Source organism: Sarcophilus harrisii, chromosome 1 (assembly GCF_902635505.1).
Source record: "Sarcophilus harrisii chromosome 1, mSarHar1.11, whole genome shotgun sequence".
Lineage (NCBI taxonomy): Eukaryota > Metazoa > Chordata > Mammalia > Dasyuromorphia > Dasyuridae > Sarcophilus > Sarcophilus harrisii.
In genome coordinates this window covers 71,259,661-71,737,890 of record NC_045426.1, presented here as the reverse complement: position 1 = coordinate 71,737,890, position 478,230 = coordinate 71,259,661, and the positions used below count along the sequence as shown (strand labels likewise).

Below are 478,230 nucleotides of genomic sequence, written 5' to 3'. Positions count from 1 at the left end.
CAAATTTTTTTTAACTATATTGGGACTTAGAAAACCAAATAAGACTTACTTAAAAGGCAACTTTTTGTCCCAATGATATTTCAGCTTCTACTCAGTACTCATCTAGAATGCCTTCTTTGAAGTTATTTTCAAATCCTCCAAGAATCTAGTATTAGAAAGCAACTTAGAGATATAATTCAAGTTTTAATCATTTTACATATGAGAAAACTAGAAGCCATGTAAAATGAAATTACTTGACAAACATAATACAGACATTAAAAAAAAAAAAACAGGATCAGCAGGTTCTCTACCTCCAAATCCAGTGTTCTTTCCACCCTAGCCCATCTTCTATTGCATTCTTCCATATCAGAGGTTGTAATAAAGTTTCAGGAAGGAGTGAGAAAGATCCATGAATGGGGGAAGTATTAACAACTTTGAAAACTGTAGTCTAGCCTAACTGGTTTCCATTGTATTCCTCTGTGTTTTATTTTATGCATACAGAAACATTATTCTGAGAAAAGTTTCACCACACTACCAAAGAGGTCATGATAAAAAAATAAAATTCCAAGAGAGAAATGAAAAACCCTTACTATAAATTGACTTAAGTGATAGTGAATGTTCATTCTTTGAGGATAATTTCGTAATTGCCCATATTCAAAAGCCATTTGGATTCAAATTTAGGAAATAGTACTAGTGGTTCATCAAACTGATTAATACCTTCCACATGGCTAAAAAATAATGAGAATGATATTGGGACAAGCTGAAGGCTTGACTTCTTTGAAGGACAATAGTCATTTGTCTGACCTCTGGCATGCTTTAAAAAATTAATCTAATTACTTATAATCCCACCTTGAATTTTCGTTTGTCCAATACTAACTTTTTTGTTATGCTTTAAGGTACACAAAGTAGTTTATGGTTATGATCTCATTTGATCATTAAGATACTTATATGGCAAGTACTATAATATTATCCTCTCCAACAAGAAAACTGAGAGTCAGAAAGATTAAGTGACTTGGCTGTAGGAACATAATAGTAATTGTCAGAAGTGGGATTTGAATATATCTCTTCCTGATCCCAGTTCAGCGTTCTTTCCAGATTAGCTACATACACAGAAGTATGATTTAGATATCAACTCCAGAAGTCCAATGTAAGATCCTCAATTCTTGATAGATGAGATTACTGAATGTAGATGTCTTTAGTAGAAAAGATTAGTTGTTTTCCACAAAACATTTAATGTGCTTTTATAATTTCACATCATACCTACAACTCATCACAAAGATTACCATGAAGAGAGTAATGTTGGGGGTTGAAGGAAAAAAGAGGAAAGCAAAAATTATGATATATTCAGTGGACTTGTGGAAATGTACCCTGCCTAAAGCATTCCCTTTCCTCCAGGTCAATACGTGGAACAGAGGCCCTTAACACAGAGATGGAACAACTCAAATTAGGAAGGAAGGAACTCTTCTTGGAGGAAGCAAGATTAAGATAAGAACCTGAGGCCCTTTTAGAATTTGGTTAGATAGAAAAGAGAAGGGAGAGGATTCCAGTTACCATATCCCAAAAAAAGTAGGTAAAAGCATGGGTGATACTTCAGGTAAGAGATCTGATCTGATAGAGCTAGAGTTACTCTAAAAGAGTTACTCTATCACCATGGAACTCTAGAGGAAGATAAATACATAGACTGATAAACCAACAAAAATTATCTGCCTCCTATAGGCTAGGCACTGGTGCTACAGAGACAGAAATGAAATAAATCCTGTCCTTTAGGAGCTTACATTCTGGCAGAAGAGATGCTAATATATACATATGGCTATATACAAAATTAATTATGGAAGCAAAAATCATAAGCACAAATTGAAGAAATTGTAAAAGTCTTCATTAATAAGGTGATATTTTAGTTGAGTTTTGAAGAACCTGAGGAAATTGTAAGAGGTAGAGGTGAGGAGAGAGGGCCTAAGGGATAGCCTTTAGAAAGGAGATAAAAACAAATAGAGTGCTAATGTATGAAGAACAGTAAGAAGGCCAGTATGACTGCATCTTGGAGACATGAAAGAAGGTCATATGTAATAAAATAGAAAATGTTAATTTGGGGTCTGGTTTTGGAAAGCATCAAATGTCAAAAAAAAGTGTTTATATTTGATCTTAGAAGCAATATGGCACCAAACTTGACATAAGGGAAATTTAGACATTTAAGAGTTAGAAGAAACATCAATGATCCTTTGGCCCAAATCAGACTTGTTCAGGAATCCTCAACAACATTATATAGAGCATTAGACCTGGACTCAGGTTCAAATGTGGCCTCAGACACTTAGTAATTATGCCATCCTAGGCAAGTAACTTAAATTTATCTACCTCAGTTTCCTCATCAATAAAATGGGGGTAATAGCATAGTAAGATGAAGTGAATAATATCTGTAAAGCATTTAGTAAATCTGAAAAGGTTATATTAATGCTTCCTATAATTATTGTTACTACAACATGACATCCCTTTCAAGTGGACATGTAGTTTTCACATGAAGACTTAAGAGAAAAATAACTTATTACCTAAGATTAGCCAATGTACTAAAGGGAAAATTAGACCTGGCAGGAGTAATCAAGGTAGTGCGCTAAAGTATACAACAAGCAGAAACAGGTGCTTAAACAGGTTGCAACATAACATGACATAAGAAGAAAAAAGACATGGAGAGCCCACCATACCTCATCCCAATACTGAATAGTCGTCAGTATGTGTTTTTTCTCAACCAGTGTACTCTAAGTTCATATTCATTCTTTTTATTAACATTATGAGTATTTGTGAGATAGTGCATCCTAGGTTTATGGAGGGAATGTTACACTATGCTATCTAAAGCATGTATTTTGTATTGTATTGTATTTGTATTTTCTAAAGCATTTTGTATTGAGTAAATTGTACCAACTGGCTAACTAATAAAAAAAAGTAAGAAAACAGAGAGGGAAAAAAGATATAAGGTTAGATTTTCTCCTGTAGACACAAGAAAATAAGTCTCTTCTCTTGGTCTCCAGGTAGAGATAGGAAAAGAATGACCAAAAGTATTTTAGCTGATCCTTCCTTTTGAGCTATTTAGACAAACCAATAGTTTCATTTTCAAGAACTACAAGATGCTCTCAACTTTCCTTCAGAAATTTGAGTAGACAATTACATTTCTCATAGTCAAGTACTAATAGTAGTTGATATTTATACAGCATGTTGAGATTCACAAAGGGCTTTACATCCATTAGCTCTGTGGGGAACAGCAAATCTCTCCAGATGTAGGAAAAAACTAAGCAATAGCAAAACTGAATGCCCACCCAAATGTTCTGACTCCAAATACAACATCCTTTTTGACATACCCTGTTGTCTCCCTTCATATGCTTCAGTAAATAAATGTTTCTCAAAAAAAATCTAATGTGTACTTTCAAATACTATCTTATGGGTTTTAGGAAAAATCTGGGACCAATGGTGAAGGGTCTGGTGGCCTGAAATTGAAAAATCTCTCACCCCGCATTTTATAGAATATCCAAAACCCAACTAGAATCCTCAACTAATTTACTAAGCAATGAGGTCCATCTAGTTGTATTACTTCAAAATTAAGTCAAAAATTATAACAAACAGAAAGAAGGCAATACAGAATGATTATTAATATATTATACATAATTATATATAATATTATAGTATATATAATTATTATATTAATCATAGGCTGTCAGGGTTTGAGGGGACCTCAGAGGCCATCTAATTCAATCTATTTGAAGATCTTGTAATCCGATCTACCTCTGAGAATCCCTCAAGGGCTATGTAATATATAATCCATCTGACCGTCCCCATCAGATGTCATTTGGATTCTACTAAAAGATCTTCAGTGAAGGGGACCCCATTGCCTCTAGAGACAACCTATTGCATTTGAGGCCAGGTCTAAGGTTTAGAAATTATTTCTCTACATAAAACTTTTGCCTTTCTTCCCTTTTTCTCCATTAATAACTTAGTTTTGCCCTGTGAAAAACAATTCTAAGTCTTTTCCATGACAGTTCTTCAAAGACTTGAAATAAGAGAAAGCATCTCTTGAGGTTCCTTAGAACTTCACTATCTCAATCATTGTCCTCAGTTCCACCTTTTCTTTTTTATTATAAAATGTAGCCACAGAACTAAACAAACATTCCAAATGTTATTTGTATAAGGTACAGTACAATAGTACTGTCACTTCCAATTCATTTAGGATCAATTTGTCTTTTTGGACTGCTATGTATGACACATTGTTGACTCATATTGAGGTCTATTTTTCTCTTGTAGTCCTGCATCCCCAATCTGATGTTTGTGAAATAGATGTTTTGAACCCAAATGTAGAACTTTACACTTAAATCTGAATGCTAACGCTATATTCCAACAGAGAGGTATCCCTGCCATATTTATGTTAGTCACAATTTGATAAGCAGGTTGGATACAATATAATCTGGTGATATTGGCCTTGTTATTCCATACACAGGACATTGAGGATGCCACCTGTAACAAATTCTTTGTAAAATAAAAGTTCTTTTGTTAAGGGGGAAAAATCAATTTTTTAATTTATTTTTTTTTAATTTTTAAATAGATTTTTTTATCTACAAAGTTTCCATAAACTGAATGGACAAAGGGAAGAAGAAGGAAAAGGAAGAGAGAATGTAAACATAAATACTGCAGTGTTTGTGGTCAAAGTATATTTAACTTTCACGGTCCCACTCTGGTAGTGATCAAGAGTATTAAATTGATATGTTTTAATCATCAACACCAATAATTTGCACTAAAAACTTGCATGGTTATGATAATGGCAAATTCTTGAGTTGCCAAGTTACTCTGAAGGAAAAAATGTCATTGGATCATTTAATGACCTAGAAATACATAAATGTAGAGAGAGAAAATATGTGTGTGTATATATATATATATATATATATATATATATATACGTGTATATATATATATATATATTTGTTCCCTGCCTATACAATTGAGATTTAATTTTAAAAAATAAAAAAAACTGGAGCAAATGATTTATACATACCGTATTTAAATTACTGGAAAGATATTAGGATTACAAATAGAAACTTTCCCTCCTCTGAAGAGTTTCCTCAGAAGAATGACCATTTCCTGGGATTTGTTCTGTTTCATGGAGACCATTTTCAAATGACTAAAATGGATGAAGGAATTAAGTGGACAAAAGGGTTAAAAAATTTTTAAATTATAAAGGGAAATCCAAAGAATTAATAGTCACATATAGGTTGTGATACCTAAAGAGATGAGAAACATCCAGAAATGTTCATTATAGAGCAGAAAGAGAGAAATTAAAGAGAAACAAGGAAACATATTGTCAGTGACAATTATTCAATTTGTCAGATTTTTAATAAGCACCTAGGTGGTACAATGCTCAAACACTTTTTTGTACTGTGTGACCAACAGCCAGTCATTTCGTCTTAGTCTGCCTCAAAATCCTCAATTTTAAAATGGGGATCATTTAGCACCTTACTCACAGAATTGTTAATAAGGAGCAACTTGAGATAATATCTGTATATCACTTAGCACAATGCCTAAGACGGAGAAGGCACTTAATAAAAGTTTATTCCCTTCCCCTTAAATGTCTACTTGTTCAAGATGCTGTTATTAACAAAAACATTGAGGATCTATCAATCCAGAGCAAGAGTTCTTCACCTGAGATTTATTTATAAACCTCAGGTGATTTATAAATAAGTTTCAGTAGATCTATGAAGTTGGATGGGGAAGAAAATGTGTTTATTTTCACTAAACTTGACTGAAATTATGAATTTATTTTATTAAATAATAACTATAAGATTATAAAATTAAAATTTTAATTTAAAAAATCTATCCTGAGAAACACTCCAAAGGCTTCATCAGATCACCCAAGAGATCTATGACACAAAAAAAGTTTAAGACCTTCTGGTCTAGAAAAATTTCCACTGACGCAGCCAATTTGTCTTTTTCCCAGTCTACTATATTAAACTTAACAGGTAGTTTGGGGTTTAATCCATGGTTAAAATTAAAGAAGTATATAGGCACCTATCAGGGAAAGTGATATAGTCACTCTTTAATACTGTGAATATGACTTTGACTTCACTCTTAAAGAAATAGAAGATACTCTTTTCTGGATTTGTTTCTAAAGTAAACCAGCATGGAAATCAGCATGGCACAGTGGAGGGAGAGCTGAACTTGTCTCTGATCCATAGCAGTTGTTTAACACTGGGCAAGTCACTTCTCTTAATACCCAGGTTGCTCGCTAAGATTTAAAATTCCCTAGAAGGTACTGTCTCGAATTGGGAGTTTCCTTAAGGACATCTTTTCACCAACAAAGTTATAAACTCAGTCCTATCTCCACAAGATATTTGTTTCTGCAAAATTCTAATTTAAAAATGCATGTTATGCATAAAAAAAAAAAATCCTTGCAAATCCAGAAACTCAGCAATTACAACCTGTGATATTATTAATATGGAAACTCCAGTGTGGAAATTCCCTCCTTTTACTTCATCAGTCATTTATAGTTTTACATAATTGCAAAAGGTTAAAATGACTTGTCCTGAGACATACACATCCTAAATCTTCTGAACTCCCCAGATGATGGAACCTGGAGCTGCCCCAAACATGCTCCCTCTCCAGACATTTTTTGTTTTATTTTGGTGGGCATCATTTGTTTTATTCATTTGTTGTTGTTCTTAATAAAAAAAAAGTTTAAAGGCAGGGCACAGAATATGCATTAGCTTCCAGTTTAATCTGTCACAATCTCTAAGAGAACAAGGGTAAGAATTACTGCCTCCTAGGTACAAGTTATAAGGTCTAGTGTCTTCCTGATTATCAGGAGAGTCAGGATCCTGGTTCATAAAGAGTTAAAAAAAGTTAAAGGTACACCTTGTATTAGCCTGCAGCAAGCTGACCCTGTGCTGGTGCCGGGAGGAAGTTAATCAGCTCTGCACAGGCTGTTCGGGATGAGACCAAGCAGATGGTTTCTCTGTGAATCGGCAGAACGGGAAGCAGATGTACCCACCACTGCTCCCCATGCATAACTGGGAACCAGCCACTTGGTAAGGAAATTTGCATAATAAGGATAATTTGGTATCAAAACTGTCCCCTACAAGTGAACTGCATGGATCTCAGTAGAGTTAGAGAAATTTCACTTCTTGTTTCCCATGTTCTATGAGGCCCACCAAATTTGATTCTGAGAATGTGAATTATCCACGACTTTTTGTTCTTCTTTGCTGGGTCTCTGACCTATATTATTCCTCCCTCTCTTTTCCCAGAGTCCAGAAGATTGCTAACAATACAAGGTGCCTCTGTTACTTCTCCACGTTCAATGAAACAGCTCCTCCTTCCTTTTCATTAAGGCTATATTTGTAAGTCTACATAAAGTCTTTTTTATGTTCTGGAACCCCTGAAAATTCCAACTTCTTCACTTCTTAACAAGGAGAGAGATATTCGTTTCATCTTCAGATACCTTTTTGGCTTGAATTTCTCCAAAACAACCTTCTGGTGTATCTCCATCATCAACTCCTATTTGGGTTTCTTCACTTTCATTGTCCTTGCTTTGTGAGGATACAGAGCATCAGGAAATAGTTATATCTTCCCAAATCTTTTTGGTATTCTTTTCCCCTTTCAGCCCTCCTTTCTCATGCCTCAGCCACAGATCAAATCCCCTGGATTCCTGAAGTTCTTCCACTGTAGAACATCCCCAGAATAGAGACCGAAAAATTTTTAGGTTCCATCACAATGTCAGAACTTCTTAATCCAGTGTCTCATTTTTTTCAGAGTCCAACTGTTTGATGAACTGATTTTATGTTAAGGCTTTATTAGCTGAGAAGCAAGGTGATGTGCTGGCAAGAGTTCACTCTTTAAGTGAGAGTTCACTTTCTTCATCTGAATAAAGGAATCAATCAACAAGCATTTATGAAGTGTCTAGCACTGTTTTAGAAAGTAGGACTATAAAAGATAAAAATAAAATTGTTGCTGACTTCAAGGATTTTATATTCTCTAGGGAGAGAAATGTACTAATATGTACAGTATATACATATATAAATGTCTGTGGGGAAACAAGCATAAACAAAATAGATTCAGAGGTACTAGGTAATTGGAAGAGAGGGGTTCACCAGCAAAGAGTAGATTATGACCAATAGATCTGGAGAGCTTGGACTCTATGAATTAATGTGCTACCTTCTCCCAGGCAAGGGTAATCAATTCAGTGTCTTACCTTAAGAAAATGAGTAATGTGGGAATTTCAGGCAGGGATAATTATTGAAGGGCAGCAGAAAGGGGATTTTTCCCAGGACTTTCCCAAGATGCCTACAAAGAGAGGCTGCCCTGTATGGGTGGGGTTTTCCAAGGCTAGGGTAATTGTCTGCTTCAAGCCCACCTCTGAAAATTGGCTTGAAAGGAAGGCTACTGATGGCACTATGGTCTCCATTTCTGGCTAACTTCCTTTAAGTCCCAACTAAAAACCTAGCTTCTTCATTCTTCTGTCTTTCCTTTGTTAATTATTTCCTATTTATCCTGCATGTAGATTGTTTTGATGGCATATTGTCTCCCTGATTGGACTGTAAGCAACTTGAGGACAAGAAGTACCTTTTGCCTTTTTTTCATATCTCCATAGCTTAGCAGTTTCTGACATATAATAAGTTCTTTGTTGTTCAACATGTTTGACTCTTTGTGATCCCATTTGGGGTTTTCATATCAAAGAAAATATTGGAATCATTTGCCATGTTCTTCTCAGCTCATTTTATAGATGAGGAAACTGTCACTTAATGATATGTTTATCAATTATAAAAAGTGCTTAATGAATGTTTATTGGTTATTGTTTGCTCGCTTGATCGAGCCTGGAAGACAAGGGGGCTACTTTTCTCATAAAAATAGCTGATATTATTAGGGAACCCTTTATAGATTAAATCATTTTTCTTATAATAACCGTGCCACATCAGTATGGCAAATATTATTATGCCCATATTAAAGATGAGAAAATTCAGATACAGAGAAATTGTTTCTTGGTCTTAAGTCATCAAGCAAAGAAATTTCAAAACCGGGACTTGAGCATAGAATTTGTGGAAGTAGAAATAAATGCAAGCATTTCCTGCCAAGCTATTATCCTTGTAGGCAAAGCTTTTAGTTCATACACTTGTGCCCTATTGCCACCCATCCAGAGGCCCCATCAGGCTGTGAGCCTTTGTGCTCATAAGTGACTATAATGATACTAACTCAGTGCATGATCCTGCAAATGTCAGTTTCTAGGGACATCTTTCTAAAAGAACAGTAATTTATTTTTTAAATATTCATCATGACCAAGTTTATGAGTTTTTATGGTAAGGCAATTAAGGTTATGTGATTTGTCTAGGGTCACACAGCTAGTAAGTACTAAATGTCTGAAACTATATTTGAACTCAGGTCCTTCTGATTTCAAGGCCAGTGATCTATCCACTGTGCCATCTAGCTGCTCCAAGAACAGTAATTTTGTGTTTGTAGGGAAATGGTATCCACTGACCCCAAATAGATTTTTTAATAATATCACTCATATCATTTCCCCTTAGGTACAAATGTAGTGCTGCTCCATGGCCCCAGACAATACGGGTATAGGTACAAATAAGAACACAAGAATCACAGGGTCCAATATTTGCCTTTAGTGGCAGTAGGCCATACCACTTTGGCTCAGCTCTAAACCTTAAGAAGTTTTTCCTTACAATCAGTCAAAAATCTGCCTTTCTGTAACTTCCACCCACTTCTAGTTTCTGTCTAATGGAGCTGAGCAGAACAATCTAATTTCACTCCTAGATCCCAGTCCTGAAAATGTGTACTTGAAAAACTGCCCTCATACCCATACCCCTACCTCCACCCAAGACTTCTCTTTTCAGTTACTTCTAAAGGGCATCATGATAGGGTAGAAGAAGAGTTGGATTTGAAGCCATAGGACCTGGGTTCAAATCCTGACTCTATTACTTTAGGATAATTATTTAATCTTTCTGGGCTCCATTGTCCTCATCTGTAAAATGAAGGGATCTGGTCTAGATAAACTAATTATCTGATCCTTAATAAATACTTTCCAAGATCCTTTCCAACTACAAATCTGTAACTCTGATAGAGGCAGGAAAGTGGTCCAATGGTTAGAGTAAGTGGTCCAGGAGTCAGGAAGACCTGACTTTAAATTCTCAACCACTTAGTGTGTAATCCTGGGCAAGTCACTGTCTGACTGTTTCCTCAAATGTAAAATAATAAATAGTATCTATCCTCCCAGTATTGTTGTAACTGTTGAATTGGATGGTATTTGTAAAGTACTTGGCACAATGACTGGCACTTAATAAATGCTTGTTTCCTTCCTTCCCTGAGGATTCATTTTTCTATGGCATGATCCTCTGTCTCCATCCTTCTCAGGATCTGTGCTCCATTAATACCATTCTCAAAGGGAGGAACACCAATGGAGCACACAAGTATATGTGCATACAGAAGGAGAATACTAAAGGAACCTAACTGATAGACCTAAAAGACTTAGTGCTTTCCTCTCTTGCTCTTTCTTTGAAGACAATCTCTCTGTGAACCCACATAACACTAACAGTCATTTTTGTCCCATACATACCAGGAGTATTGTTTCCCTTAAATTCCTTGGTTGTAGCAACCCCAGGAGGAAGTACTGATGCAATCAGATGACCTCACCCTAACTACTTTCAGTAATCTTGATCTTAGTGGAAGCTTCCTGGGGAAATTTCCAGCACACACCCATAATTCCCCTTCTACTCTCCCATCAATACCTATGATTCAGGGCATAAAATATGTTTTCTTTTCTCATACAGTATTCTGAATCTATTTATATTATACTTAATAGTACTTTAGATGAAGACACAAACTCTTGAAATAATAAATAACAAATCCCAAAACTTTTCTTTATTCCTCAAAGTCAATATGAAATGTGAGGGAAATTGTTTAAGTAGAGGAGATATACTACAATCACAAATTACATTTTGCAGAAAATATGAAAATGTTTGTTACATATCTTAGCTCTTGATGATTACTCACTACTGTAAATATTAAAGGAAGATGAATTATGTTGGAAATAATAGGGAGGTCAGAAGAAAAATTGAAAGTAATAGAAATTTGATTGGAAAAAAATGGATATATTGGACTCAGCATCATTGAACTCATTGCACTTGACCATGAAGGAAATATTGGCCAAAAGTTTATGGGTCAAAATGTGTTCTGCAAAAGTTGTTGCAATGTTGCTATAACTATTGGCCTAAACAAATTTTAGGATATTCCCCAACATCTTAGAATACATCACTTAATTTAAAAGATCACACTTCTACTTATTCATGAAGATTTTAAGCACTTAAACATACATGGATAAAGGTATCCAGGAAGTTCAGCCAAGTACTCTATGCGATGTTTGCTTAAAACTAATAATATTTGTCAATTCTGGAATTTCATAAATCAAAATATAAAGTTAAAGGGGAAGAAATCCCCATTCAATTAGTAATTCTGGGAAAACTAGAAAGAGGCTTGACAGAAAATTATTCTAGGATGGCATCTAATACAGTATGCTACAATAAATTCCAAATGGACCACCATATTAAAAATAAAGTTATATCATTAGAAAAAAATAGAAAGTAAAAAGATATATTTTGTACACAGATATGGCTGGGGAAAATTCTTAAACAAGGAAGAGAAAATGATCAAAAGACAAAATAGACAATTTTGATCACATAAAATTTAAAAGCATTTGCATAAGTACAAAATTAATACAGCCAGAATGAGGAAAGATACCACTGAATAGGAAGAAAACCTTGCATCAAATAATACTATCAGAGATATTTTCTGCAAAGATTTCCATATATGTCTATGTAGATATTTCCATATATATCTATATTTATAGATATATATGAAATTTATACAGATATATAAGAAAAGATCCATTTCCCAATAAATAAGTGATCAAATAATAGGAATAATTTTCAGAAGAAGAAATGCAAACCATAAACAATCATTTAAAATTTTATAAATTGCTGATAATAAGAAAAAATGTCTCTAAGATTTTTATCATATACCAATCAAATTGGCAAAGATATTAGAAAGCAGAAATATGTAGAATTGAGTAGATTGTGTGAATGCAGGTAAATTAGTTCCACTGTTGGTAGAACAATGGATTGTTCCAACCATTTGACCATTCTGGAAAAGTTCAAAATGTCACTCTCATCTTTTGACATAGCAATTCCACTATTAAGCATATATTCAATTATGGAATATTAGTGTTCTGTAAGAAATGACCAGCAGGATGATTTCAGAAAGGCCTAGAGAGACTTACATGAACTGATGCTGAGTGAAATGAACAGGACCAGAAAATCATTATATACTTCAACAATACTGTATGATGATCAATTCTGATGGACGTGGCCCTCTTCAACAATGAGATGAACCAAATCAGTTCCAATAGAGCAGTAATGAATTGAACCAGCTACACCCAGAGAAAGAACTCTGGGAGATGACTATGAACCATTACATAGAATTCCCAATCCCTCTATTTTTGTCCACCTGCATTTTTTTATTTCCTTCACAGGCTAATTGTATGCTATTTCAAAGTCCAACTCTTTTTATACAGCAAATTAACTGTTTGGACATGTATACATATATTGCATTTAACTTATACTTTAACATCTTTAACATGTATTGGTCAACCTGACATCTGGGGGAAGGGGCGGGAAGAAGGAGGGAAAAAGTTGGAACAAAAGGATTTGCAACTGTCAATGCTGAAAAATTACCTATGCATATATCTTGTAAAAAAAAAAGCTATAATAAAAAAATAAGAAAGCATCTGTCCATACATTATTATGATTTCTATTAACAAAAAGTAGCTTTAAAAGAAACAAAGTACATTTCTATTGATTGAGGAATGGTTGAACTATCTATGGTATCTTCATGTAATGGAATATTTATTGCATCATTAGAACAATTGATATGAGGAATTTAAAGATACATGGAAAGATCTGTATGAATTGATGTTTAATTAAAAAAAAACAGGACTAGTAGAACTTTGCACACAATGATTAAAATAATGACAATAAAATCACACTAAAATGTAGCCAAATTTAGATTTCTTATAACAACACATTTTGATCTCAGAGAACAGAAGGTGATGAAATTCATTTCCCTCCTCAAAGATGGAAGAGGCTCTTGGTACAGAATCATGCATGTCTTCTTAAATTCATTTTCTTTATCAACTGGTTTTGCTTAAATATTTTCTTTGTTAAAATGAGAAAAGGGTTTATGTCAAGAAATGACAGTGGTGAGAAAAAACAAAAATAAATCACCAATAAAACTTCATTTAAAAAATAAAATAAGAGACTCCCTTCAAAGGTCAGTATCTAAATTCCCACTTGCTTTATGCTCTATATTTAATACTTGATCTCTTTTGAGAATTAAAGTAGATTAAAGCTTCCACTTTGGCCATTATTTCTCTTCTTCTGAAAGTGACAGATGAGATCTCTTGTAAATAGTCACAGTAAAAGAGAAAAAAGAAGAAGAAGAAGAAGAAGAAGAAACAATCATGAACTGAGATGCATTAATGCATTACTAGGATTTGAGGGAGCAAATTGTTCTTGCTTTTGGATGACTATATTCATCTCACAGAACACAGAATCTCAGAGTTTGAAGAAACTCCAGAGGTTATAAAGTTCAGTCAATACGCATAAAAGCTTTCTCTCAGCAATATAACCAACAAATAGTCATCCAACTTCTGTTTGAAGACCTCCAAAATAAAGAAACCCATAATCCCCTTGGAGGAATCCATTCAACTTTTGGACAATTGTAATTTCTAGGAAGTTTTATTTTTTTTTTCTGACAGACAGCCTTCATTTTCCTCCCTTTTCTAATTTCCATCCCATACTCTTGGAGTCTGTCTTCTGGAACCAAATGATGTCCCTCTTCCACATGACATCAAATACTTCAATGCTCAAATGCATCTTTCATGTTCCCCCTGAGTCTTTTCTTCTTCATGTTCCCCATGAATTCTCTGGGTCACTTAATATCATTCTTACCTTATACTGCCCAGAACAATCCCCCAGATGAGGTCTGAGCAGGGCAGAACATCATTAGATGTCCAACACCTTGTTCCTGGAAGCTGTTCCCTTCTAAACGAATCCTAAAATCCCACTTGCTTTCTAAAGCTCCTTCCTCACACTGTTAGCTCATTTTGAAATTTGGAATCCACTAAAACATCCTTTTCAAACAAACTTCTGTTTAGTCAGACATCTCTCATATTTTAACTCTTTATTACAGTTTTTTAGGTACCTTTACCAGTTTTGTATCATTGGCAAATTTGATAAGCTTTTCTTTTAGGTTTCTCTTGAATTCTATAATGAAGATGTTAGCTTAAAAGAAGGGGGAAAAATAGTCCTGAAGTATGGATTTTTTAAAATTACAGAATCTTGGGATTATAAGCGACCTTAAAAATCCCTCAGCTCAACCCTTTATTGAGGAATGAGGAAACTGAGATTGAGAACTTGTCTAAGGGTTACATAAAAGTTTCATTGACCACAAGTTTGAGCCAAAACCAGGACTTACAGTTTCTAGTTAAGGGCTCTTTCCCAGACATCTGTGGAATAAAGAAATCATCCATTTATTGTGTAAATAAAAATAGTGTTTCTCATAATTGACTATTGCATTAGGAATAATGAGGAATGAACATTAATCTTGAGTTCTGGTTTTGGTTCTGCCACTAACTAGTTAATGTGATGTTAGGACATCACCTCTTTTGGTTCTCAATTTCCTCTCCTGTAAATAAAGGGGTTGGAACATGTGATTTCTAAAGTTCCTTCCAGCTCTGTGATTCTATAATTCTCATTTTCTCCAACTCCATAATCACTACTTAACTCTACCCTACTGATGGGAAAAAATGAGGCCCCCCTTTTTGTAAGTACAAAAAACTGGCTTCTCTCTAACCTCAAGACATCTATCCAGGTCAAAGAGCAACGTACAAAATGGAAACTTAGATAAGTTTCAGGAGGGCGGGCTTTCCAACAAATAGGGAAGGACTTGTAATGTCCTGTTCTTCAATTTTTGCAGGATCACCCTGGTCTTGGGAGAAAAAGAGGAAAAAAAGGCAAATAACTTTCCTTTTGTTTCTGCTTCTCCTAAATAAAGTGCTTGCCTAATTTCCTTTGCAGTTAGAGCAATGTTCCTTGTGAAAACCATGATTTCCACATGTTGCACAAGGCTTAGAGCTCCTAACTGGCTTTGGAAGACATTTTTGGAGCATCAATATTTCAATCTTAGGATCACAGGGGGGTGGAAGACATATTAAAGATCATATATTCTAACCTCATTTTACAAATAAAGATATGAACCTAGTAAGAGAGGAAGTGACCTGCTCAAGATGATACATGCTGCTTTATTTATGGTTAAACCAAGAATATAATCTCTTTAATGAGCTTTCTCTTCCCGTCAGAAATAGAGCTTTGTCATTTATGTTCCATCCTGTCCAGGGAAGAAGAGATAGAGAGAGTTAAGCTCCTAGAACTGTCCATAAAATAACCCTGATCAATTCTGATGATATTTTAGATAAAGTCAAGGGTCCCAGGAAGAGCAAAGCTTGCAAAATTGTGAATTTAAATAAATTTTGTAAAAAAAAATGATCAAGATCTAATATGTTCTAGACACAAAAATTATATAATCCTTGACCTCAAAGATTTTATATTCACTTCCACAGTATATAACCAACAAGAAGGAAAACTAGACACTATTTTCTATCTTCAGGACCTCTCAAACCTCTCTAAAACTGGATTTGAGGGCAACAAATCAAACCTTTTAATAATTCTATATAATGGGGAAGCTAGAAGGTACAGTGGATAGAACACCAGCCCTGAAGTCCCTGAGTTCAAATTTGATCTCAGACACTTAACATATCCTAGCTGTGTGACCTAGGTAAGTCACTTAACCCCAATTGCCTCAGCAAAAAAAAAAAAAAAAATTCCATGTAATGATTCCAGGAACCCCATTGTGGTAAGCATTTACATCTACTGAGTGTGAAGTTTGCATTCAGCATCTCCCCCCTTCCTTTTTAGGTTCTTCTCTTCTCCTTTGATTTTCCAATTCATTTTCCCAGATGTTACATTTTACTTTATTTCCTCCTACCAAGGAAGAAAATGATTTTATAAACCCTATTCTAAATAAAACGTTTGTGATTTAGTATGTTGTCTCAAAAAATTATTTGTACTTATTATTTTAAACAGTTTTTAATGTGAAGTAATTCCTTGTAAAGAATTTTCTAGTATAAACTTTAAAATGAATCCCTCATAGAAGAATAGCAGGGAGTTATTTTTTAAGCAAAGGAACTTCTGGGTGCAGTTCAATCTTTGTTTTCTCATTTTTGAAAAAACCTTTGAAATAAATCAGACTAGCAAGAACAATAATAATAGTATGGCTCCTGAAGAATTCTAAAGACTTTTCTAAATGTTTATTTATTTGTTTTGCCTTTCCAAGTGTTAATATATAAAACAAGCTGAATTGTGGGATAGTGGAATATGTTAACAATTCACATTTTGGCTTTGGCTATGGCTTTATGGGAAAGGAAGAGTTTCAGAATTGAGGGTTCTCACAACTTCTTGTCCAATTTGGAATAGCTTTATAATCCTGAGTGCTCATTCATACCAGAATAACCTCTTGAAGGAAGAAGTCACTCTAAAGGCTCAGGGCTTTTCTGTGTCAAGTGAGGATTCATCAGAAGTCAAGGAAGACAAGTTATATCAGCACTATCACTATATCAGCACTATCACTTTGTCATAAAAACAAAAGGAGGTGAGACATTGAGCTTATTCATAGAGATGAGGGAAGGTGAAATATCTTTAAGACCAGAAGCTAAAGACTATGATAATGTCTAAACAAATGACTATGCATGAATGTCATGGAATGTTGGTATGCCATAAGAAAAAAAATTAAGAATTCAGAAAACCATGGGAAGACTCATAAACTGATACAGAATGGAGCAAGTAGGACCAAGAACAAGATGCATAATGACTACATAAACTATATAAAAGAAATCAACTTTATGCAACTTATCAATATCAATTATTATTATTAAAACTAAAGTATATATCATTTTTTTCTTTCCAATTTGGGGTAGCAATACTCTGGTTTTACCTACCTCACTCCCACACATATTATCAGATTGGGTTGCTAAAATCCATCTGGCTAGAACTTCTCCTTAGAGCTTTAGAAGAAACTCTGAATGTTTAAGGATAATTTTCTCTAATGCTAGGCTCCCCTATTCTCATGTGCTCTATCCAATGTTAACTACCAATTATTAGCAATCACTCTCCCATCTATCGCTTCATCCCTGCAAAAAGCAAACTCACACTGAAAGCCTTTACCCCACTAAGTTCACTTCCAAATGCAGGATAACCTTATGGATGGATGAGTCCATGTTTCTATCATGCTGGGCTCTGAATGGATAGAATGCAGGGGATAGAATGCCAGCTCTGAAATCAGGAAGATTTATCTTCATGAGTTCAAGCATGGTCTCAGACACTTCCTAGCCCTATAATTCTGGGCAAGACATTATTTGCCCCACTTTCCTCTTCTGTAAACCTGGAGAAGGAAATGGAAGTCCATCCCAGTATCTTTGTCAAGAAAACCCCAAATGGAGCCATGAAGAGTCAGACCCGATTAAGATAATTGAACAATAACAACAGTGTGCTAGGCGCTCTACTCAGGATACAGAGAGAAAAATAAAACAGGATCATCTTCAAGAGTTTATAGAAAAAATAAAGTGAAAGGTTGTCTATACTATCAATCATAATCATATTTAATGATATTTTGCTTATGTAATGGCAGAGATTGAATATTGCATAAAGTTTGATTGTGATTTTGTGTGATATGTCAAAAAAAAGTTTTGCCTAGGCAAAAAAAAAAAGTCAAGGAGCTGAAATGTCAGGTTAAAGAGTTCCCCAAAGTGACATCAGTTCATAATGGTTGTATAAAGCAAAAAAAGTCAAACAATGAAGTCAAAAAAAGAGAAATATCAGATCCATCATATCAACTGAATATGACTCTCCCAGAATCTTCCAGAACACACTGATAGTTTTTATCTTAATCTTAATCTTACCTGAGGCAATAGAGTCTTCATAACCCCTACTCAGACAGAGTACATTGTCTCACTGGAGAGCAGAAATACAGAAATACTCCATTCACCAGGGTGAATGAAGAGTGTTCCATGTCTCCCACACACAATTTCTTAAGACAAATTTGGCTGAAAAATTCATAATGACACTTGTCTGCCTCAGCCTTACATGAAGGGAATACCACTCAGTACAATGAATATAGCACATATATACAATAAATCCTTCCATTGTTCCTATGGGTTAATGCAGCAGATAGATCCAGGGGATGCCATGACATGCCCAATGCTCTAAATACCATACTGAAATGAAATGATTCCAATGCAAAATTCTACTCTATGGTACCTCCCACTATGTCCATTGATTTAATAAGAGATATTAACAAACATTATCAATATGCTAACATATTTGTATCAACTTGTTTTCATTCAGCAATTATTTTTTTAACTCAAGGCAAGAAGTTAAAAACTTTGATTCAAATTCATTAGACAAATTCATTAGAGAAGAGACAGAACCCATAATATAAGGCCCCAAATACAGAAACCAGAGGACACTGACCCCCATGTTAGATAAGGTCACTGCTGGGTAAGAATCTGAAATAGAATAGGGAAGGCCAGGGAGGAGCTCCCCTGAAATCCCTTTTTATTCAAAAAACAAAGAAACAAACAAAAAAAATTGATAGCTTCCTATTTCAACTAACCATTTTTGCTAAAGAAGTGCTAAGATCAATTCTTTCTAAGCTGCTAGCACAAATGCTATGGATTCCTCTAAATTCTGGTGCCCATGAACAGTTTTTTCCTATTTATTCCCTACTTTGGTATTACTTCCCTACTGATTATGTTCCTCCTGGCTTTTGTCCAAAGCTGTGTGTTCCTAAAAAAAAAAAAAAAACAAGCAAAACCATAATTTGGATGTGATAATTGCCAGAAAATACCACATAGATGCATGTATGTTTGTTTCGTGCGTGTGTGTATTACTCACACATACCTATATGCACACATAGGATCCCTTGAATCAACTCTAGCTACCTTACTCCAAAACTGTCACCAGCTAACTTCTTTCAAGATATTCATTCAACAAACATTTTTGAATTGCCTATTATCTCAGTCTATTAATTAATAAACACTAATCATATGCCTACCTTGTCCCAGGCATTATGTGAAGTGATAATTACATAAAAACAAAAATGAAAAGAGCCTTGCCCTTAAGAAGCTTACATTCTAAGGAGAAAGATAATATACATATATGTGTACATACTGAATATATACAAAATAAATAAATAGATAGATACATAAATGAATGAACAAAAGGATAGATAGATAGATAGATGACAGATACAAGGTAGTTTTGAGAGGGAAAAGACTGGCAGCTAAAAAGTTCAAAGCTTTGTATTAGGCATTAGAGATGTAAAAGTAGATGAGATGCATTTGGGAACCTCAAAGGGCTTACATTCTGTTGAAAAAGGTATTATGAAACATCTGAGGATTGTTAAATTAACAATCAGCTCTAACAAATTCAAAACCTCCATAGGGAGAACAATTAAGAGTCAGTGATAAGAAACTGTGTGACTTTTACCCTTGACCTTTGTGTTATATCAACACAAGCAGTTGGCACCAAGATATCAATCTTAGGGCTGTTGACAGTCATTAATTGTGACACCATCATTTGATTGTATCTTGTTAACAGAAGAAAGTTCTTTTAGCTTAGAAGCAATTTAAGATCTTTCTGGACCATGAAGAGGGAAGTAAAAGCTGCACAATACCGTTGAAATTCTCTGTGTAATGAATTTAGGCTAAAAGTATTTTAAAATTACAAGTGGAGTGAATTGAATATTAAAGTTTGAATGGTGTAATATAAGTACATTGAAATGGACAAAGGAGAGGAAATCCCAACTTTGAGGTTCTGAGCAGCATTAATTCAGCCAATATTTTTCCAACATTCAAACTATAAATGCATCTCTCATATAGATATTCTTCATCATGGTATTAATATTCAACATATCTTTCTACTTTGGGGATAGATAGAAAAGGTGAGAAAGAATTATTTTAATCATATTTACTTTGAGACCTCTTGGAATTTCTTTGAGAAAAGATCTCCATCTAGTGGTGAAGGGAAGTATAGAACAAGAATAATTATCCATAAAAGTAGTACTCCTTGTTGCAGAGATTAGTTTATCATAATTTTTTTATTTCAATATGTTGTTTTTTACTGCTAAATTACCACAAACCACCTTAATCTGCAACCCCCAAAAACCTGAATTATTTCCAGGAACTTACTAGATGCAAAAAAAAAAAAAAAATACAACTCCATAATCTAGTTCCTAACTGCCTTTTCAGTCTTATTTCACATTATTCTCTTTCACAATTCTTGGTTCCTGGCAAACTGACCTGCTAGTTGTTCCCCATAGGCAGTGGTATATAGGCAAATATTTAACAACTGGTTTGGGGGAGGATAAGGACACACTTTTAAATTTAATCCGCATCAACATTTTCTCCATCATTTTCTTAAACTCTAGACAGTCAACAAAACAATAAATCAAGCCCTTTTGCTGCAGTTTGCTGAAACTCACATTGAAAAGTTAATAATCTGTTCTCATGTTGAAGATGATAGTTATAGGACGTAGTGGAATAAGATCCCTTTCACAAATTCCTCCAAACAGATCTAGAAAATGCATTAGATTGAATTCTGATGAAAAAATCAAGCCACAATGAGTCATTTGTTCAGCCTAGCTTCACATAAGGAGACATACAGGGATATCTGCAGACACTGGAGGGTCAAGTCAGGTACTCCAGCACCTAGCAAGAGGCTGTGTACCAAAGCACGATAAGGTCTCAGACTAATAAGCAGTGCCCCCAGCTCTATAGTGGGTACTGAAATGTAGATGAATAAGCAGAAAAATAGGCTCTGAATACTGTATGGAGAGAGGAAAAAGTTCAGAAGCCAGCGGTAGCAGTGGGGTGGCTCAGACCTCAGGGGAGAGTTTCTAGTATACAAAAGAGAACCCACTCTCATTCTAGCTGCAGAACCTGAATAGTTTATCTTCCAATTTGAAGAGGAATAACCAAGACCAGAATCCCAGACCAAAGGGACCTTACACTTATTCCCTTTGAACCAACAAAGCTCAATAGCTGATTAATAGGAGTAGTTTTTCTCTTGTCCAGACTTAAAACACAGATCAGGAACTTGTAGAATTCAGACCTGGGCAGAGTAGTAATCAATCTTTGTCTCATATTGAAAATACTGAGGTTGTTCCCCAGAGTTCCCTCTTCTCTTCTCTTCCTTGTCTCACATTACTCTATCTTCCCTTATTATTTCCTCCATTCCAGTTCCAGATGAAGACATGGCTAAAAATCACTTCTTCTATATGATCCCTTGCATCAACTCTAGCTACCTTCTTCCATTTTCACTCTCTTATCTTCAATCTCTCCTTTTCAATCCTTCTGATTCCTTCCCTACTGCCTTCAAACATACTTATATCTCCCTCATACTTAAAAATACCCTCACTGAATCCTATGATCCTTTGATCATTCTGTACCACTTCTCCTGGAGAAAACTGTCTATCCTAGATGCCTCAACTTCTTGTTTTCATCTAAACCCTCTCTGATCTGGCTTCCAACCTCTTTGCTAAGCTAAAACTGTCCTCCCTAAAATGAACATTATCTTATTTGCCAAGTTAAATCATCTTTTCTCAAACTTCATCACTCTTGACCTCTCTGAAGGTTTAGTACTATTGAGCATCTTTCTCCTCCTGGATACGATCTGCTCTCTAGATTTGCTTGTCTTTCCCTTCTGTTGGTTCTCTTCATTCTGATTCTTCATTTAGGACTCACTCACAAATCATCAGTGTCTCCAAAAGCTCTCTCTTGGGCTCTTTTATCTTGTTCTATCAAATTCCATGGATTTGAGTATCATTTCTATGTAAATGATTCCCAAATGTATATATCCAGTGTCAGTCTCTTTCCTAAACCACTGTCTACTACCATGAACCATTTAGATCTCAAATTTAAAGTTTTTATATGTCACCTCATTTGATCCCCACAACCTTGCAAAGTTGATGATATTGTTCCTGTTTTACAAATGAGGAGAGAAACAGACACAGAAAGAGAGAGAGAGAGAGAGAGAGAGAGAGAGAGAGAGAGAGAGAGAGAGAGAGAGAGAGAGAGAGAGAGAGAGAAGAATACATGTGTATGTATGTGGTTCATTCTCATAAAAAATTTATTGAGAAAGGGAAAAATATTCATATTCCTTCATTCATCTGTTGTGTTTTGTTTTGCTTTTCTGACAATGGCTGGTTCACAGGTCAGGAGTCAGGAAGATTCCTCTTCCCAAATTTAAATCTGGCCTCACTTACTGTGTGATTCTCTGTGACTTGGGCTTAAATCACTTACCCCTGTGACCCTAAGTCTCCTCATCTGTAACATGGCAAACCACTCCAAGAAAAACTACCACCTAGACATAAAGCATGATATTATAAACAAATTAGAAGAATATAGGATAGTTTACCTCTCAGATCTGTGGAGGAGGAAGGAATTTGTGACCAAAGAAGAACTGGAGATCATTATCGATCACAAAATAGATAATTTTGATTATATTAAGTTAAAAAGTTTTGTACAAATAAAACTAATGCAGACAAAATTAGAAGGGAAGCAATAAACTGAGAAAACATTTTTTACATCCAAAGGATCTGATAAAGGCCTCATTTCTAAAATACATAGAGAAATGACTCAAATTTATAATAGTTCAAGCCATTCTCCAGTTGATAAATGGTCAAAGGCCATGAACAGACAATTTTCAAATGAAGAAATTGAAACTATTTGTAGTCACATGAAAAGGTGCTCCAAATCACTATTGATCAAAGAAATGCAAATTAAGATAGTGATATGGTATCTGAGATACCACTACACACCTCTCAGATTTGCTAAGATGATAGGAAAAGATAATGATGAATGTTGGAGCGGATGTGGGAAAACTGGGACACTGATACATTGTTGGCGGAAATGTGAACGGATCCAACCATTCTGGAGAGCGATTTGGAACTATGCCCAAAGAGTTATCAAACTATGCATACCCTTTGATACAGCAATGTTTCTACTTGGCCTATATCCCAAAGAGATATTAAAGGAGAAAAGGGATCCACATGTGAAAAAAATGTTTGTGGCAGCCCTTTTTGTAGTGACAAGAAACTGGAATCTGAGTAAATGCTCATCAGTGGAGGAATGGCTGAATAAATTATGGTATATGAATACTATGGAATATTATTCTTTAAGAATATGACTATAAGAAATGACTAGCAGGATGATTTCAGAGAGGGTTGGAGAGACCTACATGAACTGATGCTGAGTAAAATGAGCAGAACCAGGAGATCATATACACAACAACAAGACTATAAGGCGATCAATTTTGATGACGTGATTCTCTTCAACAATGAGATGATTCAAATCAGTTCCACTTGTTCAGTGACGAAGAGAACCAGCTACACCCAGAGAGAGAACCATGGGAACTGAGTGTAGAACACAACATAGCATTTTCACTCTTTCTGTTATTATTTGCTTGCATTTTGTCTTCTTTCTCAGTTTTTCTTTTTCTTCCTTCTTGATCTGCAAGCAGATCTTGTGCAGCAAGATAACTGTATAAATATGTATATATATATATATATTGGGTTTGACATGTATTTCAACATATTTAACATATATTGGACTACCTGCCAGTAGGGGGAAGGAGGGAAAAAATTTGGAACAAAAGGTTTTGCAAGGGTCAATATTGGAAAAATTACTCATGCATATACTTTGTAAATAAAAAGTTTTAATTAAAAAAAAAGAAAAAAGAAAAAAAGATAAACTACTGAATGACTGAATGACTGAAAAACAACTAAATGACAACAAAAAGTATTAGATAGAAATTCCATATCTAGAGTTTGTTTTGGCAGATTAATTCTTTGATGAGTTTTTTTTTTTATTTCTTCCTTAGAAATTGGTCTATTTGAATAATTTTTGTACAAATTCTGGCAATAGATTTTTAGAGATTATCTTCTATTTTCTTAAAGTACTATACTATTATTATTATTATCTGCCTTTGAGGCAGAAAAAGTTGGGGAAAGAACTGATTGTGATACCAAATTTGCCCAGTCTTTTCTTTCCAAAAAGAATTGTGGAAAAAGAAGGCAGGAAAGAGTCAAGCAAGTAGGAAGAGAATGGAGAGATGGAAATAATCAGCACACCAAGAGATAAGCCATGATAACTTATCAGAAGATATTGATTAATGCAGAGGTACAACACAGTATGAGTCGCCAGCCCAATCTTTGCCGAAGTAATAGAAAGCCCAGGGGGTAGGACAGATTGGGAATGTCTTCTACTTCCTAGCAAAGCCATTCCCCTCCTTCCAGTGTGCTAGTATGTCTAATCTTTATCTCTTGCTTTCAATGTATAGTTTACTTACCTATTATAAAATCTTGTTGGCCAGCAGAAATGTTAAACTGTGCATATGCTATTTCAGGTTACAGATAGAGTTTAAGGGAGATAACATGAGCATCATTTATTGTATAGAGATGAAAGCACAGATTTGTTCAATGGTAACTGATATAGGAGTGGGAATGGCTAGGATAAAGTGGGGCAATGGTATTAGACAATACATAGACTGTACACACCTCACATATGAATTTGGGACTCTGCTACTCTTAGAAACAAATCACAAGCTGTTGAGAGAGCATGCTGTACTTATCAAAGCACATGGAGGTATACATTTAGTTTTGAACCAATGGTAGCTATTTTTAGTAGAATGGATTAGAAAGAAAAGGTGATCCCTCGAGGCAGAGGGGAGCTGAAAGCATAATTTGTCTTGCTCATTAGCACCACCTGCTGTCAATGATGACAGCTGTGCAAAATATTCCCTAATAGCATTCGGAGGTTGTTGAGGTTTTTTGTTTGTTTGTTTGAGATCTTTCCTTTTTCTTGCTGATTTCCTTTTTCTTACTTCTTTGAAAAAAAATTAATTGTTAATATTTTATCCATTTTATTGATCTCTTCTCCGAATCATCTCCTAATTTTTAATATTTAAATTGTTCTTTCATTTTCTGTTCTACTTATTTCTGCTCTTAATTCTATAGTCTCTGCCTTTTTAAATAGATTTCTTTGAAATGCTTGGTCCTTTCTGGAGTGTCTTTATATACCAGCTTGATTTTTTCCCCCAAAATTTTCTCCTTTTTTCTCTTATTAATATTTACTCAATATATGTTATTTAGGACATAAATTTGACTCTAAGCTTTGGCAGCATCTCATGTATTTCAATAGATATCAGCATTGTTTTTATTCTCTTTTCAAAAGTTTGTTATAATTTTTCTGGCTTTCCAGTAGAGGTGAAACCAGTCAATAAAGAAGCATTTATTAAGCACTTACTATGTGCCAAGCTTCATGACAGAGCTGAGGAATACACAAACCTGCAACAAATAAACAGTACCTGTCCTCAAGGATCTTATATTCTATTAGAGGAAAAGCATATAAACAGATAGGAAAATAAAAAATACATTAAAAAGCAAATAAGCATATAAAATTATACCTTTTATAAAATTCTGTAGACTATATTTTATATCTACAAATGTTTGATTTTTATTTCATGTTTATAAACATGTTTGCTATTATATTGCTATATATATGATTTTATTTCACATTTATAAACATGTTTGATATATATTATTGCTATTATATGTTATATGTATTATATTACTGCTATTATAATATAAATGTACATTGTTTCTAGATAAGTATGTAAATAAAATATAAACATAAAATTGTAAAATTTAATTTTATAAAGTATTTATACTTATAAAACATTTTATAATTATAAATTATTTTTGTAAAAACATATAAATAATGAATATAAAAGAGGCAGCTATATGGCACAATGCTTCAGAACCAAGAAGGCTCAAGTTCAAATTCTACCTCTGACATTTATTATCTGTATGGCATTAAGCCAAGTTAAATTACTTCTTTCAGCCTCATTTTTCACGTCTGTTAAATGGACATCACACTAGCAACATCTCCCCTCCCCCTTCACCTCCATTCACCATGGCTGGCTGGAGACTGCAAGGAAATTAAGTAAGGGAAGGACTAAGTAGCCTATGACCCTTCAATCCAAAAAAGCAGAGAAATGGGAGATCATAGACAGCTTCAATGAGAGGGCTGAAGAGGAGGTTGCACTTGTGACTAGAAAGGTCAGGATGAGCAAATTCCCAAGATTCCAGAGAAACAGTATTTCAGCAGCTACTGTACTACTACACACTACTCATTTGTCCTCTTCTACAGGTAATTTTTTTTAATAATTCTTTCCCATATTTTTCCTTTTATTTATGCTTTGAAAAGGTGATCAGACAATATTTCTAAATTGCTGAAGGGGATGGGGTAGAATTGTCTGCCTTGACTTCCTATAGGTCTGCCATCCTGTCACAGTTTTTCCCTTAGATTTTTGTAATCCTTCTATTTCATGTGTGCATAGATGTGATAAATTAACAAAGGCAATTCCACACAGCAGGGAAAAATAAATGTACATACATCGTGCCTTTGGAGCTAGAAGGGACTTTAGTAATTAGTAAATCTAACTATATTGGAAAAAAACAGGAACTCAGAAGTTAGAGGATCCAGGCTCCAAATCTGTTATGTTGTTAAATTGGACCAGTTATTTAATCTGAATTTAACCAGTTTCCTGATCTATAAAATCAGTTAGACTGTTGTTAGACTAGATGACCTCTGTGGTACCTTCTAGACCTATAATCCCATCATTTTATAGTTTTGAAGGGGGCAGAGGGGTAGGGAACCAATCTAGTCATTACCCTGTTTCCCAAGAATCTCCTCCCTTTCTAGGAGAGGAGAAAGTATCTAAAAAGATACAGGATTATAAAAACATAGAATTATAGAATCTTTGAGTGAAAAGGGATTTGAGATACCCTGGATCAATCACCTGAGACAACAACATGGTATCCAGGGTATTGAACGTGGAATCAAGAAGGATTGAATTTAAAACTCACCTCAGTCAACTTGCTTGCTAAGTTGCTTAACCTCCTTATGCCTTGATTTCCTCATTTGTAAACTAAAGGAGTTGGAGTAGATGATTTTTGAGGACCCTTGTAACTCTAAATCTAAGATTCTGTGATAATTCCTTCAAATATGAGGATACCCAAAGCATATTAGCTAGATAGATCTTTGATCTCCTGCAGTGCTACTTTCTGGGAGAACTGGTAATCTCTCAGGTCTTCACTGGGAGGCAATGTAGTACAGTAAAAGTGGTATTTGATTTCACATCAGAAATTCTGGGTTCAGCTTCTGAACCTTAGAGATTCTGAGGCTTACTATCTATATGACCTTAGAAAAGACAATCTCTCTGGACATCAGAGAAAAGAACATCAATGAAAAACATTTAAAGAATACATAGAAGACCTGAATAAGAAGAAATTCAGAAGGGAACAAAGACAAGAAAGACAGTGTTTGTACTGTTATTAGGTTTCAAGAAAACAAAACAGCATGATAGATCCAAGATAATGTTACAGATTCAAGGTGTCATATGCAATCCTTTTTCCATCCTTTACATATGGAAATGTTCTGTTTTTTGTTAGCTGTTAATTTCATAATTTTTTAAACTATAAAACAGATCCTGCTATTTATTACTTATTTATTATTAGAAAATCATTTGATATGATAGGAAAAATGCAGCATTAAAGTCTCATCTCAAAAAAGGTGTCTCTGCTACATATGACAATTATGCAAGATTTAATAAAAGCAATCACAAACATAATTCAGTTCAATGATCCTCAGATTCTTGGCAAAGCATTAAACAGTGACATGTATGGATTCTAATGTCATGGAGAATGTAATGTGTAGAGTTCAAATGGAAAAGCAGCATAAGTTTATAATTTAGGAAAGAGAACTTGGAGTTCACTTCATTCAACCCCTCTGTTATGCAGATGAAGAAATTCAGTCATAGAGAAAGTCACTCCCCCAAATTAAACTTCCCATAGACAGTGAAGTTCTCCAGAAATTTAAGTTTAATGAATGTATCAAGCCCCAGCATTCTAAAAGAACTACTCAATGGGATCCACAAACTCAAAAGATTAAACTAATGATCCATATAGGTAAAACTAACTGCGTGAAAAAATGCTAATTCTCCAACCTATTGTCATATAGTTGGAAACCAAGCATATTGAGTTAGTATATGACTTCATATATCTGGGATAGGTGCCATATCTGAATCTGAAAAGGAGGTGGACCAGAGCCGTGCTAATAAATCAACAAAGCAACCAAAGTGTTTTGCATTTGTACCCATGGACTGTTTTAAAAAAATGAGAGAAAGTTCCTGGCATACCAAGTAGAACCAGGACCATAATAATCCAAGAGGAAAAAAGATAAATAAATTGTGGTCTGCAATAATAGAGGAACATACATATCAAAAAGATCATTGATCCACTGAAGAGTTAGCATTGAAGTAAACATTTTGTAAGAGATAAATTCAATCTCTTTTTGCTATGCATTTTCTTTTACTGAATATATAGGAGAAAGAAGGGTGAAGGGAACGAGTATTTATGCACTTGTGTCTGGCATGGGGCAAATAATATTGCATTTGTTCTTCACAACAATCCAGAGTTAGGTGCTATAATGCCCATTTTACAGTTAAGGAAGCTGAAATTAAGTAACTTGCCTAAAATCACATAACTATTAAGTGGCTAAAGTCAAATTTGAATTCAGATCTTCCTGATTGCAGGCCTAATGCTTTATCTACTATGCTATTTTGCTGCCTTTTTTATTGAATAATTAATTCCAAGACAATCATCTTGTGAGCTTCCATTTATCAAGCACTAATCTATTATATTTCTCTGGCTATCACTTTGGATTATCTAGGCAAACAGATGTTAACAAACTAACTTGGATCTAAGACAAGAAGTCATGCTCTTTATCTGTATATAGGCCATATTAATTATTAATTATCATTATTATATGCACATAAATTCCCTTTCAGGAATCTATGAATTTGTCAATGTGGGTCATCTCTCTAACAATGGAGATTACAACCCTTTTACCACCTCAGAGAGTGGTCTTCATGAGAAGCTTCTTTTTCATTGTTCTGTGAATGACAGCACCCATTTCATTGTTCTATGCCATGATGGCATCAGAACTAAATTAGAAATTTTCCAGCTTGATGTAAAATCTTCCAGATATTTGTTAGTATATAAATTCATAAGTTTAAAAAAGACCATTTTAAAGAAAACAATATAGAATAGACCCAAACAAGAGGTAAAGTCATATTAATTTCAATAAATTTCAAGCCAATCAAACCTGGTTCAAGCAAAACATGACAAAACTCTGTTACTGTTTTGGATTCTTTTACTTTTTTCTTAACTTTCTTGCCCTTTTCTATCAGCAATCCTAAAGAACAGTATTAAATCTGAAACATCTTCTAGATGATAACAACTTTTTTTCTTCTCCCTTTTTTCATCCTCCCCAATTTTATAACACAGTTTAGTAAAAAGAGTGGAAGGATTTCTAGTCAAGAAATGCAGCTTCAAATTTTAAGTCTGCCATTTATTTGTGTGCCTTTGGGAAAATTATTTAATGTCTCTAGGCCTCAGTTTCCTCATCTATAAAATAAGGGCAATAGATTTCTAATGGTCCTTCTAGCTCCACAAATGTAGCCCATGAATTTCTGTTTTCAGACTAATACTGAGTATTCAGATCATGATATCATTTGTTACTACTCAAACAAAATTTTATTCAAAGAACCAGTGCATTCATTCATTTATTCATTCATTCAAATGGAAACTATAAAATAAAACAAATAATCTCCTTTCTCTATAAAAAGTGCATTGTCGTCCCCAGATCTTTCTTTACTGAGGACATTTCTAATAATGTTGCCATATATCAATTTCCTTTTTAAAATGTAGGCAGCCTCAGAACACAAGCACAAAACAGTTCATAATGGGAAATAATCTTTTTCTATGGGGAAATAGCATTAAGTGGACTAAGATTTTGAAGCTTTCAGTGACATGACAGAGTTTACCACAGAAGAGAGGAGAGAAGAGAAGGGACAGAGGAAGAGAGGGGAGGGGAGGTAAGAGAAGGGGAATAGAGAAGAACAACCTGGAAGGGGAAGAGAGGGAAGGATTAAGTACACTGTTTATATGAATCTAAATAATATAAAATGTTACTGTTCCAAAATGAGGTTTTTTTTCATTTTTTCAAATGACACTTTCAGATAGGAATTAGAGTGACTATCAGCTAAATTATAGAATCTCTCATTCTATGCATGTCTTTAGAAAGGCACCATAGATTATTTAGATTTGCTAAATGTAAAATGATGTGGAAACATTTCTTCTGAGGCTAAGCAGGCTTACACATAAAATATAGAATTAATCTATCTCACAAGTAAGAACAGCAAAACTCTGAAGAATATTAACATTGCAGAGCAAAACTTTTTCAAACAATTTAAGAAATCAATTGTGGAAAAAGAGAGGGATAATGAATTTCCCTAAAGCCTTCAAATGAGCTCTTTCTATGTGAGAGATATATGGTGTTTATTTTTCTGATTTAGTAAATTCAATCCCATGAGCATTGATTAAGTATTTACTATGCACAGGGATCAATGGTAGATAGGTAGGTAGGGACTTATAACAAAAACCCAAAACAAAAACAAATCTCTTCCCTCAAGGAGCTTATATTTTATTAGAGGAGAGATAACACATAAATAGACCACTAAGCCTTACCATCCAACCTGGGGCTGAACCCTCTTCTGATTCTATTCCCCCAATTTAAAATGAAAATTACAGAGGGCGGGGATTATTTCACTTTTTATTTCTACCTCCATGGCTTAGAGCTTTCTGACACATAATAATCACCTAAAAAGTGTTTTGTCAAGAATTAATAGTACTTTGAGGAATTAATGAGTATAATCAACTTGGGGGACCAGGAGAACTTACTTTAGAAACCTATAGGAACTAAGCCATGAAGGAAGCTATATATTCCAAGAATTATCTTTGGAAAGATCTGTCTCTCCCGGTGAGAGTAGAGTGTAATCCAGCATAGGCTGGATTCAGCAGCAAACTTTGGTGCACCTTCTTGCTATGTAAAAATCCTTTTAATTGTCTACTTAACTGGTCCTAACTATAACATTCTTAGGAGATACACATGTATTATCTTCCCAAATAGAAAGGTAAATAGTTTAAGTGTATAAAGTCTCACGATTTTTTCTTTCATGTTTATCTTTTCATGCTTGAATCTTGCATTTCAAAGTACAAATTTCCATTCCACTAGTTATATTCTATGGGGAAGTGATTATGAGATATTCTATACTGTAGAGAGTTTGTGAGTGAGAACAAATTAAGAGGAAGTTTGCAGGAGTTGCTGGACAATCAATGGAGAACTTCTAGTTCTACCTGTGCACATTTGTGTAATTCCCTGACTACCTTTTTTGGAGGGTTAACTCCTCAAGGGAGTTGTGGTATCTACTTTTCTGGAGGTATCCAGTTCTTTTTTACTCCCCAATCTGTCCACTGCCCAAAAGCTTATATGATTTTTTTTTTCTGGGGAAGGAGTTATAATGAAAGTGTTTGAAAACACCTTTTCTAAGTCAAAGCTTCTTAAACTGTGGATCATGCCCCCCTGGGGTCATGTAACTGAATTATGATTTCTTATCAGTTAATGTTTGATTTGTATATCTATCTTATAGGCTATCTGCCTACAATTACCTAAAAATTTCTCAAGACAAAATGGGTCACAAATGAAAAAAGTTTAAGAACCCTACTCTAAGTCATTCCTCTGAGTTGAAGAGATGTCATTGGTAGTGATCATGAGTTAGACATCACAAGGGCAGAAGTACACAACGTTAAGAAAGCTCAGAAAAGGAGATCACTTTTACTCAGATGTGGATGGGAATAGGGATGAAATAGAACAATAGAGAAATTGAATATAACACTGTGTAGAATATTAGATTGTAAATCAGTGATACCTGGAAGTTCAGGAGAACTAAGTTCAAATTTCAATACTATTTTGAATGAGAGCATTTAACCTAAACAGGTCTCAATTGTTTAATTTACAAAAGGAATAAGTTTGAATAAATGAAATAATGTATCTTTAAATTCTGACCTCCTATGGTTGACATTTGACAATAAATGGGTTCAGTATTGAACAAGGGCATAATGTAAAAATAAATGATAAACTTTGGGTTGAGACATTTGTTCAGACATTTTCTGACATATTATCTATGTGGCCCTGAGCAAGTCATATAACCTTTTCTAATCTGTAAAAATGAAAATAATCTATATTACGTCCTCCACAAAGTCCTATGCTGATTCCTCATCTTTTTGTAGAGATGATCCTGGATTTTCAAATGTTTTGCCAGTGGAGTTCTAGTTCTTCCAGATTCTATCACAATGGAAGTAATTAGGGGATGGTCCAATAACACAATGTGTCTCTCTTCTTAGGACTAACTTAGCTAACGTGCAAAGAAGTTTCATTTCCAGGAGTCTTTATCCATAGCAGTGAATGAAACAAAAATAAAAATACAAAATGTTCTTGTTTGGTCCCTTTCTGCTTTTGAAATTGGTGGCAAAGTGAGGGTAAAGGAGGTAGAGAGTGTAAAGAAGCACCTTTTTTTTTTTTTTTAAACATAATCTTTAGACTATGCCCAATGATTTAAAAGTAAACATACTTCAGGAAAAACTGAATATTATCAAATGACAGTTTTACTATAAAGAAAACTAGAAAAGAAGGGATTTGCATCTAAATGGAAAGATGGTTCACAAGTTCTAATTAGAGAGAGAGATACAAATAAAGGCTGTAGCAGATTTAGCCCTATCAAAAGCCCAAAGGCAAAAAGAAACATTTCGTGGGATATTTGATCATCTCATAATTGTAGTGTTCATAAGTATTAGCAAGAAGAAAAGTGAAAAATAAATGTTTATTTTCCCATAATCAGTTGCAAAAGATGAAGAGAAAGAAAAATTATATGGATTTGATAAGATGCTCTAAATTAAATTAATGTCAACTTCGACAAGCAGTTTTTTTCAATACAAATGGGAAAGAAAAGCATATATATATATATATATATATATATATATATATATATATATATAGGAAAATATGGATTAGAAATAAAAGAAAAAGAGTAGCCAAAAACTTGTAGACCACACAGAAGCCTCACACCTATACGTCATGAATATTTTCTTCCAGAAAAGAAACAGAAACACTAGACATGTCAGGCATAGAATCAATAACATCATACAAAGTGAAATTGAATACATTTTAACAAATAAAAAATAGTTCATTTATGATTGTGACATTCCTAAATCAACTGTCTGTGCTAAGTCAAACTCCCAACTTGTTAGAGCAAAGTTAAAATGAATAGTTAGAATTAAAATAATAATAAGATGTGATATACAATTAAGCCAACTCCAACTTCCCCTATTAGGATTGGATGAAAAAATAGGAATAGATACCCAACCTAACAGTTTTGTATAGGAATGTAACAAATATAAATCAAATGGTTTAAGAAAAAAAACCAAAAGGGCCTAAAAATTATCTGATTGATTAGCACCTGACTTAAAGTGCAAAACCAGAAGGACGTGGTAGTCAAGGAAAACATAACTTTAGACTATTGTATGTGTGTGTGTATATCTTGTGCATATTTTTTCTAAACTAAGCAATCATTTTGTAACTAGAAGAAAGAGCACTGACTTAGAATTAGGAGGCTCAAATTCAAACCTTGCCTTTCTAACTTATTTAACCCATGATCCTGAACAAATTATATTAATTCTGTCTGTCAAATGAGGAGATTAAAACAAATAATTTCTAAAATGCCTTTCAGTGCTAAATCCTATGATCATACCAAGAAATATATCTCTGTGAACTAAGTCTTTCTTATTAATCATACTCTAAGAGGTGTTTTTAACTTGGTGTCCATGAAATTGGAACTTTTAATATTCTGATGGCATTTCAATATTCCTTTTATTTTATCTATTTCAAAAAATTATTCTGAGGAATCTGGATACTTCAAAGGAGTCCATAAAACATCCAAAAGTTAATATTCTCTTCTTGATAAATTTTTTTAAAATGTTTAAAATTTGAAAAAGTTTCTCAAGAAATTTCATTTCTAACTTGATTCTCTTAGTCATTTCTGTGGACTATGGACCAAAAGAGAAAGCATTTTCTACTAAATTAAGTTGTTCAAAGCCTACAGATAGTTTACATTACAGGTGATAGGATTTCAGAGGTCTCTAAAAAAAGGAAAAATCACTTTAATTGACTTGAGACTACTTATAATCTTTTCAAAAGTACTGGGGTTAGTCAGATTCAGTTTGCTTTCTTTTCTGACATTCACTAAGAGAGTTATATCAAGCAGATCTTGGGTAATTCACTTTCTCTTTTCTATATCTGTTTCCTGAGTTGTAATATGAGATTTGATTAGTTGATCCCTAAAATCCATCCTAGCTTATCTATGATCTTTTTTTTCTGGCGCTTCTAGTTATCCTAGTTATTCCTCAACTAGTTATGTTTTAATGAAATCACTATCTATAATGTCTTAGAACTAATTTGACTAGGATGTAGGAAACAATTAAACAAAAGGAAAAGAGAAACACCCTCCTGAATTATCTTAATTATTAAGTAGTATTACATCTTTATAAACTACCAAAATGGTTTCAGAGGGGGAAAAAAGGAATTTTTCAATTTTATGTGCATGACCAGAGACTAGACGTCCTGTGGGTTATCCCCCTGATAAGTTCAGCCAGCCAAAAGGAATAAATAATGGAGTACTTTTTTTTTTCTTGCATCTACTAAGCCAAACCATTAAAAGAGATTTATCTGCTCCATTTCCCTTAAATTGCAATCATGCCCTCGTTTGTAGCAATTTTCTGTATTTTGTGAAATTATGTTTCCAGAAGCTTGTCTTCCATTTTGGAAGTTGCATCATCACATTAACTCATGAAACACACACATTGGTACTGCATTTTTTTTTCCCCACATGTGAAGAAAAGTTCAGCTTTATGTTCAACTCAACCAAATCCTGAATAACAGAATTTATCCAATTCTTCAATAACTCAGGGAATGCTGGCAGATTCCTTTGTAAAATGAAATTCAGGAAATTCTGGTTCTTATAAAGAATTTCAATCCTAAATTCACTTTTTAGTTACTTTAAGGCAATTATGATGATCAAGCTCATGTTATAATTGGATGAATGACTATCCTGGACAGTGATTTCTATGATGGTTGCTTTTAAATAGAGCCTAAATCCTTTATAAAAGCCATCAAAGATAGGACAAGTTTTTCACTATATTGACAATTTTTTTTGTCAGTGGGTTTCTAACATCATTTTCATAGGCACAAGGATGCCTACTTTTCTTCCAAAATGTTTATTGCTGCACTATTGATTCATATCACATACTGTAGCTAATAGATAAGAGACTGCAATTCACAACTACCTCCTTTCTCTTTCTGCCTTGCTCTCTTTTTAACAAACTCAACTTATCCTATCCAGGGAAAATCCATTCATTCAATTATTTTAAATAAAAGGGTAAAGAATGAATGTCTTGATAGATATGGAGGATAATTAATAAATATTTCTATCATTCCAGATTTGGAAAGTAATGTGGAATTCAATTTCCAAGAGGTAATAGGCAAGGTAAATTATTTTATTCTGTGACTTTCTTATCTAAAAAAAAAAGGGAATTTTTTTGGGGGGGAAGGCAAATTTCATTCTGTGGATATTCTAGCATGTCTGGTGTGAGGCTTTGATGAGCTCTTTACAGGGCTGTTCATCTGTCACCTAACTCTCACTTGTGACTTCAAGAAGCTATAGTATGTGTAGCAGTCACATCCCATTAAAATCTCAACAAACAGACTACACCAGGTTGAGGATAACTAACTCAATCCTCAAACCTCTTGATGAATTAGAGGGATGTCATTTCGAGACATGTGAAGACTTCTCTCGGTGGAATGGGAAGATGAAACTGGACATGAATATGGCCAGTGCTTAGAGTGGTCAAACATCAAAGATACCCAGATAATTCTCTGCATCCCGGGCCATTCCTAATCATCCTGACTTTTGGCTTGCCATTGAACTTTAATGACTTGGAAAGAGAGAGATTGATGACTTTGCACAACTCTGCCTCACTTAAATCCAATTCAAGAACAAGACCCATAAGGTCATTGGTCCTCTTCAAAATGAACTTTGAGGGTAAGGGTTGTGTCTTACACGTTTGTATTTTCCCTCTTAAGAACCTGGAAGAATGTCTCACACATTGCAGATTTTTCAATAAATGTTTCAACTGAATTTCATTTATAATAATGTATTATGTTATTGATATTATGATGTTATGTCAATAACATAATATTGACCTTTTTTAACCTGATAGTCACACTATTCTCCATATCACTTCCTTAAGAAAACCTTCCTTAAGCAAACAGAAATACCAAAGAAGGGAAAAATGGATTTAACAAAAATGACATAAGTACTAACACAATTTTAAAATGCTGTAGAATAACTAATCAGTTATAATAGAAGCAATGTTAATGGGGGGAGGGAGGGAGGGAAGGGATGCAGTTTACCAAGAGACATTTTCATCCCCCAAGGAAGTGCAAAAATTAGTGTTCTAAGGCAAACCACAAGGCTAAAGGTTGAAGTAAAACTATCCATGAGAAAATTAACTTACACAATTTATAATGTTAATGTATAACATCTATGTGTAATATACATAACTTTTTAATGTGATCACATAGAAGAGGATTCTCCCAGTGATGCATATCACAACCTATTCTATTATCTACCAATCCCATGCATTCTTGTCTCTCCTAGTAAAACCTCCACAAGTTCTCAATAGAATACTTTATTCATCAGTGATCTCTTGCTCCTATTTGACCCAATTTTTTTTCTGATTGTACACGTTTATATTCTTTATGTCACTGTTATCCAATTCTTACTTTGTAATCTGTTGCAGCCAAAAGCCTCTCCATTTTGTGGTGTCTCACAATTTGAATTTCCCTGGACATTTTATATTCCATGACTTAGTAATACAGAATAAGATTTTTTTATAAACCAAAACTGTAATTTCATCAGTGTGGGGAGTTCCCAGTGAGAAAATTTTCTCTACCAATGAAGATGCTAATGCCCCACTACTTAAAATATGGCTGGAATTGCTGGAATATTAAAAAAGATGTGTGTTTCAGTTCCCAAAGATAATCCTACTAGGAGAGGAAAAGGAGAAAGACCACATATATTGGCTAGGTGATCCTATATAAATCGCATAACCTTTTTGCTCTAGGCAACTAAGACTGCAATTTAGATATCTTTGTTGTTCAGTTGTGTCCAATTCTTCATTAACCCCATTTAGGTTTCCTTGGCAAAAATATCGGAGTGGCTTGTCACTTCCTCAAATTCCTTTGATGTATGAGGAAACAGGCAAATCGGTTTAAATGACTTGTTTAAATGATAGTCGCACAGCTAATGTCTGAGTCCTCTGAAGCCAGATTTGAAGTGCTAGAATAAGTGCTTTAGGCACTGTGCCACCTAGCTGCCCTGGAGAGAAGGTACCAACCAGCACTGGTAAGACCTCATCCAGTAGTTTCTTATCAATGAAATTACAAGTAGTTTTCAGAACACTACAATAAGTTGTTGACACAACAGATCATGGATTAACCAGTAGGTATTTTTTTATCCACTTGTTTTCCTCACTGATGTCACCTGTAGGCAAACAAGCCTAAGAGAACCTAGGAAGAGCACAGATCCCTATGCTTTTCATTTTACCTTCTCCTCCCCCATCCTTCACTCTGCCGTCATTCAGAAAAATCACCCTTTATAAATAAAATTCAGCAACCACTCTAAGGATGTTGCAGACCCTACTTCTGCCTCAAGGAGCCACAACTACTTATCAAGACCCAGAAAATTCTCACCAACAGTCTTTGGCACCATCATTATCCTAAACAGTCTAAGGAATAAATATGGCTTTATCAATGAGAAACAAAAAGAAGCTGGATAGCATGTCAGTTTGTGGAAATTGTTCAATTTGGGAAGATAATAAACATTTATATGGTACTATATGCTAGGCACTAAATATTTAGTTATCTCATTTGAACCTCACAACAGTCTGGGAAGTTAATGTTATTATCCTCACTTAACCAATGAGGAAACTGAGGTAAAAAGATGTTAGCTTACCTAGGGTCACACAATTAATATCTGTGACTAGATCTGAATTCAGGTATTCTGGACTCCAGACCCATCACTCTATCCATGGCACCACCTAGTGGCCCCCAAACACAGTAATATGCCTATCAAAAGGCTAAACTTAGTCATGAGTGTAAAATATCACTTTCATAACAAATATCAAAAATCCTGACAAGCATAGGACTTACATGAATCAATATAGTACACAGAAATAAGAGAACAGGAGGCAATTAAAATAATGGAAATGATGGAAAAAACACACAAAATTCAATGCTAAACTGACCCTCAAATGAAAAAGAATGCATTTACCTACCTTCTCTGGATGTAGGATTCTAAGAGTATAGAACACTGCATACACAATTCATAAAGCTCATTAGTTTTATTGTACCTTGGTCTAAGACAAGGTAAAAGACCGAAAGTCAGAGCTCTGAGACTTAGGGTATGGGATGCCGAGATCTAGGAGAACCAAGTCGAACATCAGCAGCATGCCATTGAGATAGCCAGGTAATAGACAATCTTCAACATACTCTAAAATCCTCTTTGACAAAGAGACCTAATTCAGTTTCAATTGATCAATGATGGACAGAAGCAGTTACACCCAAAGAAAGAACACTGGGAAATGAATGTAAACTGTTTGCATTTTTGTTTTTCTTCCCAGGTTATCTTTACCTTCTGAATCCAATTCTCCCTATGCAACAAGAGAACTGTTTGGTTCTGCATACATATATATTGTATCTAGGATATATTGCAACATATTCAACATATATAGAACTGCTTGCCATCTAGGGGAGTGGAGGGAGAGAGGGGAAAAATCAGAACAGAAGTGAGTGCAAGGGACAATGTTGTAAAAAATTATCCTGGCATGGGTTCTGTCAATAAAAAGTTATTATAAAAAAAAAAATACTCTAAAATCCTAAAACCAGTAAAATCTAAAAACCTAAATGGAAATCAAAACTTTTCAGTTTCATTCCATGCAAACTGGCAAAAATGCAAAAAGTAAGTCAATTTCAGAATGAAGGGGTAGCTATTGGAGGAGTTGTGAAGTGGTACATTGTCACAGATTTTGATTGAAAGTATGCAAAACAAGTATCTACTACATATAAGTCAAAGATAAAGTACCATATATACCAAAATAGTCAATGTAATACTTCCTGTGGTTGTGAGAAACTGGAAACCGGTCCATCATCTGGAGAATGGCTTAAAAATCTATGACACATGTACATCATGATTACTGATTAGTAAAAAAAAAAGACAAATATGAAGAATTAAAAGAAAAATGGGAAATTGATGCAAAGCAAAATTTGAACCAAGAAGAACACACACAATCCAATGAAAGACCACAAAAAGGAAGTTAAACTTGGAGTAATGGAAAAAGAACGAAGAGAACACATCACATACCTTGTGGCAGAAGTGGCTATTATAACATGATATTGGATACCCTGTTAAATAGTTTCAGTATCAAATATTTTTGCTTATTGTTTTTTGTTTTGTTTTGTTTTCTTCACAAGGGAGGGTTTAATCCAGATGGAGGAAGGCGAGAGAAGGAAATGACTCCATTAAGCACAAAGATAGCAATAAAAACATTTTTCCATTCGGAATGTCAAGTATTCTATGTTGATTCCAGTTTGGTTCATAATTTATTTCTTTTTTTCCATACAAAAAAATCTAATTTTTTAACTTGGTTACTTATCAACAACTATAAAGTTTCGATGTCACCTAAAAATACTTGCTAATACAAAAAACCAAATAACTTAGCAGCAACAAAAAAAGGGCAGAAGATATTTTTTAAACCTAGAATGTAATATTTCCAGATTCAATTTTTTTGTTCTATCTTATCCCCAAATTCATATAATAGAAATATAGAAAAAACTGGTTTTTAATCCATCATTACAAAAGATATATAAAATATTTAGTTCTGAAAGAAAATACTATTACAAGGTGTAGTGTCAAAAAGATTAATTTCCTACAAATATTTTTACAAGTACTGACCACTTTCAATGTATTTTTATCACGTCACACAAAAAAATAGTTCTAATTCCACATCATTCCTTGCCATCAATTACATATTTTTACTATAGAAAAATTTTATTTCTTTTCCAACACGTAGCAATTACAGCAAAAATAAAATTCCACATGACCCTAAAAATAATACTAAGTAATCTGATCTTTTTAAGTCCTTCATGCTGAGAGAAGAAAACAGAAATATATGTTGGGTTATAAACTGCAGGGGCCAAAACATATGGCTGGTTCTGATTTAGGTGAGTAAGGTTTTTTGTGATTTTGACTTTTTCAGCTTTTTTATATCTATCTAAATTTTACCACTCCATTAAGAAATTAAATAAGACCTTCCAATTCCTACACACGAGATAGATATGACTGCAGGAAAGCTTCATACACAAATACAATCTCTGGATTTTCAAAAATCATTTTAAATATAATTATTTCCTTTATGGTTGTCCCTTCAAAACAAAATTAAAACCTCAAAACCAGATAAATCTAATTCTCATTTTGGGCAAGTAAACTTCAATTATCATTTAACATTTATATCAAAATCAGCACAGGATATTCCATCATGGAAAATGTTGGATATTAGGAACAAGCATTCTACTTTCCTCAAGATACCAAGAACTCCAAATTTATTAAAAATAACTATTTTTGGTTCCCAAGTTTTAAAATTATGAATTACATAGCTGCCTTGAGTTTTATTTCATTCATTTATTTTCCACAACCAAAAGTTTTATTCCAGTTTTCATATAGTTCCAAATCTTTTAGAGACACACTTGGGCGCACAGTTCGGAAAGCATTTTCAAAATCAACAAAAGCTATCGGTCGAACTTGGTCTGGTGTGACTGTGGTAATGTCAATTGTCTGTAAACTTCGGATAGGACCTAAAGAAGCTTCTCGGCAAAGCTGTGTCATATCTGCCCCAGAGAATCCATCAGACTGCTTAACAATAAGGGATATTTCTTCTTCACTAAGACGAAAATGTTCCTTGGCCATCAGATTTTTTACTATTTGCTTTCTTGCTGAAGGTTCTGGGAGTGGAATATATAATCTCTTTACCAATCTTCTCCGAGCAGCCTCATCAATTTCTTGTGGCCGATTAGTTGCTCCCACCACTAAAATACGTTCTTCAGAAGATGTGGTTGCTCCATCTAACTGAACTAAAAATTCAGTTTTTATCCTTCTGGAAGATTCATGCTCACCATCTCCACGCTGTGACAACAAGGAATCAATTTCGTCAATAAATATGACAGCTGGCTGCTGACATCTTGCAACAGCAAACAGGGCACGAACCATTTTTTCCCCTTCACCCACCCATTTAGAAGTCAAGGAAGAAGCACTGATACTAAAGAATGTTGCCCCAGATTGGCTTGCAATGCACTTGCCAATTAGAGTTTTACCTGTTCCAGGAGGACCAAAAAGTAAGATCCCTTTGGGAGGTCCTCGTAATCCAGTAAAGATGTCTGGCCTCAACATAGGCCACACAACTATCTCCTTTATTGTGGTTTTAGCAAATTCAACTCCTGCTATGTCTTCCCAGTTTACTGGTGGGCCATGATCCATGATCTCATTCATAATAAGTTCAATCATCCTTGGCTCTAAATTCTTCAAACGTTCATCAACTGGATGAGCTGGTTCTGTAGGCACAGCCCTCTGAGGTTTACACTGCATTCCTCCTTTCTCATCTCTACTATCCTGTTTGGCTAGGGGAGGAACAAACTTGCCAAATATGCCCCGGGATCTGCCAGCTCCCAGAGATTTTTTTACTCCACCATATGAAAGGCTTGGTGCACGCTGGGATTGATGGTTTTTCTTTTGCTGATCTATCCATAGTTGCTCTTTTGCAGTTTTAAAACTAGACAGGCTATTCTCATCCCTGTGGCCACTGGCTTCAGCATTATCAAGAGTCTTGTTCAGTGTGGGATCAGAAAGCGCTTCAGTGCCATTACTGCCAGAATCATAAAAAGCCTTCTTTTTTCTTGGATTTCCATGTCCAGAATGAAAAAATGATTGATTGGATGACACATTTAATGCCACTGTATTGGCTTTGGTAGTATCCCCTGTCATTTTGACATTTCCAAATAATGGAGCAACATGGAACTTTGCACTGGGCAGCTCATCTAAAGGCACAGAGGATGTAGGAAAATCACCCGTAGTTTTGGTCATGATCGACAACTGACTGTTCTGAGGCTGGATCAAGGACATCGGTTTCTCTGGAATGCTGATTGTCTGTTCTGTACAATTAGATTTGGGTTTAGAAAAACCAAAGGTATCAACTCCTTTATGGATTTCTAAAGATGCATCTGCTGGAGCCAAGAGAGAATCTTTGAACTTTCTGCCAGCCTGCATCATCTCTTGCACACTATTTAATTTGAAAACATTATTTATTGTTAATCCAGATTGCCATTGGCTACTGTCAGTTTGCTGGCATTTTGCCATGGTCAAAATGTTTTCTGCATAGTTATTCAAGCCAGTCTCTACATTGTCAGAGTCAATAATTGCAGAGTATTTGTCTGCATATTTTCTAAAAAGTTTGGTAGCACAATCCTGGGAGACTTCAGAATTTGCCCATGCATACTGAATGCGTAAAATCTGTGCACGGTAGGCATCTGCCTTCTGGCTTGGAGTACAGGTGCCAGAGGTGATATCAAAGTAATTCTTCTGCCATTCACTCAAATGCAGAGATCTAGTGCTTGGAGTCTGCATTTTGGAGGTTCTATTAAAAAGATAAGAAAAAGGAAAAAGCATCAGTATTAATCACAAACATTTACAAGAGGAACACCATTACCAAATGCATTATACACATTATCTCACTGATCCTCATGATAAGCCCTCTAAAAGGTTAAAAAAAAGTTACTATCAAATGATTTTTTATAAAGAATCTTAAACACATTTTAAAAACTAAAATCCTTTACTATCTAAATCTGTATTTTGAGAGGCAAAATAGTATAATGGATAGAGCCAGCTCTGAAGTCTGGATTCTAGACTTGCCTCTGACACATGCCTGTGATCACAAAAACTAGTAAAATCATTTAATGAACCTTAATGCACTAGATACTTTTCTGAAACTATAATAGAAAATGTCAGTCTGTAATTGGGAGTTTCCATACTAACAAAATCACAGACCTAAAGCAAGAAAAACTAACCAAACAACAACAAAAAGCCAGCAGATAAATGGCACTCTTCACATAGTGAACATTAATTAAAATTCTTATATGGAGAAATGCCTAACATCAGATTTCAGTTTAAACAAAATACAAATAAGTTATTTGGCTATATTCTAGTTCTCCCAAATTAGAGTTAGGTTGGAATATAAGACGTATAATCATAAAAAAATAAAGATAACAGATAATCTATAATGAGAAATATTAAAAATTAATTTAACATGGAATAGCATTTCCCATCTTTTTTTGTTGTTCTTTGTGTAGGCAACTATTTTGGGATACCACGGAGACAATCAAGAGTTCTGTAGTAGTGGACTGCATCATACTATACCTACCTCCCCATGCTTATTGTCATGTTCAACTAAATATTTATTAGATATGTATTACATATAAGATACTATACTATGGAAACCTACCACAAAATCAACTTAAGTTCATTCTTATCATCTATTACTTTGTTTCCATTTGCCTAATTACTGCCTAAACTTTAACTAAAGCATGGTAGAAGTCTAAGTTATGTCATATATTTAATTTATACTCAAAATCACTCTCAGGTCATCTCACATAGGATTATAATTATTAAAAAGAAATGGGAATTAATTATTAATATTTCAGGAAATCATGGTGCTAGATTAATAATTTATGAATGAGAGCTGAACTCGGGACAACTTGGGTTCAAATCCTGTCTCTCTCTATTGGAAGTTGTTTAGCTCTAAATAAAACCTCTCAGTGACCCACATAAGTAAGTTCTGTGGACAAGTATAGGTCTCCACCTTGAAAATTTTGGAAATAACTGAAACACATGAAAGAAAGACAAGAGGTGCTGGTCACTGTCAAGAACAAAGGATAACAAAGTGACCAGGGCTCCGATGCTTTCATCCCAATGAATTAAGAGGAAGGCTTATAGAATGTTGAATAGACTTACTTTATCATAATTATGAGATTTGAAAGAGAAAAAAATCAAAAGGGGCAAGTATGAATGAAAGATCATTCATGTTGATGAGATCACAGATCCTTCATTTGCATATACTTACTTAAAACATACAGTTAGCGGGCCCAACAAACAGTATTAATTTTGCTTTCAGAAAGACCTGTATTCAAATCTTATCTTAACCTTTTTACTAAATAGGTGACCCTGGATACTTAGGAATTTCCAGCATATAGCAAGGACCAAATAACAAAACATTATGTATACAGCTTAAAGTGTTCAGTAACAGGTAGCTATTATTATTAAAAATCAAGTCTAAAAACTTTTAACTTAGTCATAAAGATACTTAAAACCAGAATAATTGTCTATATTTTTAAAAAAGACCCATCCCCTCAAGTTACTCCATTAGCTATCTTTCTCCACCTCCCAAACAAGCCAAATACCAAGAAAAAGCTATCTTGGATTGTAAAATTACTTCTTAATCCTTAGAGTGAAATTTTAGTCTTCTTTCTTTTAAACTTTTGTCCAAGTTACCAACTTAAATGCCTCTCTTGATTGTAAAATCCAATGGACTTTCCTCAATTCCTTTCCTATAATACCATTCACTAAACTCACAAAGATCACCTCCCTTGGTTCAAAGCACTCATCATCAGTCCCCTGATAAATATATTTCAATAGCCTGATAATTGGTCTCCCAGCCAGAGACCAAAGCATCCTTGAAATATTAGCTAAAATTGGGGTGGGGAACTCCAGCACAGGCTGTGTAAGATTCAATAAATCATTTGCTAAAGCAACTGCAGGATATGATGAGCTGAAAGCTAGGTACAACAACCTCCCACTGCTTGAGTTCTGTAAATTGATAATTTTGTTCAGCCTGCCAAATGGCAATTAGTAGAAAAATGGTTCCTCACCCCTGGACTAAAATTTTTTCCTAAATCTCAGATCTGATCATGCCATTTCCCAGTTTAGGGGTTAGTAAAGATCATCCAAAGGGTCCACAATAAGAAAATTCTTTTACAATGTGCTTTAAACAGTAAACAACTGCCCGGTTATATTACAAATATATTTCCATAATGACAAGTACATGTAGGTTTCAAGAGTTGAATTTATGAAGTGAGTTTTGAGAGGTCAAAGTTACAAACGAAGTGACCGCAAACACTTCATGCATTAAATTACTCTAGAAGTTTATACTACTTGGGGGGCAAAGGGGATTTGAAAGGAATTCATGGAACAAAAACATGGGGAATCATGCCTTAAATCAAAAAGCTCCATTGATGCCCAAAGTCAAGAGGAGCTTAAAACATGAGTCAGTAGCCTTCGCATCCAAATTACAAATCCAATATGATTTCCATTACATCACTCAATACTTTATAGTCCAAAGTCCCCTTCCTCTCAATTTTCCATAGTGACCTTTTTTTTTTTTTTTTTGCATAAAGCCCCTATATAGTACAGGATAACTCATACCTGATGCTCCTTCAAGTTCCACAAAACAAGTACCTCCTTATACACAGTCAGGTCCCTAGATAGGTCTGGGAGACTGCAAATTAGAAGAGGCCTCACCGATAAATATTTAATGATTTAACCTATTTTATACAAAGACAAATCTAAAATCCGAGCAGGTGGAGCGATTTGCACCGGGTCACAAGAAGCCCAGGGAAGCTCGTAACCCAGTAGATGCTAAGCTCCATGAGGGCAGCCATTAGTTCCAAACCAGTACCGTGCCTAGCGCACGGCAAGTCCTTGATACTAGTTGAATTCTATTCAACAAAAAGGGGAGCGAGGATTCAAAAGGAGATCGCGGGCTAGAAGCTAATTACTATCACGTTACAAGAGAGGAAATTAAAGCACAACCCTGTTAGGCGACTTCTCCAAGCCCATTCGGCTAGTCTAAGTGCATGAAGTAAGGAGGATTTGAAGCCAAGAGCTTAATTCCCCTCTCGGACTCCCTTCTCTCCTAGGCTTCCGTTAGAACTAAAACGCACTGAGGGCGGGGGCAGGGGCGAGGGCAAGGGCAGGGGCGAGGGCAAGGGCAGGGGCGAGGGCAAGGGCAGGGGCGAGGGCAAGGGCAGGGGTGAGGGCAAGGGCAGGGGTGAGGGCAAGGGCAGGGGTGAGGGCAAGGGCAAGGGCTGGGTTGCTTGTTTGCTCACCACACCCAGGACGCGGCACTCAGGTCAGCGCTTTAGCTCCCTCACGGATGCAGTAGACTGGATAAGCGGCTGTTCCCGCTGCCCTTGGGGTCCGTGTCGCCCCCTACCCAGCTAGCTCCGCGGGGGTTTGGGGAGCGCCCTGCTAGTGCTGCGCGCGCATAACCGGCCCCTCAGGGCGAGCGCTTCCCCCGCGGGCCCAAGCCCGGGGCGCGCCCGCGAGGCGGCAGGCGTCCCTGCCCGCCGCAGCTCCGTGCCTCCGTTTCCCCGGGAAGAACACAGCAGCGGCGGAACGGAGTTTGCCATCTTGCACGGCAGACCTACCTCCCTCCCTTTCGGGGGAACCCGTGGAGCGGGAAAGAGTCGCGGGCCCCTTGAATCCACCGCGCCTCAGTTTGGAATCCGGAGCGAGGGCGCCCCTCTAACCAGGCCCGCAACCGCCCATCCCACCTCCACGCGCGGGAGTTTCGCCGGGGACGGTCACCCCGAGAGCGGGAGGGGGCGGGACGGCCGGCGCCACAGTGCGCACGCGCGCGCGGAGCGACGTAGACGTCCGGCGTCCCAACGCACGCAGCGTCCCCGCCGCCGCCGGATTCCCGCTCGGCGGCTGCTGCTGAGGCTTCGGAGCTGCCGAGGTGCAAGGTTGGCTTGGGCGTACGCGGGTCCAGTTAATCAAAAAGCATTTATTAAGCCCGTATTGTGTGAGAGAGTTAGTGTGCAAATAATTACATGCAGATAAAATGCACGGATAAATTGTAGCACCAGCAGGAAAGGGCATTACTGTGGAAGGCGGGATCTGAGCGTAGGCTTCCAGGAAGCCGAGGTGTGAAGAAAGCACCTTCCAGTCATGAAAGCCAGCGCAAACACACACAGCGGTGTCCCATCATAAACAAGTTATGGAAAGGAGCAGTGAAAAAAATTACCCTTCAGATCTATGGACAGGGAAAGAGTTCATGACCAAAACGTGGTATAAAGACTTAAGTAGACTAGGGTGACTACATAAAATTAAAAAGGTTTTTTACACACAAAATTAATGCAGATAAGATAGGATAGAAATAGGTAATTAGGAGAGAAATCTTTCCAGAAGTTTCTATGATCAATATCTCATCTTCAATATAGGTTAAGAAATTGATTCAAATTTATAGTATTTTCTTTCCCAGTTTCCCAACAGATCAATTGTCAAAGAATTTGAACCGGCAGTTTTCTTTTTTTTTTTTTTTTTTTAAGTTATAGTTTTATTTTATTTTATTTTATTATTTAATAGCCTTTTATTTACAGGATATATGCATGGGTAACTTTACAGCATTAACAATTGCCAAACTTCTTGTTCCAATTTTTTACCTCTTACCCCCCACCCTCTTCCCCAGATGGCAGGATGACCAGTAGATGTTAAATATATTAAAATATAACTTAGATACACAATAAGTATACATGACCAAAACGTTATTTTGCTGTACAAAAAGAGTCAGACTCTGAAATATTGTACAATTAGCTTGTGAAGGAAATAAAAAATGCAGGTGGGCATAAATATAGTGATTGGGAATTCAATGTAATGGTTTTTAGTCATCACCCAGAGTTCTTTCTCTGGGCGTAGCTGGTTCAGTTCATTACTGCTCCTTTGGAAATGATTTGGTTGATCTCCTTGCTGAGGATGGCCTGGTCCATCAGAACTGGTCATCATATAGTATTGTTGTTGAAGTATATAATGATCTCCTGGTCCTGCTCATTTCACTCAGCATCAGTTCGTGTAAGTCTCTCCAGGCCTTTCTGAAATTATCCTGTTGGTCATTTCTTACAGAACAGTAATATTCCATAATATTCATATACCACAGTTTATTCAGCCATTCTCCAACTGATGGGCATCCATTCATTTTCCAGTTTCTAACCACTACAAACAGAGCTGCCACAAACATTCGTGCACATACAGGTCCCTTTCCCTTCTTTATGATCTCTTTGGGATATAAGCCCAGTAGTAACAGTGCTGGATCAAAGGGTATGCACAGTTTGACAACTTTTTGAGCATATGAACTGGCAGTTTTCAAAGGAAAAAACAAACTATATGAAAAAATTGCCTCAAATTACTATTAGAGAAGTACAAATTAAAGCAATTCTGAGGTCCCATCTCACACCCATTAGATAAAGATAACAACAACAAAAAAAGATAACAAAAGAGGAAAATGACAAATGTTAGAGAGACTATGGGAAAACACATTAATACCCTGTCAATGGAGCTATGTATTGATATAGCTATTCTAAAAAGCAATTTGAATTATGCCCTTAAAGTTACTAACCTGTACATACCCTTTGACCCACCAAAGCCCTTACTACATTTATACTCCTAAAGAGATCCAATAAAAAAATAAAAGGACATTCATACAAATGTATTTATGACAGCTCTTTTTGTGGTTATCAGTGCTATGACCTTCCATGATTCCAGAACACCCCTGATGAAGCATATATCCCTGAGAGAGAAGTGATAGATTAAGACACAAAATGAGACTTAAGTTTTTGGACATGTCCAATGTGAGAACTTTTTTATTTATTTAATACAAGGGTTTTATCAATGAAATAGGACAAGGAAGAAACATTTTTATGTATTTAAAAATAATTTAAAATATGTATATTAATAAGGATGCTTTCAGAGGCCGGTATGAACAGAATTATGCAAAACCAAGAGAGCAAGTTAAATAAAAACAGCATAAAAATGAACAATGTTTAAAAAATATTAAGAACTCTACAGTGACTAACCAGGATCACAGAGTACTAATTATTGATCTACTGTTGGAGAGACAATGGACATTTTTCAGAATGAGACATATTTTTAGATAGTATGAGAATTTGTTTTGCTTAATTTTGAACATTGGTTACAAAGTGGATTTTTTTTTCTCTCGGAGGGGGACAAAAGAGATTTGGAGGAAGAGAAAATAATTGAATTTGAACTTAACTGTACATTAAAAATGAAATTTAATTAAAATACTTGTTATAATTTACATATAAAAATTAAATATGTAAATATTAGTTCTTAAATGTAAGAGCTACATATGAATATCTTATGATGCCTCTGAGAAATAGAATGGCTATATGACTCGGCTCAGTCATTAAAATGAATATTTTTCCTTTAATTCATAAGAATCTTATAATTGTGGGCAAATTACCTCATCTTTCAAAGACTCAACTCTTTTTTTAAAAAATAATATTTTATTTTTTCCAAATACATGTAAAGATAGTTTTCAACATTCATTTTTCTAAGACTTTGTTCCAATTTTTTCTTCCTCCCTTCTTTATTTCTCTCTTCCCCAAGATAGCAAGCACTCCAATATTGGTTAAATTTGTGCAATCCCTTTTAAACATATTTCCATATTTGTCATGTTATACAAGAAAAAAACAGACTAACAGAGAGGGAAAAACACAAGAAACAAATAAAAAGTTGAAAATATTATGCTTAAATTCATATTCAGTCTCCATAGTTCTCTATGTGACTGGCATTTTCCATCCCATATCTATTGGAATTGCCTTGAATCACTGCATTGTGGAGAAGAGCCAAGTTCATCACAGTTTATCATCATATAATCTAGTTGTTACTATGTGCAATGTTCTCCTGGTTCTACTCACTTCACTTAGCTTCAATAACTTTTCTGAATCAGACTACTCTTCATTTCTTATTGCATTCTTATTACATTCATAATCATAATTTATTCAGCCATTTATCAACTGCTGGGCATCCATTCAATTTTCAGTTCCTTGCCACTACAAAGAGCTGCTCCAAACATTTTGCACAATTGAGGCCTTTCTCCTTTTTTATGATATTTTTGGAATACAATTTGATAGCCCTTTGGACATAGTTCCAAATTGCTCTCCAGAATGATTGGATCATTTCACAACTCCACAAACAATGTATTAGTGTCTCAGTTTTCCCACATCTCCTCCAACAGTCATCATTATCTTTTCCCTGTCTTCTAAGCCAATCTAGTAAGTGTGAGGAAGTACCTCAGAGTTGTCTCAATTTGTATTTTTCTAATCAATAGTGATTTAGAGCATTTTTTCATATGACTAGATCCTTTGACCATTTTTCAATTGAGAAATGACTTGTATTCTTAAAAATTTGAATTTGTTCTCTGTAACTTTTTTTTTTTAGAAATTTTAGAAATGAGATCTTTATCAGAAATGCTATATGTAAAATTTTTTTCCCCAAGAACCTATGTGTGCAAAATTGTAGCAGCCCTTTTGGAAATGGCAAAAAATTGGAAACTGAGCAGATGCCCACCGGTTGATGAATGGCTGAATGAGTTATGGTATATGAATGTTATGGAATATTATTGTTCTATAAGCAATGATCATCAGGATAATTTCAGAGAGGCCTGGAGAGACATGCTAAGTGAAGTGAGTAGAACTAAGAGAGCATTGTACATAACAGCAGCAAGAGAATATGATGATCAATTCTAATGTTCTTGGCTCTTTTCAACAGTGAGGTGATTCAGGCCAGTTCCAATGGTCTTGTGATGAAGAGAGAGAATTGTGGGCACTGAGAATGGATCACAACATAGTATTTTCATCTTTTTTATTGTTATTTGCTTTAATTTTGTTTTTTTCTCATTTTTTTTCCTTTTTGATCTGATTTCTCTTATGTAGCATGATAATTGTGGAAATATGTATAGAAGAATTACATATGTTTAATACATTGTAATACTTGCCATCAAGGGGAAGAGGTGGAAAGAAGGAAAGGAAAAAAAAAATTTGGAACACAAGATTTTGCAAAGGTGAATGTTGACAATTATGCATATGTTTTGAAAATAAAAAAACTTTCATCAAAAAAATTTTTCCTCAGCTTTCTTCTTCCTTTCTACCGTTGGCTGCATTGATTTTTGTTTATACAAAAACTTTTTAATTTAATTTAATTTAATGTAATCAAAATTATCCTCTTTTCATTTCAAAAGATTCTCTAGCTCTTCTTTGGTTATAAATTCCTCCTTTCTCCACAGATCTGACAAGTAGACTGTCCTTTGTTCAAGTAACTCTTAAGACTATGAACATCTTTCACATTTCTCAATGGAAGTAGTTTCTATTCAGAGATTTCTATACATTGTTGAAGACACTTATCTAGGCCAAAAAAATAAAAATAGCTTATCATGAGATACATTGATATCATACTTTTGAGTTCACAAAATTACACTTCTTGAAGTAGACTTTCAAAGCAGTAATGCAAAAGTAATTGTGTCCTTATTAAAGAAGAAGAAACAGACCCAGAGAGAACTTGTCTTCTTGGACAAACAGAAGGTTTTATGGGCAGGATTCAAACTTTGGATTCCCTTTATAAAACTCTTTATGGACTAATACCTGTCATTATGTACATTTTCTAAGAAGGTTAAGAAAAGAAAGTACTTTAAAGAAGTCTCTGTGAGACAAATATCCACTATCCATTATTTTTGTTGGGGAAAAATGTGATCACTATCTATATATGCTAATGAAGTTATTTTGTCCTTCAAACACCAAAATTTACTTCTAGTTTATACTTACAGTGGGGTTATCTAACAGTAATAATAATGATAATAGTAACTAACATATAGTGTTTTAAGATTGGAAATTAATTTATATATCATGTATATAAATTGATCCTTATGAGGTAGGTACTATTCAAACAAAAATTCAATTTCAACTCTTTCTGATTACTGTTCCAATTTTCAATCCACTATGGCACCTCATTGCCTCAAACCCACTCTGGTTAATACCCTTTTTATCTGTCCTCCAAATTATTTTAATCGCATCCTTACTTTTCCTCCTATTTTTGTTTTCTCCCTAGCTGCCAAAATAATCTGAAAACATGAGCCTAACAATTTGCTTCTTCTGTTCAAAAACCTTCAATGACTTCCTATTAGGCAATAATCCGATTCATAAACGGAAATGCAAATATCTTAAACTGACATTTAAGGTCATCCACAATTCAGTTTCAAAGTATATTTTCACCCATATTCACAGAATTTCCTTAATAATGATACTAATAGCACTTATTTAGTATTTTAAGGTTTGCATAGTATTTTACATATCTTACTTTTAACACTGCAGAGCTACACTTCAACTTTGTGCTATTTTGCTGCTTCCATATGTTCACATTTTAAAGAATATGAGTAGAGACTAAAAAAATATGCTAGCACTAGATTACAGAGGCTTTTGATATTGTATTTGACTCAAATCTAGCCTCTATTAGCACACTAATATACTATTTACCTACTCTAGCATCATGAATAAATAAAAAAGAACATTTATTAAATATTTATTATATGCTAGTGTTGAGTATTCAAAAAAGTCAATCAAAAAACATTTTTAAGGGACTTCTTCAGGAATGGTGCCAAGATGGCAGAATAAAGCCAGGAAGCTACTTAATTTCTCCCAGTTTCCTTCAAAAACCACATGAAACCAAATCTCTCAGAGTCTAGAATAACAGAGCCTATGAAGAGATGAAATGATACAATTTTCCAGCTTAAAATAGGTTGGAAAGACTTCAAGATAAGTCAGTCTCACTAGAGTGAAAGGGGTGTCCATCTCAGCTTAGATGGTGCCTGGAAAAAGCCAGTGGGATAGTCTTAACACAGTGGATCAACAACTGAAATTCTCAGTTCTGACTCAATAAAATAGCATCAAAGCAGACAAGTGGGGCAGCCTTCAGTCCCAGGGCAAAATGTAAATTGCTAGCTCAGGAAACCAGGCAATAACAGGCAGGACTAGATTAGGCTACTACCCTGAGATTAGGCTCACTGTTGTGAGCAAGTCACCAAATACCAGAGGCACCCATGCTCAAAGCCAAAGTTCAGAGTGGCACAAGAAGGTTGGGACAATACCCCTTGGGCCAAAGGAGTAGAGCTGGACTTAAATGTCACAAAATGGAGGGGGAGAAAGAAAGAAAGAAAATGACAAAGGAACAAAAAGGAACCTTGACCATAGAAAGCTACTATGGTGAGAAAGAAGACCACCAACTCAGAAAAGAACAAAATTACCACATGTAAAACCTCAAAGAAGGAAATGGTCTCAAGCCCAAAGGGCCTTTTTGGAAGAACTCATAAAGGATTTAAAAAGTCAAATAGGAGAGGTAGAAGAAAAATTGGGAAAATAAATGAAAGGTATATAAGAATCAGTCAACAATTTGGAAAAGAAAGAGCAAAAATTGGCTGAAGAAAATAATTCCTTAAAAACAATTAGTCAAATGTGGAAAAAAAATCTACTGAAGAAAACACCTTTAAAAGTAGAATTAAGCGAAAAAGGAGATTCAAAAGGTAATTGAAAAAAGGCATACATTAAATACTGGGTGAATGGCAGCTAATGATTCTATGAAACATCAAGAATCAGTCAAACTAAAAAGAAATGAAAAAATGAAAGAAAATGTAAAATATGTCATTGGAAAAACAACTGACCTGGAACATAGATCCAGGAGAGACAATTTTAAAATTATTTTAATACTACCTGAAAGCCATGAGTAAAAGGAAAGCCTCAACAACATTCAAGAAAATATCAAAGAAATATGCTGTGGTGTAGTAGGATTCAAGGACAATATAATCATTGAAAAAATCCATCAATCATCTCCTGAAAGAGATTCCACAAGGAAAACTCCAAGAAATATTATAAACTCCAGAACTATAAGGTTCTGCCAGGAAAAAAACAAAAATTCAAGTATCAAGGAGCCACAGTTAGGATTACCCAGGATTTCTACTATAAAGGATTAGAGGGTCTAAAATATCATATTCCAGAAGGTAAAAGATCTTGGATTACAACCAAGAACCAAGTATGTAGTAAGATTGAGCATCATTTTTCAGAGGAGAAAATGCATCTTCAATGAAGTAGGGGACTTTCAGTCATTTTTATTAATAAGACAGAAAATTTGATCTACAAATACAAGACTCAAGAGAAGCATAAAAAGATAAGCAAGAAAGAAAAAAAAACATTATTTAAAGGTTAAACTGTTTGCATCCCTACATGTGAAGGTGATACTTGTAACTTTTGAGAACTGTATCTTTTATTAAGATAGGAGTTATAGTTAGGAGGGGTATACATTGACAGAGAGTGTGGGTATAAATTGACTTTGATATGATGTGGTTTTTTTTTAACACATAAAGGAGTTGAAACAGGATTGTAGTGGGAGAAGAGGAAAGGTGAGGTAAAATGGGGTAAATTAGATCACATGAAGAGGTGCTAAAGACCTATTAGAGTAGAGGGAAGTAAGGGAAAGGGGTGATCATTGTCTAAACCCTAATCCCATTAGTTTCGGCTCAGAGAGGAATAACATACACATTCATTTGGGTATAGAAATGTATCTCACCCTATAGGGAAGTAGGAGGAGAAAGGGAAAAGAAAGAGGAGGGGCTGGATAGAAGGGAGGGCAAGTGAAAGGAGGAGTTTGTCAGAAACAAAATATTGGTAAGCAGGGACAGGGTGGAAAGAGAGAAAAAGTAGATATAGTAGGATAGAGGGGAATAAAAACCAGAAACCTACAATATGTTGTTTACAAGAAACACATTTTAAAGCATAGTGATACATACAAATTGAAAGTAAAGGGCTAGAGCAGAATATATTATGCTTTAGCTGAAGCAAAAAAAAAAAAAAAAAAAAAAAGCCGGGGTAGCAATTCTGATTTCAGACAAAGCAAAAGCAAAAATAGACCTAATTGAAAGATATAAGGAAACTACATTTTGTTAAAAAAGGAACCATAATAATGAAGTAATATCAGTGCTAAACTTATATACGCCAAGTAGTACAGCATTCAAATTCTTGGAGAAGTTAAGTCAGTTATACAAAGAAATAGACAGCAAAACTCTACTAGTGGAAGGACCTTACCCTCCCCCTCTCAGCATTAGATAAATCTAACCACAAAATAAACAAGAAACAAATTAGGAAAATTAATAGAATCTTAGAAAACTTACATATGATAGACCTCTGGAGAAAGATGAATAAGAATAGAAAGGAATAGGGGTACATGGCACCTACACAAAAAAATTGATCATGGATTAGGATATAAAAAATTCACAATCAATTGCAAAAAAAGCAGAAATAGTAAATGCATCCTTTTCAAATCACAATGTAATAAAAATTACATGCAATAAAGGGCCAAGGAAAGACAGACTAAAAACTAATTGAAAAAAAAATTTAAACACTGTACTAAGAAGGACCCTAATAGGAGAATAAAATATTCCTTGCTCTCAAAAAGTTAACGTTCTAATAAATACAACACATATAGAAGGATTCAGCTGTCAGTCAACAAGTGTTTTTTTTTTTTTTAACATGCTATTGATAAATAGTACTAAAAAAATAATTCCTTCCCTTGAGGAGCTTGCAATCTAATAGAACTACAAATCAAATTAAAAGTTCTTTGGTCTTTAAAACATAACATCAAAGCAGATGGTAATGCCTCTTAATATTATTTCTCTAGTAAAATCATATCATTTTCTGATGTTGAACCATTTGATGATAGTCATAACCCTTTGGATCACTCCTGTAACAAATCAGCAAGCATTTATCAAGTATAGGCACTGTGTTAAGCTTGGAAATGGAAAGAAAAAGAAACCCAAGTTTTGATTCTTCTGAAATTGTAATATTCCAAGAGTCATAACCTTAAGATACCAATAGAATAATTTTTGTTTTTAAAATATGTTCTTGAGAGTTGCTAAATGGTACAGTGAACAGAGCATCAGCCCTGTCAGAGTCAGGAAGATCTGAGTTCAAATCTGGCCTTAATCCTTACTAGCTATGTGACCCTGAGTAAGTCACTTAACCCCAATTGCCTCAAGAATAATAACACAGATGTTCTTTTCTGTTAGAAACTTGTTTTTGAAAACACAGTCCACTTTATTGATCTAGTTCAATTCTGGGCCCTATTCATATTCTATATATAGTATCTCTGTCAGATGGATTCTAATTCAACAAACTGACCAGTTTGTTGTCATGATCTCAGTAACAGAGTTTGGGTTTGGGTTTTTTTTTCATCCTTTTGTTGTTTTTTATTATATGGATTGTTAGAATGGTTGGCTTATTGCTAAGCAATCATGGATCTTAACTGAGGAGAAATCCTGACAAATTTTTACTGGAAAACTTAAAAAGAAAAAGCACATTTTTTAGCTAGGAGAAACTAAGAGCTGTTTATGGAGGAAATTTATAATAGGATTAATTGCCTAGGGTAAAAATTCTCAATAAAATTTAAATAGAAGTAAAGTCAGCAAGACCAGGGTTTAACATAAATAATTTCATTTAGGTTATATCTGAGAAAGAGTGATAGCATCCACAATAGGATGTGGGTCAGCTAAAAGGAAGTGCTAGATCTGTTCACTAGTTAAATAGTGTCTCCACCTAATGGCTAGATTTCTCTTCATATATTTTGATTAATAAAGTCTATGATATCATTTATAAGAAAAAAAGTTACTTCATGGCATGCAAATTCTCTTTTTTCATTTAACATATTTTTACATTTCATTATATATTTACTAATTATATTTACATTTTTTAACATTCATTTTCAAAAAATTTGAGTACCAAATTCTCCCCCTCTCTTCTACCTCTCTTTGATTCATAACATATTTCTATATTAGCTGTGTTGTAAAAGAACATACACATAATTTTTAAAAAGTAAAGAAAGTGAAAGAAAATATGATTCATCCTCTACTCAGAGGTCATTAGTTATCTCTCTGGAGGTGTATAACATTTTTTCTGTCAATGGTCCTTTGAAATTATCTTGGATAATTATATTGACCAGAGTAGCTGAGTCTTTCACAGTTGATCATTGTTACAATATTGCTGTTACTGTGTTCAGGGTTCTCTTCATCTTCTCAATTCACTTTGTAGAAGTTCATGTAAGTCTTTCCAGATTTTCCTGAAACCATCCTGTTCATCATTTCTTTTAACACAAAAGTATTACCTCATAATTATATAACACAATTTATTCAGCCATTCTCCAGTTGATGAATATCTTCTCAATTTCCACCTTGCCTCCACAAAGAGAGCATCTAAAAATATTTTTGTACAAATAAATCCTTTTCCCTTTTCTTTGATGTCTTTATAATACAAAACTAGTGGTATTGCTGGTTCAAGGGATATGAACAGTTTTATAATCCTTTGGGCATCGTTCCAAATTTATTTCCAAAACAGTTAGATGGAATTTCACAAATTCATCAACAGTGACTCAATTTTTCTATATCCCTTCCAGTAGTTGTCATTTTTCTTTTGTGTCTTATTAGTCAACCTCAGAGTTGTTTTATTTGGCTTGTCTTTCTAATCAACAGTGATTTATAGCATTTTTATGGGACTATTGATAGCTTTGATTTCTTATGAAAACTTCTCATTCATATTCTTTGATCACTTATCAATTGAGGAATAGCCCATTTTTAAAAATTGACTTATTTATTTTCTAATTAATTTTTAATTTATGCATTCATGGCCCTTTCTTTATGGTCTCAGAAGGGTGTATTTAAAAGAAATGAGGTCTTTATCAGGAAGAAAAGATCTTCTTATAAAAAATTTTCCTTAGTTTCCTGCTTTCCTTTTGATTTTGGTTACCTTTGTTTTATTTGTGCAAAAGCTTTTTAATTTTATGTAATCAAAATTATCCATTTTAATTCCTGTTGCTCTCTTTTATTATAAACTCATAGATATGACAAGTACGTTTTTCTATTTTCTCCTAATTTATTTATATCATCCTTTATATAAAAAATCATTTATCCACTTTGACTTTATCTTGGTGTAGGAATATAAGATGTTAGTATATGCATAACTTTTACAAACTGCTTTCCAGTTTTCCCAACAATTTTTGTGAGATGATTTCTTACCACAAAAATTTGAATCTTTGATTTTACTAGATTACTGTGATCATTTACCATTGTTTATTGTGTACTTAACTTATTGTATTGATCCACTACTCTATTTTTAAGCTAGTAACAGATTGTTTTCATGATTACCTTTTTGTAATATACTTTGAAATATGGTACCACTAGGCCACCTCCCTTTACATTTTTTCATTGTTTTGCTTGATATTCTAGGCCTTTTAGTATTTCTTATTGCCTGCATTTTCTCTTAGCATGACATTTCTCTATCTCTTCTTGCTGGGTTTTGTTGGTAGTATATAGAAATACTGATGATTTAGGTGGGTTTATTTGAAATCTTGCAACTTTGCTTGAGTTGTTCTTTCAATTAGTTTCTTAGTTCTCCAAGTTTATCATCATATCTACAAAGAATTACAGTTTTACTCCTTCATTGTCTATTTTTATTTCTTCACTTTCTTTTTCTTGTCTTATTGCTATAGCTAGCTTTTCGTTTCTTTCTTTGTTCCTTCATTTCTTCCTTCCCCCCTCCCTCTCTTCCTTCCTTCCTTCCTTCCTTCCTTCCTTCTTTCTCTCTTTCTTTTTCTTCAGGTCATCCTTATTCCAGGACCATTGGTTTATCTACCATGTCACCTAGCTGCCCCTTATAATTAGCATTTCTACTATAATATAATAGCCATGATCATGAACATCCTTGCTACACCCCTGATCTTATTAGAAAAGCTTCTAATTTATTGCCCTTAAAGATATTGCTTGATCTTGGTGTTAGAGAGATGGCATGCAAATTCTGTTGCAATAATATATGAATCTGTGATTGCAGAATCTGAGTTGAAAGGAACTCCAAAATGCATCTTATACAACTTGTGCCTGAACATGTCTCCTCTACAAGTAGAGACTTATGCATGCATATACATATATATATACATATTTATATATATATATATATCATATATATATATATTTTTTTTTACAAGTGATATAATTTGCAAATATCATGAGTTATAATGCCATGCCTTTGGGAAACTGCAGAACTCTTTAAATTATGCCAGATTTCTCTCTAAAACAAAAGCCTATTTTTTAATACCAGTATTTCTCTGGTTGTTTTGCATGACTTTAAATCCTAGAAAACTAATTTCATGCAAAGTCTCTATAATATCCAAAAAGCTTTGGAATGATACATTTGGGTAAGAGCAAAGAAAGAATATTAGCTTACATGGTGTATCTTTTCTGCTAGACAGTGGCCATCCTTGAAACTTCGATAAATGGAAGGATAATAATTATAGAGAAGAACCAGATAATGATGTCATCAAAGAAATGTATGACTGAAAAAAGAAGATTGTATGGTTCTATAGTGAGAGCTGGGATAATGTTATGGGCAACTCATATATATTTATTTGTATTCATAGCTCTTCTGTAAGCATGTAAGCTTCTTGAGAGTGAGAACTGTTTGTGTGTTTGTTTTTGCATAACAAGTGCCCTGCATAGTTACTGGCACATAGTAACTAATTAATAAACTGATACCTCATGATATCAAGAGAAAATGAGAGAGAAAATGTCCCACAACACTGGGGAGACCCCTTATGGCAAATTAATGGAAAAAGTCACAGAATTACAGAATTTGAGAATTGGAAGGGGCTTGAGTGATCCTCTAGTCCAAAGCTTCTTAAGGTGTGTTTGACAATGCCATTTGGGGTCACTGAATGCAGGAATAATAAAGTTATGATTCATTTCAATAAATGATTTGTAAACCTATTTTATATACCTATATACCTGAGGTATATATTCCTGAGGTGTGTGTGTGTGTGTGTGTGTGTGTGTGTGTGTATGTAAAAATTTCTCAGATGAAAAGTGGTTGTGAGTGGAAAAAGTTTAAGGAACCCTACTCTAAACATTTCATGAAAGAAATCTTCCTTATAACAAATGATCTCCCATGCTTTATTTGAAGACTTCCAAATAGGGGAAACTACCACCCCTTGAGGCAACCAATTCCACTTTTAGACAGTTCTGTTAGAATGTTTCTTCCAGATATCAGGATTAAATGTGCCTCTGCAACTTTTATGAACCAGATTCTGCCTCCATAAATCAAACAAAACAAATTCAATTCCTCCTCCAAGAGTAGTCCTTCAAATATTGGAAAAGAAAGAATTTATACACCACTCTGAGTTTTCTCTAACCTAAATATTAGCAATTCTTTCAACAGATCTTAATATAACTTCATCATCACCTTCCTGATTACCTTCTCTTGTTTATAATGTCTTTCTGTGCCCAGAATTTAACAAAATATTCAAAATGAAGCCTGATGAGAGCAGAGTAAAGGGGACTATCACTTAACTGATCCTGAAAACTATGCTCTTATTAATTCTGCCCATGCTGGCATTAGCTTTTTTGGCTACTGCATCACATTTATATTGAGCTTATGGTCCATGTTAAAGAAAAAAAAAAAGCAACAGATCTTTTTTAACCCTATCCTTGTGAAACTAACTTCTTTTTTGCTCCAATTCTGCCTTACATCACTTAATTCTTTTTTTAAATTTTTTTTTTATTATAGCTTTTTATTTACAAGATATATGCATGGGTAATTTTTCAGCATTGGCCCTTGCAAAACTTTCTGTTCCAACTTTTCCCCTTCTTCTCCCCACCCCCTCCCCTAGATGGCAGGTAGACCAATACATGTTAAATATGTTAAAGAATACACTAAAAACAATATATGTATACATATCTATACAGTTATTTTGCTGCACAAGAAAAATCAGACTTAGAAATAAGGTAAAAATAACCTGAGAAGGAAATCAAAAATGCAAGCGGACAAAAACAGGAGTGAAAATGTATGTTGTGGTTCACACTCATTTTCCATAGTTCTTTCACTGGATGTAGCTGGTTATTTTCATTTTTGAACAAATGGCACTGATTTGGTTCATCTTATTGTTGAAGAGAGCCACGTCCATCAGAATTGATCATCATATAGTATTGTTGTTGAAATATATCATTTCATTCTTATAGCAATTTTATAAACTGGATAGTGCTAACATTTCTGTTTTGAAGATGAAGAAACTAAGGCTTAAGGAGCTTAATTGAATTGCCCCAAATCATATAGCTGTTAAATGGAAAGGCCAGGACTTAAATCCAAGTTTTCTGTCTCCTAAGTCATATGGTCTTTCCATGGTAATGGAAAATGAAAAGATATGAATCAATAAATTAGAGAAAAATTTATATACTATCAATGATGTAGTAGAAATAAGTCTGCAGTTGGAAGATGTGAATTTGAATCCTGGACCTGCCATATACTATCAACAAATTGTTTTGTCTTTCTGGGCTTTGGTTTGTATCCCTCTAGAAGAGATAATGGAAGTAGATTATGTCTAAGAGCTATTCTAAGCCTACCTTATATGTTCCTACTATGTGAGCCAAACAAAATGCTAAAAGTACACGAACTGTGTTTTGTCTTATATACTAGGATGATTTTAAGAGATTATTTTATATTATAAATAGGTTAGTGTAACATTTTAAATATGTATGTAACCAACCAACAATCATTCCTTCCTCTGGGTCACATAACTTGTTTTATTTTAAGAGTATTTTGCTAGCAAAGAATACTGGTCAGCCTGGTGAAGAAACCTGCTTCCAGGCAACTGTAATTCTCCCCTCATTTCCATATTCATGAATTTTATAAGCACTGAATCAAGTAAATTTCAATGTACACTTGAGTGATCTCATTTGTTTTTGAGCCTAGGGATAAAATGGCCCCAGCCAGTATATACCCTTGCCTGCCAGGACAGTTCACCTATATAATAAGCCTTAAAAGGAAAAATATGAAATTAGAAGGGAAAGAGTAGGGAGAAAAACAGCCAAATTTTATTCAGTGGCTTTGAGGATCATATAGTTTCTGCCTACTCTGATTTATCTCCATCCTTTTCAAATGAAAAATAGCATATCTAAATGCAGGAGATAGTAAAGACAAAGTTAGGAAGAAGATTCAGGAGGCTGGAGCCTATTGAATAAAGAAAACATATTTGTAATCTACAGTGGGAGAAATACACGCTTTTAAAAATGTTTGTTAGAATAATTTGTCATTTGGAAGATTTCCATTGATTTTATTCATAAAGCTTCATTTATAGTAATGCCACATTTATGTATCGAGAGAGAACTTTCAGGTTTATGGAGCACTTTTCTCACAACATCCTGTATGCAAATATTAAAGTAACTCCAAGTCCAAAAGTCCATCAGTATGGGACTTTCTCTTCATTGCTGGAGATCACTGTGAAGGGTAATCTTATGCTTGTTTTAACTAAAAAGAAGGTACACCTTCCACTTTATCAGCTCTTCCAGTTCAGCACCTAATTATGCAATACTTCATCATGTGGTATATACTCCAGATATATTCCATACTGGAAGCAGGTCCTGAAAGCCACCACAAGATGATCCAGAAGCAAGAAGAAAATATCTGTACATGTTCTGTACAATCTACAGTATACTTAAAATGCTGCAAGTAAAATCTTTGAAAACATGTCTTCTTTTTTATTTAGTTCTTATAACATTTTCAGAGTACTTGTCCAATAATATAAAGAGACAAAGAGACATTGTGCATGGTGAATTTGAAAGAAAGAAACATTGAGACCCTAGTTCTGCTCTGACCATACTGATTATGTGACCCTAAAATGTCACCTAAACCCCTCAGCGCCCAAGTAATTCTCTTAAAACTATAAATAGCAAACAAAGTATCATCTCTACTGATAGAGTTCCTCTCAGGAAGCTAGCTTCATTGATAATTTCATAAAGGTCTGGGGGAAAAAAAAATAAATTCCTCATAATGGATTATTTACTCAAATTTCCTTTGCAGAGAGAGAAAGAGTGTGTGTGTGTGTGTGTGTGTGTGTGTGTGTATGTGCGTGTGTGTGTGTGTATGTGCGTGTGTGTGTGTGTGTGTGTGTGATAATAACCTTTACTACATACTACTGATGTGACTGATGTAGACAACATCATGTAGACAACTGATGTAGATGGTAGGCAACAATTCTTAGGGTTCGGTCATGTGAAGAATTCACAATGGTCATTCTCTTTAGTAAAAGACAGGCTTATTTAGGAAAGAAAGTTACAGAAAAAATAAAGGTATATAATGGTAAAAATGAAATAGAGTGGGAGAGCATATAATAGATAAGTCCCTTAGTGGAACTCACAATTACCCAGAAGAAAGGGAACACCCCATGAGATTGGGTCATGCCCTTAGTTGGTAGGCTAAATCCTAAAGAGGATTTAGCACCCTAAAAGAGTTAGCTATAAGGAGGAGAAGTAGGGTAAAGAGCCCATTGGAGTCAGGAGAGATACATGGCGTGAGGGAGGAGTGAGAGAAAGAAACAAAGAAGGGTAATGATCATGGGATGGGCTATTGGCAGATTTAATATGAAAATTTAGCGTGAGGGACTTGGCATAACCTGCAATTCTGACTAGAATACCTCCAGAGGGTGACCTCAATTATCAGAGCTTTCTTCCTACTTGCCCCAGGAAACATCAATTTTTCAGTTTATCTCTGCCAACCACACCCACCATTCAGGACCTCATCACTACTACACTGTTATCCAAAAAGATTCTACAAATTTGCAATTTCACAAGCATGTCTTTTTCTTTATAACATTCCAACATTGAATTTCACGATTTCTAATAATTTTTTTGCTGATTTGATAGTAGTAGGTTGCACTTTAAAATTTTAATTTGCATCTCTTTCATTATTAGTGAGTGGACATTTTCCAAAATTTGTTAACAATTTGTGGGTTTTGTTTTGAAAATTGTCCATTCAGTTTGATAAGTGTAAAGACAATATTCTGAGATAAAAATTCATTATTTGATAAAAATTGTTCAGAAAATTGAATAGCAGTATGGCAGAAATTGGTCATAGAGCAATATCTTATATTTTACCAATGTAGGATCAAATTGGGTACATGATCTAGATATAAATAAAGATATTACAAGAAAAATTTTAACACCCTAAAAGAATTAGTTTTAAGGAGGGAGTAATATATATATAGAATATATATATATATATATATATATGTATATATTGCTTATCAGATCTTTGCATAGGCAAACAACTTATGAATAAACAAGAGAGAGAAAAGTACTGTATAAAATGAATTTTGTATAAATAAAATAAACCTAACTAAGATCAGAAAGAAAGTAGGAAATTAAAAGGAAAAGACAGTTTCTCAGATAAAAGTCCCATATCTCAAATATGTAAAGATCCCTGAAAAAGCTAATAAGACTATTTCATTTCCTCAACTGTTAAAGGATCAAAGAATATGAACAGTTTTCAGATAAAGAAATCAAAACAATCTAGTCTTATGACAATGCCCTAAATTATTTGTGATTAGAAAAATGCAAATTAAAACAACCTGAGTAATCATTTTACACCTATCAGATGGATTAAAATCATTGTAAGGGAAAATGACAGATGTTGGAGGGGATGTGGAAAAATTGTGACACTAATTCATTGTTGGTGGAATTGAGAACTGATCCAACCATATTGGAGAGCAATCTAGAATTATACCTAAAGAGTTATTAAACTATCTATATATCCTTTGACTCAGCAATATCACTGCTAGTTTTATTTCCAAAGATAATTAAGGAGGGGGTAGAGAAGAACCTATATGTTCTAAAATATTTATAGCAACTCTCTTTACAGCAGCAAAGCAGTGCCTATCAATTGGGGAATGACTGAACAAGTAAGTTCTGTATGGGATTGTGATGGAACACTACTGTGCTATGAAAAATGTTGAACTTGATGATCTTAGGAAAACATGCAATAACTTGCACAAAATAATGAGAGTAAAATAAATTAAACAGCAATATTGTTTTAAATACTTTGAGCAACTAAGTCAATTTAACTATTATAAATACCCAAAATAGTTATAAAGAACAAGTAAAAGAAGCCAGAGTCTGCATCCAGAGAAAGAAGTGATAAAAAGAATTATGTATAGAAAGAAAGAAAAGTGTCCATTTAAATACTGTGATAATTTATTAATTGCAACTTATAGCTACCATTACAGGTTTTTTAATTATCCTTATCTATCATATCTGTCATAAGTATTTACCTAGTATATTGTTTTTCTCTTTTAATTATGTTTTTGTTGTATAAAAGGGTTTTGAAACTATAGTGTACTCAATCATATCTCTTATTTCCAATAATTGCTTCCATTTATTGAACAAAAAATAACATCTCTTTCATAAACGATAAGAATATTGTATTACGTTTTTATTCCTTTTTTCCTAGGACTTTGCTAGAAAAGCCTTTCATCCAATTGGAATTTACTGTCAATCCCTCCAAAAGCATTTTTAAGTGTCTACTAAGTGCCAGTACTCTTAGGTTAAAGAGAAAATACTGTTAGCAGTCAGAAAGAAAAAATTCAGGGATCAAGAAGTTACAATCAGGATTACACAGAATTTAGTAGCTTCTACCATTAAAGTATTGAAAGGAGATTGGATCACAACCAAGAATCAACTTTTGAGCATCATCTTTGAAGTAGGGGTGTGAAGTGTGGGATGTGGGGAATGTTCAATGAAATAGACTTTCAAACCTTCCTGATAAGAAGATGAGAGCTCCAGAAAAAGTTCAATTTTCAAATATAAGACAAAAAAGAAGCATAAAAAATAAAAAGAACAGGGGGGGGAAAGCACCTTTTTCAATAAGGTAAAACTGTTTATATCTCTACATGGAAAGATGATACTTGTAACTCTTAAGAATTGTCTCTTCATAAAAAAGAGAAAGAACCCATATGTGCAAAAATGTTTGTATCAGCCCTTTTTGTAGTGGCAAGGAATTGGAAACTGATTGGATGACCTTCAGTTGGGGAATGGGCAAATAAGTTATGGTATATAAATGTTATGCAATATTATTGTTCTATAAGAAATGATCTGCAGATGATTTCAGAAAGGCCTGGAGAGACTTACATGAAGTGATGCTAAGGAAAGTGAGTACAACCAAGAATACATTGTACAGAGCAACAACAAGATTACGTGATAATCAACTGTGATGATGGACTTGCCTCTTTTCAACAATGAGGTGATTTAGGCCAATTTCAGTAGGCCTGTAATGGAGAGAGCCAACTGCATCTAGAGAGAGGATTATGAAGACTGAATGTGCGTCACAACACCTTTTTGTTGTTGTTTCCTTGCTTTTTTTTTTCCTTTCTCATTTTTTCACTTTTTGGTCTCATTTTCCTTGTGTAGCATGATAAATGTGGAAATATATTTAGAAGAATTCCACATGTTTAACCTGTACTGGATTATTTGCTGTCTAGGGGAAGAAGGGAAAGGGGTTAGCAAGGGAGAAAAATTCAGAACACAAGATTTTGCAGGGGTGAATGTTGAAAACTATCTTTGCGTGTATTTTGAAAAATAAAAAGTTATTATTAACAAAAGAATTATATCTCTCAGGGTAGTTAGAAAGAGTATTTATTTAGACAGAAGAGAGCAAGTATAAGTTGACTTTGATGTGATGATATTTAAAACATTAAGGGGTGAAAAAAAGAATTGGTCTTTGTGAATAAGGAAGGGGAAGGCAAAATGGAGTAAATTATATCACATGAAAATATGTGAAAGACATTATAATAGAGGGAAGGAAGGGAGAGGGATGAACATTTTGAAGCTTGGTCTCATTGGATTTGGTTCAAAGAGGAAATACAATATAGTCCAAAAATGGGTAAAGACAGCTATCTTACCCTATATGGAAATAGCAGGTGAAGAGAAAAAAGAAAATAGTAGGGAATGGGTTGATAGAAAGGAGGACAAATTGAAGAAGGTGGTGATCAGAAGCAAAACACTGGTGAAGAGAGAGAGAATGAAAGGAGAGAGAGAAAAATATATAAACAGGAGTAAATAGGATAGAGGGAAATATACAATATTAATAACTGTGAATGTAATGATGATGAGCTCTCACACAAAACAAAAATGGATAACAGAGTAGATTTAAAAAACAGAATCCTACAATGTGTGGTTTATAAGAAATACATTTGAGGCAGAGAGACACACTCAGTAAAGGTAAAAGGACAGAACAGAATATATTATGCTTCAGAGGAAGTAAAAAAAAAAGTAGGTAGTAATCATGATATCAGACAAAATACATATAATTAAAAGAAACAAAAAAGGAAACTATATCTTACTAAAAAGTACCACAGACAAGTAATATGAATATGAATAACTAAACATATGCACCAAATGATATAGCTCCACATTTCTAAAGGAGAACTTAAATGAGTTACAGAAGGAAATTTAAAATAAAGACTTTGTTAATAAAGACTTTGTAGTCTTCCACTAGTAGTATAGTTTTATTTAAAATTTTAATTTGAAAGTGGCAAGGAAATTTAGAAAGGTTAGATATGATAGATATCTGGAGAACAATGAAAGGGCATAGAAAGGAATATACTTTTTTCTCAGGTACATTGCACTTTCACAAAAATTGACCTTGCATTAGGGCATAAAAGCCTCACAATTAAATACAGAAATATTTAATGCATACTTTTCAGATAATGATACAATAAAAAAAATTTCATTTAATAAAGGACAGTGGAAAGATAACTAAAAATTAATTAGAAACTAATTCTAAAGAATTAGATTCTTTAGATTAGAATCAAAATAAATATTAGAAGCAATAATTTCATCATAAAGAATGACAATAATGAAACAACACACAAAAATTTATAGGATGCAGCAAAAACAGTACTTAGGGCAAATCTTATATCTTTAAATGCTTATGTGAATAAAATAGAGACATAACAGATCAATACAATTAAAATACTAGAAAGAGAACAAATTAAAAATCCCCAATTAAGCACCAAATTAGAAATCCTGAAAATCAGAATATAATAATTTGAAAGTAAGAAAACTATTTAACAAAACTAAGAGTTGAGTTTATGTAAAAGCCCATAAAATAGATAAACCTTTGGTTACTTTGATTTAAAAGAAAATCAATTTATCAATATTAAAAATTAGTGAATTCATCACCAGTGAAGAAGAAATTAAAGCAATAATTCAGAGCTATTTTGCCCAATTACATGCCAATGAATGTGATCATCTAAGGGAAATGGCTAAATATTTACAAAAATATAAATTGTCCAGATTAATAGAAAAGGAAATAGAATACTTAAATATTAAATACTCCCTTAGAAAAGAAATCTCAAGGGGGAAATAGATTTACAAGTGAATTCTACCAAACATTTAAAGAACAATTGATTCCAACACAGTATAAATTATTTAGGGAAAGAAGAAAAGAAAGAGTCCTTCTTAATCCATTTTACAATACTAATATGGTGCTGATACCTAAACCAGGAAGAGCCAAAACAGAGAAAGAAAATTATAAGCCAATTTTCATAATGAATATTGATGAAGAAACTTCAAATAAACTATTAACAATTAGATTACATCAATTTATTATCAGGATGTTATAAATGGCTAGGTAGGTTTAAACCAGGAATGCAGGACTGGTTCATTATGAGGAAAACTATTAGCATAATTCACCATATTAATAATAAAACCAGCAAAATTCATATAATTATCTCAATAATGTAGAAAAAACTTTTGATAAAATACAGTATCCATTCCTATTAAAAACTCTAGAGACCATTGAAATAAATGGTTTTTTCCTTAAAATGAGAAGTAGTATCTAAAACCGTCAGCAAGCATTGTGTGTATTGGGGACAAACTTAAAGTCCTCCCAATAAAATTAAAAATGAAGCAGAATATTCATTATCACCACTATCATTCCATATTGTAATAGAAATATTCGTTTTATCAAGAAGAGAATAAAAAATAATTGAATGAATTGGCATAGGCAATGAAAAAACAAAACTAATGCTCTTTGCAGAAGATATGATGGTATAATTAGGCAATCCTAGAGAATCAACCAAAAAAAAAGAAATCCTCCAAAATTCATCTGAAAGAACAACAACAAAAAAAAATCTAAAGAATCATTTTTTTAATGTGAAGGAAGTGGCCCAGTAACAACAGATTTCAAATTATATTGCAAAATTATAGTCATCAAAATAATTTGTTGTAAAAAAATAAACAATTTCCTCCGATTTCCACCCTCACAAAAACCTTCAAGAATTTTTTTTTTTTTTTAAGTATGCTTCACTCTGTTTTCAGACACAATCAGGTCTGTCTCTGGATATGGATAGCATTTTTCATTCTAAATCTTTCAGAGTAGTCTTGGATCATTGTAATCCTGAGAATAGCAAGTCATTCATATCTGATCATCCCATAATATTGCTATTACTTTGTACAGAATACATTTCATGGAGGATTATCCATGAGCATCCTGCTCATCATTTCCCATAGAACACAATATTCATCCTAATCACATACCACAATTTATTCAGCTATTTTATAATTCATGGACATCCCTTTAGTTCAACTAATTTTTAGGCAAAGTTATTTCCATCCTATTACCTTTATTTGTCTTTATTTCACTGAGATTCCTCAGCTTTAAGGCCTAGAGCAAGAGTTCTTGACCTGGAGTTCAAGAACCATTTTTTGGTTAGTTTTGTTTTTTAAGATAATGGAGAACAAGAGTCATATTCACTATATTAATTTTTTATTTTATTTCAATATTGGTTGGTTTGTCAAAAAGGATCCATAAATTTTACCACAGAGATAAAAGGATCCATTAGACAAAAAAAATTTAAGAGCCCCTGCATCTAGAGACACTGGATAGTTATTATGTTTTGTTTTTGATGGATATGACTCAAGTATGCATGTGGCCCTATGCCTTAGGTCTTTTAGTGCTTCTGTCTGGGAATTATCAGCTATACAAAACCCAAATTACTAACTTGTCCTTTAATTCAGCCCTCTAATATATTTCTGCTTTCTTTCACTTTGTTTTTCTTCCCTGGATGTTCACTTAAGTCCTAATTTTGCCCATAAACTCAGTCAAATATCCTATAATTTCCATTTTGATCATAGGTTCTCATTCTGCCTTTGTCCTTCATTAAAAATATAAAAATTAAAAATTCAACAGTTGGGTAAAAAACAGTGGGGGTGGAAATTTTTAAAAATTGGGAAAAAATAAAGAAACCATTATCTCTATATTTAAAGAGTTTACAATCTAACCCTAGAAGAAAGATATGAGTATTAATAGTTAAATAATAATGCAATAATCAAAATGAATGCCATAGAAAATAAGCATTGGAGAGGTCAATGTGGGTCAGAAAAGTTAAAAAAAAAAAAAGACTTCTTGGAAATATGAAAATTTCAAAAGGGACTTAAAAGATGGATAATTTAAATTTAAATAAATTAAATTAAATGACCAGTCATTCTTTTCTTCTCAGCTGAACCATCCAAGACCAAGAAACCAGATTAAGTGATAGATATATTATTCTGCTTAAAACCTGGATGATTAGAACCAATGTCATTTCATTTCTAAGAACATCTGGATGAAAAATAAAAATAACTCTGAGAATGAGAAGTGAATATTGTAACAAATTTGACTCCTCAATTCCCTATAGTTAGTCTTTTGATTATATTTCTAAATCAGAATAAGTCATACCACAAATAGACAATCAATGTGTATTTTTAAAAACACCACTTCCAATTGGTCAATAAATACATTAAAATAAATATATTCACTGTAATAAAAATATTCACTGGAGTTGTTTTGATTTTCTCACATGTTCTTCCTATATTGTGTATTCTGTCAAACTGTCTTTTTTCCAATTTTAAGGAGGAATCAATTTCTTTTTTCTATATGTAATTCATACCTTGTTAGAACAATCTTGAGCCTATGAAAGTTTGGTAAAATAAATGGTTTCAATCTTAATATGTGGATTTTGTTTTACTTTTTTATAAAAGCTTTTATTGATACTTTTCATTTTCTGCATCATAATAGTCTAGTGACCCTCCCATTTCCATGAAGTTGGTAATATTTTCTCACTTGCTACTTTGTATTCTATGACTCCTTTTGAGCCATGCTTGTACTTTACAATTTTATAAGATCTACTTTTGATTTTTGTTTGTGCATGTAGCTGTTCTTTTCATTTACATTGTTGTAGTCATATATGTTGATTTCTTGAGTTTGTTTTGTTCACTCTACATCAATTCATATTAAGTTTTCCCATATTTCCCTCTGCCCCAGGAAGACTATCACCTCCACTGAGGTATCACTGAGCCCTTTTCAGGGCTGTTCCTCCACCTGCATCTTCATCCAACATTCACCTGTGGCTCCAAGAACCTGTAGCATGTACAGAGGCCATGCCTTCTCAGCAGACAGACTAAACCAAGTTGAGAGTAACTAACAAACCTCAGACCAATTGATGAGTTAAGGGGATTCTACTCCAAGCACGTTAAAACTTCCCTCACTGGAATGAGTGGATGAGAACAATTTGTTCCAGCACTCAAGAATATGGCTGAAGCAGGTGCCATAGAGCACTTAGAGCTTGGTCAGCCACCCAAGATGCCAAGGCCATACATTCTATTCCAGACCATTACCGGTTATGCTGACTTTTGTCTTAACCACTGGATTTTAATGATTTTAAGAGAGTGAGGATGACAACTCTGCCTCAGATAAATCCAAGTCATCACCCCCATGATGTCATTGATCCCTTTTGAAAATGAAGGATGACAACGATCTTGTGATGGAGAGAGCCATCTACACTCAGAGAGAGAACTGTGGGAATTGAGTGTGGATCACAACATAGCATTTCCACTCTTTCTGTTGTTATTTGCCTGCATTTTTTCTTTCTCATTTTTTTCTTTTTGATGTGATTATTTCTTGTGCAACAAGGTAAGTGTACAAATATTTATGCACATATGGGATTTAACATATATTTTAACATGTTTAGTATATATTGGATTATTTGCCATCTAGGGGAAGGGGTGGGAGAAGGGCAAGGGGCAGAATTTGGAACACATTGACCATTGTTATCTTCTGTCATCTTTACCAGTTTGCTTGATATGAAGCCTTCAGAGTACACATGGAATTTTTAGCACTTTACATAAAAATTCTGGAACTATTTACTTATTTGTATTAGGTAGACTTTTTAATTTACTTAGTAGAAAGAGTTTTCATTCTGTTTTGCAAGCAATATCTAGAGATTGTGTAATAGTAAATATAATTGAGCACTATTCTGTTGTCTTTCCTAATACAATATTCATTCATTCCAATGTCAGGCATAGTTCTTGTCCTACAGCAATTTAACATATGGGAAATTACATTTGTAATCATTAATTCTAGTTTTTTTTTTTTCTAATTATACCTAGGTTACTACTTACAATGCTTTTGGCAAGTCATACACAAATGAACATATGCTGACCAGTCATTTTTTAAGAAATTAATATGAATCTCAAATACAGCATAAAGGTCAACAATTTGAAAATTTAATGTCTGTGCTTGTTATAGAGAAATTTATTATGAGGAAAAGAAAGAAGCAAAATAAATATTCCTGCTTCAGTTTTTCAAAAAATCATTACATGGTGATAATAGGTGCTCTCTCTAACTCATATTACATGTCTAAATAAGGCCATCTCAGAAAATATGGCACCTGTATAATGGGAGTGCTTTTCTAGTCCCCTGAATGTCTACTGCTACATCTCTAAAGCCCTGGGACCTACTGTTGAAAATCTTGACATATTTCTGAATCTTTTTTCTATTGTGCATCCAAATGCATAGATAGCATTTTCCTTGGAGGACAATCATTTGGGGCAGTGGCTTTCAGTTGCCTTTTTCTTCTCTTAGAAGTGAAGAGATCACTTAAGTCCTTTCTGTCACCTACAGTTGTTCTCTACTCTAAGATAAGGGGAATCTACTCAAATCCTAGATTGGAAGTCAAAAGATTTTTTTTTTTTTTTGCTGTTAAAAAAATTCATTCACTGTCAACTAAATATGTATACATGCATTATCCTAATTTTTAGAAATTATTAATGACAATATTCAATATTCCACCTTAGTAAAAACACATCTTTACCACCACAGAGACTAAAACTCCCTGCACTTACTTTGTTTTTTCTTAAGGATATCTTTTTTTTTTTTGCTAATCAAATCTAAAAAGTTGGAAATCTGTAAGATTCCCTTGCTTAGAGCTGTTTTTACTTAGCAATTGTTAAAATAAATAAATAAATAACTTATCAATGAAATTTTTTGTACATTGCCTATATGTACACATAAATTATTACTTGTATAATTTTACTGAGAATATCTTTTGTGACCATTTACTACAGAAAATCATGTCTTTGGAGCATGTCCACAATGCCTAACATCTAGGCTTTATCCCTACTATGTGAAAGGGTGTAGCCTACATTGATTGACTACCTTTTTCTTTAAAACTGGCAAGACTGAGGCCATGACTCTTTTCTTACCATTCTTCCTTTTGTTTTTTTCCCTGTCCTTTTCCAGAAAGTGAAGATTTCAGTTCACCCACAGCATAGATGCCATGATGTGAACCAATGAGAGGGAAAGGACTTCCTTTACTTTCTCTCCCTCTTTTACTCTGGCCTTGTCAAATGGGCCTCAGTGTATTTGTTTTTTGGGGTTTTTTTCTGAGTTGTTGGGTCTTTTTAATCTCAGTTTCTAGGCCACTGATAATCCCTTTGGACCTAGGAGTTCCAGTCATGATGACCTTGGAGCCAGGACTGCAGGAAGGATGGTGCAGCCAGCCAACTGGGAATGGAAGTTCTGAGAATCCAAGGTACCAAGTTGGGTTTTGGGCTTGTAACTGGAACTATGCTGTATAGGAATTGAGTTAAGGTATCAACCTAAACCATTTCTCCTCCCCACACAAGTGATTATAAAAGGAGGAAAGGATTATGCCTCTTCTATGTTAGGGAAGTAAGTTTATATATTTTTGATTATACCCTTGGTAAATATTTTTGTGTAAAAATTGATATGACTGTTAACAGCTAATGGAACTGAAGAGAAAGGGCCCCCATTCCCCACTTTTGAAAAGATCACCATTAGTAGGAGCTGGAGAGCCTAGACACCTCCCTAATGCCTACGCTATAAAAGAACCCTGGAGGAGTGAAATGTAACATAATTGGCTTTCCTATAAAAGTGGTAAGGGTAGCCAATGTTATAAAAGAATTACTAATCATAAATTTTAAGTTTGCCTCCTAATCCCTAGAAGCTCATATGGTATAACTATTTGAAGTAGAAAAATGTGGAAAAAATGTTACTACCCACAAAAAGGAAATAAAATTCCTTCTTATTTATAAGTAAAGACCAATAACTACAACCTCACACTGCTGCCTCTCAGCTATTAGCACTGACATGAGTTGGATTAGCATCAGGCTAGCAAGGAGAATCCCCTGTAGACTTGGCAGAGCAAGACACTGCTGGAATCACTGTTTATATCAATTTTCTACCAGACACAAGCAACTATGCCCCCAAATTTTATTTCAATTAATTTAGATTTCTGGCGTTACATTTTGTGTATGTTTTGTCTTTCACTGTGTGTGTGTGTGTGTGTGTGTGTGTGTGTGTGTGTGTTTAAAAAGACTAATTTTGTAAAAGTCACACGTTTAGAGAGTATTTAAAGCTAAATGGTGGGGAAAAAAATTAATAAACTACCTAAGTCCCTAAATCAAGCGAAATACATAAAGTACTGAACAGGTTAACATGTTGTTTTTTAAACAACAGAGCATGCTTTTGTAATGCCAAAGTTCCCTTTTAATGGGGTGACCAGTTCCTCCAATTGTCCTATTTCGTAATTCTACCTTAGGTTATTTTTTTTAAATATTTAATAGCCTTTTATTTACATGATATATACATGAGTAATTTTACAGCATTAACAATTGCCAAACCTCTTGTTCCAATTTTTCACCTCTTACCCCACCCCCACCCCCTCCCCTAGATGGCAGGATGACCAGTAGATGTTAAATATATTAAAATATAAATTAGATACACAATAAGTATACCTGACCAAAACGTTATTTTGCTGTAGAAAAAGAATCAGACTCTGAAGTATTGTACAATTAGCTTGTGAAGGAAATCAAAAATGCAGGTGTGCATAAATATAGGGATTGGGAATTCAATGTAATGGTTTTTAGTCATCTCCCAGAGTTCTTTTTCTGGGCATAGCTAGTTCAGTTCATTACTGCTCCATTAGAAATGATTTGGTTGATCTCGTTGCTGAGGATGGCCTGATCCATCAGAACTGGTCATCATATAGTATTGTTGTTGAAGTATATAATGATCTCCCGGTCCTGCTCATTTCACTCAGCATCAGTTCATGTAAGTCTCTCCAGGCCTTTCTGAAATTATCCTGTTTCTACCTTAGGTTATGACAGTCCCCTCTTAATGGTTGAGATAAAGGTTTTATAGACATTCCTTAATGTCATTAGAATATCAGTAATGTCTTTGTTCTTGTTATTCCATAAAAGACTTGCTGCCCCAATACTGGGGGCTAGACTCTTTGAGATGATAGTGTCCTCTTCTCTCCATTTAATAAACTATTGAATTGGTCTCTAATCTCTGTCTTGCTCAGTTTCTTTGCCATTACACTTTAAAGTTTGAAGATTGTCCAGTTAAGAATATATGTAGACCACTTTTAGATTTAATAGCCCTTTGTTGTTATCTGAAACAAATGTAACTCTGAGAAAGTTTCCTAACCAAGTTTCTCCCCCCAAACAATAGGAGAAAAGATCAGGCTGGAAGGTGGGGGCTTCTGCATTTAAGCTATTTAAGCTGGTGTTTTGCTGTTTATTCTTTGTACTTCTTTGCTGACAAACACTTTGTCAGATAAAAGTGACTTTTCTAGCAAGATTGTAATAAACCTCTTTTTTCTTTTTCTTACTCTGAGAGTCTCTGATTGTTTTTGTGGACATGTCCTACACATAGATAATATTAATGTGTGTTTTTTAAAGTCAATATGCAACCCATGGGGATTCTTGTGTAACCATTTAGTGGCCCCATTTCTATTTAAGTTTGATGCCAGTGCCCTAATATATCCATCAGATAAATTAGGCTTAAGATAATTAAGTTTTGTAGGGGATTTCATTTTCACTGGTAGGACCACTGATTTACCACTAAAATTACTCATTTTGAAAATATTTGCTTCTAAATAGTAGTAAAAATAGAAAAAGATAAGTGGCAGAGTAAGTAGAGTGCTGGGCATGGAGTCAGTAGTATCTACGTTCAAATCCACCCTCAAACACTTGTTAGCCACGTGACCCCAAACAAGTCTTTTAATTTCTGATTCTTTCAGTTTCCTTCACTGCAAAATGAGGATAATAGGTTGGGAAAGAGGAACCCAAAAGTTTGGAGTCATAAACCGGTGTCCAAGGTGTCTCAAATGAATTTGGAGGTTTGAACCCATTTTCTGGTCAAGGGGCAAAGTTTTATTGTAATTATTTATTTTTTGTATATTTATTGTAATTATAATGCCATTACAAGTTAACTAAATTCCAAGAGAATTTAGCAAAGTCCTAAGAGAGAGGAGATGGCTTTATCTATCTTTCTACCATTGACATGCTAATTCTATGGCCCAGAAATAGGGCCAGGAAGTGGTCTCTGAATTTTGGTTCTCAATGACCAAAAGATAAGCTATTTGACAGTCTCCCAAAATTGGTTCTAACTGACCAGATTATCAGTTAATAATGACTTAAGTAGTGGTCTATTCAGAATCAGACAAATTGTTCTTAGATTGTTAGAACAGAAGTTAGAACAGAAGTCTCCCCTAAAATCAGGGGACCTCAAAATCATATTACATCATCTCCCTCCCTCAAGCAATCATCCCCCAAATTCATTTGGTACAAAAGGATGGAGATCTCATCTTCTGGAGCTGCTTTATGCTGATAAGGGGGGGTAGCGCTGTCTCTAATTAGTGGGGTTCTGACCAGGGAGGGGAAGTGTGTGACTTGAAGATGGCAGCAGCAGCCTTCAGAGGGGTGCTGGGTATCAGAATTAGTTAGCCAATAGTATTCAGGGTGAACAAATAGTTGGAACTTCATAGCTTGGAGTCTGAAGGGAACAAATCTCATAAGTAGGATAAAAATGCAGTAGCCAAATATGAGCAGAAAATAATAATAATAATTAAAAGTGGAGTTAGTATAGAAGTTAGTAGAGGCAATAGCCATGAACCCCACCCAGAAGAAGGCTGGGGGTGGGGAGTAGAATGAGGCTGTCATGAATTTCTCTCATCCAAACAGCTTTTCCTAGGATAAATACCAAAGAATGTTTCCCCCCAATCCCTGCTTTTGTCTCCTTGAAGTGATGGGGGCAGTGTCTCAAGCAGTGGCATAATGCACAGTAAAAGGAACACTCAGGTGAACCAGGATGCAAACACCATGGTTTTTTGTTTTTTTTTTTAATTTTCTTTTTTTTTAATAAAGCTTTTTATTTTCAAAACATATGCATGTATAATTTTTCATAGCCTTGTGTTTCAGATTTTCTCCTCCTCCCCACCCCCTCCCCTAAATGGCAAGCAAAATAATATATGTTAAGCATGTTAAGACATATGTTAAATCCAATATATATAAACATTTATACAATTGTCTTGCTGCACAAGAAAAATCAGATCAAAAAAAAAAAAGAAAGTCAATGAGTAAGAAAACAAAATGCAAGCAAGCACCAACTTTAAAAGGTGTTGAGCATCAAGTAGAGAGGAATACAGTTGAGGAGGGTTACAGTCAGAGGCATTCCTTTTAACAGGTCTCTGAGAAAATTGAAGTAGAATGGAAAACCCATTTTACAAATAAAGACACATCCCATAGGTGCATAGTTGGTACCTGAGGTTAAGTTTTATAGTAGCTTCCTAGTTAGTTGTCCCCAAGGATGATTATAATTACATGACACTATATCAGGCAGAATGTTAATTCTCAGGAGGTTATGAAGAAGCTTCAAGGAAGGACCTGGTATAGAAGCATTATGAGTAAGTTTGCCAGAATAATTTTGGAGTGGATATTCTGCACTTATTATGTGGATAAGAAATCCTTTCTGGCAAGGAAACAGGGGATAGTCAGGTTAAAATTATTCCCCTGAGGAGGTAGCTAGTACAAAAATGGGTGGAGGGTATCCAGGGTGGGATTAGTGACATTTGGGAATGAAGCCTTTGCAGGTGATGCATCAGATCGCATATGTGGGCTGCCTTGAAGATGCTGACGGCACACCCAACAATCCTGAATGCCCCTAACTGCCCGTGGAGTTCCCTAGCCTGACTAAAGACTAAGGAGTTATCTCCCCACTGTCAGGAGCCACAGAGTGACACTGAGAGAGCTGGAGAGAAAATATAAGAGTAAAGCTCTCATCCTTGGAGTGTTGTTAAAGGTACACCTGGGAAAAGTAGAAAGTAACAAGAAAGAAAGAAAGCTAATCTTAAATGTCTTAGCCACCTTTTGATTTATTTGAGAAGTGAAGGCTGGGCAATTGCCACTCTACAAAGAGCTGGGCAGGCCAAAAAGAAGTTCCCACTGGCTTGCCTGTGGGATTAGAAGTGGCCTGAGGGTGTTTAAAACCACCCAGAAGGAGAAAGGATGTGTCCCCTTTCTTCCACAAGAACCTATATGAATATGAAGGGGTGTTGTAAGAGTTAGGGAGCTGGGGAATTAAAGGTGCCCTGGTCAGGAGCAAATGGGCAGTAGCACAGGCAGCTGAATCTGCAAGCCCTTGGCCTGAAGTGAATGCCCCTTCTGGTATCTTTAAGTCCATAGATAGCTTGCAATAATTGTAGAATTTCTCTTGCATATTTAAGGGGAGAATTATTCATTTATTTTTGCTGTCAAAAGTCCCCTTTTCATATAACCCCATGAGCATTCAAAACATGAAAGGTATATTTGGAGTCAGTATAGATGTTCACTCTCATTCCTTTTCCCAATTCTAAAACTCTGTGAGTGCAAAAATGCTTTGAACATGGTGGGGGGTTAGAAACTCCAATGGTTGGCCTAGGGTTTTTCTGTTTTCTTAAATACTCAAATTCTTCTATTAATACTATCAATGCAAATAGATTACAATTTACACATTTAGTGGACTTTAATTAGAGTTCCTTTAAAACTCCTTTTACATTCATATTTCAAACAAATTCCCAAATTATTTTACACACACATAAAAATCATTTATCAGTTGGTCACATCTAAAAAAACCCATAAATTTACCAAATATGAAGCAATTTTAACTAATAAAGTAGTTAACATTCATGAAGCAGGTTTTATGCTAAGCACTTTTGCAATCGTGGTTTTACAACTATTATTTCTCTTTACAATTCAGAAAACTGGGCAGAAATAAAATAATTACTAATTATAATTACATATGTATTATTATTCATTATAATATATGCATAATTATAATTATACTTACATAGCTAATACATATCCATAATTGAAACAGAAAATGGTAGTCTTACCAAATGCAGAGGCTGTGTAATTTTCTCATCTCACACTGCTATACTGGATGGTTCCAGGGGTCCCCAAATTCATCCCAGACAGTTCCTGGACAGAACCTGTTGAAAGTTGAGATGACTGGTTCCAGGATATTCCTTTGATGGTAGTTTCAGGTGGCAGGACTCAGGGAATGCTGACCATCAAATCTAACCCTCACTGTATCCCCATTCTCCCAAACTGGGTTGGGGAGGTGTTTGAACAAGGTTGTGTGGGGTCCTCACAGCTGCTTCCTCTATTTCTATAAGTGAGGCAGAATTTGAGTTTTAATCTGATCTGAGATGATAGGGATTAGCAAAAAGAGGCATTTGGGTTATATTGATGTTATTAGTAATCCCTACAGTTGAGATATACTCAGGACCACTCCAGGGAGTGGAGTGGAGACAGACCCTTAATATTTTCTGGAGTACTTACCTAAAAAGAGCAGGATGGGGACTCCAGATAAGATAGGAGTCAAGGAAGAGTTAGTAAAACGTTACTATTTACCTATTTTTTTTTCATTTTTTTTCCTTCCAGAATGGGGTAAATTCCTGGAATTATCCCCAATGTTTCAGGAATTTTTCTTGCAATCTTAAAATGACTAATTGTCAAATGTCTTAATCGCAATAATTTGAGGATCTGCTAAAATGTTAGTTTAATTTTAATTAGCTAACTTTTTTGTGTAGCCCCCAGTTTGGTCAGAGCTGAAGTCCACAGGGGAAAAAAAAATAGGCTTTTAAAGAAATATTTCCTGCATTCTAACCACAGAACAGAGGTTTTTGTTTGTTTGTTTGTTTGTTTTTGCTGGTTGTATTTTAAATCTTTCCAGGCAACAAAATCTAGCTCACAGAACAAACATGATACATACATTCTACCTAGAGATGCAGACACAGACAAAATGACATGAAAGAGGACTGTCCAATCTTTGCAAAAACCATAAAATTTTGCCAAAAGCTATCCTATGGCATCCCAGAGAAGGTGAGAGAGTGGCAAGGTTAACTTTGCTGAAATTGCAAGAATTTCCCAGTCTGGGTGTGCCCGTTAAGGAAAACTTGCTAAGAGTGGAGCTCACGATGACTCAGACAAGCCTTCTTCCAGTGGCTTGGGGTGTCCTGCTATAGGATTGTGGGGAAAAAAATGGGGGGTTTACCCTGACAAGCAAGGAATCAAGCCAGGGGAGGCCAGACTCCCCATACGGGCCACCAAATGTTGAGGTTGGGAAAGGAGACCCCCAAAATTTTGGGTCATAGACCAGTAACATGAGGTATCTCAAAAGAATTTACAGGCCTGAACCCATTTCCTGGCTAAGGGGTAAAGTTTTATTGTAATTATAATACCATTACAAGCAGACTAAATTCCAAGAGAATTTAGTAAAGTCCTAAGAGAGAGAAGACAGCTCCAGCTTTCTATCATTGACATGCTAATTCTATGGCCCAGAGACAGGAGCAGGGAGTAGTCGCTGGATTTTTGTTCTCACTGACCAACAGATAAATTATGACAATCAGCAATGAATTGAGGAGTGACTCCAGAATTTGGTTCTTACTGACCAGATTATCAGCCGCAATGAATTGAAGGAGTAATCTACTCAGAGTCAGACAGATTGTTGTTCTTAGACTGGGAGTGTAGGAAATCCCTGAGGCAGACTCCAAAGTCAGAATATTTAGGATTACTGACTTATTCTTAAAACAGAAGTCTTCCCTAAAATGAGGGAACCTCAAAATCTTATTATATTAATAGTACCTACTTCACAGGATTGTTATAAGAATCAAATGAGATACAATATTTGCAAAGCACAAATGCCTGATATATAAGTGCTTAATGTTTATTTTTTCTCTTCCAGAATCATGACCTCCAGAAAACTTGATCACTTCTTCTTCAATAAGCCTTCTGAATCCATCTAATATAGTAGATCTAATATTCCCTAATTTTTCTATGGAGTTAACTGTTGAATTATACCAAAGTTCATCTTTTAAAATTCTGTGATTTTAGTTAAAGTATCATTATCTGGTACAACAAATACTCAGCAGAAATTACAATAGTAAAATATGATCAGTTAGCATTTAATTGACTGAAACTTTAAAAAGTTTTATACTGGTAAGAATAATTCTATCACTTAAATTCTATGAAAATATTTGACTGAATTTTATTGACTGAAACTATAAAGTTTTATATTGGTCAGAATACAGCTCTATCATTTAAATTCAATAAAGATTTTGTGATCATTTCTATAAAATGATGGGCATCAAACCTTTGTCAATAATGTAACCAAATATTCTAATATTGTTTCTATCAAAAAAATCAGATACCTATATCATTTATACTGATTGGATTGTTATTACCTGAGTAAAGACAGAGCACATGTTTTGTTTTGAATGGACTTTAAAATGATTGAAGGGGAAAGGCATAAACAAATAATTGTGATATAATCATATTAGAAGTATGAAGAAAAGACCCCTGTAATGTACTATGGAAAATTTAACTGGAAGGTATTTTCAACTAGGGGGAATCAGATCAGAGAAGGATCCTTGGAAAAGGAGCCATTTAAGTTGACCTTTGAAAGAAAAAAGGGACTTTAACAGGCAAATATAGAGGAATAGATGGGAAGAGAACCATCTGGAGTTGGGTTGACATCCAGGATCTATCAAAGGTTTTTCAAAAGAGGAATATCAAGATCACAATATTCCCAGCCTGGTTAAGGAGAGTGCAGTAGAACTGTCACCTCCTCTTAATGGAATATATCCCACTCAAAGGGTACACTTGTCGCTTTAAGAATGTTCTCATGTGGAGTAATTTAGTGATTTAAGAAGGCAGAAAAAGTGGGGTGGGGGGGTTTGTCAAGAAAAAGATTTATATTAACAGATTATGTGAGATATTGTTGCTATTACTCATACCTAAAAGAACTGTGCTTTAATATATGCAGCTAAAAATATGTATGAAAAAATAGCTTTCATATGAGATTAGGACAATTTGATACAAAAATATTTTTATGGCATGAATATGAAAGTTCAGATTTTCTTTTGCACAATATAGAATGATGCCTCGCTTGTGTAACAACAGTTGAATGTTATGAAGAGGCAGAGAATAATCTTTTATTTATTAAAAGCTAAAGTACTACAACAATAATCTTTTTCAGATGAAATCTGCCTAGTCATACCTCCCCTATCTTGTTCTTGTGAAGTTATAATTTTTTTAAAAAAGCAATTTCACAAGTACAAGATGATAGAGATATGGTTAGATAGGAGTTAATATGAAAAAGAACTGGTGGGTTAGGGGACTGTGAGCTCAAGGGAACAGTCTGACATGGCAGCCAGGAAAGTGAATAGGATCTTGGGTTGCTTTCTGAGAAGTATCATTTCTAGGAACAAGGAGGTAATCATTCTATTGTACTCTGCCCTAGTCAGACTGTATATATAGGCAATTGGGATTAAGTGACTTGCTCAGGGTTCCACAGCTAGGAAGTGTTAAGTGTCTGAGATCAAATTTGAACTCAGTTCTCCCTGATTTCAGGGCTGGTGCTCCACTGCACCACCTAGCTGCCCCTAAGTAAACTATATATTAAATGTTTCTTTGAATTCTGTAGACCATAGAGAATTTAAGTTTGTCAAATTTTAGGAAAGAGACTGACAAATGGGAGGATGGTGCTCAAGTGAGGAAAGCACTTCACCTGGTAAAGAGCCTCAAATTAATGCCAGATGAAGATTGATTGAACAAACTTGGGATATTTATTGAGGAGATGAGACCACTTGAGATGGATGGTAGTGGGAAGAGACATAGCTGTCTTCAACTATTTGAAGGATTGTCAACATGGAAAAGGTATTAAATTTTTTCTGTTTGGCTTTGGGGTTCAGAAGTACGAACAATATCAATGGACATTTCAAAGAGATAAAATGAGATTTGGTATAAGCAAGAAACTACTTAATAATTAAGATTATACAAAGGGAATAGTAGATTTCTCCTCAATAAAGTTCTTCCAGCAAAGGTTAGATTTCTTAGATTTGTTGTAGAAGGAATTCTTATCCAAGTATGGGTGGGGCTAAATGGCCAATGAGGGCCAACTCTAAAATTTTATGATTACATAATTAATATATTATTAACACAATATATGATGTTAGTAAAATTAATATAATGTGATAAATAATTATAATGTAATATATGGTAATATATTAATATGTTAAATAATATAAAATAATATAATTCACCCCCTTCCCATAAACACTTTGAGCAGTAAGAAATTTGGGAAGAAAATATAAATCATTTGATTGTATTTACATTTAAAGTGATTTTCTTTTTTTCACTCTTTCTAATACCATAAAATTGATTATTATCAATGTCAGTCACATAGGAAACCAAGGCTCAGAAAAGTTGAAGTGGTTTCTCTTCTAATAATGTAAACATAATTAAAGCCAAGAATCTCTTTCGTTCTCCCCTGCTTTGCCTGTGTGTGCATATAAGTGTGTATGTGTGTGTAGTAGATAGATCTTTGGTACACATCAACTTTTGTTAGCAATCTGACTTATTTTAGTTCACCAGATTGTCAAGTTACTTTGGAAATTAAATATTATAAGACAACAGACACAATATATGTCAGCACATCAAAGTTGTTTATTAAACATATAGGCACATCAAAAAAATAAAAACTCTGAAAGCCTATAGATACAACATCAAGCCACATAAACTCAATTTGCCCACAATGCCCTTTCATTAATTTTATTTAATGCACCATCACTAATAATTTCAGAAACTGTTCAAAACAATACAACTTCAGCTCACAAATGGTAGCTTAATTTTATGGATAGTTTATGATTATACTTAAGACATTTAGAAAATATTCATAGTTCAAGCACTTTGTAATAATCTAACTTTTACAAAACATCAGAATCAAACCAAAAATCTGATATGACAAAAGAAAAAAAGGACCCAGCAAACATTTTGATCGTTTGCTAAATGAATAATGCTCCCAAGTTGATGTTTCTGAGTAGCTTCAGAGAAAGTTGTGGACTTTCTTAAGTTACTATGCAGTCATGATGATTTTTACTTTTTAATTATATATGTCTTTCATTCCATCTCTTTGTCTCTGTGAAAAAAATAAAATGATAAATATAATCTAATTGGATACCTCTATTGTAAATGTAGACATATTAACTATGACTTACAATAATCATTTTACATAATTCTTTTCATTTTGAAAGCAAGGGAGGGAGCTATTTTTTTTTAATCACATAAATGTTACTATACAATGTAAAAGATTTTGAACTAAAAATAAGGACATTTTAAAACCCAACCATAGTTCTGACTTCTCTAATGATACCCCGAATCTGAGCCAGCCAATGCAAATTTCTTTATCTGGAAAATGGAGATAGTTCTTGCCCTTCATTGAGTTAACAAGAATATTGTTACCATAAAGCAGGTATTTTAAGCCCTTTTGTGTGTATCAGACCTGTTTGGCAGTCTGGCAAAACCTAGGAACTCTTCTCAGAATAATGTTTTTAAATAATTGAAGCAAGTATTCCCCTCTTCTCAACTTCCCTATCATTGTCAAGGGCACCATCCTCTCAATCACCAAGGCTCACAACCCAAGAATCATCTTTGACTCTATTTCTCACATTCCACATCCAATCAGTTGCCAAGGCCTATTGCCTTCATCTTTGTAAAGTCTTTCTCAAATATACTTCTTTCTTTCCTCTCATACAACCACCAACTTATTGCAGACCCTCTTATCCTCATACCTGAACTATTGCAATAGCCTGCTGATAAGTCAGCCTGCTACAAGTCTCCCCATTCCAATCTATCCTAAATTCAGACACCATGGTGATTTTTTTTTTCTAAAGCACAGATCCTTTCTCACCTTACTTACCCCTGACTCCATGCATTAAACTCCAATGAAAGTGAATCAAAGGTATCACCTTCAGGATCAAATATAAAATTCTCTGTTTGGCCTTAGAAGATTTTTGTAATTTAGATACCTATCTTCCTCTCTCCCACACACATTTCTAGTCTTTTTACATCTTATTTTGACTTCACCCCACTATCTACTATTCTATCCAGTGATAGCAGCCTGTTTGCAGTTCCTTGAATAAGACACTTCATCTCCCTCCCAAGATAGTTAAGATCCACTTAGAAGGCTTTATTTTTATTTTTAATATGTCCTGCATATGTGATTTGAGCACTTTGTTTTGTTTTGTTTTGACTTTTCCATAGTGGCAAAAGCTTCATCTTTCTCAAGCACTAAAAGGCTAAATATTATAAGTATCATCTTCCCCTAAATGTTCAATAATTTCATATTCCTTAAGGCTAAATCTATCTAGCACATTAAATTATCCATCCCCTGTTTGCATTGACTTGCATTTATCCAGACCTTATTATCTTAATGGTTTATTTAACTGTTTTATTATCTTTTTAAATAATAATAATAATAATAGAGGAAGATATTAGACATACATGATAGCTTGTCTTATAATTTTAATGTGATAATAATAGTATTTGTGTAATACTTCAAATTTTGCAAAGTCTACCCAATTCCAAGTTCAAAACTCTAATCACTGTACTACCTAGCTGCCTCTATGAAAATATAAAAATGGTCATAATGTTTTGATTTACCACCATTTCCCTTCTCTTGTTCTGATCCAATCAGTCATAAGATCAAAACTGAAAACACTTTCAAGTTCATCTGGTCAAACCCTTTCATATTTGAGGAAATTCAAGCTCAGAGAGTTTAAATGATATCTATTGTCATAAAGATAGTAAGTTGTAGAATTTGGATTTGTGTCCATATTTTCTGATTCTGCATTTGGAACTGTTTCTTCATCATGATCAGAATGTATAAATCAGAAAGTACTTGAGAGACCTTATATTTTGTGCCTTAGCTAGGGTTAGAACTGGAGTTGCCTACTACCCAGTTAGGCTTCTTGCCACAACACAAGCCATAGAATGAAACACACTCATGACATATTCACCTGCCATTACTGGCTCGTTTTCTTCTCTTTTTCCTTTTTCAGCAGCTCAGTCGCCAGCTCTGTAATGTGCTGCCAGGCCTCCTGGATATGGACAGACTCTACTGTGCGAGAGCAGATAGCAAAGCGCAGAACATACTTGTCTCTGAGGTGACATGGGACCAAGTGGATTTTTTTGGTCTTGTTTATTTTTTCAAGAAGTGCTTCGTTCAGTTCATTGGAACCCTGAAAGAATTTTTAAAAGTAAGTCATTTGTTGCTGCTTTAGTACTTCAAAATTTGCCAACTTAAGACTTTGCAGGGGAGGGGGGCAGGGCCTTGACTAATTATTACTTATTTCTCAGCCAACAAGCATTTATTAAGTACTTGCTAAAGCCTATCAGCATGTTAGGCAATCATTAGGCATATGTAAATACAAAGAAAAAATGAAATAATGCAAGGAGCTAATAGATAAAGTGCATGTATGTGGAAATGGAGTATAAACTTCTTAAAGACAAAGTGAACAGATTTAAGGCAGTTTGAGAAGGAGGGCAGTAGCAGTTGGACGATCAGGAAAGGCTTCATACAGAAGATTTTGCTTAAGGAGCATTTTAAAGGAAAAAAGGAACTTTCTAAGGTACAGATGAATAAGAAATGCCTTCCTTTTATGTGGGACATGCAGTGCAAAGACATGTAGACTGGAGATGGAATGCTCTGCATGAGGAATTGAGAAGCTGTATCATATAGTACAGTAGGGACCATAAGATATAATGAGGCTGTAAAGATAGGATAAAGCCACTTGTGAAAGGATTTCAAAACTAAATAGAAAAGTTTATATTTCATCTTAGAGGCAGTGACATAGTCTATGTAATACTTAAGGAAAATTACTTTGGCAGCAATGAGGAGGATAGATGAATGGGGAGAGACTGGAGCAGAGACACCGATTAAGAGGCTATTGCAAAAATCTAGGGGAAAGATGATGGGGCTTGAAATGAGGTGGTAACTGTATTCGTTGAGAAGAGTCAAATGAGAAAGATGTGGAGATTGAAATAGTTTATGGATGTTATGGAATATTGTTCTATAAGAAATAATCAGCAGGATGATTTCAGGAAGGTCTAGAGAGACTTATATGAACTAATGCTAAGGGAAGTGAGTAGGACCAAGAGAACACTGTACATAACAACAAAATTATGTGATCAATTCTGAGAGAAGTGGCTCTTTCCAGAAATGAGATGATTCATTGTGAGAGAGCCATCTGCATCCAGAAAGAGCACTGTCAGGACTGAATGTATATTACAACATTGTTTGTTTGTTTGTTTGTTTTTGACATGTTTGGCTGTTGTTTCCTTACTTTTTTCTCATTTTTTTCCTTTTTGATCTGGTTTTTTTCTTATGCAGCATGATGAATGTGGAAATATGATTAGAAGAATTGCCCATGTTTAATTTATATTGGATTACTTACTGTCTAGGGGAAAGGGTGAGGGGAGAGAGGGAGAAAATTTTAGAACACAGGTTTTTGCAAGAATGAATGTTGAAAATTATCTTTGCATATATTTTGAAAATAAAAAGCTATTTTTTAAAGTATATTGCAAACCTTAAAGAATTATTTAAGTCTCAGATATTGTTGTTTTTACCTAATCTTGTGAATTAGTCTATGTTTTGGTTTACCTCTGCACTCTTGAAAGTAGAAGATTCTAAGAACAATTCTAATTATAGTTTTTGATTAAATTATTCAGCTCAGTTTTGTGATGAGGGCTCAATGAGATCCAGATCAAGTATCCTAGGAGAATCTGAGTAGAGAAGGAGATCAGTTTCAAATGGGAGGATGATGTAAGGCCTTATGAAAAAAAAAAAAAAAAGATCTGAATTAAGTCTTTAAAGAAAAGATTCTAACAGTAAAATTAAAGAGGAACTACATTCTAGTCATACAAAAAGATCTACAAAAATGCAAGGAGTACCAAGAGTACAGGGTGAGATGAGGAATGACTAATAGGTTAGTTTTGCTAGAATATGAAGTAAATGAAGGGGGTTGTGGATTTTGGCTACAGAGGTGAGCTTTAGAGCTTAAAGATGCCTGATTAGATGCAAGGAAAGGAGAAGGGGAAGGATGATGAGGAAGAATAGTCTGTAGCTACGCTATCTCTAGTTCTGGAACGGATTCCATTTCCCCAAATCATTTGTTGAAAGTCTTCCCCCTTCCCTTTCCAATTCAGGTGCAGCCTCCTTCATGAATCATCCCCAACCAAAAGTAGTCTTTTCCTCTTCAAATCTCTTTTGTTTACAATGAACCTTTCTTATAAACCCATATTCTAATTCCTATTATAACTAGGTGTGTCTATCTTATCCATTCTATCCTACACATTCTCAGGGTGTGTTGGAGCCAGCTTGTGCCGGCTCATGAGAGCTATTGTTAAATTTTCAGTGTGAGCATTTACAACTTGGAAATCATCATAGGTTAGATATTAGAGTTGAATTTATTATTCTCTTGATTACCTAGATTTAAGAATGTGATAGAGAAAATTTTTAATAATTCAGATCAAATTGAAAAGTGTGTGCTGATTATGTCCCTACCCTTTGCCCTCAGAAAGATAGGTTTGTTAAACATTTACCAGCACACCTTGATTCTACCAGATTGCAAACCCCTTAAGGATATTTATGTCTCATTTCACCCCTGCATCCATAGCCATTGCATGGAGTGCATTTCACAAAGCAGACTTTTAAGATATTTTGTTGGATTAAATTAATCTCTAATATATATATGACAAAAAAGTTCACATTCAGGTAGAAGAGAAGAAAGGGTGAATTAGAGAGAAAGAAGAATAAAAAGTAATCTATCTGTTTACATATCTGTGTTTATTCTCTTTTAAACAATGTCAACATTCTTACTAACAAAATGTTAAAAGAATTATTAGCTGCAACCTTTTTTAACTGTTACTATTTAACCCCTCCTACCTCAGAAAAAATAAATTGTTTACTTCAGAAAAAAATTCTTTCTGCAAAATACAAACCTCCATAAGTTTCACATCTTGTTTCATCTATGCCACATAAATAAATAATAAAGGGACATAGGTTGAGTAGAGGGAGAATATTTTGACTCAAATAATGTTATACAGTTTGTACAAGTTTGCCTTATGTCAGATACCAGATTAAAGTGTTTAGTTACAATGGAAGATAATTTTATTCTCAACCACCAGACCACAGGCACATTGGAATTAAGTTTTTTGATAATTCTATTCCTGAAAAATCACTTGGAAAGACTTCAGAACTATCATCAACATAGTTATTAATTATTATTTTAGAAGACCAATCATGAATTATACTTTCTGCCTATTTGTCTGAAAATTGATGGCCTAGATATACAGAATCAGATATACATTTTCAAGAATTGCCACTAACTGTCCTTACACATTATAAGGTGAGTTGGTTCTAGGGAGAGCTGATATGATGGGTAAAAAAAAAGTATTAAGAGGTTCAAAATGACAGACAAAATTAATAAAAGATTTTAAAATTCACACAAGATAAAAAATTTAGCCGACTACACAAACTGGGGTAATTTTGTTACTATCTGATGAAATTTAATATATATTTTAATATTGTATGTAATAGAAGTTCCCAGCTTCACATATAATGTTTTATTTTGTTAATTATATATTGAAATTTTTTTCTTGAAAGCATAAGAAAAAAGAAAAAAATTTAAGTTAGAAAAAACAAAGTTACCCTTGAAATGAGATAAGATAACTTAAGTTAACTTAAATTGTTCATAAATCAGAAAAGAAAATAAGTTCATCAATTTCTATCACGAATATTCAACCATGCCTGTATTTCCCATAGCTAGTAGACTCCATTAGACCAAGCAATGAATGAATGCCCACCTGTTCTATAGAAGAGGATATGTTCTGAAAATAGTATTACTTGAGGGTCCTTTGGCCCTGTACCTCCCAATCTTTCAGCAGACTTGTCAAAGTTCCCATTGTCAGGGGCTGTGTGTTTAAACAAACGCAGCTCTGTTCAAAAGACCTTTTCCAAGAGTTCCATACACTTCAATATATGCTGCATCTGTTCCCACAGCAGGAGATCCTCTCTCTAATGAAAGAACCAACACAAAAGAAACTCCCTTCCTTCTTGGGCTCTGAGGAGGCTCTACTGTATATCTCATTATCAGACATGCAGTTTGACTCCTCAATAAACAATCAAAAGATAAATAAATAAGTGACCAAGTCACTTAGGCAACTGAAGAGCTCAGAAAGAAATGTCTGTTAACATTCACTATGTTACGGAAACAACTGGGAACTGTTTTAAAAGGCTTTAGAAAAGCTTCACTATAAAAGCTCTTTCTATGAGCCTTTTAGGAACTGTATCAGATAAACATAGTCTGGAAGGAACACCACAATGTCCTGGATCCATTTAAGGTAATTTTCTCCCTTCAGAGTGCACAAGTACTAGACATCAGTCTGCAAATTAATGGACATCTGGTTAACAGAACTGAATAGAATTGAATAAATCATCTATTGGAATATGAGCCATGGGCCATAGGAGTAATATACAAAAATCGAAGGAAATGGTTTAAATTCTGGCTCTGTTTTTGCTATCTATATGATCTTGGTAAAGATCACTTCATTATTCTAAGTCTCAGCTCCTAATCCATAAAATTATGTTATCTATTAAGTTCCTTCCAACATGATATCCTAAAAGCAGTAAATCTTCCTTGATATATCAATAGAACTGTGAGTTCATCAGTGTAGGTACCCCCGCCAATGATGGAGATTGTAACCAGTAATGTCTTCTCAGTTTCTGTGTGTTTTACCGGTTTTGCCCAAATTTCAGGAGCAATGTACTTATGGGGCTGGGGATAGATAGGGGAGAGAAGTATCTTCCTCTGGATCACTTCATATTATGTGGAGGGTATCAAGAGTTTACAGAGGCTCTCCACCAATTATCACTCACTTTGGTTAGTTAACTGGTCATATCTTATTGTGATGCCATTTTCTCCATTTCTTGTTCATAATTTTTTGTTGCTAATATGCTGAGCCAATTTATGTCCACCATGCATCTTTCCATTACCTTTGAATTGGCTAATTTTAATTTTTATTCATCAGAAACTGTAGTGGTCTATGATTCATAACCATTGAATATCACTAGAAGAATACTGATGGGCCTCTGATCCAGAGAAATGCTTAAATAAGGTCTTTAAGATAATCTAGACCTTATTCTTTCTTCAGTTCAGTTCTTGACACAAATCATGGTTCATCTTTGAAGCCTGTCCAAAACATATCCTCAAGAAATGAGAAATCCAAATGTATATTATAATCTGGACAATAATGCATTTTGGTTTTTTTCTGTATAAATAGTTGAAATATGAATATCCTGAAATATTTTGAGTGGTTATAGATACCTGTCATGTTATAGGGTTTAATGCAATTATCATGTATGTCATTTGCAAATAGGAGTATCTGGAGGACTTCTTCATCTACAGGAAATCCTTCTTCCATTTGGACTCTATGATGGTCATACTTCTATCCAAGTTGCCTTTAATGAGCATGCATCTAATTGTTTTATACATAACTTGATACAAATAATCACAGTATCTTTCAACTTGTATCTTCTGAGGAATTTTGTTTGATTTTAGCATATGTATAGGAAACATCTTATTGGACAGGAATCTCTATGGCCATATATTGTCCTATTGAGTTAATTGCCTACATATAATCAAATAGTAATCACACTGAGATCTGGTATTATATATTCTTTTTAACTAATTATATGAGTATAAACATTTAGTCAGCTGTAAAGTAATATTTATGAAAGCTTGCTTATCCCTTCTCATAAAAGGGATTCATTCATCAACATATATGTAGATAACTCTTACAAAAATATTTAAAGAAATGACAACATAGGCATTTGGGTGATTAAATTGTTATTTTCTGAATTTTTTTGCTCAATTTTTTCATGCCTTTGATATTACCTCTTTATCAAATATTTTGCTAATTGACCCCTCATTGCCATCAAAACTGTGTCACCCTCATCATGAAGCTCCTTGGTATTTACTTGCTCCAATCTACTTTTTCATTCCATCTTTGTTTTCTTTAGCACCGTTTCTATTTCCACAAGTAGTTTTTTTTTAAAAAAAATTATAGCTTTTTATTAATAGAACATATGCATAGGTAATTTTTACAACATTGTCCCTTGCACTCACTTCTGTTCCAACTTTTCCCTTCCCTCCCTCTACCCCCTCCCCTAGATGGTAGGCAGTCTTATACATGTTAAATACGCTATAGTATATCCTAGATACAATATATGTGTGCAGAACCAAACAGTTCTCTTGTTGCACAAGAAGAATTGAATTCAAACGGTAAAAATACCTGGGAAGAAAAACAAAAATGCAAACAATTTACACTCATTTCCCAGTGTTCCTTCTCTAGGTGTAGCTGCTTCTGTCCATCATCCACAAGTAGTTCCTTAGGAATTGTGATAATAGAGTCCAAATATGGTATCTTTACTTTTTGTGATGGTAAAAAGAGTTGCTTTAGAAATATTCACATATTTCCTCCAAATGTTTATTTATTAGCCCCCTTCCAGTTTTATACTTAAATGCTTTTAGTTCACTACTATATTTTAATATACTTGTTTTCTGTCATCCTTTGTATTTCATTTTTTGCTTTTAAGCATTCTATTCTGCAGAGGGGCCCAGAGACCTCACCACACTGCCAAAGGACTCCATGACACAGTCCTGTTTTAAGTTTTATCAGGATATCTTCTTTGTGGCCTTTGGTTTATATTGATTTAGCTACCTTGGTATCTATAATAGTCTGGGTCAATATTCTTTCATCATTTTCACTTTTAGAGGAATGGCATCATTTTGTTTAAGTATTTCCATTTTAAACTGTTTTAATTGAATCCTATATCTTCTCATTTTTATTCTTTCTTCTAAATTAATATTGATTTTGATCTTTACTTTAACAAGCAAAACTTCTGACTAGAGAAAAGCAATTGATTTAAAAATCTCTCCTACGTTGATAAAATCTTTTCTTGTCAAAAATATGGTTAATTTAATTTGATATGGTATTATTCAGGCCTTGATAGTAGTGTCCAGCACTCTCTTCTTAAAGAAAATATTCATAGAACACAAGCCTGAAGCTTCTTTATAATATTTAAGCCATTAGCCTCTTTAATTTCTTTGTCCTGGTCCATATTTCCCAGTGTATTTTTAGGTTCCTTCTCTCTTTTCACTTTTGCTTGAGCCATGAAAGTCATGGAATATCAAAGTATATGTTGGTTTAATTTAAAGGAACTAATGGAGCTCTTCATAGAAATTATCTACCCATTCCTTAGCAATAGTTTGAATTATATAAGGATGAAAATTTATTTGCACAAATTAATTGACATTTTTGATTGATGTGATTAGTTAAAACAAATTGAAGATTATATGGTGGTCTAAAAATTTACTAATATAATGGGTAATTGATATATTGTTTTCATTAAAGGTTGTTGTCAGGGTGATAAAGACAAAATGAATCACTGAAAATACGAAAATCACTGAAAATGAAAACAATTCTAACTAGGCAGGGTAACTGGAGATTTGTTCTAAAATGCTGAATTTAGAGGACACCCATTTTAGAGAATATTGGCAGGACTTACAGTCCTCCAAATAGCACATAAATTACAGCTCTTAGCATCTGGCTAGGAATAAAAATTAGTTAAAATGAAAAGATCCAAGATCATCAGTAAGGAGAGTTCTGCCCTTGCCCCATCATGCTTTATTCTCTTCTGTCCTCCATTAAGAAATCTGCTCAGAAGCAGCCTTATACTGATATAATGCTCTGAGGGTCTCAGTCTCCTCCCACAACTGAATCCTGAGCTGGAACTCCCCAAATTCTAAGTGAGGGCAAGCTTTGTGTCATTTGTCCCAAGAGAAGTTTGGGAGAACAAATCTGACAAGATATATAACATTTGTGAATTCTAGTTAAGAACTTTAAAATAGCCACAAATATATACTAAAGGCAGATTCTAATAGCAGTGTACAGTAGAATTCTAATATTTGAATTTAAATGGTTATCAAGAATTGTATATACCCTATCTGGATGTTGCATCTTAAATAAAAAGAATAAAAGGGAATACTGAGGATTGTAAAACTTGTAAATGTTATTCTGCTCGTTTAGGACTAGAATTGAGTCTTTTCTTATCTCAATATCCCCAGCATCTACATCATTTTAGTACTTAATGAATGTTTGTAGAATTGAACTGAGTTGCAAGAAGTCCACCCCATCTGACATTAAAATCCTGAATGATCATTGATAACATTTATTATGGGGCCTGCTTTGTAATGGGATCTTTCCTGGGCACTAGGAAAATAAAACACTAGAATACTAGATATGAGTTTCTAATTCATTTGGAAATTCAAAAAATATCAATACAAATCATCTGATGTAGTATTTCTCTGTTAATTGATGCTATCATGAGCTAGGAGCATGGGAAGAAATCCAAATGTTAAGCTTCCAATGAGTACTTTGCACTGAGTGCAAGATTTAACATTTTATTATTATTGTTGTTGTTGTTGTCATTACATTGTTTCAATCACAATCCATCCTCTGTGATCCCATTTGAGGTTTTCTTTGCAAAGATACTGGAGTGATTTTGTCATTTCCTTTTCCAACTCAATTTACAGATGAGGAAACTGAGGGAAATAGGATTAAATGACTTGTTCAGGGTCACATAATTAGTCAGTATCTAAGGCTGGATTTGAACTCAGAAAAAAAGAGTCTTCCAGATTACAGGCCTGGTGCTGTATCTACTGGGTCATATATACTTAATATATACACCACGTGATGAAGAGTTAAAGATTCATTAATTTGGGGTCTAAAGTCAACGTGTAGTGCTTAAAAAGCACCATAGCAAGAGTGTGGTGAAATCAGTTCAAACTGGTTGATGAGAGTCAATTATTAAATTGTCAGTATGAGCATTTACAACCAGGCAAAACATCAAATACAACAAATTAACATTTGATTTATTTTTTTCAAATTGCTTAGACTTGAGAACATGATGGAGAAAATGTTAATAACGTAGATTAAACTTAAAAGTGTTCTGTATGTACTTTGTTTTCTGGAGAGCTAGTTATTAAACATTTATCAACATGCCCTCATGCCATAGGTTTAGTCAAACCTCAGATGTCATAGAACAGATTATTTCCATCAACCTGATTGGTGGAGTAATCCCCAAAAGAGCACTACATTGATTTTATTTACTCTCTAAGACCCAACCCACTAAATTAGTCATCTAAAAAGATATTTTCCTTTACTTGTTCTTGTTTACTTGTCCTTTACTTGTTACTTACTTGTTTACTTGTTCTTGTGACTTATTCCTTCTATCATGTTAAAAGCTGAAAAGGAAGATTTTTTTTTTTAAATGCTTTAAATTTACCTTAATTCGGAAACACACCAGCCCCAACACGACTTCAGCACACACCTCAAATCGGGGATCTTTTTGCACCAAAGATTCAAATTCATGAGATAGTTTCACATGCTTGAAAGAGAAAAGAATAACTGGATTGAATTTTGAACCCCAATGTAACTTAGAAAAATTTATTACTTCTTAAGATCTAATACATTGCTGTGATTTTGCAATATTCTTTATTACAAATACTAGAATCACAGACTATGAGAGGTGCAAGAGACCTTGGGGGTCATATAGATCAACATATTACATGATTTGCATTCCCAACAAGTGAAATCATTCCAAACCATTACTCTTTTGTTAATGTGAAAATTGTTTTTCCACTTTTAAAGTCTCTAATAATTTCAGAATATACATAGCAATGAAACACATAAAACAATAAGGCATAAACCTAAAAAGTAACTTTCCCCAAAGCAATTCTGATGATTCCAGTGAAAAGCACGTACAATTATTTAAACATTTTATAAAACTCAAAGTCTTGTTAAATTTATTTATTGTTGATGAAAAATTTCTCTGGACTTTCCATATTACAATCATTTAAGTATAGCAATGCTCTAAGAACAAATTATACAATTTGATTGACAATTTTGAGCCATTCGACCTCTAAATCAGATGGTATAAATGTGCAATTTGGTTAGCAGGATGATAACTCTTTGCCTTAGTTCTCTCCTTTGTAAAATGTTGGGGTAGGACCTGATGATCTCTAGACCAAAGCTTCTTAAACTATGGGTTGAGATATGGGGTGTGTAACTGAATATGGGGATCACAAACAGTAAAAGGTATCAAACTTTAATTCTCATTATTATGCAAATTTGTTTTCATTTCTAATAAATGGTGAGATTAAATGTATACCAAAAAATTGTTTTATTGATTTTTTATCAGTAAATAATTTGTGTACCTATTTCACATATCAATATACCTGAAATTACGTAAAAATTTCTCAAGTGAAAAGGGGTACCAGTGGAAAAAGTTTAAGAAGCATTGCTCTAGACTTTTAAGGCCCCCTTGGATCTCTAATTTTATGGTTCTGTGACTCTTCAAAAAGTTCTGTATTTAACATCAAGCAATTGCCAGTCATGTCACTAGAGGGCACCAAATGATTTGCAACTGATACATTTGCTCATGGAGTATTTGCCATGTATGACACGATTTCATTTTGATATTTCTGCAGCTAACATTTTCCCTGTTGTGAATCAGGACGGACTAGAATACAGTATTTACATATAAAAATGAGTGTTTATACATGTATATATGGTATGATGATTCAATTATATATGTCATATTTATGTATTTATATATACATTTATTTATACATATATAATGATTCAGGATGAAAGAAGGTAGCAAGGTCCTTTATAAAGATACTGAATGACCGCTTTCCCTCCCTAGAATCAATTTCCTCCCTTTTTTATCTCTCCATATTCTCTTCAAACTCTTCTTCCATTTCTCCTATTCTTCCAAATCCTTTCTCATTCCTTTTGTTCTTTCTCTAAAGATTATCTAATTGGTCTATTTGTGTTGAATTTAAAGTACAGCACACAAAATTTAAAATGAGGCTATGACCTAAAGAATGTTTTGGAAAAAAAGAGCTCTTATAAGACAACTGATGACAAAAAAAAATAAATAAATAATCCACAATAATATATCAGCAAAGTCTGGATAACAAACTATGTTCTAGAGTTTGATCAATCTAATTTTTAAAAATTCAGATAATCATTTTTACTATTCCATTAAATAAGAATATCATAAAAAAATTACTCTGAGAAGAGAAGAAAATGTGGGGTTCGATTACAGCAGCTGAAACAAATATGGAATTGGAAGATGATCAAAATCAAGCCAATTTTGTCAGTGATTAGAGTGACTCACTATAGACTAGCCATCTTAATGAACTGAGACAATTCATAAGTAGTGTTTATTTAGAAAGTGGTAAATATGCATAATCCAATTTTTATTTTAATATTAAATAATTGTAATTTTAACAAATGTTATTCTTTTCTAAATTTGATGCACATGCCTCTTTTCAAATATGTTGGTTCAAATCAAATATAAACATTTATAAGGTCAAAGATCCCCACTATATATATTGTAAAATATTTTATTAAAATTATACTTTTAGAATCAAAAGAAATCTATGAGATCCTGTAGTCTATCACTAGTTTTTTGTTTTGTTTTGTTTTGTTTTTGCAAAGGGAGTAAGAACAAAGCTAGGATTCAAACATGGGTTCTCTAAGTAGAGCTTTCCTTCTGTTGCATTATGTTATGTTACTTCCTACCTGTACTTTGGTAAAATAGCATCTTAAAGAAAAAAACAATTAAGAATAGCATGTCAAAGGGTTTTCCTCCATACAGAGGGCTGCTTTTTATATGTGTGACACACATTATACACATTATATATAAACATATAGATGTGATTTATACATAAGTATATATTTATATACATATGTATATGTTTATATCAGATGCATCTGTATGTATATGCTAATTTAAAGATATGATTCATGAGTTAGTGGTACTAGACCTTTCTTATATGTTCTGAGTATTATCTCTTGAGAACACAGAATGACATACATGGGAATTAGAGATTGGAGATTGGAGATTGGAGGGCCCATCTCCACCTTCAGTATCCTTGAAAGAATAAACCCGAGATTTATCATTCATCCTCCAGGTACTCAGCCATTGTTTTGGTGACATACTTCAGTATTTGAGAAACAATATATTATGCAAGTGAAAAAAACATGGGGTCTGGGAGTCAGAAAGCCTAGGTTTGGATCCCTGCTCTACCATTTGCTAGTTTTGTGACCTTGGATAAATCCCTTAATATGAATCACAGTTAGTTCATTTGTCAAATAGGTTATAATAATACTTGTTCTTATTATAACTATGATGTTGTATTGTATATATTTTATTAGAATTATAAATGTAGTTATTTAGTCAGTCGATGAAGTGTTTGCTTGTTTTTAGGCACTATGCTAAGTGCAAGGGACACAAAAAAATAGGAAAAAAAGACTTTTACCTCAGGGAGCTCACAATTTAATGGAATATAGATATAATACTATTTGTACAGAGTGACAGCAGACTTCCAAGTCAGGGGGCCCTAGCTGTAACATAGCCTAGCTATACAATCCTAGGCAAGTCCTCTCTTTTCCAGGCAAGTATAAGTCTATAAATTGCAGAAAAGTTATTGATCAGAAGCAGCATGGGGTAGTGAGCAGAGCATTGAACTTATTCAGTAAGTCCTTGACTCAAATCTTACCTTAGATATTTACTACCCATGTAACTGGGCGAATCACTTCATTTTTCTTAGCTTTCCTATCTCTAGGATGATAGATTTGTATACCCTGACTTGGAAGCTTCCTTCTAACTCTAAATCTATCTGATGAGTCTATCATCTGCTTGGTAGAGGCAGTACTACCAGGAGTTCCTTATATCAATGACATTACATATTTGGTCCAATAAAATTAAGCGATTATAAATATAAATTGTTTTTAAGTGTATCAGGTGTGATTCTACTACGACTACTAATTTTATTAATTTATTAATATTGTGAGTTTCAGTTATAGTATTTTTAAATATTAAAATGTTTAAATGAAATTCGTAATTTCTCCTGGGACTAGCTTAACATAATTAAATAAAACCTCTTCTAATATAATTTTGCTCTTTACATATTGCTATCCTATAAAAATGCATTTCAGTGGTCTTTAGAAGATATGCATTTTGTAAAGGAAGAGAATATTAGTAAGTATCTACAATTCTCTAGAGTATGGATTCAAATTGAAAAAGCATCAATTGCTTAATAAGTTGTCCTGCCCCCTACCCTGTTTTCTGTTAATGTCTTAGAAACCTATTAAATGAGACAGGCTCTAGCTAAAATATGACTAATAACTTTGTAGACTGCTCTTATTGATATATGGATCTCCTCAAAGACCAGATTATGTAGGAAGAAAAACCTAAAGAGTCCTTTTTAATCAATATATCCTTTTAGAACTAATCATCTATTCCTTCCTTGGCAATATATTTGAAGGGACATTTGACAATGCAACAATCATGTTTTTAACAATTTCTTAATTAACAGCTTTCTGCTTCTGAATTACAGACAGTATAATTTAGGCTAATTGTTCAAAATGACTAATTAAAAACAAGGTTTTTAGTCACACTTTATAATCTATCTACTGTGCAAATCCATCAAAGGGATGCTGTATGCAATGTGTAAAGTAATAGTAAAAGAATATGAAAAAAACTGTGTCCTTAGAATGCTAGTTTTATACACACACACACACACACACACACACACACACACACACATATGAAGAGGAAGGGAATTTCAGAGTCTCAAGATTTTGATTCAAGCCTAATTTCCTGCCTCCCTCCTCCTTAATACAGTAGTAATCATCCACAGAAATCCGATTATTTTAGTCAGACAGCAATGGAGATTGGACTCAGGAGTTTGTGTTTATACATTTGGGTATTTGAAGACACAGAGAGGAGTTACTTTCTTAGTTCCTAAAATCTGCCCATACTACCTCTTTTCAAATTAAACCAAGAAATTAATAAATATAAAATTACCTTACGAATGTATTCTTGTAGTTTCTTTACACCATACATCCTAAATACAAACCACATTTTCAGAGAGCGAAACCTCCGGCCCAGTGGTATCTGCCAGTGCTGAAAATGGGAACAAAATACCTCATCAAAGAAAGACATGGTAAGAGTGATTTCTCAATGTATAGCTTACCAGTTCAGCAAAGCAATTTGTCAGCATGGTGTTCTTTCCTGCCAAATACAGTGGATCTTGTAGGATAAATTCAATGATTCCAAGAACAGTATAAATCAGATAAAATGGGCTTGTTATTCCTTTGAAGTATTAAACCAAGCCATAAAAAAAGTAAGAAACACATCAGGGAATATTATAGCCTTGGAAAGTTCAGAAATAGCTTATCTTTTGTCCTATACTTTAAATAAGGATGACAAAAAGATTTCTTTTCTCTTGTTGTATGAATGACTTTTGCTTACAGATATAACATTAAATCTTCTTCTCTTTTATTCCCATTCTTACTCTCTCAAGCCCATTTGGGAAAAGCAAGTAGTTTTTGTTTGTTTGTTTTGGGTTTTTTAGGAGTAATGCATAGTGGGTAGAATTAAGAGAGGGAAAACAGTGTGATGAACATTTGAAAAATAAAAGACAACTTTTTCTTTCCTTCAGACAGATTGTCCCTGCTTTAACATCCTAAGGATCCTAATAAGGATCTGCAAAGCAGAGTTGGGTTCCAAATAAGTAAATGTTGTAACAAATCAAAGAAGTGTTCAAATTACTCTACATCTGCAGAGTAAGGAAAGGAAACAAGAGTTATTTGAAAAATAGTTTTTTCTTTGGGTACAACTTTAAATTTAATGTCTGAGCTCAGAATAGTACACAATGTTTTTATTAAATATAAATGGCAATTCATATTTGTTACTAGTTTTTAAAACTATTTTTAAAAAAAAGACTAGGTCTTTCTCACCACTGTGACTGCTGACTAGCATGGAAGTTTTAACATTTTATTAATGCTCCATTTCCAATCTGGTCTGCTTTTCTCATTTCCAGGGACTCACTATAATAGACAAGTGGACAAGTAATGTTTAACTTAGCAGATATCCAGTTGGCTTACTTTATTATAGCTCAGAAGACTCAAGCTCAAAAGATCTTCTAGCCTCAGCCTCCCTAGTAGTTCTGATTACAGGTATGTCTATCTGTGTCTGACATCATAAATTTTTTTGCCTCTATCTGTCCCCACTCCTTGCCACTAGTGGGGACAGATAGAGGCAATTCAATTATGTGTTAAAAATTTTATATATATATATATATATATATATATATATATATATATATATATATATATATATATAAAATCTGGGGAATATCTAATAGTATGCATCATTGAAATTGTCCATAGTTTCATAATCTCTTCCCTTACTTGGAAGTATAATGGAAATAGTATCTGCTCCTCAGTAAGTTGTTTTTGGATTTCTTAATCTTCCTCTTCTGTTTCCTAGTATTCTTAAGTCATAATTATTTTAAGGAGCTATATATGACTAGGACCATGTACATTCACTACACTTAGAGAGATGGGACAGAGGAAGAGAGAAAATATTAACGTATATGTTAATATATAAACTTCTTTGGATAAAGAGTGGATAACTAGACATTTTGAAATCTCAGTTACATATTTGGAAATTATTGTTTAATGACTACATGAAAAAACAGAACTGTCTTTTAATAGTCTTTTAATAGAACTGGTTAGCTGAAACAGAAAAAGTTATCCACTAGATGATAGAGCATTACTTAATTTTTTTAAAGGAATAACTTAGAAATTCTAATTTTGTACTTTTATTGCTTTTGAGATTGATAATAGGTAACAGAAAACCGTACATGAACAATGTAAGAACAATAGATGCTCCTTTTTAGAGGAGACGCATGATTTAAAATGGAGAAAAAAATAAAACAAATAGGCAAATAGTTTACTTACCCGGTAGTCAGTGACAAGACCTGAAATATTTTTTTAAAAAGTCATAATGGTCATTGAATATGTCAATAAAGTTTAAAACCTAAACTTTCTAGCTTAATAATCAGGTCTCCCTTCATTCCCCTCTTTCTCTCTAGTTACAACATGGATTTTCAGCTTTATTTCATACCATTCCCCTCCACATACTCTAAAGCCAATGGAGACTATTTATCTTCTCTAAACATGTTTGGCCTTTTCTCATTTTAGAGCTTTTGTTCATGTCGTTCTCTATGACAATAATGCTCTCCCCATTTCTTCTCCTGTTTCCATATATAGAATCCCCCACTGTCATAAAATCACAGAGTCATATTATGCTAGGACTAGAGACAACTGCAGGCAAACATTCTTCATTTTATACTTGAGGAAACACCCTTCAAAGCCTAGTTCAAAGGCTACAAGGCTTTCCTAAATACCCTACAAGAAATTTTTTCTTTTCCCTCTAAATCCTTCCAAAATTTTATTCATATCTCTTTGGGGAGCTCATCATATTCTTTTTTTACACTTCAGTTATTTTGATAAGGTATCTTTTTTAATTGTGCTCCTGAAGAAGCTGTATATGCTATACAGCATATCTCCAACAGTAACTAAGACTGTACTTCTCATGGAGTTAGTCATTTTCAGTCAAATTTCAGTCAAAACCAGGGTTTTCTTGGCAATGACACTGGAGCAGTTTGATACCTACTTCTCCAAATCATTTTACAGATGAAAAAAACTGAAGAAAACGGGTAAGTGACAGCTAGTATGTGTCCAAAGTCTGATTTGAACTCAGGAAGATAGCTTTCTTGACTCCAGATGAGACTTCCTGGCACTTTATCTACAATTCCACTATTTTGCCATGTATACGTACTTAAATGTTTGTTAGACTATACTTCAAACTCTTAAATTCCATCTCTATGAACTGAATCCTTAACCAAACTAAATATTTTATTTTTGTCAATCTTCTCACCTAATAAACCAGAAACTCCTAAAGGCAGAGTTCATGTGTTATTAGTATCATCTGACAGTAGTGTTGCTTGTGGTTAACATTTTAATTAGAATCAAAAGAAATATATCTGAGACCAGAGTGCTCAAAATATTTCACAGAAATGTCTGCAACGTATAAATGACATACTGAATGCCTACAATGTGCACCAAACTTAGCCAGGTGCCAAAGAAGTTTATATAAAGCACAGTCACTGCCCCTTATGATTTTAGGGCAAAGTCATGTCATTTACAATTTATTTAACAAAACATACAGTATGCAGACATGAAACAGCTAAGTGACAGAATATCATAGAGGTAAATCATTTAACCTCTAAGAATCATAGTCACCAATTTTTCTTGTGCAGCATGATAAATATGGAAATATATTTAGAAGAAATGCACATGTTTAACCTATATTGGATTATTTGCTGTCTAAGAAAAGGAGGAAGGGAAGGTAGGAGAAAAATATGAAGCACAAGGTTTCACAAGGGTGAATGTTGAAAACTATCTTTGCATTTATTTGGAAAAATAAAGTTTATTGAAAAATCACAATCATCTCCCTAAACCTTATCTACTAAATTATAGATAGATTTAGACTTTCATTGATGAAGTGAATTGCCATGTAGAGTTTTTTAGGCAAAGATATTGGAGTGGTTTGCTATTTTCTTCTCTAACTCATTTTACAGAGAAGGAAACTAAGGCAGACAAGGTTAAGTGACCTGCTAAGATTGATACAACTACTATGTGTCTGAGGCTGCATTTGAACTAAGGAGGAAAAAAATAAAGTACAAACTGCCTGTCACCTTTTTCTTCTTGATGCTATATCTCTATTAAAAGCAGTCAAATTCCTGTTAATTTTTTTGGCTTCTGTGTTTAACTGCTGACTTCTGTGGACCCTTCAATAAATTAAAATCTGATTTTTTTTCTGTCTACAGACTTGTACTTATGTAGCTGAACTGAAGAACTTTAAAAACCTTCAAATTTATCTTCTTTTGTTAAATGTGCATTCTATGTACATGATTAAGAAAATTATGACTATATTTTTAAAAGATTTTTACTTTATCTACATTTGCTGTATAGACCTGAGGATACTTCTAGCAATGAGTTTCCATTCCATTTTTACCTCATATGCCCAAATCAAAGAATTACTCAAATAATAAATAGTACTAAAAGATAGCTGTGTATTGTTATCATCATCATTATTTTTGTAAAAATTCTTAGCAATGTGATGTGAATTATTAATATAACTAAGATTTATGTGACAACCTATAAAGAAAATTTCAAAACCTAATAATAATTAATAACTAGCATTTATATAGTGCTTTTTTATAAAAGTTTTTTATTTTTCAAAACATATGCATGGATAATACTTTGACATTAACTCTTGTAAAAGCTTGTGTTCCAATTTTCCCCTCCTTCCCCCTGCTTAGATGTCAAATAATCCCATATATGTTAAACATGGTAGAAATATATATTAAATCCAATATACAAATACATATTTATACAATTATCTTACTGCACAAGAAAAATCAAATCAATCTGGAAAAAAATATGAAAGAAAATCAAATGCAAGCAAACAACAACAAAAAGAATAAAAATGCTATGTTGTGAACTACACTCAGTTCCCACAGTGCTTTCTCTGGGTGTAGATGGTTCTCTTCACAAGACCATTGGAAGTGGTCTGAATCATCTCACTGTTGAAGAGAGCCATGTCCATCAGAATTGATCATTGTATTGTTGTTGCCATGTATAATGATCTCCTGGTTCTGCTCAATTCACTTAGCATCAATTTATGTGAGTCTCTCCAGATCTTTCTGAAATCATCCTGCTGATCATTTCTTACAGAACAATAGTATTCCATAACATTCATATACCATAACTTATTCAACTATTCTCCAATTGAGGGGCATCCATTCAGTTTCTAGTTTCTTACAACCTCAAACAGGACTGACACAAACATTTTTGCACATGTGGATCCCTTTCTCTCCTTTAAGATTTCTTTGGGATATAAGCCCAGTTGAAACACTGCTGGATCAAAGGGTATGCACAGTTTGATAGCCCTTTGGGCATAGTTCCAAATTGCTCTCCAGAATGGTTGGATCTGTTCACAACTCCACCAACAATGCATGTGTCCCAGTTTTCCCACATCCTCCAACATTCATCATTATCTTTTCCTATCATTTTAGCCAATCTGACAGGTATGTAATGGTATCTCAGAGTTGTCTTAATTTGCATTTCTCTGATCAATAATGATTTAGAGCACCTTTTCATAATACTGATTTCAGTATTCAGTGATTTCAATTTCTTCATCTGAAAATTGTCTGTCTATATCCTTTGACCATTTATCAATTGGAGAATGACTTGAATTCTTATAAATTTGAGTCAATTCTCTATGTATTTTAGAAATGAGACCTTTAACAGAATCCTTGAATGTAAAAATGTTTTCCCAGTTTATTGCTTCCCTTCTAATCTTGTCTGCATTAGTTTTCTTTGTACAAAACCTTGTAACTTAATATAATCAAAATGATCTATTTTGTGATCAGTAATGATCTCCAGTTCTTCTCTGGTCACAAATTCCTCCACAAATCTGAGAGATAAACTATTCTATGTTCTAATTTGTTTATAATATATATTTAAAGTTTTGAAGTTAGCAAATGTATTTAAAGTTTTGAAGTTGCAAAGTGCACATTTGATCTTCACAACAATTCTGTGAAATAGATACTATTAATATCCTCATCTTTCAGAGAAGGAAACTGAGGCTTTGACAAGTTCAGTGATTTGCTTATGGCTATGTGGCTAGTATCTCAGGCAAGATTCAAATTCAGGACTTTTAGACTCTAAGCCAAATATTCTCTATCCACTATACCAAAGTTTCTTAAACTGTGGGTCCAGATCCCATATGGGGTTGTGTAACTGACTGTGGGAGTTGCAAAAATAAGTGGTAAAATTATATTTATATATGCATACCAAAAATTGCCATAAAATTAATTTCTTTATGATTTATTATCAGTATTTATTTTAAGCATTATATTTAATTATTACCAGTAAATATTTAATTTGTATATATTTTATATATCTATATACCAAGGGTCATGTAAAATTTCTTGAGCAAAAAGGTATTGCAAGTAGAAAAAATTTTTAAATCCCTGCATTATACCCATAGATACCTGGTATCAGGTATTTATCTAATATTTGAAACAGCTCTAGGCAATAGGAAAAACAAGTAATATTATTCCAATTTTATAGATGGCTAATCTGAGGCTTAAAGATTAATTGACTTGCCCTGAATTACCTAGTTAATAAAACAGATCTTGAACTCAGATCTTCAGACTTAGATTGGGTGGGGGGGTAGGGCACCAATCTCTCTTTTCAGTCCATCCCCTCTCCTCCCATCTTCCCCAGTAGTTACAAAGTCTAAGAGGGTAGGGACCTCATGTTTTATCTAAGTATATTTCCCTCTGGGCCTGGTACACAAAAATCAGGAGCTTAGTAAATGTTCAGTTGACCTGAATTTTCATTCCTAAATCCTGACCTCTCTCCACTATACTTCATTGCCTCTCAACTAAACTAGACTAGGATTCATTACCTGCCCTATATAGTTCCTGTTCTCCAACTTTATGCAAAGGGAGACATTGGTTTTGAACTTCTGATTAATGCCAGATGAGAAATGTTTTTAAAGTCACAGGATTTCTTACTTTAGCCTCTGCTGAACACAAATAGTAAAGCACAAGGCAATTGGTGATGGTCATAAAATTTCCTGTTCCTGTAATGGACTAAGGTATTTAAATAACTCAAAGATAACAGGTAATTGGTGAAGCATAATGGGATCCACATTATTTCTTATCTGGACGATTATTAGCTATATGCCCATATCTATATTCAACCAGGGACTAAACAGGGCATGAATATCCTATTTACAAGGAGGAGCTAGAGCTTTAAAAGCCTGCTGAAAAGGTCTGACTGATATTCTTGGCTGCTGGCAGGGCCATAGAGTTGCTCAATTGTAAAGGCATTAAGGAGGCCTATGACAAATAATCACTATTATTTCTTTTGAAGAAAGAAGGCCTTTGAGTTGTTAAAAGTAAATGAGCAGAAATCATTTTATCTGATCAGTGAAGCCTTTTAAATTACTGAATAATGGGCCTAAGTTAGGAAGGAAATAGCTAATGAGAAAGAAAAGGAGCTCAAGATGAAAATTGTTGGCAACTTAAACTAAATCAGTGTACAAAGTGCCTATATAGCACTTGGCACACACTTGATAAATGTATGCTATAATTGCTATTAATTAGTAATTGTAATGATGACGGTAGTAAAAATAAAAATGTATTTCTACTAATTCTTATGTGTCAATTAGCATGGGGAACAACTTGTGTGCTCCTAAAATATAGCGCTCGTTGCTCTCTTACCTCAGAAAACATTTTTTTCACTTCTTAAAGAGAATTGTCAATAAAAGATATAGGGGTTCTGGCTTTTGATAACATTGCTGCCTCAATGCTAAAGGAGCCATTTGTCCCAACACTGTCAGCCTGCCAGATTTCAGTCGTAAATCTAACAATGGTTGATGGTAGCAGTTGTTTGGTCTTTACTCTGGTGTGGTCAGAGCAGGGGTGTACTGAAGCCCAGCTCAGATGAGCTCACAAAAACTGACTGTTAAATTTTCAGGGTGAGCTTTTACTCCTTGGAAAACTACAAATCAAGGCTTAATTTATTGTTTTGTGAATTTTCTAGACTTTAAAAAAGTGATGAAGAAAATGTTATAGTGCAGAGTAAACTTTTAAATGGATCATGGGCTCACTTTTTGTGGGGAGGAGAGCTGCATGTTGAAAATTCACCAACATACCCCTAGAGTAGAACTTCTTTTCCCCAACTTTTCCCTTCAAACTTGACCTCCATTCACTAATCTCATGGAGAGGGGAAGGTGGGAAGAGTAGTTTCCTTTGAAACTGTGGGAGAAGTTAATGGAGAGTGGAAGTTGCTCAGAGCCACTCTGTCTCAGCTATAGGTTTTCTCCTACTTCTAATAAGCAAGTTTCCTCCCACCAGTACACAGCCAAATCTTTTTATATCAAGAGAAATTCAGGAAAGTGAGGATTCATTTCATCCTTTCCTAATTTGGGGAGAGCTATATCTGGTCATTCCAGTAAATTAGAAAAATAGCTTCTCTTTCTGTGTCCTTCAGCAAATTATATAATCTTACTCATGCTGCTGTTACTTTTCCCTCTCCCCGAACTACTGAATCCAAGATATACATGCATTAAATGAAAATATTTTCAAGAAACCACTTTATTCTTAGGGCAGTAGAGAATACCAAGAATTTGAAGAAATGAAGAAAGAGATATAAGTTCAGCATATGAGAGCCAGAACAGTTAGAGAATAAGGAGGTAGGATTATCTCCCAGCCATCATGGTTATTATCAGCAAACATAAAACCTTTGCTATCTTGCTTTGGTTAAGGGTGCTCCTGTAGTATTCAGCCATAGTCTTTTTCCAGCATCTCACTCTGGTCACCATGTGATCCACTTGGCAATGGAAGCTGGGGTTGAGAGTTGAGTTTGCAGAACATATCAGCACATGGCATTAGGTGCTATGCACTGGATATACAGAGAACCAGTTCTCAAAGTACTTAAATATATCTGTTATCTACATATCTATATCTGCCTATCTACATACATATACATATAATATATACGGTAAATAGCTAAAGCTTTGTTTGTTGTGGGATTTTTTTGGTCAACCTGTGACTTTATTAGTATAAGGAGCTCATTGGGAGGAATTCCCTCTATCAAATTAAATAGGAGCCTGATCAGCTTGCCCAATGTCACAGGACCCATATGTGTCATAGGAAGGATTTGAATCTAGACAGCCCTAATTCTGGTCCCCACCCTTTCCATTATCTATTATTCCATGTAATCTTTCATCACTAGAAAAATAGAAATATGATAATTTGTGGAAGAGAGGACGAGTATTAACAACTAAAGGGATGAAGAAAAGCTTCCTATAGGAAATGACACATGGCTGATTTTGAAGAATATTAAGCTTCTATTAGGTGACATGGAAGATGGAATATAGACATGGTGGACAGCCTTGGCAAAGGCATAGTGATAGGAAATAATTTTCTGAGTTTGGGAAACCTATGTGACTGGAACAAAGGGGAGTAATACTCAGTAAACCTATAAAAGTAGATTGGAAATAGAATATAAAGACCCACAGGCAAGTAGCCAGTACAATGGGTAAAGCAGCAGAGTTGGAGTCAGGAAGATATGAGTTCAAATCCATTCTCAGATATTTACTATCTATACGACTTTGGGGAAATAATTTAATCCTCATTTACCTCAGTTTCCCCAAGGATTCTCCAATTCTCAGGATTGTTGTGAGGATCAAATAAGATGTTAGATACAGAATTTGTTATTTTATGCTACAGCTACTGAAGACTTATGAATAAGGGAGTAGCATGATAGAATGACACATTAGAAACATGGTCCAGATAGCTATGTGGAGGATAGATTAGGGAGGGAAGAAAGCACCAGGATTCCCAGTGAGAATCCATTATAGTCCAAGTGAAATGTAATAACGACATACAAAGGGGAAGAAGAGAATGTCTGTAAGAGATGCTTTGGAGGTACATTTGAAAAGATTTTGCCATTGAAAATAAGGGATGCAGAATGCGGGTTGTAAGCTTTGGTGGATGGAGTCCTCAAAGGAAGGAGAAAGGGAAGGGAAAGAAGGAAGGAAAGGAGAGACAGAGACTCAGAGAGAGAGAGAGAGACAGAGTCACACACTCAAACATACAAAGAGAAATAATAACATGCAAACCTCTTTTTAGTTAGGCTTTTAGTTAGGCTTTTTAGTTAGGTCATTGTGTTATGACCTGTGTTTTGGTAATATTTTCATGGTGCCCATTATCCAACTCATCCTAAAGTGCCAGAAGTTAAAAATTCCCAACAACTTGACTATGAGTCATAAGTTTCTCTAGTTATAAAGTCTGGGAAATCCAGTTTGTAGTGTGTACACATTAGTGATGGTCCAACAAAAAATGGGACACTTCAAATAAGTCTGTCATTAGTGTTACTTTTTAAGCAAAATCACATATTATTTCTTGATCTCATGTTCAATGTAGAAGATTAACAACTTCTTTATTTTTGACCCAGAAAATTTTCTCATAAACAGTCTTCATTAATATTATATTTTAATAATAACATACAAATCAAAAATTCATTGTTGGTTAGAAGAAACTGCCAACACCTCATGTTACAGCCTTATTTATTCTAGGTGGACAGGTTAAAAATAAGTTCTTCTCAATAATAATTCTCAATAATAAACTCATATATTTAGGTAATGGTTGCATGGCTTGACTGTACAATCCAAGTCCTAGATATAACCTATGTAGCCATCTTTCCAGATGAAAACCCAAATCATTTCAATTAATAAACAGGTATCCAGAGCTATAACTTGCACCAACTTCACACCTAGGCCAAGCTTCACAAAACATGCCTAAGATAAAAAAAATCTAAAAAAAAACCCCTTTCAAGTTAACTATATTTTTTAGACAAATTTAGTTACAGACACTATAACTCTCTGTAATTCTCTGTGGGCAAAGATCACAGAAAACTATTAATCTGCGCCTGAGGAAACCACTAGGAAAATGGAGCAGGACAAGATCTGGCTAAAGAGGAGCTCACCTGGAGGAAGATAACTTCTTATTTTAATGACATGCATCTGCGAAGTTAGTATGTCATGGTAACCTCACCCTAGTTATAGGTTTAGAAACACTGAGCTGAACTAAGTTTGGACTTTTTTTGCAGCATGAATACATGCTGCAATGACATAAGTTTGGGATGTAACTTTGGATTTTGAGTCAAGCTAACCTAAAAAAGCAACAGCAACAATAATATTGAAGAAAGTCTGCTTACCAGATTCTTGGTTATGATGCTGTAGGTAAACAGGATCCAGTTTAAAGGCACCTATCAAATCTGCTCTCTTTTTCACCCTGTTTTTGAACAAATCCATATAATATGATTTAATTAATCATACTACTGTCACATCAAAGAACTAGAAATGTCAGAAAATGGTTTGATTTTAGAATCATGTGATATATATGCAGGCTTCAGAAAATCCTTGCACATTAATTTGTTTTACATTAATTTCACTCATTTTTACTTTTTAAAAATAATTGTATCTATTTAAAGAACAAGGAGAAAGAACCATAAAAAGCTTTCCAAATTCTTTGTTATATAAGGGATGGATAGAACTATGGGAGAAATTTAGTTCATATAAAAGCAAAAAAATTCAATAAAATTTATTTTAAATAAAAGAAAAGAAAAAGAAAATGTCTTCCAAATGGAAACAGCCATGAGAGATATAAATAACATAAGCCTAATTGAATAAGGACTTCTTAATGGAGATCAACAGATGTCTTGAGTATAACATAGTCCTGAAACCCAGAATATCCTCCTGTATAATTTAAACCATAGGCACCTCTGCTTCTGAAGAAAAACAAAAACAACCCAAATCTTCCAAATGCTAGGCCATCAAAAGTATTCTGGACATGTGTCCTGGCCCAATACACAAACATATCTAGAACACTACCAGACACCAAGGGTGTAGGTATATGTAGGAGCTTGTGTTATCAATAATTCAAGGCAAAAATCTCTTTTAAAAAAAATTCTGAGTGGGAGAAATATAAGTACTTGAATTATGTAGTTCAATTCAATTTGTTTCAACAACAATAAATGCAATAGACTGGGTTAGACAGCTGGGGATAGAGATGAAAAACAATGATCTTGCTTTACAACATTTTACAATCAAATAGGAAAAGAATGCAAGTACACGCAAATCTGTACCACAAATTACAGTACCATCTGGGCTTGTGATTTCATTTGTATTAGGAAATCCTCAGGTGAGAAAACACTCTTTACCAAAGCAGATTGATATTTTGTCTACAACTTAAATCTTAGTGAGATGCCTGAAGCACTAACAGATTAGGGAATTTGTCCAGCAAGTGTGTACAATGTCTGTACATAAATTAGTATATGATAACTGCAAAACAAAGGTTTAAAAAATCATAAGAAATTTGAAAAATATCTCTACTTTGGTGGGTAGACATGGCCTAATAGCAATATTGTAGTGAAAATTTCCTAGGGACATACTGGAGACTATTTAGATTAGGGGATTTGCCTAGCAAGTGTGTATAATGTCCTTACACACATTAGCATATTATAACTACAAAACAAAGGTTTAAAAATCATAAGAAATTTGAAAATTGTCTCTACTTTGGTGGATAGACATGGCCTAACAGAGATACTGTGGTGAAAATTTCCTAGGGACATACTGGAGACTAAATTTCAATCTGACAGTGGCCTTGGCTTTGAAAACAAATGTAATATAATAGTCACTGAAAGATAAAGCTCAGTAAGCATGAAATAAAGCTTCAAGAATACTGACTACCAATGAAGAAATGAGAGAGAAAGGTAACTGGATTTTATTTTCAAAAAGCTAATACTTTTTTCTTCCTCTAAAAAGAAAAAAAAAAAAAAGAGACTGTGTCAATCAACAATAATAAACTTTCTGGATTATATTCTCTGCTTGAATTGTATGAGAAAATTCCATTAAAACTAATGGAAGATACACCCACACAATACCGCCCTTCATATATGAAAATGATACTCCTGACTGCCCCACTGTTTGCAGGGAAGGCATTTGGAGCTTTTTTCTCCAGTTGTGGTGACTGATTTCGGGTGATATACCAATGCTATCTCAGTCTCATATGTGAACAAGGGCAGACATTATAATAAGTTGACCCAGTTAGGAGTGCTTTTCTGTGATGATGTAAATGAGCAAAGTTACCTGAGACACAGAAATTTGTTCATTCAATTAACATTTAATAAAGGCTCACTACATGTGATTGCAATAGGTTTCAGGCACTACACAGATGATTAAGAATCCAAGAATGCTTTTGATTCATTATGAAATCAAGATTACAGAGTAGCAATCTCAAGAAAGGAATTCAGAACCATCTAGTCCAATTCCTTTACTTTATAGATTAGAAGGTCCAGAGGGAGATTGAATGGGAGGGATCATGATGAAATGATTAGAGTGCTGGACTTTGGGTCAAGGAAACCTAGAAGGATCTGATACGTTCTTACATTGTGTTCTTGGATAAATCACTTAAACTCAGCCTCAGTTCACTAATTTATTAAAAAAAAAAAAGGGATAATAACATGTATACTACTTACTTCAGGGGGTGTTGAAAGGCTCAAATTTTTGTTTTTAAGTCATTTTAGTTATATCGAACTCTTCATGAATCCATTTGGAATTTTCTTGGCAAAAATACTGGAATGGTTTGCCATTTCCTCCTCCAACTCATTTTACTGGTGAGGAAACTGAGGCAAACAGGTATGTGACTTGCCCAGGCTCACACACTAGTGTCTGAGTCATCCAAAAGCTGAAATGAGTAGCTATAACACTTTTACACTATATTGCTAAATATAGTTTCCATAATAATTCAATATTTGCAAGACATTTTACAAATATCATTTCATTATTTTTATTTTATAAATGAAGAAACTGAGGCAGGGAGAGAAAAAGTGATTTGCTTTAAGTCATTCTGCTAAATAAGTGTCTGAAGTGAAATTTGAATTTATATCTTCCTGACTCCAAATCCAAAGCTCTGACTCATTGCCACAAAGCGCCCTACTCAAGCCATAAAATATATAAAATGAATTATAAACCTTAAAGTATTATCTATTATTATTACAAGTGACTTCTCCAGACCACAGAGTGGATAAATGATAGCACTAGGATTGAATGCATGTTCTCTGAATCCTTTATAAGGATCTCATTTGAACCTTCCAGCACTCTAGGAGTGTGAAAATTGAGACAAGCAGAGGTTGGCTGCTCTAGGGTTAACAACTAGTAAATGTCTGAGGCAAGCTTTAAACTCAGGTTTTACTTATTCCCAATCTAGCACTCTTATCTTTGAACTGCCTCCAAATCTCACTTTTTTCAGCTACACTAGATTGTTCTTCTGGTGTTTTTTTTGTTTGTTTGTTTGTTTGTTTGCTGAGGCAAACTTGCCCAGGGTCACACAGTTAGGAAATGTTAAGTGTCTGAGATCATACTTGAACTCAGGTCCTCCTGACTTGGGGGTTGATGCTCTATCCACTGCCCCACCTAGCTGCCCCTAGATTGTTCTAATTAATTGAATTAATTAGACAGAATTATGCCCTACATGTACAAAGGAATGGAAAAGGAAGGTTAGTGGAATAAAGAATAAAGATAAAAAAAGAATACACTATAGGGTAGTTTAGACCCACTGATGTGTGAGGTGATCTATGACCAGAAAGATTTGGTGTAGTCCTTGGAGCCAGTGGGACCTCGATTCAGAGACTCTTGTTATTAGTTTTCTGATCCTAGGCAAGTTCATTAACCTTTCTCAGCATCAGTTACCTCTCCCCAAAATGGGAAAAGTAACAGCATCTCCTCCTACGGCTGCTGTGAGGACTAAAGAAGTTGATGAGTGTAAAGTAACATGCAAACCTTTAAAGTGCCACAGAAATGAGAACTGTCATTGTCCCTACCTTTTAGCACTCATCTCATTAAATTAGTTCAATGATTTTGTGTAATATCATTGCTGTTTAGGGCATTTTCTTGTTCTGTACTATTGAGATGCTGTTTTGTCGTTCTGTACTATTGAGATAAAATTTCTTCAAGGAATGAAATACCCCATATTAAGAGGAGCATTGACAAAGCAATGTGTGTCCTGAAAAGGCTGATTAGAAGAGGAAGGGACCTATAAACCAATTCATATGAAGAATGTTTAAAGGAACTAAATTTGGGAGCAGAGGTTAGGTTCAAGTGGTCCTGCCACTTATTAGTTGTATGACCTTGGGCAATTGATTTACCTACTCTGAGTGTCAGTTTTGTCCCTAATACCTTGAAGAGTTTGAGCTAAACTCCTCTGACCCCTCCAAGTTTGTGACTATGGACATGCTTAACTTAGAAAATAGAAACCCAGAGAGACTGTGTAGTAGAGTGGGTAGAGTGCCATATTTGGGATCAGAAAGATTCCAATCTCATTTCCAATACTCAATAGTTGAAAGACCATAGATAAATTACTTTCTGAACTTCGGTTCCTTATTTTCAAACATGAGAATGATAATTATAAAACCTATAATATCTTACTAGCAAGTTTCACATGAGGTGAGCTACATGAAGGACATTTAAACAACTAAATATATGTGACCTATTGATGATGATTATGATGATGATAGTGATACTGGAAATGTGTGACTTGATAAGTTACTTAACTGCTGAGGTTTTCATTTCCTCTTTTAACCGGACAAATGGGACTCAATTTCTCATAAATTCCTTTCATCTTAGGATCATAGATCACATTTGCAAAAGTCTCCTAAAAATGTTTAACACCAAACTGCATGAAACAAGAATATTAATGAACAAAAGAACTAAGAAATCCCAAAAGTAATCTCCAGAAGAATAGTCTGGACTACCTTTTATTTTTAAATCCGTTTCTATAACCACCATGAGGTTTTAAGAACATTAGAACTGCTATAACCTCTTGTAAGTGGTTGAAATCCTTAGGGAGTAATCACATTCTATATCAACGAAATAACTGGGGAGGGGATGAGCTATTGGGATTTTAAAGTGTACTTTTCTAAGTGAGCAAAAACAGAAATGCAATTGATATGCTGAGGAGTGTGGGACTTCTTTAAAAGCTAATCCCATAGTAATGGACCATTAAGAGCTAGCAAAAATGGTTTAAATTTGCATACAAAGGATTCTGAGCAACAAATGCACAGCAAAAGGTTTATGAGCAGAATAATGAAATCATTAGGGAAAGTATTGACTGTGGTTGTTCAAAGTCACTTTTTAGAAATTCCAATTATCTTGTCTATTTCAATATTTAATGAAAATAACCAAAATGTTTATTTTACATTATGGACTAACCATTGGTAAAATTTCATTATGAAATACAGAGATAGTTTTCATTTCAAGGACTGCACACACATGAAATGCTAGGGAGTTCAGTAAACAATTTTCTTTCCTTTAATTTCTCATTTGTAATAATAGCAAGTCTGAAATTTAAAAAAAAAAAAAAAACAAATGATTCATTTCTAGGTATGTGAGGTGGGGAGGGCAAGGACTGATTGGGAAATGGAGGTTTTTACATTTTTTAAATACAGGAGACAGCTAAGTGTCACAGGGGACAGATCATTAAGCCAGGAGTTCAAATCTGACCTTAAATATTTACTAGCTATGTGAACCTGAGCAAAAACCTTAACCTTTTTCTACTTCAATTTCTTCATTTGTAAACTGGATATATTAATATCATCACAGGGTTGTTTGTGTGGATCACATGGGATAATATTTGTAATAAGGCCTGGAATATAGTAGGCACTAATAAATGTTTATTTTTTTATGGAATTAGCACCTATGCATATATTCAAGGAATACAGCATGTGTTACTTTTATTTTTTTTTTAATTATAATGATTATGTCAAACTCCTCAACTTACAATGCAAAGTCAGGAAGATTTGTATTCAAATCCTGCTTGCCATTTGGTTCTAGTGATCCTCAAAGAAGTAATTAATCTTTATGTGCCTCATACAACTCCATAGCATTTATTCACAAGTTGTGACATATATTAATGACAGCTGGCTATTTGCCCATACCAGGAGTTTTCTAAAATGATTCTATCTTTCCCTTATTTGAATATGGTGGGTCAGTGGGCAAAAAGGCTGGATTTGTAGACAAAAAGCATTTGAATGCTTCCTCAGAACTAAGTTCAAATTTTTACTTGCTATGTGACCTTGACTAGAAAAGCCAACTAACCTCTTGAATCAGCCTGAGTTTCTTTATCTATAAAATGAGTACAGTAATAGTACCTACCTCACAGGGTAGTTGTAAGGATGAAATGAAACATTATGGAAAGTATTTGGCAAATCTTAAAATATTATATAAATGCTAGCAAATAACATTATGATACTCATCCATTTAGCAACTAAAAAACATAATTCTACCTGTTTCCCTGGCTGTCTGGAAAACACAGGGTTTTTTTCCTTTTTTAAAGCTATGAAGCATATAAATTTACAAGACAAATTAGAACCAACCCAAATGGAACCCTGGGGAAAACCCCAGGTTTTCACAAGAGACTTTTGTTGGGCTGAGAGCATACCAAAATTGCATGGCAGCGAGATCTTCACAAAGCTGGTATGTAGTTAGTGAAAAGGGATCAAGGGAATTAAGACAGGTTGAACAAATTTAATCTATTGTTGCTTCACTAAGCATTTGTTGAACTTGCAACTGTGGGAATATCACCACTTGTTAGTTGGGGTGATTCTGGAAAATTGGAGTAATAGCCACTTCTACTATCTTCCATAAAAGATTGAAATGAGGGTCAAATGAGAGACCGAAGGAGAAAGTATGTTGTGATAATGAAGTTGTAAACGTAAAAATGTAAACTACTCCTAATAGTTCTAGGCAATAAATATATTAAATCAGAAGGGATCAGCTACTCCAATTCCCTCATTCTATAGAGGTCTTACTGTGACTCAAGAGAAGTAAAAGGGATGGTCCAAATTCATAAACATCAGACCTTAGATTCAATCCCAAATCCTCGAACTTCAAATTTAATGTTCTTTATATTGTATCTCATTAAAAAAAAAAAAATGAGAGCAAAAGTATAATAGTAAACAAAGTTGCAGGAAGTTTACCAATTAGGCAGACCCTAGACATTTGATTGAATCTCTTTATTTTCCAGTTCAGGAAACTGAAGGCTAGAGATCCAGGGTTCCAATGATAATTATTGGGAGATCTGGGATTTAAAAACTAAGGCTTCTTGTCCCAAATCTCACATTCTTTTCCCTTCACCAACATCTCCCTCCCTGTGCACTTAAGTATTGAAGGGATTTCAGATAGTGGAATCATCAGACTATGGTTGAAATGAGACCACAGTAACAAACATATGGATATTTTTTGACAAATAGCAGGAGCTGAAGTAAACTAAAATAACATGCAGTAGCTAAAATTGGGTATAATCCTTAAATCTTGACAAAAGTATCTAAAGGGCAGAGTTTATAAGAACACACCACTGAATTCATGTGGGCTTTAAAGTCACACATTTAGTGGCAGCAGTGAGCCTCTGTTTAGTAGGGAAAAAATGAAATATAATGATTACGTATAAGCACATTCATTTTTTTTCTGGATCAAACACAAAAGACACATAATAGATATTTGTTCTCAATTGTTAAATTGAGTTTCCATTGAGGTCAACATCAATTTTATTGTTAATCACATAAATCCCTTTTTTACTTTGTCCCATATTCTTTCACCACATAGCAACTCTATAAAAATCTTGCTGCTATCCAATTTATGTATGCTTTCAGCCAAAATTATGTTGCAATAGATTAGATACATCAGTGACCAGGTATAGACATACCTTCTTACACTGTGTTTCATTTTGTTGCACTATCTTTGTCTGTTTCATGGCTCCCATTAGATTGTAAGCTTCATGAGGGAAATAATAGCATTTTTTAAAAAAACTAAATTTTTTTTCTCACATAGTGTCTGGAACAGTGTTTTGAACACGATAGACACATAATAGATCTTCGCTCTCAACTGTTAAATAATTGATGGCAAAATCTGTGTGTTATTAGAAATGCAGAGAGTGTGCCAAAGAAAGATTTCATGGGGACTTTAATTCATAAATGAACAAAGTGTGGATAGAGAAGGAAGGAAGATAGAAACACAGGTTTTAGTTACTTGGTAAATATTTACTAATTTGAATTGCCATTGCTTGCTTGTGTGGGCAAAATTAGAAGACTACATATTAACATTACCTATGTTCTCTGATATTTTTTATTTATTTTGCTATTTCTCAATTACATTTTAATCTGTTTCCCTCCACACACAGGAATTGCAGGAAGCAACTGGGTTCCTTCTGATCTAAAATTTCCCTTTTTCAAACATTTAGATAATACATGCTCTTTCTCTAGATGCAGTCTTTTTCTAGATGTATTGATGTTAACTATGAGGTTGCATTTACCTCCCTAAGTTAGAAGTAAAAGTTATCTTTTTCTGTGCTCTGAGACCATATACAGTAGAATTCAACTTCAAGACAGATGGAAAGGTGCTAAAGTGAGTAAATTACATGAATTCAGACCTCGGTGGTTCAAATTAGGGTACAAATTGGGATTCAAATTGAATCTATAACAAGGTTGCTAAAATAAGTCAGTTAAGCCAAAGTTATTTCCATTTTACAGAAATGGAAACCATTTTATAGAATGGCTAAGTACTTACATTAAAATACATGGAAATAGCAAGAACAGTTCAAATTCACTACTTTTAAAATTCAACTCTTTTAAAAAATGTTTCATGTAAAAATAAAGTAATCTTAGAAAATAGCAATAAAATCAGAGAAGCAGAAACATTTTGCATTTTGATATCAAAAGGGCCATTAATTTCATGAATGGAATTTCAAAGTAGGAAGTGATAAATTAATAAGAGAAGCTAACAGACTTGAATTTAATGTAAGAGATAATATACAGGAAGTGAGTGATGTTCAGGGGAAGAGACAGAGAGAAAACTCCGTGGAAAATAATCTGGAAATTGATAGGTAAAATGAAGTTTAGTAAAAATTCCCCTTGTCCACTTGAGGAAAGGTCATACATTAACATACTTTAGGAATCTGTCATTTTATCAGCTTTGCTACTCCTTCTACCTGTGCTGATTTCATTTCTTATGTGTCTTATTAGATGGTTTCCAACATTTGCTTTGAGGAAAAAAGTCATTTCCTTGCAACCAGCATGACAATAAACTTACCTAGATAATTTGGGAAAAGTCATTTTGGGAAAAATTGAATCTGGGTCTCAATTTCCTCATCTATAAAATGAGGAGCCAGGAAAGGGTGAACCAGCTGAATTCTAAGGTTCCTTCCAAATCAAAATCTATGATCCTATGAATTTAGTTAAATTGGTACTAAAATAATGGAAATATTATCATTCACCAGGTCTATGGCTGAAAGTTTTAAGTTTGGTAGGACCTGCTATTTTGTGCTCCATGGGCACAGTTTTTAAGAACTTGAGATTATTTGATCACAACAATGAGGCATCAAAGTTATATGTGAAGATAATCCTACCAATGTTCAAAAAATTCAAAGAAAATTTGAAATTTTGTATACCTATAAAACATATTTTACTAAATTTTCAAAAGAACCCAAGAAAAGTAGAAGGAATGCAGTTGAGACCAATTATTAGAGCTTTTCAATTAGGCAAAATTGGAGCCACTCTGATACATTGAAAGACAAACAAGTAAAGACAAATTAAATAACCTCAGAATTTCCTCCATATTCACCCTGATCCTCTCATTAAGATTCAGAATTAATACATGTAGCTCATATATGTAATATATCACATATAATCATGCAGATCAGAAAGATATTTAATGTAGAAGTAATTTATAAGTTAAAATTATTACTTATTTTGTATTCTTTTCATTGTAAATTGAGCTTGATGTTCAATGGGTTTTCTTCCTATGAAGCTAAAAAGGTTTTTCATCTTTTAAAAGAAAAACTGCAAAGAGATTGTCATTTAGGAATAAGCAGTATGATATAGTGGGAAGCACATTGATCTTGGAGTCAAATCAAGTGTTCTGGTCCTAGGGTGGATACTTAACTATCTTGTAACCATGGGCAAGTAAGTTTAAAAATCTCTTCTTAGAGATTCCATACCATGAAGATGTGGCTAACTCATAGGTGTGGCTATCTCTGTCTTATACTTCTCTTGTATACACCACAGCAATTACACAGGCCATGCTTTTAATACACTCTCAATAAAGAACACTGATTTTTTTATTATAAAGTTTGAATAAGATATTATAAGACTTACCACATGGCAGAGCAGTCAAAATTCACCAAAAGCCATTTATGAGGATTAAAGTTATATGAATCTGCAAACTAATGGAGAAAAGTAATTTTAAAATAAATTAGAAAATAAAGATTCTTTTCCAGTAGTCAATCCATTCATTTATCACTGAACAAAGCTCTAGCACTCTGTATAGCAATAGTTATATTGCTTCTAATAGTCTAAAAATTCTGTGACTCATTTAACCTCCTAATCACTATCCATTTAGAAGTATCCCTCTACCACTGTCATTGCAGAAATGGAAAGGAACTACCCAGCACTGAAGGTGAGTTTGTGTTTTTCTTTGTTTCATAGTTTGTTGTGGGCAAATAATTCCTCAACAATGGCCAGTTTTTACAAGGCCTATAGTAAGAACAGCAGATTCTCTCAGGATGGTTCATATCATCTATGGATAAGAACAATACAGGATGATAAGGTATGGATGGGTTATGATCTCTTTCAATGGAGGATAATGAATTCATAGATCCATTGAAATACTTTATTGAATGCATGGATTCTTTTGAAATCATCAATGAATTCATGGATTCATTAAAATACTGAACGTATAACTGAAAGATCAGTATTCCAAGTTAAGAACAAAATAACTTGAAAGAGGGAAAGAAAACTATTTTCTTTCTTCTTGTAAGAAAATTTCTGTACACTTCTGTTCATCTTAATTGGTTTTAGCTATAACATGAATATCTTCATATATATATATATAGATATATATATATATATAGATATAGATATAGATATTTTTTAGATCTCACAGGTTTATAGAATATATCAATTAAATGTCACAGTAGATAGAGGGCTGGCCTTAGAGGCCAGAAAACTTGAATTCAAATTATGATTAGAGATTTACTAGCTATATAACACTGGACAAATCAATTAATCAATTTTGTGCCTCAGTATCTTCAACTGTAAAATGAACTCAGTGGTCTCTAAGATCCAATTGTTGATTCTAATTTCAGATAACTCTCCTTCAACTTGTAAAGCAGGCTTTAACCTTTTGATTCTTGAATTTGACAGAGAACTACATATTCACTCTGTATGTCCTTTATGATTATATAAAGTGAACTCATATACCTTCCCAGCTTTTATCATTTCAGAATGAAGTGTCCTTATTGTTTGTGTTTGTTTTATCACAATAGGTACTACTTTTTATGGGTTCTTCTGTCTGCTATTCAGTGACTTTCAAAGAAATTTAATGATTTTGAAGGAATTTAGTGCACTATTAGAAAACATTCTCTACACCATATTGCTTCAGATAGCTGAATTTTTTACAGCAATTCTCAAAGACCATCTACAAAATTATGGAAGAAATGTTCTCAGTAATTGTGTGTATGGGGGGGTGTCCACTTTGAATAAGATTTGAAGAAATTACAGTTCCTTGAAGTATTCAATACTGAGAATACATAGATAATTCTTATTCCAGAATTATTGGGTTTCAAAAATTAGAAATGTAGTCACAACGTATTATAGCCTGAAATTAATTTACCTTTGATTTGGTGTTTATTTGTGGGTTTTTAAAATTATATCTATGATTTCATTAGTTTATGTAACTCCTAGTGAGGAAGCTATGTCAGTGCAGATCAGCTAGTTTCCTATTATTTAAGGTCTGAGTGCTTTGTTTAGGACATTGAGAGGCTTAGTTTCTCTATAGAATATTTTTCCCCTGAGGACAAGGATTATTTTTTGTTTTTGCCTCCTCACAACACAGCAGGTGTATAGTAAAATACTTGCTGAATGAATGACTGAAAGTAGTGTTCAGATACACAGAGCACAAAATTTGGAGTCAGGTCCCAGTTCTACCACTTACTATCTATGTGCTTATGGGCAAATCATTTAACTTCTCTAAGACTAGAATTTCCTCACTTGTAAACATATTAATAATATTTTCCCTACCTGTCTGACAGGGTTATTGTAAGGAAAATGCTTTGTAAACTATCAAGGCTACAGAAATGTGAGCTATTATGATGATCTATTTCCTCAGGGTTATAGACTGCTTCTCTTCAAGGAAAGAACACGAACTCTTAAGTTCTGAAATAATTACCCCAAAGCAGCACACACATCCAAGACTTGCATGCTCTGATTGTGACACTTCAAACATGCCTTCAAACAAATACTGCAGCTTCTGGCACATGCAAAAGGTATAAAGTTTTTCTTTACCTGACCAATGCATATAACCTGTATTTTGTTGGAGGACTGAGTATTCTACTCCCTCTCTTGTGTCCTCCTCCCTCATCTCTCTCTCTCTCTCTCTCTTTCTCTTTCTCTCTCTTTCTCTTTCTCTCTCTTTCTCTCTTTCTCTTTCTCTCTCTCTTTCTCTTTCTCTCTTACACACACACACACACACACACACACACACACAAATTCATTGAATTCATTCTGAGTGCTTCTAAATATTGAAAGCATTAGATACCCAAAGAAAATTCAGACCACTCATCTCAAGCCCCAATTCATGTTTAATCTTCTACTCTTCCCTCTTTGTTAATATTCTATGTCTTTATGAAACTTTCTCTTTTATTTATAAAAGGTATAAAAAGAGCAGGAGAAGCAGAGGAAGAGGGAAAAGTGTAAATATCAGAGGTGAGAAATCTTCAAGATAGTTGTGGCCTAACTCCTGTGCTGATAAAACCTGACCCCTTACTTAATTTCCTACCAGGTTCCAATAAAAGTAAAAAAAAAATATTTTTTAAGACAGGAAATTACAGTAAGTTTAGTTTGTTGATAAAAAGGAAACAAAAGGTTGAAAAAGGGCTTTGTTTGTTAGGAATTTTATTAGTTCTCTCCTATGTGGCTGTTTTGTTTAAACTTCTTTCATTACCTAACAGTGATATTTTCCTCTGGCTGACAGGAGAGAAAGGTCTTATCTTAGAACCTTGGGCTGCAGCAGGAAATTGCAGCCCCCTTATCTGACCCTCAGAGCAGCCAGTTCCTTAGTCAGACAGGGTAAAGAGCAGTTCACAATATTGCAGGCAAATTTCACATGACTCATTGCTGAGGATTAAACCCTGTCTGCCACTGATAGGATCTTGCTGTCATGTCTATCAAAGGGACTGCCATGATGCCTGTGCACCTTGCTCTCTGAAAGGTGAAACCTCAACTTGTTGAGGGCCCTTCAGAAACAAAATGGGAACCCATCAAGGAGTATGGATCCTAAGAATGCTAGAGCTGGAAAGGGACTGGAGAGACACCATCTGGTCCAAAAATCTTGCCTTTAGGTAAAAAGCTAAAACATTCAGGAGAATGAAATACTCAAATTACAAGATTTAGAAATACTCAAGGAGACCCACAGTTTGGTATAGTGAATAGAACAGTGGATAAAAGGCTGGCCCTGGAGACCCATATTGTCTTTGTGACTCTAAGTAAATCTCTTAATACCTCTATAAATTGAAAAATAATTGCTGATATGCATTAATAGAGAAAATTTACTAACAGTTCTCTATAGTTATGCAATCACAGGTCTATAAACATGTTCAAGATACTGGGGATGCAAAGAAATATTTAGTCTGCAAAGACTGTCTCTTCCCTCAAGGAGCTAATATTTTATACCATCCCCATGGACTTGTACCTGTGTCCTCAGAAGAATATGAACCCCTTGATGACAGGGGCTATTTTAGCTTTATCTTTGAATCTATAAACCCACACAGTACATAGTAGGCACTTATTGATAGTTTACTATTGAACTGAACTTGGTTGATCAAATTTTAAGAGCAACCAGTTAGATTGAATAGAGAATAGCCTTCAAAGCTAGAAAGACTTTGTTCAAGTGTTGTCCCTTAATTCATAATGGCTATGTAAACTCTTATCTTCTGCAAGGTCTAGATTATGTCACAGAAAAAAGTGCCATTTTATATTGGCAGAGGGAGTTTACTCACTTGACACTTATATATATTGATGAAATTGAAGGTTCAGTTCCTCTCCCTATCTCAATCTAGCTTGGCACAAAAATAAATCCTAATTAAAGGTAAAGGAACATCCATACTCACCTCAACTCCATTCAGAAGAGGCCGAAATTCAGGGCAGATGAAGGCACTTCCTGCATATGCTGCATCGATATGCATCCAGATATTCTCCTTATTACCTAAAATACAAAAATATTTGATGACAAACTTATAAAGCCTGATGACTTTATGATGACTTATAACTTTATGACTTTATCATTTTGAATGTTATAATCCTAAATTTCTGAGTCTCACAGAGCCTTGTATGTGATAAATTGTTCCTTACCTAATTCACTGACACTTACAATGGATGTTCATATGCATTATACCTCATTTGACTTTGATACTAACTCTATAAGATAAGCAGAGCACATATTATTACCATCATTAACAAAGGAGGAAATAAGTTTTGCAAAGTGCTTGCCAAAATGCGCATTATATAGGAGACTGAGAATTAAAAGCTAGATCTTCTGAGTAGCCACATGGCATAGTATACAAGATTTGGATTTAGAAAGCCCTGAATTCAAACTTGCTTTAGACACTAGCTGTGTGAGTTACTTAGCCTGTCTCAGCTTCAGTTTCCTCATCTATGAAATGGGTATCTATCTACCTTGCAGTATTATTGTGAGAATCAAATGGAGCACACATAAAGCACTTTGCAAACCTTCAAGCTCTATAGAAATGCTATGCACTGTTATCATTCTGACTCCAGGAATATCCTTTACTACTCCATAGAATAGACATGCAATAAATATTTGCTGATAAGAAGAATAACTGACTTTCTAAAGTATCTCTTTCATCATGTTATTCCTCTATTTAAAAGTCTGTAATGGCCTCTTGTTACTTATGATATCAAGCCCAAATTCTTCAATAAGAACAGTATTCAAGACTCATGATAATGTAGTTTCATCTTAACTCCCCGAGCTTGTTTCAGCAACATGATCTCTCTGTTCTGGTCATGATAGTTTCCCTCTCTATATGTCACATTCATTCTTGCCTACTATTTGCCAAAACAGGAAAGAAGTTCCTTGATGGCAAGAATTTTGTTTCTGTTTTGAGTGTCTCTATACTTTAGCATTGTGCTTGGCACATAATAAGTTACCACTTAATAAATGCTTGTTGGTGTTAAAAATGTAGAATGCCCTTTCACCCACTTGGAAAGTCTTTCCCTCCCTGAAATACCTTCACAAATACCCCCATTTAAATCCTATCTAATTTTCAAAGTCCAACTCAAGTCCCACTTTCTCCATTATCATTCCAGTCTATGTGGATTTCTATTCCCTGTATCCTAATGGCAGCTGTTGCTTCTACCACACAAGTCAGTGCTTAATTATACACCAACAAGCTACAATGTATCTTGAGTTCTATTGTGCCAGTAGGTCAATGTCCTTTCCCCAACAAAAAGGAAGAAGAACTTGCAGGTGGAAAAACAATCTTACTGACTTGAGACTGGTATATCTCAAGGCTCCTAGGGTCTGTTTCCCTGAGAATACTTTAGCCAGTGAATCCAGCTCTCTCTGTCTTCTTCAGTATAAAACCACAGACCCCCCCAGGCTACTCTGAATCAGTTTCTAGTCTGGATAGAGTCAATTTCCTAGTTGTGGTTATGTGCACAACTTCATTCAGAAATGGACCAAGACCGAGAACCAAGGGTGGTAGTGAAGTAGGAACACATGTCTCCTTCTTTCCTTTCTGTGTGTTTTCTGCTGGTGGTTTGTACGCTAATAATAAACTCTGTAGTTAGATTAGAGATAGAATGGATCATCTAATCATTGATTAGGCACGGGCTAAATAAGTTGTAGTAATTGAATATAATAGCTTATTACTACACTATAAGAAAGCAACAGACACTTATTTAGCATTGGGTTAAGTGATACATGTATAAAGAAAGGCAAAAACTGCTGTCCTTACCCTTCAGGAACTCATTCTAATGAGGAGACTACATATAAATAACTATGTATGCAAAGCTAATCTCAGAGGGAAAGCAATAGTGATGGTAGGGGAGAGTAAACAGATTGGAAAAGTCTTAAAAGAAGCCAGGAAAACTAAGAGCATAAGAATTCGGAGAAGTGTGGGAACACTCTACTACTGCTTGTCCTTGAGGATTAAAAGATATGCCAGTGGTGTGTAAAACCTGATACTGTGCACAAAAGTGTGCAAAATGTTTAGAAGTATATGCAGGTCTATTATTGGTTTTTATTGCTTGTGACTTTTGAATAGAATGGTACTAAGGGAAGTAAGCAGAAGCAGGGAAATAATGGACATAATAACTACATAATGTAAATAGAAAGAACAAGCAAAAATTGAAACTCAATTCTATAAAATGATAATGATCAAGCTTAGACCTAGAGAAGAACTGAGAAAGTGTGTTCTTTCATTGAATATTGTATTTTTGGTTAGTTTTACTGAAGTACTTTTCTTCTTTTTATTTGTAATGTCCAGACTAGCTCTCTGGAGGATCTCTGGACAAGCCTTGGTCTTAAGTGGAGAAATGATGAAGGTAGGAGAGCCAACAGGAGGATCTCTGTTTCTCTGTCTTTGTCTTCCATGTCTCCTCTGTGTCTGTGTCTTGAGTCTGAGTCTGAGTCTGAGATAGAGCTCAAGCTCTCATCTCCAGTCCTCTCAACCATTAAATACCTCAGTCTGATTACATCATTACAACACACTAAGTATATGCCAAATAAAGTGATTACATCATTATATCACACTAAGTATATGTGAACTAGAGAACCATTATCTCATCAATCATACTGAGTAAGTGCTTAACTATAAGCACTCTTGCTGTATCCTTGCTTCAAGTAGAACATAGGTGGTTATGCCCTCCCTGACTTCTCAGGCAGGGAGGTGAGAAATTCCAAAGGGAAAAATGGGGAGCTAAACCAGATATTTTTAGCAGGTTTTCTCTGGGTTGAAGGGTCTTATACCTCACTCAGAGTTCCCCCACTATCTGTGGCCCTCTACATCTCCTGCTTTCTTTTGTTTTACTTGAAACAGGTATACATAACTCCATCAGCATGGGAGGTACACAAGCACATAGTAATATAATACAGGCTAGTAGTGATGTAACAAACAACATGAATCTGTAGAGATATAAGCAAACCCTCTCCCCCAAGCAGTTAACCTATCTGGTCCCTTCCATTCACCACTTTCTGGATCTCTCCACATCACCTGGCCATTATCTAAAGATAGTGGAGCTGCTCGCACTGGACACTACCCTTCCAGTGGGTTATAAAACCTGTCTGCCAGAGCCAGTGCATCTTTGTCAAAAATCAAGAAGTATAAAGAGCAAAATTTAAAAGTTCTCTAGGGTTACCTGTGGCTCCCCCTCTCTTTTGTTTTTGGAGGAGTGTCTTAATGTCTCTGTTTTTCCTTTCTACTATTGCCTGGCCTTGAGGATTAAAAGATATGCCAGTGGTGTGAAAGGTGATGTGCAAAATGTTTAGAAGTATATGCAGGTCCATTATTGGTTTTTATTGCTTGTGACTTTTGAATAGAGGAATGACATGATGAAAGAGATACTTTAGAAACTTAGTTATTCTTCTTATCAGCAATTATGGCACACCCATAATGGCAAAAGTTTGTATAAGCAATTCAGTGACCACTTGGGCTGTCTCTTTTGCTGCTGGTATTGCAAAAGTGAATCCTGAAAAGGTGTCTACCACAACATGGATAAACGACAGGCAACCAAAGATTTATAATGGGTCACATCCATTTGCCAAATTTCACTGGGTCTCAAACTATGAGGGTTCTTCTCTGGAGGGAGTGTAGTAGGAGTGTGAAAAGGAAGGCAAGCTGTACAGGCTTTTACTAGCTCCTAGTAAAAGGAGGAAGCTTTTAGCTTCCTCTCTTGTTATTCCAAATTGTAAACGTAAAGTCTGAGCAGCCTGATGATATTTAGAATGAGATTCCTGGGCTTCTTGAAATAAAGGATTATTGGCCAACATGGTCAGAAGGCTATCTGCCTTTGAATTTCCATCAAAAATAGGACCTGGAAGTCCACTATGAGAGTGGACATGCAAGATATAAATCTTACCTGGATGCTTTCTCACTTGCTCTTGAAGATCCTTAAAGAGTTGATATATATATGAGGCTACAAATTTTATTTGGGCTGTGGCAATTCTTTGTACCACACCTACTGAATAGGCCAAATCAGATATTATTTTATATCTCCTGGATAATAAGTAAGAGCTAGCATGATTGCATACAATTCATTCTGTTGAGTGGACTGAAAAGGAGTTCTGACTGTTCTCATTATAGTTAAGTCACAAGAGTATACAGCACAAATGCATCTGTAAAGATAATTGGTCCTTTAAAAGGAATCTTAAAAACCTTTTCTCCAAAAATCTATCACCAATTATGTAATAGTCAGGTATCTTTAATGGAGACTCATGTGTAAACTCACTTTGGGATGGTTTCTCAGCATACATTAATTTGTGCATTGGTATAAAAGGCATATATCTTGTCAGGTCTTATTCCAGATAATTATACTGCTCGCTTAATGGCCTTTAATAAAATTCTAGCCACAAGCACTGGGTAAGGAGTAAGGTTTTGGTATGGTTGTGCTCTCTATCATACTGTCTCCTTAATGAAGGACTGCTCTTTTGTAGCAAAAATTGATATCTCCAAGGGTTTTTGAATAACTCTTTCAAACACATTGGATAAAGCCAGTTCAACTTCTCTCAGAACTTCTTGAGCTTCTTTTGTAAGCTGGCATGATGAGTTTAAAGCACTGTCTCCCCTTACAATGTCATATAATGGTTGTATTTGATAGGTAGTTAAGCCTAACACTGGATGCCTCCATTGGATAACTACTAAGAGAAGTAAGCAGAAGCAGGGAAATAATAGACATAATAATAATATCATGTAAATAAAAAGAACAAGCAAAAACATGAAACTCAATTCTATAAAACAATAACGACCAAGCTTAGACCTAGAGAAGAACTGAGAAAGTGTTATCTTTCATTGTAACATTGCATTGTTGGTTAGTTTTACTGAAATACTTTTCTTCTTTTTATTAATCTTTATTTCAAGGGATGGCTCACAGTGAAGGGGATAGAACAAAAATATAACTAGAAACATTTTTTTTTTCAAAAACAAAAGGCATCAACAAAAGATAAAACAAATGAAAGAAGGGTAGACTGCAGCATTTCCCATAGAGCTGGGTATGTACTCTTATCATTTACTAAAGGATAGAAGTAGTAAATCAACTCTCAGCTGGTCTCTCGGGACCTATGACAAGAGATAAATGAAAGATAATTATCTCTAGAACATCTGGTCAGTAAAGGCATAAACAGAAAAGCTCTATCCCTCTTTTGAGAGAGTAACTTTCAAACTTTACCTTTTCTATCCTAAACTTCCAGTAAGGATGGGACATTTTTTTTTTTTCTTCCCTTCACCACTATGACAATGTTGGTCCACAGAATAATACGACCAGGTGCTTGCCTCCATACCTGAGTCTCTTTTCCTTCTCTTTTCCTTTTGTGTTTTTAACCTTGAACATAGATTTTTGACCAGCAACCAATGATCCCAAGAGATGTATGTTCCCAGCATTAGGAACAAATTGGTAAATTTGAGAGTTTCTGGGTTTCTGATTCAGTAATGGCTGTTAGTGAGAAGGGAATTCTCACAATAGCATGATTCTCAAAGGAGAAGAGCAGCATTATCTAGTGGAAGCCATTTTTTGAAAGGACTAAGGAAGTCCAAGTCATAGTCTGGCTAACAAGGATATCTATCTGGAACTTGTGAGCTTCTTTAAACAACAGAGATCTGAAATGAGAGTAAAAAAATCTGTTATCAGCCCCACAAAATGTCTTTACCTTTCAGGGACATAATAATTATGAGGGGTTATTGATTTATATTTTAAGTATATATTAATATGTATTCATGAATTCTTCATCTACTTTTTGCTATAGAGGAAATAGTTATTGTATACCTGATATTTAATTTGTACATATTAGTTAGGTGATACAGTGGACACTTGACTGGAGAGTTCATATCTAGCTTCAAACACTTACTAGCTATGTGACCCTAGGTAAAGCACTTAATCTCTGTTTACCTCAGTTTCCTCACCTGTAAAATGGGTATGAGAGCAGCACCTATTTTCTAAGGTTGTTATGAAGATCAGATAACTTAGCATGGTGTCTGACACATAGTAAATTCTATAAAAATATTTTTTTTTATTACATTGAGTACTTTTTTCTTTTTAAAGCAGTGCCCCATGTTACTTCTTTCTTTGAAAATACTACACCTAAAGCATACCTAAAACTTTGCTTGAGAGATTTTCCCCAGAGTTCTATTTTGGGGTAATGTATGATGATCTCGACAGAGTTTAGTTTGAGGTAAGGTCATCCCAGGAATGATTTCAGACTTCATATGAATAAGCTATCTGTCCTCTGCTATATTCACAGGGTAGCTAGTGGTATAACAGATAAAATGTCAGATCTGGAGTTAGAAATACTTATCTTCCTAAGTTCAAATCTGGTCTCAGATTCTTACTAACCATATGACCTTGCAACTTGTCTCATTTTCCTTATATGTAAAATGAACTGGAGATGGAAATTTCAAACCACTCCAGTATCTTTGCCAAGAAGACCGTGAATGGGGTCATAAAGAGTTGGACATGGCTAAATATGACTGAATAATAACAAATATTCACAAAGTTGGGAGATATTTTCCACATTTGTGCTGGGAGTAGTTTAATTGGGAAAACCCATTTTTAAATTTGTTTTCTACTTATACTGAAGATCTTTTATTCTCTGAGGTATATGAAATTATTGTTTTAATATTTTTATTATTATTCAATATAATTGGTTTCCTTCATAATTTTCAATATTTTATTTTATTCCTTTAAAATATTATTCAGAGAAGAAGTTTATAGGCTTTGCTAGAATGCAAAAGGGGTCCATGTGATAGAAAAGATTGAGAATTTCTGTTAGAGAGAGAGGATATTGGGAAAGACTTGGAAGTGACTTAGCCTACTATGGATGTGAAGTCAATCTAGATTCTTGTTTGGGTTCTGAGTCCCCATAATGTAATATTCTTGCCCTCCTGTTCAGATTGCCTGTGAGAATTTCAGGCCAGTTATATCTTCTTCAATCTTTATAATCCACTTAATTCATTTTCCTTGAATAACAATGGTCTGCATCTCCTGCTAACTTGACCCTCATTACTCACTTATGTTCTAATTCCAGTTTTCCTATGTGGTTTCTATCCATGACCTGCCTCTGACTTTCAGGGACTACATTTATCCCTCATTGGACTGATTAAATGGTTCTGACCTTTGGAACAGCCTCAGCCACCAGTTTCTTTGTCCTTCCCCAGAAATGACCTGTTCTCTCCCTGCCCTCTTCCACATCCAGTTTTCTGCAATCTGCTGTCCTTATAGGATCAGCACTGACCTTCCCTTTTTTGAGCTATTCTCAAAATATGCCTCAAGTTTGATTTTAGTCATCCATTTTTTCTTATGTGTAATCTTTTTATGACTTGGAACTGCCAGGAAATTAACTTGTTTATGCAAACCAATTGGAAATGTCTCTGAAGAACATCAAATTTTAAATGAAATAATTTCTAAAATAGCAATTTTCAGAAAACTATGTTCAGATTTGTCCTCTGTATGTAAAAGTGAATCATCACTTTTAATCAGAGCAGCTTTTCACTGAGAGGAAGAGGTAGTGGGAGAAAAGCATGGGACTTGAAGTCAGATGATCTGGATTTGAAAAGTAGCTCTATCACTTATTCCCTATAAACCCTGAACAAGTCATGTTGATGAAAAACCTCACTTTGCACATCTGTAAAATGCTAATGCTTGGAATCATCTGCCTCAACAGGGTCTCTTCAAGAACTAAATGAGTCTGTGTACATTAAAATCTTTTGTCAGACATAGGGCCACATAAATATAAATTGTTTTTAGTCTGACACTGTGGGACATCAGCTCTGGACAATAAAAAAGTGACTGTTAACTTGGAAAATGCTAAGCAATGAGTGCTTATTCAATATTTTAGCCAAAACAACACTCACTTTAAAACTTTTTGCAACAGATAAGCAAAGTTTAGAATTGTCTGATGACAAATCATAGGATCAAAGGTTTGGAACTGGAGCTGAAGAATACCTCAGAGATTATTAACTCCTCTGCCCTCATTTTAAAAAAGAGAGAACTGAGACCAGATCAATAAAACCTTCTCAGATCATGGATTTAGAGCTGGGAGAGACTTTCTCATTTTTGGAAACAATATCCCTTCTTTTTTTCAGGGAAAGAGACTGGGGCCATGAAAGAGAGGTAAAATTACTTGTCCAAAATTAAGACTATGCACAGAGAGTAACAAGGGACAGGGCAGGGATTCAAACCCAGCTTCTCCAACTAAAAAAAGTTTTTTCCCAGTGTACCCTGCTACCTATCAGTATATCTCCACAATGGACATCCTTTTATGGTGCCAAAAAATTACACATCAATTTGTAGCCACACACAAGAAAGCATTTAAAAGTAATTAAATGCGACATCAAAGTGATGTCCTAGACTTGATCTGACCCCAGTGGTTCTTTCTGGCAGATGTCTCATGAAGTGAGACTGGAACACCTGTGCAGAGGTCACAAGAGGGGCCTGGTGGACTCAGTCCCACTGGAGCCCTCGGGCAATCTCTAAATATGATAGCTGCAGGGAGTTACATAAGCAGGCTGAAAGCCAGGACATTCAGTTCCTTTGGGAGACCAGCCCAGCATTTGACTGAAATGAAGAGCTTGGGTTGTTTACTGCACTTGATTTGAGCTCTCTGCTAATGAGGGCAAAGTTGTGCTTCGATCCCGGTTTGGGCCAGTTAGTCTCACTCCATTCTGTGACCAGGAACCCTCCGGCCCGGCCAGCTGTTCTCCCAAGTGAATGCTACCAGTCACACGGGGGTGGGGGGGGGGGGGGGGGGGGTGGAGTGAGGGTGAATGGAAATGGGTCACCTCAAACCTACCTTTGTTTCTGGGAAAAAACAACAACAACAACAACAACAACAGTAAGAACAACAATCCAAAACGTACAGAAGTGAGGGGGGAAGAGAGGACTGATTAAGGCCATCTTTGGATAGGAAGTTCCACAAGTGATCACCGCTGTTGATCCCCACCACCGGCTCCTTGCCCTAAAACTGTGTAAATGCACAGAATCAAATTCTCATGTGAGAGAACCCCAATCCTCTGGCTAGATAGTGTAGGAAGCATTGAGAAAGCCCTTTTGGGTGGTCTCATCTTAACAAGTAGCCAACCGTCGAGTATTTAACATTCTATCTACCCCAATAGACTGGCCAGATACAGGTTGTCTAGGAAAAGTTTCATGTCCCTTCCTTCCCTAGTGATAGCTCCTCAAAGTTAGTGCCAAATTGGGCTTTGTCCACACTGTGAAACACAGTTTCTTGGCCTTCACTGGAGGCCGGACTTGGCCCACTCTAGAAGAATGTTCTCTATCCATAAAGATATTTCCATGGTGTCTGGGCTTTCCAGCAACTCAGGTCCAAAATGAAATTTTAGAAGTACAGAGCCACCTGATTTTTCAATTGGATCTACTAAAGGAAAGGAAAGATATTTTGTCCACAGACTGAAAAATGTAAGAGATTCTGGAGTCTTTGAGAGGGAAGGTCAGTCTGAATAGGCAAAAAGTCTGAAGACTATCCTTAAAGAAATAAAGTTTTATTACCTTAAAATATATATTGTTATCTATACAGGAATAAGTAGCAGAGGTAGGTTTTGAAGCCAGGTCCTCTGACTTCAAAGCTGCCACTTTTTCCATCATACCCAGTGATTCAGGACTAGTATGAAATGGTTTAAAAAAAAAAAAAAAAAAGGCTTGTAATTTCTAAAAATTTACCTTTTTAAATCTATCATTTTACATACACACAAACACATGCACATACACATACAATTTGCATTTTTCTAAAGTTGTAGCTTTTTAATATCTAAATATCTCTATTTGTAGAAAGTAGAAAATCTGTTAGTGGAAGTAAGAGATACCTGAAATCTTACCCTAAAAGAAATGAAGAGACCCAGAAAAAGAAGGGGAAGAGGTAGCAGAAATATTCATTAGAAGGTACTTGTGGGCCAGCAGATCAGGGCTAAACAAGAAAAGGGACTTCAAGAAGTAGAGAGGTACTGAGTGTGACTCCCATAACTGGCTCAATGTCCTGAAGAATATCAATTTGTGAAAATGACATTTATTTTTAAACCCTAAGAAATGTTTTTTTCTCTTCAGCATAGTAAGCATTTTCTAGTAATCTTGGCACACTATTAAAGCAACAAATTCTTTCTTCATAAATAATACAAAGGTCAATGCTAGCCCAGCCAATTATCTTCAATGCTGAACTCTTTGACCTCCTGAACTATTCATTGTTCAACTGTTTATGTTGAAAAAACAAGAAAGCTACCAAAAGACCACATTAGAAAAAGATACAATGGAGGCAGCTACATATCTACATGTATGTATTTCTATATATACACGTGTGTATTTATATATCTGTACATAAATGCATACATACATGTATGCATATGTATACTTTTAAATTCTAAAACAATATTGAAATCAGTTGTAAAGCTTCCTAAGTCCTTGGAAGGAGGCAAAAAAATTGGAGCTGAAAATAGTAATGTTATTCTACCTAATAAATAAACATTCTCAGAAGCATGAGGAAGAATTAGGTAAATACTTACAAATAGGACCCAGTTCTAATAGATTGTCAAATGAACAGCAAGAAGTGGTTCCAAGTGTAGCAACCATCTAAGAAGTAAAAACAAAAAGCATAAAATTTAGAATCTCTTTTTCTCCCTTTCCTTAAGGAAATTTAAAAAAAAAGATTATGATTGTTTCCAATCTAATACAATTCAAAAACATTGAGCATCTAGTGTATAGCTGGAACTAAAGCTAGGTCAAGAAAACAAGATCAGACTCTGAAATGAAGGAATTTAAATGGGCTAAGGAGTGGAGAAGAGAAGCACATGAAAAATTGTTAAGCATAAAAATAGGGGGAGAGAACCATATCAATGCTAGTAGAAAAGGCCTAGTAGATCATTGGAATTGCTTCTTGTTGTAGTTTAATTGCATAGAAACTTCAGTGATTCTTTTTAGCCCACAAGAAACTCCATTTCACTCATTGTAGCTTGTGTTTGCTGTAAAACCTAAAAGGATAAAAAACATTTTGGGAGCATAGCAGCCTTCAAGTGCTCTATCTTTTGTATTAACAAGCCTGCCCCTCAGAGAGCTGACCACTGGCAATGCTGTCGCAAATGTTTACTGAATTATATTGGACATCCTGGACATTTCAGGAGTTTAGGACCATAGGTTATTCTTAGGTTATTCCTTTAATTTGCACTCCAAATACATGGTGGGATTTGAAAGGGAAATTACTTTTTTTGAGTTCTCTGGTACCCTTTGGAGTCTTTTGAGGGAAGAGCACTAGTGAAACAACTTCCCATCTGACTGTGTTCTTTCCATTTCATACTAGTCTCCATCCTTATTTCCAACCTTCTTTGGAAAAAGAATCAGCATCTTTCACTCACTGATGAACATTCTCATATACCCTTTACACGGCAGAGATTCTGAAAAGCCCACCTCTGTATTCAAGAATTCCAAAATCCCTTTATCTGATCATCATCTATTGGTTTTTCACTTTTCCAGCTACCTTCCCTTTCAAATCCATAATATTCATTTGCATAAATTCTGTCCCCATCATCTCCCCTCTTTTCCTCATCTCGACCCTTTGGAGAACCAATTCAACTCTACATTCTCCTCCTCTCTTGAATCCCTAAATCCTTTGCCATCTCACTGATTACACCTTGCTTTGCCTTAACTTTGGATCACTCCCATTACTACACATCACCTTTTCCCTTACAAATGTGCTGTTGAATGAGGGTGGGGAAAAAAAATGCAATCATTCTGATTGAGTCCATTTCAGATTTATGTTTCCCAACTTTAACAGGGCCTTCTTTGCTGCTAAGCAATTCTATTAAACTTTCAAATCTATTCACTCTCTACAAAAGGTCTTCCAAATCTTTTTATCCCCTCTCAAACCTATTCTAAACCTCTTATGATTCTCTACCACTCTTCCCCTCAGCTTAAAATTTTACAGAAAAAATGAGGTCATTCACCATGAACTCCTTCTTTTCTCCTCTTCCCAATCTCATATCACTCATATTCCTTCTGCCTCCTTTTCCTCTGTCTCATATGATAAGATGGCCTTATTTCTTATTAAGGACAATTAACCCCTCTACCTGCTCAAATGAACACATTCCCTTCCATCTCTTCCAATAGATTGCCTCTTTTATCCACCCCTATTACATCACTAATTTTCAATCTGTCTACTGGTTCATTCCCCATTGACTATAAATATGTCCATGTCTTCCCCATCCTGTAAAAAACAAAACCAGAACTATTTGATCCTTACATTCTAGCTAATTATTATTACTCTTTTCCTCTTTTGTGACTAAACTCCTTGAAAAGCCATCTACAATGGATACCTCCATTGTTTCTCCTTTCACCCTATTCTTACCTTCTTACAATATGGATTCAGACATTATCACTTCACTAAAAATGCTCTCTCCAAAGTTACTGATGATCTCTTAGATGCCAAAACCAATAGTTTTTTCTCAGTTCTCAATTTCTGTGTAGACTTTGATGCTGTTGGTCACTCTTTCCTCCATGATACTCTCAACTTTCTAGATTTTCAGGATACTATTTTTCCCTAATTCTCCCACCTATCTGACTGCTCCTTCTCTGTCTCCTCTGCGAGATTCAGATCATAGCCCCAACATTCAGATTCTTAAAACTGGTTCACATTCCCATATAGAATCTCATAACTGAATGTGGGGTTGTGAGATTATGATTTATTATCAGTAAATATTTGATTTATATACCCATTTTATATTCCTATATACCTAAGATAACATAAAAATTTCTCATACTAAAAGGTGTCACTAGTGGAAAAAGTTTAAGAAGCCTAGACTCTAACACAGTTTTTCTTTTTTTAATTATATTTTAATAACTATATTTTAAGGTAATTGACTTTGTAATCTTATGTATTTTATAAATTTAAAATATTCTGAGAACAACTATATTTCAAGATAATTGACTTTCTTTGCAATCCTATGTATTTTAAAAATTTAAAACATTATTCTGAGAAGAGATCCTCATGTTTCACCAGCCAGCCAGAGGGGCCCAGGATGCTCAAAGACTTTAAGAACCCTACAATCTCTCTCATAAAGATTAACTTTTAGCAAGAGCCAATTTAAAACTTCAACATTGCACCACAGTACCCCCTGGTGGTCATTTATCAACACCCCCAATTTCAGATTTTGCAGTCTGAGAGTGCAATTAACCAACCCAGATCCAAATTTCATCTAAGGAGCTGCCTATGTGACAAAATGGCTTTACTTTGCTTCAACACATTTTAAAATATCTTTTCTAGGAGAGTCTGAGCCACAAAGCCGCTTGTCCTAATTCCCAGAAACCACTTTAAAGCAACAGCACCTGCTCTCCTGGGGCTCTGATTACCCTGCCTCAGCACCACACAATGAATTTAACCTAATTTACAACCCATATTACAGAAGCATAATCACATTTGGGAAGGGGTGGGGAGGAGAGAGAAGTTGCATATCAGAAATGGATCTGACAGCTAAAAACAGCCCAAAGGCTTTCTTCTGAGAGAGAATGGATTTCCAGCCAACTTTACCCCCAGGCTGCTCTCTGGCTTAGCCTGAATGTCTCCTCCCCATCACTTCTCCATCTCTTGACTTCCAGGCCAGAGGAAAGAGAGCAATTTTGATAAGTAAAATGTTTTGCCGGGGTTGGATTTTTTCTTCCCTTTAAGTATTAGAGCACCTAACCTCTGTCCTTTGTCTCACTGTTGATAAGCCAGAAGGGTAACAAAAGAAAAATGGGGCAAATATCTCTGGGACACAGATCCCAGAGCCAGAGCTTTGGGTCAACTCCTATGCTAGGAAGTGAATCATGCTTTAAGGGGCTCTGGTGACTCAGCAAACCTTGGTTTGTGAGTTTAGAAACTACATTTTTATGAAACACAAATCTGTCACCTAGTTGTGACTGCGGTCCCCTTGTTGCTACCTTACACTGGTAAAACTTTCTAGTCTATTCTCCAGGGAAGAGATTTTTTTAAGTGGCTTCTTCAACTTCTTCCAAAAGAATTGAAAGTCTATTTTTATTCATCAATAATTAGAATACTACTTTTAATTCATCAACCAATCAAATATTTATTTAGCATTTATTAGCAATTAGCAATATTTAGCACTGTGCTAGATACCAAGAATAAGAAAGAAAGGAAGAAAGAAAAAAAGAAAGAGAGAGAGGAAGGAAGGAAGGAAAAAAGGAAGGAAGGAAGGAAGGAAGGAAGGAAGGAAGGAAGGAAGGAAGGAAGGAAGGAAAAAAGGAAGGAAGGAAGGAAGGAAGGAAGGAAGGAAGGAAGGAAGGAAGGAAGGAAGGAAGGAAGGAAGGAAAGAAGAGAAAAGAAAAAAATGAAAACAATCTATTGGAGTGGCAGTCTTTATGAGTGTCTCTGTGAAGGACACTGAATTCTGAATGCAGTTGTAGAAAAGTAGAAATGTGAGTCTTTTCAGCCCCCATATCCAAGATATGATGCACCTTTTATTTTAGAGACAAGTCATAAGAATCATTAGATCTAAAGCTTCCCTTTAGCTGACATATATAATGTATACAAACAAAAGATCTTAACCCTGAATTAGATCAAACTGAATAGGTGCTTCATTTCAAAGCTACAGAAACAAAAGGTATGAAAATAAAATGAAGGCCCTCTTTGTAACCCTGTCATCTAAAGCATCAGTTTGAACTTTCCTTTGTACAGCAAGAATTAGAAAGGTATTATTAAAATTTATACGCGATAAGGTCCAATGGTGTGGATATAAGGCCAGGCTTCAAGAGGAGTCTCTGACCCATGCTCTGAGACCATGGGCATATTATTTAACGTCTGGATGTCCCCTGGCAACCCTAGAGCTATATGCTATGGTGCAGAAAAGTTACTGATCTGCACCAACAGAAAGAGTTTTCACCAGCAAAATTGCATATGTTTCTAGTGTCTTCCAGTGTTCCTCCTCTGCTCCAGCCAGAACACTGCACCCAGATTAGTTTTCCTCAATGTGATTGGCCATATCACTACCTTAAAACCTTCAGTGGCTCACTAGTACTTATTGAATCCATATTTTTTACATTGTCAACCAGGGTCCTCCTTAATAGGGCATCAAACTATCTAACCTAGTCTTCCACTGCTGCAGCCCAACTAGTCTATTCCTTGTCTTCTGAACACATGCTGCTTATTCCCACTTGTCAGTTTTTGCTTATGTGTATTCCTGGAATCATCAACTCTGGTTATCTACGTCCTATCCTTCAGCATTAACTCAGGTTCTGTTTCTGCCTCTGAATCCCCTCAATGTTGTTCTGTCTTTCTCTATCTCTGTCTCTCTGTCTCTCTGTGTGTCTCTGTCTCTGTCTCTCTCCTTTCCCAGTCCCTTTCCCTGTCCTCCTCTAGTACTGACTCCTTGTCTTCATTCATAACAACAATGATGGACAGTTGTTGGTCCTTGGAGTCAGAACACAAACTGGCAGAATAACCACTGAGTGCCTCAGACAACCCTTTCTAGATTGTAATATTACAGACAAATTGGTGATGTGCCTTGATTGAAAAAAACTTTCACTCTGAGAGTTTCCCACACAGATGAAATTATAATCCAGACCAAGAAATTATAACAACCAACTTTATATACATAGCATCTTAAAGTTTACAAACTTTTGCTTTAAAGTTTTAAAATTTTGATTTCATTCTCTACGACAAATTAAGACATTCACAAAACAAAAAGATACTCTCAGAAGCTAAATTTGATACTTTAATACTTTTTAAAAATTACTTTAATTTAATACTTTATTTTAATATTTATTACCTCATATTATTTATTATCTCAGTCAAATCACTTAACTTCCCAGAGCCTCATTTTCCTCATTTATAAACTAAAAGGGTTGGACTAAATGTATCTCTGAGGTCTCTTTCTACAATTAAATCATAAGAATTTATTTCATTTTTGACTCATTTTGGCCTCTCATTGAGCTGAGCATTAAAACTCTCAAATATAACTGCTATTTAGTCATACTTTTTTCTCAAATTAACTGAATGAGCACAACTTGCAATGTCACAATTTACAATTCAATACTTTAAGAATCTCATGATGCTTCTCTTCACCAACATAGTCTGCAATTTCTAGTAGATTGTCTTTAAGACAAGTAAAAAAGGAAAACATAAAGAAAAGAAAGGAAGGAAGGAAGAAATAAAGGAAAAAGAAACAAAGAGAAAGAAGGGAGGAAGGAAGGAAGAAAATGGAAGGAAGGAAGGAAAAAAGGAAGGAAGGAAGAGAGGGAGGGAAGGAGGGAAGAGAGGGAAGGAAGGAAGGTAGGAAGGAAAGAAGGAAGGAAGGAAGATAGGAAGGAAGGAAGGAAGGAAGATAGGAAGGAAGGAAAGAAGGAAGAAGGAAGGAAGGAAGGAAGGAAGGAAGGAAGGAAGGAAGGAAGGAAGATAGGAAGGAAGGAAAGAAGGAAGAAGGAAGGAAGGAAGGAAGGAAGGAAGGAAGGAAGGAAGGAAGGAAGAAAGGAAGGAAGGAAAGAAGGAAGGAAGGAAGGAAGATAGGAAGGAAGGAAAGAAGGAAGGAAGGAAGGAAGGAAGGAAAGAAGGAAGGAAGGAAGGAAGATAGAAAGGAAGGAAGGAAAGAAGGAAGGAAGATAGGAAGGAAGGAAAGAAGGAAAGAAGGAAGGAAGATAGAAAGGAAGGAAGGAAAGAAGGAAGGAAGGAAGGAAGATAGGAAGAAAGGAAAGAAGGAAAGAAGGAAGGAAGGAAGGAAGGAAGGAAGGAAGGAAGGAAGGAAGGAAGGAAGGAAGGAAGGAAAGAAGGAAGGAAAGAAGGAAGGAAGGAAGGAAGGAAGGAAGGAAGGAAGGAAGGAAGGAAGGAAGGAAGGAAGGAAGGAAGGGAAAAATTACTCTTTGGCTAACCTAGCTCTAAGCTTCTTTGATCTTAGCTCAGCTATGCAATGTATAATTGAGCCCATGACTAAAACCCTTCCATCTTGGTGAGAGCTTCAAGGGCTTGGATTGCATATCCTTTGCTTGTGAATTGTCCTCAAACCACCATGAGTCATCTGGACTTTACTAGTAGGGACCAAGAAATTCATTATAATTCACAAAGACAATAAGATTCTATGCCAACAACTGACAAAGCACATATCTATATTATAACTTACAAAGAATGGGATGAGGCCGGTGGCTTTGTCTTCATCCAGCATCTTCTGTAGGGCTGATCCTCGTAGAGAAAATTTATCATCTGAAGGGATCAATTTTAACTTCACGCCACCAATTAATCCAGCCCTTTCCACTGATGAGTGAGACTAGAATGAAAATGTTAAATTCAATTTCGGATCATTGAGATCTCTTTTCAAATATGATTAAGGTACAGCTGACAACAGGATGTGTCTATCTCTAAATGCATGATTCTACCAAGTTCCCAACTGCAAAGAATACCATTCATTTTGAATATTAAAAGAGTTATTCCTTCCTGTACTCTGGGAACATCTCTATCTTCAATGATGTTTCAGCTGTACTGAGTTTTTCCATGTTATATATTACTTTCAATTCCTTATTCATTCAAGCATTTATTAAGTGTTTACTCTTCGCCAGACCTCAGATACTCACTAGCTACCTGGATAAGTTATTAATGCCTCAGTTTTCTCATCTGTAAAATGAGTTGGAGAAAGTTGCCAAAGATAACTCCAAATGGAATCATAAGGAGTTGGACATGACTGAACAACAAGAATCTGCAGGCATTATGCTAGCACAGAGGACACAAAGACAAAAACAAAATTGTACCTATCTTCAAGGAACTTATATTCTAGTCAGAGGGAAAACAAATACAAAATATTTGTAAAGTAAATTTTAAAAAGTAATAATGGGGATAGGAAATGTGTATCAGCAAAGGCTATAATTTTACCTAGCCCTCAGCACAGTGGCTGGCATATCGTAAGCAGATGCTTAATAAAAATTTATTGACTTGAATTAAATGAGAAAGATCCATGCAATGAGACAGAGATGGGAAACACATGTCACAACATTTATAGGATCATAGGTTTATAGCTAAAAGTAGTAGAAGAGTTTGTATCTAGTCCAACTCTTTCATTTCATAGATAAGAGATGGGAGGCCCAGAGAGTTCAGTGACATGCTCACTATCATACAAAAAGTAAGTGGTAAAGCTAAGATTCGAACCCTGGTTGTCCAATTTCACATTCAGAACTCTTTATACTCTACAACTCTAGACATCCTTTGAAATTGCCTTCAGAATCTTCAGTAAGATCTTTTGAATATCTTCCAAAATGACACATTTTATAGGGTTGAGATTTGAAGGATCAGCTTGCTGGAAGAGGCATTGGAGGCCATCTGTTCCAAATACTTCATTTTATAGATGTTCAGCTGGCTTGCCCAGCTTTTCGGTGGCAGAATCATAATTGGAACCTAGATCTTTTGATTCTAAATCAGGGATCTTCCCATTCTATTGTGATCCTCTTCAGAAGATGGATTTGGTTTTTGAAAGTAGAGTCAGAAGTCATTTAGATTTAAGTTTGTTGAATAAAGTAATTTTATATTTTATTTATATATATCATATATAAATACATTTATAAGCATATATATATTTATATAAAGATATTTTATTCTCCTAATTTGTACAATGAGGAGTTAGATTTCAAAAATCTTCAATATTTTATGCATCATTTACCCTTTGGCAATCTGGCAAAACCTATGGACTTTTCCTAGGAAAATGTTTTTAAATGCATAAAATTAAATATGTAGGCTCATGAAGGAAACCAATATTGAAATTATCAAAATATTTTATCAAAAAGAGATCATAGGTTTTCAACTAATAAATACCCCCTGAACTGATCCCTCCCAGCTCTCAGATCACTTTTGACTGACACTGCTTATTTATAAAAAATTCAAAATCAGATTCAGAATCAGAAGTCTTAGGTTCAAGGTTGAGCTTTGCCATTTACTACCTAAGCAAGATAGTTCCTAAGTTTCAGTTTCCTCATTTTGTAAATAGGAACTTTTATACCTGTAATCCCAACTTGTAGTATGGGAGGGCTGGGGCACTATAATCCCAAGTAGGTAGTACAGTTTGAAATAGGGAGCTCAAACCAAAGGAGTCAACGAGGTGCTTCCTGTGGTACCAACGGTGATTGGGTAAATAAGGCATAGTTTAGGGGTATAAGATGTAAGATGGTGCCATCTTTTTGGAGAGATTTTTGTTTGTAGGGTTGTTTTGACACAACCTCCAATTTCATTGGCATAGGGAAATTCCAATAAGCAAACTCTAGGCATATATGCAACAAAAATAATAAGAATATATAATGCTTGGATACTTGCAAAGAAATGTTAAATATTAAATTTAAAACATTTTTTATTTGATTCTCACAATAACTCTGGAAGGCACGTGCTACTATTGCCCTCATCTTATACATGAGGAAACTGAGGCAGGCAGAGATTAAGGGACTTGCCCTAGAATCATAAAGTATCTGAGACTGGATTTGAACTCAAAGCTAACTGATTCTAGTTAGTTGTACTACATCATCAAATTGCCTCTCATGTGCAACTTATAGACTGAGTGATTTGGGACATTGAAAGAGTGATTTTTCCTTGGGTCCCACAGACATTATATGTATTTGATCCTAGTTTGTCTTGATTCCAAAGCCAATTTTCTATATGCTCTGCCACCAGTTTTATGAAGGGTATAATCTTACCACATCCACTGTTATGAATAACTGTTATGAAACTTACCATATCTTATGCATAATCATATTCAACATGTAGAAAGTGCTACCTAAATGGGAGTTAGTTTTATATTATGTTTTTTAAAATAAATTTCATTATCCATGGCCATCCACGTGATATATATTATGTAAATATTATTCTGAATGTGCATCATTTTTTTATTGATCCCAGAATACATCACTTCCTTCCATGAACACAGATAAAAGAACCTCCTTTTTTCTGGTTCTTAGAAGACATCAATATTTATGTGATCTGATACCAACAAAAACCACTCAGTGACAAAAGTCTACTCCACTCCTAAATTTCTCCCACATCTTCTATTTATAGGTAAGATAAAATGAATTCAATAGGTCTTCTTTCTCACAACCACACTCAAACCAGCGCTTTGGTTCCCACTAAGTCACTGCCCTCTCACTTCCACATAAGCTTTTTGATTTATTGAGGATTATTAAACTGAGAGGTGTTGAGTATAAAGCAGAGAGAAAGGTAAGAGCTTTATGAATAGACTTTGAAAGGTCAATAACAGCTTAAGGCAAAGCTTTCTTGCAGAGGAAAATCCCCTGACCTTCATTAAACATCATGTGTTGTCATTCTCCATTTCTAATCAGGTAGCAAAGAGCAGGGAGGACCTTAATACAGAAACCAGAGACTCTCATCCAGAACTCTACATGGTTGTGGACCTGAATAAATTACTCTTTCTTCAAAAATATAATCTTTCTATCTTTTTGTTTTCTGTCCTAACCAGACAATTATATAAACTATATATATATATATATATATCTGGCAACTGTTATTTACTTTCTGGGGGAAAATATTAAATTCTTGAAATTGTCATTGGTACATGTCGCCTGTTTTAGCTACTTAACTAGGAACTTAGTGTTTTAACATTTTTGGTCTTGGGAAGATTATATGGTCGGGGAAAAGGGAAGGAAAGGAAGGAGGAAGGGAGGGAAGGAAGGAGGGAAGAAGGAAGAAAAAGAAGGAGAAAGGAAAGAAGGGAGGGAGCAGGCAGGGAGGAATGGAGAAGGAAAGGAGGGAGGGAGGAGGGAAGAAAGGAAGTGAGAAGGGAAGGAGAGAGAGAGGAAGGGAAGAAAGATGGAAGGACAGAAGGATAAAAAGAAGAAAGGAAGAAAAGAAGGATGAAAGAAAGGAAAGGAGGGAGGGAAGAAGGGCAAGCAAATTTGAACTAGGCACTTCATCTGGACCTCAGTTTTCTCATCTTCAAAATAGAGGAATTAGTGATGACTTTGAAAGACCTTTCCAATCTAGACTTGTGATCTTTTCAGTACATAAAGGTGATTTCTCCAGGTGAGAAGTCTTGTTTTTCCTTTTGTTTTACGTTGTTTTATTTCTCCCTCCAATCCAAGCATTAAAGCTTCAGGGTTTATTGGCAGGGGTGCAGCCTAGGTGCACTCACTTGATCGGATGCATAGGCCACCAGCTTGTCCATGATGGCTGCTTCGGTCAGTCCTGGAGACTTGGCCTGGAGTTGCCGAATCACTTTGGTTCTAGCAGCAAGTAAGGTAACCAAGGTAGCTTCACTGGCACTTCCCTGTATCAAAAAAAAAAAAAAAAAAAAAAAAAAAAAAGAGTAGTAAATGAAGAGACCAGAAATGGAAGGAGATAAAGCTAGAATATGACCAACAGAACACAGATTAAGAGCTAAAAGAAGCCTTAGAAGCCATCAAGTCCAACTTCTTCATTCTAAAGATGAGGAAATTTAGATATAGAGAGGATATGAACGTGGCTCTTTCCAACAATGAGATGATTCAGGCCAATTCCAATGATCTTGTGATGAAGAGAGCCATCTGCACCCAGAGAGAGGATTGTGGGGACTATGTAGATTACAACATAACATTCTCATTCTTTTTGTTGTTCGTTTGCATTGTTTTCTTACTCATTTACTTTCTTTTTTTGATCTGATTTCTCTTGTGCAGCAAGAGAATTGTATAAATATGTTTATACATATTGGATTTAACATATATTTTAATTTGTTTAAAATATATTGAATTGTTTGCCATTTAGGGGAGGGAGTGGGGGGAAGGAGAAGAAAATCTGAAATACAAGCCTATGCAAGGGTCAGTGTTGTCAAATTATCTATGCATAGGTTTTGAAAATAAAAAACTTTAGAAAAAAAAAAGAAAGGTTGCCTAAGGTCACACAGCTAGCAAGTGTCTGAGATAGTATTTAAACACAGATGTTTCTGGCTTTATGTTCAGGGGGTCAGTCATATTTACTTTTAAATAAAATCTTAGGTGTTTATGGAGGAAGGAATGAGAGAATTCCTGTATTCTCTATGCTTCTACAAATCATCTTGAGAACATAGATGAGGAAAATATTACTAAAATATCTACTAAATAAACAAGATAGTTTTCTTATGTTTTATAAGACCTTTTGTCCCTTTATTTCTGAGTAGGACACAATTAACATGGGAGACATGGAGCCTAACAGTAAAGTGGGTATAGAGCACTCTCAACCATTGGCCCCAAAGTCCAAGGAAAGGAGAGGCACCAAAGGAGGAACGAGATCAGTATAAAACAATTATTATAATTATATAAATGAAAATTTAAAAAAACCTACTGAAAGATTAAATGCAATACCAATCTTGGTTGGGGAGAGAGGGATTGAAACACACTAGTATTCTCAAAAGAAGAATGACTATAGAGGACGTAATGCTGGGTACATTTTGGGGGAAAAGGAGCAGGGAAATGAAACCAATAAACTTTTATCTTAAAATCAAATTTCAAAAAACAAAGGGCAAAAGGAAAAAGACTAAGAAAAAAATAAATGAAAGATTAGTTGCTGAAAGAACATTGAAGAATGAGTAAATGTTACTAAGTAGAGCATAAAAAGGATAGAGAAAAGACATAGGAATAATGGGGGGGGAAGAAGACCAAATTAACGTCCCTCAGTATCTAGATTACCAGAGAATCATTCTCATCTCCCATGTCACAGTGATCCTTTCACTGAAGATCACTGTTTTAAGTCTTTAAATTTTAAGTCTCCCAGTAAGTTTTCCCTTCTCTAGTTCCTTAGTGAACTCTTTTTTTTTTTTTCCCCTCAGTGAATTCTTAAGCAAAGTCTGATGGAGGGCTTTGAATTATTATAACAATTTAATATGGATTTTCCCTTTGAATTCTGTCAACTTCCTGAATGAAATTCTTTTTTTAAGTAAGAGAGATTACTTAAATTGCACAGATACACAAGCAACTAAGCAAATTTCCAATAGTGCAACAATACCAAAATATCAAAGGCTTATAATATGAACAATTTGTATGAACAAATTCAAATTGTGTGTGTGTGTGTGTGTGTGTGTGTGTGTGTGTGTAAAGAGAAGTTCCATTATTGAAAACCCTTCTCTGAGAGTTAGGAAGGAAGCTATTCTGTATGCTAAGAGATCAGTAATGATACGTTTGCCTTTATTACTGCCAAACAAGGGTTGCCATGGTGAGCAGGACTCAAGAGGCATAAGGAAATATTGGTGAGATCTGATGCTCACATCTGCTGATTCTCTGAACTCAAATTTTCTTTCATCTTCTGGTTTTTCAAGTGTCATCTCACACACAGCAGAAAATTGGCTTCACATCCGTATGCAGGCTTTTAAACACAATTAAGAGCCAATTTTCCCAGACCCCATTTGTCCAAAACCACAATTATTGTTTGATATTTGACTCAGGAATGGATGTTTGTTTTCTTCCCAGCCCCCATTCATAAGTCTTTACTCTGCTATGTGCTAGCTGTTATTGCCAATTTAATAGGAATCAATATCTCAAACTGTCACATCAGATACAGGAACACACCATCTCACTATCTGTCCCCAAACTTACACCTTCTTTTGGGTCTTGCAAATTGCAGACTATTAGCCCTGTCAGCTTAAAAGGGTGAGATTTCTTGCTGACAAATAGGCTAATTGCTTGATTTCCCTGGACAAAAATAGAGCTGCTCAGGCCCATGGTGAAAACCATTTTTAAGTGCAGGCTTAAAACCAACAGACTGACACAAAACCAACATCATTCCCAATAAGCACCTAATAATAACAGCTTTATATAGCACTCTCTCCACTATTCTATCCATACTGACTTCTTAGGCCAAGGAAGTGAAATATTAATTGGATCATAGATTTTAAGCTAAAAGGAATCTTACAGGTCATTTATTTAAACTCCTTAATTTTACAGATGAGGGAACAAGACCAGTAAAGTTAGTCCTTTGCTCAGGGTCATACAAGTAATAAGCCAGAAAGGTGAAATTTGTACCTAAGTCCTCAAACACTAAATCCATTATTCTTTTCAAGGCACCATGCTATCCCTCATTCAGATATAAATAATTTTACTCTATGAGTTCTAACCTTAGGGAATGATTAAAAAAAAAAAAACATGAGTTCTCTAGTGATATTCAGAGAAATTGGTGTTTCTATAGGATCAATGTCTTGTTTGTGGATAGAATTTGAATAATTGACTTTCTGGTTCCTTGGACATATGTATCCTATTAACTAGATAAATGATTTGACCAAGTGATCCTTCCTGAATTACCAGGTAAAAGTATCTCCCTGAATTAAAACATGTTTCTCAAAATTATGAGTTGATTTCTTTCTTGTCTATGTCAAAGAGAAGGATATTTTGCAGGGACCATCTTCATACCTGACAATAAAGTTTAGAATCACAAAGGATGATAGAATTGAAGATAAAAAGAAATTGTTGAAATTGCTCTCATCTAACTCCCTTATTTACATGAGGAAACTGAGATACAATCAATGGTTAATAAATATTGATTGTGATTACTATGTGAAAAGAACTTTACTAAGTACTATGGGGATACAAATAAGAAAAAGAAAAACAGTTACTACCCTCAAGTTGCTTACAATCTAATGGGGTAATAAAATTCATAAAAAGGAGTAAAAGGTTCCCCTAGAGTACCCAGTGAAGGGGTATGGTATTAATGGAACTGAAGCCAAACAGAGCAGCCAATGATAAATGAGGTTAGCTTAAAAAAAGTTTGATCCCTCTATAAAGAAGGCCTTAGTAAGCACTATGCTGGGCTCCTCATAATTATTATCTCATTTGATCTTCACAACAATTCTGTGAGGTAGGTGCCATCATTATCCTCATTTTGCAGATGAGTGACTTGTCCAGTTCACACAATTAGTTATTGTCTGAGACCAGATTTAAACTCAGATTTTCCTGATTCCAAGCCTGGCATCTATCCACTGTGTTTCCTAGCTGCTCACAAAGTTTTTATTGCTATATATCTTATTTTAATATTGATTCACTGCAAAAAGAGATCATTCAGTTGAGTCCAATGATTCCAGCACAACGCTTCTCACTACTGAAGAAACAACACAAAGGTATCTATCCTTATGGTAATCCAGATGCGCCAATCCTGTATATGAATGACAGGATCCTTAGGGATTATGGTTATACACCTTATTGACTCTTCTTGATTTTCTAGAAGAAAAAAGCGACAATGTCTCAGAAAACTAAAGCCTTTTTTCTCACCAATAAGCATGAGAGGTTTAGTATAGAATCATGTAATCCAGACAGTTAAAATATCCACTTTAACCATACCTGAATCACTCCTCCCCCTTCTCCATCTTTTCCAGCTAAAAATGCTTCTGGCAGATTGATCATCTTCCCCAGCCAATCCAACATCACTGTCTCTAACTCTGTGCAAGCAGGACTTGCAACCTATTATGATAAGGGGGAAAGCATTAACCAAATATCCAGTAAACCATTTGTAAATTTGTGATGAACAGTGCTCAATAATTTATATCCCTATTTATTCTCATTGAAGTGTTGTTTAAATAAAAGATAAAATAAAAATCCATTTTCTATCTTGCTTTTTCCTTTTTCTAATATTATCAGTCTATATCCCAGACTTGCAGATGAGACTATTTAACTGGAAAATAATCTGCTGTTCTACCCTTCACAGCTACAAAGACTTCACAGGAAGGGGAACGAAAGAATATATACATGCAGGAGGGATAAAAGAGAAGCTGGTCTGAGGAATCACTTGTTTGGTTTCTAAGTTACCAAAAGGATTTTCCAAATGAAACTATAAATCTCTGCTTAAGGAAAAGAACCACATCTAAATAAACTTTTATTTTCCATAAATCTTTCTTCCTACTGACAGCCAAAGGCTAAGAATGGAATCTTTTGTCTGGCATTCAAAATCTTTCAAGGGTTAGTATCACTCTTCAGTCTTATGTCAAATTGCTTTCCCCAATTACTTTGTGCTCAGCCATATTTAACTGTACTGTCTTCCTTAAATATGCTCTATATTTTCTTTCTTCCATACTTTTCCTCATCCTTTGCCTAAAATGTCCTCACTTATTCTCTTGGCCCAGTTGAACCACTACCCACCCTTTAAAACCCATATGAAATGTCACTTCTTCATAAAGTCTTTCTAGTGCATTCATGATTGCATAATTTTTTTCTGTACCTATCTAATGCCCTTTTCAAGCAGTATTTTGCAATAAAAATAGTAGTAAAATGTTCTCTGGAAAAAAAAAAAAACAACTTCATATAGCTATAGAATCCATTTTGCTCTTAGCTGACCAAGCCCATGAACCTCATTGAAGGACATTTACAGAAGCAGAAAAGGGACTTGGTCCTAAGACAGGGATCCTTAACCCTTTTTGTATTATGTTAGCCCTTTGGAAATCTGGTGAAACTTATGTAATGTTTTTAAATAACGTAAAATATGTAATTTCTTAAAGGAAACCAACTATATTGAGAAAAAGAATAATGCTTTTCTCATCCAAGTTCACAGGCTCTCTTCAATCTATCTACAAAAGAGGGGTCCACGTATCCCTCTTCCATATGATTTTACAATCCTATGACACAGAGTCTGAGCACAGTAAATTACATTTACTGAATGGTAAAATTCAAAGGTCTACTTAAATAAGGTAAAAATAGAATTTATCATTTTAAAAATGAACTGTTGGAGAAAAGCAGCTGGCACCCTCTCCCTTGGACTGAGAGTCACAGCCAACATAGCATAGACACATTGTTCAGTTATGTACTTACCCAGGAAAAGCCAATGCAGCCTATGGCCCCTGATAGCATGTCAGCCAGCATTGCCGGGTATGAACTGGCTGTGGGGAAATAAGCAAAGAAGTAGGGACTATGCCAGTGAGTTACCTGCAGAGGAGAAAAAAAAAAAAGCCATTTAAATTGTAATCAGTCCAAGCAAGAGCAACTTAAAACAAGATTTTCTATTTATCTGGGCCAGCCTAGTTGTGTAACTCTGGACAAATCCCTTAACTTCATTCAGCCTCAGTTGCCTCATGTATCTGGATAATAAGGAATCATTTTCCCATAGAATTCTTGTGAAGATAAAATGAGATAATATATGCAACATTAGGAGGCACAGTGGATAGAATGCTGGGCATAGAGGGAGTAAGAGAGGGCCACTAGAATTTATTGAATAGGAGGGTGACATGATCACAAATGAACTTCAGAAAATCACTTTGGCAGCTAACTGGAGAATCAATTGGAGGAGGAAATGACCTGACACTTGCATCCTTGATAAGAAAGAGAATCAGCACCTGGACAGAGCAAATAGGTGAAAGCTTGAAAGTTGTACTGGCTTTCAAAAGTGCATCATCAACAGTAACTTAAGCATAATGGTATTAACAAAGAAGCCAAATATACCAAAAATATTGGATTTGCTAAAAGTTCAGAGTCTGTTTTCAACTGACCAAATAAGACAAGGATTTATATCCAATTATATAACAAAGGAAAAGGCTTGCTCATTCTCCTTTCTTACATGACATTTAACCACACACTTTCCCTCAAATAGGTTTTGTTGCTAAGAAGCTTAGTCTATGTACATAAGCTCTTGGAGAAAACACTCAACACACTCATCCAAAAGCAAAAATGTCAAATGGAAATCTATTTGTAAAAAAAAGAATCTCAAAGAGTTCTCCCTCACCCTCACTCCAAAGCAGAGTGATATGATTTGCTCTCTACTATAATGAAAAAAGCACTGGTTTAAGAATTTGAATGTTTGGGTTCTAGTAGAAATATTTCCAGTGGAAAAAAATATGATGATGCATTACCCAAAATCCATAATAGTTTAGTGTTATGTCAGTGATATTAATTAAATCTTTCAAATTTAATTTCTTCAATTATAAAATGAGGAATTGGTTTGATCCTGATATGTATCGGATACAAAATGCTAGGCAAGTTGCCTAGTTTTTCTGATGTTTATTTGTTTGTCATCTGTAAAATGGAAAAAATAATAATTTTACTAAACATCTTACAGGGTTATTGTGAGAAAAGCAATCTGTGTTAAATTGCTTTCTTAACTGATGTTGATAATAAAGTTCCGAATTTAGCAATGGGGAAAGAAGTACTTTGAAAAGTGCTATATACACATGACTTGTTGGTCTTACAGAGCATTTATCCACACTCATAAATAGATGGGACTGTTTGATGTGGTTTGACTGATAAAGTCACAATCATGAAAATTTCACTCATTCTGTAAAGGACCTATAAAATCATCTCCTTGTCCCATAAATAAGGCAACTGAGCCCCATACTGTAAAGTGACTTGCTTCAAATCATAGCTAGTTTACATTACAGATAAGATTAGGACCTAGACTCTGAGTCCACTAAACCTTTCATTACAAAAAAAAAAAAAAAAAAAAAAAAAACAATTACAAAAATTTCAGAGTTGGAAGGGAGCAGGGCCATCCAGTCCAATCTATGCCTAATACAAATGCCTACTATAAAGAATTCACAGAATTTCAGAGAATTATATAACTATCAAATTAATCTATATGGAGAGACACAAACTATGCTAATTAACTTATATTCTTCAAATTATTTGACAGGTTTATATTGTTTTATGTACAATTCTAGATTTAAATATTAATGTACTGGGTTAGAAAGTGGATTTACTAAAGTTGCCTCCAGAAAACAAAGTCTGTTACTTCCCAGATTTCATGTTCCTATTCTGCAGATTTCCCCCTCCTTTTCTTCTTGCATCTCTTCCATGAACAAACAACTTTTATAATTCATCAATGATTAATTTTTTCAAAAAATCATCTGTCCTGAAGAAATATAGTTATAAAAAGTATATCCCTCACTTCTTAATCCAAAGTGGTATCAGATATAAGATTGGTTCCTTTAATACTTATTCCTCTTAACCATAAAGATAAAAACAGCTCTTATTATCTTTAACCAATTAAATTTCTCCAAAATCAGTCATTCCCAAGACTATAGAGCTGGGAGGAACTTTGAATATTATTATTATTGATTTAACTTATTATTTTTCAAGCCCTCATTTTACAAATGAAGAAGCTAAACCCAGAGATTTAAGAGTGTTACCAAGGTCATATATTTTACTGACAATAATTTTCCCTTCTTCCTTCTATTTTTTCATCCATTAAATAAATTGGCACATATGCCACATATAAATATATACAACTACTCAGTGTTGCATGCTGTATTGAACAGAGGACTAATTTTGGAGTTAAGAAAACTTGATTAGAGTCTTATCGTTGATGAACATTGGCTGTCTTTCCATAAGCAAGTCATATTAACTTTCACTGTCCTCGGGCAACTCTCTAAGATTACAAATTGTAGAGGAATTGCTGATTCAATTCTATTTTGTAAACATTTGTTAAGCAAAGAATATACTTAACTATGCTAACACCTATAAATAAGAACAAAAATCTCTGACTTTAGGAAACATATTCTCATTGAGAAAAAGCAATGTATTAAGTTAATAAAAAACATAAAATTTGTGTGTGTGTGTGTGTGTGTGTGTGTGTGTGTGTGTGTGTAGGGGGAAATCACAAAAATCTTTAGGGATTCAGAAAGATCTCTTATATAAAGTATCACCTGACCTGAGCTTCAAAGGAATTTTTAATTCTCAGAAATGAAGGAAGGACATTCCAGTATAGGAGAAAATATGTACAAAGAGATTTAACCTTCACAATATATTTTTATCTGTCCTCTTCCCTTCTTTGTACATAGGTCCTTATTACCACTCATCATATATGTGTGTATATACATATGCATGTACATATGTATAGTGTGAGACACTCAGTATTCTTTGTACCCAAGTCTCAAGCATCCTTAAGATTTCCATAAGGGTAATTCCGCTAAATGAAGGTAATATCAATGCACAATTGAACAATTTTTTTCTGGTGATGGGAACAGATCCATAATATTATTGGCATAGGGAATGCCTGGTCAGGAAATTCTCTCTATTAATATAGTGAGACAACTGTTCCACAAATTAATCTTGAAAAGTTGCCTTTAAGCTGAGGCATTAAGGGATTTACTCAAGATCACATAGTGTGTAAGAGAGGACTTGAATCCAGATTGACTACTTTATCTTCCATCTATCCATCAGGTCAAAACTGTCTCTCACCTAGTACCTAGTAAGTTTCTAAAATTGAATTAGGAACTAATTGAATTGGAAAAAAAAATCCACAGCGCTAACATGCTTCAGGACTTATATTTTGATGATTTTTTTTTTTAATATTGAGATCATTACCCCTGGCATAATTATCTTCTCAACATCCTTAATGATGTCTTCAAATGTCTCTGGTTCCTGGGGGGCAGAGTCAGGTATCAGTGGTCTCAGATAGCCTGGCTCCACATCTGGATAAACCTGACGTTTATGAATTCCCTCAATGTAGTCTGCCACATAATCCACCATTTCTTTCCCTCTCTTTCGAAATTCAGCTGTGTTCATGATGAATGTACTTCCAATATCAGTGTCGATCCTAAGCAGAAAGACAAAAATATATATACTTTAGTGTGTAGCAAATTTATATAACCCTTTGGGATCTAACAAAGCATTTTCTTTATAATCCTATGAAATGAACACTACAAATATCATTACACTAATTTTACAGATAAAGAATCTGGAGGTCAAAGAGGTACATGCAACTCAGAAGTGCCTGAGCCAGGATTCCAGGATCTGAGCCCAAGACCCATCATTCTTCATGCTGGCCTTCTTTACAAATTTTAAAAACAGTAGTACATTTCTGAAAAAAGAAAAATCTCAGAAAAAGTTGATAATAAAGACAAACCTGAGCTGAATAGTCAGTCCTACTGGGGCCACATAGGACTCTGAGCTTAGAACACAAAGAGCAAGATTAAATTGAAGATAATATCCATCTCACACAAAGATATACATATGTGTGTTATTTCCTGATCTAGAATTCTCCTGATTAGAATGATATTGGAGTAGGGTTTCTGAATTTTAAAAAGAAATTAAAACATCTACATCGAGTATTTATGTTGGTACATTTTAACTCCTCCCTTTCCCCTTTTGTCTTGTCTTTTCAGAGGCAAACTAAAAAGCAAGCAGATTTGCTGGAGCTAGCCTAAGTTCTATTAACTTGCTATGCAAATTGTAGTAAGTTACTTAATTTGGAGCTAAGAGGTCTTAGTTCTTTCTTCCTTTTAAATGGGCATAAAAATATTTCTTCAATATATTTCAGTTGGGACCACTCATTATGACTGACATGTGACAACAAGAAAACAAACATAACTAATTTCAATAATTCAGTTATCATTTATCAAGAATGATTTACTTCTTTATTGTCTATTTAATATAGTTTTTCATTGTACTGATCTGGGAAAGTTCTAAAATTTTTCAAAGTTGTTTTATCTTTATAATGGATTGTTATTGTATAAAGTATTCTCCAATTGCTGCTTATCTTGATCTGCATTATTTCAGAGGTATTTCTAGTTTTTGCTGAAACTATATATCGTATAATTTTTTGTAGAACAATAGTAATATGTTATATTAATATATAGCAAAAAATAGCTACATTCCAAAGGGAGGATACCCTCTTAGTTTCTAATTGAGGATAACTTGAAAAGAATTGATAGGAATATTTTTTGTATATATTTTGTATGTAATTTCCCTTTTTTATTTATTTAGGAGTATAGCCTGGTATTAGCATTTCTAAGTCAAAATTATGAATATTTTATTTTAAAAGGCAATATTTAAGACAGTGCTTGACAAATGTCAGGGGTTACATAAATAGTTATTCTGTTCTCTCCCATCCCCATCTTCATATCAGGCACTGTCCTAGGTGCTGGAGATAATGAGGAAAAAAATAAAATATTCTCAAGACTTCAAGGAGCTTATATTCTACTGAGGGACATAGTATGTAGAAAAATAAGCAAGCACAAAATGAATAAAAGGTAACAAGAAGTCATTTCTAGAGGGAGAAAGCACTAACAATGCTCCACTAATATAAAATGCTATTGAAACAAGTCAGCTGTCGCTACCAATTTGCTACAGAAAAGAAACACTACCAGTCAAGGTTTAAGAAGAGAGCGCATTTTTCTTTTCAAATTATCCTCTTTTCTTTAGATCACACCCCACTAAACCTTTATAAGGCTTGTAGTGTAAACATACAGCAGGTCTTGTATTCATTATGTAACTGTTTGATGCTTTGAGCCCCCAAGCTGGGCAAATATTGGCTAACAGATGTAAACCAAGATAAGTACTATTGGTTACATTGCCCAAGCTCTTTAGAGAGTGATTGCTTCACATAATTTGATCAGGGTTGTTAGAAATGGAAGTGTAATACTGCTGTTTAAATAAATGTTATGTGGGTTATTGGAGTGTGTTCTATATGCACTATCTTCTAGCTATGTTTAACTAGGATTTCTGGTTAAACTCAACCTCTGACCATTTTGTGTGTGTGTAATGGACCCTTTGGGCAATGTCTCCTGAAGTCTGTAGATTCTGTCTCTAAATATTGTTTTAAATGCATAAAATTAAATAGATAAGATTAAATAGAAAATCAATTATATTGAAATACCCATGCAACTTTTCCTGTCCAAGTTCACAAATCCCCTCTAATCTACCCATGGACCCTTTGAAGATCTGTGAACTTCAAGTTATGAAGCGCTGATTTAAGCTACATATGACAATCAGGCCTAAAATTTCAATGAGATCTATGTGCCTCTTTCCTTTTTACTTGAAAATTTCAAAAGTATCTCTTCAACACTGCTAATTTCATAGTGGAAGCTTCTATTCCTGGAATGGAGTCACCTGCCTCAGTAACAACTACTAGTTAAATGACTCTAATCTACTCACTTGCTTCTAAGAGCCTCCGTTTCCCCCTCTATAAAATGGGAATAATACTTGACATGCCTACCTCATAGGAACAAAAAAAGAGCATAAATATAACACATTCTGCAAATCTTAACCTATAAAGTATTTACTTACTGCCTACAATATACCAAATATGTTAGACAATGGGCACAGAAAAATTAAACTTAGTCCCTGCCTTCAAAGGCATTTTTGAGAAAAATATGTACAAATATATAAAAATAAATATAAAGTAAGGGAGGGTGGGGACACACATAGATGGGCCCATGAGAAAAGGATTCATGTGAGAATTAGCATTTGAGTTGAGCTCTAAATGATACTAAAAATTTGAAGAGTTCATAACAGAATACTGCCAAAAATCTGCATAAATTCATTGCAAAGACACAGTTCTCCTGTGAGCCCTAATGATCATTCTTATCTAATATTATAATCTGTTGCACATGTAGGAAGTTAGTATGATGGCTAAAAATGCATGTTGTGGGACCTTTATAGACATCTGGACATTAAGGAGCAGGAAAAGTGGTAGATAAGGAAAGATAAGAGAGAGATGAGTGAAAGTATCCTAGCATAACTTCTGAAATCAGTTGGGTCCTGAGCATTTAGAACTCCCTATTTCTATGACTGAACTGGATCAGGTGAAATAATGTTAAAACAGAATGCACTTTTGAAGTCTTCTTATGACTTTTGAATGGATTTGATAGAGAGACTACAAATGAAAGTTTAAGGACAACCTTATTTAAATTACTATCTTTTCCTGGAAAGATTTACATAAACTGATACTGAGTAAAGTGAGCAGAACCAGGAGAACATTGTACCCAGTAACAGAAAGATTATATGATTATTAACTATGATAGACTTAGCTTTTTTCAGGGATTTAGATATGAATCCCAGCCCCATTGCTTTTGACCTGAGAGACCACTGGAGAATCATTACATCTTTGGGCCTCAATTAATCAGATTTTAGAATTTACAGTTTATTGATGATACTTGTAAAATAATGGAGTTAGTCCTAAAATGGGGGCTCTTAAGTCCTGAAGTTTGTGAATTTAAAAAAAAAAATTTTGATAAGTATTTCAATATAATTGGCCTCCTTTGTAATCCAATGTATTTTGTTTTATGTACTTAAGAGCATTATTGTGACAAAAACCATTAAGTTTCACTAGATAGCCTAAGGGGTCTAGTATACATATAAACAGTTAAGAACTCCTGCTCTAAAATGTCACTCCTAATTGTAGATCACTATGAGTCATGGCTGATTGAGCAAGGTCAGGGATAGGAGAGGATGAATACAGATGGGGTCAAATCAGTAATATGCTATAGCTGACTCATAAGAGCTGATTGTCAAATTTTAGATGTGAGTATTTTTCTCTGAAAATCAACAAACTACCAAATGGAGTTTAATTTACTGTTTTGTTGAGTGTCTAGATTTTAAAAAGTAATGCAAAAATGTTAAGGATGCAGATTAAATTTAGAAGTGTGTCATGCATTCATCTCTCTCCCCTACCCTGAGAGTCAGTTATTTAACATGTACCAAAAGTTATTTAATATTTACCAACACACTGCTGGGTCAAGAGCTTAGGTGAAAGGATCAATTTTAGCAAATAATTGGTATTTTTTTCCATATGTGACCAAGGAAAAGGAAAAGAAAATGTATGATGATGCTAAGAATTTGTTAGATATGCTAGAATAGGAGCTAAGAAAACTCAAAAGATGGTCTTAATTTATCAGCAAAGGAAGAGACTAGAGGTACATTTTGGGTCTTAGGGAAAGGGAAAAATGTTTTGAAACATAATTCATGGAGAATGAGGTAGGGTTTAAACAAACTAACTGGTCCAATTGCTCAGAAAAATCAGAATGAAATGTGACTCAGTGGTTAGAGTGCTGGGCTTGGAGCCAGAAAGACAAGGTTTCAAATTCTGTCTCAAATCTTTACTATATGTATGATTCTGAGCAAGTATCTCAACTTCTCTGAGCCTCAATTTTCCCATCTATAAAATGGGGGAATTTGGACAAGATGATCCCTAAGACCCTTCCAAGTTTAAATCCAGAGTGGAAAGACCAAAAATGTTTCAACACTGGAAACTTCATCTGAAATGCAGAAATATAGCACAGTGCTACCCAATGTAACCACAACAGCAGCAACCTCCTAAATTAGGCAACATAAAATATAAAACATAATCATTGCTGAACTATGTTATGATACAAAAATAACAGCTCTTGCTACTTTCCTTATATTAATACTGAGGAGAGCATGTATGAAGTACAAAGCTACCTAATTAAGGCACAGTCAAAGTCCCATGGCTAGTGAACATAAGAATTGATATTTGGATTCAAATTGGGAAAGAATCAAATCTTCTGACTCCAAATCTAGTATTCATTCCCCCTTTATCAGACTGTCTCTCAATGGTACCATATCTAACTGCAACATTTGTCTTATTGAAGCCTCAGCAGATCAGACTGTTAGAGACTCTCACTGAAATTTGAACTTCTAGTCCACAATTAACTAGAGAAATGTTTACTCTCCATTTACTCTCAGCAGGAAAAAGTCTACTTGAGCACCCTTATTAAAAAGTATAAAATGGAAATTTTTCAGTTAGGATTCAAAGTGCTTGAATTTTAAATCTACAGAAATCATATATAATATTTTTTCAAAATCCTAAGAGGAAAACATATAGGAAATATCTCTGAGATGACATGTTTTAGTGCATAAAATATTGGGCGTAGAAGACCTGAGTTTGAGTTCCACCTCTGGAAATTACTAACTGAACAAATCACTTAATTTCTCAGACTCAATTGGCTCTTTTTTAAAATAAGAATGTTGTGTTTACACTATATTGTATTACTTGCTGACTAGGGGAGAGGGGTAAGGGGAAAGGAAAAGAGAAAATTTTGGAATACAAGATTTTGCAAGGGTGAATGTTGAAAACTGTTTTTGCATGTATTTTGAAAATAAAAAAAATTACAAAAATAAAAAAGGAAACATTATATTTTTAAAAATAAGGATGTTGAACTAAGGTCCTTTCATAGTTTTAAAAATTTTTTACTATAATTCCAGTTTTCTTCTAAAAGAAACATTTCATGATTAAGAATAGTCCATTTAACATTCCACAATATCCCAACTTATTTAAAGTTGAAACAGAGTTAAGATTAAACAAACAGATAGAGATGGATTTAAAAAGTTTCTGATTATTCTGATTTGACCAAGAAAAGTTATTTTTATAGAATTCATTCATCATTTCTTCCTCTTTGGTCATGAAAAACAATATATTCAAATTGAACCCTGTATTTATAATGGACAAGCTTTGGCTTGGAGAAGAGATGAGATAATGCATCTCTTTTTTTACATAGGTGGGAGACTATGGGTGTGGAATATTGCATATATTACAAGACTTTGTATGCTGGTCTTTCTCTTCTCTTTTATTCTTTGTTGCCTTGCTAAGTAAATGAAGAGGAGGGATAAATTTGGAAATCAAGGTGACATAAAATAATAAGAAAATAAAAGCAATACAAATAGAGAATATATCCATTTAAGTTTGCTCTTGATGATAATTTTTTAAAATAAAGGATTCCAACCAAGGAATGTTTAATCATATATCAACAAATTCTATTATCACTTTATATTCATCATTGATAGTATATCCATTAATAGATATAGACTGGGGACTGAGGGAGGTTAGAAGACCTAGGGTTTTCCTCTTGGCTCTGCTCCTAACTCATTCTATGATCTTAGCCAAGTCGTTTTAACTTTTCCAAACATCACTTACCTGGAAAATGGAGACTAAGTAATATTTAATTACCATGAATGCTATCATTCTATAGCTAAAGGATTTCACTTCTGTTTTATAATATTTCTTTTGTTTCAAGAGCAATTTCCCTTTGGTTTCCCCTTTCCCCAAAACTCTTGAATTAAAATACTTGTGAAGTTTAGTATAGTCCACCCTCCACTCTTTGTATAAATTCAAGATTATTTAGAGTAAATTCTATTTGTCTTCTCCCTTTGAGGAATTGAAACTTTCTGAATATATCAGAGGGACAGCATGGGGTAATACATGGAAAGATGCTTCAAAGTCAAGAAGACATATGTTGAAGATATATAGCTAACACATATTGATTAGATGATCCTCAAGAGGTCACAGAACCTTTCAGGGCCCCAGGCAACTCACTTGTACCATAGATTTCAAGCAGGTGTGAATTTTCATTGGTAAGAGGAACTTTTCTCATCTGGAGTTCTTCATAGTAATTAAATCATAGGTCTGGTCCAGCAACAAAAAGGGTATATCATAGGCGTCTTTATCTTTTACTAATCCACAGCACCTGCTGTTAATTTAATTTATAGATTTTGCTATACACATTTCTACTTCCATAAGTCTCATTTTTTCCATGAATGTACTAAATAGTAAATATTGACTCCTAAACTGATCATGAACTTTTCATTATTCCAGAGGATACTTCTATCACTGCCATGGACCAGCCCTGCCCACCTGCCTGGTAACCAGAGGGTTGCTAGGTAACCTCTATTTAAAATTTCCACATTTCAGAAATAAGGAACTCTTATCAGGCTCTCTGCAAGATTTGTATGCAAATTTTTCATTTGATTGCCATATGGTATTCTTCAACAAATACAAATAATACAGGGCAACACAGTTACCTGGATTCACTGCTAGCACTGGGAAGGACAGGCTCTGATTAAGATGACCATCCATGGCTTCCCAAGAAGTGCAAGAGAAGAATGTCAAATCACAATTTTTATTTTTTACTCTCATGCAACACTATACTTAGATATATAGAAGAAAGTATTAGCTGGCATTTAAATAGCAGCTTAAGACTTGCAAAAAGGCTTTCCTTCTACTATCTAATTTGATCTTCATAACATCAAAGTGAGGTAGGTGTTATTATTATCCCCATTTTACAAATAAGGAAACTGAGATAGAGAGAGGTTAACTGATTTGTTCAGGTCTGAACTGAATGTCAGAGAATCTCAATATGCTATTCCATGTGTTATATATATGTGTGTGTGCGTCTATCATATAACCAATAAATCAATTAATAATGTTTATTGAATGCTTATTTAAAGCTTTGGGCTAGGTGCTGGATAAATCTAATAGTTTCACCCCAAGATTTGTCCCAGTCCAGATGAGGGAGTCTGAAGTAAACAGGAGCATCTCCTCCTGTTTACTTCTGACTTGAACCCTTATTCCATCTGGTTTGTAGAATTTTCCCTTATCTACACAAGTCAAGATCAGTGTGAAATGTCAGTTCAAACCCTACTTAAAAGCAAATATTAGCTACTGACATTTGGCCACCAGGGTCAGCTAGCACTATGCACTACCCCGTAGAAGAGAAAGTCAGGAAAAATTTTACCTCTGGTTCCCCTGATCCTCTCTCTAGCCTGCTCTCATTTAAACAGGGACTCTGCCCTGTCCCCCTAATTCTTGTACCTACAATAGTGTCAACAATGGGGAGCCTCAAAGTAAAAGGCAACATGCTGTAATGAGGAGAGAATTGGGTTTGAAGTCAGAAGATCTGAACTGGAATTGTAGATCCATTTCATTACTACCTGCAAAATATTGAGTAAGTCAACTTCTATGTGTACCTCAGTTTCCACAACTATAAAATTAGGAGGTTAAAGGAGATATCTGAATTTCTTCCAGCTCTAAATCCTATCTGAAGCAGGGCAAGAAAAAACTATTATAGCTTCCCAAGTAATGCTCTTGGATTTTCTTGTTGCTTTCTATATAATTGATATTTATTTATTTTTATTCTGTTTTTCTTGCCTATACACACTATATATGTCTATGGTGCATAATTTTTCAGTGCCAGGGGACTAGAGCATGATTTTATTTATTTCTGCAGATTTCTTGAACAGTAACTGAGAATGAACTTGGGTATAAGGGAGAATATACATGGAAAGTATTGAAAAGATTATCATGTGAAAGAGGGTTAGTTATACATTTTCTACTTCTTCTCACTAGGAAAAATTTTAAGCAATTGGTACAGATTTCAGAGAAGCAGATTCTGGCTAGAAGTAAAGAAGAGCTTCCTAACAGTGAAAGTTTTCAAAAGCTAAATGGGCTGCCTTAGGTGACAATGGATTCCTCCTTACTTAAAATCTCTGAAAGAAAGTTGTATGATCATATAGGGCCACTGTAAAGAACTTATATGTATATCAATACCTATTCTATTTGTAGATTAAATTTTGGTGGTGAACTGATATTAACTGAGGAAAAAAGAGTAACATGCTTCTGTTTAATGTTTTGATTTAATCCATAAGAAATTCTGGCTTTCTTCTATTTGTTTAAAAAGAAAATATTTTTCACTTAAAGAATCAGGATTGTCAGCTGGATTAAAAGGGATCTTCATAGCCACAAACTTTAACCTCATTTTTTACAGAAACTGAAGTCAAGCAAGGTTAATTGACTCACTTAAGGTAACATTAGTCGTGACAAAGGCAGGACTTGAGCCTGGATCCATTGGCTTCTAATCCAACACCTTTTAAATTTAGGTAAAAGTATTTTACAAAAGAATTTAAAATCCTACATAAGTATGAATTATCTGAGGAAAACCTCAAGCTTTTGATTGGCAAATATCTACTAACATTTTATTTTCCCAGTTCTGCCCTCATTGAAAATAAAGAATGTCAAGAAGTCTAGTCAGACCAATTATTTAAATGTCATATAAGGAATAGGAAGGTCTTAATAGTAGCAACAACACACCCCAGTTATTTTATAGAGTTTGGTAGGCTTTTGTTTTGTTTTTACTACTTTTTAAATTTACTTTAGGTAAATACAAATAGAAACAATGATTGTTGACCCAGATGGAAAAAATAGATAATTCATTTTCTAAGATGATAAGGTCTGGATCAAAGACTTTGCTTACAGAAAGTACAAATGGAACTATAGCCAACAGGAATCCTCATCCCCTTAAAAGGAAGCCCAACAAGGCTGAATATGACCAAGTGTGTTTTCTATTGAGCCCAAACTATGTGAAGCAACTTTCCAAAATCACTTCATGCTCTCTCAATGGGGAACAGAGTCTAAAATTGATGGAGAAAAGCAGATATTTCTCTATTCTGCATGGGAGGCATACAAAGCATCAAATGAGGAAATGTGTCCATTCTCCCTGAAGTTTCTATTTTTGTGACAAATTAAAACTTACTGAGCAGCAAGATACATGGGAAATGTTAGCATCCCATGTTTTTCCAGTGAGGCTAAAAGAAATCTGATTAAGGGAATGACCCAGACTAACTGACTTAAATTTCACAGAAGACATTAAAGGCCAATATATCTGATTACTGTGATATGGTGATCACCCCTTCTCTACCAAAAATTTTTGTTCATTGCTTTATTTTCTTACCTTTTAGCCTATGGAATGTTTACCTGCTAATAAATAATCTTTGAAGGGCAAAATATTTTCATGCACTTGGTTTATTCTGGAAGATTGTAAATTCTTATTTTTTAAAAAATACAATTGAAAAAAATTTATTAAACACATGTAGTTGTCAAACTTCCATTTTTTAGGAATAAGACCTCAGAAATACTGAATTCTTAGAAAATGAGTACGCCTTCTCAAAACTACTTGGACAATTTCTATAATATACAGAGGCTAATGACTCAAATTGGAATTTATAAAGGATTCAAAGCTATGGCAATCACTATGTTTTCCTTTCTTGGTCCTGTAATACATAATGAACAATAGATTTGACAATTAAGAATCAATTAGCAAAGCTTGCTATCTAAGAATCAAACTAAGGCTTTAACCCAGGCAAGCATCTCTTGATTTTATCCACCCAAACTAATGGACAAAGAATGGTACTTACAGTCAGGCAGGCAAATTCTCCTTTCCTCTGTCCCTCTCTCTTTGCTCTTGGATGACAGTTAAGAAACACAGAGGATGCAGTTGCCAGTTCATGTAGACAAAGTATCCACCTCCTCAAAGCCAATCAGAATTACTTGCTCCTGGTTTATTAAGCAGCAGCTCTTTAACCCTCCCTGCTTCCCCTCAATCTTTAAACCTCCCTTCCATCAAGTCTTCCAGGGCATGTAAAAAACCAACCTGAAGCACACCGAGAATAAAATCGAATGACATGTTTGCTGATGGGGAACCTTTGGACATCATTCTAATGTACAGAATAAGGGAAAGGTGTGCGTGCGTGTGTGTGTGTGTGTGTGTGTGTGTGTGTGGTGATAGAATTTTCTTTATCAACTAGGTCTTAGAATTTTTATAACTAGGGCATATATGAAGCTAAAATATTATTTTCAGCCATACCAGACCTAAGGGCAACTGTTGGTGTGTTATTAATTTCCTTAGGCTCACTCCAAAGATATTTATCCACCAAATATTGGATATTTATCCAAAGATATTTAAGCTTATTTTAAATTGTGATCGTATGCCCTGCCTTTAATCGGAGAACAGCAAGTGAGGAACTATTATTTTTTTTTCAGGAAAGATTTTTTTTTTAATTTTTAATTTTTATTCTTTTTTATTAAAGCTTTTTTATTTACAAAATATACACATGGGTAATTTTTCAATATTGACCCTTGCAAAACTTTCTGTTCTAAATTTTTCCCTCCTTCCTCCCATCCCCTCCCCAGATGGCAGGTAGTCCAATATATGTTAAATATGTTAAAATATATGTTAAATCCACTATATGTATACATATTTATAGAGTTATCTTGCTGCACAAGAAAAATAGGATCTAGAAAAGAAAAAAAAAAAAAAACCTGAGAAGGAAAACAAAATACAAGCAAACATCAACAGAAAGTGTGGAAATGTTATGTTGTGGTCCACACTCAGTTCCCACAGGCCTCTCTCTGGGTGTATATGGCTCTCTTCATCACTGAACAGTTGGAACTGGTTTGAATCATCTCATTGTTAAAGAGAGCTAAGTCCATCAGAACTGATCATCATATAGTTTTGTTGTTGCTATGTATAGTGACCTTCTGGTTCTGCTCATTTCACTTAGCATCAGTTCATGTAAGTCTCTCCAGGCCTCTCTGAAATCCTCCTGTTGGTCATTTCTTATAGAACAATAATATTCCATAACATTCATATAGCAGAATTTATTCAGCCATTAATGGGTACTTCAATGATGGGCATCCACTCAGTTTCCAGTTTCTTGCCACTACAAAAAGGATTGCCACAAACATTTTTGCACATATGGGTACCTTTCTGTGAGAGACTATTATTTACTGGATATTTAACAAACTTCTCTGATTGTCAGCCTGGACTCTAATGAAGCATTTGCCAGAACTCTGGAGTCTTAAAGGAAGAAATTATTTGCAACTAGGACCATAGACAGGAACAGGTGACCTAATGTGAACTGGCTCCAAGATTTGTCTGTGGTTTAGCTGTGACAATGAGATTGGAACCAAAGAGGTCCATCAGGGAAGTAAGGGAAGGGAATAAAAGATCTCCCTTCAGAGAGATGGGAATCTCAGTATTAATCTGGGACCAAACCTACAGGAAGCAACTATGTTAATGTCAAATGGCTACAATTGGGCTAAGAAGTTTACTTCAGGATAACCAACAGAGAGGATGTGTTCAAGCCTGAGGAAAGAGAGCTTTCAGGGGCTAGAGACTTCTTCAAGAAGATAAAGTGGGTGGTGGCTAGGATTGGAACAGGAGGTCTGAGATCGAGAAGGAAATGGGAGGGGTTTTTTGAGTTTAGAAAGAGATAAAGAACATGCAGAGGACTTTCCTAAAATGTTAAACTTGGAGTCAGAAAGACTTGAATTAGAATTTTGTCTCAGACACACTTAACCTCTCAGCCTGAGTGTTCTTATTTGTTAATGGGGATAATAAAAACATTTTCTCACAAAGTTATTATGAGGGTCAAAAGTGATAATATATTTTGGATATATTAAAGCGCTATTTTTTCTATCTAGGTAAGTAGTAGGTAGTTGTAGTAGTAGCTCTGGCCCAAAGGAGCTATGAATAGCTGTTCCCCAAACTCTGTATCTCCTACCTCAGGACATGGTGAAGGCTGTAACCTAAGCCCAGAAAGAGCTTGCTTCACATTCCTACTTTTCAGATCCCCTTCTTTCATGCTCAAGTTTGATGACTCCTCCTCCATGATGCCTTCCTGAACTCCCCAAATGTAAGTCTTCTTTCTCTCCTCCAGTTTTCCTGGTCTGAGTCCTTCCTTTGAACATACATTCCTTATCCTTGGATTACCCTTATCCACATACATGTTATATATTTCTCACTATAAAGTAACCTCCTTGCGGGCAGGCACAAAGTATTTTTAACTTTTGTAACCCCAGGGGTTAGCAGAGTACCTAGCATCTTAGTAATCACTTTAAAATGTTTGAGGCATGAATGGAGATGTGCTGAGCAAAGAAAAATTCAAGACAGGAAAAGCTAATAAGGAGCATTCAGTCATTTTAAAATCATAGTGACTTCATTTGAAGTTTTCTTAGGAGAGATACTAGAGCAATTTGCCATTTCCTTCTTCAGCTCATTTTACAGATAAGAAAACTGAGGCAAACAGGGTTAAATGACCTGCCTTGAGTCACACAGCCAGTAAATGCCTAAGGCTGAATTTAAACTCAGGAGTAGGAATCTTCCTTACTCTAGGTCCAGCATTCTATTCACTGTCACCTAATTGCCTTTAATAGGGAAATACTGAGGGGAAAAACATTTATTTACTTTATCATGATGTCTTAATTAGGACTTGAGAAATTTCATAGAAAGAATATATTTAAAATGAGTTGTTAGCTAAATGTAAAAAAATATTATTTATTCATAATAGGCATTTTATAAAGCACCAATTATGTGATAGATCCCCTGCCAAGCCAAACACAAAGAAAAGAAATAATCCCTAATCCCTCCCAAAGAACCTATATTCTAACCAGTAGTAACAAAAGCATATCAGAATTACACAAAGAATAACTACAAATAGTATAGAAATAACACTAATAAAATGAGGAAAGACTAATAAAATCATAGATCTAGAACTGGAAGGGATTCATTTTACAGGTGGGGAAACTCAGTCCCAAAGGAGTTAAGTGACTTTGCCATAGTTGCAAGGATAGGTAGTAAATGTCAGAGGTGGTATTTGAACCCAGCCCCTCTGAGTCTAGAGTCAATTCCCTTTCCATTCTATCACCATAGTCCCTCATACAGAGCACTACTCTACCAAGTACTGAAAGAAATATCAAAGTGAGATGGTGAGATCTTTGCTCTTATAGAACTGATAGTTTAGAAAAGGTAGATATCATAAGCATAGACAAATACCACCCAATACTGTATCATGAGCACATTAGAAAGATGGAAAATTCTTTGCTATGACCTATGTAAGGACTGGAGGTGAGAAGCAGGAGAAAATAAATTTTGATATACTTTGTATATACAAAGATATACTTTGGCTAAAACATAGAATTTACAGTAGCACCTTGAGATAGAACAAAAAAAGTTAGGATGGCAGTGGACTGAGTAGGGTTCTGAATGCCAGAGAACTGATTGGCTAGCATGTGTCTTAAAAGAGAAAGAAAATATGAGAAAGAACAAATATTTAAAAGATGAAGATGAAGAATAACATAATCCCATAGAAATAGCATCAGGAGCACTGAAGTTCAGAATTCTTGGTCTGGGAAGCAATCCCGATCTTGACAGAATCAGTTTTTAAAGCTATTGTTGAGAGAAAAAATCTGAGAAGATGCTTCTGAGATTGGAGAGAACACTATTTTTTTTTTTTTAAGTTTACTTCTGTTTTTTTTTCCTACCAATGAAAGTTCAGATTTAAGGTTCTGCTTCTGATTCTTACTGACAGCCAGGTAAATCTGTATGAGTCACTATTAAACACTTATTAGTATTGGTAATTGTGTAACTAAATGTTGTACAGAAGATGCTGTCTAGCATATAGAGATTTTCTTTTCAGGAGATATTCCTACCAATAATTCACTGATACAATTCTAGTCTCAGTTCCAATTCCTTTATTAAGGAAATGTTCACTCTGGCAAGGGTAAAACAAAAATAATTAACAAAGGAGGATAAAATATTTTATGATGGACAATTAAGAGGCACAGTGAATAGAGTGACCAGGCCAAAAGTGAGGAAGACTCATCTTTCTGAGTTTAAATCCAGCCATGTGACCCTGAGCAGGCCACTTAATCCTGTTTTTTTTTTTTTTGTCTCCTCATCTTGGAGAAGAAATTGGCAAACCAATCCAGTATCTTGCCAAGAAAACCCCAAATGGGATCACAAGAGCCTGATATCACTTAAAAATGACTGAATAACAACAAAAGTATGAAGCAATGATAAAAGAGCATCTGGCTGCTCCCAGTAAGTTCTAGTTATCAGTCCACCAGTACTTGAAAACCTGTAAACTGGAGAGGCCACAGGCCTGAAGTTGAGCAAGTATTCTTCCAGTTTTTGAAAAAAGGTTCTGTCTTCAGTATAAAGCCCCATTATGTTCACTTTAATTCCTGGATAATTCTTGAGTACATAATTAAAGAGATAAAACTTTTGAGCATTTAGAAAAAGAGATAATGATCACTAAGAGATATTTGGTTTCATCAAGAACAAATCATGTCAGACTAACCTCATATCTTTTTCTGACTGGGTTGCTAAGCTGATAGGTCAGAATAATATTGTAGATATAAATTAGCAAGATTTTATAACAATATGAAGTCTCCTGTGTTTTCTCTTGTAGCAATAATAGATATAAATGGGTTAGAACGGTTATTCTCAAAGTGTGATATGGAACCTTCTGAGCCTCTCCAAGGCCTTTTCAAGGGATCCCACATAGTCAAAGACATATTTTATATTATGTATTATATATTTATATAGATATTATAATACTTTTTGATAATTTAATTTCTAATATAGTAGCCATCAATAGTATAACAGTATATCAATAGTACTTAGTCAACATCAATTATATAGTACACATAAATTAAACTCATTGAGGCAAAGTCCTCAATAATTTTGAACAGTTCAAAGGAGTCCTTAGGGAAAAAACCCAACTTTGTTGGGTTATGTATCACATGTAGACTTGAATCTGATTGTTTAGCCAAACCAGAATTTAGCTGGAGTTAGCTCAAAACCAATTTAGGAAAGCCAAAAGTTAAATTTTCAGTGTGAATATTTACATTCCAGAAATCAGCAAACACTACAACTAATGCTGGATTTATCATTTTGTTGATTACCTAGACTTTTAAAAGTTACGAAAAATATGTTATAACTCAAATTCAACTTAAAAATTAGTTTGCATACATCCCCTGCCTCTAGTTAAGCATTTACTAGGAAATTACTAGAACAAACCTCAAAAAGAGTCATTATTTTCCGCAAGGAGCAGAACCAGGAATACATTGTACACAATAACAGCAAGAATGTGTAATGATCAACTATAAAAGGCGTGGTTCTTCAAAGTAGTTTGGTGATCCAGACAATCCCAATAGACTTTGGACAGAAAATATCATTTGCATCCAGAAAAAAAAAAAAAAAAAACTAAGGAGATTAAATATAAATCAACACATGTTATGGTCATTTCTCTTTTCTGGTTTTTTTCTTTTTTTAATCTTTCCCGTGGTCTTTTCCTTTTGCTCTCATTTTTGTCTCCCAACATAATTATAAAACAATGTGTATTAAAAATAATCAAAAAAAAAATCAACCTTGAGGAAGAGCTCAGTTGAAATGACCCAGGATAAATTCTTAGTCTCGGGTTATTCACCATTTTAACAAATGTCTTGAATTGTTAGATATAAAGGACACAAAGCTGAGAGGAATAATTCATATGTTAAATAATACTAAGTAAGTATCTGAAAAGATCTCAGAAAGCTAGGATAATGGATCAAATCTAATAAGATAAAATATAGTAGGGATAAACACATAATGCTAACACTTTGGCTCAAGTACAGGTCAGAGGAAACAAGGCATAACAAAAGTTCCTATGGGAAGAAGAAAGGTTTAAAAAGGTTTTGGTGAAATGCAAGCTTAAATGAGTCAGAAGAATGACAGCAGACAAAAAAAATCTGGCTCAAATTCAAAATTGGTTTAGGAAGAGGAAGAGTGTCCAGGATGACAGATATGTACTTTGTCCTGGTCAAACTATATTCAAAGCATTGTGTTCAGTTCTTAGTGCCACATTGTAGGAAGGATTGTGACATACTGAAACATAGCAAGGAGAGAGGTCTATCAAGATTATAAAGAGATTTTAGTTGAAGAAATTGGTTTAGAGAAGAAGAGGGTCAGGATGTAAACGAGCTGTTTTTAGATTTTTGAAGGAGCTCCCAGAAAATATAATTGTGCCAAAATGCAATGAGTTTTTTGAATGGCAGTGAATTTCTCACCACTAAAAAGTTTCAGTTGGACACAAAAATATCTAGGGATGCAGCTGGATATGTTTATATTTAAGTAAAAATTAGAGTGGCTAACAGCATTGAAGGACTATTGTTTCATATGATAGAAAAGTGTATATCTAAACCCAAAAGCTAGCATTATTTACAATGGTAAAACACTAGACTCTTTCAAGATAAACAAATACAGTACAAAGAAAGTATGTTCCCTTTCCCCAGGGTTATTTGTCATGCGTCTAAAAATGCTGCTAATAGCAATAAGATAAGAAAAAACCATTAAAGGCAGAAATGTAAGCAAAAGAGAAATAGTTATCTCTACTTATTATTTCAATTAGAATACCTCTCCCCACCTCAGTTATACATGTCCACAAACAAATGTGGAAAAGCAGAAATATTAAATGCAGATCTTTTCAGATCATGCTGCAATAAAAATATAGACAATAAAGGACAATATTATAGCAATAAAGGAAACATATATTAAAATTAATTGGAAACTAAATCATATAATCCTAAAGAATGAATGGGTTAAAAACAAATTAAACACAAGGTTTTGCAAGGGTGAATGTGGAAAATGTTGCATATATTTTGAAAATTAAATGCTTTAAAGATTTTTAAGAAAATAAATTTTTTGATGCCAAAAAAAGAATCAACTAAAAACTAGTTGAAACTATCAACAGGGGCAGCTAGATGGAGCAATAGATAGAGCAGTGGCCTTGAATTCAGAAGGACCTGAGTTCAAATCTGTTCTCAGACACTTAACAATCTCTAGCTGGTCAAGTCACAACCCCATTTGCCTCAGGGAAAAAAAGAAAAAAGAAACTATCAACAACTTCAGCAAAGTTGCAGTTCCAAAACAAATCTACATAAATAATCAATATTTCAAAAAAAAGAGAGACAAAGAAAGTTCCATTTAAAATAACTGCAGACAATATAACATACTTGGAAGCCAAGACAAATCCAGGAACTATATGAAGACAATAACAAAATACTTTTCACACAAAAACAGACCTATACAAGTAGAGAAATAGTAATTATTCATGGATAGGTTAAGCCAATATAATAAAAAATCAAAATTCTACCTAAATTAATTTAGTAATTCAATATCATACCAAAGTAACACAAATTATTTTATAATGATAGGAAAAGAAAAAAATCATCGAAGAGAATAAAAGGTCAAGAATATCAAAGGAATCATTGGAGGAAAATGTGAAGGAAGGTGATATAGTAGCATCAGATTTCAAACTGTATTACAAAGCAATAATCATCAAAACAATCTGGGAGTGACTAAGAAAAAGTAATAGATCAATGGAATTAATTAGATACACAATACATAGTAGCAAATTGACACAATAATTTGGTTTTTGATAAACCAACAAATCCAAGTTTGGGGGACAAGAACTCATCATTTGACAAAACATTGCTAGGAAAACTAGAGAATAGTTTTGCAGAAGCTGGGTATAGGCAACCCCTTATGCCAAGATAAGGTCAAGATGAGTTCATAATTTGGATATAAAGGGTGATGTAATCAAATTAGTGGAGCACTAAATACTTTATCTGTCAGATCTATGGTAAGGGAAGAATTTATGACTAAACAAGAGATAAAAGTATTATGGAAGATAAAATGGATAATTTTGATTACATTAAATTAAAAAGGTTTTATGCAAAGTCAATGCAACCAATATTAAAAGGAAAGCAGGAAACTGGGAGAGGAGATGGAATTATAATAAGATTTTCTGATAAAGGTTTTATTTTTCAAACATGTAGAGAACTGGGCCAAATATAAGAATTCAAGTCATTCCCTAATTAAGAAATGATTAAAAGGTATGGATAGGCAGTTTTTAGAAGAAGAAATCAAAGTGACTTATAGCCATATGAAAAAATGTTGTAAATCATATGATTAGAAAAATACATCTTAAAACAATTTTGAGGTCTCACCTTACACCTCTCAGATTGGCTAGTATGACTGAAAAGGAAAATGATAAATGTTGGAGGAGGTGAGGCTGTGAACTAATCCAAAAATTCTAGAGAACAATTAGGAACTAAACCCAGCAATACCACTATTAGGTGGTATTTCTTTGCTACCTCAAAGATAGCAAAGAAAAAGGAAAAGGTCCTATGTGTGCAAAAATATTTATAGTAGCTCTTTTTGTAGTAGCAAAGAATTGGAGATTGACAGAATGTCCATCAACTAAGAAATGGCTGAAAAAAGCATACATATAATTATAATGGAATCTAAAAGCAGATCAAAGCATACATTTTTCACTTTTTTTCTTTATTTACTCTGTATTTTCTTTGTAACATGGTCAATATGTAAAAAATGTTTTTCATGACTTTTCATGCCTAATCTATATCAAATTGCTTGCATTCTCAAAGACAGGTCAAGAAAGGGAACAAGACAAAATTTGGAACTCAAAATTTAAAAAAGGCAAATGTTAATTTTTTTATATGTACTGAGAAATATTTAATGAAATAAATAAAAATATATTGGGGAAATAAATGAAACATCTTCCCATCCAAGTGATCAGAGAAGAAACTAATTAAAACAGTTAATAGTTTCTGTAGAATAAATACATAATACAAAATAAAGCCACAAAAATGAAGAACATTTCAATATGACAATAGTAAAACCCAAAGGGAAATAATAAAAGCAAAAGTCTCATTCAAAATAATTACAAAAGCATAAAATTTCTGGTAGTCAAACTACTAAAGCATATTTAGTATACACACATACATACATGCATATTTACAAAAATATATGTAAATACAAATTAAGAAATAATGAATAACAGCTAATGAAAAGATATTCTTTGCTCATGGTTGGGCTATCCCCAATATAATAAAAATAATTAATTTACAGATTTACTAATCAAGCTACCAAGGTGATATTTTCTAGAACTAGACAAAATAATAATAAAATTCATTCAGATTAGCAAGGTAATCAATCTCAAGGTAATTCATTTTTTAAAATTTCTAGATCAGAAGCAGTATTCATCAATAGTATTTGGCATTGATTGAAAAATTGAATGTATGTCAATGGAACATATTAGATAAGGAAAAATACTGGACATATTAGCAACTGGACATAATAATCTTGTGTTTGATACAGCCCAAGAACATGAACTGGGGAAGAACTAATTTCCTATTTGACAAGAATTGCTAGGAAAAGGAATAGGGATTTGACAGATACTAGATGTAGATCAACATGAATGAAGGTAAAAGAATTTGTTGAACTTTTCCTATGTGCCAAGCATTGTGTAAAAAATATAAAAAGCAAGAGACTCCTCAAGGAGTTTTAATCTTAATAGGGGATGATCACACACACACAAAAGATTGGTGGCAGAGAGGATTATTATGGACTGGGATTATCATAGTGGATGGAGTGGAGTCAGAGACAACTGATGAACAAAAAAATAATTAGTGCACATAATACTAGGTTATGTGCTTTTTTCATTTTTTTTACTTTCATCATCTTGATAGTATGATTTAACATCTCATAATGCTCATCTGATCTACAGTACCTCCATGGTTTTTTGATCCCATTTTTGTACTCCCTCCACATTCCTTAACCTCCTCCCTATGGTGCAAATGTCAACCCTCTCATCCCTTCCTATGCTGTGTTGTAATTTTCAATTTCTTCTCATATAACTACCACAGGAGGTCCACACAATATTCTGGGAGCCTTCTTCTAGAGTCCTTGAAGTTTCATGAATACCAAAACTTGGGTTACCCATTGCTTTCTTATATGATTGGCCTTTTCCCCCCATCTTTGTTTCTATATTTCTCTGAAAACATACTTTATTTTGCTTCTCCTGTACAAATTCCTTGTATACCTGTGTCCATGATTCCATTGCCTTTTGGGTGATCCTTAATTTCAATTCTTCAGAGACTGTGGCAATCTATTACACATAGCCATATAATATCACTGGAATAATTTTCATTAAAAACATATTCAGGAAGAAGAGAAAGTGAGAAAGCAATTTGATGTTTCATTAATGGAAGCACAATTTCCGCACAAGTAAGGTTTTCATTACAGTGTACTCTATACTGATCAAAAAATATTTAGAGTAGGTGCCTAAGTGCCACATTTTTATAATTTATAATTACATTGACAAAATGGAGAAGAGTGACCAGAATAATCAAGTAATTCAAAATCAAGGAATTGAAATGCTTACACTAAAGGAATTTTGAATGTTTACCCTGGGAAGAGAAACGTTAAGGAGGTGGGGCAAAGGGAGAAGAAATGGTAGCTGTTAAATATTTAAAGATTTGCTATATGTAAAAGGTATTATTCTCAATTTTGATTCATTTCAGCAAGCAGAAAGTGACCAAATGAATAGAATTTTCATTTCTATATATAAGTAAAAATGCCCTAGCACAAAAACTGCAAGTCTCCATGCAGATACCTCACTGCTATAGAAGATAACCAATACTCCATGAAAAATGTTTCTTTTTTCCATTGAACAAATGATGAAAACAAATAAACCAAAAACATTTAAATCAACTCTTCTATTTGCCTCTCTAAGGATAATCTTTGATGTACAATTTTCTTTTTAATTCTGGCTTCACTTATAATAAACATATCAAGAAGCATATGATTTACAATGTCTACTTATTGCTAGGGTGGAGCCAAGATGGTGGAGAATAGACAGGGCTTTGTCTGAGTTCTTCCTGGCTTCCCTCATATCAACACCAGATCAAGCCTCTGAAAGGATTTTGGAGCAACAGAAACTACAAATATTGGGAGTGTAAAAAATTTCCAGCAGAAAATATCCTGGAAGAACTTCAGGAAAGGTCTGTCTCAATTGGGCAGTGGAGGAAGGGGGTTGCAAGCCAGCCAAGTGCAGGACAACACAATGCAGTACAGGGAGACCCAAGGCTAAAAGGTTTTCATGCTGAGGGAATCCAGTGGGAAGCTTGTAGCCAAAATACAGCAGTGTTGGCTACTCTGTCCTGGGTCAAAAGCCAGTGGATCAGCAGACTAGCTGGAAGATCTCCAATACAGCTACAGAAGACCCCTGAACCCCAGTGTAACTAGGGACTCAGCCATGTCTACTCAGTGTGGGAAAGGAAGCCAACAACACTAGCCTCCAGGGAAGTGTGAAATCACTGAAGCATGTAGAAGAAGCATGAGTCAATTTATCCTTTGCCCTAAGAACAAACCTCAATCTTTAAAAATAAGCCAAAAAACAAAGAGCTCTAACCATAGATAGCTTTTATGTATAGAGGGAAGAACAAACTTCAAACCCTGAAGACACTAAAGGCAAATCAGCTCCAGATAAAGCCTCAAAAGGTTATGCAAGTTTATCTCCATATCACAAGATTCTCTTGGCAGAATTTTTAAGAAGACCTTAAAAGAGAGTTAGAAGGTAAATGGGAAAAGGAAATGAGAGATCTGGAAAGAAAACACAGAAATTACCTGAAGAAAACCATTTCTTAAAGAATAATTTTGGTAAAATAGAAAAAGAAAACAACTCCTTGAAAAACAGAATTTCTGAAATGGGGAAAAAAAAAAAGCCCAATGAACAAAACAACTCATTTAAAAGTTCAATTGGCCAAATTCAAAAGGAGATTTAAAAAAAGCTAACTAAGCTAACTGAAGAAAATAATTCACTAAAAATTAGAATTGAACAAATGGAAGCCAATGACTCAATGAGACATCAAGAATCAATCAAACAAACCCCCCCCAAAAAAAAATAGAAAAAATTGCAAAATACCTCATTGGAAAAGCAGTTGACCTAGAAAATGGAACCAGGAGAGCCAATTTAAAAATTATTGGATTACGTGAAACTCAGGATGAAAAAAAGAACCTAGACAACATCTTTCAAGAAATAAGAAAAACTGCCCTGAAGTCCTAGAACAAGAGGGTAAAATAGTCTTTGAAAGAATTCACCAATTGCCTCCTAAAAGGGACCCCAAAATGAAAATTCCAAGGAATATCGTAGCTCAATTTCAGAATTATCAGATCAAGGAGGAAATATTGCAAGCAGCCAGAAAGAAACAATTCAAATATTGCGGAGCCACAATCAGGATTACCCAGGACCCAGCAGTTTCCACTTTAAAGGATCGAAGGGCCTGGAATCTGATATTCCAAAAGGCAAAGGAATTGGATTGTAGCCAAGAATCAACTATCCAGCAAAAATTAAGCATTATCTTTCAGGGAAAAAGATGGACATTCAATGAAACAGGTGAATTTCACTTATTTCTGATGAAAAAAACCAGAGCTGAACATCATGATTTCAGAGAGACTTGGGAGAGACTTACATGAATTTATGCTAAGTGAAATGAGCAGAACCAGGAGATTATTATACAGGGCAACAACAAGACTACACAAAGATCAATTCTGATGAACATGGCTCTCTTCAACAATGAGATGATTCAAATCAGTTCCAATTGTTCAGTAATGAAGAGAGTCATCTACACCCAGAGAGAGAACTATAGGAAATGAGTGTGGACCACAACATAACATTTCCACTCTTTCTGTTATTGTTTGATTGCATTTTTGTTTTCCTTCTCAGGTTGTTTCCTTTCTCTCAAGGTCCAATATTTCTTGTGCAGCAAGGTAACTATAAATATGTAGACATGTATTGGATTTAACATATACTTTAACATTTTTAAGATGTATTGAACTACCTGCCATCTAGGGGAGGAGGTGGGGGGGGGGGAAGGAAGGGAAAATTGGAACAGAAGATTTTGCAAGGATCAATGTTGAAAAATTACCTATGCATATGTTTTGTAAATAAAAAGCTATAATAATAATAATAAAAAGCAATCCATCTGAGTGGGAAGACTTTGGACTTCTTTGAACCACAGCAACCTGATCTGTAAAATGGAAATTTTAAATTAATTGACATCTCTAAACAAAGAAAGAAAGAAAGAAAGAACAGACCAGAGCTAAACAGAAAACTTAATGTTCACATTTGGAATTCAAGAGACGCATAAAAAGATAAAAAGAAAATAAAAAATAACTTATTAGGGGAAGTTTTATATCTCTAGATGCTTACTTGCATAAAATAGAGAAAGAGAAGATCAATGAATTGGACATGCAACTAAAAAAGCTAGAAAAAAAAAAACAAATTAAACCCCCCCCCCAATTAAATACCAAATTTGAAATTCTGAAAACAAAAGGGGAGATTAATAAAACTGAAAGTAAGAAAACCATTGAACTAATAAACAAAACTATAAGTTGGTTTTGTGGGGAAAAAAACAACAAAATAGATCAACTTTTAGTTAATTTGATAGAAAAAAGGAAAGAAGAAAATTAAACTGTTTGTATAAAAAATGAAGAGTAAACTTTCCACCAATGAAGAAGAAATTAGAGCAATAATCAGGAACTATTTTGACCAATTGTATGCCAATAAATCTAATAATCCAAGTGAAATGGATGAAATTGGAAATATAGTTTGACCAAATTAACAAAGGAAGAAAAAATTACTTAAATAATCCCATTTTGGAAAAAGAAATTGAACAAACTATTAATCAACTTCTTAAGAAAAAATCTCTAGAGTCAGATGGATTTATATATGAATTCTATAAGCATTTAAAGAACAATTAATTCCAATGATATGCAAACTTTTGGAAAATAGGGAAAGGAGTCCTACCAAATTCCTTTTAGGACACAAATATGATGCTGACACCTAAACCAGGTAGGATCAAATCAGAGAAAGAAAACCATAAATCAATTTCTCTAATGAATATTGATGCAAAAAATCTTAAATAAAGTGTTAGCAAAGAAATTACAACAAGTTATCACCAGGATAGTATACCATAACTAAGAAGGTCATACCAGGAATGTAGAGCTAGTTCAATATTAGGAAAACTATTAAAATAATTAACTATATCAATAACCGAACTAACAGAAATCATATTATCTCAATAGATGCAGAAAAACCATTTGATAAAATCCAACATCCATTCCTATTTACAACACTCATGATTATAGGAACAAATGGAATTTTCCTTAAAATGATCAGTAGCATCTATTTAAAATTATCAGCAAGCATCATATGCTATAGGGATAAACTAGAACCATTCCCAATAAGATCAGGGGTGAAACAAGGTTGCCTACTATCATCATCACTATTCAATAGTGTCTTAGAAATGTTAGCTTTAACAATAAGAGAAGAGAAATTAAAAGAATTAGAATAAGTAATGAGAAAACCAAATTATCACTTTTTGCAGATGATATGATGGTATACTTAAAGAATCAATCAAAAAACTATTAAAAATAATTCACAACTTTAGCAAAGTTGCAAGATACAAAATAAATACACATAAATCATTAGTATTTCTAAATGATACCAACAAAATCCAGCAACAAGAGATACAAAGAGAAATTTTAATTAAAATTGTTGGAGATAATGTAAAATATTTAGGAGTCTACCTGCCAAGACAAAGTCAGGAACTATATGAGCACAATTACAAAACACTTTCCACACAAATAAAGTCAGATCTAATCAAATGGAAAAATTGTAAGTACTCATGGATATGCCAAGCTAAAATAATAAAAATGACAATTCTGTCTAATTTAATTTGCTTATTCAATGTCATACCAATCAAACTCCCAAGAAATTATTTTACAGAGTTAGAAAAAATTAGCAAAGTTCCCCTGGAAGAACAAATGATCAAGAATTTCAAGGGCATTAATGAAAAAAATTGCAAATGAGGATGGTCTAGTTGTACCAGACCTAAAACTATTTTATAAACCAGTGGTCATCAAAACCATTTGGCATTGGATAAGAAATAGAGCAGTTAAACAGTGAAATAGGTCAGGTTCATAAGACACAATAATCTAGTGTTTGATAAACACTATCCCAGTTTCTGGGATAAGAACTCAGTATTTGACAAAAATTGCTGAGGAAATTGGGAATTTGTATTGCAGAAAACAGGCATTGACCACACCTAACACCCTATACCAAAATAAGGTTGAAATGGGTTTATGATTTAGACATAAAAAGTGATACTAGGGGTAGCTAAGTGGTACAGTGCACCAGCTCTGAAGTCAGAAGGACCTAAGTTGCCTCAGCAAAAAAAAAAAAAAAGTGATACTATAAATAGATTAGAAGAGCAAAGGATAGTCTACTTCTCAGATCTGTGGAAAAGGAAGGAATCTTCAGCCAAAGAAGAACTAGAATACATTGTAAAATGCAAAATGGATAATTTTGATTATATTAAGTTAAAAAGCTTTTGTACAAACAAAACCAATGCAAACAAGATTAGAAGGGAAGTAAAAAAGTGGAAAAAAATTTTACACCCAAGGGTTATGATAAAGGCCTTATTTCTAAAATATATAGAGAATTTATAAGAATTCAAGCCATTCCCCAGTTGATAATCAAAGAAAATAAACAGACAATTTTCAGATGAAGAAATTAAAAACATTTCTAGTCACATGAAATGGTGCTCTAATTCACTATTGATCAGAGAAATGCAAATTAAAACAACTCTGAGGTACCACTTCATACCTCTCAGATTGGTTAAAATGACAGGAAAAGATAATGACAAATGTTGGAAGGGATGTGGGAAAACTGGGACATTGATACATTGTTGGTAGAGTTGTTAATTGATCCAACCATTCTGTAGAGCAGTTTGGAACTATGCCCAAAGGACTATCAAACTGTTCATACCCTTTGATCATCAGTGTTTCTACTGTGCCCACAGAGATATCCCAAATTGATATTAAAGGAAGGAAAGGGACCCACATGTGCAAAAATGTTTGTGGCAGCCCTTTTCCTAGTGGCAAGAAACTGGAAACTGAGTGGATTCCCATCAGTGGGGAATATCTGAATAAATTATGGTATGTGAATATAATGGAATATTATTGTACTATTAAAAAAAAACAAGCAGCAGAATGTTTTCAGAAAGATCTGGAGAGACTTAACATGGACTGATGCTGAGTGAGTGAAGTGAACAGAAACAGGAGATCATTGTACACAGCAACAAGAAGGACATGGCTCTTTCCAGCTGTGAGGTGATTCAGGCCAGTTTCAATAGTTTGTGATGGAGAAAGTCATGTGGGGACTGAGTGTGCTTCACAACATAGTATTAACACTTCTTATTGTTTGTTTACACTTTGTTTTCTTTCTCATTTTTTTTTCCTTTTTTGATCTGATTTTTCTTGTGCAGGATGATGATTATGGAAATATGTATAGAAGAATTGCACATGTTTAACTTACATTGGATTACTTGCTATCCAGAGGAAGGGTGGAGGAAAGGAGGGAGAAAAAAATCTACAAGGTTTTGTAAGGGTGAATGTTGAAAACTACCTATGCATACATTTTGAAAATAAAAGCTTTTTAAAAAGAGGAAAAGAATAATATAAAAGAAATACTGAGAAAAAATGTTTAAAAACAAATGGTACCAATAAAATTATTTTTTAAAAGAAATAATATTGCTGTTACTATATAAAATGTTCTATTGGTTCTACTCATTTCACTTGTCATTATTTCATGCAAATCTTTCCATGTTTTTCTGAAGTCATTGAGCACATCATTTCAAATAGTAGAATTTTAGTCCATTACAAACCTAAACTACAACTCATTTAGAGTCATTCGCCAATTGATTGGCATCCATGCAATTTCCAGTTCTTTGCCATGCCAAATAGAGTTGCTATAAACATTTTAGAACATATAAGTTCTTTTCTTTTTTTCCTAATCATCTTTGGAAATAAACCTTGTAGTGTTATTTCTGGGTCAAGGTATATAGGCATTTTAATAACTCCTTGGCTAAAATTCCAGATTGCTCTACAAAATGGTTGGATCAACTCACAGATCTACCAACAATGAATTAAGATCCCAATTTTGCCACATCCCCTCCAATATTTAAAATGTGGTGGCCTGGGGTTCAAGAATATTTTTATAAACAATAGAGAAAGACAGCAAGGTGGCACAGTGGATAGAGTATCGACTCTGAAGTCAGGAGGACCTGAGTTCAAATCTGGTATCACTAACACTCCCTAGCTGTGTAACCCTGGGCAAGTCACAATCCCAATTGCCTCAGCAAAACAAACAAATAAATAAACATAAGAGAAAATGATAAATAACCTAGATGCCCAACAATTGGAAAACTGCCAAATAAATTATGTTATATAAATGTTATAGAAACATAAAAATTATTTGCACATATGTAACAAAGGTAATTTGTTTTTGTTTATTTCATGATTTGATTTCAAATATGAAAATAAAAAGATTAATTTAAAATGACAAATCATTTATCATCCATTTAAAATAAAAACAAACAAATATAGGTTATATGACATAGGGAAATTGAATTGAAAGTTCCCTTAGTATTTACTTATAGAAGATTAACATAGTCGATAGAAATTTCCAGAAAATTGCAATAAGACCAATTCCAAGTCTAGCCCTTAGTTAATTATTACTAGAATCTTTTAAATTAATAGAATCTTTTAAAAAAAAACTATCATTCAGCAAAATCAAGATACCAGGCATAAAATACTCTCTTTCCCAGCAATAACACTTCTATATGAGAATGGATCATTCAGCTTTGAGAATGGATCTTTTGACTTACTTGTCCTGAACTTCAACTGTTTCTTATAGTGGTCAGAGCCTTCACAAAGCTTGTCAGACTTCTGGAAATGAGGAAAAAGGATATCAGTAACTATGGAACTTGGTACTTGGATTAGTACCCACTTTTCAGGCTAAAAACTCATATCTTGAGACCTTGACTTTTCACTCTCACATCATATTTAATCATTAACTTTGCATAGTGAGAAAGGTCATAACATCTTGAAAAACCTCTCCTCTAGTGAATATTTTTTAAGAGAGAAAAATAAGTCTGTAAAAAGAATATTGTTTCTAAAATATCAACCTTCAATTCAATGAACATAGTATATTTCCTTTTTTTCACACTTTCTTGGGGTTTTTTTTACAATTTTTTTTCATGGTTTACTTTCTACAAAGTACTAATCTAGAAAAGGATTAGTTGGGTGAACAATTTAATTTAATTTCATTCAGTTCAATTCTACTCAATACAATTCACTAAAATTTAATAAACATTTATTAAAACTTATAGGGTATAGAACACCTTGCTACACACATGTAGAGATGAAGAGTATAGATATGACAATTGCTACCTTCACAGAACTTGCAGTCCATTTAAAAATGACATATACCAAATATAACATAAAACAAACTTCAAGTGTGGAACATTTACATAAGACTTACACTTTCTGCTTGACTGCAGAAAGGGGTGGGGGGGGTGGGGAGTTGCTTTAGAGACACCGAGACATATGTCTTTTAAGAGACATATACATGAGGCTCCACAATCTCTTTGGGGGATGACCCATAGAAGGCAAGCATGCAAGGGAAATCTAGCTCCTTAATATGTTCCTGATTTCCAACTTGTCCCTCCAGAGACTTTGGAGCATTTTCTCTTTGGTGAGATAAAAAAATCTCTCTTTCTTGGACTGAAATAACCCATTCCTGGTAGGAGAACTCATTGACTCTATACTTTTGTGGACAAGCTGAAGTCAGGAAGATTCATTTTCTGAGTTCAAATCCAGCCTTCAATACTTACTAGCTGTGTGACCGTGGACAAGTCACTTAATCCTGTTTGCTTCAGTTTCCTCATCTATAAAATGAATTGGAAAAGGAAGTGGTAAACCACTCTGGTATCTTTGCCAAGAAAACCCAAATGGGGTCAGGAAAAATCTGAAATGACTGAACAACAACAACAAGTTTTGTGTGTATTTCAATCTGTATAACTTTTCTGATTTTGTTTACTGCTTGCTTGGATAAATAGTTTAGCTTGTTATTCTTTTCAGCTCTTTCTCTTGCTTTCTTCAGGCAGGAATCAAAGTCTTACTTGGAGAGGGCTGGGCAGGAATCCAAAGATATTTATTCCAGTTACTCCATGAATGGAATTTTGAAAATCACATGGATTTATGCATAACATACATGAAAAGCACATACCTTACACAAAAAATAATAAATAATATAGTTATAAAATAACACACAAAGGCCAGAGAGGGAAAGTTTGCTTCTGAATGAGGGTCAAGAAAAATTTTGTGGAGAAAATAGCATTTTAGTTATGCTTTAAAGAATGGTAATCAGGAAAAGGGACAGTTATAGACAGAGCATGAGTAAAGACATGAAAGTGGGAAAATCACCGTCAATACGTAAGATAGTGAATAGTCTAATGTATTTGGCAAGTAGAATAATATGAATTTTGTCCAGAAATGGCTAGTGGATTCAAAATTTTCGTTTATTTAGTACTCTAAGCTTTAAAATTTACTTTATATAGATTATCATTGAAGATAAAAAGAGAATCACCATGGCTAAGGGAATATCATTGGAGAACACTCACTCTCAAGGATTCAGAAAGAGTATGAGTAGCCTGTAAAGAAAATAGGACTAACTTGAGAACCAAGAGGTTTCTGCATCCTAAATTTTATAGTTGAGAGGGAGAGGTTAAAATGTCCAACTTCTACACTTTACAAATAGGAAAACTGAGGCACAAAGAAATTAAATACCTTACTCAGGATCACAGAACTAGTAAATATCTCTGATGTTAAGAGAGGATTAAAAATGGAATAAGAGTGACCAATTAGATATTGATGATGGGATAAGAAGGCAGATTGAAAGACATTAGAGAGAGAAGAGGCTGTGTGGGTGAACAAGATAAAGTAGCTAGTAAAAATTTTTAATTAAATTTTCTCAATCAAGGAAAATCTTTCTACCCCCTAACCCACTGAAAAAAAAAATAAAACCCCAGCTACAAACATGTACAGTCAGTCAGTCAAAACATAGTGTCTCATTGGTCACAGTGTTTCTGGTTTTGATTTTGTTTTTTAAGTCTCAATCTGCAATTGATATATAAAATCTTTCTACCAGAAACGTGTCTCATGATGAATATTCAAGAATCATAGATAGTCATTGTATTGATTAGAGTTTCTAAGTTTTCCAAAGTTATTTGTGTTTACAATATTTTTGTTATTGTATAAATTGTTCTTCTGGTTCTGTTTACTTCACTTAGCATCAATTCATACAAGTCTTTACAAGTTTCTCTGACACCATCTCCCTCTTAGTTTCTGTTTTGATTTTTAAGTTTTATTGATGTCGTTTGTTTCTATATTACAAATCTTTATAGATTACCCTTACTAGATGAGAAATCTCTTATAACAAAAGAAAGTTATTAAACAAAATTAACAATATGGTAACATGCCTTCACCCCCTTTAGAAATTGTCCCCAATTGTTTTGCAAAATAGCTGAACCAGTTCCCAAATCAACTAAACAGTATGTACTTATACTTGCTTTTGCACAGTTCTAGGATTTGTTATTTTCCCTTTTTCATCAACTATGCCAATCTGATGGATGTAAGGCAATTTGTATTTCTTTAACTATTCGTGATTTAGAACACATTTTCCTCTGCCAATTGATACCTTAGATTGCTTTTTCTGAAACTGTCTCTTCACATTTTTGACCATTTATTAAATTGAAACTGGCTCAAATTTTTATAAATTTGGATCTGTTTCCTATAAATCTAAACATAAAACCTTTATGAGAAATTACCTTCAAAGATTCTCATTTATTTTCTTATCTTTTAATTTTACCTGCATTGTTTTCTTTGTGCATTCACAGTTATGATCATTAATTATTTCCCTCTGTTATGATCTTTAATACTTTTTATTCTCTTTATTTCCCATCCCCCCTTTTTTGTAAAGAAGAAAGTGGTTAAAAAAAAAAGAAGTACACTCAGAACCAGAATTCTAGGTTTGGTGTAATCTGTTTATTCTCTTCTGTTCCTCTCATAAAGTGCTAAATCAGTCTTTTCTTTCCATTCTTTTTTTTTATAATAACTTTTTATTGACAGAACCCATGCCAGGGTAATTTTATTACAACATTATCCCTTGCACTCACTTCTGTTCCGATTTTTCCCTCCCACCCTCCACCCCCTCCCCTAGATGGCAAGCAGTCCTATATATGTTGAATATATCGTAGTATATCCTAAATACAATGTATGTGCGCAGAACCAAACAGTTTTCTTGTTGCACAGGGAGAATTGGATTCAGAAGATAAAAATAACCCAGGAAGAAAAACAAAAATGCAAACAGTTTACATTCATTTTCCAGTGTTTTTTTCTTTGGGTGTAGCTGTTTCTGTCCATCACTGATCAATTGAAACTGAATTAGGTCTCTTTGTCAAAGAAATCCACTTCCATCAGATTACATCTTCATACAGTATCGTTGTTGACATATATAATGATCTCTTGGTTCTGCTCATTTCACTTAGCACGTTCATGTAGTCCTCCAAGCTCTCTGTATTCATCCTGCTGGTCATTTCTTAGAACAATAATATTCCATAACATTCATATACCACAATTTACCCAACCATTCTCAAATGATGGGCATCCACTCAGTTTCAGCTTCTACATACAAACAGGGCTGCATAACATTTTGACATACTGGTCCCTTTCCTTCTTTAGTATCTCCTTGGGGTATAAGCCCAGTAGAAACACTGCTGGATCAAAGGGTATGACAGTTTGATAACTTTGGGGCATAATTCCAGATTGCTCTCAGAATGGTTGGATCTGCACAACTCCACCAACAATGTATCAGTGTCCCAGTTTTCCCACATCCCTCCAACAATCATCATTATTTTTTCCTGTCATCTTAACCAATCTGACAGGTGTGTAGTGGTATCTCAGAGTTGTCTTAATTTGCATTTCTCTGATTAATAATGATTTGGAACACTCTTTCATCTGAGTGGTAATAATTTCAATTTCATCATCTGAAAATTGTCTGTTCATATCTCTTTGACCATTTATCAATTGGAGAATGGCTGGTTTCTTATAAATTAGAGTCAGTTCTCTATATTTTGGAAATGAGGCCTTTATGAACACTTTAACTGTAGAAGATGTTTTCCCAGTTTGTTGCTTCCTTCTAATCTTGTCTACATTAGTTTTGTTTGTCAGAAGCTTTTAATTTGATGTAATCAAAATTTTCTATTTTGTGATCAATAATGGTCTCTAGTGTGTCTTTGGTCACAAATTTCTTCCTCCTCCACAAGTCTGAGAGATAAACTATCCTATGTTCCTCCAATTTATTTATAATCTCGTTCTTTATGTCTAAATCATGGACCCATTTGATCTTATCTTGGTATACAGTGTTAAGTGTGGGTCCATGCCTAATTTCTGCCATACTACCTGCATCCCAGCAGTTTTTGTCAAATAATGAATTCTTATCCCAAAGTTAGGATATTTGGGTTTGTCAAACACTAGATTGCTATAGTTGACTATTCTGTCTTGTGAAGCACTGATCAAGTAATCTATTTCTTAGCCAATAACAAATGGTTTTGGTGACTACTGCTGTATAATATAGTTTTAGATCAGGTACAGCTGGGCCACCTTCATTTGATTTTTTTTTTCATTAATTCTTTTGAGATTCTTGACCTTTTATTATTCCATATGAATTTTGTTGTTATTTTTCTAGATCATTAAAATATTTTCTTGGAAGTCTGATTGGTATAGCACTAAATAAATAGATTAGTTTAGGGATATTGTCATCTTATTATATTCGCTCAGCCTATCCAGGAGCACTTAACATTTTTCCAATTATTTAAGTCTGACTTTATTTGTGGGAGTTTTTGTAATTTGCTCATATATTCCTGACTTTCCTTTGGTAGATAGATTCCAAATATTTTATGCTGTCAAGTTATTCTGAATGGAATTTCTCTTGTATCTCTTGCTATTGATTTTGTTGGTGATGTATAAAATGCTGAGGATTTATGGGGATTTATTTATAACCTGCAACTTTGCTACAAGTTATGAATTATTTCTAATAGTTTTTAGTAGAATCTCTGGGTTCTCTAATATACCATCATGTCATCTGCAAAGACTGATAGTTTGGTTTCCTCATTGCTATTCTGATTCCTTTAATCTCTTTCTCAACTCTTATTGCCGGCTGTGTTTCTAATACAATATTGAATAATAATGGTGATAGTGGGCAACCTTGCTTCACTCCAGATCTTACTGGAAAGGTTCCAGTTTTTCCCCATTGCATATGATGCTTACTGATGGTTTTAAATATATGCTCCTGACTATTTTAAGAAAAGTCCATTTATCCTATACTCTCAAGTGTTTTTATTAGGAATGGATGTTGGATTTTATCAAATGCTTTTTCTGCATCTATTGAGATGCTCATATGGTCTTTGTTAATTTGCTTATTGATATAGCCAATTATGCTAATAGTTTTCCTAATATTGAACCAGCCCTGCATTCCTGATATAAATCCTACTTGGGAATAGTGTATTATCCTGGGAATGATTTTCCGTAATCTTTTTGCTAATATTTTATTTAAAATTTTAGCATCGATATTCATTAGGGAGATTGCTCTATAATTTTCTTTCTCTGTTTTCAGCCTACCTGGTTTAGGTATCAGTACCATGTCTGTGTTGTAAAAGGAGTTTGGTAGGACTCCTTCAATCCCTATTTTTTCAAATAGTTTATATAGCATTGAGTTAATTGTTCTTAAATGCTTGATAGATTCACATGTAAATCCATCTGGTCCGGGATTTTTTCTTAGGGAGTTGGTTATAGCTTGTTCTATTTCTTTTCTAAGATGGGACTGTTTAGGATATTTACTTCCTCTGTTAAGCTGGGGCTATATTTTGAAGGTATTCTTCCATTTCACTTAAGTTGTCGAATTTATTGCCATAAAGTTGGGCAAAGTAATTCCTAATTATTGCTCATTCTCCTTCATTAGTGTGAGTTTTCCTTTTCATTTTAAGATTAACAATTTGATTTTCCTCTTTCCTTTTTAATCAGATTTACTAAGGGTTTGTCTATTTGTTGGTTTTTCATAGAACCAACTCTTAGTTTGTTAATTAATTCAATAGTTTTTTTTACTTTCAATTTTATTGATCTCCTTTTATTTTAGAATTTCAAGTTTAGTGTTTGACTGGGGGTTCTTAATTTGTTCCTTTTCTAGCATTTTTAGTTTCAAGCCCAATTCGTTGAAGTTCTCTTTCTCTATTTTATGCAAGTAGGCCTCTAGAGATATGAAATTTCCCCTTATTATCGCTTTGGCTACATCCCACACATTTTGGTATGATGTCTCATTATTGTCATTTTCTTGGGTGAAGTTATTAATTATGTCTATGATTTGCTGTTTCACCCAATCATTCTTTAGTATGAGTTATTTAGTTTCCAATTATTTTTGGTCTACTTTCCCTGGCTTTTTGTTGAGTGTAATTTTTATTTGCATCATGGTCTGAAAAGCATGCATTTACTATTTCTGCCTTACCTGCATTTGAGTTTGAGGTTTTATGTCCCTAATATATGTCTATTTTTGATAGGTTCCATGAACTGCTGAAAAGAAAGTGTACTCTTCTGTTCCATTTCATTTCTCCAGAGGTCTATCATATCTGACTTTCTAGTGTTCTATTTACCCTTTGATCTTTTCTTGTTTATTTGTGGTTTGATTTATCTAATTTGGAGTGCAAGTTGAGATCTCCTACTATTATAGTTTTGCTGCTATTTCTTCCTCAGCTCTCTTAATTTTCTCTTTTATTTAGATGTTCACTCACTGGTGCATATATGTTTAATATTGATATTGCTTTATTATCTATGCTACCTTTAGCAAGATATAGTGCCCTTCTTTATCTCTTTAATTAGATCAATTTTTGTTTTGCTTGATCTGAGATCAGGATGGCTACCCTGCTTTTTGACTTCACCTGAAGCATAGTAGATTTTGCTCCAACCTTACCTTTATTCTGCATGTATCCCTGTTCAGGTGTGTTTTTGTAAAACATATTGTAGAATTTGCTTTAATCCATTCTGCTAACCACTTCCTCTTTTTGGGGAGTTACCCATTCACATTTATGGTTAAATTACCAATTTGTATTACTTGCCATCTTGTTAACCCCTGTTTATGCTTTTCTCCTTTTTCCTCCCTTCCCTTCCCAGTATTAAACTTCAGTGAGTCACTACTTGCTTCTCACAGCCCTCCTTTTAGTATCCCTCCCTCCACCTTAGAGTTCCTCCTATCTTACCTCTTTCCCTCACAGTTTCATTCCTCTGCTTAGCTTATTCCTTCCTTTTCACTTTTTCCTTCTACTTTCAATGAGATGGAGAAGTTTCACCATAAATTGAGTATGTTCAAAATTTTTCTCTTAAAGCCAATTCTGATGGCAGTAAACCACTATATTCATCCTCCATTCTTTCTCTCAGATATAATAGGTTCCTTGCCTCTTGTGAGATGTGTACTTTATCCTTTTTCTGGTACAATGCCCTTTCCACCCATCTAGAACAAGGTATACATGTATTTTTATACATCTTTACAACAGAAATATAGTTCCCAAGATTTCTTTTACCTTTTAGTTCTCTTGAGTTCTGATATTGTAGATCAAACTCTTGTTAAGTTCTGGTTTTTCATCAAAATAGGTGAAATTACTTTATTTCATTGAATGACCATCTTCTTCCTGGAAAGATGCTCATTCTGGCTGTGTTATTTTGGTTGCATACCGAAGTTCTAGCCTTCGAATATCAAATCAGGCCCTTCGATATTTTAATATGGATGCTGCTAGATCTTGGTGATCCATGCGCCCTCTATATTTGAATTGGTTTTCTAGCTTGAGTTTTTTCCTTCGCTTAGGTTCTGGCATTTGGCCACTATATTTTGGTGTTTTGATTTTAGGATCCCTTTCAGTAGGTATCGATGAATCCTTTCAATGTCTATTTTACCAATGTCTATGGGCAGTTCTCTTTGATAATTTCCTGGAAAATAGTGTCCAGGCTCTTTTTTTCATCATATTTTTTGGGAGTCCAATAATTCTCAGATTGACTCTCCTAGACCTATTTTCCAGGTCTGTTGTTTTCCCAAGAAGGTATTTCACATTTTTCTCCATTGTTTGATATTTTTGGTTTTGCTTGATGATTTTCTTGTTCCTCGAAGTCAATTCCATTGCTCGATTCTGATTTTCAATGAAGTGTTTTTCACTTTTTATATCTTTCTAATTGTCCAATTTGTTCATGGAATGTTTTTCCATTTCAATTTGTTTTTTAGAGAGCCACTTCTGTTTCCAGTTCACTAATCCTATTTTTCAAGGATTTGATTTCTTATCCATTCTGTCTTAAATGAGTGGGATGACTCTCCAGACTCTCTGCCAAGCCTCCCTCCTTCCTCATTTTTTCTAGCCTCTTGTGAGCCTTTTGATTTCTTTCTATGAGATTCATCTGTGCTGAGGAACAGATGATCTCCTCCTGGGATTCACTCAGACAGTCTGCTTTAGTCTCCTCAGGTTTAGAGTCTGCTCTCTGTCCTATAAAAGCTGTCAATTGTTGGTCCTTTTCAATTTTTTGCTCATTTTGTCGAGAAGAATCAGAGACAACTAGCAAAGAAAAAAAAAACCCAAATGGAATCTGCTTTTTTGAGGGCAGGGCTGGGTGATGTTACCGAGCTTCCTCTACAGACTGCAGGGGCAGCAGAGGCACTAGCAGGACTGGGCTGTGCCTGTGCTCCGAGACTCTGAGAGGGAACTGAGACACTGTGGGGGAAGGGTGGCCAGGTCCCAGGAAACACCAGCTGTTTGGGGTTGTATTCTTCACCCCCCCCCCTTCCCCCGGTGTTTTTAGCTTCTCTGCTGGGCTACTGAATTGCTGCCAGGGCAAAGTATCCAATCCTGTAGCGAAGCTCTCCCCGCAGAGACGGCTGAGATCACATGCCAATCCCCTCTGGTCTGCTCAGCTGTGAGCTGCCTGCCGAGCTCCCACTGCCGCTATCCTCAGCCTGCGCCCAATCTAAAACCGTCCTGCCCTCGAGCAAAAACAGACCTTTCCTGGCAAATCTCAAGGATGTCTTCTCTTGGTAACTATTTGTGGGGTTTTTTTCAGTCAGGCATTAATTCAGAGGCTTGTAATGAGGTGAATTCTGAGAGAAAATGCAAAGCTTACACAGCTGTGTGCCTCCTTGCTGCCATCTTGGCCAGAAGAAGACCTTTCCATTCTTTTAAATTTCTTTTTGAGACCCAACTTCCTTACAATTTGTTTTTTAGGATTAATATTTCTTTAATCTACCTTCCTTCCACAATTCCCTCCTTCTCTCTTCTTTCATTTCTGTTTCCCTACTGACTGAAATGTATTTCAGTACCTAATTGTAAGTTTTCCCCCCTTCCTTTGGTCAATTTAGATGAGAGAAAGTTCAAATGTTAATTGCTTCCTTTATCCCTTCCTCCTTGTTTATATAGATTTCTACAATTACATAAGATAATTTTCCCTGTCTTTCCTCTCCATTTTCCTCTCTAATGTATTCCTCTTTTCCCTTTTCATACTCTTTTAAGATCCTTAAAACATAATAAAAATAAGATATCAAAACTTTTTTTTGTCATGGCTTTTGGGTATTCTAGTGATCATCATTATTTTTTCTTTCCTTGAGCTATTTTCCAGGAGAGTTGTTTTTACTATTAGATTTCCTGAATTTTCTAATTTTTTAATAATTTGACTTTGTTTTTAATATTTCATGTTGTTTTGTGAAGTCATTAGTTTCTATCTGGTTTATTCTAATTTTCAGAAAGTTTGTATCTTGGGCAAAGTTTTATACCTCTTGTGCCTTAATTTCATTTCAATGCTTTTTCCTATAATTCATCCCCTCTTTTAGTGCTCTAATTTCATTTATAAAAACATTTTAGGTCTGTGTGGTTTTGTTTTTACTCTTGCTTCATCTCTTCTAGGAGTTCTGGTTGAATTTATGCCCAAGCTGTATTTTTCTTTGAAGCTTTGCTTATAGATGTTCTGGAGTCATTCTCTTCTTCTGAGATTGTATTTTTATTGTATTTGTTGCCATAATATCTTTATAAGGTGGATTCTTTTGTTGTTGTTGTTTGTTCATTCTTCTAGCCTATTTCCTGACATTGGACTTGTTAGGGTCAATTTCTGCAAATTTCTGGAGAGAATTATAGGCTAGTACTACCGTTTTCTTAAGGTACAGTATCTCAAGGACAACTTCTAATCCAAGGAAAATCTGATTGTTGCCCCACAGTCTGAGCACTGCAAGTTTCTGACCTGGACTTGGGTTTAAGCAATAAACCTCTAGGTTTGTCTCCTTAGAGTTACAGTACTGGACTCAGCCACTTTGCTAATTAGAGTGACCAAAGTGGTTCCTTTAGGTCCATGATTCTTGCCCTGGTTATTCTGCTACAAGTTTTAGCTTAGGATAAATGTTGAAACTGAGATCCTGCATTGTAATCTAAGCCACATAGCTTCTGCTTCTTGTTTAACATACATTCTGGGGCCTATAAAATACTCTTTTTCCCCGTGCTGATCTAGACTAGAAAAATGACTTAATTATGACTCTTTGATTTCCTAAGCGAATTCAGTCTGGTGTACTTTATAGTTCTGTTCTGAAGAGAGTTTTGTTTTGTTTTGCTTTGGGGGGTTTTCCTGTTGAGCTCTGCCATATTAGCTCTGCCCTTCTCACTGTTATTGTTGGGGTTTTTTTCCTTAAATTTACAGATCAGGACTCAATCTGGTGTATTTCTTTCTTTTTTTGCTTTGCAATTTTCATTTATTAATCTTAGAGCCAGAGTTTCCATAATCTTTTTTTTATTAAAGTTTTTTATTTACAAAGCATATGCATAGGTAATTTTTCCAACATTGACGCTTTGCATAACCTTTTGTTGCAAATTTTCCCCTCCTTTCCCCTACTTCCTCCCCTAGCTGGCAGGTAGTCCAATACATGTTAAATATGTTGAAATACATGTTAGATCCAATATATGTATACATATTTATATAGTTATCTTGTTTCACAAGAAAAATCAGATCAAGAAGAAAGAAAAAGAAAAACTGAGAAAGAAAACATAATGCAAGCAAATAGTAACAGAGAGAGTGAGAATGCTATGTTGTGTTCCATACTCTGTTCCCATGGTTCTCTCTCTGGGTGAAGATGGTTCTCTTCATTACCGCACAAATGGAACCAGTTTGAATCATCTCAATATTGAAGAGAACCACATCCATCAGAATTGATCATCGTATAGTCTTGTTGTTGTTGTGTATAATGATCTCCTGGTTCTGTTCATTTCACTTTGCATCAGTTCATGTAAGTCTCTCCAGGCCTCTCTGAAATCATCCTGCTGGTCATTTCTTACAGAACAATAATATTCCATAACATACATATACCATAATTTATTCAGCCATTCTCCAACTGATGGGCATCCATTCAATTTCTAGTTTTTAGTCACTACAAAGAGGGCTGCCACAAACATTTTTGCATATGTGGGTCCCTTTCCCTCCTTTAAGGGATCTTTGGGATATAAGCCCAGTAGAAACACTGCTGGATCAAAGAGTATGCAGTTTGATAACTTTTTGAGCATTGTTCCATATTGCTCTTCAGCATGGTTGGATTTGTTCACAGTTCCACCAACAATGTATCAGTATCCCAGTTTTCCCACAACCCCTCCAACATTCGTTATATTCTTTTCCAGTCATCTTAGACAATCTGAGAGGTGTGTAGTGGTATCTCAGAGTTGTCTTAATTTGCATTTGTCTGATCAATAGTGATTTGTAGCACTTTTTCATATAGCTATAAATAGTTTCAATTTTTTCATCTGAAAATTGTCTTCATATCCTAATTTAGAATGAGACTCTTAGGCTTCCTGAAATAAAGGAGTATTGGCCAACATGGTTAGAAGGCTATCTGCCTTTAAATTACCATCAAAAATAGGACCTGGAAGTCCACTATGAGAATGGACATGCAAGATATAAATCTTACCTGGATGCTTTCTCACTTGCTCTTGAAGTTCCTTAAAGAGTTGATATATATTAGAGGCTACAAATTTTATTTGGGCTGTGGCAATTCTTTGTACTATACCTCCTGAATAGGCTGAATCAGATATTATATTTACATCTCTTGGATAATAAGTAAGAGGTAGAATAGATTGCATACAATTCATTCTGCTGAATGGATTGAAAAGGAGTTCTGATTTCTCTATAGTTAAGTCACAAGAGTATACATCACAAATGTTATTTAGAAACCTTTTCTTCAAGAATCCATTGCCAATTATGTAATAGTCTGGTCATCTTTAATGGAGACCTATGTGTAAAATTTGGAGCTGTGGCCAACAAAATTTGCCACTCTGGGATGGTTTCACAGTATACATTAATTTGTGCATTGGTATAGAATGTGTATATCTTGTCAGGTCTTATCCCAAATAATTTGTACTGCTCACTTAATGGCCTTTAATAAATTTCTAGCTACAAATACTGGGTAAGGAGTAAGACTTTGTTTTGGTTGTGCTGGAAGGTTCACTCCTTCTATCACACTGTCTCCTTGATGAAGGACTTCTGTGGGTGCCTCTTTTGTAGCAAAAACTGATATTTCCAAAGGTTTTTGTGTAAGTCTTTCAACCACATTGGATAAAGCTAGTTCAACTTCTCTTAAAGCCTCTTGAACTTCTTTCGTAAGCTGTTGTGGTGAGTTTAAAGTACTGTCTCCCCTTAAAATGTCATATAATGGTTGTAACTGATAGGTAGTCAAGCCTAATACTGGATGCACCCATTGGATATCTCCTATCAATTTCTGAAAGTCATTTAAGGTGTTCAACTTCTCTGTTCTTAAAGAAAGTTTTTATACTGTAAGCATCTTAGGATATACTTCATATCCTAAATATTGAAAAGAAGCATGTCTTTGAATTTTTTCTAGAGCTATGCACAATTTGTAGTTCCTTAGTGTTTCCATGATCTTTTGTAGACATGCTTCTAATTTGCTCCTCAGGTGCACATCCCAATATATCATCCATGTAATGTAATAACATTACTTTTGGAAATGCTTTTCTTACTGGAGTAAGAGCAGCAGCAATATATATTTGACACAGAGTAGGGCTGTTTTTCATTCCCTGTGGCAAAACTGTCCATTCACATCTTTTATAAGGCTCAGCTAAGTTGATGCTGGGCACTGAAAAGGCAAATCTTTTCATATCCTCCTTACCTAGAGGGATAGAATAGAAACTGTAATGTTCTACTTGGTTTGGTTTCCTTGGAGGTCTCTGGGAGCAGCCTTCATTTCAGTTCAGTAATCGCCACAAGAGTAGCCAGGGATTAAAGTCCAAATCCTTTATTGTCTCCTTGCCTGGGGCCCAGGACAGCTTTCTTGAGGTCCTCCTGAATACGCCTTGTTTTCTGTGGGAGAGGCAGGAGGACCACCACCAGGGTCTCTTGTCTTCCAGTTCTGATTCTGGCTGAGTTTGTGAAAGCTTATATGCTCTTTTATCATAGGTGTGAATCTTGTAGAACTATATTAAGTACTAAGTACATGTACTAAACTGACTTAACACTTTAGAAGAATCCTTTGTTTCAAGTTCAGAGTTCTGGCCCATAACAAGAAACAATCCTTAATGTCTATAATCCAAAGAGGCCATTCTCTAGGCAACTGAGTAGGAGATGGAAGTCCAGGCTGAAGAGTTCCCATAGTTTCCATCTATTCATTTACTTTTCTTAAATCAATCAACATCCTCCATTTTCCAGATTTCTTTCTTACAACACTGGGAAATTCCAAGGACTTAGAGAAGGTTGTAAGTGTCCTTGGTCAAGTTGCTCTTGTACTATATCTAATAAGGCCTGAATTTTATTGCTACCTAAGGGCCACTGTTCTATCCACACTGGTGTATCAGTTTTCCATTGGATAGAAACAGGTGAAAGTGTTGGCAGGCCTTCAACAGCAACCCTGCCTAAAAAGCCAAAATACTCATTTGTAATCATAACTGTTGTAAGATGTCTCTTCCCCACAGATTGATGGGGATTTTTTCAACTATAAAAGGAGTAAAAACTCCTGTTTTGTCTTCAAAAGTCCATCTCAAAGGGGTAGCACTAATTTCAGCTGCTATTGATCCTCCTACACCACACATATAGGTGTCTGCCTTAATCTTTGGCCAGTGACTGGGCCAATTGGCACCTCTAATGACTGTATGATCTGCACCAGTGTCAACCAATCTTTCTAATTGTATGGCATTTATATAGATAGTGAGCATAGGTTGGTCAGCTGCTGTCCAGAATATTCCTGGATTCTGTTTCTTGCAGTCAGAATCTGGGCACCTATCATCAGATTGCTTATTAGGAGTCTGTATTAGTAAACCTGATACTACTACTTCTTCTGGTGGTAAGTCACACATAGCCTACCTATATTAGTGACTGGGATATTAGCTACACATTCTCCAGTTTCCCACATCAGTGTATGGATGGACACTGTTTTGTAAGTACTCTCAGGAGGTGAAATGGTCAAGCCTACTGTGCCTGGAGGCAAGGGATCCATAGGCTGGAGAGGAACAGATTTCATCTCTCCAGGGGTTATCTCAGTAGTCCTTGCTGCATACAACTCTATTTTTCCCTAATTATAATCCCTTTTCCCACTCTGATTGCTTTTTGGCTGATTGATCATGTCTTAACATTGAATTTCTAAAGACTCTCTGGGTATAACCTTGGCTGCCATCATGTCCCTCCTAGGGCCCTGGAGCTGGGCCCTGGCTCTCATTTTCCTGGGTCAATCTAAATTCTGAGGCTCAGTGGAAGCCCTTATTGCATTTTGAACATGGGGTTTTGAGTTTTGTTCTCTCACCCTGTTTTCTCACTCTGTCTCTATGCCAACATTGAGATTTTAGATGTCCTACTTTACCACATTGAAAGCACTGACAAGTCTCTCTGGGAGCCCCTTGCCATGGGGGACCCTGTCTTCCCATGCTCTGCATCATAGCCTGGGCATAAAAGGCATTTGTGCCCATTGTGGCACAGCATCTTATGATCTCCTTTAAAGGAGCATCCTTGTGTAGTCCCAGAAAAATTCTTCTACAAATCTAATTAGCATTTTCTCAAGCAAGTTGTTTGATTACTATTCCTGTAGCTGCGTTTTCTCCAATTGTTTGTATGACAGCTGTTTGCAGACATGCCACAAAATCAGCAAAAGGTTCATTTGGACCTTGCTCTATTTTTGTGAAGGTTTCTCCTTGATCTTTTCCTGGGAGGGAGCCCCATGCTTTGATAGCAGCAGCAACAATTTGTTCATATGTTATCAAAGTGTCTGCATACACTGCATTCACTATACTCCAAAAGCCACAACAAGTTTTGCCAGGTTCTAAACATGTCCTTGCTAAAGATTTCCAATCTCTAGGAGTTAAGATTTCATAAGCCAAATTCTCTAATACCATCTTAACATAAGACAAAGTAGCCCCATAAAGAATGAAACCCTTTGTCAAATCCTTGATAATTTCTAGATCAAAAGGAATGTATCTTTTCCTTTCTTGTCCTGAAAAGTCAAACTCTTCAATAACAGGGCATTTATTTTAAAATCAGATATATCTTGTCCTTCATTCTTTGCTTTAACTAGTGCTTTTTGTAATTGTGTCACAGGCTGCTTCATAGGTGGTGTTGATTGTGTTATTGTCCCTCCTCCTCCTCCCTCCAACCATGAAGGGTTAATTGAGGGGGATAGGTCAGGGGTTGGAGAATGCCCTGATGGCTCCTGCTGTGAAGCACCACACTCCTTAATTTCATCAGAATTGTACTTAACTCCATTCTTATCTAATTCTTCATCCTTTTCACTGAGTTCGTCAGTATCCTCCCCCTCCTGCACTTCTTATTTTTTATTCTAATACTTATATAATTCCTTAAAGCCAATTGTATTAAGTTATATGTATAAAGTGTTTCTTTAGTTGAATCAGGTCCATTATAATTGTAGTATTCACATAGTTGCTCTCCTACTAATTTCCACTCCTCTGGATCTAATTCTTTTTCTTTAGAGAAGCAAGTATGTATTGTAATGTTTCTAAAAGTAGACTGATCTGCTCCCAAGTTACAATCAAAGCTTGGATTTTTATTAGTCTAACCATGCTCTCTACACATTTTCCTTGCAGTGGAAAAGGCTCCTTTCTAAACATTTGTCCCATTTCAGCTGCCTTCAGTTTAGCCCTTTACAAAGTTTCCTGCTTGTCTATTTTTGTACTCATCCTTATTTCTGGGTCACAGTTGTAGGTCCTTAGTCCCACATTCGGACATCAAAATATAATGTTATTATTTGTTTTTCTGGAGGTCTTGGGGGCAGCCTTTGTTTCAGTACAGTAATCATCACAAGAATTGTGAAGATCGTGTATTTTTAAATCGACAGGAGTCAGGAATTCAGCTTAGGGGAAAATCGTCAGTCTTTATTCTCAGTGAAGAAGGATAGGAGGTGGAAGAGAATCGGCGATAGCAATGTGTGCAGCTGAGTCAAGAAGCTAGCTCGACCAGCAGCCACACAACCAGCAGCTCGGAGTCTCGAACCCAGCCCCAATCTCTATCAGCTTTGCCTCCTCTCTCCCTCTCTGCTTCCACCCACCAAAATCATCATTTCCTATACAACACATCAGGACTTGCACGGAGAGTGGGCAGGGACCATTCTTTATCCAATCATGTATATTAATAGAGTATAGCCCAATTACTATCTAGCCTCATGTACTTGGGACCGCAGTGCATCAGCTCAAACCTCAGCCCATTACAAAGAATAACCAGGTGTTAAAGTTCAAATCCTTTATTATCACCTTCACAATTTAATTTCCTTGCCTGGGGCCCAGGCTAGCTTTCTTAGAGGCCTGCATTCTGAGTCTTGGTTTCAGTGCAGAAGCTAAGTAGAACAGGCCAGCCAGTATAGTGGTAAGAGATGGAGTGAATGAATCTGACTGTCCTTGGCTCCGAGTCTGTGTCTGGCCTTTCTGAGTCTGTCTGTGGCTCTGACCTTGGTCTTAATGGAGGAAGTATAGGAGGCCAGGCCAGCCACAGTGGTGTGAGATGAAGTGAATGAATCTGGCTGAGTCTGAGTCCTAGCTTTTATGCTCTACACTGAGTATAAACCAATCATTATATCACTAGGAAACCATTATTTGTTAGAAGATTATATCTTATATTTGTATTTTTATTTATTTATTTATTTTTATAATTTATATTTATATGTTATCTTGTATAAGTTATAAGATAAATCAATCATATTGAAGTTAGAGAACTATTAATCACCATGCTAAAGTTTACTGGTTAAACCAGTAAATCATCAATTCCAGTGACTTAACACCTTAAATTCCCACATTGCTGAGAAGAGCTAAGTCTATCAAAGTTGATCATCAAAAATGTTTTTGTTGTGTTCAATGATTTCTTGGTTCTGTTCACTTCACTCAGCATCAGTTCATATAAATGTTTCCAGGCTTTTTTGATATTTGTCTGCTCATTATTTCTTGTAGAACAATAATACTCCATTACATTCACATATCACAATTTATTTAGTCATTTCCCATTTAATGGACATCCCTCAATTTCTAAGTCTTTGCCACCAGAGAGTCTTTGCCACTACAAACATTTTTGTGCATGTGGATCCTTTTCCATTTTTTAAAAAATGATTTCTTTGGGATATAGACCTAGTAGAGACACTGCTAAATAAAAGGGTATGGTCAGTTTGATGACCCTTTGGGTATACTTCCAAATTGCTCTCCAGAATGGCAAGAGCATGAACTCAGCTCTTCTTGACTGCAGGAACATTTTTTTTTCTATCGCTGTGTCATCTAATTGCACTATCTAGCTACAGCAGAACTATAATCCCTTTATTTGAAAAGGATGAAATGAATAATGCATCATTTAAGGTTACTTGTCTTCTTCCATCAAAAGCAAATTCAAATTAGGCAGAAAAGAGTTGTTAAGAATTTAGTATTAGATTTAACTTAAAGCTATTTTGGACATTGGAATACTTTTAGTCTAATGAATGTTCTAAGAAATTTGGAAATTGTACTGGAGACTTAAACTATACTTTTGAAAACCAAGGATTTTTTAAATTCCTGAAAGGCTTTTAATTTTAAGTTTGTGATATTTTTCTTTCCCTTAATAATTTCACAAATTTCAAGATCTTTGAAAATGGAATGGAATTGTTCTTAGGTCCTTTGCCTCCTTAAGAGGGTCACTGTATTCTCCAAACTGAGACTTAGGAAGCAACACATACATAACCCTTACATTCATTTCTTTGATCAATCTCATGCATTTATGATTTTATTTTGTTTTGTTTTGTTTTTTGAGATTTGGTCTTCCTATTTCACCCAGGCTAGAAGGGTAGTGAATACTCTTAGATCTGATCTCATTGCTGATTGTACCCCTGCTTTTTTTTTTTTTTTTTTTTTAAACTTTGGTCTCTGCTCTGGCTCCAACTGGGTCAGTTCATACATCTTTAGGCAGCCAATTGCTATCTTCCCCCCAACTTTAGAGACAGCCTCAGAGCCAAGATGATTTGAGTTCAAATCTTGCCACTGAAACATACTTGCTTTCATTTAAATTCTCAGGACTTAAGACAACTCTCTGAGATTACTCATTATAAAGAAGATGCTAGATTGTAAAAAGAATTGTAGAGAGAATTTATTTATCTGAGAGCTTCTTAAACCTATGAAATAACTAGTATAGTTCCTCTCTTTCTTCATATTAAGAGGATATAAAGGAGCCAACAATCTTATCTGCCCTGACTACAGCAATAAAATGTTAAATATAGGTAAATGCAAATTGACACAGTAGATTTAAATAAATTACCAGGACAAATCAGTATAGGCACACAAGTTGTTAAAGTATTTAACTCCAGGGTAGAAATGTGAAACTGATGTGGTAAAAAGCCATAACACAAGAGGTCTGTGTAATAGCATTGTAATTCTCAATCATTAACAAAAGTTCCACCTGGGACTCTGGGAACCAAAATCCAATGAGTCTCCTTTCTCTATAGCAAATTAAAGGAATTACAATAATGGATAGGTTAAATGAGCACATTAGCAAGTGTAATCCATTGAGAAGGAAAAGGATTCAGGATTTTAGTGGGGAGGCAAGAGAATGAAATCACACTTGATTAATCTATTAGAATTCTTTAAGGATCTCTATAACAAGGCTGCATGCAATTCTAGTGAGGGCAAAGAGGTATAATTAGATTGTAAAGGTTCAGAGAAGAGCCACTAAAAGTGGTCAAGACAAATGGAGAAGGGGAATACCTATATAAACTTTTAAAATAATACTCTTCAATCTGGAAAAACAACTGAGATGGATTGTAATTGAAATCTGTCAAATTATGAAGGGCTTGGACAGGGCAAATCTCAATTTCTTCAAATTCTAAAATATATCAACTTCAAATACTCCTGGATCAAAGGTATTTTCAGGATAATCCAGAGGAAGCACTACTTTTCAGAGTTAGCAGAAAATAAAATTATGAAAAGTATTTCTCTGTGTTGCAGTACAGACTGAGAATATGAATAGGTTGTTTAACCCATGATTCAATTCAATTTAAATTAATTTAGCAAGCATTGTTTGAAAGAATTTTTATTAATGGCTGACTTTGGATTAGTGTGAATAATGAATCCTATGAAGTAGTCTCATTATTTGAATTTCCATTGAATATTCCCATTGGGCTGGAACCAATCATTGTATTTTACATAATAACAACTTCCAATAGAATAAATTTGAATATATGTATAAATCCAATAATAACCCATCAACCAAAATAAGCAATCAAATAAACCTACAAAATAAATTGTCAATGAGCATTTATTAAATGATTTTCTGTGTACTAGATGATGAGATGTACTTTCTGCCCTCAAGGAGCTCACAGTCTGATGGTAGTGACAATATCCTAATAATCATGTTCAAACAAAATATATAAAGGTTCAATTGGAGGGTATCACAGAGGGAAGGCACTAGCATTAAAGACAACCAGGAAAAATTTCTTGTAGAAGGTGAGACTTTAGTTCAGACTTGAAGGAAGCCAAGAAGCAGAGATGAGGATGGAGAGATTCCAGGGATGAGAGACAACCAGTGAAAATGCATTGATTTGGGAGATGGGGAGGTCTTATGCAAGGAAAAACAAGAAGGTCAGTGTCATGGTGAGTATGACTGGAAAAATAGTAAGGGACACGTTAAGAAGGGGCTTTAAAAGTCAAATATAGAACTTTGTATTTGATCCTGGAAATGATAAGGAGCCACTGGGATTCATGATGCTCAGACCATGCTTTAGGAAGGTGACTTTGGCAGCTGAGTAAAATGAACTGGAATAGGGAGACAGTTGTGGCAAGGAAACCACCAGCGGGCAATTGCAATTGTCCAGATATGAGGTGATGAAACCTTGAACTATGGTGTTAGCAAAATAGTAATAATTAAAAAATCTTACTCAGAGCCCCTTAGTTTTTATCAAGGAAGAAGCAGACTCCCCTTGCGGGCTCTCCAAAATTCTGCAACTTTTGTCCTTTTCATCCTTTTCTTAATTCTCCCTTCTTTTAAAACTGCAATTGCATAACTACATTCTACTGGAATAGACACAGGAAAATTATTTCCAATGAAAACAGAGCAATTTCAAGAGGGAGAGAGAGGTAATAACTGGGAAGACTTAGTTAAGTCCTTGTATAAGAGATGGTACCTACATTATGCTTCAAAGTAAATTAGAAATTCTGTAGGACAGCAGGGAGAAGGGAATTCATTTTAGACAGGTGAGAGAAAAAGATTAAAGATAGAAAGATACTTTGATGGAGAAGAGTTAGTAGACCATTTACTGGAAAGGGGAATGAAGAAGATTGATATACTATAAGACTAGAAAGGTATGTAGGGAATAAATTATGAAAGGCTTCTAACTCCAGGTTAAGGAGTTCATTTTCCCTCAAGACAATAGGAAGCCATTGAATGTTGTTTGAGGAGGTGGCAACATAGTCAGATCTTGGTTTTAGGAATATAGGAGAGTATTATAATTAGCTAAATGAGAAGTGATGAGAGCCTGATCTAGAGTAAAAACTGAATGAATGGAGAGAAGAGAGTAGATAGGAAGATGTGGTAGTGGTAGTATTAACAGGACTTGGCAACTGACTGGCTAAGAGAATTGAGGGAAAGGGAAGAGCCAAAAATGAGTTCAATGTTGTGAACTTGGGTGACTGGGAGGATGGTGGTGGCCATCTATAAAAATAGGAAGTTTAATAGATGGATGATTTTGGTTTTGACTTGCATACTGCCAAGTTGTTCTCCAAAGTGTCTGCAGCCAACTAAAGTCCCACCAGCAATATATTCAAACACTTGTTTTCCCATCTGCCCAAACTAGACTTTTTCATATATATATATATGAATAATATCATCACATATACATTTAGCACATATATAACATAATATGCATATGTGTATATGTGATGTGTGTATACACATTCACATACACACACATATTTTCTCCCTATTCCAGTGAGGTGGTATACTAAGGTTGTTTTGATTTATGTTTCTCTGAATTCAAGTATTTTTAGTCAATAATTTGTACAATAAAATAAATATGTATTATAGTGTACAGATCACTGTTGTAGGCACATAGGAGACACAGAAATTCTGAACTTGTGGAATTTATAGTTTTCTATTTTTTTTCCTTTTTATGTAAAACCTTGAGTAGGGGAAGATCATAGGATTTTAGAGTTGGAAAATATCTTAGACATCATCTAATCTAATCCCCTCAATTTATAGACAGAGATACTGAGATTTAGAGAAATCAAGTGATTTGCCTATAGTCATCCAGGTTAATTACTACAATCGAACTTTGAACCTGTCCTAAAGTGAGACTCCTTTTTGAGGTTTAATTAAGTCACTCTAAAGTTGTTTGAAGAATATTCTTTATCTTTTCACTTTACCTCCAAATCAACTCACTGTATGGATTTCTCTCTCTCTTTACCAGTAGTTCTGAACCTTTTGAGATGTCTGGATCCCAGAACCTATTTTTTTAATTAGTGAATTCCTTACCCAGAACAAAATTTCATAAAAGGCCCAAACCATGTCCACTTACTTCCAAATCCAACTCAATTTCTAGACTTTCCCATCTCCTGATGAGGTGAACCTTGCCCCCTAATAGGGACCCTCCTATACCTCTCTCATTTCTAGCTGTTCTCTTTGTAAAATCTTTCCTTATAAGAAAGTAAACTCTTTCATGATACAGACTATCTTGTTTGCTTGTTTCCCCAAGACTTAGCACAAGTCAGTTCCCAGTACAATACTAAATACTTAATAAATAAATAAATGCCTATTTTTTTCTTTCTCAGTCTCTGTATGTCTGTGTGTGCTTGTGTACACAAGCATAGCTCCCTCTCTCTGAATAAGAAGCTATTTTAAAATTCTCCAACTAAAGGAGAGTGCCATTCTCCAGCCTATAGGTTTAATTATTTACCAAAACCCAGAGTTTCACTTTTGACTTTCTCCAGCTTTCTGTTCTTTGCCTTAGGATGTTTTTTAAACACCTGGAGTGCCCTCTGTTGACCAAAGCACACACTGCTTCAATTGAAGATAGAAACCAATAATGATGAAATCATAAAACACCAAAGTTAGTGTCAAAACTGGCTGTGGAAAGTCAAGAGGAGAAGAAGTTGAAAGCTTTATTTTATGGGGTGTAAGCATAAGTTCTGCCCACCAGAAAGAACATGCATTCATTTTTATTCTGCTAGTAATTTGTATGGGTTGGTTAGTTCAATTAGAAAGTAACAATAATAATGAGGATTTATATAATCTTTAAAAGTCTGCAAATCACTTTATACATATTATATTATTTGACCCTCTAAACAATTTCCATTTTACAGAAGAGCAAACCGAGGCTGAAAGATTAAATGATGTGCTCAGGAGCAGTTGGTATGGGTAGGAGTTGAAAGGATGGATGCAAAGGAGATTCATAGGATAACACAGTGAGAATTAGGAAACCATGGCCCAAGAAGAATGATTTGCCTAAGTTTGCACCCATCAGGAAGCAACAGAGGTTCTCTTATTTCAGAGCCACTGGGCTTTCTATTGTACCTCACTGAGATCAGGGATCTGAGTCCCAACAGGAGAAGGCTTTACAAAACTGGAGCCCTCCCTCTTGTCGGCTGTTTGGTAATAAGTATCTAGAGAAGTGTGAACGAAAATAATATTCATATTCCCAGTAATTTCCTCCTTGACTTGTCTGTATCCTTATTTTGTTATTTTATCACTGGCTGATTCCTGATTCTGTGAATAATGAATCCAATGAAAAAGTCTCATTATTTGAATTCCCATTGAATATTCCCACTGGGCTGGAACCATTATATATACATATTATATTTATATATATTTATAAATATAATATTTATATTATATATATATATAATATTTGACATAATTATTATTAACCAAAATAAACCTGTGAAATAAATTGTCTCATTCACTAGGCCAGATTAGGTGAATCATGGTTAGCTTGAAGCAGAATTGTTAAGAATGTATTCTAATTGTTAAGAATTGGTCTCTATACTTTTCTTGGGCAAGGAATAATCATAATAACAGCTATCATTTTTTGTGCTTTTAGGATTTGAACAGTGCTTTATATCCATTTAGTTAATTTAATGAGGGCTTGGGAGTACTGGAAATCTTTGAGTCTAGTTCTAATTCTTCCACTGATACACCCTTGGGCAAATCACTTAAATTCTCTGGGTCTCAATTTCTTCATCTGGAAAAAGAAGAGGTTGGATTAACTCTTTAAAGTTCATCTGCTAGCTCTAATACTATAGGATTCCTCACTGTTGTACCTCCCCATCCTGGTACTCTATCCCCCAGGGGATGAGTGAGACTAGATTATCTCCTAAAATTGGCTTAGCAGCCCCTTTGCCCAAGCATTTACACTTTAAGAAGACGAAATACTCTAAAGGTGTTAGATCCTTTAGCACCTTTTCAGAGAGGAGCATTTGGGGAATAAAGGAGCCTTTGTTGCAGTCTCTAAGTCATACTATCTCCCAAGGGTGAAGTCAAGGAATTTTTGTCTTTAGCTATGTGTTCTAAGCAAATATTTGCCTAAAATTAATCTCTCTGAGCCTTCTCAGTTGCCACATCTGTAAAGTGGGAATAATACCCATCTCTTATAACATTGCTACAACACTCCCATTAGGCACTGTAGGCTTTGCCCATTTTTAAGGATTATAAAGGAAATTATTACTGTTAGTGTTTTATGCTATTCCCAACCCTTGTCACTTCAATGTAAACTCCTTAAGGGAAAGAACTGTTTGCTTTTTTTGTCTCTGCATCTAGCACTGTGCCTTGCACCCAGCAGGTACTTTATAATTGTTTGTGGGACTAAATCAGCATTTATCCTACAATTGCTTGACTGTGTTAGTGATTTATTGGAAACTAGTTGTTTCTCTCAAGAATCTTACAATCAGTGGAAAGCAAAAATATGAATGAAGACACGTAACTCTCTAGCAAAGAAATATCCTCAGTGGAGGATTCAAAGCACATTTAGAATGTATTCTTAGTTGGTTTCTCTAATTTGGCATTTAAAGAGCTTTACAATCTGGCCATAACCCATCCTTTTAGCATAATAATGCATCATGGCCCAGGCAAACCACTTCTTTAAGACAATCACATCCAATACCCAATAGTCTTATCTACCAATGTGAAAGCCTTTGGTACTCTCTCTCATTTGTTCCTCAGATTCTCTAGTTTCTTTCAAAAAACAGTTCAAGTACTACTTTCTTTGAAGGTTTTAACATTCCTCATTCCCTCACCTTATCGCCTTTTGTCTGTTTTGTATATATCTAAATATGTACATGTCATCTCCTTTACTTGGAGCACCAGTTCCTCAAGGAAGATTATGAAATGCTCCCCCTTTGTCCCTGTGATCCCAATGCCTAATGATGGGTGCTTGATGACTGAATGATAGAAATGGGGATCAGTTCCCAAAAGAGAAGACACAGAATTGGACTCAAGTGGTAACCAACTTTTCTCATAAGTAAATATGCATTCATTTATTGATATTTTATAAAACAGTGGAAGAGGCCCTGTATTAATGGAAATGCGTAATCTGAAACATACTATAGCTGAGCCCCCCCATTACAGAGATGTTAAGTGTAATAGATTTTCTTGGAAAAACCATACCATAAATTTTTTATGAATTCACATTGATTAGAATCCTCTGTCTTCTATAAAAACCTGAGTAAGTCAAGCATTTGGAAAATTTAAAAAACAGAATTTTTGGTCATGACTGATCACTTAAAGTCATCATTCCACCCCATTATCTGGTACCAAACATTTTTGATAAAGGAAAGCTATCCATAATCGTGTTTATAAAATGAAGAGGGAGTAAATATGTCCAGTCACACTATAGTTCTAGAAATGTGGGCCAGTGATTGTGAATGCAGATACTCCTTTCAATTTCCTCTGATTCCTTCATTCATTCTCTAGTCCTGGGAGTAAATATTCCATTTTCAGGATTCTTGGAACTTGGAAACATCTGATCTAAGTGTCTTTTACTCAGGGTTGCACACCAGATAATAAATAATAGGATTCAAATCCAGATCCTGACTCCAAATTGAGTGCTCTTATAATTATACCATCTTGCCTTCCCTGGGAAAATGGATGGATTAATTAGCAAAAGGGATTTTTTTAAAAGTCATCTTTAAAAAAAAATAAAGTCAATTGATAGGTCTCTGTTCTACAACTGTAATAATTCTTTTTAAAAAATGAAATATTTTACACATCTTTGTGAACAATTATTATTAACATGTTATGTTGTTGTTCTGTAGTTTCAGTCATGTCCCAACTCTCCATGACACCATATAGGGTTTTCTTGACAAAGATACTGGAGTAGTTTGCCATTCCTTTTCCAGCTCATTTTATAGATGAGGAACCTGAAGGAAATAGGATTATGTGTCTTGCCTAGATCACACAAATCTGAGGTTACATTTGACTTCAGGAAGATGTCTTCTCGATTCCAAGTGCTCCATCCACTGCACCATCTGTTGGTGCTGGGTCTTAATCATCCTACTATCAATCAACAGAATTCAAGCAGTCTGAGGGGCAGGGGGGAAAGAGTTCTGCCTCAGAAGTCAGGGAGCCTTCATTTTTATTACTTCATTTTAACTAATCATGAGTAAGTAACATAACATTCTTGAGCCTCACTTTTACCTGTAATTTAGGGGAATAGAGAGGTTAGGTTGTTAGATAATTCTCTCTCATTGCTTTAAGATTTCTTCTTTCCAGGTCCCACTAACTTGAATTTTATCTGCCTTCAGGAGAGCCTCCCTCCCTGCAAGGTGACATGAGGGTTGGATTAAATTCAATGTTTAATTATTTCCCACCTGTATCACCAAAAGAAAACCCAAACTGGGCTAGCAGTGTTAAGGATTTGGGGGAATAATTGAACTTGTACTGAAATTTCATAAAACTCCAAAAAGGAAGGAGTCATGTTTACTATAAACAGATTCATCTAATTTTAACTGAAAAATAAAATAGGGCTCAAAACAAAATGACATCATTGAATCATTTCATCAATTAAGCGAACTTGGGTATGAGTTGAATGGTGTTATTCATAAATTATTTGCAAACTACAAGCAAACCAAGATTGGACTGTTCACCTATTGGTAATGGACACTCAGGAAAGTCATCTTGGTAAGAATGTTCAGGACAGAAGGGTTATAAAAAATTCCAGTATCACATTCCTACTCAATAGGTGGTTTACCCATGATTGAAATTTTGTTAAGTCAATGTTTAGAGGCTAAAAAAGTCAAACTTGAAATAGAGAAGGTCCAAAGATGGCTTATTTCCATCTTGGATATGCAAACTCTAAACCACTAATTCATATTCTGGAGTAATTAAGGTAGTGAATTCAGTCCTATAAGTAAAAATGTACTAGTAGGCTCTTTGGCTTTGACCTAAATGGAACCTGCAAAGATAAAAGAAGGCTGGTGATTTTTGCATTCAATTACCATTTACTTTCTTTTGGCTTGTGATTCATGCATTCAACTAAGTTTTGCTTTCTTTTCTGTTCAATGTCCCATCTTCATCTTTCCAAGTCCCCCTTCTGTCCATTATCTATGCTCGTCAAAGAAGAAAACAAATAGACATTGTCAGATGGAACTGTCATAAATCAAGAAACCTTTTCTATCTGTTTAGTTGTGGTCATTTAACATCTTTGTATCTCAACATCCTCCTCTATAAAATGGAATTGGACTCAATGACCTCAAATCCCATTATGCTCTAGAATTAGGATTCTGTGGTTGAGTAGTTGTCAACTTTTACAGCATCTTAATAAGTTTTATTAAATATGAAGTAATCTTTTAACATTTATTAAGTACCTACTATGTGCCAGACACTGCACTAAGCAACAGGTATACAAAAAAGAGGAAAAAGGCTGTCCCTATCCACAAGAAACGCAACAATCTAACAAGGAAAACAATAAGTAAACATATTTTTAAAATAAGCTATATTATATGATAAATAAGATATAATTAACAGAAAGAAGGTATTAGGAATTAACTCATATTTATAAAATAAGCTATATTACCAGATACATTAAGAAATAATTTAATTAACAGAGAAGGCATTAGGAATTAAGAGGGCTTGGGAAAGGCTTCTTGATTAGGAGTTAAAAGAAGCCAGGAAGAACAGGAATCAAAGAAAAGAAGGGAGAACATTTCTGGCATGGGGCACAGTCACCAAAAATGCCCAGAGTAGTAAGAGGTATCTTGTTCATGGAATAGCTGAAGAGCCAGTTACTAGTTCAAAAAGTACATGGTGGGGAAGTAAGGTGTAAGACTGGAAGGCTGAAGGGGGCTAGATTATGACAGACTTTGAATGCCATGAAGAGAATTTTCTACTTGATCCTGGAGGTGGTAGATAAAAGATCCACAGTAATTTGAGTAGGAAAAAAGTCACAACTGGATCTGGATTTTACGAAAATCACTTTGGTGGTTGAATGACAGATGGACTGAAGTATTGAGGCAGACAGACCCACTGACAGGCTATTGCAATAATCAAGATATGAACTTTGGGGTAATAGTATCAGAAACACAAAAGGGCCATATTGGAGAGATGTTGAAAAGGTGATGACGAAAGACCTTGGGAACAGTTTGGATATGGGAGAGGTGAGAGGGAGAGGGAGGAATCTGGAATGATTCCTAGGTGGTGAGCCTGAGGGGCTGGGAAAGTAGGTGAAGGGCAGAATTTAGGGAGAAAGACAATGAATGAGCCTTGTTTGGGACATGTTTAGTTTAAAATGACTATTGAACATTCAGATTCAGAGGTCTGAAAGGCAGCTGGACATGGAAAGATTGGAACTCAGAAGAGTTTGGAAGCAGTTCAGGTGGATTGGAGTTTTATCAGCACAGAGAGAGTAAATAGAGCTGGGAATGATGAGATCACCAAGTGAATAACACAGGAGGAGAAAAGTGGGCTCTGGACAAAATTCTCTATGGTTAATGAGACATCTACAGTTAGAGAGCATGATCAGGATGAGACTCAGAGGAGACTGAGAAAAAGCAATCAGAGAGGTAACAGATCCAGGACAAAGGAAAATCTGGAGAAAATAGAGTGATGGGCAGTGGCTTTGGCCATGAGAAAGTTCATTGGATCTGGCAACTAAGAGATCACCAGTAACTTTGGAAAGAGCAGCTTTGGTGAAATAAGGTTGGAAGCCAACTTGTAAAGGGTTACGAAGTGAGAGAAGAAAAAATGGAAGCTCCATTATAGACTGAACAAGGAGAGAAGAGATTTAGGAAAACGGATGATAAGGAGCAATGCAGTGATGAAGATGGAGGAAATGTGGGCACGTTTGCAGACAGTAGGAAATGAGTCTGAAGAATTGATTAAAAACACCAGAACCTGAGCTAAAATTTGGCATTTTCGCAGTAGCAAACTGTATCCTTAATGGTGAGATTGACGGAATAGAACTTTAAAAACAAGCTAAAGAACAAACAAGCAACAACACACGATCCTTAACTATTTCTTTTTATCCCAAATTTCTTACTGATATTTCCACTAAGTTTTAGATTTGAAGTGGCAGTGTTGAATAGGGGGACAGGATGCTGAAAGGAGAAGGTATTATCAGTTTCCTTTAACAAGAAATTACAAATTAGCTCCATTAACCTATAGAGTTTATAGCTAATAACTCTAGAAAATTTTTAATTAAATCTACTTTTGATACTAAATATCCCATTTTAGAAGCTGAAAATTATAAGTATCTTTTAGAAATATTTCAAGTGAATTAGGTTGTACCACATTACAAAGAAGAAATTACCCAGAACCTGAAGTAGTAAAAATTATGTTATCAAATAAATGTATAACCAGGAAAATAGAAAAGCTGGTCTCAAAGAGATAGGGAAGATGATTAGCCTTGGGGGCCCCTTTGGTACCCATACAAGAATAGGAAAGGCCTTGGCATACTGGATGGATCCTGTGGCAAATTTATGGGAGGTCATCCACCAGATTCACACAGAATGGGTAGATGTGCACTCTCTGTCATTAGAAGCAATGAGATCACGGGTCCATTATTGTACTAAAGTTTAATATCTTAAGAACCTTTCATTATTATGCCTGATTAATCAGCCCCCCAAAAAAGTTTTAAACATAGAAACCAGATATTAACAGCAGTATAAAATGAATAGCATTGTATTAATGTTTATTTCTAATTACAAGAAACAGAATATCAGTCCCTTATTTGTACAAAAATACCTGAAAGATTACAATTAGGTTCACAAGCCCAAAAGCTATTTACAGTATGAAGCAAAGCATACTGAATAAAGGTTTTGTCTTTTAAGTTAATACCTTTTGCATTCCCTGAAAACTTTTCAACTTTATTCCGTTTTACAGTTACTACAGATCTTGCATTGTGACAAATATAATTTACGATAAGCAAGTCTTGCCACTGGAAAGGTGCATTGATTGGTCAAACTGTCAGATATTTATTTAGTGCAGAAAAGACCAGACAAAACATCTAAACTGAGGCACGTGTTTCTTCAAGGTTTAACAAATAAAAGCTTTCTGTACTTTAACACCTAGTGTAACATAACTTAACTACTAACTTTATTACCAAAACCATTTGGCATTTTCCTTCTCGACATATTCAAGATTGCTACATGAAGTATTCATTTAGAAAATAAAAATCACAGGCAAAGACAAAAAAAAATTCAACAGGCTCCAAAACAACCCTGAGCGTCCCCTTTACATTCATGTCATTTAAATACAAAAATAAAAGTCAAATGTCCTTCAGTCCTTGGTTTGCTAAGCTGGAACCCAGCTGATTCTACTGATTCTACTGGATTTATTGGTTGGTTGGTTGGTTGGTTAGTTATAGGGTGGTACTCTCTCAGAGACCCAGCACAAAGGAAAGTGGAAAGTGAGCTGTGAGTTGGTAGAGTAAGCTTGTGGCTACTCTGAGACTGGTTACTTTCTCAAATAGTTCACTTAGGCTGGAAAAGTACAAAAGACTAAGTCAACCATCTACATACGTACAAAATTGTGATTCATAGTCAAACTTTTATTTTTCTCCATTTAAATAAATTGCAAGTTTATAAATACAAAACACTGCAAATACTAGCTGTCTACCAGTGGTGGGTGGGGTGGAAGGGGGGAAATGCATTATTGGAACTAATCTATGTAAACAGAAAAGAAATCTTATAGCCAAAAAAACTGAAAAAAGATTTATTTCAATCCACCAAATAGAAAAGTTTATAATAGCTGTGTCTTCCCCCCGAAGTGAGGCTGAATCAGGCATGCAAAGTGAAGTTGGAAATATGAACAGTTATTAGCCAAATTTCTGATTGTTTGAAAAGAGTGGCTAAAAAAGAAAAAAAAAAGTCAGGAAAATGCAGTTCAATATTGCAGTTGAAAAACACATTTTGCTAAAAAAAAAAAAAAAATCTCCATCTTCTAAGTAGACATTTCATGGAAAATACTAAAATGTGATCTGTAAACTAAAATACAGTGTTTCTATACCATCGACATAGTTATAGCTGATATGTATTACTTAAGCTTGTTACATTTTTGTCTTAAACTACCGTCAAAGCTATATATGATGACCAAAGAGCAGTATGAAATGGTTTTTTTTTTCCTTCAGCAGAGAGGATTTTTAAAGCAATCCAGTGGCTAACATCAATCAGGGAGCCGGTCCGCATTCTCACTGCTATTTTAAAAGAAAACTATTTTGTTCACCACAGTAGTCTGAACACCCTTTCAAGTAAGCACTTTCCAATCTGCAGAAAAAAAGGGAAAATGGCTATTTTCATGTCTGGTTTCTATGTTCAGAATAAGAGGCAAGGACTGAGAGATGTGGGATGGACGATCACAGCAAAGACTGTGGCTATGGTCTTTCCAGCTCATCAGAAAAAAAGGAAAACCCATATTGTGTTATGACTAAATATTCAATTTAAACATTTACAACAAAGCAATTCTGATCATAAGCCAGTAGTAAAGTAGATGCTGAATCGGCTTGCAGTCAGCTGGCTTACGTGTGTGTGTGTGTGTGTGTGTGTGTGTGTGTGGTGTGGTGTGTGTGTGTTCCTTTCAGCAGGATGGAGGTCACAAAATCAAAACCTCTTAAATATCAGGTTGAGTCTGTGTCCATTTGGTTGTTTGTGAATGTTTCTCACCATGGAGACACTCGGGACACTCACTGCAGTAAACAAAATAGGAGCCATTTTTTTTCTTTTAAACTCCTGGAACTATACCCGTGGTAGGGGCTGGGGCTGCATTCGGTAGCATTACTTAGCCTCTCAACGGGCTGATGATGGTGTTTCTGAAAGAAACTGAAGACCATGGAGGACACAGAACTAAAGGGAAAAAAAGCCAATCATTTGTTCTAAGGAGCAGATGAAAAGCACTGGTGATTTTTCATAGAAACCAGCCTTTTTTGAACCACGAGTATGGTCATTCTGTTGTGACTGTGTAATAGTGAATTTCCTAAATAAAAACTATTTGGGAGAAAAATATAACACAGTTGTTAATAACAAAACGTTCAATTATTTGTGCATAGAAATTGGACGACTAGACTGGAGAGTCTCATGACTGGATCCATTAATTATGCTACACGTACACCAGTCATTTCCCTAAAGATAAAAACCTCACAAATGATTTTTGAAGTTCACTGGGTGGTGGAGTTATAGTTTTAGAAGTGAATTCACACTGCTTTAATCAGCTGCAGGCAGAAACTGCCCTTGGAGAAATGCTGAGACCCAAAACTTTAGGTCTTCTAATTCTGACAGACGGAGACTTTTTAGCTCCTGCATGAATTGAAAAGCCACATCATGTCCTAATATAGGCTGTATACAATATCCAAAACAAAGTAGGAGTGCAAAAAAAAAAAAAAAAAAAGTGTGATCAATACAAAAAAAGTAAACACACCAGTTTTAATTGTCAAGATTATTCCAGGGCAAGAGTCCTTTTTCCAATGATTTCTCTTCAGAACCTGTTCCTGTTAAGTGGCCCAGTCAAGATGATCATTCCAGTTTAGTCTCAAATTTGCACACAATTCTACATTCCTTCCTTTATTTGGCAAGGGGAGGAAGGTGTGCTGGGATACTCAGCAGCAGATCATTCTTAGGTGTTGGACAAACCAGGAAGATCTTGGTCTGTTGGCACCCACTGAATCCATCCCTTTGAGTGTCTCGAGGTGCAGAACAGAATTTTTAAACCAATTTACAGACCTGCTTACTCATTCCAGTGTTAACTTTCTTTTAGTTATTCTTCTAGCAAATCCAGTCTTCAACCAAGAGCCAAATTCAAGGTCATAAGGCCACTCTGATACAGTGATGTTTGAGTTTGCAAGGCAAAACTCCTTTGTTTAGCTGGTAGAACTCAACAAGTTGGATCAGATCGGTGAATTTGGTATTTCCGTCATCAAGGCTGAAGAACATCTGTCCCTCGTCCTCACACTATGGGAACAGAAATATTTTCAATGTTAGTCTACTGTAATTTTTTTTTATAAAGGCCAGAATTACATAATAGGTTAATTAGTCTTTACTTAAGAAAATAGTACAAAATTAACTGTATGGTAAAATACTAGGGGATAATGCAGTAAGGTAGGAAATTAAACTAAAGCTCAATCAGTCTTAGCTTCTTAGCCTGGCTCTTGCTATTAACATGATGATGGAGTTTTATAGGATTTAAAAGTCCTCCCTCTCCTTTCTGTAAAGCAAACAAGTCATATTTAGGATTTCAAGGAACCAAGGAAGCACAAAGAAACAAATTCTATCCCTTCTTTAAGATCATACATTGACCCAGGGGTGGAATACGAACTTGAGTCTTGGGAGAATGTGCCGCTTATAAGGCTAAAATAATACTACTTTTGATTATGTGGCCAAGTGCCCACAAAAGCTTCCTCTTCTCAATAGTGCAATTTCCCCCTTAACTTAAAACTCTTGGTTTCAGCTTGCCTTTTCTTATTTTCTGAGAGTGTGTTATTGGTTCTTTGTACAGGGTGATTTACTTCTCATCTCCCCTTTATTCAAGGAAGCACAACTTAGTTATGCTACTTTTGAGTTTTTGCCAATCTAATAATACTATACAATAAGTCACAATTCTACAGTGGCTTTAAGGTTAACTAAGAGCTTTTCTAGGTGGAATAGGTAGTACTAATATTATTATACATAGGAGAAAATTGATAGGAAGTGACTTTTGCCAAGACCACATACTAGTAAGTCAAGGGAGTGATTCATTAGTTTGCTGATCACTCTTTCTGGATCTGGCAACATCATATCAAATATAATCATCTGGGTCTGCAGAATGGAAAATTTTTTATTATGTGGTATAAGAATTGCTTTTTTTGTCTTCTGACTCAATGTGGAAACAAATGTAGGGAAGTTAAGTCCTGTTTAAGTCAAGATTTCAGAAACTGGTATATATTTGGGTAAAATAAGTCTAATAATTTTCTTTATTTCTTCTTCATTTGTGGTGAATTTTCCTTTTTTCATTTTTGTTGCCTATAGTTTGTTTTTTTTCTTTCATTTTAAAAACCAAATCCATTATTTTATTTGTTTTTTTTTTTTAAAAAAAAAAAACAGCTTATTTTTCTTTGATTCATTTTTTTTTGCTTTCCATTTTGTTGATGTCTTCCAGATTTTCCTAAAAATAGTACTATGAGCACACGCCAAAAAGAGGCTCTATTTACTGTGCTATGTACTTAACTCTGAAAACAGCTTGATTTTCAGGTTGAAGGATAGAAGTTATTCAATAAAACTTGATCAAAGGGGAAGGACCTGGCCTGACCAACTAGCCTTTCCTTTTTAAGAAGCTTGTGCTGAAACTAAGATAGCCTTTCCAGATTTCAGCAAGTGCCTTTTGATATAATAGAGCCCTATGTACCAACTGTAGAACTATATTTATATTATTTTTGTCAAGTAATTAATTTGAGATTTAATCTTATTGCAAAAGTCACCCATTGTGGTTCAGTTTTACATCATGACAGTCCCTTAGGCACTGTCTTAGTGACACATACTGGTACTACAGAAAATTTTAGTTGTAACAAATGTATTTGGTATCTGCAAAAGGGCTACTACTAATGGTAACTGGACCACTGCTAATGACAAACACTATATTCCTCACTGACAAACTCCTGTCTCTACCCAATCCCTTCTATCACAAGCTGCACCCTTCACTGCCTGAATCATTCCTCAACCTTCCCCAGCAGAGAGGCTACCATTCTATCCCCCAAATTCAGAACCCCGATTCCAGCTCTAACACTAATATTGTGCTTGTGTATCATCTGCCTGGATAGATGATAACCTTTATGACTGATGAGTAAGAGGAAGGGGTAGGTGAGGAAGGGATTGAGGGAGTTCCATTAGACAGCCTCCCTCTCTCAGTAAAGGTCATCTGCTGAGTAAGATGGTAGAGGTAAAACATTAATACATGCCATGGTACTTAATATTTCTAGCTTTCGATTTTATAATTATATTGAAGATTAAAGATAAAAAAACCTGGTCACAATAAGTCACAGAAAGCAAAAGATTATAAAAATCATCAGGCAAAAATACTTACAGGTAAGATCTGGAAATTTTTGATTTTCTGGTGATGGCACAGTGTGAGTACAAATGCCTTTGGATTACTCTGGCTGTCACGGAGGAGGAAGAGCCTGAGGAAAGAACAAGACTGAGTTTACTGCTAAAATAAAAGCAGTGAAAATCATCAGTTCTAAATTATGATGAAATTCTGGATTTGGGGGTCAGAAAACCTTAGGTTTGAATTCTGTCTCTGTCCCTAATTAGCTATGTGACTCTTGAGTAATAATAGTACTAATAGCTATCATTTACAAAGTGATTTTAAGATTTACAAAGAACTTTATGCAAATATGATCCCATTTATAAGGTATATATATATACACCTTTATAAGAACCCTGGGAGATTGATATCATTATTATCCCTATTTTACAGGAAAGAAAACTGAGGCACAGTTGAAGTAGCTTGCTGAGGCAACACAGAGCTAGAAAACAATAGAGGTCATATGAGAACTCAAGTCTTGATGAATATTTGCTTATGTTTAAATTCAGCTTTCTACCACATAATTGACTCTAGCAGAGTAGATGTAGCCAAATCATTGGGGTGGATGGATGGTACAGAATAATCCATGACAATGAAATAAAATCAGAATGAGAGGGAATTCCTTTTCTAAAGACTAGATACCCATTACTGATCACAAAATAGAAAATTTCGACTATACCAAACTGAAAAGTTTTTGTACAAACAAAACTAATGCAGACAAGATTAGAAGGGAAGCAATAAACTGGGAAAATATTTTTACAGTCAAAGGTTCTGATAAAGGCCTCATTTCCAAAATATATAGAGAATTAACTCTAATTTATAAAAAATCAAGCCATTCTCCAATTGAAAAATGGTCAAAGGATATGAACAGACAATTCTCAGATGAAGAAATTGAAACTATTTCTAGTCATATGAAAAGATGCTCCAAGTCATTATTAATCAGAGAAATGCAAATTAAGACAACTCTAAGATACCACTACACACCTGTCAGATTGGCTAAGATGACAGGAAAAAATAATGATGATTGTTGGAGGGGATGCGGGAAAACTGGAACATTGATGCATTGTTGGTGGAGCTGTGAATGAACCCAACCATTCTGGAGAGTAGTTTGGAACTATGCTCAAAAAGTTATCAAACTGTGCATACCCTTTGATCCAGCAGTGTTACTACTGGGCTTATATCCCAAAGAGATTATAAAGAAGGGAAAGGGACCTGTATGTGCACGAATGTTTGTGGCAGCCCTTTTTGTAGTGGCTAGAAACTGGAAACTGAATGGATGTCCATCAGTTGGAGAATGGCTGAATAAATTGTGGTATATGAAAATTATGGAATATTACTGTTCTGTAAGAAATGACCAACAGGATGATTTCAGAAAGGCCTGGAGAGACTTACACGAACTGATGCTGAGTGAAATGAGCAGGACCAGGAGATCATTATATACTTCAACAACAATACTATATGATGACCAGTTCTGATGGACCAGGCCATCCTCAGCAACGAGATCAACCAAATCATTTCTAATGGAGCAGTAATGAACTGAACTAGCTATACCCAGAAAAAGAACTCTGGGAGATGACTAAAAACCATTACATTGAATTCCCAATCCCTATATTTATGCACACCTGCATTTTTGATTTCCTTCACAAGCTAATTGTACAATATTTCAGAGTCTGATTCTTTTTTGTACAGCAAAATAACAGTTTGGTCATGTATACTTATTGTATATCTAATTTATATTTTAATATATTTAACATCTACTGGTCATCCTGGCATCTGGGGGAGGGGGTGAGGGGTAAGAGGTGAACAATTGGAACAAGAGGTTTGGCAATTGTTAATGCTGTAAAGTTACCCATACATATAACCTGTAAATAAAAGGCTATTAAATTAAAAAAAAAAAAAAAAAAAAAGACTAGATACCAGAGAGTAACTGAAGATAAACAGAAAGCATTGTGTCTAAACCAAACTTTCAGGCCAATGATTTGATCTTTCTCTGCCTAGGAGCTAGGTGGCCCAGTAGATAAAGCACTGGGTCTGGAGGCAGGAAGAATTAAGTTCAAATGTGTCCTCAGATACTTACTTATACTGGGTAATCTTGGATAAATCAATAATCCCTGTTTGCCTCAGATTTCTTATCTGTAAAATAGAGTATGAGAATAGAACCTATCTCCCAAGATTATTTTGAAGATCAAATGAAATAATTAACTGTAAACTATTTAGCACAGTGCCCAACATAAAGTAGGGGGCTATATAAATAGTAGCTATTATTATTATTATTATCATTTCATTTGCTATGAATCAAAATCATTTGTTTAAGATTTTCTATCAACATTCAATTGAATTGTTTTCTTACCCATCCACAAGTCCCTGCTGTTTAATAATCCTATGGGATTCTTCCCGAGAGATCCTTCCATGAAACCAGTTTTGTGTCCTATGGATCACTATTTGAGAGAAGGAGAAAGTGTGAGTTACTGGTTTTGTTTTTTATCATATAAACTATTAACATACTTGATGAAACAAGAGGATCTCTTAATATGTTTGAAATGGCATTTGTCATTTTACCACTATACCCTTAAACCACCCCACTTCCTAACTTTAAATGATCACAGAGCTGGAAGAAATCTTAAAAGATATTTAGATCACATATGGAATACAACTAGACGAGATTAAAACATAAGTAGAAAAGGCTTAACAATATAAAAATACAACACAACACAAATAATGCTAATTTGTGGTTTTCTAAGTTAGGGTAGGGATCTATTTCTAGTTCAGTTGACACCACTAATTTTGACCAATTTCTAATTTTAGAAATGAAGATGGCTAAGTGAAACTTCTAATATTCAATCGCTAGAGAGATCATGAGAAATTTACACCTAATGAAGAGAAATGAGAAGTTACAATTACAGCTAGTTACCAAATACTGTGAATAACAAATTGCATGTATTATTAGAATTGGTACTTCATAATTTTTTGGACTGGAACCAATGACTATGTTTTACATAATTACAAATTTCAAATGGTACAAATTCAATTATGTGGGATTAATTGTTTGTATTAATCCAGAAGGTATGGGTACTTCAAGGATGAAGAGATCCAATGATGACAGTAAGCATTTGGAAACAGCTTGTGGTTGCTACATAAAAATGTAGTGTATGGAATAAGGATAATGAGAAATAAGACTGGAAATAATGGTTTTAACCAGATTGTTGAGGTCCTTAAGAATCAGGATAAAAAGTTGTTATGTGATTTTGTGACAACAGTGAACCATGGAAAGTTTTTCAGTACAAGGAGTGACATATGCCACTCCTGTGCTTTAGGAAACCTGTGCTTTAGGAATATTATTTTAGAGGCTGCATGAAACATGAATTGGTGAGGAAAGAGACTGAACACAGGAAAGGCAAGTAAGAACTACCTGACATGTATAAACTATACCTCATTACCCTTCTCCCCCAAACACTCTCCCCTTCCTAATTTGCTTTAAAAACCCTACAAAATAAAAATAAAAACTTTAATTGAGTGTACTGCCATCCTTTTAGTCACGTTGGTTTTCAATCTTGGGAATCACACTCTATTTTCCCACACCTCTCTCTCACGATCCATAGCTAAATCATGTGCTAAGTCTTGTGGATTCTACTTTCCCATTTTCCACATCTATTCCCTTCCCTTTTTTTGGTATAAGAAGGTGACTTGGAAATAGCTAGAGGAAAGTAATCATTCTTGGAGTAATCATTCCATCACAGAACTTATGATCCAAGAAGGTAGAGGAAGAACTTAGCAGAACTAGATAAATTACTTGAATTGGGTGCAATTAATTCCTATAGTCCATCTTCTGCAATGTAAGATGGGCTAGCAAGGGATGATCAAAGGATTTTAATCCTAAAAGAAACCTTAGAGGTGATCCTCATATTAGAGATAAGGAAAATTGAGTCCCCAAGAAGTATCACAACTGACCTGCTTATAGTCACCCAAGGTAATGAATAGCCCAAGATTCCTATGATTCTAAATCTAGAGTTCTTCCATCAAAAATAGCTTTTATGAGCACATTTCCAAATAAACAATTAAAATGAAGTTATACATCTACTGGACACCACAAATTTACCTGTGCTTAGCGTAGAAGGGTGGAGGGGACTTTGGCTACCTAAGACATTCATCCTTGTGCTTCGTTTCTGCAAAAGAAACCAAATTCCCTCAATTAATAATTAAGAATAAATTCAATTCTGACACAACCCAACAAGAAATGCTAGAAAATCTGGAAATAAGGTAATTCAGAATATAAAGATTCTATATATTAGATGAGTATACAACTCTTACCAATGGCCTTTACACCTTCTGTAATTAAAAGGAAACAAGGATCCTGTCTGGACTGAGTTAGACAAATCTTTATTTCACATAACACCTGTAGTGATACTTTTGTGTTTTGGTTTTTAAAAAGTATTTCCAACTCTGTCAATGTGGATAAAGAGGGTCTGCGAGTGAAAGCATTTTTCCCTTATTAACTGGACATATTTGTCTGCAAAAACTGGTTTGCAAATAATCAAAAAGAATCTGTTGTGTCTGTTTACCCTTTTAACCTTCTTCTAGACACCTCAGGGCAGAGATAGATGAGTTGTTGTGCATGAGAGAAATACTCCAATGTGGAAATTTTCTTCTTGCAGACCTGAACTCTGACTCATAGGGACGAATGATCCTCATGAGACCTAATCTTTGTTGGCCATCAGAATGGCCACCTGGTGGTGTGTTAGGGTCAAGGTCCCAAAGGGGGCTTCCTAAAAAGGAGCTTGTTACCCTCCAAGCATGGCCCTCTTCCAAGGCTGCGCTCTGGGCTTCCGCAGGATTCTCAATCACTCTTCCTGTTTGGCCGGAAAAGTCCATGGCTACGAGGGAGTTCTCAGACACACTGCGCTAAAATAAAAGAGAATTTTCTTTTAAAACTTGTAGTAACATACAGAGGGTACTAAGCAAATATCTTAAAAATAGAAAAAAAATCCCACTTTCACCCCCTCCCTCCAATCAATTGGTTGACAAGTCTCTTATTTCCTTAAGGGAAAAAGTTTTCCATCTTTGCTTCAGGAAATTTCCTGTCTGTTGTTATCTTACACTCTGATACTGGAACAGGTCAATTTACCACCTTAGGTCATTGAAGCTTTAATGACCTCATGCATAAAATAAAAGCCCCCAGGTCTGTCATCCTACCTTCCTGGGATTTTACAATTTGAGGGAAAGGCATCATGGTCAAGTTAGACATGTGAATGGGAAGGAGCATTTATTAAGTGGTTACCATGTGCTAAGTGCTTTATTAATATTATTTCAATTGATGCTGACAATGACCTTACAAAGGTAGGTGCTATTAGCCCATTTTACAGTTGAGGGAACTCAGTTAGACAAAGATCACACAGCTAGTAAGTGTTAGAAGCAGTATCTGAATTCAGGTCTAATTATTTCCAGATCCAGCATTCTATCCATTTTGCCACTGAGCTTGCCCTAGACAAAAGTTTTAATATTCCTCATCTAAAACAATAGCTAAGACTATAAATTGCAAAAAGGTAGCAATCTGCAATGGTAGAGGGAGAATCCCTCAGCAGGAATTCATGACAGCAGTAAAAATAAATGAATATAGAATACTGTATTATAACAATATGGAGAATTACTGTAATCTCTCCTGTGCCTCACTTAGCACTAGGGAACAAACAGAGTATGCTAAAGTACACAGTCTATGGAATAAGAGCTAGCTATCTTTCTGTCTCTCTGTCTATCTAATCCTTCCATCCATCCAGTCCGTCTGTCTGTCTGTCTGTCTGTCTCTCTCTCTCTCTGTCTCTGTCTCTCTGTCTCTCTTTACAGAGATGATGACTAAGAATATGACTTTTTTTGTTTTTGGTTTATTTCTTATAATAGCTTTTAATTTTCAAAATACATGCCAAGATAGTTTTCAATATTCACCCTTGCAAAACCCTGTGTTCCAACTTTTTCTCACTCTCTTTCCCCTAAACATTAAGCAATCCAATATATATTATACACGTGCAATTCTATACATATTTTCACATTTTTTAATGCTACACAACAAAAGTCAAATAAAAAAGGGAAAAGATGAGGGAAAAAAAAGCAAACAATAACAAAAAAGATATCATCGTCCGCTAGAGTGAGATCTTTAAAAGAATAAACAGGGCTCAATAAGTGAAAAGCATGTATGCTATATAGCAGAAAAGAAAATCATTGGACTTAAGATCAGGGGTCTCTGTTCCTGCTGTTAAATCACCCTTGTCAGTGTCAATTTTCTCATCAGTAAATGAGGATGCTGAACTCACGTTGTTTTGATGTGCTATAAAGTACCTCAAGCACTCTGGGAACCTAAAGATCAGCAATTATCATTATCACTAAAACTATTTAGAAGAGTGATCATTCATTTTCATATTTTATAAATTATAAGTGGAGGAGTGGAGCCTAGGGAAGAAGTCTTAACAATATGAAATAATCAAAGTATAAAAATTAAGATGGAAAGGGAATATTGAAAAAGAAAATATATTTTGATGAAATGGAAATACCACAGCTAGACTTTTCTGTTATGTATGATCTGATTTAACCAGAATCCCAGCTGCCCCCCAGCCCCAAGCTTATACCAACACTTACCACTGGAGTTGAAAAGTGGGAAAGCCAGGCTTTCCTCTGCTGTGGAATTCTGTAATTCTGATAAAGAAGCATGCCATACTAGAAAGAACAGAACAAGGTCAGTGATGTATTTTTTCAAACCAAAAGTCATCATACTGTCAAATTTCATTGTAATAAACAATAAGCAGTACGAGAGAACAGCTCTAAATAGTAGTTAAAAAGTTTCCTAGTTTCAAAGGATGGTTCTGTCAGAGGGTATAAATTCCAATTTAACTTCTTACACTTACTACTTGTAGAACCAAGGGCAAGTCACTTAATCTCTATCTCAGTTTCTTTCAATATTACTGAGTTGTTGACAAAAGGCTGGATGTTTAAAAAAAAAAAAAAAAAAAACCTCCTAAAAATTACAACTATCCGAAGTGGGGGCTGAGCTGTCTTGGAGGTAGTAAGAATTTCTCCCTCATTGGGATCAATTGTTTGATATTCTGTTGTAGAATATACAATTTTTGAAGGTACAATTCAACACAAGATGTCCATGAACATCTCTTTTGATTTTGAAGTCTGTGAATCTCAGTATTGATAAAGTCAGAGGTCTTGGAACAAAACCTGCATATATCCTCAACAATGGAATCCACAAGTGGTCTTCCAACTCTGGTCAAAGATGTTTGAAGAGGGGAAACTTATTCTACTTTAGGATAGTTCTAATTGTTAGGAAGTTCCCTCCCTCCCCTCCCCGCCAATATTAAATCTAAATCTGTTTCCTTGAAGCCTTTCCCCATTGTTCCTCATTCTGTCCTGTTGAGCAAAACAGAGAAAAAACCTAGTTTATCTTTCACAAGATGTCCCTTTAAATTCAGCCATCATGGCATCTGAATATTCTCCAGATTATACTCAGCTCCTTCAGCTGAAACTCAAATGAAATGAGTTTCTTCACTATCTCAATTGTCTTTCTTTCTAGAAGTTCATAAGATTATTAAGATCTTTATTTAAAAGTGGCCCCTAAAATTTACTACAATATTCTGGATATAATCAGACCATATATATCTCTGTAATTCTAAACACAATAATACTTCTCATTTTCATTTCAGATTGCATTAACTTTGGTGATTACCTTATATGATTAATTCTTTTTTCAGAATGATTTAGCTATGCTTCCATCATTCTGTACTTATGAAATTGATGTTTTGAAATGATAGAAGACCATTTCATGTTACTTTAACAACAATTACCCCAATTAGTTCTGTCCAGGATACTGACTCATGATAGTGTTAGATGGAGTGTTATCAGATGGGCAGTATAAGGGCTATAATGGTACCCATGAAATATTAAAAAACCTAAAGAGCATCCAATGTACTGGGTAAACTGTCCTAAGAGGAGTTTTAGAAGAATATGGAAAACAGCTGCATAAAATGAGGACCTGTGGCTACTTTGCCAAAGCTCCACAAGTAGAAAATGAAGAAGCCAGAGTCCCAAATCACTTCTTTTAACTGTAGGTGCCTTACATGGCTTGGGGCTAAAACCACTGTGCTGGGGTTCAAGAATATTATAATAACTTGATTTAGTACTTGACCAAAAAGTGAACTATTAAATATTCTTTGCCAATACAAAGCATTCATTAGGGATAAATTCATTTTTAAAAAATTCCTAATTTCCTCATGCTTTCAAAATTAACATACAACTAGCAAATAACTTTTTTTTCCTTCAATAGTATTTTATTTTTCCAAAAATATGTAAAGATAGTTTTCATCACTTGTTTTTGTTCTGTTTTGTTTGTGCTCTAAACTTTTTTCCCTTTTTCTCTTACCTCGCCTCTCTCCAAGACAGCAAGCAATTTGATATAGTTTAAATATATAGCAGATAATTAAGTCCCAAAATAGCCATGATTTACTGTTAATAGGTCTAGAAGATATAAGAGTTGTTCAGGTTTAGAAATTTAAAAACTGAGTTAGGAAATGTCAAGTAGAGCTTTGATAAATTAGATTAATTGTGATTCCTACTTTTAGACACCAGGGTCCCTAGGTTTGCAGTCATCATAATTAAATTGGATTAAAAGATGAATATTTCATTTCATTAAATACAGGCTCAGTCTTAAAACCAGATGAAAAAAAATAATATCCTAAATAAAAATTCATTAAATTCCTGGGGTAGGAAAATTTCCTTTTCACTTTTATAAAGGCCAAGAAATGAAAATCACTTTCTTATCTACAAAGACTACATTAGGCTAATTGATACTTTACTTGATTCCTACCTTTCTGAAGCTTCAGAGACCCTCTTCTTTTAGATTAACAAATTAACAGCTAATGCCATTAAAATGAAACATGTTTCTTTAAGTTTCTCTATTAAAATGCTGAGATAATAAGCAGTTATCTATAGCCTCCTTATCTAAGCCAAATCATGTAATAAAATTATTCATATTAAAAATCTACCAAGATACATAAGATCAGAACATGATGCCCTCATGTCTCCCACTATTGCTTCTCTCGATATCTGACTGCAACCTATTTTTTGATGGAATGAAAGAGCATTTGCTAAGTGTTTGTTATGGGCCAAATATTGTGAATACAGAGAAATAAGAGAGCCCCTGTTTCTAAGGAGGTCAAATTCTAATGAAGTCTTGATAGAAAGATTTGCTAGTCTTTAGAGTAGAGCAGCAAGGTCATGGCCATGTCTATAATCAATGATTGCTTGGAAAGGGGTAGTGGTTACAAGAGGGGCAGGGCTCTGAGCTACCTGTGGTGGGTATATAATTGTGACTATTCACTCAAGAGTGAAAGCCTGGAGCTTCAGGGTAACTGGATAAAGGGGGAAAGGATCAGATCAAGGAAGAAAAGATCTGGGCAAAGCTACAGAAAACACTAGAGCAGGGAGATAGTACCATAGGTTGCCTAATTTCTCATCTCCTTTTTAATTTGTTTAAATTTATTTTTATTTTCATGGTATCTTACTTTCCAATGACAAGTAAAGATGGTTTTCAACATTTCATTTCAACACTGTAAGATTTTTAGTTGTATTTTCCCCCTCCCTCCTTTATTTCCCCCTTTTCCAAGACCACCTTGCAAGCTAAAATAGATTACACATGCACAATCAATTTTTACTATATTCCCGCATGAGTCATAATGGGAAAGAAAACTATAACAAAGAGAAAAACCACAAGAAAACAATAACAAAAGCCACCACCAACAAAAGAAGTGAAAATGATATATACTGCAATCCACATTCAGTCTCCATATTTTTCTCCCTGGATGTGGCTAACATTTTCTAACCCAAGTCTGTTTGAATTTTCTTGGATCATTGCTAAGAGCTAAGTTTATCATGGTCAATCATTACATAATTTTGCTGTTTCTGTGTACAATGTTCTGGTTCTGCTTACTTCATTCAGCATCAGTTCATGATAGTTTCTGAAATCAACCTGTTCATCATTTCTTATAGAACAATAATATTCCTTTACATTCATTTATCAGGTTGCTTTATTTTTATTCCCCTTCACATACACATTCTAACTTTACCACATAATTAATACAGGCCTTGTTGCCCATTAGTATGATAGTCAGGTTTCATCATTTATTATCAGTAGAAGATGTAAAAACTTTACTAATGGAAGGCTAAATTTTTTCCACATTATTAGTGAACTTTAAATATGAATTTAACTTTTGTACCCATAAACTTTGATAAGTTAAAATGTAGTCAGAACTTCATAATTGACAGATGACAAATATACTTTCACCTTTCTCATGTAACTTTTATTACAAATGGTTCTGGTTATTTGTGACTGACCTAGTCCAGAGTTCTTTCCTAAAGCCTCTTCATAACAGGGCAATAACCCTAAGTTTTTGGTTGTAGTGGCAGGTATGCTCAAGTTAAAAAGGCTTTGAATAGGCATCCCAATGGATGATGTGTTTATTGCCGTAAGGCCAGATAAAAGTTAATTCTGCATAAACTTGATTTAAACTTTTGAAAATTTTATTCTTTTATTTTTTTTGCCATGCTAATGGATGGGTTAAAGATTATCTATAGTTGAAAACTATCTTTGCATGTATTTGGAAAAAGAAAAGGCCATTCAGAAATTAAACAAAAATAAAAGTCAACAAAAATATTAAAAAAAGATCTATTAGAGAATAAAATAGAGTAGAAAAAGCATTTATATAATAATGCCTACTAATATACAAGATACTGTGGTCAGAGATTTTATCTCATTTGGCAAGGAGAGTGGGTTTGCAAGGATACCTACAATAACTAAATAAATCTTCTGAAGCACTAAAAATATTTTTATATACATCCTCATTAGACTATAAGCTGCTAGAAGGCCAGAACTAAACCTTATTTAAATGTTGAACCTCACTGAGCATGGCAGTATAGGTCTATAATTTCTGATATTGGAAGAATAGGGCTGATGGATCACTTGAGCTTGGAAATTCTGAGTAACAGTAAAGCTAAAGATGATTCAGGTCCATGTAAGTATCATGCCAAATACAGTGAACCTCCAAGAATTTGGCGGGGGGGGGGGAGAGGAATCATCAGGCTGCCAAATGGAGCAAATGAAAACTTCCATGTGGCTCAGCAGTGAGACAGCTCACGAGTGGTCACTGCACTTCTAGCTTTGGCAAAATAGGAAGACAAAGTCTGGAAGCAAATGAACAAATTTAAAATAAAGATCATAGAGCAAAATGCATGGCACACAATAGATACTGAAGGATAATTATATATTGAATTAAATGGAATTTTTTCATCAGATACACAGTGTAAGATGACCAATGACTTTCTGTGCTTTCTCACCTCCAGTGTTTAGCCCAGATCATGACACATAATAAATGCTTAATAAATACCCATTGCCTGAAGATGTTAAATAAATCACCTGATTTAAGTCCATTTGATATATGTGTCCTACTAGTTAGTAGTAACTGCTCTAAAGTTGTAGAAATTGAATGACTTGGAAGCACTTTTAAAATAGGGTATTGCTGTGAAACTAAGAGAGTAACACAGAAACAACATTAAAATTCATATTTCTTTCTATGATAGTCTTTCGAGGAAAAGAAAAAGGAAGATTAGAGTCATATGGAGAAAGGGATTTAAAATGAACTTTTGACTTGAGAACTCTGATCAACATAATAGCCAACCACAATACTTGAGAACCAATGAAGGTTACTCACCTTCTAATAGAAAGCAGTGGTTGAAAGGTGCAAAATGAGACATTTTGGGATAGGTAATGTGGGAATTTCTTTTGCTTGACAATGTATATTTGTAACAAGGGTTATATTTTTATTTTCTATGTTTTTAGCAGGGAGGTAGAAAGTAAACATTTAACACAAATAATTTAAAAATAAAAATATAATTTTATTCTAAGATTTTCTAATCTGTCTATGTCTCACTATATCTCATTAAGAGAAGAAATATTTTCTCTATATAAAGTCTCTCTTTTGCACCACTACATCCTACTCCTTGTTTTTAACCTGGTTAAAATAGCACAGAGTCCTCTAAACTAAATTTCTATTATCCTTGCTTAGCTTAACAATGAGTTAAATTTAAAAAGCATGTTTTTCCACTGGGTTAAAAATTTGAAAAGGCTGTAATCTCATCAACACTGCTCAGGACAGGGGTAAGAAGAGAGCCAGTTAGCATTTATTTCTCCTCCCCTCCCATAGCAGGTTCATCTGCCTTTTCCTCTCATGTCTTCTGGCTGCCCGAGGCTGGAGGTATGGGGCTGTCAGTTCCTTGATGCACCTCCAACCCTGAAGGGAAATGTTAGTGAATGACTGATTTTGTACCAAAGTCCTGCCCTGGTCCCAAGGTTGTCAAAGTCCAAACCTGAATTCTGAAAGGGAAGGCATTTCTAAATGTCATTCACTTGCCAATCAAATTTCTCTCTCTTTCTATTTGTTTCTTTCAGAAAAATAGAATCAGGGAGTTATAGGAAGACCCACTAGGATATACTATTTGCTGCTGTTCTTTATTAACTGGAATAAATACTTTAAAGATTAATAAATATTTTTGATGCCTATTAGGAGGACCCAGATTCTACTATAAATTCTTTTCTGATTTAGAATGAAAAAAATATTAAGGAGTAAAGGCTAAAATAAGCTAAAAGGGATGCAAGCCACAATCAAGTCTAACATGCGTCCTGCAATATGGGGAAACAAGTTTTTGAAAGAGGAAGAGATTTGTTAAGTGTCACAATTCACAGGATCAACGATTTTGAGCTCGAATTGCTCAGAGATCTTCAACTTAGTAGTTGAGTTCTTTCCATTGAACCACATATAAAAATAATTTTAGATTTTTTTAAATAAAGATTTTTTTTTCTTAGAATAAAATAGAACTGTTAATGTGGAAAGAGAAATATAAAACTTCCCTAAGTAGCAAACTTCTTTCTGATGTATTTTCCTTGGCAAATTTTTAATTTTACCTTGGTTTAATACGGTTTTAAATTCTATTACTTAATATTATGACTTCTACAATTTTCCTATTAGCTGCACTGTGATATATAGACCCCATCTGGAGTGAAAAGACGCAAGTCAAGATCCCAGTTCTGCCATTTACTACTTGTGTGACATCAATGAGTATCTACTTGAGGTACTACTTAAGTCAAAATCAAAGGAGATAAAAGTATAAAGAACCTTGCAAAGAGAAAAGCCTCTTTTAAATTTGAACATTTTAATGATTTATTTACAGAAAGACAGACTAGGACAGTAGTTAGAGTATTGGACCTGGCTTCAAGAGACCCGAGTTTGAAAACATTTATTAGCTATGTGCCCAAGGACCAGCCATCTAACATCTTTGAGAGAATATTTTATAGTACTTGTTTAACATCATTTTCATGAGGCTCAAATAAAATAACACATGTAAAGTGTTTTAGGAACACTAAAATCCTCTATAATAACAACCAACTATTATCATAATTAAAGAGCCCTCTTAGTTCTGAGGAAATCTGCTAAGACTGTATTTCTAAAGGATATAGGACTTTTTCTAGTTCTAACTCTTTCCTAAATACAAGATATCCAATAATACAGGATGCCTATTTAATCCCAAATCAATTGTCATATTTTTTGCCAATTCTGTCTTAATAGTTTCCCATTATGTTTTTCTTTATCTAATCACCAATTGTCTATTAGAAATTTTTATCTTGTTGTCTTGTAACTATCTCAAATTCAAAACGTTGACAATAAAGCTCAATATCTTCCTCTAAAGCCCATTCCCTTCTTTGCCATTTCCCAGTTGCTGTTAAGACCACCACCATATTTTCAATCGACACTTGGATTCCCATCAACCTTGAGTGTCATCTTTGAGTCTTCATTCTCCCATCAGTTGTCAAACATTGTCATTTCTAACTCTATACCTCTCTTGCTTATGGTCCCCTTTCCTCTCCTTTCACAATTACCATCTTAGTAGCTCAGGTCCTCATCATCTCTGGCCTGCAATACAGTACCTAAGTGATTCCTTCAAGTCCACTTTAATCCACCTTTAAGCTACCAAAATGAACTCATACATGTCTGAGCTTTAGGTGATATATTCTTGATGGTCTCCAAAGAGAAGTGCAAACCAGGGGTTCTTAAACTTTTCCTACTCATGACCCCTTTTCATCTGAGAATTTTTTATGTGGCCCCTGGGTATATAAATATAAAAGTATTCAAATAAAACATTTACTAATAATAAATTTCTCTCTCTCTCTCACCAACAGTGTGAAGGTACAATAAATCCTATCTTCTATCAATCAATAAACATTTATTAAGTGCCTATTATGTTCCAGGCCTATGTTAAGCATTGTATAGTGTCTGGCTATTAAATGAGAAATAAAATACCTTGAGGAGCCTAAATGCCGTCATCCAACACGTTCTGCTCTGTTCATCTTCAGCACACAATAACCTCAGGTCTTTTGTCTCATTCCTTACTTTGTTTGGCTACAAGAGGATAAATGATCAACAGTTAGTATAACTATGAAAATGAGTAGTAGAAGATATTATAAAAAATAAAAACAACAATTAAAGAAATTAAAAATGACAAATTAGGAAAATTGTAGGAAATTGTAGGACAACAAATGTAGGAAAAATGAAAAAATAGCACCAGCATATTTAAATTGATACCTATATATTCTCTGTAAGGGATTTGGCAAATTATCACTCTTGGTAAGAAGGGTCAAAATGGAAAAATATATCTTACAAGTGGGATTATATGCTCTAGAATACGGTCAGGAAAAAACTAGATGAAAGGATTTGATGCCAAAGGTATATCAGGTGTGGGAGAATGTCCTAGGTGAACTGTGGAAAGCATGGGTAGGAAATAATGACCTGTCCAGGTACCACTGGCCAAAGTCTTTCTAGCAGTTTTAGGAGGGGGAATTTAAGTGTGTAACTACAATATATCAGAATGGTCTTTGCTACCAAGGAGAGTTTGCTATGGTAGGCACTTGATGTTTAAGAAGAATGATTTTTTATAATGATGAATGATGATTGCTGCAGTGAGTACTGTGTAGGTATTAATTCACTAATAACCTATTAATGAAGATCCAAAATAATGAGATCACAGAAGTGTTGGAAGAGTCTTCAGAGCCATTTAGTTCAACCCACAAGTAAAAGAAAATCCCTTCTGCAATATGTGAACAAGATGTCATTCAGCCTTTCCTTGAATTCCTCAAATAGTGAGAAATCTATTACGTCCCTAATATAGCTCATTCAATTCAAACAGCTTTAAATGTTAGGAAATATTCCAACGTCATGCTTGGTTTTCTGAATTTCATGGCAAATGGTAGAAATAATAGAGGCGGCACAGGAGTGAGAGCCAAGATATAGCATAGGATACTGTCCCTGCTAATTCTACATTCAAGTAGACAAACTATGACTTCCTACCAGTAGACTAGACATACACAAATATAATTATTTGAAGATGGCTCCTAAACCAGAAAAAGCCACATGAGGTCAAGTTCTTACATTTCACAGTGAATAATGATCAAAGTAAATTACTCCACAGGAGTAGGGTCTTCTCTCTGTTGGACCCAATTCACAGAACAAGGGACCTCAGCCATCACCTAGTCCAACCCATCCCTGAAAATATTTCTGTTTCCAATGATGCTTTGCTTGAAGACCTTCATAAGGGGATCCCGTTACCTCCTGGGGCACTCCATTCCACTCTGGTAGAGCTGTCATTGTTTGGAATCACTTCCTAAAATTAAGCTTAAATTTGTCTTTGCTTCTACTTGTGCTCTTAAATGCTTCTTCCACAGAAAAGCCCATCAAGCATCTGAAGAGAATCTTCTCTGTTAGAAGGGAAACATTCCCAACTTCTACAAGTGATTCTTCCATGGCACATCACTGAGGCTCAAGCTTAAGAGGACAATACCTCCCATAGGGCTACTTGCCCCTGGATTGTGCCAAGAACAACTTTGTGCCCAGGAGAGCTGCCACTCAGGGAATCTCCATAAGGCTATTTAAGGTTTAACAGGCCCCTCTTCCAAGGCCTCAAATCTATTCCCTGGAAAAATAAAGTGTGGTCAAACAACCAAGAGTTTACCTGAACAACAAGGAAAATGGATGTGTGTGTGTGTGTGTGTGTGTGTGTGTGTGTGTGTGTGTGAGAGAGACAGAGAGGGAAGAGGAGAGGAAAGAGGGGAGAGAGAGAGAGACAGAGACAGAGAGAGGAGAGAAGACAGACAGACAGAAACAAAGAAAAAGAGACAGCAGAGAGATAGAGGCAGAAACTGAGAGAGACAGAAGAAAGAGGGAGAGAGAAAGAGAGAGAGAGAGAGAGAGAGGAGAAAGAGAGAGACAGACAGACAGAAAGAGGAGAGAGAGAGAGAGACAAGACAGACAGAAACAAAGAAAAAGAGACAGACAGCAGAGAGATAGAGATAGAAATAAAGAGACAGGGACTGAGAGAGAAAGAGAAGAGAGAGAGAGAGAGAGAGAGAGAGAGAGAAAGAGAGAGAGAGAGAGAGAAGGAGGGAGGGAGGGAGATTTGGAAAAGCCTTGTGTGTGATCAGGCAGCAGAAACAAAGCAAGACAAAATGGAATAGGAGGAATCTCAAACTCAGCTAATATAATGAAAATGTATGAACCCCCTGCTCATGGAAGGATGACATGCTGGCTTCCTGTGCACTGCAGGGAACCATCTTTGCAACAAGAATTCTACTTGGGATGAGACTACCCGGACACACACATTTAACTGCGAGGAGTTCCCGGACCCAGAGTTTAGCACCCCTATTTCCTTATTAGCTCCGTTGCTGTTGAATGACTCTGGGACCTTATTTGAGGTTTTCTTGGAAAAGACACCAGAACAGTTTGCGACTTCTTCCTGTAGCTCATTTTAGAGATGAGAAAACTGAGGGAAAAGGGGGTTAAGTGACTTGCCCACATAGCTGCAGCCAGGGCACCCAGCTACTAAGTAAGTGCCTGAGGCCGGATCTGCATGCAGGAAGATGAGTCTGGCACTCCATGCACTGCTGAGCACCTAGCTGCCCCCATTAGACTTAAGATACATTTTACATGTAAAATCCATGTTACAGACAAAGTACACTGCTCCCTTTCAACCAGTTAACTTTAGAAAAAAAACATAAAACACAAACTAAAATGACATAAAATATTTCATAAGAGATTCAATAAAGACTAAATCAATGTCAGGGGCTACAGTGCTTGAGCTAGCTTCCAAGTAAGCATTAGAAATAACTTCCACTTTTCACATTTGGGTCTTCCAAAGGGAAGGATGCATAGTAACTTTGTTTGGACTGCTTATCATGCTTCAGATAAGACAAGCCATATTGTTGGAGTCGTGTCAAGACCTACTTGTTAGAGACGGCCACAAATTAGGTTTGCCAACATTCTGTTAAGATATTTGTATTATGCTTACTACATAAACGTATTTCTGCTTAGAATGTTTGAATACATTGTGACAATAACATTTCAAACTGCCAGTGAGATTTTTCCCCTGTTAGTGCCCACTGTAAATATCACACATGCAAAGTTTAATTATCTACAACTTATTTTCTAGATCAGAGTTCTTAACCCTTTTTTGTATCATGAACCCCTTCTGATGGTCTGGGGACCTTTTCTCTGAATAATGTTTTTAAATGAATAAAAGAAAATAAACAAGATCACAAAAGGAATGAATTATGTTGAATTATGCTGATCAAAATATTTAAAAAAACAAAACAAAAGTTCACAGACCTAACATTAGGAAGTCCTACTCTAAGATGCTCAATAAAGGTTGCTGAACATTGATGTGTGTGTTATGAAGATAACCTTTATCTGAAGCTGAATATTACACGTAATTAAAAGATTAAAGAAAAAAGATATTTAAATGAAAGAAAACAGCTCCATTTAAACAGATAAGGGAACTACCTGAGTTGAATAATACTGGCCAATCTATGTTGGTGCAGGGAACCTCAAGAATCCTTCAACACAGAAGCCAATAAAAAGAAAGAACCTGATTTCTCCTAAAGAAGGAATTTTCTTTTTCTTATAAGAACTATATATGCAAGGTCAGGCACATTCAAGACTGAAGGTTTTCCTTTTATGAAACAATCCCATTAGCTAAGTAGCATGAAACCTGCTAACAAGGGGCCTATCCAATATAAGAAGAAATCTAAGCCTAGGAATGAAAGAATGTTCACAAAAAAATCCAATACAAAACAAAATAAATCCACCCAATTGAATTTCTAATAAACTGGTTCATGTTTTCTTGAACAGTAAAAACAGTGTTAAATACACATTTCATGAAATGTATGAAAACTTCCACATTATCTTCTTCTATTACATATTCGTTTCAAAATATAATATGTTTAAATCTATCCAGATGAAAATATCAAATATTCCATTTCTATGTCTAAAAGGCCAGATAGTTTCTAGAGGTATCAACTGTTGAAGAACATTACCTTGATACAAAACCCATAGTCTGTAGGGGCGTTATACTGCTTCTTGCCTGCTATCAGAGAAAAGATATTGCTGTCATCCAGGTCAGCCAACAACTGCAAATGTCTTGGCTCCTGCGAAAAATGATTGCCATCGTTAAAAATATTTTTTTCATTTCTGCTCCAACAGAGGGCAGTATATGTACACTGAAATGACATTTTTGATTCCTTTCAAGTTGCAGAGGACATAGGAAAAATACTGTATTTTTAGGAGACACTTTTTAATATGCACTAAATAAAATTTTTAATTTCCCCAGTGTAAGGTATAGTTTAGTCCACATTTAATATGTAGCCCTGCAAAAGCAAGTTTCCTCAACTCTGAGCTAAATATGTAGAACAACACACAGAATAAACATTTAAGAAAGATTCTATTAAGGCAAGCTCTCCTACTTAAAGAGGGCAGGAACTATCAAATATGTAGGCCAGGAGTGAATTATTATTTAAAGTTTCTGTCATTATTGTTATTAACTAAATAATAATACCCCACACATTTATCTGGCACTTTCAGATTGATAAGGAGATTTCACAGGATCGAAGATTTAGAATTAGAAGGGACCTCAGAGGTCATTAAGGGGTAACCTCCTTATTTTTAAGACTATTAAGTGCCTTGCCTAAGGCCACAAAACTAGTAAAGTAACTGTGCCAGGCTTTATTTCACCAACTTTCACAATGGAGTGTGCACTAAAATCTGCTTTCTGGACATTTCACTTCAAAGAAACAGAAGACAAAAATTTTAAACAAAGCAGAAAGTTCAAACTGGACATTCATAATCTGGAATGTGTTAGTATCTGACTGAATGTTTTAAACATAACTTACCTTTGAAGTTCCTTTTGTGGAGCAATAAAGTCCTGATCTTCGCAAATACACATATAATTTTTTCCAGGACTTCCTGCCTAGCTCTTTCACATGTAAAAAACCTTGAATTTCAGGACAACTGCTGGAGTTTAAAAAATTCTGTTGTAGACAAAATTAAATAAGAAGATTAGCAGACATTCATATGAGATGAAAATTAACAGAGAAGTAAAACTTGGGAAATTCAACTAACAATACATACTTAAGATAGTTTAATTCGGCTTTATTTTTCAAATGATCTTTTCAAATTTTTTTTTTTACTTGAAGGACAAAAAACAAGCCTAAATTCACTCTGGATATTATACAGTGTACATGAATACATTTTTAATAAATAGTAATAGGAAATATCTGTGAAATGATAAATTCTCCCAAAAACAAAGTAGAGTTTCTACCAAAATCCTATTCTGTGTATGTCATAGAGATGACTCTTGGTTCTAGAAGACCATTAATTATGGCAGAGCTTACCAAAATAGAAAGGCTTTGAATACAGACCCTGTGATGGACTGTAAGCCATTTGTCCAATGACCTAACTAGGTTTGGAGAGGCTCATTAATTAACAACTTAGCTTGCAGAGTGGCAAAAATTTTCAACCATGGAAAATCTCTCTCTCTCTCTCTCTTTTTTTTTTTTTTAAAGATTAATAAAAGAGGTTTATTATTGAGTTTAGAAGTAGGAGATAGGTGAAGGTAGAGATAAGGAGGGCACTGGACAGAGGGTCCAGTGGACAGAGGTCCTCACATGGCGACCATGTTTGGAATCTTTGCCAACCATGGAAAATCTCAAAGACAAACTACTAAGTAACAGAGGCTTCATTTTTGACTCTGTACATCTCCCAGTGCACAACATATTAATAAACAGTTGTTAACTGACTGATTAGGATCTGTGTTAATAATGAGAGTACACACATTGAACAAATTATCAATTCTTGAAGTACTAAGCAAAATCATTTAGAATACTGTCCTCACATTCCCTACATTTTGGTAAAATCATATATAATAATCAGAAATGTAGGGCTAGGAGGACCTAGAAGACCTGATGACTATTCAATTAGTCAGTAGTGATAGGTTTTCAGAACTATGGGCAACACTCAATAAAACCATGTTTCTTTAATTTCTGTATTCTAAATTTAATTGAAATCTGATAAATATTATGTTGGTATGACTGGTCTATTTGATTTTCTGTGATGGATTTTGCCCGTTTTAAATATCTTACTGACATAATCGCCATTTCTGTTTATTCATTTCCTACTAGCAGCTTGTAACTCAACAAGACTGGGAAAGACCTTTTGACTCAAACCACTTAATTATCTCCTTCACAACGGGAAAGATGTGAAGCAGAAAAAGAAAAAGCCTATAGAGAGTACTGTTTTATTCCCGCCGGAGAAATGATACTATTCAGTTAAGACATGAAGTGGGAATCAGGGAGGGGTTTGAATGAGAAAGCCAGACAGATTTCTAGTTTCTTCTGTGTTAGGTCTTCACAATATGCCATAATTATTTAGTTTGAGTGCTTGAGCTCTTAGGAAATCAGGCACACCCTGTACAAATCAAAGAACAAAGTCAAACCTTATGATTAAAAAAAAATTCTTCATGCAACCACTCCTTTCTATCAGCCATGAGAACTAAGAGCTGGCCACACTTTAAGAAACAAACAAATGCTGTAGAATTTGGGGCTGTCAGATGACCCAATGAAAGCCCTGATGCTGAAGTTTTGCAGACTGTGGAACTGAATACAGTAACCAAAGCAGAAATCTCAGTCAGAAATCAAAATCTGAAAGTGCCAAACTCTTGACTATTGTTCCTTTTGGTCCCTGTCATCTCTGCAAACTTTATATCACATCAGCAAATTTGGAAGTTATTTTTTATATATAAACTTTTTATTAATTTCCTTCTCCTCCCCCTTTCCCAAAAAATTAATATATAGAAAAGAAAAATATAGAGACAGAAAATATAGAAAAATAAGGATATGTTTTACTTAAAGAAATAGGGACAAGACTTGTGGTTTCGTTGGTATGAGGAATTCCCTACTGAGGGGACATCCTGTGTCAGTGCAAATCCTCGCCACCTCTGCAACTTAAAACCTCAGAAGCTGTAGGGAACACTATGAAATTATCTGAGTTGCCCACTGTCACACAGCCAGAACGAGAGAAGACCCAGGTCTTCCTTGATGGCTCCCACAGTGCCTCTAACGATAATGATTTCTACACTACAGCATGGCGTATGAAGAGTTTTCCTTGCAACAAGCCAGTAAAGGAGGCACTGCAAATATTATTAATATATTTTATAGACTAGGAATTCTTAACTTTTTATTTTTGTCTTATCATGGATGTCCCTGGCCTTCTGCTAAATCGTACAGTCCCATTCTCAGAACAGTAACTTAAAGGAAACCAACTATATTGAAATACAATTGTCAAAATATATTTTTAAATTCAAATTCAGAGAGGGGCTACTTCTCCAAGACCACAGACTCCGAGGGCTTCCAAACTCCTTGTCCATCACTTTTCTTTTCACCAAATTACCTATAATGAAACCTTAGCTAGAAGGGGACCTGAGAAAATGGACTTAACTTTTTCTGAGAATAGGTTTTTCACAAAGTATTAAGGCTTCCAAAGAATATTTATTGGGATTTGTTGTTGAAGAGCTATTTCAGTCATGTATGACAAACTACCAAAAACAGAGCTTTATTCTTGCCAGTTAAAAATCTAGCTTGTCTTAGGGTGAGTTCTAGATCTTTTCCACAGAGATTTTAAAAGGCTCTGACAAGAAACTAGCTTCCTATTCTTCATCTGACCACTGACTACTTGCTTGGTAGGGGCCTGGGGTCAATGTAAACAGTATGAAAACAAATGCCCATCTGTTTTTGATTGCCTTCCCATTTTGGCCCACTCCAGAGATCAAATGACTTGCACTTCTTTTCAGAGTCAAAGTAAGTTTATGCTATTTTCTAACTGATCATTTAAGTTAGAAAAATTCTAGGCACATGAAGATTTCCCAAGTGAGCATTTATTCTTGGTTACCATAAACCAAACTTGGGGATGAGGCAGTGACATGGATAAGGAAGCAGCCACTTCAGAGTTATTCATAATTACACAATTACAGCTCCTCAGGGTTAACATCCCACCCACCCCCTTAATAAACAGCACTTCAGCAGAAGTATATTTCTGTAGTACCTGCAAAAGCTGAGTTTGGGGAATACTGCCATTTGATTGCTGACACCAAGCCACCATCTGTTCTGGGAAGAAATTCTAGGAAAACAGGAACAAAACCAAACAGAGGAAAAGTTAGTCTTTTCTTCCACTTTAAGAGCATGTCAATCACATGTGCTGATGATAAACATTTTGATTTCAAGTGCCTCAAGAGTTTCTATACTTTTCCCATACCCAAACCCCTATCTTTTTCAATGCATATATTTTATAAACAGATTCTAAATACTACAGAACTCAAATTTTTTAAATGCCAAATCTAGATTTGGAATTTCCACGAAAATATGATTTTCATTCTGTTAATCTCTCATTTTGCATGTTATAAATATGTGTATGAAAGATCTGCATTATAAAACATCAAATTACATATAATCACATGGTTCTAAAGTTAATCAAAGCCTTTATGCATTATAAATTAAACAGTAGTAAAAATCTGCCACTCATTTGGAAAAGCACTGTGTCATAGGTTATTCAAAAATCTCAAGTTTTAGGTCACAAAAATCACCATGGGGTCAGAAACAAAGTCTTACTCTAGGTTCTATAAACATTACAAGGACTTACCACAGGATTTTTGAAAAACTCATATTTTGCATAATTCTTCCTGAATAAAAATTTACTTTCACCTCCCATTGTGCTTTCCACTTGAACCACCAGCTCATGATCTTCTAAGCACCGTTCTGTAAAGTAAAAGGGAGGGTTTTAATTTTTTTCTCAAATCTTTATTTACTTGTTTGAAATAGAATATGAGAAAATGTTTTAATGGCTGAATAAAGTGCATTATTAAAATGGTGCATCCTTATTAATCCAGCAAATAACGACTTTGATATTTGGAAGAAATATCTGCAGAACAAAATTAGACTCATTTGTAGGGAGAATAAAAAGGAAATATGTCAGGGGAAGAGGATGAAAGAAAGAAAAAAGACTGAAAGATGAAAGAGATTTTATGCTTTTGGCTAAAGAAGGCACATGAAGAGCATCTAGTTTGCTGAGGAACGCACTAGGGGTGAAAGAAATGATGGTAAAAGGAAGACCAGATCACTCATTATCTCCTTGAAGAGTCATTAGAGCACCTGACTTCCCAGTCAGCGCACCTCTAACTCAGCATCTACTAATGTGGAACTTGTTTGGAAATGTTTCAAACACAAGCTTTGCCCTGGAGGCTGCTGGGATGGCTGCTACAAGAGCATATAAGCCCTTAAAAACATGTAGAGTGATGAAAACAAAATCAGATTTTAAATTAATCATTACAGGTAGTCGCTTGTTTCAGATATAAGTGGAAAATTATTTATGGGAGGAATGAGGAATTTGCCTGGTAAATGTATTCCCAAAATAAGACGTGGGAATGGATGATTTAAAACACAGACACCTAGAAATAAACGGGACAGGACACATTAAGGGCCACTGGGAAGTAATGAAGGTAGAACCTACTTTAGTTGTTGGAGAAACGGGTTGCTTGATGTGTATGACTTTTGATATAAGGAAGAGTGCTGAGAACTTGAATAATGAAAATGTTCAAATTTATTCTGTGAAATAATGGCTTAAAGTTTCTAAAAGAACAGACTTTGGGGCCCCTTCCCTAAGCATAAGCAGGAACAGACTTTTGTTTCAGGTAAAACCTCATGACTGAGGTGAGGGAGAAAAGATACAAAGCAATTCCGAATTAAAGCAGTATCAACTCAGCAATAACAGCTGTTCCACCTCAAAGATCTTATTCATAGCAGTCCCCAAAATCATCTGACTGGAATGTCTGAGAGTTATTTCTCAAGGGCCAAAAGCTCTTTTTCCTATTTCTGATGCCTGGTCTCCTTATAATGATTTGAAAGAGATCTTTAGCTGAGAATAGAATTTTCCCCCATCAAGTGCCTGCCCCTTGTAAATCAGAATTGGCCACAACTAGCAACTGCTCCCCCTACCCCAAGTTAGCTGATTTGTCATGGGGTTTGGTGTTGATATTACAAGAAAGTTACTCCTTTGTGTTACTCTTTCAGACCTGGCAAATATTAAGTCCCCTAAGACACGCTGGCTTTTTCCTATGGAGAGGAATTTCTCCTGATGCTAGTGAGCAAAGCAACTGAGAATTCTAGGATAAAATGATATGTGCATAGTCCTTTGCAAATTTTAAAGCGTTATAAAAATGCTACTTATACTTGTTGTTTTAAATCGTTATTATTGTCATGATTATCATGAAGATCTACAACTAATGTGGGAATTATACTAGATCATCCAACATGTGGCACTTATTTATTCCTCCCCCTTATTTTCTTGCCCTCTACCAGTAATTTCTTCCATCCATTAACTGTTCTTGCCCCCAAAAAGAAATTAAAGAAACTAAACAATTTATTCTTTAATGGAAAGTAAAACTTCAGGTAATTTTATAAATATATTTATAAATATATATTTATGCATATCAATATATATGTTTATAATATAAAATCATATTGCCATGGAAAAGATAACGAATGTCAGTCCATAAAGGGTGAATTTTTCTGAAACACACACTCACACCCTCTGCAATGTGTCTATTTCCATAACATGGAAAGAAAAAAATACTCTTGTGTTTTCCTTTTTTTTTCTTTATTAATGAATTTAGAGATAGTGAATGTAAATGGTTTTAAGGCAAGGCTTTGAAATTAGAAAGACTTAGATTCAAGCTCAAATTCCGACTTTGGAAAAGCAACTTGACCTGTCCAAGACAACAAGATTGTAAATTGCAAAGGAGCTAGATCAATGAAAAAAAAAATGTTCAATGTGTAAAACCTCTGCACTATTAAAATCATCTGTCTGGCCTAAAATATGATCAATTTGTCTAAAAAATTGAAGGCTAAAATAATTGTTTTTAAAAATCATATGTAGAGGGGCAGCTAGGTGGCACAGAAGATACAGCACCAGCTCTGAAGTAAGGAGGACCTGAGTTCAAATGTGACCTCAGACACGTAATACTTCCTAGGTGTGTGACCTTGGGCAGGTCACTTAACTCCATTGTCTCAGGGGGAAAATCATATGTAGAGGTTTTGCAAGGGTAATGTTGAAAATTATCTATATAAGTTTTGAAAATTAAAAAAACTTTTTTAAAAAAGGTAAACATTTTAATAAAAAAAATCATGTGTATTATTCAAATCATTTTTACCATCATTTTTAAAGATGTTCAGTGACATGATATCAAACCAAGTATTTCTAACAAAATAGTTAGCAGTCTTAAAATTTTAATTAAAAAAATTTTTAATATTAAAAAAAGTTTTAAGTTGCTGGCATTAAAAAAAAGAGAAGTTGCCTCATGCACTACATAGAGATAAACCCCATAGATAGAGGGTTCTTATCATAAAGTAACTGTCATTTCTAGATATAAGGGTCAGCAGTAGAGTGACAGATTATTCATTAACAGAATGGTAGCCAGGCAAAGTTCCAATGACAAAATTAATGACAAAATGACACTTAACTGCAACACTTGGTCATGTGTGTGAACAAAACACCCTCCATCCCCAAACTAGAATTCAGTCAACATACCAAGCCCATCACAGAACAAACAGCTAGCTGTCAACATGTATTTAACAGCTGCTCAGAATTTTCCAAGATTGTAATAAATTTCGAATAAAGCAATCAGTAAGAGAACATACCCACCAAAGATAATGCTGACATTTGGCTAGGCTGCCTTCTTTTTTTTTTTAAAGGCTTTGGGGGAAGGGATACCTTCCAGATTTATAAATTACTTTTAAACTTTTATACTTGTTGGTACTTTCTTCATCTATTTAGGGTCCAAAATAGAGAGATATTCTACAAAGTTAATTTCACTCCATTTCCTGTTTGATAAAAATAAAAATAAATGGAAATATCTCAAGGGAATATGTTCTGACATTTTTTTGTTGTTTCAATTTAATTTATCAGGCCTGGATAGTTAGCAAGCCATTGGTATTTTGTGTTTGTATTTTTGTTTTGAAATTTGTAAATCAAATTCAATGAGTCAATAAACATTTATGAAATACCTTCTATTTATATGCCTTTTTTAATCCTCTAGAAATTTATAATATAATTGGGGAGAGAATATGAAAAACTACATACAAACAAGATATATAAAGGGCAGATTAATGATAATTAAAAGAGGGGAAGGAGTACTAGCATTAGGGGATTGGAAAAGTCTTCCTGTAGAAGATGGAATTTTAGTTGGAACTTGAAGGAAGCCAGGAGGCAAATGGCAAAGTAAATATCTTCTTATTCTCACATGTCTCAACTGTCTAGCTTGTGATCCTCTTGTCCATAACCACATCATGGACAGAAATTATACTCCCTTCTTTCCATGAAACACTTTATATAAGGGAGTGGCACTCACATCACTTCAGTAGGTTATTTAAGAGATATGCTTACCTAATAACTTTCATAGCTGACTACTTAATATAATGTAATTTACACCACAATGTGCCCTGATTAAATCAATCTTTAAGATACTTTTATGCTTAAGCAGTAGCCAAGCAGAGGGGGATGTCTTCCAAGCTCCTCTTCCTTAAAAAATGGGCATTGCTCATCTGTCCTTGCTATTCCTTTCCCTTGTTGAGCTATGTTCAGTTACAATACCTGTCAACATATTAACAGATCAGAACTTGGACACTGACTACTAGAATTTGCCCTTGCAGATCCAGCATTGAACTCAGCCATCTCACATAAAGCAAAAGATTCATAAATGCTAAGTGACTGATATTGATACTGGTTAAAGTATATTAAAAATATGTTTCCACTTTCTCTATATTATCTCTTATTCTCTCACCAGCCCAGGGAGATTAGTGTCACAATTAACAAATACTCTGGATTGTCATATCTAACATTTACATATTGCCTGAAAGCTTGCAAAGCATTTTTCATATATTAGTTCATTTGATCTTCACAACTTGGGGAAAGGGGGCTATTACATTTTAGAAATAAGAAAACAAGGCTTAATGAGGGAAACTGATTTGCTGGGAGTCACAGACTTATTGAATGACTCGAGGAAGAATTTGAATATATATCTTTCTGCTTCCAAATTTGGCACTCTACCCACTATGATGTGATGATTTCATGAGTATACTGAAATGTAGAGAAATTAAGTTACTTGCCTATGGTTATACCAACACTAAATGAAAGAAAGACAAGATCAGAACTTGAATCTCTCCTGATTCCAAGTCAAGCATTCTTTTTAACTAAACACTGTCCCTACTATTAGCTAAAAATAAAGGTTACTCTTTTGAGATTCCAATATTTCTACAATGAAATTAGAGAAAAATGGTTATAGTTTATGGCATATACAAGATCCTTGAAAATAATAGAACATATGCTGTTTACACATATGTACCTTAAGACCCAAAGATATCAATATTTTGAATTGTCAAGAAGCCATGGGGTTTGCATTTACACATATGCACCTTAATATTATGATTAATTGTCAAGAAGCTATGGGATTTGCATTTATACATAGGTACCTCAAGATCCAAAGGTATCAATATTATGAATTAATTATCAAGAGGCTATGGGGTCTGTATGCTTCTCCTCCAAAATATGTTAGCTAGATTTCGATTCTTCCTTTGATACTGTAACAAGTATGGATTTTTTCAAAATATAATAAATGTTTCTAGGCAAACCAAAGGAAGGGATTAATTCTGACATTTTGAACTGACTGTGCAAACTATGTAACCCTCTCTGACTTCTCACTAGCACTAGGGAAAGGTGGTAGAAAAATGGCCCTGAGGCAAGAGATTCCACCATCTTGAATGACAGCAGGGTTATCATCCCTTTCACCTCCCTAGCAGTCAGTGGAATACTGACTGCTGCCAATAATCCATTACCAGCATCCACAGCTGAGGACTGTGAGATGCTTCAGTCACTCACACATATGCCATGTTCTCAGAGTTAAATAAAGTCATTCACATCAAGTAATTGCTATCTTGGGAACTACCCCCGCCTTTTCTAAATCCATCATTCATTTTTTAAATGTGAAGAGTGTCTAATATTTTTAATATATATATATATATTTAAGCTGGAAAGAGCAATACTTCAGGATCCTAGATTTCTGAGTCTATATAGACAGATAATTGCTTTCAAAAATTTGTCTAGGAAATTCAATGATCATATGCAGATCAATTGAAGTCTTGTGCATGATCTATGGCTAAATGTTAACATCCTGCAATCTAATTGTTAATACTGAACTAAGCAAAGTATAATTAACAAAGGTAAAAAATTGTTGGGAACACATTTCAAGAAATTAAAAAGGAAAAAAAAATGACTGCACAAAGATATTCATAATTGCTTATTTGTAAAAATAATGGAAACAACAGAAATGGTCAAGGGTTCAAAAATGACTGAACAATTGTGACATATTAAAGAATGAAATACTATATCATAATTAATGACCACACAGGAAGAAAAAAATTTAAAAATACAATGGTGTGCATGTAGGTGTGTATATGTATAATGTACTGACTACAATGCTTTAAAAAACATTCTGCTACTCATAAGTCAATGCAAAATCATTCTCATATGAGAGGCAACCTGGCATTATAGACAGAATGTTAAGCTCAAGAGTCAGAAGATCAAGGTGAAAATCCTGGGCAAGTCACTTCACTTCACCTCAAACTCAATCTTCAAGTTTCAAATGAAAAACTTAGACTACCTAGTCTCTGGGCTCCATCCTAGCTTGAACTCTATGATCCTATAGGCTCATATAAGCTTAGTCAATAAAAGCATGGTGCATTTGCCTCAATGCAGATAACGTGTGTTCTTAACATTCAGTTCTGGGTTCACTTCATTCAAATTGATTTATTTGTTTTTATTCAATTGATACTTATTTAAAAAAATAAATCTATGTATATATGCATGTGTTATATGTGTATATATGTTTTTCTCTCCCCCATTAGAAGAGAAACTTTGAAAGTAGGGATTTCCTTTTCCTTTGTATTTGTGCCTAGTGCGCAGCAGACATACTGATTGATTATGGAAAAGTTATTTTATATATATATGTATATATATATATATATATATATATATATATATATATGATGAATGCCTCAATTCCATTATCTGTAAATTATGCTACTTACTACTACTTATTAAGAAAGAACTTTAAAGTACAACATAAGTGTGAATCCCACAATCAAAAAAGAAATTTAGGAGTTATTTATCAATTATTAAATGTATGCCAAAGTATGATTTTCATTGCATTGTGATGAATGTTCAGTGGGTTTTAATTTATATAAAATTTAAGTCCATTAAAGTATTTTAATGAATCATATAATATATATTCTAATTCAAAACAAATTATGTAAAGGCATCTGTGGTATGGCTTTATCTTCATTAATATGAAGATTGAAAAATTAAAATAAATATAAGTATACTTACTAGTTCTTTCCTAGAACACTATTCATTACAGAGCAGAGTTCAGCATGACAAGTCTCTCTTAGGTCCCATTCAAAAGGTCTTAGTGCTAGAAGACTGAAAGGACTTTGTTATAAGTCACTAAATCCTAAGGGAATGTTACAGCAAGAGTTCAATGAAAGAATGTTTTAAATTGGTGAACTCTTACTTAGAAATTTTGAATTTCAAGCAGAATAACATTTCTTACTAAATGTCATTTTTATATTAGACACTTCAAACAAACAAATAAATAAACAAAAGAATGGCTGGAGCTCAAACAAAAGGACAGACAGAAGAAATATGTTAATTTGAATGAAAGAACTGATATTTACTGATATTTCAATGTTTTCCTCAGAATGCTAACTCTGTTTCTGGCTGATATTAGTTGCTTCTTCAAGGGGACATCAAGAATGTGCTAAGTGGGCTTTAATAAAAACCCACAGGGAAAATGTAGCAGTGGTTGTTCTTTGTGAATAAGGCTTTAGAGATGAGAGTTGGAGGAGACAACATGATGAAGAATGTTCTGGAAATTTCTTTGTAAATCCATTACATGTGATTTCTAAATGTCATTTTTACTGTGCTTAAGTCTATTCAAAAATCTAAAAGTTGGCTTTTGCCAAAGGTCTACTCTTCCATCTTTTTTTCTTTAAATTTTCTTTATAACTGGCAATCATATCCTATAGAGTGTATGAGATTATTCTGTTCTTTTGTGTTATATTGTGAATAAGAAAACCAGAAAAAGCTTAGCTCATTCTGTTTGCAGCAATAAAACTTAAGTATGACAGCAGCAGTATGTTGGTATATATCCATGTGTATGTATATAGTCATTTTAATTTTCCCTCCTTAAGCTGAGTACTTTTGGAGTAAAATAAATGTAATAAGGATTCTTTTCTCTTCCAGCATACATGAAAGCTCATGTTAAATGAGTAATTATTTCCACAGTTCTGCTAACATTTAGTAAATAAACTGCATTGTAATCTAAATCACACTAAGATCTTTTTAGAGAGAAAAAAAATTATATAACCTCCTCACTTTTGCTCAATAATTTTGTCAACCTTATATTTTACACACACACAACATATATATATATATACATTGAATATACATATATATTCATGCAAACTCTAGAAAATTTTCAAGAAAACCAGTTTCATAGGACATTATTATTTACTCTAAAATATGTATATGGAGTTAAAATTTTAAATAGAATTTCAAGAGCATTGTTCAATATAGTTTGCTTCTACTTTATAGGACTTAAAGTTGATATTGTATGTACATGTGTATATATATTTATTTTGCCCTTTTCCCACCACTGTCAATTTCAAAGGTATTTGGGTACCAAGAAAAGCTTTTGATTGCCTTGTCAGCCTACTGGTTCTATTCATTCAGGGATGTCACAAACTGGAGTTTGACAGCACAATTAGTCTCCATGGAAGCTATTGTGATGTCACAATCATTGAATTGTGGCATCATTGAATGATTCTGGCAGAATAAGGATGTTAGTCACAAAGGAGAAAGCTTCTGTTTACATACAAATACCTTGGTAATCAGTAGTGATGGGAAAAAATACAGAAAGGATTCCTAATGCCATAATTTAACCAGTTTTAAAAGCATTATTCATTTGGAAATTTCACATGAATTAAAACACAGTTCTTTAAAATAATTAATATCATGTAACTTGAAATAATGGCATTTTAGTTAACTGTACACCATGAATTCAAAGATATAAATTCAGTGCATCAAACTAATCTATGAAAAAGACTGTTAATTTTTTAAAAAGTTAGAAGACAAACTCTTTTGCAGAGAAGGAAATCATGGTTAAAATAGTTATTCCAAACTTTCATGTCCTTTACATATTACTTTATCAAGTAAGAATTTAGGATTAAAATAATCAATCCCAGGTTTTTAAAATTAAATGTTTGGAAATCAGCTTTCTAGATTATAATTATTACTAAGCGATTACTATCATCTTTTGACTTATTGTTGTATATATTAGTCAGAAAGCTTACTTTAAATATTATAAAATATTAAAACATCTTTAAAAGCATTATAAAACAGTATAAATACCATACTTTTTTCTTTAAATAATGGCCTACACAGAGTTTATTTAAACAATTTATATGTATAAGCATATAAATATATACCACACAAAAACAGAGACCTATATAGGAGTGTTTTTGTATGTGTGTGTGTGTATGTATATATATATATATATATATATATATATATATGGATTATTAACTAGCTCTGAGTGATGACTTAAGAACTAGGTCTATATTAAATTGATTTATAATGTTCTTCAATTCCCAGTGGTTCTCCAGTTGCCTTCTTGCCAGCTGTAACAATGGCACTCTAATTTCAATTAGAATAGTTACCACTGCTGGTCTCTGAGCTGGTACAAGTCAAGTCACATTTCATTCTGCTTCCCTCCCCCATCCAACAAAGTCGAATCCCATCCCAGAGGTTGGCAAGGGAGTTTCTTTTCTTTCTTTTTTTTCCCTCTCTCTCTTTTTTATTCCCAGCTCGTTAGAAAATGAGATGAGTGGAATCATAGGCCAGAACTCTTTGGGGATCAACCTTAATCTGCCTAAGCAATTGTCTCAACCAATACATAGCAAGATTACAAAGAGCACCAAAGTGAAGAACAGTAGGAAAGATGGAGGCATGAAGAATCAATGAATCAGTTAATAAATAAACAGCAAAGTGGTTAGGGCAATTTGTAGGATTCATGGCAATTCTGTAACTGAAAGAAATATTCCTGATTTGGAAAACAAAATTCAATTTATCATACACAGGATATTCATAGGTGCCATTTGGAGAAACAGTGAGAGCCTGGACTGTTCCCTACCTAATCCTAGGTGAAGGTGATGCTCCACTAAGGTCCAGCTGTTGTCATCCACACAATGACTTTTGTAAACGAGCAGCTGGCAGAGGTCCCTGGCTGTCATGTCTGCTAGAATCTCCACCACTTTGCTTGTTCCATCTTCACTAAAGACTTTAACATCCTGCAACATATAAAGGATACACTTACAGATAAACAGCTTCATGTGTTAAAAATAGGAAAATCATACAACTCTTGTACACAGAAGAATTCTTGTCATTTTCAGCATCCTGGCATCCAACACAAGTAAACAAATATAATTTGCTTTAACATTTTCTATCCCCAACTCACCCTCCACCACCCCCCCCCCCCCCCCCCCCCCCCCCCCCCACTTCTCCCACCATAAAGAGGACAAAAGGTGACAATGTAATTTATCATCAAAACAACCAGGATGCCTCATGTGGCATAAAGCATGATCGAAACAGTACTTACTATGCTGCTTCTTGAGATGTCTGAGAAAGGGACAAAATTAAGCTGGAAACATAGTATCTGAATTTGAGTACTGGCAATTTGATTGTTAAAGCTAATGGCAAAACTAAATGTAACAGCTTTCTCCTCCCAATAGAAACTTTTGATTGATACACCTGGCCTGTATTTCCGGTTGTCAGTCCATCACATTTCTCCTCATTTCGCACATTCTCTTGGATTGAGGCAGAAGATGTGATAAAGCAATATCTATTACTGCATAGTTTTTAATGAAGAAAAGGATAGGAGAGCATATGAGCTACAAACAGCCTTTCATCCCAATCCCCTCCCCCCTCCCATAAAATTACAAAGAAGCCTCATTTCCCTTGAACTGTTAAAATGTACTAAATACTTGAAACATTGGCAAACTAAATTTTAAAGGGTCAAAATGTGCTTCCACTGATTTTAAAGACAACATGTGCTAGTAAGAAATGCTTTAGTAGATGCAACCTTTAGGGTAATCTGAGATGGAAAAAAAATCTTACCTCAACAGCATGCAAAAGACAGCAGTCAGAAGAACAAGATGGCATTTTTAAATATAGATTGCCTCTTAAAAGAGAGTTTGTTCTGTCTCTTCCAACTTCTGGCAGGCTAAGCTGCAGCCCACCAGGGTGTTTTGCTGGATCAACAGATTACTGTAGTCTACCTGTCCCCTAGTCCCTCCTAACCCCTCCTGAGGGTACTCTTTCTGGGTTTACAGGAAAACCCTCCCAGCAGCTCCACTCAAAGGGTTACTCACATACAATCTTTTAGGTAGTGAATCAAACCACACTCTAAAGACCAATCACATCCTTCCTTGGAACTGATGTAATCATTTCCCCACACACTATCAGACCTCCAATTTACTCCCCCCACTCCCAGTAATAACAATTATTATTTTTTAAACCAACAAACAAGGAAATGTTTGTTTTATGACCACCCACTGCATGATAAGTGTACTGTAACATTAGAAAGTTCAAAGAAAAGAAATCATAAATTTCTGAGCCAAAAGCATGTGTGTTCTCTGAATTTGGATTTTGTTTGCCAAATCTCTTCATAATCCTTAAGCTCTGAAGCCAATGTCATCCACAGGCATGCAACTGAAACACTTGAACTTTTACTCAAACCTGTTTCTGTGACCTTTTCCCAAGAAGCCATCACTACCATTACCAATCTTTTTTTCTACTGCTTTGGCCAAGAGTATATACTTTGTCTTAACTTTTATTTCAAGTGAAATTGATCTGGCAAGTTGAGTTAAAAGATAATATCATTAACTCCCTCCCAAGTCACAGCAAAAAAGAAAGAAGAAAGGACTAAAAAAAGAAAGAAAATTAAAGAGAGAGAAGATAAGGAAAAGCAGGAAAGGGAGAAACAGAAAGAAAAAAAAAGGAAGGAGGGGAGGGGAAGAGGAGGAAGGAAGGAAGGAAGGAAGGAAGGAAGGAAGGAAGGAAGGAAGGAAGGAAGGAAGGAAGGAAGGAAGGAAGGAAGGAAGGAAAAAAAAAGAGAAAGATTCATGCTGGTCCAGTGATCCTAAAAACAGCCTATTACCAAACAATGAAATCTGCTCCATGTTTAATCTTTTTCACATCTATGTGCAAAATTCAAGCCCAGATAGGGAGGAGTTAACTCTTAATCCAGTGAAAATGACTCAAACCTATGTATTCAGGAACTTGCTTCAGCTGACAGAAGGGATGAGCCAACTCTTTCAGAAGTGGCTGTGACGGGAGGAGGAACTGTGGTTGCTGGAGCTTTCTGAAAGGTATGCATTCTGTACAATGTTACAGCTGCACACCCAGCCTCCTGTTCCCATTTAATCAACTCACAGAGATCTCAGCAGGGTGGAATTTGGACTGATGGGTTTTTCCTTCACCCACTTTTTTTTTTTTTTTTAACATAACCCAACACACAAAACCTCTCCAGAAATCTATTTGCTATAATTAGCATGGTTCATTCTCCAAAAGCATAATGTATACTCTAAGCTGACTATTTAAGTAAAATTGTTTTGTTTTTTTTTTTGCAGAATTTTATAATAATGAAAAGATCTTTGAATCCAGGAAAAAGTTGGCATCCAGACAACAAACAGAATGGCAGGTGCTGTTGTAGCATAGAAACACAGTCTCAAAAATCAGAAAAAAAAAATTCAAAAAAAAGAATAAAGTTAAATTTTTCATTCAAGTTGCTACACTTGGTATTTGGTAAGAATCCAATTTCAATTTTCTACTGGATGTACCCTGAATGCTTTTTTTTTTTTTTTTAAATCGATGAAGTTTGTTTTCCTAGCCATTTCTTTCGTCAAATTTCAACAATATTCCAGGATAATTCTATTGCCCAGCTGATAACTAAACTCTGATCCCAAATTCAGTTTTCATGTTCCCTTCAAAAATTAACTACCACAATATAAACAGGATTTTTCTTTACTCTATTAGACATAAAATTTCCCTCTTACTTTTGTATTACTCTTCACTTATCCATTCCCCCTCTCAAGATGTCTACGTACAGAGTATTAAAGATTTTAATGATTATATTCCTTACTCAATTTCTGCTTAAACACTTGTTCAGATCCATAATTGGAGATTGTGCTGTTGAAGAATAGGAACAAGAGAAGTTGTGGTAGGCCTGGGAAAAAAATTAAGACCCCAAATTCTACTGTAAGGTTAAAAGCTCAAAACCAGTTCTATAAGTTCTGCCCTACCCCCGTTTCCCACAACTAACTATAAAAGGACAATACTATGGTCCTTAAAACCCTAGCTTTTGCACACAATTATTGATTGAAGTAAAGAAAGATTGTCCTGGTGAACTGAGGAGAGCCCAGTATGTGGCAACAAAGAATATGACTTCTTCAAAACTCCCCTTTGCTACTTACTTCCCTCTGGAATTTAGGGTAAATAATTTAACTTTTCTGGACCTCAATTTCATTATTTGTGATTGGAGGGAGTTGGACTCCTAAATACTCTTCCAGAAGTAAATCCTGTGAACATCAAGGTTTTTCCCATTTACAAACAGAAACAAATTACTGTAGCTTATTAATCCTTAGTTACAAAAAGAAAATACAATAGAACCCTTTCATTGTGGCCAGCTCACAAATTTGATAAATACTGCCCTAATAATGTATCATCCATCAGTTCAGATATCACCATCATTCTCAACAAATTATATATTTTCTGAGTACCAATCATAACCAGTATAAAGATGGATGTGATCTTTGCACCTCACAAGTGTCCAATCTAGTTATTTCATAGGACATAGATAGCATTTTGTGATAAACGTGTATAAATTTAATGCCAAGGTGTATTACAAATTAAGATGAGAAAAGCTTTTCCCCAATAGATAAGTAGTCAAAACACATGAGCATATAGTTTTCAAAAGAATTACAAAGTGCTGACAGTTATTGGAAGTCTTGAAAAAAAATGTTCCAAATCATTAAATATAATTGAAATGCAAATAAAAGCAACTAAGAGGTTTTCATCTCATAACCAGAAAACTGACAAAATATGGAAATAATTATGAAGGGGTTGTGAGAAAGTAAGTGCACTAATACCTACTGGTGAAGCCATGAATTTGACTGTTATGTAAAACAATTGGGGATTATCCAGGAAACACAACTAAATTGTTCATACTCTAGGAAAACATGCACCTCAATTAACATACTAAAAAGGGAGACTATATGTCAAAATATTCAGGGTAGCAAGAAATGGAAACAAAGTGAATATCCCTGCCCATAAGGGAAGGGATGAATGGTTTAATAATGTGCAATTAAGAAATGAACGTAAAAGAAATGAACATAAGAAATTCAGAAGCATGGGAAAGATGACAGAGTAAAATAAATAGAACCAAGACAAAAATACAACCAAGGGTACAATAATATAAATAAAAAGCAAATGCTAAAAGCAGAACTATGATTAACTATAATGACCAATCTATTATAAAAACCAACTATAATGACTCAAGAATTTCCCTCCTCTTGGCAGAAAAGTGCCATTAACTATAATGTCAGACGTAGTCATGGTAGTGGATGTTTTTGCTTGACTGTTTTTCCTCTAAGAAGAGAGGGTTCAATGCTCTGTATATCTATGGGCAGTGAGGTGAGGAGGGGAGGTCAGGTCATGTACAGGAATGACTATGACAGAAAAAAATCATCAGTGCCACTTGTTTAGAAGGCACAAAAGAACATTGAAACTGGTGGCAGAAAATCAGTGTTATTATTGACTTGTGAGAAGAGGAATTGTACCTTTTGAATTAAAGGATTGATAATAAGACAATTGGAACTAGACGAGGGGGGGGGGAATTTACAATAGTTTTAATCAGTAGTTAACCAGCTGCTAAATGCCAGCCAGAATACACATATGACCTCTCAATTTAGCTGGTGTCCTGATTTCGATTCACTAAGAAATAAGGGCCAGCATCTTGACCTGAATCCTATATTGAGAGAGAATTAGTGTTGAGAACACAAAAGCCTCCAGGTGGAGCCTTCATGTTTCCCTCATATTGTGAAAAGAATGATTTTTCAATAGTATATAGCCTGGCTCTGAGGAATGTATTCACCACTGTTAATGAGTCTTCAACTTTGATAAATTAAGCAATTTTTGGTCTGTTCAAGATGAAAAGAAAACAATACTAGCTCTGTATATACTGTGTGTGTATGGGGTGGGAGGGAAAGGGGGAAGAGAGACAGAGATGGAAACAGAGAGGTAGAAAAAGACAGAAAAGGGATAGGGAGAAAGAGAGAGAAAAAAAACACACAAGGACATCTACTTAGACTACTTACATTTTTTATTTGCCTTTTAAGGTAAATATCAAAGCTGACTCCCAAAACATCAAAGGCAAAAGCTGTCTTTGACCTATTTGGATCCCTAGCCCCCTTACACCACAGTAACAGCCATTCAAGTAAATGCTTCTTTAATTCAACAAGTATTTATTAATAAGCAAAGCACTCGTGGATTCTAGAAAAATAAAAAATGAAAAAACAATGACAGTCCTTGCCCATCAAAAGCATGTTCCACAAATAGGAAAATTCTCAGAATTGGCAAAAACGAACTGAAGATCAGGACAAATTAACTTCCAATTAGTGTGAGGTGAGCAGAGCCTGGGGGAAAAATAGGGTTAAAGTGACTTGTCCAGAGTTACATAGCTAGTTGGTGTCTGAGGCTGGATTTGAATTCAGATTTTCCTGACTTCAGGACCTGAATTCTACCCACGGCACCACCTAGGTGACAGGAGGACTTAGCAACTGGTCTACTACTGAATGAATGTTAGGGAGCTGAGTTTTAGAAAAATAGAGGTAGACTTTCAACACTTATCACTATATACATTGATGTGAAAATATCAATTCTGGTAAAGTCCAGATTTATCTGCATTATAAGGGGGAGGGAAGAAGCAAGCCCCCCAAATCCTCAGAGTTGCCAATTTCTTTTTCACCAGTTAGAACAAAATGAACTTTTAAGAAAAATATCTATGATCAAAACACAAAACCAAATAAAAATTTAAAACCTCACAACAATAAAACAAAAAAGGCAGATAACGCCAAGTACATGGAAGGTCATTCTATTCAGCTTGGCTGGGGGTAAGAATGCTTGGCTACCTCAGAATGTCTGAGTATTGTAGTTTGCCATAAAAGCACTCAAGTGATAAGGGAATGAATGTACCATTGTTCGGGGGTTTCCTGTTATTAGTTCTTCCTTTATACAAGCACATATTTTCTGATTTAGTAGAGAGAATTCATGAACAATGACAGCCGAAAGAATAAATGTCACTATACTAGGGAGATTTTCTCTTTTTCCACATTTTAACAGCTCTGTGACACTCTCCTTTACCCCTCACTCAAAAGTAGTATCACACAGATGTGAAGCATCAGTACTTCCACTCGGGCTGCATTCCCATACTAAGTTACTAGATTTGAGTACAATTCTCTAAATGAACTTAAACTAGTGTTTTATACAATATTCAAGAAATGCACTGTTGAATTTCTATATACTGCATACTTCTCTGCTAGGGTTACCAACTTTAGACAAGTTTTGAATCTAAATTTGAAAAAAAAAAACTATTTTACTTTAAAGTGGGGGTTTCCAAAGGCTCAGTGGTAATCACATTACAAAAATAGAAAATAAGACACTTCCAGGCCTTTGCTCTTCGTGGAATTATGTCTAACAGCAAACCAGTCTCCTATATTCCTACTCTTGTATTTCTCAGATCTGCGACTGAAAACCAACAACATAGGTCAATTCTTTAGTGTCTTCAGTTGTAAGGTGTATGAAGATACACATTTTTAAAACTAAGTAGGAGTTACTGTCTTTTGTTGCAAGAGCTATTCTCTGTATATGTTTATACAGCTGTTTAATGAACTTAAGGCCCAATGACATGGGAGATTCTCATCATAGTTAGCTGAAAGAAATCTGCTGTTAGAAAAAATTATATGCTTGATCTAGATACCAGAATTTGAGTATTAGCTCATCTAGGCTGAACTAGTTGTGTAACCTTGGAAAACTCGATTAATACTTTATAATTTCTTCATCCACAAATTGAGAGGATTAAACTAGATTTATTTCAAATTATTTGGAATGGAGAGCAATCACACAGTGATATCTAATATCCCTTATTTTTCTCCCTACTTTGACATTCAAAAAGAACAATATGAAGGATCATTATTTGCTGGATGATGCAGGATAGAAAAGATAAGAAAAATGATTTTATTACCTAGGATAGTACCACATAGCTGAAAGATAGCTGTATGCAATATGAAGATCTTGGTGTAAATACTGACTGCTACTCTAGGCAGGCAGCATGGAGAATAGAGCATGAAGTCTAGAATCAATTCATTTTTATGAGTTCAAGTCCAGCTTCAAACACTTACAAACTGTATGACTGGACAAGTCACTTCACCCTATTTGCCTCAGTTTCCTCACCTGTAAAATGAGTTGGAGAAGGACATGGCAAAACGGACCAGTTTTTTTGCCAAGAAAACACAAAATGGGATCAAGAAGAATCCGACACAACTAAAATGATTTAACTTTGAACCCCCTTTATTAGTTTTGTGATCCTGAGCAAGTAATTTCCCCTCCTTTGCAAAATAAGGAAGTTGGAGAAGATGATCTCAACAAATTCCAAACTCTTGGTTTCCTCCAAGGATAGGGTCCTTGTTTCTATAAATTGTTTGCACTTAAACTACAATTAATTCAACCCAAAATGGGGTTTGTTTGATATAAATATTAATCCAAAAACATTTAAGTATATATTTTATGGCTTGAGCAAGATGCTAGAAGGAATTGTTTAATTTGACTACACTTCTCCCTCAAGTGTGGGAAGCAGTCACTCACTCCATTTCCTAGAATCTCTGCCTTCTTTCAAAGGTCTATTCAGATATCATCTCCCATATTCTCCCCCTGAACTTTCCAGCTTCTAGTGCCTCCCACCTGAAATTTTGATGTTTAGTCCTTTCAGTAGTGTCTAACTCTTTATGACCTCATTTGAGGTTTTCTTGGCAAAGATACTGAAGTAGTTTGTTATTATTTCCCTCTCCAGTTCATTTTACAGGTGAGGAAATGTAGACAAATGGGGAAGTGACTTGCTTGACTTGCTTGGGGTCACACATCTATTAAGTGTCTGTGGCTGGATTTGAACTCATAAAGATGAGTCTGCCTAATTCTAGCCCCAGTGCTCTAACCACACTGTCAATTAGCTGCACACATGAAATTATTTTGTATTTTAAAAAATATTCTCTACTTGTATTTGGTCACATCTCAAAAATATCAAATATGAAATTTCAAAATATATCAAATATAAAAATATCAAGGTTTTACTTAAATTGAATAAATTTCTTGATAGCCATGTAAAAGTATCCATTTTCAAAGTAGGCTATGACACCAAGAATCCCGCTTCTCTATGTCTATCCATCTACTTTCCCCTTCATGTAAATAAACATATGGTACCTACCAAGTAAATGCCATTGACTTCTGATAATGAGATAAATGAGATTTCCCTTTCCTTCTCCCATAATTAGGTACTATAAGGGCCTAGTAAACATCACTGGAAAAATGAAGGCCTAAAGTGAAGGATATCAGTATGAAGACTACTTTAAAAATGACATTATTAAGATATTATACAAGGTTTGATGTAGTGACCTTTCTCCCTTCTTCCTCTGTTGCCACAGGGTCAGTGTTGGCACTTGAAACTGGATGGAGTAGATTGGGATAGGCAGAAATGATAGAGTGATTATGGAAGAAGAGACAGCCTGCTCTGGAAAACCTCAAATGGCTGCAGAAAAGGTTCTGCACCAGACGGGGAAGAGTACATGTCAGCCATAGAAGAGAGAATATTAATATTGCAAGAGACAAGCTGAATGCTCCTCTTGGCCACATTCAATATTGCTGAATAGGATGACCTGGTAAAAATCACAAAGAAGAAGTGACTCAGCAGGGTTAAGTGACAAGAGCTAGGATGTGAAAAAGACTACAGCAGACTAGAATAAAGGTCTACCTTTAAAAAGTTGGAATTTAATAGGGAATAATAAGCATACAGTGCAGTCTTTTATAGAAATTAATTGCACAAGCACAGGATGGAAGAAAGACAATTGTTCTGAGAAGATCTGGAGATTTTTGTGGATTGAAAGCTCAAAGAGTCAACAATGAGACATAATTGTGACAGAAAACATATGAATGTCAGTATATCCATTTTCAAAATGAGACATAACACAAAGGCTCCAATCTCTGACTAAAGATTCGACAGTGTGTGAGTGTGGAAGGAAGAAGAAAAAGGGGAGAGAGACAGAGAATGAAAACTAATATGAACATAAAGAAAGCATAAATTACGCAGTATTCTGGAAATGATAGCTTTGTTGGAGTCTGTCCTTGTCATATCATATCCAGAATACTGAATTTGTAAAGTTCTGGGACCCATATTTTAAGAAGGAAAGTGCTCAAGTATGTCCAAAAGTGCAATCAGGTTAATGAGGAAAGTGGACCATATGTCACAAATGAAGGAGTTGAAAGAATCTGAATCAGCAAAAGAAAGGTATATTCAGAAAGAAGATGTATGCAGTAACTATCTCAAAATATTTAAAGGGTTTTTATCAAGAAGAGGTCTTAGACTAGTCTTGCTTACCCAGAAAGGGTAGAACTAGTAGCAATGTATATAAAAAAAAGCTACAGTAAGGGAGAATTTAATTTAAGATAAGGAAAAAACTCCATTGTTATAGAGATGATAGGACTGGAATGAGCTGCCTTAGGTGGTAGTGAGTTCCCTTTCAACTGAAAATCTTCGAGGTAGGGAATGTAGGAGGGGCATGGAGAGGAGGAAAGAAACAAGTTATATAACTACTTCTCAGGGATGTATCCAAAAAGAAAAAAGAAAAAAAGTACTCAGAAATGTGAACAGGGAGGAGAACACTTCAAAATATAATATTCTTGAACTTTACAATCTAGATATCTATCTATAGATAGAGAGAACTATATCTATATTCTTCATTATTAAGAGGTCTCCATTAAAGCTGTCCCAGAAATAAATTGCAAGCTAATATATACTCCTTGAAGGCAATCGATAAATCTACAAATACATCGAAGGCCTACTATGTGTGCCAAGAACTGGCGATATAAATACAAAGAATGAAATGATTGCCTATTCACCATGACAGGAATGTAGTTGCCAAAAAGCCACCATATTCCTTGTGGTAGCAGTAATACTGGAGTAGTTCACAGAATATTATGTTGAAGGGGTTATGTGTAGAGGGGCTCCTCTATTCTAATCTACCCTTAGTTTAAAGTGAGAAAATTGAGGCCCACAGAAATGAAATGAGATAATAAGAGAGCCAAGAACAGAATCCACATCTTTCTACTCCCAATTCTAATGTTCTTCATAATGAACAACAATACAGAAAAACAAACCAAGGACTTACTACAAATGTCATGCTAAGGATATAAAGTCAAAAAAACAAATTGTTCCTGTCCTCAAGGAACTTTTTAAACTATCTATTGAGTGTGGTCAATAACATAGGTACAAAACATGTTTTATATACACTTATCATATGTTATCATTCACAAGTATCTTATCCTTTATTAATTTTTTTGAGCAATGGTTTTCTTAAAATTTACATAAGATCTAGGCATTCCTGCTGTGCTTTTGAAATTTAAGGGTGTAGACTGCTTAAGTTAAATCAACAAAGTCACATAATCTTTAGATATTATTTTTAAAGTAACATGAGTTACTTTAAAATCTTCTGGCTTTAAGTAGAAAAGCAAAGGGTAATTTACCTCTCATAGATCTTTGGAGAAGAGTGAAATTTATGGCCAAACAACTGGAGAACATTATAAAATGCAAAATGGACAATCTAACTACATTAAATTTAAAAAGTTTTGCATAAACAAAACAAAGGCAGCCAAGATTAGAAGGGAAACAGAAAGATGGGACACACTTTTTAGAACCACTGTTTCTGATCAATTTTCCAAAATAAAGAAAACTTGAGTCAAATTTGTAAAAATACAAGTCATGTCTCCATTGATAAATGGTCAAAGGATATGAACAGACAATTTTCAGATGAATCTATAGTTACATTAAAAAATTCTCTATATCACTATTGATTAGAGAAATGCAAATTAAAACAACTCTAAGGTTGTTTAGTCACACCTATCAGATTGACTAAGATGAAAGGAAAAGATCATGATGAATGTTGGAGGGAATGTGTGCAAACTGAGACCCTAATTAATTGCTGGTGGAGTTGTGAGCTGAAGAGCAATTTGGAATTATGCCCAAAGAGCTATCAAACTATAATATACCCTTTAATTCAACAATTTTACCACTGGGTCTGTATCACAAAGAGATCCTAAAAAAGGGGAAAGGATCCACTTGTGCAAAAATGTTTGTAGCAGCTTTTTTTTTTGTGATGGCAAGGAATTGGAAAATGTATGCATGTCCATCAAATGGGGAATGGCTGAATAAGTTAAGGTATATGGAGGTACTAGATTATTAGTCTTCTATAAAAAAAAATGATGATCAAGCTAATTGCAGAAAAGTCTAAAAAGATTTATATGAATTGATGCTGAGTGAAGTGAGCAAAATAACACTGAATTCAGTAACAGCACAATTATGGGATGATCAGCTATGAAAGATTTGATTCTTCTGAGCAATAAACTGATCTAAGACAATTCTAATAGACTGAGGATAGAAAATGCTATCTGCATCTAGAGAGAGAACTATATGTGGATTGAAGCATAATATTTTCACCTTTTTTTGAGGCTTGCTTTTTCTTTTTCATGGTTTTTCCCTTTTATTCTGATTTTTCTCTCAGAAAATGACTAATTCAGAAATGTGTTTAAAATGATCGTATATCTATAATCTATATAAGATAGCTTATTATCTTGGGAAGGGAGGACATGACAAAGGGAGGGAGAGAAATACAAATAGATACAAATACAGAAATACAAAATCTTACAAAAATGAATGTTGAAAATTCTTTACCTGTAACTGGAAAAATAAAATGCCACTGAATTAAAAAAGCAATATCTACTATCTTTATTTAAAAAATAACTATATAAACATGATTAGATAGAGAAATAGTTCTTTTAAAAAATAGAGGAAGTTCCAGAAATAGCAGTAAGAGAATAGTTCTGTAAATCAATACTTATTTCCACACAGAATGTAATCAGAATTAAAGTATCCAAGAAGACTTAATGTCTCTATCTTTTAAAATTCCAATCTTAAGTGTAGAGCTAAACACACTAATTTTCCAATAGAACAAAAAAAAAAACAACAAACAAACAAACAAACAAACAACAACAATAACAAAAAAACCCAAACCCTTCCACTTTCTATTATATAGATATAATCTATTACAACTCAACTAGGTAGAGGGTGAGAAAGGTGGAGGGAATGGATAGATGGAGGTAAAAGCAGAAGGGTTTTTTTTATGACTGAGATTTTATGATTTTACATTAAAAAACAACAAAAAATCCCCTATGATTTTATATAAAAAAACCCAAAATTCAAAAAATGCCAGTCTAATAGGTGAGGGTTACAACAAAGTTTATTCAAAGAAAGGGCCATCTTGGAAGAACGCTGTTCTGAGATGGCTGGAGCCTTCCTGACAAAACTCATGGAAGTTGTTCTCACCTATTTCATTTTGGGATTCATGAGACCCAGAGTTCCACTTTCAAAAACCAATAATAACCACAGAACCCATTAAAAATATTTCAGCTTGTTAGTTGCTGGGCATAAGGATGTGGGGGAAGGGGAGGAAAGAGATTACCCTTCAAAAGATTAGGACCATATGTAGGGTATCTGAAACAGGGCTCCTTTCGGTTTAAAAATTATTCCTTTTGGGCCAAAACACTGGAATTATCTTGGGAGGTGATGACATATTAGCCTACATAAAATGTTGAAAGTACTGAGCAAAAAAATATGTGAATGCTACAGGAGTGCCATGGAAAAAACAGAAATGTTGCTGCCATGCTCTTTACCACAACACTAATTTCAAGAGTTTTACAGCATGACAGAAATTGGCAGTTCTGGGCGATGGCAGTAATCTGTTAGCCTTTAGGAGGATGAAGCAGCTCAGTGAGGCATTTCGCTCCAGAGTGAAATGTGCAACATTTGCCTCTGCTGCAGATACTTTGCCCCACCAAGTTCTCACCCCAACTAAGAAAGCTATCATTACCATATCAAGCTCTCCAGTTGGAAGTCTTCCTGAAGTAACCCTAGGAAACAACTTTTGGCCCACCTCAGCTGCTGCCGGGTCCTGCCACCTCTCGGCACAGATGCCATCCTGATCTATAACAGAAGAACTCAATTTGTGGCCTGGAAGGCAGGGCACTACTTTCCTACCACTTTCCAGCATAAAAGTTTTGCTTTAAAAAATCCCAAAACACGCCCTTTGTTTCCTGACCCATCCTAGTATACAGTAACAGACACGTTCTATCCTCCATGTCCTCAGGGGTGACCCAAGTCGGGAATATTCTTCCCTCTTACTCCCTCCCTCGGCATTCTTCTTTCTCACTCATCGTGGCTGGAACCTTGCCCTGGGTTTCTCTGAGTAAGGATGGCCAAGCATTCAAGTTCAGGCATGTGGTTGGAAATTACAGTACTGTTTGATTCAATTTCCATCGACTGTGACATTTGTTTAAAGTAAATGCAGGCGCACACCGCCCGGGTTCTTTTCCCCATCATGATCATTTGCACATTTGCAAACACTTAGACTTCTCAAGATGTCATCCTCCTGAACAGTCTCATTTAATATTCTGTGACAGAGGAGGCATCTGACAGGACGATGCAGTTTGGGAGGCTGTTCAGTACCCAAGGAAAAACGAGTAAGAAAAAACTCTGAAGGGTATTCTGAAAACCTTCATCAGATCTCCTTCTCGCCCCATCACATGCTATAACAAGGGCACATTCAGGAAAGCCAAAGGGCAATAAATTGAGAACATAAAAGGAATGATGCTTTTGTGCAGCACATGGTCACTTTGTGGGATTCACTGCCATTCCTGCAGGGGAAGGACAATTAATTCCCATCCCTATTGCTGCAACTATGCAAACTTGGCCGAGGGTTAACAATCGTATGCTCCAAATGTCCAGCGGGTGCCTTTACAAATTAATAAATAAACAGCTAGCTTGAATGTTGGGAAAGAATTTAAACTGATCCTGCTCTTGCCCTCCTACAAAAGTCAGCTGGAGTCTTCAAGACAAGAGATGGACGACCGTGTTTCAGAAATATCAAGCATTCGTCACTGTCTGCAAACTTACTCTAGCTGTCTCAGATGATAGTACCCAGTAGTCAACAGCCATGGGACCATGCCACGGGTGTGAGCATGGCCACAAATTAAGAATAAGGGGGTGGTGGGTGAGCTCTTGGGGCTGGAATGTACAAACATTTCTGAAAGGATATTTGAACCTTTGATTGTCCGTCTGAGACCATGAGATCAGAATACGCAAGGTCAGAAATACTGGGGGCATGGCTCCGGCTACTACACAATCGCAAAACGATTTTGAACCTATCTAGTCTCAGGCACAATTTCTTCCTTCTACTCCCAATTCTTTACTGCTGAAACTTCTGAAATTTCTTTTAACCAAAGCTACTGTCCCCTTCAGACTGAGGGTGGAGAGCAGGAGAGGGGCTGGTAAGAGTAAAAGGTGTGGGCAGGTCCCATCAGGAAAGTGGGAATGGAACCTTCTATTGTCCTGGTAATACTTTAAAAAGTCATATTCTAGACCAAGGTTCATGTCAATAAGCAACAACTGAGGGTGGGCCTACTATGTAGCAGGGACTGAGTGAGATGCTGGCTTCTGATGCCTGGGTAGTTTTCCATGAGTTCCCACAAATTATCTAGTTGGGTTTTTTCCTCACACAAAAATAAACACAAGAAGCAGACAATGAAAAAAATATCAAATACCCCCACCACTAAAAACCGCATCCATGTTTACAAACCTTGGGAGACTATCTAAAGAGATTATTGTTGTTCAATCATGTATCCCATTTGGTGTTTTATCCAACTATTTCTAAAGAGGGAGGGGATAAAAAAAGTTGTATGAAATTGTGGAACTATGGAGAAATCCATAAATATTCCCTAAAAATCACTAAGATGCAAAATATCATAAGCTTGGATAATTCATCCAGTTTCCGTAGTTCAGTTTCCTCATCTGTATAGCTTGTTTGTATATAGTAGCTTGTATGTTGTGTCCCTCATTGAAATGTGAACCCTTAGACTGTAAGGAGTACATTTTGCCTTTCTTTGTATGCCCAGGCAATCATTAGCACAGTACCTGGAACATATCAGGTGCTATTTTAATAAAGACTTGCTGGCTTGTTTTCAGAGATTCTCAATATAAATTCTAATAATCATCTTCTATGGTATAGCAAGGATTTTTTTTTTGTTTTTAATTTTTTGTGATAGCTTTTTTTAAAAAAATGCCATCTACATTTCCCAATGTAATTCACCTCTTCCCCCCTTCCCTTCCAGATCTAAATCTATGATCTTATTATTATTCCAGAAAGCTATCCCTTATAACAAGGACTAAAAGTAAAAAATAAAAAAGGGATGGGGGAAATTCAGCAAAATTAACCAAACATCACCCAAGTCTGACATTACACATTGTTCTACATTCACAGGCTCCCACCTCTACCAGAGATTATATTGGTCTTGGTGAGAGCATTTGATATACTGACGTATACTAAAGTGTGTGTGTCTGTGTCTGTCTGGCCTTGGCCAGTTTATTCAACCTCTCTAGGTTGCACATCTGAAAAAGGGACCTAGTAATCTGAAAAGAGACCTGCATCTCAGAATTTGTGAGGAAAACATTTTGTAAATTTTGTAGAACACTATGGAAATTGACCTACATCAGTGATGGCATATTGATGGAAGATAGTTATTCAGAAATTAAGTTTATAAATTGAATTGTCTGAATATTATTTGGAAGATATTTTACTAAGGATGGCAAAGTGGGTGACTCTGGATTAGTGGGCCATAAAAACAGAATGGACCTTTGAAAACACTGAATCCAAACTTTTCATTTTACAATTGAAGAAACTCCCAGAGAGAATAATGATTTGCCTAAGATCACACAGGAACAGAATCAATAATCCATCTCACCCCAAATACAGTAGTTAGTCCTTCCTCTACATGGAACTGGTTCATATATTTGTTTAAAATGTAAGCTCTGAAAAACATTTTCATTACAGAGAGTCATCATTATTATTTTGAAATTCACAAAGGGAAAGTTTTCAGGAAACAAAAATAAGTACAATAAATGCTTACATCTGTAGAGTACTATTAGCCTTTTGAAAAAGGCTTGTATGATAGGTATTATTATTATCACCCTCCTAGTTTTCTGATGAGAAAACTGAGGCTGAGAGGCCAAATATTTAAGACGTTTATCTAGGAATAAGAATCAAAGTCAAAATTATAATCTAAGTAATCTAGGTGTTTCTGGGTCCAGCACTTGCTCTTTCAAGCAGAAGCTGGTGCCTCTAAGTATCATGCTAAATCTCAAACAGGGCAGGCAGGATATGTGTCCTGGAGAAGAGCCTTATAAAACCTAGGTACAAAAAGTCACAAACAATCGTAGCTGGTCCAACTAATGATGCTGTTACTACCAAAAGTACTGTGCTATAAGCAAATGCAATTGTAACTACCCTTAAACACACATTGGGCACATTGCAAGCACAAACCTTATGTTACAGCTCATCTGTGTTCTTTCTCTAGTCCATTTGATTCAATTCCATCAACATTTAATGAATAACTACTATGTACACTGTGCTGGACCCCCAAGGGAAACTTTGAATTAAATAAGATATCATCCTTAGTCAAAGAGTTACAATCTATGAAGATATAATCTACATTTTATTACTATAACCTCTTCACTCTAATTCCTTTAGTTTGTGACAGACATTTTGTTTTCATAATAATACTAAGATGTTTTAATTTCCAAGATAGTACATATTGACATGACAAACAAACAAAGCTTTTTGGGTCTTCCAAGTAAACTATCACCTCATCTACAAAACCAAAATAATAATTTAGCCCTAGTTTTTCTGTTTATTCCTTTAATTTCTTCCCCATTGTGATACAGTTAACATTTCTAGTATGTGACAGACTTTTCTGTATTGTGCTCAGGAAGTGATGCCTTCAGGATACCAGACCACCGAGTCAAGTTTCTAACACCAGGTCAAGTTTCTAAAGGCAGCCTGTAAACTAATGGGGGTTTACTTACCTTCTCAGAACAGTTTTGGGTAACTGCCCAAAGGTAAATGGGTAATCAGAATGGAACACTTCTGTTTACCCCCATTAGAACAATCTTGGGTAAGATGCCAAAGGGTTACTCACCCCTTCAGAAGTTATTGGTAAATACCCTGAGGGAGTTAAAAACTGGCCTTTCTACACTCTAGGATTATGACCTACTCAGACATGGCAGTCCCGAACAAACACTTGAAGTGATTACAACACAAAAGATACCAGTGGAGAAAGTGAAAAAGGTCAATTATTAGGAAGCAATTTGGCAAGAACTTCTACCAGCATACAGGCTGTCTGAGGATCAAAGAATCATAAAGCTAATAAGACTTCAAAAATCTTCAAGGTTAACTCACTCATTTTATGGATGAAAAAACAGAGGCCCTGAGAAATTAAGCAATTTTCTCACCAGCCAGTGAACACTAGAATCTGGACCTCCTGACATTTGTGTTTTGCCAGAAAACTATGCTGTCCCTAAAACAGAGCAGGAAGAGACTTTAGAAACAGAAAGACCAAGCATCTCACATAATTATTATTTTTAAAATTCTTAATATCCAAAAAACCCTCAAGCATTTCCATATATGAAGTATAACATAAAATCTCTATTCTGTTCTGATTGCTTCTGAAATATACATAATAAATTCAACCCATGGCTTTCAAATTAGTCCTTCTTCTCTATCCTGCTTTCTGAATTTCCTTCTGGAGTCTTCTATGTACTTTTAAAAATATTTCAATACCCAATCCTCCCTTTTTAGGGGGGAAAAAGGGGTAATTTCCACTGCCAGCCTTTTGCTGCTGACTCTCTTCCTCCAATTAAAAACAGAACAAACTGTTAAAAATGAGCATTGTTGTGGAAAACAAATCCACACGTGGCTATGTTCAAAAATGTTTGTCTTTTGTTGCAATATGAGCCCCAAACTCTCTCTGAAGGTGTGATTACTATTCTGCATTCTCTAGAGAGATGTTGGTCATTTCTTTGATAAAAGTTTTTTTTAGCAAGAACCTCATTTTGAACAAGGAAAACAAGGTTAAGAAGGTTAGGTAATTTGCATCTAGCCTGCTGTTTGTCCAAAAATGAAAATACCGTAAACTAAATAGTATTTATTTTTCCTTTTCATGGAAGCTAAAGATCATAATTTTAAAAGGCACCTATTTCAAAAAGTAAAGCATTATTTGATACAGAGGAAATCATGTGGCATTTAGAAATCAGAGAATTTGGGTTTGAGACTCCGTTGTGCTATTTATTATTATCTTGTTTGGCCCTGGACAAATTAATTCTCTTTTCTGGAATTAAGTTTTCTAATCTGCAAAAATTAGGACTATTGTCTAGTCATTTCCTATTCTGCAGTGCCCCATTTCAGATTTTCTTGGCAAAAATTCTGGAGTACTTTGCTATTTTTTTTCTCCCACTCATTTTATAGACAAGAAAACTGAGATAAACAGGATTAACTGACACACCCAGAATCATATAGTTACATCTATGATCTCTTCATATTATAAATTCTTCTAACAACACTAGTTATGTAATAATCTAGCACCACTAAGAACTCCATACACACACACACACCACACACACACACACACACATATGTGTGTGTGTGGTGTGTGTGTTTGTATTTTAAAAACCAGTGTTCTTTATCTCACTTAGGCTGTTAAGTGCAAAGATTACTTATTAGCCTGGTTTCACTACTCATTGGCCTGGCCCATGGCTGGGTCATTTCTCTTGGGGTAACCTGCTGACCTCCTGCTTCTTGTGGCTCACCATCACACTACTGAATTTAGTTCAGAAACGCATCAGCAATAAATAACTCACTGCAGCCAGGAGATCACTAGTCTCAGCCTTCCAAGGTAGCAGGGATTATAGGTGTGCACCACCACACCCTGTCATTGGAAAGACTAGTTCAAGGTCACATAAGTGGGATAGCCCAAAGGTCTTAGCCCAGTTTTAAGCTATCTAGGGTTTAACAGCTAAGACTTTTGGAACTTGACACTAAGGCCTTTGGAACGCCCTGGACAGTGAATAGCAGATTAGATACTAGACTCTAGATCTCCTCAGTCTCAGACTAGGAAACTTGCCATAGCCCATGTACCTCCATCCAAGTGTGACTGTCTGGGAATGTCCTTTAGTCAAAACCTGCCACACAATTTCCATTAATGGGGACTGAAAATGCAGCTATTTGTGGACCTGGAGTCCTTCAGTTAGCAAAGGCAGAAGTAAACAAGTGTAGTTAGTTGAAACAGAGCCTTTGAGTACTCGATGTCCAATATTTCTCACTGGGCTAAAGCCCATCTTATTTCACAGGCAATTTTTCAAAACCAATTAAATTTGGGGGGGGGGGAATAATAGCTTTTAGTTTTTCAAAATACATGTAAAAATAGTTTTCAACATTCACCCTTGCAAAACTTTGCAGTCCAAATTTTTCTCTCTGCCTCCTCCCTCCCCTAGATAGCAAGCAATCCAATATAAGTTAAGCATGTGCAATTCTTCTAAACATATTTCCACATTTATTATGTTGCACAAGAAAAATCAGATTAAAAAGAGAAAAAATGAGAAAGAAAAAAACAAGCAAGCAAACAACAACAACAATAACAACAACAAAGATGAAATATTATGTTGTGATTCACATTCAGTCCCCATGTTCCTCTCTCTGGATACAGATGGCTCTCTCCATCACAAATCTATTGGAACTGGCCTGACTCACTTCATTGTTGAGAAGAGCCAAGTCCATCAGAGTGGATCATCTCATAATCTTGTTTTGGTTATACCCAATATTCTCTTAATTCAAATGCACTTCACTTAGCATCACATCAGTTCATATAAGTCTCTCCAGATCTTTCTGAAATCAGCCTGCTGATCATTTCTTATAAAACAATAATATTCTATTATATTCATAAACCATAACTAATTCAATCATTCCCCAAGTGATGGGCATCCATTCAGTTTCCAGTTTCTTGCCACCACAAAAAGGGGCTGCCACAAACATTTTTGCACATGTGGACTGCTTTCCCTCCTTTATGATCTTTTTGGGATACACATCTAGTATAAAACTTGCTGGATCAAAGTGAGAGCAGAGCAATGATTGGTCCATATGGATTGAGTTTGTGGATCCATATGGATCCTTTGTTTGTCTTTCAATTCTATGAAAAGATCTCTTTTTACTAGAATCTATGATAGGATCAGCATAGGGAACTACTGATGAGAGAGCTTCCCTAATGGAGAAAATTATTTTATAAGCAATGACGATGACAACCACATCACAACCACAACCACTTGTCTTTTAGCCCTCTCCTGGGGGTACAGTGCTTGCTTGTCACTTCTGTTCTATTTATGACCTCTGACTCTAAATTCATCTAATAAACCTGTGGCTGTATCTCCTGATATCCACCACAGTTGTTTCCATAAAAGCTTTAGTTATTTCTTGAAATGGGACACAAATAAGCAATGAAGGCACTTTAAATTTCTCTTTTAAAATCTTGTTAAGTTCTGTTTAAATGTTGTTACATCCTGATATAAACATGGATCTGAAATAATGACAAGCTCTTTCAGAGAACTATCTGTGTCCGGGAATAGGTTATAAACTATGCTGGTGACTCAGGGGATCAGAAATGCACATTACTAGTGAAACACACTGACAGTGACTTGGACCAGATATTGAGCTGGAAGTGCCTCTGGTCACCTAGTGTGAAACTTGGTAGAAGACTATTTAAAACTCTCTAAGCCTCAGTTTAATTACTACTTCTTCTGACACATATTGGTTATGTGACTGCATAAGTCACTTAAACTCCCCTGGTCTCAATGTACTTATCTGTAAAATGAAGGCTTGAGATCCCTTGCAGTTTAAAAACTATGACTCTATGATCTATGACATCTCTGTCATCTGAGAGGTGACCATTGGAAGAGAGAGTCTTCCTGTAGTAATGAAACTCCTATTCCTATAGGTCACGGGTTTGTACTATGGGACAAATGAAATAGAGTAAATAAAATTTTAAAAGAACCCCCAAAAAACTACATAAATGAGCAGTGATGATTTTATTCAGTGAATAGAAAAGTAGAAATAGAGAAGACTAAAAAGCTATCTCTTTAATTAGTCCTAATAGGCAGAAGATAGACTACTTGTGGTTGTGATGGAGGGAAGCTGTTGGCAGATAAGACAAGCTGTCTGGAAGGGCTTTGTCATCTTGCTGCCCTTAAAACCTAAGAGCAATGGAACTCTGGACACACCCTGGAAAGAACTTTGAACTCTAAGTTAAAATATTCTTAGGTGAAAAGAAAATTACATTCTACTACAGCCTGAATAAGCCAAGGGTTAAGGCACTGGAGTCCCTTTAACTGGATCAAGGTGTTTAACATTCCTTCCTTAAAATATTATTGCCTTTGAATCATTGTTCTACAGATAGTATTGTTGAATTCTATTATACTTCACTACTTTAATTTGGCGTTTATATGGTTTTTCAAATTTTAAAACAAGAAAATTTGAATGGAAAATGTATCCTCAGAATCTGTTTCAGTATTTTTAAATTGGAAATTGCATAGGGACCATATAGTTCAACATCTCCATTTTACAGGTAACTCAGAGAGATAAAGTAATTTGCTTATTATGAGTTCAAAGGGAGTCAGGGCAAAGTTAAAACGACAAATCCTGATTCCTGACTCTCAGGTCAATTCTTTCAGGAAAGTTATGCTCCCATAGGGATAATGGGTATGGAACCAAGGCCCGATGTCCACTTGGTAGCAGCAGGATCTACTTAGAAGCCAAGAGTCTTATCAAGAAATAAACAATTTATGTGTTGAGCTTGCAAGAAAAATCAAACCCCTATTTTGGCAACAGCACTGTCTCAAAGCACTAAGAAAGAAATCATGGAGTTCACTAACATAGGAGTCAAGAACTAAGATGACATGGGAAAAGGCAGAATGGATATGATCATAATAACACCAAGTTATTTATAAAGTACTTTCGGGCACAAGCCTGGGCAGCAAATGGCTGCAAGAAAACACTTTCAAGCACTAAGAACAATATAATAATTTACATTTCTGCTGGGCTTTACAAAACAAATTCTCCAAAACAATGCTAAAAGGTAAGTAGTACAATTATCTTTAACCTCATTTTACATAAGGAAACTTGAGGTTCTGGGACTTGAAATGAATCACAAAGCTACTTAGGCATGAGAGTTGGGACAGGAACTCAGAATTAGGGCTTCAGCTCACTCTTAACTCCAATGGGTTGGCTGCCAAAATGTCTAATGCTGGTCTGTTATATGATCAACATGGCCAGATGTGAGTGAATTTGGAAAATAAAAGTCAATGCTAGTTATGTTGGGTGGAAAATGAACCAAAAAAAAAAAAAAAAAAGGGAGCATGGCTCAGTAGAGAAAGCATCTGGAGTTCTTGGTTTAGAAACTAAGCAGCATAGTTAACTATGGGATCTTGGACAAGCCATAATTTCCCTTGGTCTGTATTTCTCTGTCTATAGAATAAAAGATTGGATGAGAAAGCTTGTAATGTTTGTTCTTTCACCTCACCTTGTCATTTCTGATTCTTTGTGACCCCATTCGGATTTTCTTGGCAAAAATAAAAGAGTGATTTGCCATTTCCTTCTTCTCTCCTTTCTCTGATCAAATTAACTAGAGGTTGAGCTATTTTGTTGGATCCTATTCCCTCCATAAAACCAACTCTTGGTTTTATTAGTTTGATAGTTTTTTTTTTAACTTTCAATTTTATTAATCTCTCCTTTGATTTTCAGAATTTTCTATTTCCTTCTGCAGCTCATTTTTACAGATGAGGAAATGGAGGCAAAAAGGATTCAGTGACTTACTCAAGGTTATACAGTTAGTATCTGAGGTGGTTTGTACTCAGGATGATGAGTCTTCCTGATTCTACACCTGGTACTCTATCCATAGTGCTACTTTTCTAGCCCTAAACATGAGGTGCCAATGAATACATATCCTAGAAACACGTTTTCCAATGGAAAAAAAAAATGACATAGAGGAATTAATTTTGGTTGAAATAGCAACCTTATCGCAAAGGCTGAATTGTATTGGAGAAAATATGTGCACACAAACTCCATATCTAGAAGCCAGGCAATTTGAAAATGGGCTTCTGGATGTGAACAATTACATTTAACACGAAGAATCAAGATTTTAAGCTTCAAAAGTTTTAATGTTCTTAATTTAGGGGCTACAAATCTTAATGAGAAAAAAAAAAAAGCTACAGCTTTATTTTCACTTTGCTCTTACTGAAATTGAACATTTCCTTCAATTATTTTAGAACACTTGGCCTGCCAAAGGGATCCATGACTCACAAAAAGTTAAAAATTCCTCAACTAGTCCAACCCATTTATTTGAGAGAAAACTGAGAATAAGAGGCAAAGTGATCAGTATCAGATAGCATCAGGAAATTCATAATTGCATAAGCCTTTTTTATGCTTTGTTGTAGTTTGATCATTTTCCATCAAATATGACTCTCTTTCACCCCAGGGAGGTTTTCCTGGCAAAGATACAGGAGGGGTTTACCATTTCTTTCTCTAGTTCATTTTACAAGCGTGAAAACTGAGGCAAAAAAAGGGTTAGAGTTAATTGACATGCCCAGCCAAGGGCATGAATTGAAGCCAAAATTGAAATCTGGTCTAGGCAATCAAAGTAGGATGGTTCCCCCCTTTGAGGTATTTGCATTTTAAACTCATTATGTAAATACCGTAGGAAAAGCTTTATCTCCTTTTAAACAAAGATAGTTATTAATCAATAAGAGAGGGAAGAAGAGACCTCCACTAGAACAGGAGAAATTAGAAATCATACCCTCAAATCATCTGCCTAGTACCTCCTCTTACTTTCAAAAGCCCAGATCTGAGGCAGCAACACTAGATACAAAATAATAATAATGATAATAGGGCTCTCATAAGAACTTTAGAATCCATTGTATGACATGAGAGACACTGGCACAGGACTGCCCAGCATGGCTTGCCCTCATCAGAGAAGGCGCTGTGTTCTATGAGCAAAGCAAAATAGAATGAGCCCAAAGGAAACACGAGATGCACAAAATTAGAGAAGCTGCCCCCAAAGTTCATATGCACTATTTTGAACCTGACCTGTGGCAGAGCACGCCAAGCTCCGACTAGTCTGATCAGCCACAGTGGGATATACTGTAACTCAACTCTAACAGACTGATGTCATTTTGATCCTCTGAGAAGAAAGGACAAGAAACAGCCAACTCACAAACCAATTAAACCAATTAAGATGATCATTATTCATCTCTTTCTCTTCTTTTTTTTTTAAAAGAGTTAGATTGAAATGCTCCAGGGACAAAGGAAACAGGATGCCCTTTCCATTTCACCTTGGAATCCCTATTGGGAATCCTTATTTTCTTAAATTTGTATAAGCACTTCCAGCTGGAGATGCTGGAGCCTTTCCTGATCTCTGCACTTCCAGCAGCTAAGTGCCCTCCTCTCCCCCAAATTTACTAATATTGATTTTGTACATATTCATGTAGAAGCTATTTTCCCAAAAGAATATAAGCTTCTTGAGAGCAGGAACTGTTTTATTTCTTTATCTGTATACCCAGGACCTAATATCAGTATGTGGCACATAGTAGGTAAGTCTCTGTCTTGTTATAGTTCTTTTATATTTAATATTCTGTTTTTTGTAATTGAATGAAAGCATTAGGATGTAGCTTTATCTTTTGTAGGATCACAGAAAACATCACAGAAACCACTCTGATAGCAGATAGGACAAGAATGATACACACCTCACCCCGTGATTTCTTATGAATAAAAATCACAAATAAAGGTTACATAATGAGTGAAGATTTCAGGTTTTTAAACTAAATATTACTTAAGGTGAGAGAGGCAGGGAGAAAGGTTTTTAAGCAGGTAGGAGAGTGGTTGATGGAGACAAAAAGAAAGTCACCAAGATAGGGTGGGGGAGGAGAGATAAGTCTTGAGAAAAAGAGAAAGAAAAAGAATCTGTTGAAGAGAGATAGTATTATTTACATTGAGGAGGAAAAGCCAGGAGATAAAAGAAGTTCTTTAAGCTTAGTGCTCACCTCTCCTCTTTTGACACATGAGAATACAAGGAGGTAAAGTGATTTTTGTCCAAGGTCAAAAAGCTGGTAAATAAATAGCAAGGCCCAGTTTACAAACCCAAGTCTGATACCATATCCACTATTCTTTCCACTATGCTATGAGGAAGGTTTCTCAAAAAATAAATGGGAGAGAGAGGGGTAGGTGGGATATATATATATATATATATATATATACACATACATATACACACACATACATATATCACTGTAGACTGTGCTTAATAGCTTTTTGTTATATCCTTGTTATTTTATTTCATAGTTAAACGGACAGGTTTTTACATTAAGTTGGCTACCTTTAAATAAAACAACCTATAGGATACATTCCCTTTGTCTCCAAGTTATCCATCAGACTACAGTGAGCAATAAACTTTTCTAACAAATACCATCAAATTCACAGGTTCCTAGAAAGGGTGGAGGTGGTAGAAGGAGAGGTAAGTTCTTTCCCAAGATGATTAATTTTGTAAGATTTTTCAACCCACAGCTAAAAGGATTAATTGCAAAAATTGCTGACAAGACTCAGCTCTTGATGAGTGAGACCTACTAACACTAATTATTCTCTCTACAAGTCCAGCACCCAGTGGTGTTACTTATCTCCGTGGTTCCTGGAATTCTTGCCTGTAGAAACAAGTCATTCCAAGCAAAAATGATTGGCTCATGGCTAAGACTGCTCCTTCCAGCCCGATTTTTCTAGCTCTGCCTGTCACATTCTATCAGTTTTCAGCAGCACAAGCCTCACAGCAGAAAGTCCCTTTGCCCCTGCAGTAGCAGAAGTAAGAGTACACCACCTCCTGGCATTAACTCCTTGAAGACCAGGCAAAAAACGTGAAGTTCCATTAAATGCAAGCTTAGACCCGCAGGACTGGGAAAAGAATAAGTACCTGAGATTGACTGCTCAGTTCTTACCCACATCTTCCAGTTGCCCAGGAGTCCTAAGTCACAAGATCTCCAGAGCTGGTTTGAAAGCAAAAGGCGACTGTATCAAATTCTCCTAAGGTCTGTGCTTAGTTGCTAGCAGACAGCCTCTGTAAATATACTCTAAAGTTTCTTGAATCAAAAATGATGCAATCCCTGGGAGACTGCCATCATCAGCTCTGCTGAGATAGGGACTGCCCTGAAGCAGGCAGACAAGGCACCTATTTTAAAGGTCTTTGAGATTACTCAGTCTCAGTTCTTCCCTGAGAAAGCACATTTCTACAATGCCTTAAAAATCTGGTCTTGTTTTTTAAAACAATCCTATGATCTGGCAGTATAAATAACTTCTACTTCATTTTACAGAGGTAGAAACTGAGGGTTAGAGTAACTAGAAAAACATAACTACTAAATATATATATAAAACAAGCCAGGCATTTAGCCCTGCAAGTTCAGGGATGTTCCCATCACATGCCAGGGGGAACACCCTCCATACAGGATGGTGAGTGAATTTGGATGTAGGAAAAGCAGAATTCTATTCCAGCTTTGAACACTTTCCTAACTTCTAGACTCTGGAAAACTTTCTCAGCTTTCCTTTTCCTATCTTGAGAATAAAGTAGGATCTACCTCAATGGGTTGCTCGTTAAAATTTGTTAATACATGCAAAGTGTTTTGTAAAACTTAGAGTACTACATAAATGACAGTTATTTTTATTATTGAAGCCAAGAGTAGAATTATCTATAATCATTTCTCCTAAAATCTTTTAAAGAAGAATGGGAAAGAGTAATTTCAACATTTAAAATAAAGCTTCAGGTCTTGACAACTGTCTATTTAGATCCATTAAAAGAAAGCCACCAGCTTATGCATATACAAAATGCTAATAAATCACAGCAAACTTCAGAACAAATGTAAAACTTGCTCCTGACTCTTAAACAGTACTCCGATTGTCATGCTTGGATGCAACGAAGATCTTTCAAAAGGCATTGGGGATGGGTGGGAGGGAAGAAAGTTAATGTGAATTTCTAAGGCAAAACAAAACCTGTTAACTCATTCAAATTACTGGAGACCTTTCTGGGGACAGGAGCAGCTTGGGGGGCAAAACTAATATAAGGATCAACACTCCCCAAGTACAGTGGCTCAAAAACTCCCTGCTGCCATGGTTACCATTCCACCCTTCCTCAGAGCGCTAGAAAGAACAGAAGGCTATGAGAAGGCTATGATGCTACTTCTCTCTGCTCACTCACTGTTTTGCTGGTAAATTGGCTACATCTTGCATATCCAATTTGGTTCCATGAAATGCTACTAAATGAAAACTTATAGAACGAATAGCACATGCCATTAATATATTAGGTCTTATTGCAGAAGAGTTATCTTTTCCCAAAAACCAACCAACCAACCAACCAACAAAAAAACCCTTGACAGTTTAAAAAGCTGGTTGTTATTTTTAAGATCTATAATAATATAAAGAGAAAAATGCCATGATCTTTGCTAAAAACCGGAAAGCTTAATAAAAATACTGTTAAATTATTTCATGAGGAATTTTCATAATAGAAATACCAATAAGGGTTAACTTTTTAAATGATCTCTAATCAAACCGCAATTATCAAAATAGAGATGATTATGTGGACAACAACATCAATTTAACCCTTTTAAAGTCTTTTTTGAATCTTCAGTAGCTCCTTATTGCTTCTAGGGGAAAAAATGAACTTATGGACTTCCACCTTCTTCTTATCAGCCCACCTTCCAAACTTCTTTCACATCACTTCCCTTTACATTGGATCAGATTTAGAATTGGAGAGGGCCCTTAGAGACCAGCTAATCTACCTCCTTTTTAAAACCAGGAAACCAAAGCCTGGAGGGGCTTGCTTGGGCCACACAAGTAGCAGACAGCAGACAGCAAAAAGCAGGGCTGGCATGGAAAGAAGGTTGTCTTCCTCTAAATCTAAGGCTCCTTCCTATGTGACATAACACTTCTCTATTCCTAGGTTCTAGCCAAACTGGTCTACTTACTCCTATTCTTTAATTCAGAATGCTATCTCTTCTTTGTGCCTTTCTAAGAGCTGTTCCCCCATACCTGGAATGTACTCCCCCCCTCTTAACTTCCTCAATTCAAATCCTTCCTTTTCTCCAAGGAAATCTACAGCAAAACTCTTAATTTGGGATTTACAGACATTCTCCCCCCCACTTCGTTGGGAATAAGAAGAAAGGTCCATAGATGGATTGTGGGGAGAGGTATCTGTAAATTTTATGGGGGGGAAATACAAATTATTTCCATATAATTGGTTTCCTTATGTATTTTATACATTTAAATACATTACATTAAATAAATATATTACATTAAGTAAAATACATTATTCTGAGAAGGGCTCAACACAAGCTTCAAAGAGATCCGTGACATAAAAAAGGTTAAGAACTCCTATCCGACCCCAAACCTTTTCAAATCTCCCTGGCTGTTATTTTCTTTTCCTCAAATCATACTGTATTTATTTACACTCTAAATGTTATTTCTTCTCCCTCCCCCTCTCTTTTTTTTCCCCAGTAGAATACCAGCTCTTAAAGAAGGAGGATTTGTACTTATGTGTCTCGTTTTAGCTATACCAAGTAGGGCTTAATCAATGCCTGTAGAATTGAAATGAACTTCGGCTTGAGGGCTTATGCTTAGAAAAGGCTGAGCAGTTACCACTGCTACATTCTGATAAGAGATAAGCAGTGCAATGGTTCAAGTTGCTAGAAATTGATGCTTTCTCTGGACATATTGAAAGGCAGGACAGTGTATTGTGTACAGCATTAGCTCCTGATGTGAAGAAGGGCAGGGAAAATAGTCGATCCTCTCTTAAAGCCCAGCACTAGAGAGGAGAAATCCACAGGGCCTTGAGAGGTATATAAGTAAGTGTTTCAAATTGCCTTGCCCTTTGCTGTTTAACGCTGAGAGAGTGGAAACTTTCCCCAATTAATCTAAATGCTATTTGCTTGGAAATTACTCCAGGAATCACTGCTACAAGAGAAGGCTAAGGTTGGTGGGATCTCTTGAGCTCAGGAGCTCTGAGCTGCAAATCTGCTGAGCTGACCCAGTGTCTAGCTCCAAGATGGTTATCTTGGCTGCCTACATGAAGGGCAAACCAGCCCAGGCAATAGGTCAAAGCTTCCATTCTACTCAGCAGGAGGATGAGCCCATGAGTTGCCAGTGCATTTCCAACCTGGAAACAATAGGGAGAATCAGGCTCCATCCACTCTCCTCCAAAAAACTAGGAACTACTGCTACTAGAGAAGGCTGAGGTTGGTGGGATTTCTTGAGCTCAGGCTCCATTCACTCTCCTCTCCAAAACTAGGAATTACTCTGGGAATTACTGCTACTAGAGAAGGCTGAAGTTGGTGGGATTTCTTGAGCTCAGGCTCCATCCACTCTCTTCCAAAAAAAAAAAAAAAATAGGCTACTTGCTTGGGAGTTACTGGAAAGGATAGCCCAAGCCCAATGGAATGCTTGTGGCCTTGACCTATGTGTCACTGCACAGAATGAGCTAGATGTGAGAATGTAGCCCGAAATAAATCCTGGCTTTCCTGTCACTGATCACTGTGGCGCCCATGGGTGGGCGGGACAGGGATGGAGACAAGGGCACGGATTCAGCTCAGGATTTTGCCCTCCGACTTCCACAACCCGCTTCTCCTCTCGACTCTGGAAGGCAAGAAGCAATATTTGTAATGGTCCATCGGTCAGGGCTTTCTCCAACACGGATACATGGGAAGAAAGCTTTCATGATGCCTTGTTGCATGCATAAAAATACATGCAGATAAAGGTCAGTGTGAGATCCGAGGGCTGTGCAGGAGCACATTTTAGCAAGCCCGCAATGCCCACACATTATGACTCACTCTGATCTACCCTGGATTCCCAGAACTGCTGACTCCATGGTTTGCTGACCCAGCTCTGGCACATCCATTCCAATCCTTCCCCCATGATGATGATAAAGTATCCACTGGCTTTTGACTTTGCTGATGGTCTGGCTTATCCATCGGGCATCTCCCTTGTGAACAGCCTTCATAAGCCAACCATCTAAGAGTCTGAATCTTCTATACAATTAGGAAGAGTTCCCTTCTTCTTAAAAAATCTTCCTCCCAGCCCCTAGGCATATATTCATAACAAAAAGAAGGTAAATGAAAACCAAATTGAAGTGGTGGGGTCTCTGCCTTACAGAGTGACAAAATGTCCTGACAACATGGAAAACTCTATTGCTTATGTTTTCTATAAAAGACCACATAGACAGCCTCAGATTTAGGTAAATGTTGGTTCAAGTTCTGATTCTGAATGATCTTAGTCTCAAGCAACTTTAAAATGATAGTTACACAAGAGTTATTGATCTGTATTGGTATTTCCTATATCAATGACATCACAGGTTCATGGGTCTGAATTAAGAAAAAAAATGTCATTGACTAACTGCCATCATTCATTCAATATGGATTCCTTCATTTGTTAAGTCTCTAATATATGCTGTATTGTGCTAGGTTCGTGGCAGTGAAATATGAAAATAAGTGATGTGGTCCCCACTCTCTCGGCTCATGATCTCATTCAGTAGTCAAAGATATAAATAATTGTAATTTAAAAAAAAAACAGTTTTTGGTACTTTCACTAAGATTTACTATAGTATGAAAAGTCAAGTTAGATTGTCAAGTGAGTCTAATGATATGGAGTATTTTTGCTTTCCCTTCCATAGGACACTTCATGCCCAATTCCATTCTCCTGTATTTACTGTTTCCCATTCCCAGAATACTCTTCTTCCTCATGTCTGCCCTCTTGGATTGTCTGGTTTCTTTCATGACTTGGCTCAAACCCCACCTTCTGCAAGAGACCTTTCCAGATATTTCTCAATGCTAGTGTCTTTCTTCTGAGATTAATTCCTATTTACAGGGTATATGTGTGTATGTTAAAAAGTTTTTTACCTCTTGTTTTTTCCATTAAAAGATGAATACCTGTAAAGCAGAGATCATGTTTTTGACTTTCTTTGTATCCCTAGCACTCAGCATCGTTCCCAATACACAGTAAAGACCTAATAAATGTTTGTTTTTCTTACCAAGTTGAAAAGGATTCAAATAAAAGCAGTGAAACTCACTAAATTGTAGGATGAATTTTTCAGTCACAGAAATTTGCATATCTAAAGTATAAACCTACAAACTAGAGAGAATACCCTACCAATGAAATCACTACTTCTTTGAAAAAGTGAAATATTAAATTTATAAAGAAGCATTTTGTTCTATGAATTATCCATTACATTAAAATGGAAGATGATTATAAAGAAGAAAACACACTAAAATAAAAGCCTGAAAGATTTATGAAAAAGAAGTACCACAAAAGATACATGGAATAATATCTACATGCAGTAATATTTACCTAGTTCTACTGATGTAATAAGAATAAAAATATGATAAACATACAAAAAGATCTTCATAAAGAGAAATACTGGCAACATTTATCACAAAAGTGGAAAAAAAAGAGCCTTGAAAAATTGAAAAGTTACTCCTAATAAAGTAAAAATATATCTTGATGATATGGTAATTTTGATGATGAGTTAACATTTATATATAGTGCTTAAAGATCTGCAAAGAGCTTTTATTTTATTTATTATTTTTATCCTACTTTATTTTATCTATTAATGCATTTGATCCATGCAACAGCCCAAGGGAAGTATTTGCTAATGTAATCCCCTTTTTGAGATGAAGTAACTTGCTGGGCACTTACCACTGCTTCATTCTGATAAGAGATAAATAGTGCAATGGTTCAAGCTGCTAGAGACTGATGTTTTCTCTGGTCATGATGAAAGATTATACAGCAATTGGCTCTGGTCTTGAAGGTCACAGAAAAATGATTGATCCAGGCTCCCGCATTCTCTAATCATGAGTTGGGATGAAGGACTATCAATTATTTTATAAGTTAAGTTTTGTCCCATCAGCCCATAAAAAGAAAAGTCACTCATGGTGCGTGTACATATCTTTTTCTTAATGGGGAGTTAGGTCTCATATACTGTAAACATATTTTTAAAAGGAGCTCTAAAGTCATTTCAAGTTAGAAATCTCTTTGCTAGACCCCATGAGTGAAATGGTTAGAAGGAAACTAAGCAATTTTTTTTTAAAACCATATTCCAACAGGGCTGAAATTAAAACTCCAGAATAGAAAAGAGTGTTGAACCAAGCTTTTTACTATTGCCCTGTGCTAACCTCTTAATTATGGCAGACATCTATCAGTATAGCTTATAAAGCATTTGGGAGGTTTAGGGAGAGATTTTGTACTTGATAGTTTCATTTCACAGGAGGGAGGAAAGATAAAGCTTTACAAAATCAAGACTATATTTCAATCACATAATTCCCTACAAGAAAAAAGAAAAGTAATCTACTTTTCTCCCAAGTCATATTATATTTCCACTGGAAGACAAAGAGAGTTAGAGACCACACACACAGAGCTTGGTTTAGCCAGGATTTTTCAGTGATATATCTTGAATAGGCAAAGCTTTAGTAATACAAACCCTCCTATTGTCTATTAAGCCAATTTATCAAAACTCCAAGGGTGACTGCCCCATCAAACTAAACAAACCACAAGGGCACTCAACACTTCAGGCTTAGCTTAGGGAATATTTAATGACAATAAGATCTTTTTTGCATGGATTCCTGAAGTATAAGTGGATATAAATTAAATTCTAAATCTGGTCAAAATCAAGATTAAGAGCCTGGTATTACATGGGAGAAAACTCAATTTCTTCATATTTGATCTATTCAGAGACCTTTTCATGGATTTTTCAAAGGCTAAACGAGTAAAGCCCTAGGATTTGTTCCCCTTGATCAATCAAAATTATCAACATTGGACATACACATTGAAGAGATGAATTCACTTAGCAAATGTGCCAACAATGCTATATGTGGGCTCTATCAGCATTATTCTTAACTTCTGCCTACTGAGATTATAGAAATATTATACACTTAGCTCACTTAGGAACTACCAAGTTTCAAAATGGTTTTGTATGTACTTTTTTCTTCTGCTGATAGCTCAAGTTTATACTAGTATATTCCTTTCCACCTTTACATAAAAGATATAAAATGCATTATTATTTAAAAAATGAGCTCACTTAGTATAATCACTTAAGTAGATTTATTTTGCTTATCTTTTGTAGTCATAAAAAAAAATGTTTTCCCCTTTCAGCTTTTAATTAGGGAAGAGAATAGAGAGGATATGTATGTATAGGGGGAATGCAAGAGAAAAAGGTTAGCAATAGTGCTACCAAAAAAAAAAAAAAAGGCAAATTTTCATATTTAAAAAATATGCGGAGGAGAATACAATTAAGTTCATAAAGAAGCAAAGACAAGCAGGACAGTTTTGAAAGTAATGTGTGGAATATATGTTTTAAAAAACAAGCAGCAAATGGAGAGTGGTGGTTTCCTATTCAATTTCTTTGTTGGGTGGGAGGCATATTCTGTATCTATGGAAATTCTCCCTCTGAGTATACCTAAGTTCAGAATTTAAAAAAAAAATTAAAAGAAAGAAAATGTAAGGTTTGCAGTTTACTGGCATAATGATGCTGGTCAAGTCTCAGCCTCTCAATGACTCAGTTTTCTGCTTTCAGAAATAAAGGATTTGGAGTAGATCCCTTCCAGCACTACATCCCATTAAACTATGAAACTTAGATATATAAGGCAATCTCAAATATGGCTTTTCCTAAATACTACAAATGTTTGACAGTCATAGGAAAGAGATACTTGAAGTATTCTGAATCTTCAGGTTGAACAAAAGTTAGTGGGGAAACCAACACAGTTGATGGAACTAAAGAAAGGTCAGGATTATGATAGAAAATCTTATCTCTTGCTTGAGGTCTCTGGTTTTTCTATTGAGAAGAACTTTGTTTGCCATGATCATTTTCTCATGTGTTAAGTTTCCTTAGATGTACTTCCATCTGTGCAGAAATTTAAAGTTGAAAAATCTGTACATATGAAAACATGTTTTAATTTTCTAAATGTTGGTCAAGAAAAAAGAGGATGACATGACTATGGAAACCAAACTGGGAGATGGAGATCCAGAGTTTGGTTATTCCTTTTTACTCTGATCCTGAGTTAATATGGGGAAAAAATGGAACTCTGTCTCAAAAGACATTGACAGAGCTCTATTCTCTAGTAGATTTTTTTTGGTTAAAGTTGGCATCGTGTGTGATAGGGCAGGTAGAAGAGGATTAGGGGGAGTATTTTCCCTCAGTCTCCAGGATAGTGGTATTTGTCCATCTTTCTCTCTATCTATATATCTCTTCTTTCTTGTTGGTGTAAGAGTGTCTACCCAGTTGTTAATCATGTCTGCCACCTGGACCGTATTCACAATGGAAGGAGAGAAGGCAGGAAAATAGTTTTGATAGTTTTATAGGGAAGGTATGAAATATGAAGCATGAAAACTAGGAAGAATTAGGGTGGGAGAATGAACAATGGAAGGAGAGAAGGCAGGAAAATAGTTTTGATAATTTTATAGGGAAGGTACGGAAATATGATGCCTGAAAGCTAGGAAGAATTAGTGAGAAGATGAACAAAATGTTCTTTTTTTCCAAAAACTTTTAGGGATTCTTCCAATTGCAAATGTAGCACTTTCTAAAGATTCTAATATCATTAGCAATATTGTATCTGAATTAATTAACTTTGGTTATCTCTTGACCAATGACACAGAAAAGTCAACTTAAAAAAGATAAAACAATCAAGAATAAATCTAGTAATAAAATTTGCTAAGAAACAGGAAGAATTCTGTCATCCAGTCTCATTTGGAAATTCTCAAAGGCAGAAAGGTAAGTGATGAGAGAGAATATGACTACTATATTTGGGGGGATTATAAAATAAGTAAAACTTGATATTTCAGGGCTTCTTTCAAAAGCTGCAGAATAAATACAGAACATCTCTCGTGTTCATTGCAGGAACGAGGTCTGGGATTCTGCCAAGTGTATCCCTTCTGCAACACAGTGGCCAAGACCTTGACATGAGACAGAGATTCTAAATCCCTTTCCTGCTGGTGTCTTCTTTAATATAAGAAGATAACATCTCTTTATTTGGAAGTACTCCCATCCAAATCATAAAGGAAATTAACAAGTGAAAAAAAGTGGAAATGGTCTTGCCTAATTGGAGCAAAGATGATAAAGTGAGACAACAAAAGAAGGACCAGCAGAAACTGCTGAATGTGGCATTTCATAAAATAAGACTATGACAAACATGTACACACTCCCTCACACATGTTGTTACCAGTTCTACTATGACTATCACTCTATTCACTGGGCCATCTTGTTTACTGTTTAGAAATAGAGCCAGTCACCAAATTAAAAATGTTCAAATGAAAAAATACACCTTTACTAATGACTAGTCACCCCACTAATCACTCCCTATCTTGGCTAGTATAATCTCCTTTCTCCCTGCCATCACTAAAACTAAGGCCACTAGCCTCTGCCACAGCCAGAGCCACAAATCTACCCACCTCCCAACAATACCACTTGACATATAGTTACTTGGGACATAGTACAAAATGGCAAATCCATTCCTCTCCATCTGTCCCATAAGACTTAAACCCCCCAAAAAAATAAATAAATAATTTGAAATAAATAAATAAATAGAAATTTAAAAAATTTAAAAAGCAAGTGGCATTAAATGGAAATTTATAGTTTTATTTGCAATCTTCTGTATATTCTTTTGTATATGTTCTTTTCTGATGTTTAAGTTCAAAATAAAAATAATTTTAAAAGAAAAAAAATTTCAAAAAGACTCAAACCACCTACAGATTTACTGTTGCTCCCAATTCTAATCTCTCCCTGACACTAGTATATCTCTGAGATTATCAGCCTCTATTACCTATCCCTATTTATTCCCTTTGAGAGCTTCTATCTTTGTATCTCCCTTTCTCCCTATGAGAATCCCTCTATCTGCCAGCTGCTGCCTCTAACATACCCTGCTGATGCTCCCACCATATCCATTTCCTCTTCCATTTGAAACTTACTTCTGGTCATAAATTATGAGCAAGCTATATGTTTATTCCAGGGACAAGGGATTGCAGCAAAAGAAAATGTGTACCCACCATCCCAAATTGTGATATAGTCATCATTTTTAAGACTAATCTTTTACAGGGCAACATATCCAAAAAATCAAGGACTACCTATACATTCATTTAGTAGATACAGAATAACAATCTGAATGGATTATGAATACAATATTATAAAAACACAGGTATATAAAATACCTTGCTTATGATCTCAAAAAACAAAACAAAGTTAATATGAGATGTATAAAAGAAACTTTTAAAAAGTTTTTTCAATTTTCCTATAACTTCCAAAGGTAAGAAAAACAAACAGAAAAAAATTCCCCTCCTCCAAATTTTCTAAATTTTTCAATTTTACCTCTTAAAAGAATTTAGAAAGAGAAAATAAAGGGTGCTCAAAAGAAACAGACTAAGTTTAAGTGAAAAATTAGGAAATTTAAACAGTTTCTTCTTCATATGGGTTCCCTTTTTGGAGCAGTATTTCATTACATATTTCATAGTGTGAGAATTAGTAGTGTGAACATATACATATATGTACCTATATCTATCTATATACATATATATCTCCTTAAAATGGTTCTATAATTTTAGAATTAGAAATTTCATAGTATTACAATCAGCAGTGTGTGTATATATACACATACACACACACACACACAACACACATATATGTAAAGATCCTTAAAAGATTTCTATTAATTTTAGAATTAGACATTTCAGTGTTACAATCAGCAGTGTGTACATATACATATATCTGTACCCATATATATATTAAGCTCCTTAAAATGGTTCTATTATTTTAGAATTAGACATATATATATATGCACCTATGTGTGTGTGTATGTGTGTATATATATATATATATATATATATATATATACTTAAAACAGTTCTATTATTTTAGAATTAAACTTTATAGTGTTACAATCAGCATTGTGTACATATATGCACAAACATATATATATATATACATTTAATATATACATATATCTGTACCTATATATATAAAGCTCCTTAAAATGGTTCTATTATTTTAGAATTAGATGTGTGTATGATCTTATTTACAACTTTCTATATATCCATTCAACCTTCCAATTTAAACTTTACGGTTTTCCCTGCATTTTCATAATCAAAAACAAAATGTGAATTTTCATGTGAATACAGTGATGTCAAGGAAGAATCTGAGTGGGAGATTGGAGGAGGGGATAGCTGAATTGAACACAAATCTCCTCAAGGGCCCTGAACAGGCAGCCGGCTAGCTGGCTGCCAGGCCGAGTTCCACAGTTAAGTGGGGGCTTAAAGCTTATTTTAAACAACTACTTTAAAAGGAGCAGGTGGCTCCAAATCTGAAGATGGCTTATATTTGGCAAACCAAGATATTGCACTTCTATCTTCTTTGCCTCTTAAGTTGAATGCAAAAAGAAGAGAAACAATTGACAACTGTGATTACTTTTCCAAAACAGAAGGCAGTAAGGAATTCCAGTTATTGTGATTTGGAATACTTAGCAAAAAACCAAAATGGCAAAAACTGCCTTAACCAGAGCCCTTCATTAATAAGAAATAGTTTTGACTTTGAATTAATAAACATCTACAAACATATGTATACAGCAGCACAGACGTAAATATAAAACAGATATTTATGGAAGGAGGTGGGAAGCATTTTTATTTATTTATATTTACTTTTAAGAAATGGAGTGAAAAATATCTCAAAATTTTGGCCTGAGATCATAAAAAAATAATAATCCTAATAACATACCAGTTATTAAGGGGAACAGAAAGTGCAAAGGTTGCATTTGGTTTGAGGAGGCACTTTTCTCCCACCAATGTGCCTCTTATGGAATAGGCAGAGATGTATAGGCTGCTGATCTGTCTCTGGGACTTCAGAAGGGGTCATCAAAACTGTTCCTAAGGGTGATCAATGGAAGATTCAATCATGTTTCCCACAGAGAAGCTGAACAATAGGCTGATATAATTTAGAAAGGTTTTTTATAAGGGTTGAAGCACAAAGGGCTGAATATTTTTTTTAAAAATAACTTGAGTTAACCAGGTTTATGCACAATGTTCTATTTCCTGAATAGGCTAGTTTAATGAGAATTTATTAAATAAGTTTCTTTATGAAAAAACTTTGAAAGGAATTAAGGGCAATAAGCAATTCTCTCTTTGCAAAATGAATTCGAGTTTTAGATAAGCTCCCACAAAAAGTGAAAATATACTATAAGGAGTATTTCTATGAATTTTTTTGACCCACACTCTATGCATTTCAGGAATTTGCAGATAACAGGATGCCCCATCCAGGTAAGATAGTTACCATTAGCCTAAAATAAAATTGTTTTTACCTGGCCAGATAAAAGTATGTTTATGCTGGGTTAAGCAAGAATGAGAGAAAATAAAGAAAAATGTAAACTATGAATAGTTATGTAGTATTTTGAGGAAATTGTTTAAGCAGAAGCATTAGACAGCTGTGTTCTGTGATCTTCGACTTACCTTCCAAGGGACTCAAAGTCCATATCTGTAAAATCGATGTGTGGGTGAGTAAGGGTGGAGGGGTGGATGTTATGTTGGACTGGATGATGTCTAAGGGATCTTCCAGCTTTAATATTCTATGATTCTCAGAATGGTATTAAATAGTCATCTTTTCAAAAGAGGTTCTGAAATATATTACAGGTAAACTTGGAAAGCAATGACCTGTTACTATGGGGTACCTTGAACACATTCTACTACCTTAAAACCCAACTTCTTAAATTGGTTCATGACTTCATATGGGGTCTTGTAACTGACTGTGGGGCTTGCAAAATTATGATTTATTATCAGCAAATATTTGATTTGTATACCTTATTTTATATACATATACACCTGGGGGTCATGTAAAAATTTCTGCGAGGGAAAAAGGGTTGCCAGGGATGATGTTTAAGAAGCCCTGGCCTTAAAAGGCCAAGGTCTCAAGTTTACAGGGTGTGACTGGTTAACTCTAGAGTTTCCCAGAGGTTCCAAAGCTTTCCTCAAGGAGTCAAAAAGTTCTTCTTCCCACTTCTCTCCAAATTCACTAAACAGTGTAAACCATTCACCCTGGGGCAGTATGGCTCAAAGTTCTCAGTCTCAGAGGATGGCTCAATTTTTTAAAAAAAGATCCTTTTGGATGTTCACTAACCACACATACTAATGAAGAAGTCCAATTAATTTCATATCCCACCCGGAAAAGAAAATGAGCTTAAGGTATCCTAGCCTTTGAGGATTTATTTATTATTTAAAAAAACAACTTGACAGAGAAAAGGCTTCAAGTTAAATCTTGTGATTTTAGAGACCTAGTTTCCTTCAGCTCCAAGGCCAGGACATCTTTCATCACCAATTATAATGGCAAAAAAAGTTGGCACTTATTCCTTATCCTTAAGTATTTCTGTGCTATGAACATGTCTAGCAGAAAAGAAAGTAAAAAGTTTTTCCTTAATATTTCCTTCAGTGTTACCATAAAAAAACACGTATTTTGTTTTTCCCAGCAAAGACAAAAGGGTTAACTGAAAGGCATAGCTGGCTGCTAGCTTTGGGAAGGGAATGGGGAAGAGCAAAGAAAGGGAGAAAAGGAAGACTTTTGTCCCTCTTTTTTTCCTCTTTCCTAAATCTATGATTCACTTTGCTCTGTCCATGCACTTTTTTAAGGAATCCAAAGTACAACTGAAGGAAAGGATATTCTTTAAACAGATCCAGATGCCAGTTAAATTTTCTACAAGTTAATATTGTGATTGTAAATGGGGATGAACATGACCAAGATTAAGTTTGGCAAAAATGACATGAAACTAACCAGAGAAATAAGCGGTCCTAATAATCCCAACTTCCATAATTCAAATAGAAATCCTAGATTTTGCCAGCTTGAGTCCCCTACCAACTCAGACCACACATCCTTTATGCTTTAATATGGGCAGAATGGATGGAATGGAGTGAAAAGAATATTGAATTGAATAGCATTGTTGGACCTGAAGACCCGAATTCAAATCTTAACTCAGATTTACGAGCTATATGAGCCCTGACCGAGTTATTTAACCAGAGCTCAGTTTGCTTCTCTGTAAATGACAACATATCCTGAAACATTGTATAAACTTTAAATCATCATATAAATAATAGATATTACCATTATTAAATTATGGTTTAATGACTTGCTGTGGCTAAAAAAATTCTACACAAATCTGTATCTTCTTATACTTCACTAAGTTGGTTCTTGGATAACTGAAACAGTCCTTCCTATATACACCAAGTTGAAAGATGTTGTGTGGGGGATCTAATCACCATATAAATAACAGATATTATTATTATTATTAAACTATAGTTTAATGACTTGCTGTGGCTAAAAAAATCCTACACAAGTCTGTATCTTATATTTTACTAAGTTGGTTCTTGAGTAACTAAAACAGTCCTTCCCAAAGATACCAAGTTGAAAAGGCTTATGGGAAGGAAAGCCTTTTCAACTTGGTAGGTGGAAATCTGTCAGGGCTAATGTTCTATTCACATAAGGATACTTCCTGGAGCAAGACTCTTTTTTGAGAACAAAAATATCAAGAGAAGGAGGTATATTATGCAATTTAATCATAAATTATTTCACTTACAGTTCTCCTCAACCATCATATGCAAGACCGTAAGCTTTTGGTTACTAGAGTAAATGTTACTAGAATAAAAAAAACACCCATTACATTAATAGTCAACTAGAATTTGGATGATCAAAGTTTCTATTGAAATTTATTTCTATTACTAAGCCCCTTCTTTCACCATCCCCTCAACCCCATTCAAATGCCTTCTAGAAACTTGTCCCTTACCCCATTCAAGGAGGTAGGGGTGGTTTTCCCTTCATGAGTAGAATGAGTCGTCCCCATTGATGAACCCAACGTAGAGGTAGATCCCAGAGTGGCCAGGCAAAGCAGCAGTTCTATGGAAGACCTTCCAAGTCTTCCTCACCAACCCTTCTGAAAACCGGCAAGTAGACTGGGTTGGAAGCTCTACCCTAACTCAGATGTACTGGGACTGCAGGAAAGGAAACTAGAGAAATGGGTGGGTTTCCCAGAAAGACTCTGAGTGCAGGTGATTTGCTGGCACTGTTTCAGGTCTGACCAACAACTGTTTTCTGATTGGCTGGATACCTGATTGGTGGAAAGAGTATCCAAGGATAAGAGTGGGGTTTGGAGACAGAAGACCTAAGTTTTAATTCTGCCTCTAATAATTAGAAACAATGATTTGATGCCAGGAGGAACCACAAAGACCATTAAGTTCAAAGCACCCATTTTACTGAAACTCAGACTTGGAGAAATGAATTCATTCTCTCTCTCTCTCTCTCTCTCTCTCTCTCTCTCTCTCTCTCTCTCTCTCTCTTTAAAATAATAGCTTTTTGTTTGCAAAATATATGCAAAGATAGCTTTCAACATTCACTCTCGCAAAACCTTGTGATCCAAATTTGTTCTCTTTCCCTTCCCCCACACCCTCCCCTGGACAGCAAGTAATTCAATCTATGTTAAACATGTGCAATTTTTCTATACAAATTTCCACAATTATCAAGAAAAATCAGATCAAAAAGGAAAAAATGAGAAAGAAAGCAAAAAAGCAAGCAAATGACAACAAAAAAGGTTAAAATACTAATGTTGTAATCCACTTTCAGTCTTCATAATCCTTTTTGGATGCAGAGGGCTCTCTCCATCACAAGTTTAATGGAACTGGCCTGAATCATTTCATTGTTGAAAAGAGTCAAATCCATCAGAATTGATTATTGTATAATCTTCTTGTTGCTGGGTACAATGTTCTCTTGATTCTACTCACTTCGCTCAGCATCAGTTCATGTAAGTCTCTCCAGATCTGATGGTTTCTTACAGAATAATACTATTCCCTAAGATTCATGTTCCATAACTTATTCAGCCATTCTCCAACTGATGGATATCCATTCAATTTCCAATTCCTTGCCACACAAAAAGGGCTTCTGCAAACATTTATTAGCAAACATTTTTTGCTTCTACAAACATTTTTGCACATGTGGGTACTTTTCCCTTTTTTATGATCTCTTTGGAATACAAACCCAGTAGTTTTGATCCAGACTGCTGGATCAAAGGATATACACAGTTTGACAGCCTTTTGTACATAGTTCCAAATTGCTCTCCAGAATGGTTGGTTCAGTTCACAGTTCCACTAACACTGTAATAGTGTCCCATTTTTCCCATATCCCCTCCAACATTTATCATTATATTTTCCTGTCATCTTAGCCAATCTGACAGGTGTATAGTGGTATCTTAGAGTTGTCTTAATTTGCAAGAAATGAATTCTCTTGACCACAGTGACAAGGTAGTATGAAGACTAGCTAGGACTCAAACAGAGGTTCTCTTCCTTTCCAAGAAAATAAAATACTTTAAACTAGGCAGGGATAGCAAAAGATCACCTGTCAATTTACTGAGAACAACAATTTATTCCAAATAGTAAAGCATTTCCCAGCCTTAACTATGGGCCAAACATAGTGATAAATTCCCAAGAGATTTAAATACTAAAGCAAAGTCAGTTTCTGTCCAGAAATAGTAAATAAAGCAGCCAGAAAGATGAGTATTTTGGTTTGGAAATTAGGGGAATGGGCACATACCTTTTTCCTAGGGCAATGAAGACCTTAGTTTGATCCTGGTTCTAAGAATGGGAAGGGAGTGGTAGTGATTTAGTAGAAAAGATGCAAATAATAAATAGCTAGTCTTTGATTTAGGGGGAGGGAGAGAAGAGATAACTACTGATTGGCAAGGGGGAATGAATAAATTTACTATAATCCTATTTCTAAAAAGTAGTAAACTCAGCCATCTTACTTCAATTATTTTGGGTAACAATTTTTTTTCAATATAGTGCTTAAAAGGCAGACATGATAAATATTGAAAATACATTTAATGGAAAAATAACTGATTTTGTTTGCAAAGAATACATCTCTAGATCTCACCTTCCTCAGTTGTATAATCAGGAGGTTTTTATCCAGATGAATTATAAGGCATTTTTCAGTTCTAATAATCTCTTAAATCTGTAACCTCTTATATTAAAAATGTTTGTCGTGCTCTTGGGCTCTTGATTTAATTTAAGTTCTACTAGAGTTGGTTTATTCATTGTTTTTGTTTCAGACTTGTGATTTCATGAGGAGTAAAGGCATAGGAGGAGTAAGGAAAACTAAAATAAATGCAGATAGAAGCTCCTCAAATGTTTGATTTGAGAGAGTTGCCAAGAGTACTGGGAATATGTGACTCATCCATGTTCATGAAACTATGTGACAGAGACAGCTCTTGAATCCTAGTCATCTTGACCTCAAGGATGAAAATCTTTATCTGAAGGTCATTATCAAATAAGGTTTAAGTATCGATAGTTAAACATTATATTGTATAAAACATATTAAATATATTGAATTGTGTGATGATTTAAAATAATTTTGGAAAAGCAGAAGCTTCCCTTATTAGAAAAATTCATTTATATGAACAATTCCTTCTTAGAATATGCTGAGTACACATGTTATATCTGATTTTTAAGAAGGCCCAGACAATATGTTTTTCCTAAGATTTCATAACTAATGAGTAAACCATCAAAATTCACTGTATGTAGAAATTAGGAATTAAGAGTGTCTTTCAATTCATTTCTCAACCACCTTCTATATTAAAACAGTGACAAGATAGTGGGGAAACAATGATCAAAAAATGCAAGATAGTCTGCAGGGGCAAGAAGTTTCCAATCTATAAGGGCAAATTACTCAAAGAAAATCTAAGGAAACTGAAAAAGGAGACTTCTTAGAAGAAGTGGCATCTAAACAGAATGAGTCTTGAGAAAGAAGAGAGTTTTCCAGATCCAAAGAAAAACTCGATTATCTCATTGGCCAAGACATAAATTTAAAAAACTTTCATTCTTCAAATACCAAGACTTATTATGAACTGTCTGACCATGGACAAATCAGTTTATCTTTATGGACCTCAGTTTTGTTCTCTGTAAATTAGGGGTAATGATATTTCTATTATTTATATCATCAAGTTTTTGTGAGGAAAATACTTTATGAACCCTAAAGCATCCATTGAATATTCAAGATAATTTTGATCAGTCAAATAATCAACCAGGATTTATGTACCTACTATGTGTCAGGTATTGTGATAAGTTTTGAAGATTTTTAAAAAGAGGGAAAAAAACATCTAGTGTCTGATTTCAAGGAAATTCTAGTCTAATGGGGGAGACCATATGAAAACAACCGTGTAATAACCACAAGCAAGATACATTGGGGATAGTCTCAAAGGGAGGGCATTAAGATTATGGAGGACAGAGAAAAGTTTCTTGCTTCAACAAGCAGAAGGTAGGATTTTGAAACCTGAAAGCATAGAGGATAAATCACAGCCTTCAAGCTGCATAGAAGAGAGAAGAGAAAAAACTTTCAAGCGAGTGAAACACAAAGTGAAAAAGTTCAGAATTGGTCCGGTATTCCAGGAACAGAAAAAAGGCCATTGCACTCACTGGGTTATAGAACTATGTGAAGGGGAATTAAGGTAGGTCTTTCTACTTGAAAGGTAGGAAGGTCTTTAAAAACCAAACAGAGGATTTTTTAATTTCTTCCAAGAGTTTATAAAAAGCCACTGGCATTTACTGAATATCCATTATCTCTTAGAAAATTAACAAATAAAAACACAACCATTAAAGGAGGCTGTAAAACAATGACTATTTCCACAGAGCACAAACAAAAAGGTTCTATTGAATGGAAAAGCTTTAAGTATGGGCTTAGTCGTGCACTGTAGTCTGAGGGTCAATGTAACATATTTCTGGCAGGATCATCAAATTGGCTACCATATCATGAATGTTTTGGCTGAACCAACTTTTAAAACTGGAGCATATAGATCAAAAGAAAGAATACAAATACTAAAGCTATCATAGTTTTTGTAGATGTGGTTGTCTGTTCAATGTCAAAGGTAATGGAAAACAAAAGCCTCATTGATCAAATGGAGATTTTAGTTTTCTTCTCCAGCTAGCAGTCCATATTATTCTATTTCTATCGAAATTCAAGAATTCTCATTCTGAATGCTCAATTATGTTGGAGAGACAAGCATAGTGCCCAAGTAGTTTCTTTGTGCTCTTCTCAGTTCAGGTAACATTTGAGCAATTGTGTTCGGTTCTGGATGCAACATTTTAAGCAAAGCAGGAACAAACTAGGGGTCAAAAAAAAGTTTTAAAAATCTGTACTGGGAAAATTTAATGTAAAGAAGACTTGGGAGCTGGGAATTCTATTATGTGATAAATCTGTTCTAAAGGTAAGACACAAAGTTTGTGTGTGTGTGTGTGTGTGTGTATATATATATATATATGTATATATATATATATATAATATGTATGTATACATATCATATTAGAATTGGAAACTGAATTTAAACATTTTATTAACAATAATTTTATTTATTTTTATAGTCTTTAGGATAATTTTATTTAGGCTCTATTTTTTAGGCATGGAGCTCAGGAGAAGCAAAGAAATAATCATTTCATTTTGTTAGAGATGTGGGGGAATACAGACTTGGAATATTGCTTACACTGTATCAACACATTTGAAGTGGGGGTTGGTTTTGCTAATTTTTGCTTCATCTTTGCTGCAAGGAAAATTATCCACAACAAGAGCAAGGAACACCAAGGGAGAAAAGCGATGCCATATTAGAAACGTTGTATGACTGAAGTGTTGTTCTCTCCTCCGGGAGAGGCTGTCCATGTAGCATCTGCAAGAAGCACAAAGCAGCACTGGTGCATGAACAGCTCAGTTGAGACAAGTCTGTAACAAACTATTGAAAGCTCTCCAGGAGGGGAACCAGTGGAGGGCAAGTAATGAGCTTTCCTTGTATGGAAGAACAATACCCCATTGGTCCAATTAAATGTGGCAGAATGCAACTGATTGGCTGTATGCTCTGGGGGACCTGAGAAGCTGCATAAATCAAGGCTGTAGTTAGGGGACTGGAGCAGCTCCTACCTGGTACACTATGAAATGTCTTTTTCCTTTCAGATTGGATACTCGCTTTATTTGAATTCTACCCAATTGGTAGGTGACATTCTCCCTGGACTCTGGAGAAATCCAGACTAATCAATTCACCCACAAGAGCATATTCAGAAATGAATGTGACTTAAAGAATGAAAGATCACAATAAAACTGAAATATTTTTTAAAAGGGAGAGAAGGGAAGAACTTTGAAGACCTCAGTACTGTTCCAGATCTAAGTTTTTTAATTCAATGATTCTAAGTAAAAAAAAAGCTTTGCAAAATCATTCCACTGACTTTAAGATAGATGCTTTTATCAGTAACGGTATTAACTAAGCTTCTCTCATTGCAAAGTACGGCTAAACAGCCATTTCTCCCTTTGATTTCTGCCCTATTTGGATTTATTGAGTTTATTATATTATCTAGCCAATAACAGAAGCAGCTAAGTAAAAAATGGGATAAAGGTCAGTCAGAAATACCTAACTAAGTTCAAATACGGTCTCAGCCACTACTTGGGTGACGCTGGACAACTCACTTGAAGTTTAACTCAGTTTTCTCAATTGTAAAATAAGGTTATTAGCACCTATATTGTAAAATTGTTGTGAGAATCAAAGAGATTAAAAGAGGGCCTGTTTACATAGTAGGTATTATATAAATGCTTATTCCTACCCTCACTCCACTTTAGCAATCACTAAATTAATGTAGCCTTAATCAAACTGAGAGCTGCCGAAGATCTTAGCTCAAAAAAAAGGCCAAGGTCTCCCATCCTGCGCCATCTTCAGTTGTCCTGTTCTACATCTGGCCACCGGACCCAGATGACTTTGGAAGAACAAATGAGGCAGGTGATTTTGCACATCCCTCTTTCATTTAAATCCAACTCACTTGAGTGTCATGGCATCATTTCCCTGATATTTCTTTGAGAACAATGGACAAACAACAACAGCTATCACTTCTTTCAGAAGTAGGAAGCCCTAAAAATAACAGCCATGTTGAATAAAAGTGGGGTTTTTTTTGGGGGGGGGAGAAAGTATTGGAAGTGGAGGTATTAATTGGGCAAGTGAAATAGGTGGATCAGCATTCTTATGAATGAAAACTAGCATTGAGATCAGAATTATACACAAATAAATTATACACAAATGTGGGTTAGAATGGATAATGTTCCTTTTAAATATAAAAGCAATAAATACTTTGGAATCTTCTTTGATTTTAAACCTGTCCCCCATCTAATACCAAAACAGCCATCTACAATAAGTATCTCTTCTCTCTTCTTATTTCTTAACTTCCTTATAGTCCAGCTTCTGATCTTCTCCCACCAAAACTACTTTCTTCAAAGTTATCATTTTCTTAGTTGCCAAATCCAGTAGTTATTTCTTAATACTTGTTCTTCCCTTCACCTCTCTGCAGCCTCCTCCCCTCTCTGCTCTGGATTTTCAGGACACTTCTCTATCTCCTTTGCTGGATTCTTATCCAGACTGCCTTCTGAGCTTAGCCCTCAGAGTTCTGTCCTTGTTGCTTTTCGTTATTTAATCTAATTCCCTTGATGATCTCACCAGCTCCCATGTACTTAATACTATCTCTATGCTGATGATTCTCACATCTACCTTTCTTGCCCCAACTTCTGTACAGATCTTGAATCCATCACCACCAATTGTCTTTGCAGCATCTCAAACTGTGTATCCACTAGATGTCTTAAACTCAATTATCTTTCCTCCTAAATTCTCCCCACCTCCTACCTTCCCTATTATTAGAAAAAGGCAATACTATATTCCTGGTTCCTCAGGCTCACAATCTAGGAGTCATCCAGGTTTTCTCATTGTCTCTTACCTCTCCCTTTCCTCCTAAATCTGTTGCCACTGCCAATCAATTTTACCTTTGCAATATCTCTTAAATCCATCTCCTTTTCTAGTTGGATATTGCTACCTCTCTATGGCAAGACCTCATCACCCTTGCTTGGATTACTGCAATAACTTGCTGATGAAGTCAGCCTGCCTCAAATTTCTCCCCACTCCAATTCATCCTCCGTTCAGCCACCAAAGAGATTTTCATAAAGCCTAGATCCCACTATATTACTTCCCCTAAAAAGTGCTCTTAATCACTTCCAGGATCAATACAAAAATCTTCTACTTAGCATTTAAAGCCCTTCATAAACCTTATGGTCGTTCAGTTGTATCCAACTCTTTAGGTTCCCATTTGGGGTTTTCTTGGCAAAAATATAGGAATGGTTTGCTATTTCCTTCTTCAGATCATTTTACAGATGAAAAAACTGAGGCAAAACCAGTTAAGTGAGTGAGTTAACGTCACACAGCTAGCAAGATTTGAACTCAGGTAGGTGAGAGTTCCTGACTCCAATCCTAGCATCTATCCCCAGTGCCACCCAACTCCTCCTTAATAAACCTAGTCCCCTCCTACCTTTCCACTCATACTCTTCAACCCACTAATATTGGCCACCTTATTGATTCTGAAACAAAACACTCCTCCTCTTGGTTCCAGGTCTTTTCTATGGCTGACTCTCATGCATGGAATGCTTTCCTTCCACATCTCTCTGCCTACTGCCTTCTCTGGCTTCCTTTAAATCCCAAGTAAATCTTTATTTTTATAGGAAAATTTTCCCAAAACCTTTTCATTCTAGTGCTATCCTTCTGGTTATTATTATTATTATTCTGTGTATATACATATGTGTGTATTTATAAATATATGTAATTCTATATTACATAATATATTCTGTATCTATAATTCTATAATTAAATAGTTTATTCCCTGTGTAGATATAATTCAGTAACATGTATAATATACATAATATATTTTGCATATATAAAAGTCTATAATATAGATAATATATTGTATACATACATATATAATTCTATAAAATATCATATATTCTATATATGATTCTATAATAAATCACGTTATTCTGTATATATACACACAAACACACACACACACACACACACATATATAAAGTTATTCTGTATATCATTTGTATGAATTTGCTAAGTATTTCCCCTGTCAGATTGTGAGCTCCTTGAGAGCACAGACTATCTTGTACCTCTTTTGGTATCATTAGGGCTTAGCAGTTACTGGCACATAGTAGGGACCTTAATACATTTTTATTAGCCAATTAATTTGTATTTTATCTCATTAGAGGAAATAAAATACCTGAAGAAGCAAAATCATTATCTTCAAAGTACCAAGTACTTTTCATCAGTGGGCAATAAGAGCAAACTTTTTCACATCAATCAACAAAAATGTGTTAAGCACCTATTATGTGCCAGACAATGTGCTTGGCATCATAGGTACTAAGAAAAAAAAAAACAGCTCTCAAAATCAAGGTTGCTTATGTCCTAACAATATTTATCTATCTATCTATCTTGCTCTCTGTGTGCATTTAATTATGTGTGTAAATTTATATCTATACCTATATACTCACAGATTAACACCTATTTATATATGTGTTTTCTCCCTCTTTTTCTTCTCTCATCCTTAAAAGACTGTACACAATAGATGGCCAAAAACTGAGTGTGTGATTTCATCCTAATATTCTTACATTAAGGTTTAGCAAATATTATTAATAAGTACTCTTCACACATGTCACCAAAATAAATCCTATCTGCTCCCAAAATACTATAAAGTCTTTTCAACTCAATTAAGTATAAATCAATATTGGTCCAATCACCTATGCTAAAAATGCACATTGTGTACCATGACATGTAGTTGCATGGGCAGTTCACTGAGTTAAATTAATTATCAGAATAATTTTGAGCAGAAACATGTATTTATGAAATTCCACATTTTTTTCATTGTACTTCATGATCATCATTCCTAGATTTTTACATAATAAAAGTGAAAAATTCTGCAACATGTATAATATATTCTGTGTGTGCATATATTACATAATATACACACAATTATATTTTCATAGCTCTATAATAATTAAAGAACTAAAGAGAAAGGTTTCTAGAATATTAAATGGATCCTTCAGGGAGAATTTACAAAAGACAAATACAAGAAAGAGACAATATGAGGAAATGTGGAAAGATTTCTATCTGTATTAGTGAAGAAAATACATTTGCCTTTGATGTTATTATTTTTTCAAATACAAACCCATGATTTCAGTGTGAGGACTGATGTCAAAGAACAAATGAAATGTAGCCTAACAATTATCAGGACTGGAAGGATTAAGTGAGGGCTTTTTTTTCAGGATGGGGGAGACATGCATATGGTTGTAGGCAATAGGAAATGAGTCAGCAGACAGATCATAAACTCTTCTGTAATTAATTTATGGTCTTAGAAAGTTACTGAGGAAACTAAGAGGCAAAATAACTTGCTCACGGTCCCACAGTTAGTATTTATCAGAAGTGGTTCCATCTATGTCACATCAGCCTTTTAAAGCTACAAATTCGCTCAATATTTCTGGAGTACCAGCCTGAGGAAATTGACAATAGGCAGATTTGCCAAGAATTTGAAATCTTGGTAATCTTCTAAGTTAAAGCTAGACTAGTTGAGGTTGTAGATACATTGGAACAATTCTGGCAAGCCCTAACTTGAGAAAGAGAAATAGAGAGCAGTCATCTGTCCTAAAAACCTGGATCTAATTTATTTAATCTTTTTTATAAATCTTATAGTCTAACATAAGTGATGCTATATTTGCTGGCAAAGAAGTGAGGTTTTACTATAGCCTGGAATGGAGATGGTCTTACCCAAAATACACATCAGTATTTCAAGGACTCAGGATTTCATCACTGTGGACACTCCCCCTTCACCAATGTTAATTATTAACTTTCTACGATTTAGAAGTTTTCATGAGTTGTTGTGGCTTAAATAAATTGTTATCTGGTAGTCCAACTGATAAGACTTTTTCAACTTCTCTGGACTTGGATAGTCTACAGTCTATCTAGTTAGAAGTTCAACAAGCCTGAGAATATGCCAAACCTTGAACTCCCTGAAATTGTCTTCAAGAACACAGGACTACTTCTACGCTGAGATGTGGGGTAGGATCTTAGTGGAGGTTACAAATAGAATTTTTCATCTGTAAAGAGACTTTAGAGATCATCTAGTCCAACTTTCTCATTTGAAATTAGTTAGAAAGTTTAAGTGGGGACAGATAGATGCCCCTGAATCAGGAGCACCTGAGTTTAAACACGGCCTCAGAGACTTAGGACTTACAAGCTGGATGACCCTGGGAAATCACATAACCCCCTTCTGCCTCACCAAAATAAAAAATAAATTATGGAGAATTAAGTATAAGTGAATTGTTCAAAGTCACAGAGTTCATTAGTGAATCAATGCTCAGACCAATGCCCATTTTTCCAAATTAAATCTGTTTCTCATAAGGGTTTACTGCTGTATGATTTTGCCTCATAGGCTTAGGATTAAGGGCAGTGAACCTGTAATAAAGTCATTGCCAGGATCCCTGACAAACCATGGTCTACTACCCTCAGACAAATATTAAGACCAAGCAAAACCTTATCTATTTCCTGTCATACTGCAAAATAAAATAAAAAAAAAAAAACCCAAAAAACAAAAAACTGGATCTTTTAGTCCTTTAGTATTCAACTACAAGTAAAAGGAGTGATATCTGGAAAGGAAGGTAGTATACCCAGGAAAGTTCTGTGTGTGTTGGGTCCCCACGATATTTTTTTTTACATTGCTGCAAACTGAATGAATGTAAAGAAACAAAGCATCCATAACCAAGGTATTTAACTAGGTATGTGATTCAAAGTAAATCACTTAGTCTCTCTGAGCCTAAGTTTATTCATCTATAAAATGGGAATGAATAATGGCACCTCCCTCACAGGATTGTGGTGAGGATAAGATGAGGTAACAAAATCCTTGCTCCATTCTATCTTAAAAATGGATTTATATGACTTAAACAGACTTCAGTTCCTGATCTAGAGAAGACCAGACATAAAAATAAAACTCATTGAGTTATTACACATTTCTTTTACTTCTGAATTCAAAATGAAGGTTGTTGAAGACCAAAGAACTTCTTCTGGCTTCCTTCTGCACAAATCAGTTCTGTATTGTGATATGTGTTGATAGAATAAAGGTGTTTTTTTTTTTTCCCCATTTGTACTCCAAACAAAATAAGACAGTAACATTTCCCTTCATTATTATCAGTATATAAATATTGTCTTTTATCCCAACCAGCTGTTATCACTTTAGTTAAAACATTTCCTTTGGCTCTCCAAAACCTCTTTCTCTAGTATTTGCAATATTAACTTTCTAATATTGCATTCACTCTCTCAATTGGAGCTTTTGAATGAATAAACAAAGTATTAAAGATTGTTTCCAGACTTTCTGAAATACTTATTGTAAATGGTCTGTTCAATAATTGCCTTAGACCCAAACGTCAAAAATGTTGTGCTTGAGTAGCTTCAAAATTTTTATACATCATACAACTGCAGCTTCTTCCAGTATGACTCCACCAAGTCCATGAAGTGTTTAACATACATGCTGCTTCAAGCTAAACTCTGCAAATGAAAGGGATTCCAGAGATTATTTAGTCTAATCCATTTGTTTTACAAATGGGGAAACTGAGGCCCACCAGGAAGGTGGCCAGGAAATTCTACTCTAAGAGATGGGTTCTCCCCCTCCCCCAAGAGTGCCTCCAATATATGATCTATCTATATCTTAGGTATATATAGTTGTTTATGTGTTGTCTCCTTGAGGGCAAAGACTTTTTATTTTTTATTTTTTGCTTTCCTTATATCCTCAGAACAACAAATCTTGACTTGGCCAAAGCACTAAGTCAATCAATGAGCATTTGTTAAGAACTTATTATAGGGTGCTAGACATATACATAATGAATGAAACAATTCCTATCTGAAGGAAAGAGAAAGAAATAAGGATTTAGGAAGCACCTAATATGCTCCAATCACTATACTAAGCATTTAAAAATATAATTTCATTTGAAAGAACTAATGAAGAGCAGAGCTGAGATTTAAATACAGAGATCTTCCTTCAAACCTGTACTATATCATGCTGGATGGTAATTTACTATTATTCTTGCTTTGAATATCTCTATATTGATGTCTCTCAAATTTACAAATCCAATCCTAATCTCTCTCCAAACCAATCTAATGCTACCCATTGCTTGCTGGAATTCTCTATCTAAATTTCCCAACTCAAATGCAAAATGTACCAGACTCATCCTTCTGAATTCTCTTATTTCTGGTGGAAAACTAATACCCTTCCAAGCACCAGTCAATTCATTCAGTCCAGCTACCAGTCAGTTCATTCTGTCATCCAAATTGACAACTTTAAAGTCAATCCTTCCTTTTTTAATCTTCATTCCCCCACTGCCAAGTTACCAAAACATTTCTTGATGGAACTTTTACACTATCTCTCCAATTGGTCTCTCTGCTTCCATCCTTTTCTCTCCCCATCAATCCTCCAAACAGCTTCTTAAATAAGTCATTGTTGAAGGAGAAGGCCAATTTTGCTCATACAACAAGAGAAGCGGTGAATCTATTGGAAAGTTTAAGTAAATTGTGCCGCATGAATGTAGTAGGATGTACTACTTTGAAAGACTATGAATATTATAAAATAGCATGAATGAGAGAACCCAGAAGCCAGTGCAGTGTGAAGTAAGTAGGAACAGAAAAACAATATATATGATGACCACAGTAACGTAAAAGGAAAGAACAAAGAAAATAAATCTACTGAACAAGCTTGGTCCCTGAGAGGAGTTATAAAAACCTCCCTCTTTGCCTTCTAAACAGAGGTGAGACACTGGAGTTAAAGAGTATTGACATAAATAAAAATAAGTCCAAAAAGAAATTTAAGTTTACCTATAAACTCATAGGTTTCTCTGGCTCCAAAATACCTTATTATTGACCTCAAAGGGCAAGACCATAAATGCAAGTTGAGAAAACCATCATTCAAGTCTTTTAAACTTAGCTTACCTAGCAATGCCTTCTAGAAAATCCAGCTTTCTCTCACTTCATCTTCAAAAAGAATGAAATCTTCTTAAGAGCAAGAACTGTTTTATATTTGTCACTGTAGCCCAAGGATCAAACAATAAGTTTGGTGTCACAATGAGTGTTTGGGAAATTAAATAGAAAAATTTAATTAGTTAAATAGGAAAAAAATTTCCTTCCTCAGGGAGGGAGAAAAAAAATTGAAACACTAGGTTTTGCAAGGGTAAATGGTAAAAACTATCTATGCATATGTTGTGAAAATAAAAAGCATTTAAAAATAAATAAAAATTGAAAAAAATTTCCTTTCTCTATTAGTGTCAACCTGGAAAAACTCAGATCCATTCAATGATTACTAAAGAAAGATATTTATTCAAGGTCAGGGAACTATAATTTGGGATAATATACTGTCCCACTCAGACGTGGATACCCAGAGAGAAAAAGAGAGAAGAGGTTTCTTATAAGGATATAGCACTAAGGGCCTATAGTTTGAGTGTACTAGAAGAAGAGAGTATTGAGTTATATAAACAAAGTCACAGAAATGGGATAGCTTTTCCTGGTGTTCCAGCATCAGCTTTTTGGACTCATCAAACTTAAAAAAAACAAAACTTAAGTAGTAAAGATGATGATGATCAGGAAAAAGTTGTATAATCTCTTCTAATGATGATTAACTCTATAAAATGGAAGGTTCTTTGCCCACAGTGTAGATTTATGATGTCATTCTGAACACTGAGAATTCCATGAATTGGGAGGCTTGACAAATGTCCATTTTTTTCCTCACAGTAATAAAGAGGATGGACTAGGTAGGTCTCTGAGATATCAAGTCTGCAACTGTGACTTTGGTGATAAAAGACCAGGATTCTTTTATTATTAAATAAAATTAGTTACTATTCCCTCCTTTATACTCTCATGAGATTCAATTTCATTATTAAAAAAATCAGAGGAACTCATTTTTTTGCTGCGTTCAATTTCTCACTGCTTATCTAAATCTCTTTCCTTAGAGACTTTAAAATGAGTTATTACCAATCAATTAGCAAAATTTATTAAGTCCCTACTACATGCTAAACAATACGGGTATAAATATAAATATAAAAATGAAACCATCTCTATTCTAATGGAGTCGGCCAACAAGTACCACTGAAGATGAACATAGTCTGAATTCCTGGAAACAATCTGGAAGCCTCAAAGCAAGTCAGAAGGAACACTGCTAGGATTATTTCTGGATCTTTTTGATTTTGATTAGGCCTTTTGTTTGTGGAACTTTAGGATAGCCCCTCACCCTTGGTTGAAGCCTCTAACAGAATTCTCAGATGAATTCTTTGCATTGAAAAAACCATTATAACTCTACCATTATTGTGTCTAATGAGAAAATCAAATTATAAATCAATTATATAATTATTATATTATTTTTAAAACTTTGAGTTCCAGACTCTTTTGTTAACAATTATATACCACGAAAATTATACCAGTGCAAATTATAAAATTAAATATATAAATCAATCCCATCTCCATCCTTCCTCCCTCCCTGAGTTTATTTCCCTTATAAAAGACTTAATCTATATTAATTCCATATTGGTGTTATTCCACCAGATAATGATGAACACCTTCCTCCTTGTTAACTAACTTTTTTTAGGCTACTAAATCCCTTTTAGGGTTGGCCCACCACTCAATGGCATAATTCCACCTCATAGTGTCTCCCTCCAGGATTACTGCTAGCAAACTTGTCATCCCTCTTGTTCATTCCTTAAACCCCTAATGGATTTAGCATCTGTTCTTAGCACTACTAAAGTTCCATCTAAGAATTAAGTTAGAACATTGTGAAAAAGCTCAGAGAAAAGCCAGAGGGTCATTTCTTCAATTGCTTTCAGAATACCTTTTACACATTTCTTTGTGTTACACATAAACAACAACTGTCTTTCCCTTTAGCAGAGTTTGGTTAAATTAAATGGTATTTCATTTTATCCTGACATTTCTCTCATAGTTATTATCTTGAACTTTCTTAATAATAATGAAGCATGGAAAACAAACTTCTAGACAAATTGAGAGGTCTCTGGTTTCCTCATCTTTCACACTTTCCTTCTCAAACAGGTATTATTCCTTTCTTTGGTCCATTAATTTGGTCAATTTGGTCCAAATGACAAGGTGTGCTCATGTAGACATAATACACCAGCTATAATTCGCTCATTTCTTTATACTATTCTTGAATTCTACTCTGGGCTCTGTCTGGCTCCAGAAAGTTGTGTATCTTCCAACCTTGACTAAATGGACAGCTAGAGCATCAGATTACTTTTTTCTACAGAGCAAGGAGAAAACAATGGAGCCCAAAGTCTTTTAGATGTTAAAACCTTACATCATTATTATAAATTTAAAGGCCTTAGCTCTGTATTTAGAATTGCTTAGAGGAAGAAATGTAATCATGACCTCTGGTATCAAGGAGACAAAGTTAACCTTCCATTAAATGAAACTCACACTTTATACAGAAGAAGAAAAATCAGAATGGAATCTTTAGCTCTTCCCACCAAAAAAAAACAAAAACAAAAACAAAAAAAACTACACACATACACACACACACACACAATACATATGCACATGTATGTCTATATACATATATGTACATATGTATGTATATGCATGTATATATGTATATACACTATATGTGTATTGTGTGTGTGTGTATATATACACACACTCACATGTACACACATACATTTTTACTTTACAAAACCCACCCTCTCAAGTAATGAAACCTCATGTACAGTTTTAGGAGACAAAATTCTTGGTTCTCACCAACCTGCTTCCAAAATAAGAGAGCATTTTTTCCCCTGCAATAGCCCGGAGGTCTAGATAATATTTTAATGGCCTTATTTTGGGATGAGGAACTTTGTAAACAACTTAAGTGACACAACCATAGACAGCTAGTCTGTATACTTATTGAAAACAGAAGGTCACTGGGGAGGTAGAAATCCCAGATGTAGCTAAAGCATGTGACAAAGTCAGGAAGCAAAGCCAACTCTGGCTCCCTGACAAGAAACACTTACTTTGGCTTCTAAGTTTTGATAATGTCCTCAAATGGAGATGTTACCTACTCTGTGCAAAGGAGACTGAGAATGAGAAAAAATATCTACAGACAAGTGAATAATGAAAGAGAACTCCCAACTCTAAAGAGCTTGGGGACAAAATTAACTTAGAAAAGACAAGAGAATTCTGTTATTGTCCTATGGAACAAGGGGAAACTTGTGAATATTGATTTTAAGTCATAAAGAATGTCAGTGTACAGTCAGAAAAGCTAGAGAAGGGCAGGGGGTAGGAATGAAAGACTGATTTCCCAGTAGTTGAAATTGTGCAATATTTTATGTTGTCCTTATTCCAAGAAAAAATTAAGAATATCTCAATATTTGATTAAGAAAAATAAAATATATATTATTAGCAGAGGTGAGAGTTTAAATTAAAATTTGAAGACAAAAAAAGATAAATAGAAATATTACTAGGTATTCTTTCTCAATTCATGGAAAGGTTTAAGTTCATTAAAAAAATGTCTCAAATATAGTTCTGGACAAACAGCATTTCATTTTCCTACTGAGAGAACAGATCAGCAGGAAGTCTGTCACTTAAAGAACATAACAACAAGAATATATGCTAAGGCTGGAATGCTGCAAAACAGGAGAGGAAAACAGACATGAAATCATCTTACATAACTAATAAATGAACATTTCCCTTTTGGGGGGTAATTCATCACTGTGTAAGAGCTAAATAGGTCACTGAAGACCTTTAGTCATCTTAATCACTTCATTTTACAGATAAGGAAATTAAGATGTGTTGTTTGTTTGTTTGTTGTTATTGTGTGGTGTGTGTGTGTGTGTGTGTGTGTGTGTGTGTGTGTGTGTGTTTGGGGGTGGGGGTGGTTGTCAATGATTTCCTCAAGGTCATATAGCTCAATTCTTACTAAAAGAGCTGAGGCTAGAATCCAGGCTGCCTTGATAACATTATCTCAGCTCTTCACTCAAAATAGGTTTTGTGTAAAACCATTTAGTAGTCAGCCTGGATAGGGACAGGTTTTTACAGGCTCTTATGCTATTCCTCCAGGGATTTACCAGCCAAACTAAGAGGGTATTCTGTTTGTGATCCAAATAAACTTAAAGCTCAGCAGCTACTTCAAATTACAAAATATGGCTCTCAACTTCAAGTCAAACTCCTCCTTCCATAGAAGGCCATTCATTCCCTTTCCTCTAAGTTGCTATCACTTTTCCCTCTAAGGTGACTTTTTACCTGCTCTTGTCTGTGTCTTGTATGAACCTACTTATTTCCATCTTGTTACTCCATTAGAACAGAAGCTTCTTGAAGATATAAATGATTTTTATCTACAGTGCTTAGCATAATATCCTCCACAAAGTAAGAGCTTAAGAGAAACTTGTTGATGACTGAGGTTGGTCCCAGGAATAAACAATCCATCAGGTTCATTCAGAAGCATTTAATTAGAGCGTACAATATGGTAAGCACAAAGTCATATGCTTACTATGTGCCTCAAGCTTTGCTATATTTTATGAATATAAATAAAAGATACCTCACATTTAAAAAAAATTTATTCTCTCCCAATTAACAAATATTTATTTTCTTTCCCTTTCTTTCACTTCACTCCCACAGCAAAAAAAGAAATACAAAAATCTTAAAAAATATGCATAGTCAAAATAGAATCCTATATTAGCCAGGTCCATATAAATTTTGTCTCAGACTACATCCTGAATTTTATCTGTCCCTGTAAGAAAATAGGTAGCATGTTTCTTCGTGACTCCTTTGGATTTATGATTAATAACCATTGATCAGAGTTGTTAAGTCTTCCAAAGTTGTCTTTACTATATTGTTATTATTCTATAAACTATTCTAGTTCTGATAATTTCACTCTGCATCAGTTTATACAAAGTCTCATATTTTTCTGAAACTGTCTTCTTTATCATTTCCTATAGCACAACAGATTATATATGATATATCACATATGTATATGATATAACATATCACATCTATGTACCATAATTAGCTCTACCATTCTCAAATGATGGGTGTCCTTTCAGTTTCAAGTTCTTTGTCACTACTGAACAAAAGCAGTCACATAAGTGTTTTTATACATATGGGTCTGTTTTTCTCTTCCTGTGACTTTTTTGGGGTATATATCTAGTAATAATATTACTGGATCAAAGGATAACCACATTTTAGTTGCTTCGAGGGGCATTGTTACATATCATTTTCCCAAATGGCTGGACCAGTTCACAGCAAGGAGTTCACATTCCAACAAGAAAGACAACATAAATAAATGAGAATGTACAAGATAAATACAGACTAAACCTTAGAGAAGACAATACTAGCAGCTGGAAATCCAGGAAAGGACTTCTAGAAAAAAATGGCCCTTGAACTGAAGTCTTAAAGGAAGCACAGGGGTCTCATAGTTGTAATTTGGAAAGGAGAGCATTCCAGACATGAAGAAAAGCTAATGTAAATTTGTGGAAAAGAGAGATAGAGTGTCCCTATGTGAAGAACAGCCAAGAGCCAAGATGGATAGATCACAGAGTATGTGGAGAGTAACAGAAGTTAGGAGACTGAAAAAAGTAGATAGGGGCCAGGTTGTGAAGAAATCTAAATGCTAAACTTAGGAGTTTTGTTCCTAGGATAACAGGGAAGTCCTGGAGTTTATGAGAATGGCAGTAATGAGGTCAGATCTAAGCTTTAGGAATATGACCTTGGCAGCTGATGGAATGATGGACTGGAGTGGAAAGAGACTTAAGGTAGCAAGACCAATTTGAAGGCTGTCAACAAAATGTAGGTAAGAGATGATGAAGGTCTGACCTAGAGTGATGGCTAAATGAATGTAGTGATGGGAAATCAAAGTCAATCAGCATTTAGTAAGTATCTGTGTGCGAAATGCTACAGATACAAAGAAAGGTACCTGCTCTCAAGGGGCTCAGTCTGAATGAAGAGTGGAAATGGCAAGAATTGGTAAAGGAGTGCATATGTGGGATGAGAATGCAAGGTTGCAAGCTTATATGAACAGTTATGGAAATACATAAGTCCCACAGATAAAATCACCAAGTGAGAGAACCTAGAAAGAAAAAAGGACTGGGACAGAGTGTTGGAGAGCATCAATATTCACTGTGCACAATAAATTAAAACACATTTTGACCTCTTTCAGATACCTAAATTGGGCAATTTTGAATGGTATTTCTAACTTAAAAATTTTTGCACTGAGGAAAAATATCATCACCTGGTGAGGGGATCTCTTCACATTTTCCTAGGCTGCTTCCTCAAAGCAAAGAAACAGCATCACTTTTGAGCTGAATGGGACCTTAATTTAGTAACATGCTCAAGGTCACATAGATAGATAGGTAGAAGAGCTGGGACTTGAACCCAAGTACCCAAATCTTCTGACTCCAAATACAATACACTTTCTACTATGCCACATATTCATGCACAGTCCAATGCCAGGTCCCTGTTCTAAACCTTTCCAAATTTTTTTTGGTTTGTTTTTAGTTTTGTTAATGCATTATATATGTTATATATATACATATATATAATATACACATATAGACATACATATGTACATATACATATATATACGTATATATGTATATATCTATGTTATAAACATTTAGAGTCTTGATAAGACCTAGCCTGCTTTGTGTTTAGCTGACATAGACTTTTACAATTTAGGGTCAAAGAGAATAACTTTAGAGGAGCCAAAATTCTTGATCTTGTAAAGAACACAAATAAAATACCACTGATTACCAATTTACTACATTAATTTTGGATATTAAAATTTATCAATTAATATAATGCCTTATATGATGATGATAATTTTATTATAACTGCCTCCCCCCCTTTTCACTTCTAAAATAGCCAACATATTCCTAATTTTTAAATTTTTCTATAACTAACTGATATCAATCTCTTCTATCAATATTCCTGGGGTGACTTCTCTTGGCAAAAAACAGGAATTTCCAAATTGAAATTCAAAAAAATTACAACGCACAACATTTACCTAGCATTTTAGGGGTTGGAGATTCTGTATGAGTTTATTTTTAAGATGAAATGTAGTCAATCACAAAAACATACAGATTTATTCCTGGATAGGATCTCAGCTGCCTTCTAATCTAACTCATAAACCAAAAGAGAGCCCCTAAGTCTCCATCATTCCCTCCCAATAAAAGGTTTTCCAGTCTCATCCTGAAGACTTTCATAGACTACAAGGCAGCTTTTTTTTTTTTTTTTTTTGAACTAAATGAGCCTATTTCTCATTTCCTGTGGTCTGGGAATCCATTTAACAGAGATTCACAAGAGTTGTAAACCAGCTTTGAATAAAGACTTCAATGGCTATTATAAGAATAAGGTGCATAAGACTGGACTTTGAGCCCTCAGCTTACGTTAATCAGAAACATTTATGCTTAGTTCCTAGTTTTTGGATATGTTTTAGATAGTTGAGGCTGCCAGAGAATGACCTTTGAAATTAAACAGTTTGCCTGAGAGATGGTAATAAGATCTAGTGAGAATAATCATTCTAAACGCTAATTGCTCCATATGGTGCTGCAGAAATACAATCTAACTCTTTCAAATTAATACTCTTTTTAAAATTGTAGTTTACATCTGATTCCCAAAAAGTATTTGCTTAGATATTTATTCACTATAGCTTCAAAACAGGTTTGAGAGGTAGATAAAGTAGAGATGATTGTCTCAAAACTTGATAGAGATTAAATGACAGCTCTAAGGTAACAGAGAAAGTAATAGTAGAAAATGATAAAAGTAATATTATAGTTAATATTTATATGGTGCTTTGAGATAGGCAAAGGCATAGGATCTTATTAGAGCCTTAATCAGCCCATGAAAGATGAGTAGGAGATGAGTATAGTTACTACAACACTGTCATTCCTATTTTCAAGATGAATAACTGAGAATTAGAAAATTCGAAATTGTACATCATATGAATACAGGTCAGTTGAGACATCTTTCTTCATACTGTATAATACTGCACTTTTTTCTTGACAGTAGGAGCAAACTAAAGGATGCACATCAGAGATTGTATACATTGTATAATACACTCATACAAGCTTTCCTTCTTCTGTGTCTGTCTGTCTCTCCCTCTCTCTCAACATATCTTTGCCTTTTCATTCATGTAGTGTTTTCCGAATACAAAGGGATGCACACACATAAAATATACATATGTATATGTATATATTCTTATTTGTTTAAAATAACTCTCCAAGGTACAGAATGACAAGTATTGATAGATTATGGTCTTTTTTGTTGACATACCTCTAAAAAACAACTCTTACTATAATCAATGTTATCAGAAATCAATAAAGTAAATATTATCAGAAGTTAATAAAGTAAATTTGTTTTTATCAAATATCAAATCTAAATCCCAAAGAAGCAATCACATTTTATGTAACAAATCCAAATCCCCCAGAAGTAACCATATTTTATATATGTATATAAACATATGTATATTTGTATACTTGTATACCTACAGATACATATATATACATATCTATATACCCATATATATCTGTATCTATATAGAATATTTCAAAAGTAAATCTCAGTGCACTTTTAAGCTAAAAATACCATGCCTGTCTGTCTCCCACTCTTCCTCCTTCCTTTCTTCCCCCACTGTGTGTTTCTGTCTGTCTCTCCCATCCTCCCCCATCCTCTTCTTCCTCCTTTCCCTTCTCTCTGAAATGGACTTGAGATTTCACTGTGTCTAGGGAACTTTTATCCCTGGGAGGACCTTTCTATGACCAAAGGAAATTAGTCAGTTTGTGAGAAGCATCTGACACTGAATTCTCACTGTAAAAGGTATTATCTGTGTGTCTATAGAAAGAAATGCTACTTTTCCTTCCCTTTCTTTTTCCCCAAAATAACAAACCAATTAATACTCCAAAAAAAAAAAAAAAATCACAAAAAATAATCACTGACTTAAGTCAGAAAGTACAAAATTACTCACCTGTTTACTAGCTGGTTGATTCTGAGGTAAAGAGTTTGTTGTGAGAACAGGAGAATTAGTGGGACTGCAAAGCTCAGGAAATGGATTTGGTATGGCAGGCAGAGACGAGGTTCTAAATTGCTGGTCTTCTTCCTGAAGGCGTCTACAGAAAAGGAAAAATTATCCATTAACAACTGAATATCTTAGCCCCTGAGAAATAAAGTAAAGATGATCCTCCTAAGAATACTGAGATAGCACAGTCATAAATGCTTATCATTTATTGTCCATTCTATCCCACCACATTCTCCTCCTGTTCCAAACCTTTTCATCTCTCCTCATGCCTCTTGGAATATTCCTTCCCCTCCATTTCTTATCAGTTGAGAATCTGCGTCATATTTCTAGTAATGCAACTCAAACTTAAGTGATAGCTCTTTTCATAAAAACTTTGGAATGTTGTCTGCTGTATCTTTATGAATAGAATCTTGGGAACTGATTCTTAAATGCAAAGGGAATGTATGTCTGTAAAATACTAAGATAACTTCTTTTCTGAGCAGACTTGAATTGTTAATAAACATAGCAAGAGTTTAGGAGAAACTGTACAGTTAAATGTTATGGAGAAAGTCTGTGAAGCAATTACAATTAGCTATGATAACAGAATCAATCTGTGAAGGACTTTACTAACATTTTTTGAGGGAGGTTTGATGGCATTTTGAAAGAGCTGAGTTAAACTCTTATTCTGTGGGAAAGACATATTGATGAGAATTAGGACTGAAATTTAAAAATACCTCAAAAGACCAAGCTACCTCAATTGAAGCAATGTACTTTTTAAATCATAAAACAAAGAAACAGGTTAAATGTATGATTTTAAAATAAAATTATAATATGTTAAATGAATCTGTCTCTTCTAGTATTAATGTCTCAAAACACTCAACATTGCATTGTATGTAGTTCAAATGTTAAAGCTGTTGACAGAGAGGTGATTGGCTGTAACCTTTTTTACATTGAATACATTGATGAAAGATTTATTTGTTTGTTTAGAAACTGTTTGGGGTTTGGGGGTGGGGGTGGGGAGTCAGGAAAGACTGACTTTCCTCATCTTGCCCAGACTGGAAGTACAGCTTTTATCCACAGGTCCAATCCCACTGCTGATTGACATAGAATCTTTGACCTGCTCAATTTTTCGACATGGACTATTTTTTTTTTTATTTAAAACTATAGCATGGACCATAAAACTGTATATAGTGTTTCCAATCTGGAAAAACGATCCCTGGAAAGTTACTGATGATGACTTTCTTAAGGAATCTTGAAACCACTTCTAAATTCTCAATATTCTTTAACCTTTTGGAAGTCACGGACTCTTTGGCCACACTTTGGTGTCACAAACACTGATTTTTATCATTTACTAATTGTTTCAGATGCCATCTCCTACATACCAAATATTCAGATCATATGTTCACAACTGGGACTAAGGAGGGGTTTTACATGTTGAATGATGATTCATGTATCAGAAAAACAGAATCATAGTAAATGCTGATGACTGAATAATCACTGAAACCTCCCTAAAAGAGTTAAGAGTAATCTTGACTTAAGGTTAATCTTGTACCCTCTTTAAAATGGTTGAGTTATGAAAGAAAAAAAGGATGTTGATGGACACCAATGAAAATTAAGAAGTTAAAAAGTATTACAAGAAGTATCTAAAAAACTTGCTTATTGATACTCATCCAGTAAAGGGAATTTTCTTTTGAATTTATGATTTTGGATCATTTTAAGATTGAGAGTTATCTTGAGAGGACAATGCACTTAAAAATCAGAAAGACCTGTGGTCAAATCCTGCCCCAGTTACCTATTAGCTGTATAAGTCTGTGCATGTCATTATACTGCTCCAAAATGAAGGAGAGCTCAGTGGTTCCCCTAAAGTTCTTTCCAGCTCCTACAATCCTCAAAAGTTAGAGTGAGCATCCGCAGACCATATAATTCTACCTAGGAGCAGCTAGGTGGTGCAGTGGATGGCTCTCCTGGCTTGGAGTCAGGAAGATCTGAATTCAAATGTGAACTTGCTTGCTAACTTCTGTTTGTCTCAACTTCCCCAACTATAAAATGGGATAACAATTGCACATACTTCTCAAGGTGGTTGCAAAGATAATATCTATAATCAACTTATAAACTTTAAAGTGCTACATAAATACTAGCTATTATTATTTATAATTTCCCAAATTCGCTTTCCCCCATTATCTGTCTTCATTCTTATGGTTGTCTCTACTATGTTTCATGATGTCTCAGAGAGCATTGAAAAGGATTCTGGAGTCATACCAGCAAGTTAAACCAGTAATTTAGCGTGTAATTTAGCCAGATTCAGAAGCTTGGACTCATGTAAAATGACTGAGAACTCTCTTACTATTTATCTTTTCACTTTATCTTGGTCACAATTCCTTCTCAATGTGATCTTAACCTTTTTCAAACTGAAGCTACTTTCCTTATTGGAGGAGACAGAAGAATTTACAGGAGTTCAGAAGATCTACAGTCTCTCTGTCATCTTTTTCCCCACTGAGGCAACTGGGGTTAAATGACTTGTCCAGAGTCACACAGCCAGGAAGTGTTTGTACTCAGGTCCTCCTGACTTCAGGGCTGATGCTCTATTCACTGCACCACCTCACTGCCCCTCTCTGTCATCTTTTTTTAAAAAATAGATGTTGACTACTTTTGTTTTTACATCAGACTCCCCTCTCTTTTCCCTTTCTTCCCTCCTTCTTGAGTCAATCATCCCTTCTTAAAAAAAAAATTTTTTTAAAGAGGAGGGAAAAATTCAGCAGAACTAATCAACACATCAACAAAATCTGATGTTATAGGGAATGTGTTACAATCTGTGAACTCCCACTTCTGTTTTTATTATTAAAACTTTTTTATTTTCAAAACATATACATAGATAATTTTCAACATTCACCCTTGCAAAACCTTGTATTCCACTAAATGTTTTCCTCCCTTTCCTCCATCCCTCTCCTTTAGATGGAAAGTAATCCAATTTATGTTAAACATTTTCAATTCTTCTATACATATTCCACAATTATCTTGCTACACAAGAAAAATCAAATTAAAGTGCAAAAAAAATGAAAAAAAGAAAACAAAATGCAACAAATAACGACAAAAAGAGTTAAAATACTACATGTGGTCCACACTCAAGTTGCCACAGTTCCCTTTCTGGGTTCAGATGACATTCTTCATTCATCATTCAAAATGTGATCTTCATCACAAGATCACTGGAACTGTCTTAAATCATCTCATTGTTGGAAAGAGCCATGTGTATCATAAATGATCATTGTATAATAATCTTGTTGCTGTGTACAATGAACTCTTGGTTCTACTCACTTCACTTAGCATCAGTTCATGTCGCTACTCTCTGAAATCATACTCCTGATCATTTCTTACAGAACAATAATATTACATAACATTCATATACCATAATTTATTCAACCATTCTTCAACTGATGGGCATGCACTCAGTTTCCAATTCCTTGCCATTACAAACAATTTTTGCACCCGTGGGTTGGGTCTTTTTCCCTCTTTAAGATCTCTTCGGGATACAGGCCCAGTAGAGATACTGCTAGTTCAAAGGGTCTGCAGTTTTATAGTCCTTTGGATATAGTTCCAAATTGCTCTCCAGAATGATTGGATCAATTCACAATTCCACCAATAATGTATTAGTGGCCCAGTTTTCCCTCCAACATCTCAATATCTCCTCCAACATTCATCGCTATCTTTTCCTGCCATCTTAGCCAATCTGAGAGGTGTTTAGTGGTACCTCAGAGTTGTCTTAATTTGCATTTCTCTGATCAACTGTGATTTGAAACCCTCACTTCTATAAAGAAGCAAGGAGAAATGTCTTCTCACATCTCTTTGTTAGGATTATACATTTGTGCTTTTCAAGTATCTTTTCATGTTTCTCATATATTCATTATGCTCAGATTTTTTCAAATTCTTATTAATATTTTTATTGTCTGAATTTCCCCTAGGATCTCTTCTCCCTCCCAATAAGTCATCCATATAAAAATAATATTTAAGAGAGAAATAAATCAGCAGAAGCAAACAATATGTTGAAAAAACCTGAAATATATGCAGTGTTTCACACCTGTGGACCTCTCACCTTTGCAAAAGAGTGAAGGTATCTTCTCATGACTTTTCTTTAGGGTTGCACTTGTTCCTTATAATTTTACAACCATCTCTTTCATGTATTTTGTGATTTTGTTCCATCCATTTACATTGTGGTAGTGATTGTATGTATATTATTTTCTTGACTCTGCTTATCTTTGTTTTGCATAATAAGTTCATGTATCTCTCCATGTTTCACTGTATTTATCAAGCTCAATGTTAACAACACAGTAATATCTCATTATATTCATGTACCACCAATTTGTTTAGCCATTCCCCAATGGATGGGCAGTGACTTCATTTCCAATTCTTTGCTACCTATGAAAAAATGCTGCTAGAAGTATATATAATGATTCTATTTTTGTCAGTGACCTCATTGATGTGTGTGTATATAGACAGATAGATAGATAGATAGATACATATCTATCTATGTATCTATATATCTAACAGTGTAACATCTCAGACACAAAGTAAGGAAGTTCTACCTACTTTCTTTACTTAATTCCAATTCCAAACTTCTTTTTGCAATTCATGACTACACCATTTTCTCAAATAAAGAAGCCTGTCTTTTCCTTTTCTTCATACTATAAAGTGTATTAAAGGTCCCTCTTATTGTCTTTAGCATTTGATGTATAGTCTATGAAATTATTACACAAATTAGATGAAATTAGATGTGTTTCCTTCCCTTTTTGGAAATGCATTTCATGATCTAAGTATATTTTAATTCTGTCATTTTTAGAGTATTCCTTTAAAAAAACAAAACTATTTTGTTCTTCTAGTTTTAAAGGAGTTAGTCATAGCAACCAAAAACTTTTGTTGTGTAAATAGATATGCTAATTTAAAAGTCCAAGATATCACAGTGAATGAATGAACTCAGTGTTGTGTAATTATGAAGTCCATTCTTATAATGGCTTGATTATATGCCATTAAAGTTATTTTTAATTTTAACAAGCCTCATGCTTCCCATAACAGCTGTCACCTTGGTATAGGATCCAATTCAAGAGTCTAACCCTTGTTTAAGTAATAGATGACTGACTTAAAAACCATACCCCTCTCTTCATACTCTGGCTTAGAGTCCTAAGATTTAAACCCGTAAGACAAATATGAGGTGGTGTTTTAGGGTAGAGTCCAAGACTCTGGGATTTTTTTTTACTGTTCCATTTGTTCAAGAGAATGCAACTTTGGGAAAGAGAGAGAGAGAAGAAGAGGAAAAGAGATGGGGGGAGGAGAAGAAAAGGGGAAGAAAAAAAAGGAGAGAAACTTTAGAATCTTATTGCTGTGGCTTTAAAATTATTGAAACCTCTTATCGTCCATAAACTACACTCTCTTTCTCTGTGTCTGTCTCTGTCTCTCTCTTTAAATATATACATATATATATATGTCAAAGATGCTATATATCAGTTATTCACAAAGAGAATAACATTACAAATTATTGTGACTTGCTACAATGAAAAGACATTAAGGAGCTTATATAGTTGCTGTTGCCTATGATACAGTGATTATCATTTTCAAATAAAGTATAAGACAGTTCCTGTCATTCTCACACAGGAAATTTTGCTCATTGTTCAAATGGAAGATAGACAGCCATTTAAATAACAAGGGCACACCATAGAAAGAAGACAGTTTCTAAAGATGCAAAATTGTGGGTGGCCCAATGAGCAATGGAGAGAATCATAAGACATGCAAGCAAGATTTTGCACATTACTAAATTATATTATCATCATATTCATATATATATATATATCACATTATCAATGTATATAGTGATGACTTGCATGCAAGAAGCAGTACAGAAGACATTTAGAAAAGGATTAAAAGATGATTAGAGAATATGGACCCATTGAAAAGCAAGAGTAAGAAGTAATGGACAGAGAGGATAATTTGTATGCTAAATAGGTAAATGTGGAAAATTAGAATATCTACATGAAGATCTCTAGCATATTGCATATATCCTGTAAGAAAGATATATTGGGAGGACATGAATGAGCACTGGACTGGAGGGCAAGTATTATTAGACCAGTTACTGTTAGCTCCATTCAAGGGACTAATGGCATTAGTAAGAATATGGATCCATTGAAGTATTTAAAGATAGAATGTTAAGATGCAGAGACTTACACGAACTGATGCTGAGTGAAATGAGCAGGACCAGGAGATCATTATATACTTCAACAACAATACTATATGATGACCAGTTCTGATGGACCAGGCCATCCTCAGCAACGAGATCAACCAAATCATTTCCAATGGAGCCGTAATGAACTGAACCAGCTATGCCCAGAAAAAGAACTCTGGGAGATGACTAAAAACCATTACATTGAATTCCCAATCCCTATATTTATGCACACCTGCATTTTTGATTTCCTTCACAAGCTAATTGTACAATATTTCAGAGTCTGATTCTTTTTGTACAGCAAAATAACGTTTTGGTCATGTATACTTATTGTGTATCTAATTTATATTTTAATATATTTAACATCTACTGGTCATCCTGCCATCTAGGGGAGGGGGTGGGGGGGTAAGAGGTAAAAAATTGGAACAAGAGGTTTGGCAATTGTTAATGCTGTAAAGTTACCCATGCATATATCCCGTAAATAAAAGGCTATTAAATAAAAAAAAAAAAAAGAATGTTAAGATGCTCCAAATGTGGGGCACAATTGAGACCCTAAATATTCCACAAAGCCAAGAGACAATACTGAAGGAACTGGATGAAGTTTAAAAGGGACAGAGAAGAAGGATGTACTTAACTAAGTAGAATGATTTTGGAGTTGGCAGTATGATGTTATTAAATCTTGAAGCAGTTTCAACAAAATGTACTTCACTCAAATTGTTCATGGTTAGCAAGATAACAATATCATACACTTTGAGCTAGAAAGAACACTAGAGAATATTTAGTCCAGATCCATCATTTCACAATGAGGAAACTGAGGGAGGCTAAGTAACAACCACAGTGACTTAAGTAAAGATTAAAGAACATATTTGCTTCAAATGGGCAACTGCTAAAGCTTCATGTCATTTTCTTTCTAACAAGATTCTCTGTGATGCTCCCTAAAGATTCACATATGGAAAAATGTTTAACAATTCGCATGTAAAAGAGTGTACAAACTCAGTATATACTAATATAAACTCACTATTGAAAAAAAAAAACTATTATAGAATTTCTCTGAAAACAAATGGTCATTCTATTTAGAAACCTTGAATAAGTTGATTAAAAACTACTTTATAGCTTTTACACTGTTGATGAGTAACTGATAAGGTAATAATTTAAAATGTGGTTGCAAAACAAGAAGATAAAATTAACTTATTTAAAGAATGGTGAACAATTAACTATTTCAGGGACATTACCAATGGTCAATAAAACTGCCATAAGTAATAATAAAAATGCCTTGTATTTTTAAAAAGCAGGAAATATGACAAATGGACACAACAAAAAAAAGGAACTAGGAATAAAAAAGAACAGAATTAAAAGTATGAACATGATATAATCAAATCTGTATAATAAACCATGACTACAAGGTTCTGATAAAGGCCTCATTTCCAAAATATATAGAGAATTAACTCTAATTTATAAAAAATCAAGACATTCTCCAATTGAAAAATGGTCAAAGGATATGAACAGACAATTCTCAGATGAAGAAATTGAAACTATTTCTAGTCATATGAAAAGATGCTCCAAGTCATTATTAATCAGAGAAATGCAAATTAAGACAACTCTAAGATACCACTACACACCTGTCAGATTGGCTAAGATGACAGGAAAAAATAATGATGATTGTTGGAGGGGATGTGGGAAAACTGGGACATTGATTCATTGTTGGTGGAGTTGTGAACGAATCCAACCATTTTGGAGAGTAGTTTGGAACTATGCTCAAAAAGTTATCAAACTGTGCATACCCTTTGATCCAGCAGTGTTACTACTGGGATTATATCCCAAAGAGATTATAAAGAAGGGAAAGGGACCAGTATGTGCACGAATGTTTGTGGCAGCCCTTTTTGTAGTGGCTAGAAACTGGAAACTGAATGGATGTCCATCAGTTGGAGAATGGCTGAATAAATTGTGGTATATGAATATTATGGAATATTACTGTTCTGTAAGAAATGACCAACAGGATGATTTCAGAAAGGCCTGGAGAGACTTACACGAACTGATGCTGAGTGAAATGAGCAGGACCAGGAGATCATTATATACTTCAACAACAATACTATATGATGACCAGTTCTGATGGACCAGGCCATCCTCAGCAACGAGATCAACCAAATCATTTCTAATGGAGCAGTAATGAACTGAACTAGCTATGCCCAGAAAAAGAACTCTGGGAGATGACTAAAAACCATTACATTGAATTCCCAATCCCTATATTTATGCACACCTGCATTTTTTATTTCCTTCACAAGCTAATTTTACAATATTTCAGAGTCTGATTCTTTTTGTACAGCAAAATAACGTTTTGGTCATGTATACTTATTGTGTATCTAATTTATATTTTAATATATTTAATCTACTGGTCATCCTGCCATCTGGGGGAGGGGGTGGGGGGTAAGAGGTGAAAAATTGGAACAAGAGGTTTGGCAATTGTTGATGCTGTAAAGTTACCCATGTATATGTCCTGTAAATAAAAGGCTATTAAATAAAAAATAAATAAATAAACCATGACTACCCTTAAAAAACCCCACAAGCAACAAAAGTCCCATGTCACCCTGCCATCACAAAGATCTCACTGAAATAGAAATTAATGATTGTATCAATTCTAAATTATTACAGATCTTTCCCATTTCATAGGTGAGGGAAAGTTTGACACAAAAAATTATTTTAAAATTTCATCACAAAATGCAAGGTGAATCAGAAATATATTAAATGGAGGGAGGGAACAGGTATTTATTAAGTACCTACTATAGTTTCAAATATTATCCAATTTGATCCTTACAACAAAAATTAAAGGCAGTAGGTCCTATGATTAGTCTCATTTTAAAGTTGAGGAAATAGAGACTTATCTAGTAACTAGTCTAGTAATCACTACGAAATTTCTTGAGGGTGGCTTTGAAGGCAAGTCTTCTCCACTAGAGAGCCAGTGCTCTGCCCACTGTTGAAGGAGAAATGGTCTAACCAATTTGTGGACTATCTGGGATATCTAGATCAGAAGATGACAACAAAGTTTTTCTAATTTAAGTAAACACCTCTTTTGTGATATGCCCCCCGCCTTGGCAATCTAATGAAGCTTATGGATCCTTTCTCAGAATATTTCTAAATGGATTAAATAAAATACCTAAGACCACAAAGGAAATTCATCATATTGAAGGGGTTATCAAAATATTAAATTTTTTGATTCATAAATCCCAATTTGAAACCCCCTGCTTTAGATGATACATTAAACTCAGTGTGTATCACATGACTACAAATTTCACTGTTATACAATTATTAAGCATTATCATCATTTAATGCTGATTGATCAAAATGTTACTTAGTTCTTAGAAAATATAAGTGCTTTTTCTTAATTTAAGAAAGATTTGACAATATCTTAATGAAATTTACAAAAGGAAAATTTGCCATATTCCCAAACTATAAGCTAGTTCTTTTCTGATTACAGAAATATGAACTGATTATTTAGATTGCTAACACTCAAGATATCTAATGGTTAGTATCTCAATCAGGTTATTAAGCCCATGAAGTTTTTTTTTTTTAATATCTCAAAAAATTGTTTATATTTAAAAACCTCACTGTAAGAAGGGGTCTCATAGGTTTTACCACACTGCCAAAGGAGACCATATTCTACATGAAATAGAAAGATTGAGATTTGAAAATTCCAGAAAAGATGAAACATGTAGGAAATTGTTACCAAGAAGGGATCTGTAAGCCCCTTCAGGATAGCAGCCATGTTTTTACCTTTCTTTGCAGTCTCAGTATTTACTAAAGTGCCTGGAATATTATAATGGATTAATAGATGCATTGACTCAGTATGTTCTGCTAACCTGAGGGAGCTGAAATAAATCTTCTGGGATGGTCACTAGAAAGAAAATCTCCTTAAAAATTACAACTGTGTAAAAGTAGAATTGTGTTCTTAGGATGTCCTGAGTGTTTCCTTATTCTTTGTTGATGAACATTTGTTGAAATGATTTGGAGATGATTCTTCATTGCAGATAATGGCTTCTGAGATATGTTCCAATTCAGAAATTCCCTACAAATTCTTACAAATGATATTTTGAAGTGATTTGTGATTTTAACCATTACACTTGCACTTATCACTAATATCTCTAGAGCAGGGGGTCAAAACCCAAATAGAAAGAGACCACCAAACTATACATAAGGATCTCTATAAGCCAGATATTGAAAACCACAAATTAATATTTTTTATTTATTATTATTTACAATGTTAAATATTTCCTAAATGTATTTTTACCTTGTTTTTATGGACTTGGGAGTACAGCCAACAGTCTATTTATTGGCTGGTAAGATGTTTGATACCTCAATTCCTAGAGCATTGTAAGGTTTGCAAAGGGCTTAATTCACAACCTTGTGCACTAAAGTCACTGAAGCCAGTACCATCATCTTGAAGAAGTAATCTTATTTATTAAAATTGAGACACCTTCTTAGAAGTAGATATAAAAAACATTGGAGCATATAGGTTACATTCAGAGTGTTAAAAAAGAAACACAACTTAATACTCTACAAAATTCTTTCTAAGGAAAAATGTGTCCTAAAAGGAAGTACAGAAAAAAACCAAGCATTGGTCCCTTCAGTTAAACAAAGAACCGAGCTATGGCATATATCATTAAGGACAGAATTCTCTTTTTTACTTCTACTATATTGCATTTTGCTTTGCTTTTTGGTGATTTTACTGGTCTTCTGTTTTTATATTACATGAATTTATAAATTATTCCAATTTCACAAGGAGTTTCTTGTAACAAAGCAAAACTATTACATAAAACTAATGTAGAAAAAAACAGTATTTTTTTTTTAGTGGATGACTACTCGTTGAAAAGATATGGAGATGATTCTTCACTGAGATAATAGTAGACTAATCTGAAAATAAAATTTCGTATATTTAGCATTCTTTACCTCTCTTTTTAAAAACAAAAAAAATTAAAATATATTTTTTCTTCTCCCACTCCCACTCAATTGGAAAAAACTATACTTAAAACAAATATTCATAATCAAGCAAAAACCAATATTCTCCCAATGGCTATATATACACACCCTTTATTCCACACCCCAAATCCATCACTCCTCTGTCATGTATATCATGTTTCATCATTAATACTATAGAATCATGAATTCTAGAATCTACAAGTAGAGTGTACCGAGTGGTTTTTGAAGTAAATAGTGGGTAAATACAACTGTCATTACCTAAAGAGAAGTAACTTGGCCACCATACTTGAAGTAATTGATATCTAATAGACTGAAACAGAGGATCAGGAAGCAGGAAGAAAGAAGGCTGTGGTTACAGAGGGGACAAAAAGTAGCCCACTTATGTTTCCTAGTTCAAAGGCAGAAAATTATAAAAGAAAGCACAATATATTTACTTGTGTACTAGTCACAGGTCCATTTTTTGATCCAATCAAACCAGAATAAAATGCATGAAAATTATGTAATTTTCCAAGAAAAAGCATTTACCTACAGTGTTAAAAATTATAGTCTCATGGAGGGAGAGTTGGAGATCAAGAATACAACTAAGCATTCTGCTTACTGTCCAAAAGGTGGGTACTTATTATTCCAAAGATGGGAAGGTCTTTCAGACGCTTCTGTTTGTAAAAGGCATTGTGCTAAGTAACAGCATCTCCTCAATGATATCCACAGTCTAACCTCCTCATTTTATAGAGGAGCAAAGAAAGAACAGAAAGGCATGCTTAAAACCATATCGCTAATAAGCTCTGGGGCAGTTTTTAAATTTAGATCCAGTTCTCATCTACTACATAAAACATCTCCCAATTTTAAAATCATTAGCAAAACAAACTAACAAAATTTTATTATTTGTAATATATTTGCCTAGTCAAAGAAAAGTAAATAACTTGAAATATATATTTCTATCATTTTCAAGTTAACCTATCCATCACGTGTACACAAATCAATAGATAAAAATGAAAAGAGTAGGTTCAGCATAATTTACGTGCAAAGTACATGGGTTACTCACAATCCCTTCATTCAATAGACACAATAACTCTTCAAGAAGCTTTCTTATCCTACCTGACTGCTAGAATGTGCATGGGTTGAGAGCGCTGAACTTTCTGCTTCGGGGACACTTGCTGCTGGAGGGCATTTGTTCCTGAGGTTGGCAACTGGCTACGGTTATGTTGACCATTTTGAAGGAGGGGGGCAGTTTCTGACTGCATGCTACATGTAGAATACAAACTTTCAAATGAGGAGTTCATGTCATTTACCAAAGCTTCCAAGTCCACATCGTCATCTGAAAACAAACAAACACAAAAAGTTTAAGATGACAAATGACAGTTCATTCGGTAATGGAAGCCAGATCTTAGCAAGATCATACAGTTATTAGTAGTATTAGTAGTAATAATTTTGGACAAGTCAACTTTTCAGCATTCTAGTCAAAAAGTATCAAACATACATTTGGTCACATGCACCCTGAACCAAATTAAAATGTAACTGGGAAATAAAATACAATTTAAATAAATATATTTATAACAAATATAAAATATAATTTTGACAAAATTAAAATACAATTAAATATAGATGACATATGGATTCTTACATATGATTTAATGGCCCCATTTCTATATAAGTGTGACAACATTGCTCTAAAAAACTATAAAATGCCGAAAATGTATTAACATGCACTGGTGGAGAGTTTCTGTGCCACTGAAATCAGAGGTACAATTCTTATCTTTATTCTTATGGAATTATGGGTCTGTATTGCCTTTCCCCCTATATATAGTGAGCCCCTTGAAAGAGACAGCTTTATTTTTTATTTTGTATCTCTAGTGCCTAACTGAGACAGAAGCATTGAGGACCTTAATAAATACTTGTTAATTGACTGTCAGGGCTACTATGAGAAAATTAGTTTGGAAGCCTCAAATTTTTTTTAATGTATTAAGGTAAAATTGTATTGGGTAGGGAGTATGAAGTATACATTCTGAATTGTTCAAGAATTCCTAGACACATGTCCCAAATCTTGTCCTTTTCTGAGGTGCTTTAATTTTCTTTTCTCTTTTTCACCTATCAAATTTCTACGTACATTCCAAGGCTTCTTACCTCTTCCAGTAAGCCTTGCTGATCCCTGATCTCAGTAGACTTCCAACCCAGAAATAAATTATCTCTGACATCTCTGAAACTGTGAAATCTTAAAAGTTGAAAGCGAAATCAGAGTCTATGTACAATCCCTAACATACAACAAAAATTCACTTTAATATAATTCCCTAATAAGTTATTTCAAATGGCCCTAATTACTAGTTGTGTGATTGTAAGTCACTTAACTTGTGTTTGCCTCAGTTTCCAAGTATGAAATGGGGATAATAGCAGGGTGTTGTCAGGATCAAATGAGACAATAATTGTAAAGTGTCCAGGCGCTTAATAAATAAATGTTCCTTTCCCATTTCCACATTTCACTTTATATTATATTCCTAATTCTCTAGATAGCAAGCGATATATCTCTCTCAAGGCCTAGCACAGTGTTTAATCTAATATATAGTAGATATTCAACAAATAATTCTTGATGAATTTTGTGCCTGTCAAAACATAAATCTCACTAATTTATGAGTACATTGAATATTGAGTCTAGAAGGCACTCTCACTGGAGGTAGCAAAATGACTTATTTAATTAATTTCTAGAAGGTACTCTCATTTGAGTAGCAGAATGATTTATTTAATTACATGCCTTTTAAAGTTAATATTTAAAATAGGTTGCCTGTTCTACACATTCACTAATTCTAAGAGTTGATCAGAAAGTTGCTCAATAGTAAGTGAAAACTCATCCCAACCTAGAAATCTGTCATGGGTAATCCACAAAGTGAGAAGGGAGCATGACTGGGTGGATAAAAAGCTGATGTTAAGTCCCCGGCATTCTATCTCCCGTGCCACCAAATTGCTATTTCTCTTATTCGTAATAATGACTTGGGTCACTTTAGGCAGAATAGGGTTAAGAAGAGAAGATCTCAAGAGTTCCTGACCCAGGTTTAAATCCTAAATTCTAAGAGTTTGTGCTCCTGTGGGCTAATTAATAACCAAAAACTAGTGTGGGAAGACCTGGATTCACAAACAGCTCCAGCAATCCTTTTAGTTTGATTGACTGATTGGCACCCGAAGAATTTTTTCCTCTAATTTACTGAAATATGAGGTTGTACATACTTACTTAATAATTCATTTATTGAAAAAGATTTGTTAAACGATAACTTGGATTATGACTCGTATTTGAATGCAGATGACTCTTAAATCTTTAACTTCAGCCCCAATTCCTTCTGCTGAGTTTTAGAGTCATGTTTCCAACAACCTGCTAGATGTCCTGTCAGCACCTCAAACTCAATGTATTTAAAACCTGTCCCAACTCATCCTCTTTTCTAAGGACAACTCTTATTACTTATTCCCTGTATCTGTTGGCAGCTCCACAGTTCTCCTTGTCAACCAACCCATGCTTGTAATCTCAGTCATTTTTGACTACGCCCTCATAACAAGTCACTCACAAAGTCTTGTCCATTCTCTCTCCACAATTATCTCTTGCACCTGTCCTCTCTTTATCCCTGTGTCTGAGTCTTTTCCATTCTCAGATCCCAAATAAAAATGGTTGCCAGAATAATCCACACACACTTCTAACTTTGATCAGGTCATCTTGTTGTTGCTTTAGTGCTTACTCCAATAAGATTCTTCACATTTTAATCTTATAGTCAAGTCCTCTTCCTTCCCAATTTTTCTATTGTGCCATTTTGTTCCCATCAGTCTTTCTAGTCTTATAATAATAGCTCTGAAATCCTTTATGATCTAGCTTTATATTGGCTCACATTCATTTCCTGATTTTATTCCTCACTATCCCACCCTTATATGTGTGCTTGTACTATTCTCTTTATTTTAAAACCCCACTATCTATCCTCCCTCATGTTCAATGTCCCAGTTTAAATGCTACTTCTCATATTAAACCTTCATATGTTTCTCAAATCAAAAATGTGGTCTCTTGTTCTAAACTCTCATCAGATAAAGGAAGAATAAATGTATTAGACTGTTGCATATATTGTCAAATTCAGCTATATTGCTGAAAAATAAAGGAATATTAAAGGGAGGTTATTTTGGGAATCAAGTACATTTATATAAGTAATAAACAAACATTTTGATAAAGTGACTGGAATGGAAAAAAAGGTTATGACTTAATATATCATAGAAAATTCTTTGACATAAATATCCCATCTCTAGTAAAAATAAATTAAAATGGACTGTTCTTGAAGCTCTATCATGATCACTTTTAACATGATTGTGTAACTTCTGTAACATCAGAAATAAAATCTGTTTCTGCTCAGCAGAAAAGCCACACAGTTTTAGTCCATTTTTAGTAACTCAACACTGGAGCTAGTAAAATAGTAGATTGATAAAACCAAACTTTTAAAAACTGCTTTCTTGAAATTCAAACAAATTTCCTATTTATATTAATTTGCCAAAATTTAAATTTATTTAAATACTGAAATCAGGTATTATGTAAAAGCAAAAGATGGAATAATTTAATAATCATTTATTTTAAATATAATAGAAATTTTAAGTTTTTTGCTGTGATGTTGTATTGATGAGTCAAGTAAAAGTCCAAAGCTAATATGAGGAGCTCTGTTTGCCATTTTATTTTATTTATTTATTATTTTTAAAAAATTATAATAACTTTTTATTGACAGAACCCATGCCAGGGTAATTTTTTACAACATTATCCCATGCACTCACTTCTGTTCTGATTTTTCCCCTCTCTCCCTCCACCTCCACCCCGAGATGGCAAGCAGTCCTATATATGTTAAATATGTCGCAGTATATCCAGGATACAATATATATGTGCAAAACCAAACAGTTCTCTTGTTACACAGGGAGAATTGGATTCAGAAGGTAGAAATAACCCAGGAAGAAAAACAAAAATGCAATCTGTTTGCCATTTAAATATGTATAAAACATATTTAGTATTAAAATATAAAAATATAAAGTATATATACTTGAGTATAAAATATAAATATAAATAAAAGATATTTCAAAAAAAATCTGATGGGTGAACATAAAACAAACAAACAAACAACAAAGTAGTTTGGTATTCTGTAAAAAATGTTAGAATTCAAAATTGGATAGCCATCTGATATTCCCTAAGTGTGTGACTGCAGACAAGCTGACATCACTTTGGGTCACAATTTCTTTATATTTAAAATAACAAAAAGACTTACAATAATGGCAACCAACATGGCTTCTTCCTATTGATACATTCTGCAATCTAGCTACACTAGCCCATTAGTTTGATCTCCAATGTGACACTTCATTTCCTGACCCTGTGTCTTTTCATAGACTGTAAACTCATGCCTGGAATACTCTTCCATCTTTCTCAGTTATTTACCACACCACCCTTAGTGCCTTTCTTTTGAATTTTCTGCCCTTTACTCTGTATAGATTTTGTAAGTTTCTCTTCTCAGGAGAAAGTAAGCTCCTTGAAGGCAGAAATCATGTTTTTGTTGTTCTTTTTTATCTTTCAGTCCTTAGCACAGTGTCTGGAACACAGTAAATGCTAAATGAGTGCTTTTGATTAACTGTAGGTTAATGGGAAAATATGGCTAAAAAAAAAAATCACAGAAGAAAAGGTAAGGAAGAGTCATTAATCTTCATTTCTAAAGAAGGTATTTGCACTAATTAAGGTGCAGATGCATCAATCAAAGCATGTAGTTGATGAAAAACCTATAAAAATACTTCAATATGTATTTTAAGTTTACTATATATGTAGGAGAATAGCATGTTAGAGCTAGCTGCTCCACAAAGACAATAAATCAGGACTTGAGAGAAACAAAGGAAGATTGACATTAAGAAAAAATAGTGGACTCAATAACATATACACAAATGACACTCAAATACTACCAAACTCGGATTGAAATGACTGATCCCAGATAAAGCAAAAACATATTAGACTGTTGTATACATTGTCAAATTCAGCTATACTGCTAGGGGAAAAAAAGGAATATTAAAGAGAGATTATTCTGAGAATCAAGTATAATATTTATATAAGTTATAAAGTATAAAACATATTTAGTATTAAAGTATAAAAATATAAAGTATATACTTGAGTATAAAATATAAAGATTATAAATAAAAGATATTTCAAAAAAATCTGATGGGTGAACATAAAACAAACAAACAAAAAAGTAGTTTGGTATTCTGTAAAAAATGTTAGAATTCAAAATTGGATAGCCATCTGATATTTCCTAAGTGTGTGACTGCGGACAAGCTGACATCACTTTGGGTCACAATTTCTTTATATTTAAAATAACAAAAAGACTTACAATATCTATATCACAGGGTAAGTTCCAATGAGATGACATTTTGTAAAATATTTCAGAAAGCTTGAAGTGTTCTATAAATCATAGTTATTATTTACAAGAATGGTATCTGAAGTCTTGTCCACAAAGACAAATATTTTAGAGTAGGAATGAGTCTTAGTAGATAAAAATTCATATTCCTATAACCTGCTTTCCCTGCTATTAATTATTTGTAAGACTAGACTAGCTGATTTCAATATTTGGATAAAATACCTTAGATTTATTTAGGAAAAAAAACACAAAACCAAAAAAATAATGGTTTCTTCCTTTCCTCCCTTGATATATGGCCACAAGTTATTAAAAAAGGGAAAAAAATGCTTGGAGTACTTTTTTTCTCCAGGAACTAGTAAAACAATAACATAATACATTCTAATCACAGAATGCTAGAGATGGAAGAGACAGTAAGTAATTAGTCTTGCCCCCTGATTTAACAGAAAAAGAGAACAGAGCCCATTAAGAGACTGCTCAGATAGAAATGGTAGGGAAGTATCTTGCTTGGGATTTGACACATGAGGAAAAATGAGACCCTGAGAGAATAAAGAGCCTTCTTCCATATTAAAGAGTAAGTTAGAAGCAGAAATAAGACTAGAACCAGGCTTTCTCACATTTTGTCCATTGGTCTTCCTGCTACACCATATTGCCTTTTCTATGCCAAAATTTTTCCTTTAAAAATACTAAAAACAGATTGAAATATTTAAATTGTTATTCTTACACATACACACATGCACACACGATGTGCTGCACTTAAAACCCAATAAAAACAATTCCATATTTCCAACAAGACAAATTAAAATCTGTCAGTTTTTGGTGATTGAACCAGTAAATAATTAAGCACACTATAATTATATATCAGTCTTCACCAGTTCAAAAATGTTTGTTTTAAGGTATAGCTAAACAGGTCGCAATGAGCTTGGACACTTGACTCATTTGTCTTTGACACAGCATAGCCTGTCTGTCATTTGGGGAGGGGGTGCAGAATGCAGCTGTGCAGCTTCCCCCCTGAGCTAATTCAAGCATGGGCACGCCCTCATTTCAGGCCTGAGACAGTTACAAAGAAGGTTTGTTCCCCTCTGTGCTTCTCTGGCAGAAAGACTTCATTCATTTCCCAAAAACAATAAAGTTTTGTGAGTTGTACATGAAAGCTTTCTCAACAATCAATTCTCAATTACCCACACGTGGATTATCCGCACTCTGAATTATCAGGAATCATTAAAAAAAAAAAAAAATCCTTCAGTTACTCAGATTGCTTCTGGATCATCTCAACTATAACATAAAAGGTTGGAGAGAATAATAAGTATCTCCTCAATTAGTCATTTTTATTTGACTTTAATCATTCTCAATGCACCTACCTACAATTCAACCAATATTGAATTATCTCTTAGAATAAAGAAAAATTTAAGTAAAATTCAGAAAACAAACAAAACTGACATGTGTTGAGAGAATGCAAACTTGTTTTAATATTAATCTTCAGTAAGATTTAAAATAAATTTGATGCTAAAAATTTAGGTTATGCTATAAAGTTTAGTGAAAATGCGCTTTTATCTGTTTTGTTGGGGTATTTTTTGGAGGGGAAAAAGATCATCAGTTATTCTTTAGCGTGGACAGCTGAGATTTTTCTGTGTGATCTAACCTCATTTTGAGAATTTCACTTAGTAGTGTTATTGTAATGCTTTTAATTTATGACCATCTCATACACATATTTTTGAGCTTCTCAGTTTAGAATGCATCATTCAGTGTCAAAGGTAGTAGAGAACAAAGAAATTATCTAATCCAGTAAATACAATAATGAAATGCTATTAACCTCTGATTAACTGCAATGATCAATCTTGTTCACATGGAAAAGAGAAGAAAATATACTTCCTACTGTAGATAGAAAAGAGGGAAGATAATCATTATGAAAATGTATATTCTACATATAGATACATAATATTTGCATGCATAAATACACACATGTACAAATTTCTATGTGTAAATACATATGTATATAAATATGTTTAAATACATGTGCATACCTACACACATAAACACATATGTATTTATTTCTTCTTTCTGGTAGCTACTTTATTGGATGAGTTTTGTTTAATCAACCATAAACCATTTATTAATGACTACTTGCATTGGAGATTACTAAATATTTCTTAATTAGTAAATCTGCAAACTAATTAAGAAATGTTTAGTAACATCTGAGAGAAGAGTTTCAGTCAATTAGAAACCATAATTTCAAGGAAATGAGAAGTGAGTGGGATATAAGGAATACAAACAACTTTTTCTAGGAGTTTGGCTATGAATGTAGGGAGAGAAAACAATGATTTGAAGACAAAGGATGATCTGAAGGCTTTTGTTGTTAAAGGATAAGGAGGTCTAGGTATTTTCAAATACGGGGTAAAGAACCAGTGGATTAGAATCATATTTTCTATAAATATTGCAAGAGAGTCTGCCTAATATACAGGGTAGCTTCATCTAAGTTTTCCCAAGTACAGTATACATGGTTCATAAGAACAATTTATTCTAATGACCATAAAGATGGCTCAAGCAGGCCTGTGGGGCACTTAGAGCTCAGCAAGACATTAAATATTCCAAAGTCAACCACTATATCCTGGGCCCTCACTACTTGTCCGGACTTTTGTGTTGTCACTAGACTGATCATTCTGAAAAAAGGCTGTGGTTTAATTGTTTTGAGTTTAACCAAGTCATGTCTAAGTCAAGTTATCATTCATATTGTGATGCCATGAATACATAAATACAAAGTACAAACAACAATTTGCTTTGGGTATAAACTCAGAAGGTGCAAAAACCTAATTCTTGACCCCATTAGCTTACATTCTAATAAGAGGTACCTAAGTAGGTCCATCCATAATACACAAGAGTAGATATAAAGCAAAATCTTCCTTTGTTATGATGGAAGACAAAAGGGGTTAGAAGTAATATTGACAAATAATTTACACATAGAATGACAGGGGCTAGCAACTTCATTTGGGGTTTTGTATTTCAGTTTTGTCTAATGTAAAAATGCAAGAGTTGAGCTAACTATGCTTTGTGATAGCTTCTAATTCTAAAGCTCCATATCCAACAAATTATAGAATATCCAGCCCAAACCAGATGCTTAATAATCTTTGTTGTGTAATAGATATAAAAAAGAAAATAAAACAAAACCTAGACAAATATTATGACTGAGGGTAGAGGAAGACATTATCTAATTCTTCATTTGACAGAAATGAGAAAAATGAGACCCAGAATTGAAATGAGTTGCTACCCCAGGGGGCTCTAAACAGGGATGGGAAAAAAATCCAGTAGAGGTCTTCCCACTGAGTCCCATGGACAATTCTGATAAACTGCTGAGGAAACAAAAATGATATTTCAAGGAAGTTATAAAGTCCTGGTGGCTAAGTGAGGGAACTTCAAAAACTCCCTGGGGCATCAATTAGGACTTATAAATATTTATCTAAACAGTCATTAATGGTTACTTGGCTAAAGTGAATTTGGTTAAATTCTAATGAGGATTGATAATTGAATCCTCTGAAAGAGTTCTGAAGATTGATTTTAAAGAGGTAAGACTTCATAATATATTGCAGTACCATACTAATGAAGTTTCTGAAATATTCATATCTCAATGACAAGATTCAATTAAATAAGAAGTAATTATTTGGCAGATTATAGTTTATGTTTATATTTAATGGCAGATGAACTAGGTGAGAACAATAAAAATACTAAACTATACAAATAGACTAGAAGTCTCATCCCCTTCGATATTTTTTCCAATGATATTTATTGAAATTCAACTCATGTTTGCCTATCCTATTTGACTCTTGTCTAAAACAACAATGTAATAACTCACATTTAAGTGCTTTAAATTTTACAAAATGAGGGCAGGGCTTTCTTTGACCCTTTTTTGAGAGAGGGGGATATCAACTCAGTATCTGACACGTAATTGGTACTTAATAAATGTCTGTTGCCTTGACAGCTCATTTGATGCTCTGTCAACAACAATGTCCAGCAGATATTATTATAATCCCCAGTTTTTAGATGAGAAAATGAAAATTTATAGGTTAAGTAACTTGGCCAGCATCTCAATTCATGTCCACTGCTTTTTCTCTGTTTAAGTTTCTTAAATACGCATACAAACAAATGCATACATTTGGATCTCTGATTTCTACAACATGGATAATTATGAGTAGAAACTCTCTTGTGAAATATATCAAAATAGATATATAGATATCAGCAATTCATATGTAACATAAAGCCAAAATAAGTATTGTGTATCAATATAAGTGTATATAATGTATGTTTCTGAAAAGTTGCCTTAAATATCTTTCTATGTAGAAAAATTTTTTCCTTTAGAGTTCTATTATAATTTACAAAATAAAGAATAATGTGATTATGTATATTAAACAAGGAATCTGTCTATATTACCTTCTTATTTAAAGTGGATACTTTCAACAAGCTATATGATCTGCTTGCCAAGGAAAAATCATTGGGTAAGAAAATTCTCTGCAGTACTGGTAAGAAAAAGGAGACCTGGTATAGTTTGGGGTATAATTAACACAAAATGTGCTTTGATTTAATTCATATGTAATCCTTATTTTCCTAAAAGAATTCTATTTGTTAACCTCACAGCACCATCTAGTGTCCTTTGTATTATTAATGATGGTTGAAAATGGACATTGGAATAATTTAAGAAATTAAATGAACATCTTAAGGAAATTCTTTTTAAATTTTTTTAGGATTTTAAAAACATGGTTTCTCAAAAGCTAATTCTATGGTATTCATTCTTTATAGACCCAATTTACTGACTGAGCCACACATATTAATTGTTCTTCTCTTAATCCTGATTTCAATCCTTTTTTAAAAATCCACATAGTATTCTATAGAATAATAATAATAGGCTGTTTTTTTTAAAAGGATTGTTTTAATCTTGTTATGCTACATTGTGATAATTTGCACAGGCAATAGAAATATGTACTTCAATAAGAAACTACATAACAAAAGTCACCAAAAATACTGGCTCAAGAGCTCAAATTCTTACAAAAGTCTATCTTGAGAAGTAATTGAAAGGTCCAAGCAGCTAAAATTTGGGACAATAGAGCTTACCATTCTATTACTCTTTGTTAAGAACCAAATATTTCTGCGCTCTATATAATGCAGAAATACTTAATATGCAGTAAGTAAAATCTCTTTTCTGTAAATATCCAGAATAAAATGATGAGCTAAAAATAGTGGGGCTATAATATTCTTATTGATTATATTTCAAAAATTATTAGGCCAATTAAAAAGAAATACTCAAATAAAAACAAAAATAAGTCATAAAAATTTCATCTGTTTGAAACAATCAAAATCAAAAACATTATTTCCAAAATCACAAAGCACTGGGGATTGAAAGGATTTACCTCAGTGCCTGGTACATAGCAGGCCCTTAATAAATGTTAACTGATCGATTTATATAAGTGAATTCTAATTCAATCTGTATCTGAAATACAATTCTCTATATAATTGTACCTGTCCTGGCAAATGATTATCCAGGTTTTGTTAAAGGCCTCCAATGAAGGACTCTCAGAGTCCTTCTCTGTCTCTCAGAGTAACCTGTAACACTTTTTAAATTAAATTTTCAATCATAAAACATTTATTTTTCCACCCATTATGCTTTTAGAAAGCAATCATTGTTATGTGGGTCTATTTAATACATAAGTCTACGTAAGTCTTGTGCCTCTTTTATATCACAGTATTTCAAATACTTTTCAAATACTTAAAAGGTCATTACAATGAATTAATGGAAATCAAGTCAATTATCCATAATTATAGAAGATTTGAAAAAAGGAATCAGGATGGTTTTCCCATCCAACACACAAAAACACAATCACAAGTGTCTAATACCCATTTTTTGGTTAATTAATTATATATTTGTATGTATATATAAATACACACACACACACATGTGCACAAACACACACACACACACCTTGTTTTCCAAAAATCTTTAAAACCTTTAAATAAAAAAATTTATAAAAACCATGAAAAACATATCAAAAGACAATGTAGCATGTGATGTTAAAAATACCAAATATAAAAAATGCAAAGGCTGCATAGCATAGCTCTAGAAGAGGATAAATCATCTCAAGACAAGTACCACAATCATTATACTTCTCATTGATTACTCAAACTACTTTGGCCCATGTCATCAGGATATGGCTTGTCCACATCTATTCATATGCTGTCTTGTATGTGGGCTTTCGGTGTTTAGGAACTCCCCTTTGCTTCTTAATTCAAATACTATGACTACTTTCAAGTATATTCCACTCCCCCCCAAATTTCTTCCTTCATGAAGCACATAAATGTTAGTGCATTTTACTGTCTTGTTGAGAGTAGGGGCAAATATATCATACTTTTCCAACACGGCTTATTAATATCCAAGAAGCTACTGGCACTGCATCAGTGTTGTTCAAATTAAAGTTCCTATTGTCTATACAACATTATGTTAAGCACTAGGATGGATGTTATCATCCAGCTATACCAAAATACAGATACTTTCAAATAATACACATCCAAGTATCAGTAAAACACAATAACCCCTGAAGCATCTGTTGGTGATTATAACTCTGAAAGAGTATAGATTGTGTCTTATAAATGTACTACTACCACTGGTGTTTCAAAATTAGCTAACTGAGCTCTCTGGGCAGCCAGGTAGTAGTATCATAGTGAATAGAATGCTAGGCTGGATTCAGGAAGCCTTATTTTTCATAATTCAAATGTGTCCTCAGACATTTATTAACTGTATGACCCTAGGAACGTCACTTAACTCTGTTTGCCTCATTTTTCTCATATGTAAAATGAGCTGGAGAAGAAAATGGCAAATGACTCCACTATCTTTGCCAAGAAAACCCCAAATGGAGTCATGAAGAGTCAGACATGCTTGAAAAAATACTAAATTAACAACTTGAGCTCCGTTGAATCAAAACAGAAAACATCATTTATCAGTTGTTAAAAAGAGGTACATTGAAAACTGGTCTATAACTCTATTCACAACCAGAACTCAAAAGTGCTGTATTCCAGAAACAAATTCTCTCTTTGCCTGACTAATGTAGCATTCTACATTATGTCACAAGTTCTGACCTTTAGGGGTATATTCGAAAATGAAGTCTTGGATTAGAGAGGTGATTTCACTGAGAATTAATGTCACTAAACAAACTATGTCTCCTATTCAGGTGTAGAATATCTACCAGGGAAATGTTGACAAAGAAATGTCTTGTTATCAGGTATGGGACCAGCAAGAGAACTGTATGATAGGGTTCACTTATAAAGAGACTTATAATCAACTATCTTCTGCACTGCCAGGATAAAATATAAAATTCCCTGTTTGTCCTTTAAAAAGCTATTGACAATCTAGTTCCTTCCCACTTTTTCAGTCTTTTTATACTTTACTCTCAAAACTATGTCTCATAATTCAGCAACACAGGATCTCATTGTGCTTTGAACACAACATTCCATCTGTGGATTCCCAACCCTTGATTTTGTGAATGGCCATTCCCTATACCCAGAAAGGTCTTCCTTCTTTCCCTCCTGGCTGCCCTTAAAATTCAGTTTGAATTTCACCTTCTACCCCTAGCATCTTCCATTTGAGATATATCTCTAGCCTGTACATATATCATCTGTGTATATAGTTATTTGCATGTGGTCTTCCCCCATCAGAATATAAGCTCACTGAGAGCAGGGACCATGTTTTTACCTTTTGGTGTATCTATAGCACTTGGTACATGATGATACATTTTTAAAGAATATATAAAATCTTAGTATCAATGGACTCATTCACTTATTTGTGAATTTTCAAAGCATTTTCTATTTAGCTACAGTTTATGAAATATTATTGCTTCTAAAACTTTTTCAATATTCACCTGAAGCTTGTGTCTACGAGAGAAATAATTTTAGAAGAACATCACTGAGCAAATGCACTCGTATACTACCCAAACAGCCTAACCATTGTTTCCACATATATGGTTTCCAAAATATCAATCTTTCATCATGCCTGTCACTGCCTTTCTTGTTTCCTTATGTTTGGATTTTGAGAAGCTAGATCCAGATAGATGATCCTGAATAATGAATCCCCTGAAGGGGTCACATATATTTAAACTCTCACTTTTCAAAGTTATAATTATATATGATAATTGTTTCTAGCCCAATGGAATTGTGGCAGTACAAATTCATAAAATATAACTACTTCAAGGGATTCATTATTCATAATAATCCAGATCTAACTGTGTTTGGAAAGGGAAAAAAATCTATTTTAATTATATTTTACCTTTTCAAAGGTAATCCATGCTTGCAACTAAATAGCTCATAAGAATAGTGGTGTTTAAAAAAAGTTTTTCAGGGAGAAACTTTGTGTCATTAAAAATGCAATATAATTTGCCACAAGAGTTCATTTCAATCTCTTGTACAAACTGCCCATTTGCAATGATTGTCCAAATTATTACTGCTGGAGCAACTATATGGACTGTCTATCCAATCTCATATGATAGTCTGGACAAATAGGCATTCCTCATCCATTTGTTTTTTCCTATGGGAATAATTAAGCCACACTCAATCATTATGAATCTCATTTAGGAAGCTAAGAAATATTTTGGAACTTAATGGAACATAATATTCTTTTGGTGAAACAATATTGTTACAAAGCATAGAATATCACATTCTAGAGTTACAGGGTTACCCAAAGGTTATTGAAAAGAAGTATGATGGCCATGAATGAACTGCAGAATCTTACTAACAAAAAACTGAAGAAGCATGAAAATTTCCAATTAGAGCTGGCTCCAACACTCCCCTTATTTTATCTATCTATATCTACTTAATTAGAAATTAAAATGGATAAATTTTAAAATATTTTCTCTTCTAAAAATAATTATTTTCCAAAACTAAAAAAATTAGTGAAAAGGGTATTTTTTTTTACATGTCTTTGATGTCTTGTAGCTTAATAGAAGATAGCTGGGTTTTCTTATCTGTCTTTACATTTAATTTGTCATTTTAGATGGGAGTATATAAAGAAAATCTAGCCTCCTGCAGATATGAGGTTAGAAGAAGTAGGAGTATTTTAAGAGGAAAATGTCTTAATGTTGGGATACAAAACTTTGCATCAGGAGAAGAGTAGAGATTTTTTTTAAAGCTATGGCATGGGTGTAGTTTTTAGAGAACTTTTTCTCAGAGAAGAATAAGATCCATATGGAATTTATATGGGGTCATAACAGTCCAAATGGTTCACAGAACTGTTTAAACCTTGCCTTGATTATCAGATTAGCTTGTAAATACCTTGCTAACATCAAGATTTTCTGAGTTTCTTCTAGAAGCTATAAAGAGCAACACACCATAGGAAAATATAGTACCTGCCATCAAGGGATTTATAATCCAAAGGAAATGAAAGCTATGATGAATGCATAACTAACAACAGACAACACAAAAAGCATTGCTGAATGAAAAGGAAAACAATAACAGGTCCAAAGAATTGTAGATAGACCCATGAATATGATACAAATCAGAAAAAGTGAATCAGAAAGGTGTGATTTCACAAAGGAGAGATTATAAAGATCTCCTGTGCTACAAGTCAGAGAGTGGCTTTAATAAGCAGAGTTCCTAGCCACAAAGTGAAATTTATCTAAAAATAGTTATCAGTCCAGCTTCCTGAATTTCACAATATACCAACTGTGTTGATGAGGTAAAAATCTATGAAGGTATTTTAAGAGACCACAAATGGCATATTCCAAAAACCTAATATTCCAGAGGGAGTTTTGTCATTCTACATCAAGAGAACTGCTCTTGGAAATTTTAAATCACCAACAAAGCAGAAATAAGAAAAAATTTTCTCCTCTCCTCTGCTGACCCTTGCCCTACCACCTCCCCCCTTTTTAAAGTTTCTTCTTTATTCTAGTCATTAACTTTAATATACTCCTTTAAGTTAAGTAAATAATCTTAAACAGGGCAAAGCAAATGCTGCTCTAAGAGTTAGCTACCTCCAGCTTGCCAAGAAAATGCCATTTTTTTTACCCAAGTTCCAAGAAACTGAATACATTACCTCATAGCATTCCCTGGCTGCACTAACCAAAGCCTAAAATACCCACATTCTGCCTCTGAACCAAGGTCTCCAAGACAACGAAGTACTGCACTACTATGGCACTCGGTAGACCACATTATATTAATTCCATTTTAAAATTCCCAGCTTGAAAAAAAAAAAGGAATTGTCAAATTATAAGCTTATAACTTAATGATATATTTTTCCTTTCTCTCATACCTTGGAAGAAATTTAAAACAGGCAAGAAAAGAGTATAGTTATTCTATAGAATTGGATTAGAAATCAAACCATATATTCAATTTCAGCAAACATTTATTAAACACACGGTATTCTGACACATTGTAAATATGATCAGATAAGCATTCAATCCATGACAACACCTGGTTTCACCAACATCAACTTCACCTAATTCATAGTCACCTAAATGGCTTTATCTTAAGAGCCTCTCCCTGCAATCCCCAGAATCAATAAATGTGAGACTATAGAGAGATTCAATCAGGGATTCCTGGTAATTCCCCAGGGTTTATCAGGAAAAGAGTTAATTTGCAGGTTCTGAGAGAATGTAGAGAGATTCTTAGAGTGAGCATTCTATTATTTCAATTCTAGTTTACAAAATCACCTAGCTTATAAATAAGCAATGGAACACAACCATCGCATTGGAATTATCATTTTTCTCCATCATAATGTCAATAACACCAAACATGAATCAGGACAGCAAATCTGGCATAAGGGGATCTCAGAGAAACCTCTCCCCACTTAAAAATAATTCATTTTTATTTTAAACTTGATAAACATCAAATAAAATTAACTTTTCTATAATCAGCACAGAACTAAAAAGGATGGCTGAATGCAAAACTGTAAGTTTCTATCATATACAGCTTGATAAATTCCATTAAGAACTTTCAGAGCTGGAAAAAATTCACTTTTGAAAAGTTATGAGCCCAGTGAATTTCTTTCAACCATTAACTTGCAATGGCTTATAATAACTGATATTTAAACAGCGATCTAAAGTTAGTGGAGTCTTCTATATACACTATCTCACTTGGGGTCAAAGAATTTGGCCTTTGTCACTTAGGACACATGTAACTTTTAGCAAGCCATTTAACTTCTCTGATCCTCAGTTTCCTCATCTGTAAAGTTAGAAGGTGTGACTAGGTCCCTCCTAATTCTAAACCTGTGAAATTATTAAGCCTAGAAGAGTAAATCAATTTGTTTATGAATGCTCAGGTAGCCTATGTCAGAAACAGTACCTGATCCATGTTTTTCAACACTCAGTCCACTATACTACTCTACACCTGCCATGACAAAGATCTGGATTTAAATTCCACCTGATTCCTTGAGGAAAATACAATGAGATGTCAAAGAAGCTTCAGAGAACATCTAATTTATTCACATCCCTTATTTTTGGGTTAAAAAAAATCCCCCAAACAAACAAAAAAACCTTCCCAAGTTAGAACTTTTTCTCTAAGACCACCACTCACAGGTGGGATACAATTTATTTAAGGGTAAGGAATGAGGGGTAGTCTGAAAAATACAAAATAAGACTGATAAAATATTTTAAATATCTCTTGTTATGGCTCTATGATCCAAATGATGAATTTATTCATTATCAATAAGGCAAGATTGCCTTTTCAGCCTTGACTTCTGTTCCACCTAAAATCAAATTAACTATATATTTAAGTTAAATAAACTGGAACCACTCTGTAATGCTTCTGCATTGAAAAAATAGACTCAGTATAAAACACTTCAAATTTATATATGTATGTGTATAAATATGTATATGTATCCATTCATATATTAACATAAACACACATATACGCACATCCTCTTTTTTGAGAGGGAGAGACTAGGGTCCCACAGCTGATATGTGTCTACCTAAAGACCAGAGAAATAGAAAATGAGTGGTGGAGCTGAAATTCAAAACCAGGTCCTCTAATCTAAGAAAAAAACTCCCAATACTTAACTTTACAGACATAAAATACCACCTAGTGTCCTCACAATACTAAGTTTGGGGTTGGAGGAAACCAGTCACTATAATACATTAACAAGAATGAGGAAGAAGAAATTACCTATGGCTGTAGTTTATCAGTAACTGTCCAACAGGTCATCAAGTCCTGTCTACTCTACATACTACCGTACTCTGTCATTATAACTATTCTACACTAAAAACACAATGATCCAAAGTATGGTCTGACCAGAGGCAACCCTCTTTTCCCAGTTGAAAAATAAAGGCAACATCCCTGTCTTTTCTTACCTCTCTCAGAAGTGTTTTAAGAACTACATGAGAAAACATGTATAAAATCATTTGTAAGCATAAAGTGCTTACTAAGATGGTTCTTGAAATGAACTGAAAGTAGGGAGAATCTCAGGATACCAGAAAACAAATCCAGTAGAATCAGGTCCAGTCTGGGAGCAGCTTTTGGCTACCTGGATTTTTAATTATGCTAATGCAGATATACTGGCTTTGTACCCTACCTCATCTTTCCTGAAGGACAGTAGCTATTTTGTGCTGCCCCTCTGATATCCAAAGCATCCCCTTGGATGCAGATGCCCCCCAAAAAAAACAAATGTTAGAAAGGCTCTAGATAGTCTGCATTTCCTCAAGTTTCATTTCACGGAATTCTTTTAAGTCATCAAAAGCAAACCCCAGGAATCATTTGTGATAGCCTGGACAATTCAAGGAAACTGTTAGTCTATAAAACATTTCTTCGATTTCCAAGTACCCAAACAGTGTCATCAGGGCATAGTGTTATCTGAGGGCATCATCATTGGTCTCCAATCTATTTCCTAAAAACAAGATCAGCACAAGAATGGAAGTTATGAGTTCTTAATAAAGTGCTGATCTTGAGATCAGGAAAAGCTGGGTTGAAACCCTGCTTGTCACACTGCCTACTAGCTGTGCAACTATGGACAATTACTTAATCTAACCCAAACTTCCACAAATGAGGCTGGTAATACCAGTCTATGAAAATATTTGCCAAAAGTTTTTTTTTTTTTTTTTACCTTTTTAAAAAAGCTCAGGTAGACTGTAAGCTCCCCAAGAGCAGAGCTGCTTCCAGTTTAGTCTGTTCCCTAAGGCTACTTTACCTGGAATTGGTGCACCATATAATGTTAAGGTACCTAAGCAATAAAAGATAGATATCTCCTTATAATTAAGAAACTTTCCTTCCAGTGCATCAGGCCATCATTTGCAAATGCTAGATGATAACTGCCTGAAAAGTCACCACAAAAGGGCAGAGCCCAACAAGCTATCTTTAAATTTAAAGACTTCTGGGGTAAGTGTCCATTCTTGTTAATCACTGAAATAAAATGGACCACACTGTTCAGAAGTCCCTCCTCTCCAGCTAAATGATTTCCTGAGGAGTTTTCTATTCGACTAAGTAATGGAAGTCAGTTTACCTTTTTAATTACCATGCTCTACAAGGAGAAGCAATTCACATAATTAGGCTTTATAGATTGCATAATTTAGAAGCTAATTAAGTGCTTGAGAATGGTGGGGTATCAATGACAGAATCCAGAAAATAATTTCACATAATCAGCATGGTTAACTCCAGTTGTTTTACACTGTGAATTCCATTCAGTTTAGTTCTATAAATGGAGCTGGATTTGAGGTCAAAGGCCTAGATTCTGACATTTACAGGGTATGACCTTGGATCAGTTAGTGAAGCTTTCTAGATTCTACATTTGTAAATGAGGAGACTGCACTAGGCAGTCTCTCTATGGTTGCTTCTATTTCTAAATCTATGATCCTATAATCCTATGAATAAGAATTTATTCAATCCATACTCTTTGCCAAAGAACTGTTGATGGGAACACAAAAACAGAACTGAAGTGGACAGAAGCTTGAGGGGTAAATATTCTCCTAAAGAGGAGAGGGAACAACATGTATAGAAATAAGTAAATATCACATATACAGTGACCCGAAAGTCTTAATCTAGCTTTGAGCTATTAACCTGTCACAGATGACCACAAGTAATCTACTGGCAGAAGAAGGTGTTATTGGAGATATTATTGGAGAGAAAACATCTACACTACCTGGGAAGCACTTGAGTGGAGCCTTCAAAGGAGTCAGAGATTACAAGGGGTGGGTGGTGAGGAGAAAAAACAGATGACAGAGGAGAGAGCTGAATGAACAGTAAGATATAGATATAGATATATGTAGCAAAGGATGGAAACAGGATAGACTATGGACAGAGTTTAATGCAGAAAGCAAATAACATTCACAAATAATATGACACATGACAGGCATTAAACTGTTATTGTTGAGTAGTAACTTGGAAAAGCAGGGGTCTTGTAGTTTTCACCCTCATTCATTTCTTCCTTTTTTGAAGCTCAATAATTCCATTGTGCTCATTTTCCCTTCCTCCTTTAGTCTTTTATCCTGACTTTACCATGTTCAATAAGGGTTGGAATACATGGCCTCTGAGGGGCCTCCCAACTGTGGGATTTTGTGAGTCTCCAACCTATATTCAAGTCTGCCAGACCACTCACTACCTGTACTTCAGTTGAATTCAGGGATAGATATTCTTAAACCTCTTTTCCAATCTATCTTTCTCTCACTGAATCTCTAGGAGGCTTAATTCCTCAACCACAAAATGAGGGTAATCTCACCTGCCCTATCTCCCCTCAAGGGATAGTTATGAGAAACAAATAAGATAATGTATGTAAAGCACTTTGTAACCACAAAGCACTATTTAAATCCAGGCTATTATTATTATTGTGCTGCATTGTAATTAAGCAAAAATAAGCAGTTCATGAAAATGACTATAATTAGTACTTACACACAGCCAAACCAAGCGTTTCTGGGTATAGCTTAGGTTAAGGGAGGAGAGGACACCAGTGGGAGAAAGCAGACTTCGGTGCATCGTGCCACTGTGAAGTCCTTTTGGCTAATTAGAGATTCATTTAATTTAAAAAGCATATACCCAGGAAGAGAGGGAGAGTAGGAGCCATCAGCCACTCACACTTTAGTGCTACTAATGAGGAAAACAACTTGATTAAACTAATCCAAAAGAGGAAAGTGAAAATTCTCAGAGGGGTGGGGAAAGATGGGGAAAAGGAAGAAGAAAGAGATAATTTGGAAATTAGGGGAATATAGGTCTAGAAGAAGAGGTACTGGATAGGCAAAGGACAACTCAGAGAACAAGGAGGGGAAATGTAGCCAGGAGGTAAGAATGAGACCATGGATAAAGATCCAAATTTTGCTTGAGGCCAGTCCTGCCAACTCCTTCAGTTCCTCAAAGTTCCTTTGCCATAAGTCTCAGCCCAGGCTGTCAGGCCCGTCAGGTTCCCTCCTCCCTTTCCCCTCAGGTTGTATTCCTAGCCACTTAAAACTGGCCCTACAGGCTGAGTGGGGCAGCCAGGATGATTTAAAGGGAAATATCTAGCTCAAGTCCCGCTAATTACAGTTTCATTTGGGTTTAAAAGCAAACATACCCGGGCAGATTGGGGAGTTTAGGGAGGCGAGGAATATCTCAGGTCATCACTTTTGGAACATTAAGATTTAATTAAAGCACATCATAAAGTAGGGAGGCAGAAAGGTAGAGGTAAATTTTGAGACAAAGCACTTATTAAAAGAGTTGGCTGGGGATGGGAGAAGCATAACGGACAAATGTAGGTGGTCCGAGGACTGAATAAGGGTGATGGGTGCATGAAAGGAGGAAGACAAACTCCCCAGAGTGAAGCAGTCTGTCGTGTCAATAGCCAGGACTTGAAGGGGAGAAGAGGGGAAAAGACAGTTTCTTTAACTCTCAAAACATTTCCTACTCATTAGAAAGAAAGCATTTTCTCCTTAACACCATCCTCTTTCCCCCAACCCAACAAAAAAAATGGCTCATCCCCCTTTCCCTAGCTCAGCTGGCCACTTGGCATTTATTGGGGACTATCTGCTTGCCAAACTGATGGAGTTTTATACTATATGTGACCCTAGGAGCTTTCATCTCAACACACTCTCATCAATAGAAAGCAAACTAGGCATAGTTGTTAGTGTGATGACTAAAGGAAAGGTTTTGGAAGCTTTTCATTCATTCATTTTATTAATTTTGTCCAGTCCTAATCAATATTTACTAACTGTTTAATCAAAAGGAAGCCACTTAAGTCTTCTTGCCTCAGTTTCCTCATTTACAAAATGGAAAGAAATAATAGCTAGAATATGTACTTTTTAAATAATCTCAGTGAATAGAGTGATAAAACTCAAAAAAAGACTTGAATTCAAATATAGCCTGAGTCACTTATTAGCTGTGTGATCCTGAAAAAATATGTTTCCAGTGTCAGTTTCAAAATTTATAACAATAGAATTTACCTCATAGAGTTGTTGTCAGGATCAAATGTGATTAATAGTAAAATACTTTGCAAATCTTGAAGTATTATTAATATTATTATCATCATTATTACCATCAGAGCATCTTGAAAAACCTTAATTCATTTCATATAAGTTTCATATCAATATCAGCTATTATTCTTATCACTGTTCAAAAGTAGCTAGTATAAGATGGCCAGCTATTAAATCAGAGACATATTTAAACTGTTATGTATTCAGTTAATTCAATAAGCATTTATTAAAGTTCCTAGTACGTACCAAGTGCTGTGCTAAAATATAGACTATGTAATCTTTCTTATTCTACATATTCATACACATCTAAATATATATTATATTGCATATACTATAATCTTTCTTTACATGTATTTTCAATACACTATATAATCTCTCATTCTATATTCTATATATAATGTTAAATATATATTGTATATTATATGTGTTCTTCAATCTTTCCTTATGTGTATATTCTATATTGTATATATACTATAAACCTGAGCTTTGGGAGGATTGGGAGGGAACTTTGGGATGTATTTATGAATATATAGTTTTCATATGAACATACACTTTTAATATTTTTGACTTAAAAATTGCTAAATTGGCACTAAAAAACCTAAGATTTAACATTACTTTGAGTCAGAATATCCACAATTCCAATTTTACATAAGATATTTACTACTTTTGTGTTCTGAAAATATGTTTCATTTTATTAGATTTTTCTGATAATAAATATGATTTGCTTATGATTTCTTCTCCAGACCAAAAATCTCAAACCAAACTGAATCAATGCTATATTTCAATTCAAATCATTACTTAGTGTTTAGGGATGAGAAGGCAATGTATTCAAATTTTCAGTACCTCCAGGAATTAGACCCCAATTTCATATATACCTCGTCTTTGGGTTTTACACTACTTTTCACTCAATAGAAAACCTGTTGGAAGAGAAGCACTAATATTCCAAATATCTTAGATTTGTAGTCAAATGGAATGGGTGCCAATCATAACTCTGACACAACTTGGATAATCTTGGACAAGATTTTTAATCTCCTGAAGACTCAGTTTCCTCAACTGTAAAATTAAAGAGTTGGAATCAGATTGCTTCTGAGGTCCCTTACAACTCAACATCTATTAATTATATCACCATATTCATTTGCCAGCAAGCCAGCTCCAATAACACTTCCTTAACTATGTAGCTCTAGGCATGAGTTACTATTTCCAACCAAACTGAGATTCACATGTAGAGGCACAATATTCATTCTGTGCACACTAGAAGCTCTTGTAGTAGAACTCATTTGTCAAGGGATGCTCAATGAATATAAATTCCCTATGAACAAGAAATTTGGAAAATATAATAAACATGACTTGTTTACCAAGTAGGTCTTCCAACAACCATCCCACCATTTCTTTGTCTGTTTCTCCAAGGGGGCAAGTTGTTATTTTGGCCAGTTTAAGTAGCCCATCATGCCCAATGCATTTATCTTACTTGTAAAGCACCTTCTGGGTACTGGACTGCTGGAATCCACCTCTGATCTGGTAAATTTTTCATCCTGATTTCTGAGGCTGTATTAGAATGTCATACTGAGACATAGAGAGGAGAAGAGGTAAGGCTCCCAAAGTCCAGGGTAAAGCTCGGGATCAAATAAAAAAAAGTGACTATTAGATCAGGCTACCTCCAGCATGGGAACAATGCTGGATAATAATTAATCATCCATTACCATGCGTACTTTGGATTCAGTGATAGATTTTCTAAAAAAAAAAAAAAAAAAAAATCAGTGATTTTGGGGGGGATTGATTTACAAATTCTATATGATCTTTCATTTCAAAGAGAAAGTTTATAAACTTACTAATCCAGAGAGTGTGTGGCAATCATAAAACACACTTCCCATTTAACACAATAATTGGTCATACCTAGGATTTTGCCACCCTAATTACTACCCCCTTATTACTCAATATTGTATTCCTTTACTAACTTGTGTAAAAACAACTTTGTTCTAAAAAAAAAAAAACTAGTATTGCATTGTTTTAAAGCTATACAACATTGTGTTCTACACATAGCAGAGCATCTACAAGATAGGAACTTTTCACCTCAAGAAAGTTACTATCTGGGGAAGCTAGGTAGTGAGGTGGATAGAGCACCAGCCTTGAAGTCAGGAAGATCTGAGTTCAAATATGACCTCAGACACTTAACACTTTCTAGCTGTGTGACCCTGAGCAAGTCACTTAACCCCAATTGCCTCAGCAAAAAAAGAAAAAAAAAAAAAAACAGAAAGTTACTACCTGCCAAATTAGTATCTAAGAATTTATTATTACTCTGTGCTAATAAATTATTTTTTCAATTCTTCACTTATCAAATGAAAGCACAAATGCATCTACTGCAAATTCTTCTCAACCCAGTTTTCCTTTAACTTCCACTCTTACCGAATGTCCTCCAAAATAAAATCACTAAAAAATAAAGGGACAGAACGATTGTTTGGTATACCACATATTTCTAATGATAATCCAGTATTTATATTAAAATCATGTTATTTTATTGTGTAGACTGCTTATTTTTAAACTATCACAATTGAGCCTTAGGTCTTCAACAAGCTATCTTAGGGGCTTCCAAAAGTTTACATACATAAAATAATCAGATTCTAGGGCTAGAACAGTTAAAGACCTTGGAAGCCATTTAGTCAAAACTTCTAATTTTATAGGACCAAGACCTAGAGGTTGTGTCTTGTTCATGTATACACAGGTAGTAAGCATTGCAGAGATTTTCCTTTTTATTTTATATCCTAAGAATTATGCTTCTAACAATTAAAAATCAAGGTTAAAAGATACTAAAGCTTCATAGTCCTCAATATCAAGTTTCAGGTAAAGATTGATGTAAAATTTAGGGGGTGGAGAAGGGACATCTTCTGGCCAAAATAAAAAAAAAAAAGTTTTCCATCTAGTTTAAGTTTAAGGGAATCTGGGATAAGGAGTTCAGGAAAAAAAAAAGGAACATTGTGTTCTGGTAAAAATAAGAGAAAACAAATTGAGTGACGTGTTCCAAAAAAGGAAGTAGTTTTGGATGAAGAACACTGAATGGACATGCGATGTGTTTGCATCATGGAAGAACAAAACAGTTCTTAGGTGGAACCTACATCAGGCAATAAAAATTATAATTAGCAAGAGAAATTTAAAGAAAGGATTGAGACTTAAGGAGAGACTGAGTAATATAATCCTAAGCAATAAGTGGGTCCAAGAACAAATTACCAAAAAATATTTCTATCAAATATAATAACAAGACAACATACCAAAGCTTTTGGGATAAAGCCAAAGTTGTCCTTAGGGGAAAATTTATGCCTCTCTTTTGTCAACAAAAAGAAGATAGTCAATGAGTCAAGCATAAAACTTTTTTTAAAAATCCAGAAAAGCATCAAATCAAAAAATCCCAAACACAAAAGCATAGTGATATATTTATCATTGTTAAATGTTGTATTTAATAGCAATCATAGATAAATGGTAACAAAATATTAAGTTGATAAAATACAGAAGTTTTTTTGAAAAAAAATTATAAAATACACAATTGGATGGTTTTAAGAGAAAAAATTAAATTAAAAAAAGAAAAAGGGAATTTTGTCCATGGAGACATGGAGAGAAAGGATATAATGTCTCTCCATGGAGAGAAAGGGTATAATGAATTGCCTAAGGGCAGAGATAAAATTTTATCTTTCATCTTGTCTTCCCACAAAGCACCTAACATACAGTAAGCACTTAATAAATGCTTATTGACTAATTTCACCATTATATCCTCTCAAATATCAATTTTTAAAAAGAGAGGAGACAGTTTAGTGTCTAAAAAGTAGGGTTTCTTAACTGAGACCATAGGAGATTAAAACAGTAAGACAAAAGTGTGGAAGGTACAGAAGAGGCAGTTTCTTAGTCCCATTTCTACAAGTGATGATTCTCTCAGAACCACTCTTTTTTTTCTTCTGCAAAGTGAGCTGATCTAAAATATCTCTAATATTTTCCCCAGGTCTAAAATTCTTACTCAGAACCTAAAGAAAGCCAATTCTTAGGAATCAAGGTATTGATGGACAGATTTTCCAAGAAAGGGATGTCTCTAAATAAGCAACTAATAAAGTGGTCATTTCCCAAAGCAGAAGTATTAAGAAGAATTTTTATCCAAAGAATTTCAGGTTACTTGGCAGGGGTGCCAAAGACTTAGGTAATTCACTACCTTTCCCTTTCCTTCTTTCCCTGGAAAAAACACTAAAAGCACAAGTTACCATACAGTCAGGTTTGCTGCCTTAAGAATCCAATCCCAAGAGCCAGTGGCAGGCATCCAGGCATGGAGGAGTGTTTAGAGAGCAGAAACATATTCATGGGAAGAAAGTTATAAACAGGGTTCATTAGCTGAAAATTTTTCAAAATCTTTCTGAGAATGTTTTTTTTTTTTTTAGCTAGAAGAACCAAGTGTCCTGAGGTAAAGATACTTTTCATGTACTACATGGGAATTCATCCTTCCCATTTTCGGCCCAAATACCCTGCTCATGCAAGGCAGGATACATAGAAGCCTGACTCACTTCTCCGTGTCTCCATGCCTTTCCCCACCCTCCTACTCTTTTATTATCTGCACACTCCTTTTCCCACCACAGTCCAAAGCCATTCATTTTGACTTCTCCAACAACTGAATTTTGCTTTCTGAACACTTTAATTTTTATAAACATAAAACCACAAAGACTAATTCTCATTTCTTCTTTGATGTTGCTCAATTCTTTGGAATAAGAGTTACATCTTATGGTAATTTTTTAAAAATGAAAAAAGTTCTTTTTAAATTTTGCATTTTTAAAGATTACTTTCCATAGACTTCAGTCAGAGGATATCAATAAAGTCACAGAAGCTCGAACACATGAAAAAGGGGGATTTTGAGTTAGAAGTCTAAGAAGACCTAATTTGATAAAATGTTTTGGATGGCAACAAAGAAAAATAACTTGAAAACTAGTACAGAAAATAGATAACAATTGAAAATTCCTGAATTTAATATTCACAATATTAGAGAATCACTGATTCTTACCATTCAGAGCTAATTTGATGTCTGATGATAACTTGGATGTGATTAGGATTATAGATTTCAAAGTGAAAAAATGGACCTTAGGGACAACTCAAGTCCAACCTCTCTTCATTTTACAAATAAGGAAATCAAGGCACAAAATGGTTCAGAGTTTGTACAGCATTTAATCCAAAGTATTCCTGATATGGAGTCCAATACCCTATCATTATATTATATCCCACCTCCTGTTCTCCCAAGGACAGAGAGAGAAAGAGAAACAAAGACAGAGACAGACAGATCCAGACGTACAGAGAAAAACTGTAGTTAAAGATATACACAGAGAGACAGACAGACCCAGACACAGAGAGACAGATAGACAGACAAAGATATACACAGAGAGATAGACAGAAAACAGAGGGAGAGTAAGAGAGATGCTATACAAATGTTAATCATCATCATCATCATCATCAAAATCCTTAACTTCCTTCCAAATCCAAGACCTCATACCTAAGGCCTTTCCTGATCCCTTTAAGTTGCTAGTGCTTTCTCCCCCTTCAAATCACCTATTTTCTTTCTTGTTTAAATGTTACTTTTGTCTCAGAAAAAATGTGAGCTCCTTAAGGGCAAAACTATTTTTTCCCTTTATTTTTTTATTTCTAGTGCTCTTGGCAACATGGCTTACATACAGTAGGAACTTAATAAATGCCTACTGAATTCATTATTCCCACCTTCCCCTGATCTGATTTGCTTCTTTGAAAGACATAAAACCAAGGTCCAGCTTACAAATTATATCACAAGTAGTAATCAAATGTTTCAAACTTATAACATGTTTCTCTAGGAAATAAATTCTATATAATGTAGCTAGGTTGTCAGAACAACCAATAAATCTTTTTTAAAATGTAAACTATATTGTTAATATAAGGCATATTAATGATCTCCATTTACATAATAGAATTTACTTAGTATATTTATATGGATACAATTATACATTGAAAAAAGGATGGTTCGGGTGAACACTTTTAACAGAAATTTCTATTTAGTTTTCACCAAAGAGAGATGTGGAAAGCAGGAGGATTCTGACATTAACTACTCCTGCGACATCCAGCAAATCAGTTAATCTCTTTGATGTTCAATCTCTTCATCTACAAAATGAAAGAATAAAATCAATTTAATTTTAAAATCCCTTTCCAGTTCCTTGATTCTACCTAGGCCTTGAAGTTAAGTAACCCCCACTAAAGGATATGAGGGGGACATTGAAAGTATAAGGAACAATCCTTCAGAGATAGGTCTCCCTACTCCCATTTCACAAGTTTCTTTAACTCATTTATTAATTTATAAGGCAATTTATTAAGGCAAGTCAGAGGCTGCCAACCTTGTGAATTATATCCAAAAACATAAATGTAATGTATAAATCAGTAGATATAAATATATAAATCATATATATCAAATATCTATATCATATATCAAACATATAAATTATGTATATAATTTATACATATTGAGTGTGTGTGTGTGTGTGTGTGTGTGTGTGTGCGCGCTCGCGCATGTGTGTGTGTGTGTGTGCGTGTGTGTGTGCATGTGTGTGTGTGCGTATGTAAAATGAAGGGCCAGGACATAAGATTATTGGGATATCAAAGCAAATTGAAACCTTAAAAAAATTACATGAATCAGTTTTCTATTACTATTCATTGTATTAAAATAGCTAGACTTACATCATGCTTTCTTTAAATTGCTATCAATTAAAGCCATAAAGCCTAAGTTTGCCTACCAGTCTGGCCCCAAGACAAGTACAGTAAAAGCTTTGTTAGCTTGCTAGAAGGGAGGGAGAATGAACGGGAATAATCAGATTAGGTAAAAATGTTAACTTTATTACATGTAAAATATTTATTTTAGTTAAAGATTCACTTGAGTAAAGACTATTTATTATTAGACCTTGGAAATGCTCATGGAGTATGTTCCCTTACCTTGAATTTCCTCCCAGTTTTCTGGCTCTCTACTTCCCTTGATTTCCACCCACCCCATCTCCGCAGGGGGTAAGGGGGTTTTGGCCTGGTCCTAGTTGATCTTGTATTAACTGTATCTCATAACCTAGAATTCTCTCCTGCCTCGTTTCCACCTTTTGGCTTCCTCCAAGTCTCAGCTGAAGTCTCACCTGCTGTAAGAAGCCTCTCCCAACCCTGCTTACTGCTAGAGCCTCCCCTCCTCTCATTACCTCCAAATTGGAAAGATTTGCCCTTAGTTTATACAGAATTTTTGCTGTTTTCTCATCCGTTAGACTGTGAGCTCCTTTGAGAGCAGCAAGTATTTTTTTTCTTTGTACCCCAACACTTAGCATCATGTCTGGCACACAGTAGGCACTTAATAAATATTAGCTTCCAGATTTGCAAGTTGAATTGAATTGAGTTGAGAAACTGGTGTAGAAAATCATTAAAGAGTAAGAAAGCATCTGTTACCTGTTATTATTAGCAAACCAGATAGAAAATTGATTTCTAAGAAAATAACTGGCATCAGAGAATAATATGATCCTTTTCTATCTACTTTCATTCAACCCCTGCTTTAAACAATCTAACATTATATTTTTATTTACTACAAGTTTTATTTTTAGTGACTTACAGACATCAAGAATCTTTCTCCCGTCCAACCCCTTTCACCTACCATACTATCGAGCCCCATATTAGGCTCAAAAATAATTTGGAAAACAGGATTTCAAAAGTATTTTTATATGGAGTCCACAGAAACAGTATTTTATGTTGCTATTAGATTGCATTAAGAAGGGAATAAATCTATTTGCTTTCCTTTTAATTTTTGCATTCTCAGTCCATTGTACAAAAAAGGTACTTAAATGCTGTTTGGTTTGCTGGACTGAATTTTTTTAAATTAAGATTACTAAGGTCCAGAAAGCTTTCTCTAAGGGATTGTATGCTAACCCGGCCAGATATAGTCTGATCAAATACAATTCAATTCAACAAATGTTGATTAAGTCTTATGATGGATAGATGTAATTAGATAAGACAAGTACACTTGCAAACTATATGTATATTTTCATGGCTTTAAGGATGCTTCAGTTATCACAAGGCTAAAAGAAAGTAAAACAGGACCTTGGGAAGAGCCATCAATAAAAGAGAAGAGTTACATAGTGGAATAAATGGAACAAAACACTATGTAACTCATTTACTATCATTACCCAAGAACTTAGGTTTCTGTAAGTTAAAAAAGCATTCATGAAGCACTTATTGCATTTTAGGAACTGTGTAAAGTACTGATATTTTGCCTTTGTTTAAGTTCATCCATCAGGACATCTTTTGACAAAATGAAATATAGTAGGCTCTACAACAAATTAACAATTTAATTAGAATTCACATATAAGCTAAGATAAAAGTCATCTCCCCCTCTCAAATTTTGTTTAATACCTTTAGATAGATATTTCATGTGAAGGAAAAAATGTTTAAAATGACCCTGGGGATCAGTTTTTACAAGTCTTTTCACAAAAGTACACAGACTTGGGTTCTCTGGTTCTCTTAACTGCTTCTTGAGAGGATGGTTCTGTCTAAAGAGATCCTCCTGAAATGTTTTACCTAGCAAGTTCTAACACAGTTTACCACAATGAAATTAAGACTAACACTGCACTTTGTCATGAAGTCATGTTTCCCATCTATTTTAATAGGCCCTGCAATGCTGTTATTCTTTAGAATGGGAAGAAAAAGTTATTCAAAATCATAAGAAAAGAGAGGGAACAGCCAATAGTAAGACACTATCGAGTGAGTGAGATGGTAATAGTGAGTTTCTCCAAACATTTTTGGATGTAATTACCAATCGACAATCCCTTAGCCCTTATTCAACACAGATGAACCACCCAATACAGCCATGTTTTCTTCAAGTTAAGCTATTCCATCCCATCGGCTTTGGAATGTTCGATCTCTGATCAATAATTATAAAATTTGGGGATAGTAGAAGTAGGAGCAGGTGCCCATTTTCTCTGGAGAGAAAAACAACTGTTTTTTAACCTTGATGCCTTCGATCTATAAAAGGTATGACTTTGGCCTTAGAAAGAAAATATATTCAAACTCTAATCAGAATGAATTTTGCTGTTAAGAACTATAAAGGTAGTTTCTCATTTAATAAAGTATTATTGTAGAAAGAAGGGAATCCTGTAGGGATATGTCACAGAAGACTCAGAAACATAGACCATGTAGTCTAGTTCCCACCACACTTTTTTTTTTTTTTTAAACAAATAAGGAAACTATGTCCCAGAGATGGTGACTTGCCAAGAAGACAAAGGTCTGCTAGTATTCAAACCCAGGTGTTCTTTGAGTATTAGTTCAAATTCTGATACTAACTTGATGTGTAACTATGGGCAAGCCATTTCTCTACCTTAAAACTCACTACCTTCCTCTAGTTTATAAAATAAATAATAATATTATTTATTTTATATATTAGATGTATTATAAAATAAAATAAGGGGCTTGGATTAATATTCCACCTGTAATATTAGGAGTCTTCTGTATTAAAAAAACTTATTCCATTTGTATATTTAATGAAATGAAATCTGGTAGTTTCAAATTATTATATCCAATCAGACTTCAATTTTTAAATAAACAACACTGGCAGTTGTTGCTCAGCCTTCATTTTCAAAGAGGATCCATGATATTATAGAGTGATATCTTGTTTCCACGTGAATTGGATTTAAGTAAGGCAAACCATGAGCAAAATCATTCATTGCACTTTCTTCCAGAGTCCACTGAAGTCCAGAGCCAAAGTAAAAATCAAGAAGAATGGCAGTGGCCCAGGATGCAGTGGCTGACTTGGTGTCTCTGATGACTGACCAAGCTCTAAGTGCTTCACAGAACCTGCTTCAGCTGCCTTTGCGGCCACTGGAATAAATTGTTCTCATCCACATATTCCACTTGGGGAAGTCTTCACACATTTGGGGTAGACATCTCCCTAATGCACCAATGGAGTTGAGGCTTGTTGATTGCCCTCAACTAATTTAGCCCTTCTGCTAACATGGTTTTACCAGGACATGGTCACTGTGCATGCTACATCTTAATCCTGGGCAAGTTATTGGCCCTGTTTGCCTCAGTTCTTCATCTGTAAAGTGAGCTGGAGAAGGCATGGCAAATCACTCCAGTGTCTTTGCCAAGAAAACCCCAAATGTGGTCACAAAGAATCAGACATGGACTCAACAACATTACAATGGACAGAGAGCTGGCTTTAGAGTTAGTTAGCAAAGACCAGGGATTAAGTCAATTACCCCCAGGCAAATGATCTAAAACTCTAAGTCAGATAAATTACCTGTCTACCTCAGTTTAGGGAGTTTTCATAAAAGGAATTGGTTTCTAGAGTAAATTTCCATACCTGGAGTTACCTATATATATTAAATCCCAGGTCCAAACCAAACAAACAAAAAAATATACTATTTTTCTTGGACTTCTAAAGCTGCATGCTTTTTTGGAAGAAATGTTTCATTTTCTTAATTAAGTTTATTCTGCTTAAAAAGATCAAGGTCAATTCTATGCTTTTAAAAAAAACGTCTTTTAAGCTAACTTGGAGCTGCTGTTGATAATCGGCTACCAAACAGGTTAAAGATTTGTGGTTGGTAAACTACTATACTTTAAAACTGAGAGATCAACCAGTGTAACACTGACTTCGGGAGGTAAATCTCTGTATCTCGTGATGGGCACAGATGTACTTTCCCTGAATTAATTAATAACCTCAGTCATCTAGAAAATCCATTTAAACAATGCACTTCATTCTTCAGCCAGGCTAGTTAATAAGACAATATGGTACTTGGAAAGAGTCCTGGCTCAGGAATCAGAAGACCTATTTGTTGCCTGGTGGTAATGAGAGGTTAAAAGACATGCCTGGGGTCATACAACCAGTCTATGTGAGAGCAAAGACTTAAAACTAGTCAGTCCCTCGTGATTTTGAGAATTCTCCATCTACCATGCTATCCTGCCACTAGCTACAAAGCTACTAAGAGAGAATTTGTTGTATCCCTCGTTAAAATTACCTATGGAGAGGCAGCAGGACATCACGGAAAGAACAGTGGCTCGTCACTTCACAATGTAGATTTGTTCTACATTTCTGAAAATTCTGTGGAAACAACAAAAGTTGACAAATCTTCACAAGACAAAACTGTGAAGAATTAACTAATATGTTGGATAATAAAATAAGCATATAAAAAGATTCTGAGTGGTTGGAAGAATAAGCCAAGTTTTAAAAATTTAATTTAATTGAGATAAATGTAAAACCAAATTTGGGTTTTTGTTTTAATGCACAAATACATAATGGGGAAGCTGAGACTTAATACCAATCCTGGTGAAAAATTTTTAAATTCTGAGTTAACTTCAAGCTCAATATAAAAAATAAGCACTATAACTTGGCTATCTCCCAAAAGTCAAGGTAATTCATTTAGGCTGCATTAATAAATGCATACTATCCAAATCAAGAGATAATTGGTACTCTGTATATCTGATCACTGCTACAATCTTACATTCTATTTTGTATACTGCATGAGGGCAGGTCTGTTTTTTGTTTTCTCTAGCACTTAGAGAATAGTGCCTGACACAAGAGATGCTTAATAAATGTTGACTGATTGATTGATTAATTGATTGATTTTAAAAGAAGGAAAGCATCCACAAGTGGTTTACCAAACCAGATGGTTCCAAAGGGAAGACAGGTCTGAAGTTAACATTTTAGTTTCCCTTTCAGGCCTCATCTCAACCAGTATTATCTTCCACAAAAGAATACAGTGGTGAAATATTAGAAGTGCAGCTCACCACCTTCCTTAGAACTTCCAAACCCGTATATGATCAATAGTTCAGAGGTGCTAAAATATATCAGAAGAAAAACTCTAATATGACTCTAATTTCTGGAAAGATGCACAATGGCCCTGAAAAAATAATTTCCCAAATCTATTTTATTCTGCTTGATAAATTACTTTCCCACTTTTATTGATGGACGTCTAAAATAGTTTTATCATTTCTGCTCTTGATAAAGGTAACCATGATCCCATTTAGATACATAGTCTTGTTCTGGATTATGACCATCTGAAGAGAAAAAAATTGCAATACAGACTACTTTGCACATAAATTCCACACTAAATCAATGCAGATGAACTTCTGAGATTCTTTTAATACCAAAGATATAAGCAAACCCCAAGAAACAATGACTATCTGGGACTGCCAAGCCACAAGAGAGCAGAAAGGCTTCCATGAAAGAAGTCAACTGTTTAGAATGGGTGATTACATGTAAGTGAATGGAGTTGATTTCCTGGAGTCAATAATCATTGGAGTTCATAAGAAATATTTACATATAGGAAAAGACACAATTAAGTTATACTATAGAACTCCAATAACCTAACCCTATTCCAAAACTAGTAAGAAACTAAGATCTGTTTCTTATTAAATTAAATTCTATTTTTAAAATGATGTTTCTATAAAGCACACAGGCAATAAAAAGAAATGATCAAATATCAGGTTGGTAAAAGAAATTTAAGACTAAAAGACAAAAAAGCTTCAAGATAATTTTCATAATCAGAATGTCTTCTATTCATAACGTTTTTATAAGTAAGACAGATAGGTGATGTAATCAACAGTAAGGTCATATCAACTATATTTACACAGCTGCAAGATATTAAAGATGGAAAGGTAAAATATCTTGTAATAAAGTACAAAGTGTGAAAGGCAAAGTAGAAACTGAATAAAGCACCTGCTGAGTAACAGAAAAGGTTACATGAAACATTTTTACAGTCATATGTGATGTGTGTCAATAGGGCTTAGTCACTTCAATAGAAGGAAAACCAAGAAGCTCAGTAACTAAGTGATTAACCAATAACAAAAACCATGGTTGTTTTGCAGAATGTTTGTCTTCCATGGCTTCATTGGCCTCTCATATTCATTAAATTCAAATTCTATCAAGATTTTCAATCAAAATACTACATAGTATAGAAGTGCATTTTATATTTGTATAACAAAAGATGCTTCTAATTTATAGAGCAAAAAGTACAAAAGTTTAAGAAATTCAAAGGGAAATAAAAAGATTATTTAATTTTTAGGAAAAACAACTTTTATCAAATTTAATACAGCAAGAATCACAACATCCTGTACAATCCTCCTCTGTTTGTCATTGTATATGGATATATTCATTTTTGAGGGGTCTTTCTTAAATTCAAAATGAATTTTTTAAGAAGAGAAAAAAACTGTCACTTAAATAGGATTCAAGTTTTAATTAAGGAAATCCTTCCAACAGTCCTCAATTTGCTATAAAAGTATACAAGCACTAAATGACCTTTTTTAAATTTCAGATTTCCCTCAATGACCCTCTTAAAAGGTAGTACTTACAAACTTGCATAATACTCCAGACATGGTCTACATGTGCCAAATACAAAAGGGGGACTGTTTCCTTTCTGTCTTTGATGTATATGGAGTCTCTCTTTTAAAGAACTTTTTAAAATTTTTGTTTAGCAATAGAAAAGATGAATCAAAGGACAAGGATATTTTAACTACTTTCTTTACATAATTCAAAAGATACCTGGAATAGTCAGACCAATTCACAGCTTCACCAACAATGCATTAGTATGACCAACTTTACATAATTCATCCAAAATTTAAAATTCTGGATTGTTACTTATTTCACAATCATCAATTTGCTGTTTGTAAACAGAAAAGTCAGGGCTGTTTTGATGTGCATTTCTCTTATTAGTTACCCGAAACATTCTTTGCTAACACTCAATAGTTCTTTTCAGAACTGCTGGTTCATATCTTTTTACCATTTCCCTAAAAGCAAATGGCTTTTAGGTGTGCTGATTTCATTTATGTAAAAGCTTTTCAATTTTATGTAATCACATTTGCTGTTTTATTTTTTAAAAATAGCTTTTACCTTTTAGTCAATGATATGAAAGATATTTAATCTCTTTTTTTCAAATTATTCATTGTTTAATATTTGTCATCTATCTATTGCAATTACCACTAACGGTTATATCTATTTGGAATGGCACAACATCTTATGTTCAATTGATAAAGTTACAAAAGCTATTCTACCTGGAATCATCTGGAAAACAGTCATTTTGGATCAGCTCACAGTTCACTCCTTTAAGTTTCAGATTTTGTTAAACAAAAATAAACTAGTTGGATGGAGATATTTATAAAATGCATTATATACTTCTTAAGTTTCTTATGTCTCTTTTGAATGGCACAACATCATATGTCCAATTCATAAAGTTACAAAAGCTATTCTACCTGGAATCATCTGGGAAACAGTCATTTTGGATCAATTCAAAGTTCACTCCTTTAAGTTCCAGGGTTTCTTAAACAAAAATAAACTAGTTGGATAGAGATATTTATAAAATGCACTACACACTTTTTAAATTTTTTAAGATACATAGTGGCATCTGTATAAATATAGGTCACAGAATTTAGACATGCAAAGTTAAGATATCAAGTACAATCCCCTCATTTTACAGTTGAGGAAATTGAGACCTACCAGAAAGCATAAATAATTTGCCAAAGTTACACTAGTAGCAAATCCAACATGAGATTAAATCCTATAAGCTGAGCTGGTTGGGACAATAAAAGAAATAATTATATACAGTCTCTGAGAAAGGAAGGTCAAACTCCTATTAGTTTTAGTTAAGGACTTAACATCACAGGCTTAAAAACTCTAGAGATCACCTCATCTAACCCTCCCCCCCCCAATTTTACCAATGAGTATCCTAAAAGTCAAAGAGGTTAAGTGATTTTCCCCTATATCACACATATAGTAAGTGGTTAAGCCAGCGCTTCTGCATTATACCAAGTTACTTTAACCCTTGCATTATGATTCTCAGCAAAATCCCAAGTGCAAAAAAGTGCTCAACAAAATTGGACTTCCAGATAAAGGGGCTATTTTATAATTAGGAAATAAGTGCCTGTTTCCAAGTGAGGCAAGATCCCATACCAGTGCATCTACATTTAGAAGTCCTGCCCACTGACATGCTTATAGATCCTTCAGTGATGGTCAAATAAGGAACTGGTTAAGAGCCACAACATCCAAAACTACCTTGTTTCCAAGAGAAATTCTTTTTCTCTTCATTCAACATAATGCTCAGAAATAGGATAAAGCTTTTTTTAGGAACTGTCAAACAAGAATAAGCTGCTTACTTTAGGAACAAGTTAATCAAGTGAAAGCAATAAATCCTCTTTGCCAGGGAGAGGTAACAGGTCAAGGAAAGTCACAGTTAATCTTTCATTCTAAATAACAGGTGCATTGCAAAGAAATGGCTAGCTAGCCATTGGTCACATGGGTCAGTGAACTCAGTGGGTTTTTATAAGGAGCTCTTTCATGACTCAGAAATTAGGGGAGCCACTAAGAGAGGTGTATCTTGGTCTCTGAGGCACCTTAGAAGCCACATCTGCCTGTCAGCCACCACCCAAGAGAGAGACAGGTTAAAAAACAAAACAAAACAAAACAAACCTGCCTGCTGAATTAATGGCATATGGAGACAAGAAGAAATTGGATATTCTTCCATTAGCAAGGAGAATTCAGGCTAACTTGTGGGAGAAAAAAAAATAAAGATTTTTGTGCCTTACTGGAGAATTTTACCAACCTCTTACAGCCTCATTTTCCCTGTCCTGGGAGTTAATGTGACAGGCTTCCCTTTTTAATCAAAGGGGATAGTTGCAACAAAATACACACAATGTTTGCTGAATGGATGAATAAATTAATGAATTGATCTCAGATGTTAGAAGCAACCATTGCAAATAGCACATTTCAATTACCATCAACACTGTTTCTCTTCCTGGTTTAGTTAACTCATGAATAAATACATACAGATTGCCAAATATTTTGGAATACCTGTATAAATTCTGCTAGATGTTGTAGGGTATATAATGAAATCTAATGGATAGCTCAAAAGTTTATTTGGAACCTAGAACACATTTCCCTAGAGAGATATATTCAAATATACAAATATATGATTTTATTCATTCAGGAGTTTCCTCCAATGACATAGCCTAAAGGCATGTCTGCCTATTCTAGTCTGCATCATTCTGAAAATTCTCTGCAGAATCATGAGGATTCTGGAGCCTTCTTCACTTGTACCAAGATAATCCCCTGACCATCCATCTTTTATTGCTTTTACCACAAGCCATCTTCTCATCCTCTTGCGCTATTCTTTGATGAGAGCCTTTACTTTTTCTTTAAGGATTTTTCATTGGTGGTAGTTCACACCACCTTATACCTTTCCTCAGCATGATTTAATTTTAGATCTTTAGAGGAAATAGTGGTATTCCAGTTTTCATAATCATGCAATATTAGTAAAATTTTTCTATCAAAAAGATGAACTTTTGGTTTTATGGGAAGATCAGAATAAGTATAAGTGCTTCATTCCTCTCTCCTACTCCTTTTTAACTCTGAGTCTCCAGCTCACTGGTTATATGTTCCAGATACATATACTTAGTGAAAAAATCCTACTGGGAATCCATTCACATGCAAATAGAAATTTGGTTCATTTTGTATTGATACAGTCCACACTCCTCTGAGGGATTACAAATCTTCCAGTAAACTCTGCAGTGTCTTGGGACTTGATACAATCAACACAATGTCATCAATAAATAGAAGCATTTCTGAACTGTGTTAGATCTCTTTTATCACAACAGAAAATACTTTTGGCAAATACCCATTATCCTGTTTTGAACCTCACCTGATACTGGGAGAGTCACTGAATGGGATTGAGTTTTGTTAATACCTCTTCTGATCCTGATATATGGTTAGAGTTGCCTTGTTGTAATAGAGCCTGTAAGAAAATGTTTTGTTCTACCAGAGCAAATATTTTTTTTGTAATCAATATAAAGTAATCTTATGGGATTTTCAGTCAATTGTGAGATGTACCACAGTGTTAGAAATCATTTGTGAAAGAAAGCCTGTTTATTCCCTACTAATACCCTTATCCAGGGTATATTTAATTCACATATAAATGACCTCCATAAAGATTTTGTATAGATGAAATGGGTATATAGAATAGGAGTTAATAATGTTCCTTTTATTACTTTTTTCATACTAATAAGGTTTGAGATTTTTTTATATTCCTTTGGTATTGTCTCCTTATTTTCTTATATCAGTCCTTCAATGCTTTTGTAATTGTATTTGTCTCCAGGATGGAGCTCCTACTCTATGGAAATTGATCCAGTCTAGCTGCTTGTTCTGTTTTTGTTTTCACTTGTTCTTTCCTTTTGGTACCATTTTTTTCTTTTCTGTAATTCCCTCTGGGATTGTGATGCTTGGGTCAAAGCATAGTGGTTCCATGGTGCTCAAAAAAGGCAAGTTAAAAGTTTGTTAAAAATAATTTTCTGGCAAATCTTTTCCAGTTTTATTCTGTTTGCACTACTCCTCATTTTCATACTTGAATGCCTTTAAAAATGGCTCTGCAAAGCTAAATATCTTGCCAACTCTCTTTAAAATGGTTTTATCCTCTACTGCTTTTCTCTGCTTTATGGGATGATACTGCTAACAATCATCCATCAATTTTCATAAGAGTTTACAGACAAGTTTATGTTCTAAACCAGTATTGCCTTTGGCTGACATCTCTCTCCATTTGGCAAATAAGGCAAATGTTTGCTGACTAAGGCACTTTCTGGGTTCTTTTGGTTTACTTGTTGTAGCAACTAATTTGCTTTGGCTTTACTTCTGGATGAAATTATTTAAATGTCAATGTCATTTTTTGTATATTTCCCACTTTTAATTTTTCAATAGTTTATTCAAACAATTCATAGTAAATCAGCTCAATTGCACCAAATCTTCTCATTACTATTTTTTCTTCTTTATTATAAATTCTCATCTACAATAAGTTGACTGTCTAACTGTGCACAGATAGCCAAGTCAAGCATAACACCCAATTCAATAGTTTTTGATATCTGTTAAAAAGATAGGCAATTTCATTCTCTTTCATATTATTTGGATCAAATGAGATAATATGTAGAAAGTACAGTACAAATCTAAAAGTACTATATAAGTGTTAGCTATAATAAAAACAATAATATAAATAGCCATTGTCATTATACTAGTCATTGTTGTAACCATTTCTAGCACATGGCGATTCTTTTTTTTAAAGAAAGTGTTCATCATATAGAAGGGTTAAATCTTCTCTTTTATAAAAGTATTTTAAATAGTGTTTAAATTCCCAGGTTAGCCATTATAAGACTATTTAATCCATGATGTAGGTAAATTCTAAATTGAGAACCAGGAGAAAAATGCTTAGTTCCAGATTTGTAACTGATTAGCAAGCAACTTTAAAAAATTCAATACTTCTTAAGAACCTATTTTCCAGGTGAAGAACATTATGGGAGGATATAAAAATTTATATTAAAACCAGTCCCTTCCCTCACAGAACTTATAGTCTAATAGAAGGATAATACATTTCCAAATGGCTAAATAAGATATGATAAGAGAAATATGAAGTGCTTGGTGGGAAGCATGAGAAAAAAGGTAATTAATTACCAATAAGAGCTATCACAGAAAGCTTCTTGGAGGAGTGATATTTAAGGTAGATTTTAAAGGATGGGATCAGTCTGTATGCAAAAGGATGGGATCAGTCTGTATGCAAAAGAAGGCAGGGGACAGACATGTCAGTCACAGCAGAATAGCATAAATAAACATTGCCAATTAAAGAAACTATATACAAGGACAGTAGGCAGTCAAATTTGAATGTGGCATTGAGTATTGTGAATAAGAAGTTATATAGGCTAAAAAAGAAGGATAGCACTAACTCATGGATAACTGTGAATATCAACTAAAGGAATATGAACCTTACTTGAAATACAAAAGCAAATTTTCTTACAACCCTCTAACAGATAGTCTAGTGAGGTGATCAAGTACAAGGAAGAAGTCTATATTATACTAGTCACTTATTTTAGGGCTTCAATTTTTTCATCTGAAAAAAAAAAGGGCTTTGTTTAGGTGATTTTTAAGGTCACTTTCATGCATAAAATACTATAATTTTATGATTATCATCAGTGGGGATTCTAATGGTAGGAAGTAAGTGGTAAGGTAAGGAGTTTGCAACAATGGTTTACACATAGATATCATTTATAAGGCAAGAGTTTGGAATTTGAAGATGCTTCTACAGGTTCCCTTGCCCACAAGAAACTTACAATTTAAATTTTAAAATGGATTCTTGCTATACCTTCTGCCCTTCTGATCTAAGCCAAAAGCTGACTGATGCATATGGCAAGATTTAGATTTATTCATAAGAACATCTTCTCATTACATAGTTACTCATTACACTATTTATTAGACAAAGGATTTTGTTATTTCATTTGTTATTATTGCTTGAAACGGTCACTTTAATTTAGACAAGAAATTTGAGTTTTTTGGAAATTACAGGTAGAAAGAGAACACTGTCCACACCATTATATCACCATTATATCCATTTCTCACAGCCCACTTTTACTAAGTCTTACCTTGGTGATTTAAGGCGACTTGGGTAGGTTGTTCTTGGAATCCAGGTTCCACTATATCGCTCTGACTGTGAGTAGAAGTCTGATCTACCTTGTCCTAAAAAGCAGAAAAGTCTAATCAAAACATGAATTTCACATTCTCCATGAACTTCTTAGGCATCTCTCCAATGTATGAATGTATGATCTCATAATGCTAAAAACTGCAACTTCAATAACACCTATAGGAACTCATCATCCCTATATCCTATATCCCGGGTCCTCAGATTTCAAGACCCACTTGGTAGAACTGATTTGTCCGGGGTGCTAGAATAAATAAACTATTTTTTCTGGTACAAATGGCTTTCTTGAATAAACACTTTAAAAGAATTACTATGAAAAGAATTCAATAAGCAAAGAAAGCAGGGAAGGACCCGCTGGGCATAGGGAAAAGTATGAAATCAACAATGACAATGAACCAAATGTACAAAAAATAGTAGGTAATCAGAAGCTGGTCTTGCATTCTAATTTCATATTACACATGAGTCTTCCATAAGACTAAATATTTTAGGGTAAACCCTGCTTCCACCTAGGACAGAGGTCTAATGAGAGTAGCAGTCTCAAAGAATTTCTTTGACAAAACACTAGAAATTCAGAAATTTCACATACAAAATCTTATAGTCAATCATCAGTTAATCAACATTTATTAACTGCTTACTATATGCTAGGCAATATGCTAAGTGCTAGAGATAGAAAGAGTCATGAGACAGTCTTTATAATCTTGCTTATAATCTAAAGGAAGAGAAAACAAGCAAATAAATACATACAAACAAGTTACATACAAGATGAGTAGGAAATAATTAACTGGGAAAAGTTAATAGAATTGGGTTTGGGAAGGCTTTTTGTAGAAGGTGGGACTTAAAAGAAACTAGGGAGATCTGTAGCCTAGGCAGAGGCGGAAAAAGTATTCCAAGAATGCAGGAAACAGTCAAGTTCAGAGCTTTTTCAATGAAGAGTAAAGAATACAATGTTATTGATCAAAAAGTATGTTTGGGGGAATAAGGTAGAAGTCCAGAAAGTAGGAGGGGATTACTTTATGTTGTTTTGAAGGTTAAACAGAACATTTCGTATTTGATTCCAGATGTGATAGGGAGCCACTAGAGTTTATTGAGTATGGGAAAGACATGATTGGATATGAGTTTTAGTGGCTGAAAATATAGTATCTCTGAAAGTGAAGGATGAGGGGCCAAAAGCAGTTTGAGAAGAGATGAAAATGTTGAGATATGATCAGTGAAATGATGAAATAACAGATTGGATCTGAATGGAGGATGGACTCAAGAGGGGAAAGACGACGCAGGAAGACCCACCAGCACACTATTATGATAATCCATGAGAAAAGAGGAGTCATATTCAATAGATGCTTAAAAGTTCTTAACAACAGATTGGATATGAGAAATAGGATAGGTGGAAGACAGAATTGGCTATGAGCAATAGTGAGGAGTAAGATTCACCCCTGAGGGACTGGGAGGATGGTGTTTGTTCTCCACAGATACAGGGGAGGTTTAGGGAGAAAGATAATTAATGAGTTCTGTTTTGGACATATTGAGGAGTTTAAGATGTCTCTCCTAGGTATCCAGTTCAAGTTGTCTGAAAGGCAGATTGGAAGTCAGCAGAGAGCTTGGGGTGGAACAGGTAGATTGAAGAATCATCAGCATGGAGATGGCAATTAAATCCATGTTAGCTAATGAAATTACTAAAGGGAAAACAGAAGAAGAGGACTCAGGATAGAACTCTGTAGAACACCGATGGCTAGAGGGCACAATCTGGATGAGATCCAGTAAGGAAGGTAGAAAAGGAGTGGTCACTTGCGAAGGGAGAGAACCAAAAAACCTAAAGGGAAAAGGTGATCCACAGTGTCATTGGCTGCAGAAGGAGAAGAGAATGAACACTGAGAAAAAACTGTAGGTTTGGCAATAAAGGGATCACTGACAACTCTGGAGAGAACAGCTGTGGCAGAATGATCGAGTTAGGACTGAGGGATTAAGAAGAGAATGAGAGGAAAGTGGAAGCTCCTGTGGGTAGGTGACTATTTCAAAGAATTTAACCACAGAAGACAGAGTTAAGACAATGGTTATTAGGGATGGAAGTAAGGGTCTTTTCCAAATGGGAGACATGGGCAGAAGGGAATGAACCGATATCCAAAGGGAGACTGAAAATAAATCATAAAAAAGTCTCAATGACTGAGACAGATAGAATGGGACTACTTGGGTGAATAGATGGGTTAGCTTTGGCAAAGTATAAAGCAGCCTCTCCATGGAAGACGCAGCTTCATAAAGGAGGAAGTGATAGTAGAAGACAAGTGAGTGATAAGATGGGATGAAAGGGGAAAGATGGAGCTGATGGGGATAAGCTCATTGTTTTCCATAAAATATAGTTTCTCTGAAAGCGAAGGATGAGGGGCCAAAAGAGGTTTGAGGAGAGATGAAAATGTTGAGAAAAGCTGCCGTGGAGAGTAGGGTTGATATGAGAGGTACAGAAGGATTCATCTACCCATCTTCATTCAACAGCATATGTGTGAATGGTGGAAGAGATCCAAGGCTGAGATTTGGCCAGATACAATCAGTGAAATGATGAAATAACATAAGAGTTGAATTGGCTCACCAATATATGAATAAGTACAATGCCTCTCAGATAACTGGACGAGAATCAAAAGTGGAAGCAAAATGTTCTTAGTTGAAGGGGATGTGAAAACATATTTTTGAGATGCACTGATTATAAAGAAATCAGTGGTAATATTCATTAAAAATAAAATCTGGCATTAATACAGAGCTTTAAGATCTGAAGAGTGCTTTATATGCTAATCTCTTTGGACCCTGACAATTCAGCAAAAAAGGAGTTATTATTTGCATTTAAAGACAAAGAAACTGAGGCATGGAGAGGTTATTAAGTGATTTGACCAATGTCTACCATGACCTCCTAGCCACAAAGCAGCAAAACATGAGGAAGGATGATATAGTAGAAGTAGGAATCCCTGGAATAGAAGGCCTAGGGCCTAGTTGTGACTCTACTATTTACCAATGGAGTGGCCTTAAACAAATTTTTTGATTTCTCTGAGTGGAAACCTATCATCTGTCAAATGGGAAACTAATACTTGCAATACACATCACTGTGGGTTGTTGGGTTTCAAGATTATAATTCTGCAAAAACTTTACTTATTTGTTACAATAATTTTTCCCCTAGGATGGGGCAGAGTAAGAAAGAAAAAAAAAAGTTTATCTTAGGGAAGGGAAGGAGACAGTAAGGAGAGAGTGCAGTCCAGGCAAGAAGGAAAATTGTGTAAAGGTGTAAAGATAGGGAGGAGGAAAAAGAGTTGAAAAATAGCCAATTTGGCTGGATTGGAGAAGATGTAAAGGAAAGTGTAATTTATAACAAAACTGGAAAAGTAGATTGGAACTCAGTTTTGAAGGATCCTACATTTGAAATGAAGGAATTTGTGCTCAACTAGTTCTAAGTCCTGTCCACAATCCTTCATGAAATAATCCACATACTTATACATTACCCTTGTGAGGCTGCTGTGTTCCAATCCACTCCAGAAGATGTCTTGGAATAACTAAGAATTCATGTGAAAGTAGGAATGAACTTGCCTAATGTTTCCTCTGACCTCTATGCCTGTCTCATGCCCAGAATGGATATATCCAGACACTAATATCTTCCTGCACACACCCAAAAGGACACTCCTTATCTAGAGTTCACTTATCTGGAGAAGTCAATTATCAAGAACAAAGAGAAAACTAGCAAGGTGAGCAAAAAAGACCTCTGAACAACCAAAGCCAGTGTCATAAAGTCCAAGCACTAAAGTTCATGCACTGACCTCACAAGTTGCTCTCTTAACATCACTTTATTCAGAGCCTATTTATTATTACTTTACACAAAATTCTAAAAAATTTACTGATTTCTCAGCTCATTGTGACACAGAAGTAGTTGGAGATACTAGAGAAGAAGGAATACTGAGAGTAGCAAGGATGAATGTGTAATATCATAATTAGAGAAATGAAGCAAAATCACAATACCATAATTAGAGCTATTTTCTGATGTGCCAAGAGATCCACTACGCTAGTAAAGTGGTATGGGAATAAGTAAATATATATATATATATATATATATATATATATATATATACACACACACACACACATACACACACACATATATAAAATATTTTATATTTCACATAATATAAAATATTTCTATAATAGAATATATAATACATAATATAATAAATTATATAAAATATTTATATTATAATATAAAATATATTATATTTTTGTCCTCTAGACTCTAAAGACCATTCAACCCTCCTTTTGCTTGCCTCACATGAATCTAAACTCTCCTTTATGTGTTTTCTCCCCTAATAATATCATTAACACCTTAACAGCAGAGTTTTTCCACTTGCACCCCCAAGAGTTTAACACAGTATTCAGCAAAAGTAAGCACTTAATGCACTTTCATTCCATTCAATTCTATTTCAGTAACAGCCATCCAGTAAAGTAAGTGCTATCATTATCCCTATTTTACTGAAGAGGATACTTTGGGTCCGGGAAATTTCAATGACCTGCCCAGTGTCCCATAAACAGCAAATATTGGAAGCAAGATTTCAACTGTGAGCCATCCCAAATCCAGGTCAAGTATCCTTTCCACTAAGCTACATTATCCTCGCTCTTAAAAAAAAAAAAAGTCTATAAATTAAGGAGATAACAATGATATGTACCACAAAGAAGATGAAATATGAAGTAGTTAGGGCCAAATTGCACCCTTCCTTCCCCTTGCCTGTCTCTCCCCCCATTATAATTCTTTTTTTTTTCCAGAAACTCTTACTTCCCTCAAGAAGTTCAAGCTCACACTAATTCACAAGAACTAATTCACAAAGTTCTGCCAAAGTTTCCTGAGTTACTGTCAAAGACCAAGAGGTGGATTTGGCAAATTATTCTGGAATTCTATGTAAGACCTATGACGAATTCCTAATTTGTCTATAAACACAACTATTTTTTTCCAGGCCACACCTATGATTTCATTCAGGTCAGCAGGTTCTCAGTTGCTGATCAACTTAAACTAAATCTTAGAGAAATGCCAGAAGATCTGAGAGCTTAAAGATTTTGTCTATTATCCCATTTCAAGGATGTGTCCACAAATGCTGCACCTGAATCCAGATTTCCCCTAAATGAAAATGGCTTTACCATGTTTCTCTACCAGTTTACATTGTTTTTCAACTACCAACTCCAAAGGGCCATTCTAAAAATAACCATGAGTTATGGTTCAGAAGTATCATCTTGAAAAATCAGGAAAGGGGAATCACATTGTTTTGTTTTCAAAGGGGACAGATACAATGTCAAGGAGTACCTTTCAAAGCAGTATAGAGCCACAAGGAGAAAAATGTGCCTCCTGTGTCATTTAAAAGATTTTTCACAATGCCTGGAAGGTTAAGTACAACTATTTATATAAGGTCCTAGTTCCAAGACAAATCATGGCCCCTTGCCAGGTGCCAAAGAATCAAAAACTGGACACTGGGGGCAAGGTTAAAAGTTGTGTTATTGTTATAAGTTGGGATTCTTTTAAAGGGACAGTCTTTGTCAGTTTGTTTGGCTTTCAAAAAAAAAAAAAAAAAGCAGAACAGAAATCTTTGGTTTCAAATCCATTTTTAGGAAGAAATAAAAATACAGTAACAAGAACTTCTCCTGCTTTTTAGGGTTCTGAAGTGCCTTCTCTCTATATGGGTCTGGGTAGCAGATTTCTTTCAAAAAAAAAAAAAAAAAACATTCAGTTATCTCTTCTACTCTAAAGCTAATTATCCTTTTGATTCTGGAAGAGCTGGTACAAGATACCTCTGAGAAGAAGCAAGGAAATGATAAGCTTACTTCGTCAGCCCTTGTCCCGAGTCAGCTCCTAAGAGGCAGTATGATAGAACAAAATAAACATTCCATTTGGAGTTAAAAGGACCTGCTTGGCCTGGCATTTTGGGGTCTCTGTTTATTCATGTAGGGAGGTATCCCTATTATCCCCAATTTATAGGTGAGGAAGTTGAGGCAGCCAAAGGCAACAATTATCTGAAATAGGATTTTAACTCTTATCTTTCTAACATGAGGTATAGTGTTCTATTCTAACATGAGGTATAGTGTTCTATTCACTTCCAGCTTCAAATCTATAATCCTAGGACCCTCAAAGAATAACATTTCATTTGCCATGATCCAACCCCAGGGCATGTCACAATAAACAGAATTTTAGAATTAGAGAACGTGGGTTCAAATCCTTTTAATACCAATTACAAGTTGAGTAATTGTGGACAGATCATTTAACCACACTAGGTCTCAATTTGCTCATCTGTAAAAAGTAAGGTTTGGTTGAACTAAATTAAAAAAAAAAAAAAGAAAAATCTCTAAATGTTCCAAGAAATTTGAAGAATATCTAGATAGAGTCTTCGTTTCACAGAGCCTCAAGTCACTCAAACAATAAGTAGCAAAACTCAGATCAGTAGTCAGGTCCCATGTTTCAAATCCAATGCCCATTCCCCATGTGAAGCATCAAATGCTTAGCCTTTCTGGTCTCAATAAGTGTAAAAATGAAGGAACTGAATTGATGATTTCTACTGTGCTTAGAAAATAATTCCTAGAAACCAACTGTTCACATCATTCTCTTTCTCAGAAATCTTCAATGGCTCCTTATTGCCCCTAGGATAAAAACAAGTCTTCTTGGCATTTACATTACTCATTTGATGCTACTCTGTTTTATAGAAGAATAAAATCAAATGATTCTTCTTCCAACACACTTTGAAATGAAGCTTTTTCTGATCCCCGCAGGGGTTAGTTTTTGCTCCCTCATCCAATTTGCTTTATTTACTTATGATTACCTATGATATTCCCCATCAGAATAAATTCCTTGAAGATAGGTATAACCATAAGCTCATATGATGCATCTTATGTAACAGACACTTAACAAATGCTTTGATTATTCCATATTTCAAGCAGTGTTTATATTTTTTATTTTGAATACATTTTGCATATACATTAGAAAACTAAATAATGATTGAGTCATTGTATTTACCAGGATTAAATAACTCAAATATTCATTAAATAAAAAAGATGAACTATGCATAACAGGAAAGGTAATCTCTACTAGCATATTGTTTGCATTATATATACAGAAAAAATAATTATTATTAACTAAAACAAAATACTTCAGGGTGAATTTTCAAAAAATTAAATAACAAATCCCCAAAGCATAACCTTTGAATTTTGAGTAAAGTTTTCATCATATGTATTTTTTGTACTTTTAAAAATGGAATAAAATTTTAAAATATTTATCAGGCAAACATGAAAGACAATATATTTTGTTCAAAGAACTAGTTTTCATCTTTGTTTCTTTCTTCCTAAACTATATTAAACTTCTCTGCCTTTTCAATCCCACAAAGTTTTGGACTTTCCCCTTCCCCACTTTAAAGTGAATTAGTAAAGCTAAAATGATCTCTCCTTTTCTGAATTTCTCATGGCTTATTCCTGTCCTTTTCTTAGATCCTTATTAGAGCCTAACTTGTACAGGTATACCAAACATCATAAATGATTCTGCAAAAATCTGCTATTATTAGGCATTAAAAAAAATGTTATAGGGACCAGTTACTTCAGCAGACTCCATGTTACAACTGAACAAATGATGGTAAAGCAAGATTCTAAACTTTATAATAGAATGTACAATTGATGCTAATGGAAAATAGCCTCATTTGGGATAAGCGAATGTTGCATCTTCCTGTATCCTAATTATCTATGCATTTACTCAGATTGCCTTTCTTGCCCATAAAACTATTAGAATAGAAAATGTGCTATTTATCATTCCTGTATTCTGAGTGCTTAGAACTAAGTCACATGAAACATAGGAGGCTCCTGATAAATACCAAAAGAAGAAAATGTAGGAAATATGAGAAGCTTCTGTTACTGCTTTCACGGTCTCTGTTAATAAAACTGTTTAAAAATGACTCCCACTGTTTAATGGAATCACGTTTTTCAAAATGTCAAGAGTCAAATTGTATCCTTTGAATTATATTCGGTCAACCCTGAACCACCTAGTGCACTTGGTATGTTGTGGGCAAAATTGTTAAATGGTCATGTCACACTGTTCTTTCAAAGTTATGAACTGACCCTGGTTAGTACCACTTCTGAAAATTCTGGTAAGAATTCAGTGGTAGGTCATCAAAAGTCAAAGCAACATTTTTTAAACCTTGTACCAAAGAGTTACAATGAATGTGTTGTCTAATTATACATATATATACATAGCTACAGATATATCTTACATTTACCCCAAAAGAAGATTTTTTTTCCCACATAATTAATTGGACAACTGAGAAGCTTAAATTTGTGCCCGAATGACATCTAGTGGCACAACAAGGTAATTCCAAGTTATAAATCTTAGAGGAGGGAGGAAGAGGAAGCAACAGAAGGGGAAAGAGAGATGGAATAAGAATATTTAGCAAAATATTTGACTATCAATGTCCTTTCCTAAAATTAATGATCAGAACTAAACACAATGAATTAGATATGTTCCGACCAGACCCAAGTAGAGTATTATCATCTCCCTGAGCCGATGGCTTCTCTTGATACAGCCTAAGTCAACATGGCTCTTATGACTTGTTCTATCACATTGTTGACTTGTATGGAGTTTTCAGTTCACAGAAACCTCAGATTTCCCCTAGATAAACTCCCCACTAACCAAACTTCATACTTCCCCCATAATAAATACTCGTTGATTCATATCTTGTACTTGTAAAGCTGATTTCCTGAATGCAAATTTAAGAATTTGGCATCTATCCCCATTAAATTTCATTTTATTAGATTAGTCCCAACATACCTGTGTATGGAAATCATTATGGAGTCATCCTGTGTAATATCTGTTCCTTCTGGCTTTGTGTCATTGTCAGATTGGAGAAATAGACCTGTTATTCCTTAATCAAGGAAGAGTTGAGTGCTAATTTAAAAAAAAAAAATGTTAAGCTACAATTCAGGACACAGAATGGATGCTCTGGGCACTGAATCAATGACCTTCCTTCAAGCTGATACAAAGCCAGGTGGATCAGATTGCTCACCCAGGTCAAATCTAACTAAATCTGATAGCTCTTTCTCTTCTCTATAAGGATAACATGAGAGGATTTACCCAGATTTCATCAAAGTACCTGACAAACTCTATATATAGGATGTTCCTGATCTAGCAATCCTGAAAGATGAGATAGGGAGAAGAGAAGGAGGAAAAGAGAAGAGAAAGAAGAGAGGAGAGGAATAGCAAAAGGAGGAAAGGGAAAGAGAGGGAAAGGAAGAGGAGAATGGGTTTTATCATGAAATGGAGGGGGGATACAGGATGTGTGAAAATTTTCTACTTCTTTCTTTTGCTCATTCACTACATCTGCTGCTATCTTGCAATTCAAAGAATCCCATTAGGAAAAATATTTATTAGGAAATAAACATTAGGGACTATTTTTAACAATCAGTCACCTACATGAGCTGTGGTCTTGATCACAGGATCATACTTAAATCAGAGCTGGCCTTTAGAGGTCAACTCTCTCATTTTACAGACAAGAAAACTGACTTACCCAAGATCACAAAGCCAGGATTCAAAACCAAGTGCTGAGTCTCTAACCAATGTTACCTTTCACTATGTACCTTGTTGCCTCTCTCATAATGTCCTGGAGGACAAAATAATATTTTTATCTTTGTAATTTCAGCATTCAGCACACAGGAAGCACTTACTAAATGCAAAGTGAACAGAACCAGGAGAACAATTTGTACAATAACAAGGAAAAATAACAACTTTGAAAACTTAAGAACTTCGGATCAGTGCCATAATCAAACTATGATTCCAGTAAGTTCCTGACAGAAAAGGAATAGACTTAAATGGCAAAATGAGACATAAATTTTCAGGGCCAATGTGAGGCTTTATTTTGTTTTATTACATACATTACAAGGGCTTTGAGATAGTGGTGTTATAGTTTAGTGATATTCCATTATATCTGCATACCACAAATTGTTCCATTGTATATATTTTTAAGTAGTAATTTTACTGTTTACTGAGAAGCTATATAGACCAGTGAAAAGAGCGTTAATCTCAAAGCCAGGAAAACCTGTTTCATGTCCCTCCTCTGATAGAGAATGGGCAAGTCACTTTATCTGTTAGGGTTACTGGCAACTAACTCCCTAAGACTAAATAAATCTCAGAGAAGGATGAGGGGACTGATCCACATTGGTAGAAGGAACTCTCCCTGGCAGTTCCTTAAACCAATTAAATCTCAGGTCCAATCCCTATCCTTGTTAGATGGCACACATAGACCACCTCAACCTACAGGTGTGCTACAGCATCTCTAACATGAGAGTTAATTGTTAAATTTTCATTGTGAGCATTTATACCTTGTATCTCCACAAGCTATAAATTAGAGCTTGATTTATTGTTTTATGAATGGTATAGACCAGAAGTATCAAATACACAGGAAAGTCAAAAAATTATATTAAAATGTAATTGGAATGCATACCCTTTGGTACTACTGGGTGTCCATCCCAAAGAAAGCAAAAGAGGGAAAAGGACCCACATGTGCAAAAATGTTTATAGCAGCTCTGCCTATGGTGGCAAAGAATTGGAAAATGAGTGGATGCCCATCAATTGGGGAATGGCTGAATTCAGATTTCATAAGTTATGGTATATGAAATAAAATATGGTATATGAAAGTAATGAAATATTATTGTTCTATAAAAAATGATGAACAGGCTCATTTTAGAAAAGCCTGGAAAGATGTACATGAACTAACATTGAATGAAACAAGCAGAATCAGGAAAACATTGTACCCAGCAACAATAAGATTATGTGATGTACAACTATGATAGATTTGATTCTCCTCAGCAATTCAGTAATCGAAGGCAATGCCAATAAACTTTAGATGGAAAACGCCATGTGTAACCAGAGAGAGAACTATGGAGACATACTATTTTCACCTTTTTTTTCCTCTCTCGTGATTTTTCTTTTGCTCTGATATTTCTCTTCCAGTGTGACTTATAATGAAAATATGTAAAAAAAAAAAAAAAAAGAATGTACATGTATAACCTAAAAAAATTAATAATACAAAAATATAAAAACTTTTAAAAAAGAAATAGTACTAATGTAAAAATGTAATTGGGAAATAATTAACAAAATAAATAAAAAACAACAGAATATGGATAATATTAACATGGGTAAGTTTTAACATTCATTTTTAAAATAAAACTTTGAATTTCAATTTTTTTTGTCAATTTGACACAGGCTGCATATGTACAATCATGTAAAAGGTACTTCTATATTAGTTGTAATATGATTTTTCTGAGTTGATATGTGATCCAAAGGATCCTTACATAGGGATTTAATAAACACCTTTTCTAGCTGGATTTGACACTTTAGTCTAGATTTAAAGAAAGTGATGGGAGAAAATGTTAATACTTTAGATTAAACTTTTTTAAAAGCTGGTAATTAAACATTCACCAACATAAATCTCAAATATAATTAATTAAAAATAACTCAAAAACTTACAAGTCACAAAGTATAAGAAAAATCTAAAGTAAATTTGCAATGATAAATTAAAAAAAAAAATAAAGGAGCTACATAAAGTCTAAAAAAGGTAAGTAGAAAGACCAGTGGAATACAGAGGCAGAAGACCTGAGTTCTAGTACCAGATTCTGCCTCTTTTTAACCACCTGAGCTTCATGCTTTTCTCATCTGTTATAAAGACGAGATGATCTTTAAGGTCCCTTAGAGTCTAGTATTCCCTGACACTATTACCATGGCTCAATAGTGAAACTGAAATGGCATTGATTTCTCTGTCTTTAATCTACAAAAACATGCTTGACAAAAAAGTAATTTGACCAGGGTCACTAATTTATTTCCAACTGGCGTTTTATTTGTGCACTAATATCTATGAACTAAATAATCAATAAGAAAGCCACTGAACTGCTGATTAGAAAATCTGAACCCTTTAAGTTGCTTAAGAGTATTGAAAACTTCTCTAAAGAATGCAGAAGAAAGAAAGAAGAAAATAAAAGACATGGCTAGCTCTCTAAACACAATTATTTCTCTGAACTCAAAATCCAAAGTTATTCTCTAGATTGTAACTATGCTATCTTATCACAACAAGCACCTAATTTCCATGTAAAAAAATTATGGTAATTTTTGATTAGAGAATCCAGATGTTTCAAGGATACAAAATTCACTCTAACATTTCAAGTAAGGTAATATTCAAATGCTTAAATGATCTATTTCTACTTTCTATTGGGCATCAATGGATTCACCAGGATGTAAGAAAATACATTTTAAACACAATAAAAAACTTCCTTAGAAAATCAGAAGTAATTTATTTGAAAGACTACATGTTTTATGAGATAAAACTTCTATTATGGTTAAGTCTACATTGCTATTCTCCCCCACAGACACTGATATTTAATGTGTGAAGTAATAGGAGAAAGGAAGGGTATCTTTTCAAAGATGATTTAACAAAGCAAAGGCTTGTATACAATTAAATAATTGCGCAAATGGGAACAGTAAGTAGTAGCTTTTTTGGTTTTCCTTTCAAAAATATTGCCAATAGCTAAAGAGAATTCAATTGGGAATAATAGATGCTTCTAGACTCAATGTAGTCACCAACTGAGCAAGCTCCAACACTAAGGAAAAAGAAGAGACTCTGAGTGCTAAAAATCAGAGATAGTGGTGCACACATGAAATGTGCCATAATTCTGCGTGGGCTAATTTATTAATTTTGGGGGGAGGGAAGCAGGTGAGGAAAAACTCATTCCTCTCCCACACAGGAAGACTAAAGATCATTTAACTCCTAATAGCCTTTTCACCCCAGAGGCAACAATGAAACAATTTAGTTCAAGATATTTAAAATCTTGCTTGGAAATTTCTGAGTGTAAATTTTTCTAAACTCCTTGATTTTGTTGTTCTTCAAGTGCTTTTTTCAGTCTTTTGTAAACCCATTTGGGGTTTTCTTAGCAAAAGCACTGGAGTGCTTTGCCATTTCTTTCTCCTAGGTTACTCATTTTGGCAGACAATCACCTGTTAAATGATTGCTAAGGTCACAGAGGTAGGCTGTATTTGAAGGAAGATTTGAATTCAATTCTTCCTGATTCTAGGCCCAGTATTCTACCCACTGAGTTATCACATGCCTCTAAAATTCTCATTAGAAGACATGAAAATAAAGGTTTTTAGTTCTAGGAATTTTACTTTAGTATCTCTTCAACTCCTTATCATAAATAACAATAGTTGACATATTATAGCACTTCACATACTACTTCATTTTTCTCTCACGACAACCCTGTGAAATAGTAATGACTGCTCCCATTTTACAGATGAAGGAAAAAATGATCAGCTAAGTTAAGTAACTTGATTTGCCATCCTCAAAAATGGGGCTCTGCTGGAAGGTGGTTGTAGAAGCCAGCAATTATTTATCTGGCTCCATCAAGTTATCTAATCTCAAGTGAATCCTCACAGTTTCAAATTTTTATTAGTTGATTTTTATCTTCATCTCCCTCCCCTCAAAAACTTCTTTTTCTTCAATCTATCAATCAATAAGCATATATTAAACATCAGGTCCCTTTCAATCTGCCCCATCCTCTCCAATTTACATGGATACCCCCCCTAATTCCAAGCCCTCATTAGCTCTCACCTGGACTACTGCAAGAGCATCCTAATTGGTCTCCCTTCTTCAAGTCTCTCCCCTCTCCAATCCATCCTTCACACAGCTGCCAAAATAATCTTCCTAAGGCACAGGTCTGAGCAGTCACTTCTTTGCTCAAAAACCTTCAGTGGTTCCCCAGGGCCTATAGGATAAAATACAAAATCCTTAGCCTGGCATTTAAGTCTCTCCACAATCTGCCTCCCATCTACTTTTCCTGGTTTATTTCACTGTACTTCATGAATTCTACATTCAAGACAAACTGGTTAACTGAATTATTGAATTCCTAACCTCAAACCTCTCCCCCATGACTTCCAAACCACCCAGACCCCTTCCACTAACATCTGCCTACCCCAAGCCCAGCCCATTGCCTTCCCTCTAACCCTAAAAGACTCTTTATATTATACATTATACTGTACTATACTATACTAGGCTGCAACAATTAAGTCAAGATATTTCTATCCCACTTTTCAGATGCCTGGGTAGTATTATCTGACCTCCTGATGCATCCTAAAGACCCCTGAGTCTTGCGACTAGCTGTCATTCTATGGCAGTCTCAAGATTTCTGGTCTGTTCTACCTGCCTTGGGGATGAAACCTTCTTCATACATGGCTTTCCTCAACCATGTGAGCTCAGGATTAATTTTTTTTCTATTTGCATATCCAATACTTAAAATACTTTTTAATTTTTCACTCATTTATTAATACTCATAAATAATGATAGGATTTATATTATGCAGACTATGTGCCTTGTCCAAGGTAGTCCCTATGCATATTTAGGGATAGAGGAACAAGAAAAGGGGTATCAAGACCACATTGTATCTAACAATTCTTTATCCATGTTACCCTCTCCTTTAAATCCCAAAAGAATTGATTCCTGAGTCTAAAGTGGAACCAGTGAGGGGGATCTCACTTTCCCTCTGGGAAAGTTATTCCTGGTGGCTCCATGTTATAGGCTTTAGCCAGCTAAACAAGGACTAAATGAGTACCCAGGATGAAGTACATGTATTTCTGTTCTTTCTGGCAATACTATTCCAAAAATATGAGAACCAAGATGAAGTTGCTAGGTAACAAGATGGTCTGGCACCAGGGATTTACTGTGCTCACCTATAACTATTCATTTTTTAATAGAGCTTTTTTTTCTTAATAAGCAGAATTATCTAAATATTGCTCCAAGATGCCATTACACTAACTACAACATTATGGAGACTCCAAAATGAAACTTAGAACCATGTAGAAAAGACCAATCTAATCATCCATTCTTGAAAAACAATGTGGATGAAAAATAAGCAATGACATCAGCAAGATCATTAACTTAGTCTATCTTGGATGATTAAGATGGCCAACAAAGTGATTGATACCAGAAGAGAAAATAATAAAAGATCAAGGTGAATCTCATTTGACAAATCACAAATGGCTTCTATGATTTCAAACTACTTGCTCTCCATCACAAATGTCCATTTCTTTAATATCACTGTTTTCTGCTTATACTACATGATTGTGAATTCCTAAATAACAAGATCCCCAAAGAAGCAAATTTAGAAGTAGGCACAAAAGCAACAGACGGATGATTAATACAAGCCAGCAGCAGCATGTTACCAATGACAATCTGTGTTATAAAAGTGGTAAAAAAAACCACAAGGGAACCCTTTTTCATTGTCAGAGGAGGGGTGCTGGTTGTGTATCGAAAATGAAAGACAAAAGAGCTCTTTAAGGTGAAGAAATAATCAATGAAAAATAACATGCCTTTTTTTTTTTTTTTTTAAAGAGAAATCAATTTAAAAAATTTTAGAATGGAAGACAACAAATAAACCCTGGTTTATACAAGATACAAGATACCACAAAATGGTCTTGGATTCCAGATTAGGGTAAGAAATGGATATTAAATATATAGGATAAAAAGTATAGTATTAAGTATAAGAGCTTCAGTGCTTTTCAACACAGTCTAATCAGAGCAGTTGGTATTCTTTAAGAACAAGTAACAAGTATTCTTCAAGAAATAAGTAGTCATTACTTTTCTAAAATAGTTATACCATTTGTCTTGTATAACATAACAAATATGGAAATATGTTTTAAAGGATCGCATATATTTAACCTAAAAAAATAAGAATAATAGGATGGAACATCTGAAGTTGGAAGGCATATTACATGTCTTTTTATACATTATACTCATTACACAGATAAGGGAAAATGTCTTGCCCATGGTCACCTGAGAATTGAGATTTGAATCTAGGATCTCTAGTCATTATATTTTATCATGCTGCCTCTCCTACAATTGATAAGGTCATTAATTTCTAGGGGGGATTGAAGAGATGACCATTACCTTCCATGATACTTTCTCTAAAAAGTCTGAGGTTATAATTATGAACATTCCTGGCTCCCTATAGCATAAGGATTTTCACCTTGGGGTCTATGAACTTAAAAAAAAACCTGAATAACTGCATTTCAATAAAATTGATTTGTTCATTGAAAAAAGAATTAAGATTAGGCCTTTGTCTTCCAATTTTTCTTAAGGTTCCTGGTTCACTCAGTAAGACTACATAGCACTACTTGGCCTATTTTCACTATATCTCTGCCTCCAACTTGGAACTCCACTTCATTTTTTAGGGCCCTAAGCTCCTAATTCATGAAAAATTCGCCATTATCTATCTGCCACTTGGCACTCCAATTCCTTCCTTTGGGCCTGAAACTCTTCATTCAGGTAAAGTTCACCAATATCTATGAGCCAGTGGACCCATTAAAGCAGCTAAATGATGCAGTATATAGAGTAGCATGATTTAAGTCAGGAGGAATTAAAACTTTCAGGTCATCTACAGTGACCTCAGACTTACTAGCTATGTGACCCTGGGCAAGTCAATTAACCCTTACCTCAGTTTCCTCATCTGTAAAATGAACCAGAGAGGGAAATGCCAAATTATTCCATTATCTTCATTGCCAAGAAAACCAGAAATGGGATCACAAACAATTGGACATGACTGATACAAATGAACATCTGGATTCATCATCAGGTATTCTGGCCATCTTCATGCTACACTGCTATACTTTATCCTAATTTGGACTCAGCAGTTCAGTCCCAACTCCCAGTCTCCCATCCCTACTCTTGCTCTGGAAACAATAATCAAATCATCAGAGATAATAGAAATATACCAATCATTTGTCTTGTAACTCTGCTTGCCACCCCTGGAGTTTCCCAAATTACTTTTCCCAGGGCCTGATTCCCCTTTGTGTACTCTCTTCCCCTATTGAAATGTGAGCTCCTTGAAGACAAAAACAAGCTTGATTTTTTATATTTTTGTATCTTGCATTGCATTTAGTACTGGCTCACAGTAAACACTTAATAAATATTTTTTATTTATATTCATTCAAGAGTAAAAAAAAATGGAAGCTTATTTGAATCTCTTTTCTCTCTCTCTCTCTCTCTCTCTCTCTCTGTCTCTCTGTCTGTCTGTCTCTCTCTCTCTCTGTCTCTCTCTCTCTCTGTCTCTCTCTGTTTGTCTCTGTGTCTCTCTGTGTCTCTCTCTCTGTCTCTCTGTGTGTGTCTCTCTCTCTCTCTCTCACACACACACACACACGCCAATTATCTTCTGTGAATGATTCCTACCATCAATGTGGCAGGAATGGATATTAGTTATCACTTACTATCAAATTATCGTACTCATGAGGTAAGGATGGAAAATGTCAATGAGATTGTTCCCTTTTACTGTACCCCTATGTTCTACTGTCTAAGAAAACACTCTAAGAGTTTTCACCACTAAGAAAAATAGGGTGGCCTTCAGGAACTGGTCACTATAACTCTAAAATAATGAGACCAGCTTTCATGGAACCCACTAGTTTAATGTATTAAATATCATCCTGAGAGATGAGATTAAATTAAGCTAGTTATTTCACCTTGCTTTATATATTAACTAAGTGAAAGAAGTCTGGGTAAAAGAATCTCAGAAAGCTCACATTCAAAATCTATTCATTCTACAATAATTTCAGTCTCTTAGATGTTCTGATGACAGTTTTGCCATGATTTCTAAGACAGTGGATATTGAATACTTGCAAGGAATGCAGGATACAAGGAGCTGATCAGAGCATGAGTAATGTTTTGCAGATGCTACAGAAGCTTGTCTAAAGGAAGCACGGGTTCTCTAACCAGATGTTCTGAAGCAATAAAAATGCCTAAATATTCAACATGTCCAAAACTGAATTCATTCCCCCAAATCTCTGCCTTCAATGTTCCTGTACATTTGATGGCACTAACATACCTCCTGTCTTCTTCCTTCATAATCAATGGTAATGCTTCCCCTCTCCCTTATCTCCTACATCCAATGTCCTTTTGATCTTACCGTTGAAATCTCTCTATTATTCGATTCAGGCTTTCTTCATTTCTCACATTGAATTTAGCCTTCTAACTTAGCTATCTGCCTCTAATTTCTCTCCTCTTCAATCTGTCACACAACTGCCAAAATAATTTAACAGGCTTTATAAGTCAGATAAAGGATATCATCCTATAGGTGTGTGACTAGGAAAGGAGTCGGACTGATCATGTACTACAAGCAAGGGAAAATAACCATGGACAAACACAAAGCCCCATAATATTCACACACTATCAAATGATCCAGAACACAGGTGTCAAACACAGAGCCCAGGATGCCTGACTCCAAAAGGCTCAACCAGATTAATATGTAATTAGGAGATATTTAACAAAATAAATTAAAATACAATAGAAAATAGATAATGTTAGTCAATATGTGACCTAGTTTAGTCTTTTGTTCTACTTTGTACCACTGATCTAGAGAAGGCCTCTAGAGCACACTAGATGGATTCTTTTAAACGATTTATAAAAGATATAGTACAAAATGTGAGGGAATGGATAGGTTGCTATTTGTATAGAATCCCAGAATTTCAGGCCTTTCTAAAACACCATAATTTATAGATAAGAGAAAGAATGCCATCGCATGGCACTTCTACCTAAAGGCTTTCTCGGGATCCCTCCTATGTGGGTATGATCTTTCTCTCCGCTAAAATCCTCTACTGATTTCTACTTCTTTCAGGAACTCAGTCCATTCTCTTTTGTATTCGAGTTATCCTTGTCCATGTCTATAGTCCTCTACTACTCTGTAACCTGAGAACATTCATCTTTGAACATTTTTCTCTGTCCACCACACAGCAATTTGAACAAATGAAATAAATGATTAGGAAAGGATACTAGGGTGTAGGATGATATAATTTTCTTTTAGGAGCAGGCTGATTTCTTCCTCATTTCTGAGGTCTACTAAGCAGTGAGAAGGAAGGTGGACAAGTGTTACAGGCACAGGAGCCAGGTAAACATGAAAAGAAGACTTACTCCTCACCTCTGTTTCCAGGCATGGTTTCTCTCACCTTTGGCTACTTGGTCCCATTCTGAGGCTGAGCCTTTCCAATCATATCCAGAAAAGAGAATGTTTAAAAGGGCTACAAGGGATGCTTCAGAAGGCAAGGCAGATTCAGGACTAATCTATTAGTTATATAGAACAATTCATGGAAAGGAAAATCTTTTCCTGAAGTAAAATAAAAATTCAAACTGGCATTTCAAGCCCTTCACAATCTGGCCCCTACCTGCCTACCCAGTCTCATTTCAAAATGACTTGCTAGTTAATCACGGTACACTACATTCTATCTCTTACATCTGTGCCTTTACATTTACTTACATTCATAACCTGGGAATTATGTTCTCTTCCTCAGTCCACATATGCGATGAGTTGCCAAAACTTATTGTTTCTACCTTCATAGCACTTGCACTTCCTTCCACTCACAGCTACCACCTCAGTTAAGAATCTCATCACCTCTCACCTAGGTAGCTACAGTTTCTTAAACAGTCCTCCTGCTTCAAGTCTCAGCCTACTCCAATCCATCCTCCACATAGATGACAGAGTGATTGTCCTTAAGCACAGATCTGACTGTTATTTCCTTACTCAATCAATCCCAGTGACTATCCATTGACTCTAGGATAAAATAGAAACTCTTCTGATTGGTTTTTTAAAGCTTTCTATTACCTGACTCTAGATTATCACAACAGTGTCACTGGGCATTACTCCCTGCTATCGTTCTCTCTCTTCCCCACTCATCATACCTCAACTCCTACCACCAATTACCTGGAATTCTCATTCTAGAAAAAAAGCAAAAAATCTAGAAAACTAATTTGCCACACTGCCAATTTCACCTATCAAAAATTGTCATCAGTGACAATTGAATTGTCATTTTCAATTCCAGTTCTAATAGCCAAGCAACTGGTTGTCAAAATGTAAAAAAGCAGTAATTTTTAGATAAATTATGGAGTAGCTACAGAGCTATATGCTCAGTATCATCCAACAAGAGTAGCTGTATCATGAGAATCCAAATACTAAAGGACAAAAAGCTTCTATAATCTTACATTTGTAAATGAATTGAAATTTTATTAATCATAACTCTTATTTCCATATTTATGACAAAAAACAATGTGTAAATACAAACAGTGGCTCAAAAGTCTCATTATAAATTCATTAATACTTTTTGGATAGAGTGCATTATGTGTATGTATATGTACATACAGAAATATAATATAGTATCCACTAATTTTACAGAAAGTAGTTTACTTATTTACCAAACTGAGTTTTACTGTATACTTAGTTGAATCTAAATAAAAATGAAAATGACAATGGTTGGTATATGTGATACTTGATGACTTCATGAATCCATTACAATAAAGAGAGGCAAGATCATAAGTTGAGAACCACTATCCTAAAGTGAAAGTAATGAACTACCAGGAATAGAGACACATAAGAGTCAGGAAGACCTGAAGATCAAATACTACTTACTCATAAATAATTATTAGTATTTATGTGATCCTGAACAATCCACTTAATTTCCAAGCCTCAGTTTCCTTATCCATAACACGATAACAAGGATAACCGCTTTAAATAGTTGTTAGAGAATCAGAAAGAATAATGTATATTGTTTTGTAAATCACAAAACACTATAATAGATATATAAATAACTATATTACTGATGCTGCTCTTATTCCTATTACTACTGCTACCATTACTCCTTTTCCTACCACTACTATTGCTACTATCACCACCATCATCACTACTACTACTGCTGCTGCTGCTGCTGCTGCTGCTGCTGCTATTGATAAAGTATCTGACTGAACCTCTTAGCCAATTAGGAATAATAGAAGGGATGGAGAGGAAAAAACAGTACAACCTTATATAAGAACATGCTCTCTAAGAACATAAAGTTTATTTCATTTTCTTGTCCAAAGTTTAAATTTCAGAGCATTTTCCAGGGAATATGACTCTTATTTTTCCATCAACAATACTACTGCCTTTTCTTTCAAATATGGTTTCTTTAGTAGTGGAGAGACCTTTGTGAACCAGTGAAAAGAACCAGCTTTGAAACAAAAGCCCATGTTTGCTCCTTACTAACTGAGTGACTTTGGACAAGTCACTCATTCAGTTGGACCAGTTTTATCAACTGTAAAATGAGAAAGCTCATGATCTTTATAGCCTCTTCTGGCACTTAATCTGTGATCCTATGAAATCTATTAGCATGAGAAAGAGAGATTGAAGCAGAGACAGAGGAGCTAACATCAGTGCTAGGACAGACATTCTCTGGAATTCAGATGCCTTGGGATTTTACTTGAAATATAATCAAAGTGACTAAAAATTAAGTAGGAGAAAAAACTCAATTTCAGCAGTAATAATGAAGTCCTGAGAATATTTCTTTAAGGATCAATTTTAGGAAAAACCCACTTAAGTTGATATAACATCCTGTCAACCTCATCTACTATAATTTCTAGTACTTTTTTTCTTTTTCTCTTTCCTTCTCTCTCTTTTCCTTTACAAAAAAGTGCCAATGTTGCTTTTTTTAGCATCTCCCTAAACTGTACATAAGTATTTACTGTGCTCTGGGGAAACTGCCAGCATGACATTATTTACTGTATGACTAATATTCAGTAATGAAGCATAAATGGACAACTATTTACTTGTGTTAATCACCAAAGAGCTTTCCGAAAGCTGTGGCCTCAGAGCCCAAGAGCCCCAATTTCCACACACAGCTCCCCGTCCTCTTTGCCAAAAATCTGCTCCCAAAGAGGCAAGTGTGCAATCCTCAAGTGAAAGCCAGCAAATGAAAGTCACAAGTCATTATTTGCCTAAAATGTTCTTTTAAAAAATGTTTTCAAATTGTTTCCCAGTTAAAAGAACTTGTACATTCCATTTAAAGTCTTTCCATAAACAAGCCTAATACTCAAATGTTAAGTGTCTGAAAATTATTGAAATACTTTTAATACTTTAAGGACAAATTATTATAACTTAGGAAATCAATAAGTTTCATGCTTCTATTAATTTCTCTTCTTAGGAAAAAAGATTTCAGTATATTCTTTCTTTTCTACGTAACGACAAGGTTTAACTTCTGCTGCTGCTATTTTTTTGTTTTTGTTTTTGGCCAAAAGCAACTGCCTTAATCTTCATCGATCAAAACTCATTTCCTATTTAAGACAGATCATTTCTCTTCCTCTCAAGGCCGGATGTATGCACAGACTGGATACTGCCCCGCTTCATTCTTCTGTAATTAACTGAAATTTTTATAGCACCAACCCCAGAAAGTTCAGTAAACCAGCATGCTCAGGAATAGAGAATTCTGATTAACTGACTCTTCTTGATATTAGAATTAGCATAAATGAGACTCATTTTCAAAGAATTAAAATATAAGATATAACAACTAAAATTACGTAAGTAATTAGTAAGTTATTTTAAGGATCTACTTTAAGTGTTACAAAAATTATTTCTGCAGCTAGATAGCACAGTGGATAGAGTGCCAGTCCTGAACTCAGGAGGATCCGAGTTCAAATCTGATCTCAGACACTTAACACTTTCTAACTGTGTGACCCTGGACAGGTTGCTTAACCCCAATTGTCTCAGGAAAAAAAAAAAAAGTTATCTCCTCAGAATCGCACAACAGCCCTAAAGGGAAGGTGCTCTTATTATTCCCATTTTACAAATGAAGAAAATGAAAGTGAGACAATGATTTGTCCAAGATTACATTTCTACTAAGTATCTAATGGTGGATTTGAACTTCCTGATTCCAGGATCAAAAACTCTACCTACTGGGACATCTAGCAGCCAATTAATTAATAAATAAGATAATAAGCTACCATTTGTGCCTTATCCTTCTTAGCTGATTTGTTTAAATTCTTCTGGATAACTGAAATTTTTCTGCAGGATCTACAGGTGTGGGGAAAAAAGTATTCATTACTATTAATAGTAATGAATCAATCAGTATTCATTAAAGCACTGTGTTAGTCCACAAAGACTAAAACCTTACCTGTTCACAATGGGCTTATTTTATTTACATTCTAATGCAGGAGATAAGCATGCAAGTTTCATGTACTAATGTGGTGTTGGGATTTGTTATTAGTATTGTTATTATATTATAATTTTTATTATATCATTTGTTATTATTATATTATTTTTTTCTATGGGATTTAGATAGCAACAATCCTGGGACAAGTTAGCTTTCTCTAAGTAAATGTGCTATAAAATACTACATGGCAGCATAAAATAATTGGATTTTGTGGATGAATTAAAAATACTAAAATGGAAGCTCATCCTTTATAGGCAATCTTTGAAAGCATCCTCTGTACACCTCTGCTTAACAAATGTTTGTTGACTAACTGATTGACCCCGAAACACAAACAGAATAACAGTGGACTTCATCCTCTTCCCACAATTTTGACTTACTCTGTTAATTTTCTATATTTTGAAAGTTGTTCATTGCACATAGCATTGAGATTGCATACTTGTATGTGGTATTTTTAAAAAATGTTATGCTTAAGTTTTTGTGGATTGGGGTTATATCCAGCCAATTGTAACCATCAATTTAGTCTGTGTTAATGGTCAACTTGTAGCGAAGTTTATTGGGTAGCTTCACTGGGATATTCTAAGGTTTGTATTTCTCATATAGAGATCTGTCATCTGTTGCATTCATCATCATCATCATCCTTATCATTAGGAGAACTATTCATACCACTCTGAAACAGGCAATCTACCTTGAAAAACAGATAGCTATTTGAATTTTCCATGTGTGAGGTCTAAAGGTGGTAGAGATGTGAGAAATGGAAAAGTTTCAGTACCACATCCAATTCCACTGTAGTTAGCAGTCTATAAGTCAATGAGTATTTCAGTTTTACAAATCCAACTGTTAAAGGGCTATGTGAACAGCATGTATCATGCAAGAAAATTAGGTTCTCATGGCAACATCCACTTGTGTTCATTCCTTCTGGAAGGACAGATGGTAGCCCTGTCAGAACACTCCTGGCACATTATAGAATTTCTTTAGGAAAACAGATGTATATGACATTAACATCCCTATGAGGTGTTGGTAGTCTTTCATCTCCAAGAACTGCTGTAATTAAAATAACTAAAGTCCTGGGGAGAAGCCAAAGAAATCAACAAACAAAGAAATGCTTGAATTTGGGACTGCCACCCAACAAATGCCAAAGATGAAGCTGCAATTTGTTCCTATAAGTGATGGTGAGAGGTGCGAAATATGGCAAGGGGCTTTGGCATGAAGCAGCCTTTTAAGACTCTGGAGCCTAGTACCTCTGAATCACAACTGTCTCCCCTGCAATGTCCAATGGGAACATGAGCCATTGAGCCTTACCAAAGTATAAATATAGCTAAAAATCATGCAAAATGACCCCTAATCGATAAAACTTTCTCTTGAAACTTGAATGTTCAGCATTTCACACATTCATTTTTGTTCTGTAATAATTTTGCTCAAGTAGGTTCACAGCTTCAAAAGATCTACAATTCCAATTGTAGATTATAGAACAGAAATGTCAGAGATGATCTACACACAGGTGTATTCACATAGGTAATAAGTTTTAGAGGTTAATCAGGTTTTTTGCTTCCAATGCCAGTATTCTTTCTTTCTGATCATCCTCATCAGTATATCCAGTATACATTCTGAGTTCCATTTGTGGTTCAGTGTGCCTTATCCAAACCAATTTAAATCTTAATTTACAAAAACTATTTAAATTTTGACTGAAATTTTCTGTTCTATTTAAGAGATAAGGGCTCTTTAAGAAATCTTAACCTCAGCCATCAAGTAATAATTGCTGGTAGCAAAAGGCAGTTTTAAAGTAAAAGTCAGCCTCTCTACTTCTCCCAACACACTTACTAGAAGATAAAAGAGATGCGTACATTTTCTCCAAAAGCAGTAATCCAGTAAAGTTATCATAGTCTGGGTCCACAGTAGGTAGTCTAATTACTAGCCAGTTTTAAATCAAAAATGGCGAAAAAAAAATTAGAAGAAGAAGAAGAAAAAAAGAAAAAGAAAAGAAAACTTGCTCAAATTGGGCTCAGAAAGCTACTTGTTCTAGTCACCCAGGATTTTAAAGCTTCCAAGCCTCTTTCTTCCAAGTTTTCTTCCATGATGGAGGGCAGGAAGGTTAAAAAGGCCAACTAAAGCTTTCCCTGTGATTAGCTCAAGCCCAGGCAAAATGAATAGGCCATCTGTGACTGGGACAATGCAAAAGAAACTGCCCATGGTTCTTTGAATCGAGCACAAAGACGGAGGCTAGAAATACCTCCCTTTCACCCCCATCCCCCCAAAGGGCTTCTGAATTTAAGCCAAGTTTGGAGGTGAGCTGATAAAAGAAAAAGTTGAGGGAAGGGAACTGGGATAACAGATCTGGAGCTAGAAAGGACCTAAGGAACCATATAATACTTTTATTTTTACAAATGAAATTAAGGTTAAAGTAAGTGATTTGCACAGAATCAAACAAATAGCGAGTTGGGAAGCCAGCATTCAAACTCATGGTTCTATGACTCAATTCTCGGGTTCTTTTCACTGCATTATTTCATCTAATTTTGCCTTCATTGCACAAGGAACAATGAGTCAAGGTACTGAATGTGGGTACAGAGGAATGAACATAATATAGAGGACCAGTCAGAATTCAGTGAATTTAATCCAGGAAAATTTCCAAGAGAGATGAATCTTGAGTTGGGTTGGATGAGCAGAAAGGGGCATGTCTATGCAAAGTTCACTGATATAAGTAACTATATTAAAAAATCCCAAAACGGACTAGGCTCCTTAGGGAGAGCTGAGCATATCTGCCCTGCCCATATTTCCTATAGCCACCAAGAGAATATAATAGGAATTAGATCCATGATTTTATTGCTATCCTGAAGAGATTTTTAACCTGATATCCCTGACCTTGTTTTTGTGGTTGATACAGTTTTTTAGTATTTTGGTAACTATGTTTGAATATACTTGGTTTCTTGTATAATTCTAGGTATATAATTTTATACATTTACAAATTTTCTGGTATGAAGTCCATAGATTTCATCAAATAGCCAAAGAGGTCTTTGACGCAAAGACAGTTAAAAACATCTACAGGTGAGAAAACTTCCTCTGCCAAGAATACACCAGTATCCCCCTTCCTCCTCACCACCTCTTTCATGCCTTTTTTTGTATTGTTTCCCCACCTCTCGGTCTTCTTTTGGGAAGAGATTGTCTGTCTCTTTATTATTTGTATCTTGACACAGTGCTATGCACACAGTAGGCACTTAATAAATGTGTCTATATTGGAGACCAACAAAATTAGCTTGGAATTGACAATTTGACCGTTTAAATTCAAAGAAGGATCAACAATTCTTGTCCCCATAGTAATATTTTTAATAATATTTTAATCCCAGCAAAATCTTAATCCATAAGGTTTATGAGAAATAATCTCCTTTATCCATGAGACATTTTGTTTTGATTCAATCCAAAATTATTGGGTATCTGCTACATGTAACATAACACACTAGCTGCTAAAAACATATCACAATATCTCTAGGAACTTCCATTCCACTGGATGAATTTACCAGTTTGATGCCTTTATACTGAATACTTCCTTCAGGGTTATTTTTTATTGCACACAATATTCCTACCACTTCCATGCCTTTGCACAGGCTGTTCCCGTCTCAGAAATGTGACCCTTCTCACTTCAATCTCCTGGAATTTCTAGTTTCTTTCAAAATTCCTAACAAATGCCATCTCCCACAAGAGGCCTTTCCTGATAACTACCTCACCAAGCACTAGGATATCCCCTTGAATTATCATTAGGACATGAATAATGAATAATGATTAGGATAATTATTGCAATAATTCTGAAATAACAACAATCATTAATTATTTTGTATATACTTACATACATACAAATCTCTTTGGATTGAATGTAAGCTTTTAAGGACAAAGGATGTTTAACTATTTTTGCTTTGATATCTCAAGCACAGTATAAAGGCATCATCCAGTCACTCAATCTGAAAGATAACAAATTGGCTATCTTGAAGTTTTAAAGTAATATAGGATTTGAAAAAGCACAATTACTCTTTTACCAAAAACTTCCAGTTAGAGAAAGGTACTGTTATAGTTCTAGATTTTCAAAAGCTACAGACTATTTACTTCAACAATGAAGAAAAGACAGAGGTTGTCACTATTACTGGAGTTCAGGGGAAAAGTGCTTTTAAAAATGAATATCACAATGTACCTACAAATTTCAATTTTCACCACTGTCTTCATTCGTTACAATACTATGCACAAAATGAATAGCTGGATAATGAAATGTTGTATATTTTATATTAAAATTTTTTATAATGTTTCAAGTTTCCTAAAGTGCTTACTTCATGAAAACTGTCTGAAGCAGATAGAGATTAACTTCTCTTTTTAGACGTGGAAATTGAGAATTAGGAATGTTAAATAACTAACTAATTATTCCAGAGGTGTCAGGGACAGAAGTTAAATCTTAAGTTTTTCCAAATTCTAGTTCAGATTTTCCAACTCCTGAATCAATACACTGTGCTCAGTATCACCATGCTTCTCTATATTTCTTACTAGACCTGTGTTTTATGTGGTAATTCACAAAATTTATTTTCTGAACCATTTCAAATGCTCCTGCTTTAAATATGATGGACTGAAAGAATCACATGATGTCTTAATGGTTAATAAGATGCATCCACCCATTCCATTCTGCTCACTGTCAATCTTAATGCATAAATTAGAGTAATTAAATGGAAATAATTTTAGTACCTCCCTCCCCTTCAACTCCATGTAAAATGCGTAGCTTAGCTCCTAAAATTGAACATCTTATCTAAGCCACAATTAATACTGAGTCAAATGAATTGTTCAAGCACCCATGTATTTAAGAGTTAGGAAGTCATTTTTCAATTGAGAAGTCTGGGGAAGATCTCTAATTGTAACAACGACAGATTGCACAAGTGGGGAACCTCAATGTAAATCATCTCATTTTCTGAGAATTTCTGGAACTGTGATCTGATTTTCCAGGAACAGATGACAAAAGCTGCCAACTTGTATGACTAGATTTTTACTAGAGCTAGGAAATTCAGAAAGGACTCTTAAAAGCCATTAAGGAGTACTGCTGAATTCTTCTCAATGTGTCCTCCCCTACAAAGAATACTATTTCCAAGAGAATGTCGACTTGAAACAATTCCCTGGTTGGTACAGAGGAAAGAGAATCTTGGATAAACAGTCTTTGGTGATTCTAAGCAATAAATATAGTAGCTCAAAGCAATTAAGTTCTGTATAGCCCTTTAACCTACTTTGCTGCTACTTCTGGCACCAACATGACATTTTAAATGTCACTGAAGGGTTAGAGGGAGAATAAAAAAGCATCAAATCAACAATTGTCATAGCATCATAACAAACTACTTATGAGCTAATATTTCATTCTTTCAGAAGTAAAATAGACAGCCTTCCCTTAGTGTTTGCACTAAGGCATAGCTCGGGTAATTTTCACTAAGGCTTCCACTAACCATGTTTTCCTAGTAGTGATAATGGACTTGCAATGACCCACCTAGACTTTCTCACTTACAATCCTTGTGACCAACAGCACCAAGACCAGGTTTAACCGAAAGTTAGACAAAATTAAACTTTGGGGCCAAGCTAATGAAGCTAACTGAAGTTTAGTGCTTTAAGGAGAAGAAAAGTAAGTTTTAAATAAAATAAAAAATATATAAAAATATATGAAAGGCATATTAAAATATATATAAAGCATATCTAAAAATAAAAATTTTAAAAAGAAATTTTTAAATAAAAGCATGAGACATCAGATAGTGTCTACCTTAAAATCACAGACATCTATCCCCCCTTCAGAAAGTACACCAAGAAGATTTATTCCAGAATCAAGCTTTATGCCGAGAAATTATCAAAATCCATTCCTTCTTTCTGGTTTTTAACCAATATTGGTTTAGCATCAAAGATTTAAATAAATGACACGTCTAATCTTATTTATGTACAAGTCTCATCTCCCCTGGCTAACTACAAATCAATGAGGGAAGAGAATCTACTTCCATCTCATTTTACACTTTGAGGGGGTTGACTCAGTGACTCGAATACAAAAGGTATTAGATAATGTCACCATTGAACTAGTGATCTGAGAGATGCTTGTTAGGAAAAGAATCCTGTCTCCCCTTTTTTTCCTTTGGAAAAAAAGTACTATCATTTTTCAAGGATGTGTGTAAATTCCTTTTAAGGAAACTATTTTTTTTAATCTACACCTATTTCATGTAGTCATCATTCTGCACCTAAAGACAGACATAATTCAGAGAAGGCAGTAAAAGTGATCATTAGGCCATTATTAAGGCCTGGCTCTAGGCCAGGCATTGATCTAAGAGGATATTAATCCAAAAATGGAACAGAACCTACTTTCAAGGAGCTTATATTCTACAGAGAAGGGAAAGAGAGGGGGAAAAAAAGTATGGGTATAAACATTAAGACAAGATCATTTGGAAAGATGAAGGGCAAGGAGAGATTTGATCCAAGTTCTTATGATCCTCAAGAGGCAGTTATTCAAGAAACCTCAGAATATCAGAATTAGGAGACTTGCCCTAAAGCTTGAAAAAGAACTTTCTGTAACAGATAACTGAGAAAATAAAAATAGAAATCAGCAATTAGGCTTAAGAAGATCTACTAGCAATTCCTATGATAGGTCAATAATAGGTTATGAAGAAAAGTGATAGAAATCACAAGTTAAGGAATACTTTTCTAATCTGCTACAGTTACCATAAAATCTGGCCTTGGTCCCCTATACATCATCTTTGGAGTCATTATCAAAGAAAAGAGGCTGGTCTAAATAACTCAGAAGGTCTGGTCCAGTTTGATATTTCATGTTTTAGTTACCCTAAGCAAACTTCTCTAAAATGTTTTAATCACTTACATTTGAAAACCTACAAAAGTCATTAAGTTTTGCTACCTCTGGGCAAAAATCTTTTTCTCTTTGGACTTTCTTGCAACTTTAGCTGAAACTTTCTGGAAACATTTCCGTATCAGGTGAAAAGAATCTTTTCACAACAACTATGATTCAGAATAGCAAGTTATTTATTTCACTCTCTGCAATTAAAATATATGAAAATGTGGGAGCAAATATAGGCTACAGTAATACATTATTGGTGGAGCTGGTAAGTGGTCCAGCCATTGTGAAAAACAATTTGGAACTGTGAATTAAATAACTAAAATTCCTATTGCACCTTTGACATAGAGATTCCATGGCTCCCCAAAAATCAATGAGAAAAGGAAGGCCATACATATACAGAAAAACATTAATATCAGGACTTTCTGGAATAGCAAAGAATAAAGTAAAGCTCATTGATTAGAGAATGCCTAAGCAGACTGTGGAACAAAAATGTAATGTTCTATTATTAAGTGATGAATACAAAGAAGCTCAAGAAAACTTATAGAAAAACTGATGCAAAAGGACTGATAAGTAAATCCAGAAAAACAATACATGAAATACCTACAATAATGAAAATGGAAACAACAAACTGAAAATGAATGCTGTAAGATTATGAATGATAAAGTTTGGTCTCAAAGAATAGATATAAGGAAAGCACCTCCCTTCTTATATTATAATAATATAAACTACAGATAATATCATACTTTTCCAATGTGTTGATTAGTTTTCCTGAACTGTACCCCACACAGATTTTTAAATTGTTTGTTATAAGGGATGATGCTCTAGGAATGGGAAAGGAGAGGATGTATTTGGAAATGTAGATATGATTGTTCATGCTATAGTGAATTTTTTCAAAGTCAAGAAAAGGGCTGGATCATGGCAATAACTTGCTATCTTCTTCCACTAATCAACTTTTCTGTAGGTCCATCTCAGTAATTTCCTTTGTGCAAAACTAGAATTTATTGCTGTTTAAATTTTTTTCTATCCTAACCCACATCTGACTGATTTCACCAGGACCACACAAGCACCCATACCTGATAATATGGATGATGCAAAAAGGAATCCGGACAGCCAGCTAAAGCCATTGGTTCTTTCTTGCTTTCTTCAAATTACATTTACTGTGGTACTGCACCTGCAACAAAGACCAATCATGAGAAGCCAAGACAAAAGTTTATGCTACTAGTTATTACTTAAAAAGTTTTGCATAGAGATTATAAAATCTCTAGCACTCTTAGACCATCTCAATTTGTGGACCTGATAAGTTTCTTATTAATATAAAGCAACTAAGGATTTATTCTAGTATCATGCATCAGATCATATACTAGGAGCAGGGGCTCTTAACCTGAGGGTATCCTGACATGTTTTGTTTCATTATTTTGATAATTGTCTTTCAATGTTATTGGTTCTCTTTTTAATGCTATCTACTTTATCCTGCACACTACAAAGCTTTATTCCTGAGAAGAGGCCATAGGATTCCCAAAAGACTCTAAGACATAGAGAAATGAACCCCTCAACTAAGGGGTAACGTGGGTCATGAGAATTTTGGGGGGGGATGGCCACATGGTAATAATGAAAGAGCAATGTAATATGGGGCTATGTAGTGCTGTCAGAAATTCACTATATTTAGTATGGAGAAAAACAGGCTTCCAAAACTTAGTAGCTATGTGACCATAGCCTCTCCTTAAGCTAATGCTAGCAATCTGATTTCATTTGCTAATTAGATCCAGAAATACAGCATTAAAAGTGGGTTGTGGATAACATAAACATAATGACCAAATGCGGGGATTGGGGATTGACTACTGAAAGATTTATGCCCATCTACTTCTGACATACTCCATTGAAAAATAATCTGCCTAATTAACTAGTTCTAGTTTAGAGAACATTCACAGTTGTCTTGGCAAGAAGCTACAGCAAATATTAACTCTTAGAAATGAAAAGTTTAGTCTACAACCAAAAAAACTCTGCTCTTATTTCATGAACAGTCATCCTAGCAGGAGCTGAAACTGATTCCATGTTAACCTGGATCCACTGAAAGCAGGTTTTCCTAGTGTTCTTAGAAGCATTTGAGTAGATTTCTATGCTGTCACTCTAAAGCTGTTGTTTTTTTCATCTAAATATTAATTACTCCACAGATCAGCTTGGCGCACAGAAAGAAAGCTGACAATAGATTCAAATATATGAATAAGATACATGGCCATGACCATTGAGAGTATTCACTTTAGGAGACAAAGAAAAGAAGGGGTTGAAAGGGATTATGGAAAGAGCGACAAAGGGGAAAGGGGAGAGAGGGGAAAGTGGTGGGGATGGGAAGAGAAAGAGAAAAGAAGAGAAGGGAGGAGAAGAAATTAGGAAAGCAAAGGGGAAAAGGAGAAAGTGAGGGAAAGGAGAGGAGAGCTAAGAGAAGGAAAAGAGGAAATGGAAGGGAGAGAGAAGGGACAAAGGGAGTGGGAAGAAAGAGGAGAGGAAAAGGAGACAAAGTCAAGGGAAAGGGAGAAAAGAAAGGGGAAAAGAAAAGGGAAGGGGAACAAACTAGGTGAGGTAGGGAGGGAAAGGGGGGAGAAAAGAACCTTGATCTTAGAGAACTAAACTTATCACTGAATCTGATTTTGAACATTACTTCTGAAATTTAATAGACCCATGTGCGAGAAAAAGTCATTGACACACTTCAATTTCCTGTAAAATGAGGAAGTTGTACTAGGAATCTTTCTATGGTCCCTTCCAGTCCCGAGTTTCCTGTTTTATGAAGAACTGTATTTTCTAGATTTAATACCACATAATAAAACACACAAAAGGGAAATTTTTAAAAAGGTGACAGACTCATGCCCAAGAAGAAAATTTGGCAAGCATACACCAACACCAAGAACGGCATTCCCTACCCACAGAGAACTCTGCCTTCTTGCTGGTGGCATGAAAATTATGCCAAAAAATGTTTTGGAATATAAACTAAAATTCAAGCATTCATTCAGATCTGAATCTGCCTCCCACAAATTTGAATCTAATTCAGAATGGTCTCTGGATAAAAAGGAAAGATTTTTTTTTAAAAAAAGTCCTGGTTTGGTAAATCTTTTATACTACCCTGTGCCTTCTTCAAAGCAATTCCTAATAAATACTAATAGCTAAAATAAATTACTCCAGTCACAAGAAAGCAAAATTGAGCCATTTCACAGACTTTTCTATCTGACACATCCAAAGAGGTCATTAAGTACAATAAATGATATTATATAGGGAAAGCTTAACAGGCCGCAGAAAGATTACTTCCAGGAGCACAAAGATTACTCTTACCAATACTATCTCAGCAATCTTCACAATATTCCTAAGAAATAACAAAACTGAGACTGGGATGGATCTGTTTATGTCAACTCACAAGGATGGATCTGTTTATGTCAACTCACAACTCACAAACCAATGGAATTTAGATCAGCTCAGTGTTCTGCCTGTCAAATCCCTGAAACAATCAATTCATTTACCATAAAAAGTGTCTCCCTGAAATAAAGATATACATAAATGTGCAAAGTCCATGGATGTGGAACAAAGCATCTATTTTCATTTTTCCAGTGTACTGATTGGTTTTGCTTAATTTTTTTCTATTGTGCTTTTTTCCTCTAAAAAATAGATTTTATAATAAGAGGATGGCTGTCTGGGAGGGGGAGAAAGGTACAAGGGAAATCTCGATGTATAAAAAGCAAAAGGGATGTCAATAAAAATGCATCTTTAAAAAAAAAAGGTGTGATTAAAATGCAGAAAGATCACCCCATTCAATACAATCAAAATTCCTTTTTATGGTTCTGTTTTGAAAACTAGGATTCATACAGGAAAAACAGAGCTCTATCATTTAGAATATACTTGATTGATCTTTGGTTAAAAGCTGTAACTGAAATGTAAAAAAGTGATGAAAGGGAGATTGATTCTCTACAGGGCTATCAGGTTTCTTTATCTTTTCCATCTCTTTCAACAAGCTTTTAACCAGCCTTGCAGAACACTCTCTTGCAACTGGAATAAGCCACTGTTTTTAATCTATAAAGATCAATGTCTTTATTCTTCTATTCCTCTTTAGGCATCATACACTTGACACTATTAACATAAAAAGCTGATCCTCACCTTTGCTCTAAAAGATGGATTCAACGAAGTAATTTTTTTTTTTCTGGCTGTCATAGCTATTGAGTCTGTCTTTTAATTTCTAATGAATTTTGCTTCTGAGATGTCTCCAAAATGCTGCCATGAACAAAATAAACGCTTGGGGCAAATTTCTGATACCTGATGTAATGTTTCACATATCTCAAGAGAACATATTTGAATCACCTTGTTGGAAAAGAGCAGTTAAAATTTTCCTTAAAAGTAAAATGGCTTAGAAAATGAAAAGAGCGATTTTCACTTTTTTCTTTTTTAGATATTTTCCTATTATTTTCCAATTTTGTTTATTTTTCTGCTTAAAATTTTATTGTATATAAAGGATATTCTATTCTAATTCTAACAAGAGTTATTCTGTTTTATTATTCTAATTCTAATAAGATTTATTCTATTCAATTATTCTAATTCTAATAAGAGTTATTCAATTCTAATAAGAGTTCTATTAACAGCTTTGTTTGCATTGGAATAACAGCTCATTTATTCTTTAGTTGATCAATCAACAAGGATTGTTTTGAGCATACCCAAAGAATAAACAATTCTTACTTGCAAGTAGCTTACATTCTAGCAGGGGGAGAGAAAATAAGTGCACATAAAAATATATGCAACACTAAATGAAATCCTGTGAACTACAATTCTGTAATATATTGCCATTTATGCTTTCTAGGTCTAATTAATGACTTAAATAAAATATTGGGGAAAGAAAGAACCAATAATCCTCAAGGTAATCTAATTACTTTAACATCTATTGATTTAAGACAATAATAGAGGCTTAAATTTAGTTAAAAGCTTAACAAAACAAAGTACTTTGAAAGAAAAGAAAAGGATTTGGAGTTACAAAAGACTTTAGAGATCATCTAACACAAGTGTCAAATGATGTGGTCTGCAAAATTTCTCCATGTAGCATGACTGAGATTAAAATGTAGTTGGAAAATAAATAAAAACACATTATGAGATAATGTTAATTTGTAGTTTTCTAAGTCAAGTCTGCAGGGATTCATTCTATTAGAGTTTGGCACCACTAATCTAACACAGCTTCTTAAATTGTGATTCAATTATATATAATATAGTTTCATAACTAGATGTGAAGGGTTGCGAAATTATGATTTATTCACAGTAAATGTTTGATTTGTATACATATTTTATATACCTATATACCCAACATCACATTAAAAACTTCTCAGACAAAAGGAAAAGGCAAATGGAAAAAGTTTTAGAAACCCTGATCTAACTAATCCCATTATTTTACAGAATGGGAAACTAAGATCTAGATATATGATCTAATTTCCTCAGTCACAGGGAGTAATTATAGGCTTTCACTGGTATATAAGGAGAGCATTTTGCCATATCGTAAGAGTTCTGTTAATACCTTTGCTTGCACTGGAATGAATATCTGATTTATTCTTTAAGCTATTGATCAAGTATTTATTATGATTATGCAGTTTGAACAAGGGTTATGGAGAATCAAAAAGGAGCATCTGACTGATATATAAGGCATCAAGGAGTCACTGGCAGCTTTTGAACAAGGCAGTGACATGATCTGGGTGGGTTGATCAGATAATAAGTCACAAGCAGAATTCTTTTCAAAGTTGAAAGAAAAAAATAATAGGAGTTGGTGAAAATCTGAAGATGAAAGATGTAAGATCCAGCAAAAATGATCCCAAGCCTTTAAGACTCCCTCAGCACACTCTTCACTCCTCCCCATTAAATATAAACTGATACATACACACACACGCATCTTCATTGGCAAGAATGATGAACAAATAGAATGATAACACAATTTGGGGCAAGGAATTGCTTTGGAGACAAGGAAAACATCTAGTTTTGGAGAGTGATTTTATAATGATGGCAGAACATCCCCAATGCTGGATGGAACTGCAACTCAAGTGAGATGATAGAAAAAGAAAATGAATTTTTTTAAAATCCCTAAAATATATTACGATTGGAAGATACTATCTACCTCCAGAGAAAGAGATGACAAATGGAAATTGCATCATATACTCTTAATATATGGGTATGAGTGTATATATTTATAGACATTTATGTGTGTGTGTATATATATGTACAAATCCATAACACACATACACATATGCATTTAGTGGAGGAAATAAAGTACAAAGTGTTCAACAGTGAACAAAAGAAAAACTTGAAAGAAGCAAAGCTGGGCAACTTTGCAAATAATTGTTGTATTTATTACACAAGTTTTCTTGAAATGTTAATTTGTTTTATTGAATCTTCTCTCTTGTATTCTCTTGTGAACATGGAAATATTCTTTTTAACCCCTTTTCTCATGCTGTGTTTAAGATGAATAGAAAATTAACAAAAAATACCTTATGGTTAAAATTTTTAATCCCCTAATATATTCATCTTCAACCTCTAGAACTTTAAAACAAAACTGTCTTTATTGTTGGTTTTCTTTCTTTAATAAAAAGTTAGCAACCCCCCCAAAAAAAGTTAAGATTTAAATAAATGTTAATGCCTACATATTTTAAAATCACTAATTTTATTTTTCTACTGCCACATCAGTGGAATTCCCCTCAAATATCACCAGCAGTTTTTCTAGGCAAGGTCCCATAATTTTGCAAGACATGATTTTTTCAAAAGCAACATTCTTCAGTGTTCATTGGATAATCTGCAGGAACTGAGAATGCAATAATCATTTAATGAAGTCATTCCCATCAATCATACATATACATTGAACTTTCAGACAGAAAATCATTTGTCTATGACGTAAGAGATCAAAATAGCCCATACCGATACAAGGAACAGTCACCTTTGTAAGGAAGGACACTGTCTCTGCCCTATCCTACTTTTTCCTCCTTTAACTTCACAAGCTCATTTTTAAGAAGACATTAAATGCTAAGAAAGTGTCTTTTAAATTTATTGGTTCAATTTGCATTTGTATTTGAACATAAATTGTGTATCATGTAGTAAGTTTTTGATAACACAATTAAAAATGAATTTTCAGTACTATCATTCAACCAATTTAATAAGAATGACAATATAAACACTGCTTCCTCAGCCATCCCTCCATGAAATACAAACTGATACACACATACACACACACAGACACACACCTCTTCAAACGCAGAAAGAGCAGTTATCCTAATAGCACATGCATAAATCACATAAACAAATTCAAATTATACTCACTACAGTATCACTGTCTTTGATTTCCATGCTACTTCTCAAGACTCCCCTCCCACAAAAAAGCCTTCTGAATTCTGCTTTGTATTAAACAATATTCTAATGATAATTCTAGTGTATTTTTAATTTTCTAAACAAGCTTCTCCATATTTTACTCTAGATTATCAAGATGAAAATAAACAACCTTCACTCCTGAGTGAAGAAATAAGCAGACCAGGAGAATATGACTACCAGCATACTTTGGAGACATTGTAGATTCAATTCCTGATCAACACAATAAAGCTAACAAGTTAATAAAGTGAATCATATGAATGTTTTTGTTTCCCAGTACATATAGAAACTATTTTTATACCATAATATAGTCTATTAAGTGTGCAATAGTATTATGTCTAAAAAAATCTATATACCTTAAGTTTAAAACATGTTATTGCTTTTAAAAATGGTAATCATCATTTGAGGCTCTAGTGAGTCATAATCTTTTTTGCTGGTGGAGGGATTTGCCTCCATGTTGATGGCTGCTGACTGATCAGGGAGATGGTTGCTGAAGGTTGGGATGACTGTGGCAATTTCTTAAAATAAGGCAACAATAAAGTTTGCCACATCGATTGACTTCATTTCACAAAAGATTTCTCTGTAGCATGTGACAATGTTTGACAGACTTTCACCCATAATAAAACTTCTTTAAAAATTGGAGTCAATCCTCTCAAACCCTGACACTGCTTTATCAATTAAGTTTATGTAATATTCTTTAATTTTGTTGAAAGGAGGAGCAAGGAGAAGGAGAGAAATAGGGTGAAGGAGCATGTCAATGGGGCAATAGGAACACACAAGATTTTGACCATTAAATTTGCCATCTTATGTGGAGTAAGTTCATGATGCCCCAAAACAATTACAATAGTAACATAAAAGATCACTGTTCACAGATCATCATAATAGGTATAATAACAAGAGAAAAAGTTTGAAATATTGTAACAATTACCAACATGTAACAGAAACATGATGTAGGCACATCATAGTTTTTCTTTTTACAACTCACTAGGATATGTTTCTAATTGAGTTTGATAATATTTATTTAGAAAGCTATGGCAATAATCTAGGGAAGGAATAAAGCCCTACACTAGTGCACTGGCTCTGTGAATGAAGAAACTGGAATAGAGATATGGAGATAAAGCCAACCACATCAAGTAACTGAATATATATGAGAAGTGAGGGAAACTGAAAAACAGCAGCTTCTCCAAGACTGTGAACCCCATGTTACAGACACAATGCTTTTAAAGTCTTGCTTGAGATCATCCATCTATTAAGCTCCTAAAATTGGCCTGGAATTCAGGTCTCTCTCATTCTAAGGCCAACACATATCTATCCAAGAAAGCCATAAAACCTAGGCTTCAGAAGGAAGGTTCCCAAGAGGATAATAAACCCTCTGTTGACTAAGCCTTTCTAATTAGCTTGCATAACCTTCGGAGGGGACATGAGCATACCCAGAGAACCTCCAATAAGGTCCCCAGCCCCAGCCAACATATAGAGAAGAGAGAAATTACATCTAAATCCAGGCAAAGGAAACAAAGAACTCTTGCTTATCCAAGTAAGTTGAGGATTTAAAAATATATATAAGCCTTCAGAAGCTATCAAAGCTAATTTCACTCCACAGAATTATCCATTAACACTGGGCTATCTATATCCAAAGCACTCTAACCCAGGGAGCTGGAGACCTTTCGAAGCTTGACATTCTCAACTGCATGTCCATTTCTTAGAGATCTTGTCCTCCTGATTTTATCTGCCCCAGACACCAATTGTCTTCTCTGATCCATGTCAGCCTGACCTTGATTAACTCCTCTGTACCTTTTCCCCGAGTCCCTTTGTCAGTAAGGACCTTTCCCCTTCAAAGGGCTTGAATAGTATTTTGTGTTGTAACTCCCTACTGGGGAGTTACATTATAGCTATCTTAATTCCTTTCTTATCTCTCTCCCAGTAGATTATAAATTCTCTGAGGACAACAGCTAAGCATCTTTACCTGAGACTAACAGTACTAACAGTACTCCAATACTAACATGGAAAGGACTGAAACACTGAGTAGGTGCACTGAAATCAGACAACTGAGCAATTAAGGCTAATTACTTATTGGACAATACTCTATTAGCATATGCTTGGAAAATGGCCCTTCCCATTATTCTGTGCTGGCTTGATCTTTTGGTGTATACAGATAATTGTAGGAGGGATTAGGGGGTGGAGTAAAACAAGCCAGGGTCATTTTTGAGTGTGAAGGGAAGTTGGGGAGAGCTTGTGTCCATTCCCTTCACTTCTCCCTCTAAAGAACAAGAATAAAGGCCAAGGACTTTTTTGCTTATCCTGACTCCGGCTGAGTCTAAGGCATCCAGGATGCTAACTCAGTCTTCACAGTAACAGGATTCCACATCTTCACCTGAGACTGACAGTACTCCAGTTATTAACAGTAGTCCAATACTAACAGTATTCCACATCTTCACCTGAGACTGATGGTACTCCAGTTACTAATAATATTCCAATACCAACAGTATTCCAGTTACTAATAGTATTCTGATACTAACAGTATTTCACAGCTTCACCTGAGACTAACAGTACTCCAGTTATTAATAGTATTCCAATACTAACAGTATTTCACATCGTCACCTGAGATTAGTTCAGTTACTAATAGTATTCCAATACCAATAATATTGCACAACTTCACCTGAGATTAACAGACTCCAGTTACTAACAGTATTATAGAAGGGACAGGGGCTTAATAAATGCTTGTTGTGTTTGTATATTTGTAGCACAGCAGCCACCTGTTCCAACTAATATACACCTACTGCACATTTCTTGTCTATACTAACTGCACCCCAAGCCAGTAACCCAGTCAATATATCGTTCTGATGGCTCCTTAGATGAAACCAACCATGAGATGCCATCAGCTTTTACTCTCAGAAACTCACGCTCGCTCGCTGCTGTTGTGAGCTATAATTCATACTGTATTAAAGATTACATTGTACCTACTCTTTGCTCTAAATCTTAAAATCAATTTCTGGCCAAAAGCAACAAAATCCTGACCTTGTTCATGTGTATGGAGAAATAAGCAGGAATTTAAACCCATTACTTAAGGCTACAACACAAAAAAAAACAAAAACAAAAAAACAAGAAATTACACAGAGAAGCAAAGTTGAAGATCTCATCAAAGAAAAAGTAGAAAGAAAAAAAAATGCTAGTCAGACTCTAGTCCAGCATCCCACTGGAATTCCTCATGACATCAGGAAAAGGTAAAGAAAGGTACTAAAGAATAGACTGGAGTGCCTGTGGCAAACTTGTAGGGCATGAACAAGAGTTTATACAGAATGGGGACATGTGGGGGAGATGCTGCCTACATCACTGAAGGGAATACCCACATCAGTGAGACCTCAGTACCATTTGAGTGCCTAATAAATTCCCTGTTAACTTTGGGTTGTATGCTAACATTTGGAACTGTGATGAGATATTTTAGGTTTCTGAAAGAAATCTTTGCTTCAGTCATAACCAATAGCCATGAAACTCAAAGGTAGCTCCAAGAAACAGGGCATGTAGCCAGATACTCAGCACTCAATATTCAGATTGTCTTGAAATTCTAATGTGTGAAAATAACAGGAAAAAAAATGTTTTACCCACTAACTATAGAGGTTCCCAGCATTTCACCATCTGCAGAACAATGACAAGAAGAGGCCAACTTATAACCAGATAAGGAAGAGCAAACTGACAGGTTTTCAACTATTAAATGTTACTGACTTCATTTTTCCACATCTGGTTAAGCTTTTAAGTTAAAAAGAAAATCTACTCAGCAAACAACGTGCTTGTAATATGAAGCATGAGGATTATTTTCTAGCTTTTCACTAAAGCGTAAGATTTATTTGACTAGTCCCCGGGAATACCGTGATAACTCACCCACCACATAAAAGCTTTCAAAGTGAGGCTTTCAAAAGCTGAAATCTACCTCCTCCCTTTGCCCTCAAAAAACCACATGACTATAAAGTTTCAGGTAAGTAGCATAATGTCCATAGCTGATCCTTTACTTCCTCAACTTCAAATTAGGAATTTTTTTTTAAAGTCACAGGCTTCTTTTTAGACCAATCATCGATGCACTAGGATTCAAAACACCACAAAGTATATGTACACAAAGTTAAAATTAAACATCATGACTTTTAAATTCCTCATGCGGTTTAGGCCCCTTAGATGCAGTACTCTCTGGTTTGCATTTGACTTGGAAGAACCCTTTAAATAAATTCTTTTTAATTATGAAAGAAACCTGAAAAGAAACCGTGGTATGCTTCAGTTTTGCATTGATTAAAATGTTCTATCATGAAGATGGAACAAGCCTGCTTATTATTAATTCAGATGACTTTTTGGTTATTATAAGATTTTTCTGAAGTAAGCAGGAAAGAAAGGAAGAGGAAGGAACCTTGAGTGAGACTAGCAAATATTCATTCAACCAAAAAACATACGGAAATCTATTTATTAGGTGGCAAGGCCTGTGGGGGGATCAAGGGATGGTGGGGAAGGACACAAAGATAAAGAAAACCCTAATCTGGACCTCAAGGAACTCACAGTGTAATCCAGTACAGTTCTAATTTCTTAGGGCTCATTCTAGACCTTAGAAGCCATTAAATCCTCCTCCACCCTCCATTTCATAGATGAGAATCTGCAGCTTAGAAAAGTTAATTAATTCAGGGTCACACCTAGATAAGTGCCTTATGTAAGATTGGAATTCAGATCATCCTGACTCCAGGACATTATGCAGGCCATCAAACTGTCACTTATATGCTATTTCTATCAAAACGGCCTATTCATTGATCTCAATTAATGATATTCCATCTCCCATCACCATGCCTTTGGACAAGTTATGCTTCAGACATAAAATGCACTCCCTTATCACAGCCACCTCTTAGAACCAATTCCCACAAAAGACTTTCCTTATTTCACATTTGTACCCCCTCTCCAAATTTGCATAATTTTGCATATATCTTACATGTGATTTGTATACATGTTGTTTTCATGTAATAGAATGTAAATTAAGCTCCTTGACAGAAAGCACTGTTATCTTTGGATTCACCTAGCTAGCAAACATCAATACTTATCTTGAAAGCCAAATATTTCAACATCTGGGATGACCATAATGATAATTTTGCATTTATAAAACTGCCTTCAGCAGCAGGTATTTAAAAAATGTGCCTCTATTTTTGTTGTTGTTCAGTCATTTCGGTCATGTCTAACTCTTCATGATCCCATTTGTAATTTTCTTAGCAAGGAAACTGGAGCAGTTTGCTAATTTTTTTCTCTAGCTCATTTTACAGATGAGGGAACTGAGGTAAACAGGGTTAAGTGTTTCTATACTTTTGATTATCTTATGAGACCTAAGATTTACAAGGGACCTTAGAGATCACCTAACACAATCTCTTCATTTTACAGATGAGGAAACCAGCTGAAGTGGATTATCATATAGCTAATAAATATTTCAGGTAGAATTCAAATCAAGATCCTGACTTTAAGTCCACCACTCTGTCTACTAGCCTGTGATGCTTCTATCCATTGTAAATTCTTTAAGAATCAGTAAAGAAAAACATTACTTTCTTTTCTACACTACAAACAAATTGGAAGATAAATATTTTTCATGTTAGCCTAAATAAACATAAAACATCTCCCATTTATGATGGAAGTAGTGAATTTTTAAAAATGTATATTAAAAATAATTACAATTTGTCATTAAAGAAAAATGCTCAGAATAAATAAGATTGTTGTCTCTCTTAAAACAATGTCAAATGTATGGTTTTGGTAATAATTTTCATCAATATATGGTATTCTCTCCTTATAGATTCTATATTTGGAGACATTTTTTAAAATACTTATTTGCAGTGATTCATCTCTATTCCCCTTTGCAAGCAATGGTGATTTTGGGTGGTGACTTAATTGGTGACTAAGGAACAAGATGAAATAGAGCCCCCCAGGGAAATGAACTGATGACCCTGGTCTCATCAATATGGTATTCTAACCAAATTATAGCACAGCAAAACATTCCATGGAGAATTCATTTAACAAACTGGACACATTTCAGTGACTTCTGGCACTTGATGAAGAATTTCAACAAAATCATTAATTGGCTTTGTGAACATAGGCAAATAACAATTATTTGGAGTCTCATTTTTTTTTTTAATCAATAAAATAGGAACAATACCAATTACCCCATAATCCAAAGGCCCCATTATGACACTCCATAGAAGCCTGCCCTCTCCCCTTCAATATCTTTTAGACTCCAAAATTGGATCAAAATAACCTCTTACCTCTTTCCCCCTTATTATCTCCTTGTCCTTGAATCCAAAGTACCATTATCTAAAATCTGAAACCCTCAGAAATGTGACTCAAGTAATTTTCATTAAGATCCTTATAGATCTGTTTTAAAAGGTTTCTTATTTTATATTTTATAAATGTTTTATTAACAAAAATCAATCTCCAGTTAATAAAAAAAAAAAAAAAAAAAAGAGGAGAAGAGATGGATTTGCCCTCCCCATTCTTGGGGATTTTGCTTGATATCTCATCTCTGGAAGGAAGCAGAATGGAGCTGGCTGTAGCAAAATCGCAAGTGGCCTCAATTTGACCTTAGTATTACTTCATCTCTCTAAATGTCTCCTCCACTGATTCTTCTTTAACTTATGAGTCAATATTTAACAAGTCTATTAATTCCATTACAGTAGTTGGTGCTTAAGTGTTGTTGATAAAAATTAAGGTTGTCAAAACTTGTTCTAGTTCCCGTTCCCAAATTTCCACGGACTTCAATTAATCAAAGAAGCATTTATTATGTGCCCACTGTGTACTAGAGTAGGTACTAAAGATAAAAAATTAATTAGTTCCTGCCTTCCAAGAATATGTATGGAAATATATGGAAATGTATATGGAAATATGTAAAAAACCAATACAAAGTTATATGGGGTTTTTTGTTTTGGTTTGGGTACTAATAACTGAAGAGAACTGAGATTCATTCAAAAATGGTGCCTGAGCTAACATACTCAGAAAAGTCTTCAATATACAAGGCATTTTCCAGGAACTTATATGTAATTTGCATTTCACAACATATGGAAGTAGTATACATACACACACACGTATATGTATATACATGTATATGCATTTTATTTATGTTTATTTTATATATATATATATATGTATGCTTATATAATATACACACATTCAGATGTATACATGTTTAGATGTATTCACATATATAGACACGTGTGTGTGTGTGTGTCTATGTGTGTGTAAAATCAAACTTGAGTTTAAGGATTAGTTACATGGAGACCCAGAAAAATTCTGGGTAACACACAGTGTAACGTTATTCCAAAGTCTCATTATGTCACAATTTATTCCCCCAAACCATACCACAACAATAACAATAATGCATGTAAGCAAAATGGGTCTCTATTAATTTGGGGATAGATAAATCAAGGCACAAAAAGGTATTTGCTACAGAAATAAAAATGAAGAATTCAAAAAAAACTTGACAAGATTTTTGTTGACATGACATCGAGCAAAGAAAGCAGCACCAGGAGAATCACATACATAAGAACTACAGTCATGTACTTTTTTTAAAAAAACACACTTGTGATTTCCTATGTCTAGGAAAGTATCCCAGAGGCAACTGTATCACTGTTAAATAGATGCTTATAAGAAAACAATGACAATACCAAAAAGTAGTCCAATTCTTGATTCATTGTAATGAACAATCTCTGTCCTGGAGAATGAGTGATGAGAGATGGCTACACTATGACCATGGAACATGGTATAAATTGTTCACTAAGGTCATGAAGGGGGTTGGTTTTACTAAAATACTAAATAAAATACTAAAATATTTTTCTTAGTTCCCCTGGGAGATTTTAATTAGATCTCTGAAGTTCTTTTCAAATAAGGATCCAGTGATATAACTCAAAATATTCAGAGCAGCACTTTTAGTAAGAGCAAAATCCAGCAAATACTCATTCTCTGGGGAAAATGCTAAAGCAATTTGAGTACATGGACATAAGGGAATGACAGATATGAAAAGATATCTAACTGATGCAAAGTGAAATAACAATTACAAAATTGTAAATAGAAAAAATGAAGGAACAAGTTCTGTGAAATTATAATGACCTTGCTTGAACCCAAAGAAGAAATATGAGAATGCACCTCCTTTCCTGTTTTGCAGAGATGTGGAGATTATGGGCGTGAAATAGCACATATGATAGCCAACTTGAGTTAGTTTGTTCCTTTTTTAACTGTTTTGTTTTAATTTAATTGGGAAATATACATGATGTAAAAACAAAATATACCATTAAAAATTTAAATATTTTCATTTGTTACAAGGGAAGGTGGAATAAGATAAGGATATAGTTATGGTTAATGGGAAACTGCTAATGTTAGAAAAAAAGGCAACAATAAAACTTGATTAAAATTTTTTAAAGACTATACAACCAAAGAACAAGATGTGTCAAGTTCTACCATGTTGGAAAGTTTTCAAGTGTGGACCTGGTAGTAGATTCTGTTACTTGAGAATAAATGCAGAATAAGTTCAGAGAAATTCACAACATCTGCTTAAATATAAAATTTTCATTTTTTTCTGCCATAGCAACATTGTAAGGCCATCTACAAAATTAAGGAAGTGAGATCTGTACTGGCAGAAGATGTATACAAAATCATAAAAGTTTTCATCAGTAGTGCTGGTATGGATCTGCTTCTATTTACGTATGTCTAAGTGTGTATATGTGTGTAGATAGCAATTCCTCACTCCAGACAGGTGTACTTACCTACCTCTGCTGACTTGTGTCTGACCATGCTCTGGGAACTATTCTAGCCCAAAATAAAAAAGACTTCCACACAAGTTCTGCGCTTCTATATTGAGATTCCATTCTCCTTTTTGGGAGCTAAACCCAGATCTCTTTTCTGTATTTTAAATACAACTCATAGCCTCCCTTGACCCAATGTTATTCTTCCACCCTACAATTTGACCTCCAGCACATGTGTAACTTGCTACCTGTGTCTACAGAACACTCCTACTTCTTCCCTTACCTTAGCTGACCTCTCTCTATCTACCTGGCCCTCCCAGTTCAGCCAAATTAACTAGTATCTGTGCTTCCTTGTCTGTCCTACGACGTCTTCAATTCCATTCCCTTGTCTATAAAATGAATATTGTATGTCAGCCTTTGAAATTTGTATCTCCTTGACTCTAAATTCACCAACATTCCCATTATGATTTTGGTCTTTTCCAAATATTTGCTAAAGTGATTTGCCTAAAACATAGGATTGACCCCACTGATCCCATGCTAAATGAATTCGAGTGTAAAGTTATCTCTAGGATCAAATATAAATTACTCTTTGAGGCATTTAAACACTTCATAATCAGGCAGCTAGCAACATTTCTGAATTTATTGTACTTTATTCCCCTTCCCACCCAAACTGGTCAAACTGGTCTTCTGTCACAACATTCCATCTTCTGTCTCCATGCCTTTGCAGAGGATATCCTCCAAGCCTGTAAGTTGTTCCTTTCCTCACCTTTACCTCTAAGCAATTCACTTTCCCTCAAATTTCAGCTCAAATTAAGTCTTTCCTGATCTGTGATGTCTTAATTACCCTAAAGTTTCTTTTTTGTAGGAAGAGAATTCTACTAATTCAGACTTTCACATTCTTAATGAAACCAGAAGGCAAAAGGAAAGTTTCAGCTAAATGAACATAGGGCTCACAGGTTTTCCTGAAAGCAGCAAATAAATCACAATAATTTGCAATAAAGGATTGCAGTAGATAAAATGCAATGACTTGTAATAAAAAATTGGAAACTCAAAGACAATGTGAAAAACCATTTCACTGGATGTTTAGTTACCGCTCAAAAGTAGTAAGTGCTCAGAAGAAGTGCAAAAACCTAGCCTATGAAAATAACTGCAGCTTATTCACCAACATCTGTTGCAAAGGATGAAGATGAAAAGAAATCCTACCAAGAAAAATTTAAAAACTCTAAGATAAAACTTAAGCTATCACATACTTTATTCTCACTAACTTCAAGATAAAGGAAAGGCTAGGCATTGATGGTGAAAAATGTTGGAAATATGACTATAAATAAAATTATTAGAAAGAAGTATTCATACATATAATATATGTATACATATGGAAGTATTTATACATGTAAATCATGCGATTTCTTTGAGATAATAATCAGGATACCCTGGATCAGGATAGCACTAAATAACATAAGCTCATAAAGCAAAGAATTGATTGTACAACAGAAAATAATCATTTCTGATAAAAGAGTCATTCCTAAATCAGAAATCAAAATGAATGCAAAACCAGAAGAATAAAAATTTAAAAGACAGTGTAGAACTGAAACAATTCTAATCTGATGTATTTAAACAAATAACTGATGCTGAAAAATGGGAACTGGATGAAGGAAAAGATCAAATTGATCATGATAAATGCATACAGAATTTTTTAATGTTACAAATATAAACTGATTTGTAAAGTTTTACTGAGAAGGATGTTGTTAGATTATTGAGATACTTCCTCATAAATTAGAGAAAAAGAGTGGGGGAGGTAACAGTTTAAAGAGAGCTTCAAGATTCAACTAAAAATATTTCAATAACTCTTTTTGAAGAATATGGAGAAGGGAGAAAGAATCCAATTGTTACCATTTTCCCAATTTTCCTTTTAAAAAACTGAAAAGAAAAAAAAAACAAAAAACAATCTCTTCTATATGTACAGTCAAGCAAAAAAAAAAAAAAAATTCCCACATTGTTCATGTCCAAATATGTATATCATTCTCAGCCATCATCTATCTCTCTTGTTAGGAGAGAATCTCCTGGATTCTCTGGAATCATTTGTTGAACATGTTTTTGAATCTTTCTTTACAATGTTATTATTGTATAAATTGGTCTCTAGGTTCTATTTATACTTTATTTTGCATCTCTTCACAAGTCTTTCTAGGTTTCTCTGACATTCCTTACTTCATTAATTTCAAGAATTGGTGAGTTTTCTCCTTATCTTGCTCTAAACCAGATCTTTAGAGCAATTCCTAACCATCTCTACATCACGGCCCTCCCCTTTTCCAGCCTCGTATATTTTATTGCCCATTAGTTTAAAAGCTCCTTGAAAGCAGGAATGATCTTGCTTGCTTACATTTATGTCCCCAACACTTATCCTAGTGTCTAATAAAATCTTTATCTAAGTACCTTAATGAGCAATAATATAAATACTTCTTTATAATATAATGTAATATATGTATGAATACTTCTTTGTAATATTTTTTATTCATAGTCATATTTCCAACATTTTTCACCATCAATGCCTAGCCCTTCCTTTATCTTGAAGTTAGTGAGAATAAAGTATGTGATAGCTTAAGTTTTATCTTAGATTTTTAAAATTTTTCTTGGTAGGATTTCTCTCCATCTTCATCCTTTTCAACAGTTATTGGTGGATAAGCTGCAGTTATTTTCATAGGCTATGTTTTTGCACTTCTTCTGAGCACTTACTACTTCTAAGCGGTAACCAAACATCCAGTGAAATGGTGTTTCACGTTGTCTTTGGGTGCTTAATCAAAGCCTAGTTTCAAAATGCTTTTCAAAATTTATAGCACCATTAAGAGTGCTTTTATGTGCCTCTTTTCCTACAGCTCCCCCAACATTTTCCCTTTCTGTCATTTTAAGCAAAGAAAAATTCTTTTTACCATCAAGGACAGAAGAGCTGCCATACTTTGACTCTAATAACAATACAGTTTCAGATGTCTCTATAGAAGTACAGATGAGGACAAAAATGGGAAAAACAGACTCAATTAAGTATCCATAGAGGGAGTCTGTGCTGTAGTCAATTGTAAGGGCTTTGAGAGATTATCTTAAAGTATCCAAAGATGGGGAAGATACCAATGGTGGAGGTAAGAGCTTAGATCTTATTACAACCAAAGAATAACTGAGAGAACATTAAGAACTACTGACCCATATGCCTATTTTGCCTTCAACATAATTTTTTTTTGAGAATAATCTACACACAGACTGATTAGAAGGGGAACAGGCAAGGTGTTGACAAGTGATGCTATACAGAAAATCACAACCTGATCATCATACAAACTGAGGAATATAGAGAATGTAAGAGCCTACTGAATTGATTGACTATAAAAAGATATTACTCAAAAAAAAAGCCTCTCTGATATTTACAAATTAAAGTTCTTTCCAATGCATGTCAATAATATATGATTCCTTGAAATATATGCTAGTAAGAGATAATCCTATCCTACAACCATCGTTATTAATACCAAGCAAAACAAAAACAAATGTTTCTCACTATCATGGAATATGGTCAATATAACATCTGAGATAAGGAAGGGTTAGATTCTCTATGGATGGTCCTACAGGTGTTTGTGTTTACAAATAACACTGTGCTGAAAGCATTAATCCCAGAATTTTGCAGAGCTTCCTAAATAATATATGCAAGACTAAAAAATTTGCTCAATCATATGCCCAGGAAAAACCAAGTGGATGAATAATATTGATTGAATGTCTAGGTTATGAATTGCAGTCAGATAGACAAGCTTTAGAGTACATCTATCAGTATACTCACCTTGGAAAGACCTATAAACAGACAAGGAGGCTTTAAAAATATGTCATGAAAGAAATGTGTGACTGTAAAAAAAAAAAAAGATAAGGCATCTAGTAGCAAGAAGGAGAGAACAACAGCAGATAGCCTATGCACTCCATGAAATGTCAGAAGAACTATAGAATAATGATAATGAGAATATAAAGGAGAATTACCTTGTAGGTTATATCAGTATGAATAAGACATGGGGAAAATACCCATAATCAATAAGATCACAAATCTATTCAAGTACCAAAAGTATTACCTTCCTACCTACCAAACTTCTACCAACTGGGATGATACCTAGGATATAATTCCACCAACTATGTTATTCTTCATTCTGGTAGGGAGTAAGCTGAAAAAGCATTGCACTTAATGTTGAGACTGATTCAAAAGTCCTGATCTACTCCTTATTATCTACATGATCTTGGATCAAATTACTTTCTTCCCTGAGAGTCATTTTCCTCATCTATAAAACAAAAAGCCTGGACTACATGACCTCTAAGCTCTGGTCCTTCCCTACCCATACTCTAAAATTCTGGGCTTGGTGATATCATTCCTACTACTGATCATCATCAGATTTCTGTCCCAAAATAGGAAAATAAACATGAAAGTAGACTTAGTTTCAATTGTTTCTCTGCCAAAAGGTTACTGATTAGGCTGATACTGAGGTCTAGCCCTTTGAAGAAATGCTCCCATCAAATAATCTTTAAAAAAAAATCTGACAGGTTTGATGAGCCAAGTAGGTCTTTAAAGGAAAAAAGGCAGGGCGGAAGGAGGGGAAGATGGGAATTTTTTCTGCCTTTTAAAAATGTGCCCTTTAAACACTGAGAACACTTGCCAGAAATTAAAATAGTCTGAAACCTAAAGCAATCTCATTTTCACTCATAATAAATTTTTCATTATAGATTAAAAGGACCTTTGGCAGCACAAATGAACAAATATATCCAAGTGGGCTAGAGGCCTAAGGAAGAAAACATCTTCACAAAACCCAGAAATTGCCAAGATCTCAGCCTTTTGGATGCTTTACTTCCTTACTTTTGAGACAAAACATCCCCTACCCCACTTTTTTTTTGAAGAAAGTCACTTTAGCCAGAAGAAATACTGAGAATTCACTAATTCATTCCAACATTTATTAAGAGCCTATTATTGGCAAAGCACTAAAATAATATTATAGGATAATAATTCTAATAAGGATTAGGAGAGATATCAAGACAAAAAGTGGGAAAAATAACAGAATATTATGAGTCAAGAAAAGATGCAGCTAGGTAACACTGTCTATTAGCTTAAAAGTTAAAAGACTTAAGTTCAAATCCTGCTTCAGGCAATTATCAGGTGAGGTGGTCAAGTCATTTAACTTTGCTCAGCCTTAGTTTCCCTATCTATAAAATATGAAGGTTAGACTCAATTACCTTTATACAGTCACTTTCAGTCCTAAATCTATTATCCTATTGGAAAGGAAAATAAATGCTGTTTGTTATTTGGTTATTTCAGTCAAATACATTCTACCACAAATAATCAAAGGATCATAGATTTGCCATTGTTATTGTTCAGTCATGTCCAACTTTCTATGATTCCATATGGGATTAAGTGACTTATCCAAAATCACACAATAAGAATCTGAGACATAGTTGAATGCAGATCTTCCTGATTCCAGACTCAGTGGTCTATCTAGCTACTTCCAGTCATAGACAAGTACAATTCTCTCATTTTATAGATGAGGAAACCTGTCTCAAAAGGGTGTACTAACTTATCCAAGATCACATAGATAAATAAGTGGCAGAGATAAAATTTGAACTCATGTCCAAATGCAGGATTCTTTCCATGGGATCACATTACTTCCCATATATCATTGTATTCTTGAGAGAAGATCGGGAGAAGGTGTACTATTTTTGTCTCCATTTTACATAGGAGAAAACTGAGTCTCAGAGAGTAGACAAAGTAATTTCCTACAGCCAGAAAGCTACTTAGTATCTGAGCTAGGATTTGAATGTACCTTATCCAGTCTCCAAGCCCAGAACTATTAACTGCACAATGCTGCTAGAAACTCTGGTGGGGTGGGATGGGGATCAACAAGCTGACTTTTGGACATGCTGAACCAGTTCAATCATGGAGTTAAAAAGACTAGTCCAGTGCTCAGCTCCAAAGTCAGTGCTGGAGATGTGCCTCGGTCCCTCTGTGGGCAAGCTGTACACCTCAAGACACTAAAAAAATCTGGTTATTCTCAGGAATGTAATACAACAGGATAGAAAAGTGATGCAGCATTTCTCTTATATAACCTAATCATCACTCACTGAGTCTTTGAAGAAATGAGGGGAAAGAAGAAATAAAGATCCTTTCATCCAACCCCTTCACTTTACAGATGAGAAAATTAGGTCCAGAGAGATTAAGAATCTTGTCCAATGCCACATAATAGGCAGGCAGTGAGTGTACAGGTGATATTAGAACACCAGGAATCTAAGATTCCAGAATCAGTGTTCTTTCCAATGTACCCCACTGCTGGCAATAGCTAATCAAGAGAGTTCTAAGACCAAACATGTCAGACAGCCCAATACTATTTCACGCATAAAGAATTAGCTTTTTCTATTGAGTAATATATTCACACTTCTCCTTCCCTGTTCCTTCTTCTTTTCTCTGTCTCTGTCTCTGTCTCTCTCCTCTCACTCCCCCAACTCCTCTCTTCAACCTGCTTAAATAACTTTATTTTTTTAGCTTTTTATTTTCAAAATACATGCATAGTTTTTAACACTCACTCTTGCAAAACCTTGTGTTACAAATTTTTTCTGCCTCCCTGCTCCCCATCCCCTCCCTTAGCAAGTAATCTATGTTAAAACATGTGCAATTCTTATATATATTTCTACAATTATCATGCTGCACAAGTAAAATCAGATCAAAAAGGGGAAAAATGAGAAAGGAAAAAAAAAAGCAAGCACTGTTTAAATAACTTTAATCAAGTTTTGAGACAGAAATAACACAGGATTCAAGGAGTAATTTTTTTTTTAAATAACAAAGGAATGAAACAAAATTTTCCCCATCAAAAATACACTTTGGGTTTATATCATGACCAGATTAGGGGGAAGGAAAGAAAGAAGAGAGTCAGAAAGAGACAGAGAAAAGCCAAAATAATGATAATTCACTATCCAACTGTTACTTCCTAAATCAAGTTCTCCCTTCAAAATCTATCTCCCTATGCTTCAATTCAAATTCCTCAGCCACATTTTGTTGGAAATGAGCCATAATTCCTGGCCTACTATTGACTCAGAGTAATCAATACAAGTATCTGTTACTGAAGATGATATGTCCCATGTTGGACTTTAAAGTCCTGATTTCTACTCTAAATAATTTCTATATCAGTCCCCTGACAATCCAACTCCTTAGAACCTGTAAGACCTCATTTTTCTACTTCAAATAATTTCTATGATCCATCAATCCCCTGACAATCCAACTCCTCAGAACCTGTAAGACCCCATCAACACTAAAAGCATGATCAGCACCCTAGTTGTACCTAGTAACTTACCTAGTAAGCCCCATTCTATTCCCTTCTCAACATCCAAAGAAAAATCCAGGCATGAGAAGTAAAGGAAGGTGGGGGTAAAAAAGAAAGAGAAGAAAAAAGGATGGGATAATTCTCTTCTGGCACATCTAGCCTAAAAGGGATTGAAGGAAATAAGAGGAAATAAAGATTCCTCTCTTTATATTAAATTGTGCATTCTTATCAGTCTTTCTGGCTTCTTAATAGAAGGATCTCCTTTATAAGGACACAGTGGCTAAAAAATAAAGAAATCTTACCAGTCACAGTTTTGTCCAGTCTGACTAATCGGTTGTCTATCCTCACTTGATTGAGTGAAACCGGAGAACAATCAAAACTGTCAATCACTGGGACATCTGTTCTTAGTGCTGAGTCCACTACAGAACAGCATCTCAGGAAACTCCAAAGCTGAAAAATTAAACAAATCTTCACTGAAGTCATTTTTTGCTATTGTAAGTAAACTTAAAAAGACATTTGTAAAAGGACTAATTTAAGAAAATTTCAAGCAGAGCAACGAGAGAGAGAGAGAGAGAGAGAGAGAGAGACAGAGAGAGAGAGAGAGAAAAAGAGAGAGACAGAGAAAATCAACTAGAAACAGTATTGTGGTTGCCATGTCAACTGATTACAGGAACAAACTCCAAAGGGACCAAAGGGGAGATATGCCCCCTCCCCCATTCACTGACAGTGCTTCTACCATGTCTGGAAAGTAAAATAAACCTAAAGAATGGGTATCATTTCTGTGTCATCTCCTTCCAAAGTTCTGCTGATGTTTTGGACCTTCTCTCCAGATGTGCTCTGACAATATAAATCCTATTCATGATCTAAGACATAGCACCATCAATTTAAGTGAGAGAGGACTGTGCAAAGCCACCTGCCTCCCTTTCCCCTTACAGAGATGTTTGGATCCAGTAGCCTGATATAAATCAGGAGGACAGAAGATGGCCCTAGATGAAATGGGAGAAATTGGCCTTCTTAAGACTTTAACAGGTTTCAGTTTGACTGAGGCAACATCCATTCAGTGTTTAAGCATAGATAAAAAATGAAGCAAAGAATGGCCTCTTTTGTCTAGTTGCTGCCCCCCAAAAAAATCAATTTAGGGGGACCCCTCAGGGTTTCTGGCCAAAACAAAAACAATCACTATTTGCATTCACTTTGAGTCTGAGGGGCTCAAACTGTGATCAAGTCTAGGCCTGGGACTTACAGTTGATCAAAGTCAAAGTGATTTGTGTTTAAGATAGGGTTCTAACCTATAAACTTCCAAGATAAATAGTGAGTATTCGGTGATCAAAATTTGCATTCCTTTGGGCAGATCACATGCAGGTAAGGATATGATACTCTATATGGAGAGAAGGAAAAAAGAAGGAAAGGGGAAAAAAGGATAAGAGGAAGAAAAAGAAAAGGAGAAGAAAAAAAGAAAAACTAAAGGAAACTGGCCATACAATCCCTTTTCTCAATGCCCATAGAGCTTAAATTCCATCTCACACTATAATCACCTATATCCAGAAAGGTAACATTTATAAGGTGCTTTAAAGTTTGCAAGGTGCTCTACAAATTTTATCTTCCCGGGGGGAGGGGGGGGGCGGGAGGAGAGGGGGTAGATGCTACCAGTATTCACATTTTACAGCTATGCAAACATAATTTAAAAGACTTTCCCAGAACTGGTAAATGTCTGAAGTCAGCTCTGATGCTCTATCCATTGCACCAAAAGCTGCCTCCTAGCACTTTATTGCACAGTCACATACTACTGACTGATATTTTGCACATAATATAGTCACACACTAGCCTCTCCCTTATCAACCTCTTCAACTCCCATGATCTCTAACTATGCTCTACTTCAGCCGCCCACAGAGGAAGTTCAAACTTCTGACCTCACTATTACTCCAAGATCCTAAACTTTGGGATTCCCCTCCTCCAAGATCACCATTGTCTATTATTCTACCTCTCTCAGACCTCACCATCTTCCCCTTATCCTCCACTCTCATGAAGCCACTCCTCCTTAGTCCATCAATAAGTCCATCAACAGAAAGACCTTCCTAAGATCCAACATTCTGCATGAATTTCTTGTTCTTATTCTCTAATCTGTTCCTAACCTTGCTAATCTCTACCCCAATCAACCCCATTATTTGTTTTTTCTACTCCTCTCCCCCCCCTTCCCTCCCCCTCCCGCTACTGATCCCTACAAGAATTAAGTCATTTGGTCCACTATACAAATTCATGTTCACCTATCTCCAATGGACATTCAGTGCTATAAGCTATGGCATACAGCAGGAGCTTAATAAATGTTTCTTTCCTTCCTTTCTATTCATCTCATTGATTTTCTCCCACAGTAGTATCCCCAGTTGCTACTCCAAACCTCTTCAGTCAGGTTAACCACTCTATTATCACCTCATTTTCTTTTACTTTACAAAATTTAATATTAAATTTTGTATCTTCCTTCCTCATACCTAAAAGTCTTTTTTTCTTCATTCATTGTTACCTCCTCTTTCCCTTACAGGACTAGGAGATGCAACTGAGATAATTAGGGACTATGATGAAGAATCCCTGACAAGAACAGAGATATATCAAGAGTATTATAATATTCCTTTCTGAGGTTTTTGTTTTGTTTTATTTTAAATAATAGCTTTTTACTTTTCAAAATATGTACAAAGATAGTTTTCAACATCTACCCTTGCAAAACCTTGTGTATCGTATTTTTCTCCCTCTTTCCCCCCAACTTCCTTCCCGAGACAGCAACTAATCCAATATAGGTTAAACATGTGCAATTCTAAGCATATTTTCACATATATCACGCTGCACAAAAAAAAAAAAAAAAAAAATCACATCAAAAGGGAAAAAATGAGAAAGAAAAACAAACAACAACAATAAAGGTAAAAATACTATGTTGTGATCCACGTAGTCCTTTCTCTGGATGCAGATGGCTCTTTCTATCACAAGTCTATTGGAATTGCCTTGAATCACCTAATTGTTAAAAAGAGCCAAAGTCTATCACAATTGATTATCACATAATCTTGGCGTTTCTGTGTACAATGTTCTCTTAGTTTTGCTCACTTCACTCAGCATCAGTACATGTAAACCTTTTCAGGCTTTGCTAAAACAAGTCTGTTAACCTTTTCTTACAGAACAATAGCATTCCATAACATTCATATACCATAATTTATTCAGCCATTCCCCAACTAAGGGCATTCACTCAGTTTCTAGTTCCTTGTCACTACAAAAAGGGCTTCTACAAATATTTTTGCACATTTCCCCTTTTTAATGATCCCTTTAATCATTTTAATGATCTAGATATAGAACCACTAGAGACACTTACGCTTGCTGTTGATGAAAGTTGTGTCTACAAGGGAAAAAAAAAAAAAGATCACATAAGAGCTCAGAACGGCTTGACGTTCTACTTACTCCTCAGCTCCCTGGAACATGACTTCCATCTCCATTACTCTTGTACTTAAAGTGCTCTGTATTTTCAGTAACTTCTTTGTTACTAAATCCAGTGACCTTTTCTTAGACCTCCATCCTCCTTTTCCTTTCAACAGCCTTTGATCTTTAATACTCTCACCCACAACGGGATCTGTAACACTGATGTTTCCTGATTCTCCTTCCTACTGACTGTTTCTTCATTGGCTTAGCTTCCTCTCCCTACCAAAAGGTTGGTGTAACTCAAGAATCTTTCATTGGCCATTTCTCTTCTTTCTCTTTCCTTTGGCAATCCCATCTGGTTTATCTTGGTTTTATCACTGTTACTTCAATGCAAGTAGCTTCCCAGGCTGCTCCTATAGACTTCCAAGCTCCCTTGAGCATCTCCACTAGTTCTTTATTGTCCTTCAAGAACAAGCCTAACTGTAACCTACTTACTTTCTTTAATTTTTCTCCCTTTTCAACTGAAAACAATCTTTTCCCTCAAATTTCTCATTACAATTGCCCAATCTCTCCTTTTCCTTTATCATTTCATCTTCTATCCTATTCATTTGTGCAAATCACCACTACTATTTCCTTTGAAAGCTCTTCATTTTAAAGTCAGGGATTTATTATAGCTTTAACTCTTTGAATACCCAGCATAGATCTGTGCACACAATAAAAGTATGATAAATTTTTGTCTACTTTAATTTCATTTGTTAGGTCTTTGTGCAAACATTGCAAAGGAGATCATATGTAACTCTTTGTGACTTCATGTATTTACCCAAAAAAGAAAGCTCAAAATATGCCGACTGACAGGTTTTCCCTGAATATGAATACCTACTATTTGCTTTACAGAGTGTTACCTAATAAGTTTTTAAAATATAAATGAAACTATTACTTGGTTGTCTAATTTTCACTGGGTTTGGTGACAGGAAGACCTGGGAGGAAATCCTACTTCACATATTTGTGTTGTGACCAACTATGGGGCAATTTGCCATCTAAATTTTTAGGATCCAAGGTAGATCAGTTTGTAACAGAAACAGGGAATTAACTAACTATAAATATCAAACCATCAGACTTTGATCATTTTCTCAATTTGTCACAGACTCCTATAATTTTAGAGCAACAAGAGACTTCTGAGATGTCCTTTTCCTTACGCCTCATTTTTCTATACAGCAGATGTAGTGCAGATCTGTTCTAATTTATCTAATTTCAAGATGCTTTATTTTCACACCAGGAGAGCCAACCTTTTCACCTCAGTACCAAATATGAATGCCCTGGCAACACTTAAAGAATGTCTTTGAAGTAGTTAAATTCCTAGGGTCTGCTCTAATAGTGCTGTTTACCACCTGCATCTGGCTCATTAGTGCTGACATTGCCATTTATTAAGTGTCCAATATCAGCCAACATTGGATTACTCAATTACACAAACCAAAATAAATCTTTTGCTCGTTTATTCTATTCAGATATTAAGATTTTGATGGGAATGATATGAGCACTACCCTCTCTAAATATGCAGAACACAACCTCCCAGTCCATCATATATTTCTTTTTTTCTCATAATTTTGCCAAAGGAGATCCATCCAGAGTGCTAAGGGTCCCTCCTGGATTGAGGAGGAATAGCCAAGTTTATTGTTGTCATGTCTGATCCTTCATGACCTCATTTGGGCTTTGTTTGGCAAAGATACTGGAGTGGGTTGCCACTTCCTTCTCCAGGGTATCAAGTGAATCCTTTTGGAGAGGCAGAAGTTAAATGACTTGCTGCAACTCACACAGCTAGGAAGTATCTGAAGCTAAATTTAAACTTAAATCTTTGCTAACAGAGTCAGTGCTTTAATTCATTGAACTACCAGCTGCCTGATAGCCAAGTTAATGTTTAAAAATTATTTCATTCCTAGAACCTCCTTTTCTACCATTTTGCTACCATCATAGCAACAGCAAGGACTACTCAAGTGTCACTTTATATTTGTATTGCAAATTGCCAAGGTCAGCGAAATAATCACCAAGTAGCCAGCATATTGGTGATAAGTCTGTGTTCTCAGTAAGGTTGATCCTTGGGAAGCAGACACAATATGGGCTGGGACCATATGGGACCATGATGGAACCTGTCAAAGTTTGCACTTAATGGCAGAGCCAATGAAAACCCAAGGTCAACTGCACACCACAATGAGACTGGGATTATGACTCTGTGGAACTGCATCTCACAATATTCAACCAAATCAGCAGACTCCCAAAATGATAAGCAAGCCCATCAAATCAAATGAGGTATGCTCTTTCAGCAGAATCATATTATTTGTATATGAAATGTCTTTTAAATCTACAGTTTGTAACTGGTATTTGCTCCTATTTCTACCTTATACCAATTACTATTTGTATATCCCTTATAATTGTGCTTACACATACACATACACCCACACCCACACACACATGCAGAGAGTTTTTGTTTTTCCACTTATGGGTTCTGGGATTATTCCCTCAGTTTCTATTGCAGATAGGATTTGAGTATTTGATTCATGAATATTAACAAAAATGATGATGGGTACCATTTATTTATGTAACACTTCAAGATTTATGAACACACATACATAGGACATCCTGACACACCTGCTGGTCAAATTTGTCCAAGCAAAAACTTAGCATTCAAAAGGGATCAATAAAGGGGAAAATTTGAAAATTTTTAGCAGAAGGGAAATTCATTTAAGACTAGTAGTTCCATAAGAATGTAACTTATAGAGAAAAGATCTGGGTTCCTTGGGGACTGGAGAGAATAATGCAGGGGGTAGATGGTGGAGGGAGACAAATAATATGCCATAGAGTCACCCACCTGCCTCATTCCTCAAAGAGCAAAAAAGGAAAAAAATAGCTGAAACCTTTAGGAAATTTGACTTAAGTTGAGAACCAACCCCTTCTCATCACCTCCAAAACCCCTGAGATTCCTCCCTCCACTCTTTGTGCAAATATAGGTCCAATACTTTTCAAACACATAACTTCTGATCTTTGGGTTAACCAGTTGCTTTTGCCTTTGTCATAATGAATAGATCTCAGAAGTGGAAATATGCAAGTTCTGACACATCCCTAACTAAATGATATATAAATTGCTTAACCTCTAGATTAACTATATGGGACTCTAAAATACCAGAAAAAGTACTAACTTTGCATTGGTAAAGGGAATTTCCCTATTATCAGTGAACTCACAGGTATGGTCCCTATTGCCTAGAAGCAACAAAACTAATAATCTCATTTCAACATAGCCACCACCATAGTTCAGGTCCCCATCACCTCTCACCTTGACTATTACAACAGTCTTATTGGTCACCAAGTCTCTCCCCATTTCAGTCCATCCTACACATTGCTAGCAGAGTAATTTCCCTTAATAGATCTGACCATGGCAGTAGCCTCTTACTTAATCAATACCAGTGGCCTCCTATTGTCTCTAGGATAAAATAGAAACTCCTTTGTTTAGTTTTTTTTAAGCCTTATACATCCTGATTCTGACTTCTCTTTCTAGTGTTGTTGAGACAATACACCCTTTCCCACACTCCCAGCTCAACTGGCCTACTCTGTTCCTCATACATGACACTAATACCCATGTGCCTCTCTTCACTGGCTATCCCACATAGCTCAATTCAAATGAACCTCCTCCTAACCTCTGCCACATTGAGTCTCTCACTTCCCTTACGGCACAGCACAGTACCATCATTTCCATGAAATCTTTCCCCGAGTTCCTCCCAAGCTAGATTCCCTCCCTCCCAAACTACCTTTATTTTAACTACTTTCTCTCTGTGTGTTCATACACAGACATACACACAGACATTTGTAAAACTTTCTACTTAAGCTCTATTTATTTCTACATTGACTTTTAAGTTTTTATTCTAAACTTAAGAAATAAAATGAGCATTTCCATTAAGAGAAGAAAAAAAGATGATTGTGCATAAAATTGCAAATTAGGTACAATTAACTATTATTTTTAAATATAAAGTTATACTTTCCCCATTTTTATTTTTCTCTCCTCCTTCACCCTAGAGGAAGCTACCATTAAATATAAATACATATACATACATACACATATATGTAAAACCATTCTACATATATTTCTATTTGTCAGTTTTTTTCTCTAGATGCAGATAGTTATCTTTTTTCACATGTCCTTTGTAGTTAATTGGGGTATTTATAATAGTCAAAATGACATTCACTCAAAATTATTCTTAAAATAATAGCTTCCAAATAAAATTTTAGTTCTCCTGGTTCTGTTCATTTTGCTTTTTATTATTTCATGCAAATCTTATTATATTTTTCTAAGATCACCATCACAGTCATATAATACAACTTGATCTATATGGACTTCTTGTCCTCATCTCTCCATCAGAATGTAAGCTCTTTGAGGATAAGAAATTGATTCATTTTTATGTCTCTTATTCCCAAAGCCTAGCAGAGTATGTGACACATAACAGGCATTTAATAAATGCTTACAGATTAACTAATTGAAAGAGAAGAATAAGAAACAGGGAAATGCTTAGGAGGCATTAAAGCTACTCAACAGGCAGAGGACAGAATGAAGGAATGGGTTGAAGGAAGAGAACAGATAGGGATGGAGTAGCTTGGTTTGGGTTTTATTGTTTAAAAGCAAACAGAGACTTAGTGACTTTTGTCTCTTCCAATTCCATTCCATCTTCCATTCAGCAGTCATACCGATCTTGTGAAAGGGCAGGTCTAAGTGTGTCATATTGCCATTCCCAATATATGTCATTTCACTCTACCCTGATTTAAGGATTCGTTTATTGATCCCTAAAGGTCCCTTTCTATCTTTCAGTCTTTTCTACATCTCACTCTGAGATCCAAAGGCACTGACTGGTCTTCTGGCTGTTCTACAGGACATGCCATCCCCAGCCTTCATGTACTTCATGGGCTATTTTCCAAGCCTAAAATTCTCTCCTTCCTCATCTCCTTAACTACTGTATTTTTTGGCTTCCTTCAAGTCCCAGATGAAATCCCATCTTATAGAGGAGGCTTTTCCTGATCCCCCTTAATTCTAGTGCGTTTCTCTGTTAATTATCTATAATGTATCATATTTATAGCTTCTTTATACAAAGTTGTTTGCATGGTATCTCCCCTATTAGACTTGAGTTCAGGCGCAATTTTTGACCCTATTTTGTATCCCTGGCACATAGCATAGTTCCTGGCACATAGTTAAATGCTCGATAAATACTTGTTCACAGACTGATTTCAAACACTGATGACCAGACACCTAAGAATCTATATTACTTGAATTTCCAGTGACTGGGGTTCAACTAAAAGCTCATGGTAAGTGCTTGATAAATACTTGTTGACAGACTGATTTCAAACACTGATGACCAGATACCTAAGAATCTACATTACTTGAATTTCCAGTGACTAGGGCTCAAATAATAGAATATAATAATTGACTTATTTTTTTTAAATGAAGTGATTGCAGTTCCTTTTAGGAGCTGTATTTTCTGTGGCTAAGAATAAGTGTCATTGCTTCTTTTCTGATCTATTTCCTGCACTCTGTAAAGAGCTGGAGATACAAATAATAAAGTAAGACAGACAAAGATCTCATATTCTAATGAGAGAAAGATAACATATGGTGGGGTCCAGTTGCAAGTCAGCTGGAAAGGTCTCATGATCCTTAGAGCAAGCAAAGTCACAAAGCAGATGTCAATGTCTCCTTTTTAAGACCATTTCTAGGTGAAAATCCTATCCATTTTCTCTTCTGAGAAAAAGACTAGCTTCACTGAGTGATGACTATGAGGACTAGATTGGAAATAGGATCTGTGTGTCATTCTCAAGGCTCCTGTGCCCAGCTACTTGTTTGGTGGAAACTGGTCTGTGGTAGTGGTTGATGATGATGATGATGATGATAATGATGATGATGATGAAGAAGAAGAAGATGGGTCCTTATCCACATGGTTTTCCCCCTCAAATTTGGCTGAAGAGACTAAACTGGAAATAGGTCAGAAGAGTTGGAGGGTCCTACTATTATTTAGGCTTTTGGGCTCATAGGACTTACTTGTTTCCATCAGGGTACTTAGGGAAGAAGGTAATTGAGGAGGATGGGGATCAGCAACTTGCTGTCTGTTATATCTTCCCTTCAGAGTGCACTGATACTTTGGGGTACTTATTGACTGACTAATGCTTAAGAACCTGTATTTCTTGGAGACCCTGTGACCACAATATGGCTCATTAGTTATTTTTTTCAGCAAGGCTGTTTTTCCTGCCCTGTGAATGGTAGTTGACTAGCAGTCATTGGGAATGGCTGGTCCTTTTCCCACAGGATTTGCTTCCATAGATAGTATGTGAGAATTGGACTAAAAGCAAGACATATTATCTAAGCATAAAAGGACTCGTGCTTATTATGGGACTGTGAATTTTGATGCATGTCAGAGAAAGAAAGAACAATCCAATTAATTATCCAAGAGTTATTTCAATCAAGTAGCAGTCAAAAAACATTTATGAACTACCTACTATGTAACAAACATTTTTGATTCACTGACTCAAAAGGATCTAAGAACTATTTCTAAGAAATGATAAGATACTCCTAGAAAGGCTTTTGTTCCCTGTACTTTTACACCAAACAAATACCCTCTTGATATATTCATCCTTACACAAACACAAAAATTATCTAATCTACCCCCATTTCCCAAATATAACATGGGTAAGGAATAGTTTCCTCATTTCGTGCACTTCTCTTCCTTAACAAATTCTCAACTCTCCTTGCTCCTATTCCTTAAATAATTCAGAATACCTTCTTTCTCCTACAGAAAGAGTTCTTAACCTTTTTTTGTGAAAAAGACCTTTTGGGCAATATGGATCCTATCTCTGAAAAAAGCACTCTTAAATACATAAAAAAAAAAAGAAGTCAATTATATCAAAATATAGCTATCCAAATGTTATACAACATGTTCATAGACTTCAGGTTAAGAACTTGTGCTTTAAAGCAAATATGTCATGGATGAGATAAGGGAAAGACAGTCAAAAAATTTCCCTTCATTCATGTTATTGGTTCTCTGATGAATTACAATTTATTACACTGTAATACTATATAAACAATGGCCCAGAAAAAAAAACTTGTATAGAAGACTAAACTAGAACTACAAAAATGTCTAGAATAAGAAGTACTCTCAATATCCCAAGATCTTCATAAATCTTATGATCCCAAAGACAGCCAAGGATTATGACAGAAACAAAAAAGAATTTAGATAATGTAGATTAAAAGGCTTTCGATCTAAGTTATTATTTTATGATTAGCCATCTTAAGGAATCCTTTCACGTAGTAAATCATATATAAATCCAAAGAATTTTAAGGTTGAGAAGAACCTTAGATTTATCTGTCTAGTTGGAGAAATTGACACATATAAACTATGCTAGAATAAAGTATGCTAGAAAGGCAGTGTTACCGATCATGACAGATAGCGCTCAAGTTGGAATCAAGATCTCAGTTCTAATCCTGCCTCTGGCAGCTACTAGCATGCACTTATAACCTGCCAAACCTACATTTTCTCATTTATGAAATGGAAAGAGCACCCTACTCACAAGGTTGCTGTAAGACTCAAAATGAGATAATTAATGCAAGCAAAGCACTTTGAAAACTTTAAAGAACTCCATAAATGTCAGTCATCAGGACTTATGCTACCTTCAGCTAAAATAAAGGAATGAATCCATATAGTGTAGACTCTTCTCATTAGCATCTAAATGGATTAGATGCCAGAATAGAAGAAACTCTAGCCTTGGAAACCAATAGAGGTCTGAACTCAAAGTCTCAAGTTCCTTTCCCCTAGAGAACAAAGCCCCCAGTGGGCCCCCTTTCTCCTTCATCATCTACCCCTTCAGCAAGCCTTTCTCCATCCCCTATTCAAGGCTCCATACCAACATGTTCCCTGCTCCTCCCAGCCCAATTCTCCACACCTCAGCTCTAAAGGGCCAACCAGGCTCTCCCCTAATTGGCAATCAGCTAATCTGATAAACTCATTACAATAAAAACTACTCAAAGAGTAACATTTTATTAAAGACAAAATTTAGTAGAATGTTTTAAAAACACTTCCCTCAGTACCTAAAAGACACACAATATGATATATGTATATATAATATATATTATATATTAACATACACATAATGTATATATGTGCATGTTTGTGCGTATATGTGTATGTAGATAGATAGATAGATAAAACATACTATAAAACAGAGGACTTCTGAAGAACCAGAAATAGTTACGATGCGGGCTATTTTATTAATTAATGCACATCAAGCAAAATAAAAAAAAAGTCTAGGAATAATTAAGTCACCATAAATCAAGTGATATTTAGATATAGGTAGATGACAAATAATTATACCTGAGAATACCAGAGACCTTGCCCTGGAGATAAAAAAAAAAAAAGAGAGAGACTTGGTTCAAGTCCTTCTAGCAATACATACTGCCCATATAATTCTAGACAAGTGATTTACCCTCTCTCATGAATCCCAGAAACTCCCTAAGATCAATACATTACTAAGATGCTTGTCTACATTAGTAAATGCAGATACACATATTTCTTCACACACATTCTATATGTATGTGAATAAATTCATTTGTAATATAATTTTTAATATTCAAAATTTAAATATTTTAATGTTTGGATTTATTTAGATTATAGTGGTTCCTAATGTAGGTTCAAAGCCTTTGTAAAAAAATTTTGATAACCTGTATCAATAAAATTAGCTCCTCTGTAATCCTATATCATTTGTTTTATACATTTAAAAGCAGTATTTTGAAAAGGGGTATATAGGTTAATGCCAGATTTCCAAAGATGTCCATGACACAAAAAGTTAAATACTAGCCCTGATTTAGAGGTTTACTACATAATTGATATTATTTGTATTAAGATTTTATTTCAAATAATTTTAATATTATGCATAAACACAAATACATACATGCATGATTCTTCCCTTTATTTATTCATATATTTCTACAAATACTCCACGTACAATCTACACAGTACATTAGAGACCTTCTGGTTCTTTTCCTAATTCTTGATAGAGCATGGATTTTCAGTCAAAAGGCAGAGATTCAAAATCTAGCTCTATTACTTCCTCACTAATATGATCAGAGATAAGGCATTTCAACTCTATAGCATTCCTCAGCATCTTTATCTGTAACATTTTTGTGTTGGACCAGATAATTCTAAGGTCTCTTTCAGTTCTAAATCTTGCAATCCTTTTGACTCTGGTGTCCACCTATTACCTTTCACTATCAACACTTGGTAAACTCTCCTTTTCTGATTACAAGAGTCTCTTTTATTCCACTTTACAAGATATGTCCATCATCATATCATTCCAAAGCTATTCTAGAAACCTTTTATTCTAATTCTGCTAAGATGGTGATGTTGGATCAACTTCAGTCACAAGGGAGAATGACACTGTTTAAAGGATGGGTGTGGAGGGGATAAAAAGCACAGAACCATTGAGAGGACGACAGATATTCCTAAATAGGATTCAGCCCAAATTCCTCCTTCTCCTCCAACTTTGGGTCCATGTCACTGCCTTCATGTCTGGTGCCCATGCAAGACCAGAACACAATCATACTAACTCAACAGACTGCACTTCTCTGACATAATTTTAGCAATACAAAAATCTATTCTGTTGTTCAACTATGGACTGTCAAACCACTTTCTCTTGGGACGGTATGCATCCATCAACTTGGAATTATTAAGTCCCTACCACACAGCATGCATTATGCTAAGCAGGGGGTATGCAAAAAGCAACAAAAAAAAACAGTTCTTGTCCTCAAGGAGTCCACAGTCTAGTAGAGGAGATAACAAGCAAACAAATATGTACAAACAAGTTACATACAGGATAAATACTGGAAACATTTAACACAGGGAAGACACTGCAGTTAAGAGAGGTGGGAAAGGCTTCCTGTAGAAGTAGGATTTTTGCTGGAATTTAAAAGGAAGACAAGGATAGTAATAATAGGAAGAGGATGAGGAGTGGTAGTAGTAGTTATGGTACTGGTAGTAGTAGTAGTAGTAATAATAGTAGTAGTAGTGATGGTAGTGATAGTAGTAGTAATAGTAAGTGATGGTGGTGATAGTAATAGTAATAATAGTAGTAATAGTAGTAGCAATAGTAGTAGTGTGGTGGTGATAGTAGTAATAGTAGTAGTAGTGATGGTAGTGATAGTAGTAGTAATAGTAGTAGTGGTGGTAGTGATAATAGTAGTAGTAGTAGTAATGGTGATGATAGTAGTAGTAATAGTAGTGGTAGTGGTGGTGATAGTAGTAGTAGTAATAGTAGTGGTGGTGATAGTAGTAGTAATAGTAATAGTAGTGGTGATAGTAGTAGTAATAGTAATAGTAGTGGTGATAGTAGTAGTAATAGTAGTGATGACAGTAATAGTAGTAATGATGATAGTAGTAGTGGTGATGGTGATAGTAGTAGTAGTGGTAATAGTAGTAGCAGTGATGATGATAGTAGTAGTAGTAGTAATGACAATAGTAATAACAGTAGAGGAGTAGTAGTAGTAGTGTAGTAGTAGTAGTAGTGATAACAGTAGTAGTAATAGTAGTAGTAGTAGTGGTGGTGGTGGTAGTAGTAGTAAACATCTATATAACATTTACTATGTACAAGACACATAGCAAATAAATACCAAGTAACTTTACAATTATTATTTCACTCGATCCTCACAACAACCTGGAAAGAGGTACTTTTATTATCCTCATTTTACAAAGGAAATTGAGGCAAACAGGTTAAATGACTTATCCAGCATCACAAAACTAGTAAGTGTTTAAGGTTAGTTTTGAACTCAGATCTTTCAGCCTACAAACCAAAAACAGAGCATTTTAGGCATAGAGCATAGACAAAGAAAATACCTGGTGTCAAGAGAATAAATATCTTGTTCATGGAACAGCCTACTCTCTATTGGAGAAAATCACCTGTGAGTTGGAGCATACTGGTACACCTTTAGTCCTTCCCACTGGGGTAGCCTAAGGCTGGAAGATCTCTTCAGCTCAAGAATTCTGAGCAGAAATCAAATGATTGTCTACAGTAAATTCAGCCTCTATAGGGCGAGTCTCCAGGAGTTGGGGCCATCAATTTGCCTAATTGATAACAGAGCAGATTAAAGCTCTCATGCTGATCAAAAGTGGGATTGCTGGGGTAAATGAGCGTCCCCAACACTTCAGTCTGAGTAAAATGGGGGGAATGCAGTCTTTTAAAAAAAAATCACTAGTGAAAGCTTCCCATATTCATCAAGGGAAATCTCAGTCTGTGACAAGCCAATCTTATAATTTTAATAGACATGAGAAGGTATATATGGCCAAAAAATCCTAGAAGAATTATAAAGGGCTTCAAAGGCCATCTGTACCAATCTTTGCCCTGCCCCCCCCAACCAATCAGGGCTGGTTAAATGTGCAACAATATTCATCTAGCCTTTACCTAAAAACCTCCTTTGAGAACATCTTTTCTCCCTAAGTCTGAACCTCAATTTATCTAATAGCTCCTTCCCTGCTGTTTTTAATCTAGAGTTCTACCCATCTAAAAACAAAACAAAGCAACCTTCATTTGACTCTGCCATATTCTCAAGCTATTATCTCATAAAGTCTAATGGCTTTACAATCTTTCAGAATCAAACTTCTAGGGAAAGATATTTCAAATCATTGATGCCAATTTCTCACTGCTCACTAACTTAGAATCTGGCATCTACCTATATCACTCAACTGGAACTCCCCTATCAAAAAAATTACTTTTGCTCCATTTTAATCCTTCTTGAACTCTGTAGCATTTGATAGTCCTTCTAGACACTCCCTTAATTTTCATGACAATGTTCTGCCCTGTTTTTTTCCTTACCTGCAGGACTGACTCTTCCTAGTAACCTTTGCACATCCAACTCCCTGTGCAGGAGTTTATCACAGAGACCCTCCACATTCTTTCTTTTGTCGATCTCAACAATTACACGGATTCAATCACCATCTCTCTTCATAGTTGTCTCCCAAATCTACACATCCAACCTTTTCTGTACAGTCTCATATCTAGAATTTTCTGTCTGGCATCTCCCTGGATGTCCCACCCAAAATCAAACTCATTATCTGTGCTCCCAACTTCAATATTTATGTTGTGGGCACTTAAATAGGTTCACAAATTAAAAAGATTCCTCAACTTTTCAATTCACTTAATCTGCCACATTCAATTAGTCTTCAATTCCATCCCCAAAAGCTCTTGCATGTATATATTTCTACTTATACCACAATCCATCCACTGGTCCAGATCTTCACCACCTTTCCCCTGAACTATTACAAAAACCTTCAACCTTATTTCTTTGCATCCAGTCTCTCCCTTTTCCATTCCTCCTGCCATATTGAAATTCCTCAGTCACAGATCTGACCATGTCACTTCTCTGCCTGAGAAGCCTTAGTAGCTTCCCATCACCTTAAGGATAAAATTTAAATTCTTCTGTCTGGAATTTAAAGCATCTCAGTCTATCTTTACAAACTAATAATACATTACTTCCCCCTCAACATACTCCTTATATATTAAAAAAAAAAAAAAAAAAAAAAAGGCTTCCTTACTGTTCTCCATACACACCCCATCTCTTGTGCACCTTTGCATGGTTTAGAATGCCCTGCCTCCTCATCTCCATTTCTTGGAACTCTCAGCTCCTATAAAGGCTCATCTAAGATGCTATATCCTAAAAGAACCCTTTCAAAATTTCCTCAGCCATTAGATGCCCTCTCTACAATCCTATGTATATAATGTGTATGTGTGTATATATACATACATACAGAGTAATTGCTGATTTTTGAATATATTTTCCCATTAAGCTCCCTACGGACAGGGATTATTTTGGTTTTAAATTTATATCTCCAGTGCTTGGCACACAGAAATATTAATGAATATTTCTTGTTTTCTCCATCCTCATTTTTAATTGTTTTCTACTGACAAAAAACTTCACTAAGAAGTACCAACAGACATTGTCTTTACTTTCATATAGTTTTCTAGTTTTCCAGAAATTGTTAAGTAGATGAAGTTAGAGTTGGAACAAAGTACTTCCATTCTCCTACTATCATGAACTATTCTCTCATCCCTTTCCATTTCAATAGTACAACTCCTAAATCTTCATCACATTCTAATCTTTCCACTTCACTGTGTCCTTAGAAACCTAGTTTTATCGTTAACAAATTTCTCTTTAACCTAGATACTTTGTTCTTACACTTATTGCATCTTCTGGTAGTCATGAATATCTAGTTTCCCTAGAAAACAATGCATCCCTAATTATCCATGCTGACTAGTAATACCTGTATTTTCCCCCATAAAATAGGAGTATTCTTTGCTATCTATTGCCACTTTCAAAAATCTCCCTTAGATGCAATCATACAGCAAGAACCTCTCCCTCCTTATCCTTCCTCATCTCCCCAACTTACTCTCAGAACTTAGGTTTGCTCCATTCAGTTATAAAATGTTATAGATAAGATATAAAGTTATATAAAGTATCTATCTATCTATCTGATACAACTTGCTGCCCCCATGCTGAAAACACAGGTCCAATCTGTGTTTTCCTATGTTATGTTTCCTATGTGTTTCTATGTTATTCCTATGCTTGAGAAGATCCAACGGAATTTTCCAATCTCAAGAACAAAAAACAAATTTCCATTTGGCATTTATGTTTACCTTCTCAGGCTTTCTGCCCATTTGTCTCTTACATTCCAGCCACACTGTCCTTTATCATCCTTTATCATGTCTATATCCCATCTCCTACTTGGACTTGCTTTACTCGGGCTTCTCAAACTGCTGAAATGTCAATTTCCCTCATCTCTGCCTTAAAAAGTCCCTGGCTTCAACTGGAAACTGAGTAGATGCCCATCAGCTGGGGAATGGCTGACTAAATTATGGCATATGGAATATTATTCTATAAGAAATGAAGAACAAGCTGATTTCAGAAAAGCTGGAAAGACTTGTATGAACTGATGCTGAAGGAAGTGAATAGAACCAAGAGAACATTGTACAGCAACAGCAAGATTATGTGATGATCAATTCTGGTGGATGTGGCTCTTTTCAATAATGAGGTGATTCAAGGCAACTCCAATAGACTTGTGATGGAGAGAGCCATCCGCATCCTGAGAAAGGACTATGGAGACTCGTGGAACAAAGCATAGTATTTTTGCCTTTTGTTATTGTTGTTATTGTTTGTTTGCTTTTGATCTGATTTTTCTCATACTGCATGAAAAGTGTTTTTGTTTCTGTTTAAAATTTTAGAGGAATTGCACATATTCAGCCTAAATTGGATTGCTTACTAAGGGAAGAGCAAAGAGGGAAGAAGAGAACAATTTGGAATATGAGGTTTTGCAAAATGAATGTTAACTCATGTTATGAATGTTTGCATGTATTGTGGAAAACAAAAAGCTAATATTTTTTTTAAAAATTCCTGGCTTCCTTCAAACTTACCACCTAGGTGCTATTAGCTCCATTCTTGCAGCTGAAGAAACTGAAGAAAATAGAGGGTTCTATAGCTTATAATTGAACTCAGGTCTTCCTGAGTAAGCCTAATGCTTGCTCTCTTTACTGGAACATCTACAACAAAAGGAGTACTCTGGACAGAAAATAATTATCCCAGTCACTATAATCCTACATTTAAAAGTAACTTATTTGTTATTGTGTTTTAGAAATCTGTTTCTCCTAAGCTTTTGGTGGCAGAAAGCAACTTCCTAGAGGTTAATCACCTCTGAATAAATTGATAAGATTCAGTCAGATTCTTGCAAAACTGGCGATTATTCCTCCAAAGCACAATAACCCTGAGAGGCCCACTACCTGAAGCCACCTGCTGGCCTCATCTTTTGCACAAACTGCCACCCTGGTTATTTTTATAAATCGAGGGAGTAACTGCTTCAAAACCTTAAAAAAAAAAAAAAAAAAAAAAAAACTTTTTTCACTACAATACCATCTTTTAAGAAATGCAGCAATTTATCATTAAAAGATACTGCTTATACATACCAGTTGATTACCATAACCTTCAATGGGTTCAAGATTATCTCTCTTATCCCTTTATATTCTAAGATTATTTACAGAAAGAGCAGAATTTGGGGCCAGAAAACCAGAGTTAGTCCCACCTCTATCAATTTCAACCTGTATAACTTTGGCTAATCAATTTCCCTATCTGGATCTTCATCCATAAAACAATAGTTGGACTAGATGACATTGAAGAGTCCTTTCAGCTCTATTGGCAGCAGGGAAGCTTTTCAGTTGTATCCCACTCTTCATTACTCCATTTTCAGTTTTCTTAGTAAAAATACTGGAGGGGTTTCCCACTTCCTTCTCTGGCTCATTTTACAGATTAAGAAACTGAGGCAAACAAAGATTAAGTGGCTTGCCCAAGATCATACAACTAGTAAGTATCTAAAGGGGGTTTGAACCCAGGAACATAAGCCTTGTGCTCTATCCACTGACCCACCTAACTGTCCCACCGAGAAAGAGATATGAGAAAACCTGTTCCCAACATGAACACTCTGAGATATTTACAACGGTCCCTTTCTCCATAACCTTCTAACCCAACCCTTGGAGCAAAAACTGACCACATAATTTAAAGGCTGATATGGACCCAATGAACAGACTTTCTATAAAATATAAACAGAGATTCCTGGGTGTTCTTATCAGTGAGGACAATATTTATTGTGGTTAAATGTAGTCTTTAAATTAGAGTACCCATGAATAATACTTTCTTTCAAAATATTTTACGAGAGATTCTTCATAAATTTATTTTTTCTTTCTAAAACTTTCTATATTGCTTTAGTACAACTTATTTGTGTGGAAATATTGAGTTTAGTAACATGAAGAATTGGGACTAACAACTCCTACATCTCAAATCAAAAAGACTTATTTCATTTTATTCTACATTAAGTACCTATCAAGTACAAAACCCAAATTTTGAAAGGTATATGGCCCAAATTATATACCACATGTATATGTATATTAAACATATGTGTGTACATATATATATGTGTGTGTGTATATTATACACACACATACACACACTTGTGGATATACATTAGCATTTGTGAAACCAAATTTAAAATACTTGAATAAAAAAATTTTTTTAAATAAATCAATTGATAACACAACTGAGAAGACAGAAAAATAATTAATTTTATGTTTTAGAATCCTGTGGTCAGTTTATTAGCAAAATATGAAAAAACAAACATTACCGTATTTGTATATATGGCAAGAAGATACTATAAGACATTTGAACCCAGAAATATAGCTTACTTAAAATAAAGATGCCATGGGAATATTAGAGGGAAAGTCTCTTAAAGACATTCTGGTGGGGCCCAAAAAAAAGCATAGGATTTAGAATTCCCAACTCTAGGTTCAAATACCACCTATTTTTCTTTTTCTTTCTCTTTTTTTTAAAGCTATTTTTGCATTAATAATATGAAGATCAGCTTTGATTCAATCTTTTTGCTGAGACTATTCATAGTCTTTTGAGTAAAAAGAATAGGATTTGGGGTAAGAGAACCTGAGTTAGTACCATCTCTACCACTTTCAATCTGTATAAGTTTGGCTAATCAATTTTCCTAAATCGGTCTCAGTTTTCTCATCCATAAAACAGAAGCTGGACTAGATGACATTGAAGAGTCCTTTCAGCTCTAAATCTGTTTATCCTAAGATTGCCTTCCAATCTGCTTTTCCTATTTTATCTGATACTACTTTTATTCGAGTAATCTAAATTCCCACAAAACTGGACAGATCTTCTCTAGAGCTATTCTATCCCTAATTTAACAATTTGCTCACTATGCCCCCTTCTCACTTGGGAAAATTCATTTTTCCACTCTCAAAATCTCCAATCAGTTGCTGAACCTCCATTTTTCAAGACCCAAGTGAGAAATAAATGCTCCCATATAACCTTTCCCCATATCTCAAGGTAAAAGTGCTTTCCTCCTTTACAGGTAAAAGTGATTACCTCCTTCATATTTCTTAAAGTTATTCTGCTTGGAGATCTTGGTGATCACTTACATTATTTGCCCTCCTGTCAGCTTTTTTTTTTTTTTCATTCTTGAAAGTTGGGGTATCCTTTCCTATCTCGGTACTTTTCCTTGCACATAGTAGGTACCTAAGAAGTATTTATTGAATTTGGTATACCACTAGATAAAAAAATCCCTGGATGTCAAGACCTGGTCTCATTTATCTCTGTATCTCCCTTAGTATCTAGCACACTCAAGACTCAATAAATATAGAATTTAAAGTAGCAGGAACATCCCCAAGCTAAATAAATAGGTCTGTTTGACAACATTAAATAAGACAGGTAATAAAGTCAGGCTTCCTTTGGTTTGCCTCTCCTTCCCCCTCTCCTTACCCCTCCCACCTTGGCCCCCACCCCCTTCAGAACCACTCACTGAATATGAAGCCTTATTGACTTTACTGGGTAGTTTGTGTGTGGCTCTCCCTCCCTTTCTAGGAATTCCAGAGAAATTTCTGCCTTATACTTAGAAACAATAAGGCTATTAAATGCTGTAGAATGACTGCCTACAAATCATGTGAATCTTTCATCCAACATAGACACTTTCCTGTAAAAACTGTTTCTAAGAATTGTAGAAGGGTTCCACTCTTGGGCTCCCCTCCCTTTCCCTTTTTTGGTGAAAGGAGGGAGGGTGAAGGAAGAAGAAGTTTGTTGTTTCAAAAACACAGATTCCAAGGCCTGGAGTCACAAGTAAGAGAGAGAAAGCATTGCTGCTTACTAGGAGCTCGTTATTCCAGAAATACATTAGAAGTCGAAGTCCATTCTCTCCCTCACAAAACTGAGGCGTCGTTTACAAGCTTAAACTTCATACTAAAAATATCTGTTTAGCAAAAGCTGGTATGTCACCAAACCATGCCAAAAATTCCAGTACTAACACAAATGGACATACCAGGCATTTAATACAATATGTACGCCCCCGGGGCTAAGGTGGCAGCCTTTTTATTTTAAATACAGTCAACTTTTAATTATCTGTACTGAGGGAGAGGGCTGGTGCCATGGAGAATCCAAAGTAGCAAATGATCCCCAAAAGTTATTTATAATGGCTTTGGAATGCTTTGTTTTTGACGTGTTTCCACTTGAATTTGATGTATCAAGTATGGAGAATTCACACATCCCACCAATCTAAATACGTGGAATTGTCCCTTAATAAATGAATCTCCTCCTCCCCCTCCTCCCCGCCAACCATATATTTCCTTCCTACAACTTAATAATGGTTATCCCTCTACATGGCTGTAATAATCTTATTTTTGAGTTTCCTCTGGAGGAAATAGAATCCAGGACTGTATGTATGAACATGTTTATTGGATGTTAAGGCTAGAAAGCACTTTAAAGATTATTTGGTCTGACCTCTTCATTATATAGAGCTACAGAATTCAAGTGCCCTATTCTTCCATTCAACATCCTCATTTTACAAAAGACAAGATTTAAGCAACTTCTTTAAGTTCATAAGATCATAAATATTTTGCTATTTTTTTTTATTTGTGGTTTTTTTCAAGGTTTGGATCTCCATGTTTAATGGATACTGAAACACAGGGGCTACCCATGAGCCCAATCCTACAGTTACTGAGCCACATGGGATATTTTACTGCTCTGGTTTGTCCCTCCCTTGGAAATCTGGTGCTGGCCCATCCCCATTCCCACCATGGACCCATCGAGCACTAGCCCTGAAGTCAGGAGGACCTGAGTTCAAATAAGATCTCAGATAGTTAACACTTCCTGGCTGTGTGACCTTGGGCAAGTCACTTAACCCCAACTGCCTCAGGGGGGGAAAAATTTAGTGTGTTCAGCTTGAATTCCTGGGGGCTCAAGAGGTCTATCACACTGCCTATCTAAAAATTAAAGCCCTCAATAAAGCCATTTGCCCAAAGTCAATCAGCTAGTTAAATGCTTACAATTGCAACTGAAACTCCTCCATTTCTCATTCAAGAACTACAGATTTTAAGCAGAAATTTCTAAGGGGAAGTCATGCTGTCAGAATCATAGCCTGGATCCCTGGCTAGCTTTGTGACTCACAGGTACATTGTTCAAGCTTTCTAAGTTTCCTCAGCTGTAAAATGAATGGGTTTAGGACTGTCTTTCTTTCAATTCAACAATTATAAAGTCCCTACTATAGATCTGCCAGGTATTGTACTAGTTGCTAGAGATACAAATACACAAATGACAACGTTCCCTACCCTGAAGAGGCTTATATTCTATTGGGGGAGGAGGGGGAGAGGGGGGAATAATAAGAACATAGGTAAGTGAACACAAAATATATACAGAGTAATTTGCTGGGTGGGCAGGAAGGAAGGAAAAAGGGGGAGAGGGAGGGGGGAGGATGGGAAGGAGGATGGAAAGGAGGGAGGAAGGAAGGAAGGAAGAAAGAGAGGGAGGGAAGGAGGGAGGAAGGAAGGAAGCAAAGAAAGAAGGAAGGAAGGGAGGGAGGGAGGAATCACTAATAATGGCAGGTAGCGTCTACTTATTTATTTTGCAATTTAATTAACATTTAATGCTGTTTGCCTCAGTTTCCTTATCTGTAAAATGAGCAAATCACTCCAGTATCTTTCCCAAGGAAATAAATACCAAATGGGATCAGAAAGAGTCAGAGAGAACTACAACAAATGAATAACAGCAACAATAAATCTCAAGAGCTGGAAGGTAGCTATACTTCTCTGCCATCTAAATATGAATTATTATCATCATTACTCACAAAGCAGGATTTCAACAAATGTTTGAGAGAACAAAGTTTCAAACAACCAAGATAATAAAATAAGTTTTACCAAATAGTGCAATCAAAATTTGGCAGAATGACTGCTGTTCACTGGTCTAATTTTTAGTTTTTAGAGGAGACCTATCTACTATCTGGGCATTCTCATACACATTTCCTAATTGCAGGTATGAATCACCTGACCTATAATCCAATTTAGAGGGAAAAAAAAAAAAAAAAAAAGACAGCTCTCGTGGAGGTGAGTCGGTTGCCTGGTCAGGCAAAGAAGCTGAGATTTTGCTTGACTGCACCTGGCAAGGTTCCAGCAAGGAGGTACTGTGGGGATTACACAAAGGTCTTACCCGTTAATAACTAGTTTTAGAAGAGCTTATACAAATCACTACTTAAAGTAAAATAAGTCAATTCTGCTTTCTACATTTCAATTTCAAAATGTAAATGCCATTACTATTTTATAGGGCTAGTATTTCCAAAAATGAAATACATTTTGTGAGATTTTCACAAAATTCTTTGCCCCTCTCTCAAATAGTCTTTTGCCAAGAATCTTGAAGAAAAGAGTTCCTCTGGTGGACCTTAAATTTTAAAAAGTAAAATAATATGTAGTTTGTTTAAAGTGAGTGAAAGTGCTTTTTTTAAGCTAAAAAAAAGCAAAACTTTTCTAACAAACATGTATGGGGAAAGGGAGGAAAAATAAATTCATATTCAATGAAATGAAAATTTAAAAAAAAAAAGAGTGGGGTTAAGATAATCCAGTGTCCTGTCCTACCTGGTATGACAGATATCCAACTGTTCTCCATGACAGGGGAGGCCTCTGTGGAAGAGGAGAGACTGGAAGTTCCATCAACAGTGCCAGGCAGGACAGAGGTACAAGTCCATACAGAGCCAGAGGTCAAAACAAAAAGACATCAACCAATACCCAGAGAGCCTGAGAGGGGCTTTTCCCTTGGGCTAACGTCGGTCCAATGAGGAGACAGCAAAAAGAGGGAGAGCTCCAGCAGTGTCCAGGTGTGAAGTCACAGGTCAATAACACCGAGATAAGCAAAAGGTGACCAAAGGACAGGATCTACCCGAGTTAAGCAGTTAGTTACTTGCTTATCCATTGGTTCTCTCTAACCTCAATCTTGCCTTCTGTTTTTTCTGCAATGAAAAGCTTCTCTCTTTTATATATTCCTATGGCATTCCCCAAATGGGGGCTCAAAGCCTTTCCCTCCACTCTCTCAAGCTTCCAACTGCAGTTTTCTCCCCCAAAAGTCCCTCATCCTAAGCTCTCTTTATCCTCTGGGCCCATCCTCCGTCCCTCTGGTCTTCCTTCTAGCCAAAGGTAGCCTCTGTATTTTGCCTTTGGTGTCCTCCCCTGTAGAGTGGGAGGGGAGGCTGTTTTAAGTAGGTAGGCTGGGGTGGTTTCCCTTTTAGGGGGGGTAGGGAGGTTGGGCTTACATCATAGGTTTGGTTTCCTTGCTGCCAGAGGCATAAAAAGAAGCTTTAGCAGAATTCCCAGTATCCTGTGGAAACCTCCCAACCCAGCATGGCTGGCTGCCTTGGTCAATGTGGAATAATTTTATCTTAACTACTATCTTCTTTAGCCTAAGGAACTGGATCCTTTTTATCCTTTGTATAAAAGTAAGTCTATTCTATTGCAAAAATGCTAGTCCACTGACTTGCATTTGGTAGTCCACAAGTGCCTTAAAATGTTCTAAGTCTAGGCTAGGAATATAGTCCAATCTCCTGGATGACCTCATTCCTTCTTAATTTATAAACTGTCTTATCCCTGGGCAAATTACTTAACCTCTCAGTCTCAGTTTCCTCATCTGAAAAATAGATGTTTGGAATTAATGGCTTTTCAAGTTTCTTTCTACTATAAATCTATGTTTCTATGATCTGAGACAGTGAGGGCTCTGTGATTCTGTCAGACAACAACACTGGTATTAACGATCATGTAGTTTGTTTTTTGCACAACCAGAAAATTAGGATTACTGGAAGCATTTTTCAATTTCCCAAATGCATTATAGTTTAGATTTCTTGACTACTCAATTGTGGACTCAGCTTAATTTCCATATTCGTTAGAGACTGAAAGAAATACACAAAGATATGTGTGAATTAATTAAACAAGCTGTCAAACCAGCTGTGTGCCAGAGCCTGGAATTAACATTTTTCATCCACTTTGTTTTTGTAGTGTCAATGGTTAGGCTAATTTCATCAATTCTGGATTTCACTGAGGTAGATTTATTACATTTTGAGAGCTTTGTGCAATTAGTTCAATGTCATATGATAATGAATAGTTGCAGAATCTGCCTATCAAAAGAAAAAAAATTTTGAATCGCACAGCACATCTTCTAAGATCAGAAGAACCTATGTTACATCTTGTTTAAAATGTCATTCCTCCATTTTCTGCAAAGTTGCATGGGACAGCTTCATGGCACAGTGGATACAGAGATGGACCTGAGTCAATCCAGCCTCACTCATTCATTAGGTGTGTGACTCCATGCAAGTCATTCAATCCCTCTTCAGTTTTCTCATCTGTAAAATGGGCACCTACCTCACATGGTAGTACCTCAATGAGGTAATATTTACAAAGCTTTTAGCACAGTCTAGCACATAATAGGTGTTGTATAAATGCCACCTATTTTGGGTATCTGTCATAGGAATAAGGGATAGAGACCAAACCCATAATGACATTGATACAGAGAATCTAGGAATGTCTGGATGAAAAAAAACCTACTTTCAACAAATGCAGGGAAGTACCTATTCTGCTACTTATAATATTAGAAAATGGTTTTTCCTCTAGCCTATCTCTAAGCTCCCTTCCAGGTCCAAATCGAGGATTACATAATTTTTCAGTATCTACATCATATTGATGAACTCAATTTTTTAGATGTATATACTGACATCAATAGAAAAAAAGAGCTAGCAGAGCTATATTACAATCACTCATTTCTCAAATAAAAGCTAAGAGTTAATTAGCTATATTTTATTTGAATCTTAAAATGTGATATTAATCTGAGGCTACTTTTAATAGAGGGAACTTCTGAGATGATGAGATCAATAACAGGAACAAAACTTTTTTTCTTTGATGAAATATAAGTCTGAATTAACTTTACAATGTAAGAGACAGCAACTCATAAACTGAGAACTAATTAAAATTATAAAATTTGAAAACATGTTCAAGTTTGCATATATGGAGAGCAGGAGTATTCACAGATTGTTTAACATCAGTTATCTCTATCATAACTTGAGAAAAACAGATATCAAAAAATGCAATCGAAATTGATGACAGGAATAAAAACACTGAAATATGTATGAATTACCTAAGCAAAGTCAGTGATTATCTCTAGCTCTTTGTTGCTTGTTTCAATAATCTCAATATCAAAGTAATTTTAATTGTTAAATTTATAACCTCTAGGGAGTAGAGATAAAGACTTAAAACCTTGCCTCAAATCCCAGCTCTATCATTCTTTATGGATACTGTCTATTTCATCAGTTTAGGCTCAATTTCCTCATCCTCTCAATCTGAAGCTCCTTCCAGCCCTAAATTTATGAGCCTATAATCCTTCCATAAAGCCAACTAAAACAAATTCTAAGACTTTAGGGTTGAATCAGTGTTTGCTGATAAGGTTTTTTGTTTTTTTGTTTTTTTAAAAGAAAGTCCTTCCACTGAATTGCTAGAAGTCATTTAAGCACCTGGATTTATAGGGGATTGTTGAAGTGATAAAGCCAGATTTCATTAGCAAAAGGGAAAAAAAATGTTTTTCTAACTTTGAACTAATTAAATTTAAATTGATCCATAGTTTAAGAGTTCAAAAAACAGCAAAGCTTATAAATATATATTTTTTCCTTCTAGTATGTGAGTAAAAAAAAAATGTTAAAAACTTGACCTAGCAATATTTTGAGTTTCTAATGCTCCTGCTGCTGAAACAGTCCATACAACTTCCAAGACATCTGCTTCAGGTAACTTTGGTTGAAAAAAAAAATCTTATTCATTTTTCTGATTTGACTACAGAAGTTACTGGTAAATAATAGTGAAGGGGCAATATATGTTGTTTGATAAAGTAGTGTTAGTCCTAGAACAAAAATCTAGACTCCAGTTGAGAATATAGACACTATACTAGTTATTAAGCTATATGACTTTGGGCAAAAATTGCTTTCCTCTGACCTCAGTTTCCTCATGAGATCCTGTGAGATTCATGGGACTGTCTCGATCTGGCTGTTCCCAACTCTAAATCCTCTGATTTTATTTTAAATGCTTTCTCAAAATGTACTGTAATATAACAGTTAATATTATCATGCCCAGTAGGATTGCAGATATCTTGTAAGAAAGATTATATTTTAGATACCAATGACTCATTGACTGGGAGGTAGTTTACTTGGTAACTATATAATACAGCTAAGAAGTAAGTCCTGTTGCCCCCAAAAAAGGAATTTGGAGCAGCCAAAATTAAATCTTCTTTCATTAAAGTTCCTAAATTTGACTTATAGGAAAACCTCTCAATTCCTCTCTCACACAGAATCTCATTACTCCTACTTGAGAAATACTTAAATCAGTATTAGCCATCTATTGTTTAAGTCTACATTTTAAGAAATGGTAAATTAGAGGATGGAAAGGAGGAAATATAGAAAAATGACAGCACCAGTAATGAATGACAGATGGAAGCCAGAGAGGAGCTGGAAAAAGTAGAGAAAGTAGACATCAGAACTGAACAGCAAAGGTCATTTACTTTAAGGGCCTATAACCACCAACACCTCAGAGGGCTCTGAGGTTATTGCTGTTATTACAGAAAGGCATAATAATGAAAGTTAATAAAGATAACCTTAAGTCAATCCAAAAAGGGGATAATATTTTTTTTTCTCAGCTTACCACTCTACTTAAGCAGGTAAAACAAATGTGATAAATATATTCTAGAAAGTTTAGAAATATTTTAATGGTGAGAGTAAAATACAAAAGCCATCTTTTAATTATAAAAGGTATTATTAGATAAATTGGGGAATGGAATATATTATGTTTGACTATGGAAATACAGAGGAACAATATGACCAATGAGCCTGGAAATAACAGTTGGAGAGAAGTTGAATGAGGCTTTTGTGAGACTATGACTCACCTGGTAAAGTCTGAGAAATATGTCCTGGAAGATCATTGCTATTGCAAATCTCTAACCAAGAGGTGAAGGTCTAAACTATGTAATTTCATGAGAGAAGGAGTCAGATGTAGAAATGATGCTGTCAAGAATGAAACAGCAAGATTTGGCAGCTTTTTGGATATAAAAGGAAAGAATAAACAAAAATAGGGTGTAAGAGAGTAGAAAAGAAGAAAAGATTTCTGGTATAACCAGGTCTGAATTGAAGGGATCACAAAGCACAAGTTGGAGGGAAGCTCCAAAGGTTTAAAAAAAAAAAAAGATGAGCAAGAGAGGAGCCTGAGTTAGAAGAGATTCATACAAATCCTTCTTTAAAAACAAACAAACAAAAATTGGTTATTCTGGAAAAGAACCGTAATAGAAAGAGTAAATTGAGTTTAAAATCAAAAGACCCCAATTTAAGTCTCAAACTTCCATGATTTGGAGAAATGAACCTCTCATAATCTCAATTTCCTCATCCGACAAATGATTACAATAACAGTACATCACCTGCTGCACATGGTTGTGAGGTTTTATGAGATAAACTATGCTGAGCACCTGGTTGTCATAACATCTAAAAATCCGAGTTGTTATTATAAAAACCCAGCCTCTAAAAATCTAGAATTCTGTAAGCCAGTCACAAAAACAACAAAGGAAATCCTCAAAAACATTCCCAGGAAATTAAGGCTAAGGTTGCCTTTAGCTTCAAAGTTCAAAGAACCTCTGTCATTGAAGTGTTTGTCAAATTTGGTCCCAAATGTTACCAGTGAAAAATGTAAAGACTTCATTTACACTTAGAAGAAAAATGAGCTCTGATTCAAAATTCTTACCTACATCCAAAATAAACCTGGGGGAAATCCACCAGAAATCAGCCTGATTTTTTAAAAAATAAATTTCCTTGCTTGGTCTTCAAAGCAAAATATTTGTCAGTTTTTTTTCTTTCTAAATTGTTGTCTAAAAGAGTCTGTTAATAAAAGATTCTTTAAACTCTTCAGGAACACAAGTTCAAAGCCAGAAATTCAATTCCTTCCTATTCCCTACTAGAAAACAATAATGCCTACAAAAGTGTGTCAGGAGGAAGAAACAAAAATCAGACTAAATCACTGTTAATGAATTTGTTGTAAGAAAAAAAAAGGAGGCCCTTAACTATGGGACAAAACAGAATCAATTCCAAAAATGTTAGTGAACATTTCCAAATGTTATCCTTTCCTCCACTACAAGCAAGACTGTGTCCTACCCTGTCCTAAAGGTCTAGAAATAGTTTAGGGGTATTCCTAGGAAGCCTCAGCCAGCCATTATCCTATGGGGACTGTGAGATAGAATCAAATGGGAAAAGCTGCAGCAAACTGGAATAAAAAGATGAGAAACAATAGGACTGGGATAGGAGGAAAGGCTTTTAGTTTTTGATGTGATCCTACAGAATAGTTTTAGGGGGTATATGGAAGCAAAAATCCAGATTTTAAGGGGCTGAAAAATGAAAGAAAGTAGAAGCATTCAGTATTAGTCTACCCTTACCCTTTTTAAAACTTTGGCACTGAAATGGAGAGAGGAAAAGGTAATAGCTTGAGAGAATAGCTGAGTCTAGAGATGTTTTCTGGTCAGGACAAGAAAGAAACAGAGTCAGAAGAGAGATTCAGGATGAGATAAAGTTATGAATGAGGACAATGTTATAGAGGAAACATCTGGGAACGGGGTGGAGAGATGGGCTAGCCCCAAAGGACAAGAGGATACCTACTGTAGGGAACAGACCATGGGATGAAGCATGGAGGCTGTTTTTAAGCATATGAAAGGCAGGATAGCTTTGGTCCCAGAAGACATATAAGTCATGAATGAAAGCTGTACAGTAGCAAATTAAGAAAACTTCCTGGCAATCAGCATTATCTAAAAATGGAATGTGCTAACTTGGGAGGAAAATAGGCTTTATGAAACCTATTCGCTCACTCACAAAGAAAATCTTCAGTACAGGCTGAATGACCACTCTAGGTTGGACTGGGTAATCTCAGAGATCCCTCTTCCAAATCTTTAGATTCTCCATGAAACAAACTTCTTGAAAGAAGCTTTGTACTTTGTATCTTTTTGTATCCACAGACTTAGCACAGTATCTGTTAATAGTTGGTGCTTACAGATTGAGTGACTCATTTGGGAGTATAAAGACTAAACTGGAGTTGAAGGTGATCATAAAGCATGATCTTGATCAGCTTTATATTAAACATTTGTTTTGTGTCAGGCATTATATAAGCTACTGGAGATACCTAGACATAAATAAAACAGTCTCTGCTCATCATTTCCTGAAAGTGAATTTGGAGCAGAAGAGACTTGGGAGCTTGAGAATCAGTCTGCAAATGCTGTGATGAATGTGATTGATAAAACATCTTACTATCTCTAGATTGTATAATCTCTAGTAACATAATGGAAAGAGTTGGAGGAACGAGAGTCAAATCCCATCTCCCAAGGATGAGTTCTTCCAGCGGCCTCCTTTCCTCTCAGGGCTTCACCATCAAGCTCTACCTTAATCTCCCTACCTGTTGAGTTCAATCTTCCTCATGAAAATCCAATCTCCTTAAGAGCAGGGAAAGCCTTTCTTGTGGTTGTATAACTAGAGCTCACCAGAGAGTTAGGAACATAATAAGTGTTTAATAAATGATTATTGGCTAACTTTATCTGTGTAACCCTTTCTATGTCTCAGTTCCTCCTTTGTAAAATGAGAGGGCTGGACAAGGTGGCCCTTCCAAGTTTCTTAATCTATGAATTTATGATTCAGTGGTATCCCAAGTTGGATAGGTAAGCTCCCATTTTTTATGCTACAATGACTAGGCGGCATATTGATTAGTCTTAGACTTAAGAATCAGAAAGATCTCACTTGGAATCCAAAGTACTATCTGTATGATGTTGAGCAAGTTATCTAACTTTTCTCTGCCTCAAATAATAGTAGCAACATAAAAGAGTTGCAAGAATCAAATGCAAATTGTAAAGTATTATATTATGTTAGGTATTTACATAACCTATCCCCTCACCCATAGTGGAAGTTTTCAATAAGGCTGAATAACCACTTGGTGGGTAGATAGTGAAGGGGTTCTTACATATAGGACTTCGGGTAGGCTAACTGATTTTCCCTAGAGCCCTCTAAACATCACTAAAAAGAGTTTTGCCTTTTACCATGCTACAGGAGAAAGTCTAATGGCCTAAATATTCTGCTCTATGAACTGAATCTGTCTTCTGTAGTACAACTATTCTTTCTGAAAAAGGATTCTTATTTCAAAAAGTCCAGTAACAGAACATGTGTCAGTCACTGTTGAGTTTAGAACCATTAAGATATAGTGGTCTCATTTTTCATATCTGCATTCTGGACTTCAACAACAGCACTGTATTCTAAGGTCAGGTTTTGTTTTGTGTTTTTTTTTTTTTTTTTGGTTGTTTTTATGCTCCCAATTGTCCCAAGAAACTCATTCCCTTGAAAAGTGGGTCCCCACAAGTTTATCTCTGCCCATCCCATAGTGCTCTACGCAGTTTAACATGTTATATTCTTGCCACTTGAAATAAGAGACACATCTGGACATGTTAGAAGGGGAAAAGTCACTTTCCCAATTTTTCCAATTTTCATATAAAAGTCATCCCCTTTAATCTCAGGTGACAAAAGATCCGATGAGATAATATGCCCTTAAAAACTGGAAACTGAATGGATGTCCATCAGTTGGAGAATGGCTGAATAAATTGTGGTATATAAATATTATGGAATATTACTGTTCTGTAAGAAATGACCAACAGGATAATTTCAGAAAGGCTTGGAGAGACTTACACGAACTGATGCTGAGTGAAATGAGCAGGACCAGGAGATCATTATATACTTCAACAACAATACTATATGATGACCAGTTCTGATGGACCAGGCCATCCTCAGCAACGAGATCAACCAAATCATTTCTAATGGAGCAGTAATGAACTGAACTAGCTATGCCCAGAAAAAGAACTCTGGGAGATGACTAAAAACCATTACATTGAATTCCCAATCCCTATATTTATGTACACCTGCATTTTTGATTTCCTTCACAAGCTAATTGTACAATATTTCAGAGTCTGATTCTTTTTGTACAGCAAAATAACATTTTGGTCATGTATACTTATTGTGTATCTAATTTATATTTTAATATATTTAACATCTACTGGTCATCCTGCCATCTAGGGGAGGGGGTGGGGGGTAAGAGGTGAAAAATTGGAACAAGAGGTTTGGCAATTGTTAATGCTGTAAAGTTACCCATGTATATATCCTATAAATAAAAGGGTATTAAATTTAAAAAAAAAAAAAAAAGAGATAATATGCCCTAAAATGTTATCACTAAGAGATGGTCAAAGCTTTGACATTTTTCCCTGGCTTGGTCTGGGCTGAAATACAATCTCTCTCTCTCTCTCTCTCTCTCTCTCTCTCTCTCTCTCTCTCTCTCTTTTTGGGAGGGGGGTGGATTTTCTGTCCAAAATCAGGGAAATAAAGAACTGTATCATGGTGACAAGTCCAAGTTCATTCATGCAAATACTGATTAAGCCTACTAGGTGTCAGGCAAATTCCTTTTCTCTTCTGCTTTGATTCAAAAGCAAGCCAGGTCCAAGAGGCACAGAATCTGCTTGTGTCTAGGAGAGCTGGGCCTGATAGAAGCTATTTTAAGATCACTATATATAGAAAAGGATATGGCAAATAGTGGCAGGATGCAAGTCAAACAAAAAGGCCTCAAAGGATACCAAGGACCAGGGAGGGGATGGTGATGGTGATGGATGAAGGGCAGTGATTAATGATAAGGAAGTGAAAATGAGTCCACACCTCACAGATCTCCCTCCTACTTTTAACCCTATCTCATTGGTACTTCCTTTTTCATGCTGGCTTTCAAAATTTTATCAACTTTCCTCACCCCTCAGATTAACGCTACCAAGATTGCATACAAGATCTAACAAACAAAGCTGGGGAGGAAGGAGAAGGGAAGAAGATGGAGTATTAACAGGATTAGCTTCTAAACTATAAGAATGTTAATCTTTTAAAAGTGTTATCCACCTTGATTTTTCCATTTGGAAAGGGGTCATAGACAAACTATCAGCCAAGAAAGAGAAAGTCCCTTATCTATTTTCACATGGAAACTTCTCCCCTTCAAAAAAGTCTAAAAGAGTTAAATTCTACTCTTCCCCCTTCTACAAATCTTCTTACTCAAAATCAAGGAAGATAATATCCGAAGGCTAATGTTTATCTTAAGTTGCAAAAGTAACAGGGCACTTAAGCTCACAAGATTTGCTTCAAACTCTAGTCAGTCTCCTTGTTAGAAGGTAAATTCATGTACATTGCTCCAGTTTGAGGAGTTAATTACCCCAGAGCAAGGGTTTTAATTTTTTGTGTCATGAATTTCTTTGGCAATTTAATAAAACTTCTGATTTCCTTCTCAGAACACTCTTTAAATGAATAAAAGAAATATATAGGAATATAAAGGAAACCAAGGACATGAAAATGAAATTCTCAAAATATTTTAAAAGCAAGTTTCTGGACTCCAGGTTAAAAACTCTAAGTTTAGAGGAAAAATCTCTGATAGCTCAGAACTCTGTATGATCTACCCAGAATATCCTAGGGCATCTGGAACCATTTTGGGTATACAAGTGTGATGAAGGATGGGCCCTAGTCCAGCAAGTACCTAACTGGAAGTGTGCCAGACTGTGGAAAATGCCAAGTGGCCTGGTGCCCCTCCTGGCAGACTATCTAAGTGCATCCTGGGGAACACTAAGCCAATCAAGGCCACTAAAGAATTTATAGTCACCTACTAAACCTGAGAGAGACAGACAGAGACAAAGAAGAAGAGTGGGGGAAGGGGAGAGACAGAGAGACAGGAAGGGAGGGAGGGACAGAAGGAGAGGGAGAGATCCAGACAGAGAAATGTGGGGGCTTAAATGTATACTAACTGGGCCCAACTTTTATCTTCCTTTGAGGATGGCAATTTTCTAGGATACAAGAGAACACGGTAAAGGAAGTCATGGGAAGCTTTTTTCCCCATCCCTTTTCTATAATCAAAACATTCTATGTCTTTCCATCCTTGACCCTTTTTTCCAATATTTGCTTCTACTCCTTTCACAGAAGCACAGTGATTTCCAAAAGTTCAGGAGCAAAAAAATCACTGCCTATCACACTTCCACATTCTTCGTTATTTGGACCAACATCTCATTTTCTTCACTCACAGAGGATAATAGAAATCATAGCCTTCTGCATGTGAGGGCTTAGCTTCTCTATTTTAAATGAAAACAAAATATAGGGATCTCTCTACTGTAGCTACAGGTACTTTACTGCACAAAGTGCCATAAAACAAATGTCTTTTTTTTTTTAATAGTTATGCACTATATAAGCTTTCATTCAATTATATCTTACAATACCCAGACTCTGTTATGCAGTTTACAATTATATAATATTTGACTTCTCCAGAATATGTCAAGTAACCATATTTATAAAGGTGAAGGACATAAAAAATATAAAAAAAAATCAACAGCCCCATCGAATCAATTTTATCAATTCAACAAGTATGCATTAGCTACCTACACGTCAAGCGTCCTGGCATAGTCAAAACTTCATTTTCCATAGTTTCCTAGAGTTAGGGTTAGAAGTAACCTTCAGGGGCCATCTAATCCAATTTCCTCATTACAAAGATGAGAGAACTAAGGCCTAGGTAGCTTATGACTTGTCCAGGCTTATTATACAGGCTGTAGTTATCAAACCCAGGACTCCAAATTAGTGTTTGTCCATTTATCCAGCTTTATGTGGGAATAAAGGGAATACACACACACACACACACACACACACACACACACACACTCATAATTTAATTAATTTATTTATTTTATAAGGGAATAATTCTATACCAATGAGTATTCTATATGATTAAAGTATCAAGAATTATTTTTAAATTAAGAATTACTTTTAATTCAATTTTTTATATTTAAACTTATTTTTCAATTTTGATGAAAAATCTACCTGAAAGATATTACATATAGATCTGCTTTTTAAAATCGATTATGCTGAACATAAGTTATTCTTTTCTGGATCAATTCAGGGACATTATCATTAATATTAATTCTAAAATACAAAGGCTGTGTCCTCGAGGTACACTAAGGTTTGCAAAGTTCTGGGCTCCTCAATTCTAGTTCCCAAGATAGTAATCAAACAACACTATTCCTACTAGAGATTTATACATCAATTGCCTATGATCCCCATTGACCCCCATCACCACTCTCATTTTCTTTTCCAAAAAACCTCTTTTTTCCTGGTCACCACTCCAATAACCATTTTCTTTTGCTTTTAGAATATAAACTATATGAGACCAGAATTGTGACCTGCTTGCTTTTATTTGTATCCCAGTGATTAGGATAGGATCTGACACTTAGAAAATAATTCTTCTTTAATCCTAAAATGGTCCTAGTCTGCATTTATTAATTCTAAGGTCTATTTTTGTGGCTTCTTTGGCTACATCTATGCCTCTCTCTAAATACTCCCCTCCTTCTTCTAATGGGGCCATGTAGCATTTTTCAGCTGTATATCCAAAAAAAAAAATTGGAGAGCCGATCTTGTCCTAATTCTATTTAGTGAATGAAAGTAAATTTTGACAGAGGAGTAGATGAAGTTCTTCCATATGCTTAGGTGCATAAGCTTGAAGAGAAAAAAAAAAAGCTCAAAGGTCTTTTTCTTGCTTACTTCTTGACTGCATGATTTATAAAGGAGGTTATCAGATAAATAATTCTAGGTATGTCAAGCATTAGAGGAAAAAAATATACCTGGCCACAAAAGGCCTACAATTTTTTGGTGTTTTTCAATGGAGTCCAACTCTTCCTGATCCCATTTGGGGTTTTCTTGGCCAAGTTACTGGAGTGGTCTGCCATTTCCTTCTCCAGTTCATTTGCTGGATAAGTAAATAGTTAAGTAACTTGCCCAGAGTCACACAGCTAGTAAGTGTCTAAAGCTGGATTTGAATTGTCCTTTTGACTCCCAAACCAGTACTCTAGCCACCTAGTTGGGTTTGGTAATTTAGAGCTGAAAGGAGGAGGTCAGATCTTAGGGATTTATGTAGCCCAGATGCATTCAATTTACAGCTGTCAAAAGTACCACTCGATATCATGGATAAGAAGTTGATCTGGGATCAAAACTCAAAACCCAGAGTTCTTTTGACCACCCCAGCTGCTTCCACATATAAAAAACTCATTTAATCCTCACACTGATAGTTAAAGAGCTTCACACAGCTCAGTAGTGTTCATCACTGTCCAAAGCGAAAGCCCAGCTTTCTATTCACAACACACTAGGATGTGGCAGAACAGACACTCCCTGTCCCTGGTTCCAGATTACTAGAGCTCTCACCAAGTTTTACTGATGTTTTCTCTAAAGCACTCAAAATGAAGAAAGTGTTTTCCCATCTTGCTTCAAGAGTATATGAATCAACTGACTTTTTTTTTAAACAACAGCTAAATCACCATCAGCTTTAATGCCCAGGAATAATAATTGATCCTTAACTTTTTCCCAGAAGTATAAATAAAATTGGTGGTAAATTAAACCTTCTTGCTCTTTTAATTTAATCCTCGAGCTGCCTTGTCCAAAAAAAAAAAAAAAAAAAAGAGAAGTAGATTGTGCTTGGAGAATCCTAAGAGGATGGATAAATGTGTGGGTGTGTAGGAGAAATAACAAAGTTATATGGGGATAAATCTTTCTTGTTTTATTTTGAAATACAGAAATGGGTAAGTGTTTTGAAGAGAAACAGAAAAGGAGAAGGAATGGAAGAGTAAGTATGCCATATTTGGTCAATCAATTTTACAGGCCAAAACAAAAATCATTCCAACACCCAAGGATAATTATTAGTTTCCATTGGGGGGAGGAAGGAAGAGTTGAATGACATTCATTCTAACAACTCTGCCAACTTCTTTTTTCAAGTCAGTTTAAAGATTAAAAAAAGAAAAGAAAAGATCACCCTTACAAAAGTTTATTTTCACACATTCTGCCATACCTGATTAAATCCAGAGGATTCAGACATGCACTCCTAACAAGCCCAGCCCCACCTCTCCCCTCCCCATCATCAGAAGGTGACAATTTCTGACACTAGAACTCAAATTACCAAATCCTGAATATCCTTCTTCCCCCTCTCAACCAACCCCCCTCAATAAAACAGAAGTTAACTGACAGAAAGTGAAATGTAGCAAGTCAACTGCAAAACTAGTTTTCACTTAAACCACTAATTTGGGGTAATAAGAGTTTTGGAAAATGAAGATGAAATCTGGTCCTTTTTTACAGAAGACCTGAGGGAATCTGACCAACCTGATCTTCACACACACACACACACACACACACACACACACACACACACACTCTGTCTCTCTCATTCCCTTTTTCCCTACTTTTTTTTTTCTCTCTCCCCCTCCCCTTCCTCTCTTTTCCTCTCTTCCCCCTTTTTCTTCCTCTCTCCCTGTCTTTGTCTGTCCTCTGTGTCTATCTGTGTCTCTCTCCCTTTTTCCTTCCTTTCCCTCTGTGTCTCTATCTTTCTCTCTCTCACCCTCTTTCCTTCTTCTCTCCCTGTCTCTTTCACCCTCTTTCCTTCCTTTCTCCCTCTCTATCTCTCTGTCTCTCTCCCGTCCTTTCTTTCCCCTTTCTCTCTCTCCATCTCTCTGTCTGTCAATCCGTCTGTCTCTCTCTCTCTCTCTCTCTGTGTCTCCCTCCTCTTTTCTTCCTCTCTCTCTCTGTCTCTCTGATTCTAAATATCACTGAGGATCAGATTAAGTCCAGCCCCAAACACACATAATGCTAATGGATATAAAGAGAGAGATATGTAAATCACCCTCCTAGACTGGGAGAAGCAACCATAAATAAGCATTCCTGTGTTTATAAGGAATTCCTGTGTTTATACCTGGATGTGTAAGCCTGCTATTCTTCAAGTTTTCCTGATCCAAGAAAGTATCTAACCCAAGGGGAACTGGAGGAGATGCTAGAAAAAGTCCTAAGACCCATGTTCTATATACCCAGCTAGGGACCTTAAAGTTCTGTGACATGGGGAACTACAACTTCCTCATTTATTTAAAAGAAAAAAAAAAGATGGTAGTAACTGATGTTCTTAACTCTAAAACTTTTCATTCTATGATCATTCTAATCACAAAGCACTTGAAAAGAAACCAATAAATCACAATCAAAAATCATTTATTAAGCAGTGCCAGGAGCTGTTTCTAGGTATTAAGACATAAAAAGTGAAACAGGGCTTGTTTTAAAGAAAGGCATTGGGAGAGGATGGGGAGATAGGTCACATTTAGATATAAATGAACTTTTGGAAAACAGTGCTAAGGTATAGGTATACAAATTAGAAAAGTAATTCCTGCTCTCTAGGATCTTACCTTACTTAAAGAGAGAAACAGTGGTAGCCAAGGAAGTGTTTTGGTTTGGAAAGTTACATCGAGGGCAAATGGTGCCATAGGAGAATAAATAACAAAATCTTTTTCAATGTCTGACAATGCTTGATATGAAAGATGAACATGGGTGCAGTGGGCTAATGAGCCCTGTGAAAGAAGCACTCACTAGTCCAAACATCATGAGCCCGAAAGTGGGAATTCCAGAAAGGGATAGGGAGGATGAGGGGAGGAAGCACAAGAAACTGAGGAGACATCAGGAGAGTCTTCATTGAGGAGATGCTCCTTGAGGTGAGATTTCACAGGAACTAGACACACAAAGATGCTAAAATGAAGAAGGAAGGATCTATTCCAAGAATGGAAGGTAGGCTGGGCAAAGGTTGAGGGGGAGGTATGTGCACCAAGAACTCAAATATATAGTGCCAACAACTGACTCTACTAACAAACCCAACAGGAAAATTGGATAAAAAGACAGGGCCATTGTAATGGGCTGAGGTTTAAGTTAATGCACTGAGGTCCCAAATATGTGAGGCTAAATAGTAATTGGGCTATACTCTATTAATATACATGATTGGATAAAGAATGGCCCCCACCCACTCTCTGTGCAAGTCCTGATGTGTTGTATAGGAAATGACGATTTTGGGGGTGGAGGCAGAGAGACAGGAAGAGAAGCTGGGAGAGATTGGCCTGGGTTCCATACTCCCAGCTGCTAGTCTTGTGGCTTCTGGTCTAGCTAGCTTCTTGACTCAGCTGCACACATTGCTATTGCCGATTCCCTTCCACCTTCGATCTTTCTTCACTGAGAATAAAGACTGACGATTTTCCCCTAACCTGAATTCCTGACTCCGGCTGATTTTAAAATACGCGGTTTTCACAGGTCATAGGTTTAGAACTGAAAAGAATACTAGGGATGATCTAATCTAACCCTCTTTTTTTAGAGATCAAAAAGAAGAAGCAAAAATGATCACATAGGACCAGGATTTGAATGTACATCTTCTGAATAGGGATCTATCACCCTCCTCTCTCCCCCAAGGAGGTCAGGAGAGTGAGTAAAAAAGTTATTTCAAATGCCAGGATCCCCCTAGAAAACATCACCAGAGTCTTCTAAGTAAGATTAAGGCAAGGTCCACTGTTATGCATGTCTTTGTACATCTCTTGCTCAACTTATTATGCATGTTGTAGAGCTATAATTAGCATACAGTGAATGAGGATGGAGAGGGGTATTTCCTCCCCAAGGCCATCAAGCCTTCCTCCGAATCTTACCTACTTGTGTCTCACCAGACATTAACTTATGACACTATGTAGTGTAAATAGACCCACTGGCCACCAGCCCTAGAGTCCCAATATTGTAGCTCCCTTCTACTAGAGTCTACCTCCCCTAAAACTCCTGAAATACTAAATGTTAAAGTTAAAAAAAAAAAAGTGGCATATTAAATAATCAACAAGAATCTTTATTAAATGAGTGTTTGCTACAGGCAAGCACTGTACCAAGTATCAGGGTTCCAGAGAAAGTCAAAAAACCTATCTAATCCTGCAGGAATTCACATCCTAACAGGGAGAAACAACATATAAACAACTACTATTATACAAGATGTATATGGTGGGAAGGGGAAGTAGTCTCAGAGGAAAGGCTCTATCAGTGAGGACTGGGCAATACCCCCAGCAAAAGGTGAGACTTGATCAGAGGAAGGGGAGGAAGCCAGGGAAGTCAAGAGGTAAGGATGAGGAAGGGGAGCAGTCCAGGCATGGATGGGGAGGGGGCAGAGAATTTAAAAATGCAAAGAAGATAGGACTGTTGTAGCTGCATTGGAAAGTATAAGGAGGCTCAAAAGGAAGGAAAGAGCCAGTTTGTGCCCGGCTTTAAAAACCAAACAGTATTTCAATGAAGAGCAGTTTGACAGAACTGGATGTTTTAAACCCAAAGAAAAGATGCAAGAAAAAAATCTGACAGCTCCATTTGACGATCTGAAGCGCTGTAATGTTGCAATGAAACATGTGAAAACCAAAATTTTTCTCTACTTTGACCTAAAAGTAAGAGTAATAAAGAAACTGGTATAAATGAATATATTCTATATTGTGACATTTTATTTACATTATATTAATATTATATCATATTATTATATAATTAATTCTTAAGGAAGAATTTTATTACAATTATAGTTGTTCAAAGATGAAATACAGTGTCTTGTATGAGCTCATCCCTAGAAGTGTTCAAGCAAAAGCTGGAAGATGACATATCAACGACTAAGAACAGTAAAAGTCCAATATTCTTTCACCTACAGAAGTCAAGAGATTTACCATTCCTTAGTTATGTGTCTTTAGCCAAGTCATTTACCTCTATAGGCCTCAGTTTCTCCATTTGTAAAATGGAAAGGGAAATAGATATTGGGCATAATTATCTGTAGAGACCTTCCTATTCTAATATTCAATATTCTAAAATTCTATATTGTGAATCCTATATTGAGTAAAAAAATTAGACTAAGTAATTTCCTTCTAATTGAAGAAATCTATCATTTCATAAAATAACAGTCTATCACATTATCCTTTGTTTCTGTATAACTATCTATTTAACTGAGAATCAATGAAGGAGCAGGAAAAAAAAAGAAACCTTCTCAGATACAAGCACTTTCTGAAATCTTCCTACCCAAATAAATGAAGAAAATGTTCAGAGCACGGAGTTCTAATTCCACAGTAACAATCTTCAACTGAAACTCTTATGAGACACTAAACAAGCAAGTTTCTCCCTCTGCAATTACAGAATTTTCCTGAATTAGATCCACCAGTGAGACAACTTAGTAGGTTCTAATTTGTAGCTTGATAATGCTCAAATTCTAAACAGGTTCATCTTTAGTCTCAATCTCTTTTCTTTTCATACTTCTCTTTCTGTAGAAAAGCAGCTGATATTAAAAAAATAATAATAATAATACCTCCTAATTTTTAGGCTGTTTTTCCCACACACACAAAGAATATCTTAAGTGATCCCCGATCAGCAAGTAAGGCTTAATTTTGATTTTTTTTCCCCTAGTGGTAATGATGGATTTAAGATTCAGAGCTGGAAAGAATCTTGGAGGTCATCATATAGTCCAACACTTCATTTTACAGATGAGGATTTGAAACTTTCAAACTTGTCCAAAGTGATTAGAAAATTGGTCTTTGTATTCCACATCCCAACACTGTATCACATTGTTCTCTGTTCTCTGTCCTGTTCAGATCAACTTAGATGGAGGCAGCTCGGTCATAAATGACTTTAGAATCAGAGACCCCATTCCACTCTATCAATAAGCATAACTAACTATGTATGAACCAGGAACCATGCTAAATCCTGGGGATACAAAGAAAAGCAAAATCCAGTTCACTCTCGATGAGCATTCTAATGGGGGAGGCAACATGTAGGTAAACAGTTACACAATGAGATACATATAGAGATACATATAGAATAATGCAAGGGAGTCTGGCAGCTGAGAAGACTAGAAAAGGTCTCATTCAGAAGGTGGTATTTTAGTTGACTCTTGGCTACCAAGAGACAAAGGCAAAAGGGAGGAAGGAGACCATTGAAAGCACAGAATAATACATAGATCAATGCAAACACAGCTCCATGTACAAGAAGCAACAAGAAGACTAGTCTGGATGAATCAGAAGAAACCAAAGGGAGGAACATGTTTGAATGCTGCAATGCTAAGAAAGGGCTAACTGGAGAAAAGCTTTGATTGCTCAACAGAGAACTTTGTATTTCATGATCCTCAGAGTAATAAGGGGCCAGTGAAGTTTACCAAGTGGATGGACCTGAGGAGAAACATGATCAGGCTGAGAGAATCTCAGCTCTTTTACATGGTTTCAAGACCTTCGTTTCCTCATCTGCAAAATTAAGTTCTTCTAAAGTAATCTTTAAGGTCTTTTGCACCTCTAAAAATATAGTATTAGTATTGTATACAACCACGGCAGTAAATCAATCTAATTTACCTCCCCAAGAATCCCGCCCTGGATTTTTTTGTTCCCATAATATTCTAAGCAAAGGAGTCAAGTGATTTGCTACCCAATTAAAATACTATAGCCTAACTGTATGCTCTTGGGAACCCCCCCCCCAAAAAAAAAAAAGATTTGTGAAACAAATCAATTGCAATAAATTATGGTGAGCTCTCTTCCAGCAAAGAGACCAGAGAACCACGTGAAAAGAAAACGATCCAGCAGCCAAGCAAAGAAATTCTTTCAAGGACATCCAAAATTCACAGACCAGAAAGGACTGCTGGTGATGTTTTATTATTTTTTTCCTACAACACCCTCTTCTTCTTCATCTGTTTGAGATTTGCTTTGTAGCAAGTGGGCGATTTCTTTGATATGGGGGAAGACTTGGTAAATCTCTTTATTGCTGTCCTGCAATTTACAATCTGAGGGAGACTGTCAAGAGCTTAGAAGGTCACAAAGCACTATGTCAGAGAAAGGACTGGAATCCAGGACTTACTGGCACTCTTTGACCCATCATTATTAGAATTAACAGTAGCTCATCTTTCCAGAGAACTTCTCAGACTATTAAGTTCTTTCCCTATATCTCAAGGAAAACATAAAGGAGAGAAAAGGACCCACATGTGCAAAAATGTTTGTAGTAGCTCTTTTTGTGGCAGCAAAGAATTGGAAAATGAGTAGATGCCTATCAATTAGGAAATCACTAAACAAATTGTGGTATATGAAGGTAATGGAATATTATTGTTCTATAAAAACTAATGAACAAACTGATTTTAGAAAGATCTGGAAAGATTTACATGAACTGATAGTGAACAAAACAAGTAGAACCAGGAAAACATTGTACACCATAAAAGAAAGAAGGTACAATGACCAATGACCAACTACGAAAGCCCTGGTTCTTCTCAGTAGTTCAGTGATGCAAAGCAATCCCAATAGACTTTGGATGGAAAATGTCATCTGCATCCAGAAAAAAACTAAGAAGACTGAATGTAAGTCAATATATGTCATGTTCACTTCTTTTTTTTTTTTTTTAATCATTCCCATGGTGATTTTCTTCTCCCAACATGATTCATAAAGCAATGTGTGTTTTAAAAAAATTAAATAATTAATTTTTAAAAAGTTTTCCTCACAACTACCTCATGAAACAGATAATACTTGTTGTATTATTATTATTCTCACTTTTATGAGGAATTAGAAATTCAGAGGTGAAGTAAACTTTCCAATGAGTGAAGGAAATGAGTGAACAAGGGAGGGAGGAAGGAAGGAAGGAAAGAAGCAAAGAAAGAAGGAAGGAAGGAAGGAAGGAAGGAAGGAAGGAAGGAAGGAAGGAAGGAAGGAAGGAAGGAAAGAAGGAAGAAAGGAAGGGAGGGAGGGAGAAAGAAACAAAGAAACAAAGAAAAAGAGAGAGAAACAAACAAAGAAAACAAATACAGGGTTAACTATTTGCCACTTTTTCTAACAAAGAGGAAAATAGTCAAATATTTGCAACAATGGTACAGCTTGAGAAACCTGGCAAAAGAACAAGTAGTGGGTGGGGCTGCATGGAAAGCTGTCAAAGAGGGAAGTGGCAGGGAGGGGGGAGACTCAAGAAAATACAAGATATCTAACTGGAAAAGAACTTGGGATATCATATATAACCAAATTCCTTTAAATTTCTAATTGATATATTTTGTTTTTACAAAACTTTTATATTCAAATATATTTCTCCCCCCTTCCTCTACCACATAAGTTATTTTTTATAACACCTAGGAAAATTAGAAAATGGGAATGGGGACAAGGAAAGAAACTTAACAAAACCAACCAAATATTAGTCCAACAACATATGCTATATTTTATCTCTGCAAAGAAGTGGAGGAGGCTTATTTTCTCAACGTTTCTTGAGAGCCAAGCTTCTTGTCATTCTAACTACACAAACTTCTTCATTATGTGACGGAGAAAACCAAGATTTTAAAAAGTCAAATGAATTGGCCTGCCCAATGTCACAGAGGTGTTAAATAGTATAGTCATAATTTGAACCCAAATCATCCACTTCAAATGCATTGTTCTTTCCACAGTCCACTTTTTTTCTTCTCTCCTTTCAAGAAACACACTATTTATTCATAAGAAAGCAATAGGAACCAGAAGATCTGCTGAAGCAAATGTACAAGACACTGCAGGTGAGGAGAATGAGTGAGCCCACAGGGTGAAAGGGATGAGAATTAATGCCAACCTTCTGGGATTCTAAATTACTGGGACTGCAGATTCAAGAGGGAAGATTCATTCATTGTACATACTCTTACCTGCCTCTCCAAGCTTAACCTCAGATTGTTTTTTCTTTTCTTTTTTCTTTTTTTTTTTTTTTTTGCTGCCTCCATTATGTACAAAATTGCCCTCATCATTTCACTATATTTCAGTAGTTTAAGAAAAAAAAAATGCACACAAAGCCTTTAATTCATTCTGGCTCGCCTAAGATGGTGCCTAGTAATGCAGATGACTGTTTTCCCAGACAATAGCTACCTGTGTGTCTGGCTGTCTCAGACAAGTCTGTATCAAAATGCTGGCAGGAATTCCTGCAATTGACTAGACAAATGGCAGTTGATCAAAGGAACAATAAACTTGTAAAACAGGTGATTTGATTATTTGTTTTTCTGAAGGGTGAAAGCAAAGATGTCCTTAGTGTTTGTATACAAAAAAAAAAAAAAAATGTGTTAAGCTCTCTCAAAAAGAAATTGAACTAGAAATTCCTAAAGCCAATCTCAAAATTAGTGATTAGTCTGATTTGTCTCCACTTTGTACCGACTAAAAGGATATGGTAATCAGGTCCATTATAACATGGATAATTATCATTTTAATTTTTAATATATTTTAAATGTTTCCATTAAGTTTTAAAGATTATTTAAAAGATTTTCAACTAATTTCTTTTCTTTACTAGGACTGAGAGCAAACAAGAAAACCTACACCATTGGGTGTTCCAAAAACTCTAGTTCAGGTCAAGTTATAAAAGCTTAAACTTTTCCTAAGAATTTTGCAAAACCCTGTATTTAAAGCTGGAAGAAGCCTTGAAAAGTCATTTAAGCACAATGCCTTTTTTTTTTTTTTTTTTTTTTTAATTTCACAGCTCAGGAATTTGTAGCTCAGAAGGGAAGTAACTTGCCCATATTTATACAACTAACCAAAGACAGAGCCAGGTTTTGAACCCAAGTCTGCAGACCGTAGTGCTAGTTTTCTATGTTAACTATCACACTGCCTTCTTTAAAATAAGCCCTGACAAAACTGATGATGAATGTTTCAAGGCACACAACATTTTGGCACAGAACAGTTTAATGATTATCTTGCCATACAGGATTTTTCTCCCCTAGTACCTATGCCAGGGCAGGATTTTTATTTCCCTGCCCCAACCCCCTTCTCTCCCAACAATACCCACCAATCAGATAAAGTATAATACTTATCAGAGACCTAATCACTGGTTTATCTGGGTAAAGTTATAGTCATTACATAATATTAAACAAATAAAGAGCTTTAAATGGTTACACAATACAGTCCTGCAGCTAACATAAACAAAAAGAAGCATTTACTGTCTGGATCTATCAAGAATCTGAATGGCTTCCAGTACCTTGTAGTCAAGAGGGCCAGTCAGTTCTCAGCAAACCCCCTTGGATTCAGATTTGGACTTGAGTGGTCAAGGATCTCAAGGAAAATGGCTCGGTTCTGAAGGAATAGAAAAGTGAATGATAATTAAAATGTTATTGCAAGGCCCAAAGTTTCATTCCAATCCAGTAGCTTTCCAAGTTAAGAAAAAACTGGAAAGAGGAGAGAATCTAATTTAACAAGTTATGAGCAGGAACAACCATAGGCACTAGTACAGCAGTGGTTGACTACTCAACCTAGTTTCTTGACTCAATTCCGATATTTCATCTCATCATCCATCCTTAGTTCTAAAATAATGCAAAAACTTGGTTAGATGTTTTTTAATTAATAAAATTCCAATTTCAATTAATCAACTAAGCTCAGAGACCTCATTATATATTATTTAGTTAATAAACTGGAGAAATGGCCTTTATCATAGTAGGTACTCATTTCTGCATATATTAAATACCTACATTTCCCAAGATTAAATATTAAAGTTACCGAATATATAATTCACTAACAGTAAAATCAATAATAATACATAGATAATTATTTATAGGATTTTAGCTGTGAAAACACTCCTAGCCATTTACTTCAAATCTATAAAACAGTGGCTGACTTCTGAAAATAGTCTCAAACTATATTGATTTCACTGGAGTTGAGATAACAAATCAAGTCTCTTCCAAAGGTAAAAGTTACAATAATTTCAAGGAGAAAAATAATTCTAAAAGTAATGGAAAGCATTTCTTCTACTTTTCTCAAACCATGACCCTTAACATTTTCTCCCCATTTCACTCTTCCAAAATTTATCTTGATGTTTCTACATCAAAAAAGTTACATTCTCCAAAGAAAAATGTTTTCCCTCATTCTCACTCATCCATTTCCTTAGTTTCTCCCCAATTCTCCATATTAACTCTTTTCTCAGTTTTCTCAAAAATTAATAGCTGCAATAACCACATAAATCCTTGACATTCCAATTTGGCTCTTAAAGAGAGGTAACAGTAACAATAGTGTCTGTCAGAAGAACTTTTGAAACAAGTGATACATGAACCTGTTTCTGTAGGAGTCAATACCAATAGATTGCCTAGGATCCATTTTCCATATAGATGCCTCAAAACTACTTATCTGTTGGGCACAGAGATTCACATATTCCTGATTTCAACCCAAGAATTTAGCTTGAATCACACTTGTAGCCCCAGTTCCATAAAGGCAGTTTCACCAAAGGGTACCTAAAGCTCTTCCAAGTCATGAGAGAACATGATAAATCGGTGGTTAAGACAAAAATAAGTGACTTTACTTATCAAAATGTCAATAAAGAGGAAAAACAAAGACATTCCTTCCTGACAGGATTCCATTTTTGTTTTAAACAGTGCGTTTCTTGCAAAATGATATTCAATAATGGTACAACAAATGACACACAATAACAGCCACCAGGATAGGTCATGAGATTTACATAGTTCAAACCCCTCGATTTATAGCTGTGAAAACTGGCCATTTACAAAAGGCCCTAGATTGCTTATGAGAATCTGACCCTGTCCATCAGTCTAATCCAAGTCTTGGCCCACCTGCAAGAAGTACCAGAAACCACACCTCTACTGCTCCAGTAGCTTTCTCCTTCTCATTAATTTCCTCCTCCTCAGTAATTTCCTTCTCCACAGCTTCTCTTCCATCCCCTCCCAGGTTAACCTGGTTAAAAAAGCTCTGTCTACTGGGATTTGTTAATCAAGATGGCATAGTATTATTACAATTTCATCTTGATTATCAACTCTTACCAATTAGAAGCATAAAAGAATCGCACCAAGGGAACTACAAAAAATCCAAGTCTCTGGGAAGAAACCAAGGTTCTAAATATAGACATTGCCCTCTAATCTAAAAAGGAGCATGAAAGGAGAAAAGAAAAAATACAGACATCTGAAACAAGATTTTAACTAGAAGGCACTCAACTCTTTTTCCACATGGAATGGTTCATTGTTTCAAAAGCAGCTAGGCGGCAAAACAGGAAAAAAAAAATACTGAAACTGGGGATACACAATAGGGAAAGTGCCAAGGTTGGAGTCAAGAAGACCAAAGTTTAAATACTGCCTTGGATCCTTCCTAATTGTGTGGCTCTGAGCAAGTCACTTTACCGCTGTCTGCCTCAATTTCCCCAGCTCTAAAATGGAGATACAAGGATTGTTATAAGGATCAAATGAGATAATAATTGTAAATTGCTTAGCATGGTGTCTGATACAAAGTAAATATGTTTAAGGGTTAGCTATTTATTATTAATTATTATTGATGCTGTTCAGTCATTCCCATCTCTTCATGATCCTGTGTACCATTAGCACACCATTACTGTCCATGGGAGTTATCTTGGCAAGGAAACTGGAGGTGTTTACCATAGATTAAGGAAAACAGAGATTAAATGATTTGCCAAGGATCACACTGCTAATAAACATTTGAAGTCGAATCTGAATTCATATCTTCCTAATTTCAAACTCAGCGCTCTCTCCACTGCCTTTAATCACTATTTTTATTTCCAGAATTCAAATACTATATCATTGTGGATGAAAGTTATTTAACAGCTTTCAGTCTCAGCTTCCCCACTTATAAAACAAGGGATAAAAAGAGTATCTCCTCTATAGGATTGTTTTGAGGGTCAACACAGATAATAAAGTACCTGGCAACCCTCAGAGTGCTAGCTATTATTAACTTACATTTTATGCTATGGAGAGGTTGGGATCTACACTGATGGAGATCACAGCTCCATCTGAGGATACTTAGCATATTAAAAAAATTTTTTAAAAGATGGAACTTGAAAGAGAGGGAAACACTGGTTTAACTTTTAGGAGAATAAAAGCAACATTTTAAAGTCTCTAGTGCTTAGATCACTCACACAATTAGTCCATATTAAAGAGACAATCAGTGCATGCAATTCCAAATCTCCACATCTTAAAATCTAAAAAACAGAAATATAACATAGGGTATCTCTACAAAACAATGCAACAAATGTTTTAACAAATATCAAGAGAGGAACCCAGTTCCTTTTAATTTTATTGTTGTAAGAACTCCCAGATAAAGAACTCCCTTTTCTTCCACTAGGAGAAGTTGGCTGGGAGTACTGAGATTTTAAGCGACATACCCAAGATCACACTGCCACTAAATGTTGAGAAGTAACATTTAAAAACAAGATCTTCCTGGATCTGAGCCAAATATACCAGAATTTATATATCATACATCCAAAGGAGTGTTCTTAAAAGTGAAAATTAACACTTTTATGGAGTTTATGGGGTGGTGGAGAAAGTGAATGTAGATACTCATTTCCAGTTTAAAAGTCACAAGAGAAAGAAAATTCAAGGCAATCAGACATTTTTTCTGTGGCATCGGAACAAATTAAAAACTACAACCTATAAATGGAGAAAACAGGAAAAGGACAGAGTTTCTAATCTTCCCAAAAAACAGATGGCCTCAAAAAAGACACTTTGGAGTAATATGGTATAATCATCACTCAAAAATAAAGATTACCCTTGTATTTTTGTCCAACCACTCAGATTAGATAAACTAATATATACTAGATATATAGTAAAGTTGGCAAAGAGCCTTCCAGTTAATTTCAACTGATCAAATCTTAAGGAGCATTATAAATCCACAGACTCATTGATTGAGTTATGAAAAAAAAAATCACTATACAGCTAAAATAAAAAGCATCCTATCCCTTGAGGATTCTCTAAAGTATTGCTATGTTGGTTGTGGAGGGTATTGTGTTTGGTACAGGGTATTGAACACCAGCTTGTCAGCCACCAGCCAAATCATCTAATATCCCTGAATTAGGAGTTCCTCATGAATTAAATGAAGGAAACGAAATACATGATTTCTGCCAGCCCTTTTAGTTATAGGGTCCATGATTTCAATTTCTGCCCATACTTTAGCAAGAAATATTTCCTGTTACAGGAAAAGGAGGCATGAGAAACAATGAGCTAAGACAAACACATCTATGATGACCAGAAAGATGGGACTAGGAGGTGAGACAGTTACACCTCATTGGCAAGATTATGGGACACTAGTTTACTCCTAAGGCAACACCAAAACTTAAGGCTAACACAAAAACTTGTGTACTTGCTAAAAACAGTATTCCGTTGGGAACTGAGATTTTAAAAGTAATATAGTTTTTGTTGAGGTTTTTTTTTTGTGAATGAAAAAATTGCACATAGTTTAAAATGGACTTTTCATAGTCGATTAAACTGGATACATTCTTGCATAAGAAATGAGCTTTGCTTAGATTTTTTTTTTTTTTTTAAATATACTGCTTGCCTTTTCTTTCAGTCAATGCTACATCCAGAAGACTCAGGTAACTAAGTAGGGTCCTTGATTACATCAAAAGATAAAATTCTTCAAATAATAAACTACAGCCTTTTCTGAATTTATGTTGTATTTATGTTTACAGGCTAATTTTAAGTACTGAACATTCATGTTCCAGCCAGTTCTCTACATCCCTACTTTCACCCTAAGGGCCATCATGACAATGAAAGGTGGGTAGAATAACTACTGATGGAAGTACCCTTATACTCATAATGTTGTGTGAGGCTTGATAATGGATTAACAGATACATCCCAAGGGCTATTACTGTGTATAATTGTGTTCCAGAGGATACTTTACTCTAGCGCATTAGACAAGTCATTTCTGTACAAGAAAAGAATCTTACTACAAATGGTTTCTAGCATATTATGTTGTTAGAATAGCAAGACTCTGGGTCTGACACAAGCATATAAGGGATTTTTTCCCCATACTTCTCCTGGGTCAAGTAACTCAGTTACCTTCCAACAGAGAAAAATAAAGGAGGCTTGCATCTGTTAAATTTTAAATGATCTAGGTCACACTCTTTGGTATCAAAGCGGCCAATAACAAAATAAATAATTTCAGCTCTATCTTATAGGTTAAGAAGTCAAAGTACCCATCTCAAAAGGCTGTTCCTATAAAAGAAAGATGTCTAGATTTTATTTATGGTCCATTTTCTCTCTCCCTATACAAACGTAAAGTTTTAAAATTGGTGTAGTCTGTCTTCTTCTGTTTCAACACACTAATACAATTTCCCTTAAACCAGAGGGGCTCAAGATTGCCATTTGGGGACAAGGAGAGAGTTTCCATCTCAATTTTCCTCCTTCTTATGAACAGCAGTGAACTGATTAATAGGGGCATATAAAGTTTAAACTCTTAATACATTCCAAGGAAGCAAAGAAAAAAGGAGGAAGCAGCCTTATATGGTACAATATATAAGGAAAAATCCTCATAAACTACATACTTCCCTTTTTCAATTTATAACTAAATAGAAAGAGGGAGACAGAGAGAGACAGAGATAAGAAAAGAAAGAGGACGGGTGGAAAGAGTGAGGTGGAGTAGAGGACAGGGGAGAGACAAAGACAGAGACACAGAGACACAGAAAGTGGCATTTTTAAACCAGTCGTTCTTATGACTTCACTTAATAATAAGGGAGGGGATGTTTGGTTCCCTTTCCTTCCCACCAGTAGGTTTAATGACAGTCCTATCCAGTATGTCACAGTGACTGAAATACGTAATGTGCTCAAAAAATAAAGCTGAGGAAAATCCAATGATTTATTTTATGTGTTTAGTTCAAAACTGTTGCCCAAGTAAAATCAGCTATTAGATTTAAACCAGACTGGATACTAACCAAGGCTTTCAACTTAAAGACAAATAAGTAAATGCTTCAGTGAATCAAGAGCAGTTCACTCAGTTCTGGTATAAGCCTATTAAAATGCAGGGTTAGGCTCAAAGTACCAAGTGTTAAATATTGCACCACCAGCCAATAAATTATGCAAAAATCTTGTCAAAAGGGTCTCACAGCATAGCTCCTTTGTCCATTAAGACTCTGGGAGTCTAATTTTTTAGCTCCAGTTATAAGAAAGAAATTGTATTTACCGTCTGACTTTCTTACATGCTACTCTGAAATGGGAAAGGCCATTCGTGAAGTTGCAAGAAATAAAAAAATGTAACATCAGCATACACTCAAGGAAGTTGATTTAAATAAACATCTGAACTTAATGCTGATTACTTGAAGGAATAATGCAAATATTTACTTCTCATAAGAAGATGAGATTGCATGTTGCTCTAACAGGCTACAAAATCGATCTATCTGGATTATTCAGTGAACATGTGAGTTCCCAGTCGGGGATGCAAGTATGCAAACTTCATTCTAAAGGGGCACATAATAGAGCCCAAGTTTTCCACAGACAGATGGAGGGTTCCTAGCAAACTGGCAACTTAAACAACCTCGAAAATAAACTAAAATGCATTCTCCCAAACACTCTCTTTTTTCCCCCTGCAGCTAGAGTTGGACAGAATATACAGGAAGTGGGTTGTTCTTTAATTACGCCAACTTTGAAATCAGCAAATACACTTTATCAGTTATGCAAACTAAGAATTTTACAGGTCTAAGATGAAGGAAAAAGTACAATAGACTTCTTTGTTCAAGTCAGGATATGGTTTCTATAGGTTGTAAATATTCAGGGGCCTGCTTGAGCATCAGTAACAAGTCTTCATAAAAAAAAAAAAATCAAGTTGCCTCCTTCCAATTTCCAAATGATTTAATTATAACATCATACCTCACTACATCCTGACTCCCTGTAATTTGGTGTTTCAGAAAGATTTTGTTTCCCTATTCAGTATCACTCATCTTCCTATGTTTAGTTTGCTGGGGGCTTTTTTTTCTCCTCCCCCCCTCAACCTGTCTTTATAATTCACCCCCCTTTAATCCTGGGATTAGCCTGGTTACCATTCTCTTTCAAGTACTCAAAATACAACTGGGACATCAAGTCCAATAAGCCCCCAGTTTAATTTTTTTTTTTTGAACAGAGAAAAAAGTAGCCTTCTAGAATTACTACTGGTAAGATTTAAATATGTTTAGTCTTACTTTAATAACTTTTTTTTAAAAGGAGACTTCCTTTTCAAAAAGATTTTTTTTAAAACCATTTTCACTGGCCACAATTTCCACTACTTCTTACCAGATATTTTTCTCATTTGAAAGGTGAGCAGTGATTTTACTCAAATGAAGGGCGAAAAAAAATCCCTTACATGGCAATGTCAGGCTCAAAGTTTTGTTGCCATACTAACAACATATGTTCCTAGTACAACAAATCAAAACATTTTAAATGGTACCACTGCAGACATAGAGTTCCCAACTGCTGAATCAGCATTTTCAGTTCCGAAGTTTCAAGCAGTTTTAAAACAGCAATAAAGAAAAATGGGACCTAGAATGCATATTTATTTGCATTCTACTTTTTTTTATTTGCAAGCATACTTCTTGCCAGAGTTGGAGTTTCTTCGGGGGGGATGGATTGTTTGGCACCTCTTCCATAACGTTTGGAACCGAGTTTGTAATAAAAATAAGACTTTAAAAATACGTTGTAGGAAAAAAAAATACGCTGAAGGAAGAAGTAACTCATTATTTATTGCTAAACTTCGGCCTTCATTCGAATTTCTAACATATCTTGATGGTGGAAAAGTCACTTGTGGCTCCTCCAAGTTTAAGTTTAAAAAAAAAAAAAAGTTTGGTCAGCCGATCTCCTCCCTCTCAAAATCTACTTGCGATTTGCATACTTGCCGGCGAGCTCCAGCAGCCGTCAGCAGACCTAACTGGGAGAGAGAAGCAGGGGGTTTGGAGACGCAATTATCGAAGGCAGTGAGTTGCATCAGAAATTTCCTTCCCGAAAACAGTCACACTCTAATCCTGCCCCCACAGTTAGCAGTTAAAAGAGTAATCGAGCCACATCTTCGTATTTTACCTGCTCCGGCTCTTAAGTGCAATTAAACTTCTTGAAAAGCTGTCCGGGGAAGATGGAGGGGGATGGGGAAGGAGAAGGCGGGGAGTGAGAGGGTTCTAAACTTCTTGAGCTTCCTTCCAAGAACTCAATTAAATACTAACACACAAACACACACACACACACACACACACACACACACACACACACAGTCCACCTCCTCCCCCCGCGCATACATACACGTGTGTCATACACACGCACTCGGTTCGGATACACAGCGGTCAGGAAAACAAATACAGATGCAAGAGTGTCACCTCCTTCCCTTCCCCCCCACCGCCTCCCCCCACGCCTGCACATAGACAGCTATGTAAAACACACAAGCACGCGGTACGGAATAGACAGCGGCCAAGACAATAACTACAGAGGCAGAGACGAGCCCCGTTTCTTTCCCCCCCACCCCGCCACCGAGGAACGGAATCCCACTTCTCGGGAGGCGAACAGAAAGGGAGGGAAGAGGCCAATTACACCCCAGAGGCACCCCCCCTCAAGCTTCCTTTCTCCAGAGCTCCCGGTGCCTCCCAGCCCCGGCAAATCTTAACCGCCCGGATGCCCCCATCCGCTTTTTTCTTCCTTTCCCCCCTCTTCTGGGGAGAAAATAGGGGTGCCTCAGTTCTGACAAGCCAGTGGAAGAATGCGAGCAGGCTCAACACTTCCCCCAAGGGGTCAAGAGAGGAGTAGTGAACAACGCGCTAGGGAAACTCGGCCGGGAGGCTAGCGGCCGCTGAGCGGGCCATGCCCCGGCCGACTCGCAGCCCGGCCCGGCCCAGCCAAGCGGGGCTGAGGACCAAGTTAGCCTCAAGGTTGGCCCCCTGGGGGTCCGAAGCGCAATCGGCACCTACACCGCGCGTCACCGCGGCTCGGGAGGCAGCCCCCAGCCCCATCTGCATCCCCGGCCCCGTGTTTGGCCGGGGGTGTGTTGTGGGGGGGGGTTTCTCTGCGCCCCTCTCCCCGCCCCCCGCGCCGGCTCCGCGGACAAACGGGAGGCGCAGGGGGTGGCGAGGTTTCTGCCAGCCTCCGGACCGGGCCAGGTTAGGGGCCAGATTGGAACGGAAAGGGGCACAGAAAACAACTTTTCCTGCATTCGCCCCTCTACACACACAACATCAGCACCCCAACCCAGCAAGGGAAAAGGACCGGCGGGTCCCAGGGGTCCCCCGGGGAGCTTGGCAATCGCTTCTCCGGATAGTCAACCTCCTTCCTCACCACCCCTGTTCCCCCACCTCCCCCCCCCCCCCCGAAAAAAAAAAAAAAACTTCTGCAAGCTAGGTGATCTGGATGAGTTCGAGGAAGGCGGATCTACCCCGAAGGGCCGGGAGCCGCTAGGAACTCCTGTTCACTCTCAGGGTGTGCATGCCTACATGCATGCATGCATGCCTACCTGCTGCTGGTGGTGCTATATGCTGCTGCCTCCTTCCTCTTCCTCCGCGGGGCCGCCCCTGGGCCCCCTCCCCGCTCACAGCTGGCTCCGGGAGTCCCTTAGCCGGAGCTTTCGCTCGAGAGTCGGGAAGCGAGCTGCACTGGTTCCAGGCAGGAGAAAGAGGGGGAGAAAGGGGGGGGGGAGGGGACGAGGCTGGCACTTTCGGAGCGGGAAGACAGGACTGGGTACTCCCGTAGTTGCCCAGTCGGTCCACAGAAGATTCGCACGCCCGTGCACGTAGTCGGCCGCAAAAGGATTTTCAAGAAAACTTCTTGTGGCTTCGCCTTCACAATCGCCTCTGCCGCCGGTCGAGTCTCCCCCTTTCTGCTCTCTCTCTTTCTCCCTCTTTCTCTTTCTCTCCTCCTCCCGCTGCTAGAGTTCCTGGGGATAGGGCGGCTGCCGCCGCCGTCGCCGCCGCTGCTGCTACCGCCACCGCTACCGCCACCGCCACCGCCTGCGATTCTCCACCTCAGAAGATCGGCTCTGGGGCTCTCACTGTGAGAAGCTCAGCTGACTCTCCTGCCCAAGATCCATCACCCCCTTCCCGGGCTCCCTCACTTCCCCCACCCCCTTTAATGGGCTTTAAACCCAGCCGGCCCCGCCTTCCTCTCCTCCGCCCCCTCCTCCCTGTCCCTCCTTCCCCTCCTCCTCTTCCAACTCCTTCTCCGCCACCTCCTCCGGCTGCTGCTGCCGCTGCTTGCTGCTGCTGCTGTTGTTGCTGCTGCTGCTGCTGCTGCTGCCGCCGCCGCCGCCGCCGCTGCTGCAATGACCAGCACAGTGGGCCCCCTGCAGCCACCGCTGTTGTCTGGAGCCCCAGGGATCTGTCTGGATGGGGATTCGGAGAGACCAAAAGGCAGAGGGGAAGTCTGGTCCTTTTCACCTCTCCACCGGTGGCTTTTTTGTTTGGGTACTTTTTTCATGTCTAGGTAGCTAGCCCTTTCTAGAC

At 35.1% G+C, this 478,230-nt stretch overlaps 3 protein-coding genes across 13 annotated transcripts; all 3 read right to left on the bottom strand.

The window, feature by feature from the left end:
- Positions 1-39,873: 39,873 nt before the first annotated feature.
- On the bottom strand, positions 39,874-47,047 carry FIGNL1 (fidgetin like 1). Of its 2 annotated transcripts, none has more exons than XM_003762534.4 (2): positions 46,838-47,047; positions 39,874-42,993 (listed from the first exon to the last, which is right to left on the bottom strand). In XM_003762534.4, the coding sequence occupies exon 2, from the start codon at positions 42,981-42,983 to the stop codon at positions 40,989-40,991; it is 1,995 nt and encodes a 664-aa protein (XP_003762582.1). In that variant the 5' UTR covers positions 42,984-42,993; positions 46,838-47,047; the 3' UTR covers positions 39,874-40,988. The 2 variants fall into 2 exon arrangements, with proteins under 2 accessions (XP_003762582.1, XP_031813072.1); XM_031957212.1 differs by lacking the exon at positions 46,838-47,047 and adding an exon at positions 46,517-46,810.
- A 37,158-nt stretch (positions 47,048-84,205) lies between these two features.
- On the bottom strand, positions 84,206-184,252 carry DDC (dopa decarboxylase). Of its 2 annotated transcripts, none has more exons than XM_023498267.2 (15): positions 184,115-184,252; positions 155,713-155,944; positions 152,230-152,343; positions 150,769-150,888; positions 146,625-146,759; positions 142,632-142,775; positions 136,038-136,104; positions 125,409-125,503; positions 121,399-121,466; positions 111,409-111,485; positions 102,502-102,521; positions 100,562-100,660; positions 95,966-96,067; positions 86,577-86,798; positions 84,206-84,697 (listed from the first exon to the last, which is right to left on the bottom strand). In XM_023498267.2, exons 2-14 carry the CDS (start codon positions 155,911-155,913, stop codon positions 86,583-86,585), a joined length of 1,458 nt encoding a protein of 485 aa, XP_023354035.1. In that variant the 5' UTR covers positions 155,914-155,944; positions 184,115-184,252; the 3' UTR covers positions 84,206-84,697; positions 86,577-86,582. The 2 variants fall into 2 exon arrangements, with proteins under 2 accessions (XP_023354035.1, XP_003762585.1); XM_003762537.4 differs by lacking the exon at positions 184,115-184,252 and adding an exon at positions 166,114-166,413.
- Positions 184,253-213,940: 29,688 nt separating this feature from the next.
- On the bottom strand, positions 213,941-477,819 carry GRB10 (growth factor receptor bound protein 10). 9 transcript variants are annotated; one of them, XM_031957203.1, is made up of 19 exons: positions 477,246-477,819; positions 468,043-468,137; positions 422,161-422,308; positions 399,522-399,619; positions 368,553-368,646; positions 327,437-327,656; positions 315,139-315,280; positions 252,084-252,240; positions 242,426-242,541; positions 241,832-241,906; positions 238,627-238,764; positions 237,775-237,885; positions 233,714-233,812; positions 225,945-226,022; positions 224,103-224,219; positions 223,417-223,483; positions 221,671-221,758; positions 219,321-219,414; positions 213,941-217,216 (listed from the first exon to the last, which is right to left on the bottom strand). In XM_031957203.1, the coding sequence occupies exons 4-19, from the start codon at positions 399,570-399,572 to the stop codon at positions 217,070-217,072; spliced, it is 1,794 nt and encodes a 597-aa protein (XP_031813063.1). In that variant the 5' UTR covers positions 399,573-399,619; positions 422,161-422,308; positions 468,043-468,137; positions 477,246-477,819; the 3' UTR covers positions 213,941-217,069. The 9 variants fall into 9 exon arrangements, with proteins under 9 accessions (XP_031813063.1, XP_031813068.1, XP_031813065.1 ...); XM_031957208.1 differs by lacking the exon at positions 399,522-399,619 and adding an exon at positions 360,128-360,210 and having other exon boundaries at positions 477,246-477,818; XM_031957205.1 differs by lacking the exon at positions 422,161-422,308.
- Between the last annotated feature and the right edge of the window lie 411 nt (positions 477,820-478,230).

Excerpts from the sequence above, each read along its gene's own strand:
- FIGNL1 (XM_003762534.4), bottom strand. The coding sequence starts at position 42,983 with ATGCAGACTCCAAGCACTAGATCTCTGCATTTGAGTGAATGGCAGAAG.
- DDC (XM_023498267.2), bottom strand. The coding sequence starts at position 155,913 with ATGAACACAGCTGAATTTCGAAAGAGAGGGAAAGAAATGGTGGATTAT. Across the intron at positions 111,486-121,398 it reads TTTGACTGCTCTGCCATGTG|GGTGAAAAAGAGAGCAGATT; the intron begins GTAAGTCTTATA and ends GTTCAAAAACAG. Across the intron at positions 96,068-100,561 it reads TACAAGAATACATTCGTAAG|CATGTGAAACTATCTCATGA; the intron begins GTAATTTTATAT and ends TTCTCTTTCAAG.
- GRB10 (XM_031957203.1), bottom strand. The coding sequence starts at position 399,572 with ATGGCTTTAGCTGGCTGTCCGGATTCCTTTTTGCATCATCCATATTAT. Across the intron at positions 238,765-241,831 it reads CCCAAACTCAGCTTTTGCAG|AATTTTTTAAACTCCAGCAG; the intron begins GTACTACAGAAA and ends TGTCTACAACAG. Across the intron at positions 226,023-233,713 it reads CGGCATTTAGGCTCCTCAAG|TATGGCATGCTTCTTTATCA; the intron begins GTATTTTATTTC and ends TGTTCTTTCTAG.